General features: G+C 39.5%; 6 protein-coding genes, 2 long non-coding RNA genes and 2 pseudogenes across 91 annotated transcripts, besides 43 other annotated features; 4 read left to right on the plus strand and 6 right to left on the minus strand.

Annotated features, from left to right (window-relative positions):
* Positions 54,816–55,016: a silencer, noted in NCBI's record as "peak5979 fragment used in MPRA reporter construct". NCBI's record gives its function as "represses an SCP1 promoter by STARR-seq MPRAs in K562 erythroleukemia cells {active_cell/tissue: K562}" and the evidence as "EXISTENCE:reporter gene assay evidence [ECO:0000049][PMID:32103011]".
* On the minus strand, positions 58,918–137,813 carry FAXC (failed axon connections homolog, metaxin like GST domain containing). 9 transcript variants are annotated; one of them, NM_001346532.1, is made up of 7 exons: positions 137,488–137,747; positions 136,864–136,985; positions 130,655–130,790; positions 121,108–121,304; positions 111,201–111,424; positions 79,461–79,577; positions 58,918–69,210 (listed from the first exon to the last, which is right to left on the minus strand). In NM_001346532.1, exons 2-7 carry the CDS (start codon positions 136,968–136,970, stop codon positions 68,921–68,923), a joined length of 1,071 nt encoding a protein of 356 aa, NP_001333461.1. In that variant the 5' UTR covers positions 136,971–136,985; positions 137,488–137,747; the 3' UTR covers positions 58,918–68,920. The 9 variants fall into 9 exon arrangements, 7 of the variants coding, with proteins under 7 accessions (NP_001333461.1, NP_001333462.1, XP_006715645.1 ...); NM_001346531.2 differs by lacking the exon at positions 137,488–137,747 and adding an exon at positions 137,773–137,813 and having other exon boundaries at positions 58,925–69,210; NR_144464.1 differs by lacking the exon at positions 111,201–111,424.
* Positions 133,813–134,313: an enhancer, noted in NCBI's record as "H3K4me1 hESC enhancer chr6:99793932-99794432 (GRCh37/hg19 assembly coordinates)". NCBI's record gives its function as "activates a minimal SCP1, AML or CMV promoter by ChIP-STARR-seq in primed H9 embryonic stem cells {active_cell/tissue: H9 hESC(primed)}" and the evidence as "EXISTENCE:reporter gene assay evidence [ECO:0000049][PMID:30033119]".
* Positions 134,314–134,814: an enhancer, noted in NCBI's record as "H3K4me1 hESC enhancer chr6:99794433-99794933 (GRCh37/hg19 assembly coordinates)". NCBI's record gives its function as "activates a minimal SCP1, AML or CMV promoter by ChIP-STARR-seq in primed H9 embryonic stem cells {active_cell/tissue: H9 hESC(primed)}" and the evidence as "EXISTENCE:reporter gene assay evidence [ECO:0000049][PMID:30033119]".
* Positions 135,705–136,269: an enhancer, noted in NCBI's record as "H3K4me1 hESC enhancer chr6:99795824-99796388 (GRCh37/hg19 assembly coordinates)". NCBI's record gives its function as "activates a minimal SCP1, AML or CMV promoter by ChIP-STARR-seq in naive H9 embryonic stem cells {active_cell/tissue: H9 hESC(naive)}" and the evidence as "EXISTENCE:reporter gene assay evidence [ECO:0000049][PMID:30033119]".
* Positions 137,461–137,520: a silencer, noted in NCBI's record as "silent region_17414". NCBI's record gives its function as "represses an Ori minimal core promoter by ATAC-STARR-seq in GM12878 lymphoblastoid cells {active_cell/tissue: GM12878}" and the evidence as "EXISTENCE:reporter gene assay evidence [ECO:0000049][PMID:35858748]".
* Positions 137,591–137,640: a silencer, noted in NCBI's record as "silent region_17415". NCBI's record gives its function as "represses an Ori minimal core promoter by ATAC-STARR-seq in GM12878 lymphoblastoid cells {active_cell/tissue: GM12878}" and the evidence as "EXISTENCE:reporter gene assay evidence [ECO:0000049][PMID:35858748]".
* Positions 137,701–137,780: a silencer, noted in NCBI's record as "silent region_17416". NCBI's record gives its function as "represses an Ori minimal core promoter by ATAC-STARR-seq in GM12878 lymphoblastoid cells {active_cell/tissue: GM12878}" and the evidence as "EXISTENCE:reporter gene assay evidence [ECO:0000049][PMID:35858748]".
* Positions 147,916–148,116: a silencer, noted in NCBI's record as "peak5980 fragment used in MPRA reporter construct". NCBI's record gives its function as "represses an SCP1 promoter by STARR-seq MPRAs in K562 erythroleukemia cells {active_cell/tissue: K562}" and the evidence as "EXISTENCE:reporter gene assay evidence [ECO:0000049][PMID:32103011]".
* On the minus strand, positions 157,158–181,952 carry COQ3 (coenzyme Q3, methyltransferase). 6 transcript variants are annotated; one of them, XM_006715500.4, is made up of 8 exons: positions 181,831–181,952; positions 171,455–171,581; positions 170,765–170,887; positions 167,946–168,098; positions 165,143–165,242; positions 163,697–163,939; positions 159,185–159,344; positions 157,158–157,577 (listed from the first exon to the last, which is right to left on the minus strand). In XM_006715500.4, the coding sequence occupies exons 1-8, from the start codon at positions 181,934–181,936 to the stop codon at positions 157,357–157,359; spliced, it is 1,233 nt and encodes a 410-aa protein (XP_006715563.1). In that variant the 5' UTR covers positions 181,937–181,952; the 3' UTR covers positions 157,158–157,356. The 6 variants fall into 6 exon arrangements, with proteins under 6 accessions (XP_006715563.1, NP_059117.3, XP_011534200.1 ...); NM_017421.4 differs by lacking the exon at positions 170,765–170,887; XM_011535898.3 differs by lacking the exon at positions 163,697–163,939.
* Positions 181,208–181,847: an enhancer, noted in NCBI's record as "H3K27ac hESC enhancer chr6:99841327-99841966 (GRCh37/hg19 assembly coordinates)". NCBI's record gives its function as "activates a minimal SCP1, AML or CMV promoter by ChIP-STARR-seq in primed H9 embryonic stem cells {active_cell/tissue: H9 hESC(primed)}" and the evidence as "EXISTENCE:reporter gene assay evidence [ECO:0000049][PMID:30033119]".
* A 3,854-nt stretch (positions 181,953–185,806) lies between the features above and the next one.
* PNISR (PNN interacting serine and arginine rich protein) lies at positions 185,807–213,065 on the minus strand. 16 transcript variants are annotated; one of them, NM_001322412.2, is made up of 13 exons: positions 212,972–213,065; positions 204,106–204,185; positions 202,329–202,443; positions 200,308–200,496; positions 198,498–198,721; positions 196,930–197,101; positions 195,838–196,028; positions 193,788–193,925; positions 192,360–192,459; positions 191,586–191,639; positions 190,297–190,467; positions 188,301–189,387; positions 185,807–188,068 (listed from the first exon to the last, which is right to left on the minus strand). In NM_001322412.2, exons 3-13 carry the CDS (start codon positions 202,414–202,416, stop codon positions 188,038–188,040), a joined length of 2,445 nt encoding a protein of 814 aa, NP_001309341.1. In that variant the 5' UTR covers positions 202,417–202,443; positions 204,106–204,185; positions 212,972–213,065; the 3' UTR covers positions 185,807–188,037. The 16 variants fall into 16 exon arrangements, 15 of the variants coding, with proteins under 15 accessions (NP_001309341.1, NP_001309339.1, NP_001309335.1 ...); NM_001322410.2 differs by having other exon boundaries at positions 202,329–202,447; NM_001322406.2 differs by adding an exon at positions 203,393–203,504 and having other exon boundaries at positions 185,807–189,387; positions 202,329–202,447.
* Positions 189,752–190,951: an enhancer, noted in NCBI's record as "CDK7 strongly-dependent group 2 enhancer chr6:99849871-99851070 (GRCh37/hg19 assembly coordinates)". NCBI's record gives its function as "activates an origin of replication core promoter dependent on BRD2, BRD4, P300/CBP, MED14 and CDK7 cofactors, with strong dependence on CDK7, by STARR-seq in HCT116 cells {active_cell/tissue: HCT116}" and the evidence as "EXISTENCE:reporter gene assay evidence [ECO:0000049][PMID:35650434]".
* Positions 212,366–212,886: an enhancer, noted in NCBI's record as "NANOG-H3K27ac-H3K4me1 hESC enhancer chr6:99872485-99873005 (GRCh37/hg19 assembly coordinates)". NCBI's record gives its function as "activates a minimal SCP1, AML or CMV promoter by ChIP-STARR-seq in naive and primed H9 embryonic stem cells {active_cell/tissue: H9 hESC(naive and primed)}" and the evidence as "EXISTENCE:reporter gene assay evidence [ECO:0000049][PMID:30033119]".
* Positions 212,366–214,067: a biological region, named in NCBI's record as "MED14-independent group 3 enhancer GRCh37_chr6:99872987-99874186".
* Positions 212,543–212,723: a silencer, noted in NCBI's record as "fragment chr6:99872662-99872842 (GRCh37/hg19 assembly coordinates)". NCBI's record gives its function as "represses an EF-1alpha promoter that drives an FKBP-Casp9 reporter gene in an ReSE screen in HepG2 liver carcinoma cells {active_cell/tissue: HepG2}" and the evidence as "EXISTENCE:reporter gene assay evidence [ECO:0000049][PMID:32094911]".
* PNISR-AS1 (PNISR antisense RNA 1) lies at positions 212,628–219,072 on the plus strand. The gene is made up of 3 exons (NR_125843.1): positions 212,628–212,871; positions 212,981–213,144; positions 218,470–219,072. It is a non-coding gene; the product is annotated as a PNISR antisense RNA 1 (long non-coding RNA).
* Positions 212,707–213,176: an enhancer, noted in NCBI's record as "active region_24854". NCBI's record gives its function as "activates an Ori minimal core promoter by ATAC-STARR-seq in GM12878 lymphoblastoid cells {active_cell/tissue: GM12878}" and the evidence as "EXISTENCE:reporter gene assay evidence [ECO:0000049][PMID:35858748]".
* Positions 212,868–214,067: an enhancer, noted in NCBI's record as "MED14-independent group 3 enhancer chr6:99872987-99874186 (GRCh37/hg19 assembly coordinates)". NCBI's record gives its function as "activates an origin of replication core promoter dependent on BRD2, BRD4, P300/CBP and CDK7 cofactors, and independent of MED14, by STARR-seq in HCT116 cells {active_cell/tissue: HCT116}" and the evidence as "EXISTENCE:reporter gene assay evidence [ECO:0000049][PMID:35650434]".
* Positions 212,887–213,406: an enhancer, noted in NCBI's record as "NANOG-H3K27ac-H3K4me1 hESC enhancer chr6:99873006-99873525 (GRCh37/hg19 assembly coordinates)". NCBI's record gives its function as "activates a minimal SCP1, AML or CMV promoter by ChIP-STARR-seq in naive and primed H9 embryonic stem cells {active_cell/tissue: H9 hESC(naive and primed)}" and the evidence as "EXISTENCE:reporter gene assay evidence [ECO:0000049][PMID:30033119]".
* Positions 213,407–213,927: an enhancer, noted in NCBI's record as "NANOG-H3K27ac-H3K4me1 hESC enhancer chr6:99873526-99874046 (GRCh37/hg19 assembly coordinates)". NCBI's record gives its function as "activates a minimal SCP1, AML or CMV promoter by ChIP-STARR-seq in naive H9 embryonic stem cells {active_cell/tissue: H9 hESC(naive)}" and the evidence as "EXISTENCE:reporter gene assay evidence [ECO:0000049][PMID:30033119]".
* Positions 213,527–213,746: an enhancer, noted in NCBI's record as "active region_24855". NCBI's record gives its function as "activates an Ori minimal core promoter by ATAC-STARR-seq in GM12878 lymphoblastoid cells {active_cell/tissue: GM12878}" and the evidence as "EXISTENCE:reporter gene assay evidence [ECO:0000049][PMID:35858748]".
* Positions 213,630–213,924: an enhancer, noted in NCBI's record as "tiled region #16; HepG2 Activating DNase unmatched - State 1:Tss, and K562 Activating DNase unmatched - State 1:Tss". NCBI's record gives its function as "activates a minimal TATA promoter and a strong SV40 promoter by Sharpr-MPRA in HepG2 and K562 cells {active_cell/tissue: HepG2 | K562}" and the evidence as "EXISTENCE:reporter gene assay evidence [ECO:0000049][PMID:27701403]".
* Positions 213,817–213,866: an enhancer, noted in NCBI's record as "active region_24856". NCBI's record gives its function as "activates an Ori minimal core promoter by ATAC-STARR-seq in GM12878 lymphoblastoid cells {active_cell/tissue: GM12878}" and the evidence as "EXISTENCE:reporter gene assay evidence [ECO:0000049][PMID:35858748]".
* A 1,009-nt stretch (positions 219,073–220,081) lies between the features above and the next one.
* Positions 220,082–305,603, minus strand: USP45 (ubiquitin specific peptidase 45). 27 transcript variants are annotated; one of them, XM_005267170.5, is made up of 18 exons: positions 303,433–305,603; positions 297,878–297,987; positions 296,367–296,539; positions 295,185–295,288; positions 291,522–291,622; positions 276,438–276,577; positions 275,957–276,052; positions 270,510–270,640; positions 263,900–263,987; positions 256,294–256,375; positions 254,429–254,520; positions 252,837–252,893; positions 252,361–252,504; positions 233,554–234,220; positions 231,322–231,419; positions 227,526–227,612; positions 225,003–225,156; positions 220,082–223,603 (listed from the first exon to the last, which is right to left on the minus strand). In XM_005267170.5, the coding sequence occupies exons 2-18, from the start codon at positions 297,975–297,977 to the stop codon at positions 223,473–223,475; spliced, it is 2,445 nt and encodes an 814-aa protein (XP_005267227.1). In that variant the 5' UTR covers positions 297,978–297,987; positions 303,433–305,603; the 3' UTR covers positions 220,082–223,472. The 27 variants fall into 27 exon arrangements, 22 of the variants coding, with proteins under 22 accessions (XP_005267227.1, NP_001332952.1, NP_001332951.1 ...); NM_001346023.3 differs by lacking the exon at positions 303,433–305,603 and adding an exon at positions 303,149–303,180 and having other exon boundaries at positions 296,367–296,536; NM_001346022.3 differs by lacking the exon at positions 303,433–305,603 and adding an exon at positions 303,149–303,180.
* Positions 244,477–245,196: an enhancer, noted in NCBI's record as "NANOG hESC enhancer chr6:99904596-99905315 (GRCh37/hg19 assembly coordinates)". NCBI's record gives its function as "activates a minimal SCP1, AML or CMV promoter by ChIP-STARR-seq in naive H9 embryonic stem cells {active_cell/tissue: H9 hESC(naive)}" and the evidence as "EXISTENCE:reporter gene assay evidence [ECO:0000049][PMID:30033119]".
* Positions 272,942–273,081: a silencer, noted in NCBI's record as "silent region_17417". NCBI's record gives its function as "represses an Ori minimal core promoter by ATAC-STARR-seq in GM12878 lymphoblastoid cells {active_cell/tissue: GM12878}" and the evidence as "EXISTENCE:reporter gene assay evidence [ECO:0000049][PMID:35858748]".
* Positions 302,188–303,095: an enhancer, noted in NCBI's record as "H3K27ac hESC enhancer chr6:99962307-99963214 (GRCh37/hg19 assembly coordinates)". NCBI's record gives its function as "activates a minimal SCP1, AML or CMV promoter by ChIP-STARR-seq in naive H9 embryonic stem cells {active_cell/tissue: H9 hESC(naive)}" and the evidence as "EXISTENCE:reporter gene assay evidence [ECO:0000049][PMID:30033119]".
* Positions 302,918–303,017: a silencer, noted in NCBI's record as "silent region_17418". NCBI's record gives its function as "represses an Ori minimal core promoter by ATAC-STARR-seq in GM12878 lymphoblastoid cells {active_cell/tissue: GM12878}" and the evidence as "EXISTENCE:reporter gene assay evidence [ECO:0000049][PMID:35858748]".
* Positions 303,068–303,437: a silencer, noted in NCBI's record as "silent region_17419". NCBI's record gives its function as "represses an Ori minimal core promoter by ATAC-STARR-seq in GM12878 lymphoblastoid cells {active_cell/tissue: GM12878}" and the evidence as "EXISTENCE:reporter gene assay evidence [ECO:0000049][PMID:35858748]".
* Positions 303,068–304,001: a biological region, named in NCBI's record as "H3K27ac hESC enhancer GRCh37_chr6:99963215-99964120".
* Positions 303,096–304,001: an enhancer, noted in NCBI's record as "H3K27ac hESC enhancer chr6:99963215-99964120 (GRCh37/hg19 assembly coordinates)". NCBI's record gives its function as "activates a minimal SCP1, AML or CMV promoter by ChIP-STARR-seq in naive H9 embryonic stem cells {active_cell/tissue: H9 hESC(naive)}" and the evidence as "EXISTENCE:reporter gene assay evidence [ECO:0000049][PMID:30033119]".
* Positions 303,748–303,967: a silencer, noted in NCBI's record as "silent region_17420". NCBI's record gives its function as "represses an Ori minimal core promoter by ATAC-STARR-seq in GM12878 lymphoblastoid cells {active_cell/tissue: GM12878}" and the evidence as "EXISTENCE:reporter gene assay evidence [ECO:0000049][PMID:35858748]".
* Positions 305,604–308,524: 2,921 nt separating the features above from the next.
* LOC124901365 (uncharacterized) lies at positions 308,525–311,996 on the minus strand. Its single transcript, XR_007059691.1, has 2 exons — positions 309,543–311,996; positions 308,525–308,920 (listed from the first exon to the last, which is right to left on the minus strand). It is a non-coding gene; the product is annotated as an uncharacterized LOC124901365 (long non-coding RNA).
* Positions 308,806–375,532, plus strand: TSTD3 (thiosulfate sulfurtransferase like domain containing 3; annotated as a pseudogene). 21 transcript variants are annotated; one of them, NR_197378.1, is made up of 6 exons: positions 308,806–308,904; positions 313,821–313,866; positions 319,120–319,293; positions 319,389–319,547; positions 336,054–336,141; positions 337,983–341,558. The product of NR_197378.1 is annotated as a thiosulfate sulfurtransferase like domain containing 3, transcript variant 12 (transcript). The 21 variants fall into 21 exon arrangements; NR_197384.1 differs by lacking the exons at positions 336,054–336,141; positions 337,983–341,558 and adding exons at positions 309,472–309,557; positions 319,704–323,306; NR_197380.1 differs by lacking the exons at positions 319,120–319,293; positions 336,054–336,141; positions 337,983–341,558 and adding exons at positions 309,472–309,557; positions 372,637–375,532.
* Positions 308,978–309,167: an enhancer, noted in NCBI's record as "active region_24857". NCBI's record gives its function as "activates an Ori minimal core promoter by ATAC-STARR-seq in GM12878 lymphoblastoid cells {active_cell/tissue: GM12878}" and the evidence as "EXISTENCE:reporter gene assay evidence [ECO:0000049][PMID:35858748]".
* Positions 309,258–309,307: an enhancer, noted in NCBI's record as "active region_24858". NCBI's record gives its function as "activates an Ori minimal core promoter by ATAC-STARR-seq in GM12878 lymphoblastoid cells {active_cell/tissue: GM12878}" and the evidence as "EXISTENCE:reporter gene assay evidence [ECO:0000049][PMID:35858748]".
* Positions 309,348–309,417: an enhancer, noted in NCBI's record as "active region_24859". NCBI's record gives its function as "activates an Ori minimal core promoter by ATAC-STARR-seq in GM12878 lymphoblastoid cells {active_cell/tissue: GM12878}" and the evidence as "EXISTENCE:reporter gene assay evidence [ECO:0000049][PMID:35858748]".
* CCNC (cyclin C) lies at positions 330,144–356,571 on the minus strand. 9 transcript variants are annotated; one of them, XM_047419485.1, is made up of 13 exons: positions 356,475–356,571; positions 354,655–354,795; positions 350,599–350,705; positions 349,354–349,438; positions 349,124–349,193; positions 346,254–346,305; positions 339,597–339,652; positions 338,750–338,785; positions 337,975–338,066; positions 337,265–337,332; positions 334,152–334,231; positions 332,869–332,987; positions 330,144–331,366 (listed from the first exon to the last, which is right to left on the minus strand). In XM_047419485.1, the coding sequence occupies exons 2-13, from the start codon at positions 354,672–354,674 to the stop codon at positions 331,312–331,314; spliced, it is 840 nt and encodes a 279-aa protein (XP_047275441.1). In that variant the 5' UTR covers positions 354,675–354,795; positions 356,475–356,571; the 3' UTR covers positions 330,144–331,311. The 9 variants fall into 9 exon arrangements, with proteins under 9 accessions (XP_047275441.1, NP_001350466.1, NP_001013417.1 ...); NM_001363537.2 differs by lacking the exons at positions 354,655–354,795; positions 356,475–356,571 and adding exons at positions 331,936–332,030; positions 356,253–356,417; NM_001013399.2 differs by lacking the exon at positions 354,655–354,795.
* Positions 356,115–356,194: an enhancer, noted in NCBI's record as "active region_24860". NCBI's record gives its function as "activates an Ori minimal core promoter by ATAC-STARR-seq in GM12878 lymphoblastoid cells {active_cell/tissue: GM12878}" and the evidence as "EXISTENCE:reporter gene assay evidence [ECO:0000049][PMID:35858748]".
* Positions 356,315–356,604: an enhancer, noted in NCBI's record as "active region_24861". NCBI's record gives its function as "activates an Ori minimal core promoter by ATAC-STARR-seq in GM12878 lymphoblastoid cells {active_cell/tissue: GM12878}" and the evidence as "EXISTENCE:reporter gene assay evidence [ECO:0000049][PMID:35858748]".
* Positions 356,725–356,774: an enhancer, noted in NCBI's record as "active region_24862". NCBI's record gives its function as "activates an Ori minimal core promoter by ATAC-STARR-seq in GM12878 lymphoblastoid cells {active_cell/tissue: GM12878}" and the evidence as "EXISTENCE:reporter gene assay evidence [ECO:0000049][PMID:35858748]".
* Positions 363,398–363,595: a silencer, noted in NCBI's record as "fragment chr6:100023517-100023714 (GRCh37/hg19 assembly coordinates)". NCBI's record gives its function as "represses an EF-1alpha promoter that drives an FKBP-Casp9 reporter gene in an ReSE screen in HepG2 liver carcinoma cells {active_cell/tissue: HepG2}" and the evidence as "EXISTENCE:reporter gene assay evidence [ECO:0000049][PMID:32094911]".
* RPS3P5 (ribosomal protein S3 pseudogene 5) lies at positions 363,439–364,221 on the plus strand (annotated as a pseudogene).
* Positions 376,904–377,073: an enhancer, noted in NCBI's record as "active region_24863". NCBI's record gives its function as "activates an Ori minimal core promoter by ATAC-STARR-seq in GM12878 lymphoblastoid cells {active_cell/tissue: GM12878}" and the evidence as "EXISTENCE:reporter gene assay evidence [ECO:0000049][PMID:35858748]".
* Positions 380,642–381,096: a DNaseI hypersensitive site, noted in NCBI's record as "DHS6S1; present in multiple cell types; the nucleotide coordinates are approximate for this feature". NCBI's record gives the evidence for it as "EXISTENCE:in vivo cleavage assay evidence [ECO:0001075][PMID:22955617]".
* Positions 391,185–391,244: a silencer, noted in NCBI's record as "silent region_17421". NCBI's record gives its function as "represses an Ori minimal core promoter by ATAC-STARR-seq in GM12878 lymphoblastoid cells {active_cell/tissue: GM12878}" and the evidence as "EXISTENCE:reporter gene assay evidence [ECO:0000049][PMID:35858748]".
* Positions 391,310–392,149: an enhancer, noted in NCBI's record as "H3K4me1 hESC enhancer chr6:100051429-100052268 (GRCh37/hg19 assembly coordinates)". NCBI's record gives its function as "activates a minimal SCP1, AML or CMV promoter by ChIP-STARR-seq in naive H9 embryonic stem cells {active_cell/tissue: H9 hESC(naive)}" and the evidence as "EXISTENCE:reporter gene assay evidence [ECO:0000049][PMID:30033119]".
* PRDM13 (PR/SET domain 13) lies at positions 394,590–403,319 on the plus strand. The gene is made up of 4 exons (NM_021620.4): positions 394,590–394,935; positions 396,498–396,629; positions 396,944–397,064; positions 400,790–403,319. The coding sequence occupies exons 1-4, from the start codon at positions 394,792–394,794 to the stop codon at positions 402,514–402,516; spliced, it is 2,124 nt and encodes a 707-aa protein (NP_067633.2). The 5' UTR covers positions 394,590–394,791; the 3' UTR covers positions 402,517–403,319.
* Positions 401,345–401,564: a silencer, noted in NCBI's record as "silent region_17422". NCBI's record gives its function as "represses an Ori minimal core promoter by ATAC-STARR-seq in GM12878 lymphoblastoid cells {active_cell/tissue: GM12878}" and the evidence as "EXISTENCE:reporter gene assay evidence [ECO:0000049][PMID:35858748]".
* Positions 401,731–402,279: an enhancer, noted in NCBI's record as "H3K4me1 hESC enhancer chr6:100061850-100062398 (GRCh37/hg19 assembly coordinates)". NCBI's record gives its function as "activates a minimal SCP1, AML or CMV promoter by ChIP-STARR-seq in naive H9 embryonic stem cells {active_cell/tissue: H9 hESC(naive)}" and the evidence as "EXISTENCE:reporter gene assay evidence [ECO:0000049][PMID:30033119]".
* Positions 402,275–402,324: a silencer, noted in NCBI's record as "silent region_17423". NCBI's record gives its function as "represses an Ori minimal core promoter by ATAC-STARR-seq in GM12878 lymphoblastoid cells {active_cell/tissue: GM12878}" and the evidence as "EXISTENCE:reporter gene assay evidence [ECO:0000049][PMID:35858748]".
* Positions 437,210–437,830: an enhancer, noted in NCBI's record as "NANOG-H3K27ac-H3K4me1 hESC enhancer chr6:100097329-100097949 (GRCh37/hg19 assembly coordinates)". NCBI's record gives its function as "activates a minimal SCP1, AML or CMV promoter by ChIP-STARR-seq in naive H9 embryonic stem cells {active_cell/tissue: H9 hESC(naive)}" and the evidence as "EXISTENCE:reporter gene assay evidence [ECO:0000049][PMID:30033119]".

The raw sequence follows: 576,716 nt of genomic DNA on the forward strand, positions 1-576,716 counted from the left end.
TAAGGACTCTGCCAAAAGGCTCCTGGAACTGATAAATGACTTCAGTAAAGCTTCAGGATACAAAATCAATGTACAAAAATTAGTAGCATTTCTACACACCAGTAACATTCAAGATGAGAACCAAATTAAGAATGCAATCCCATTTACAGTAGCGGAAAAAAATAAAATAAAATACCTAAAAATACATCTAAGCAAGGAGGTGGACTATCTCCAGAAGGGGAACTACAAAACACCAGTAAAATAAGCCACAGATGACACAAACAAATGGAAACACATTCTTAGCTGGGCACGGTGGCTCACACCTGTAATCCCAGCACTTTGGGAGGCTGAGGTATGTAGATCACTTGAGCCCAGGAGTTTGAGACCAGCCTGGGCAACATGGCAAAACCCCATCTCTACTAAAAATGCAAAAAATTAGCCAGGGCATGGTGGCATGCACCTGTAGTCCCAGCTACTCAGCAGGCTCAGATGAGAGGATCACTTGAGCTGGGGATGTCGAGGCTGCAGTGAGCTAAGATCACACCACTGCATTCCAGCCTGGGTGACAGAGTGAAACCCTGTCTCAAAATAAGAAAAAAAATTCCATGCTCACAGATTGGAAGAATCAATATCATTAAAATAGTCATACTGCCCAAAGCAACCTCCAGATTCAATGCTATTCCTATCAAGCTACCAATGTCTCTTTTCACAGAACTAGAAAAAAACTATTCTAAAATTCATATGGAACCAAAAAAGAGCCTGAATAGCCAAAGCAATCCTAAAGAAAAAGAACAAAGCTGAAGGTATTACATTACCTGACTTCAAACTATACTATAAAGCTACAGTAACTACAACAGCATGATACTGTTACAAAAACAGACACATAGACCAATTGAACAGAATAGAGAACTCAGAAATAAAGCCACACACCTACGGCCATCTGATCTTTGATAAAAGTCAACAAAAATAAGCAATGAGAAAGGAGTCCCTATTCAATAAATTGTACTGGGATACCTGGTTAGCCATGTGCAGAAGAATGAAACTGGACCCCTACCTTTTACCATATACAAAAATAACTCAAGATAGATTAAATATTTAAATGTAAGACCTCAAACTATAAGAATTCTAGAAGAAAACCTAGGAAACACCATTCTGGTCATCAGTCTTGGGAAATAATTTATTACTAAGTCCTCAAAAGCAATTGTAACAAAGACAAAAATTGACAAGTGGGACCTAATTATACTAAAGAGCTTCTTACACAGCAAAAGAAACTATCAACAGAGTAAATAGACAACCAGCAGAATGGGAGAAAATATTCAGAAACTGCCCAACCAACAAAGGTCAAATATCCAGAATCTTTAAGGAACTTAAACAATTGAACAAGCAAAAAAAAAAAAAAAAAAAAAAAACTAGTAAAAAACAGGCAAAAGATATGGACAGACAATTCTCAAAAGAAGACATACGAGCAGCCAACAAACCTATGAAAAAAATACCCCACATCACTAATCATCAATTCAATTCAAATGCAATTCAAAACCACAATGAGATACCCTCTCACACTAGTCAGAATGTCTATTATTAAAAAGTCAAAAAATAACAGACGCTGGCAAGGCTGCAGGGAAAAGGGAACACTTATACACTGATGGTGGGAATGTAAATTAGTTCAGCCACTGTAGAAAGCAGTCTGGAAATTTCTCAAAGAACTTCAAACAGAACTACCATTCAACCTAGCAGTCTCATTACTGAGTATACATCCAAAAGAAACGTTTTGCCAAAAAAAAAAAAAAAAAAAAAACCACATGTACGCACATGTTCCTTGCAGCACTATTCATAATAGCAAAAACATGGAATCAATCTAGGTGCCCATCAATGGTGGATTGGATAAAGAAAATGTAGTACATGTACACTGTGGAATACTACATAGCCATAAAAAAAATGAAATCATGTCCTTTGCAGCAACATGGATGCAGCTAAAGGCCATTATCCTAAGTGAATCAACAAAGGAACAGAACCAGATACCGCCATTCTCATTTATGAGTGAAAGCTAAACAATGTGTACTCATCGACACAAAGAAGGGGACAATAGAAACTGGGGACTACTAGAGGGAAGAGGGAGGAAGGGGGCAAGGGATGAAAAACTACCTATTGGGTACTATGCTCTGTACCTGGTGGATGGGATCATTCGTACCCCAGACCTCAGCATCACACAATATACCCAGGTAACAAACCTGCACATGTACCCCCTGAGTCTAAAATAAAAGTTTAAATTATATTTCAAAAGCTATGTAAACAAATTAATTAATAAAGTAAAAGAAAACATAGTTGCCAACATTATAAACGAAGGTATGACAGAAGAGAGTTCTTGTTTACCTATAATAAAAGATTTTAAAAATGTGTTTTCTCTCCTTACCAAAGCTGATTTGGCTTACAAATTTTTATTTTCCCTTCATTGTTCCCAACCACCCAAAAAAAAAAAAAAAAGCATGAAAGCTCATTACCTATGCAACATTCCTGTTTCTGTGTTATCCATTATATACTTAAATTAAAAGCTTTTTTAATACTGAAAATTATGAAGTCTTTCACGTTACTTTTCTGAGTTGTTTGGGTTGCTCCCAGGGGATTCTGTCTCTTTTTTTAACTAAGTATTTATCTCTGCTTCCTTCCAGGAGGCAGGAATGTGCAATTCCGTGTCCATCAACCAACTGCTTATGAGATTTTCATTTTCTTTATTTCAGAGTCTCGCTCCGTTGCCCAGGCTGGAGTGCAGTGGTGCGATCTCAGCTCACTGCAACCTCTGCCTCCTGGGTTCAATCAAGTCTCCTGCCTCAGCATCCCGAGTAGCTGGGATCACAGGCACGCTCCACCATGCCCGAATAATTTTTGTATTTTTAGTAGAGTCATGTATTTTAGTTTAGTAGTATTTTTAGTAAAAACATAGGGTTTCACCATGTTGGCCAGGCTGGTCTTGAACTCCTGACCTCAAGTGATCTGCTTGCTTCAGCCTCCCAAAGTGTTGGGATTACAGGCATGAGCCACCTTGCCTGGCCAGATTTTTCACTTTCTTAAGCTCCCACGTCTGACTAAGGTGCCTGCCTCAGGAACTTAGTATACCTGGGAGCATTCGCTTCCTCAGAAACTTCTCAGGCTCCAAGGTCTGGGGTCAGAACCGGCTGCAGTCAAGGCACAGGGGTGGAAGGAGAGTATTTCTCACCACTTCCTTTCAGGTCTCCAAATCCCAGGACCTAGACCAGCCCAGGAGTAAAGGATTCTCTACCTATGCGTGTTCTTGAAAGGTAACTGTGGAACATACATATTTCTATATCTACTGTGGCCCAGGTACTTTGCATGTATCATCTCCCATAAGCCTCCTAATTGTCTTAGGGTGTCATGGTTGTTCCCAGTAACAAGGAAGGCAACCAAGGCTGAGCATGTTTACACCACTTGCGCATGGTCCAAGGTGACTGCAACTCCCAGCTCCACTCCCTGAAGCCATTATTTTGGGCAGCCACTTAATGCACGTTAGTGCCTTGCCCTCATTTTTGGTGAGGTCTATTCCTAGCACACTCATCAGTTCCCTTGACACAAAGAAATAGATGTCACCTCTTCTATCACCCTGGACCCTGAGACATCAACACAGTCAAGCAGCAAGAAAACTCTTCAAGCAGCTGAAAGTCTGAATTGGGGCCTCACAATCTCCTCAACACTCCCACAACCCAAAGAATTCCCTGGGCTCCTCCGTCCCACCCATCCCCAGGGGAGTCCAGCCAAGCCCCAGTGCCCCTAGGGGAGTTTTCAGGCTGAGATCAGGTCTTGGGCACTATCTGAGGGATTTTAGGGCTTCCCCTCCGTGGTTCAGAGTAATCTGAATTTTATAGGCTGCAACTTGAGTTGGTTTGGTTTCCTACATCCATGGGCAGCTGACAGCTGTCAGGGAGGCAGGTATCCCTCTTGCCTCTGGCCAGTCCTGAGGCTCATTCACAGAGACAGGGACAGAGTCCAGACTGACAGACTATTTTGGCTCTTTCTGTGAGGACCCAGCAAACTGGGTTTGGCTGCTAACAGCCTCTAAAGTCAACAGAACATGCAGACTTCTCAAATACCATTGAATCAACTGACCACGAACTGAATATAGGTCTGGTTTAAGGCTTGGCTGTCCCCTCCTGTGGATTGCTTTGTTTCAGCCAAAAATGCTTTTCTTTCACGCCACTAAAATGTTTTGAGCTCCTCCCATGTGCTAAAGACTGAGATGTGTTCTGCCTAAACCTGCACTGATAAAGCATAAAGTGGGAGGGAACTTTGTCATTCATTCATTAGTTTATCATTCATTTATTCATTTATTCACTTATTCAATAAACAGATAATGAATACATGCTCTCTGGAAAGTACTGTGTTAAGCAATGTGGAAAATAAAAGGAGAATTCACCAGATATCCTGCCTTCAAAAAGGTCATATATTAATAGAAGAGATATGTCAGAGATAGAACTTTCTCTAAGACAAGGTAAAACACAATAGATGCAATGGAAAAGGTACAGGTGGAATCTCAGGAGTAGAAAGACATTACTTGCATTTAGAGTATAAGGGACGTTGTCTGGAGTTTGGTTTTCCCCAGAAGCACATCCTGATATGAGGATTTGAGTGCAAGTCGTTTATTTGTGAGAGAGAGAATCTCAAGACACGCAAAAGGAGTAGAAGTCAAGAGCAAAGGAAGAAAAACCTATAAAGGAATCTTTAATGAGCAGGTTACCACTGTGAGCAACTGGGGCTCTGCCACACTGGGGAAACTCAGAGAGTGAACATCCCTCAGGGTCACTGCAATAAGAGAAGAGGAAGATGGAGTGTTTATCCTAAAACTCCCCTTCCTTAAGATCGAGGGTTGCTCCTGGAGCAATAAGCTCCCTTGCCCAGCAGCCCAAAACGCCACCTGTGGCCGAGAACACCCTCCAAAGGGGACAGGAAGTTTCACTGTTTACAGGCACTACCTTCGACTCCTGTAAGTGGGCTAAGGGACTATGGGTGGGGCACTGCCAGCATATGCTCAAAAATCTTCACGGAGAGTCAGCACTTGAGAAGAGTCTTAACGAAAGAATAGGATGTGGTCTAGTGGAGGCAGGAGAATTTCAAGTGAAGGAATAACCCAAACAAAGACACAGAGGCAAGTACAAAGGGACTAGTGAGTAATTCAGCAAAGCTGGACCTCAGAATCCACGTGGTGGGGCTGGGAGAAATACAGTAGGTCAAGCATGAGAGAATACATTATATATCAACATGCTATAAGATCTATATATATATGTGGATATTTTGAAATAATTTTTAAATATAGTTGATATTTTAAAAATTAAATCCCTACATCAGGAAACTTATTATATCTCAATAGCAAACCACTTAACCTAGAGACAGGCTCAAATCAAATCCACTTTGCCTTTGTGGCTAAAATAGTATCTGCAAGTGGCCTCCAATATTGATTATGAAATGTTCCTGCCGATGAAATAAATTTCATCTTTATAGCCCCAAAAGATGCTTCAAACATGTCAGCAGTGTGACTCTGTGTTGATCAATAACGACTTCCAGAGCAATGTAAATTAACTCACTTCTTCTCTTACATTTTAGGAAATGTCTTCATCAGGTGTGTCACTTCTTTACTGAGGTCTTGCCCCTTGGCTGTTGCAGAACTAGAATGTCTCCCTATAGCCCAAGTACTCACAGGGACAATCAGATGTCTGCAGGGAGCAAGGCGCTAGAAGGCCATTGGACTCAAACTCCCACATGTATTTCACTACTGTCCAGGGTCCTCATTCAGCCCTGCCTGGGAACAACGCAGGGACTTTCTGTCCCAGGACTAATGCTCCACCACACATCCATGGTCACAGAAATAGAGTGAAGGCTCTACTCTACAGTGGGTGAGTTGGAGAAGGACTTAGAATTCTGATCTTAGGAATTTAGGTTTTAGGCCCATAGCAAAACCAGGGATGTTTCGCTCCTCATCAGAGTCAGGGAGCCATATACTCTCTGACACTTCAAGGAAAATCAAGCCTTTTTTTCTTACTAACTTTAATCGAAAAAGAAGTATCTATGTTCCTCAGTTCATGAAATTAACGTGTTCCAAAAAATTGATGCAAAGATGAATTTCCCAATGTTGGATCTTATTTTTAATTCAGTACAGAAACTTTATCTTTAAAATCATTTTTCCTATGTAAAATAAGAACTCATTTGTAGTGTGAATTTTAACTTTCCTTATATTCCACCAGCATGTATCTGTTGCATGAATCTTTTTGTTCTTTAGGTTTTTGTGGAGTGGAGCACATTCATTTAAAAATGTTATTTAACATTCAGGTCAGCTCAGCAACCCTTTATTGAAGGCCTGTTAGGAAGAGGCAAGCACTGAGCTAAAGGTCAGGGACACAGAAGTGAGTGTGGCACAGTCCCTGCAGGCTTCAAGGAGGTGGCATCATTATATATATACACACATATATGTTTTTTATATATACATATATGTGTGTGTGTGTGTGTATATGTGTGTATGCATATATATAATATATATATTTTATATATATATATAATATATATATATGCTGAATGTTGTAGTAGGGACTATGTAGTGACTATAGAAAAGTGGGAATTTTTTTTTCTTTTTTTGAGACAGGGTCTCACTCTGTCGCCCAGGCTGGAGTGCAGTGGTGCGATCTTGGCTCACTGCAATCTCCACTTCCCAGGTTCAAGCGATTCTCCCCTCTCAGCCTCCCAAGTAACTGGGACTACAGACACGCGCCACCATGCCCAGCTAATTTTCGTATTCTTTGGTAGAGACAGGGTTTCACCCTGGTCTCAAACTCCTGACCTCAAGTGATCCACCCACCTCAGCCTCCCAAAGTGATGGGATTATAGGCGTGAGCCACCACACCTGGCTGAAAAGTGGAAATGTTTTCAGGCAGTACTGAAAGGGATACCAGGTAGTAATTTTATGGACTAATAAAAAAATTGACCTCAATAGATCTTTTTAGATGATTTGCAAAGGGTATAAAGAATAGGTCCATACTTGCTTAACTGACATTGACAGTGTGTGAGATGAACAATCTTTATATTTTTATTGTCTCTCTAAATAAATGTTTGTAATTTCATTTCTTTGCAAGAATTTCTAGTGCATCTCAGAATCCTCTCTACAAGTCAAACTTCAATTGCTCTTCAGACCACCTAATTCTTTTCTAATCTTTTTCTAATTTAATCTTTTCTGTGAGCTTCCAAAGAGAAGCCACTGCTAAAGTAAGTAGAAAAACCCAACGGGAATATTTTGCTAAAATTCCTATGAACAGTATGAGACCCAGCCTGGCTTCCAGCCTCAGCACAGCAAGTCCCTTCTCTGTGACCACCAGTACTCCATTTGCAAGCCCATCCCGCTCCCAGTTATAATCCTGAGCCAGGGCAAAAGTTTAAGAATGTCCCTTTGTGTGTCTACTCTGTCCTGAGTGCATTATACAACTTACCGCACAGAGCTAGCTGGTGTTACACATACTTACAGGTAAAACACCTGAGGGTTTTACTAAATAGCACACAGTGGTAAATCCAGGATCAAACCAGGTCTCTCTGATTCCAAAACCCATACCCTTTCCACTGCACCACAGGGCCAATGGCACTCCACTCCTGCGCTAAGCATCCACCTTCTCTGAGCACTCACCTGGTGGCTGTGCCCTGCTACCCACTGACTGGCCTCATAGGGAGTTCATAGCCAGCCCAGGACTCCCCCTGCTGGAATCCGCCTCTCTGCTGGGACCGCCCCTACTCCCAGCTGCTTTGTCTTGGGGATCTCCCTCGCTGACCAGCTGGCCTCTGCCAGGCTACTTCCTTGCTCCCTGGAATCTCTGCTGCTCTGGCCAGAGCAGTCCTCCCTCAGCCCCTGAAGGCTGACCAACCAGGAGCAGTATGGGCCTCTTCTCAGTTCCCCTCAATCTGCCCCATCTGCCTGTGAGCCCCTGATCCAGGGCAATGTGGATCCTGAGAAATGACAGGAAGCATCAAAACACCAGAGATGTGAAATGTCAGGTAATCAAGATAGAACCAAATCCAAGAGGCTGAGCAGAAGGTGACTTTCAGAAGAAATGAACAGGCTTTTGCCCAGAACTTCTAGCTTTCTAGTTGTAGACCCTAGAAAAGTATTCAACTTTCTCCAAACTTTGCTTAGAAATTCATTTGCCATGAACAACCAGGGCCAAATCAGCAGTAACAAAAACGGAAGAACTAAAGCAATTTTCTTGAATAGCAGTCAGCAACCTTTCCAAAGTGAGGCACCACACCCAGCTGTTCCCCCCTGATGTTCAGACATGCCTGGGCTGCAGCGAGGAGGTGTCCACTCTTCTCAGGGGGTGGGGTAGTGTGCTGACTCTCAATGAAAACCACATGCTGTAGGTTCCTACCCCAATTTAGAAGACCGTTTCTGTTCAAAGCTGGACCATTCAATCTCAGAAAGCATTCCAGCCTCTGATTGTCTTAAGCCATAACTACAGTAATAAAGTGGTCTGTTGAGCGGATGCAATTTTCTAAATATTTCAGAACATCCAGGCAAAATATTTTCTCTTTAATACCCAGGCAAGAGAGACCAAAGCAGGATGTTGCTTTTCCAGCATGATTGGGAATCACACATATTTTTAATGCATCAAGGAAAACAAAGCCCATGACTCACCCAAAAAGTGATTTTCAAAAAGTGATTTTCTCAAAGTTGAAGGAAATAATGGGAAGGATTATATGGTCCCCAATATAGTCTTAAGCATCCTTTAAGTCAAAAGTTTCTTCAGTTCAAATATGTTTATATACTTTTTCTGATTACCAGAATAATATATGTTAATGGTAGAAAATTACAAAAGTATAGGAAAGCATAAATATAAAAATTTAAATTAATCAAAATCCAGCAACTCATCAACAACCGCTGTTATTTCAGTGAATAGATATTCCAGTCTTTTCTGTGCGTATGTATTTGTCTCTCCTGCTTTTATTTTTGTTTTTTACAAAAATGGGAGCATATTATATACACTATTTGTATCCTGTTTATTTTACTTAATGATATATCTTAAATGGTTTCCCATGACATTAATTTTTCTTCTAAAACATAATTTTGATGGTCATGTAGTATTTACTGTCAGATATTTTAAATTGTTTCTAAATTTCTCTATCAGAAATAACATCAGTAGTAAAAGTTCTTGTGCATAAATCTCTGTGTATCTTATTATTTTCTTATTTCTTATTTATTTAAAATTAATTCCTTGAAGTAGACAAAGACAGAGAATATGCATGTTTTTAAGATTTTGATTCATATTAACAAGTGCCCATAAAAAATTGTACACACTTGTAAAGTGTGCCCTATTCCCCAAACCTTTGCCAATGGGGGGCATTTCCAGGTTTATTGAATAGATAAAATTGAGAGCTCATTGTTTTAATTGGCATTTATTTGTTTGCTAGTGAGATTAAACATGTTAGCATATGTTTATTGGACATTTGCTTAAATATTTAAAACCTCTATCCATTTTTATACTATGGTATTTCTCTTTTTCCTATTAATTTGTAAGAGTTCCTTATGCATTAAAAATATTCCTTTTTGGTCTACCATATTGGCTGCCAATATTTCCCCCAGGCTATCATTGCTTTTTAACATTATTTGGGGTATTTTTGGCATGAGTTACAATTCATATGCCAGCTCCAAGTAAGAGTTAAGAAACTTTCTGCATATAGACCCTAATTCCCACTGGTGGGCTCCAGTATTACTGGAAGCTATTTGAACAACACACCCTGCACACCCTGGAATGCATAGCAGTATGCAGTGGCCCTGGATTCCAAATATGTTGTCCACAGAGACTGCAAAATAAATAAATAAAGCTGCTGAGTCTAACACTTGAGCTCCTACTGGACCAAGCTGACTTCTGACCAGGGCTATAGGACAGAGTGCAGCAAGATAGTAACTATTTTAGGTTTTGAGGGCCTACATCTCTATTGTCATTTACTCAACTCTACCATTGTAGCGTGAAAGCAGCCAAAGATAATACATAAACAAACAAGTGGAGTGGCTTCATCCAAATAAAGTTTTATTCACAAAAACACTGCAATTTGAATTTCATGCAATTTTCATGTGTCACAAAATATTATTCTTTTTGATTTTTTTCAGCTTTAAAAAAATCTAAACACCATGCTTAGCTCATGGGCAGTATAAAGCCAGGCAGTGGGCCAGATTTGGCCCAAGAGCATTAGTTGGCCAATTCCTAATGCAGGATGAATGTCTGGTTTGTATCGATCTGCTAGAGAAGCCTGAGGAAAAGGACGTGTTCTGATTTGTAAGCAGAAGAGATGTGTACCCCTTCCAGGCAGGATCTTTAGAAGCCAGGACATGGCTCCATCATATTATCTTTTGCCCCCCTCTTACAACATCCCTGCTAGTCAGCCTGGACCCAAAGTGAAGATGCATAGAACAAGGCCACAGCTAACCTACAGTGAATATGAAACCTGGTTGAGAAATAAACATGTATTGATACAAGCCACCAAGATTTAGGGATCATGTTGTTACTGCACATATGTTAGCTTCTGTTGACTGACACACACCTGAACAGCTTGTTTTGCATTTGTACTTGCTTGAGTCCTATAAGCATTTTAGTTTAAAAGTCTTTTTGAGGGATGGAGTCTCACTTTGTCACCCAGGCTGCAGTGCAGTGGCACGATCTCGGCTCACTGCAACCTCCGCCTCCTGGGTTCAAGCAATCCTCCCACCTCAGCCTCCCAAGTAGCTGGGACCACAGGGGTATGCCACCACACCTGGTTAATTTTTTGTATTTTTGGTAGAGATGGGGTTTTCCATGTTTCCTAGGCTGCTCTCAAACTCCTGAGCTCAAGCAATCCACCCTCCTCGGCCTCCCAAAGTGCTGGGATTACAGGCATTAGCCATTATGCCATCCTTTTTTAAGCCATCTGAGCTTTCATTTCTCCATCTATAAATGTGCAACATTATGTACCCTCACAAGGTTGTCATGAGGATTAAAATGAGTTATTATATGTGAGAAATGCTTTATAAATTGTAAAGCACTATAGAAAAGTTTTTATTACTTTTATTATCAAATCACCATAAAATAAGACAGACTTTATCAGATTCTACTATAGAAGTAAAAAGTATTATGAGGCGGGAGGTACTCGAGATGACTGGGATCACAGAAGTCTTCAAGAGGAAGTGGCATTTGAATTAGATATTCAAAGACTGGCAGGATTCTAGTAGAAACACGCGCACAGGTAGGTAGCAACAGCCCATATTCTAACACACACTTGAATGTCCTTTGTCCCTGCCCTTGTTTGAAGTCCTAACACTGGTATCTGTTCATTAAATTTTGAGAAAGAACGAAGAAGTTCCATTACAGGTAAACAGTGCGTAATAGAAGAGGATTCTGAAGTGTTCATTCTGAAATTTGATGTAATATTTAAAATTATTTCATTTCAACTCAGAGTAAAGGCAGCCCAGAGGAGTTAGCTACATAATTGCTCTTTTAACAGTCCTTGCTACCCTTAGGACATTTAATTATTACATAATTACTCATACTTATGGCCTAGTGTGGAAATTATATGTGGATTATCAATCTTGATGATGAATATAAAAGAAAAGCAGTCATTACTCTCTGTCCCCAGAAGGTCTCCCCTGTCTCCCCAAGAGAGGACAAACAGCTCTCTCTGGGCAGTGGGGAAAGATAAGACCAGAAGCACCACAGCTGTGAGCTTGGAGACCTCACAAAGGATGAAGGTACAAAAGGTTTACACATTTCCAGAAATATTTCACCTTTGGTTTATCTTACTCAGACTCACAAATCACAAATGCTCACTGGGATATCCAACTGTTCAGTTAGAAAAGGTCTTGCCCAACACAAATTTCATGAGCGTCAAAAACATTCCAGCAGACTTCTTTGTTCCTTTCAATCCCACCTCAGAGCTCACTCTCACATTGAAAAAATAAACCCATGGATTTAACGGTGATCCACCCATGACTAGACTCGAAATCAGAGTACTTGACCCTTACATCTTCAGTCAGACTTTTAGCTTCTCCTGAATCACAGCTCTGCGATTGACAGGAAGGACAATCAATGGCAATGAGTGGGAAAATCACACAAATAACACAACATATGACTCTGTTCCTGCAAGAGCGCAAACTCTCTGCAACTCTAACATTTTATTACGTGTTTTAGGAAATAATTTGAGGAATTTGTGTAAGACCTTTCATAAGTGAGGGAGCTGTCTGCTTATATTCAGTATTAAATCTCAGATCTTACCTATTTCAAGAGACACCAGGAGTATCCCAAGTGCCCAGGAGGAGCACCCCTTAGCTCTTTTGTGACTTTTTTTTTTAAAGAGTCAAAAAGTGTAAAATAAAGCTCTCAGCCTTTTATCCTTCAGAGTCTCTTGACTGAGGGACCATTATATTCATACAAAGCCTCTTCCCTCCTGGAGCTTATAATCTAGTTAGGGAGCAGGCAGAGAAATGAGTCATGAAGAAGCAGCACAAGACTTGAGTGGCAGTACACAGCAACTTCAAGGCCATATGGGCTTAAACAACCAAAGAGCAGTTCTTCAATAATTCAGAGTAAGAGAGAAATCTCTAGGGTCTGGAATGGCCATGGGGATGCCTGGTAAAAGGTGGAATCTGTTCCAAGACTGGATGGATTTTTTTTTTCTTTGTGAAGAAGTGGGCAGAGGCCAGGCCCGGTAATCCCAGCACTTTGGAAGGCTGAGGCAAGAGGATCACTTGAGGTCAGTTCAAGACGAGCAGGGCCAACATGGCAAAATCCCATCTCTACTAAAAATACAAAAACTAGCCCAGCTCGGTGGTGCATGTCTGTAATCCCAGCTACTCGGGAGGCTGAGGCAGGAGAATCGCTTGAACCTGGGAGGCAGAGGTGGCAGTGAGCTGAGATCATGCCACTGTACTCCAGCCTGGGCAACAGAGGGGGGCTCTATCTCTAAAATTAAAAAATATATATATGTGTGTGTGTGTGTGTGTGTGTGTGTGTGTGTGTATGTGTATATATATATATGAAATGGGCAGACAACATTCTCAACATCCCCAGTATGCCCAGTGTCAGAGGAGGGATGTGTCTCATGAGCTCAGGGACAGTGAGATCTGTTGTATCTGAGTCAGACCTGAAGACGAGTTGTGCAAGATAACTAAAAAGGCAAGTAGGGGACAAATTGTGAACGGCCTGGAAAGCCTACCTAGGTGTGAACAGCTAGCATGATCCTCTGCTTGGGTTTGTAACAGATTAATGGCAAAGGGCCCAGCGTCAGCTTCTCAGCCTTTTGAAATAGGGATAATATTCCCTAGGGTAAGAAAGAGAAAGCAAAAAATAAAAAGAATAAAATTGGTATAGTAACAGTACCTACCTTATAGCAGTATTGATCCAAGAATAAAATGACTGTATATATGATATATATATATATGCACATACATATGCTCTATAAATATAAGCTCTGTGTGTGTGTGTGTGTGTGTGTGTGTGTATATTTATACATGTATACATATCTTAAAACAGGACCTGGCAAATAAGTTCTAGGTACAAGTTAATTATTATTTTGTAATTGGGGGTTCTATTCCATCATCTTTGGACATGGCTAAATAGGCATATTTAATTCTTTCTTTGGGTTTTATTGACCAAAATAAGAATAATTCTCTTGGTCTGGGACAGCTAGAGACCTGCTTCCTGGCTCTACAGTACTCCAAATAGAAACCAGGCATTTGGCAGAATAAAAGGCCCCGAATCTGTACTCCTGCGAGCACCTCCCTGAGCACCAAGCCTGTTTCTTCCACAGCCTTCCCCTGACACCTGGGAAGGGAGAGTCTTTCCCATTAGAACCCCAGAAACAGTGATTAAGATGGACATCTTCTGAAACAAATCGGAAACTTTTTTTAAAGGAGGAAAAAGGCTGAACTTCCACAGTATAAATATTACTAGATGGCCTCGGGCTCAGATGCCATTCACAAACTCCTCAAGCTGTGTGCTCGCAATTTATGACATTTAACAGAGCCCCTGGAGAGACCTTCAGTCTTGCCTGCACTCCAGAGCTAAATATTAGCCTCCTTGTGTTAATGAGGCCGAGTCAGGGAGGAGGAAGAAGGGAGATCATTGGAGTGATTTTGCTTGTTAACCCCCAGCCCTCTTCGCTCTTCCCTTCGCTTCTCACTCCCCGCCTTTAGAGAAAGCTGGAAGCTTTCATGACAAGGATTCAGTGTGTCCCCTTCACCAGCACCAGTGCTAGATCACCCCCCACCCTCTGCGCCATGGGCTGCACAGCCCCCAGACCCCAGGGCATGGCTGGAAAGAGAGGACAGAAGATACACAGGGAGGAGGCCCTGCACAGTGAAGGCCAGTAGGGTCCTGGCCTCACCCAGGCCTGCCTCTACTTACCTCTCATACCAGCCTGTAAACAGATGTGGCTCTGGTGAATCTCTAGGCCCCCAGCAAGGGAGGATCTGTACTTATACAAGATAGTCCAGCCAAAGCCCACTTCTGGACAGGAGGCCATTCATGTGAACCAGCCCCACCCACACCTGCTTCCCCTCATTAGGCCTGACCATCTCCTGGACAGGGCAGTTATGCTCTCTAGGCCTAAGGCTGCCAGATTTAGCAAAAATGAATTCTATTTTTGTAATTTTTTTTAAGAGATGGAGTTTCACTCTGTTGCTCAGGCTAGAGTGCAGTGGCACGATCATAGATCACTGTATCTTCAAATTCCTGGACTTTAGGCAATCCTCCCACCTCAGCCTCCTCAGTAACTAGGACTATAGGTACATGTGACCACTCTCAGCTAATTTTTTTATTTTTTTGTAGAGACGGGAGTCTCACTATGTTGCCCAGGTTGGTCTTGAACTCCTGGCCTCAAACAATCCTCCCACCTCAGCGTCCCAAAGCACTGGGATTATAGGAGTGAGCCACTATGCCCAGTTTATGAATTAGTTTTAATGTAAGTATGTCCCACACAATATTTGAGACATACTTATACTTTAAAATTACTCTTTGTTCATTTGAAATTCAAATTTGATTTGGCATTATGCATTTTATCTGGTGATATGGTTTGGCTCTGTGTCCCCACTCAAATCTCATATCAGATTGTAATCCCCATGTGTTAGGGGAGGGACCTGGTGGGAGGTGATTGAATCATGGGGTGATTTTCCCCACACTGCACTCATGACATCTGATGGTTTAAAAGTGCGTGGCAGTTGCCCCGTCGCTCTTTCTCTCTCTCCTACTCCACCATGGCAAGACATGCTTGCTTCCCTTTCATCTTCTGCCATGATTGTAAGTTTCCTGAGGCCTCCCAGCCATGCTTCTGTACAGCATGGAATTGTGAGCCCATTAAACCTCTTTCCTTCATAAATTCTTCAGTCTCAGGTAGTTCTTTATAGCAGTGTGAGAACAGACTAATACATCTGGAAACCCTGGCTCAGCCTCAGTTTCCTCATCACTAAATGGAGTATTAAACTAGATCAGTGATTTCCAAACTTTTTTTAAGGTCAAAGTTCCTCTCTTAAGAGAAATCTTACCCAGAAGCACAATATATGAAACAAATAAGAACAGAGCCACCCAGATTGAGGCAGAAGTGGCAGCCTAAGCCCTCCTCCCACCTTTTGCTGAACCCAGGTCTGTCCTGGGTTCTGTTTCAACACCAAGGGAGTACATCAACCCCGCAATTTTATCTGTCTCCTCCACCTAGGCTTTCAGAGGCCTTCAAAAATGAAGACCCTGCAAAACTTTACTCATTCATGTCTGTTTCCTTGGCCACTAGAAATCCTTCACATGCACTGTCATGAGAGGTAAGGAGGTTATCTCCAAATACTCCAGGTCATAATCCCATTCCCCAAACCCCTGAGACGTAGGCTAGGCTCCTCCTCTGTAGGCACATGCCACAGTGATAAAGTGCCTCAGAGACTGCCCAGAGAGGCTGTGTGTGGCAGTGGAGAAAGCATGGTCTCCACTGCCACTGTTTAGCTGGGTAACTGATATGGTTTGGAAGTGTCCCCACCCAAATCTCATCTTGAATTATAGCTCCCATAATTTCCACATGTTGTGGGAGGGACCTGTAGGAAGAGAATTGAATCATGGGGACCGTTTTCCCTATACTGTTCTCATGGTAGTGAATAAGTCTCACGAGAACTGATGATTTTATAAGGGGTTTCCCTTTTCACTTGGCTCTCATTCTCTCTTGCCTGCCACCATGTAAGACGTGCCTTTCACCTTTTGCCATGATTTTGAGGCCTCCCAGCCATGTGGAACTGTGAGTTCATTAAACCTCTTTTTCACTGTAGATTACCCAGTCTCAGGTATGTCTTTATCAGCAGTGTGAAAATGGCCTAATGAAGTAACCTTGGAACGTGAACGTAGTCTCTGAATATCAGTTTCTTGATGCTAAGGATATTGTTATAATAATTAATATTATACTTATATTTAAAATACAAATACCTTTTGATACATAAGTTTCACTTGCAGAAATATGTCCTTCAACTATTAGTGTACAAAATACAAAATGTATTACCTGTTTAAAATATCCAAAAACTAAAAATAAGCCATCAAAAGGGGATTGGTTAAATAAGTATGGTACATTCATCAATTAAATCCTATTGCACTTTTAAAAAATAAAATGGATCTATATATGCTAATAAAGGTAAATATCCAGTATATATTATCAAATATAAAAGTAATAAGCCCAATAGTAGATAAAATTTTATAAAATAAATATTGGCTATGCATGGGGGAAAAACCTAGAAAATACTACATTGGAAGTGATTTGGTTGTTTTCCTCTTTTACGTTATAAATTTATATATTGCTTTAATTTTTATACCAACATACATTAGTTTTAGAATCAGATCAGTAAAGTTTTTTAAAGAAATTTAGAGACTTCTAAATTTTTTCTTTATTTTATTGTTGAAGAAACTGGAACCCAGAGAATCACACAAGGAATGATTTCTGCCTTTTACATCGTTCACTTTTTTGGCTATCCTCTAACTCTTTGGGAAGCTAGCTTCCCTTCCCTATCTGGAAGAGAGAGATCTATTCTCATTTAATCAGTCTAGGGTGTGGCCTGAGCACTGGGATTTTTAAAATCTACCTAGGTGCTTCTGAAGTGCAGCACCCAAGTTTGCAAACCACTGTTTCATATAGTATGTACTTAATAAGTAGGACTGATTGTAATTATAAATTTGATGAGGCTCCAAATGACTGTGATCATGCCTAACATATAACCCCCTATAATACCATTCTATCATAAATCGCATACACCATGCTGTAATAAAGAGCAGAGAGAACTATAAAATTTAGCAGCTAGGTCTTACCTAAACATTTTCTTTAAAAAGCAGAAGAAAATGTACCAATCAGATACGGGCATATAATTCTGGCTGGCCAATTAGAATATACATCCTGCAGGACACAGGGCTTGGTTCAGGGATGAATATGTGACATAAACACAGTCAATTCAAATCTTTTTCAGGAACTCCTATAGATACAGAAAGAGAAGATTTCATACCTTTTACTTTCAATCACTATTCATGAGTAATATCTAAGTTTGAAACTACCTAGGCATATCTTTTGCCACAAAATAGAAAAACTAAACCTGAAAATGAATCCAAAGAAATAAAGAAAATCTGGGAGAGCAACAATGTTCTATTGATATCCATAAAGCCACTGGATCCAGTTGGGCCTATGGCTTGCTCCATCCTCTTGAAATTCCTGTTTTTGCTAACTAGTGTGAGGGAGTTTTGCAGAAAACGGCAACTACAGATGATTGCCAACATTGCAGAGCTCAAAGGTGCAGAGCAAGGGCTAACTCCCCATCCTACCACTCCCCCTCCAACCCACCCATTCCAATAGCTGTCCCACCACACAGATGCCCCATCACAAGGTCTGCGGTGGTGCTGGTGTTCAGATGCTACCTCTTCGGTACAAATGTACACTTGTATAAATCCTCTGGAAGAAAACTTCACAAAATATATTATGAGCCTTCAAAATATCTGCACTTCTGTGTGACAAGGGGAAAATGTGTTGATGAATGGTCTTTTTGATCATTACATTTCTCATTGTCAATGAATGCATTGCCTTTCTGATTTTAGTGTTTATACTCTTTGGCTCACAATTGCCACTTAGGAAATAGATCCTATGGAATTTTTTTAAATTGTGAGCAAAGATTTAAGAAGAAAGAGGTTTATATAAAATAGAAAAAAGTGAGATATCCTGAGGTATGATGATAGTGAAGCAAGTTATGACATATCCAAAGAATGGAATATTAAGCAGTAGTTTTAAAAACCTGTTGCACATTTATGGTTTTTAATGAAAAGAAAAAATAATTAAGTGAAAAGGTAGGGTTTGTTTCACCTGTTCCATTTTACCATATCTAATGTATCTTAGAAGCATTTCATTAAAACCATCTCTAATTTGGGAAGCAAACTGATGCAGTATAGCCAAGAGTTAGATTTGTGGAAGAGACCTACAGTGGCAGATCATTATTATTATTTGGTTGAAATAATATCAGTACCTACAATATACTTCACTGAGCACATTTCCAGTCATATCAAATATTCTTCACATCCCAGCTACCAGAGTTCCTATGAATTGCTTACACAAAATCTTTGTACAAGTAGCCCCAGAATGATGCCCTTGAGGCAAACAACTGAGCAAGATGACAAGAAGGTATGAAGAATTACGTGAAGCTCCCCTACAGGCAATTTTGGTTCTTCCAGACCAGTTACCGAAGTCAGGCACACTAGAGCCCCCAAATAACTAACTAAGGATATTTTCTCTTTAAAGTGAATATTCAGTGTGTCCCCTGGGACTCACTCATGACCAAAAAGGAATATTTTTATCATGCCACCTGCCTTCTGCTTCCGTAACTGAAAAACAACTCTTCACCTTATTATGTTTTTTGCCAAGAACTATATTTTATCAGGCAATCTTGCATTTATTGCTTTTCTTGATAGATAGATTCAAAGGTTTTATTAATAGGGTAAAAGTTTAAGAATTATTGTCGATTTGGTTTACTATAGAAAATATCAAAAATCTATACTTAGAAGCAGTGTGGCGCTATGGGGAGTACCAGAGACCAGGGTTCAAATCGTGACTGGGCCTGGAGCGAAACTCCATCTCAAAAAAAAAGAAAGAAAAAGAAAACATCTTGTGATATTGATAAAAATCAGGCTCTGATACAGTGAGACTGGGATGGAGCACTAGAGTTCCAACAAGCTCTCAGGTGATACCAATACTGCTGGTACACAGACCAAGCTATCAGTAGCAAAGCTATATATATCACTGGTTCTCAAACTTGACTAGACCTTTGAATTATCTGAGGAACTTTAAGAAATACTGATGATTGAGTTCCACCCCCAGAGAGTCTCATTAAATTGCTCTGGGGTGTGGCCTGAGTATTGGGATTTCTTTGAATATCCCTAGGTGATTCTGAGGTGTAGCACCCAAGTTTAAAAACCACTGTTCCACATAGTATGTGCTTAATAAGTAGAACCTATTATAAATTTGACAAGCGTTCAGATGACTGTAATTACACTTAACATATAACATACTATAATACTACTCTATAATAAATAATATATATCATGCTGTAATAAAGAACAGAGAAAACTGTATAACTTAACAGGTAGATCTTAGCTAAACAATTGTTTTTAAAGCAAAACAGTCAGAGTCTATATAGAATTTAGAGTTTTCTAAACTGTATATGTAACTACTTTAAATGAATGCATATGCAACACTTTAAAGAGAAGTGCTTTGTTTTAAGAGTGTCTCTTCAAATGCATTCCAATGCATGGCACACATAAGAAGGTTTCTGTCCTATCTTGTTAACTACAATGTTTGGGGTTCTTTTAACTGTGCATTCTCATTTCCGACAGAGAGTGGGAGCACAAGACACATGATACAATAGGGAAAATGTCGAGACAGCGCTTTCAAACATAGTCATCCAAATGTGAAGGGGCATGCCGTTCAGAAGAAACAGAGTAAGATGATACAGCAAGAAGAGAGGAGAGCAGGTGACGCGATGTGACGCTGACATGCCAGATCAAAGACTCTGACGGGACAGAAACATTTCATTTGGGAATCAAGGGAATTGTTATAAAGTTAAGAGACAGAAGGAGGACTGTGGAAATAATAAGACTGGCTTTCAGCCACCACATCTAAGGACTTTGCCCAGAGGAACTAACTATTCAAGTGCTCATTCAGAACACTCTGACTGAAAGCTTAAATGGAAAGGATCCGGGATTCCAGCGGGATCTGCTTGTCTTTAAATGTCTCCACCCTAATTCAGGGACCTCTGGCCATCTACAGAAGTCACCCATATTCCAACAATCTTCCTCAAAGACTAACAATCTCTAGCTCTTGAGAAATTATAGTATTCTACCAGTTCACTGACTTTAGCACTTAATTGTGCATTTAGCACTTGCAATTGGACTGACTTATTATACATGCCATTATTTTTAAAATAAGAACTACTTTGCCATGTTTTTAGACTATTATGTCTTTCTACACTCCCTTAAACCAATAATTTTATGTCTTCTTAATTTTTTAACTTTTTTCTACCACTTTACTGTTTTGCATAACAAACCCACTGCTTCAAAGAAAATAATTTTAAGCAATTTATTCGGAAAACTGAAAAATAATACCTATTGAGTAGTCTGAAGAGAGAGCACTCTCTAGTTTTCTCAGTTTCTGAGGTTGTCTGAGTTGGGCAAGACATTTATTCTTTTTGACCTTGTTTTTCCATTCATAAGAAACTTTAAAATATGAGAGATTTTGACAAAGTGATACAACATTTCTCAGATGGACACAACATTCAAACTTATTAAGACAAAGGTAGGAGTGGAATTAATATGAACTAATTGTACAACTTAAAGAAATTTGAATGTACCTGAGACAACAGAATCATGTTTACATTCACCAGGTCATGAATCTTAATAAATGAAGTTCAAGAAATATCATGAAGTTAATAATAATGAGTTTAAAATGTTACACTAAATATTTCCGTAATGGTGACCAGAGTCATAAAAGAAAAAATGAAAAAGTTGAAGATTCTGTCACATGCAGGCAAATGAGAAATCTCAGTAAAGTAAAACAAGGCAAAGAAGTTGGAAGGGCCTGACGCTGGAAGAGAATGTTCCATTCTTGGACCCACTCAGTGGCGCTGGAGGATAGACATGGTTGTATGCGCTGCAGCTGTCAGGTGCAACATGATCTCTAAAGAGTGTAGTCACAGAAGATAATGCCTGGCACACAGGGGGGACTCAGTAACTTCTGGATGGATGGGTAAATGAATGTGTCTCCCTATTCAGAATCCAAAAAGAGATATGAGATATTAAGTTACCTATAAAGGGGAATGAAGGATGCAGGAGAAACTCAGCAGCCCCAACAGGCAGGTAGTATCAGGGAGATCCATCAGCAGGTGGAGGAAGGTATTCAAGGAGAGAGAACAGAGAGAACTACCAAAATAAATGGAAGATTGTTGAAACAATAATTAATACATAGGCAAATAACACAAAAACTAAGAAGAAAATAACAACAACAAATGGATATTTTTCTGCAAGGAGAAAACAACAATGAATGGGTCTTTAGTCCTAGACAAAATCTCAATTCTCAGACCTAAGGCATAGAGCAAGATATCTCATGACCAGCACACAGCTTCAGGAATCAGAACTAGCACCAAAGGCTGCTTGCTGCTGGGACCTGGAACTCCTGTAAATCTCCCCCTGCCTGGAGGCAGGATTAATCCTCAAGCCCAGGACAGAACTGAGAACTGCAGGTTTGTCCAGCAAGATACAGCCTTCGGGAGAGGAAAAAACAAAGGCTGAAAACCAGACAACCTGGGAAGCAAACAGGATCCTAATGACTACAGAGAAGAGAAATGGGAAGTGAAATGGGATTCCAAGAAAAGTAGAAACAGCAAATCCCATGGACTATTACAAGTCATCTAAAAACACAGCCACTCTGCAATAGCTCTGTGGTTGAGAAGCTTGAATCCTCATGTGGTCTTACTTCCATGAGTAACCCAGCATACTAGTAAGCCAGTAACACAGTTCGAGCCCCAGTTACACTAGTAACCTAGCATACTAGTAACCCAGTGGCACCAGCCATAAACACTCCCTGACTTCCCTTCCATGCAAAGAGACCCGTCCCAGGCTTCTGTCACAAAAGTGAATTCCTGTGATTTAGAATAAACTACTGACAGGAATGCTAAGACTGAAAAAAGATTACATGAAAAATATCCAAGGGTTTCCTTTTCCAAAATCAAAACATAGACCATTTCACACCAAGAGTGAGGATTTCTGCCATCCATTGGGAGGAATGGAAAATAGCCCGTTGAGCCCACAGGAATATTGCTTGCTGGAATAAAGGAGCCAGAGTGTGCAGAGAGTACTTCCCTTTTCAGCTCAGGTCCAGATCTCTTATTCCCTCATCAAGTCAGGCTCAGTGGCTGAGCCTCTCTCCAGCTAAACAAAGAGGAGAGCTGAAGTCATTGACTCTGTGCCCTAGAATGTGAGCAGTTTGCTCACATGGAAAGAAGTCCCTTCTCCTGCTCCTTCAGCTGCCCATTCTAAGGACCCTTCCTCACATCAGTATTCTGAAGGGGCCCTCTGATGCTCGGTGGCATTGAGGCTGAGCAGTTGTTTTTGGTTTTAGTCCATTCTGTATTTTTAGCCCCCAGCATTGCCTCCAGCCACTTGCACTTGTTTAAGAGGATCATTTGCTACTGATGTTTGCTCGGAGCATCAGCAAGATGTGATGGTGCTGCCTTTGCTTAGCGAATAAACCCAGTTTCAAAGAAGGAAGACAAGCTGCCTTGCAAACCAGAGTCACTATGGAGGATTCCATAAGGAAGGCTCGAGCTTTCCAGAGCCAGGCTTTGTGGTGCCTCATCCCACAGCTTTGTGAAGCTGCTTACAGCAGCATCCTCACCCCTGAGGCAGAATATAGGTCTAACAAAGTAAAAGAAATGCTTCCCCGAAAGTCTGGCTCCAGTACTAAAAAAAAAGAGGGAAGGAAACCGTCTTAGCTCTGAATGTTAATGAATCTTTAAAGAATAGGAGAGCACCCCCTACACTAATGGAAGATTCCTGTATCCTCCCCACCACAGCACCACTGATACTGGCAATGATGCCAAGAAGAGCTCAGCCCAGGGACCCACTTTGCCGCCCTGCCCTCAGTGCTACTCAAACAGCCAAAGACAAATTTGGCCAGCCCACTCATGTCTCCTCCCCATGAAAAACTGCTCATGTGTGTCGGAGCCTGGATGACTAAGTTGGGGCAGCTTTACTCCATTTGCTGCCTCCTTCTGAGTCTGTTCAGTCCTTTTCTTAGCTCGAACTATTAACGTCATCCTCTTTTTCTGCCTCTCCTTCTTCCACCCCTCTCTCCCTTCCTGGATTCTCAAAGGGGAAAGGTAGGATGGGGGACAGGACAATAAACTAAAGAGATGGATGAGGTTGAGGATGGAGACCTATCCAATTAATTTCAGGACACTGTTAATGCTAGCTGTATTGACAGCTTCTCCCATTGTCATCCTGGAAGAAAGTTAAAGACCTCTCTTCTTTGAGCCTAGGTTCCCTCCACTGGGAAATCAGAATGATAACACCTATATTGCAGGGCTGCTGAGGGAATTAAATGGTATGATGAGTGCACAATGCCCTGCACGCAGTAGACATAAAATAAACAGGAGCAGTTACAATTGCTCTCTCCTCAGACAAGTCATGCAAATCAGCACCCTGTATATTATTGTTGCTTTCTCTATAACTAGCTACCACACATATCACACACAGCTCAACTTCATTACGCAAAACAGATGCAGCAATACCCGCATCTGGCTGCCTTCAGCTGTGGCCCCCAGAGAACAGGTAAACTCTCTCTTAACAAGGCTGTGTGAGCCTCAGAGGATAAACTAAGCTTCACTATCAAAGAGAACTGACCCTTAACCTCAAATTGAAATGAAACAAGTTTTTTGGAGAGTTCAAAACATCCAGTAGCTCTCCTTTCGATTTCATAATACATTCTAGTAGTTGCAATTACAGGTTGGCTTCAGAGAGCAATGTTGTAATTCTAAGGCCAGACCATATCAATATTTCTGATCCACCTAAAACCAAGTAAGTGCCCAAGAAAATCCTGGACCCTGTAAGATTTACAGACCAATTTTCTAAACCAAAGTGGTTTGCATAGGCTTTGGATAAGAATCTGAAATCAAGTTTTCTTATCTAAACTAGACCACTTTAAAAGAAGAAAAAGAAGAAGATACAATATTAGATTTCCAGGGAGTGGTTTGCAGCAATACAAGACCAAGGAAAACAATTATCTGGAAAATGAGTGTTACAAATCAACAGTTCCTACACAGAAAAGACACGACACCACATTTCATAGAGCTTGGGAGTATACACTTGAAATAACTACTATGAAACAAAAAAAAAAATCACCAATTGAACTCAAATTGTATCATTTATTTGGACCCTGACTGCTATCTTTCAGATTATGATGAAAGGGATGTGATAAGAGGAGATACTGCCTATCTGAACCGTAACTGGGGCTGGCTGGGGTCATAAATCTGCTGGGGTGTTAACCTCCCATTACAGTCTGTACACACCTCTCACCATGGAAGTAATGGTGGTCATGGGGCCTATCTGTCTCAGATGGAATGGAGACATGGAACTCCATTTAGCTACAGTAGAGGTCAGTGGTTTCTTGGGCATAATCTCCCCTTCCACGATTGAGTATCACAGGCCCCTAGGATGAATAGGATTTTACTGGGAGGACTAGAAGCATATTCTTAGAAGTGGAAGTAACCCACACAACTTAGAATGTTTGCCATATTAAACTGGAAAAATGAAAGTTGTGCTTGTAAGAAAAATGGAAATAAACAATAGCCGTAAATGGGAAATCGATTTTAAATAGATTTTTCAAGTATTTCTCATCTTCGTTGACTATTGAAGGCATTCAAACATCATTTTGGTCTTCAAATTAATTTCAAACTATTGTAACATTTGTTCATAATCTCAAAGTGGTTTCAAAAATTAGTAGATTCCCTTATTTCCCTCAGAAATGAATCTCTGACACCATTTTGAGGCAGATCCTAGAGAAATAGAATCCCAATGCACTAGGAGAAGCAGTGTGGTAAGTGGGGAATATTTAAGAGGACACCTGAATTCAACTTGCTGAAATTGTACAAAATGAATAGATAAAAATATGGGACACTTGTCTCTCATTCACTCCCACATTCCTGCCTTCTGGAAGGGTATTGCCTCATACTCTACCATATCCCTACAGGAGAGATGTTCCTAAAGTAAGAGCTGTCCAGAGAAACCTGATTCCATTAGCAGTGCCCTGGAACACCATCTCCAAGCTTCACCTACTTTTCTCCACCCAAAAACCTTGTCTGGTTTTTCTCCTTTCTACTAGATCCTTCTCAGATAGGGAGCACCTACAATACCTGGGAGTGTGTTAGAAATGCAGACTCTCAGAACCCACCCTGAACTACCAGATAAGAATCTGCATTTTGGCCAGGCGCGGTGGCTCACGCCTATAATCCCAGCTCTTTGAGAGGCTGAGGCAGGCAGATCATGAGGTCAGGAGTTCGAGACCAGCCTGGCCTATATGGTGAAACCCCATCTCGACTAAAAATACAAAAATTAGCTGGCCGTGATAGTGGGCGCCTGTAGTCCCAGCTTCTTAGGAGGCTGAGGCAGAAGAATCGCTTGAACCTGGGAAGCAGAGGTTGCAGTGAGTCAAGATCGCACCACTGCACTCCAGCCTGTGCGATGGAGCCAAGACTCCAGCCCAAAGAAAAAAAAAAAAAAAGAATCTACATTTTATCAGGATCCCTATGGTATTTTCTTGCACATAGAAGTTTGAGAAGCTGCCACATCATTACATTCTTCTTCTTCCTGAGCCCCTTTCCACCTGGCCCCCTGAGCCCTCCCTTTTCTTTTATTAACATCCTAAAGTTTTTCTTAGTGAGTTTGTCATGATTTCAGTCACAAGTCTTTCCCCCATTGCTATTCTGTCCCATCTCCCACAGTATATGAAGCTGTGTGTAGGAAGATGTTACTTTTATTTTCTCTTGTGCTTTTCATTATCTGTGCATACCCAGGTTTGCCCTGTCTTCTTCATTACACTTGAAGTTCAGCTCAAACCACATGAATTCTTTGTCTACACTGTGCCAGGCACTGTGGCAGGTGCAATGGTTACAAAGGCAGCTAAGATGTAGGACAAGGACATGTCCTCCAGGAAATGCAGTCTAGACTCTCTCTTGCCATTCATCCCAACAGCAGGCTCTCCTGTGAGCACTCCAAGGGCACCAACAACTGAGAGAAGACCTTCACCAACCAAAACTAGGCAAGACCAAGATGTGACAACAAACAAATTAGAGCTATTTAGGTAAAAACTCATTTTTTTATTTGGAAAAGTGCCTCACTGTACTTTCTATACTTGGATTAGATGCCCAATGCTCAAAGCAGAAAGACCACCATGCACCCTCTTCAGTCCACTACGCTTTCTGGTTTCCTCCTAAGAAAACTTTGGCCAATGCATGCAAGACCCATTCAGCACTTTTACCAAAGGAACAGTAAGGAAGCGGTTGCATTCCCTAGAACCCTTGGGGTGAGATCTATCTCTTAGCCTGCTTTCACCAATATGACCAATCAATGTGTGAACATACAGTGCATGGTAGAGTAGAGCTGGCCACAAATTCTGTCACTCTCCCAATAAAACTGCAGTTTATTAACTCTCTCCGTGAATCTAGGCTGTTGCTGTGACTCCCTAATGAATAAAAGTGACAGTGTGCCAGTTCCAGGCCTACATCTTAAGAATGTCTGGCAACTTCCCCTTTGCTCTTTTGAGAGCACTGAGCTGCCATTTGGGTAATCTGACACCCTTGGTGGAGAGACCCCATGGAGAAGAAAGGCCAGCAGCTACATGGAGAAGGAGAGAGGTGCAGCCCTCCTAGCATCCCAGTCCAGCCTTCAGACAACTCCAGTTCCACTCCCCATCTGGTTGCAGCCACATGAGAGATTCCAAGCAACTAAGCAGAACCACACTGCTGAGCCCAGTCAACCTATAAAACCAATGAGAATTGATAGAATGGTTCTTCTTTTAATCCCCTAAGCTTTGGGTGCTTCATTACACATCAATAAATAATGTATTGAAGTAATAAACTTCTGGTAAGTCAGAAATGGCCTTGGGATCTCCAGAAGATCAGCCTACCTATCAGAAATCTATCTTATGTGAAAGAAAACAACCAACACTTCCAGATGGTCAGCCTTCAGTCTATTGCTGTGCCTGCTGCAGTCCCAGTGCATGTGGAATAAACACTCTAAAACTTACTAAAAGAGGATGACTGATAAAGGACAGGGAAGTCAGGGTCCAGCTACACTTGCTTCAGAGTGAACATGACTACTGCTTTCAGATGTGACCAGCCAACTGTCAGCCAGCTGAGGTAATCTGCCCTGTGAACTATGTCACCTTCATCAACGTTGAACCTCAACTGTGTCACTCCACTCAAGAGAAGGAAAGACTCTGCAAGAACCTGTGTAGGCTACTTGTAGACATGCCAATGTCTGATGAGGGATCAGGAGTTTTCAGTGAAGAGTGTTGGACCTCCCAGAATCAAAAAGCCCTAGCAATTTGTTTCTGATCATTAAGTGTGTCCACCCATCAGATCATATTCCTCCACTCACCTCTCAACGCTAAAGGAAAAGCAACACACCCACGACCTGATCAACTATACAATCATTGCTCATTAGGTCTCAAAGGGCAGTTAGGTGAGTGCAGCGTGGACCAACCTGAGGCTGATGAACTAGAGATGCTGGATAATGAAGTCAGCAACGTGCAGCCAATCAGCATCCCACCATTCAGAGTTCAACATAAAGCCCTGCAAAAGAGAAAGGTCAACAAGAGGCTCATGGTGTCCCAGCAGCTTTCTCATGTGACAGCATGTGGAGATAATTTACCTGAATCATTGGCTGCAAAATAGTCAGCACCCAATCTGTGGTTGGCAATGCCCTGGAAAAAATACATATGAAAACTTACATCGAGATATAATCGGCCAAAATTAGGGGAGTAATTAAAGTACTTAGGGTATATTTATGTGAAACTTAATGTTGCCATTAAAAATTATGCTAAGGAAGAATATTGATGAATGGTAAATGCTCATAATATAACACTTTCTAGCTAAGTAATCTTGGACACATAACTTCAGCTGTCTGTGCCTCTGTTTCCTCATCTATAAGTGAAGATAACACCACCATATTTAATTAACTTTAACATGCATATTTTCTCACATCTTAACATCTCTAGGGAAGAAACAAATTATAATTTATAGTGACTTAAAATTAGGGGGTAGTGTTTTCTTCTTTATTTCTTATTGTACATAAGATGCTCTAAGGTGATGCATCTTAGAACCCACAGCATCTTACACTTGATGAAAAGGTAGGATCTACTGTATTAGGTTGTTGTGATGATTAACAGAGTTGAAATAGATGGACAAACCTGAAACTGTGTGTCACAAGAGGCAAGCACTCAAAAAAATTAGCTGTTATCACTGTTATCAAATGAAAGCTCCCTTGCACACATGTACTCACCTTAACAGGAACAGTCAGCTGCCTGCTTGAGAGGGCTGAGCAATGCTGATAGGCAATCCCACCTAAAACAAATGTACACCTCTCTTTATTTTGGTGCCTGGATTTCGCATCACCCATCCCTTTCCATCCACAAAAGCACGGCTTCCCAACTCTGGTTGCACAGAGGAATCACCTGAGGAGTTTTTGAAGTGCCAGTGGCTGGGACACCTCCCTCACCCAAACACACAGACACACACACACAAATTCTGATTTAATTGGCCTGGGACAAGGCCCTGGCACTGGGATATTTAAAAGCTCCCTAGGTGATTCTGATGTATACCCAAATTGGAAAGTCACTGCAGTAAATTACAAGGTCTTCGAGACGAAAGGTTTTCCCAGGAAGAAAACCAATATAATGGCACAGTAGGGTCCTGGAGTCAGACAGATCTGGATTCAAATCCCTGCTCCTCCCCTCGACTAGCTAAGTGACAAATTGCTTAACTTCTCACAGTCTCAATTTCTTCATCATCAAATTGAGAATAAAACCAACCTCATAGGGTTGTTTTGGGGATTCATAAAATGTCAACAAATGAGCTAAGAATATACATTTAATAAGTAAGTTATTAGTACCATTTTGCAGCCTTTTTGGCACCTACCTGGTGACTTGCCAGTGGAGGTACTTAATAAATATTTGTTGATTTGAATTGGGACACTAGAGGAAGACTCTTTCTCGAGAGAGAAGGACATACAGAAGAGGTCATCAAAGGATCGCAGGTAAAGGCCAATCCCAATTCAGTCTAGACCACACTTGGTAGGAACACATCCTTCATCAACAGGGCAGCATTCAGCTCCAGGGACCTCTACCCTCAAGACATCCTCTCCATGTTCAGGCTCCTGGGTAGGTAAACTGACAATTGACCAGCATTTGATAATCCAGTCAGAGGCGCAATCTGAGGGGTTTTTACAAACAAGGGATGTTGAAACAAAAAAATATATAAATACTCGACTAAATGCAGGGATCGATGTTCCTTGGGAATAAACCCATACCTTAAAAGCTGAGTGGACAGAAAGGCACCATTCCCATAGGCCTTTCTATCCTGCATGCCTGGGCCAGACCACCAGCCAGGACTTGCCATGCTCCTGCAGTAAGCTGTACTAACAAGGATTCTCAGGGAAATGAAACCAGGTCCCATTCCTCACATCAGCATCAAATTTTTATTTCTTGACTAAACAGAAGCTCTGTGGCAGAGAAGCAAAATGACTTTTAAAAAGAAGCAAAATTAGAATGGAAATCATTTGCTGCCCTCTTGTGGGTGCCTTGGTATCCCGTCTTGCTGCTTGCCAAGGGAAGTCTGGGTTATCTCCTTAGCCTTGGAAGAAATGGTGAAGGAGAAGCAACAAAAGGTAAAACTTGTCATAGTGCTTATAATTTTCTTGTGGTACAAATCTGAATTTGGGCTCCTGGCTTAACGCTGCACCATCCAGGGGTGGTGGGAGGTAGGAGAGAGCTAGTAAGATGACGTATTCCAAGACCAATCCTTAGGGTTACATCTCCTCTAGAGAAGAGGAGGTCAGGGGCTCAGGCCAATTATGAAATCTTGGACCAGATCAACTGTGAAACCAAACCAGACTTCACGGAGCAGGAGGTGAGGCTGATTCACAGCGAAGGTGGCCTGAGCTGGGAGCAGGTGCTGTGCCCCAAATTGCAGCTCAAGTTCTGTCCACAGTGGACTGAGCTAGACTTTAGCCCATCAGGAGCTAAGCAAATTGCTTTTGTCTTTAGGAATGTTGAAAGATACTCTCCCTAGCTTGGAATAGATCCAAAATGTGTGTTGAAGTCACAGTCCCTCTAGAGATCACCCTGTGCTAATGAAAGATTTAAGATTTCCCTGTTAGCTGCCACATCATTTGCAACTTAACTAGTGACAGAAAAATGAACCTAAATGGATTTTTTAAATTATTACATTCTTAATATATACATGAAATTTCAGCAATCTTACAGAAATGTAACCACATATTCTAATAATCTAAGAAAAGAGGGGAGCCTTAATAAAATATTATTTAATTTACTATTATCTTTGTATTGATATATCATAATACAAAGTCTACTAATACTATTGCTGGAGTAGTGGTTTTAAAGTAGCATTCATTCTGATCCCATGAGCATTCACAATAGAAAAGCCTGTTTTATGAGCATCCTCTATCCTAAGATAGTAGTTTTCATTCTAAGGCTGGTCCATGCAGAAATCAAGCAATGAATTTATTTTTTCCTTACTTGATTGACCTAGCATTGCACAGATACAGCTTCATATTAATGATTCCTCAAATGAAGATTCGTTAAACATATACCTGACTGCATCACTCATCTACTTGGAAGCTCCCATGGCCTCCATATTCCAGAATGGCACTGTCTGATATTGTAGCCACTAGCCATGTTTGTCTAAATTTATATTTTAATGCACTAAAATTAAAGTTTCCTCATTGCACCAGTCACTAGGCCCTTTATTGTTCAGTAGCTACATGTGGCTACTGTATTAGTGCAACTGTTGAACATTTCCAAGATTACATAAATTGCTCTTAAATATAGGATACTGATGAAAATCCTCAGCAAAACAAACAAAGCCCTTTACAGCCTGGTCCCAAATGCCTTACTCTCGTCTCTGGCCTCTTTCTCCAAATATCCCCACTACATGGCTCCCAATCCCATTGCTGCCACTGATCTCCCCGGGATGTCTCCCCTCTACTTCCTACCCCACTACCTGAGATCTGCTTACTCATCCTGTAAGACCCAGGTTCCTTAAATACCACCTCCTCCCTGCAGCTTTCCATAACTCACTTTCTCTCACCACAAAACTATAAGGTTAATTGGTCTCTTGTAATTTCACAGCTGTTTTTTTAATAAAATATGTATTACTTGTTAATTGTTCTTAACAATATATTTTACTAATATATTTTGTTATAAAATATTTTATCTTTTATTAATATTATTCAGAAATTTGGGGAACTATTACTTTTAAAAATAAATGTAAGCTTTGATTTCACCCATGTTTGAAATAGAGCTCTCAGAAAACACCTCCTGTATCTTCAGGGTCATAGTGAACTGGGAGAAAGAAAATCGAACTGGGGAGTAGGAAGCCTGGGGTCAAATCCTGGCTCTGACCTAACTAGCTGTGTAATCTGAGGCAAGTCACTAACCCTCTCAGGTTTCTCATTTATCACGTGGGGATTTAGGTCTGGCAATTTCTGAGTTCTTCTAGGACCTATGTCTAAGCAAGGAGCCAATGCAAGAATGATGGGCAACACAGGTGAAATTGGAGAATCAGAACACCCCTCTCTTTGTAATGAAGCTTCAGGAAACTAAACCTAAATGTCTACTTATTCTCCCCCAACTCATACCAAACTAGAAAACTCCAAGAGCTGTTGCCTCAGTCAAGCCACCAGAGCCACTAGATTCTTACAGCCAAATCAAGATTTACCACTCAGTAGCAATCTACCTAGGGCTGGGCTCTCAGATTTGCTGTCTTTATGATTAACTTGCAAATACTAGAATTATTGGGGGCATTTAAAGGTACTAAAAAACTTGAATGCTACGAAAGTCAAATATCCTTAGCCTTCCGCATCTATTGATCTGGATGTCTCCTGACATGTTGAGGGCTCAGCTCAAATGTCATCTTTTCAGAAGGGCTTTCCCTGATGTGCACCAGCCCCAGTCAGTCTTCTTCACACTACCTTGTTTAGTATTCTTTGTAACACTTATCATTATCTGAAATTATCTTTCCTGTTTGTTTCCTTGTTTATCGTGCCATAGACACACTACAAAAAGCTCCAGCAGGGCAGAACTATGCCTATCTTATTCACCAAGTTTTCCCTAGCACCTAGAACGATGACTGGTACATAGTAAACACATAAAAAATATTTGATGAAGGAACGAACAAATGAGGTCAGCAACATAGTGGCAGGACCACTCCTACAGTATAATCAAGTTTTGCAGTGTAATTAAACCTCTCGCTATTCCCTTGGTTGCTCCTCAGCACTGGGTAGCTATTGAAGAAAATCTCCTTACTGCCCTGATCTTGCTCTTGTCTGTACTAATAAAACTATATTCTCATATATTCCAGTAAACACCCTTTCTTCCTTTGGCATTCTCTTTATACTATGCCATGTCTTTATTAGGAATCATTAAGGGTGAGTAGCTTATAACATGTACCCTTCACTGGGAAGTCTAGAATGCAGGAGCTGGGTCCCAGGGGTTCTGTGTATGCATAACAAAACCTTGAACTTCTGACTACATGAGCCACAGCAAAGTGGGACTTCCAAAAGTGGAGAGCTCCAGGGACCTCCAAGGCAGCTCCAGGGACCCCAATGACACCCAAGTTGGATCAATCAGATTCTTTCACCAAGAATTTTGAAAGGTAGAATGGAAAGACCTAGGAGCTGGCAGTCACCAATCTCTAGAAAATGTCACAAACACTTAGCACCAAATTGCCCATTTCAAGGTTTGATTATCCCATTCTTCCTTTAGCTTTGTGAAATAAGACAGAGTTCTCCCAGTTGACTACTATGGCTTATAATCAAATGAATCTTAATTGACCCTAGACGGGGTGTACTCCATTCCACTCTGCAGCACATGACTCTGTCACTGAATATTTTATCTGGAAGATATCAGGAACAGCATGGATACTTAATTGTAGCAAACATAAATTTACACATTGATCAAAGGTGGTTGTTCACCAGTAGGACGATGTCAATACGCTGTAAAGTACAGGAACTCAAGTGAAATCAGCAGCCTAGAAAGAGCCCAGGTTGCTGGAGGAAATGGCACAAAACCAAAATGACCAAATTTTATAGGAATACCTATTAAAACCCAAATTAATGTTATAATCATCTACATAATCAAATAAGAAGAGCTGGAAAGAGGTCAGGCGCAGTGGCTCAAGCCTGTAATCGCAGCACTTTGGAGCCCGAGGCAGGTCAATCATGTGAGGTCAGGAGTTTGAGACCAGCCTGGCCAACATGGTGAAACCCCGTCTCTACTAAAAATACAAAAATTGGCCAGGTGTAGTGGCGGGCACCTGTAATCCCAGCTACCTCGGGAAGCTAAGGCAGGAGAATCACTTGAACTCAGGAGGCGGAGGTTGCAGTGAGCCGAGATCATGCCATTGCACTCCAGCCTGGGCAACAAGAGCAAAACGCTGTCCCCAAAAAAAAAAAAGAAGAAGAAGAAGAACTGGAAAAATCTGCCTTCTTGGAAGTTCGAATGGATGAGACCTGAAGATTTTAGCTGGGCTTAATCTCAGGATAAGCCAACACTATATGAGCACAACACGATGAGCATTATTAAAATGATAGAACTCCCAGATCATGATAGGTAATGATTCTACAGTCTGTGTAGATTAAATATTATTTGAAGTATTGTGCCTGATTTGTTGTCATCCTACAAAGATGACACTGGCTAGGGATCATCCAGCGAGGCCTCTAAAGTGATGAGAAATGTGTAAACCATGTGACATGAGGTACCATTAACAGAACTTGGAGGTGTTTGGCCTAGAGAAGGAAAGGCTTCGGAGTCTAATTACTTCTTCACATATTTAAAGAACAAGCACATAAAAGAATGTGTTCACTGTAACTCTGGAGGACAGAAGCAGGATCCTGGAAGAAAATTACAGGGAAGCAGAATTGTTTTTAATAATTTCAACTTTTATTTTAGATTCATGGGGGAATGTGCAGGTTTGTTACCTGGGTATATTGCATGATGCTGAGGTTTGGGTTACAATTAATCCCATCACCCAGGTACTAAGCATAGTACCCAATAGTTTTTCAGGCCTTGCTCCCTCCCTTTTTCCTTCACTCTAGTAGTCCCCAGTGTCTATTGTTCCCATCTTCATGTCCATGAGTATCCACTGCTTAGCTCCCACTTATAAGTGATAACACACAGTATTTGGTTTTCTGCTCCTGTATTAATTCTCTTAGGATCATGGCCTCCAGCTGCATCCATGTTGTCACAAAAGATATGATTTTGTTCCTTTTTATGGCTGTGTAGTATTCCATTGTGTGTATGTACCACATTTTCTTTATCCACTCCACCATTGACGGGCACCTAGTTTGATTCCATGTCTTTGCTATTGTGAATAGTGCTGCAATGAACATACACATGCATGTGTCTTTTTGGTAGAACAATTTATTTCTTTTGAATATATACACAGTAATGAATGGGATTGCTGGGTGAAATGGTAGTTCTATCTTAAGTTCATTGAGAAATTGCTGAACTGCTTTCCATAGTAACTGAACTAATTACATTCCCATCAGTGGTGTATAAGCATGCCCTTTTCTCCATAGGGAGGCAGAACATAACCTAAAGAATAGCTTGCTTTCACAGTTCTCCAATAATGTAATAATGCACCTAACCAAGAAGTGGGTTGCCCTCCCTGGAGGTATCCTCCAACAGTCTAACTATTTAAGGAAAGTGTTTCTGTGTTAGATAACATACAGTCTCTTTCAGTACTAAGACATACTGCTTTTTTGCTCATGGTCCAGGTGACTTGAACAAATAACTTAATTTCTTTTGGGCTTTTCAGCCTCACCTATAAGAGAAGGCTAATTAGATAATTCGAGGTCTCTCGCATTGCAGAAATCTGTAACTTACAACAGAGAGGGAACAGAACATCTGGGGTGGAGAAAGGGTAGACTCAGAGAGCAAGAAAGAAGAGGGAGTGGGGAAAGGAATCTGCAATTTGACAAAAAAAAAAGGAGAGGCTGATCAAAGACCAGGGTAAATAGCAGTTTTCAAGAGGGAAGAAAAAGCATAAACAGAGTCATGTAGCAAGAGAGAAAAAAAAGGAATCATAAAGAAGAAACAGAAAGGTCAAAAGGGAATGGTGTTCTGCCTTTCCCCAGCCCTTGCTGGATCTATTTAATAGCTCCATCCCTGCCTTCTTTATTGTTCAGCTATTTTGATAAATTTCAACTGGCATTAATGTAAAGCATATGGATAATACCATAGTTTTAACTCCCAATTCAATTTTGTTACTAAAGGTGTCTTTTTTTCCAAACAAGAATTTCTCTGAGACTCATTGCATTTTCCCTTTACATTCATCACATATTAAAGGTTTCCAGAAGCCCCTAAATTTCCCATTTATGCTGATGTTCCCATTTGGTATGCTGAAGGTACTTCATTGCCATTCGTTATGAATGAGCTGCAACAGTATTGCAGCAGTGCTCAGCAAACAGCTCCTGACTTTCAGGTGTCGTTACATGCAAGTTAAACTAAATGGATGAATTTTTAGCAGGAATAATGTAGTTCATGTTGACATTATTCACAGCTTTCCCAAGAAGACAGGTATTAATCAGAAAACACTCACGTAGGTCTCAGTATATAAATATTTGGGTGTCTGGCTAAACAGTGCCCTAACCTTTAAAAGGCATATAGACCTTATGCTTTAAATAGGATCATCAGTATAAAGGGCAATTTAGGACAAATAAAAGGAAGAACTTCCTTGCACAGGAGTATGGGTGTATATGGAACCTATTATTTCAAAAGTTTGTACAGCATAAAAATAAAAATAAGCCCAAGAAGGATTTAGGTGGGTCAGTAATTACAAAGTTCTGTGAATTCTTCCTTCAAAATCACTCATCTATTTGCCTTTTCCATTCTATTTTCACCATCCTCACCTTGAACACTGTATATTTATTGAATCCTCCAAGAAAATATTTTTAAATGCAAGAAAAGTATATTTTCTGAAAATGTATAATCTCAAAAGTGGATGCAATATAAAACAAGAGATGAATAGAAAATGACATAGGCACATGCTAGTTGCTAAGGGAAGAGATAAACAATAATTGCTTCAAACCTTAAGAAGAAGGGACTATTTCTCAGGGCAGGAAGACTTCCTGAAGAAGGATAAACTTGATATGCCACACTGCATGGGATGAGCACAGATAAGCAGACAAGATGGAAACCCCGCAAGCCAAGACACGAAGGCAACCAAGAGTATGACCCAATTTGACTAAATCAGTTGTCTGGATGGAGAATGGAGTTCAAGTGAGGAAACTTCACATAGAAGAGCAGGAGAATGAGATCTTTAGGAACAGGATATTAGAAGTCTTTGATAAGCAGGCTAAAGAATTGAGACTATTCTGTAATGGTGAGGAGCCATCAAAAATGTCTGAGCAGGAGGTTCTGCCAAGGAGCAATAAGGACCCAAGTTGAGAGCAACAATGTGGAAAGAAACGAAGAAATTTATAGGACAGTCTGCTCTTCCCTTCTAATGCACACTTCTGCTGGATTAATCCTCCTTTATCAACTTACTAATCTTCCACTCAAAAGACCTCATTGCATACCATACACAGTCCAAACTCCTCTTCTTAGTATCCACTATACATTGCCATCTTGCACAGATCTATTTATAAAGTCAGTTGCCACTTACGACATGACCCTTCCACTGCATTCAACCAATCAGTTGACTATATCCAGCATACATATAGTTTATTATTAACAAGGTCACCCACTGTGCCCTGCGCTGTGCTACATGTGAAAATGAAAGAATGATAAAATAGAGACTATTCTTGAAGACCCAAATCTAATGGAATCCCTCTTCTACTGCTTTTTGCCTGAACACTATTCATTCATCTAGAAGCAGATCCACATCTTCCCCAGGGCCACTGATGATCACACTTACCTACACTGCCCTCACTTACTCTGAAATCATCTGTACCTATAATCTTTTCCATTTATTTTATAATTTTATATTTATAATAATGTATAATTGTATTTTATTAATCATTTCTGATTTTAACATATCAAAAAATTATCACTTTTTAAAAACAGATTCAACACCTAAGATTGGTTTTTGTTCACATTCCCTGCAATTTGCACATGCTGTCATCAGGATGCAATAGTGTGCCAGGGGTACAACAGCAACCAGACTTTAAAAGCATAAATTTCTATTTTTATAAGTTTTAGATTAGCCCTAATGTTATAAACAAGTATAATTAAAACGCAATTTTCTTTTTGAGATGCAGTCCCACTCTGTCACCCAGGCTGTAGTGCAGTGGCATGCTCTCGGCTCACTGCAACCTCCACCTCCCAGGTTCAAGTGATCCTCCCACTTCAGCCTCCCATGTAGCTGGGATTACAAGTGTGTGCCATCACGCCCGGCTAATTTTTGTATTTTTAGTAGAGACAAGGTTTCACCATGTTGGCCAGGCTGGTCTCAAACTCCTGACCTCAAGTGATCCGCCCACCTTGGCCTCTCAAAGTGCTGGGATAACAGGCGCGAGCAACTGCACCTGGCAAAACACAAATTATTATAACTTCCCTGAATCATAATTTGGGAATAAGCTTCTATGAACAATTTACCCTTCAGTTTTGGCTTTAGAAGTGAAACTTTAATAACAATTTTTCTCAACAAATTCCACTTACTTTTCATAAAGCCAAGGCTCCTACTAGTCAAGCCAGGCTCCTTGACAGTCCCTTGCTCATTTGCTAGGTATCTTTTCACATACACATATTTTAGTATTCTCATATTAAAGAATAATCTTTAGTCCCTTCAAGTCCCTAACAAAGAACAGAACATGAGGTGAGCAATAAATATCTTTTGATTATATGATTGATTTTTATGTATGTGTATTAGTTTCATTTCAGGTTATTAAAAGAACATATGGAAATATTCCTACATACTAAGGGGATATCACCAGAGTACCTCAGAATCTCACTTCAGAGACAAAATACAGGGCTAGCTTAACCAGTTATTTGGGCCAATGAAGAATTTTTATTCTCTTATTTTGCAGTGACAAAGAAAGAGATAGGAGCTTATGAGAAAGAACTGAACAGGTGGGAATACTTGGAGCAGAGCCCTTGTGATGAGCGCCTCCCACATCAAGCCTGAGGAGAACAGACACCAGAGTCCTGCTCATCAGTGGCTCTTAACAGACTCATGAATATCAAGCCCACCTAGAAAATTACTTGGTTCTCTTTCACATGTATATGCTACACTTTACAAGATATTAAACTGGAACTATGCCCTCACCTTCAACTGACAGCCCAAGACAATAGGCACCAACTAATCTCGCTTTCCTCAGTGGAGTCTTAGACCACATAAGCACGTCTAGCAGAGGTGGGTGAGGAATGGGGGAGTCACCTCAAGCTCAGTGAATGAGGCCTGGTATAGAGTTCACCATTTGAGTGGAGAGGTCTACATTTTAACATAAAGAAAGGCAGAGAATGGTACCATCTTAGAGACTTTGCCTAAGAGGGCTTTTAGAAGAGTGGTAGAATTCTAACCAAAGGGTAACAGTGGAGTCATAAAGGGTCAGCCAGAGGAGTTGCATTTGCCTGTGTCATTGCAGCTGCCAGGTCATAGATCCCCAGTACTAGAAAGTCTCTAAAGGGCCGGTGAATGCACCCACAAGAAAGCCATCTTTAAGCATGTGCAAATATCTACAACCATTTTGATGGCAGCAGAGTTAAACATGCCCTCTCTTCCTCTGCTCTAACTCTAGAAGGGTCAGAAGTTGAGGCTAACTAATGCATGGATGGGATGGGATGGAGGTAGGAGGTAGAAGACTTGACAGAGGAAAGAAAATAAATGTACCATGCCCTTCTTCTGATGGAAATCCAAGCAAAGCAAGGAAGTAACTTCAGTGTTGAATGCAATTCAGAGTTTTGATTATTACACTTGACTGGAGGTATTAACAATGGAACTGCAACTGTTTTAAGGGACTAAAGAGATCCCCTGCTTTTCACTGTGTAAGAGCGAGCACATAAACAATGAGGCTTGCCTGAAATTTCATCTAATATAAGGAGAAAAAATGATCCCCATTGAGTGACTTTACAGGGGCAGTTATTTAAAAATATAAGTTGCGTTGTAAGTGTTCCTGACGTGTCTCTTTTAAGCATATAACAGCACAGGAACGAGGGCTAAAAACAATAGCATATTACTATGAGTTCAAATTCTTAATAGCGGCGAAGAGTTGCAGCAGAAGAAGGAAAAACTAAAAGAAGACAGCTTATCTCCTACCTACTGAAACGGGAAAGGCTCCCCTGTCATCCCGCAGGGCGTGCGAGAGTGGACGAGGGAACCTTTCCTGTTTCAACCGGGGCCTCGCCCCGGCATCCTGGAAGGTGAGTGTGAATGAATGTGAATCTGTTGGGTCCACCTCCCTTCCAAAACCCTGCCACTTCTCTCTCTTTCCTGTGGTTAACAGGCTCTGTTTCCCTTCAAAACTCTGCCCTAACTGGTCCGGGCGCGGTGGCTCACGCCTGTAATCCCAGCACTTTGGGGGGCCAAGGCGGGCGGATCACGAGGTCAGGAGATCGAGACCATCCTGGCTAACACGGTGAAACCCCGTCTCTACTAAAAATACAAAAAATTAGGCGGGCGTGGTGGCGGGCGCCTGTAGTCCCAGCTACTCGGGAGGCTGAGGCAGGAGAATGGCATGAACCCGGGAGGCGGAGCTTGCAGTGAGCCGAGATCGCGCCACTGCACTCCAGCCTGGGCGACAGAGCGAGACTCCATCTCAAAAAAATAAATAAAATAAAATAAAATAAAAATTCTGCCCTAACTGGCAAGTCAAAACCCCCAGACTTTGTCTCTTTTCTTTCACATGGTTTTAAATGGCTCTTATCTCTTTCTTTACAATGTTTTGCTACAGGGTACAGCAATGTTACTAAGTAAAGTGAGCACTTGGCTCAGCTGCCAAAGGTGCAAATCAGACCAACTGTTCCTAGAAGTGCCATGTATGCCACTACCGTGACAGCTGCAGGAACGCATGGCTTAGGACACCTCTCCTTATCCTTTCCCACAGGTGCCTAGCCGTGCCCACAGCAGGCAAAGGCCGAGCCCAACAGCTATGAGCGGGGCGGGAGAAAGCGGAGATGGTAGCCATGACCCTACAGGGTGCTTCTAGCCTGCCAAGCCGATGGAACCTTTTCTCTCCTGGCCATGGAATTCAACCCGGTTTGGGGAAAAGATATAGAGATTAGGGGCACCCACTTGCACTAAGCAAGGTTTTCTTCCCCCAGAATCTTCCCCTCTTTCCCTTTAAACTGTTTTTCTCTTTTTTCCTTTTCTAAGTGAAAGGGCCCCCCACCCCGCAACACCCAACTGTGTTTCTGATAGGGAACTTAACAGAGGAATGACGCCTGCTGGCTGAGAACTTTGACGGGACACATTTGAGACACTCCAAACAGATACAAACAGCCTCTAAAATGCCTTTTCAATACCTAACTCTATTCCAAGCTTCAGGCAGAGGCCCTAGAAAGAAAAACCAGGTCTTAGTGGGTCCAAAGCCAGGCAACAGGCACAATGTAAACGGGCATGACCAATTCCTGCCAACTGAACCCTCCACCCCAAAGAAGGAGGCCATGCTTCATGGCATAAACAGGCCCAGAAAACTCAAAGTTTGCCAACAGCAGGAAGAAATGGAGGCACAGGTGAGGGTGGTTAATTCCTATTCTCCAGAGTTTCACTGCTTCATGGGTACATAGTGCAGTGGAAAAAGAGGAACTTTTCTGTAGACCTGAGGACAGATGGTCTGAGACCCCATATGTGCAGGCTTTCTATAACTTGCAAGGCAATCCAGACCTTTGCCGACAGTGTAGGATTGATCCAGCCCTCCTGTTTGCTATCTCAGGTAGGCTGCAAGGGGCAAGCCCCGGGAAGTAAAGATAGGAGTCCCAGAAGCACCCCCAGCAGAGGAGCCAGCTCTCTCCAGCCCTGCCCCTCCAGGTTCACCCCTACCAGTCTATAGTGTTCCAGCCTCTCACTTACCCCCTCCTAAAAATCCTTGCCCTAAACAAGCCCAGTCTCTCTCTTGCCCCCACCTCAACAGATGCCCAGTGAATTTGGGCCCAGTAGGGTTCAAATTCCCTTCTCCCTATAGAACTTAGGGCAAATTAAGGGAGATCTTGGCAAGTTTTCAGATGACCCTGATAGATATATAGAGGCTTTCCATGATTTCACTCAAATATTTGAACTCTCCTGGAGAGATGTAATGTTACTTTTGAATCAGACCCTAACAGACAATGAGAAGCAGGCTGCTCTGCAAGTAGCAGAGAGATTTGGGGATGAGCTTTGTTTCACATATAGTGTCAGGGAAGGGGGCAAACATTATCCAGCTGGAAGAGAAGCAGTACCAATGAATGACCCTAAATGGGATCCCAATGATGAGGTGGAAGTCTCAGGTGTGCATAATGGAAGGCTTATGGGACCAAGCCTCTCAATTATACTAAGTTGTCCATGATCGACCAGGGATTTGATAAAAATTCCACTGCCTTCCTGGAAAGGCTAAGGGAGGACTTGGTAAGTCTCTATCTCCTGATTCAGTCGAGGGACAGCTAATCCTAAAGGGCAAATATATTACTCAGGCAGCTCCTGACATCAGGAGGAAGTTGCAGAAACGAGCCCTGGGACCAGAAAGTACGTCAGAGGACCTCCTGAAAGTGGCCACCTCTGTCTTTTGTAATAGAGACAGGCAGGCCCGGGAAACAGAGAGAAGATACAGGTATTCCCAGGGTGCACCTGTTAACCGCTGAAGATATGGCAAGAACTGTTATCTCTCTTCTACAACTTTATCTGCTCCCATGCAAGGTTTAATTTCTTTCACCAGAGTGAAACAGCTCAGGGTACAATGTTGTTATTAGTATACTTTACTTCTTGTCTCTGTAATCTTTGGCACTAAATCCTTTCTGTGTATAATACACATGTTTAACCCATGCATACTTAACCTTATAAAACTTGTTTTTTTCTCTCACACCTAGAAACCATTAAACTCCAAACAGGCAACCAGAGCCTCAGATGATGGCTTACCTTTGCTAGGAATACTTAGATAGACCTTTGGGAGGAGTCTGACTGCTGTTTTCCTCCAAAACAATGACCCCTGTCAGCAAGATGCAGCTAAGACCTGTCATCGTCCATACTCTAAAGGCAGTTAGATGTACTTCTTCAGAAGGGGAAAATGATACGGAAGTGCTGGGAAAGGAAGAACGGTCCCTTTAAATGATACGGAAGTGGGGAAGGGAAGTGCTGGGGAGAGGAAAGGTGTGGTCCCTGGCTAGGGCTCCACCCTCAGGGAAATAGGTGAGGTCAGGCACTCCTGCCTTCATGCCCAAATGTTGCATTTCCCAAGACCGCCCTGGCCTGCCATGTCCCCATCCTGTGCCTCTAAAAACCCGAGACCCTAGCAGGGCAGAGACAGAAGCAGCTGGACGTCGAAAGGAGCACATCAGCGGAGGAACACACAGGTGGCTGGACGTGGAAAGGAAAGCACCAGCACCGGCATGCCAACAGGCCACTGACCGGCAGAACCACATGGAGTTTGGCTGGGGCAGTTGGAGGAAAGCCTGGCTGCCAGGTGGCCCGACTCCACTGGAAAACCGTCTCCCTTCTGCCTCCCCCATCTGCTGAGAGCTACTTCCACTCATAAAACCTTGCATTCATTCTCCAAGCCCACATGTGATCCGATTCTTCCGGTACACCAAAGCAAGAAACTCCAGGATACAGAAAACCCTCTATCCTTTAGACAGGGTAGAGGGTCTAATTGAGCTGACTAACACAAGCCGCCTATAGAAAAAGAAAGGCAAACTGAAAGAGCACCCGGTAACACATGCCCACTGGGGCTTCAGGAGCTGTAAACGTTCACCCCTAGACATTGCTGTGGGGTGGGAGTCCCACAGCCTGCCCATCTGTATCCTCCCCTAGAGGTCTGAGCAGCAGGGCACTGAAGAAGCGAGCCACACCCCCATCACATGCCCTGCGAGGGGGACAAAGGAATCTTTCTCATTTCACTACCTCTCTATTTTTGTGTACAAAGATCAGACTAAATGCATACATGCTAGCACTTAAGCAAAGAATGCACCGTGCACTAGCCTCACTCTGCTTCATACAGGATGCAAAAACTGACCGCTAAAAGAAATAAACTTCCAAAATCCCAAAAGAAAGCCATTCACAAAATGTTCATGTATGTAGTCTCGTTAATAAGTTAAATACCCAGTAATACATGGAAACAACATAACACAAAGAAATAGAAAAATGTACCTAACACTAGAGGCTTCAACAAAAGAATTTCTTGGGCAGCAAAAGAATGCAGGGGTGGATAAAAACAGAGTGTCAACCATGGGCAAGATTTGGGATTCAAATCCATGGTATGTGTCTGTCAAGGAAACAGGAGCTATTTGAATTATGGTGCTATAATTCCGTCAAGGGATGCTGAGGACTGCATAAACCACTTGAGCCTTCAGAAATTACTACCCCATAGTTCAGTCACTTGTGATTTGTTCTATGAGTAATTTATTGGCCACCTTTGCACAGTATGTTGTGTCAAACCTGAAACAGATATTTCTTTGGAATCTGATTTGTCTTTTACCTGAGAATCTGTCCATTTCTGTAACAAATCTTTATTGAGCATTTATTACATGTACCAAGCTGTGAGGGGAAGTGGATTGTGCAGTTACCTTTGGACCTCCAGCTACTTCAGGCTTTAGGCCCATAAAGCTATTGACACCAGAAAACAGACATTCTATAGCCAGCTAGAGAGTCCTGCCTGCAGAGTAAATACCCATCAACAAAAAAATTAAACAAATGTTCAATGAGGACACAACCACAAACGTTTTGGAGTGGGGGTTCTCAGAGTGCTCTATCCTTAAACGTCTATCTAAGCAGTTTTCTAGGACTCCACCCATAGGGAAAAGCTGCTGCACAGTGACTTTGGGAAGCTGCTGTTAAGGAAAAAAAGGGTGACTTAGCTGATACTAAGACATATACTGCGTACACCCAGTCAGCCCACACCACCTGCCTCCAAGCAGCTAACATGATGCTACTGAGCAAAACCCTGTCCCTCCCTTTCACTGATGCATTCCATGTTCTCTCTGACCTTTTCAAGACACCTCTTTGCCTCCTTTATCCCTTCCATGTTAATGTTATTTACCTGTATAAGATGCTGATGGTGGATAGAGAGTCCTTGACAGTGTGAGTCGTCTCAGGAGGATGAAGATAAACAGAATCTTAAACTTAGAATTCAGGTCATGTGGTCTGTGGACAACTATTTCTTAGACTTCCAGCTTTCTGAAAGTCTTTTTAACCAATAAAAGACATGTTTCTTCCTTTCTATGCTAACAAGAGGGCACATCTGAAGGTGTTATGATTTAGAAAAATAAGTTAACCTTCAGGCCGGGTACAGTGGCTCACGCCTATAATCCCAGCACTTTGGGAGGCCGAGGCAGGTGGATCACAAGGTCAAGAGATCGAGACCATCCTGGCCAAAATGGTGACACCCCGTCTCTACTAAAAGTACAAAAATTAGCTGGGTGTGGTGGCGCAAGCCCGTAATCCCAGCTACTCGGGAGGCTGAGGCAGGAGAATCGCCTGAACAAGGGAGTCGGAGATTGCAGTGAGCTGAGATCGTGCCACTGCACTCCAGCCTGGTGACAGAGCGAGATTCTGTCTTGAAAATAAATAAATAAATAAATAAAATAAGTTAACCTTCAGTACTACAAGGGCAAGGAGAACAACAGAGAGAGGCACAGAGCCTGGAAGTTCACTTCCAAGAGACCTCCCTGTGCTTCTGGAAGGCCTGCGGTGGAAAGACTCTCTTTACTATAGAGTCCAAATTATCTTATTATGAGCATCTATTTTGGGAAGTTTTCTTGGAGACAGTCCTGCTCTGTTACTAGGCTGGAGTGCAGCGGTGTGATCACAGCTCACTGCAGCCTCCATCTCCCAGGCTCAAGTGGTCCTCCCACCTCAGTCTCCTGAGTAGCTGGGACTATAAGCGTGAGCCACCACACCTGGCTAAATTTTTGTAGACACGAGGTCTGCCTCTGTTGCCCAGGCTGGTATCAAACTCTTGGACTCAAGCGATTCTCCTGCCTCAGGCTCCCAAAGTGCTGGGATTATAGGCATGAGCCACCAGGCCCAGCCAGCATCTACCTTTTTTCAGAGTTTTGTGTGCTCATGCCTTACCTTCCATTGAAGGCAGGATCAATGCCTGGTTTATCTTTATATCCACCACTGTATTAGTCAGGGTTCTCTAGAGAAACAGAATAAGAGAGAGATTTATTCTGAAGAACTGGCTCATACAATTTTGGGGGCTAAGTCCCTCGCTGTCTGCAGGCTAGAGACACAGGAGAACCAGGGGAGCTAATGATGTAAATCCTACCCCAAGGTTGGGAGAAGATGAGATGATATGTCCCAGCTCAAGCAGTGAGGCGGGACAAAACAGAATGAATTCCTCCTTTCTCCACTTTTCATTCTATGCAGTGCTCAAAAGATCCGATGATGCCCAACCACATTAGGGAGGGCAATCTACTTTACTGAGTTTACCAATTCAAAAGTCAGTCTCATGTAGAAATATCCTCACAGGTGCACCAGAAACAATGTTTAATCCCAGCACCCTATGGCCCACTCAAGTTCACACACAAAATTAACCATCATAACTATAATTAGCAATAATATATAGCTTCAAATAGCTAGAAGGAAAAAAATAATAAATGTTTGAGATAATGAATATGCTAATTACCCTAAGCTGATCACTATGTGTACATATCACAATATCACTATCTATTGCATAAATATGTGCAATTATTATGTGTTCATCAAAACTGTTTTGAAATTTCAAAACATTAAAAAAATTTAAACAATAAATAAATAAAAATAAAATTAACCATTATAAAATTAAAATGATGGTTAATAAAATTAACTGTCATTAATCCACTATATCAAAGAAATGAAAGAGAACCTTCTCGTGATCCTCTCTCCTTGGTGAAACTATAGCGAAATAAAGGTGCTCAGCAGAGAACACAGAAAAAATTAACCACAATCAACTATTTGTTATGTATGTAAAGGAAACAGACAAAGATGTCTGTCGCAGTCTGTTCAGGCTGCTGTTACAAAATACCACAGACTGGATAATTTATAATATAGTAGAAATTGCTGATACCTTGGGCTTGGACTTCCCAGCCTCCAGAACTGTAAGAAACAGCGTCTGGTGAAGGCTCACTCTCTATGTCAAAATGGCATCCTCACATGGTAAATGGGCACAAAAGGCGTTCTGGATCTCACTAGACCCTCTTTCATAAGGACACGAGTCCCATTCATGAGCACCCTGCCCCCCTAAAGGCCCCACCTCAATACTATCACATTGGAGATTAGTTTTCAACATATGAATTTTGGAGGGACACATACAGTCAAACCACAGCAATGTAAAATTTTTTTTTAAACAGCATCCATCCCTTGGTGGTGGATTGCCATATGAAACAACGTGACCAAAAACAATACATAGTTTGGTAGCTCCGGAATTTGGTGTGTGAGTATGGAAAGGGCAGTAGTGGGAAATGTGAACAGTAAGGGAGGCAGGTTCCAGGGCATGAAGATTCTTGTATGCCTGAACTTTATCTTGAAATCTACAGAAGCAGCATGAAGGTTTTTGCTTTTTGAATAGCTTGGCAGCAAGGTACAGAATGAGAGAGAACCCAGATAAGAAACAGCTCCTGGCCGAGTGCATTGGCTCACGCCTGTAATCCCAGCACTTTGGGAGGCCAAGGTAGGTGGATCACTTGAGGTCAGGAGTTGAAGACCAGCCTGGTTAACATGGTGAAACCCATCTCTACCAAAAATACAAAAAATTAGCAGAGCGTGGTGGCACATGCCTGTAATCCCAGCTATTTGGGAGGCTGAGGCATGAGAATTGCTTGAATCCAGGAGGCAGAGGTTGCAATGAGCTCATGCTACTGCACTTCAGCCTGGGTGGCAGATTAAGACTCTGTCTCAAAAAAAAAAAAAAAAAGAAGGAGAAGAAGAAGAAACAGCAGCTCCAGAAATTCACATTGAGCTGAAGAGGAGAGGAATTAAAACCGTCTTCAAAAAAGAACAAGATCATGTCCTTTTCAGCAACATGGATGGAAGATAGCCAAAGTGAACTAACACAGAAACAGACAACAAAATGCCACATGTTCTCACTTATAAGTGGATGCGAAGCATTGAGTACATATGGACACAAAGAAGGGAACAACAGACACCAGGGCCTACTTGGGGGTGGAGGTTTAGAGGGTGAGGATCGAAAAACAACCTATCAGGTACCATACTTATTATCTGGGTGATGACACAATCTGTACACAAAACCCCTGCGACATGCAATTTACCTATACAACAAACCTGCACATGTACCCCGATTCTAAATAAAATTTAAAAAAAGACTATTTTCAAAAAGTAGAATCTACAGGATTAGGTAACTCAAAATTTTCAAAGGGAAGGTAAGAGCCTTTTAGATGACTCCAAGGGTTTTGCTTAGACATTGGGTGGATTAGAAACATCAGGAAACAACAGACTAGGGGAAAGTGATTATAAGTTCACTTCTGAATATGTTGAGACATCAGAGGCAGTGTCCATAGATGTGTTTATATATGGGTCTGGAGATGGGGAACAAGATCTGGGGTTAGAGATGTAGAAGTGTGTATCACCTGCTTGTAGATGGTGGAAAGCAATATGTAAGGTGAGCTTCTCAAGGCAGTGGCAGTTGAAGCCCTAAGAATCATGCCATTTAAGGGTGTTTTCTCCTTTATTTTTTCCGTAATATCCCCAGGACCCGTCTAAGAAGTCAGGATGAATGAATTGTGTGGAACCAATGGTTATAACCACCAGAATTAAGGTGAACTGGCTGGGGGCGGTAGCTCACACATGTAATTGCAGCACTTTGGGAGGCCAAGGCAGGCAGATCACCTGGGGTAGTTTGAAACCAGCCTGTCCAACATGGTGAAACCCCGTCTCTAATAAAAATACAAAAATTAGCTGGGCATGGTGGCACATGGCTGTAATTCTAGCTACTTGGGAGGCTGAGGCAGGAGAATCACTTGAACCAGGGAGGTGGAGGTTGCAGTGAGCCAAGATAGGGCCACTGAACTCTGGCCTGGGTGACAGAGTGAGACTCCATCTCAAAAAAATAATAATAATAAAAATTAAAGTGAACTGACCACATATATTTCACAAATCAGACAGGCCCTCTAACAGAGAATCAAGGAGTGTCTGAACATAGATCAAGGGCATGATGATGTGTCCGGAGTTGGTTCCTTCCAGTGCGTTCTTGGACTCGCTGACTTCAAGAATGAAGCTGCAAACCCTCGTGGTGAGTGTTACAGTTCTTAAAGATGGTGTGTCCGACTGGGTATATACCCAAAGGATTATAAATCATGCTGCTATAAAGACACATGCACACGTATGTTTATTGCGGCACTATTCACAATAGCAAAGACTTGGAACCAAGCCAGATGTCCAACAACGATAGACTGGATTAAGAAAATGTGGCACATATACACCATGGAATACTATGCAGCCATAAAAAATGATGAGTTCATGTCCTTTGTAGGGACATGGATGAAGCCGGAAACCATAATTCTCAGCAAACTATCACAAGGACAAAAAACCAAACACTGCATGTTCTCACTCATAGGTGGGAATTGAACAATGAGAACACATGGACACAGGAAGGGGAACATCACACTCCGGGGACTGTTGTGGAGTGGGGGGAGGGGGGAGGGATAGCATTAGGAGATATACCTAATGCTAAATGACGAGTTAATGGGTGCAGCACACCAACATGGCACATGTATACATATGTAAGAAACCTGCACATTGTGCACATCCACCCTAAAACTTAAAGTATAATAATAATAAAATTAAATTAAATTAAATTAAATTAAATTAAAAAAGATGGTGTGTCCGGAGTTTGTTCCTTCAGATGTTCAGATGTGTCCGGAGTTTCTTCCTTCTGGTGGGTTCGTGGTCTTGCTGACTTCAGGAGTGAAGCTGCAGACCTTCGCAGTGAGTGTTACAGTTCTTAAAGTTTGTGCAGACCCAAAGAGTGAGCAGCAGCAAGATTTACGGCGAAGAGCGAAAGAACAAAGCTTCCACAGCGTGGAAGGGGACCCAAGCAGGTTGCCGCTGCTGGCTCAGGTGGCCAGCTTTTATTCCCTTATTTGGCCCCACCCACATCCTGCTGATTTATCCATTTTACAGAGCACTGATTCGTCCATTTTACAGAGTGCTGATTGGTCCATTTTTACAGAGTGCTGATTGGTACATTTACAAACTTTTAGCTAGACACAGAGCACTGACTGGTGTGTTTACAATCCTTTAGCTAGACAGAAAATTTCCCCAAGTCCCCACCTGACCCAGAAGCCCAGTCGGCTTCACCTCTCCATCTCCCCTCTAAACAGGACACCCCAACTGCTGTTGGGAATTACCCGATGACCACTCTAGCTACTTCCTGCTGGACAGGGGCAAAGAAGGGGCCCTGCAGTGATAGTGTCCTCCAGAGGGGAACTCTTTAGGCCGTGAAAGGGCCAGCAGGTCAGTCCAGGGGTCCTCTATAGAAGTTGTTAGTCGAGCTCATTTGGGATTCCATTCGTAAGACCATCTGTAGCTTGATGGCCTCAATCCTAGAGGAAACACATTTGACAAGGAGGTTAAAAATATAGGGCCCGAAGGTAAGTAATAGCAAGATGGCTGCCACAGGACCTAGAAAGGGAAGAAGCCATGTTGCCCAACTCCGGAGGTTGGTATAAGAGTTTGAAAGGCGTTGTCTGATTTCAGAAGCCTTTTCCTGTAAATGCCAGGCAGCATCTCGTACTATCCCTGACTGGTTAATGTAGAAACAACACTCCTCCTCTAAGAAGGTGCAGAGTCCTCCTTTCTCAGCAGTGAGGAGGTCTAGACCTTGGTGGTTTTGGAGAGTCACTGCTGCCAAAGAGTCTATTTGGGATTATAGTTACTATCCTTACTGGATAGATTTCGTTATTTCTTGCAAACTGTCTGAGAAATCCTTTCAGAGTGTGTGGTAGTAGGATAATGCATGTTACACTATTAACTTTTAGCAAACTTTACTTTAGTTGAAAACCTTGTAAGTTTGGGATTTCAATTTTTCTTTGCTATTAATAAAACCTCGTTCAGTCCATATTAACTTAGAAATGGTATAGATGGCTCCTTCCTGATTCTGTAAGTACTTTAAGATTTGGCTGAGTGCAAACAACTCGCAGGCATGTTTGAGCAGACCAATTATTAGGCAATTTTCCTAACTGCTTCTACAAGAGTTCCTTATCACTTACTGAATACCCGTTGTGTCTTTTTTTTTTTTTCCTTAATTGCCTGGGAGGAACCATCTAATGTCCTGTCCTGAAGGGATTTCCTCCTAGATCTGGTTGGACCTTTGTATGGTAATTAATTAAGATTTAGATCCCTGTTAGGAAACCTGCTAGGTTAAGGATTTTTGACAGAAAGGCTATGGGTTGTCAGTGGCCTCAGTGCTTTCAGGCTATGCCCTTGTTTGCACTGACAACAAGGTGGTATTGGAGTGTTATAGGGTCACGGAGAAGACCTTCAATTATCAATTATAGGTTTTAAATTTACCCTGGCTTTTAAAGGAATAGGGTACACTGTTTTTTCTTTACTACTTCCATCTCTCTTTCTTTCTCTCTGACTTCTTTGTCTCTCTCTTTCTGACTCCTTCTTTGTCTGTTCCTCTCTCTCCTTGACTTTCTGTCTCTCTGTCTCTCTCTCTCTGACTCCCTCTTTGTCTGCCTCTTCCTCTCTCTCTCTGACGTTCTGTCTCTTTCTTTCTGCTGGTCTTTCCCTGCCTCTGCTAGCCACTTATGCTGGTGTTCTCCCCTCTCCTTCCCCTTTTTGATGGGTTCCACAGTGTAAGACAGTCACCTCCTTGGGTTTTTGCACTGCATGCAATAACTCCATAATTTCCTTGTGGTATTTAATGGGGGTTCACCCAGAGGTTAGGAACTCCCTTTCTTTCCATATTGCAGCATGGGCATGTAGGATTAGATAAGCATACTTGCTATCTGTGTACACATTTATTCTTTTTCCCTTTCCCAGTTCTAAGGCTCGGGTAAGTGCCACTAGTTCTGCTAACTGGGCACTGGTCCCTGGGGGAGGAGGCTTACTTCCAAGTATGGTTACATCAACTATGGCATAACCTGCCCTTCATATCCCATTTTCCACAAATGAACTTCCATCGGTATATAGGTTAAGGTCAGGATTAGCTAAGGGGACTTCTAAGAGATGATCTCAGGCGGCATAAGTCTGGACTACAACCTGTTGGCAGCCATGCTCGACTGGCTCCCCATCCTCTGGGAGAAAAACAGCAAGGCTGATGGCTGCACATGTATGCACTTGAAGCACCGGTCCCTCAAGTAGTAGCATCTCGTATCTAAGCAGGTGGTTGCCTGATATCCATAAACTTCCTTTGGCACCTAGTATGCCATTTACATCATGAGTAGTCCAGACAGTGAGGTCCTTTCCTTGTATTATTTTGATAGCCTCTGACACTAAGATGGCCACCACCGCAACTACCCATAAACAGTGAGGCCAGCCTTTTGCTACTACATCAATTTCCTTATTTAGGTATGCTACTGGTTGTGGGGTTGTCCCACGAGTCTGGGTAAGGACTCCAAGAGCTATCCCTGCTTTCTGGAAGGCTTAAAGCTGGAGCTTTTACTAGGGTCTGCTTTAAGGTTTTGAAGGCTGTTTCTGCCCCTGGTTCCCATTCTACTAGATGAGTATTTGCCCTCTTGGTCTCCTTGATTAGAGTATAGAGGGGCCTGGCTATCTCGCTGTATCTGGGGATCCATAGTTGGCAAAAGCCAGTGATTCCAAGGAACCCCTGAAACTGTTTTAATGTCTTAGGGTGAGGATAAGCCAGTATAGGCTGTATTTATTCCTTGCTGAGGGCCCTGGTTCCTCTGGCTAAGATTAGGCCTAGATATCTGACCCGCTGTAGGCAAAGCTGGGCCTTCAACCTAGATGTCTTGTACCCTTGATTAGCTAGAAAGTTCAAGAGATCTAGAGTAGCCTGCTGGCATGAGGCTTCTGAACTGGTAGCCAAAAGTAAATCATCCACATACTGAAGGACCAGAGTGCCTGGACTTGAGAAGTGGCCTAGATCTTGGGCCAGTGCCTGACCAAACAGAGGAGGGCTATCCCTAAACCCATGAGGCAAGACGGTCCACGTAAGTTGGGATGTGTGGTCTGTGGGATCCTCAAAGGCAAAGAGAAACTGGGAGTCAGAGTGCAGGGGAATACAGAAGAAGGCATCCTTGAGGTCCAGAACACTGAACCATTCTGCTTCCTCTGGTATTTGAGAAAGCAGGGTATAGGGGTTGGGTACAACTGGATATAGAGGAATTACTGCCTCATTGATGAGTCCAAGATCTTGCACTAGTTTCCACTGACCATTCTGTTTTTATACTCCTGGAATTGGGGTGTTGCAGGGACTGCTGCATTTCCTTACTAAGCCTTGAGCTTTTAAATGTTTAACAATATCCTGTAATCCTTTATGAGCTTCAGGCCTTAAGGGATATTGCCTTTGATAAGGAAATGTGGTGGGATCTTTTAGCCTGATTTGGACTGTGTGGGCATTTTTTGCCCCTCCAAATTGTCCTTCCAATGCCCAGGCTTCAGGGTTGATTCCCTCCCAAGTAGGAGACAATAAATGGGTAACTTGTTCCCCATATTCATGTAGATAATAGCTCCAGCCTTGGCTAATATATCCCTCCTTAATAAGGGTGGGACTTTCAGGCATAACAAGAAAGGCATGTGAAAAGAGCAAAGTCTCCCAGTTACAACTGAGAAGGTGGGAGAAATACCTGGTTACAGGCTGTCCCAGGATTACTCAGATGGTAATGGACCTTGATGACAGTTGTCCAGGACAGGAGATTAACACTGAGAAGGCCGTGCCGGTATCCAGGAGGAAGTCAATTTCCTGGCCCTCAATGGTTAAACATACCCGGGGCTCAGTGAGGGTGATGACATGGACATGAGCTGGCACTTGCCCTGGGCACCCTCAGTCCTGTTGTTGGATCATCTGGTTGGGGGCTTCTGGCCCAGAGAACCATTGCACTCTGGGGCAGTGTGCTTTCCAGTGATTGCCTCAGCATAGTGGACATGGACGAGGGGGAGGCTTGTTTCTCGTTGGACAATCTTTTTTAAAGTGTCCTTGTAAACCACACTGATAACAAGCCCTACTGGGTGATTGGCCTGCTCCATTTTCTGTCCTCTCTGAACCCCCAAGGTTTGTTTGTCTGAGGGCCATGACTAAGGCTGTGGCCTTTCTCTGATCTCGCTTTTCCTTTTGGGCCTGTTCCTCTTGGTCCCTATTATAGAACACCAAGGTTGCTAGGTTTAATAATGCCTCCAGATTTTGTTCAGGGCCCAGGGCTCGCTTTTGGAGCTATATCCTGATATCTGCAGCTGATTGGGTAATAAACTTATCTTTTAGAATCAATTGACCCTCGAGTGAGTCAGGTGTCTGGGGAGTATATTTTCTTAAGGCCTCCCATAGCTGCTCAAGGAAGGCAGGATTTTCTTCCTTTCCCTGAGTTATGGTAGACATTATTGAACAATTCATGGGCTTTTTCCTAATTCTCCTTATTCCTTCTAGGACATAGGTCAACAGATGTTTACGACTCCAGTCCCCACGATCTGAGTCGAGGTCCCAGTGGGGATCCATACTGGGGACAGCTTGCTGACTGGTAGGGAATTTGTCCCTTTCTTCAGCTGTCATTCTATCATTTACTTGACTGAGATACCAGGTATCTCCAAAGTCTCAGGCTACAGCTAAAGTCTCATTCTTTTCATTAAAGGCCAGTGTTTGATCTAACAATAGCAAGACATCTCTCCAAGTGAGATCAAAGGTTTGCCCTAGACCCTGTATGACATCTATGTACCTATCAGGATCATCTGAAAACTTCCCCAAATCTGCCTTGATCTGCTCTAAATCAGAGAGGGAGAAGGGGACATGTACCCAGGTTGGGCCAAACTCCCCTCCCCCCACAGCTTGAAGGGGACATAACCAATAGCCCAGGGGGGATTGTGGTCCTTTGGAGATTTCTTTGCTTATTTCCTTCCGGGTGGAGGAGATTAGAGGAGGCTTATCATTAATAGGAAGGGGAGCTATAGGGAGGCTAGGATATGGGGATAAGCTGTGAAGTCCTCCTGTAGGATGTAAATTGCAAGCTTTGCATAGTTTTGTATTCTCCTTCAATGAAAAGAAAGCTTGGACATAAGGTATTTCACTCCATTGGCCTTCCCTCTTACAGAAAAGGTCAAGCTGCAGGATAGTATTGTAATTTATATTTCCCTCAGGTGGCCATTTTTCCCCATCAGAGAGATAATATTGGGGCCAAGCTGTAGTGCAGAAAAAAATGAGCCAGGTCTTTTTCAGGGTTTGTGGGTCAAATTGGTCCCAATGGCTTAGGATGCATTTCAAGAATGAGCCTGTTGATGCTTGAGTGTTTCCCATCTGAAAGACAAAACCGCCAGTGGTTTTGGTTTGTTTGTTTCTCCCCCTGCCCAAGAACCCGCAACGGTCCCTGGGCCCTGCTGATGGGAATAATCGCCCTCACTGACGTAGCAGCAGAAACACCTCTTGCCCAAGAACCCACAACAGTCCCTGGACCCTGCTGATCAGAATAGTTGTGCTTACTGATGCAGCAGAGTCCTAAGCATTCTCCTGTTAGTATTGACACCTTACCCATGTCCTATAAAGATGTTATGCCCCAAAAATGAAGTGAAGGGCCATACCCTGAGGGAGGGAAGGGATCTCCAGAGTTAGAAGAGTGATGCCTTTTGTCCTCACTTATACGAATAGGAAGGATACAATTTCTGAGGCTCCCCAAATCCTAGCTTCAGGAATAGCTTTTGTTAGGCCTGCTTTTCTGAGGAGGGATCCTAAAATTCCAGATAGTCCCCCCTACAATGGGGCTTTGGGCAAAAATTATGTCTTTCTGGTTGGTGAGCCCGGGTGCCTAAAGAAGGTAACAGAGTCCTGAAGTTTATACTAGAAATCATTCTTACAGGAGAAACTAGAAAAGCACCAGAGACAGGGAGTGGTTTTTAGAAGCAGGACTAGCCTCGGAGAAGAAAGGCGGGAGGAAGTTTGTCTGACAGGCATTAGGACCCAGGAGGCAAGCATCAGGATAGATAGGATAGATGGGTGAGTCTCGCTTGGGCGACATGACTTTGAGAGTTCTGCTCATGGCTGCAGGGTCAACCAACTTGTTGTCGGGACCCCAGAGCTGAATGGCTTTTGTCTCTGCCAACCCTTGGCTCAGCCCAGAAGTACAGGAAAAGCGGAAGCTGGTTCCAGGCAAACCAACACTCCCAATTCCAAAGAGTCGGGGGTTGTTAGAGAGCCCTTTCCCAGAAAGCCTGACAACCATGTCTTAAGTCTGGTGGCCGTGCTAGTCGCTTTTAACTGGCCAGCTTTTAACAGGTGCCTGGTATTTAGCCCCCAAATTCTAAGGAAAAATAGAACAAAATAGCAAGTGAAAGGGGTCTGATGGTACTCACTGCTTGGCGATAGGCAATAGTCCCATCTGGGTCACCAAAATGTGTCTAGAGTTGGTCCCTTCCAGTGGGTTCTTGGTCTTGCTGACTTCAAGAATGAAGCCGCAGACCCTCGCGGTGAGTGTTACAATTCTTAAAGATGGTGTGTCCAGAGTTTGTTCCTTCAGATGTTCAGATGTGTCCAGAGTTTCTTCCTTCTGGTGGGTTTGTGGTCTTGCTGAGTTCAGGAGTGAAGCCGCAGACCTTCACAGTGAGTGTTACAGCTCTTAAAAGTGGCACGTCCAGAGCTGTTCATTCCTTCCGGTGCGTTCATGGTCTCGCTGACTTCAGGAGTGAATCCGCAGACCTTCGTAGTGAATGTTACAGTTCTTAAAGGTGGCGCGTCCAGAGTTGTTCATTCCTCTTGGTGGGTTCATGGTCTCGCTGATTTCAGGAGTGAAGCCACAGACCTTCACAGTGAGTGTCACAGCTCTTAAAGGCGGTGTGGACACAAAGAGTGAGAAGCAGCAAGATTTATTGTGAAGAGCGAAAGAACAAAGCTTCCACAGTGTGGAAGGGGACCCTAGCGGGTTGCCACTGCTGGCTCAGGTGGCCAGCATTTTTTCCCTTATTTGGCCCTGCCCACGTCCTGCTGATTGGTCCATTTTACAGAGCGCTGATTGGTCCGTTTTACAGAGTGCTGATTAGTCCGTTTTTACAGAGTACTGATTGGTGCATTTACAAACCTTTAGCTAGACACAGAGCACTGATTGGTGCGTTTTTACAGAGTGCTGATTGGTGCATTTACAAACATTTAGCTAGACTCAGAGTGCTGATTGGTGCATTTACAATCCTTTAGCTAGACAGAAAGTTCCCCAAGTCCCCACCTGACCCAGAAGCCCAGCCGGCTTCACCTCTCAATGATACAGATCTGCATGGGTTCTGTAAGAAGGCAAACCCTGCATTACGAAGTGAGGATGATTTAACAAAAGTTGATGAAGTAAAATCACTCCTGGTTCAACACAAGCACCTCCCAATCTTCACAGCCTTCTACCTTCTGTGTGGTCTGATAGCAGAAGAGATAGAGTGGTGTAGACCTAGTATTGTGCAGAATGTAAAAGCTACATTCCTAAACCTAGACTCTTTGCTTTCAAACCCCAGCCCTGTTGTTCACTTGGCATGAGATCTCCAGTGAGTTATGTAACCTCACTTTGCCTCAGTTTCTAATCTGTTGAGATGATGATGATGATGGTGATGGTGACGGTGAGGATGGTGGTGGTGGTCGTGGTGGTGGTGGTGATGGTGACAATGGTGATGGTGGTGATGACGATGGAGCCACATGATGGTGATAATGGTGACAATGACAATGGTAACAATGATAGCACTTATTTTGTTGTTGTGAGAATTCAATGAGTTGATATATGTAGCTTGCAAGGAACACAGTGTTTAGCACTTGGTAAGTGATATGTAAATGTTAGCTATTATTAGTTGATTTGGTCAATAAACTCTTCATTGATATGAGAATCAGCAAAGCAGGAGGTAGAATTAGTGTTTATAGAGAAGTAGTACTCAACTTCAGGGGAGGATGGAAGGAGGTTTGAGCTAGAAGGTATCTTAAAGATCAACCTACAGGCCCCCTCATTTTTTATAAGAAAATGATAGTGACATGCTCCAGGAGTTACAATATCTTAAAGACAATTAAACATAATACAAATATAAGGTGCTAGTAATTTTTATTCTGTCTCTAGCTCTCCAGCTTATTTGCTTTAACTATCCCTTCATAGGCTGTGGCTTCACTTTACCCCAGCACAAGTTCTAGGCCTGTGATTTGTTACTGGATCCTCAAATTCAGTGTGACTAAAACGAAACTCCATTTTCCCTGCAAACCCATTCCCCTTCCTCCACATTTCCCATGTCTGACAGCAGCATCACTACATCCCCAGTCTCCTGGGGTAGGAGCCTAAGCATTACCTTCATTTTCATCATCTCTCTCTCCACTGCTGCTCCTCACATCCCAGGAGCCTCAGTGTTTCCTTGTGCATGTGGCTGCTCTCTCCCTCTCCCTATCTCCACCATCCCCTCTCCCTTGCATGCCTTTAGCTTCACTCTGAGCCCCAGGAATCAGCAGGTCTCATTGTTCCGCCATGGCCTCTTCTCTGACTATATCCAGGATGTCCTCAGATGAATCTTATTTAAATACTCTCCCATTGTGTTAGTCCCCTGCTCAAACACCCTCCTCACTCCAAAGGGATGACTTCCGTAGAATCTGGCCCTGCATACTTCCTCCTCACTTACCCCCCTTCCCAAGCTGTGCCACCAGTGAATCAGGACTATTTGACTTTTGACTGACAGTCACACAGGATTTCCACCATCTTCCTTTGAAATCCCAAGCTAAAGTTGGGAGGAGGCCTGTGACAGTGGAGAAGGAGGTAGCCAGGTCCCCATACAATCAATGCCTGGAAACAGGTAGAGTGGGGAAGGGGCCTGGGCCTGCCCCCTCCCACACTCAGCCCCTCCCTCAACCCTCTGCCCTTCCGGAGCTGCCTTTCATGTTTGTTTTCATCCAGATTTACCTGTATATAATGTTGAGCACAGGTTACCCAGTGTGTTTGCCCAGGCCCAACATACCCTGCGGTAGGTGAACGTAACCCTCCAATCCGAACAGTCCCTCCACTGGAGACGACCCCCTAAGTCTTCATAACAAGAACGCTGGCACTAAAATAGACCTCTTAGGCATACGGGGCAGCAACACGCTAATTCCGTAAGGAAGGAAGCTGGTTCTTTTTCCTCTTTTTTTTTTCCTCCAAAATCCACTTTTATCCAAAGGATAAGCTGCTCTGACCTTGACAGTTTTTAAAAGAAAAGTCTGTTGCTAATGGGAACCAGCCCAGCTGTGAAAGATCTAATGAGTGCCTGCCAGTGGCGTCATCTAGAAACAAATCAAGCAGCTTCTGAGAGAGCAGGGAGACCAGCTGTTCCGCCTCTCCTCTAAAAGGAAAGAAGAACAGAAATATGAAACATTGAGTCAAGAAACAGTACAAATGGCAGCAAAACATGTATTTTAACGACTCTGAGATCACAGCACATTGGAAAGGTAAATGACCCTCTTCCCTCTGATGAGTCCTGAAAGCTAGGACAGCAAAGCTTCCCTAACAGGACAGACGGGAAGTCCAGGACCCCACACAAGTTCTAGAAGGGTGTGGAACCAACTGACGTTGAAGTAGATGTAGATCTATTTCAAAGTATTTCTGACTAGGGTCTATGTTAATAAACAGGGCTGATAGGATTTATAGGTCAAGAGAAATGGAGTCTAAAAAGATGAAAACCAAACTACAGGTCGAGCATCCCAAATCCAAAAATCCAAAATCTGAAACGCTCCAAAATCCAAAACTTTTTGAGCACTAACATGACACTCAAAGGAAACGGACATTGGATCATTTCAGATTTCCAGTTTTGATTTTGGGATACTCAACTGGTATAATGCAAATATTTCAAAATCTGAGAAAAACCCAGATCCAAAACACTTCTGGTCCCAAGCACTTCAGATAAGAGATACTCAATCAGTATTATCACTGAAATGGGAAATTAGGGGGTTCTCTCATTTCCTACTTAATAGATATTCCCATGTTGGGAAGGGAGGGTTAGAATTTTGAATGTTACCTGATTGTAATTTGCTCTAAATGGTAAAAAGCTAATATTTGAGTAACAGTATTATTATTTGACCAAAGATTTGGTCAAATTTTAAGATAGAATTTGAAACATCCTGCATGTCTCTATAGATCTTGACATGCCTATAGGCCCAGCTATCCTTTAAGGTTCATTACCATACACATGTGTGAATCACTTCATAGTAAGATTTGAATTTCCAAAATCTTGCTGTGAATCTCTGACCCTAAAGACTTGAGCATATCATGGCCATATTACCATATGCCAGTTTATCATCCCAAACGTCTTTCTTCATCTGTAATTTGGGAACAATAATTACTTTATTGAAGAGGTATGAAAACTAATTGAGACTATATGTGTGTGTGTGTGTGTGTGTGTGTGTGTGTGTGTGTGTGTGTGTTTGAGATGGAGTTTTGCTCTTGTTGCCCAGGCTGGAGTCAATGGCACAAAGTCAGCTCACTGCAGCCTCCACCTCCTGGGTTCAAGCGATTCTCCTGCCTCAGCCTCCCAAGTAGCTGGGATTACAGGCATGCACCACCATGCCCGGCTAATTTTGTATTTTTAGTAGAGACAGGGTTTCTCCATGTTGGTCAGGCTGGTCTCAAACTCCCAACCTCAGGTGATCTGCCCACCTTGGCCTCCCAAAGTCCTGGGATTACAGGCATGAGCCACTGCACCCTGCCTAATTGAGACAATATTTATACAAGGGGAAATTGGTCTATTATAAGGCCTAGCCATAGTAAAGGTCTCAACATGTGCTCCCAGCTCTCCCTCTCCTCCTTGTCTTCTCTCTACCAGTGGTTCTCACACTTCGTAACACTCTGAGGCACACTGGGCATGAAATAAAAGCAGGAGAGGATGGGACAGCATATTCCAGAGATCTGTTTTTCTTCTTAAAAGCCACTCACTTGAAATTCTATCAAAGTTATATGCCTAAAAAATTCATTACCTCTGTTTTAATTATACAAGAGCCTTACAACTAAAATACTCTCCCAGTCATCTAAGAGACCACCACTTAACAGTATATTAGATGCAAACATTTCAGATTTTCCCCATGAGCCTGAAGTTTAAACATTCAAATTTGCAAAAGAGAAGTAAATTGGAAGAAAGACATTCACAGAAAACTATTTCATATCCATTAGTTATCATTTACACATCAAATACATATAGCATTAAGACCAAATATACAGAATTTCCACATTTATATACAGTAGTCAACATAGTGCACAATTCAAATCTATCTTACAATCAAGTGTACAAGTTTAAATATGGCTTTATAAACTACTAATAACTCTGCTAAAGTAACTCATAGATCCAGAAATAAACACTGAAATGCCATCTTCACATTGGGGTCATCATTCAGCAAGATGCTAATCATTGTGATTGCAAAACAGAGGGTGCAGGTAAGTGTTTCCAGGTGGTGTCCGCCCATTAGCCCCGAAATGTGGGTTCAAATTATGCCAACATTGGCCCTTCCTATCTCAGATACCTAAAAATAAGTCTGCACATCTTCCACACATTTGAAGACACAAGATTATAAACAAATAGAAAAAAAGACATGTAATCAGTGAGATGATGAATTATCAGGCATTATCAAAACATGTTTTTCAGATTGATGCTGAAATTCACAGACAATACATCCTGCATTTGCATTATCTGGGTATCACCTCACCCCTACTTTCTTTTCTTGTTTTGCTTACCTCAGTGTGTTGTTAAATCTTTCTGGAATTTTCAAGGCATTCTAGATCAAGTGGTCCCAAAAGCAGAATTAAAAACATCAGTCTTAAAGGTGACATCAAATTGTTCATCCTTCTCTTTCCCAACCAAAAATGCCTATTTTAAGTAAAAATAATTAAATACCTTGACCTAAAATCATGCGTCCATGCCTGTTTTATATCTGCTTTGCCACAAATGGTATATACACATTCTCTAATCAATTACAGGCATCTGGGTGCTACGCCTAAAGACTCCTTGTCCCATTCTCTAAACTCCATTGAGGACCAGAAAATATACTTTTAAAATGTCTATGTTTGCTATGGTTTTTAATGTTTACATCAGTAAAACAGTATATACATATATAGCAGTGTATACATATATACATATATATCATAAATAAATACATGGAGGGGCATGCTCAGAAAGTTTTACTAATAGGGTGAATAAACATAAACGTTTGGAGACCACTGCCTAAATAGGGATGGACGATCTGGGCTGTCTGCAAACATTTAAAAGACTTCTCTAAAACAAAATGTACATTACTTTGTACAATTTTATATTTATAAAATGAAAAATATATGCCACAAACACTCTTGAGAGACTAGAAGGAAATTCCAAAATTAAAGGAGTAAATGTATCAGGGCCAGACCCTCTAAGCTGCTATCTAAGGTCCCAGGCCTGGCTTCAGAAGGGGAATGGGGGACATGAGCATAGAAATTAAGATAAAGATAAATGTTACTTCACTTCCTGCACTGGCCACTTGTATATCCATAGACAATCCTTCCCTACATAGATTGCACTTGTTTTTGATTTATAAACCTGTACTTTTTATTATTTTAGCAAGATGGCACCACCTAGAAAACTTTCAATTGCCTGATACATCTCTACCACAGCCATACCACATGGTTGCTTGAAATTTTGACATTTGTTACTGTTTTCTTCTCTCCTCCTACTCAGTTAAATTCTAATACCACCAAATGAGGGACTCAGACCCTCAGTTTTCCAAACTTCACCATGGAAAAACCATCGCTGTCATCAACATTTGAGTTGTCAGACATTTGGCATGATGTAGATCACTGGGAAAAAAACATGTGTTTACAATAAGCTTGTTCTGATCCCACAAGACTTATTACTTGCAATAAAATCATTTTGACAGGAGTAACATTAAAATCATTTTACAGGAGTAAACATGTCACCCCTACTGAAGCAGAAGCCTTTAGCCTTATTTCTGTAAAAAACAAATCCCAGGCATAATTTGTTAAAGATAAAAATACAATCATTTGGACATGGTTTATATTTTAATAAGCCAAATATAATCTCTTGTAGAAGAGAAGCAAATACGAAAGAACATTTCTGATTCTGAACAATGGAAGAGGAAAGTCATTGATTATTTTTTAAAGAGGAGGAAGACAGTAAATATTCAGAGCATTCCTCTTTTTTAGCCCTCAATGAACAATTATATTATATTCCCTTTGCTATCTGTTTAGCCACCATTAACTAACATGGCAATTCAGAAGTTGGATCTTATTTTTTTAGAAGCCATGGGGTAACTAAAAACAAAAAAGGTATTAAATAAGGAAAAAAGCTTAAGCATTACTAATAAGTGAAAGTTACTCTATTCCAGAGCCACAAATAAAAACAAATAAATAAAAATAAATGCATGCCAATGGGGGGTGGGAGGTGAATTAGTCACATTTAGTAGCACAACTTTTTATAAAGTTAACTGATTATGATACACATATATTGCTTTATGGTTAGTGGATTGTTTCAAAAATGCATGATGGCCATTAAATTCTTTGCTAAAATTATTGTGTACAGAACACCAAAGTACCGTATCCATCTTTTACTCCAGATTACTTGTTTTCCTACTGAAATGGTCAGTTTGGTGCTGCTAGACCATATCTGTAGGTTATTCGTTTTATTATTGCAATGGTCCCCTTTATTTGTCTACCAATTTTACAATTTAAGGCAATCATCCTTATGAAATTTGAGCATCCTAGTTTGTCATGGTCCAGCCAATAGCAGGAGTTTTAGAGGGTCTAGGTCTGGGGACAAGTTCCTTGCTTCGGCGAAAGCAGAATGGTTGAGGAGGTCACCCTGTCAGCTCCAAAACAGCTGAACCCCTTTTTTTTAAATCTATGCTTCAGTGCCCTCTGTAATCATCTCTAACTGGCAAGGCTAACGTTGCTGGTTCCAGCAGTCTCATCTCAAAGATTAAGGAAACTTAAATATCCTTAAGATATTCTTGAAAGTCAGGGACCAAAAATCTGAGTTTCTGGGTAAGGAATTCAGATGAGGAAAACATGCCACAGATGTTCGCATCCACGCCTGACAGTAGCAAGAGTCTTACAGGTAAGAGGCCCGTCCCTCCTCACCCAACAAGGGAATCCTTTTGAACTTCCCAAGTTATATCCAGACCACTGGAAGCAACTGAATAAAGGTCAAGCACTTCACAATCACATGCAATTGATCCCTGGACCTGTTAAAGATGGGTTCCCAGAGCCCAGCATTTAGCCTGGGAAGTATTCGTCATTGAGTGTACTTTTATCAGTTCTAGTTTGACTTAAATAGCACTGCATATAAAGGAGAACAAAGGATCCTGGGTCATAGTCAGGAACAATAAAATAACATACTCTGTTTAAAAAAAAAAAAAACCCTAAAAGAAAGAAAGAAGAATAACCTGAGTTGTTCCCTATCAACAAAAGCCACCAACCTTTTATTGAAAATACACTCAACAATTGTTCTATGAATGAATGAATAAATGAATACAGGAAAACCTGATTGTGCAGACCTTTCTTCTTTAAGGAAGAAAAATCCAGCCTCTTCTCTCCCACCTTCAGCCCAGGCTGGTTGCCCTATCCATGCAGAAGCGGTGGGTTTCAGGGCTGAAAGGAAGCGCACTTGGCCCTGAACTCATTTTGATAAATCAATTTTGGGGGTGGTTAAAAGATAAATGACAAGGACAACAACAAAATCCTATGACTTTCAAAATTCCAAACCTCTAAAACAAAATTTTCTCAAATAACCTAAGAGCACTTCTTTCTTCTTTTCTGTCACTCAAGACATACTGAACATGGATAATAGAGATTACTTTTGCTTGCATAGCCTGTACTAATTTTTCTTCTCTCTGGCTGTGTTAAAAACAAGAACAAACACAATGATAACATTTAAAGACTCTTGGGAACAAGACTCTTTAACTGGGGTCCATTAACCCCCTGAGGAAACCATGGATAATTTCAGGAGGTCTCTAAATTTCCTGAATTTATATGTAACATTTTATGTATTTGCATATATGTGTTTTTCTGGGAATAGGGTATAGAACTTTCGTTGGATTATCAGTGGAGTTCCTGACAAACAAAAAGTGAAAATTCACTATTTAATGGTATGTGACTCACTCTCTGAGCATCTTTCCCATGCAACCTTCAGGGAAGGAAGTGATGAGTGCTTCATTTTCAAAGGAAGAGATTATAATCAGCTGGGAAGCCTTCATGTGAAGCTGACGAAGTCAGACCTTGAGAGATGGGCATGACTTGGGCCAGTGGAGCAGAGAATAGAACATTTCAGGAGAAGGACTGGCATGAGCAGAGGCACAGAGGTGGGCCACATGAGGCTTTTTTAGGCAATGGCAAATGGATCAACCTGGCTGCACTGGATGGCTCCCATGGAGGAGCTATGGAGACAAGGTGAACAAAGGTGAAAACACCAGACCCTAAGGAGTAGCCCCTCACCCTGAGGCAATGCCACACCCCATCAGGGCCAAAGAGCTTTTTAGAAAGATTAATCCATTTGTAGTGGATGGAATGGAACAGGGAAATGGCCAAGTACGTAAAAGAGGCTAGAGAAGTCTAGGCAAAAGAGGATGCCCTGAAATCAGAGTTCTATGCTGTTCTATTTGCCACTCTACAACCAGTGTAGATCCCAGGGCCAGGCACAGGGTAGGTGCTCTGTAAATATTCAGCAAGTGAGGGAATGGACATGGGTTCTTTAAAAGATACATAAGGAAGTATGAGGAGTCTTGGTGATTTGGGAATCCATCTTGCTATTCTTCAGAGTCTAGCAATACCCTGCACTGATGAGAGGTCTCTTGTATTGGTCTTGACCAGGCTGACAGGACATGGACAAAAGCGAAGTAGGATTCCAACCAGGGAATGGCTGGAGATGTGCTGGTTGTCTGAACACAGGGTGACTTCTCAGGTAACATGCATTTTATAAGACAACAAAGCCACAGTGGTATAATGGAAAGAACCATCAAGGGCAAGGTGGTATAATAGAAAGAAACCATCAAGGGCAACGTGGTGTAATGGAAAGAACCATATTGACCTCAGTTTTTGGTCCTGCCCTTCAAATAAGTATGTATGTGACACTGAGCCAATAAGGTGCTTTCTACAGCTAATTTTTAGCACAGCTATACATTTCTATGACTCTACATTATCTCTCAAACAAATCTAAGCAAGACCCACAAGGCCAAAATCCTTAGTATGTCTGTTCCTTGAACCTTAGCTATTTCACAAAAATATACCCTAACACCACAGTATACATGGGCAGGGCTCACTTGAGGAGTAGACTGCAGTCTGATTCAAGTCCAAGTTGTTCCAGGTCCGTGATTAGTCTCCTGGGTAGCCCACAGCCTTGGTAGTGTCACTTTCTACAATTCATTATGTAACAACAACAAATTGGTAAATGCTGACAATATAGTTCATCATTGCATAAATATAGATTGTCCTTATATCTGTTCTGATGGAGAGTAAAGCTCAATGATTCTGCTCATTAATCTTGTTGAGTGGGGGTACAGATGGGCAAAGAGAGGTGGATGCAAGAGCTTGATTTACTTTTACAATGACAGGAAAAAAAGAACGAATAGCCTATGGGTCTGTTGTCCAACCAAAAGCATCTGTTAACATTAAAGATCACATACTTCAAGTTACCTTCCAGCAAAAAGGAAACACAGAACTTGAACAAGAAGCCAGATGACCAAAATGTCCCTTAACTTCTTATAGTTTTTTCCTATAATTAGCACCTGTTCATGAAATTGGAGAACATTTCAAATCTGGGTAGCTTAAGAATGAAGCACATAAAATTAAATCCTTCCGGATAAAGACTCACACTATGGTGACTTTGTCTTGGTTATTTTGTTTGCATAACCCGCCTTGGGAAAGTAAAGCAGGGGCATATTCTAGGGCTCTAAATCAAATTAACACCTACAAAATGTTGATGCCCAGTTATATGCTGTCAGGCAATTGCCCAAGACTCCAGATAGCAATGTCCATTCATGCCCCTGTAAGAGGTACCTGGATGGAATGACTTATTTTACAACTTCATTTTCAAAGTTGGTTCTCCACATACTTGTATTCCAAGTAATATAAAATTAAAAACATATATTAATCTACATTCTCATAACTTAATCATCCTTTGAGAGAAAATACATCACACTTGGTACTGTACAGTAAGATAGATTGTTCATAGAAAAAAATTCAAATACATTTCTTTTCTACTAAAATGTGGTGGGAAAAGGACAACCCATGCTTTGTGGAGACAGGTCTGCAGTCCACCTGTTCATTATATTCATATTTTCAGTCCAGGAGTCTCCCTAGTCACACAGAAATGCCACCAGTTGGCCTTAAAACACACTTGCTAGAGAGAGGGGAGGCAAACAGTCCTCCCAAATGATGCTGCAGCCTCAAACAGGCTTATCCATTCATATCTTCTCCACCACATTCTTATTAGGCATCAAACAGTCCCTTTAAATAAGAATGGTTTTAATAAGATATTAACAACTAAGTTTCCCATGGAATAAGAATTTCTAACTTAGGGTATCTCAGCACGTATTCCCAGTTACATATGCCCTACACAATTGCTTAAGTGGTAAGCAGTCTGAAAAACTCTCCTCCCTTTACCTCTTTGTGAATCTACAGCAGTCTTTTAAGATTGTTTTGCAAATGCTATATTCAAAAAGAGGTTTTTTTTTTTTCAAGTAAAGTGCATGGATTTCTCAGAAGTTGCTGTATTTTAAGAAGTGCCTCTTTAACCCCATAATGAGCAATCCTTATGTTGGTCAGAAGCAAAGCAGTTTTGTTTGCAATTGTAAATCTTGGCTCTCCTAGCCCAAATCTCACAGCCATCACCCAGGATCTCTGCCCCATATTTCCCTGGAAAATGTCCTAAGTCAAAACAACAACAACAACAACAACTTCATCTTTAGAAATAGGGTGCCTTCACAAATATGGGTAAGCCAACAGTTCATCGAATACTATAGGGAAAGAGAGAGAGAACGGGGATGAGACAGCAAAAACATTAAGACTTGTTCTCAGCATTGCTCTCCTCTCACTGGGCAGTGGCTGAAAACACCAGAAAAGTTGCATTAATAAAACTGCATATAGTCTAACACTGCACAGAGTGCTTTGATACAAGTATCCTCTTGCTACTTCATCTTTTCAATACATCTTTGCAAGGTTTGTTTTCAAAAAGACATTACAAGTTGGCAGGCTTCTGCTTATAAAAATCAATGAAATACTTTCCCTTCAACTCTATGAAACCTGCCATATACCTGAGATTTATTCTTCTCAAATAAATCAAACATAGGCAACGTAACACTCTGGAGTCAACACAGAACATGCCAGGGTGAGTTCAGGCAATGAAAGAACCACTTTTCTGCAAATACATGGTAGAATTGAAGACTGTTTGTAGCTGTCGATAATTTGTAAAAACATTTCCAATGTTCTTTGAACAAAAGATTTTGATTCAGCCAAGATTACAGAAAGGAATCATGACAAAGTCCTAAGTGTACCTTTGTGTGTATTTCATCTGCTCAGCTTTTGCAGGTGACTGTGGTGGTGGTTGCCTGGATATGGAATTCCTTTGCCCTCAAATCTTCACATGCATGAAGTGCAATAAAGAATAAAATGCTGTGTTTATGTCGCACCACTTCTAAGAGGTTTAAAGCGCCGTACGAATGTTACCACATGAATCCCCACAACACCCCTGTGAGGTAGGTAGGTGGAGAGTATTGTCATCCCCACTTTACAGGTGGGAGAAATGAGGCACCCAATAGTTAATAAGAGATTTGCTCAAAATCACACAGCTAGTCACTGGCAGGGCTTAGAATAAAATGTATACTGATTAGCACCTAGCACAGTGCTTTGCACATAGTAGGTGTTCGTTTAATATCTGTGGATTTTATTTGACTTATGTCTCAACATACAATATACACACATAAAGTACAAGCAGCCACCGTAAAACATTTTTCTGATGATATCTCTCATTACTTCAAATCCTGGTGGAGGAAGGAGGTTCAAGAATCCATCTCACAATTAAGACCTCAGGGTTGAAGAGGATCATCATAAAAACTATCAGCTGACAACCAGCTCTTACACCTGCTCTACCACACAATATTATTAATAGTTTTCTAATGAAAACAAAAATGGATTTCAGGAACCATGCTGACATTATTTTTTGCCTGTTTGTTTTCAATGGAGTCATCTGAATGGTTCTGTGTTTTGTTTGTACAAAAAAGAAATAAGGCTGCTATAGTCCAGTTAGCATGTGAAAACTCTGCCAAGCACGAAGATCTCCTCCCAGCTCGGATGGATTGCTACCTGGGAAAATGGACCGACCCAGGGAGTGGCAGGTCCCAAGGAAGAGGGTCAGTGAGGCTGGACGTCACTTGCACTGTTCGTGGTCTGTATAGTCATCCATGTCCACATCCGAATCAAAGAGTGAGTGTCCAGTAAAATCTGTGTCTGGGGTTCTGGAAAAACTGTTTTCTGCTCCCTCATCTTCAAAGGTCTCTGTCCTTGAGTAAAAGCTAAAATCCAGCAGCGGGGTGTGGGTTTTGCTGCCTTCGCTGCTCTCCTCAGACTCATAGATGGTATTGTCATCATCGTGGTGCCACTCTGGCCAAAATTTCCTCCTTATCCTCTCACAGTACATGGCAAGGTTGATCAGCTCACCTGCAGTGTGGTAAGGAAAGCAAGGATTAGTTCTCAAAGGCAGCAGTCTACCACTTCTATGGTCTGTGTTGCCCCAAAACTCCAATGTTGAAATCCTGACTCCCAATGTGATGGTCTAAGGAGGTGGGGCCTTTAAGAGGTGGTTCGTTCATGAGGCCCAAGCCCTCATTCGTGGTACTAGTACCTCATAACAGAGGCCTGAGAGAGCTGCCTTCCCCCTTTTACCATGTGAGGACACAGCAAGACAGCACTGTGTCCAGGAAGCAGGAAGTGGTCCCTCCCCCAGGCAGGCCCTCGCCAGATCCTGAATGGGCCAGAGTCGTGATCCTGCATTTCCCACCATGATCCTGCATTTCCCAGACTTTTCCAGACTCCACAACTGTGAGAAATACATTCCTCTTGTTTACCAGCAAACAAGTTTATGGCATTTTGCAACAGCGGCCCAAACTATGACATCCAGCCACTAGGCTTTCTGGGAAACTGGAATAACGGGGAAGGTAAACATTAACAGTATTTTTCCATAGAGATACTGTGAAAATATTTAGGTTTTTATGCACATAATAAAAACGGTGAGTGAGAAAAGTTACATTCAGTGAGTGTGCTGAATGAAATGAAGAAGTGAGTCCGATGATGATGAGAAGTGGCAAGGTAGTTTATCCAAAATGGCAGATAAACTACCATCATTTGGCTTTAGGAAGCATTTTATTATTTTATGTTTACATATCAAGAGAGCTAATGCTGTGATTGGTTCATATATAAATTAATTTATATTCCATAAAAATACGTCAAACTGTTGGTTGCATTAAGTCAGCCAGAAGTAATCATTTACTCCACAAATTTTCGCAGTGTTGCTGTGGGCTGAGTACCATGCCAAGCAGCTGAAAAAAGTTATGTTAGGACATAAACCTTTCCCCCCAAAAAATCCATAAAATGGATAACTCAGAATTGTCTTTATGGATAAGTGTGCCTGCAAACACACTTAGTATAAGATATTTTTAAATTTTTACATGAAATTGAACAGCGGTACTCAGGATCCGGGTCCCACTCGGTCACTAGATTACTTCTTTTTTATGTGAATCAAAAGAACTCTTGTGTTAAGTCACTATTACTGTCTAGGCATTTGTCTGAAACATGCCACTCTACCTGGCCTTCATTTCCTAATTCCAAATGAAAAAGAAAGAGGGTGAGTTTCTCCCTGTGATCCAGCAGATGGCAACATTGCTTATAAATATATGATTTGCTACTATCTCTTATAGGACATTATTACTCTAAGAATGTCTTTGGATTTGAGTTATATAAACATTCACTTATTGTGTAAACAATCCATGTTTTAGTGCAGAAAATTAGAAAAAACAGATAAGCAAAAAATAAAAGCATTACCAATAATCGCATTCCCCATAACATTTTCATTTATGTTCTTCCAGAAAGGTACATATTTACATATACATTTACATATATTTACATGTGCTATATAGGATTTACTATATATTCTTTTTCCTATCCTATGTTTTTCCACTTAACAACGTATAATAAAAATCTTTGAATGTCACACTCTGATCACAGTGATAAGTGCACACTATGTTATATGGCTGTACCATAGCTTCAGTTTGTCTTTATGAATCCCCTATCACAGGTCGTTTAGGTTGTTTCCATATTAATGGTTCTGTTGATTATAGTCTGTCACTACTCTATCTTATTTTTCTGTTAAGGAAAATAACATATTCTCATTTTGGAAAATTAGAATTAGTCTGTATAGACAAACTGTACAAATACATAAAGAAGAAAACAAAAAGTACCCATGATTTCATCGATCCAAGATAATCACAATTAACATTTTGGTGTAACTTCTTTCAGTATTTTTTCTATTTACCTATTGCCATTATTATTACATATTATCTCCTGTAACATTATTGTAAACATTTTCTCATGTTAAAATTTTTCAAAACTTGATTGCTGTTTTACTTACATCCCCTGCAAAACATAACAAAGCAAATCCCCCTGCTTCATGGATCCCATGGACATGTACTGGCTCCAGGTCACCATTTCCAGTCTTCTCAAATTATAACAGCTCAACCCCCACTATGTAAAAATCTATTCTCTTCTAGAAGATATCTGTGCACATGCTCAGGAGCCAGAAACTGAGAAGTCAACACCATTGCTCCTTTTGAGGAGATGCAGCATGGAAAACCTTCACTTACTTTCTCCCTTATGGGGACAGTCATGAAACGCCTCACCAGGTATTGCTGCCAATCCCAGGGGACCAAGAATTGAATAAAGATGTGAGGGCAGCAGCAAGAGAAAAAAAAAATATCTAATTGGGGAGGTAAAGAGACATCAAAGATGAAATACAGTCACTTCACAGTAGGACCTGGGGACAGCCCTGTTTGACTCAATCAAATCCATTCCTTACTAGCTTTTCCTACAGAAAATCAGAATCTATTCACAAGATCCACAGGATCTATGAATATCACTTCATTGATGGCCTTTCTTTCTACAGGCTTGTTTCTTCACCTTTCTCCAGAAGAGGTGTCTGCTCTGTGATCATGTGACATTAATACCACTTCAGTATGCAATAATAAAAAGTAATAATCATAATAGCAGACAGTTACATAGTCCTGACTGTGTGCCAGGCATGTAAAGTGCTTCACTCACCTGTTGAATTCATATTAACCTCGTTAGTCCTCATGCCCTTCACCTCCACTCAACTCTCTACTGATGAGCTGACAGCATGGCCTGGGAATTAATAGTATTGCACTACCTGTCATGGAATATTTTTCTGTAATTATTCTTGAGGTCTCAAGACTTATGAGGAGACAGGTGCCACCCCTTAATGGCAATGAGCTATCATAAAAGAAGTGATCATTCCAACATGTAGTTGAGAAAGGGTTTGCTTTGATGAGCAAGAGCTGGGAGCCCACACACTCCTCAATTCCTGCCCATGATAAAGAGTGAAACAGAGAGTGGACATCTATAGTTGGGTTTTATCTTTTTCTGGCTTTGCCTATCCCTTTCTGTGGCTAGATTCACCATCAGCTGAGCCACTTAACATGCTACTGGACAAAAGAACAGAAAAAGTTGGCAGCAGAAACAGGTTGTGTGGAGTGTCTGTGTGTGTGTGTGTGTGTGTGTGTGTGTGTGTGTGTGTGATAAGCCTGTGTTAATATAAATGCCTATACAGGCCGGGCACACTGGCTCATGCCTGTAATCTCAGCACTCTGGAAGGCTGAAGTGGGCGGATCACCTGAGGCCAGGAGTTCGATACCAGCCTGGCCAACATGGCGAAACCCCATCTCTACTAAAAAATGCAAAAAGTAGCCGGTTGTGGTAGCAGGCGCCTGTGGTCCCAGCTACTTGGGAGGCTGACGCAGGAGAATCACTTGAACCAGGGAGGCAGAGGCTGCAGTGAGCCGAGATCCTGCCACTGCACTCCAGCCTGGGAGATAAGAGTGAGCCTCTATCTCAAAAAAAAAAAAAGCCTATACAGAAGACATAAGTTTGCAAAATAATAGAAAAACTGCATTTCTTCAAAGTGTACTCAACAATCGGATAACAGTTTCATCTACTTGACTGGTAAAAAAAAAAAAGTCTGATAACATCCAATGCTGATGAGGATGTGGAGGGTCAGGCATTGTACTACATGGCTGGCAGAGGCATACATTGCTATAACCTGTTTTGGAAAGTAATCTGATGTTATCTATCAAAAATTTAAATGTGCATATCTCTTGGCCCAGGATTTCACTTTTAGTACTCTATTCAACTATAATAAAAGCAGTGGTATGTAAAGATATATGTACATGGATATCAAATGAAGCTTTTTTAAGCAAAAAAAGAGAAGTAAATGATGAAAACAGCCTGAATCTCCATCAATAGGTATTGATGAAATAAATTAAGGTGCATCTATGCTATAGAATATTGTGAAGCTGTTAAAATGATATGATATTCTGTTAAGTGAAAAAAACAAGTTATAGATAATGTGTATAGTATAATTCCATTTAGTTTAAAAACAGTGAAAACAAACAAACTGAAACACCTAGATATGCTATGCAAATCTGTACATGAAAAAGGCACAAAAGGATTTACATTAAATCCTTAATATTGATTATTCTGTGGAAATAATATTGGACATGGATGAGGAGAAGGCCATAAACTTTTTAAACTATACCTTTGTAATTCAACTTACTGTAACCATCATGTATTACTTTTCAAATTTAAAAATCCAATAAAATCAATTGGTAAGAAACAAAGTGATATTCTCAGACAACTTGAGAGGATATTTATCAGAAAGCCGAATGCCCCCCTACCCAGAAGATAATCCCAGATAGAATAAAGAACCTTTCTGTTAAAGTTTCTCAAATGGAAATGCCCTCCCTGCTCTTCAAATAAAGTGATGTATTTTATATTCCTGTATTCCTCTAATTTCTCTAATAATCAAAACATTCTGTACAACTTGATGCTGAAAACATTGTCAACCAAACCCAGAATCCAGAAGTAAGGTTCTCCCAGCTGCCAATCATACAAGGCAGGAATGTGGGTGAGAGAGAAGCATGCCAATGTCTCGCAGCAGCACCTGCCAGCCCTTGGTCACGAACCAGCAATAACTTGGAAAACATAGGCCAACATCCAAACACACTCATTTGCTCTACAGGTATTTACTCAGCACCTCCCTGTTCCAGATCCATGCTAGGCGCTGACTACACCCTTGGTTGCTCCTTTTAGCATCTGTCATGCAGGCATGGAGGACACTGAGCATATATCCTCTTCAGAAAAGTTCCTAAAATACTTGAATACTGTAATGAAAACACCCCCTTTGCCTTGTCTCCTCGAAGCTAAAAAATATTAATTCACAGATCTCCAAATACAAAAACAGGCCAAGGTAATTCGTTCCAGCCCTTTCCTGAAACCCAAATCTCCTCACGACAACCTCTTCCTGAACACTTCCCTCCAGATGGAGAATAGTAAGAGTGCAGGAGTGAGGAGATATTTACATGCTGGTCAAGGAGATGCAGCATTTTTTCCACTTTTTAATCTATCAAGTATTAAGTAAAAAGGACATTCAATAAAATAAATAATTGCTGGTGAAAGTTGCTGAATGAGGTTTTTCCTAGAGCACAGAAGGTTGAGCTCCTCCTAATTCAGAAAATAGCATTAAGGTCTGTGGTTTTGATAGGACTCTGGAGGACATGCAGACACGCTGCAGAGCTCTTGACCCATCATGGCTTCAATTTCACTTTTCTCAGCTTTCTTAAGCTCTCCACATCTGTTTTAAGGAGTGCCCCAATCCACATGCAATTCTCTGATAAGATCCCTGATGAAAATATCAAATCTAACTCCACATTAGGAATGTTGCTAATAATAAAACTGAGATTTTTTTCAGTATAAAATGGCAAAAATTTCAAAATAAATTATATTCAACCCTAATCAAGGAGCAAAAATTGGAAGTACTTTCAGACTTTGCTCATGAGAATATAAATTGTATAATCTTTCTAGAAAGCAATTTAGCCATGTAGACCAAGAGCTTATGCCCTTTGAGACAGTAATTACCGAGCAAGAAATGTAGCCTAAGGAAATAATCAGAGATGAGCAAGAGTATATATTTATAACAATATTCACTATAGAATATTAGTAAAAGTTATTTAAAACAACCCACAAGTCCAGAAATAGATTAATCACATAAATTACCATATAGCCATAGGATAGGATATTATGCAACTATTAAAAATACCATTTTGAAGAATATTTCATGACAAGGGAAATGGCCAAAATACAGTTAATTTTAAAACTTTAGGTTATAATTGTATCAACATTATGATCCCAGCTTAAAAAATATATATATACATACTTACATTTGATAAAAGATTACATACATACCACAATATCAGCAATTGTTCTCTGTGAAAAATGGTGTCACAAGTTATTTTTTATTCTTTTAAAACTTTTCTATCTTTTCTAAATTTTCTTCAGGAAGCAAATTATTATTCATATTTATATGTCTATCTAGATAGACATATGCATACATATGTATATTCAAAGCCTGTCCTCCTGCTCATCTAACTGAAGGAAAACTTCATACTATTCTACATGGTTCCAGAAGTAGCTTGTGTGGCTTTATAAATAATATGTTGGACCAAAAAACTAATATTCATCCAAACACACTCACAATGAGGCAAGGCCAGTGGTGCTTCTGCCGTTCCAAAGCTAAAGCAGAAAACTGCCTGAATCCGAGCCACTTACATGCCTGGGTTTCACCCAGTTCTAAAATCTCCAGGCTACTTGTTTCTACTTAACCCTTCTCATGTTACTTCTTGAGAAAGTCTCTACCACAGAGACAGCAAAGGCAGGGAAAGAGGTTGAGAGCAAATTACAGCAGTAGTAGTTTGGCTGCATGTTATCAGCTCCCCTCCAAAGATTTAGAAGGGGTATGGAACTAATGCCTAAAATGGGATTTAGAGATCCCTGTGGACTTTAATAATTCATGCTACACCAGCACCCAGGGAAAGCTGGAAGCTACTTTAAGAATCAAAGTACATACAACAATGTGCCAAAAGCCCCGTGCAGATGATGGTGTCAGATTCCCCAGATGTGCATGAGGCCCAAAATCAATCCTCCAAAAGGCTGATCATTTCTTTTAAAAGAACACTAAATGCCTCAAGTCCTTTCAGGAAGTAATAGAGAAAAGGGCCAAATCACAACAAAAAATGCATCATTTCTGAAAGAAAAAATTCTGTAGAGTCTGTGAGTTCTACTGATAATGGGGTCCCTAAATACTTCAGACTAAGTAACAGATGACCACAACAGTGTGTGTGTGCACATTTGTATGTGTATGTACACACATATGTGTGTATGTAGGGATGTGTTTGGGTAGAAGTGTAGGTATATCTGTACAAGTGAGTGTGTGGGGGGTTGTATAGAGCATGTGAGTAGATGTGAGTGTGTATATACATGTGGGTGTGTAAGGGTGGTATGGTAGGAGAACGGAGGGAATAAAGTAGGAAATAATAGGAACAGAGAATGGATATAAAACACAGCCCTAAATGAACTAAAAGGAATCAACATCTTTTAGACGACTATGGAAAATGTGATTAAATTAAAGGGAAACTAATATTTTAAATGCCACGAACCTCACCAATGTGATAACATATTTAGTTTAGAGAAGTTCCAATGTATTGCAAAACAAGGAACATCCTCATAATGACCATTTAGGAAATTAAATGACAGTCCATACTATCCCTAGTCCCACCCAGCTGAACTTCCAGAAAACCTTCGATCAATGCCTGACCCATTCCAATGAAGTCTGATAATGTATCTGGAGCTCTGTCCCCACCAATAAGAGGATCTGGAGAGTGAGAGCTGCTGGCGTCAGCCTGGTCTAACCTCCTGGGCATGCACATGAATCGACACACACACATACACACACACACACACACACACACACAGAGCTGCAGGCTCCACCACTTCCCCACCCATCTACATGACCACCACACATGACTGCTTGCCTGCCTCAGTTTCTTGTATGATTCTGCCTTGCTTGGTTCCATCCATCCATCCATTCACCCATCCATCTGTCCATCCATTTATCCATCCATCCATTGACCCATCCAGCTATCCATCCGACATTTATTAAGAGCATTCTATGTGCTATTCTACTGGTCTCTCATCTACATACCCAGCCTGCTCAGTTGGGCATAAACATTTTGATTAATTCTTGTCAACCCTCCTCCCCAAACCTAAATATTGAACTTTGATCCCCACATCCCTGGCCCCCAGGCACTTGCTTAGGTACTGCCTCAAACAGTTCCCATGCAACTATGCAGGGGAAGCCTCTCCCAGAGGCCCTGGCTGCCACATACAGATGCTCCTCGACTTACGTGGGGATACATCTCCATAAACCCATTGAAAGCTAAAAATATCATAAGTCAGCTGGGCACAGTGGTTCATACCTGTTATCTCAGCTACTTGGGAGACTGAGGTAGGAGGATCACTTGAGGCCAGGATGTCAAGACCAGCCTGGGCAACACAGGAAGACCTCATTTATTTTTAAAAAAAAATTTTTTAATTAGCTGGACATGATGTCTCACTCATGAAGTCCCAGCTACTCAGTAGGTTGAGACAGGAGGATTACTTGAACCCAGGAGTTTGAGATTACAGTAAGCCATAATCATGTCACTTCACTCTAGCCTAGGCAACAGAGCAAGACCCCATTAAAATATATATGTATATGTAAATGTACATATGTATATGTGTGTGTGTGTGTGTGTGTGTGTGTGTGTATATATATATATAGTCCAAAATGCACTTAACACCTCTAACCTGCCAAACATCATACATTAGTTTAGCTTACCTTAAACGTGCTCAGAACACTTACATTAACCTACAGTAAGGCAAAATCATCTGGCAACACAGCACACTATACAGTATCAGTTATTTACCCTCATGATTATATGGCTGATTGGGAACTATGGCTCAGTGCCACCACTCGGCACCAGAAGAGAGTACTGCACCACACATATGGACAGCCCAGGAAGAGATCAAAATTCAAAGTATAGTTTCTACTGAACAAGTATTGTTTTTCACAACCTCAAAGTTGAACAATCATAAGTCAAACAATGATAAGTCAGGAACCATCTGTATATCCCACCACCCTACCCCACCACACACACACACACACACACACACACACACACACATACACACACCCCAAGATCTGGTCCCTGGCACATCAATCCAAGGTGAGCTATCTTTCCGTATGCCATTTCCACCATGAATTTTACTTCTGGCTACAACCCCACACCCACCCCACACATATATGTTCATCCCCTAGCACTGGTTCTACGTATCCTTGCTCCTTAGCTTCCCCTCTCATATCTCTTGTAATTCTGATAGGCCTCACATCCAAGGTACACATTACACAAAAAAAGTACTAAGATTGTGTTTCTTTGGTCAAAATTAACATAAATAATACTTTGGGCGGCCGGGCGTGGTGGCTCATGCCTGTAATCCTAGCTCTTTGGGAGGCCGAGGTGGGCAGATCACTTGAGGTTAGGCATTCAAGACCAGCCTGACCGACATGGCAAAACCCCGTCTCTACTAAAAATACCAAAATTAGCCGGGCATGGTGTTGCACTCCTGTAATCCCAGCTACTCAGGAGGCTGAGGCAGGAGAATCTCTTGAACCCGGGAGGCGGAGGTTGTAGTGAGCCAAGATTGCACCACTGCACTCCAGCCTGGGTGACAGAGCAAGACCCTGTCTCAAAAATAAAAAATAATAATAATAATAATACTTCGGAAAGCACTAGACTCACAAAGTATTTGTTGACATTTTCATTTTCCCAGTCTTGAATTTTTTAGCTCTACTAGTTTTGCTTTTTTTTTTTAATTTAAGACGGAGTCTTGCTCTGTCGCCCAGGCTGGAGTGCAGTGGCACAATCTTGGCTCACTGCAACCTCCGCCTCCTGTGTTCAAGAGATTCTCCTGCCTCAGCCTCCTGAGTAGCCAGGATTACAGGTGCATGCCACCATGCCCAGGTAATTTTTCTATTTTTAGTAGAGATGGGGTTTTGCCATATTGGCCAGGCTGGTCTCGAACTCCTGACTTTGTGATCCACCCGCCTTGGCCTCCCAAAGTGCTGGGATTACAGACGTGAGCCACTGCATCCGGCTGCTCTGCTACTCTTAGTGAATGATCTATAGCCACTCTGTTAGAACAGGAGGAAAGAGTGGCTTGAATGCAAATGGCACAGAATCCTATGTACTTACAGTTACATGTGCAACATCGAAAAACAGTTTAGACTCAGAGCATCTGAAACAGCCAGTGAGTTCATCAGCGTCAGCCCACCGTAGTTGATGTAGCTGGATATACCAGAAAGTGGGGAGCCCCCATTGCCCAAAGGAAATTAAGGAAGACCAGCAAAGCAAGGGCACTAGGTGGAATTCAAGCCCTATTTCAGCAACAAATCTTAAGTCCCACTATGTAAGCAGATGGAAGAAAAGCGCTAGCATAAAAACATCGCAGGACCTATGTCAGCACTGCTAAGAACATAGTCTGGGCAAGACAGCAGGTGAGAAGCCCAGTCTCTCTTCCACCCCAAAGTATCCTGAGTACAGAGAACCAACCCTAGCCCTGTACACCATGCCTGGTGTCTCCATAAAGCACACCCAAGACGAAAGCATTGGTCTAGAATTCTCCACTGTGCTACCCCACTGCCCACCCAGCCCCAGTAAGCCCCAAAACCTGAAGAAGAGTGTAGGGCTTGCCTTTGATCAGCCGTTCGGGTCTTGTCCCTGGTAAGGTCCACATTGCCTGTGCCAAGTGTCCAAAGACAGTGGCGTCAAGAGTGGAAAGCTTGGGCCCCATGATGTACTTCTTATCACCTGCAGTAAATAAAGCAGAGAAGTCAATGGGCTGGCCCACACTGCCCCACATCATCACAATGGCATTTAGCACATTCTATTACATATTCCTTTACTGATACCAAAAAGCTTTGCAGAATCGAAATACATGCACACCCTTTTGCTTAAAAAAAAATAGAACAAAAGTAAAATGAATTAAGCAATCATGTGATACATCAACCCATAGAACAGCAACACAGGGAACATACCAAAATAAGCAGATGAGGAAGGGCATTCATGGAAAAAAGGGAGAACTGATCACCACCAGACCTCTGGGAACCTTCTTGTCTCAAACTCAAGTAAAGCCTGTGATGCTTAAGAACACCTGGAAGTTTGCTTAAATCATCTCAAAAGTAACCCAAAGCAAGCAAAGCCAACATCAGCACTTACATTATTAATTTAAATATATTTCCCCAGGAAAAACAAGAAGCCTAAGCTCCTTAAGAGGTTTGGAGGTGAGGTTTCCCATGACGCTACATGGTCCTGGCAAAGTTCTCACCTCTGAGGATCAGCTTCCATGGAAAACAATAAGTAAAGAGTAGCTATGAGGTCACAGGCTCAGCCCTGGCATCACGATCCCATGAAAGGATGTTTCACACTACTGCTCCCATCTCTCCATTTCACACTACTGACTTCATCCAGGCCTTGTCACCGGACTATCACACTCAACCTATTAAAACTGACCCAAGTCATCTCCCAGGCTACTGTTAGACACTACTGCATATGGAGGGAGCACTAGGGGAGATGGAGCTGCCTAGCTCACATCCTGGCATCACCGTTATTCACTGTGGGAATCTGATCATCACGTAACCTCTACAGCCTCAGTTTTCCCATCTGGAAATGGGGATGAAACTAAGAGTTTCTATTTCTTTGGGCTATTGTGAGGACAAAATGACATAATGTACATTAGCACTCATGACAGCCCCTACCTTTCTCCAGTCCTTTCCACATCCCACCTGACACTATCAACTTCCTAAGACTTTTTTTTGAGACAGTCTCACTCTATTGCCCAGGCTGGAGTGCAGTGGCATTATCTCGGCTCACTGCAAGCTCCACCTCCCAGGTTCAAGTGAGTCTCCTGCCTCAGTCTCCCAAGTAGCTGGGATCACAGGCAGCCACCACCACGCCTGGCTAATTTTTGTATTTTTAGTAGAGACAGGGTTTCGCCATGTTGGCCATGCTGATCTTGAACTCCTGACCTCAAGTGATCTGCCCACCTTGGCCTCCCAAAGTGCTGGGAATACAGGCATGAGCCACTGCGCCCGGCCCTAAGACACTCTTTTAATCATGTCACTCCCTTTCAAACACCTTCCATGGCTTTTGAAATGAGTTATAAAATGAAGTCCAAACTCAACTTAGAACTTAAAGTGCATTATACATTGCCTCCAACCCATGTTCCAGCTGTATCCTTCATTCCTCCCTTATCCTAGCAAACCTGGGGACCACCCCCATTCCCCAGCACAATTTATGCCTCCAACTGCTACACCTTTGCTCATGCTGTGCACCCTCTCTCTGCCCCCACAACTTATATGTGCTCACCACTTCTCTCGAATCAATTCTATCCATCCGTCAAGGTCCAGCTCCAGCCTGCTTTCAAAGCTTTCTGGTGGCAACAGGAGCTTTCAGTTCATACAGTCCTGTGTTTACATCTCCCTTTTGCACATACAACCTTATAGGACTTTAAGGCATTTAATGCCTATTAACCTTCTGAACTATAAAATGAGAAGAATAACTGAGGTGACTTGAGCAGAGCACACAGCAGATATATCCTGCCTCTTGTCTCTCAGGCTTCTTGAGTGACATTTTTCCCATAATGCTCTATACACAGTGTGTGTGTGTGTGTGTGTGTGTGTGTGTGTGTGTGTGTGTGTGTGTCTGTGTGTGTGTGTGTGTGTGTGCATTTTATCTTTCCAGCTAAATTGTTAGCTCTTTGAAAGTAAGGGTCAATTCTTGCTTTTATTTAGCAAACCCTTATACCACATTTACTACATGCCTGGCCTGGTTCTACATGCTGTACTCTAGGAATATCTACCCCTTTCACCGTTCTTGAGTGACAAGCTGAGGAAACTGAGTATCTGATGACAATGCACAGGAAAGACAGGAGGGGGAAATGGCTGGAGGTGGGAACACAAGGTAACAACTGTTACAGCACAAATGAAGCAGAAAGTGATTTTTAAAAATCATTTCCCCTATATATGCCATAGAGACCAAGAAATACCCTACAGTAGGGCAATATGCTGAACCTAACCAAATTGCCTTTTCTGGCAAGGACAATCAAGTCATTCACATTAGAGTTCTTAGCTATTTCCTATTGTCAACCAACTTCTCCATCATTTGAGTCTTACACCATTATCCAAATACTGGGGGGAATCCAGAGAAAGTACCAACCGGACAGAAATAATAAGGAAAAATCAGATACCATAAGAAGCAACTCCTAAGGTGTTACTCCTGAGGGTGCATCCCGCTGGCGCCATGCCTCCACCGCACCCCTGCTGGCATTAAGTGAACGCAGGCAGGCAGAGGGAAACTGCACAGGAGCTCTCCTGCCATCCTGCTAGGGCAGGAGGGGGTGTTGGCCAGGTGGCCAAACAGTCCTCCCTGTGGGATTGTACCAGGCTCAACCCATTCAAAGTCCAAACACAGGTCTACCCACACACTGGAAGCCATGAGAGGGCTTCAGGACCACTATGAGAAGGGCTATTCACAGCCTCAGAGAGAAGAAAACAGGATTTTTGTTGTGTGTGTGTGTTTTTTTAAGAGCAACAATGGCTTCATGGTCAAAAAAAGAGGGGGAGGGGGAGAAAGAAAATGTTGCTGTCCTTGAATTACTCAAAAGGACTCTAAGGGAAATGCCAGAGTCAAGTCCATAAATTTTGAAGTCTTGTAGAATCCAAAGACTGAAGGCAAAATGTGAAACATAAATATGAATAAAAATTTGGAAAACCTAGAAATAGAACACACAGGACTTTGACAAAAAGAAAAAATGATTAAAAAAATCATTTGAACCCACACATCAAATAGCGCATATAATGTCTGGCCAAAATTCGCCATCTGGCTTCGAAATGTTAAAACTGGAAGGACACTGAGTTAGTGACTAAGGAACAAGGTTGAGAATGCTACCAGGTCTCCTGACTTCTGGCCGATGCTCTCGGTCTCCACAATGTGCCACATGGACCTTAATCTCAGAGATAAAGACCATATGGAAGAGCAGGAGGGCTGAGCTGTGAAAGTTTACAAAAGGATGCTTTTGTCAGGAAGGAACACAGAACGCAAAAGGGAAAAGAGAACAGAAATCAGGTGTTTTCAAAGGTGCCTGCAAAAATATAGGTGGAATTTAGTATCTGTGGAAAATGCTGAGTGGCAGATCTAAAATTATATATGTGTACACACATACAGGACAGTTATGAATGTAAAGAATATAAAAATTCCCATCATTCAAAAGTCCTCATAATACCTGATGGCAGAAAGCCTTTTTAAATTTTTATTTTAAAATAATTTTAGATTTACAGAAATGTTGCAAAAATAGCACAGTGTGTCTGTGTGGGTGTTTCTGGATGAGATTAGCATGTGAATTAGTGGACTGAGTAAAGCAGATTGTCCTCCCTAAGGTGGGTGGGCCTCATCCAATCAGTTGAAGGCCTGAATAGAACAAAAAGGCTGACCCCTCACCTGAGTAACGACGACAGATTTCCTTCTGCCTAACTGCCTTCAAACTGGGACACTGGTCCCTCCTAGGTCTCCAGCTTGCCAGCTCATCCTGCAGATCTTGGGACTTGTCAGCTTCCATAATTGTGTGAGCCAACTCCATATAATAAATCCTAATGGTTCGGTTTCTCTGAAGAATCCTGACTAATACACCTTCGCAGGGCATCATATCAGGGAGCATATAATGTCCTATATCTTATGACTGTGATATTAACCGTAACCATGTGGTAAAGGTGGTATCTGCTAGATTTTTCACTATAAAGTTAAGATTTATTCCTTTGTAACTAATAATCTTGACAGAGACACTTTGAGACTTTATAAATATCCTGTTTCTCCTCAAACTTTGGCCTGCTAATTTTAGTGTCCATTGGTGGATGTTATCTGAAGCAAATATTACTGTAGTGTTTGCTTCATTGTGAGTTTCAATTTCTCTCATTCTTTGTATTGATTAGAATTCTACTGTCCTTTCTTTCCCATTTCCTAATGTATTCAATTATTTATTTATGTAAGTATGCACTAATGGATATTTATTTTATTCTATAGGTTATAATCCAATACTCTCATTATTTTGTTGCTCAAATTGTTCCAGCTTTGGCCTTTGGGAGCTTGGCAAAAAAAACATTTTTAAAAGGAAATCAAATAAGAGTTGACTCTGCTTAGAGACAAAGAGGCCAAGTTAAAGGCTTCGGACTGCAGCACTCTTGGGGTTTGCAAAGTGGCCCTGGATCTCACGACCAGGGGGTTTTGGCAAAAGCAGAACACTCAGGACACTTGTGAAGGGCACTGAGGGAGGAGACTTGGGTGGTGAGGCACTGTGAGCTTCATTTTTGGCAGGTGAACCATCCGGTGACTTCCATAGGATGGACAGAAGCAGCTGAGGGATATGTGGGCACCTGTAACTCCCCTGCCAGCCTCCGAGCTCAGAATGTGAACTGTGAACCATCAGTGAGGGAAAATGAAGGTTGAAAACATCAAAGCCCCGGGTGTGAAGGGACCTAGGGTACATCAGACCTTCTAAAGTATGCTCCACCTGAGGCCAGCTTCTAAGCACCCAGAACACCTCCCCAAGGGTGCAGAGCCCTCCTGACGATGAGGGTGAGTCCACATCCTGATAGTAGCAAAGTGACTTCAGGTTCCCGCAGTGACCCGACAGACCTCATGGCTTGGTCTTCAAGTGGCAATCAGAGAGCACAGACCAGGGATAAAATACAAGGACAGTGACCATGCAGCCAGAGGGAGGAGCCAAGTGGATCTGGAGAAGGAGAGCCCATAGGGGGAGTAGCAGGGGCTGGTTCTACTGTGGGGCTGGAAAATGACAGTTGGCCCTGGATATCTGTAAAATTTCATATGACCTCTCCTGGGTGGTTTAGGCAGCTCCTCTCTGTGAGGAAGGCCATATTGTAGATGAAGGAACCACTGGGGCACCCAAGGATGACCAAAAACTGAGTGGAAGTACTAAACCATGAATAACAAGAATGTTAAGGGGTCCTGATGGATATCAGCTCTCTTACCCAGACTTGAGTTCACTGTGATTGGACTTTGTCATGGATCATTGGTTATAAGCCTTTAGTGAACTTGATTAACCCAAGGCTGCTTATCCTGACTGCCAAGCTTGACCAGCCCTTCCCACATTGTCTTCCACTTCTGTCATGGGCAGCCACAGAGGGTTGACCAGGAGATAAGGGACACAGCAAAGACAAGAGTATGTGGAGGAGGACTGAGCATGTAGACTAGGTCCCTCACCCCCACTGAGTACTAACTGAGCGGATGGCTGGATGAGCAGAGCAGGGAGAACAATAGAGGACAAAGACACACAGTTGTCCAGGGAGAATGGAAGCAATATTGAGTCTGAGAAGAATGGCCAGAATCCAGGCCTGAAGACTTAGGCCAAATTGAGGGAACAAGCAAGCTGCAAAGCTGAAGCGAGCTGAACTTGATGAGCAAGGGAACCAAGAGAATAGGAGGGGACAAGCAGAGAGCCACATGCCCCTGAAAGTTCCAGTGGGGGAGGGGGTGCCATACGCAGCATAACTGAGGAAGTGCTCACAATCCTAGGCTGTTTGCTCACTGCCTGGCTCTGAGCCGCCCCCTTGGGGAGGATGTATGAGAGCTGACAGTGTGTGATGCTCTCCAGACCTGGGCAGGACAAACCGAGCTCTACCTCCTATGAATGGTCTACTTCAGTCAAACATGCAGGTGCTCATCCTATCCTCCCTGCCCCAAATAACTCCGGCTATCTAAGCCTGACCTTTCCATTAGGACTCAGACCAAGTCCTACCTCCTCCACTGCATGAAGGCTTCCCACACGGTCCCAGTCTACTGGAACCTCTCATTGTCCACGCCTCTGTTAAATCCCAGAGGGGCGAATTGCTTAGAGCGAGGCTACTGAGAGAGTAGTCTAGCAGCACCAGCAGCACCTGAGTGTTAGTTAGACATTCTTAGATCCCATCACTGAATCAGAATACTTGGGAATGGGACTAGAGAACCTGTGTTTAACAAGCTTTCGGGTCAGGGTTTCTCAAACTTTAGAGGTATTAAAATCACCAGGATAGTCTGCAGTTCTTGGACCAGACTGTGAATAGCACTGTTCCAGGTGATTCTTGTGCACACTGAAGCTTAAGAAGTACTGGGCTAGAGTATATCATTGGTCTTAAACTTGAGCATGTAGTATAATCACCTGGAAGGCTTTTTTTTTTTTTTCTTTTTTAGTGGAGATGAGACCTCGTTATGTTCCCCAGGATGGTTTTGAACTCCTGGGCTCAAGTGATCCTGCCGCCTTGTCCTCCAAAGTGCTGGGATTCCAGGCATACAGCACCACACCTGGCCTTGAAAGCTTTTTAAAAACACTAACTCAAGTCCCTGATCCCAGGAGTTTCTGATTCAGTAGGTACAGAGTGAGATCCAAGAATCTGCATTTCTAACAAGAGCCCAAGTAATGCTGATACTGCTGCTCCAGGGAGCACACTTTGAGAACCACTGGTCTAGCTCACACATTAGGTAAATCACACAGCCATCTTGCAGTCTTACCTACGTGTAGGTCCTATCTCCTCAAATAATTTTTAAGCACCTTGAGGGCAAGTAAACTTCTATTTTACTTTTCTGTCCATCTGGTACCTATCACATAGGAACCATCAATTAAGGTTATGATAGCCTTAATTATGTTTGATCTCTGTCCTTTCTCAAAATGGAGAGCTATAATAGTGATTAAAAAGTATAATAATGTGAAAGCATTTTGCAAGCTAGGAGGTGCTATTCTAACATAAGGAATTCTTTTATACTCATTTCCAACAATCAAAACAAGTAATGTGGACAGAACCAGTTCAACCTCTCTCCAAGTGTAGGAATCCCTTCTCACACTTTCCTACCAGATACTCCCCATCCCCAACCCCAACCCTGCTGAAACTTCTCTCCCATAATTTACTGGGTAGGGCAGACTATTCTGTGCTTAGATGGTTCCTTATACTGAAACAAAATGGTCTCCTTAGAACTTCCACCATGCATCTCAGTTCTTTCCTCTGGAATTCACAAAAAAAAATTATGGCCATATTTATTCTACCACAGCACCCATTCCTAGTCTCCACTAACATACTTCTAAGGAAAAACTGATCACCTGTTTTCATATATATCATTATGAGATGGTGGACAGAAAGTTTATTTCAGACCACTGGAAACACTACAGAAATGAACTTCTGAATCTCATCTCCTTCCTCCCTAATTCTTTTCCCACTTCCCACTGGTCACTGTCAGCTCCACTTCCACAATTTAGCTAAATTTCCAAACTCTATAAGTGACAAAAGAGACAAGACTGGCTGTGCTATAAAATATAAGTTCAAGGGAGAAACTAAAGAGAATAATCAAAAGATTTTCCAAGACTCATTTCCCTATGAGTCTAAGACATAAAGTACAATTGTGTGTTTTACATAGGGCTCCCTATACCTGAGCACTCATGTGATTTATAAGCAGGCAATTATAGTAAAATCAATGTGGACATTATTCATACTTCTAATTGTCCCTCTCTCACCTTTCATTAACTAGAAATTGAAGAAAAATTAAGAAACAAAGATTTTGAGTGCTTTTCCCAATGAAACAGGAGGTCACGGTAATCTCACTATCCAAGCATCAAAGAGCACACACTTAAATGCACACACTTAAAACTTTTTTTCTGCAAGTGAATCTCCCAGAGGGCAAAGCTACAGGAAAAATAAAATCTACTCCCTATTCTCTTACACTCCTGATCAGACCCCACTTTGTCAGAAATAATATGTAAGACAAGCCACTTCCTTCACAAAGCCCTTGTTTTCATACTACAAGCATACTCTAAAATCACTATATAGATTGTGATTAGCTCACGATCGCCAATTAGCTCACATTCTGGGAAAAAATAAAGGTGGGTGGAGAAAATACCAGAAGAAGCTCCTTAATTTAATCCCTCTTCAGATTTCATTCTAGAAAGCAACTAGATACTCCTTTAATTTTTAATAAGATTTTCTGAAAGAACACACAAAAATTTATCTCTTTCCGGCTCATATGAACTATCTCGACACCTTCCTCACTGGCCACCAATACCACCATCACTCTGTCTCTTTGCTGATGTCCCAGCTCTTATAATTCCTTATGGATGAAAGCAGGAAGGACATAAATCCCCGACTCTAAGCAAAGGGTTGTGTATCCTCCTCTGTACTTTGGTCCTCTATTAATGTGTCTGAACACCTTCTGAACTCTGGACACTCAGAGAATCCATGGGCATACTTTATAATTTTAGGAAACTTGGATGAAAGATTTGCACCAGTGTGGAAAGACTTTACACATCTAAATTAGGAAAGTATTCCTCAGGATGAGGCAAATGCCTACTCAGGCTCACTTACAATTTAGCATCACTAAACAGCTCCCGGAAGTCTTAAAGATCTACAGCTAACATCTCCAACAAAGATATCAGTTTTACCAACTCACTGATGATCAGCCTTCCTGGTTCTCTCCCTTCTTGAAGCTGCTACAATATTGTTGCTTCTGAGTGACTGCACAGTCAGCTGAAATGGTGAGATTTGAGGGCTATAAAAATTATATGAGTCTCTCTCCCCAGTATCACTTTCCCAAATACATCTTCTGAGGATAAAGAAAATATATCACTCAATTCAAACTGCATTCCAGGACAGGCTTTCCCATCAATTTCATTTCTGTCTCATCTGCCCTGTGCTGGGCAATCAAAGGAACCAGCTGTTCTATCTCTTTATTCAATAAAGACTATCTGGTAGCCACCAAATTCTGGTTAACGAAACACCACATCAGAAAGAACACAATGTCATGTTGAAATTTAAGTTCAAATCCTTTTATAAGGAACTCGCCCATCTTTTGAGAAAGCTGAATAGCAGCAGATCCTAGTGGGAGGTTTTGTGTTTGGCCCTCGGGGCCAGAAAAGCTCAACTCTGCAGGCAGACTCCACATTCCTGAAGGACTTTTCTTCATTTTATGGATTTTAGGCTTCACCTTAGCTGGAATCCAGGATACTCAACCACTTTCAAACATGTACATAATCACCAAAAACTGGTAAAAATCTTTAACCACCAGCACTGTTTAGGTCCTGCCCAGAGTGGTGAGCCTTGCTCAGATCAACTCTCTAGGCACGGATCCCTTAGGAGGAAACCAAATTGTGTTCGACCTTATATTTAAACATGGAAATCCTAAACCTTCTCAAACCATACACTCATCAGTATGCTGGACATCATGTCAAAACTCTTTGTGATGCTTCTCTTCAAGTGCAGGAGTGAATCTCTATCTTCTACTCTGTGGGAGACCACGTTACTCCTCTACCGAATGTGCTTGTCTCTGTGCCCTGACAATTCAATGGTTAAGAATGGCCACAGGCATTGCATGCTTGTATCAAAACATCTCATGTACCTCATAAATATATATGCCTACTATGTACCCACAAAAATTAAAAATCAAAAAATTTTAAGAAGAAAACAAAGTGAATAAAAACCAGGATGGCCACAGAACTTTCTCCAGTGCATACTTCTTTCTCAAAGATCACTGAAGCCAGAAACAGAAACCTCTTGTGTGCCAAGCTCTGTAATCTTGGAATAGATCCTGGTTTCTTCACAGCCAAGATGAGAATCCTCCTGCTAAAATCAGAATGGCTAATAATAATAGTCCCTGGAGAGACTGAAAGATAAGATTCTACTTCTACAAGATGTAAAACCTTTTATCTAAATAAATAACTTGAGGCAACTGAGATCGGGTACTTGCCACCCACCATAGCAGGATAAGCTATGACAACCTCTTCTGACAACCTGGCTTTACTCTGCACAGCCCAGCAGCAGCTGAAAGAAGTACCTACTGGGATTAATAGGATTGGGGCTATGTAGGTATATTAGTTATTGCTGTCTGCATAATAAGTTACCCCCAAATTTTGCAGCTTAGCAACAGACATGTATTATCTTGCAGTTTCTGTGGGTCAAGAAACCAGATAGCCTTAGCTGAGTGCCTCTGCTGGGTGCCTCTGCTCAAGGTGTCTCACAGGCTGCAATGAAGATGCCAGCCCTTTGCAGTTATCTCAAGGGTTGACTTGGGGAGGATCTCCTTCCAAACTCACTCACACGGTTGTTAGTACATCTCAGGTCCTCACTGGCTCATGGCCAAAGATATTCATTTCTTGCCACATGGACCTCTCCATAGATCAGTTCACCTCAGAGCTGGCTTCTGTCAGAGCAAACAAGTGAGAGGGCAAGAGGAAGAAAGAAAGATGCCTAAGATAGAAGCCACATTCATTTTGTTATTGAATGTTGGGTCATCCCAATGCTTCTGCCACATTCTTCTTGTTAAAAGCAAATCACGGCCACGCGCAGTGGCTCACACCTGTAATCCCAGCACTTTGGGAGGCCGAGATGGGCAGATCACTTGAGGTCAGGGGCTCAAGACCAGCCTGGCCAACATGGTGAAACCCTGTCTTTACCAAAAATACAAAAATTAGCTGGGCGTGGTGGCGCATGCCTGTGGTCCCAGCTACTCAGGAGGCTGAGGCAGGAGAATCACTTGAACCCAGGAGGCAGAAGTTGCAGTGAGCCAAGATCACACCACTGCACTACAGCCTGGTTTACAGAGCAATACTCTGTCTCAAAAAAATAAAAAAATAAAAATAAAAGCATATCACTAGGTCCAGCCTACACTCACAGGGAGAGGAATACACAAGAGGCCATACAGCAGGAGGTAGGGGTCACTGTGATCCATTTTGGGGGCTGCCTACCACAAGAAGAAAACATCCTTATTTACCAGAGCTACATTCAAAAGTGATTAGAAGTTAAATGTCATGATATCTGTAATTTACTTTAAAATACTTCTGTACAAAAAAAAAAATAGGTAAAGCAAATATAACAACATAACTATTAAATCTAGGTGGTGATTGTAAAGTTGTTCATTGTACTGCTCTTTGACTTTTCTGTTGGAAAAATGTGATCATAAAAAATCAAAATCGTCTGATCTTGTTCACTTACAGTGGGGTCAGTGGGAAAAAAAGTATATTAACTATGCTAAATTTTAAATTATAACATTTGGGAGACATCCTCCAATGTTTAAATAGGCAATGCTAAATAACCTCTCCGACAAGTGAACTAAGTCCTTTGGGACCTATTTGGTACCTATATGCCCTGATGGTCTCATCAAAATGTTTTTCTTGTGATTTTGTCTAGATTGTATACTCAGTAAGGACAGAAGTCACACCAGATGATGAACTCTACTTGAACACTAGGACTACATCCTAGTACCCAGCCCAGTGCCCAGTATACTGTAGGTGTTCAGTAAATATACTTAACTTTTAGTAAATGGCAACTATTTATAATACCTTGCCCTTAAATATTTTAGACCAAAATTATCTCTTTCAATACTTGATGACATGGAACTCCAGGGTCTAGAACTCTGGGGTTCAACCAAGGACGTGTATAGGTGCTTGAGCTAAAAGTTCATGAAGAAGTATTCTGGCCTGTCCCATACTACTCTAATGCACTGCCCTAGGAGGGCAAGATGACCTTCTAACCAGGCAGCATGACAAGTTAGGCCCTTATGTTCTCTTAAGAGAATGCCCAAGGTTAGAACACCTAGTGTCTAATGCAACAAGACTTCTCTTTTACCAACAACATGGGAGAGCTATACCTCTGGAGGTCACCAAAATATTAAATGTAAAACAGTTTCATTCAAGACTTGTCATGGCTTGCCCTCTCTCCCATAAAAAATAACTTGTATTAGAAGGTGAGTCTAAGAGGTGCCTGTGCCATGGTTGTAAGGCAAGTTATCAAAACCTCTAGGCTCTTTAAGCTCTACCTCTATAATAATTTTGATCAGAAAAAAATATATAGGAGATATGTTAAAGTAGATCTTCAAAGAAATGCTTTTGGAGCTTCAACATTCAATCCTGAGCTTTTATTAAGAAAGGTTTTTACAAAAGTTTATATTCAAAAAACACGGTCGGCCGGGTGTGGTGGCTCATGCCTGTAATCCCAACACTTTGGGAGCTGAGGCGGGTGGATCACCACCTGAAGTCAGGAGTTTGAGACCAGCCTGGCCAACATGGTGAAACCCCATCTCTACTAAAACTACAAAAAAATTAGCCGGGCGTGGGAGAGCACACCTGTAATCCCAGCTAGTCAGGAGGCTGAGGCAGGAGAATCGCTTGAATCCAGGAGGCAGAGGTTGCAGTGAGACGAGATTGCACCATTGCACTCCAGCCTGGGCAAAAAGAGCAAAATTCTGCCTCAAAAAATAAAAAATAAATAAAATAATTTAAAAAAAAAACACTGTCCACAAGGAAACCCACTCTCCCTTATATAACATCCATGGAAGAATCTTCTCCTAGAATTCAGGACCAAGAAAAAAATTGTCCCCATTGAAGAACTTGAGTGTTTCCTTTTCTTAGAAAATAAACACAAACCCCACGTTTCCCTTTTTACCTTGGTTGCCAAAAGCTCAAAGTTAAATTGCACCTAATCTCAGGAATTAGCTCATTCCAAAAGCATGATACTTTTTCTAACAGGCTTCTGAAACTTTTCTATTAATGTTTTGTAATATATTATATTGCCCTGTCTTATATGTATTATAACATTGTGGATTGCCTCAACTGACCTTGGGAAGTTAGTATCCATTCAGCAAATAGTTATTGAGTGCCTACTGTTTACTAGGCCTTCTGTTAGAGACCAGGATTAGAGGGAAGCCAGTCAATTCCTTCAGGATGACAATGTCCACAGGCAAGGTTACCAGAAAGTAGGGGAGGGGAGGAGGTCAGGAAGAACCCAGACAAGTATAACACAGCACTCCCTTGATGGAAGTACAAGCTCAGTGCAACAGCAGAGAAGAGAAGCACCTCCAACATAGCCCAGGGAGGCTGGGGGAGGTTAGGAAGAACCTTAAGAAAGTTTCTAAGTAAGTGGAAATAAGTTTTGAGAAACTGTGAAGTGAAGCAAAGCAGGGGAAATAGCCTGTGTAAAGGCACGAAGTTGCAGAACAGCACAGTGGACTTCAGGGAATAAGCGTAATTTGGTGTGGCAGGAATCAAGGCACATACGGGGAAAAAGAAGATGAGGTTGGAGATGTGAGAATTCAGCTTGTGGAGAAAAGGAGTTTGAATTTTAGCCTAAGAGGAACTGAGAGCCTACAGTTCTAGTCTGCATTTCAAGGTAACCACTCTTAGTGTTAAAAACCAAAACTGGAGGTTGGGACATCAGCTAAGAAACTGTGGTTAAAATCCAGGCAATAGACATGAGGTGTTTCTACCATGGTTGCGGGGCAGAAAGGAAGTACCTAGAGATTCAGGTACCTAGTGAGCACCCCGGTGATGAATTAGAGCCATCTGTTCGGTAAGCAAGCACTTACTGAGCATCTGGCTCTACAGCCAGACTCCCAGGGCCAGGCCTGACCCCCACCCCTTATTAGTCATGATCTCAGGTAAGCTAATTCACTACAATGTACCTCAGTTTCCTCATTTACAAACCAGGCATAATAATACTAATGATAATAATACTACCTACCCTCATATGCCTTTAGTGAAAATTAATGAGAACAATTTCTACCGCATTTAACTCTCACCAAACCCATGAGAATAATATAGATATTGCTATATCACCATAGGAAAAAATATATATAGTAGGTATTTTATATATTATACATATATGCATAATACATATTATAACATATATATATTATATATAGTTTTGAGGGTAGGTATATTATACATAAGGGTATATATTATATATTGCATTACTATGTGCCTAAGCACACTGTAAATGCTCCATAAATGTCAGTTCTTATCAATATTAATCAATATTATTTTGACTATTTACAAGACATGGCTCTGGGTGAGTGGGATACAGTGACAAATGGAACAGACAAGGTCACTGCTCTCACGGAGTTTACATCACATGAAGAGACAATAAGCAAATCAATCAATCAATTAAAAAAAGCAGCCAATGATCAGCGCTACGCAGAGAATTAAAGCAAGGTGATGTGATAGAGGGTGGCTGGCAGCTACATTAGAGTGGGTGGTCAGGGAAGGCCTCTCTGTGGAAGCGCTATTTAGACAGAGACATGAATGTCAAGCAGGATCGAGCAGGCAAAGATCTGGAGGAAGAGAATTCCAGGCAGGGGAAGAGTTAAGGCACAGGCCTGAAAATCAGAATAAGCTTGGAGTGTCTGTGAGGCAGAGAGAACCGTGTGGTTAAGATACAGCAGGCAAGGGCCGGGGTCTATGAAATGAGACTGGAGAGGTCAGGCAGTACAGGGCTTTGAAAGCCCAGTGGAAATGACGCAGAAGGAGCCCTCGAGAATGACTTCTGGCATCCAGATGGAGCAACTGGATGGACGGTGCTGCCATTCATGGAGAGAGGTCAGAGGGAATGCTGGGTTGTTGGGAGGATGAAGAGTTCTGTTGTAGGATGTGCTGAATTTCTGCAGGCTCTGGGACATCTAAGTGAAGATCTAGAAAACAGCTGGGATAAAGGAGAGTGATTACATGTGGGAGTGTGCGGAGATAAATATGTGGGAGTATGCAATGTGAGATGAACAGGGTGGGGGCTGGAATCCTGTTAACAACTGATACATTTAAGAAAAAGCAGGGATGAAGGATCAGAGAAATCCAATATGTAAGATAAAGGCTAAAAAGTGTTCAGCAATGACTTCTGGCTTCTCCTAGACTAGGTTGAAATTTAAGCTCTACCATTTACAAGCTTGGTGTCCCTGGGCAAGTTACTTGTTTGTGCCTAAATTTCCTCATGGATAGGATCGTTGTGAGCATGAAATAAGTTAATACCTGAAAAGCTCTCAGAATAGTGCTGGCACGGAGTAAGTGCCTGCATGTGTTAGTAGTTGCTACATCCAACAACCGGGGATCACCTGAAACTACAAGAGACTAATGTCTCATCAAGAGGGAGCTGGGAATCTCTGGAGCTGAAAAGGTGGGATAAACCTTCCAGAGGAGAAAGCCTGTCCTTTGTAGTTTAATACACCCAAGAAATCTCATTTCCATTAGCATTACAGAAGAGAAGAAGGGCTCCTCGGTTCCTCTCTCTCCAGTAGAAGCTTCCTACTTCCAAAAAGCCAAAACATAATAGGAATGCTTTTGAATGGTAGGGTATTATTTACCCTTTCAAGAGCCAACTAGTAGCAGGTCTGGGAGTCAGGATGCAGTGGCTCTTAGAGTAAATGGGAGATAAGGGAAGAGCATCTGCTACATTTTAAATACACTTTTGTGTGAAGGGAAAGCAGGAGACAGGACAGAACTGGGTGGTGTCTTTAAAGATACGAGACTTAAAGAGATAAGAGTTAAAGACAGGAAAGATAATTTGTACTCAAAGGCCCGAATGGAGAGAACAATGAGCCGATGGGGCTGACTCCCAGACGGATGAGGTGAGTGAAAGGCTGGGGCACCGATGGGGGATACTACGGAGAGAGTGGCTTCCATGACTGAGCTCAGTCTTGACTGAGTGGAAGGGAAGTCAATATGGGAAGGGGCTAATCCACTGTGGCAGCAGTGGGGAGGTCTGGAGGCAGGCAAAGATCAAGGGTGGGGTGTTGCGGGCTAAGCAGGAGTGCACTTGCAGGCTGTGAGGGCAAGGTCAGGGGTCAGAGGGCCCCAGGAACCAGTTAAGTCTGGAGCTGGCCTATAGGAGAGGGCGGTTTAATGGAAAGAGTGAGGTAACTGCAGGGCTGAGGCTCACTGCTGTGAGGTGCTGGACAAAAGGTTCACACAAGCGCTGCGATGCCTACAGTGGGATGGGGATTGCCACAAAGAGGATGAGCCTAAGTCAGTGTCCCTCCACATAAACCTTTAAGATTCCATGTGACTCTCAGGAAATATTTCCCTCAAACATCAGAGACAACGCTGTGAAATATAAATAGATCAAATGACATTTAAAAAAAAAACCTCAACATTCACTGGAAAAATGGATAAAGGATTGGGACAAATCAAAGACAATACATGATTAGAAAAATCCAGGCCAGTCGCAGTGGCTTACACCTGTAATCCTAGCACTTTGGGAGGATGAGGCAGGTGGATCACCTGAGATCAGGAGTTCGGGACCAGCCTGGCCAACATGGTGAAACCTCGTCTCTACTAAAAATACAAAAATTACCCAGGCATGGTGGCAGGTGCCTGTAATCCCATCTACTTGGGAGGCTGAGGCAGGAGAATTGCTTGAACCTGGGAGGCGGAGATTGCAGTGAGCCAAGGTTGTGCCATTGCACTCCAGCCTGGGCAACAGAGAAAAATCCAAAAAGGAAAAATATTTATTCTTACAAGTGATTAAAGAATCAGAAGAATCAGAAAATCAGTTTACAATGAATAAAGTGGTAAACTATTTTTGAGTAGTAAGATCTGATACTGGTAAGACCACGTGGCATTGAAGCCTCAGTCTTTTACTGGTCACTTTGTCAATTTGTGCATCTTTTGGAGAGCACCATGGCGATGCCTAGGAACAGACCTAACAATGTGCATAATCCTTCACCCAGTAATTTCACTCCTATGAACTTATCTCAGGGAAATTATTCCTCAGAAGTAATGCATCCAGACATGAAAGAGTCATCTATAATTCAAAAAAAAAAAAAAAACTGGACTAACTTTAAAGGAATCAATACAGGTACTTTCCAACACAATTAAACATTATGCAGCTATTAAAAGAGATAAACTTTTAAAATACGTCAATACAGAGAAAAATGTTTAGTGTTTGCTTTTAAAAAATAAACAGGATACAAAGAGATGTGTATCCATAAAAATATGTATGTGGAAAGTATACGGAAATAGGAAATAGTTACTGAGTTAGGTGACAGAATAATGAAAGATAACTACTTTTTTTCCAATTTTTTAAAATTTTCGTTTATTATATAAGTTGAATCATTTAAATAAATAGAAATAATTTGTTAGGTTGACCAAGCACCAAACAATTGACAATGTATTACAATATGCCAGGTCATCACTTATCTGTAATTCCTCCTGAATTGTATCCAGGCAAATCAGCCCAGCAGAACACACACTGGGAGAGCTTCCATAGCTGGCAACTTACGGGTGGGGATGAAAGGGAAGTGCTGAGCCTTCCCATTCTATATTCACCTCTAACACATAAACACACATAAGGGATGTGTACTCATAAAGATTTTTTAAAGACTATTGTCTACATGATGCTATCTTGTAAGGGTTTTTTTTTTCTTTTATTGTAATCATTCAGTAATTGGAACCCTGAAATTTAAGCACAAAGTCAAAGTCGCTTTTCTCAGAGGAAGAAAAAGCTAAAATATACCCAGGATAAAGACCCAGAAATAGAGACCAGATAGAGCCTGTCAGAATTGTAGCAATCCGTTTGTATCGCTAAGTAAGCCACAAGGATTTCTAAGAACTCGGTATTTATTAGCATTTAATTTTATTCTGCTAAAACTAATTTTTTCATTTTCATGAATAATCAACATAGTTTTACCAATTCAGATAGCAACAAGGAAAATGGAAAACAAATAAATCACAATTCAAGACCTCCACTACCTGGTCCCCATAAGAATTGCCAGCATGGATGGGGCCTGGTCCCACAATCCCCAGCTATTGAAAGATACCAGGCCCTCGGTCCTCTGGAAGTCTGGAATGGAGAGGCTGAGTGAAAAGAAGAGTTAATGCTTTCTGAGTGTATGATCTAATGGTCCTCTCCCTTAGAGAGCAGTGAGCAACTTAAGAGTTATTGAATAATAAGTAAAGACCCGTCAGAGTAAATCACTTCCACTTCAATGGATGAGCACAGGACTCCGGTATGAACTTGTAAGAGGGTGAGGTACTCACCAGAATGCAATCAATACAGGTAAAGTTAAAATTTATGGTTTTCAGGTCAAATTATTATTCTTCTGGCATGTGACATTAACAAACCACCAACGTAAACACACAGAAGTTCTACTGGAACAGAAGAAAAGCACTGTCATTTGCTGAGTGGCCTTAGACCCATTCCCTAGCCCTTCTGAACCCCATCTGGCCCGCTCACCCATACAATAACTCACTCTCGGAGCTGTTTTAAGACCAGAGTTACCTTCAAGGTGCTACTAAAAATAGCATCTAAAATTTACTCACACCAAAAAAGTCTACTGTCTAGGCAACTGGTTTTTGACATGGAAAGAAGGGCTGGGTTGTGTACCATGCAGACAGACCGAGCAAAGGTAACCTTTCTGGCAAAACTGAAGTAGGCCTGATTTGTTCTAGATTTTATCACCTCCTCTATAAAAGACTACAATGTTCTCCCATTTGGTGCCTGCCCAAACCAAGGCACAGTGCCCTCACGCGGCCCTTCCCTCCTGCATCCCTGCCCTATATTGGGTTACAGACACATTTGAATTACCTGGTGAGTTTTAAACTACCTTCCCCCAGACCCCTTTCCCAGAGGCTGAATTATCTGTTCTGGTGTGGTGCCCGCATAGCTGTGTTTTAAAAGCACCACCCTCCCGCTCCCCACCTCCCTGGGTGATTCTAAATGAGCAGTCAGGGCTGAAAGCCACTGCTCAAGACAAGCCCCTGTAGTTTAGAGAATGCTTAGAACCTGCAATAGGAAACACTGCTTTGAGGTTCCAGCTCATTACTTTCAATGTCTATGGTTTTTTTCTTTTATCTGTGTATTTTATCTTTCTAGCTAGATTGACAGGCATAATTACTTCCATGTCTTCACTTTTCTTCTCTGATCTCTGTTCCCAGTTACTCAGCATATGCTAAATGTGCTAACATGTGTGCGTAGATGTTCATCCTTTTCCACTGCCTGGTTCTGAAGGCTTTTCCCATTCACTTTCATAGAAGGTATGAGTGTGTGGCTGCTGTGTTGTAAGCAAGCAGCTTCTGGCCAAGACTTGAAGGCCTAATGTGGAGATGAGGTGGGCATCTCTATGAGGTGCTGTTGCATGATCTAATTAAACAGAGTAGGAAGAGCAGGTATTAAAACAGCCTATCCCAAAGCTTTCTTAAAAACAAAAACAATTTTGCTACTGTCCAAGTAAAAAGAGAAAAAAATTTTAAAAGAAGTGGAAGATTCATTGTTCAAAGCATAGATTTAGTAACAATGGATGTAGAGTAGTGCTGTAAACACGAATGCTTTAAAGCACTGAGACTTCAGCAGGGGTGAGTAGCAGCCTAAACATAAATCACAACCCAACAGAGCAAACAGAATTCGAGACAACCAATCTCTACTTTGGCCTCTGCCTTGTTTCATGACTTATAAAATGACTCTACTCTTCTCCCCAGAGAGTGAACATAAAATCATGAAGTCAATCACGGTGGCTCACACCTTTAATCCCAACACTTTGGGAGGCCGAGGTGGGTGGATCACGAGGTCAGGAGTTCGAGACCAGCCTGGCCAAGATGGTAAAACCCCATCTCTACTAAAAATACAAAAATTAGCCAGGCACGGTGGTGGGCACCTGTAATCCCAGCTACTCGGGAGGCTGAGGCAGGAGAATTGCTTGAACTTGGGAGGTGGAGGTTGCAGTAAGCCAAGATTGTGCCACTGCACTCTAGCCTGGGCAATAGAGCAAGACTCCGTCTCAAAAATAAATAAATAAATACATACATACATACATAAATAAAATCATGAAACCATTAGAACTAGAAAGACCTCCCATTTCTAAACATCTCACCATCTGTAAAAAAGACCCCTCCTCAGCTATCATGACAGTGGTCATCCAACCTCATCTGGAGAATAGCAGCTCAGGCCACACCACAAGTCCTCCCAATTGTGGACAGCTCTGTCTTAAAATTCTGCCTTACCCTGAGTTGAAAGCTATTATTTCTCCAAATATACATCTCACCTTCCTCTCTGTCTCTTCTCCCCTCCCTCTTATGCCTGTCATCTACAGTGACAACTAAGTCATTAGCCACTTTTAAGTATTTGAAAAAAGTTAGTATATTACCTGATAGCTTTACTTCTCCATACTATCCATGCCCAGTATCCTCAAATTCCTCACATGAAATTTTTTCCCCACTAACTACTCCTGACCAGCCTCCTCTGGAAACACACTAGTTTGGCCATTTTTCTTTTAAAAGCACAATCCCAAAACTGCTCCTTACACTCTTGTTCAATAAATATCTGCTGGATGCCTCATGTGTTCCAGGCACTCAGTTGGGCTCTCAAGACAAAGGAGGAATCTGCCAGGCCTGGCACAGAGTCCAGCTGAGGAAACACTCAAACCAAACCATTAGAAGAGGGTGCAAGGTGAGCTCTGAAAAAGAAAGCACCAGCTGCCTGGGAGCACGGAACAGGTTTGCTGGGAACACTCTGGGAGACAGGTCCAGCCTCGGTCCACTGAACTCCAACCTGGTGACACCAATGCACACTGTTCAGCTCTTCAGAGCATTCTCTGCAGTAGTGATCATTTCTTTAGGTAGTCCTCATTAGAGGACTAATGAAAGGGTATCACTCATTCATAGAGAGACATGCAGATTATTCACAAATGATCTACAAGTGGGTGTCTGAAGATACACCAACTTATACATGTTGTGTACCCGTTAAACCCTCAGACTCCCAGCTGAAGAAAGGGAAAGTTGACAACATAAGGGAGAAGAGGGTAGGGAAAGTGAGAGCAAGCGCCTACAGCAGCTTAAGTTTCCAGCTACTATCTCAAACAAAAATCAGAGACTCCAGACCAAAAAGCCATACTATTAATAACTGTAAGGTTGCAATATTTTAGTATTGAATTCTCCTTCTAGTTAAATCTTTCTAATATTTTCCTAGGAAAAAAATCCTGAAGGTTGAATTACTTAATAAGTAAATGTTAGAAATATGATATTTTATCTTTTGAAACTACTAAAACTACATACTAATTTTTACTCCTACCACAAGAATATGTCAATGCCTCTCCCATACCTCTGCTGATACTCCTTCATATTATTTAAAAAACAAAACAAAAACAAAATATGCCAATTTGATTGACAGAGAAGTGCCTCATTTTTTAGCTTGCATTTCTCTGATATTAAAGAGGTTGAGGCCAGGTGCAGTGGCTTACGTCTACAATCCCAGCACGTTGTGGGGCCAAGGCAGGCGGACCACTTGAGCACAGGAATTCAAGACCAGCCTGGGCAACATGGCAAAACCTCATCGCTACAAAAAATACAAAAATTAGCTGGGTGTGGTGGCACACGCCTGTGGTCCCAGCTCCTCGGGACGATGAGGCAGAAGGATCGCTTGAGCCCAGGAGATCAAGGCTTCAGTGACCTATGATTGTGCCACTGCACTACAGCCTGGGCAACAGAGTGAGACCTTGTCTCAACAAAAATAAGTAAACAAATAAAGAGGTTGAACATTTTTAATATATTTATTCATCATTTGTATTGTTTTTGTAAATTACCTCTTTATATGTCTTCTGACCAATTTTCCCCCTTAAGTATTCACTTTTCTTATTTATTTATAAAAGCTCTTCAAATGTTAATATTCTTTTGTCACATGTTGCAAACATTTTTCCAGCTTACCCTTTCAACTTTAAATATGGCAATTTTTTTATATACAGGAGGTTGGTTTTCTTTTTTCTCATGTCATCAAGCAATTCAACTTTTCTTTTATAGTTTCACCCTATGGCACCATGTTTAGAAAAACTTTCCTAAGCTCAACATTCTATAAGTTTCCCATATTTTATTCTGGCACCTTTATGGTTTTATGTTTATGGTTTTATGTTTCACATTTAAATGCTTGATTCATTTGGAATTTATTCTGACATGAAGTCAGAATTGAACTTATGTTGTTCCAAATGGTTAGCCACCTGTCCTGGCACCATTTATTGAATGAATTTGTCTTTCCTCCACTGATCACGGCTGCCTTTATCATATACTGCATCTCTACTCATGTGTCTGTCTCATAGGGACCTCAAACTCAGCATACCCACACCTGAAATTCATGATCTTCCCCTCTTCTCCAGTGTCCTCCAACTCTGTGAATGGCTACCTCATCAATAATGTTTATTTGTCCTTTGTTTTTTGGTTCTTTTCAGAAATGAGGTTTTGCTATGTTGCTCAGGCTGGGGTGCAGTGGCTATTCACAGTTGTAATCACAGTTCTCTGCAGCCTTCAACTCCTGGCCTCAAGCGATTCCCATTGCCTCAGCCTCCTGAGTACCCAGAACTATAGACACGTGCCCCCACACCCAGCCATCCACTAAGTTTTAATGTCCAGAACCTGATTATGCCTGACCCCGCCCCTCTCCATCACCACAACCCTCCCCCTCTACACATACACATCAAATCACTAAACTTTCTCAGTTCTGTCTCTAAAACATAGTTCTCATTCATAACTTTCTGCCCAACTCTATCACCATGCCTATAATCCAAGCACCATCTTATCTTTCCTGGACCCTGTCTCTACAAAAAATACAAAATACAAAACCCCGTCTCTACAAAAAATACAAAAATTAGCTGGGCGTGGTAGCACACGCCTGTGGTCCCAGCTACTCAGGACAATGAGGCAGAAGGATCACTTGAGCCCAGGAGATCAAGGCTTCAGTGAGCTATGATTGTGTCACTGCACTACAGCCTGGGCAACAGCTTCTTCCCTGGGCCACCAAACCTACTCTTGGCCCCTCCAGCACATGAAACGGATATAGGATCACACCATGTCCCAACTTTCAACCTCTGCTGGTTTCCACTGCTCTTGGGAAAAAGTCCAGATTTATTTATGTTACACATAAGACTGTGAGCTCAGCCCCTGCCACCACTGCCTCATGCCACTCCTGCTCTCACACAATTTCCAGACACACTAGCCACCTTTTCATTCCTTGAAAGCACCCAGCTGCTGTTCATCTCAGGCCGTTTACATATGATGTTCCTTCTCTAGTCCACGCTATTCTACTCACTGTCCCACCCTTGTTGCCCACACCTACATACATGCCTGCCTTACTTGGGCTTATCTTTCAGAATGCTGCTTAAATATGACCTCCTTGGCCAGGCGCAGTGCCTCACACCTGTAATCCCGGCACCCTGGGAAGCCGAGGCAGGTGGATCACCTGAGGTCAGGAGTTCAAGACCAGCCTGGCCAACATGGTGAAAGACCATCTCTAATAAAAATACAAAAATTAGCCAGGTGTGGTGCCGCACACCTGTAATTTCAGCTACTTGAGGGCTGAGGTAAGAGAATCACTTGAACTTGGGAGGCGGAGACTACAGTGAGCTGAGAGCACACTACTGCACTCCAGCCTGGGCAACTGAGCAACACTCCATCTTAAAAAAAAAAAAAAAAAAAAAAAAAAAAAACCAGTAAATGTCACCTCCTTGAAGAAGGCTTCCAGAACCACCTCTTCATCACTACCACCACCATGTTCATTTCCCCTGCAAAAAAATTCCTCACTGCACTTTGCACTTTACAGTGGCACCCCTCACAAGTGCTGAGATTTTATAAATGTTTACCTGCAATATCTCCCTCAGGTGGCAGCTCTGGTAGCTCAGGGCTGTGCCCAATGTGTTCACCACCAACCCTTAAGCCCCTCACAAAAAGCCTGGCACACTGTTCAAGGCATATGTGTTTAACCACACAGTCCTAAGTCAATGGAATTACCCTTCTGCCTGAATTCTAATTATTACAAGTATACTCTCCTCCTAAGGTGTCTAACAACAGAAAAGTGGCTGAAAATAACATCGCAGTTTCCACTTGCACAGCCCATTACTATTTCTGATCCTACTTACTCTTAAATACATTTACAAATTTAAATTTTTTGCTCAGAAAGCACTCCTAAGATCCACAGATCCTGGAGTCCATGCTTGGCTATCTGCTAACAGCATTCTGACATTCATTCATTCTTTTATTCACTCATCCAGCAGATATTTATTGACCACCACTGGTCCACAGCTGAGCCTCACAACTGAAACTGTATTTTTCTTCTTCTCCCTCTATATGACTGTATCTCCCAAACCAACTCTATTTACCAATTATTCATCTACTTTTCCCATGAGATAGCTGCTGTATCACCACCCAGGATCTATACAAATCCAATTAAAAGCAAACAAACATTAGGTTTTAGTAATCTGTGCTGCCTCATCATGATCAGTATCATCAAATCCAGCCACCTAGCACCCTGTACCCCACCCTGAGCTTTAAGGGGTCAGTAGAGAGATCAAGAGAAGAAACTCAGGCCCAGCTTTAACCCACTCGCCCCCCCCCACCCACAAGGGGTTGCCCCCTTAACATTCCTGAATAGCTCTGAGCTCTGGGAAGAAAGCTGCTTTCCAGAAGCATCAAAATGCAATCTTGTGTTGGTGCTCGGAGAAGCTTGAGAGCCACAGGATAAGGTGTATAAAACCACAGAAAGGGTTTGACAACAACCCAAGGCACACTCCCCAGAGGGTAGCTCTTCTACATGTGTTAACCTACTCATCCCCCTCCCCCTGCCTATTTCCTACAAGAGTCCAGCCTTGTCTTTGGATTCTGAGCTCACTGAAGCCAGTTCTCTCTTTCTCAGCATGCCAGAGCTATAAGAGGGCCGCAATGTGGCACCTGCCTTTCCAAGGTTTTTGACCTACACTGCAAGGCATAATTGCACCCATATTTTCTTTACCTTTCCCTCAACACATGCCTGTCTCTGAGTTTCCCTGACTCTGCTATAGTCATCTGCTCCCTGAAGAGCATCAACACTGCTTCATGGTATAGGCTTCCCAATCTGGAGGGATGGAACCCCAAAGGCATTTCTGGGTAAGAGCAACCTACAGATTTTCTATGACTAATCACAAAAGCTTAACCCTGCTGTTCTCTGAGAATATTTTCACCTTCCATGAACTAAGTGATCACCCAAATAGCTATATACTTGGAAAACAAAGTTGCTTGATTGTTTTATTCTACAGCAAAATTCAATCATTCTGAAAAGCAAAACCACACTGTCATTATACATGCTTAGGAAGGTGACATGAAGCAGCAAATGATTCATTTTTACTGCCTTTGAAGGGACGCACTACTTTGCAACTCCCTACTCTTTATTACATAGTCAAGGTCACACTGATGTTTACTAAAATAACTAAAAAGTCTGGTTCTTAAAAATGTGTTGATCCAATGTCAACAAAGACTGAAAAATAATGACTCCGCAAGCCATTTTCTGACTCAATAAAATGCTGTAGCCTGGAAAAAAAGAAAAGTATATTACATTTTTTATTAATCAAGTGAAGTTTGCTGGAAATCAGATTTTTTTTTTCACTTCCACTTACAAATTCCATTTACCACTTCGCTCTTTCAGAAGCAGCCCCCAAAAAGAGATCATTTCTCCTTAAGCATTTCATCCTAGAGGCTGGGCAGCAAGCCTCCCGATGAAGGGCACAGCTTCAACTCACAAGGCTCAGGATCTCTAAATCAGTGATAATGCTCCACATTTAAATCTGTACTCTGCTTCCAGGGGCAACCTAATCAAACGTACTTAAAAATTACTTTGAAGACCACATTTTAACTTGCCAGTGGAAGTCGTGGCAATTTTAGAAAATGTTCTAAAGAAATCATCCTGACATAACTTAACTTCTGTATTTAAAGCACAATTCTTAAGAAACCAAGGTAGTAGTCAGGTCAGAAAACAGCAGGGGCCTTAGGTCTGACAGCCTGGATTTGAGTCTGGGCTTCACTTGTTAGTGGTTGTGTGATTGTTGGCAAGTCATTCAACCTTTCTGTGCCTCGTTTTTCTTATCTGTCAAATGGGTGGTGTTCCTTTCACTTTGTACTAGAGTCTATCTTCCATTCATATTTTGTATCTCATGGCCACAGCTGGGGATCTCTGTGTTAACATGGGACACAACTATACAATTCTTATTTTCATTGTCTTATTTTGCATCCACTTCAAGGTCATACCTGTAATCTATGTAGGCCTGATAACAGAAATACTAAAAAGGCAAAAGACAAAGCAGGGTTTTGTCTGATAAATCTTCTATCAGTTTTCCTGGCACCAAGGGTGATACACAGCACACAGAATCACATGGTATAGAATATTTAAAAATAGGGCTGGGCGCGGTGGCTCACGCCTGTAATCCCAGCACTTTGGGAGGCCGAGGCGGGTGGATCACGAGGTCAGGAAATCGAGACCATCCTGGCTAACACGGTGAAAGCCCGTCTCTACTAAAAATACAAAAAAATTAGCTGGGCATGGTGGTGGGCGCCTTTAGTCCCAGCTACTCGGGAGGCTGAGGCAGGAGAATGGCGTGAACCCGGGAGGCGGAGCTTGCAGTGAGCCAAGACGGCGCCACTGCACTCCAGCCTGGGCGACAGAGCAAGACTCCGTCTCAAACACACACACACACACACACACACACACACACACACACACACACACAAAATAGAAGAAATGGAAAATATATATGTACAAATATGTATATATAGATGATTCAAAATTATGCATAAAAATATTGGAAACATATGCACCAAAATGGTAACAGTTGTTAGCAATGGGTTAGAAGATTACAGCAACAAGAAGTGAGAGAGGGATGGGAAAATATATTTTTTAAAAATTGCAGTGACTTATTTTCCTTCCTTATGCTTTTCTGAGCCTTCCCAAATTTCTACAATAAATTCTAAAATCAGAAAAATGATTTTTGTTATAAAGACATTTTTCCCAGAAAACAATGTTTCCAATGAAGTTGTGTTACATACAAAATCAGTGACAGTGATTATGAGAATAACTATTTATTTAGCACTTCCTATGGGTCAGGCCCTGCAGTAAGTACTTTACAGAAAGCATTTCATTTAGTCCCCACCCACTGTGATGTAGGTATTGTTCTGAACCTCATTTTGCAAATGAACAACTCAAGTTATTTGTGTGAAATCAAAGAGCTGGTAAGCGGTGATGCCCCAGATGTGAACCCGGGATCTGACTCCAGGATTCCCACACCCATATGCCAGCCACTAGGCTTCCTGCCTCTAGCCACGCTGGTTCCCAAAAACCTCACCTCTCTGTTTTTGATTTTCATGTCTTCTTTGCTCTTTATTGACTCTCATTCTTTTTTGGGAGTGTTCAGAAATAAACAGTGTATGTATTTCTGGCATGTGGAGGCATCAGGCAACCATTACACATAGTTATCTGCTATGAACACACACACCTTCCCCAAGGGGGACATAAGAACATGAGGATTAAAAAGCAAACCCGGCCGGGCGCGGTGGCTCACGCCTGTAATCCCAGCACTTTGGGAGGCCGAGGCAGGCGGATCACGAGGTCGAGAGATCGAGACCATCCTGGCTAACACGGTGAAACCCCGTCTCTACTAAAAATACAAAAAAAATTAGCCAGACATGGTGGCGGGCGCCTGTAGTCCCAGCTACTTACGAGGGTGAGACAGGAGAATGGCGTGATCCCGCGAAGCGGAGCTTGCAGTGAGCCGAGATTGCACCACTGCACTCTAGCCTGGGCGACAGAGCGAGACTCCGTCTCAAAAAAAAAAAAAAAAAAAAAAAAGCAAACCCTCCAACTGTCAGCTCTCACAGCACCACAAACCTCTCCTTCCAGATGCTGGTCACGCCTGCCCTCCACATTTGCCTGCTGTTTGATTACTTCTACATGCCGACCACTTTTCAGAGCACTTTGCATGCATTACTTTTCTTCTCACCATTACTGTTCCTACTTTACACAAGGAAATTCAGGCCCAGAGAAGTCAAGAGGCTTGCCCAAGGCCTTAGAGCTGGGGTTTGAGTTCTGGAGTTATCATTCTCAAGTCAATGAAGAACGAAGGTACACCTCTCCATTTTCTAAAAAAATGTTTCTCCTATTAGGATTGCTTCATTTTATTTCTGTAGGTCCTGAATATTTCGTATAAATCATACTCCTAATATTTTTAAATTATATTTTCCAACTGGTTATTTGAGATACTCAAGAAAACTTGTTTACATGTTAGCTTTGTATCCTTCGTAAACTTACTGAATTCTCTCATTAACTGTAATAATTTTAGTTGATTCTCCATTATATCAGCTACATAATCTCCTAATTTCTATAAATACTAATTTTGTCTCCTCCTTTCCAATACAAAGATATATTTCTTTCATGTTGTACAACTACATTGTCAGAACCCTCCCAAAACTACATTAAATAATAGCAAGAGCAGGCATCTTTGTTTGGTATTTTATTTAACTGGGGATGCTCCTAGTGACTCAACACTAAGTATGACACCAGTTGTTGGCTTAATATAATACCCTTCCATCGGGTTCAGGAACTAGTCTTTGAGTCCTATTTTACTAAGAGTGTTTATCAGGAATGAATACTAAACTTCATCATCAAATGTCTTCCCAGTACTGAGATAATTATGACTGTCCTCCTAGCAATTCATGATAAATATTATTAATGTATTTTATATCATAAAATCATATTTTCTATTCTAACTCTACCTGATTTGACTGCAGAGTATTTTTCAGATATGAAAATAAAAATTAGCTCATTTTGTTTAACTGTTTTATGTAGTTTGAATTTCATTTATTTTAGTTTGAATTAAGTTACAATTTTTAAAACTATATCCATAGCTATTCACTATGCCTGTCTCCTGTCTCTCTTTACCACCTCCCACCAGGCCTAATTCATCCCCCACAACATCAACAGAGCCGCTTTTCTAGATCACACATGCGGCTCCTTCTCTCTTATTCTCAGCAATCTGCAACATCACCATGTTTCTGTATTATAAAGTATACATCTTTTAGCATGATAATTACTGTCCTTTATAAGATGGCCCCAAACTATCTTTTAATCTTCATTTCAACCATGATTCCCAAATGCCACTCACTTGGGATTCTTTTTCTCATGATTTTCCCAAAAAGTCCTTATTTTCTTCACTGGGACAACTCTTTTCTTTCTTGGGCCAACACACTGCCGCCTCATCTACGGCCCTCCCCAGTCCCCCCTGCTATTTCATCCCAGAGCACCAAGTACACGTCTCTGTCGTGGGACTTGCCCCAGCCTGACTTGTGCAGATCCTCATTTGGAGCAGAGGTCCGCAAACTTCTGTGAAGAGTCAGATGGTGAATATTTCAGGCTCTCCAGGCCTCATGGGCACATTTCTGTTGCATTTTTTCCCTACACTTTAATAAAGTAAAAACCATTATTAGCTCACAGGCTATATGAAAACAGGCCACCAGGGATCAGCAGTACTTTGCCTCTCCTGGTTTACAGCCTCATCACCCCCTGGACTATAAGCTAGTTGAGAGAGGGGAAAATCTCTAACCCATCTTCATATTCCTCAGCTCCTGGCACTTGGGAAATGTTCAAATCACTGAAGTTGATTGACCAGGAACATTGATAACTAATGTATCCTGATGAGTCAGATATACAACCATGGACAATTATTTCCCCAAATCTTGAGCTATTTCAACAAAAAGTAATTTTGGATTTTGAGTCTCTTAGGCATCTGGGCATCAAAAATGAGCCACATCCGTGGGGATGGCAGGGAGGTAGTTTGAATTTCACTTATTCAATAAATGAAATGAGGCTTTTTGCCTCATTTAGTAAGACAAATTATGATATTCAGCCAAAGAGCCTCTCCCTCCCCAAATATAGAAAAAGTGCTTCTCTTATCACAGAGTTCACAACTACACTGCTCCCTGGGCCTCACAGAATATAACGCCAGCTAACTCCAACTTTTCAACTAGCCTGCTCAGCTTCTCATCCCAGAAAATCCAGACTTTTAATGCTGTTTTGAATACTTATCATGTATCCAGCCTAGCTATCAGTGATTCCTTTTTCTTCTATCTCCTGAAAACTGGGGAGAAAGCATTGTCTAAATCGCTAAACGCGAGAGAAACAATTGTCAGTTACCATTATTATTGCTATCACCCTGCTCTCTGATTTTCCCAACCAGAAATGTCCCGAAAGGTGAAGGTCGCCCCTCTCTGGTTAAAAAAGCAACACTGTTAAAGATGTGTGGTGCTTATAGCATAATTTCTGTCATAATTCCAGGGGCTCAATTCCTTGCTTACTGAGGCTCACAACAGCATGAGCCGGTGAGGAAGGGGAAGAAGCCAGGAACAGACATAGCCATTGTTAAGGAGAAATGGCCCAGTTGTGAGCCTGGTTTCTGAGGCCAAGAGTCCAGCATTAAGTTTCCAAAGGAATGAGGCAAACTTGAGGTTAATTCCATTCACATCTACATCAAGCAGGTCTACCTGGTCCCAGTGGAGCAAAACAACAGAAGGCCTAGACAATGTCAATTCTGCAGGCCAGACAGAGCTTTTGAAGGAGTCCAGCCAGTATCAAGCCCCCACCCCCAGAACATAACTCCCGTAATGAAGCTAGCCAAGAGCTGGATGTGGTACTGGGATCTGCCCTCTGCAAGCTGGGGTTCAAGGAAGGACCTCAGGTCTAGCAACTGTCTGAAATGTAGAGCAGAAAGATGCAGTCAGAGTGGGTCACTCTGCAAGGGACAGGTTATATCCAGAACGGCCTCTACCCAGCATGGCTTCCAGTTCCTAAGGCACGAGGTGGTCTTCAACAAAACAAATTCTAAACTCTACTTCCTAGCAGAGGTGAGGTACTTAATGTGCTCTAGAATGAGGATGAGGGTGAATCTGGAAATTACTGCAGATGAGGGAGAGCCAGTGAAAACCCACCTTCTGCAGAAAAAACTAGTAGCCCTCAAAAGGACCTGGTCAGATGACCTAGTCACATGGAGGACTTGGCTCCCTGTACATTAGCTATCCCCCAGGAGAAGCCATTATTTCACACATAGAAGGTCCTGAATTCAATATCTGTTTATGAATTGTCATCGCTATGAATCAAGCTCTGCCCAGTAAAGAACCACATCAGCCCAGGCCCCCTCAACCGGTCAGGGGAGCAAGAGTACATCATTCTATTCCCAGCCATCCTCACCAGCCCGCGGGTACACACTGCTCTCTGTGCTTCTCTTTTAGTGGTTTCCCAAACAAAATTATATCATTGTGTGTGACAAATACAAAATCACACTACTAAATGTGCTAGTAATAAGAGGACTAAGAATATGACCAGGAATAAGAGGGGTGAGAAAATGACAAATGTTCCACATATACAGGGAATGGATCAGAATCAGTGCTGTCAGCAGGCCTCTCAAACTCTTGACGTCAATGGGCACACAGTTGAACCTCTGAGCAGCGTGTTCCTAAAGCAGCCTGTGACCCTGACCTGTTTATAAACCAAAGTGCTTCCTTGCTCAAAATCCCTGTTTTCTTACAGCACATTCAGAAGTGCCAGCATCACTTGCAGCCAGGTGGTGAGGCTGAAGCATGTTCCATACTCTCTTCACACGGGCTCACCATGCTAAAAACAGTCAAGTACCAGTGATTAAGTAGAAAGACACATGCTTTTGAAAATTAGAGGATTTGGTTAAATGTGGGGACTGCAATCTACACATGGAAGCAAAGAAATCAACCAAAATTAAAACATAAATTAGTGAACCAACAGTGTTTTACTAATCATGCAAAAGGAAAGAATAGCAAATATAGAAATAGAAGGTGTGGTACATTACCCAAAAGCCCTGCTAAAGACCGCATGTCCTTCTCCATCAGCATGTAAATCTCTTCCTCGGAGAAGCGGCCAATGCCGTGGCCGTGCATCTCGCGTTTCACAATTCCTTTCGTTATGTGGCACACAACCCACCTCAGCAGGTTGCTGAAGGGACCACCACCACTAAGAGAGAGCATCTTCCGGGTCTCATTGAGATTGTCCACCCACTGGCAATAAGCTAATGTCCTGGAATTGTGTGGAAACAAGTTACTACTGTGCATCAGGTACATATCAGCTCCACAGGGTCACTTTAGAATGAGTCGTTCAGAATTTACTACACTCTGGAGGAACTGAATAACTGCAGCTTTAATAAAGAGCAATCTGCATGGCAGCTATCACAACAGGCTCTAGTCAATGCCTAGACTTAAGGGATTGTGGAAGAAATGGGAAAAAATCCAGATAAAGATGCCATCAAACCTTTCCTGGTACCCACCCTCAGACCTCTCCCCTCCCCTCCCAGTGCCACGTTTCTGCCTTCTCTCACACAACCCCACAGAAAACAAGTAGAAACCCACTGGAAAAGTCTTTGAGTCAGAAGAGTGAGCACCCATGGGGGCACAGGGCAGGAGGCAGTAGTGACTGGGGTGTTGGCATCATTCTCTTTCCTGAGCAAAATGATGGTTCCACAGGTTTATGCTTGGTGTTCATTAATTAAGCTGCACATTTGTTTTGTATACTCTGTATATGCATTTTACATTTCATGACATAAAAGAGTTAAAAAAAAAAAGAAAAATTTCTGAAAGAAACCTTTTTCCCTTTTTAAAAAAAGATACAGGGTCTTGCTATGTTGCCCAAGCTGGACTCTATAACTCCTGGGCTCAAGTGATTCCCCCACGTCAGCCTCCAGAGTAGCTGTGACTACAGGCATGCACCACCACACCTAGCCTTTTTGCTTTTTTGATAGCGCATTAGGGAGTAAGTGCACCTGTCCATCTTTATTATAAATTAAAATATTATGTAAATGATTTGCTCTCCAAGAAAATCAACTCTTTACCTCAGTTTGTTCTCAAGAACTCTAAAGGGAACACAACTGCCAATGGAACTTGGCTGAATCCTTTTTCCCGTCTAGGTGATCCTAGTGGTAAACTTGCTCATTCGGGTGCTCCTGAAAACAGTATAATCCGTATGGCGAGGCCAGCAGCTATTCACTGTTCCAACATTTTGCTGGCCACCGTACCCAGGTCTTTGCTGATTTTATTCCCCAAATGGCAAGAATTTTTTTTATGGCTAATAGTGCTGGTAGATAGAAATTCAAAGGGTTTTCTACCAAAGGCTGAAGAGAATGCAGCTGTGTGCGAGTACAGGCATAAGACATTTTCATTTTTCCTCCCTAATGAGTAATAAAAGATGTATTGGCAATCACCTCTACTCTTAGTGCTGGCTGATATAGCAGTAATGGCCACTTCAAAAAATTCAGAAGCCAGGTGTGGTGGTACATGCCTGTAGTCCCAGCTACTCGAGAGGGCAAGGCAGGAGGATCGCTTGGGCCCAAGAGTTTGAGGCCAACCTGGGCAACACATAGTGGGACCACTGTATCAATCAATAAATAAAAACTCAGAAATAAAAAGAAATTCATGGAATTGGAAAGTGTCAGAGCCAGAATGCTGCAATTTTTAAGGTTTGTTTTTTTTTTTAAATCAAAGGGGTGAAAAATATTTTGAGAGAGAACTCAAGGAATGACAGTAAATCACAGCTACAATGAAATGCTGTTTTCCACCTCAAGGGGGAAAAAAAGGCATTTTGATCATTGTATATAGTTCTGTTCTTTAAGGGTTCTCTGTTCTAAAAACAAATAAAAATAAGAAATAGATTTCTCTAAAATTGCTGGATTCCTGATTTTCACCAAAAAGTCTTACAGCCAATTTCAACATACTCCCTGTGCTGTAGCTATAGCTGTTCTTGGCTACCTTTTTAAACGAATGCCCATAAATCTGATTAGAAAGCTTTGTGTGACTCTTTTGGTAAGTCTCTCAAAATAAAGTACTGAAGAATCAAGAAATAGTTTTTCCCCAAAAGAGGAAGAAGTACATCACAATAGTGACTAATTAATGTGTATAGTCGGAGCATTCCATTGATCTTCCAATACAGAATAGCTCACATTTTTTCTAGTAAATTCTATATAGACATGGAAACGAAATGCTTTCCTACTTGCTCCTTTTTTCACACCTGCAGTAATTAAGATGACAATTTTCACGTTCCCTTAGAATAATTCAGCACTTTGACTCTAATTGTATTAGGTCTAAATTCACAAAAAAAAGTTACACAACCTTTTACCATTCTGGAATTCAATGGTTTTAGGATAAAACTAAATTATTCTAAATTGAACATGAGCAAGTAATAATAGCATCCGAAAAGCATCTAAAGTGTAAAAATGCAGAATGTGTGGCTCTAAGCTGACGGGTTAGAAGGGGAAAAAAATCCTTTGTAGACAAATTACAGATTTGATCATAAGCATAACTGATCGAGCTCACCGGGCAGAGCAGAGGGTGAAGGTGTACGCATGAAGAGCATCAGCTGCCTGACGAACTGCAAGAACTTCTGTAAGGGGCACGTGGGTACAGGCTGCATTTGAGGAAGCCTGTAAGAGGCGAGGCTGGAGGCGCCGGCAAGGGCACAATCAGGACAGGCCTGAGGACAGGGAGCTGAACTTTATTCCAAAAGCAAAGGTTAACGGCTGGAAGGCTTTAAACAGACAAGAAACATAATCAGATTTGTGGCAATGTAAAGGAAGAACTGGAAGGTGGAGAAAATGCTAGCAGGAAGGCCAGTTACCAGACTACAGCAAAACCAGGCAAGAGATGATGCACTGGGTGAGGCAAAGGCAGAAGGAATCCATAGGAGAAACATTGCAATAGAAGAAAAAGAGTCTACTGGACTACAATGGATGTAAAGATTTATGGGTAAGGAGAAACTAGGTATTTTCTCCTAAAATGATAGTTTGAGTGGATGGTAATACCAGTAACCAATACTAGATTGTACAAGGTAGAATATATTTGGATGATGAAAGATTGGTTAACCTGTAGCATTTGAAGGTCCCATGGAACCCCTAAGTGAAGATGTCTAGAAGGCTGAGAACTCAGGAGACAGGTTTAGACTCCAGATAGAGAACTGGTGAGCAGGGGCATGTTGGTGGTGGTTTCAAAGCTGTGAGAGGAGATGAGGTCACCTTAGGAAGTCTCTAGAGTGTTGAGGAAACCATAGTTCAAGGGCAAGTTAGAAGATGTGAAGGCCAGGCTGAAAGAGGCAGCTTGGAGAGAAGTAGGGGCATCTTTCTCTGCGCTTCAGAAAGAGAGAGTGTTGTAAGGGGTGAGGGGCTACAGAGAAATTTAGAGTTCCTGCCTGATGACTTCAGCTTCCTCCGTAGCATGGGAAATGGGGGCACGCACACAAGGTGAAAACACAGCAGTGTAGAGAGTTTTAGCAGTAGCAGGCATGAAGGGAGAGGCAGCTGTTCTGGGCCACACAACTTGGCAGGGAGGAGTCTCTGCCAGTGCAATGGTGTGGGATTCTCTACCTGCAGCAGGCTGAATGCAGGACACAGAAGACGAAACACTGGCTTGATTCAGAATTTCATAGCTAGAAGTAACCTCAGAAACTGTTTGGTCTCTCTCTCTTCTCCTTCTATCTTGCCCTTGATTTTTCTTCCTCTCTTTCACTCTCTGTGCTCAATATTATCGACCAGTGTCAGGGAAGAGAAGTAAATGAGGGTCAGGCAGGTCTTTAAGGGTTGAGGCCAGTGAAATGTGTATAAACTTTAAATACCAAAGAAAATAGATGCTTCATAGATTCCTAAATCAACTACCACACATAGAAGATATCACATTGTATATGTTTCCATGTTATTGCAAACAAGAATCCACCTCCTTTCACAATCAAGATTCTTGAAAACCCTGTTGACATGGTTGGAGCCTCTACCCCAACTACTCCACCAAAATCACTCTTGTTCAAGTCAACAGTGCAACATCTAAATAAACCATCTTTCTATATTCTTGAACTCTCTAAAGTATCTGACACTATTGGCCTCTTTCTTGGAACTTCCCCTTAGCTTACACCTCTACTGCTTTTCCTTCCACCCCTTACATATTCCCAAGATCTCTATCTTCATTCCTCCTATCTTCCTACTCCACACTCGTGGAGCCATCTAACTCACACCTATGACTTCACACTCATGTCTCCCATATCCAGCCCTCTCTCCTGATATCCATGGATACTATGTGGATGACCCTCAGGAACTGCAAACCAACATTTCCAAAACTGCACTCATCATCTTTGTTCCATTCAAACCTGATTCTCCTCACCCAAGCCAGAATCCCAGGAGTTTTTCTTCACTGACCCCTCTCCCTCACTCCTGACAGCCAGTCACCCTGTGAATTTGCCCTTTCTCCAACTCTATAAACACTGCAGTTCAGCCCTTCATTATTTCTTAACTACAAGGAACATGGCCTCCTACCAGGTCCCCTGACATCCCCTCAAGGCCCTTCAGAAATGATTTGCTCCAATGTATACAAAGAGCTTCCTAAACACAAACCTAATCATAAGAGTAATGCTTCTTAGAGTCATTCATTAATACCCCACAGCTCCTTTGCATGGCATGCCAGCCCCTCTCCCCACAGTCTAACCCCTCTATGACCTGGCCCTTCTTGGGCCCCATCTCCCAGCACTGACTCCCATGCACCCCATGCACAAGCCATACAGAATTACATGCACCTCCCTGCTATAGACTGAACGTTCATGTCCCTCTAAAATTCATGTGTTGAAACCTAACCCCCAGTGTGTTGGTATGTGGAGGTGGGGCCTTTGGGATTATGATTAGGTCATAAGGGCAGAGCCCTCATAAATGGGATGAGTGCCCTTATAAAAGAGACCCCAGAGAGCTGCCTTGGCCCTTCCACCATATGAGGTTACAGTGAGAAAGATGACCATCTATGAGTCAGGAAGCTGGCCCTCGCCAGACACCAAATCCACTGATGCTTTGATCATGGACTCGCCAGACTCTGGAGCTGTGAGAAATAAACTTCTGCTCTTTATGAGCCACCCAGTCAAAAGTATTCTGTTATGACAGCCCAAACGGCCTAATATACTCCCCAAATGCCTCCTTCTTGCCTCTAAACTTGTGCAGATGTTGCTCCCTCTGCCTAGACATCCTAACCTTTCCCGACCACCAGCCCCTTCATCTGCCACTCCCAACTGTCCTTGGATTCCGTTTTGACAATACCTCCTCTGCAAAGCCTTCCCCCCTTCTCTCTAGTGATAGCTGGCTGCCTTTTCTTGGTTCTTCAAACCCTCCCCCAGCATTAACCATTACAAAGCCTTGATGTCTGCCTCCAGCCTTTGAGCCACTTGATAACAGGTATACATACCATCCTGGCCACTAACACTCATTCATTAAGTTTGCAGAAATAATGAATTATTGATTAAATGAAAAAAGGCTTTGCTTTTGAGCCAGCTACTGCTAAGTAGTGTTTCTAAGAGATGACACATACTTAAATAGAAAAATGGGAAAAGAGAACAAAGAGATGTGCCTACGGAAAATGAAGAAGGGGCTGCCACTTTTCTCTTGGAATCCATGGCTCTTCACTCTCCACTGGGAGGAGACCCACTGCAAAAGGAATCATGAATCATTAACTGAAGAGGACAGAGAGGGTCAATTTGGAAAGCTGACAAGGCTAAGCAATTAACTTATCATTTTGAGGATCTATTTCAAGAAGTTGAAATACTAATTTTCCTTATCACAACGAATGTATCTAATCTCTTCTGCAAAAATGGGGTCAAAGAGATTTTTTAAAAGACTATCTTAGAACAGAGGAACAAAACCTGCTCAAAAATGTTTACAGGTGAACAAGAAAATGGTCAAAGAGAAGCTGACCCCTGGTATTTTAATGAAGATATCATGCATTATAACTTAATACCTGGCCCGTGATAGAAATGAATATTTATAAGTGGGAACCCATAACAAACTACAATTTGATGACTGAGTATCAACACCTGGACTTCCAACTCATGAGAATGCCTTTCTCTGCATAGGGCTACATCCTTGCTGTCTTTTGCTTATACTCTGAATATCTACTCAAGAATACAGGAGCATATGGTATGTTTCTGTAGTTTCACCAAGTTTCACAAGCATTACATCAACTCCCCCAAACAGGGGCCCTCGCTACATCTAAAACTGGGGTGGGGAGAAAAGAAAGAAAAGGAGAACATATGAACAAAGTTATAAACAGAAAGAGTAGTCTCTTGGCTTTTAGAAAAGATCTTGGTTAAGTCAATTTATGAAACTATCCCATCTTCCCCCATCTCCTGAACTACACTCAAAATTGTAAAATTATGGCCAACCTAGAAGCAAGTTTGAATTCACTGTTCTAATGCCTGTGTGTATGTGTGCACGCGTGCACACATACACACAGGCATTAGAACAATTTTTGTTATTTTTTTTTAGAGACATGGTCTCACTCTGTCGCCCAGGATGTAGTGCAGTAGCGCGATCACGGCTCAATGCAGCCTCGAACTCCTGGGCTCAAAAGATCCTCCCGCCTCAGTCGCCACCACACCTGACTGTTTTGTAGAGAGAGGGTTTTGCCATGTTGCCCAGGGTGGTCTCGAACTCCTGGGCTCAAGCAATCCTCCTACCTCAGCTTCACAAAGTGCTGAGATTACAAGCACGAGCCACCACGACTGGCCCTAATGCCTATATTTTTATGGGTGAAAATATTATAATAACTAGATAGTCTGAAAATGATACCCATATGGGGTTGAAAGACTCTGAAGACGCTCACTGACATCCACAAGGGGGCAGTATGTCACACTGAAGAAGCTGCAGTGTGTGTCACCCAAAATCAGTTTCATTCCAGTCATTTGACCCCGTGTCAAGTTGACTTCCCTTTACACCAGCTTCTCTGTACTTATGTATTCAGTACAACAAAGGGGATTTTTAAAAACTGTGTTCTTGATCTTCAGTAACAGTTTTTATAATGCAAGGGGGACATCAGTGTATAGATTTCAAGTGGAAGAAAAGCCACTTTAGAGCTGAGTGTGTTTATTTGAATAGACCTAAAACAGTTTCAGAATTATGTGATGTAATATAACAATGCTAGCTTTCCATTGCCTTTGCTTTTCATAAAATCATGCCTGGGGTGTTTTTAAGGTTTCAGGCCAACATAAACATATGAAAACTCCACATAATTGAATCAATTGAGTCAAACAAGGTAGGCTTATTAAATTTCCTCTTCTGGCTATGTGAGTATAGACACAACCTAGGAGCTCACTGACTGTTAGAATTTAACAAGATATCACGGAAAGCTCATACCTATAATATTTTCCTACAAATTTTGGTCAGATCCCTATATGCTGGGCCTCAGCTTCCACAGGTAGACATTTTGTGTGTGGCCTTGGAACCAGAAGAGCAGAGGATGGGAGGTGCCTGAGGGAAGAGTATCTGAAGATTCTCTGCCTGGGGCATGGGGAAAGGAGGGTCTTTTCTCCATTGGGATTTAGAGCTCTCCTAAAAGTCTCTTCAGGTTTTCCCCAAAGCAAGAAGTTGGCTAAAGGCTTGAGAACCTTAAGAAACAGATTTGTTTTTCCTTCTGCTACTAGGGACTAAATAGAACTGTGGGAATTAGCAGTGTTGCTTTGAAAGTTTATTAGATATGTGCATCTCAATCAAGACCTTGCCTCCCACCCTCACTATTTTTTCCTCAAATTAACCATTGAGAAGACATAAGCAAGAAATAATAGCTAACCCCTCCAACATTTTTCAAATTAAAAAGTGAATTAGAGAAATAAAATTGTCCTTAGAAGAGTCTACATATGACCCAAGCAGATCCCCAAGCCTTTGGAAATTTGTAGTCCACAAAATTAAGATCTTTTCCCACGGGGTACCACTTCCCAACTCTCACCTCCATCCCTTACCCCACCCACACTCCACCCCGCATGGAGTATCAGCTCGGGGCTGGTGAAGGAAGAGATGGAAAGGGCAGGGCAGGGATGAATTTTTAGCAAGGAGTAAAGTTATGTAAAATGATATGTACGCACACACAGAACAAAAAATAGTGATGTGTGGTAGTTGGAAATGTTGCTGGGTCAAAAACTTTCTAAGGGGAATATATATTTTCTAAACCATTATGGAAATCAAAGAGTTGTAGCCAAAGTGACAACTAAAATGTATGGCTTTCAGCTTTTCAGACAGCTAACAAAGCAACAGCTCTGGCAATCAATGGGCCCATCAATCAAATGAGGTAGTGCCTTGGAGGGCCTCTGTCGAGGGAAGGAACATGGGTCACGTGGCCTTGTGCAGGTCCTTCCTTTCCCTTCACAGCAGCAGAACTGACTGGAGCCTAGTAAGCAAGTGTGATGGGCTCTTCGCAAGGCCTTTCTCAGAAGCTAAGTTTTTCCTGGAAGCTATGCATGTCAGATGCAGTCATGCATTCTGGTTCCCTGTGACTGTGACTGCTGCACACCTTGGGAGGGGAGCCCCAACAGTTCCCTACCACTATTGTAAGGAAAATACCTGGTTCATTCCATGAACACTGAGTCTGATTACTTCCACACTAATCTGTACCCCTGTCTCCAGCCTCTCCCCAGCCCCCTCCTTGCTGCCTACTCTATCACCTCTTTAGGGAGTGGTGGGTAGAAGTGGAGCTTAGGTCAGCCCTGGAATAAACTGGGCAAGAATCAAAAGTAAAAAGAGAAAAAGAAGAGGGTCACTTAAAATCCAAGAGATAGGAACAGCAAGTTCTCCATTTAGAAAGAGAGTAGAATAAATGAAATAGGGGAGGAGGAGAAGAAAGAACCTTCTCCAGTCAAGCCCATATTGAGGATATCACTCAGCGGGAGAGGTTTAATAAAAGCTACTGGGCCAGCATCTGCCTGCAGATAACAATTAATGCCAAAAACAATGGGCTTAACAACTCTTAATTCAATCTTTGGAAAAAGATAAAGTTTGCAGAAATCAAGAGAAACTTTCTCTATCTACTGGGGTGTAGAGAAAGGTGCAGAAACTCCAGAAAATGGATGAAAGAAAAATTTCAAAAACCATAGACTAATGAGTTTGTAAAGCAAGAACCATATCTTCTTAACTCACATGGTACCACCGCCAGCTCAAGGCTACAAAAAACAGAACAGGGAAAACTCATCAACTCGTGTGATGGTTCAAACTTGGGGAATACAAACTAGGAGTTTGCAATCAAGCCAAAGAAAATCCAGAAAGGAGTAGTATGCTTTACTTCTGGAACATACAGAAGCTCTTGTTATCTATGGACAATTGACCCTAGGAATTCTATCTTGACTTAGTCTTCCATTCCCTCCTCTGAGTCTCTGACATAATATTATTTTAATTCAACAGTTTATACAGTATTGGTAAAAAGCCCTGAGTCCAATCAATTCAACTATCTTCCTCAACTCAGTGAGTTCTAGTCTAGATCAAGGCCCATCAAATTATAGTCCACAGGCTAAGAAGTTTTTACATTGTTAAATGGTTGAAAAAAATCAAAAGAAGGATATGGTACATTAAATGAAATTCAAGTTTCAGTACCCATAATAAAGTTTTAGCAGAACACGGTCATGCTCATTTGTTGGCATACTCTCTTATCACTGCTTCTGTGATAAAACAGCAGAGTTGACTAGTTGCAAAAGAGACGTACAGCCAGCAAAGCCTAAAATATTTACTGGCTGGTCCTGTACAGAAATGGTTTGCTGACCCCTGGTCTAGGTAACCAGAAACTTCACAGTCATAATAACTTTGATGACTGAGCCACTCACTTCATCCGAAACTGTTAAGGTAGAAAACTGCTGAAACGGTGGAAAGAGGATCTGAAAAGTGAAACAGAACCTGGGGCTTACTTCGAAAGGACGGGGACACCCCAGAGGGGACTCACCAGTAGAAGTGCTCCTCCACCATCTTGGTCACCGCTCTGGAGATGGCTCTTTCATGAGGGCCAAGGTTTTTGTTTAAATTCACTCCAAGCTTCTCTTCCAGAAAGTCAATTATGAATTCTGTGCCAGAAACTTTTTCATGATTATATTCAATCCAAGGCATTTTCCCTTGAGCAGAGAGTTTTCCACCAAAATAGTTCTAAGCAGAGTACATTTTTAAAAAGAGAAAAGCAATATTGTATTTAAATTCCACTGCATGATTAATAGAAACAAACATTCCAACCTTATGTTTGATAGTGACAGTACTACTCAAGTGAATGAACTCAGGGCATAAACTCCTTAAGACAATACATGGTTACTTCAGGAAAAAAACTTGTTTAACCTCACATAAAGATATCACTTTATTCTCCCACAGATTCTATCGTGGACTTTGGCTTATGATGGAAAAGGAAAAAAAAGACCCCAGGGGCAAGGGATGATGGGGGTAAGGGGTAGCAGATTGAAAGGGCTGAAATGACCCTAGTAATAGTCAGTCTAGTTTTAATGTACAAACAATTCAAAAACTCAAAAAGTCAATATAAACCACAAGGAGGCCTGTATTGACTGGACAACTAACCAAAGACCTCACTTGAAAACCAGTATCTCACACCTGAATAATAATACCACTACACTATGAATGAACGGTCCCCAAAAATTATAATGCTTAGGTGTAGCAAAGTATGTACAACATATTCAACTACTGTGCCTCTTAAAAATGCAGGTTCCTGTGCCCCAGCCTGGACTACTGGATCAGAATCCTGGGGATAGTGCCCAGAATCTGTGTTTTTGACAAGTTGTCATTGGTAGAGAGAATAACGGGGATTTGGACTGATCTCTGCCTCCTGGTGTCTTGATATTTATCTCATTGCTTATTCTAAAGAATAAAAGTAGGCCTAACCTCAAAAAGGGTAATAACTATTGGGGATGTTATAGGGGCTGCTGTTAGTCATATTGCCTTTGTGCAATTAAGAAAATAGAACCTCCTCTGGGTGGAAATGGTCCATTCCAAGGTTTGCGGCTTGGCAAATAGAACTGGGTCAAGATTTCACCCCCACCCTTTGGCCAGGCACTGTTGTGCAGTGAGCAACTTGCACAACCACATATGGATCTCTAGACATTATCCCTGATGTTACCCCAGGAGAAATGTCACCTACTTCTAGAAGCTGCTAATACATCTAACATTCTTGTAATCTGTATACTAAAGATGTAAACTTACCACATACCATAGCCCCTATTTCAGATTTCTCTTGATGCCATCCATATCCTCTTAATACATCCCTTTCTGGACTCTTGTCATTCTCAGATGCAATCTATCCTCCACACTGCCACCAGAGGGAACTGTTTACAATGCAAATGAGACCCAAGAACGCTGCTGCTCAAAATTATCCAATGGCTTTAATAGCTCTAGTCTACAAACTACCCCTTTTCACACAGCAATCTAGACCCACATCCACCATCTAGCCACTGCCCACCTGCCCGGTCTCATTGGCTATCTAAGTCCCTCTGGTCTCCTAATTCCAGCTACCCCTACCCAGCCAGGTCAAGGTGTTTGCCCACCTCCCTGACTTTATGCACTCTTCACCTTTTACAAGAATCCTTTTCTCCACCCTCTGTAAAGTCCTATATCCATGCTTTTTAAAACAAATCAGTTCAAATCTCACCTTGTTACATAATTATTTCCCCAGGATACAACCATTATTTGCCCTTCCTCTGTGCTTCCACTGTATGGTGTGTAGTCCCCTACCCTTACAGAGTAACTATTTACACATCTGGCCTTACCTCTAGACCACCCTTTCCCCTGATAACTTGTTACATGTTTATCTTGACTACTTTTTAAAATAGTAGTAATAAAAATTGTAGAAAGTAAAAAATTTCCTCTTCAAAGTTCCCCTTCTTGTTAAAGAATAAATCATAAGTGTTAGAAATAATAGTTTCTTTTTATTAAAGACTAACTTTCTTCAAGCCTCCTTGCTTTGTGCTAGTAACTCTTTGTTAAGCCCTATCCTACGTAACTGTTGGACATGCTCACAGGCACGTTCCAGCTCACAGCCTATGCCCCTTCCTTATTTGGAAATGCTATTGCTTCCTTAAACCTTTCGTAAGCAACTTCTTTGTTCTTCCTTTCACTTACCTATTTAGGAAAGTTTTAGGCTATCAGCAAATCGGGCATCAGTTTAAGACTGTGAGGCCCTGCTCCAGCCAATGGATGCAGGACACAGCAGTAAGGACAACCCAAATGCGTAAGGGATAAATATGTCTGCTTTTTCTTTGTTCAGGTGTGCTCTCGCCATTGTTCCATCTGTGATTGAGCACCTTTTCTGCAGAAAGTAAAGATGGCCTTCCTGAGAGATCTTTTGTCTCCATGCTGACTTTTCTTCGCAGCACCAATTATCTATTTCTAACAATTTTGGTATTTCTAACAAAATTAATAATCAATTCTTATGTAAATGGAAGTTCTAGTATGTTTTCATGATCAACAATTATATTTTGATTGCTAGGTAAAAAGCAAGAGACAACATTTTAGAGACACTCTGATTACATCTAAGTAAACATAGATGAATGAAAAAACATTTTAAAAAAAAAGAGACTTACAAACATGTCACAAGTAATTGGGAAGACTATAGGTGAGATGCCGGTGATCTTTTTTTCCCATACATTTCAATTTCTCTAAATGTGGTCGTATAATTTTTAAAATAAAAAAAAATTTTACAGACACGGGTGTCTCACTATGTTGCCCAGGCTGGTCTCAAACTCCTGGGCTCAAGCAATCTGCCTGCCTCAGCCTCCCAAAGTGCTGGGATTACAGACATGAGCCACCATGCCTGGCCCAAAAAAAGTATGTTAAAAATGTTGATTTTTTTTCTTTTTTTCTCCCTTTAATTTTTCCTAAATATTTTTATTTCTACAAAATTGAGACAGGGTCTCGCTGTGTTGCCCAGGAAACTCCTTGTGATCCTCCTTCCTCAGCCTCCCCAGGTGCTGGGATTACAGGCATGAGCCACCACACCCAGCCAAAAATAATACTTTTTCTTAACTTCTTTAAATCTATTGAAGAACTCCTGGACTATTTTTATTTAAGCAATTAGACTCTGACTAATCCACTGAGGGTAGTTTCTGAAAGTAATTTTGAGAAGATAAAGAGGTAAATCCTCCATATTTTTTCCAAGCTGATGTTTCCTTCTGCAAGTCTGCCCCAGGTGAGACTGATGCAGCCACACATATACTACATTATTAGCATGGCAGTGAAGGCCATAGGCTTTGGATTTCAAAATCTCATTCCATCATTTATTCACGGAGTGACCCTGGACCTCCCTGGGTCTCCCTTAACCCTCCCTGGACCTCAGTGTCCTCATCTGTAGAGTGGGGATAATAACAGTTGCTAGGATGAAATGAGAAGATGTGCAGTGCCTTCATCAGAAGTATTTTGAAGAACTTGAGACTCTAAGAGAGATACCAGAGTCTTGGGACTCTGATTTGATATACTGGCCAGAATACCCATAGGTTTCAGGTAAATATCTATCTATTACATTCACTCTGCCCAGGAGCTATCTGGAGTCATCTTCCACTGGCTAAATTTGAAATAATTTGAGCAGTCTGTGTGGATTATGACACACTGAAAAAATCCACGCACCCACTATCTATTTAGTTTTGAAGAAGAATGTCCTTATTTTTTGGAGCTGCATGTTGAAGTATTGCAGGATGATGTGTCAGGATTTCTGCAACTTACTTTAAAATGGTTTACCAAAAACACTGTTCACAAATGTAGATGTAAAGAGTGGGGAAAGCAAAGGAGGAGACATTAACCATTCACGATCTAGGTAAAGGGCATGGGGGTGTGCACTGTACTATTCTTTTGTCTGCAGCTTAGGAAAAAAAAAAAGAGGCAGGAGGGGAGACAAGGTCAGCAAATAAATACAACATCAAAAGTTAGGGCTGACAGCTGAGGCAGACAGCTCCAAAGGAAACATTTTCTTTTTTCTTTCTCTCACTTAAAAAGAATTCTTTTGTGAAATGTATGCTTCTTATACAACTACTTATATCAAATGATGTAGGTGTCTTTACATGTCTAAAGAAATGTAAGGAAGAAAAGCCAAAAATATCAGTTATGATAATAATCTCCAGCTCGTAGGATATCAGGTAATTTTCACTTTCCACATACACTGTTTTGTACTGTTTGGAATTTTTCTAAGGACCATATATCATCTACACATAATCAGAAAATGCAGTAAAGCTATTTTTGTGTTTTTTAAAAAATTAACCACATCCCCAGGACCTCCCTGTACATTGTTTGCAATTTCCTATAAGTCTATCATTATTACAAAATAAAAAGATTTTAAAATTGAACTACCAATATTCATATCTTGATAGAGAAAAATAATAATAACTGTGTTCAATACATTGAGCTTTTTTTAAAAATAAGCCTTTTGATTTCCTAACTAATGGTCATCAAATATTCATTCCCATTCCATTTAGGTTAAAAAATTCAAGAGCTTCTAATATAAAGTCATGATCTGAGGAGCACTGGCATTTTAATCTTTTTAAAATGGCACAGGCAAAAGAAGGGGCAAAGGGTACAGCTCCCTGGGTCCATGACAAAATATTTCTCTACTGATCAATCCAAGAAATGAACTCCCCAGCACTCCCCAGACACCCACTGCATCAGTACAAATCCCCACTAAGGGAATGGGAATCAAGGTACCCCTAACCGTTGCAACACAGCATCCCTTTCTAAACCACAGCACCATTTTTTTTTACCTAAAATCTGTCACACCCCTGGAGCATTGCCCACTCCATTTATTTTCCATACAGACTTCACAGAAGAAAAACAGCCCTATACAATTCTTTTTTTAAAAATATACTTAATAACAAATAATAATTTTGGAAGGGGTAAGCAAGCCCCTTCTTGAAGACCTCTGTAATAGCTGCAGGCTTCACAGCAAGGCATGAGTCCTGCTGCTCCAGTTACACTAACTACAGGCAGCTGCTCTAAAATGTGAACAAAGGCAGATATGCTGCAGGTAAAGACAGGTCTACAGCAGTCAGGGCTTGACGGCTTGAAGGGCAGAAAGGAAAGTGCAGAAAAGCCTGGCAGCTGCTGCAGCCACCACAAACGACAGGATTATTTTATCAAAGGTGGGGGAGCACAAAAGTTCTTGAAAGTAATCAGAGACAGCACTGCACAAAATTCAGGTTTTGGGCTCCCACTGCCCCAAAGCTGTCATGGCTAAGTGAGGCAATCTGTTCAAGAGTGATGATGGAATAGAGACAGGTAGCTGTTGGGTAGCAATCTCTTCCTTCAATTTGAGTCTCCAAGTGACACACATCTTCAAGTGCTGACTGCCAAAACCAAGCTGAACAACGATCTTTCAAATATGAGCCAATGCATTTAGATGCTGCAGACCTTGTTTCTTCCATTGCTGTCTTAGCAAGTCCTAAGTAATCTTCTCCCTGCTGCTCTCTCTGGACTCCCCCCATGCATTCCAGTTACCAGTTATAAAGATTCCCTTTCTAATCACTTCCTGTTCCCAAACATCCCATGTCCTCCCTGATGCCCCAATCCGAAGTCTGGACTCGGTGCCACTTCACCATGTCCCCAGAGGCCCTGCATTATAGCACTTACCAAACTAAAGCATGTCAACCATGGTGTCCCAGCATTGCCTTAGAAGGATCACTGCCACCCCCTTCCCCTCTTCTCTACAGAAGCTATCTCAAAAAGCACAGGCTATGGGGAGTCAGGAGCTGGAGGAGTAATATCATTATTGGGGCAGGCAAAAGCTTGGCTGAGTGGGGAGCCCACCCCCTCCAACCTCCCAGTTGGTCTGTTACAACCTGAGGAAAATACCTCCTCCCAGTGTTGGTGCTTTATAAGAGTCTAAAGGTGAACCCCGGAGCTGCAGGAGCCATTTGGGGGAATGGCAGCAAAGCAAAAGGACCAGAGTAGTTTGGGGATGCCTGAGGCTCACCTCCTTTCTTTTTTTAAACTCCCTCAGAGGTACAGGACCTGTGGCCTGGGCTTTAGCCCTCGTCCAGTACAAATTCCCAGGCAGAGAAGTTGGCATCCCTGGTAAAAGGAGTTCTCAAACCAAAATAACTAGATAAGTACCACTACTATGAGAAGGGCAGTGCACTGAATTATACGACATGAAGCAGAATTATTGGGACAGACCAAAAAATTTAAGTAACATAATAAATATCCTCCAATGGATAAAGGAAGAGATTACTAATACAAACTGAAAGAAAACATTAAGAAGAAAAATACAAAAGTTGGAATAAGGAACACAATAGATGGGGTAAATAGCATAATGGATACAAAAACAAACAAACAACAACAACAAACACACATAGAGCAATGCAAAGGAAGCTCAGAGAGAGGAATGCTTCCAGAAAGAAGCAGAAAAGAATTCAAGTAGAGAGTAGAGAGACATAGAAAATAGAAGCAGAGTTTCCAAAATCTGGATAATAGGGAACAAGGAAGAAGAGGGAAAAGAAAAACAAACATAAAAGAAAAGGAAATATTTTAACAAAATTGATAATTAATTCTCCAGAATTCAAAAGAGATGAAAGACCTCAGATAATAAGAGTTTATAAAGGACCAAACAGGATATATAAAGACCCACACCAACACATGCCATATTGAAACTTGAGAATATTAAGATTAAATACAAATTCTAAGATAATTTAGAGAGAAAGAGAAAGAAGAATGAGATTAACATCAATTTTCTTTTTTTTTGAGACAGGGTCTCACTCTGTCTCCCAGACTAGAGTGCAGTGGCGTGATCTCGGCTCACCACAACCTCCACCTCCCCACTTCAAGCGATTCTCCTGCCTCAGCCTCCCGAGTAGCTGGGATTACAGGCACACGCCACTACCGCCCAGCTAATTTTTGTATTTTTAATAGAGATGGGGTTTCACCATGTTGGCCAGGCTGGTCTTGAACTCCTGACCTCAGACGATCCACCAGCCTCAGCCTCCCAAAGTGCTGGGATTACAGGCATGAGCCACCAGCCTGGCCTAATATTTTTAAAATATAGAAGGAAAAGAACTTTGAACATAAATTTATCAAATGTGAGAGTATAATAACTATATTCTCAGGCATGCAAAGCCACTGAAGGTTTGCCACATAAAGACTCACTCTAAAGATATTCATCAGGGAAGTTCTCAAATAAAAAGATAAATCCTTTATAATAAGATATATGGGAAATAAGGCTAGTCAAATAACATACTAAAGTTTGTTGCCTAAAAAGGATAAAAAAGAAAGGATAAGAATTGCTAAAATTCCTTTTTTTTTTTTTTTTTTTTTTTATGGAGTCTGGTTCTGTCACCCAGGCTGGAGTGCAATGGCACAATCTTGGCTCACTGCAACCTCTGCCTCCCGGGTCCAAGTACTTCTCCTGCCTCAGCCTCCCAAGTAGCTGGGATTACAGGTACACACCACCACACCTGGCTAATTTTCGTATTTTTAATAGAGATGGGGTTTCGCCATGTTGGTCAGGCTGGTCTTGAACTCCTGGCCTCAAGGGATCCATCCTCCTCGGCCTCTCAAAGTGCTAGGATTACAAGCGTGAGCCACCGTGCCCGGCCAAAAAATTCCAGAATTAAAATCTTAGACAACAGCAACACAATTGGGATCAGGGCTGGGAAGAAAGGAAGAGACCCAAGGTACACGTAAACTGCTAATGTGTTTGTATTATAACAGAATAAATACAGACTTTAATTCATTTAACAAATTAATAAGCATAAACACAAATTTGGGTCTTAAGAGTAACTACAATAACAACAAAAATATAATTTGTTTTAAATGAGAAAAAATATCTATTAGAAAGCAGGAAATGAGAAGAAATTTAAAATGAAGTATAGTAAGGAGAAAAATATTAAATAAGATATTAGAAATAAGTTCTAATAAAACAATCATTTCAATAAGTATAAATGGATTAAAGTTGCCAATTAAAAGACTCTCCAATTAGATATAAGAGAGAAATAAATACAAAAAGAGAGAGGGCGAGAAAAAGAGAGAGAGAATGAAGAAAGATATCCTAAGCAAATATGAACCAAAAGAAGGCTGGAGAATCTATCTCAATATCTGATAACACAGAATTCAAGTTTTTTAAAAAATAGGAAGAGACATCAATGGAGGATACATACTAGAAAAATAAACAAGAGTAAAAGATGTGAACTTTTATATGTACCTAACAATGTAACCTAAAATATATAAATACTCTAACATAAAGCAAGAACAGACAGAATGACAGGAAAGAGACAAATCAACAGATACACTTGAATATTTTAACATGCTCCTTTCAGACAAAAAAATAAGCAGAAATACAGAAGGTCTAAATAATACACTAAACGTGTTTAAGCAAGTAGATCTATAGAGAGCTCTCTATATCCAAACAGAGAATATGTAATTATTTTCAACATTTTAAAAAAGTAACTACAAACCAGGCTAAAGCTTCAGTGAATTCCAAGGAATCAATATCACAGAGACTATCTTCTCTGACCATCAAATTAAAAATGATAACAAAAATCAAAGCTTAAAATAGTTCCATATGGCTAGAACTTGGTTAAAAATAAAAACATAAGTGAACTTTTAAAAAAAATACATAGAATTGAATGACTATGAAAACACAGCGTGTTGACTTTGTGAGACACAGCTCAAGCATTACTCAGAGAGAAATATATACCTTTAAGTACACTCCTCTTCCTTATTTACTGCTAAAATGAACAAGTGTTTCCCTGAAAGTCACACAAACAGAACATGGAGTGCTGTGGAAAAGCTCTCACCACATACACAAATATCTACCTCGTGGCCTACTGGGCCTTCTGCCCCCAAGATTCATGAGGGACAAAATACGATGCTGTCAATAAACTAAAACCTAAAGTAAAAAACCACATCAGGCAGTGGCACACCCATCTTTGTCAAGGCTCAGTAGGCCTGTCCAAACTATTAACCAAAGCATACTTTTTTTTTTTTTTTTGAGATGGAGTCTTGCTCTGTCACCCAGACTGGAGTACAGTGGTGCAATCTCGGCTCACTGTAACCTCTGCTTCCCCGGTTCAAGTGATTCTCCTGCCTCAGCCTCCCAGGTAGCTGGGATTACAGGCGTCTGCCACTAGCCCAGCCAATTTGTGTATTTTTAGTAGAGACAGGGTTTCACCATGTTGGCCAGGCTGGCCTCAGACTCCTGACCTCAAGTGATCCGCCTGCCTTGGCCTCCCAAAGTGCTGGGATTAAAGGCGTGAACCACCGTGCCCAGCCCAAAGAATACTCTGTTAAAGAAAAATATCATGGCGCTGAATCTCTCAAAAGTTTAGACCTTTTTGATCCATCATTATCAACAGACCCTGGAATCAAGTATTTTATTTCCCTCTTACTAAGGATTAGGCACTGCTAGTTTCAGCTCCCATCCCCTCTGGCATCCACTGTGTGAGACGAAATATTCCCCCCTTTAGTTAAATACTCATCCCCTGATACTGATGTCATAAAAAGAAAACATATTTGCACACAAGTACCTGATACGGTAAGTCAGCCATCCTTAAATAAGTTTCCATCTTTAAACAGAAAGGAGATAAACTTGGAACACCATTGTTAGGTCTTGCAAACTGATGCAAAATAATAGCATCTTTAGAGTCAATCTCTTGCTGTTTCCTGTCAAAACCAAAACAGAAATAAAGTACAATCCACATGTTATCCACATTCGGTTCCCTTATTTCTTGAGAGGACCCTGCAGGGTTGTAGCTCCTCAATGAACAAGCAGATCTGTTTGTCACAGGGGCTTACATCACCCAGCACCCAGTTTGTCGAAGGGGCTTACCTCACCCAGCACTCATGGAAGCTTAGTCAAAACTCAAGAGAACCTTACAAACTCCCATGATATTACCATGACCCCACTGGCTCAGCAAAGTAACTACATAACAACCTCCTTCTGTTACCTATGGCCTCCGGGCAGCAAGAACATTTTCTAGTACTGGTCCACCTATTCTCCAGCCGGCTGTATTTACCTGCTAGGACAAGCTGGATGGATAAAAATGATATTCTGTGCTTGCTGTGTGTCACACATTGTTCTGAGGGTCTCATGGGTCTTATCTCCTTTAATCTTCATAATAACCTTATGAAGTAGGTACTACTGTTATCCACGTTTTATAGATGAGGAAATTAAGGCACAGAGGATTAACTTGCCCAAAGTCACATTGCTAGTTATGGCAGAATGGGCACTCAACCAAGAAGTCAGAGCCCATGGTTTTGGCCATTAGACTATACCATGAAACAGTCTATTCATCCATAAGACCCAGGAATAACAGTGCAGATTTGCTCTGCTATGACCCAAGTCTGTAGGGAATCTGAGACTGAAATTCTGGTCCCTCTTCCCAACTGCCCATGCCCTCACCTAACCCTTCTTTCACCTGTAATGCCATGGAACCTGCCTTCTGGATGCTCTCTCTCTAGCTCTGTCTTCCTTATTTTCTGCCTTCCCAGTATCCCCACTTTTACCACACAGCATGTATTTCAGTACCCCTGCTTTTCCCCTTTCTCCTGTCTCAGCCACACATCCATCTTTTCCTTTGGCTACTCTTTTGGGTGAGAAGGACTTCCCTGCATACAGCTTTTCAATAACCACTACATAATGGAATGAATGCTGGATTCCAAGTCTGGACAACTGGTGTCAAATCCAAGCCCTGCTTCCTACTGGCCACGTTAGCCTAGATCTCTCCACCATCTTCACCTGAAGAGTGAGGACAGTACCAATTCTGTATGGTTTATCATGAGGATTACATAAGGTAATACTGTAACTATTTAGTAAACTATCAAGCATTAAGTAATAGTGGAATTTATCCCCATCCAAAGAGATATGGTCTCATCCCTGCAAGCTCATCATTCCACACAGCCCCACTCATACCCCACTCCTCGGGACCCTTTTGCAATTTCCATCTTCATTTGACCCAGCTGATTTCTAGTCAGATAAACTTCACTCTTCCTTCCCCTTGGCCCTGCCTGAGCCTCTGGTTCCCTCGCATTGTTCCCAGTACAACACCACACCCCCTTCTTTCTACCTAAGCAAGAACAAGCTCTTTGTATCTTCATCACATGGATGCCCACTTCCTGCAGATCCCCATTTAGTAAAACAAACTCTCTTGAAAAGTTTACCACCCAAGGGCCCACTCAACTTCACAGTACAGAATGACTCATTTTGAAAATATGTCAAGTAAAAAAAAAAAATTGCTGCTTTCTGGCAATATTAACTATAAAAGAAATGTTTTCATTTAAATGGAATGTTCGAGAAGTCAGGTATTAAAATCAAGAACTCATTTAGACAATGTTCCAAGACAGCACAAACTATAGATCTGACAATTAACTGATTTTGTCCAGTCAAATAATTCCCATCACAAAGTGGTATTTTCATGTAAATTAACAGACACAAATTTCAGAACCGACAGGAGAGGAGACAAACAAAAAATCCCTGCTCCATCAGCCAGAACGATCTAATTCTAATTGTTAATTTGGGCCATGTCATGGTAAGAATGGAGGCTAATTATCTACCAAGCATATGCTAATGACTTTATATATATTATATATGTTAACTTATTTAATTCTGACAATGACACTTTAGAATGGGTACTGTTACAGTTTAAATTTGGGATATCATATTATACTATTTTATAGTAGATAAGAAAATTGAAGCTCAAAGACGTTAAATAACTTGCCTAAGGAACATCAATTTAAGATTGACTCTGAAATAACTCGTTTCCATGCTCTTAAGCACTTCAAGGTCACCAAAATGGGCAATTCCTCGGTTAATCGTATTAAAACTGCCAGTTTGACTTAGACCACTGAAGCCTGAAACTTTCTGATAAAAGTCACAGCTAATGATGGCCAAGTTTTATTGAATTTTCACCTTGACAAACTCTGTTCTAAGCATGTCACGTGTTATCTCATTTAATCAATGCTATGAGAAAAGCTACTACTACTATTACCATTTTACAGATGAGAAAACTGAGTCATCAAGAGCTTACTGTCATATCCAAGGTTATGTGGTTGGTTACAGACAGAGTCTGAATTTGAACGCAGACAGTCTGGCACCAGAGCCCTCCCTCCAACATGTCAGAAACTCCTCTCTAATTTAGGATCAGAGGTTTGGGTAGGTTGTTCCCTGTACAGCTATATTTTATAAAGTGATCTTACCATAAGGTTTATATAAGAGGACAGCCATAGAGCATTAACTAGCTAGTTTACTACTATTCCCGGGGCTAACGATACCACAGATGAACATGCCTCTGTATACAGCTGATGATTTGTTAGTTTGCAGAGATCAGATGTTGATTCGCCAACTAAATGCTCTAGAAGAGGCTGAGCCCGTGTGTCAAAAGTGCAAATAAGCACTGGTAATGAAGTTAGTACTTAGTCATTCAATTTACAAACAAAAATTTCCAAAGCCTGATTGAATTTAAGATAGCTGCCAAGCTATCTCCACTCAGGGAAAACAAAGTAGTGTGTTGGAACAATATTTATTTTAAAATATGGTGCTAAAAAACATGGATAAAACCCCAAAAACCTACTTCAGTTATATTCATTAATTAAACTTCCTAAGTAATTCTCACCTGTCAACTTTACTCTTCCACTCTAGAGACACAGTCATAGATTAAGGTTATGTCTATGCAGCAGAAAATCCAAGTAGGCTGGGGAAGAGTTTGCAATAGCCAGAAACTCAGGGTAGTCATTTTAAGGTGTATTTTCTATCTTACATATTTCAGATTTTGTTTTGTTTTCTGCCTAAATTATAAAGACTATTGAAACCTAGATTTCACCTTAAGTGGAGGTAGTTATCATGTAACCTCTAAAGCCTTGGTCTTTGACCTTCCTGCCTGGTTTTTTTCCCTTTGCCCCTCCACTCCTCTTCCCCTAGACGCTGCAAGAAAGGCACCTGATACAGGTCTGTCTTCCCTGAGCAATGCTTCAGTTCTCCACATTTCTCTTCCTTCCTCTTCCTCCAACAAAACGGATTTCAAAGTAGGTACTTTTTTTGAGACGGAGTCTCGCTCTGTCGCCAGGCTGGAGTGCAGTGGCACCATCTCGGCTCACTGCAACCTCCGCCTCCTGGGTTCAAGCGATTCTCCTGCCTCAGCTCCCCGAGTAGCTATAGGACTACAGGCGCGTGCCACCACGCCAGGCTAATTTTTGTGGGGTTTTTTTGTTTGTTTTTTAGTAGACGGGGTTTCACAATGTTGGCCAGATGGTCTCGATCTCTTGACCTCGTGATCCGCCCGCGTCAGCCTCCCAAAGTGCTGGGATTACAGGCGTAAGCTGCCGCGCGCCGGGCCAAAGTAGGTACTTTCTAAGAGGCAGTGGTTAAAAACTGCAGGCTCTGATTTGAATCTAGATCCTACTACTCTTACTGTGTGATCTTGGGCAAGCTGCTTAACCTCCCTGAGCTGCAATTTCCTTATCTATGAAATGAACAAACAACAGTTGTGAGGAATAAATGCAGTCACACATGCAAAGCCCATCCTACTAAGTATTCAGAAATAGCCCTTTTTTATTGTTTGCATTACTTCAGAGCTTTCTAATTCAACTCAAACATTTGTCCAGAAACAAAACTGGCCAAGTATGGTGGCTCACACCTATAAACCCAACACTTTGGGAGGCCAAGGAGGGAGGATTTCTTGAGGCCAGGAGTTTGAGACAAGCCTGGGCAACATAGTGAGACCCCATCTCCACAAAAAAGTTAAAAAAAAAATTAGCCAAGTGCAATGGTTCATGCCTGTAATCCCAGCAACTCAGCAGACTGAGGCCAGAGGATCGCTTGATCCCAGGAGTTCAAGAGCAGCCTGGCCAACACGGTGAAACCCTATCTCTACTAAAAATACAAAAATTATCCAGACGCGGTGGTGCACGCCTGTAATCCCAGCTACTCAGGAGGCTGAGCCAGGAGAATCATTTGAACCAGGGAGGTGGAGGTTGCAATGAGCTGAGATCGAGCCACTGCACTCCAACATGGGCGACAAAGCGAGACTCAGTCTCAAAAGAAAAAAAAAAAAAAAGGAAGAAAAAGTGTGAATCAACCTAGGATTAAACTCCTTAGTCCAAATAAGCATCCAGTGCTGAGGTATATAGTCCCCTAAATGAGTTAGTAGCTATCTGTGGGCAGAGAGCTCTCCAGTCTCCAGTGACAACACCTGCCAGGGCAGGGCCTACTCCGGAGTGGCAGCTGAGCTCCACACTGTTTCTGCAAGGTCATTTAAGCTTTGTTTTAAACTTGGTCCTGTGAAGCCTTCACTCCCTCCACTGCTGAGAAGCCTCATGGTTTGGGATCTCCTCAAAGGCTTTAGACTAGAATACAACTGAGAAACAACTGGGTTACCATTTAAATTACTGCCCAAATGTTTTAGTTCTTTAGGTAGCTTGAAATCTAACTTGAAATACAGTTCTAAAACTAGCACAATTAACAAATAATCTAGAGAGATAATTCTCTTTAAATTTTTTTGTTTGGTTCAGCTAGATTCAAGGCAATGTGTTGAGAGAATTAAATGTGCAACAAGCTTAAAATAAACTTCCTCAAATATGGCTAAATAATATGAAAACCAATACATTTCTCCAAACCTAAATGATTTCCCACCCTTTCAGAGATGGGAACTATTCAAAATATGTACGTTAGGCCAAATGCCTACATTAGGCCATCACAATAATCTCCTGGGATCCCTGCAGGCTAGTACAGGTCACCTATCACTGTCTTTGTTTATAACCTATTGTGTAGGATTCCTCCACTGGAATAAGGCAGTGTGGACACATTTCTCTCACTTTAGAAAATACTGGCAAAGAGACATTCTGAGCTATTGAAAACTGGGCTTCTGGTAATCTTCCAGTGACGGAAGGCTCAAATGCATGGAAATTTTAACCATTAATTGATGTATCAATTAGCCAAACGACTGTCTCAGTGCCCTGTGGTATTACTCTACCCAAACAAAAATCTCGTCCCGGCTGGATGTACCAACAGCAGGGGCCTCCATTTTCTGGTATTTCCAACTCAATCTTGTAAACATTCTGCGGCAGCGGATGCAACTGTTTACGGCACTGGGCGACTCCGTGTTGTGCCCAACACACCCATGTGCTAGCCTGTCCTACTGCTCACACAACAATGACATCTAAGCCTGAAGATGGTGCTTGGCGTTCAATACCAGATAAGCAGAGAACCAGGTTAAGGCTGCATCAAAGCTGCCCACCACTACACTTGGTCATGCATCTTTAACAGGGACCCGCAGGTTTCTGGAGCTTTTGCAATTTTTCAGTCTTTTGATGTTGACATTTAGGGAAGAACTAACCTTTAGGTAAAAGATAAGGTTAGCAGTTAATATTCCAGCATTATTACTTATAAACAAGGCATTTCATAAAAGTGTAACCTATTTCTGCAGGGCCCAATTCTATTGTTGCAAACACACTGCACTTAGATCCTCCTAAGGCCATTTCTTAATAGATAACGACAAGTGACCCAGAGCATTTTGGGAGACAAATGTTTTTCCCTCCCAGCACCGGTTTAATTCTCCTTTCAACTCTAAACTGCCCCTCACGGCCAGGTGACCACAAATGCCTTTAGGGAAAGGTAATTGCAGGGCGCTTGGGCATCTGGGCAGCTTGACCGAGGGGCTGGCACGGGCCCCTCTCGCGCCAGCCCTGCCCTAGCCAGGTGCCCCTCTCTGCGCCCCTGTGCGGGGCCCTCTCTCCGGCTCACCTAATGACCAGGAGTTCGTGGAGCAGATACGCAGCTGCGGCCAGCAAAGCTCCCCCGGTCAAGTAAAGGGTTTTCTTCCACCAGGGATCGGAGCCCAGCCCTGCCATGATCCCACCGTAATCCTGCAAAGGGAAAGCGATGATGTCCCCATAAAAGGAGAAGGGCTCCTCGGACCCGGCCCACCAGCCGAAGAAGGAGATGCTCTGGTTCCAGCTCAGATCCACCACGCACGGCCTGGACGAAGCAAAGCCAACCCCCCAGTGCATGCTGCGCGGCTGGCTCCGGGCGCCCCTCCCAGGGCCCGCGCCGCCCGCATGGGAAGGGGCCGGCGCGGCCCGGCGCGGGCTCAGAGGCGCGCGGAGGGCGCGGGCGGCGCGGGCGGCGGCGACTGAGGAGGCGGCGGCGACTGAGGAGGCGGCGGCAGAGGAGGAGGAGGAGGAAGGGCACTGGCCGCGGACGGCGGGCCTGGCCGGCGGGGCCCCAGAGCCCTGGGCGGCAGCAGCGGCCGCCGGCTCCCCCCGCAGCTGCCTCTCCGCCCCGCTCTTTGTGTCGGCGCCTGGAGAAGGCCGCGTGATGTCATTGCTCCCCGGGGCAGGGAAACAGAGGCGGGATAAAGTCACCTACCCCGCGCCCTGCCCCCTCCCCGCATCTCCGCGGTCCGGCCGCCTCCGCCGGGGCCGGATCTGCAGGGCTGAGGCGCGCCGGGCAGGCTCCGCGCCTCCGGGCGGCACGCCCAAAAACCGCTCGCCGCGCGCGGGCAAGGGCGGCGGAGGTGCCTGGAAATGCGGCCCCACCGCGAGGAAGCTGCAGTCGGGGCCCGGATCCCGGTCCTCCCCTACCCCGGCCGGCCCTCCGCCTGCGCTCCAGCCCCTCCCGCGGGCCCCAGAGTAGGGAACGCGCAGGACTCACCTGGGGCGGCGCGGAGCTGCGGGCAGGAGACGCCACCAGGCGGGGGCTGGGAGCGTGGGCCAGGATTAAAGTCGGGAATCAGATTGTTCTGGCCATCAGGAAAGCGCTGCGTATTTGCATAATGTATAAAAACACTCTTATTACATTACACAATTACCTCGGGCTTGACCAGGTGTTCGCAGAGACGAGATGTCTGGTTTGGCAAATAACAAAATACTCTACCTAGAGAGATTTCTCTGACAAACCCAGTTCAAGTCTTTCCTCTTTGAAGTCACTATCAGGGAACTCGCTGATACAGGGTTTCGGTTGGGGGACGGGGGTCCCTCTTTTGTTTTAGAAAATCTGTCTAACAACTGTGTGTGTGTTCAGTGTATTTTTTTCCTTTAACTTCATTTATTAAAGTTCATAAGTACAAAGAATAGAAGCTTGTAATATATGCACAGATTTTAACAAGAGCATGGATAGTTTTAAATTGTTTGGAAGAACTGAAAAAGGATTCGGGCCGTGGAGGTTCATCACTCTCAAGGTGGAAGGATGGGTAAAAGAAACCTCCAGGCTCTTGCCTATGGAGCAGAGATTGAGGCGCAAAAGGACTCCCCCTTTTTTTCCTCTCCTGACACACCCGCCCCTTAGAACAGGCAAGGAGTGTGGTCGTCTTGTTAATAAATAATAAATATGGACGTGTCGCCTCAACGAGACGGGGGGAGGGGCTAGTCAGCTGATGCCTAGGCACCAGCATGTGAGACTCCCCAAACACTCCTGGGAAAATGTGACCTCCCAGGAAGAAGTAATGTGTGTGGTTCTAAGTGAGGCTCCCATAAGTAGGTTGCAAGGAGTGAAACCCAACGGCCTCCTGGGGTGACTGAGGTGGTCACCAGCCGGTCTTTCAAGGAGAGAGGCCAGAAGGCTGCCTGGCCTTGTCGGCAAGAAGCAGAGTAGTTAAGTCTGGGACCAAAGCTGCAGTGCTCTGGAAGAGGGAACAAGGAGGGCTGGCACCAGGGATTCTCCATGCTCCTTCTGTGCCCTTCCCACAGAGCACTCAGTCTTTGCTCTCAGTGAACACTGAGCCAATATTTAAAGAATATAAGTTTGATATTTGGGATCACATTATTTGCATATCTAGGTCTAGACATGGGGATGGGCATAAATTACCTTAAGTGGAAGAATATGGAAGGCAAAAGGGAGAGTCAATCCTGACAAACCTTATGCCCAAAACAAGTTAGAACCCAGAGGAAGTGTAGTATTTTTATCCCAGAAAGCCACTGACTACAATTCACTCTCACTCATAGTGACCTGCCCCACCCACTCATGCAGGCCAGGGGCCCACTGCTGCTTCCTGGTAGTGTCAGACAACTGTTGAGCATCATCTGGTCTCTGGTTCAAATATGGTTTACATTTTTAGAGACACTGCAGTGAACATCTTTAAGAAGCAGATGTGGGCTGGGCACAGGTGGCTCACACATGTAATCCCAACACTTTGGGAGGCCAAGGTGGGTGGATCACCTAAGGTCACGAGTTCGAGATCAGCCTGGCCAACATGGCGAAACCCCGTCTCTACTGAAAATACAAAAAATTAGCCGGGAGTGGTGACGAGCACCTGTAATTCCAGCTACTCGGAAGGCTAAGGCAGGAGAATTGCTTGAACCCAGGAGGCGGAGGTCTCAGTGAGGAGAGATTGTGCCATTGCACCCCAGCCTGGGTAACAAGAGCGAGACACCGTCTCAATAAAAATAAAAATAAAAATAAAATAAAATTCCACAAGAGAAACTAAAATGTCATCTTAATCTGATGCATCTTAAATTTTAACTTTTAGATCCATGGCATAGAAGAGAAAAGATGATTATTGTTAGGGCTGTATAAGATGAAAAGAGGAAGAGTAGACTGAGGAGACAACAAATCTGAGTTGGACAAATATTTGGTATCAGAATGTCAGAACAGGCCGGGCATGGTGGGGTGGCTCATGCCTGTAATCCCAGCACTTTGGGAGGTGGGCAGATCACTTGAGGTCAAGAGTTTGAGACCAGCCTGGCCAACATGGTGAAACTGTGTCTCTACTAAAAAAAAAATACAAAAATTAGCTAGGCATGGTGTCGAGCACCTGTAACCCCAGCTACCTGGGAGTCTGAGGCAGGAGAATCACTTGAACCTGGGAAGCAGAGGTCGCAGTGAGCTGAGATCGCGCCACTGCACTCTAGCCTGGGTGACAGAGTGAGACTCCATCTGAAATAAAAAAGAAGAACCTCAGAACAAACCTTTGGGGAGCAAGGAAAGCAGCTCTAGCTGTAAAGGCACCGACTGATGCAATCCTCAGCCAAATCTTCATCCAAAGACAGACTGAGTTTCAGAGGGAAAAGCTGCTCCACAAAGGGGTGCAAGCCAGCTGTAGAAAGATGGGAGACTCAGGCTCAGGGGCAAGGGACTCAGCCCCAGAGGAGTGGTGGTGGTGGGATAAACTCAGTAGAAAGGAACCAAACACAGCTTGGTTAACAAGAGTTGCTAAGGAGGCTGATTCTGCAAAGAATGGCTCCTCAGAATCCCTAGTGTAGAGCCAAGTCACAGGCTGAAGCCACAGCAGCTATGCAGGGCCTCCCTACTGAGGCTGAAGGTGCAGGAGCTGAGCATGTCTGCACCCCAGCTCTCCTCCTGAGGCTCCTATAGTTAGTGAGAAAATTTGAAGACTCTGGGCACTAGGCTAGGCATCTCTACTTCACCCCTTCTACCACCACCACCACTAATTTTGACAGCTTTGGTGCCGTACGCATGGACATTAGCTCCAAACTAGAGGCAATTTCTTTTTCTTTTTCAAGGACTTTTTGTTAACTAACTTTAATTGAGTTGTTATAAGACAAGAAAAAAGAAGGAACTAATATTGATTGAACACCTGTTTGTGTTGTATAGTGATTTTTTTTCCAGTAACAAGCTATGTTAGATAAGTATTGTCATTTCAATTTTACAACTGAAAGAAACTAAGGCCCAGAGGGGACAATTAACAAGTTCAATTCCCAGAGTGAGGTGATGATGGATCCAAGCATGTCTTACACCAGTGGCCCTGTGGGCGCTCCACCACCTCCATCAGCGGTGTCCAATCTTTTGGCTTCCCTGGGCCACATTAGAAGAACTGTCTTGGGCCACACCTAAACTACGCTAAGGACGGCTGATGAGCTTTAAAAAAAATCGCAAAAAATTCATAATGTTTTAAGAAGGTTTACAAATTTGTGTTGGGCCACATTCAAAGTCGTCCTGGGCCGCCAGGTTGGACAAGGTTTTGACCTACAAGGGTCTCACACCAAGAACAGTGAGTGCTGGAGCGCTGTCCATGGTATTCTTGCTTTACACTATTAGTCTGGGGCTCAGTTTTCAACTGTCTCAACTGAATGACTACAAAGCATCCAATGCCTGCAGGTTATACTGTCACCTGAAAAAGGTAGCTTCAGATAATTTATTATGCAGATATCGGCGTGCCCTGTGTCATGTGGGTCTACAGCCTCGCCAAGACAATTGGGTAAGGACAACTAAATCAGTGTTTCCCAAACCTTAAAGTACATATGTGTCACCTGGGGCTCTGTCATGACGATCAAACAAGAGACAATTAGATCAGAGGTAATTGAGAAGGTGGGTGGTGAGAAAAGTTTAGGATGTTTTGAGTGTGGGCCTCTCAAACATTACCGTGTATATGAGGATATTGTTAAAATGCAAAATTTGACTCAGTAGTTCTGGGGTGGGGCCTGAGAGTCTGCATTTCTAACAAGCTTCCAGGTGATACCAGACCACAGTTTGTGTAACAATTGTTTATACCACTGGCTTATGAGGAAGATCAAGAACTCTGCCCACCAGGTGTACCCCATGTTAGATGGTTTCTAATCAACCCAATCAAGTCACCACCTTTTATTAGTTTGAACATCATACATTGCAGATAAGTTTGGGGCAGTAGTAGAATGAGAAATAGGAAGAAAATAAATCAAGACTCTAGAAGAACAATTAGAACAGAAAGTAATGTGTATTTCTTCTGAGAGACTGACCTGATGCCCAAGTGCTGGGAGCTGAGGGAGGAAGTCATGGGGAAGGAGAGATGTAAGGGAAGGGGACAGGAGATAAGAGAGAAGACAGAGAATAGGCAATTTATGATGTCTCTGTTTCACTACCTGGGTGATTAATAATATCATGGAACATTTTTCAGGCACCAATACAAACAGCATAAACAAATGAACAAAATAATTTACAAATTTAATTTATCCTAATCATCTTTTATCAGAATGATATTACACTTGATGTTTTAAAATCAAGTTTAAGAGATTTAAAGCCTTGCTCCTACAGTAATAAGTGGATGTGATGTGGCACTATTGCTGGTTTTTACATAGTAACATTTACTATGCTATTGCATTAAAATATCTCTATGTTATTCAAATGTAGGTAATTTAATTGATAATATTTCTCTGAATTTTGTTGTAAACTTCTGCTTTCTTGGCTTGATTTATGGAGAAGACATCTCACACCAAGCTACCCACCTGGCATAGCAGAATTCTTTTTTCTTTTTTTTTTTTGAAACAGAGTCTAGCTCTTTTGCCCAGGCTGGAGTGCAGTGGGGCGATCTCGGCTCACTGCAGCCTCTGCCTCCCGAGTTCAAGCGATCCTCCTGCCTCAGCCTCTCAAGTAACTGGGATTACAGGCGCCTGCCACCATACCCAGCTAATTTTTGTATTTTTAGTAGAGACGGTGTTTCACTGTGTTGGCCAGGCTGGTCTCGAACTCCTGACCTCGTGATCTGCCTGCCTCAACCTCCCAAAGTGCTGGGATTACAAGCATGAGCCACTGCACCCAGCCCATAGGAGAATTCTGAATCCTAACTAACATTATAGCTGGAAGCCAGTCTCTCACCTCTCACCATAAGGTGCTTTGCCTATATACTTTCTGATCCACTGGACTTGAGCATTTTATAAACCATTATGCAACTCTCAGAAAGCATGTCCTGTAAGATTAACTTGATGCTGAGAAAAGATATGCAAATAATAACCAGGCTCAGATGAGTGAGAGGCAATTGAGAAGGTGAATCGTGAGAAGTGTAGAACATTTTGAGTTTGAACAGTGTATTAGTTTGCTAGGGCAAAGAACAGAACCCTAAGAACATCATATTTAGAGAATGGGCAAAGAAAGAGGGAAACTGAGAAGGAGCAACAAGTGGGAGGGTGTCAGAGCCACAGAAGGGAATAGGGAGTTTCGAGAAATTTAGGGTTAGGATCAATAGTGTCACATGCTCCCAAAAAGTCAAGTAAAATAAAGTTAGCCAGTAGGGCAGACATTACTGACCTTCGTGGGTGAGTGAGTGCATTTAAGTGTTGCGGAGGCAGAAACTAGCTTGAAAAAATGTTACTGTCAATAGTGTTCAAAGTGTCTGTTTCCTTGTCCTACCCTTACCGTACATGATATTGTTAAATGTTTTGATCCTCCCTAATTTGAAAAAGCAGTGTCTCCTTGTAGTTTTAAATTTGTGCTTCTCTTATTATGTGTAAGGTTGAATGCATTTTTTGGAAAGATGTATTTCTATTTTTTGTGAACTGCTCATTTGTTTTGTCTTAAGCGTCAAGTCTCACTATGTTGCCCAGGCTAGACTCAAACTCCTCAAGTGATCCCTCCATCTCAGTCTCCTGAATAGCTGAAATTATATGTGCACACCTGGTCCTGAACTATTCATTTTTCACTTGGCATTATTTATATATGTATTTATTTATATGAGCTCTTAATAGAGAAAAATAACTCTTGGTCTATAAATCAAAGTGATGCAAATATTTTCCCCAGCTTGTTATCTTTCCATTTTTTCTTTTTATTTTACATATTTATTATTTTTGAGACAAGACGCTCTGTCACCCAGGCTGGAATGCAGTGGCATGATTACGGCTCACTGCAGCCTCAACCTCCTGGGCTTAGGTAACTTCACATAATTCCCTGAATTATCAAACGATCCTCCCACCTCAACCACCCCAAGTGGCTGGGACTATAGGCAGGCATCACCACGGCCACCTAATTTTTTTTTTTTTTTTTTGTATTTTTTGTGGAGGTAGGATCTCACCATGTTGCCCAGGCTGGTCTTGAACTCCTGGACTCAAGCGTTTCACCTGCCTCAGCCTCCCAGCGTGCTGGGATTACAGGCATGAGCCACTGCCCCAGTCTCTTTCCATTTTTTCTTCTATGGCTTCTTGATTTTCTATTATAGTTTTAGAGTGGTCTCATCCTCTGAATGGGATGCTCAAATCTATTATTTCAATGTTCCGGGGTGACCTCAAATGCTGGGGTGTATTAAAGAAAAAATTATTCTGATACTTGTTAAAGGCAGTAAAGAAAACCTTTTTCAAGGGACTACTTCAATGGGGCTTTGCAATAGGGGAGAAAGATTGAGCTTAACTCCAAATACAACAAGGAAAAGTGAGGATTTACAGCAAAGTGGCAGGGAGAGGGGAGAAGATGTCAGAGGATGGAGAATTACTATGAGAAGACATCAAGGCTAGAAGGCTAAACTGGCCAACAAGATTCCTGATGAAGACAGCCCTGGGTGATCAGATGCCACATGGGAAATGAGAAATTTGATCAGATACTGAAGGTGATCAAACATCAAGGATGGGAGAATCTGGCTAAACTGACTTAGCAGAATTCTCTCTAAAATTGGGCAATGCAAACATTGACACAGAAGTCCAAATGTTGAGGCTTAGTTGAGAAGAAGGCTTAGTGGAGCCTGACTAAAATTCGGTCAAGGAGAGAGTCTTTGTCAGTTGTGACCAGGAAGGTAGAAGCCTCTAGAGATAAGAGTCTGTTGCTGACAAGATAGGACACAGACCATCCACAAGGACAGAGGAGTTATTCATGAATATGGGAAGACTTAGGGAGAGTAGAAGAAAAAAGATGCTGTGATTGAGGGGTGTGACCAGAAGTGGGAGTTTGGAACAGAGGAGGAGTAGAGGATGGGAGAGCTAGACCTGAAACTTGGAGAAGCATGAGCTTTTACCCAAAAGTAATGGCAGTGAGTGAAGAGGACATAAAGCCCATCTCCAAAGTCTGAGGTTCATAGAAAATGTGGGACTTCCTCCGGGTGAAATCATGTCCTCATAGGACAGCAGGTTTCAGTTGAGGTAGGAAGTAAAGGGCACTACAAAGAGGACTTGAGAAGGTAGGGTAATTAGTATATCATGAAATGGGCCTTATAGGGGTTGTAGCAGAAAAGTATAGAAGATCAATGGGAGTTAGGCAAGAAACATTCAAGAAACACTCTTAAGGAGAGATTCTGGGAAAGAATCACTATGGGGTGTCTACATGTTGGGCAACGACTAGGGATAGCAGAGATCCTTATCAGGCTATAGGAATGGCACAACCATCTGGACTTGGTGGCTCCCTGGAACACCAATGACCTGCACTTGAACTGATTGTTCTCAGGAAAAGGTGTCATCTAAGGAGCACAGAGACAAACACCAAGCCTGTTTTAAAGTCAAGAAAGGAATGGAGATCTTGTGAGATATCAGTGAGTTCTACATCCATTGGTTCTGTTCCTCAATGAGAAACAAGGATTCAGATCTAGCTGAAGTGGGAACATCTCATGCCCATATTTACCTTGAAACTCTCTACTCCCATTCTTAGCTCTGCCACCACATCATCTTGAGAACATATTTTTTTTCTTTGGGTCCAACTGGTGCCTTTTATCTCCTAGACAACGGTTCTTTATACGTGCCGCATCACTTTTTTCCTCAGATACAAGAGGTTTATTGAACTCACAATCCATTTTTTTTACTTAATTTTCATGCAAACGGTCAGTGTCAGCTTTTTTGATACAGAAAAAGTTTGTATGTCATTTGCATCTCATCAGTAATTGTCAAGTAAGAATCTCCCTTCTAATAGAGTCACATTGTAAGTTAATTAACATCATAAGTTAATCAAAACAATTATGTGTTGACTATACTAACACTTTTATCTCATCTCGTTTCCATCTTTATTTCTACATTGACATTTTCTTAGATGTTCAGACCTCTTTCTGTAGCCTATAATAATGTAAATATGTTAAATGGAATTGTGGGGACCTCCGCAGTCCAGGTTTAAAAAATATTCCCAGTAAGCATGACTTGAGCTTGTGCCTGGTTACTGAACAGTCTCTAAAACTTGATGCTTCTCAATGTTATATCTATTCCAGGCCAGTAGTAACACAGAAGCCCTCTTGAGTGTCCCTAGAATACATCAAAGGGCTATTTCAAATAGTGTCCAAAATTTTGACTTTTGTGCTTGACTAAGATACTTTCAATGTGTTATATTTTAACTTGATGCTTTTCTTCAATTTAACACTAATATAATAGTAAAACATCTAAGTATAATACAGAGAGTAAGGATATAATTTTATGCAGGGTATTTAAAGCATTTTTATAAAGTTGCAATTAGTAGCTTATAGTTGTTTTAATCATAGAAGGGGAATTAATCTTTAAGAGAACTGAGTCAAGAGCCCAGACTCAGGCTTGCTGATGTTCTGTCTGATTTCAATATTTTTGAAGATGCTGCCTTGCATACAGACAATTCAAATATGTGATTAAAATAATCCAGCTGTGCATGGCTATGCTACTGCTATGACTATATGATGGCATGGACACTAGATACAAGTATAAAAGTGGTGAAGTGCACAGGCTCAGGAATCAGACTGCCTGGCTTCAGATCCTGGCTCTGTCTTCCTAGCTGTGTAATGCTGAACATGTCAATGTCACTCAACATTTCTGAGAAATGAAGCTAACAATAGTTTCTACCTCATGCTGTTGTGAGGATTAAGTGAGATTGCACATGCATAGCATTTAGCACAAGATTTGGCACTTCATAAATCCAAAGGATTACAGTAAATAGCCAAGAGTAACCATAAATTTTTTTTTTTCAGACAGAGTTTCACTCTTGTTGCCCAGGCTGGAGTGCAATGGCACAATCTCCACTGACTGCAACCTCCACCTCCTGGGTTCAACCGATTCTCCATCTTCAGCCTCCCGAGTAGCTGGGCTTCAGACACGCCACCACCACGCCTGGCTAATTTTTGTACTTTTAGTAGAGACGGGGTTTCACCATGTTGGCTAGGCTGCTCTCAAACTCCTGACCTCAGGTGATCCGCCCACCTCAACCTCCCAAAGTGCTGGGATTATAGGCGTGAGTGACCGCGTCCGGCCAATCATGAATTCTTTTTAAAATGAATATGCGACACAGAGACAATAATCAATGTAGGAATTCTTTTCTTGGCCAACTCAAAATCATAATTTCACTAACATTTTCTGCTAACTTTTGATTTTGAAAATTTTCAAATTAATAGGAAAGTTGAAGGAATAGTAGCCTGTGTGCCCTCATCTAGACTCATCAACTGTTAGTCTTTTGCTACATTTACTTCCTCTGTGTTTCTACATAAGCGGGGACACACACTCTCAGAAACTTAAAGTTCTGAAAAGTATCTCATCTGTCTCTCTTTATCTGACTATTCCCATTTGCCCCTTATCAGGTACTAACAACATGGCCTGTTTTCATTTTTTTTAACCCTTTGAACATAAGTTGCAAGTATTTTACTTTTCAGCATGCAATTCCTTAGAACAAGGACATTTTCTTTCATAAACATAATATTATCACACACAAGGAAATATATAATTCCATAATGCTATCTCATATCCAGTACATATTCAAACCATTTTCAAAATTTTCCAATTGTCTCGAACATATTTTCTAGTTGTTTGGTTCTTGCCGTTGTTTTTTCTGTCTAGAATCCAGTCTTGCATTGCATTGGTCACTTTTAACCTACATCCCAGTTTAGGCCTGTTAACCTGTAGAATGCCTCACATTTTGGATTTGTCTGGCTTTCCCCTTATAGTTTATTTTAACGTGTTTCCCTTTGCCCTATATTTCTGGAAACTTAAGCCTAGAAGCATAATTAGATTTAAATTTTTTTTTTTAGCAAGGACACACCATAGATATATCATGCACTTCATATTGCATCATATCAGGAGGACATAGTGTAAGGCAATCCCACTATGAGTGATGCTAAATTTAATCTTTCCATTGTAAAAAAACACTCATTTGGAATTAGTAAGTAATCTGTTGGGTGATACTTTGACATCCAATAAACATCCTGTTCCCCTCAATTTTTATATCAATGGTTTTAACTTTGTGGAAGTTATCAGTATCAAAATTGAGTCACTTAAGTCATATTCTTTCAAAATGCAGCTGAGAAGCCACAAAGAAGGAGCCCTCACACACCTATATCTGTAACAGAAATTATTGCAAGAAATTCCTCAAACCCGCACTATTCCAGATAAGCCACTTGCAAAGGACACTCACCTAACAATGGCTGTCTCCAGTAATAAGCCAGTGCCAACTCCTGCAACAAGCCTCTGTAACCAATGGATTTGTTTCAAAGCAGCTTACATGGATGTCTCCTTTTTTTCACTTAAAAACTTCCCCTTGCCCCAGCCTCTTTGTATGTGCCTATGGTGAATCGCATTCTGAATGGCAATTTCTTGCTATTCCCAAGTAAATTCTTTGTTTTGGAGAGTCAGCCTCTCTGTTGCTTATTTTAGATTGACAGCTCTCACTGATGACCGTTGCCTGAATCAATTATTACGTTGTAGGCAATGCGAGTGCTTTTAATTTTCCATTTGAGTGACTGAATAGGTCAGTTAAAAAAGAGTAGAGACAGTGCTTAAAGGGAAGAAGAATATCTAAAAGTTGACAGAAATCACCATGGGCTTGGAGATTGTGTTCCTACACCACGTGTAAAAATGATCTCATTTTATATGTTATATATATGTTTCTTGGCTGGATTTCATAAGACAAGTATTTATTCATTTCAACTCTTATTTAATAGTGGCTGTATGTGCCAGAAATTACACTAGAAATATATAGATAAGACATGCAGTTCCTACTCACAAAGAGCTTCCTAATAAAGAATTAAGGGTACTAAGATGTTATAAACACTTGATAGAATAAATATAGGATAACAGAGTGGGGCTGGTAGAGGAGGAAAAGGGTGGCTCTAAGATGTGAATAATCAGTTCTACCTGAGTCAGAAAGCTGGGTCAGGAATGGGTTCATGGAGGCAATATTTGGGCTGAGTCTGGAAGCAGGTTAGCTACTCACTCAATGGACGAGAGAGAAGGGTGCTGAGTGAATAAAGATATGGACGTCTGCCATTGCCTCTGAATTGACTTCATCCTTATGTCATCATGGTCCCCTAGACCTAAAGTGGTCATTCTTATAATGATTCCTAAATCATTGCTTTCCTTTGTGTGGGATCCTCCAATCAACAGATGTGAGCTTTGTTTGGGTTATTTATCCCTGCTCTCTAAGTGGTAATTTGGCTCTAGGTCTGGATGTTATGGTAAAGTAAGCTACAATGAATTAAGATTTTGGCTGTGAGTGACAGAAAACCCAAACATCAGTAGCTCAAACAAGTTGATTCTCTCTGCCTCTCTGTGTGTGTCTCTCTCTCTTCTCTCAAGTATGGAAGTAAACTGCCTAGGGATAACATAGTACTTCACATCTCAGGCTTCTCAATCTTGTTTCTCCAGCTGAAAGTCTGAGATGACTGCTCCAGTTTAAGCCATCATGTCCTCTTTTCAGCCAGCAGGAAGGAGGAAGGGCACAGAAAAGGGCATATTTTTAAGGACACTTCTTGAAAGTTACGCGTATTATTTCTATTTACATTTCATTGGCCATAACTAAAAGGCATGGCCACATCTAGCTGCAAAGAAGGTTGAGAAATGTAGCTAAAATACAGAGTTATTTTGCTACAGAAGGGAAGAGGTTTAGAGAACATCCATGAGACTTGGCTATGTCTGTTCACAGGTGGCTAAGAGGGTCACTGAGGAGCAGTTAGTGGGGAACAAAAAGGAGGCTCTCCAGGCATTGGGGATGGCATGGGTTAATCTTTAGAAAGATGAAAACAGGCCATATTCTTAGGAAAAGATAAGGGGAAATTGAGAATAAAGACAGGCAGATTAAATACTTTTCAAAACCTCAAGAAAATTGTTTTTATTTATTTGGCCTTCTCTGAAGGTGGTAGACCCAAAGTGAAGAAAGGATAAGTTTTGAACCTATTATTCACAAAATTGGCTGAGCATGGTGGCTCATGCCTATAATCCCAGCACTTTGGAAGGCTGAGGCGGGTGGTTCACCTGAGGTTCAGGAGTTCAAGACCAGCCTGGCCAACATGGTGAAACCCCGTCTCTACTAAAAATATAAAAATTAGCTGGACATGGTGGCACATGCCTGTAATCCGAGATACTCGGGAGGCTGAGGCAGGAGAATCACTTGAACATGGGAGGCAGAGGTTGCAGTGAGCCGAGATCACGCCATTGCACTCCAGCATGGGCAACAGAGCAAGACTTCGTCTCCAAAAAGAAAAAAAAAAAGCCTACAGTAGTAACCTGTCAGATATCCAGATTACTGACTTTATTGGAACTTTGTTGGAATATATTACCAATACTTCATTCATTCATTTTTTTATTCAATAAACACATATCATGTGCCAGGCACCAAACTGGATCAGGGGATGCAATAGTGAACACAGCAGAACAGTGGTCCCAGCCCACACAGTACTTATGTGAGACAAATTCGAATCAAATATTCACATGGATAAATCTAAGCCTGCAATTGCAGTAAGTGCTACAAGAAAGGAAATAAAGTATAATATTAAAATGGTATTGCCCTAGTCAGGGAGATCAGAGAAATGTCCCCAGGAGAGGTGATGCTTGGGCTGAGGTCAGACTGAGAAGTAGAGTGAACTAAGTGAAGGGGTGGGTGGCTAGTGGTGAGAGAGTTTAAATGTTCCTGACAGTGGAGGGAGAACTGAGCAACAGTTCCCATAACAATGTAACAACATGAAGCCTGGGACAAAGTGCAAAACACTACCAATAGTTTGCCACTTTTCATGTAAGCAAGGGGGGAAATAATATACATTTCTGTTCATTTCTGCAAAACCCACAAAACCAGAAGAATAATGAGATTGGTCACTTACAATGAGTAAGCAAGAATGGATGGAAAGAATGGGGCAGATGGAAACAGAGTAGAAGGCATATAGGAGAGTGACATGTCTCTGAGTATAACTTTTGTATAGTTCTGACTTTCAGTACTATGTTAGTGGCATGTATTTCCAAAGGAAATAACTTAAATTAGCCAAGATGTGGGCAAAGACAGACCCAAAATGAAATATCAGGCCAGATGCAGTGGCTCATGCCTGTAATATTAACGCTTTGTGAGGCAAAGGCAGAAGAATCACTTGAGGGCAGAAGACCAGCTTGGCCAACATAGTGAGACCCTGTCTCTGCAAATGATTTTTAAGAATTAGCTGTGTAGGGCCAGGTGCAGTGGCTCATGCCTGTAATCCCAGCACTTTGGAAGGCCGAGGCAGGCAGACCACGAGGTCAGGAGATCGAGACCATCCTGGCTAACACGGTGAAACCCCATCTCTACTAAAAATACAAAAAAATTATCTGGGCGTGGTGGCGGGTGCCTGTAGTCCCAGCTACTCGGGAGGCTGAGGCAGGAGAATGGCATGAACCCGGGAGGCGGAGCTTGCAGTGAGCCAAGATCATGCCACTGCACTCCAGACTGGGTGACAGAGCGAGACTCCAACTCAAAAAAAAAAATTAGCCGGGTAGACTGGGCACAGTGGCTCATGCTTGTAAATCCCAGCACTTTGGGAGGCTGAGGCAGGCAGATCACTTGAGGTCAGGAGTTCGAGACCAGCCTGGCCAACATGGTGAAACCCTGTCTCTACTAAAAATACAAAAGTTAGCTGGGCGTGGTGGTGTACGCCAGTAATCCCAGCTACTCAGGAGGCTAAGGCATGAGAATCGCTTGAATTCTGGAGGTGGAAGTTGCAGTGAGCCGAGATTGCACCACTGCACTCCAGCCTGGGCGACAACATGAGACTCCGTCTCAAAAAAAATTAGCCAGGTATGGTGGCATGCACCTGTAGCACTAGCTACTCAAGAAGCTGAGGTAGAAGGATCATTTGAGCCCAGGAGTTCAAGGCTGCACTGAGCTATGCTTGGGATACTGCACGCCGGCCTGGAGTGAGACCTGTCTCAAAAAATATAGATAGATACACACACACACACACACATACACACACACACACAGAGTACCATAAGAACCCAACTGTGTTACAAATGAATAACATGCTGAGATAGATGAGAAGGAAAAGAACTAACTCGCAGTGGTATGAGTTAGCAATTGTGAAACTAAGCATTCTGGAATTGAGTAAATAACTGAATATACTGTGAATAATGAGAGCTAGGTTTCTCATTGTCAGAGAAAGGGTTACAAATAAAGAAAGGAGGAACGTTGGAATAAACGCTGTGATGTTGGATTGGAATCAGAGGTATCAGTATGAATTCATTATTATATACACACAAACAACACACCCGCAGATACAGAAATAGAGATATGTATATTTGTATGCATTCACATATTTCCTAGCTATCTGCTGAACCTGGAATCAATGACACCTCAGTAGTTACAAGAGTCGTTGGTGCTCAGATCTTGGTTTCTAAATACCATTCTCCAATTAAAGGTATTAGAGTCCCTCGATTTCCAGGGCTGGTTCAGGAAAAACACAAGTTGAACCCGGAGCATCTTATGGTGCCAGAAAAAATGTGGTGTTCAAAAAATTAGGCTAGGCATGGTGGCTCACGCCTGTAACCCTAGCCCTTTGGGAGGCCAAGGCAGGCAGATCACTTGAGGTCAGGAATTCAAGATCAGACTCGCCAACATGGCGATACCCTGTCTCTACTAAAAAAATACGAAAATTAGCCGGGCGTGGTGGCAGGCGCCTGTAATCCCAGCTAGTCAGGAGGCTGAGGCAGGAGAATTGCTTGAACCTGGGAGGCGGAGCTTGCAGCAAGCCGAGATCACTCCACTGCACTCCAGCTTGGGTGACAGAGCAGGACTCTGTCTCAAAAAAAAAAAAAAAAAAAAATTATGGGGACATGAAAGGACACAGGAGTGGTTCCAATGGCCAAATCTGGGACAAGTTGAAAAAGAAAATAATAATGAATAATCATATCATGAAATGGTAATGAATAATAATAACATATCAATGATAATAAATATCCATGAGTCTATATGGATGTAAATAAATAAGTAAATGGAGGAAAAGGGACAGCTCTTCCTTTCAGAAGAATTCCATTAATAAGTGTAGAAAGAGACAAACACCATAGGCATAATAGTTTCAAGCAATAAGCATCAATGGATGATACAACTAATGGGCAAAATATGATGAAAAACAGAATATTTATATATTTCTAGGGGTATCTTGCTGCAAGATACTCATCCATTTCAAAGGGAAAAATACTAACTTTACCGTGAAGGAACCTGGTAGACAACACCTTAGTCAAGTGATGAAAGTTAACATCACCAGTAACAAGGCAAATTGACATTATGTAACTCCTGATAGGATGCATTGAGGTGGAGAAGAGTACAGTATCATGTCTGTGGTATTCTTTCCAAAAATGCATTATCAGAATTTAATCACAAAGAAAATTCAGAAAAACTCAAGTTAAGGTACATTCTAAATAACTCTCCAGTGCTCTTCAAGTGTCAAAGTCATGAATGTTAAAGAAGGATGGAGGAACCATCCCAAATTAAAAGAAACTAAGAAGACATGACAATTTAATGCAATGTGGGATCTTGTTTCAAAAGGAAAAAAAAAAGAACCAACTAGTGGCACAATTAATACAATTTAAATAAGGTTTTTAGATTAGATAACTGTATTGTATCAAATTTAATTTCCTGGTTTTTATAATTATAATGTGGTTAAAATTGTGAACATTTGGGGAAGCTGAATAAAGGATATATGGGAACTCTTTGTATTACTTTTGTATCCTTTATTCTAAGTCTGAAATTATTTTTAAATTATTTTAAAATGTAAAGTTTAAAATAATGCAAAAAGCTGGGCACAGTGGCTCATGCCTGTAATCCCAGCACTTTGGGAGGCCAAGACAAGCGGATCTCTTGAGGTCAGGAGTTTGAGACCAGCCTGGCCAACATGGTGAAACCCCATCTCTACTAAAAATACAAAAAAATTAGCCATGCATTTAGCCTGTAGTCCCAGCTACTCGGGAGGCTGAGGCAGGAGAATTGCTTGAACTTGAGAGGTAGAGGTTGCAGTTAGTCAAGATCACTCCACTGGTCTCCAGCCTGGAAGACAGAGTGAGACTGCATCTCAAAAAAATAAAATAAAATAATGCAAAAGACTTGTAATGAACTGTTCTGTCATTCAAATACAGCAAACTTGTCAAAAAGCAAACAAACAGCCCTGAGAAGTAGGTAGGGCTACATGTGGGCACTTGGTAGCCATGTTAAAGGATTTAGGCCTTGTATCTTATGAGCAATGAGAAACAACTGAAGAAGAGGTCAGGGCATGGGGTCAGTATATCTGTGAGGTTTCCAACAGGAAAGAGATGGCATGCTTAAAATAGATAATTTGAGGAAGATTTGTTTACATAGAGATTGGGTAAATTATGCTCCTGACTATGTAAATGATACTCCTGACTTCTAAATCCTGACATTATTATCAAAAATAGGAAGTTTTCTAAGCTTACAGTTGTAGTAACAGTGACATTTTCATTTGAGAACACTCAGGCATAATTTAAGGAATGGATGCTGACAATTCTAGTGCCTCCTGAAAGATGTAAAATAAAAGAAAGATTTTTGTTGTCATGTTTTACTATGAGGAAATATGTAGAACATGCACATGTTTTATTGATTTTATTCATTACTGTTGCTAGTTTCTGGAATCTTGCCAGAAGTCTCCTCTAGGTTCTACAGGTGTTTTGTGCGTGTACTGGGTGCTGGCTTCTATGGTTCCTTATGGATGTTTTCGAAAAAGCTACACCACTTGACTTCTCTCTTGTGACTCTTCCTACCATCATTTATTACTACTTCCATGTGCTGAAAGTTTTGCTCTCCTAGTGCTCATAGCTCTGGGAGTCAACCTTAAATGGTCTAGGAGTTTTTATAATTAGTAGCCCCACTGAGCAATCTGATTGCCTTCATGAGGACTATGTGAGTCATCTACTTTTATAAGTAGGGTATGCATATTCATTCAGGTCATCTCTCAGCTTCCCATCACTGTTCCTCCAACCCTAAACCAAAATCCCAAGCAAATTCACCTTCCTGCTCTCTCCAGCCTTGTTCCTTTTCTTCCTAAGACAGATCTACGGTCTCTTTTGCTGGACTATCAGCCCTAAAGTTTCCGCCATTATTTATTGCAGGGACTCTTATGCCCCCAGTGTTCCTAAGGGAAGTTTTGCATATTAAAGTTTCTACTATAACTGTAATTGATACTTTCCTGGTTTTCAAAAATAGGTGGTTCTCAAAATTAGGACTTTTCAGCTGGGTAATCCTCACTTTACAAATACACATTTAAGAAATTGTAATGTCTTTTAAAAGTCTATTTCTTCTGGAATATGATTGAAGTTGGCCTGCAAGATCAAATTAGATTATACATAGAGGCAAGATATATTTTTATCTATTAATTCCAAAGGAATTAATAGAGGTTACAGTGAGCCGAGATCGTGCCATTGCACTCCAGCCTGTGTGACAGAGTGAGTTTCTGTCTCAAACAACAACAACAACAATTTAGTTATGGAAACTTCCTTTTTCAGCTAACATTTTTATAATGAAAAGGACTAACATGAAATATATTTTTATGCCTCTTGAAGTACGTGAGTCTCTGGCTTTTTCTGAAAATCTGGATGCTGCATAAGGACACACACAGAATGTGTTGGCCAAATGTGACAACACAGATGGATGCTGTGTGGCCCATGTAGAGGTCAGCTTTTATTTCTGCCTTTTCCACTTTTCAGTTCATAGGTTTTCTATATTCCTTTGTCAATGTCTGTTGGTTTAGGTTCCTTGGGCAAACACTTCCCAACTATCTTAGCTTTTTTTCTTTTTTTCAGTGGCATTTTAGGGGAAGAAAGTGAAATTTCAAGAATTAGAAGAAAAATTTTTAACTTCAGTTGCCAGTGACTAATTAGGGGACTAAAAATTAGGAGTTTCCACTGGACTTCATCTAAAAGTTTGATTCTTAGTCTGTTTTCTAGTGGTTTTCTTAGTAAATTAAGCCTCCTCACTCTATCTATTAGAAGAAGTATTGGTATTAATCTAAGAAATATGTAATGGAATTGCTTCAAAAGCAGTCCCCAAAACAAAACTCATTTATTGTAGAAAGAGATGCCTAACTTTCACAGTTATTAAATATATACATTGTTAAGTACTAGAAATTCAAGATGATTCAGTAATAATTGCTTCAAGATGATTCAATAATAACTGCATATCACTTATATTTGGGAAGATAAAACATGGTTTTTTTTCCTTTAAATTTTACTTTGTTGGAAAGCAAATGAGTTGTTAAATATATGCTGGATTTGGATTCAAATATTAAATTCAAGAATTTCAGGTTATTTTGACATACTTCTGTATACAGTTCTTTAAATGTTTTATGGTGCTTTTTTTTTAAGTAGAAAGGATTTTTTAAACACTCAGTTAAAAAATTTAGTTATAGCACATGGACACAGGGAGGGGAACATCACACACTGGGGCCTTTCAGGGGGCTAGGGGCTAGGGGAGGGATAGCATTATGAGAAATACCTAATGTAGGTGACAGGTTGATGGGTGCAGCAAACCACCATGGCATGTGTATACTTAGGTAACAAAACTGCATGTTCTGCACATGTACCCCAGAACTTAAAGTATAAAAAAAAAATGAGTTATGGGTCAGGCATGGTGGCTCATGCCTGTAATCCCAGCACTTTGGGTGACTGAGGTGGGTGGATCACCTGAGGTCAGGAGTTTAAGACCAGCCTGGCCAACATGGCGAAACCCTGTCTCTACTAAAAATACAAAAATTAGCTGGGCGTGGTGGCTGGTGCCTGTAATCCCAGCTACTTGTGAGGCTAAGGCAGGAGAATCGATTGAACTTGGGAGGCAGAGGTTTCAGTGAGCCTAGCTATGAGATAGCGCCACTGCGCTCCAGCTCGGGGACAACAGAGCAAGACTGTATCTCAAAAGAAATAAAAATAAAAATAAAAATAAAAAATAGCAAAGCATGGTGGTGCATGCCTGTAGTCCCAGCTACTCAGAAGGCTGAGGTGTGAAGATTGCTTCAGCCCTGGAGGTTGAGGCTGCAGTAAGCCATGATCACGCCACCACAATCCAGCCTGGGCAACAGAGTGAGACCCTATCTTGAAACAAAAACAAATTACAGCATATACATATGTATATGTATACATGCAGAATATATATATATATGTATTTTTTTGTACGATGAAATGAATATGCATACCCTAGTTATACAACAAAGGTTGAGGAACTTACACTCCTAGATCACGCAATATCTTGACAAAACTTTTTATTCACAGAATCCCTTGAAAGTAGCTATTAGACGAAATAACAAAAACTTTTGTCCAAGGTTTTAGCCCTTTTTATTGACCTTCTTTTCTTCATGATTCTCTCTCAAAGGATAAATTGTACATTTTTGTATTTGAAAACATCAGATATCCAAGCCATATTACTATAGTTCTCAGAAACAATTCATTTCTTCAGCTTTTCATGCACAGCTGGATTGGTGCAGGCATTAGCTTGGAGCTCTTCTGTTTCTCCCTTTAAAACAAACTCAGCAGAGGCTGGGTGTTCCTGGACCCTGGATTTCACAGCATAAGCTGCATAGTTAAGGCTGGTATTTTCACTCCAATGCCAGTAACCTGAGAAGGGGTTATAGAGCATTCCTACCACTGTTTGAACTGACAGACCATCTGAAAAAAAAAAAAATCAGAAAGAGTAGATTTAATAAATATTTTCCTTCCAATTTCCAAGAGTTTCATGCAACTTTCTATATTAAAAATGCTGAGAGCACACTAAATGGATAGGAAAAGAAGAAAAAAAAAGGATTCCTAACTTAATGGGCAAGCGTATTTTGTAACTATGCACTAATCACAATTTACTGCAGAACTTCAGTAAGTCGCAATTAGGACACATACTCCAACGCAGTCTGCCTGGATTCAAATCCCAGCTTGGGTACCTATTACATGGTGACCATGGGCAAGCCACTTAACTTTATAAATCTCAGTTTTCTTACAGGTACAGAACTTGTATCATAGAACTGTTAGAATTAGATGAGCTATATGTGTAAACTAGCACAATGCTTGGAGTTTGGTAAGTACTCAATAAATGTTAGCTGTTATTAAAAAATATGTGCCAACAGGAGATTGTCCCCATAACACATCTTTAAAACATTTTTTTCCTACTTTCTTTTCTTTCTTTCTTTTCTTTTCTTTACTTTTTTTTTTTTTTTTTTTTGTGAGACAGAGTTTCACTCTGTTGCCCAGGCTGGAGTGCAGTGGCACAATCTTGACTCACTGCAACCTCCATCTCCTGATTTCAAGTGATTCTCCTGCCTCAGACTCTCGAGGAGCTGGGATTACAGGCATGCACCACCACACCCGGCTAATTTTTGTATTTTTAGTAGAGACAGGGTTTCACCACATTGGCCAGGCTGGTCTCGAACTCCTGACCTCAAATAATCTGCCTGCCTCGGCCTCCCAAAATGCTGGGATTAGAGGCATGAGCCACTGCGTGCAGCCTTACTTTATTTTCAACAAAGTTACTCATAGAAATCTTTAGAATTTACTACATGGCTATGTACTAATAATATTCCAAGTAAAATCAAGTTTACTGATAGACTTATATGAAAAAAAAAGCATTAGAAATATAGGAGTCTAAGTACTCAACAGGAATACCGAATGCCAAATAAATGAACTGACAAGCACTATTACTTGACCAGAATTCATCACATAAATCGAGAGCTCACTCTGTGTAAAGCAGAGCTAGGCATTGTAGAGAGTACAAAAAGGAGACATAGTCTTGCCTTCAAGTAGCTTACAGGCCATAAAAGGATGAAAAAAACCACCAAAATAACCATAAAGTCATGCTGTAAGTAATATAAAATACATAAAAAGTGATACTGAAGTTCAAAATATATGTAACTGTGGTGGAATCAGGAAAAATAATATGTAAGATAAGCTGATACAAGCAGGGCTCAAGAAGGCAGACTGAGAATGTGTAAATAACAGACATTTGTATCTCTTTCCTAAACAAGTGAGGACTAAATAGCCAAAAAGTATTCATTGATCATCTGTTATCTGCTTGGCCCTGGGTTAGGGGGCAACAGGTAAAAGAGAAGTGGTATCTACTACTTAATCCTAGCTTCCATGAGTTTATGACCTAGTTGAGAAGATAAAACCAACATTCAAAAACATAGTGGCCTATTTTATTAAGTGCTAGGCTAAGTGCGTAATAATTACTGGCATATTAAAAGTTCAGCTAGGCCTGGAAAATTGGAAAAAATTCTCTTAATACTTACTTGATTCCAGAATGCTCTCTAGTGTTTCAGGTGAAACAAACTTCTCCCATGTATGAGTACCTTTTGGTACAATACTTGCAATTTGCTCTGAAAAAACAATTCCCAAGGCATAGGAAAGTTGTGTTTTGTTGATTGTAGTAATGAATAAAGAACCACCGGGCTAAAAGAAATGAAATTATATAGAAGTAAAATGTAAAAGACTAAGTGTATCACTTAAGTAAAAGCTGTTTCCCCCTCCCTCCTCCTTTCTTCCAAATAATCTGAGTGCCATTAAAATATATATGTACGCATAAAATATAATTCACCAAAATAGCATTTTTTTTCTCTTGGGAAATTCACTATAAAAGGCATTTTAGATGTACTCAGTGAGTATATACAACAGTGCTTACAACTCTTAAGATCATATATAATTATGATTTATATTTATATATTCTTTTGTACATATCAAACACTTTACAATAAAAATGAGATCAGGCTGCTCTTCCTTGTTACATGTCCACATTCACATTCTAACATATGTCAAAATGGTTTTCATTGTAAGTGCTGAGCCTGTCTTAACTCGTTTGTTACAGCACAGAGCTATACATCTTGTGCAGGGAAGTACTACCAATAAGTGTTTTCTCACTAAAACATTAATGATTAGGTTTGAACATTTTTTGTTTTTATTTCATTTTTATAAAAAATATAAAGAGTGGCCGGCCGTGGTGACTTACAAACTGTATTCCCAGCACTTTGAGAGGCTAAGGCGGGCAGATCACTTGAGATCAGGAGTTTGAGACCAGACTGGCCAACATGGCGAAACCCCCGTCTCTACTAAAAATATAAAAATCAGCTGGGCATCGTGGTGAGTGCCTGTATTCCCAGCTACTCAGGAGGCTGAGGCAGGAGAATCACTTGAACACAGGAGGTGGAGGTTGCAGTGATATATATTTATATAAAGAGAACAACATGAGCACCAGGATGAATGCAAAGGATTTATAGGACTATTCAGTGTGCCAGTTTATCTTTGAGACACAGTCTTGCTCTGTCGCCCAGGGTAGAGCACAGTGGCATGATCTCAGCTTACTGCAACCTCCACCTCCCGGGTTCAAGCGATTCTCCTGCCTCAGCCTCCCAAGTAGCTGGGATTACAGGTGCCTGCCACCACGCCCGGCTAATGTTTGTATTTTTAGTAGAGACGGGGTTTCACCATCTTGGTCAGGCTGGTCTCGAACTCCTGACCTTGTGATCCACCTGCCTTGGCCTCCCAAAGTGCTGGGATTACAGGCATGAGCCACTGCACCCGGCCTCAGTCTGTCATTTTATAGTAAATATATTTATGGCGTTACCTATATTGTCTCACAAATGGCAAGGATATTAATGTCCCCTCTCTCTTTTAAACATTCTCATTAGCCTGATGAGGGAAAAATGCCAAAGATTCCCTCCAAAATAATCATATTACTATAGACATATAGAAAGAAAGCGAGAAAGAAAGGGGAGTTAGGAGAAAGAGATAATATATCTTAGATACCACTCTATGCCAAAAATAAAAAAGACAAGAGAGGGCCCTGAAATATTGGAGTATGCCTTTAAATTAAAAACAAAAATATCATACACTATATTATCACACATTTTAACTTTCCTCTGTAAAGCTCTAGTATTCTAAAATATCTTTTTTTCCCTTTAATGGCATGATCATAGCTCATTGCAACTTCAAACTCTAAAATATCTTAAGAATCACTTCTAGGCCAGGCATGGTGGCTCATGCCTATAATTCTAGTGCTGAGGCAGGAGGATTGCTCGAGACCAGGAGTTCAAGACAAGCCTGGTCAACATAGCGAGAACCGCATCTCTACAAAAAATTTATTTAAAAAAACTATCAGGCATGGTGCTGAGCACCTGTAGACATAGCTACTTGGGAAGCTGAGGTGGGAGGATCACTTGAGCCCAGCAGTTTGAGGTTTTAGTGAGCTATGATGGTGCCACTGCACTCCAGCCTGGGTGACAGAGGAAGATCCTGTCTCTGAAAAAAAAAAAAAAAGTCACTTATGAATATCTAATCTGTGTTCTACATACTCGTACTTTAAGGAAATGGTGGTAAGCAATAGTCATTTTTAAAACATAGGCTTTCCATTAAAGCAAAAATTAGTTTTAAACCCTACAATGCCAGCATCCCTCATATGTGTCAAAGAACCTCCCTTCATACACACTGACATATAAAATAAGAATTAACAATCAATTAAGAAGTTTTATTTGGAAAATAAGAGATAAGCCTAGTAAAACTCTACTTAAGAGGAAACAAGGGCTAGGCACAGTAGCTCACGCCTGTAATCCTAGCACTTTGGGAGGCTGAAGCGGCAGGATCCCTTGAGCTCAGGATTTTGAGACCAGCCTGGGCAACATAGGGAGACCCTGTCTCTACAAAAAAGTAAAATATAAAATTAAAAATTAAAATTAGCTAGATATGGTGGCATGCACCTGTGGTCCCAGCTACTTGGGAGGCTGAGATGGGAGCATGGCTTGAGCCCAGGAAATGGCTGCAGTGAGCCGTGATCTTGCCAGTACACTCCAGCCTGGGTGACAGAGTAAGACCTTGTCAAGAAAAACAGAGGAAACACCAAAAAACTGTCACAGATTAAAGAAGACTAAGGAGAAATGACAACTAAATACATGTACAAGTCTGGTTTGGATCCTGTAACAGCAAACTGACATTAGCAAAAAAAAAAAAAAAAAAAAATTAATAAAATTTAACGAGCTCTGTAGTGCAGTTAATAAGTATAATGCTGATGTTAATTTCTTAGTTTTGAGAACTGTACCATGGTTTATATATAGGGCTAGAACTATAATGAGGCAAGTGAGTCTTCTAGGGCACAGAATTGAAATAGGCAACCCCTTTCAGGGTATGCAAGTGCAGGGTCAGCACCTGAGAGGGGCTGTCACCTGCAATTTTGTGCCCTAGGTGTCTCACTTGACTCATCCTAGTTCCTACCCTTATGATGTGAGATGTTAACCTAAGGGGAAGACAGGTGAAAGGCACACTGTACTTACTATCTTTGCAATTTTGCTATAAATTTAAAATTACTTAAAATTTCAATAAGAGCTATGCATTTCATTCTTTTAGCTTTTGACCTTAGGATGTCACCTCCTAAATATGTGAACGACAGAGTCAGTATAGTAATAATAATAATACTTTAGGGGTATTTATTAAAAGAAAACTTACAGCCACATTCAGAGAACAAAGTCTGTTGTAAATTATACTATATAAGCATAGTAAGTAATGGAGAGAACCAAACTTGGAGTCAAATGGTCTGGCCTTAAGCCCCACTTAAATGCCTAGAGACCTCTGACATCTGATAAATCCTGAGTCCTCGTAGGTGAAAGGATGTGATAACAATACCTGCCTTTCCTTCCTCATCTAGTTGTAGGTAAGATCAAGTGAGATCACATTTATGAAATATTCTTTTATAAGCTGAAAACTATTACGCATTTACCATGTACAGAATTACTTGTTATTTAATTAAACTTATGCTAATAATTATTTTTATTGATGTTTAAGTATTCATCCAAATCAATTTCTTTCTTTTTTTTTTTTTTTTGAGACAGTTTCGCTCTTGTTGCCCAGGCACAATCTCGGCTCACTGCAACCTCTGCCTCCCGGGTTCAAGCAATTCTCCTGCCTCACCCTCCCAAGTAGCTGGGATTACAGGCATGCGCCACCACGCCTGGCTAATTTGTATTTTTAGTAGAGACGGGGTTTCTCCATGTTGGTCAGGCTGGTCTCAAACTCCCAACCTCAGGTGATCCACCCGCCTCCGCCTCCCAAAGTGCTGGGATTACAGGTGTGAGCCACTGTGCCCAGCCTCAAATCAATGTCTTATAATTGTCATTCAATATCTGTTAAGTATTTAATCCCGACTGCACCAGTGGAAAAATACTGCTATAAGTGTATGGTTTTCCCGTGTTCAGCACCAATATTTTTCTTTTTTTTTTTTTTTGAGACAGGGTCTCACTCTGTTGCCCAGGCTGGAGTGCAGTGACACGATCTCGCCTCACTGCAACCTCCACCTCCAGGGTTCAAGCAATTCTTGTACCTCAGTCTCCTGAGTATCTGGAATTATAGGCATGCACCACCATGTCCAGCTAATTTTTTCTATTTTTAGTAGAGATGGGGTTTCACCATGTTACCCAGGCTAATCTCCAACTCCTAGCCTCAAGTGATCTGCCCACCTTGGCCTCCCAAAGTGCTGGGATTACAGGCATAAGCCACCATATCCAGCCAGCACCAGCATTTTTCAAGATCCCTGGACATCCAAGATATTAATAGGACACAGGAAGACCCTGGTATTGAGGGCAAGCTGAGGAGTAGAAGAAATCTACAGCAGAGATGCTGTCCCCTCATCCAGGCTTCCTGGTTTCTTCTCTACTATACCTTGCCTGCTGGACTGCTAATGCATTATGGACCATTTTATTGCTATAGATACAAATACACACACTCAGAAGAAGAAACCAAGATGTAAACTCCATAAGCCTTACTTTTAACACTTGACAGCAGCACTGTAAAAATGTTTCTAGATCAATCACATGTTCTACAACTTCAGAAGCTACAACAGCATCAAATGTTTCTGCAGTCTCTTCCACAATCTCTTCCAGGGAACACACTCTGTACTCTATTCTCTTATCCAGGACTGGATCAAATGATTTATGGCATTGTGCTGTTTTAATGTTCTCATCCACAGGGTCGATTCCAATAACTGAAGCCCCAAGCCGCCCTAGAGGCTAATGGCATTAAAAAAACTGTTACCCTCAGGAAGAAAATAGAGCACATGTTAGCAATAAAAAGCTTATCAAAAATGAAACAAGATTAACCATGAGGTGATAAATACTGGACATCATTTATGGGTACATGGAAACTCATATACCATTTTCTCTAGTTTGTACACATTTGAAATTTTCCATAATCAAACCCTTAAAGTTAAGAAGAACAATGAAAACAACAAAAAACTGATAAAAAACTACTTGAAGACAGTGAAAAAAACTTTGTCTATGTACTCTAGATACACTTACTTGCACATAGTACAGTATTAACATATTTAAAGTGCAATAAATGTAACAAGCCATTGAAAAAACAGCAATCATTTCTGAAATATTCAAATTTTCTAAAGAACAATCTTTTCTCAAAAGTTTTTTTCTCTGACTAGAAATGATTTTTCATAGCTAATTCTTCTCTCAGCTTTTTTATTTAGTCATTTCCCATGACATGCCCAAGTTTTTAAACACAGGTTGGCCAGGCACGGTGGCTCACGCCTGTAATCCCAGCACTTTGGGAGGCAGAGGTGGGTGAATCACCTGAGGTCAGGAGTTCAAGACCAACCTGGCCAACATGGTGAAACCCTGTCTCTACTAAAAATTAGCTGGGCATGGTGGCGGCAGCCCGTAATCCCAGCTAGTTGGGAGGCTGAGGCAGAAGAATTGCTTGAACCTGGGTGTTGGAGGTTGCAGTGAGCTGAGATCATGCCATTGCACTCTAGCCTGGGCAACAAGAGTGAAACTCTGTCTCAAAAAAAAAAGATTAAAATCAATATTATGGATGTGTGTGTGTGTGTGTGTGTGTGTGTGTATGTGTGACAGAGTCTCTCTCTGTTGCCCAGGCTGGAGTGCAGTGGCTCAATCTCAGCTCACTGCAACCTCTGCCTCCCGGGTTCAAGCGATTCTCCTGCCTCAGCCTCCCGAGTAGCTGGGATTACAGGTGCCCGCCACCACACCTGGCTAATTTTTGTATTTTTAGTAGAGACAGGGTTTCGCCATGTTGGTCAGGCTGGTCTCGATCTCCAGACCTCAGGTGATCCACCCACCCTGGCCTCCCAACATGCATTTCTTTTTTTAATGAATAATATTATTTGTTGAAAGAATAAATGAGGCACAAGTCTACTTCTTAATTTTTTTCTCCCAGTTAAAAATGGCAGGAAAGCTGTCACTTACTTCAGTTAACAGCCCACCACCACAGCCAACGTCAAGAATCTTCATCCCCAACAAAGGTTTTCCTGGCTGGTGATTAGGAATTGTTTTCAGAAGATTGTCCCTTTTTTAAAAAATTCAAAACATACCAAAACAAATAATTAATTTTATCAACGAAAAGTCACAAAGTGTGTAGTTTTCAAGGAAATATTAACCTCCATTTAAATAAATTATTCATTTTTTTTATAAATAGATCTTTCAACATTGACATTTAATTTATAAAACATTTTCAATAATCAAAAGCAGGATGCTTAAAGGTCTGAAATAATCTAGTAGTAATTATGACTTAATTATTGTTTTAGTAATAATATAAAGAAAAAATTTCAAAATAATCTAGATTAACCTAATTTCAATTGCTTGAGATATCATGACACACGTTTTGGCTTTGCTGTCAATACTTGCTAGACCCATTTCATGTCAGCAGCAAATAGGTTATTTTATAGAGCTTAGAAAAAGCAGATGGGAGACCTATATTTTCAGAATTTGTCTATATTCCCTTCAAAATAAAATTTCTTTTAATCTTCTAAATGAGTGGTGTTTTCATGTATGAGCATGTAAACAGGCATCTAAATCAAGTAAACTTACTTCTAAGATAATCACGGTTAATACTTTACCTATACAAACATATGTATACACACATATACACACAAGTATATATACACCTAACAGTATTGTAAACTAAACATATATATATATATATATATATATATATATATATATATATATATATATATATTTAGAGAGAGAGAGAGAGAGAGAGGACTATGTATAAATTTTAATTATACTTATATTAAAATAAATATTATTCATAATGAGGATATCTTAAGATATCTTCTATTGCCATTAAAGTTAATTGAATTCTAAGAATAACATGGATAGTGGTTAAGTAGATCATTTTGGAAAGTTATAACATACAGAAAAGACCCATTTCAAATGAAGTCGATCCATTGTTTAAACCACAGCTAAAATGACTCCTTTACATCATAATTTAGATCATATCACTTTCCTTCGATGGGTTCTAATTATGCTCAAAATAAAATCTAAACTTTAACCATAGCTTGCACTGCCCTGGGTTATTATGTGTGATCTCTAGTTAAAGGTGTCTCGTAGTTTGAACAGAGTAATTCCCAAACTTAGTATACATCAGAATCACGTAAAGTTTGCTTAAAATGGAGTGCTGACCCCTCCCCAGAGCAGTAGGTCCCTGATGAGACGTGATAATTTGCATTTCTAATGAGCTCCTAGGTGAACTAATGTCACTGTCCAGGGCCTACACTTTGAGACCCAGTGTTCTAGCTTACAAGAATGACATTTCTGTTTTTCTTTGCTTTGCTTTGTCAGTGGTATTAAAGGATGTCAGTATTTCTCTTTTTGGTATACTAATTCTGGATGAACCAGCAAAAACCAACCAGGAAGTTCCTTGAGGGCAAAGTCTGAGTCAGATATTCTGTGTCTGTTACAGTGCTTTGCCCAAAATTGTTTGATGAATACATAAATGGACAGAGGAACAAATGAACAATTTCTTTCTTTTTTTTTTTTTTACATTTTGCTTGTAGCTGCTCCCTTGCAGTTCCCTTTATTTTTTATTTTATTTTATTTTATTATTATTATACTTTAAGTTTTAGGGTACATGTGCACACCGTGCAGGTTTGTTACATGTGTATACATGTGCCATGTTGGTGTGCTGCACCCATTAACTCGTCATTTAGCATTAGGTATATCTCCTAATGCTATCCCTCGCCCCTCATACTAAATCTTAATGGTTGGAGCCTTTCAGAAATTACTTACCTAGAAATACGTTTTAAGAAACAGTTTTGCAACTCACTGATAAAAAATATTTTTAAAGGGATAAACAATTTGGATGCTTTTCTAATTCATCACGTTAAGTGAGAATTCTCACGTTAAGTGAGAATGGTGTCCAGTTTTCTTAAATGTAAGCCCTGATGTACTCTTGCCTTTCTTTAACTTCCACAGCAACCTATAAGTTCCCGAAGCACAAAGATTATGTTTCATTCATCTTAGAGTCTTTTACAGTCTAGCCCCTGAGCTCTGTATGAGGTAAGTTCTCAAAAAAATTTGTTGAATCAAACTTTACCAGAACTGCCTAAGTCAATGATGCCACTGTAGGTCTGTAGTTATAAAATGGCCTTGGGCCAGGCACGGTAGCTCATGCCTGTAATCCCAGCACTTGGAGAGGCTGAGACAGGCAGATCACCTAAGGTCAGGAGCTTGAGATCAGCCTGGCCAACATAGTGAAACCCTGTCTCTACTAAAAATACAAAAATTAGCTGGGCATGGTGGCAGATGCCTGTAATCCCAACTACTCAGGAGGCTGAGGCAGGAGAATCGCTTGAAACCAGGAGGTGGAGGTTGGAGTGAATCAAGACGGTGACATTGCACTCCCCTCTGGGTGACAAGAGCAAGACTCCATCTCAAAAAAAAAAATAATTAAATAAATAATAAAATAAATAAAATGGCCTTGATGCCATAAGACCCTAGTTTGCTTTTATAAGAACTTAATTATAATTAACTTGATAATATACAAATAGGCTTCAAATTAAGCTATGAAAGCAGCCTTGACCTTGCATGATATTATTAAAAATTAATGGTTTCAAACAGTGGTAATTGAAAAGAATCTCCCTAATTTCCAAAGCAAACTTAATGTGCAGCATTTTTTAACTAGGTATAAACTAAGAAAAAAATGAATGTGAAATATGAATTCTTAAAAAGTTCCATTTAAAAAGACTTAGAGTTTCTGGAGTGTTACCTAATAAATGGCACCCTCAGGTCATTCATGGAATGAAGAGGTGCATATACTCCTTGTTCATCCCACCATTTGTGAGCCAGGGCCAAGAAGGTTTTTACCTCACCGCTGTCGACAGTGGTTTGGGAAGTACTGTACAGTCTCGCCCAAGGGTACCTAAAAGGTGAAAATGAAGAACCAAGCAAATACTGCTGTTTTGAAGAAATGTTTAACATGGGATATTATGTAGAAAGATAGTCTTATTTACAATTTATTATATTCTAAATCTGTATACTGCTCAATATTGATGCTTTAAAACCAAGTTTTCTTATAATCACACTGCATATAAATACATCTATTCACAGACGAAACAAAATTACTTTTCAAGTAAGTTTCAATTCAAAACAGAACTTTATAAAACTTAGCCTTCTGGGTCATATCTAATAATAATAACAATAACAATACTAATAGCTGGCAGGGTGCAGTGGCTCACATCTGTAATCCCAGCACTTTGGGAGGCCGAAAGGGGCAGATCAAGAGGTCACCAGCCTGACCAACTTAGTGAAACCCTGTCTCTACTAAAAATATAAAAATTAGCTGGGCATGGTAGTGGGTACCTCTAATCCCAGCTACTCAGGAGGCTGAGGCAGGAGAATCGCTTGAATCCGGGAGGTGGAGGTTGCAGTGAGTAGAGATTGAGCCACTGCACTCCAGCCTCGGCGACAGAGTGAGACTCTGTCTCAAAATAAATAAATAAATAATAATAATAGCTACCATTTATTGAGCACTTATTAAATTCCAGGTATTGTTTAAGAGCTCCACATATATTACCTCACTTAATCCTTCCAACAACTCTGCAAGGTGGGTATTATTATTATCCCTATTTTACAGATAAGAAAAGGGAGGCTCAGAGAGATTAAGTAAATTGTAGAGCTGGGATTTGAGCACAGGTGCCTCCATCTTCTCTGCTCCATTTCTACTGCCATAATTCTAACGCAAGCACCCATCATCTCTTGCCTGAACTAGTGTCCTAGCCTTCTAACTGGTAGCTGATTCCTACCTCATCCCTTTCCAATCTGTTCTCCATGATGCATCTAGAGTGATTGTTCCAAAATACAAATTTGATTGTTATTTTCCTGAATAAAATGCTTCCATATCTTCCCAGTGCCATTAGAAAAAAGACCAAAATCCTTAGCATAGTTTACAAAGTTCTGAATTATTTAGTTCCCAGTTTTCTCCCTTTCCAAACTCACTTCCTTCTATTCTCCTCATCCTTCCCACTCCAACCACATGGGTCCTTTTTCAGTTCTTTGGACTGGCCATGCATGCTCTTTCCTCAGGCACTTCAAATAGGTTGTCCCCTCTGCCTGGAACATTCTTCCCACATCCTTCCTTTCCTTTCCCAAACACCTAATTGATTCCTTCTCATCCTTCAGATCTTAGTTTCAATGGAATGTTATCTAAGAATCTTCCCTGATCTGCTGCATGTGGTGGCTGACGTCTGTAATCGCAGCATTTTGGAAGGCTGAGGCAGGTGGATCACCTGAGGTCAGGAGTTCCAGATCAGCCTGGCCAACATGGTGAAACCCAGTCTCTACTAAAAATACAAAAATTAGCCAGGTGTGGTGGCAGGTGCCTATAATCTCAGCTACTTGGGAGGCTGAGGCACGAGAATTGCTTGAAGCAGGGAGGTGGAGGCTACAGTGAGCTGAGATCATGCCACTGCACTCCAGCCTGGGTGAAAGAGCAAGACTCTGTCTCAAAAAAAAAAAAAAAAAGAATCTTCCTTGATCCTCAAAACTGGGTCATGTTCCCCTCATCCCCTGTCCCCCTATTTTAGCTCCTATACCACTTTGTACTTCTTCATGGGGCTATGTGATTATCTGATCGATCATGTCTGTCTTCCACTAGACCACAAGCACTATGAAGGCAAGGCATGGACTGTCTTCCTTACCATTTTATTCTTAGTGACTAGTACAGTTCCTGGAACATGGTGCTCAGGAAGCACTTGGCAAATGAATAATCTGAAGGAAAAAGCCCAGGAAAGTATATAATTTGCCTAAAATTTTATTTAATTAAATGGGATCAAACAGGAGTAAAGAGGGATTAGATAGACACTACACTGACTTCCATGTAGAAGCATATAGTATAGAAAAATCCTTCAAAGGGCTGCTCAGGTAAAACATAGTAAGGATGTTAACTTAGAAAAGGTAATGCCATTCACATTTTTATTAAGTTTGTTTTTAGCCACATAAAGAGAGCATATTCTATATTCATTACTTTTTATTCTTTTAAGATTCAAGTGTCATTCCTCTTTAATATTAATATTATCTTAGGAATATTAGCCCCCTTGTCCATGCTTAATGCAAAGCCTCAGTAATCAAGGACTAATTTACAATAGGTAACAGTAGGTGGTTGCTCATTTGACTAAGAATGATTTCATATAAACCCAAACTCAAAGGGGCTCATTTACAAGGAGGAACAAGCACTTAGAAAACAGAGTTCAAGGCTGGGCGCGGTGGCTCATGCCTGTAATCCCAGCACTTTGGGAGGCTGAGGTGGGTGGATCACCTGAGATCAGGAGTTCAAGACCAGCCTAGCCAACATGGTGAAACCCCTTCTCTACTAAAAATACAAAATTAGCCGGGTGTGGTGGTGCATGCCTGTAATCCCAGCTACTCAGGAGACTGAGGCAGGAGAAGTGCTTGAACCTGGAAGGCGGAAGTTGCAGTGAGCCGAGATCGTGCCTTTGCACTCCAGCCTGGGCAACAAGAGTGAAACTCTTGTCACAAAAAAAAAAAGAAAAAAAGAAAAAAAAATTAGCTGGCTGTGGTGGCGGGCACCTGTAATCCCAATGACTCGGGAGGCTCAGGCAGGAGAATCGCTTGAACCCGGGAGGTGGAGGTTGCAGTGAGCCAAGATCGCACCATTGTACTCCAGCCTGGGCAACAGAAGTGAAACTCCACCTCAAAACAACAACAACAAAAAACAGAGTTCAAGTATTAATGCTGTGCAATATTTTCACAAGGTTAAAAGTTGGCTTATAAAATACAAATACAGAAAGATATTACCTTCAATCAATTTTGCTACCTTAGCCACCTTATCATATTTATGCAGCACCCAAATCACTTATGATTTCTAAAAATTTTAAAATATTGTATTAGGTATTATAAGTAATATTTATGATTTTAAGCACTGCATTGTTTGTGTCTTGTCATAAGGACATTATGAGGAAATAAAAATTCTTCTCTAAGTAATAGCCTTATATTGAAAACAAAAGCTATCTCTGAATCTGAATGAAGGTTGTTTATTGTCTATATACTGTATTATTCTATTACCGTTTCTGTGGGTTTGAAACTCCCCAAATTTAAAAATTGTTAGAAAATAAATTAGTTGAGACTACTTAAATAAACACAAGCTACTTTAATCAAGACACATGGACTATTACATACTGACTGGGTTTATTAAAGATAATACTAAAAACCTATTACATATAATTACGTGAATATTTGCCACAGTAATAATAAACCCACCTGAAACTCTTTATTCTGTTCAAACAGGAAAAGATCGTCCTGTAGGATTTGAACCATATGGTTCTGTATTCATTGAAAACCCCTGGTTTAATCTGTAGAGTCCCACTGAGCTGGTTCTTCACATAAACTGAAAAAAAAAATTAAATATCTAGAGAAAAGCTTTGCACAGTAAGAATCCCTGATATGCATGTAATTGAAGATTCTATTTTATTTTATTATTTATTTTATAGTCTTGCTCTGCCACCCAGGTTGGAGTGTAATGGCACAATCATGGCTCACTGTAGCCTCCACCTCCTGGGCTCAAGCAATCCTCCCGCCTCAGCTTCCCAAGTAGCGGGGACTACAAGCGCAGGCCACCAGGCCCAGCTCATTTTTGTTGTTATTGTTGTTGAGATGGGGTCTCTCTATGTTGCTCAGGCTGGGTCTGAAACTCCTGGGCTCAAGGGATACTCCTGTCTCAACCTTCCAAAGTGCTGGGATTTACTGGGCCTGGACAAAATTTTATTTTATATGGTAATACTGTTACATTACAATTGATAAACAAAGGGTTTTTGTTTGTTTTTTACTTAATTTAAGATTTTACCTAAAAAATAAAATAAAATAAAGGTCTTACATTCTGGTATCTAACTCTAACCCAGACATTTCTAAAATTGTAATTAGCCAAAACAAGTAATGCATCTGTTTATAAAGTTTTTCATGCCATTAGTTTTTACATCTACATTATGTACATAAAATGACAGGAATGATATTCAAATATAAAGTGTTATGTTTTAAACTAGGATAATATTAATTCTGAAATTATTTGTCAAAACTATTTCAAATTCTGTCAATTCCATATTAGCTACATGAAATGAATTTTTGCATATGCTCAATACCCTTTACAGAGGAAAAAAAATGTATGTGTATATATAAAACCTAAAATAAACATTCACCCAGTCTATATGCTCAACTTACACAGGGGCCTGCTTTATGAGCCAGCAGCTGTGTTGCAGAACACTCAGTTGTTCAATAAACATTCAGACAAAGTAGACTTTAGAGCAAAGAAAGTACCAGAAACAAAGAGGGGCATTACATCACAATAAAAGGGATAATCCACCAAGAAGAAAAAGCAATACTAAATGTGTATGCACCAGCAAGGCGCAGTGGCTCACGCTTGTAATCCCAGCACTTTCGGAGGCTGAAGCAAGCAGATCACCTGAGGTCATGAGTTCAAGACCAGCCTGGTGAACATGGTGAAACACTGTCTCCACTAAAAATACAAAAATTAGCCAGGCATGGTGGCATGTGCCTGTAATCCCAGCTACCCAGGAGGCTGAGGCAGGAGAATCACTGGAACCCGGGAGGCAGAGGCTGCAGTGAGCTGAGATCAAGCCACTGTACTCCAGCCTGGGCGACAGAGCAAGACTGTGCCTCAAAAAACATGTGTACATACCAACAACAGAATTTCAAAACACATAAAGACTCACAGAAATGAAATGAGAAATAAACAAATCCACAATTGTAAGTTGGAGACTTCAACACTCTTCTCTCAGTAATTGATAGAACCACTGGATAGAAAACCAGCAGGGATAAAGAAGAACAGAACAAGACCATTATTCAATAAAATCTACTTAAAATGTGTGAAACACTTCCCCCAAACAACAAAATATACATTCTTTCAAGCATGCATGGAACATTCATAAAGATAGACCATATCCTGGGACACAAAACAAATCTTCATAACTTTAAGTGAAATCACACAAACTATAGTTTTGAATGTAATAAGATCAAATAAATAATAGAAAAATAACGGTAAAAAGCAAAACACTTGGAAATTAAACAACACACTTCTAAACAATCCATAAGTCAAAGACAAGTCTCAGGGATATTTTAAAAATTGAAGTAAATGAAAATAAATGTACTACATATAAAAATCAGCAGATATAGCTAAAGGAGCACTGAGAGGTCAATTTATATCACTAAAATAATCATATTGAAAAGGAAGAAAGGGCCAGGAATGGTGGCTCACACCTGTAATCCCAGCACTTTGGGCACTTTGGGAGGCCGAGGCAGGCAGATCACATGAGGTCAGGAGTTCAAGACCAGCCTGGCCAACATGGTAAAACCCTGTCTCTACTAAAAATACAAAAATTAGCTGGGGATGGTGGTACACACCTGTAGTCCCAGCTACCCGGGAGGCTGAGGCAGAAGAATCGCTTGAACCTGGGAGATGGAGGTTGCAGTGAGCCAAGATTGCGCCACTGCACTCCCACCTGGGTAATGGAGGAAGACTCTGTCTCAAAAAAAAAAAAAAAAAGAAAAGAAAAAAGAAAAGAAAAGAAAAAAGAAAAGGAAGAAAGGCCTCGAATCAACAATCTAAGTTTCGACCTCAAGAACTAGAAAAAGGTGAGCAAAATAAACACAAAGCAAGCAAGCAAGCAGAAATCAGAAAATGATAAAAAATAGAAATCAGCCGGGTGAGGGGGCTCACATCTGTAAACCCAGAGCTTCGGGAGGCCAAGGCAAGTGGATCACTTGAGGTCAGGAGTTCGAGACCAGGCTGGTCAACATGATAGAAGCCTATCTCTGCTAAAAATACAAAAATTAGCCAGGCATGGTGGCACATGCCTGTAATTCCAGTAACTCTGGAGGCTGAGGCACAAGAATTGCTTGAACCTGGGAGGCAGAGGTTGCAGTGAGCCGAGATGGCTCCTCTGCACTCCAGCCTGGGTGACAGAGTGAGACTCTGTCTCAAAAAATGAATAAACAAATAAATAAATAAAAATGAAAATCAATGACATTGTAAACAAAACAAAGCCGGAGAAAATACATCAAACCTGAAGTTAATTCACCGCAAAAATCAATAAAATTGATAAGCCTCTAGCAAGGCTGACAAAGAAAAGATGTAAATCACCAATATCAAGAAATAAAGAAAGGATATCACTATAGCTCTGATAGACATTAAAAGGTTGATAAGGGAATACTACACATAACTCTACACTCAGAAATTCTACAATTTAGACAAAATGGACTAATTCCATAAAAACCACAAACTACCAAAATTCATATAGAGAGCCTGAATAACTGATAACTACTAAAGAAATTGGATTCATAGTTAGAAGCCTGAAAAACAAATCTCCAGTCTCGGATGGCTTCGCTGGTGAATTCTACCAAACACTTAAAGAGATAACAACCAATTCTACTTAATCTCTTAAAAAAATAGAAGGGTAAGGAATACTTCCCAGGCCATTTTATGAAGCCAACATTACTCTGATACAAAAATCAAAGAGTACAGCAAAGACTACAGACCAATTCCTCTCAGGAACAGACACAAAAATTCTTAGCAAATATTACCACAATATAATTCAGCAACATACAAATAGAAGAATACAGCACAACCAAGTGAGATTTATTCCAGGTATGCAACACTAGTTCAATGTTAAAAAGCAGTTAATATAATCGACCATATTAACAATAAAAAAGAGAAATACACCAGGCAGGGTGGCTCACACCTGTAGTTCCAGCACTTTGGGAGGCTGAAGAGTCAAGATTGTTTGAGCCCAGGAGTTTGAGACAAGTCTGGGCAACATGGTGAGACCCTATCTCTACAGAAAAACTTAAAAAATTAGCCAGGTATAGTGGTGTGCACCCATGGTCCTTGCTACTAAGGGGATTGAGATGGGAAGACTGTTTGAGCCTGAGAGGTAGAGGCTGCAGTGAGCCATGATTGCACCGCTGCACTCCAGCCTAGGGTACAGAGCAACACTGTCTCAAAAAACAAACAAATGAAAACCAAAAACCAAAACAAAACAAATACCAAACATAATCATGTTGATTGATACAGACAAAGCATTTAACAAAATCCATATCCATTATGATTAAAAACTTTTGGCAAACTAAGAATGAAAGGGAAATTATCTTACAAAACAGCTATAAAAACCTATAGCTCACATAGTACTTTATGATGAAAGACTAAGCCCTTTCCCCCTAAAATCAGAAACAAGGTAAACACATCCATTCTCACTACTGTTATTCAACATTGTACTGAAAGTCTTATTCAGTGCAATGAGGCAAGAAAAGGAAATAAAAGATATATAGAATGTTAAGAAAGAAATTAAACTGTCCCTATTGTCTATGTAGAAAATACCAAGAAATCTTTAAAAAGCTCCTGGAAATAATAAGTGAATTCAGAAAGGTCAAAGATTACAGGCCGCACAGTGGCTCACACCTGTAATCCCAGCACTTTGGGAGGCCGAGGCGGGTGGATCACCCGAGGTTGGGAGTTCGAGACCAGCCTGACCAACATGGAGAAACCCTGTCTCTACTAAAAATACAAAATTAGCCGGGCATAGTGGCACATGCCTGTAATCCCAGCTACTCGGGAGGCTGAGGCAGGAGAATTGCTTGAACCCAGGAGGCGGAGGTTGCGGTGAGCAGAGGTCGCACCATTGCACTCCAGCCTGGGCAACAAAAGCGAAACTCCATCTCCAAAAAAATAAAATAAAATAAAATAAAAAAAGAAAGCTCAAAGATTACAAAGGCAACACAAAAAAGTCAGTCTTGTTTCTATATATTAACAATGAACAAGTGGAAGGCAAAATTCAAAATGTAAAATACTTTATCATTTTAAATCATTTCAAAAAAATTCATTGTTGCATAAATCAAACAAAAACATGTACAGAATCTATATGCTTAAAATTACACAACACTGATGAAAGAAATCAAAGAATAAACGTGAGACATATTGGAAAATTCAACATAGTAAAAAGATCAGTTCTCCCCAAATTGTCCTACACATTTAATACAATTCCTATCAAAATCTCAATAGCCTTTTTTTTTTGATAGACACAGACATGCTGATTTTAAAATTTATATGGAAAGGCAAAATAGGCCTGGCGCGGTGGCTTATGCCTGTAATCCCAGCACTTTGGGAGATTGAGGCAGGTGGATCACTTGAAGTCAGGAGGTTGAGACTAGTCTGGCCAACATGGTGAAACTCCGTCTCTACTAAAAATAAAAAAATTAGCCAGGTGTGGTGGTGGGAACCTGTAATACGAGCTACTCAGGAGGCTGAGGCAGGAGAATTGTTTGAACCCAGGAGGCAGAGGTTGCAGTGAGCCAAGATCGCACCATTACACTCCAGTATGGGTGACAAGAGCGAAACTCCATCTCAAAAACTAAATAAGTAAATAAATAAAACACTAATGTATACACGCACACACACACACACACACACACACACACACACACACACACACCCACATCCTCACTCTCTCCCACAATGAGTGCATGTACAGTTGGCAAAAACCAAATAAGGTCTGTAGTGGAGTCAATTATCATACTAAAGTTGATTTCCTGGCTTCAACAATGTACTATGGATGGTATCACCAAGGAACTGGGTGAATAGTACATGGAAATTCTCTCTGTGTGTTTGGGGTTTTTGTTTTGTTTTGTTTTTGGGGGGAATAGGGTCTCTCACTCTGTCGCCCAAATTGGACTGCAGAGGCATGATCTCAGCTCACTGCAATCTCTGCCTCCCAGTTTCAAGTGATTATCCAGCTCAGCCTCCCAAGTAACTGGGACTACAGGTGCACACGCCACCATGCCCGGCTAACTTTTTGTATTTTTAGTAGAGACAGGCTTTCGCCATGTTGACCCGCCTGATCTCAAACTCCTGACCTCAAGTGATCTGCCCGCCTCAGCCTCCCAAAGTGTTGGGAATACAGACGTGAGCCACCGCACCCAGCCTCTCTGTGCTATTTTTGCCACTTCTTGTGTCTTAAATTATTTCAAAATAAAAAATTTAAAAAATCAAAAAGTACAAAAGGGTACAGTACAAAGTATCTCTCCCAGCCCTGACTGTAGCTATCTAGTTTCTCTCCCTATAAACAACCAATCCTACTAGATTTGTATGTAAGATTCCAGAGGCATTTTATACATATGCAATCATTTTAAAGTATCAGTTTCTCTCATTTTATATAAAATGTAGCACAATACACTCATTCTGAATGTTTCTCTTCACCTACCAACATATCTTGGAAATTATTTCATATTTTTTAAAAGGCTGTGTGATAATTCATTGTATGGCTATATTATTTATTTAAGCAGTTCCCTAATAATGAGCATTTGGGTAATTATCAAAACTATGAGATTAGGGCCGGGTGTGGTGGCTCATGCCTATAATCCCAGCGGTTTGGGAGGCTGAGGTGGGCGGATCACTTGAGGTCAGGAGTTTGAGACCAGGCTGGCCAACATGGCATTAGCCCGTCTCTACTAAAAATACAAAAATTAGCCAGGCGTGGTGGGGTGCGCCTGTAGTCCCAGTTACTTGGGAGGCTGGGGCACAAGAATCACTTGAACCCGGGAGGTGGAGATTGCAGTGGGCAAGATCACGCCACCGCACTCCAGCCTGGGCGAAAGAGTGAGACTCCGTCTCAAAACGACAACAACTAGAGATTAAATTACATAGGTTATTTCATTTCATATGTGTTTCAGAGTCCCTGTAGGTAAAATCTCAAGAATGATGTCAAAGGGTACGTGCATTTGTAAATCTGTAATTGCCACTAAATAGATGTTGAACCAATTTACTATCCTATCGGTAATCTATGAGAGTGTCTCTTGTTGGTTTTCCCACACTGTCACCCATACAATGTTAAACTTTTTTTTTTTTTTTTTGAGACGGAGTCTTGCTCTGTCGCCCAGGCTGGAGTGCAGTGGCGAGATCTCAGCTCACTACAAGTTCTGCCTCCCGGGTTCACGCCATTCTCCTGCCTCAGCCTCCCGAGTAGCTGGGACTACAGGTGCCCGCCACCACGCCTGGCTAATTTTTTGGATTTTTAGTAGAGACGGGTTTCACCGTGTTAGCCAGGATGGTCTTGATCTCCTGACCTCATGATCCACCCGCCTCGGCCTCCCAAAGTGCTGGGACTACAGGCGTGAGCCACGCGCCCAGTCTTTGTTAAACATTTTTATGTTTGCTAATCAAATACATGAAAATGGTATCTTAGTGTAGTTTTAATTGTTTGTTTTTGTTTTTGAGACAGGGTCTCACTGTGTCACCCGGGCTGGACTGCAGTGGAACAATCTCCACTCACTACAACCTCCACCAAGGTCACCCAAGCGATCCTCCCACCTCAGCCCCTCGAGTAGCTGGCACTATAAACATGGGCCCCGTGCCCAGTTAATGTAGTTTCAATTTATCATGAATGAGGTTAAGCATCCTTTCTTATGTTTAGTGGTCATTTATATTTCACATCTTGTCTTTTTGTAGTCTCTGCATACTTTTCTCCTGAGCTTATGTTTATTTGGTTTTATTTTTTAATCAGCCCTTCACAGTCCATCCCAAACCCATTACAATGTTCTTTTTTAATAAAGTTCATGTGTCTAGGCTTTTGCTCATTTTATTTATTTATTTATTTATTTATTTATTTATTTATTTATGAGACAGGGTCTCGTTGTGTTGCCCAGGCTGGAGTGCAGTGGTGGGTTCACGGCTCACTGTAGCCTCTACCTCCTGGGCTCAAGTAATCCTCCTACCTTAGCCTATCCAGTAGCGAGGTCCACAGAAGCACACCACCATGCCTGGCTAAATTTTGTATTTTTTTTTTTGTAGAGACAGGGTTTTGCTATGTTGCCCAGGCTGGTTTCAAACTCCTGAGCTCAAGCGATCCACCTGCCTCGACCTCCCAAAGTGCCGGGATTAAAGGTGCTCGGCCAGGCTTTTGTTCATTTTATTTCCCTTTCCACCAACTCTATCTGGACTACCTTTTAAGACCCAGTTCAAATATCACCTCCTGTATGACTTTAGGTAGATACATGAGATATTATTAAAGAATAAAGTTTAACTATGTAAACCATGATACATCGATAACGACATATAAGGTATTACTATTATGAAACTAAGCCTTAGAAATTTTAACAATATCTGCTTTTACGGACAGACAACCCTTGATCTCTCTCTTACCTCCTCTATTTCTGGAAAATGAATCCCTAAGTCATCAGTATTGCTACAATTCTCAAGAGGTTTAAAAATCATCTTAGGCCAGACGCAGTGGCTCAATGCCTGTAATCCCATCACTTTGGGAGACCAAGGTGGGCGGCCTGCTTGAGCCCAGGAGTTCAAGACCAGCCTGGACAATGTGGTGAAACCCCTTCTCTACTAAAAATATAAAAATTAGCCATGCATTGTGGTGCCTGCCTGTAGTCCCAGCTACTTGGGAGGCTGAGGTGGGAGGACCAATTGAGCCAGGGAGGCCAAGGCTGCCGTGAACTGTGGTCATGCCACTGCACTCTAACCTGGGATACAGAGCAAGACCTTTTCTCAAAAAAAAAAATTAATTAATCTAAAAAGTAAAAATAAAAACCACTCTACCACCTTACCACAACGGAAAGAGAGTAATTGAGTTTGTATTTAAACAGAATGCTACCAATTCCTTCTCTACCTTGAATCTGTGATCATCCTGGTATTTGAAATTTTAAAGGAATGGGAAAAGGTTTTTTTCATTTTATTTATTGAAAAGTCATTTATTCAGCACCTACCAGGCACCATGCTGATGGTGAATAAAACAGGTGACAGACTTTTACCCTACCAATACTTTATTTCCAGCAATGATAATTTACTGTCTGGATTGCTCTAAGGTCTTCCTGGGCCTAGACTTGCCTGACTCCATCCCACATTCTATGTAGACAGCTGCCAAGTGTTATTTCTTAAACATAAATCTGTTCATGTTGCTTCTTCAGTGATTTCCACTGTCCGCGGGATAGTCTACCTCAGGAGGTGTAAATGGCCTTTCATGAATGTGTCATGGCCAAAAAGGCCTCTTCCTCATCCCTTGCCACCCCCTGCCTTTACCTTCTGCCCTCCACCTACACACTTTACTTTTCAAGGAACCTTGCAGTTTCTCACAAACTTTCTCACAGATTCTCGAGCTGGTCCTTTCCCCTCTCCAACTGCTTTTTTTTTTTTTTGAGACAGAGTCTCACTCTGTTGCTCAGGCTGGAGTGCAATGGTGTGATCTTGGCTTACTGCAACCTCTGCCTCCCAGGTTCAAGCGATTCTCCTGCCTCAGCCTCCCGAGTAGCTGGGATTACAGGCGCCTGCCGCCACGCCCAGCTAATTTTGTATTTTTAGTAGATAGGGTTTCACCATGTTGGCCAGGCTGGTCTCGAACACTTGACCTCAAGTGAGCTGCCTGTCTCGACCAACTGCTTCTAAAACTGGCCACCTCCTTCAAGATTTCTCTAAATATCCCATTCAAGAAGTTTCCTTGATCCCAAATATGGATTAAATGCTCCTTCTATGTTCACCCCTCAAAAATTGGAACTAGGTTTATTATATCTTTTCTAAATTTTTGATTATAAAAGACACATGTTTACTAAAAAAAGTTCAGAAAAAGAAAAGTATATAAAGGATAAAATGATAGAAAATCACCTACTCTACCACAGGCAATCACTGCAAAATTTCTCTATATATCTCCACCTGTAACTCCAAGTTCACTATACATACTGATTTGTAACTTTTTTTTTTTTTTGGCTCCTTCCAGGAAACAATGAAACTTTACTTTCTTAACACTATATCTTACTACTTTTCCATGTGGGTACAAATAGATTTAAATCATTTTTATTGGCTGTACTATTTTTCACTGTATGATAGTACCAACTAATAACCTTTATTAATGGGCGGTTAGATTCCCCATTTTTTTGTTCATTATATCCTGATCTTAGGTTTATCCTAACATTTTTAAAGAGATCCTTGCGGTGTCATTCATTTTTAAATTCCCAGTGCTCATACCAGTGTCTGGCATACAGTATTTGTTAAGAGTTCCATGTGAAAGATGAGCTTAAGTTTCTACTTAATACTGAGAGTTCGAAAATCAGACTGCTGTCTACAAGCACTGAGCAGTGCATTATTTTCTTGATCTCATTTGCAAATGCAGTCTGTTGGATTAACCTATTAATCAAAAAGTAATACAGCTGCCTTAAATTCTTTCTGAAAAAAACAGCAAGCTTTGTGCAAACAAAACACAGATACAAAGCTATGCATAACTACGAGGCGTGAGTTATTCCTGCCCCGGCAAAGGAAAGATGCATGACCTTCAGACTGCAGCACACGCAGAGCGGGTCGCCGGCTCCTGGGGCAAGGAGCTCAGCCACAAGAGACCCGCGGCCTGCGCTTTTCCAGACAGGACCACTGGTCCTGAGCTCTTTTCCCCGGCGTCCGCCAACGGGACTATGCGAGGTTTACAATGGAGAGAGATGGGGCCAGGACCAAGCCTTAGGTTTCGCGCTGACCCCTCGCGAGGTCCAGAGACAACCCACCGCCCCACCCCCGGCGCATGCGCAGAGACGCCAGCGCTCGCAATTGACTGCATGCGAAGGACCTCCGCACACACACTCACCCGCCGAGGAAATTAAGGGACGCGCAGCTTTTGTATTACAGCCTCCAGGCCCCAGCACTCTTAAAAACCAACCCCCGGAGGAGCCCAGCTTACGGCCACTCCACATCGCGACAAACGATCCCACCTCTTTTCCGGTCCCTCCCGAAAAAAGATCCCCAACATAAAGGTTCCGAGATCACTTTCGCCGTCTGCAGCCGACTTTTTTTTTTTTTTTTTTTTTTAGCAGAGTCTGTTCTGTTGCCCAGGCTGGAGTACAGTCCCCATCTCGGATTCTGGGATCACTGCAATCTCCGCCGCCCGGGTTCAAGCGATTCTCCATGTTGGCTGGTCTCGAACTCCTGACCTCAGGTTATCCGCCCGCCTTGGCCTCCCAAAGGGCTGGGATTACAGGCGTGAGCCACCGCGCCCGGCCTGCAGCCGACTTTCATGATTGTATTGTTGAGTGTTATGTATGTATGGCTATACTTTCACGCTCATTTAGCAAATTGCACATGGAATTAAACTGCAAGATGTTTTTACTATCATAAACAACTTTGAAGATACTTTATTGCTATAGGACACCTCAAACCTCATGTTCGAAGTTGACCTCAATCAGGCCATTACTTCGTGCTGTGTCTTCTTTTATTGCCATGTAGCTCTATTTCACACTTAACAGATGTCTCTTCAAGGACTTTTATATTCCTGTAAGACATTGACCCTACTGCTAAGAATGCAAGAGTATGGGAGCACTTCTTCCTCAAGGGAAGAATTGTTTCCCCTTTCAAGGCACTCAAATATCAGATGGCCAGAAGGCCAAATGTAAAACTTATTTTCTGCAAATGACTATTATCTTGTACAGGGTATATACATCATGTAGTAGGAGGCTTCTGTGGCTCAGTCTAGGCAAACTTCATTTAGAGCTAGGAACAGTGATCAGTAACATTTTACGTCTAAATGCACAAAGTCTTTCTTTGGGTAAGAACAATGACGAATCTCCAACATTGAAGACAAAAAATTATTCTGTATTTTCAACAGGTAGGGTCAAATTGGTAAAGGGTTCTTTCAGTTAGCGAAATTTACCGCTCAGGAATCTTTTTTTTTCTTTTTTTTTTGAGACAGCCTCACTCGGTTGCTCAGGCTGGAGTGCAGTGGTAGGATCTCAGCTCATTGCAACCTCCGTCCCCCAGGCTCGGGTGATTCTTCGTGCCTCAGCCTCGTAAGTAGCTGGGATTACAGGTGTATGCTGCCATTCCCGGCTTAATTTTTGTATTTTCAGTCAGGGTTTCACCATGTTGGCCAGGCTGGTCTCAAGCTCCTGACCTCAGGTGATCTGCCTGCCTCAGCCTCCCAAAGTGCTGGGATTACAGGTGGGAGCCACCTCACCCAGACAGCAATAGTCTTTCATTCATGGTTCTTAGCTAAAATATTGACCTCCTCCTAAGGGTGGTCGCACTTTTCAGTTGCTATGTCCTCTTCAGAGCTCCTCTACCCTTAGATACATGATCCTCTCTCCACATGAAGGCAGAAAGCTCTGCACAAAAGAAAATGTAGCACGTCTTGTATTTATTGGAGTGACACATCCAAGGAAAAAGCAAAGTGCAAGCACAATTAAATAAAGTTCTAGGAGCTTTATATGTACTTTCTTTGAAGGTACCACACTTCACTGGGCTTCAGAGCCTTTCCACTACATTTTAACAAGAAGGGGAATCAATGATTTGCTTTATGCTGACAAGTATGTCTTTTGAACACCCAGAACAGGTCTGGCCCAAATAAGCAAAACTAGCTCATAGTATTTCTCGCTACAAACATCAACAAAGGGCTTTCCCAATGACCCTTAAGCCTAAGTGGTATTGGAAAGTTGTAATGGCTGTAATGCAGTATATGGCCATTGTTGGAGATATTTCCCCAGACTATTATTGTTATGGTCTCACCCGTAAGTCTGCGTATTTATTTTGCTCTAAAACTCTTAATGTCTGTTTTGTAATTCAACTTTATAAACATTTTTTTTTTCATCCAAGGGTAAAGTGCTCCCTTGTAGCTTTGAAATGATATACAGCTGGGCGTGGAGGCTGACACCTGTAATCCCAGCACCTTGGGAGGCTGAGGTGGGCGGATCACCTGAGGTCAGGAGTTCAAGACCAGCCTGGCCAACATGGTGAAACCCCATCTCTACTACAAAAAGTACAAAAACTAGCTGAGAGTGGTGATGGAATCCTGTAATCCCAGCTACTTGGGAGGTTGAGGCAGGAGAATCGCTTGAACAAGAGAGGTGGAGGTTGCAGTAAGCTGAGATCACGCCATTGCACTCTAGCCTGGGCAACAGAGCAAGACTGTGTCTCAAAAAAAAAAAAAAAAAAGAGATATACCACTACATCCACTCAGTTTAACTGGTAAGTTTTCACATTTACTTAAAAATTTTACATAAATTGGTAACTCAGAATAATTCTATCATAACTTCTACCAAAATCAGAATGTGGCAGATTTAACCAAGGTATCTTTAAAGGAACTCTATAGGTATCTGATAAACCTTTATGATATAAATATAACCCATGTGTGCTTTTTGAAGAGCTAAAGCCCATTTTCTCTTTTAAATTTTACACAACAAAATTCCACTTAAAACTGAAAAACTTAACAGCTAGATGTGTTTAGAACTAATCTAATTTGGCCAGGTGCGGTGGCATACACTTGCAATCCCAGCATGTTGGGAGGCCGAGGCAGGCGGATCACGAGGTCAAGACCATCCTGGCCAACATGAAACCCTGTCTCTATTAAAAATACGAAAATTAGCTGGGCATGTTGGCGCACACCTGTAGTCCCAGCTACTTGGGTGGCTGAGGCAGGAGAGTTGTCTGAACCTGGGAGGCGGAGGTTGCAGAGCCAAGATCATACCACTGCACTCCAGCCTGGTGACAGAGCGAGACTCCATCTCAAAAAAAAAAAAAAAAAAAATTCATCTAATTCCTCCCTTACACAGCTGAAGAAGTTAAGGCCCATGGTGATTTAGTGATTTGCCTAAAACACATCAAGAAACAGAGCCAGCTCAATCCAATGACTCTACTACTACTTCCATTTATGCAATCGGCTGGGAGCGGTGGCTCACGCCTGTAATCCCAGTACTTTGGGGGGCCAAGGCGGGTGGATCGCCTGAGGTCAGGAGTTCGAGACCAGCTGGCCAACATGGTGAAACCGTTTCTACTAAAAACACAAAAATTAGCCAGATGTGGTGGTGGGTGCTGTAATCCCAGCTACTCAGGAGGCTGAGGCAAGAGAATCACTTGAACCCAGGAGGCAGAGTTTGCAGTGAGCTGAGACTGCGCCACTACACTCCAGGCTGGGCAACAGAGAAAGACTCCATCTCAAAAAGCAAGAAACAGCAACTATGCAGTTGCTTAACTTGGGGACATGTGAGAAATGTGTCATTAGGTGATTTCATTGTGATGTGAACATCACAGAGTATACTTACATAAACCTAGATGGTATAGACTACTACACACCCAGGCTACATGGTATAGCCTTTTGCTCCTAGGCTACAAATACTATATTGAAAACTGTAGGCAACTGTAATATCATGGTTTTGTGTATTTAAACACAGAAAAGGTACAGTAAAAATACATTATAATCTTATGGGACCACTGTTGTACATGTGGCCCGTCATTGACTGAAACGTCGTTATGTGGTGTATGTCTGTACTCAGTACATTTTAGAAACTTCAGTAAATCAAAATACATTTAAATTTATGTAGGAGAAGAAAAACTCAGTTTAGATGTAAAGATTTCTGTAAGGCAACACTACAGAGACTGGAAACCTAATACAACTCCTATGTAAAAATTCCCAAATACAGTAAAAAATTCTTTACTATTACCTTTCATGTGTTTAAGGAAACAAAAAACTCAGGACACTTAAAAATAGACTGCGAAATTTACCTACTTGGTATTACACCACTAGAAACAGATGCTAAAAAGGTAATTTTATAGTGGCAGAAAACATATACACTAACGAGATTCCACACCAATTTTTATTTATATTTTGGGGCCTGAAACAAATCTTATAATCACCTCTTTCAAATTACATTTTATTCCCTTAATGGTGTGGTTTACCCCCACTCCACAAAAACAATTATGACTAATACACTAGAAATATTTTTTAATAGAACCTCTTAAACAAGACATTTTCATTAACCAATCCAGACCAAGGATTGTCTCAAAAATTTGATCTGTTAATTTTCTGGTGGTATTATTTTAGAAAAGATTTCATAACCAAATTATACATCTAATTAACTTATGTGTAAGTTTTTGCATTCACATCCTAAATCATGGAAACCCTACCTTATAAAACCTTACCACTCAAGGTAAATAAATACTATATCACATGTCAAGAAAATAAAGAATTCTCTAAATCTGCCACTAAAAGTCTGAAAAACCCAAATATCAAATTATAACACTGGTTTATGTACTAATAATCACAAATATCATGACGGCTTTTAAAAAAACTACAGACTTAACTGATAAGCTTGCAAATTACGGCAGAGTAAATAAAACTGTCAAATACTACTTTTGGCTCTAGTTCATAACTTGCCCAAAAATGTGCATATCATAGCCAACAGAATTTTTCTGTAGAATTTTATTTTGAAAATATTTCACTTCAAGATTGATCTAAAAAACATTTTAAGATATGAAAATGTTATACAACTTATCTATTACAAATTAATCAGATAATTCTGCAATTAGGTACACTGTGTTAGCTCGCCTACATAAAAAATATTGCACATTTTATTTTGTCTCCAGATGTGATCGATGTCTAAACTATATAGAATTTCAAACTATTTTAAAGTTATTCTGTGAAATGTCATCTTTATAAATATCAGAACTAAATGCACTGTAAACAGCCATTTTGGTAAACATGCATTTATTCACAGTTGATTTATTTCCTTTAGATAAATGTGTAACTGCTCAAAATTATATAATAATCTATGTAGAGGTACAAGAGCACACTATACAAATCTATTTCTATCTTCATGTTGAGGAAACACTGATCTTGGCAAAAATCTGGCATGATTTTTAAAATGAACTATTGCTGGTAAGAAGGCATACTTTAAAACTTTTCTGTGGCCTGCACCTGTTTTCTTTTTAAATTAAAATGTAAAAGCATTTGTTTTCAGAGATTCATTTATCACTGAGTAAGTGATTACATAAAAAAATGGACCCTAAAGCAACTGAGTTAAAATGCTTTGAGAGCCCCATTCTACTTGTAAGTTATCAATGCCTTAAACTGTTAGACCACTCACTAATCATAATTTTAAGAAACGGACAAAATCAGACAATTTTAATGTCAGGAAATTGACACAAACCTGCATAATACAGCATTCCTCCATTGATTTGAGGTCATATTATACTTTAAAAATATAAATAAATATATTGAATCATGAGTCTTATTTCTATAACCCCAAAAAGTGTTTCAAAATGCTTCTAAAACAGAAGTGGGTGACTGTAGAATATAGTTCCAGACTTGACTATTACTGTCAAACACAATCGTTCCTTACAAATAACTCTACTGGTGCACTGGCTTGATTGATTCCAGCAATTTCATTTTACAGGAGTGAACCACACGTTATACACACAGAGAATATATTACTTGAAAATCCCCAAAATAGGAAGAAAAGTTTAGAAAGTTGTCAAATACTTCCAAATGAAAAGTAAAGGTCTATTTCTAGCCCTCTTTCATACCCTTAAAGTTGGAATCTGGCAAAAGTCCATGGGTACAATTTACAAACTTTGACAAACTATTAAGTAAAAACCATTTTCTTTGGGGGAGGTGAGAGAAGGTACCTTTAAAACCTGTTATACAAAATTCCAGCTGCCTTTTTATAAAAGTACGTTCCTTAGATTAAAACCATAAAATTAAGGTGCAAGAGTTTAACAAAAATGAACTAAAGAGCTTTATTGACATCACAGTACATTCAAGAATAATTTTAAGAACATTACAGCTGAAAGAGAATGGCATGTTTATAGTCTTATTATGCACTATATTTTTTGAAAAAAACGTAATACAAAGAAATCCTATTAAGTAACTTGGAGCAGCATTGGAAAAAGTACACCTATTTACAGATTAAAAAAAAAAAAGATTCTGGTTTCACCTACACAGCCACAATGTGCCTCTATAATGAGACAAGCCCTTAAAACTCATGGAATTTTTTTAAAGAACATCATGGCATTCTTGCCACATCATTCCTCAGCGTTTACGACGGGGAGGGGTTGTTGATCTGAAAAAAAAGGGAAAAGACAAAATTTAAAAATAAAAATGTATTTTAAATTAAAAATCTGCAATTTTAAATAAATAATATTATATAGGATTTCTAACATTTAAGACTATGATTATTTATCAAGTACCAAACTGAGTTTATTAAAGAGAGAGAGAAAGGACACTTTCAACTTTGAATAAATTCAGTCAATTTTTTTTAAAAATCAGACAAAATACTTTAAAAAGTATACTACCTTGATCGGGACTTAGACTTGTGTTTGCGGCTTGCCTTCTTACCAGACCTTTGAGATTTCTCCACGGATCGCGATCGACTATGTTTAGGCTTCTTAGCCTTCTTTTCTTTGCTACTTCCTGGAGACTCAGAACTGCTCCTTCCACTAGAATCAGAGCCTGAATGTTTTTTACTATCTTTGGTAGTACTTTTCTTACTATCCTGTCTAGAATCATGTCTTATGATTTTAACAGATATAGAACCACTCCTAGAAAATGTTCTTTCACTTTCTCGTTTCCTTTTTAATCTATCATCCTGACTACTGAACTTAAAATCTTTTTCTTCCCTTTTTTGTTTCTCTTTTCTTTTATCCTGTTCACGTTCCCTTTCTTTGTCTTTCTTTTTCCTATCTTTATCTATACTTCGACTCCTCTCCTTTTTCCTCTCTTGTTCTTTAGCCTCACCTTTATGCTTATGACTGTTCCCACTAAGATTTCCACGTTGATCATCAATTTTACGCCTATCTCGACTCCTACTGCGACTGGCACGATTGGTTCGTCTATCCCTTGAGCGACTTCTACTTCTACGTCTCTCTCGGGAAGGACTCCGATTTCGTCGTCTTTCTCTTTCAATGCTATTTCTATTAGATCTCCTTCTATCTCTAATCTTTACCCTAGCCCTATTGCTCTCTATTTTAATTCTGCGAGAATAGCTTCTACTCCTGCTACGTCTAGCTTTGATTGTTGGAGATCTACTCCTACTGTGTCTCTTTTTCCTTTTAGGAGAAGAAGACCGAGAAGAAGTACGACTACTACCTGAGCTAGAACTGTATGAAGAGCTAGAGACAGTACTACTAGTACTACTAGTTCTGCTATTGCTACTGGAACTACCACTACTAGAACTTCCCGACCTACTCCTTCCTTGTTTTTCTTTTTCTTTATGCTCTTTTTTTGGTTCTAAAACTGATGTGGTTTCATTTGGAGTTCTCTTCTTTTCATTAACCACATCACCGTCTGCTTCTCTTGCTTCTAGTAGTGATAAACTATTTTGCTCTTTATGGATAAATTCATTCATCTCTTTTGTAACCCTTTCTGTTTGCTGCTTTTCTTCTGAAACAGAAAAAGACAAAAACACTAAGAAAATGTTCATGTAAAATTCTCATACTACCAAATGTCAAGCTACCAGACTGTAACAATAGAACACCATTTTCAATAGAATTACGATGCAAGCCATGTAAGTAATTCAAAATTTTTTAGTAACCACATTAAAAAAGTAAAAAGAAACAGGTAAAATAACCCAATATACCAAAAATATTATCATTTCAACACATAATAAATTTAAAAAAATTCTGTTCTCTTTTTCAAGTAAAGTTTTTGAAATCTAGCATGTAATTTATACCCACAGCACATGCCTAGCCACATTTCAAGTTCTCTATAGCTTGTAGTTAGTTACGTTACCCTCCTGGACAGTGTAGCAAAATACAGTATCAAGATGTAGAGGTGGGTGTGAGGCAAGTAGGAAAAGACTTCCCTTTTGTCCAACTAAAGCAAAATTTTAAAGGTAAGTAAGTGGTTTATAGAGAAGTCTTAGCTGCTAACTCTTAATTACCTTAGATTTTTCAAAGAAGAAATTCTAAGTAAATTTTCTCTTTTGTTATTCCTAGTATTAGGTAAAGTATCTTAAGTAAAAAACTTCTAGGTTCTCTATTATCCTTATATATCCTAGCTACAAATTACTTTTCAATAGTCTTACAAATATATTTTTCCCATTTCAAAAGTCATCTTTTTCATTTCAAGACTTTTAGCAAGAAATAAAAATACCCTAAATAGCTTGGCTTATAGCCACTGCAATAAATGGCTCCTAAAACAACCAAACAAAAATTGTGACTTTAGTTTCAGTTATATCACATATTATTTATAATATAGCCTTTATTTTATCCTTTGATATTTTTAGGTTAGTTAAAAAATAAAAAGAAATACAAAACTGGACCAAAATTAAGTCTAAAAGGTATACTACACCTTCCATCTGTTTATCATGTAATAGCTGCTGTTCTTTTTCTTTTCTCCAAAAAGCTTCCTGTTTTTGCCGGATTCGATGCCGTAATTCTTCATCATCAGTGTCAGATGACTCAGATCCTCTGTCACTCCTCTCATCTTCACTGTCTCCTGATCCATAACCACCCAGTCCACCTGTGTGCATAAAGCTCAGTCTATCATATGAAAAAAATTATACTATGCACTAAAAACTTTTCAAGGTCTGAGAAGAAAGTTCATTTCTTTTTTCATTGCCTTTTCCCAGAAGAATACGCTTATTCGGGGTGGGGAGAAGTATACATTCAAACGCTTAAGGAGTTCACAGAACCTTCAGGCAAAGGTTACTTAATATCTTATTCTTTCTGGACTATTTCATATTTTTCTCACTGTAAAGGAATGATAATGGGTTTGCTGTACTGTCCATACTAACCAACAAAACTACTTAACAGGGCAGTAACAAAGCCACGCTAAAGCTTAATGATGACCCTGAAAGTATTTCTAAAATTAACTTTTATTGTTCAAAGTTTAGAAATCCCTAGAGCTAAGCAATTTTTCCCTAAAAAAATTAGAATACTATAATCTCCCTGGTACAGAAATATTATGGTGCTGAAAATACTCCCCACCCTGAAATGATCTAAATAACCATAACAAAACCACATGGGCATTTGGTTCTACCCACTTCTCTGGGTCCTCACAAAAATTAATTTGAAATGAAGATGTGGAAAAGGCAAATTCAAGCTTTTACAGCCTTGATAATATACCATGCAAATAGTAAATTATGAACACATCACTACTATTTTACTATGATAAGATAAACCCTTTCCTCTATATTAAAACTTGACTTGCCGCAACACAATCTATGTAAGTTATTAAAAGCATTAGTGGATAGGTTCTTCCCTAAGGCATGTATGCAATAATTCTGAAAGTGAGCTTAGATACTATCATGGCTAAATTATGAATTATTAAGTACAAACTATAGGTGTTCATATATAATTATATATATATAAAATGCATATATTGGAGCAATAAGGAAATCTTCCAATATAACCTGCCCCAATAAACTATGAATTAACCATCACATTTATAAATTTCTCACTGTGAATGCGTTAGTCAAAAAAATAGGCAAACCTTTTTAGACAGGATGACATAACCCTAAGACCTAGGTTTTTATAAACTGAGTAGGACTAATACAGTTTCAAAATAGAACACGCAGAGAGACAATGTATGTGTGATTTTTCCCTTTAGGCCCTCTCACAAATATGGAAAACACTTACCGAGTCCAGTGAGGGAAGCCAGTGCACTGGACTGTGCCAGCTGTTTTGCAGGAGCTTTGTATCACATCAACAACAGGAACAACATGTTAACACAAATAGCCACGATTTCATAGTCATGAGTCTATGGTATTGTTAAATCTACTACTATTGCTGCTTTTTGGGGAGAGAAGAAACATTAAAAACATAACATTCATTTTAAACCAGTATCATGTCTGGCTTTGAAATTATAACTCTGATGTGAGCTGAAATTGGTTTATAATGAGAAAAAATGTTGACAGGTATATCTGTATGTCTACTTCTGAGATTATGACATGTAACTTAATTTTTGTTTTCAATACATTTTTAAGGTGTTACTAAAAATCTAGGGGTAGGAAATCACTTGCTTCTGTAAGAGATAAGTGGTAAACTAAAAATTGTAGGTAGATAATTCAAAATTCATTAGTCAAAATAAACTGTATCAGAAGTCACACAACAATGCCATGTTATCTATTAAAAAAAATCAGGTGAAATAAACTGAACACCTGGAATTTTCCACAATACATTTTAGAGGAAAACAGCATGATTGCTAATTTGTACTCATGTAGGTCAGATAAAACAAAAATATTTGTATAGCTTTAATATGGTGTCTACGAATCTAATCTTTAAGAGTTAAAACATGCAAGAGAATATTCAAATATCTGGTAGAAATCCAACAAGGACAACAAAAAAAGGCCAAAATAGTCATCAGAACCAAAATACCCCAGGAAAAGCAAAACCAGAAACACCAAAATATACCTTTCGTTGCTTTGCGGTGTGCATCTTTGGCTACGTAATAAATTTCTTCATCTGTGACATCCAGCAGAATTTCTGTTAGAAGCATTTTTGTCAGCAACATCTAAAAAAGAGCATTTTATACAGTATTTCTAATTATTATAGCTACTAATAGTGTGACATCTTCAAAAATATTAAAATGCAAAGCCATTTTTTTTTTCAGACAGTCTCACTCTGTTGCCCAGGCTGGATCATACTGGCGTGATATTGGCTCACTGCAACCCCTACCTCCTGGGTTCAAGTGATTCTCTTGCCTCAGTCTCCCAAGTGGCTGGAACTACAGGCGTGCACCACCACACCCAGCTAATTTTTGTATTTTCAGTAGAGATGGGGTTTCACCATGTTGGCCAGGCTTGTCTTAAACTCCTGATCTCAAGTGATCTGCCTGCCTTGGCCTCCCAAAGCACTGGGATTACAGGCGTGAGCCACCGTGCCCAGCCACAAAACCATTTTATAAAATATTTTTAGACATCAGAGCAGCCATTTCAAGGAATAAAGTATCTTGAACATTTTTCTGTAACATCAAAACTTCAACAAAATTCCAGGCTGGGTGCAGTGGCTCACACCTGTAATCCCAGCACTTTGGGAGGCCGAGGTGGGCGGATCACCTGAGGTCAGGTGTTCGACACCAGCCTGAACAACATGGCGAAACCTTGTCTCTACTGAAAAAATACAAAAATTAGCCAGGCATGGTGGTGGGCACCTGCAATCCCAACTACTCGGGAGGCAGAGGCAGGAGAACTGCTTGAACTCAGGAGGCAGAGGTTGCAGTGAGCCAAGATCCTGCCATTGCACTCCAGCCTGGGCAACAGAGCGAGACTCCATCTCCATAAATAAATAAATAAATATTCCGAAATCATACGGATCAAAGAAAAAAATATTATAAATGTATCTGTATAGTAGACACACTGAATTCAAAACACTTTTTTCTTTCTTTTTTTTCCGAGACAGGGTCTCACTCTGTCACCCAGGATGGAACGCAGTGGCACCACCTCGGCTCACTGCAACCTCTGCTTCCCAGGCTCAAACAATCCTCCCACCACAACTTCCTGAGTTGCTGGGACTGCAGGTGCACCTCACTATGCCCGGCTAATTTTTTGTAGAGACAAGGTCTCACTGCAGTGCCCAGGTTGGTCTTGAACTCCTGGACTCAAGCAATCCTCCTGCCTTGGTCCCCTGAAGTACTAGGATTACCCCAGCCTGAAATCAAAACATTTAAAAAAGTCCCTATTAATAAAGGTTTCTATAATTGTTTTAAGTTAAAAGGAGTATCTCTTCAATTAATAATACTGGTCAGCAGTTCTAGTTTCTGTTTTTTCCTCTAATATTGTCTCCAAAAAAAATTGCAAACGAAATAAATCCATGTACATAGTAAGAACTTTAACATTCTACCATTTGATACTCTTTCTCCTCTTCAGTCATCTCAGGGTCACTGTGCTCTTCTTGAGGAACTGGGGATGGACTTCTGGTGACTTTCCCACTACTTGCAGCCTCAACATTTTCAGTGTCTTCTTCTTCCTCATCACTATCCTATAAAAAACAATAGTATGGTAGTCCAAATTCATGTGTATAATGTAAAATCCTTATCTTACATACAGAAAATCTTAAACCCCAAATTAAAAAGTCTATGAAACAGAAATATGAGTGAAACTGCTATCTAAATTACATTTACTACAGATTTCATTTGATAATTTAAAAAGTATAACCTGGGAAAAATGTAAGATTACAAGAAGGCTTAGGAAAATAAATTGTTTTTTCAATTTTACTTTTCCCTTAGTCAATTTTAACCTTATTTTATAAATACCCAGAAAAACATAATGCCCAGAGACTGATTTAATTACTATCTATTACATATAATGGGCCTGAAATGAGACACTTATAGAACTTTGGATAAATGGACCATAGACATATTATTCAGTATAACTTTTACAGCTATATATTTAAGCTATTTACCTAAAGTTGCACGACTTAAAATGAAAAATCTCTAATCAGATTTTTCAGGGCCAAGATCTCAGCTGGCCCTGAAACTCAGTAAAACATGCTTCTTTTTAGCTCATAATAAAAAGATAAAAATGAGGTCTACTTCAGATTAAACAAATGCCAGCAGTTTGTCTCCTGTCTTTGTATGGTTTTAGGTTTCAGGATCCAGATTGCATGTGACCCTTTCCTTTGTCAGAGAAGTGTCCCCTAGTCACTTTTAATAATCCCACTAAGTAAAAGACAAGATGACCACCTAAATACTACTGTGGAAAGACTACCTGAACCAGGGGAAAAATATATGTAACACAATCCCACAGGCATTTGGGAGAAAAGAGGAAGGAAAATTTCCAAACAATTTTTGATGCTTAAAAAAAATTTGGAACACCACTATTTCATGTAAAGATTTTTTTTTAAAAAAAGACTGGACAGAGTGGCTAATGTCTGTAATCCCAGCACTTTGGGGGGCCGAGGTGGGAGAATCATTTGAAGCCAGGAGTTCAAGACCAGCCTGGGCAACACGGTGAAACCCCGTCTCTACGAAAAATACAAAAATTAGGTGGGAGTCGTGGTGTGCGCCTGTAGCCCTAGCTACTTGGAAGGCTGAGGTGAGAGGATTGCTTGAGTCCAGGAGTTCAAGGCTACGCTGAGCTATGATTGTGCAACTGCACTCCAGCCTGGGCAACAGAGTGAGACCCTGATCCCCCAACTGCCTAAAAAGACAAAAAAAAAAAAAAAGAGTAACCTTTAGCAGTGTCTTTCTGTTGCTTCTTATTTTTGTTATTTAACATCTAGAATAAAAACACAGATTTTGCATAGATCTTTTGGGAAAAATAAAAGTAATTTATGGAATTGAAGCAAAACTAATACCTGCCAAAATCTAGTTATTTTGCTCTTCTTGAGACTTATTTCTAAAGCAGAAAATGGCCGTGCAAGACAGACAAATTTCCTGAGTTGCATACTGGCCAGTGCTGTGGCTATCATACCTGCTGAATAAAAAAGTTCCTAAACCACTCAAGCCATCTAACTGAGGAAGATTTGAAGACTTAAAATGTTGTTATACTTCCAGTGCTCACGTCAAAAACAATCAAAATTATTACATCCTCAGGTATATGTTTAAATGTTCAAAAGAGGGAGATTTTATTTCTCTATTACTATTTTAATGTAGCTTTGTTTTATAATCTATCACCAGGGAGTCATCTGTACCACAATGAATGAATACAGATTGTTTATCAAGATCTAGCCAGCTCTCTGGAATGAAGTGTTTATAAACTTGTTGTCCCATTTTCTCCTTACTGTATCTTCAGTAACACATATATAAAATCAGAATCCTCAATATACTTAATGAACGTAATCTTAGGAACATCACTCTAATACTTTCCTATAGGCTAAAATATCTATTTCAGTAAAGTTTTCACACAACCAAGATTTTCACATGGAGTTTCATGTTGGGGATTCTACTTACAAATTTACTTCTCTGAGGTAAACGAGGGCCATCCCCTCCTTCAGCATCTTCTGTGGCCTTTTTTTCTTTTTTGGACAATTGTGAACGTTGTTGTTCCATTCTTTCTTTCTCCAATTTCTTCTGCTTTTCACGTTCCATTTTTTCAAGACCTTCGCGAATCCAAGCGGGAAGAGTCCTGCGTTTTACTGCGTCTGTTTCACGTGGGAAAAATATACGCAAGTCAGTTAAGTAAAATATTTCTACAAACTTGTGAGTAAATTTAAAAAATATCCCATTAAATATCATGCCTTTCTTCAATGCCATCACTTTTAGTAACAGCAGGGACCACTGCTCTAGTGCTTACAATCTGCCAGGACACAATGAAAGCATGTTAAACCATCATCTAATTTAATCCTTACAAAAGCCCTCAGAGATCACTACTATTACTCCACTTTTTTCCACAGGTGAGGAAACTGAGACTCGAAAAAATTAAGTGATTTGCTAGTAAGTTAAAAAAGGAGTAAAGTTAGAATCTTCCTAAAATGTAAAAAGTAAAGATTTATTAACAAATGCTCCTGTCCATTAAATACTGAACAATTTAGAACTTTCCAGATATAAAGTGGCATAAATATGTATTTGTCACTTGAAATAGGCTGGCTCTATAATGTTATTTAAAAAATTGAAATTTTCTGCCAAAATACTTAAGGGAAGTGAAATAACCAGAGGAAAATTAATCTGACAGCAGTGCATCAGATGAACTAAGAGTGGACAGAGATTGAACAATTAGATTTAAAAGGAGAAGGGCTCATATATCTGTATAATGTACTGAAATGCCTACACTGAAGAAAATACCAACATGCTATGGCTAGCATAAATTTTCACTTCATCACAAAATCTGGAATTTAATGTAAAGGTTTAAATAAAATTATTTAAACCTTTTAATTTCAGACCAGTATCATTTTTGTAATTTTAAGCTTTATGACCATAAAAAATAAAGTGTCAATTCCTAACACATCAGAGATACTCAAACAATTTTAAGAAAACAAGACATCCTTTTTATATGATAAAAAAGTCATGCCAATTGTGGTCCACTAAACTAAGTTAAATAGCTACCAATTTGTGGAGGCTCCTGCTTCACAGGAAGTGCAATAGGTGAACGCTGACGATCCCTGAATGATGATGGCCTTTCTCTTCGATTCTGGGGAGGTGCTGGAGGTCCTGGAGGTCCTGGTTGCCAATAAGGAGGATGAAATCCACCTTGCGGTGGACCAAAAGCAGCCCCATGCTGAAAGAGTATTGCAGTTTATTTTTTCTTCAAATTAATACAATATACTCTCTGGGACACACGTGTGTTATGAACTGGGACAGTAGAAATCCATGTGTGCAGCACATCCAAGAATTCCATGGCTCTAATATCCACCGATACTTCTATGGTCCCAAGAACCTAGGCTTACTTGTCTTAAGATTTTCCGGCTATGTAAATGCAAAGAGGCTTCTAAAAGCCAGCTGATAAGCTACTTTCAAGAAGTATATGAAATTTTTCATTCTGAATCCATTTACAAGCTAATCCTACCAACACTAAGACATCAAATAGATACTAATTTCTCTTTAACTAGACATTTTTGTCAATTTCAACATCCTACTTACAGTGAACAAAAAGTGAACTAAACAACTTAAGCTGTTTCTATAATCTTGCAGATATATTCATTTATAAGCAAAGATAGAAGTTAATGAATCATTAAATATTTTCTGCAATTTTGCTATTTTCAGAGGCTTTTCTAGGCCAGCTGCCAATACAGCTCTTTGTCTTGTTTACATGGGATCTACCATGCAAAAGTAGGGTAAGCAGATGCTCCCTGCCATTATATTTCTTCAAACAACATAAAAACTGTTGTATCTGTATACCAAGTATACAAGTATCTGAATATTTATTAATGAGAGGATTACCATCTCAAGGTGAATACTAGATGTCCATTATCAAATCTACCCTAGAATTCATGAAATAATTCTTTCAAAATTTTAAATTATGATAGCAGTTTATAAGTTAATAATTGCAATCAGTTATTTCAAAATGACACCTAGCACTATAATTTAAGGGTAGACCCTGGCAGAGGGAATGAAGTAAATAAAGCCCAACATACAACACTATTCCCCACAGAGTTCTATGTCCCTAGGAATGAATTGGATGCTACAGAGGAAATTATATACAATTCCATTAACATGTCATGTCAGAATGGAAAAAAAATGACACTAGAAAAACAGTCATAATTCTACATAGCACAAGGAATTACACTTAGGAAAATGATCTATATTTTTTATTCATGTCTTAACCATGAGCTATATTCAATTACTGTGCATTCTCTAGTCTTTAACATTTAAATATACCATTTTGAAATATAAATTAGAAAATAAAACATCATATAGCTATTGCACTTATACATTTTTAATTTTTTCAAAAGTTTTCCGTAATGATCTTTTATACCATTTTCCTAATGAAATAAAAAAATCAGAAAACAAATTCTAATTATTTTAATACTCAAAAATTGATAACTGAGACAGAATGTGCTTATTTATACAAGTCTGAAAAGTGAAACACGTATCTTAGGTATTCTTGATGAGACACTTCCAAAGAATGGATTACGTGCACATCTACAATATTAAAGCAACAAAATATCTTTCACCTGATAGTCAAACTGGTTCACTGGCCCCACTGCAAAATTATCGGGTGGTCCACCAAAGTTGTGATTGTTCTGGTTAAATATATGCCTGTTGTCAGGGGCAAATTCCCCACTGTCCTGACTGTTGCTGTCTTCAGAAGGAGGAACAATGTCCATTGGGCCTGGTGTTGGTGGCATCCATGGCTGATCTGGAGGGGGGTGTGGGGGTTGCTGATGCATTCCCCATTCTATTTAAGATTTAGGCATAAAAACATTCAACAGGCGGTTATAACAAAATCAACACAGAATTTTAAGATCTCAAGAAAGATTTTTCAGTAAACATACAGATTTAAAAAACAACTTATGACTTCTTGGTCAAATTCCTTTTGTTTATCTTAAAAATAAGCAATGAACTAAACTGTCATATATAATTCAAAATGAGCTAACTCCACTCTAATTCATATCCTAACCAAATGCCCAAAGTTATTTTTAACAAATGTAACAAAATCCAAAGCACTATTTTTGTTGAATTTTTATATTTGTTTAGTAACAACACCACAAAAATAATACCTTGAGGTTTTATATAATTTCTTTCTTACACGAACACATTTATCCTCACAACATCCCTGTGAGGTAGGGAGAAATTAGGTATTATTTTTGCCAATTTCGGGAGGGAAAATCGAGGCACACAGAGGTAAATCACTTGCCCAGGGTCACAAAGTAGAGTAAAACTAAGGGGTAGGGATGCCCGCGGGAGTCATTTAAGAACTTAAACTTAGGAACTAAAACATTTTCAAATGTGGGGAAATTTCACTTTCAAGAAAGCTAGAAATGAACCACCTCACAGTATCAAAGACTAGAATATTTATGTTTTTAAAAGTAATCTGAATTCTCGTTTTTTTTGTTTGTTTGTTTTAAATGAGGGACTCATTCTGTCACCCAGGCTGGAGTGCAGTGGCGTGATCACAGCTCATTGCAGTCTCAATCCCCTAGGCTCAAGCAATCCTCCCACCTCAGCCTCCCAAGTAGCTGGGACTACAGGCATGCGCCTCTATGCCTGACTAAGTTTTAAGGTTTTTTTTTTTTTTTTTTTTGTAGAGACAGGGCCTTGCTATGTTGCCCAGGCTGGTCTCGACTGAGGTCTCCATTCTTATAAGGAGAAACAAAAAGTATTAATAGGGAAAGGAGGTTATGACTTCACCATCAGCATACCCAAATGAGAGGCTGATTCCTCCATAGTTTCAAGTGACTATTAAAAAGGAATAACACAAGCCATGGAAGACTGAATTAGCATCAAGAAATCTACATCATACTGTGAAATAAAACAAACAAAAAAGTAAAACACACAAAAACTTATGAAAGATCTTCACTATCTGAAAAAAAAAAAGGGAAGAAAAAGGTAGGCGGATGGTAGGGGCAGAGTATATTTGACAGACTAATTTGTCACACAGTGACACAATTTTTCTTTAATTAGAGGCTAGACATGTTTTACTCTGCCAGTGCTGCTTCTGAAAAGGCCAGAGGTTGCAATAGAGAGACAAAGAATGCTCTCTTCCCTAGATGCCAAGTGAGGTTTCCAGAGTGTTCCCAGCCCCTGTCAGCCTAGGAATGAAGAACCAAGAAAAGAATCAAACTGAGTGCCACAAAGCTAGCAGAATGAGTACAGAATAATTTTAACCACAAAATGTCAAAGTCAAATCAAATTGAAAACTGCCTATTCTTTAAGAAGCATTAATTTCCAGAAGTCATACAACTAAGCAAATTAAAAAATTTAATAATAATCTTCATTCTGTTTTTTAAAAGTCTTAAAATTGTGAAAACATAAACAACAAACCTGGTTGCCACATTCTGTTGAAGTTTGAATCCCCTTGGAAATTCCCATGATTGTTTGGACCAGATTCCATTGTAGACATATCTTGTCCATTTGGCATCATTCCTGGTGGTTGTTCTACCATGCTTTGCTGTCCTGAAGCTTCTCTTTGGGCAATCCAAGCTTGGGCCAATGCAGCCCAATCAATCTGGCCTAACGTAAATTAACACTGACTTCAGCATTCAGAATGTAGGAGTTAAAAGAATAGTGCCTCTATGTAAAATAAGCAGCTCAACTATTCCTTAGATCTTAAATATTTCAGACAGAGAGGGTATGAGGGAAATTAGAAAAATTTTTTTTGAATGAGATCTTAAATATTAAAGCATACTGTGTCTGAAAGGGTACTTAGCAAATAACCCATATTCAGGCTAAAAAATAATATAAACTACTTACACTTTCAGGAAAGAACTCCACAAAAAACACTCTTAACCCATTTCTAATATTAATTCATATAAAATTTATCCCCTGCATCTTAGTTTACTGAATTTTTAAATGTCATCACCTTTACAAAAAAAAAATCACCACAAAAATAATCAAACGCTATCATTTCTTCCTTCAACATGTCCTATTTATCTTTCCAGGCCTGCATTCGAGCCTATAGGCCTTTGATGAGAGCAGCTACCTAACTCTGTTTTTCCTTATGGTTGCCCTTCTTTAAATAAGGCTCCCTTCTCTAGCCAAAACATGACTAGTGTAGTCTGGCTACAACTTCTTAGCCAGTCTTTACTCAAAATTCATTTCCCCACTATCTTGAAGACTCTCTTCCCAAGATACATTTTTTTAATTTCTAAATTTTTACGTATCTATCCATCCATCCATCCATCCATCCATCCATCCATCCATCCATCCATTCATCCATGATCCATCCATCCATCCATGTAGAGTCTGGGTTATGAGCCTGGCTAATTTTTGCATTTTTGGTAGCGATGGGGTTTCATCATGTTGCCCCGGCTGGCCTCAAACTCCTGAGCTCAAGCGATTTGCCCACCTCAGCTTCCCAAAGTGCTAGAACTACAGGCATGAACCACCGCACCTGGCCTCTCTTCCCAAGCATCTACATTTAACATTTCAAGATCTTTTTAATAATTTTTATTTTGCAAGTCCACCCAAAAATGCATTAAGATCTAATATTAATAAAGTAAACAAAGTAGAATAAGATATGTTTTTCTGCATCTTACTTTAATGAAGATTAAATAGGTATTCTCAGTTTGAAACACTGGCATAACCCCTATGGGGTTACACATGGCAATGTGCACCTGAAATTACCGTGACTTAACAAACCTAGCTCTTTTAATAAGAAAATAATTGGACAAGTGAATAACAATATGTACACAAGATTATGCTAATTGTTTCAAAAAGTGAAAAACTTTAAATAACAAAACACCCAAAAGTGGCTTTGTTAAATTATGGTACAATCCTACAATAGAATGATACATGGCTATTAAAAAAAGAAATAGCATCAGATCAATCCAGTGAGGGCAGAGCAACGTAAGTGGTCTTACGGATGAAACAAAATTGGCCACTAGTTAACAATTGTTAAAGCTAAATAATAAACAAGGGCTCCCTATACTCTTCTACCTTTGTATGTGTGCCTGAAATAGTCCACAGCAAAAAGAAATTTTAAAATGATATAGCACACCATCCAGTTCAATATAATATACAACTTTAAGAGTCAGAATTCACAGAAGTGTTCTCCATAAGCAACATATTTTAGGCTTTTCTCTTTCTTTAGAAAAACAAGGACTAAATCAGTTTAAAAAATGTAAAATCTTCAAAAAGCTTTCTACATTTTGAGAGTCTTCCAAAGGGAAGTCCATTTCCTGCTATATATGCTATGGCAAGGCTATTTATGAGAAGATTAAATTCTGACCATAAAATGATCCAGTACACCAATCTCAATTCCATATCCCTTAATCCCATCATGTGTCTTCTACCCATTTCCACATATCCAACCCCGCCCTTTCAAATTCAATTTGTTTCCTTACTTGGATCCTGTTGGTGCTGGAATGACTGCATCCATTGTTGCTGGTTCAAGGGCCACTGCTGCCAAGGCTGTCCTCCTTGATCCCACATCCCTTCTTTTAAAATATACTTGATTTTCTATCTTCAATAAATTAAACATAGTTTAAAAATTATAGTGAGTTATTTAATCTTAAAACCTCACATCAGAAATTATTATATGATGATACATTTATTTCATCAGAGGTCTAAAATTCTTGTCAATAGCTTGCCAGAGGCAACTAGAATTTTTAGGGTACCAAACGAGGTAGAAAATTTTATGTTAATGCTGGTCTCAGAATTTGGTGGCAAGCATAACACAATGAATTTAGCTCAAAAAAGACTTTAAAAAAAACTCTATTTTTTGTACAATATAAATTTCTGGATATGTAATTATTTTGAAGATTGTAGGAAAAAAGTGATTTCATTTCTCCCCAATCAAGATTCCTTTAAGATAGTAACCAAATAGCTTCAGCAGATGAAGAAAAATTTTTCCTTATAAATAATTACAGCTAAAAAAATGAAGAATGTAGAACAGAATTAGAAAACTATCATATTGCCAAAAGTAATAAAATATTAATTCAGGAAACCTTACAAGAAAAGTTGATGAGAAATCAGAAATTCAAAGGTTGCCAAAATATCACCCCTACAGATTATTAGGTGTCTACTATGCTCCCAGAATCACTAAGAATTCTCATCAAAAATGTTTAACTGAGTCCAACTGAGCTTTTGGATTTTACTTCCAATATAAAGCAATTTTAAAGGATAAAGAAATGAGATAAACGGTATTAAATCCAGAAAGTAAGACAGCCTCCAAGACCTGGTTTCTTAACATATAAATAGCATGGAAAAGATGGGAGGGAAGGTACTTTATGTTAATAACTATTAATTTAGGAGATGGTATGGGGGGGAATCATCACACTAGCCCAACTTTTCTGTAAGCTAGTCTGAAAACATTCCTAATAAAAGGTTTAAAAGTCTTACAAGTCTAATATCTTTGTACTTTATTCCAACACTGATACACAACCCTGTTCAAGAACCAGTGACTCACATAACCAGGGCATGGTTTCTTCTTTATTTTTGTATCCCAAGGCTTAGTTCATAGCAGGCATTTAATAAATGTTTACTAAATGAATCCTTCTAGATTGATCCTTTCCTGTATGCTAAAAACAAGATAAAAGCAAGCCTTTGTATTGCAGGATCACAAAAAGTAGGCAAGTTGGATAACAAAAAAAATAGAGATATTAACTCTAATAGGACAATTGGCGATTACAATTCAGGCTTTTAAAGGTTTCCAACTCCAGTCTTCGCAGCATTCCCAGAATGCCATACAGGTATAGTTCTATCTGCGGCAGATACTAATCCCTCAAATGAAGAACACTGTGAGTTATGGGAGGTGTATTTCTTTGTCACCTTGATTTACTTATGAGTCAAATGTACCTGTCTTCAAGTTACACTAATGTAATCAATTACAATGACATTATTAGAATATGGCAAAATAGGCACTACATAGCACAAATGAGGCCAACAACTGGTTTGGGTATCAGTTCCAAGTTAAATATATTTTTTTCTAACCTCTGTTCAGTGTTTCCTTCTTCCTCCCCTTTTTGTCCTGTCCAGTTTCCCAAGTACGCCTTTAGACTCCTTTAAGGCTAAATAGGTTATCAGAGCCCTTGAAAAGTAACTTCGCTTACAACTTTAATTAAGAGTTAACAAATAAATAGGAAACACCAAGAAGACACACCAACTGCTATTTAAACTGACCTCAGAGGTTCACCTTCTGTTTAAAACTTAGGTTGATTCAGACTACAGCTTCGAAGCATAGCAGCAAGATTATGTATGCCCTAGGGGGAAAAAAAGTAGATGTCTGCTTATAGATTATCATGATTCACATAAAAATAAATTCTAGAGATGCAACATAAGTGTGATCATCTCCAAGTTAGTCACTTTTCCTTGCATTAACTTTATAATGGGGAATTATTTTATCATAATAAAATCAAGGAAAAGAGATACACCAGAAATGAAGAGGCAAAGCTTTTTAACATCTTTTTTTCTTTCCAAATCTTTTATTTACTTGAACAATTCCTTCATAATAAAAAACAATGTCAAACAATTTAGAGATTGAGAAAAAAGGAACAACAAACATTTGAAATGAAGATCTCATCCACCTATTATTAACTTAGATGATACAAGGTAATAAAATGTATTAATTTAAATTTTCCTATAGAATTCTATGTTTAGAAATTAACATTAGCAAGGAGAGAACAGTTTGTTCCTGAAATGGTTTAGTTTCCTTTTTATTCAATCAACAGCTTTTTACAGTTGAAAGAAAGACAAATTTATTCATCCTTTTATCTTCAATAAGGTACAAGAAAGCATCTTGCACATAGCAGACACTAAATAAATAATCAGTGTCTAGCTATTACTTTCTGTTTAAAGGCTAATGATGAGGAAGCTGTTAACTTCTACTTATGAGAACCAAAAAGCTTGCTGTGCTTTCCAACGCTTTAACAGCTTATCAGAGTTCAATGCATAATTTTTCTGTCTTAAGTTGTAAACTCATATAATACAGACATTATCAACAGCTCTATAAAGTGCCTACTGAAACTGAAAATGTGCACTTACTAAAACCATTTAAATGATGAAAATGATGTATAATGACTACCTACCATCATTCCCAATCCATAAATTTACTTTTCCAGAAATTACTCTAAATAAAGGTTATTTTTCTTACTCATGTTTAATGGTTGTCATGGACAACTTTTTTAGTTCCCCTTTTAAGTTTTCTGGTCACCACTTGTCACCTAGACTTCAGAGCACAGGCTCTGGTTCAGGATGCCTACCTACATCCGTTCGTTAGTGGTGTGAACATAAGTAAATTATGCTCTAACCCTTGGTTTTCCAATCTGTAAAACAGAAGACCTAAATGTCTATACCCCAAAGGATTATTGTGAGGATTAAATAAGAAACACATAAAAACTAAGCATCAGAAGTTTCAATTCGTGGTGATTAATATCAATACTAGAGCTTTCCCACCATCACTTTTGGTAGCACTCTTCAAGTTAACAACTATTAGGGGGTTTTAAAAAAAAGGTGATCGGCCGAGCGCGGTAGCTCACGTGTGTAATCCCAGCACTTTGGGAGGCCAAGGCAGGTGGATTACCTGAGGTCAGGCATTCAGGACCAGCCTGACCAACATGGTGAAACCCCCGTCTCTACTAAAAAATACAAAAATTAGCCGGGCGTGGCGGCGGGCTCCTGTAATCCCAGCTACTTGGGAGGCTGAGACAGGAGAATTGCTTGAATCTGGGAGGCGGAGGTTGCAGTGAGCCGAGATTGTGCCATTGCACTCTAGCCTGGGCGACAAGAGCGAAACACCATCTCAAAAAAAAAAAAAAAAAAAAAGTGATCAAGCCAACCCACTTCTGCTCAACTCCATTTTCTTTTCCAGAAGCAATCTAAAACTTACAGAGGTTTCACTTTATCTTTGAAAGAATTCTTTAGTCTAAATTTGTCTTCCTGTTTCATGGGTTGAAACTTTTATTGTTATTATTATTATTATATTTTTTTTGAGAGGCAGTCTCGCTCTGTCGCCCAGGCTGGAGTGCAGTGGTGCAGTCTGGGCTCACTGCAACCTCTGCCTCCTGGGTTCAAGCGATTCTCCTGCCTCAGCCTCCTGAGTAGCTGGGATTACAGCTGCTCGCCACCAAGCCTGGCTAATTTTTGTATTTCAGTAGAGACGGGGTTTCACTATGCAGGTCAAGCTGGTCTCGAATTTCTGACCCAAATGATCTACCCACCTCAGCCTCCCAAAGTGCTGGGATTATAGGTGTGAACCACCGCACCCAGCTGAAGCTTTTATTAAAAAAAAAAAAAAAAGTTTTCCTATGAACAGAGGTTTTAATTTGCATATTTTCAAGGGTTTGATTTGTATCACCTATGATCATTTTTCTGTATGTTTAGAACAGCCACTTCTACTTTTGCTATATTTTTAGAAGCTTTTCTTCCCCAAAGTTTTGATGGAAGCTACTATTCAAGTAATATAATGTTTGGGACACTTAGGCTGAGAAAAATAGAAAAAAGATGTGAAATTGGGAAAAACAGAGCAGAATAAAAATACAGTAAAGAAGGTGATGGTAAGTTAAGGAAGTTAGAGGCTATTTATTAAAGCGCTTTAATTAAGTCTGGAGTTGAGAAACTTGATTTAGTTACAGAGGATGACTACTGGATGAGGGCACAGGTGGAACACCAAATGGTTAGTCTTTTTAAAAGACAATTTACTGGCTGGGCACGGTGGCTCACGCCTGTAATCCTAGCACTTTGGGAGGCTGAGGCAGGTGGATTACCTGAGGTCAGGAGTTCAGGACCAGCCTGGCTAACACGGTGAAACCCGTCTCTATTAAAAATACAAAAAAATTAGCCGGACATGGTGGCACTGGCCTGTAGTCCCAGCTACTCCGGAGGCTGAGGCAGGAGAACTGCTTGAACCCGGGAGGTGGAAGTCGCAGTGAGCTGAGATAGCACCACTGCCCTCCACCAGCCTGGGTGCCAGAGCGAGACTCCGTCTCAAAAAAAAAAAAAAAAAAAAAAAAAAAAAAAAAAAAAAGGGCAATTTACCATTATGGCATCTTAACAAAACGTACATGCACATCCCTCTGACCCAGCAATTCCACCGCAGGGTCCTAAACCATGAATGTGAATATTCATACCATAATTCAAAAATTGGCAGCATATTTTGTAACAGTAAACATCTGGTTTCAGTGACATTAAATTAAAGGCAAGTTAAATAAGTTAGAGTGAACCATACAGTTGATTCCTATTCAGCCATTAAAATGAATAAGGTAGACTGCTACATACTGGCATGTATTACCGTACAAACTGCATTAAGCGAAAAAAAGGGACTACAATCTGTCCCTTTTCTACAAAATTTTAATATAAGTCCAAATTTCATTTTCATGACCAGAGTTACCTGTTTTGGATAAGATTATCAAAATTTACTCTAAATCCTATAAGAAAATGAGATAGAGGACATTTGCCCAATGTCTCACAGTTGAAGAAGTTTGTGTAATTTGTACTGCCTGTACTAGTCATTATGGACTGTGTTCATTAGCTTCATTTGATTCTTTGTATCTTTAAAAATCTGTATTTTTTCTAAAAATACACATTGACAGAATAAAATAATTAAAAGAATACAGAAAAATATAAAATAAAGATTAAAAATACCTGATTCCTATTTCCAATTCCTAGAGCTTGGCAGTTTTGAGAAGATTTTGTAATTTAGTAATTTTCTATACATAACTGCATTCTTTTTTTTTTTTGAGATGGAGTCTCGCTTTGTTGCCCAGGCTGGAGTGCAGTGGTGCGATGTTGGCTCACTGCAAGCTCTGCCTCCCAGGCTCACACCATTCTCCTGCCTCAGCCTCCCGAGTAGCTGGGACTACAGGCGCCTGCTACCACGCCCGGCTAATTTTTTGTAGTTTAGTGGAGACAGGGTTTCACCCTGTTAGCCAGGATGGTCTCAATCTCCTGACCTCGTGATCCTCCCGCCTCAGTCCCCAAAGTGCTGGGATTACAGACGTGAGCTATCGCTCCCGGCCCATAACTGCATTCTTAAAAAGAAAAGGCCTCAAGTGGCATCATTTTTCATGCATTGGGCAAATGTTCTCTGTCTCATTTTCTTATATGATTTAGAGTAAATTTTGATAATCTTATCCAAAACAGGTAACTCTGGTCATGAAAACAAAATTTGCACTTACATTAAAATTTTGTAGAAAAGAGACAGATTGTAGTAAAGACTTGTTTTAAAACTAGGAAATACTTAAACTTTTATATATGTTTCAGCACATAGCACAATGCTTGATAAGGAGTTTCATTAACTATTGTTTAATTAAACAGTAAGATTACTAGTGATTTTATGGCAAGGATTTAGGAACACTACTCTTTCTTCCTTCATCTTCACCATAGTATCTTCACTACTAACAAATCCAACAAATGCAAAATCTAGAAAACAGAAGGAATACACAGGCACAACACACAGTAATCAATGGATACATATTTTAAATTTCACTATGGTTTAACAAAATAACATAACGTTGTACCATTAAAAATGACATTTACAAGTTGGTTTAAAAATGATTTGGAAAATGTTGATAATTTAAGGATGGGCATTTGCTACCCTCTTCTTTACCACTGTTTGAAAGCTTTCATTTAATAAGTTAAAGATGACATACAATAATACTTTTTATAGAGGGTCTGCATTAAATTTTCATGTTTTTGTCTTGGCTCAAACAAAAATCTTCTTTAGGGGAGAGAAAACATTTTATAATAATTTAAATTCTCCATAATGTTTTGTCCATGTTAAGTGGTTAAATATTTATAATTCACTGAAATGTTAGCAAGTAAATACATTAATGTTCAACCATGAAAATGACATTCCAATATTGCTACTGTGATTTTATAATATCAAAAATTGATTCCAATTTATTCACTCTTCCTTTAGACTTAATTTTAAAGCTTGTTAGGCTTGGGTTTTCAAGTTTGGAGAAATTTGATTAATGACGGGCAAGGCTGCAAGACTTTCCTAACAGTATTTCCCTTCATGTGGTAAAGTGAACTGCTATTTCCTTGGAAAACAAATGGGGTCTGGGAAGAACAGAAAGATGAATAACCAAGGTTTGTATCAGATCATCAAAGCCACCACACACTGCCGCAAAAAAATCAAGTGATAGCTATCACCAGTGTTATGGAATGAATTGTGTCCCCATCCAACAGATACACTGAAGTCCTAACTCCTGATACTTGTGAGTATCAAGTGATACTTGTGAGTATGTCCTTATTTGTAAATAGGGTCTTTGCAGATGTATTCAAATTACAGTGAGTTCATATTTGATTAGGAGGGACCTTATTAAAAAGGAGACATAAGACACTTACAGGGAGAATGTAACATGACCACAGTGGTACAGATTGGGAGTAGATGGCTCTATAAGCCAAGGAACATCAAGGATTGACAAGAACTACCAAAAGCTAGGAAGAGACAAGAATCCCCTACAAAGCCATTAGAGAGCATGCCCTACCAAAACCTCAATTTTACACTGTTAGCCTTCAGAACTGTGGAAGAATAAATTTCTGTTGTTTGAAATCAGCCAGTTTGTGGTAATTTGCTACAATATCCCTAGAAAACTAATACAACCAGAAATGGCCATCATCTATTTTATCCTTTTCTTAAATGTATCTATATTAGAACTTCATCGCTTTGAGGTCCTAAAACAACTTGTTTAAATGACAATCATTTATTTATTATTGAGAAATTCTCACTCTGTCGCCCAGGCTGGAATGCAGCAGTGTGATCTCGGCTTACGGCAACCTCCACCTCCCAGGTTCAAGCAATTCTCATGCCTCAGCCTCCCGAGTAGCTGGGACTACAGGTGCATGCCACCGCGCGAGGATAATGTTTGTATTTTTTAGTAGGGATGGAGTTTCACCATGTTGCCCAGGCTATCCTCAAACTTCTGGCCTCAATGATCCATCCTCCTCAGCCTCCCAAAGTGCTGGGACTACAGGCATGAGCCACCCCGTGTGGCCAAAATGACAATCATTAATATTTACAAAAGTCACTCAGAGACTGTGACAGAGATGGATGAGAATTAAAATGTGGTATTTTAAAGTCCTTGAGCATCAACTACAAAATCAAAGAGCTACAGAAACACATCTATCATTTGATGCATAGGATGAAATATTTCTCAAATCAACCACAAAGCTGAGAAGCCAGAAAATACAACAATCCTCTTCACCCCTGACATTTCAGTCTTACATGAGTTGACTGACCTCAAAGTCAAAAAAGAATTTATTTGTTTAATTCAGATTAGGTGGAAATGGCACTGGTAAAAATTAATCTTGTAATCATTCGAAATACGGAAAACAGAAATTTTGCTACTTTATGTGACATGCATTTTAGTATATACTGAAATACTTGCAGCTTGTAGCTCAAAAGACTATTTTAAAAGTGGAGGACAAGCATGGCGGCTCATGCCTGTAAACCCAGCACTTTGGCAGGCCAAGGTGGGTTCATCACTTGAGGCCAGGAATTCGAGACCAGCCTGGCCAACATGGCGAAACCTCCACTCTACTGAAAATACAGAAATTAGCTGGGCATGGTGGCATATACCTGTAGTCCCAGCTACTTAGCAGGCTGAGGCAGGAGAATCACTTGAACCCGGGAGGCAGGGGTTGCAATGAGCCAAGATTGTGCCACCACTGCACTCCGGTCTGGGAAACAGAGTGACACTCTGTCTCAAAAAAAAAAAAAAAAAAAAAAACTGGAGAATTGGAGAGTCGGTTATAAATACCCCCCCAATAATAATTTAAAAATAAATGTAGCGAGAGCGCCCAAAATGACACCCTAGTAGCAACAAGCACACCTAGGCACGAGAACTTGGTTTTAATACCATTCTTCAATAAAAGGAATCAGAGATCTTTAAAGAAATAGCTGACTCTAGGACTGCGACAGGAAATATAAAAGATGAGTCTGGGGCATGTATACTGCCAGGAAGCAATAAAGTGCTAAAAAAAAAAAAATTGATAGGAACATGTCAAAGGAGAACAGTAGACAACTCGAAGAGCTGCCAATGGCCAAAGCTGGTACAATTTGAGCAACAAAATAAAGAAGTACTGGATTATAATATAAGTTATGTAATAAACATCCACAAGCCCATAAGGATATGATAAAATAAACTAACAAATAAATGTGAGGGAAGACACAAATCTCCCACAGAGAATTCCAAATAAATTATGTAAATATTCCACCCTAACTGAGGAAGAGCACAACTGTCCATTCAGTAAGCGTGGGCTCTGCAAAGTGACTTCCTTCCAAAGAGAACAGTATAAAAAGGGGTGGGGGAAGTAACTTTACAGTGGATAAATCTAACAAACGCTACTCCAGAAGGATGATCAAGGTCAGTAATAATGTGATAAGTCACCTTGATAGTATGTATCCTTGATAGCATGTGTTGAAAAGGGCATCTTACCTCTGTGATCTTCCCCTGATATAGTCCGTAAGGCCATTTTAATCATGAGAAAATCGTCTGGCAAATTCCAATAGCAGGGCACCCTACAATATACCTGACCATACTCCTCAAAAAATGTCAAGGTCACTGTATTAGTTTGGTATGCTTGCCATAACAAAGTACCAAAGACTGGGTGGCTTAAGCAACAGAAATTTATTTCCTCACTGTTCTGGAGGCGTATAGTGTAAGCTCTATGGGGTTGATTTCATTCTAAGGCCTCTCTCCTTGGCTTGTGGATGGTTGTCTTCTCCCTATGTCTTCACATGATCATCCCTCTGTATCCTACTCTCTTCTTATAAGGACAGCAGTTATTAATATATTGGGCTAAGGTCCACCCTAGTGACCTCATCTTCTTTAAAGACCCTCTCTCCAAATACAGTCACGTTCTGGGGTACTGAGGTTAGGACTTCAAGATACGAATTTTAGAGGGGCACAAGTCAGCCCTTAACAGTCATCAAAAACTAGTTAAGCCTGAGAAACTGTCACAGCCAAGAATATACAGCCTAAGAATATACAACAACTAAATGTAATGTGATATCCTAGCTGGCATCCTGGAACAGAAAAAGGACTTTAGGTAAAATGTGAGGAAGTAGGAATAAACTATGGACCTTAGTTAATAATTTATCATTATTGGTTCATTAGTTGCAACAAATGTACCATACTAACATCTATTAATAAGAAGATAAACTGTGTGTGTAGTGGGGACGTCGTATGTGCTCAACGTAAACAAAAACTGTTCTAAAACATAAAGTCTATTAGTAAGTTAAAAAAAAAAACTCTCAAGAACATCTTTAAAGAACTGTTTTCTCTATAAGCCCTTTGCCACTTTACAAAAAAATTCCACAAGTAAAATCTTTAGTAGTCTGGTTGCTGTTGTTTTCGCCCTGCTGCACTCAAATGAGGAATTCTAAGTTTATTTTGTTTTACTTGGGGGCAGGGGGAAGTAAAAAGATGTAAAAGATTAATGTTGAATTAAAATCTTAAGCTAGAATGTTAATTTAACAACCCACAAACAAATTTGTCTAATGCTCAATTTGTTCAGATGACGATACTATCCACCACAGGGTAAAAAACTGAAATATTGGATACTACCTTTAGCGAAGCTTAACACATAATATCCATCATTGGGTAAGAACACACGAAAAACACAAACTAAGGAACTGCGCCTGCGTAGTCAGAGCCTCAAAGGGTATAAGCTCCAGGTCGCGAGCCCCCGCCTCCTCCGCCCCCATGAACCCCCTTCCCACAAGGGGGTTCCCACTGCGCACGCGCAGTGTTTAACGGCCGGTCAGGAACCCAACAATTAGTCCCTTCTCGTCCGAGAGGAAACTCTGTGAGAAGATGGGACCGTGAGCACTCTCTTTAACAAGGACATTTCCTTTTCAGCGAAAGCAGCGCTCTGATTTACCAAGTCTGGCGGACCGCAGCGCTTTAAAGGAATGAGGTTCCAGCGGTCGCGCCAAGCAGCGTACGCAGCCTATTTTAAGTTATGCTACCTTCGCCACAGAAACCAAGAACGTTGTAATGGTCCGGCAAGTGCCCACGTATAATTGTTCTCCATCACTTACCCACTCTAGTTCGGGAACACCCTTGTCGCCGCCGTTCCGGTAACACCTCTCCAACGCTTTCGATGCTTCTACTTCTTCGGGAACAAGACAAGATGGCGCCCGATTTGTCTCACCCGGAAGTAAAGAATAATAACATCCGTTTGTCATCTGAAGCCATACCATCTCTCATCCAGGTTTGTGAACACGTGATTGTGCGGATTGACATGTTTCGGCGCCATTTTTTTTGTGGGCAAAACCATCTCTACTCTGGTCAACACCGGGCAACTGAACCATTCCTGCACGTTACTTTTTAACGTAGCTGGCGCCATTCCCGACCCATCTTTATAGTGGCCAGAAAGCCAAGAACGTAAGTGTTCTACACATAGGGCGCCTTCAAATTTTTTACTTTAGCAACGTGATCTTCCTTTAAGGGGAAGTATGTTCCCTCCTAGAAACACTCCCGCCTTGGAGAAGGGGTTGAGTTCGCAACTCCACTTACAGACTACGGAGGAACCCCAGGGTCAAACCAAACCAAACCAATTCTGGCCAGTTGCTTAGCGCAGTTCAAGTTACTTAGTGCGCTGGAAGCGGCATTTCAGGCAATCCAACTTCTGGCTCGAACCTTCTCGGAGTATTCCAAGGATGGAATACTCTCACTTGAGCGCTGCCGAGGGTGCCGCTTGAGGAAAACGTGAGTTTGTGAAGGTGAGCAGTCTGGGTCGGTAGCGAAAGCGGAGACCTTAGCTGACCCCGCAGCTGTCTTTCTCTTTGTTAACCTCAACACATCGCGCCCCCTTCCGGGAACACTTGCTCTTCTCTCCTTGGCTTAACTAGTCCCGGTTTTTCATTCTTTATCCGTGACTTTTAGGGAACCGTGGGGGGGAAGTCTGGTTTCCGTCCTGCTGCTTTCCTTCAACTACAAGATGGCTTCTCAAAAGGACGCATGCAATGCCATTCCTCAAAGACAGTATGTTGATTTCACAGTGTTTTTATATGAACAACGTTCAAGTGTCAAAAGTATCAATTTCCAGGCTAGGAGCTACAAGTTAAAAGGAAAACAAAAATGTTCCAAAGATACAGTGTTTATTAGCTACATCTTGGGAAGTGCCTTTCCAGAGAGTAACATGAAAACTTCTGCGTGACAAAGTGCACGAAGTATCTGAATTATTTCATTGGGCAATTGTCGTGCAAAAGAAATAGCAAATTACCGTAGAAACAAAATAGTAAGAGCACAGCTAGATGGATAAAGATACAGATGTGAAAATATAGATGCCCTTTGCATGAAAATTCAGTTTTCCTCAGCACTAGAGACCCAGATACTCCTGAATTAGCATTATAATAAAGTCGTCACTAGCTAACCATCTGCCTTTCCTCCAATCCACGGACGTGGTCCTCAAAATAACATTTTATCTTGTGAGAAACCTTCATTAATTACACCTAACAACACCATGACGCAGGTTCATGAGGATACTACTGAAGGCAAAAGGAAATCCCTATTTCTCTGACCCTTTCCCTAATTTCCACTTAGCACAAATAAGACTACTGGACAGTCTGATTTTAAAAAATCACTGTATGGGCCGGGCTTGGTGGCTCCCGCCTGTAATCCCAGCACTTTGGGAGGCCGAGGCGGGCAGATCACTTGAGGTCAGGAGTTCAAGACCAGCCTGGCCAACATGGTGAAACCCCGTCTCTACTAAAAATACAAAAATTACCTGGGCGTGGTGGCAGGCGCCTGTAATCCTAGCTACTAGGGGGGCTGAGGCAGGAGAATTGCTTGAACTCAGGGTCAGAGGTCGCAGTGAGCCGAGATCCCTCCACTGCACTCCAGCCTGGGCAACAGAGTGAGTCTCTGTCTCAAAAGAATAAAATAAATAAAAACCACTGTATGGAGCAAAAACTAGAAGGACATATACCACATGTTATCAGTAATCTCTAATTTTGCTCTGTGATTTTGTGCATTTTCCAAGTTTTTTGCATCAGGTCTGATTTTCAAGTTTAATTCTCTGAGAAACATTCTCATCAGAGGAATGTTCTATCTTCTTAGAGAAACCTGATTGGCCTAGTGAAACTGTCATGTTCCTACTCTCTATAATCATATTGTAATTCTTTGCTTGTTTCCCTAGTAAAGGTGAGGCAATTTTCGGGTAAGGGATTTCCCCCTCACCTCTGCCCTCCAAGTGGCCAGCATCTGCTTTGCACACAGAAATTTTTACATCTGCTATATGTTTGCATTAATATGTTCAACAATGATCCTAATGTAGGCCAGTCATTTTGGAAATGCATTGTGAAGTGGAGAGGATTATTAAATACCTCACATTTTGTTCCTTGTGCCAGTTTAATGAGACACCCTCAGCAATTGCTATTTACCAGACCAGAAAATGAATTTTACAGTTCCAATTCCAGTTCCCTTTCTCTAACCACTCTGTTCTAAGAGTTCCCCGTAACATTATGATCTTATGGACACATCAGGTAAGTGTATGTATTTCAACACAGAATTTTCTAAGAATGTGTGTTGTGGTGTTAAATTTCTATGTAAGCAGCTGTCACGTGCATGATCTGCTGCAGTTTGATCATCCTGCGCCTGGATCATCAAATGCTTAGCAGCCATCATTTTACCAGTCTTATCTGACAATCTGCTGTTAATGACTAACAACCAGGGGACTTTATAGGTTAAAATTTTTATTAACTTCCTCTGTTTTCAGTGTTTAAAGTAGAAAATTTGGCCAATGTGGCTCACGCCTGTAATGCCAATACTTTGGGAGGCCAAGGAGGGTGGATCACCTGAGGCCAGGAGTCTGAGACTAGCCTGGCCACCATGGGGAAACTGCCTACAAAAAAATACAAAAATTAGCTGGGTGTGGTGGCCCAGCTACTCAGGAGGCTGATGCATGAGAATCACTTGAACCCGGGAGGTGGAAGTTGTAGTGAGCCGAGATCGTGCCACTGCATTCCAGCCTGTGCTACACAGCGAGACTCTGTCTCAATGAATGAATGAATGAATGAATGAATGAATGGAGTGAAGTAGAAAATTCTAGGGGAGGACATGTCACCTTCCATTATTACAGAAACAAATTATCCTTAAAGCAAAATGGAAATAAGCTAAGTAAGATGATATGTGGAAAATATATCGAAATAGGAACTATTGCTGTTTCTTGAGATTTGAACCTTTATAGTGTTATTAGGTGCCATATCACATCCATCTTAAAACCTAATAAAAATTTAAAGCTGTGGTATATATATACAATTGAATATTATTCAGCCTTAAAAGGGAATGAAATTCTGATACATGCTACAATATGGATAAACCTTGAAAACATGCAAGATGAAATAAACCAGACACAAAAGGACATATATTGTACAATTTCACTTATATGAAGCGCCTAGAATGGGCAAATTCACACAGATGGAGAGTAGAATAGAGGTTCCCAGGAGTTGGGAGAAGGCGGGAATGAGAAGTTACTGTTTAATGGGTACAGAGTTTCCGTTTGGGATGATGAAAGAATTCTGGAAATGTGAATGCACTTAATGACCCTAATTATACACCTAAAAATGGTTAAAGTGGTAAATTTTATGTTGTATATATTTTACCACATAATACAATGGAGGATGAAAAATATTTAAAGCTAGTATGCTACAGGCACATCATTACAAATTACAACTTTTTTTTTTTTTTTTTTTGAGATGGAGTCTCACTCTGTTGCCAGGCTGGAGTGCAGTGGCGTGATCTTGGCTCACTGCAACCTCTGCCTCCTGGGTTCAAGCGATTCTCCTGCCTCAGCCTCCCAAGTAGCTGGGACTATAGGCGCATGCCACCACGCCCCGCTAATTTTTGTATTTTTAGTAGAGAAAGAGTTTCACCATGTTGGCCAGGATGGTCTCGATCTCTTGACCTCATGATCTGCCCACTTCAGCCTCTCAAAGTGCTGGGATTACAGGTGTGAGCCACCGCACCCAGCCTACTCTTTGATTCTTAATATAGTTACTTAAGCATTTCCTAGATAGTAGTGAATCTGGCATAATGAAATACGAGGGTATAAAATAATACTTTAGTTATTTAACAATAGATCCCATTGGGCTTTATGCAGGTATTGTCCATTTAGGCCAGGTTGGAGAAAGTAAGGTAAACTTATGTTCAATGACTGCCTGTTCTTACCTAAAATCTTTTGTGATTCAAACTTGTGGGGAAAAGCAAGAGAGATCAGATTGTCACTGTGTCTGTGTAGAAAGTAGAAGACATGGGAGACTCCATTTTGTTCTGTACTAAGAAAAATTATTCTGCCTTGAGATTCTGTTAATCCATAACCTTACCCCCAACCCCGTGCTCTCTGAAACATGTGCTGTGTCAACTCAGAGTTAAATGGATTAAGGGCGGTGCAAGATGTGCTTTGTTAAACAGATGCTTGAAGGCAGCACGCTCCTTAAGAGTCATCACCACTCCCTAATCTCAAGTACCCAGGGACACAAAAACTGCGGAAGGCCGCAGGGACCTCTGCCTAGGAAAGCCAGGTATTGTCCAAGGTTTCTCCCCATGTGATAGTCTGAAATATGGCCTCGTGGGAGGGGAAAGACCTGACCGTCCCCCAGCCCGACACCCGTAAAGGGTCTGTGCTGAGGAGGATTAGTATAAGAGGAAGGCATGCCTCTTGCAGTTGAGACAAGAGGAAGGCATCTGTCTCCTGCCCGTCCCTGGGCAATGGAATGTCTCAGTATAAAACCCGATTGTACGTTCTATCTACTGAGATAGGGAAAAACCGCCTTAGGGCTGGAGGTGGGACATGTGGGCAGCAATACTGCTTTGTAAAGCATTGAGATGTTTACGTGTATGCATATCTAAAAGCACAGCACTTAATCCTTTACCTTGTCTATGATGCAAAGACCTTTGTTCACGTGTTTGTCTGCTGACCCTCTCCCCACAATTGTCTTGTGACCCTGACACATCCCCCTCTCGGAGAAACACCCACGAATGATGAATAAATACTAAGGGAACTCAGAGGCTGGCGGGATCCTCCATATGCTGAATGCTGGTTCCCCGGGTCCCCTTATTTCTTTGTCTCTGTGTCTTTTTCTTTCCTAAGTCTCTCGTCCCACCTTACGAGAAACACCCACAGGTGTGGAGGGGCAACCCACCCCTTCAAATCTATCTACAGATGAGAAGCCTACTAAAATTTTAAGAATTGTATTAAAAACACACACAAACCTTGGCTACAACAACTTGTGGCTATTCCAAATTAAGAGAAATTACAGTCCCTAGTCATCTAAGAAATGGTCTCAAAAAAGCTGTGCAACTCCCAAAGTTGGCATATATATCCCTCAGTAGCTGTTCAGATGTAGCCATGAAGATTAAAAAAAAAAAAAAAAAACAACAACAAAACTTTCCCAGAGGTTGGACTCTAGAGTCACGGAGAACAATATACAAGGGAATTCTTCCTAGGAGATAGAAAAGAACCCTAATCATGAATATACCCCATACCTAGACTTAGGGATCCTAACTGTATCTCCCATTCTTCTTCCCCATTCAGAATGTTTGTTGCAGATACAGTTCCACCACTGTACATTAAGTATGTGGAAAACAGAAGATATCCTTTTGGTTCCTGGGTCTCCAGAACAGTAGGAGCAAACATCCAAATCTGATATAGCACTTCCAGAGAGCCTGGTCTTGGAGGATAAAACTTTACCTTGATGGGACTTTTGGCCCCGGTCCCTTAAGAGTTGGGATTTGGGGTTGTACTGCAGCACAACTCAGCCTATCCTAATACATATGGGAATGCAAACATCTCAGATATTTCTTCTTGGGTGCAATTTAAAATACGTATGAAATGGCTTCAGAAGTGTCCATGAACCTTCAAAATTACATACAAGAATTAGGGAGATACATTTTTCTGGGAACATACAGATGTTAAGACTTCCCTTCTCCGTCTCTATATTGCCAGAAGAGAGGGCCCCAGAATTAAAACCCCATCCTTCCTACAACACTCAGCTTTCTCTTTCAGGAATATCAGTACTAATATCACCATGCCTTTTATCTCTAGGATATCTTCATCCCCTGTACCTTAATTTCTGCATGACTTCATAGGGAGTCCATATTGCTTGATTTTTCTCCATATCATTACCATTGACATAAATTTTCCTTACATTCTTAGAATGTGTATTTCCTCACCTTTTAGATTTCTGGCTCTTATGTTGACTGCTGTATCCCTAGTACCTACCACACAACAGGTATTCAACAAATACTTTTTTTTTTTTGAGACAGTCTCTGTCACCCAGGCTGGAGTGCAGTGGTACTATCTTGGCTCAGTGCAACCTCTGCCTCCCGGGTTCAAGCGATTCTCCTGCCTCAGCCTCCCAAGTAGCAGGGATTACAGGCCTGTGCCACCATGCCCAGCTAATTTTTGTATTTTTAGTAGAGATGGGTTTTTGTCATGTTGGCCAGGCTGGTCTCGAACTCCTGGTCTCAGGTGATTTGCCCACTTTGGCCACCCAAAGTGCTGGGATTACAGGCATGAGCCACTGTGCCTGGCCTAAAAAATACTTACTAAATGACTAAACAAATAAAAGATAGTCTCTAACTTTCATCATAATCTCAAAGAGCTTCATGATCTGGAAGAAGTTTAGACACAAATGGGTAGGCAAAGTATTTCTTAATTGCTGGTGCAAGACCTTACCCTTGTCTTAATAATTATCCTGTCTAAGTAATACACCTTTTAAGAAACCCCTGAAAGGAAGATGATCGTCCTTGGTAGATACTGAAATCTGAGGTAAAGTGGCCCATAAACTGTTTTGAAATAGAGAATTTCTAAAATATGTAGGGTATTTTGAATATAGCTGAGAAAGCTGCTATGAACTGAAGGTTTACGTCCCCTACAACATTCACAAATCCCAAATGTGATGGTATTTGGAGATAGGGCCTTTGAGAAGTGATTAGGTCATGAGGATGGAACCCTCATGAATGGGCTGCATGGAAAAGGACCCACAGAGATGCCTTGTACTTTTCCCATGTGAGGACACAGCAAGAAAGCACTGTCTTTATGAACAGAAGTGGGCCCTCACCAGACCCCAAGTCTGCTGGCACCTTGATCTTGAAGTTCCCAGCTCCCAGAACTGTGAGAAATAAATTTTTGTTAATACACCACATAGTTGATGGTATTTTATTATAGCAGCCTGAGTGGACTAAGACATAAGCAAATGCATTGTTGATAAAACATTCTGTCAATAACGTAAACTGTGAAAATTCCAGGACCAATCTTGTAACATGAGATAAATAAGAATATTTATTATGCATGTTTTATACAGTAACACCAAAATAACGCTCAATAAGTTACACAGCTGTTTTCTAGAAACATGGCAAAAGAAAAAAAACAGTAGGAATAATATGTATTACTCAAAATTGAAAATATGGTCATCTTTTAAACATTTGAATTCATGATTTCTACGTAAACAAAAACATCATAAATATCTAGAAATAATCTTTTTTAACAATGCACTAGATACTATCTAAAGGCTCAATTTTATTGCACATATTTGGTTTAGGCTTATTTGATCAATACATGCAGAAAAATAAATTACAAACGTGAATTTTTAAAAGGAATCAGGATGTCATTTTGTACTACAAAAATTAGATGAGGGTTGATACATTTCACAGCTTAATCTTCAGAAAATTTTCTTCAGCTATTGCATAAAATCACTGATTAAAATCATCACACATGGAAGCTAAGAACTATTAAATACAGTAAAATAGCTCTGTTGGTACATTTAAAATAAGAGAACAGGCATCAACTATTCTTTGAATTGATACCAACTGTCTTCTTTTTATTTATTTTTGAGACAGGGTCTCACTCCGTCACTCTGCAGGAATGCAGTGGTGTGATCATGGTTCACTGCACCTTGACCTCCTGGGCTCAAGCATCTTCCCCACTCAGCCTCCCAACAGCATGAGCCACCATGCCTGGCTAACAAATTGATACCAACTATCACTCTTCTCAGCTACCTAAAAAGGTGGTCTTCACAAGTTTTAAGAACATTAAATGACAATATTGGCACATAATCAATATTTTATCATTTTATATTTGGAAAAAAACGGGAAGCTGGGGTAAACCAGTTTCTAAATAAAGCTAATGAAACTTTAATTCATTCAAACACTATGGTAGTTATGTTGATGATAAGTAAACATTATTATTTATTTATACTGTTTCCTGAGGTGATCCAGAAACTACTGTTATTATAGTAGACTTGCTACTATATACATTTACTATCCCTGCAAATGTGCTTTGGAAATAATAACAAAAATTTTAAGGTAGACCCATGTGTAATTTAACATGCTTTCTCTGTTACAAAAGCTATCTTTAGGAAATTCTTAAGTATCAAAAATCCAATTTATTCCATTTTCAGAAGACAAGGAAAAAGCACTCATAAACTCTAGGCCATAAAAAAATAGGTTTCATAAGTAGCTCCTTTAACATGAAGAAAATGACAATAAAAATATCTTACTTGCATGTTACTTCTGGAATAATGTCAAAAATCTATGTAGATCTTTCCATTTTAAATGATGTTAAAATAGTGTCAGCACTGTGACTGACTCATAGCAAGTATGGGTATCTATCCAAATATTTGTCTTTGAAACAAGAAACAAGTGACCATCCGATGAAAAGTGCATGCCTCTTAACAGTATCTTTCTGTAAGAAAAATTAGGTGATCTATATTTACATTTGGGCAGTGGGGGGATGAAAACTGCTCTTACCAAGATGGCTGACTTGAATAAAGACAGTCAATATTTTTCAAAAAATTCACTGCTCTGGTACTGAGATCTCCATGATAACAGATTACAGTTAAACAGAAAATGCTGTGAAATACCTTTTACAGAACACAGCCTGACTTTGCAGATTAACTTAAAGATATATTTCTTGATTATTTCACTGTTAAAAATCAAGAAAAACACTACTAACATTTCAACATCTTAAAAATAGAATTTATGCAATGACATTTTTAAGCTCTGCATTTTGTATACTATTACCGTCTTTAATTACAGTTATGTTCATCCATATATCAAAAGGCAGCACTGGTAACCTTGATAACATTATATATGCTTATGTGTTTAAGACAGTCTTGATTAAATATTTCCATACCTTATCTGCAGCCACTATTCTTATCCTTTCTTCCCAGGAGGAGAATGAAGTGGGACTAGGCATTTACCTGGCACTTGCCTGCACTATCATTCATTGGCACTAATGATTAGGATGCTTGAACCATGCAGTTTTGTTTCTATTTCAACAATATGACACTGAAGTAGCCATTATCTTTTGATATTTAAGCCTAAGTAATAGTATATTCTTCATGCCAAGTTTTGACAGCTCAATAATTTGTATTCTAGAGGGGAAAAATGATATTTTTGCTATTATTTAAAAAGAAAATCAAAAATGCCAGCTTAATGCCCCATTAAAAGCTAAATTCACCTGAACTTATTAATGATGCTTGCTGAAGACAAAGTGATTTCAAAACCCCAAAACTGTGTTTAGTATTTACAAGAAGTAGAAAAAGTATATATTTTTCTGTTAAGAATATAATTCTCTATCATTTACAAATATAATTTGGTAATTTATATTTCAAAGCTATCCTATGGTCCTATATGGATTATCAACTTCTAATTGCCAATTCTAAATGTTATAATCATCTATATTGGGCCTTGGCCAACCACCTGCAAGTTATCCTTAACTCCACCATGAAGAGGGTGCAAGAGATATGTTTATGAAATGCCTCAATATAATTCTAGTTTTTCAAAACCTCAAGGTAATAAGCTAACCAGCAGATTATTTGTAAACCCACACTACTGAAATTACAGTGACACCCTTTTATATGGTTGAATTGTATAAAATATGACCAGGGAACTACACCGTATTAGGTGTTACTTCATGAAATTATGTGTTATAGCAGTTTCCTAAATGGTAGTACACATATATACCACTAGATGGCCCTGAGATGATTTTAAGTTAAGTGGTACGTGGATAAACAATTTTTAATAGTTTTACTTTAATATTTATTATAAAAATATAAAAGCACATAAAACACGGAATATGATTGCTCAAAACAAGACTAAGGTTACAAAAGGCTAAAAATATATTTTTTAAAATAACCATGATATAGAATATGTGAGAGTTCAGGAAGGTGGCATTACATTTAGGAATCACTGTCTCAAGGAATGATTTGACTTAGCCAGCATCATTTCTGAATGCTTGTAATAATAAGCCACATCATAAAGGGGTTTCCTTTCCTACTGTAAATTCTGGGAAGTTTTTGTACCCCAGAATAAATACCTGGAAACAAAATTCACATTTATTTTAAGACTATGAATTTTAAAGCATTGAGTAAATTTACTTTAAAAGGGTTCACCAAAATGGTGAAAAAGTTCAGGACCATTTGAGGAACATGCTATTCCTACAGAAGAGGGAAGACTAGAAAGGCACATTATATATTATAGTTATCACTGTGGCATTCAAAAACAAATGACCTAAATAATCATTACCATTAATAGTTATAATACTCTTTCATAGAAAAGAAGGTAGGCTTGTGCACTAAGTGCTCTTGATTCTGGAACCACCTGTAAGTAAGTGTCACTAACATGGACCCACTGGCCTGCTGATTCATTATCAGCCGCTTTCAAACCTAGCAAAACAAAAAGAAGTACAATTTTAAAGTAAGTATGCTTTAGGTTCTTACTCTAAATTACAAACAATAACATATTCATTACAAACTCTATCTAATGCCAAATTTTACCTGAGAAGCCTGTTTTTTCTTGGGTTAAGCATTTTCCAAAAAGAACTTTTTTTTTTTTAAATTATATTTTTAAGTTCTGGAATATCTGTGTAGAATGTGGTTTGTTACATAGGTATACATGTGCCATGGTGGTTTGCTGCACCCATCAACCTGTCATCTACATTACGTATTTCTCCTAATGCTATCCCTCCCCTAGCCCCCCTCCCCCGACAGGCCCAGTGTGTGATGTTCCCCTCCCTGTGTCCATGTGTACTCATTAGAACAAATTCTTTCAAAGCATTAATATTATAGGTATAATTAATAATGCTGTCTGGCCCAGCGCAGTGGCTCATGCCTGTAATCTCAGCACTTGGGGAGGCTGAGGTGGGTGGATCACTTGAGGTCAGGAGTTTGAGACCAACCCAGCCAACATGGTGAAACCCCGTCTCTAATTTAAAAAACAACAGACATTAGCCGGGTGTGGTGGCAGGCGCCTGGAGTCCCAGGTACTTGGGAGGCTGAGGCAGGAGAATCGCTTGAACCCGGAAGGCAGAGGTTGCAGTGAGCCGAGATCCTGCCACTGCAATCCAGCCTGGGTGACAAAGTGAGACCTCATTTCAAAAACAAACAAAAAAAGCAAAGTTAGTTGGATGACCCATAAACAAAGCCAGCAAATTTTCAACTCCAACTCTTCTGACAATCTGATATGGCTTCAAAAACTTTTGGTATTGTTAAATAAAATGCTACTCCACTATAATACACAATGACTCAGTACCTTAAAATACCATGTCATCTCATATGACCTAGAAGGGTACAGTCTTCATAATATTTGAGATTTTCTAGGCACTCCTAGAGGGAATTCTTAAGGTGAATCCAGTTGAGGCTGGGCATGGTGGCTCACACCTGTAATCCCAGCACTTTGGGAGGCCGAGGCGGGCAAATCACTTGAGGTCAGGAGTTTGAGGCCAGCCTGGCCAACACGGCGAAACCCCGTCTCTACTAAAAATATAAAAAATTAGTCACGTGTGGTAGCACGTGCCTGTAATCTCAGCTATTCAGGAGGCTGAGGCATAAGAATCACTTGAACCCAGGAGACAGAGGTTGCAGTGAGCCAAGATCGTGCCACTGCACTCCAGCTTGGATGACTGAGACTCTGTCTCAATCAATCAATCAATCAATCAATTAAGTTAAAATAAAGCAAGCAAGCAAATCCACTAGAGGCATCTATGAAATAATAACTTAGCTCTCCCAGAAAAGGAAGCACATATTCGTTTGTTTTTAAGAATAAAATAAACTTAGGATGGCATACCAGGCACATTTTTCTTTTTAGTGTTATGTTCCGATAATTTCCTGGAGGGTGTTCTCACTTTCACATAAGCAGTGTAGTGGCCTTCTCTCATCGAGCCACTATGTTCCACTATGCCATAGAGACCGTAGAGAACTTTATCTCCCACACTTGCATTCTTTTAAACAAAGAAAAAAACCCAAATTAGTAATATTTGTTAAATACTGTTTTAAGGAAAAGTAAGTAAATGTATATCTGCTTAACATAAGAAAAATGCATAGTAAAACTGAGATACTTTCCATACTTACTAGGCTGGCAAAATGGAAAAACCTTAACAAGGTTCTCTGTTGGCTGATTTGTGGGGAAAAGAGCACTCACACATATTGCACATGGGAATGCAAAGGGTACAATCCCTATGCAGGGATGTTTCTTTTTTTCTCTCTCTCTTTTTCTTGAGATGGAGTCTCGCTCTGTTACCCAGGCTGGAGTGCAATGGTGTGATCTCGGCTCACTGCAACCTCCGCCACCCAGGTTCAAGAAATTCTCCTGCCTCACGTTCCCAAGTAGCTGGGATTACAGGGGTCTGTCACCACGCCCAGCTAATTTTTGTATTTTTAGTAGAAACAGGGTTTTACCTTGTTGGACAGGCTGGTCTCAAACTCTTGACCTCAGGTGATCCACCTGCCTTGGCCTCCCAAAGCGCTGGGATTACAGGCGTAAGCCACTGAGCCTGGCCTATGCAGGGATATTTCATGTTATCAGGCTAAGTTCTGTATGTATTACTCTTGGATTCATTAATCCTTTTTCTAGGATTTGATCCCACAAATACATGAGCAAAATGTCAAAAGACATGTACCACACTATTAATTGCAGGATTATCTGTAATATCAAAACACGAATTAAAATGTCTATAAATTGGGGACTGGTTGAATAAACTATGATGCATCCACACAATAGAGTATTATGCTGCTTGAAAAATGGAGTGTAGACTATCTCTAAATGGTGCTATGGAATAAGCTGTAGGATATAATGTTAAGAGTAAGGCAGAAAAAAGGATACACAGTGTCAGCTACCATTATTTAAGAGGGGAGATGAAAATATACATGCCTGTCTGCTTATATTTAAAAAAAATTATAAAAGAATAAGCCATAATTTTTAAAATGGTTACCTATAAGGGGAAGGAGCAAACAGGTAGAATGTCATGGAGAAAAGCCAGATATCTTTCAATTTACCTTATTTAGGTACATTTGACTTTGGACCTATATAAATATGTTATGTAATTATTAAACAAAATTAAATTTTAAAAGAAATTCCAAAAAGTGAAAATTAAAAATTGCACAAATGAACAATAGATCCAGTCCTTATCTGGATAATAATTGATTTTAAAAATCACATTTATGAGACAATTGAAAATATGAACACTAGGTGATATGACAGAATTATTAAATGATATTGTGGTTATGTTAAAAAGTGTAGAGGGAGCAATTCTTATCTGTTAGAGATACATAGTGAAATATTATGGGTGAAATGATTCCTGATGTTTGCTTCAAAATAATAAAGGAGAAGAAAGTGAATTAGTGTGTGGATAGGGCAGGACTGGCCATGGATGTAAGGTTTTAGGGCTGGGTGCTGGAAGTTCATGGTACTGTTCTATTTGCTTTTGTGTTTATTGGAAATTCTCCGTAATAGGTACTTTTTAAAAATATGTTTTCATAAGTTTAACACAAAGATTGTTAAATTTCATTATTATTTACCACATTATTAAATTCTAGGAATACTGAGTATTAACAATTGACAGATAGTGCTGGTATTCCACAGCAGATACACTGTAATTCAACCAAAAATTGCATTTAAGATGATTTTGTTTTGATTATCAATGTGCTGAAAGTATTAAGTTCAATAAGCATTCTATTACATACTACAAAATCTAGACTTCTAGCCAGTAATCATGAACAGGACAGTATGTTACCCCATAACTGCTTCCTTCAAGGAAGACCAAGTCATCTACTTCATCTACACAATTCTTACATGTAAAATAAGCAATGATAAGCCAGTCTGCTTTCTGTACCTAATTATTAAAGTAGCAGCAGTTTTGAAGTATCACACTCCGCTGACAAGTACACCACTCTCAGTAGTACACATGAAGTGGCACGAAAGACAATTCACTTCTACACTGATTTGCAAAAGATACAGAACTCCGCAAATGGTAAAACTACTACTGATTAAACAGTTCACAAGGAACAATCGAGGACACAAAACCTCCTTCTCTCAGCAACCATCAGCTTCCAGTAGCACTTACAAACAGCTTAGACCTTCATAACCATCATGCCTCATGCCTTACCTTTTCAATTTTCCTTTGTCTCCCAAAGGACAAAAATCATATTCAATGTATTAAGTGTTCCACATATTACTGACTTAATCACTGGCTATTAAAATTCCCTTTCAGAAGAGAAGTTATTTTTTTAGAAAAAGCATTGTCTAATAATATATAGGATACTTTCAAGCATATTAATTTATAAATCAATTAAATATCTTAATATACTGTACCTTACAAGTAGCAGAGCAGAATGGTGCTAAATCGAGCATAAGTGGAAAATCTACATGTCTGTTTACTTTACGAAGACTCAAGCCAGCCTTAAAAAGACCAAAACATTTTTGAAATGCAACAATTAGAAATAAAGCATTGTCTTTGTTAACTAAAACCAAAAGAGAAATTGTAGGACTTAGTTTTTTCATAGATAAAAAATGTGACTAATGTATAGTCTAAAATTAATATGAATAAATTAAAAATTAGGTTTCATAAATTGTTACTGCAAAGATTATTCATTTACATGGGGATTTTTACCACAAACAATAGGGGGAATAGTTACTTTCATTATGGCTTTTCAACACTTATGGAAAAATAAATTCAATATAAAAGCTAAGCTACTGACACATATGCTATCATGAAAATATATTCAACTAAAGAGTAAACAGATTGGTGTTCTAGGCCTAACTCAGTGACTGGTTGTCAACTTGATTCCATATATAAAAGGATGAGATTAGGTCCTTTTCAGTTCTAAAATTCAATTATATTCATTCATTAAAACAAACAACCTGAACACTCAAAACATTTTATCAGTAAAAGTAAATGCTATATATTACATCAATAAAATTGTACTTTTATGTTCTTAAATATGCTCTCTTTTTCTAATTTTCAAAGGCAAACCTTAAAAAGTATATGCTTTGCATTATGTAATGGTAATAAAAACTAGCTAATAAAATATCAAAGGTATTGAGGAGACCCATAAATAGAAATGGACTCTGTTGGAATGAAAAGATACCTAAATCTGAAATGAATGGGTAGACAAAAACGAAAAGGGGCAACCTGTCATGACGTCAATGACTGATCTTTCATTTGCATACTAATCACAAGTTTACTGTAGATCTGTTGCTTTTTTATGGCTTATCTTTCTTTAAAAACAAAAAACCCTTTTTTTTTGCCGAAGTGTATTCACCTACTGATTTGTTTTTTCAAGTGATCTTTAGAAGGCTTGAAAATAGCTGACATGAAATTATGACATCATATCCCAGGAATATTTAATCTACATTCAATTTCTTTGCCTTTTTCATCAGGTGACCTCTATAAGCACCCAATACCAGCACTGTCTGAGATCATTTCAGCTATTGTGTTCTCCTCAATCAGTACTTTGCTGTTGAGAAACTACCCCATCATACAAGAGACTGTGTGAAGGACTTTAATATAAGATGAATCTTTTTTTAGGTGGTAATTTTTGGAAAATATCTAGACTTATATTTGCATATACAGTCTCCTGCCTTTTTCCCTTTAATGAAATGATACACTGCATTTTCCATATTAAAATATAAATTTGATATCCTGCACATTGGACATTTAAGCTAGGCCTTACGTCTGGCATGATCTGAGTGGGGCACACACAAATTTTTGTGTATATCTATTTCCTTGTGGTAGATTCTTAGTCAAGAGTAATTAGCTTTGTTCAAAAATTGTTTTGTTTAAAACATTACTCGGCCGGGCACGGTGGCTCATGCCTGTAATCCAAGCACTTTGGGAGGCCGAGGTGGGTGGATCACCTGAGGTCAGGAGTTCAAGACCAGCCTGACTGACATGGTAAAACCCTGTCTCTACTAAAAATACAAAAATTAGCCAGGTGTGGTGGTGGGTGCCTGTAATCTCAGCTATTCAGGAGGCTGAGGCAGGAGAATCACTTGAACCCAGGAGGCGGAGGTTGCAGTGAGCCGAGATCGCGCCATTGCACTCCAGCCTGGGCGACAAAAGCGAAACTCCATCTCCAAAAAAAAAAAAAATTACTCAATGTTCTTCATATTCATTACTAAATTGCTTTCTAGCAGGTGTTACCAACTTACACTCCCAATGCTGGTAAATGAAAATGTCTCTATCTCAGTTCATCCTTATCAACACTACTACATCTTTGCTAATTTGGACAGGTTGAAAAAAGAATCTGCCATTTTATTTTGCCTTTCTTTTGCTGGGAAGGATGGACCTTTTTCATACTTGCCTGGACTTTGTACTTCTAGAAATGTCAGTTGATATTCTTTTCCCATTTTACTATTAGGGTCTGATATTTTTCTTATTGATCTTTAAGACTCTTTATATACTTACAATATTAAAATTTTGGCATATTTATGACAAAGATCTCTATTCAGTTTCAGATTTGCATTTAAGTGTTGTGGATGTTTCTGATATACAGCCCTAAAGCTACCATAGAGAAGGCGTTCAGGGATGTCAATGAACTAGAAACACAGGCATTGCTTAGGGACTCTGCTCCCTACAATGCCCAAACCCTGGGAATAAGAATGTGGCTTTGCTGACATTACATTTAGCTTGAGAGAAAAAGGGACCTAGATGGATGTCCATAAATATTTCCCTTTAAGGGCAAGAATTATTTCTGTAAGTTGTTTCTAAACAGGGATGCAAGTACCAAATATAAAATAACTGCGGTGCATCATGAAATTAGCTTCTGCAATCTGGCATTATCCTCTCTTATTCACACAGAATCACTGCAGATGTACCCTTTCCATTAGGCGCTCTGATATGACAAGACATAATACATCTGCTTCTGTTCTCTGTGTCATTTCAGTTCCATTGAGCTTCTACAACCTTGGCTATGGAAGAATTCAGAACTTAATCTAATCTGTGGATAGGGATGGCAGGATGGAGAAAAATCTCCTCTCGCACATCTGGATCCCACCTAAAATGTTGCAAATATGTAAACTATCAATAGTTTTCCTTGAGATTTCCTTCTTAAGGTTTTATATTTAGAAAGTCTTTCACACAGAGGTCAAGTTAAATATTCATTTAAGGGCCAGGTGCAGTGGCTCACGCCTAAAATCCCAGCACTTTGGGAGGCCGAGGTGGGCGGATCACCTGAGGTCAGGAGTTTAAGACCAGCCTGGCCGACATGGTGAAACCCCATCTCTACTAAAAATACAAAAATTAGCTAGGTGTGGTGGCACACACCTGTAATCTCAGCTACTTGGGAGGCTGAAGCAGGAGAATCGCTTGAACCCAGGAGTTGGAGGTTGCAGGGAGCCGAGATTGTGCCACTGTACTCCAGCCTGGCAACAGAGGGAGATTCTCTCCTCTACCCTCCCAAAAAAATTATTTAAGTTTTCTCCTTGTTTTCTTGATAATTTGTTTTATACAATTAAGATTTTTATTTGAAAATTGTATGGGCTGGGTGTGGTGGCTCATGCCTGTAATCCCAGCACTTTGGGAGGCCCAGGCAGGTGGATCACTTGAGGTCAGGAGTTCGAAACCAGCCTGGCCAACATGGTGAAATCCTATTTCTACTAAAAATACAAATATTAGCCAGTGTGGTGGTGGGCACTTGTAATCCCAGCTATTTGGGAGGCTGAGGCAGGAGAATTGCTTAAACCCGGGAAGTGGAGGTTGCAGTGAGCTGAGATTGTGCCACTGCACTCCAGCCTGGGTGACAGAGCAAGACTCTTATTTCCATCTGGTCTCGAACTCCTGACCTCAGGTGATCTGCCCACCTCAGCCTCCCAAAGGCCGAGGGAGCCACCGTGCCCAGCCACAAAACTTATTTTCTATTACCACACAAACACACACAGAGATACCATTTAGGTTCCTGCTGCCTAAATTTTCAAATATTGTGAATTAAACAATTTTAATCAGGAAAGTCTTATAAACTATTATGGCTAGATGAGCAGTAAATCTCACATGACACATTTTAAAATGCAATAAGTTACTGGTTATTGTCTAATTCTTGACAATATTCTATAGGACTTAATGCTCTGTAAAACACATGATGAAAATTATGGTGCTACTGAAGAAACTTACCTGATGAAATCTTTTCAGGTGGAGAATTAGGACAGCTGGAACAGCAGAAATGAGCAATTGCTTCCTGGCATTAGTATAAACTCCTTCTACTTTCTTTTCTACATAAAATACAATAAATTTATTTATAAAATTCCATTTTATACATTATCTACCATATAATAAAAATTTATACAGAAGTATCATACCACATTTTTAAAAATGTTAAAGAAATTGGACTTCTGATGAAAGGACAGTCTTTACTCCTTCCTAAAACTCTGCTAAAATGAAAGTAAAGGAATTTTTTTTAAGGCACACAGTTAATAAGAACAAAGAATAGGAGAGGTAACACGAAACAAAATTTTGGAAGGTAGAAAGCAGATGGACTAGAATTAATTTCTGTCAATGCCCTCCAGCCAAAAATCACCAGAAGCACGTGTAGTTGAAGAATTTGGGTTTAAAAAGATTTCTAGATTTCTAATTTTTTTTTTTTCTTTTGAGATTGCTGTTACCCAGGCTGAAGTGCAGTGAGGTGGTCATGGCTCACTGTAGCCTTGACCTCCCAGGCACAAGCAATCCTCCCACCTCAGCCTCCCAAGTAGCTGGGACTACAGGTGCATGCCACCCCACCTGGCTAATTTTTAAAACGTTTTTTGTAGACATGGGATCTCACTATGTTCCTCAGACTGGTCTTGAACTCCTGGCTACAAGCGATCCTCATGCCTTGGCCTCCCAAAGTGTTGGGATTACAGGTGTAAGCCACTGTGCCCAGCCCCAATTTCTAAATTCCTAAGATTTATGTTAGTATTTGAACATTGCCAATTGCATATAGGTATTTCTTCCTTCTCCCATTTCTTTATTACTAGTGTATTAAGTATGTCTTTATTCTGATGCTTTGACATCTAGGGTCTGGTTAACATTGGAGGGACAACCCCTCCCAGGGCTAATTCCTAGAGATAGTAAACAACTTACATATGCATGCCTGTCACATGCAAACCAATCCAGAGCCCAGAGCGCATACCCCAACAACCTCCTTCACTGGGCTCTTACACTCTGGGACACTATCCACTTGCTGTAATCACTCTAGGACCAGGCACCTGATAACTAGAGACAGCTCCTATATCCCAGAGCCCACTAATATTATTCAAACTAGCCAATCCTAAGCCTGCTTAGCCTGCCTTACCCATTTCTTCCTTTAGAAATCACACTAAAGGCTCCTGCCCATGTTTTCCCCTCACTCCCCTACCTCCTGACTGACGCTGGTGCTTCCCTGTGTGGTCCTGTGCAGCATGGTGGGCCCCCACTTCTTGGGAACTATGAATAACACACTATTTCTTCAGTGGCAATTATCTCCTGATCTTTTAGCCTCACCGTACCTGAATAATAAAGCCTACATTTTAAAACAAGTAGTCACTAAGAATCAGAGTATTCTTTCCATTTACTCAAGGATAAAGATGAACTGAAAATTTCTTATTTTCCCCCTTTCTCCACTTCTCTCTGACCAACTAATCATGGTAATTATAGCGCTAGCTTTATGACATGCTACTATTTAAAATCTTCAAAATTTATCTTACGTTGAGTTTACAACAGATTGATAGGATCTGTGAAACACATTAGCTTTATCATTTATCTTACCAGTGATACAATTAGAAGTTTTAGGGAGGCCAGGCATGGTGGCTCACACCTGTAATCTCAGCACTTTGGGAGGCCAAGGCGGGTGGATCATGAGGTCAGGCATTCAAGACCAGCCTGGCCAAGATGGTGAAACCCCATCTCTACTAAAAATACAAAAATTAGCTGGGCATGGTGGTGGGCGCCTGTAATCTCAGCTACTCAGGAGGCTGAGGCAGAATAATCGCTTGAACTCAGGAGGTGGAGGTTGCAGTGAGCCGAGATCGCGCCACTGTACTCCAGCCTGGGCAACAGAGTGAGACTCCATCTCCAAAAAAAAAAAAAAAAGTTGTAGGGATATTTCTTCTGGATAGATTTCAGATAGGTAGTTCCCTCAAATAAGATTATATGGGTTTGCATTTTCAAGGCAGAGTTGTATACTTCCTGCTCTTTATTTAAATAAAAAAACTTGAAAATCTGTTCTGCCCAGTATTGTAAGCGCTCAGGTACAAATATGAATGAAACAATCTCTGCCTAAGTAACACAAGTATAGGGACAAGATTCTCAGTAAAATTCTCAGTGAAATTTGTAACTCACTAGACACTATCAGGAGATCAATAATTATGTAATTAAAAAAATAATTACCTGCAAAACTGGTTTCTTCTTGGTACTTCTGTTTGTTTTTAGTACAATTCTCACATAGAAGCTTATTATTCCCCATTAGTAATTCCATAGATGTAAACTGGTAGAGACAGGACTGAATTGAACATTCTTTAGAAGTAGTTATATAGCTCTGAGAAAGGGTCTGAAAAGCATTTTGGGGACTATAAGACCTCAAATGCTTCCCCTCTAAAAAACATAAATTATTTGAAATATTTAGTGGCTGATTTTCTCTGTCAAAATCTTGATCTCCAGTTACAGTGCTGCTCAAACGAAGTTCAGAAATAGCTTCTGCCATTTCCTTATCACCACTGTCAGTCTCCTTGGTGTACAGCAGTTTACCTGCTGACAGAGGGTAAAGGGGTCCATCTGGCTGCACACCGGATCCACTACTGGATCTGAACAGCCCAGTCTGCTTTGAAGCACTTTCAGATTCTGAAGGCTCACTGTCAGCATCAACATTGCTTTCAGAATGGCTGGCTTCTTTTTCACTGTCATCAGTAGGGCTTTCATTCAGACGTGACTCAGAATTCATGAGGCTGGCAAACATTAAAGAATCCCCATTCATTTCAAGGTTTTCATTTTTCTGGTATGTGACAGTTTCTCCAGATGACAATTTTCTAATACATTTTCGGTCATGAATTAGTTGACTCTGTAAGTTGACAGTGTTTTCAAAGAAAAGAGTCTTGTAACCTCATTGAAAATAAATGCCAATAATTCTTAAACATATCATAGTTATTAAATACCATTTCTCTCAGATCCATTTCCTAAGCCTACTGAAACTAAGATCACTAGAAGATATACTAAAAAATAGTTCTATTTTAAAAGTAAATCTTCACACAAGAAACTAACAACAGTGTAACAGAGGCTATTTGTGGGGAAGGAAATAGGACTTTTGTAGAACAGGGCTATGAGGGAGACTTTTTTCTTTAAAAGAAAAATCTCTTTTAGAGACAGCATCTTGCTCTGTTGCCCAGGCTAGAGTGCAGTGGCACAATCACAGCTCACCGCAGCCTCAAACTCTCGGACTCAAGTGATCCTCCCACCTCAGCCTCCCATGTAGTTACTACTACAAGTATGTACCACCATACCTGGCTAATTTTTTAATTTTTTGTAGAGATAAAGTCTCGCCATGTTGCTTAGGCTGGTCTTGAACTCCTGACCTCAAGCAATCCTCCCACCTTGGCTTCCCAAAGGAGACTTTTCAGTTACTGTATAAGCCTTTCCATACTTGTTCATTTTTAAACACTGAAAATGTATCTGTTTTTTAAACAAATTAAAAAGTAACAAAAGTAAACTATAAACTATTATGACACAGTGTTGCTTGGTTGCCATAGATCTGGAAGAAAATTACGGGAAAAAAATAACCTAAGTTTGGGAAGGGGGGAATCAACTAATTAAAAATTTTAAGCTACCTGAAATGTTTCACTAAAGTTTCCACACAGCTGATGGCTTGAAGTACATTTTTCTTTTCCTATACCTTGGCTGAAGGGTCAAGACAAAAAATAAAGAAAAGACTATCATGAGTAATTGATACTCAGTTTTAGTTATTCAGGGGAAGAAGAGTAAGTTATAAAAAGTGTCTTGCCTCAATTTTTTTTATCTGCAAAATCAGGAAAAATAACATTAGCCAACAAGTTCCACTCCGCTGAATTTATATAGTACTTTTTTTTGGAAACAAACTTTCCTATTATACATATAATACTAACAGTTGGTAAACAAAGCGGCCGGCCAGGAAGCTCGAACTGGGTGGAGCCCACCACAGCTCAAGGAGGCCTGCCTGCCTCTGTAGACTCCACCTCTGGGGTCAGGGCACAGCCCAACAAAAGGCAGCAGAAACCCCTGCAGACTTGAATGTCCCTGTCTGACAGCTTTGAAGAGAGTAGTGGTTCTCGCAGCACAGAGTTTGAGATCTGAGAACGGACAGACTGCCTCCTCAAGTGGGTCCCTGACCTCCGAGTAGCCTAACTGGGAGGCACCCCCCAGTAGGGGCACACTGACACCTCACACGGCCGGGTACCCATCTGAGACAAAGCTTCCAGAGGAACGATCAGGTAGCAACATTTGCTATTCAGCAATATTCGCTGTTCTGCAGCCTCCGCTGCTGATATCCAGGCAAACAGGGCCTGGAGTGGACCTCCAGCAAACTCCAACAGACCTGCAGCTGAGGGTCCTGACTGTTAGAAGGAAAACTAACAAACAGGACATCCACACCAAAACCCCATCTGTCAGTCACCATCATCAAAGACCAAAGGTAGATAAAACCACAAAGATGGGGAAAAAACAGAGCAGAAAAGCTGAAAATTCTAAAAATCAGAGCGCCTCTCCCCTTCCAAAGGAACACAGCTCCTCGCCAGCAACGGAACAAAGCTGGACGGAGAATGACTTTGACGAGTTGAGAGAAGAAGGCTTCAGATGATCAAACTTCTCCTAGCTAAATGAGGAAGTTCGAACCCAATGCAAATAAGTTAAAAACCTTGAAAAAAGATTAGACAAAGGGCTGACTAGAATAATCAGTGTAGAGAAGTCCTTAAATGACCTGATTGAGCTGAAAACCATGACAGGAGAACTACGTGACAAATGCACAAGCTTCAGTAGCCGATTTGATCAACTGCAAGAAAGGATATCAGTGATTGAAGATCAAATGAATGAAATGAAGCAAGAAGAGAAGTTTAGAGAAAAAAGAATAAAAAGAAACAAAGCCTCCAAGAAATATGGGAATATGTGAAAAGACCAAATCTATGTCTGATTGCTGTACCTGAAAGTGACAGGGAGAATGGAAAACACTCTGCAGGATATTATCCAGGAGAACTTCCCCAACATAGCAAGGCAGGCCAACATGCAAATTCAGCAAATACAGAAAACGCCACAAAGATACTCCTTGAGAAGAGCAACTCCAAAACACATAATTGTCAGATTCACCAAAGTTGAAATGAAGGAAAAAATGTTAAGGGCAGCCAGAGAGAAAGGTCAGGTTACCCGCAAAGGGAAACCCATCAGACTAACAGCAGATCTCTTGGCAGAAACTCTACAAGCCAGAAGAGATTGGGGGCCAATAGTCAACATTCTTAAAAGAATTTTCACCCCAGAATTTCATATCCAGCCAAACTAAGCTTCATAAGTGAACGAGAAATAAAATCCTTTACAGACAAGCAAATGCTGAGAGATTGTGTCACCACCAGACCTGCCCTACAAGAGCTCCTGAAGGAAGCACTAAACATGGAAAGGAACAACTGGTACTAGCCACAGCAAAAACATGCCAAACTGTAAAGACCATCAATGCTAGGAAGAAACGGCATCAACTAACGAGCAAAATAACCAGCTAACATCATGACAGGATCAGATTCACACATAACAATATTAACCTTAAATGTACATGGGCTAAATGCTCCAATTAAAAGATACAGACTGAAAAACTGCATAAAGAGTCAAGACCCATCAGTGTGCTGTATTCAGGAGACCCATCTCACGTGCAGAGACACACATAGACTCAAAATAAAAGGATGGAGGAAGATCTACCAAGCAAATGGAAAACAAAAAAAGGCAGGGGTTGCAATCTTAGTCTCTGATAAAACAGGCTTTAAAACAACAAAGATCAAAAGAGAAAGAAGGTCATTACATAATGGTAAAGGGATCAATTCAACAAGAAGAGCTAACTATCCTAAATATATATGCACCCAATACAGGAGCACCCAATACAGGAGCACCCACATTCATAAAGCAAGTCCCCAGAGACCTACAAAGAAACTTAGACTCCCACACAATAATAATGGGAGACTTTAACACCCCACTGTCAACATTAGACAGATCAATGAGACAGAAAGTTAACAAGGATAGCCAGGAATTGAACTCAGCTCTGCATCAAGTGGACCTAGTAGACATGAACAGAACTCTCCACCCCAAATCAACAGAATATACATTCTTCTCAGCACATCACACTTATTCCAAAATTGACCACACAGTTGGAAGTCAAGCACTCCTCAGCAAATGTAAAAGAACAGAAATTATAACAAATTGTCTCTCAGACCACAGTGCAATCAAACTAGAACTCAGGATTAAGAAACTCACTCAAAACCGCTCAACTACATGGAAACTGAAAAACCTGCTCCTGAATGACTACTGGTTACATAACGAAATGAAGGCAGAAATAAAGATGCTCTTTGAAACCAATGAGAACAAAGACACAACATACCAGAATCTATGGGACACATTTAAAGCAGTGTGTAGAGGGAAATTTATAGTACTAAATGCCCACAAGAGAAAGCAGGAAAGATCTAAAATTGACACCCTAACATCACAATTAAAAGAACTAGAGAAGCAAGAGCAAACAAATTCAAAAGCTAGCAGAAGGCAAGAAATAACTAAGATCAGAGCAGAACTGAAAGAGATAGAGACACAAAAAAAAACCCTTCAAAAAATCAATGAATCCAGGAGCTGGTTTTTTGAAAAGATCAACAAAATCGATAAACCACTAGCAAGACAAATAAAGAAGAAAAGAGAGAAGAATCAAATAGGCACAATAAAAAGTGATAAAGGGGATATCACCACTGATCCCACAGAAATACAAACTACCATCAGAGAATACTATAAACACCTCTACGCAAATAAACTAGAAAACCTAGAAGAAATGGATAAATTCCTCCACACATACACCCTCCCAAGACTAAACCAGGAAGAACTTGAATCCCTGAATAGATCAATAACAGGCTCTGAAATAGAGGCAATAATTAATAGCCTACCAATCAAAAAAAGTTGAGGACCAGACGGATTCACAGCCGAATTCTACCAGAGGTACAAGGAGGAGCTGGTACCATTCCTTCTGAAACTATTCTAATCAATAGAAAAAGAGGGAATCTTTCCTAACTCATTTTATGAGGCCAGCATCATCTTGATACCAAAACCTGGCAGAGACACAACAAAAAAAGAGAATTTTAGACCAATATCCCTGATGAACATCGATGCAAAAATCCTCAATAAAATACTGGCAAACCAAATCCAGCAGCACATCAAAAAGCTTATCCACCATGATCAAGTGGGCTTCATCCCTGGGATGCAAGGCTGGTTCAACATATGCAAATCAATAAACGTAATCCATCATATAAACAGAACCAAAGACAAAAACCACATGATTATCTCAAAAGATGCAGAAAAGGCCTTTGACAAAATTCAACAGCCCTTAATGCTAAAAACTCTCAATAAATTAGGTACTGATGGGACATATCTCAAAATAATAAGAGCTATCTATGACAAACCCACAGCCAATATCATACTGAATGGGCAAAAACTGGAAGCATTCCCTTTGAAAACTGGCACAAGACAGGGATGCCCTCTCTCACCACTCCTATTTAACAAGTGTTGGAAGTTCTGGCCAGGGCAATCAGGCAGGAGAAATAAATAAAGGGTATTCAATTAGGAAAAGAGGAAGGCAAATTGTCCCTGTTTGCAGATGACATGACTGTATATTTAGAAAACCCCATCATCTCAACCCAAAATCTCCTTAAGCTGATAAGCAACTTCAGCAAAGTCTCAGGATACAAAATCAACGTGCAAAAATCACAAGCATTCTTATACACCAATAATAGACAGAGAGCCAAATCATGAGTGAACTCCCATTCACAATTGCTTCAAAGAGAATAAAATACCTAGGAATCCAACTTACAAGGGATGTGAAGGACCTCTTCAAGGAGAACTACAAACCACTGCTCAACAAAATAAAAGAGAACAGAAACAAATGGAAGAACCTTCCATACTCATGGATAGGCAGAATCAATATTGTGAAAATGGCCATACTGCCCAAGGTAATTTATAGATTCAATGCCATCCCCATCAAGCTACCAATGACTTTCTTCACAGAATTGGAAAAAACTACTTTAAAGTTCATATGGGACCAAAAAGAGCCTGCATTTCCAAGACAATCCTAAGCCAAAAGAACAAAGCTGGAGGCATCAGGCTACCTGACTTCAAACTATACTACAAGGCTATAGTAACCAAAACAGCATAGTACTGGTACCAAAACAGAGATATAGACCAATGGAACAGAACAGAACCCGCAGAAATAATACCACACATCTACAACCATCTGATCTTTGACAAACCTGAGAAAAACAAGCAATGGGGAAAGGATTCCCTATTTAATAAATGGTGCTGGGAAAACTGGCTAGCCATATGTAGAAAGCTGAAAATGGATCCCTTCCTTACACCTTATACAAAAATTAATTCAAGATGGATCAAAGACTTACATGTTAGAGCTAAAACCATAAAAACCCTAGAAGAAAACCTAGGCAATACCATTCAGGACATAGGCATGGGCAAGGACTTCATGTCTAAAACACCAAAAGCAAAGGCAACAAAAGCCAAAATTGACAAATGGGATCTAATTAAACTAAGGAGCTTCTGCACATGAAAAGAAACTACCATCAGAGTGAACAGGCAACCTACAGAATGGGAGAAAATTTTGCAACCTACTCATGTGACAAAGGGCAAATATCCAGAATCTACAAAGAACTCAAACAAATTTACAAGAAAAAAACAACCCCATCAAAAAGTGGGCAAAGGATATGAACAGACACTTCTCAAAAGAAGACATTTATGCAGCTAACAGACACATGAAAAAAATGCTCATCATCACTGGCCATCAGAGAAAAGCAAATCAAAACCACAGTGAGATACCATCTCACACCAGTTAGAATGGTGATCATTAAAAAGTCAGGAAACAACAGGTGCTGGAGAGGATGTGGAGAAATAGGAACACTTTTACACTGTTGGTGGGACTGTAAACTAGTTCAACTATTGTGGAAGACAGCGTGGCTATTCCTCAAGGATCTAGAACTAGAAATGCCATTTAACCCAGCCATCCCATTACTGGGTATATACCCAAAAGATTATAAATCATGCTGCCTTAAAGACACATGCACACGTATGTTTATTGTGGCACTATTCACAATAGCAAAGACTTGGAACCAACCCAAATGTCCATCAATGATAGACTGGATTAAGAAAATGTGGCACATATACACCATGGAATACTATGCAGCCATAAAAAAGGATGAGTTCATGTCCTTTGTAGGGACATGGATGAAGCTGGAAACCATCATTATCAGCAAACTATCACAAGAACAAAAAACCAAACACTGCATGTTCTCACTCATAGGTGGGAATTGAACAATGAGAACACTTGGACACAGGAAGGGGAAGATCACACACAGGAGCCTGTTGTGGGGTGGCGGGAGCAGGGAGGGAAAGCATTAGGAGATATACCTAATGTAAATGGCGAGTCAATGGGTGCAGCACACCAACATGGCACATGTATACATATGTAACAAACCTGCACGTTGTGCACATGTACCCTAGAACTTAAAAAAGAAAAAAAAAAAAACATAAAAGGCATCCAAATTGGAAAAGAAGTCAAATTGTTCCTCTTCACAGACGACATAATCTTACATATAGGATAACCTAAAGACTTCAACAAAAAACTCTTAGAACTGATAAACAAATTCAGTAAAGTTGTTGAATGCAAAATCAACATATGAAAATCAGTAGCGTTTCTATACACTAACAACAAAGTAGCTGGAAAAAAAAATCAACAAAGCAATCCTGTTTACAATGGCTACAAAAGAAAAAAAAATTCCACCTAGGAATAATTTAACTGAGGAGGTGAAAGACCTCCACAAGGAAAACTATAAAATACTGATGAAAGAAACTGAAGGAGACACAAACGAAAAAGCATCCCATGCTCATGGATCAGGAAAATATTAAAATGACTATGCTACCCAAAGCAATCTATAGACTCCATGAATTCCTATCAAAATTCCAATGACGTTTTTCACATAAAAAGAAAAAACAATCCTAAAATATGTATGGAACCTGGCTGGGTACAGTGGCTCATGCCTGTAATCCCAGCACTTTGGGAGGCTGAGGTAGATAGATCAACTAAGGCCAAGAATTTGAGACCAGTCTGGCCAGCACGGTGAAACCCCATCTCTACTAAAAATACAAAAAATTAGCCAGGCATGGTAGCAGGCACCTGTAATCCCAGCTACTTGGGAGGCTGAGGCAGAAGAATCGCCTGAACCTGGGAGGCGGAGACTGCAGTGAGCTGACATTGCACCTCTGACAGTGGCACTCTGGCCTTGGCAACAAGAGTGAAACTCCATCTAAAAAAAGAAAAAAATTTGTATAGAACCAAAAAAGAGCCAGAATCACTAAAGCAATCCTGGGCAAAAGGGAGAAAGCTGGAAGCCTCACACTACCTGACTTCAAAATGTACAAGACTACAGTAACCAAAACAGTATGGTCATGGTATAAAAACAGACACATAGACCAGTGCAACAGAATAAAGAAATCCACATACTTACAGCCAACTGATTTCTGACAAAGGGGCCAAGAACAAACACTGGGGGAAGGACGCCCTCTTCAACAAATGGTACTGGGAAAACTGGTTATCCATATGCAGAAGAATACAACTAGAATGTTATCTCTCACCATATACAAAAATCAACTCAAGATAGATAAAAGACTTAAATGTAAAATCTAGAATATAAAACCACAAGAAGAAAACATAGGAGAAACACTCAGGACATTAGTCTAGGTAATGATTTTATGGAGACCTCAAAAGCACAGGCAACAAAAACAAATGGGACTACACTGTAAAAAGCTTCTGCACAGAAAAGGAAACAATCAACAGAATGAAGAGACCTCCTGTTGAATGGGAGAAAATATCTGCAAACTCTTCATCCTATAAGGAACTAATGTTAGACATTTCCCAAAAGAAGACATCCAAATGGCCAAGAGGTATATGAAAAAAATGCTCAACATCCCTAATCATCCAGGAAATGCAGATTAAAACCACAATGAAATATCATTTTACCCCAGTTGAATGGTTATTATCAAAAAAGACAAATAATAAGATGCCTTCAAGAATGTGGAGAAAAGGAGTCTGAAACACGGTTGGTGGGAATGTAATTAGTACAGCCATCATAGAAAACAGTATGGAGATGGCTGGGTGCAGTGGCTTATGCCTGTAAGCTCAGCACTTTGGGAGGCCAAGGCAGGTGGATCACGAGGTCAAGAGTTCAAGACCATCCTGGCCAACATGGTGAAAACCCTGTCTCTACCAAAAATACAAAAAAATAAGCCCGGTGTGATGGCAGGTGCCTGTAATGCCAGCTACTCGGGAGGCTGAGGCAGGAGAATCACTTGAACCTGGGAGGTGGAGGTTGCAGTGAGCCAAGATCACACCACTGCACTCCAGCCCGGGTGACAGAGCGACACTCCATCTCAAAAAAAAAAAAACAAAAAACAAAAAAACAAAACACAACAGTATGGAGATTTCTCAAAAAACTAAAATAGGGCTGGGTGCGATGGCTCACACCTGTAATCCCAGCACTTTGGGAGACTGAGGTGGGTAGATCACTTGAGGTCAGGAGTTTGAGACCACCAGCCTGGGGAACATGGTGAAACCCTGTCTCTAATAAAAATACAAAAATTAGCTGGGCGTGGTGGCACATGCCTGTAGTCCCAGCTACTTGGGAGATGGAGGCTGAGGCATGAGAATCACTTGAACCCAGGAGGAAGAGGTTGCAGTGAGCTGAGACTGTGCCACAGCACTTCAGCCTGGGCGATGGAGCGAGACTCTGTCTCAAACAACAACAACAACAACAACAACAACAACAAACTAAAATATAACTACCATAAGATCCAGCAATCCCACTACTAGACATTTATCCAAAGAAAAGAAAACCAGTGTATCAAAAGGATACTTGCACCCCCATGTTTACTGCAGTGCTATTCACAATAGCCAAGAAATGGAATCAATCTAAGTGTCCATCAGTAGATGAATGGATAAAGAAAATGTAGTATATATCCATAATGGAATACTCTTCAGCCCTAAAAAGAATGAAATCCTGTCATTTGCATCAACATGGGTTGAACTGGAGGTCATTATGTTAAGTAAGGCAAGCTAGGCACAGAAAGGCAAATATCCCATGTTCTCACTCTTATGTGAGAGCTAAAAAAAAAAAAAAAAAAAAAAAAAAAAAGTTGGGGCAGGCGCAGTGGCTCACACCTGTAATCCCAGCACTTTGGGAGACTGAGGCGGGTGGATCATGAGGTCAGGAGATGGAGACCATCCTGGCTAACAAGGTGAAACCCTGTCTCTACTGAAAATACAAAAATTAACCGGGCTTGATGGCGGGCACCTGTAGTCCCAGCTACTTGGGAGGCTGAGGCAGGAGAATGGCATGAACCTGGGAGGCAGAGCTTGCAGTGAGCCAAGATCGCGCCACTGTACTCCAGCCTGGGCAACAGAGCGAGACTCTGTCTCGGAAAAAAAAAAAAAAAAAAAAAAAGATCTCATGAAAGTAGAGAGTAGAATGATAGATATCAGAGGCTTAGAAAAGAGTGAGTGGGGTTGTAGTGGAGAAGCTAAAAAGAGAGGTATGTTAGTGAGTACAAAGACAGAGTTAGAAGGAATAGTTCTAATGTTCCATAGAACAGTATGGTAACTACAGTTAACAACATAGATTACATATTTCAAGGTAGCTACGAGAAAATCTGAAATGTTCTCAATGCAAAGAAATGATAAATGCTTAAGGTAACTGATATCCCAAATACCCTGACTACTGTGGGAAGTCAGGGACCCCAAATGGAGGGACCGGCTGAAGCCATGGCAGAAGAACGTGGATTGTGAAGATTTCATGGACATTTATTAGTTCCCCAAATTAATACTTTTATAATTTCTTATGCCTGTCTTTACTGCAATCTCTAAACATAAATCATAAAGATTGCATGGACACTTATCACTTCCCCAATCAATACCCTTGTGATTTCCTATGCCTGTCTTTACTTTAATCTCTTAATCCTGTCAGCTGAGGAGGATGTATGTTGCCTCAGGACCATGTGATAATTGCGTTAACTGCACAAATTGTACAGCATGTGTGTTTGAGCAATATGAAATCTGGGCACCTTGAAAAAAGAACAGAATAACAGCAATTGTTCAGGGAATAGGAGAGATAACCTTAAACTCTGACCTCTGGTGAGCTGGCGGAACAGAGCCATATTTCTCTTCTTTCAAAAGCAAATGGGAGAAATATCGCTGAATTCTTTTTCTCAGCAAGGAACATACCTGAGAAAGAGAATGCGTGCCTGGGGGTAGGCCTATGAATGGCCCCCCTGGGCGTAGCCGTCTCTTATGGTCGAGACTGCAGGGATGAAATAGACCCCAGTCTCCCATAGTGCTCCCAGGCTCATTAGGAAGGGAAAATACCCACCTAATAATTTTGGTCAGACCGGGTGCTCTCAAAACCCTGTCTCCTGATAAGATGTTATCAATGACAATGGTGCCCAAAACTTCATTAGCAATTTTAATTTCACCTCTGTCCTGTGGTCCTGTGATCTTGCCCTGCCTCCACTTGCCTTGTGATATTCTATTACCTTGTAAAGTACTTGATGTCTGTGACCCACACCTATTTGCACACTCCCTCCCCTTTTGAAAATCCCTAATAAAAACTTGCTGGTTTTTGCGGCTTGTGGGGCATCACGTAACCTACCGACATGTGATGTCTCCCCTGGACGCCCAGCTTTAGAATTTCTCTCTTTTGTACTCTGTCCCTTTATTTCTCAAGCTGGCCGATGCTTAAGGAAAATAGAAAAGAACCTATGTGAATATTGGGGCAGGTTCCCCGATACCTGACTTGATCATGATACATTCTATGCATGTATCAAAATATCACATATACCTCATAAATATGTACAAATATTATGTACCAACAGAAAATTAATGGTCAATGGAAAATATAGACCCATACAGGTTTTTAGTAACTTGTCCAAGATCATATAACTAATAAAAATAGCTGTGTCCAGAATCCAATTAATCTAATTCTGATTGAATAGTTTCCAAATTCAGGTGATTATCAGACTCACCTAAGAGGGCTTGTTGTTTTAAAAGATACATATCCGAGGCATTACCACTAAGAAATTCCCATTAATCATGTCTGAGGTTGGGTATGAGAATTCGTTTTAATAAACAGGTGATTCTCATCATCAGCTGGTCTTAGGAACTTTTGAATGAGACTATTCTATCTATCCCTTTTATCCTCCTACTCCTAGTGAAATATAAAAGTACCCCTTCCCATCCTTATTTTTTGAGACTATAGAAAAGCCCACAGAGCAGTGCGTAGCCCACAGTAAGCAGCGTAAGTATCAGCTATTATTACTATTAGTATTATTTTGAGATGGAGTCTCGCTCTGTTGCCCAGGCTGGAGTGCAGTAGCGCAATCTCGGCTCACTGCAACCTCCACCTCCTGGTTTCCAGAGATTCTCCTGCCTCAACCTCCCAAGGAGCTGGATTACAGGCGTGTGCCACCATGACCGGCTAATTTTTTGCATTTTTAGTAGAGATAAGGTTTCACTGTGTTAGCCAGGATGGTCTCCATCTCCGGACCTTGGGATCTGCCTGCCTCGGCCTCCCAAAGTGCTGGGATTACAGGCGTGAGCCACCGCACCCAGCCAGTATCAGCTATTACGATTGGCAGCAATCATGAGAATGAGCTCAGTGGTCTCCCTAAACACCATCCATGTACAAGCACTGAACTAGGCACCTGAGACATAGTGGCAAGAAGGACAGACTCAGTTCCTGTTTGCAGATCCTGCAATCCATCCCAATAAAAGTATGGTGAGACATAAGTTCAAGTCAGCAGGGGGCAGTATACGTGGTTAAGAACATGGTCCTTGTTTAACCTGTCTGAATCCCCATTTCTGCCAGACTACTTGTATGATCTTAGGCATGTTATTTAATCCACCTCTTGGCTCAATATAATTGGTGTAAATAACTGAAAACAGTGATCATAACATAATTAAGAACTCAAATGTTAGGTACAACTTATGTTATGATAGGAGAAATACAGTGCTATAGAAAGCCAGAGGAAAAGAACTAATCCAGAATTGAGTGGATCAGAGAAATATGCAGAAATTGAGCAGAGGCTACAGGAGGAGAATGGGACTGTTCGTGGCAGAAGAGACAGTTCAAAGGCCCACAGGTAAGACAAAGAACAAGAAATTAGGGAAGTCTAGCTAGAAAATAGAGTACAAGTGTGGGGAGGTGAGAAGGACACACAAAAATTAACCAGATGCATATAAGTCACAGACTTGTTTTTGTTTTGAACAGCAATGAGATTTATTTTTTCAACTTTTATTTTAGGTTCAGGGTACATGTGCAGGTTTGTTATAAAGGTAAACTTGTGTCACAGGGGTTTGTTATACAGATTATTTCTTCACCCAGGTACTAAGCCTAGTATCCAATATTATTTTTTCTGATCCTCTCCCTCCTCCCACCCTGTGCACCCTCCAGTAGGCCCCAGTGTCTTTGTTCCCTTGTGTACAAGTGTACTCAATGTTTAGCTCCCACTTATAAGTGAGAACTTGTGGTATTTGGTTTTCTGTTCCTGTGTGAGTTTGCTAACGACAATGGCCTCCAGCTCCATCCACGTTCCTGTAAAAGGCACAATCTTATTCTTTTTTATGGCTGCATAGTATTCCATGGTGTATATGTACAACATTTTCTTATCCAAACTGTCACTGATCAGCATTTAGGTTGATTCCATGTCTTTGCTATTGTGAATAGTGCTGCAATGAACATTCACCTACATGTGTTTTTATGGTAGAATGATTTATATTCCTTCAGGTATATACCCAGTAATGGAAATGCTGGGTCAAATGGTAGTTCTGTTTTTAGCTCTTTGAGGAATAGCCACACTGCTTTCTGCAACGGTTGAACTAATTTATACTTCTACCAACAGAGTATAAGCATTCCTTTTCTCTGCAGCCTCGCCAGCATTTATTTTTTGACTTTTTAATAATAGCATTCTGACTGGTGTGACATGGTATCTCATTGTGCTTTTGATTTGCATTTCCCTAATGATTAGTGATGCTGAGTTTTTCATATGCCTGTTGGCTGCATGTATCAGACTTGATTCTGAGGGCTACAAGGAATATGATGACCTATTTTTGTATTTTAGAAATATTGCCCTGTCTGCAATGTGGAGCACCAAATGGTGGTGGGGAATAGGGAGAGGAGTGGGGTCTAGGGAAACAAAAAATTAATCAGATGGCTACATGATAATTCCCTATCTTTTCCCTCAGACCTTTTGGGTAGTGCTTTTTTTGCCTCACATAATTTTCCAATAAAAAATTTCTATTCACTGTTTCCTTTCACTATTTTTTAAACTTTCTAAAATACTCAGGCCAGATCTGTTGCCTTTCCACCAGTGCTAACTTTCATTTGTATTCACATTACCATATCTTGGTTTTATTTCTCCTTTTTTCCTTACCTGATGCTTATCATCCTTCATATTAAACTTTGTTCAGTTTTAATGAGATAACTGTAGTATAATTTAGCAAAGAGAAGTGAAAAACTCAATTTACTATCAAATCAGTACTTGTACCTCTATTATTAAAAGATGCAAGGAGCTTCTCTTTTTGTTACAGACACTAAGTAGAGGGGAAAAGCCCACTTTTAAAGTTTAAAAATATAAGAAATGAAAATGATCAAAGGGGAGATATATGACCTTCTCTGGGTGTTTCCAAAATTCCCAAGAGTAAATTGAGCCAACACCACATGATAAACAAAAATATCCTTGCAACTGTTTTACTTGGACTTTAAAACTACTAAGTACCTGTTCAATTTTATCCTTAAAAAAATTTACATAGGTTAAGTTGCCATTTTCTCAAATATCTCTGTATAATACCTTGAGCAATTTAGCACCTAGGAAAAATGGTAAAATCAGGTAAGATCCCTTCGAATACAGCGTTTTCCTCAAATCTATTTTGAAGTATATTGATAGATACCGTAACTACACAGTATTCTTTTGGTGACTGGTCTGATTGGTAAAATAATAGAAAGATTGAAATTTTCTTAATTTCTTCCATGTAAATAAGAGGACTATGATTTTCTGAATATAACCCCAATGATGAGAGGCACAACACAGGTTTCAGCAATTCCATAATAACACCTTTTATAATAACTAAAAAGAAAACAGAGGAAATAAGATGGAACACAAAAATTATTCAATTAAAACCAAAAGTGCATGAAAAGTAGAAACAGAAATAAACAACAGATGGGATGTATAGAAAAAACAGCAAGATTCTGGTCTTATAATTGAATTTAAGAGCCGAGTCTCAAAGAGCTTAATTGGCAAAACGCTGCGCAGCTAACAGGTGGTGGGAACCAAAGTTCATGTAAATTGTACCAGAGCACAATGCACTTCTGATTCTGGCAGAAGTATTAAGGTTTTATGAAATAAAAAAAAAATCTTTCATAAAACTAATATACTTATGTGTTGAAGCAACTCAGAGAACTGAACTTTTGGATTTCTTTCTGAACTAATGAGCTGAGGCAGGATTTTATATAAGGATATCAATTTGAGATTTTCCAGTCTCTACAATTATTCAATCAGCATGATGGTTTTTTAAAAAGCTGTGGGGAGGGGAAAGAAGGGAAGAAAAATAGCCTATGGAATAGACTTCACATAATATCTTTTGGTAGCCATTTGTTGCAGCTCATTTTACCTTAGTTTTTGGTTCAAGAAGGATGTTTATATAGGCCTATGGCTATTTACTCTGTTTACGTATCTGCCTCCTGTTACTATTTTTTCTGTATTTAGGCCAGAAATTGCACACACTAGTTTTACAGTGCTTTATTTAACTGGATTATTTGCCTGTTATCAGTAAGCAAAAGAAAATGCACTTTTTCAAGGTACTCAGAGATAACATCTTCCAACTTGAGGGCAAGATTTTCTCAGCTAATTTCACTATTTTTATGTAATTATTTTTATCATTCTTCATATTAAGTTTTTGTGTGGTTTTAATGAGATAACTCATATAATTTGGCAAACAGAAAAGGTAAAAAACTCAAAAACTTATGATCAAATCAGTACTTGTGCCTCTAGTATAATTTTAAAAGATGCAAGGTGCTTCTATTACTGTAAGAGATTAAAAAATACTATAAAGTTTGTCACAAATATCTTTATACTCTTATTAACAGCTTCACTAATCAGCAAAACAAGACTTTATTGATCTTTATAAAACTAGTACTGAAAGTAGTTAACTACTGAATCATTCTGGTTCCATGATTAAACTGGTTCTGTAGTTGAACTATTGGAAATAACTTCTAAACGTAAACTTCCTAATGACTGAAATACATTTATGTCATTTAAATTTTCGCTTCTTGAATATAGTACCTTAAAGATGTTATTAGAACTGTACTTTTCTAATTTTAGAACCGTATGCAAACTTGCACTTTTTCCCATCAAAACCAAAAAAAAGGTAACTCTATTACATGAAAAAAACGTTCAATAAAGAATAGGTCCAATAAAAAAGTAACAAAAAATATTATATGAAAAAAATTTTCAATAAAGAGTAGGTCCAATTTGTTCAGCACAAGCACAAGTTATATCCATGTGGTGTCCAGATCTTTGAGGTACAGTTTCTATATATCATATATGCATATTCTCAGTTCCTAACCAATACTGTGTGGAAAGTATTTCTCTCATACATTTGGATAGCGGATGTATTAAAACTACTTTGGCCAGTACCACAGAATCTCCTAACTCTTTAAACTAAATAAAAATAAAGAAAAAAAATCACTACACATTTATATTTTAATAACCAGTGCTTTTTAGGGGAATAGCAACACAATTAATGCTTTAACCTTTTCAAACTCTGTAAGATGCTTTGTTTTATACCATTAGAATAAAGCATATGCTCAAATTGAATTTAACTGTCCTATATATCTTATGAAGCAAAATTAGCTTTTATTTATAGAAAACATGTTGTCCTTTCTGAAGTCTTGTGACTTCTAACATAAGTCTTCTAACAGAGTAAGTTAAATTCAGGCCCAGCGCTGTGGCTCACACCTGCAATTCCAGCACTTTGGGAGACCAAGGCAGGTAGATCACTTGAGGTCATCAGGAGTTTGAGACCAGCCCAGCCAACATGACAAAACCCTATCTCTACAAAAAATAACAAAAATTAGCCGGGCATGGTGGTGTGCACATGTAGTCCCAGCTACTTGGGAGGCTGAGGCACAAGAATCACTTGAACCTGGGAGGCTGCAGTGAGCTGAGATCGTGCCACTGCACTCCAGCCTGGCTGGGCAACAGTGTGAGACTCTGTCTCAATAATTAATTAATTAATTAATTAATAGAGTAAGTTAAATTTAATATTAATTTGCCAAATTAATACAAATCATTTCATATAAAAAAGTTTTTTTTGCTGAAGTATAAGTTCAGATTGATTTCTTTCCATTTTCATGGGATAATACAACAGCCAGGTATGTCCCTAGTGAAATAATAGGTCTAGACAATGGTTACAATGATCACCATTTCATGGAATAATTTTCCATTTTCATGGGATAATTCAACAACCAGGTATGTCCCTAGTAAAATAATAGATCTAGACAATGGTTATCAGTGACTGGTAATATCATAGAGAGACATAAAACATTATGTGCATCTAGCTGATGGAAGTATACATGCCACCACCTAAAAGTTTTCTTGCTAAAAATTAAATAAGTAATTAAATCTGAACCTAACTAGGCCTCTAGATCTAAATGTCTCAGAGGAGAAATAAAGGTGACAGAGGAATCTGTTAACACCATGCTGCTGAAAAAAAGGACCTGATTTCTTCAGCAAATAAACTGCAAAGGAGGAAAAAGAGGGAGAGGGAATCTGTAGATGAAAAGAGATTTAAGAGACATGGCAATCATTGGGAGGCTGAGGCGGGTGGATCATGAGGTCAGGATTTCGAGACCAGCCTGACCAACATGGTGAAACCTGGTCTCTACTAAAAATACAAAAATTAGCCGGGTGTGGTGACATGCGCCTGTACTCCCAGCTACTCAGGAGGCTGAGGCAGGAGAATCGCTTGAACCCAGGAGGCAGAGGTTGCAGTGAGCCAAGATCGCGCCACCTGGGCAACAGAGCGAGACTCCATCTCAAAAAAAAAAAAAAAAAAAAAAAAAAAAGAGGCACTGCAATCCATAGACCTCTTTTAAATCCTAAAATCCAAACTTTAGAAAGCAAAATAAAAAACTAAGTACTTATGAGACAACTGCAGAAATTTAAATAATGACTGAATCCTTATTTATTTATAATGAATTAATATTTTTGATATGATAATGGTACTGTGGTTTTTGGTTTTTAAGAGTATCCCTCGGTTAGTGCTGGGCGCAGTGGCTCACTCCTGTAATCCCAGCGCTTTGGGAGGCCGAGGCGGGCAGATCACCTGAGGTCAGGAGTTCGAGACCAGCCTGACCAACATGGTGAAACCCCGTCTCTATTAAAAATACAAAATTAGCCAGGCGTGGTGGCACATGCCTGTAATCCCAGCTACTCAGGAGGCTGAGGCAGGAGAATCGCTTGAACCCAGGAGGCGGAGGCTGCAGTTAGCTGAGATTGCACCATTGCACTCCAGCCTAGGCAACAAGAGCAAAACTCCGTCTTAAAAAACAAACAAACAAACAAAAACTCTCTTGTAGAGATACACATTGAAGTATATGATATATTTGGGATTTATTTCAAAAATAATCTGGGATTATCCAAAAATAGTCTGGGATGGGAGGAAGGGGAGGATGTGGGATATATATAGTTAGTATACAAGTAGCCAAGTTGATAATTATGAAGCCAAAAAATGGGTACATGAGAGTTTATTACACTATGTTCTCTACTTTTAGATGTGCTTGAAACTTTTGTTAATAAACTGTTAAAAAACAGACGTCTAACAGATGCTTATGGTCTTACCTTATCTTTAGATGAAGAATGCTTCTTGGCAGCTCTAGGTTGATGAATATTTTCTATAGTAACATTGCCACTGTATCGATCATGATCTGTCTCCCGTAAACTTCTATATTTATTCATTCTTCCCCAAAGTAAAGGTTTTGAAACCTATGTAAATGCCACATACAGAAACCAAAACCTCTTTAGTAAATAAATTCTGGATGTCCTCATCTTAAAATTTTTGACTGACTTGAAATACAAAAAATTAACAAATTATCAAAATAAAAAGTGTTTAAGAGTTTAAATTCCTTGAGAATAAAAACCATCATACTTTATGCATACTTACACAAACCCCCAAATCAGACTCAATTATGAATACAAACTCAATTATATATAAAAAATAATGACTCTCAGATATCTGGTAATATACTCAACAAATGTTTAAATAAATGATTAAATGTTCTTCACCAAAGCTTCATCATTAGTTTTCTTCTCCTTACCCTTTCTTCTATTATAGGAAGTGAAATATCAATGAATGGATCTTTCACCGTGGAGATCTTAAAAGGAAAACACATTGAAAACTTCAGTTAGAATTCTAATATAAACATACAGTTTTGTAAAGTACAAAGAAATCAAACTTCCCGGGCAACCTAAAATTTTACGTTAAAAACTGTTCCTGAAAAAAATAGCAATTTAATTGGGTATTGCAGCACATTGTTAATCAAAACAAGATATTCTCAAACATCAGTGAATGGTGATCCAATTGAATTTTATATTACTGTCAATATGACTGGCCTGTAATATTTAAAATAACTTAAAAAAACTGTTTAATAAAACAGATTAACTAAAGAGACTAGACATTTTTGGTTAGCTTAGGGCTGTAACATAAGTAAACTATGAAATGTTAAGAAAAAGCCATGAAAAAAAGCAGAGAGCTTGGCTGTGTTTTATAGATTCTTTAAGATAATTTTGTTTTAAAAGATACTCTCTATCTTGTGAGAGAGAAAACAACTTCTGTGTTGAATAGTCTAGAAACTTAAATAATCATGGTCATGCATTCTGTGTTTCAATGTGACAGGCTAGAATGAGATATATTTTATAATCCTGCTTCTTTAAGGCTAGAGAACACAGAAAAATACTCATAATCTGGGACAGGAAAATGAATAAAGGCTCCTTTTACTATTAAAATCTAACAGAAATTTAAACCTATCATACTCTAAGTCATACACTTACAGAAATATTCCTTGCCAAGCAATTGAAAATCTACAAAAAATTCATACATGCTTTAAGTTGTTAAAGATGGCATTCAAAATAAAAATTATTAAGTTCAAAGTGAGTGAAGTCTACACAAAAATCTTTAATACGTCATATAAACTTTAAATCAAAGGTGATATAACCACCCTAAATTATGTTAATACATTAAGTTATTTCTATTGGAATTAGTTTTTTTTTTTTGAAACTGAGTCTCGCTCTGTCACCCAGGCTATAGTGCAGTAGTGCGATCTCGGCTCACTGCAACCCTGCCTGCTGGGTTCAAGTGATTCTCCTGCCTCAGCCTCCCGAGTCATTGGGACTATAGGCACCCACCACCATGCCTGGCTAATTGTTTTGTATTTTTTTAGTAGAGATGGGGTTTCACCATGTTGGCCAGGCTAGTCTTGAATTCCTGACCTCAAGTGATCCGCCGGCCTTGGCCTCCCAAAGTACTGGGATTATAGGCATGAGCCACTGCACCCAGCCTGGAATTACATTTTAGGGCACTGCAACGTAGCACAGTTACTCTCTTCACAGAAGTTTTTCTCTCACTTCAAACAGATAGCTAATGAATTTCAGTATATTAAGATAGGCTAAAACTGCCTCATAGGTGTGTCATGAGGAAAAATAACACAAAAATACATTTACTTTTAAAAATATATAAATTATCACATTTACTTTCTAGGAGTGTAGCGTATAAAAAGACTTTCAAGAATCATTATGTAATCATCTGTCAAATTTTAAAAATGACTGCCAATGATTATATGTGAAAGAAAATATAATAAAAATGATGTGATTGTAATCCATTCCATGCTGAATTGAATTCTAAAGTACCTACATTTGCACATTCTTCACACATGACCGTGCTAGTTAATTCACCAATAAAGATCCGATCTATGAAGTTCATTTTCACACCTTCTTTTCCATATGCTGTAAAAATCATACTTTTTAATGCAAAAAACATGTCAACCATCCATCTAGCAGTATAATAGGCTATCTTCTGGTTATTCAAAAGTAATCTGAATAAGATATTCTGTACTACATTTAATAATACATTTTACTATACATACAACATTCTAAAGTCTTTCTCCTTTACAATTTTGTAGCAGATTTACGACTATCAACTACTTTAGTCTCCAAGAAATAATGAACTATTCTTAAGAGGTAAAACAAAACAACCACTATTCGTACCACACCTCAACCACTCCCATTAAAACTTATAAAACCTCATGTCTAACCAATAAGTACCCAGAAGAATGGAAAAGGAGATTATGCTATCAGGACTACGGATGCCAGGATCACGGCTATGAAAATAACAGTCGTAAAAGGCAAGTGTAAGGAATTAACATAGGTAATTAAGAACTCAAGAACATGGTTATATTTTTAAAAGTTAAAATTATTCTGCTCAGGAAATATTTATAAATTAAAAAAATGCCAATGACTTAGTTTAAAATAACCTGAGGTTGGGAGAAAATGGATTAAACATAAACCATGAACGCAGTTTAAGTTGGGTGACAGATATAAAGGGCTGCATTATGCTATTCTCTCTACTTTAATAAAAATTTGAAACTTTCCATCATAAACCATGGGAGGAAAAAGTATATTAACAAACCTATTCACCCCTCTTTCAAACTTCTTTTTTGAGCCTCTATCTTCAAGTTTCATACAAACAATATTCAAAATCATTTAAAATATTAGAGCACTGAATGACAGAAAACATGTGAATATATCAGTAAACATTAATTAAAATTGTATTTAGAAATACTATAATAATAAAGATATTTCTTCTAGAAAAACTAAAAGGGATTGGAAATAGTACAAAACTGGAAAGAGGGGGAAGAAAAACGGGGCTGTTATTCTAAACATCCACGAGATGGCACTATCTCAACACAAAAGAACAAGGCATATTTGAGCAGCTACGTTTTTTAAAAATCTTGAACCCTTAATTACAATAAAGTGCACAGTAACAATGTGTGTATGTTTGCAAATTATAGACCTGTAGTACATACATTATAAAACCACAAAAACAAAAGTTAGAAAAAAATACAAATAATATTTTTAAATGTCTTCTAAAAATCACTTCATGCTAACATTAGTTAGTATCTCAATGCAGAATATACATTTAGGGCAAGGTATATAAACCCTATATAGTATTGATAATGATAAATAACCAACTTTGATTAGGTAATCATCATTTGGGGCTCATATTTTTATGGATGAATAGCAAACACTAGGAGTAGGCAAAGTGCACTTACACTTGACTTACCAGCACTCTCTTCAATAAACGGTTTATTTGCAGGAGTCTTTGGAGCACTTAAACATTTTGTCTAGTTACATCTAAAAAATATCCATAAATCCATTGATCCAAACACATGTCAAATGATACAATATGATACATATGAACTTCCAAGTGTGGTTGCTACTTTCAACAACCTTTCAAGTTTCCCTTAGAAGACCTCACATAAAGGTATCGGTGTCAATCTGTATACTTGGTATAGCTTTATTCTTATAAATTCACATGAATACATTCTAGCATTTTCTATGTTCCACTAAAGTATTTTTCAGACACTGCAGCAACTACGTCCTCCTTTTAAAGCCACTACTTTGGTGGATTAGTTCACATAATGTTCAGTTCTTTTTCCAACTAAAATAAAATTTTAATATTTTCTTAAAGAAAAAAGTTTTAACAAAGAGTCAACATACCTTTGACTTTTTTTCTAGTTTCATCATCAGCAGTTTTAGTAGTTGGGTTGTTAAATGCTTTTAGAATGCTAGCTTGTATTCGCTGTAAAACAAAGTTAATAGATTCTGGTCTAATAATAGTTAACTCAGGCCTCATCCTCCTAATAAAAGTACTTTCAAACAGCAAGGTACACTGTGGATTTCAGTTCCCTAGTTTGAAAATAAAATGACCAAATTTTTTAAAAAATGTAATTTCTTCCAGGTCTCAAATTCCATGAATAGATTGCTCTAATGTCAAATTTTCCCAAGTAAGAGTCAGAATTTTTACATTTAGGTTCTCTCTTGGATTTAATGTATTTTTATCAGTGTACAAAAAGCAAGCAGCCTAGTCCTGTTGCTTAGCATAAATTAATTTGCCCTCTTTCTTCCTTCTCCCTCTCTCTAAAATGACACTTCTTAATTAGGACCAAAAAAGAAAATAGACCATATGAAATTTATTGTCTATGAAGACCTTTCTATATTAAGAAGCTATCAAGCTGGTTACTATAATCTCTATGCTATGTGGACTACCTCATTTATATACACATATAACTAAAGTCCAAATTTATCAATTAATGTCCATAGCAAGAAGAATCCCCCAAATTTTAATTATGGTTTTACTTGAACTTAGTTGTCAATAATGATTATGTTTTCAGCAGCTCTCAGTAAATGACAAGGTTTATATTAACTATTTCTACATCTCTTGTGTATGTTTTAGGAAAGATCCAATCTCACAGAAAAGTTTCAGAATAAAACTACATACTCCAAGAATAAAACTTAGTAAGTGACCTTTTAACATTAACTATGCCCCTAATTAGTGGATGAATTTTGTCTTCCTAATTCAGATTATGACAGTAGGATGAGGGAAAAGTTTAATTATCTTTCCAAAAAATATATATATAATTAATATATATATAATATATATATATATATTTTTTTTTTTTTTGAGAGTCTTGTTTTGTTGCCCAGGCTGGAGTGCAGTGGTGTAATCACTGCCCACTGCAGCTTTGACTTCTCTGGGTTCAAGTGATCCTACTGCCTCAGCCTCCCAAGTACCTGGGACTATAGGCACACACCATGACACCTGGCTAATTTTTAAAAATTTTTTTGTAGAGATGGGGTTTTGCCATATTGCCCAGGCTGGCCTTGAGCTTCTGAGCTCAAGCAAGCCACCTGCCTCAGCCTCCCAAAGTGCTGGAATTACAGGCATGAGCTGCCACACCTGTTTTTTGTTGTTTGTTTGTTCGTTTTGTAGAGACAGGCTCTTCCTATGTTGCCCAGGCTGGTCTCAAACTCCCAAAGTGCTGGGATTACAGGTGGTGCCTGGTCCTTCCTATCTTTTAATTGGAAAAGATCACTATGATATATTAAGTGAAAAAAGACAAAGTACAAGTTATATATATGGTATATGCCACCTTTTGAATAAGGAAAAAAAGAGCATAAAGGAAGAAAGACAAGAACACGGGATATAAACAATGGCAAAGTCAAAACACAAGAGAGGCAAAGGGATCTCCCAGGAGCATGGTTAGGAGGAATTCCAGAGTGACACCTATACATCAGATATGAGAGGTAAAGAACCCAGATTGGAGCAATGAGACTTATGAATCAGAAATATTGTCAACACCAACATCCCCTTCTGCCATTATAACATGCTTTTAATCTAAGAACACAATATTATATGGAGAAGGAGGTGATCACATTCTTATTCTCGCTCCATGCCCTGCTGCCTGGATAAGCAGAAGACACTCATGACCCCCAGAATTGTTCTGCTGTGTATGATTTATGTTTCTTCTGTGTATGATATATGTTTTTTAACACATCCTCCTCCAACAATTGTGAAACCGAGTTTCACTTATTACTAACTGGCCTGTGATTAACACATTATATTTCCTATAACTGTTCACTGTCCTCAAGCATATTTTGAAAATTAATACAAGATTCAAAACACTTAAATATTTTACAAAGTAGGGGATAAAAGCAAACATAAAGCAATTCATACCGTGTGACACAAGTCCTGAAATACACTTATATACTATAAAGAAATCAAACAATAAAATGTCTCCCAGAAGCTATTAAATACTGAAATAATCTCCAATTCAGACTCAATAAATTTGAAAGTTGATATAATTCAGACATTGTCTAAGCTAAAGTTGGCTTTTACACCTTGAAAAAAGAATTTATTGAACTAAAGTAAGCAAATTGGAATTGTGTAAATTCCATGCAGGAGAAATATTTAATGAACTTAAATGAAAAATTCCAATAAATACCAATGTTCACTCGCAAATATTTCAGATAATCATAACATTTCAAACAACTCAAGAGAAATACTTCTAACTCAACTCAGTCTGTAAATTTATCCTACAATTTAAACATTTTACTAATTCAGACATGATTTTTGATATGATTTAATGAAACTTTGCTATATATCCTGAAATGTCATATCACTCAAAAGAAGCTAAGAAGTTACCAATTCAAGCAGCAGGAAAAAAGCTAAAAAGCTGTGATTACACTCTAAAAAGAGTAAAATGAAATTGTTTACATTATTAACTTTTAAATATTAGACTTTTGCTTTTTAATTTTGATCCTAACCGTGAATTTATATTCTCTACTCCAAACTGTTTAAAAGTCAATTAATAGGTAATTCATCAAGTTGAGGAAAATAAATGAGTTTACGTCCATATACAATTCCTCATTGTTAAGAGTTGTGCTTTGAACAATTTAGGTTAAAAGAAAGATACATACTTTGGTCAGGGAGCTGTTAATAACTGTAGCACTTAATCAATTAGCAGTATCAAGGTTCAACTATTTCAGATCTCCACCTTATACTTTAAAAACAAGAATGAAAATAATGTACAGTTTTAGCTGAGATATTCTGTCTTTAAAATAATTCTAACCAAAAATATATTACAGTAATAAATCTTGAAGATAATAAAAATATAGTATCATTAATTTAGTGACTGTGCAAATTAAAAGGAAAAAACAAAGAAGCATAAATGTATAAATTAAAAAGACTGCCTTATAAAAGAACTACTTCTAGGAAATTTGATTTTGTACATGAAAAATTTACAATTTCTGCACAAATGATCCTTTAAGTACTATATTCAGCAAGAGTATATTCCTCAATGTTGTAGTTCAGAAAAGACTTTAATGAAACCATATGAAAGGAGGTCAGTAGTTTTTCATCATTACTAAAAGATTCTGGTGGCAGACATAACACTGTAGCCTTCCTTCAATCAAGAAACACATGGCAGTGACACCCTACAACAACAGCATGATTAACAGCTGTGGAGTTCCCAGGCCAGACAATGCAGCTCCTGCCCTGATACTGTAGCTGACCGTCAGGACTGTCCTCGCTTATGAAATTGAATAGATCCACAGACTTGACATTTTAATTTTACTGCACCATTTAAAGCCTTCAAATAGTGCAAGAAAGATAAGAGCTTTCAAAACCAATGTGTCCTGCTGGGCTGCCTAAGATACTGTGCATCCCAATGCACCATTACGACTAAACAATAATTTAATTATAACAAAGACTGCTATCAAATTATAGAGGTAAAACAGAAAAAAGTGACAGGGATATATTTTACTTTTTTTATAATATCAACAGAAAAAAAACCCCAAGACATAATTTTAATCCATTCACATGACTTTTAACTTCACTTACTAATTTTTTTTTTTTTTGAGAACGTGTCTCACTCCCTCACCCAGTCTAGAGTGCAGTGCCGCGATCACAGCTCACTGCAACCTCCACCTCGAGTTCAAGCAACTCTCCTGCCTCAGTCTCCTGAGTAGCCAGGATTACAGACACGCATCACCATGCTTGGCTAATTTTTGTATTTTTAGTAGACACGGGGTTTCACCATGTTGGCCAAGCTGGTCTCGAACTCCTGACCTCAGGCGATCTGCCCACCTCAGCCTCCCAAACTGCTGGGATTACAGGAATGAGCCACCATGCCCAGCCCACTTACATAATTTTTAATTCCATTTAATGATACATGACCACCACATAGTAAACGTATTCCTGCAAATCATGGGGAAAAAAATAATTCTAGCAATTGATAAATCTGAATTAATCTTAAAGTAACTCATATCATCTGTAGGCCCATTTATTGTTCACAATACAAAAAGCAACCTGTTCCCACCGTGCCAACATGCATCTACCCCTCAACAAGAAGAGCAATATACCATAATTATTGAATCCAATTTAATACTTTTACAAATAGTAAAATAATTGTGGTTACATTTTAAATAGCAGACTTAAAATCATTATTTCTACTGACTACAGATGTCCAAGCATTTAAACTTCAATCAGCAGTATTTTATAGAATTAGAAAGATCATTAGTTTGGGAGTCAGAAAGACTTGAGTTTGAAGCTCAACTCTAAGTATCAGTTCCTAGCTCTAAGAAAATGTGATCAAATACTAGCTAGGGGACTACGCTAATATCCTCAATGGTTAACTAATTATAAATCTCTTTTTTTTTTTCTTTTTTAGACACAATGTAGGTAAAACAACACAGTATTATCCTGTCGGTTTATTAGTTTATTCAAATACAACATATTCAAAATAATTGCAAATCACAAAGAAACTAGCTAGTATAACATATAAGAATAATTATTTTGATTTCTTCCCAATTCAAATTCTCAAAAAAAAGTTGCGTTTAAGGTTAAGCACATACAACTCATTCAAAAAACATTCACAGGGAGCCCGGAGTGGCAGCTCATGCCTGTGATCCCAGCACTTTGGGAGGCCGAGGCAGGCAGATTACTTGAGGTCCGGAGTTCGAAACAAGCCTGGCCAAAGTGGTAAAACCCTGTCTCTACTAAAAATACAAAAAAAAAAAATTAGCCAGGCTTGGTGATATGTGTCTGTAATCCCAGCTATTCAGGAGGCTGAGGCAGGAGAATCACTTGAACCCAGGAGGTTGGAGGTTGCAGTGAGCCGAGATCACAACACTGCACTGCAGCCTAAGCAACAGAGCAAGACACTGTCTAAATAAATAAGCAAGCCTAGTCAACATGGTGAAACCCCATTTCTACTAAAAGTACAAAAATTAGCTGGGAATGGTGGCACACCCTGTAATCCCAGCTACTCGGGAGGCTGAGGCAGGAGAATCACTTGAACCTGGGAGGCAGAGGCTGCAGTGAGCTGAGATCATGCCACTGCACTCCAGCCTGGATGACAGAGTGAGACCCTGTCTCAAAAAAAAAACAAAAAAAACAAAACACACACACACACACACACACACAAATTCACAGAACATCTACTATGTGCAAGGCACACAGGACAGAGACAATACATAGTACCATTCCTCAAAGAGATCACAATCTAAGAAAGCTGACAGATAGGGACATAAATCTAAATAGAAAGTGGTAGGGTTTATGATCAAATATGTAAAAGTAGAGAGGTGGCAGAAAAGGAATGACACCTCTAAAAGCTGAATTCAATTAGCTTAATAAGAAAGTCAATAAACAGACAATTAAAAATAGGATTGTGATACATGATGTTTTATAGCAGGAGAGAGTAATTAACTCAATCCTTACTTTTAAAGGAAACTTTAAAGAAAATATTAGAACTCTAATTTTCTCTTCACTGGAAACTGGTCACTAGGAGTAAAGAGACACTGCCACACTACAATTAAAACAGGATTTTTGTTGTTTTTTGAGGTAGGCTCTGCTCTGTTGCCCAGGCTGGAGTGCAGTGGTGCGATCACAGCTCACTGCAACCTCCGCCTCTCGGGTTCAAGCAATTCTCATGCCTCAGCCACCCAAGAAGCTGGGATTACAGGTGTGCACCACCACGCCTGGCTAATTTTTGTGTTTTTAGTAGACACATGGTTTCACTATATTGGCCAGGCTGGTCTGAAATTCCTGAGCTCAAGTGATCCGCCCACCTTGGCCTCCCAGAGTGCTGGGATTACAGGCATGAGCCACCATATCTGGCAGAATTTTTTTTAAAAAAGGAAGGTCCATCTTGCCTAGCACTACTTATCACAAGCACATATGCACTTCACTGAACACTTGGCTGCTTTTATTACATATTACCATATAGATTAAGAAGTATATTTGCCTTGAATGGAAAACAGGTTTTCACCTATTACTCCAATTATGACTGACAAGGGCTGCCCACAATGGTGTGCTCAGAAAATAATTCTGAGGCTGAACCCAAACTCACCTGGACTGTTAGGAACGATCAGCAATGTCTTCTATGAGTAAGAGGGAGGAAAATGGAGAATGTGTGCTGTGTATCTGATATCCTTAATATCTTGCATTTTCTCTGATAAACTGATCCTATGTGCACAGGAAACCCCTCCCAGAAGAAGTTGAATTTAACTAATTTAACGTTAAAGTCAATAAAGAGCCTATCAGTTAGGGGATAGGCCTACAATCAACACTGGGGAATCTATCCAGTCCACAGGCTATTCCTTTTCTGAGAAATGCTCTCTCATCTAAGAGGCTGGGACTCCTCTCTCCTAGCCACAAACAACTGATCCATGAGTGGAATTTAATCCAACATGGAATAATGAAGTTTCTGTCTACTGGGAATTTAAAAATTGAGAATCATGAATAGCCAGTATAGTTTTTACATACATGGAACTATGACATACAAATACTGCTTGGTCTGCATGGAGAAAAATGAAGAAAATTTACAGAGCCAGAGAAACTAGGATAATAAGAAGAATGCTTTCTGGATTCCTGACAGCTTTCCTGTTCCTATATCCCCCTATCGCCCAGGAATAATATCTCCCTGCATCTTAAGATTCCTTTTTTTTTTTTTTTTTTTTACAGCGTTTCACTCCGTCACCCAGGCTGGAGTGCAGTGGCACGATCTCGGCTCACTGCAACCTCCACCCTTGGGGTTCAAGTATTCTCCTGCCTCAGCCTCCCAAGTAGCTAGGATTACAGGCACACGCTACCACACCTGGCTAATTTTTGTATTTTTAGTAGAGACAGGGTTTCAGCATGTTTCCCAGGCTGATCTTGAACTCCTGACCTCAGGTGATCCACCTGCCTCAGCCTTCCAAAGTGTTGGGATTACAGGCATGAGCCACCATGCCTGGCCCCAATTCCTTTTTACTTAAGCTAGTTTAAATTATTTTATTTACAGCCAAAGGACATTAACTAAAAAGGACAATAGGGCTGTAAAAGGATAAAGGTAAATATCTTACAGAAGAAAGAAAAAATATCTAGAATATTTACTCTAAAAAATTAAATTATTTCTCAACTGTACTTTTAAATTGTAATAGAAATTACTTACTTAGTTGTTTTTTTGTTTGTTTGTTTTTTGAGACAGAGTCTCACTCTGTCACCCAGGCTGGAGTAGTGCAGTAGCGGGATCTCCGCTCACTGCAACCTCTGCTTCCTGGGTTCAAGCAATTCTCATGTCTCAGCCTGCCAAGTAGCTGGAATTACAGGTATGCACCACCATGCGCGGCTAATTTTTATTAGAGACGAGGTTTCACTATGTTGGCTAGGCTGGTCTGAAACTCCTGACCTCAGATGATCCACCCCGCCTTGGCCCCCCAATAATCCCTTAGTTTTGTATCCTCTTCTTGAAGAGAATACATGATATACATAAAGAAACCTGACCTTTGTTTCTTCTGTCCTCACTGCATCCAGAAGATAATGAAGAAGCTCCTGACTGTCCTGTTGCTGGAAATCTTTAAATCGAGGTGCCCTGTGATTTAAAAACAAAAGAGGAAAGAAAAAAAGAATAATCATTCCATGGTTCATCAACACTCTTCTCTAAATGCACTTGAAATAGCATATTATTAGCTGGGTGCGGCAGCCTACGCCTGTAATCCCAGCATTTGGGAGGCCAAGGGGCAGATCACTTGAGCTCAGGAGTTCGAGACCAGCCTGGGCAACAAGGCAAAACCCCGTTCTCTACCAAAACACACACCCACACACACAAAATGGCATAAAGACACAGTTTACTACTTTTCCAACTAAATAGATGAAATGTGATTACTGGTCCAATTAGGGTGTGATCTTAAGTGTGCACTGAGAATATGGCTATCATTTATTAAGCAACTACTATATGTTAAGCACAATACTAGTAGTTTTTCACATGTTCAGGCATAATCCTCCAACAACTTTGTTGGGATGTACTGTTTTCTCCAACTTACACATGAGGACTCAGCAGTATTGTTTAAATCATTTGCAAGGTCATACAGCTAGCAAATAAACCAGTATTCAAACCCAAGCCACTGTGATTTATTATCTTCCTACCTTAACCAAAAGGAAAGCAAGAGAGTGTTTCTATTTCATATAAAGGACTATAAGTTGATCTCCCTGTGAATATGTTTTTTAAGGACTTGATAATTAAATTTCCTCTGTATTAACTTAATAGAAAGATCAGGTACTATTCATGGAGACACTGACATAGGAAATATTTGGTTGATTTCAGTAACTTTAAAAAGTAACCTACAGTAAACTCTATGCTAAAATGAACATTTTGCCTTAAGTGCAGACAAGTATTAAATCTAGAAAGTGTTCAGACCTAAGATGAAGAAATAATTCTGTCAAAATACAAAATAATTAGAATATATTATAGTAGAAGACACATTTACAACTATTTATGATATTTACAACATATCTCATGTGATATACAAAACAGCACTGTTCAGGAATTTATAATTAATATAAGTTCTACTTTATGCTTGAGAAAATCGAAGAACAAGCTAAGTGCCACTAACATAACTACAGGTCTTTTGACAGAGTGCAGTACTTAATTATTTTTAATTATTATCTCATTTTTATTTTTGTGAGATGGAGTTTCACTCTGTCACCTAGGCTGGAGTGCAGTGGCACAATCTCAGCTCACTGCAACCTCCGCCTCCTGGGTTCAAGCAATTCTCCTGCCTCAGCCTCCTGAGTGGCTGGGACTACAGTTGCTGGCCACACCTGCCATCGTGCCCGGCTAATTTTTGTATTTTTAGTAGAGGTGGGGTTTCTCCATGTTGGTCAGGCTGGTCTCGAACTCCTGACCTCAAATGATCCACCCACCTCAGCCTCTCAAAGTGCTGGAATTACAGGCATGAGCCATCACGCCCGGCCAAGTGCAGTACTTTCAGCATTATTCTTCATTATCTCAGGATAAATATTAATCCTAATAATACAAAGAAAGTGAGTCCCTGACTGCTAAAACATTAACCGGTCATCAATCCAGCCTGTAAGAGGAAACACCACTCCAGACATTCTTGCTAACTAGCAGCACATAGCAACATGCTGACAATACTTTATTACCTTGATGGGCTTCCCTACCTGCACTTGGTGGACAGAACCCACCTCCTAGATTAGAGATGAGGACAGAAACCAAGATGGACACATATTCTAATCCTATTTGGACCTCCACAGCTGGCATCAGGAGAGGCAGAAACTGCAGAACCCTATACTTATGCTGTATACTCCAAGGAAGGCCAGTGAAGTAGCAGATGACTAGAGGAGGGAACAGGAGAATCCCTCAGAGATCTTCACTAGCCAAGTGGTAGGTAGGAGGAGGGGGCAGTTTATGGCTTTCAAAGCAGACACACAAGGAGGAAATCATTCCTGAACAAAGAGAAACTGCCTCCACCATGTCTCTGCCTATAGCTCCTTCTCAACCAATGCAAAAACTATTTACTGCCTTCTAAACCACTGAAGAAAATTTAATAAACTTAGATTTGTTTTTTTTTTTTTTTTTTTTTTTTAACCTAGGAATGGGCAAAAAAAAATCATAGGATGATTTCTAGACTCTATGATGGAGCCTATCTGAGCTACCCATATCAAGAGAGACTTTCAAACCTATTAAAGGATTAAAAGATAAAAATCACCAAACATATGAAAATATTCAGCCTATTCAAAATAAGGGGAACCCTAAGGATTCCCAGGAAATGTACTTTAGTAAAAGTATTGCCATGAGAAAGAGGAGAGGACTTTTAAAAACCTCAAGGCATGAGAGAAAAATATATGTACAAGCATAAATTAGGAGACTGTCAAGAAAAAGAAATTTAATCCACTTCTATGTTCATCACAGTGCTATTCACAATAGCAAAGACATGGAATCAACCTAGGTGCCCATATATGGTGGATTGGATAAAGAAAATGTGGTCCATATACACCATGGAATACTACACAGCCATAAAAAAGAACAAAATCATATCCTTTGCAGCAAGCAACATGGAAGCAGCTGAAAGCCATCACCCTAAGTGAACTAATGCAGAAGCAGAAAACCAAATAAAACAAACAAAAACCACAAAGTTGAAGACCTTGCTCCCAAATAAGGCTCATCACAAGTGGTCAAAGTGTGTGATAATCACCACTATAACAGAAACTTCAAGAGACTGGTTCATGTACACACAATATGAATAAACCACAAATTATGCCAAGTGAAGGAAGTCAGATAAAAAAAGAGTACACCCTGTATGATTCCATTTCTATAGAATTCCCCAAAATGCAAACTAATCTATTGCAACAACAAAAAAAAAAACAGGTAAGGGGTATACCACCCAGGGATGGAGTTTAGGGGAGAGGTTCTAGAGAAAGGGATTATAAAGGGGCCCAACAAAACTTTGGGGGGTGATGGATACATTCATTACATTGAATGAATGTATGTATATATACATATATACACACACACACACACACACACATACACAAAGTGTATAGATATGTCAAAACTTATCCAATAGTATATTTTATTTTTTAGAGAGACAGGGGTGACAGGAGTGCAATGACATTAACAGCTCACTGAACACTCAAAACTCCTAGGCTCAAGTGATCCTCCTACCTCAGCCTCTAGAGTAGCTGGGACTACAGGTGTGCACCATCACACCTCTGGCTAATTTTTTTTTCATAGAGTCTCCCTATGTTGTCCTGGCTAGTCTCAAACTCCTGGCCTCAGGCAGTTCTCCCACCTTGGCTCCCAAACTGCTGGGATTACAGGCATGAGCCACTGTGTCTGGCCCCAGTAGTACACTTTAAATATGTACAATTTATTTTATGTCACATATACCTTACTAAAGCTAGCCAGAATATCCACCAATACAATTTACTATTCCAACAGACAAAAAAAAAAAAAAAAAAGATTATTTGGATACAGAAAAAGCATTTTTAAAAAATCCATTTCTTAATAAGAACTCTCAGAAAAAAGAAAAACTAAGAATAATTGGGAATTTCCTCAACCTGATAAAAGGCATGTATGAAAACTCTATAGTTATTATCACACTTACGTGTGAAAGACTGCATGCTCTCCCTTTAATATCAGGAATAAGGCAAGATGCCTATTTCACCATTCTAACATTGTATTGGTGGTCCTTTTTCATTTTTTTTCCAAGAAGAGTCCTATTGCAATATGTATTGGTTGTCCCTGACAGTGATATAAAATGAGAAAAAGATATAAAATGATACAGATTGGAAAGAAAGAAAACAATCTTCATTTGCCAATGACATTGTCTACATAGGAAATACCAACGAATCAACATAAAGCTAAGAGAACTAGTAAAGCAAGTTGGGTAGGGTAGCAAGAAACAAGGTCAACATACAAAAATCAACTGTATTTCTGTATATTAACAATGAACAATTGGAAATTGAATTCTTTAAAAAGAGTACCATTTACAATAAATAGCATAAAAACATGAAATTCTTAAGATAAATCTAACAAAATATGTGCGGGATTTGTATGCTGAAAACTATACACCCTTGATGAGAAAAATCAAAGACCTAGAAAACTGGTAAGATATCATACATGAAAAGATTCAACATTGTTAAGATGTTGATTCTCCCCAAATTGATCTACACATTCAAAACAATCCCAACTGACAATCTGATTCTATAATTTACATAAAAAAGCAAAGGACCGGCCAGGCGCAGTGGCTCACGCCTGTAACCCTGGCACTTTGGGAGGCCAAGGTGGGCAGATCACCTGAGGTTGGGAGTTCAAGACCAGCCTGACCAACATGGAGAAACCCCATCTCTAGTAAAAATACAAAATTAGCCGGGTGTGGTAGCGGGCGCCTGTAATCCCAGGCTGAGGCAGGAGAATTGCTTGAACCCAGGAGGTGGAGGCTGTGGTAAGCCAAAATCATACCATTGCACTCCAGCCTGGGCAACAAGAGCGAAACTCCGTCTCAAAAAAAAAAAAGAGGACCTAGAATAGTTTGAAAAGGATGACCAAAATTTGAGAACTTATGCTACTCAATTGCAAGACTTACTATGAAGCTACAGTAATCAAGACAGTGTAGGCTTTGGGGTAAAGACAAGACATGTAGATCAATGAAACAGAATATAGTTCAGAAATAAACCCAAACACATGTGGCTTAAATCTTTACTTGATTTTAAAAAAATATATTTGTCTAATGTATACTTCTTTTAAAAGTAAACGCCATAAAACAAACAAAAAAAAGGCAATTTAAAACTTTTCAGCCAAGCATGGATGACGCTCATGCCTGTAATCCCAGCTACTTGGGAGGTTGAGCAGGGAGGCATGCTTGAGCCCAGGAATTCGACTATGATTGGGCCACTGCACTTGAGCCTGGGCACAGAGCGAGACCCTGTCTCCTAAAAAATACAAAAAATACATAAAAATCTTCAAATAATGTTTGATCTAGTTATTCTAAGAATTTATCCTACAGATGTACTTCCGCAAGTACAGTGTATTCATACAAAACTGAGTAAGTTATACACACATGTGCTAACATGGAAAGATGTATAAAATATATCAAGCAAGTTGCAAAAAATTTGCATATGTCTGTGTATGTATGATCACTTTTGGAAAGAATCAGATAATAGTTACTTCTGAGGAGTAAAGATAGAGAGGAGTTTGAATTTTTATCTATGAGTGCCCATTATTTTAATAGTAATTTTTAAAATGTTAATAAACCTTTATAACCAGGAAGAAAACTATACAAAACAAGTTATTTCTGGCAAAGTCAGAAACAAATTTCTAAAGCATACAATGACCTAGTAACTTTTTTTGTTTTAATTTCAACTTTTATTTTAGATTCAAGGGGTACATGTGCAGGTTTGTTATCTGGGTATATTGTGTGATGCAAAGGTCCGGAGTACGAATGATCCCGTCACTCAGGTACTAAGCATAGTACCGAATAGTTAGTTTTTCAACCCTTCCTCCCTCAATCTCTCCCACCTCTAGTAATCCCCACTCTCTACTGTTGCCATCTTTATGTCCATGAGTACCCAATGTTTAGCTTCCACTTATGAGAACATGTGGTATCTGGTTTTCTGTTCCTGCATTAATTCACTTAGAATAATGGCCTCCAGCTGCATCCATGTTGTCGCAAAGAATATGATTTCATTCTTTATTATGGCTGTGCTAAAAACTTTTTAACTCTGTGAGACACTCATGCCTCTGAGAATTTTGCAGGTTTTTTTGGTCCTCAGGCTTTGAAGAAACATCATTTGCCAACCAAATGAAACATACACTAAGCCCTCTATTTTGGACTATATTTAAAATATCATGGCATTCATTACTAGTTTTAATTAAAATGAGATTTTAAAGTCTATAGATATACAAAAACACAAGCTCATATTCAAATAATTTTCCTTCTACATATTTTAGTAATTGTGGACTGGACTAGCTTGTGAGTTCCATGAGGACAGGGTGCATTTGTGACGCAATATATGTTGTGTACCCCTGAATTGTAGCAAGTACCTCATAAAAAGCAAGCTCTCAATTTTTTATATAAATGAATACATGAATGCATTAAAGTCAAGTCAGATCCTTTATGTGTTTATTTCCAGGCACATAAGGATTTGGTTTTTAAACATACTGTAATACCTTGAGAAATTCACTTAAACTCTATTTGCCTCACAGCTCATCTTTTAAAATAAGAAAGCTAGATTAGATGTTATCTTACGGTACTTTCTAGATTTTACAACTCTATGGTTTTCTCACTTTATGGTATTACAACATAGGCATCCAAGTCAGGACAGATCTCCATTTGATTCTCAGCTTTTCACTCAGACTAGGTGAGCCATTTAATTTCTGTGTCTCCATTTCCTTATATATGAGGATAAGCTGCTTCTTCTGAGGACTGAGATATAATTTTCATAAAGCATAGAGCTGTAACAAATTTTAGTTCTCTTCATAGTCAGGGCAATAAGAGCAAAGTTACAGTAAAAACGACTATTCATGTTAAATGATGAATACATTAGTATTTTGTAACTCATAATTATTTATATTAAATGTAGATGCACCCACTTCTGACAAAGCTGATTAAAAAGAACTTTAGGAGAAAGTGGTCCTTTTTCAGTCTCCTTCATGCTGTGAAGAAACAGGAACAAGGCTGAGGTCAGTGGTCCAGGCCTTGAAAGTTCCACCACCAATGGGTCCTTTAAAAACATGATCAACTCTATGTCAGAAATGTACAATTTAAAAATAACATATTAAAAATCTGTGAGTTACACTCTGCTTAAATAACACCAACTAAATTGCCTCAATTGTATTAAGAAACTTTATTATTTCATAAATAAAATATATAAAAATGGAAAACAGAATACCTGCCTTGAAAAACACAGGTATTTTCATATCCTCTGCCCTTTGCTTAATAAAACTATTAGATCAAATGATATCACCAATCTTTAGTTGCTTGTCACTGTCCTTTAATGCACTCTCCTATAAATAAAATCACTAATCTACTTAATGTTTGTACCACTCCACGAATAATCATACATTATTTGCTAGTAAATAATGTATGATTATTTGTGTATAATGTAGGATTATACACCTTTCTTTTCCCCAAATATTTTACTAGTAAAGTAATAATGTGGAATCATGTAACAAAATCAGCATAACATCTCCCTCTTTTAAAGGGGAGAGACATAAAGCTTGACAAAAGCAGCTAACATTGGGTGAAGGATTAACCCATTTAATTCTAGAATTTTTTTCCCCTCGAAATCTGGTTTCTAAAGTACTATCCCCACCAATAACACTTTCTCCTAAAGGACAAGGAATAGAAAGCAGATCCCAAATATAAACTTGGGACATTAAAGAATGTTATCTTCCGGCCGGGCGCGGTGGCTCACGCCTGTAATCCCAGCACTTTGGGAGGCCGAGGCGGGTGGATCATGAGGTCAGGAGATCGAGACCATCCTGGCTAACAAGGTGAAACCCTGTCTCTACTAAAAATACAAAAAATTAGCCAGGCGCGGTGGCGGGCGCCTGTAGTCCCAGCTACTCGGGAGGCTGAGGCAGGAGAATGGCGTGAACCCGGGAAGTGGAGCTTGCAGTGAGCCGAGATTGCGCCACTGCAGTCCGCAGTCCGGCCTGGGCGACAGAGCGAGACTCCGTCTCAAAAAAAAAAAAAAAAAAAGAATGTTATCTTCCAAGATAACTATTGAATATATTGTCCTATTCCTATATTCATGAAATAACTGTTACATATGTATTTTATAACAACTATCCTTAAAAATCCACTATAATCACAGAAAGGACAGGCTATAATTTTCCATAGTTTTTTTTTTTTTTTTTTTTTAAAGAGACAGGGTTGCCCAGGCTGGTCTTGAACTCCTAAGGCTCAAGCAATCCTCCCGCCTCAGCCTCCCAAGTAGCTGGGATCGCAGGCATGAGCCACCACACCCAGTCAAAATTACAGAGGACTCAAGACAGACTTTTGTGTTTTTTCTTTTTTTTTTTTTAGACGAAGTCTCACTCTGTCACCCAGGCTGGAGTGCAGTGGTGCGGTCAGCTCACTGTAACTTCAAACTCTTGGACCCAAGTGATCCTCCTGCTTCCACCTCCTGAGCAGCTGGGACTACAGATGAATGCCAGCATATCCAGTTGATTTTTAAAATTTTTGTAGAGACGGGGGTAGAGGGGGGGTCTCACTTTGTTGCCCAGGCTGGTCTTAAACTCCTGGCTTCAAGTGATCCTCCCACTCCGGCCTCCCAAAGTGCTAGGGGATTACAGGAATGAGCCATGGTGCTCGGCCTTCCATAGCTTTTGAATGTCAAAAGTGCTTTTCTGGGCTGGATGCCATGACTCACATCTGTAACCTCCACACTTTGGGAGGCCAAGGTGGAAGGATCACTTGAGCCCAGAGTGGAAGGCCCGCTTGGGCAACATAGGGAGACTCCGTCTCTGCAAAAAAAATTTAAAAATTAGCCAAGTGTAGTGGCACGTGCCTGCAGTCCGAGCTACTCAGGAGGCTGAAGTGGGAGGATCCCTTAAGCCCAGGCTGCAATGAGCCATGATGGCACCACTGCACCCCAGTGTGAGTGACAGAATGAGACTGTCTCCAAAAAAAAAAAAAAAAGTGTTTTCTCTTCTGCTGTAAACTTAAAACTGCTCTAAAAAATAAAGTCTATTTTTTTTTAAAGTGTTTTCTGCCATGTTAACTGAAAGTTACCTCAAGGGTCAAAAGTAAAATCTAAGGTAATTTTAAACTTCAAGTACCAAGTTGCACTTCCCTTTTCTCAATGAAAATATTTTTTAGACAGAATAAAAAACCTTCAGAATGAGATGAGGAAATAACCTTAGTTTTAAAAAGTACATTTAGACCTGGCGCAGTGGCTCACGCCTGTAATCCTAGCATTTTGGGAGGCCGAGGCAGGTGGATCACTTGAGGTCAGGAGTTTGAGACCAGCCTGGCTAACATGGCAAAACCCTGTCTCCACTAAAAATACAAAAAAAAAAAAAAAAAAAATTAGCTGGGTGTGGTGGCACGCATCTACAGTCCCAGCTATTCAGGAAGCTGAGGCAAGAGAACTGCTTGAACCTACGAGGCAGAGGTTGCAGTGAGCCGAGATCGTGCCACTGCATTCCAGACTGGGTGACAGAGCAAGACTCCATCTCAAAAAATAAATAAAATAAAAATAAAAAATACACTTAAACTTTGAAAACAAAAGTTTGCTGAAAACGCAAGAAGGATGAATTTCACACATAATGTTGACAGAAAGAAGCCAAATGCAAAATAATGTATATAGTAAGATTCCATTTATATGCAGTATTAAAACAGGCAAAACTAATCTATCCTGTTAGAAACCAGGTTAGTGGTTACTCATGTGGGTTAGGGAAGTAGTGAATGTGGGGGGGAGTTGAAGGGGCCTTCCAGATGCTGGTAATGTTACTTGAGCAAGGTGTTAGTTACACAAGTGTGTTAGCTGTGAAAATTCATCAAGTTATACACTCATAATATACATTTTAAAGAATATTTTCATTAAATAAAAAGTTTTCCACACACACTGTTGATATGCGCATAAATATTAAATTGAATCCAGCAGCATATAAGCATATCATAACTGGGGTTTGTAACAAGAATACAGGATAGGTTTAACACTTGAAAAAGGAATCAGTGTAATTCACCACATTAACAGAATAAAGAAGAAAAACCATATGATCATCTCAATAGATGTGGGAAAAGCATTTGACAAAATTCAACATCCATTCCGATAAAACTTTCAGAAAACTAGCAATAGAAAGGAATGTCCTCAAGCTTACAAAGAACACCTCTGAAAATCGTACCTTCGTATGTAATAATGGGAGAAGGCTGAATGTTTGTTCCCCTAATTTTGGGATTAAGGCAAGGCTGACTGCTCCCATCATCTCTATTCAACATGTTACTGGAGCTCTGAGCCAGCACAATAAGGTAAAAAAATAAAAATAAAAAAATAAACGGTATATAGACAAAAGACAAAGATAAACTGGTGATTCAAAGGGCAGTAACCAACTCAAAGAACAGTGCCACAGCTCAGGTCAACTTTATGCCCTAAAAACCTAAGATATAAGATTCAAAATTACCCTGTTAGAATGATACAAACCTAAAGTTATTAACTACAGTATCTAATTGCCATATAGTAATCCTGAAACACAGCTCTGCATGTCAAATATTTAAACTCAACATCCAATCGCATTTAACAGGAAATCACATTTAACAGGTCTTTTTAAATGACTAGGCAATAACTTCCCTTTAGTAGTTTTAAGGATCTCACTACACTTTATTTAGAATAGGGCATTGGAATCTATCATTAAATTTTTAAGGGGCTGAACAAATGTTTACAGGCTGCTTTTCGACTATATATACATATATATATGGTAAACATTTACATGTAAATATATATATAAAAAGGAGGTTATTATATATATATAACAGTATGTTATATATATAATAATACTGTCTTTCAAAGATATATATATAAAACAATACTGTCTTTCAAAAGTGCCTACTGGGAAAAACAATCTAAGATTACTAAGCATGTTTAGAGGGCTAAGCATTTTTAGAACTCTTTAATTGTTTTCAAAAGTCAGATCATGAGCTATACATATACTCTGACTTACACACTTACACACACACACAAACACACACACACAGGCTGATCAATTTCTCACTAAAATTATCCTTACTAGTATCAACACCTCCCAGCCAAAGTCCATCAGAAACACACCTATCGTTGAACTAGGTGGGTTTATTACTTGTGGCAGTGAGGGAGATCACGCAGCATGGGGAACCACAGGGTGTCCTAGTAAGAGAGTGCTGTAAAGAACCTACCCAGGATTTAGGCTCTGGTTGAATAACCTGAAGGTGGGTTTCAGGAAGCAGAGGTTTACTCTAGAGTGAATGCCCTCAGAAAGCGAGGCTAATTCTATCATGGGACATCTCAATAAATCTTACATATTGTGGCAGTTGGTGGGGGAGACTAAAATGAGGATAAATCTCTAACTAGTAAAGTAGCATTCCTTCATTTCTCATTTTGGCTGAAGGAGGGTGTTTCAGATTTTCTAAATGGCAAAGTGATCTTGTTTTAGACAAAATCATGAAGTGGACTTGCTTTGTCTTATTTCATCGTAGTCTCAGAGAAACCTACTATCAGATTGTTATTCTGTGGGATTATCTGAATAACATGGCCTAACTGTTGGTGCCAGGCCAGCTTCTGAATATCAGGGGCTGCTCTTTTTTTCATCTTTCTCACTAGCTTAAAAATCTATCATCAGGCTAGGCTTCAAAAAACCTTTAGATGTGGCCGGGCGTGGTGGCTCACGCCTGTAATCCCAGCACTTTGGGAGGCCGAGGCGGGTGGATCACGAGGTCAGGAGATCAAGACCATCCTGGCTAACATGGTGAAACCCCGTCTCTACTAAAAATACAAAAAAAAAAAAAAAAAAAAAAAGTTAGCCGGGCGCCTATAGTCCCAGCTACTCAGGAGGCTGAGGTAGGAGAATGGCATAAACCCGGGAGGCGGAGCTTGCAGTGAGCTGAGATCGCGCCACTGCACTCCAGCCTGCACTCCAGCGACAGAGCGAGACCCCGTCTCAAAAAAAAAACCTTTAGATGCTCACTATTAAAATTTCATCTTTCTTTAAAGAACAAAAATGCTAAATTTAAACAAATGTCACCAGAAACTACAAAATAGGGGTTATAGGCATTTTGCTCAATAGAAGTCACACCTCTTTTGTTTCTTCCAGTATGTTTATTTTAAAGCTGCCTTGATATCTTTTTATTATTTGATCCATGGCATATTGGAACCATAACATACCTTAAAGTTATGATTTTAGAAATTTTAAATCTGATTATTTTCACAGAATGCTTTTAAATTATTTTTAAGCCCCCTGGCTACTATCTTAGTTGACTGATCTGCGAATTAGGAAAAGAGATTTTGGTAACATCAGTGGCTCATCTGAAAGCAGCTATTATTCAAACAGTTATTACTCACCAGCTGAGAGTCTGAGGAAGGAAAAATCTTGAGTTTTGTACTACTTTCTTTGATCTCATTCATCAGATCAGTAAGAGTATAAGTCTGTGCCAAGTTCTAAAAGAAAACAAAATTAAAGTCTTCAGATTCAGTTAAAATATGCCTCTGATTTTATGGAATACACTCTCAAATTTCATCTAGCATAGCAAAAGTGTCTATTTCAAAAAATATTAAGATTTAGTTGAGTACATTTTACATTTAGTAAAGGTCACTATTACCGATAGAGCCATGGTAAAATACACAGAAGACCTTTCAGAAGCCCTGTGTGAAAATAAGGTACATGTATACATATGGTGATGGCCCAAGATAGCGTAAACAAAAGGAAAACAGAGAAATTTCTAGAGGAACATTTAGCAGTCATTTGACAGTCTACAGGTGAGCCAATGACTACATAAATTAAGAGAATCTTTTACATATTACAAAGCTTTCTGATGACTCTTACCTGCATGACTGCATTAAAAAAGCAAGTATTTCCTAAATTTGTAATTCCTCTTACAGATAAATTTCTGCATTTTCCTCCCTTCTGTATTTCATCTGTTTCACATTTTTCTTCACAAAGTTTCATGATTCTAGAAAATGCACCTACAAGTTAGAGAAAAAATAACTGACACAAGATGTAAAGATAAATATGTCACTTAACATAATTTATATACATTATTTAAAATTAAATTTAAATAAGATTATCTCCCTGAATCAGTGTTCCTGAAGGGGAAGAATATAAACACAACTATCTTTGGTTTTATATTTTATTGCTAGAGGAATTAATTTAAACTTTAGTATACAGATCTGCACCTCACACTATATTACAGAATAAATTGCAGATGAATTAAAAAACTAAATGTAAAAGAACAGTCGAGAACAAGTAGAAAAGGTCTAACTTCTAAATACCATTACCCATGAAAAGAAATAAGGACGTCTAGGGGAAAAGGCTGATTCTTAACCCAGGGTAGCAAAGATGCAAAATGAACCCATAACATTTTGCCATGCCAGAGAGTAAGGAAGTGCTCAAAATGTGTGATTGGGAATAAGTCAAAATACACAGGGATTTTGACCAGCTCGTTCAATTCAGATAATTTGATCATAAAAATAAGTAAGGGTAGTATAATAGATTATTATTCACAGAATGAATCTGAATTGGTAACAGATTTTTTAAATGAGAAAAAGTAGGGAAGAGACTTCCTTATAAGAGAATGCCAGCTAATAGAAGAAATGACAGAATTAGGAAAATCACCATCCTATAGTGGCAATTTTTGTATTATTCTTGCAACATTTCTGTGAATTTGAAAATGTTCATATTAAAAGTTTTTTAAAAATAAACAGAACCACACTGTAATACAAAAAGTAAAATACCTAAGTATATGACACATAAGTGCATGTTTTGTGCTTACAGATTTGTATAATTAATGCAGATTTGAAAATTATATTAGGCTGGCCACGGTGCCTCAGGCCTGTAATCCTAGCACTTTGGGAGGCTGAAGCAGGTGGATCACTTGAGGTCAGGAGTTCAAGACCAGCCTGGCCAAGATGGTGAAAGCCCGTCTCTACTAAAAATACAAAAATTAGCTGGGCGTGGTGGTGCGTGCAAGCCTGTAGTCCCAACTACTCAGGAGGTTGAGGCATGAGAATCACTTGAACCTGAGAGGCAGAGGTTGCAGTGAGCTGAGATCATGCCACTGCACTCCAGTCTGGGTGACAGAGTGAGACTCTGTCTCAAAAGAAAAAAAGAAAATTATATTATCAGTTCATGTTTACTAATATGAAAACAAAGAACAATTCCTAACATTTACTGACATGGTTGACTACATGTATTTAGCAGATTACTCTCTGAATCAAAATTATGATAATTTGAAGTTTGATAAGAAATTCCCAAGTTCTGAAATGCTTTAGTTTTAACTAGATGTTCTTTTAAATTCCTTTCAGCCCTCAGATTTTTTCTTTTTTAAAAAACAGTGTCTCACTTTGTAGCCCAGGCTGAAGTGCAGTGGTGCAATCTCAGCTCACTGCAACCTCCGCCTCCCAGGTTCAAGTGATTCTCGTGTCTCAGCCTCCTAAGAAGCTGAGATTACAGGCACCTACTACCACACCCAGCTAATTTTTGTATTTTTTTTCTTTTTTTTTTTTAGTAGAGAAGAGGTTTCACCATGTTGGCCAGGCTGGTCTCAAACTCCTGACCTCAAGTGATCCACCCACCTCGGGCTCCCAAAGTGCTGGAATTACAGGTGTGAGCCACCGTAGCCAGCCAGCCCTTAGATTTTATAGTTCTTTACAATTACATGTTTTTTTCACCTAATACTGACATGCTGCCTTGCATTACTAATTAACTTATAAATATTTGGCTGATTGATGGAAATAGGGGAACATCTCTTACTCTTGCTCTTCCTGCCAAAGGGGTACAGCACTGGGGGGACTGTTCATAATAAAAATTCGAAACACATAAAAATCTGCAAGATTAAACAGCAGAACTAGTGGGTTAGCTTCTTACGTCTCTGACAAGTTCTTAAGAGGAAATAAATTATGACACCTGCCCCACTTCTGTAAACAACATTAAAGGAGATGAACCCGAGTGGGAGTGGCCCTGTTCTAAGGAGCAGGAAGTGCTGGGATTACAGGTGTGAGCCACCGCGCCCAGCAGAAGATGTTTCTTTCATTAAGCAAACCTATTTCATGGAAAAAAGTTTTCTTTAAGTTCTAACAACTTTTATCCTGTGCTACAATAGTTTTTATAAACGCTATTAACTGGTTTCCCCCTATTCCTGTTTTTTTTATTCTTTAAATGTTATTGGTTGTTATTGGAATGTGTTCAGATATTAAGGAGCTATTTTTAACTCCCAACTCCAGAATCCTGAGGTAAAGCAGAAAAGAACTAGCAAGATAGGTCTCTTTTCCTGTCCTCCAAATATTATAATAAATAATAAACCCCACACTAGAGCTTGGGGGCAAAGGCCAGCACAATCAATGAAGTGGGTCACTGAAGTACAAACACCAGGCATGGAAAAAAGAAAAGGGGGAAGAGGCCAGGTAGTTTTCAAATGAATATAAAAGCAAATGAAAAAAGCCAGTCAGTACTTAAGAAGCACTACACAAACAAGAGGAACCCTGATATGGATGCTGGCTGGGTTTACAGACAGAACAGTCTGCTTCTTGTTTATATCTGAGACTGTAAATAGAACCTAGAATAGGATGGGTTCAGACTCTCATTATTGCTGTTGCCAAAAGGTGGTTTCATAGTGATTTTTGAGAGATTTAAGATGAGAGAGAAATTAAATCCAAGCATTACTCAATTTTTTCAGGCTGTTAACTCTGATTTTACATTTATAAAACTCAGTCTCCAACAGGTTAAGTGATATGCCCAAGGTCACAATGATAATCTTCTGATTATAAATTCATTGTCATTTTACCACCTAAATTCTCTTCAGTGATTTATGTACAATGAGAAGAATTATAAAAGACAGTAGGTCAAGATTCTTACAGATTTGGGTATATGCAACCCTAAACAAATATGACTCCTCAAAAATATCTTTTTTTTTTTGGCTTCTTCCAAAACATGAAGCAGACTTAACATTCTTAATAAATGTTGCCACAATATTTTTTAGCTTATTAACATGAAAACAGAATGGCTGGAAGAAATAACCTATAGATAATAACTATATATGTTTTATATACTTATGAAATATATATACACGACGCCTATTGGGCCTGTTTTAAAAAACATTAAAAAATACATATATACACAGACACATTATTCACTTGGGAAAATACTCCTAGAAATAAATTATATTTTAATCTTGCAAAGACACATAACATTTTAAAAACCATAATATGCAAATGTATCTGTGTGCCACATTTATCCAACAGTTTTCAAAACATCTGGGATGGCATCCCAAAGTAAACAATGTTCATAAGACCATCTGGACAAAACTGCAGGCAAAATAAAGCATAAACATATGGAAAAACAGATTTTCCCCCTCCCTTCAGCAGTAAGGGACGACAAATGTCAAACCAAGATATATCCACGCTTCACTGTGTGATGCTTTTCAGCACCACCTGGCTCTCCATGCATAGCCACCAAATATGGACAGCACTGCCAGAAAGAACATACCCACAGGGCAGTGGCAATAAAAAGAGTTTATTTCATGGTTAAATAGCCACTTCACACAAGTGGCCAAGGGTCTGTTTGTTGACTTTTACATGTAAGTCTGTGAGAAAATATTAAAAATTAACTACGCTATCAAACAGATAATTTAACTAGAAAATAGAATTTTTTTTTTTTTTTGAGATAGAGTCTTGCTCTGTCTCCCAGGCTGGAGTGCAGTGGTGTGATCTCAGCTCCACTGCAACCTCCGCCTCCCAGGTACAAGTGATTCTCGTGCCTCAGTCTCCTAAGTAGTTGGGATTACAGGCATGCGCCACCATGCCTAACTTTTTGTATTTTTAGTAGAGATGGGGTTTCATCAAGTTGGCCAGGCTGGTCTCAAACTCCTGACCTCAAGTGATCTGCACGCCTTGGCCTCCCAAAGCACTGGGATTATAGGAGTGAGGCCCCGCACTTGGCCAGAATAACATTTCTAAGAGCTATTTAAGTGTTTTACTTAAAATAAAAGTGTAAGTCTTAAATTTTACTAAGGAGTACATTTACAAAATGTAACAATTTAAATTGATTTATCAATGCCCTTTGTGTATCAGGCACTATATGAACCACTATAACTGTTTACACCTAATTTCTTATTTATGACTGGAGTATAAAGAATTGATACATAGTAAACTAGTAAACAGCAGAGACCTTAGGCCTTAATTTTTTTTTTTTCTTTGAGACGGAGTCTCATTCTGTTGCCCAGGCTGGAGTGCAGTGGCACGATCTTGGCACTGCAACCTCCGCTCCCTGGGTTCAAGCAATTCTTCTGTCTCAGCCTCCCGAGTAACTGGGATTACAGGCACATGCCACCACACCTGGCTAATTTTATATTTTTAGTAGAGATGGGGTTTCACCACGTTGGCCAGGCTGGTCTTGAACTCCTGACTTCAGGTGATCCACCCTCCTTGGCCTCCCAAAGTGCTGGGATTACAAACATGAGCCACCACACTCGGCCAAGCCTTAAATTTATGATAACTGTAATATCTCAGGAAAACGTTTAGACACTAAATATACTTGTTGTGCATGTGTTTACTAAGAAGCTGTCAACTGAGAGTTTACAATTCTAGTTTAAAACAGGGATGTCTGAATCAGTCTCAATTACTTGACATTCATGCAGGTATGTATGTATGTATGTATGTATTTTGAGACGGAGTTTTGCTCTTGTCGCCCAGGCTGGAGTGCAATGGCACAATCTCGGCTCACTGCAACCTCCACCTCCTGGGTTCAAATGATTCTCCTGTCTCAGCCTCCTGAGGAGCTGGGATTACAGGCGTCCACCACTATGTCCAGCTAATTTTTGGTGTTTTTAGTAGAGATGGGGTTTCACCATGTTGTCCAGGCTGGTCTCGAACTCCTGACCTCAGGTGATCCACCTGCCTGGACCTCCCAAAGTGCTGGGATTACAGGCACGAGCCACTGCGCCTGGCCTGTATGTTTTAATAAAAAGCAGCTTATAGCTTCTACTGAAGAACTATTTTGATCATTTTGTTTTCAGAGATAACAAAGCATTTTTCAATCTGGCAGTGCAAACATTTTAGATGATATTAAAAATTCTCTTCTTCCTTTATAAACACAGAACCAAATACAATAAGGAATGAACTTCAAGATGTTTTTAAGTATGATATAAGTAAGAGGACAAAGTTGCTACAACAATAAAGACAAACTATACAAAATTTTTATTATCATTTCTTTTGTTCTCCTAAAGTTTTACCCACACCTACAAAAAAAGTGGTCTGCATAGTCAAAAAGGTAATCACAAAGTTTCCAGGCTAGGTTATTTTATTAAAAGGGATTTATCTCACCTTGGGAAATAAATCAAAACTAATAAAAAATAAAAGCAATTTAATTTACTCTACTTATCACTTCTATATTACTAACACTGTCATCCTTTACATAAAAAGATAATATAGACCTGGAATGCAAAGAACATTGAGAGCACACTTTCGGCACTTTAAAGTTTTTAAAGCTCTTGTACATCTCTGTAGTTTACCTTTAAGCCTATAATCTGAGTCCTCAAAAAGTAGCTGATTGAGGACTGATAGGTTTTGCATGTACCTCAAGTCTTCAAAGACAAAACTGGCTGAAATACCAGCAAAGCAAAAACAAAACAACATAAACAACAAAACAACTTGTCTAAGAACTTTAAAAAAAAAACTTAAGATATTACCTCAAATTTTTCCAGCATAAAAATTACTTCAACACTTAGAGATCCTATAACTATCTTTTTAAAAACTGAGTTCAAGGCTGGGTGTGATGGCTCATGCCTGTAATCCCAGCACTTTGGGAGCCAAGGTGGCAGGATCACTTAAAGTCAGGAGTTCGAGACCAGCCTGGCCAACATGGTGAAACCTCGTCTCTACTAAAAATACAAAAATTAGCTGGGCATGGTGGCGCTTGCCTGTAGTCCAAGCTACTCAGGAGGCTGAGGCAGGAGAATCGTTTGAACCCGGGAGGCAGAGGTTGCAGTGAGCTGAGATCATGCCACTGCACTCCAGACTAGGTGACAGAGTGAGACTGTTTCAAAAAACAAACAAAAAAACTGAGTTCAAGGATATTAAATCATAAACATAAAAAAACTCAAAAGTACCAGCAAATTTTAGGTGAATATCTTTAGAATCTTGGAGAGCAAAGACTTTCAAAGCATGACCCCAAAGGCTAAAAACAGAAAAGACTAATGACCTGGCAACAATGACATTAAAAGCTTCATTATGGCAAAACTGAACTATAAACAAAGTTAAATATGGAATTATGGGCACTATTGTCAACTATACCCTTTGTACAAGCTTTCTTGAGGGCAGTTTTACAACAGTAATCAAAATTTATACTTTGGCCAAGAAATTCCAAAAAAATTTCACCTACAAAATAAAAGAGCAAGTATACAAAGATACAGCTTTGTTTATCACAGGAGAAAATTGAAAACAACCAATAGTGGGTTTGTTGTGAAGTAATACTAAATTGGTGTCTTTCTTTTCCCAAAGGTGTATTTGTGAATTGCCTTGGTTAAACCAAAAGTGGGGAACACTGGTTCTTCCCTTTCTTCCCATAGGCAAGGGAGAAGTGAACTTATTTTGCATTTAGAGTCGGATAGTTTGAGAGTGTATCTCCCTTAAATTGTCACCTCTGATAACTGTCCCCATTTTAGAACTGAAGCATTTCAAAGATGAAACTGAGGTATACTGCTGGTTAGTGTTGAGGGAAGATTCAAACCCGGGCAGTCTAGCTTCAGAATTCACACACTTAAACATTATCTACTGTCTGTTATAATAAAGATGATGCAATTTATAAGTGTGATAGTAGTTTAAGACACTAACAAAATGCCAGTGGTGATATGAATAGCAAAGCCATTACTCTTAAGTAAAAGCTGTATGTAATCCATTGCTGCACATGTTTTGTGTTTGGATTTATAGCTTTTTTAGTCATAGTTTGTAGCAGTCCTTCTCAAATGATTCCTTAAAAAATTAACACCCTAACATCCTAGGTACCCACTGCATGCAATTAACATCTCCCTATGTATCTGGAAGGATACTAGTTATGTGACATCTTTGGGAAAACTGAGAAAATAGTCACTCTAATAATTTTACTGTGTTTTGTAGTATCGATGAGGAACCCCAAATTAAAAACCCTATATGTAAAAATAGGTTGTTTTTAAAATGTCATTATCTTTTTGAACCTAGCCCCTTGTATACACTGAAACAACGATTTTTAGTGCTTATTTTTGAAAATGCAAATTTCTTAGAAACATGACTGTCACTTTAGAGAACTGTATTACCTCTTAAAAAAACAGACAAAAATAAATAGAGATAGGGTCATGTTATGTTGTCTATGCTCGTCCTGAAGAACTGGTCTCAAGCAATCTTCCCACCTTAGCCTCCCAAAGTGCTGGGATTACAGGCATGAGCCATACATGTGCCCAGCATGTATCACCTTTTTTTTTAAAGTATTAAATAGTAATCAAATTGTTACTGAAACAGGTCATAATATTATACTCAGATGGAGTTTCAGATCCCAAACATACCACCACTTACTTTCTTATTTAAAAAAAAAAAGATACAGCAAACTCATACTTCATAAAACCCACATAATTCATGTCTATTGTAAACCAGGAGCATGAGCTTAATAAATTCAGCAGGATATAGTATTTTGTCTTCTCTTTAACCTTGTTAAAAATGGCATCCCATCAATATTAAAATTATGAGCCAAATGCATTGGTTTAGAAAAGAACATGGGATTGTCAGTCATCTATTTCACAAAAAATAAACCAATATTCAACTACATGATTTTACCAGGAATTCCTAGATTCTCTAAATATTTGTAGAACACTTCATGACATTTAAAAGACTATTAAAGTGAGAAATCTCTGAGACTTTCAGAGGACAATGGCCCACTTTAAAAAAAAAAATTTTTTTTCAAGCAGGTTTTAGGTTCACAGCAAAACTGAGCATACGTTAATGGGGATTTTCCATATCCCCCCTACCCCAACACATGCATAGCCTCCATTATCAACATCCCCCACCAGAATGCTTCATTTATTGTAACTGATGAACCTGCACTGACACATCATTATCACCTAAAGTTCCTAGTTTACATCAGGGTTCACTCTTGGCAGTGTACATTCTATGGATTTGGACAGATGCAGAATGACATGGATCCAGCATTATAGTATCATACAGAGTAGTTTTATTGCCCTAAAAAATTCTCTGTGCTTTGCCTATTCACCCCTTCTTCCCCTCAACCCCTTTCAACCACTGATTTTTTTTTTACTGTCTCCAGTTTTCTGGTCTACTTTTTAACAATACCTATTTCTGGGTGGGACTCACAAAAATGCTTATTTGCCCATTTTCAGTCTTGCATTATATATGACCTTTTTATTCCATGTATGGGGAAGGGGGAGGTAGAGGGAGTTTTGTTTCTATAAGCAAATCCTAACATCAGATGTGAAATCTACACAGCTGTAAGCATTCTTCTGGGAACCTGAGCTGGGGTTCATCTCAACTGCTTAATGCAATTACCTAAACCAGTCATGTAGTATTAATGTAATCTGCCCATTTCTACAGCTGAAAAGAAGTTTAATATTTAAAGAGTGAGTAAAAAGAGACAACTTGGTGCCCCACAATTCCCCTAGCTTGGAACCAAATAATAATTAGCTTGCCAGTTTACTCTCAAAATCGACTAACTTCCAGTTAACCATTATGCCTTAGAAATCTTTACTTAGTCATATGATAAATTGATATTAACATAATAAATGGGCAGTTATACATATATAGGCATTCCTATCTGTCTCCATACAAGTCAAACTGAGATCTACAAAATCACTGATCAGCCACTTCTCTGCTTAAAACTTAACAGTGGTTCCTCACTGCCCTCAGAACAAATTCTATCTGTACAAGGCCCTTAAATATCTGTTCTTACTTACCTCAAGTCTCACCTCTCACCATCTTCTACACCACAAAACTCAACTTTTCAGCTGTCTAGACTTGCCTGAACCTATCGAGCTCTCGTCAATGAGCTATTTTCTTTGCCTGGAACACACAATCTGTTCCCTTTTTGCCCAGATAATTTCTAGATATTCTTCTGCTTCCAACTAAGTCGGATTATTCTTCTAAATAGAATTGGCCTGACTCCTCCAGTCGAATGTTAGGTACTATTCCAAATTGTTCTCACGGTCCCTCGTACTTGCTCCATCACAGCACTATTTAAACAGGCAAGTATAACTAAGTGCAATTTGTCTATATCCCTCAATAGACCAAAAGATCAGTAATGACAGGAACTAGAAGTAGATCTGTCTCATTCACTACTGCATCTCCAACATCTAATGCAGCATCTGGTACAAAGCAGAAACTCAGAGATATTAAAAGACTGAATAAATAATTTTGATATTAATATTTAGGATTTTGGAGGGTGAAAGTGCAAAGCTTATCTATCTACTTCCTCAACAAAAACTGGTCACATTCTATTTGGTTTATTCAGCAAGTATTTACTGTCTACCCACATAAAAATCAAAAAGAATATAATCCAGAGTCCAGTCTTAAGGAACCTACAGTCTTGAGAGAAAATAAGACATGTACAAACATAAATATGAAACATCAAAAAAGTGTGTTATTAGATTCTAAAGTGTGCTGCACAGACACTGAGTGCCAAAAAAGAGATAAGGATTGGGAAAGCATCCTAGAAGTAGGATTTGAGCTGAGCCTTAATGGATAAGTAAGGCTGAAGACAGAAAATATAAAGACAAATGTGCTACAGTTCAGCACTTCTCAAAGTGGGTCAGAAGACAACTTCCTTCTTTCAAGGGTACTTAAGGTCAAAAGTATTTTCATAATAAGCCTAAGATTTTATTTGCTTTTTTTACTTTCATTCACTCTCAATTATACAATGCCGTTCTCCAGAGGCCATATGGCATGTGATATCACAAAGGATTAAATGCAGAAGCAGATATGAGAATCCAGCTGTTTTCTACTAAGCCAGACACTTAAGAGTCTTATAAAAATGCAAGACAGTGCCACTCATTATATTTTTGTTTTGAAAGTTATCTTTTCTACAAATGTTATTTGTGTTAACATGGCATAGTATTTATTTCATTTTTATTTTTAGAGCCAAGTCTCGTTGTGTTGCCCAGGATGGTCTCAAACTCCTGGACTCAAGTGATCTGCCTGCCTCAGCCTCCCAAAGTGCTCTGATTACAGGAGTGAGCCACCCATATACTATATGATTTTAGGATAGTGATGCCTAAAAGTAAAGGAATAAAGAAACAAAAGAATTAATGACATGCTTTAAAGAGAAAGAAAATTTCTGGTCATGCATAACTTCAAAATGTGTTTAACATACAGGCACAGGCTTTCTTCTCAATAACTATTTTTACTTAGTACAAAAATATAAAAATAACCTTTTAAAATCATACTTATCCTCTCACCCAAACACAATAATACAGTTTCATATTCCTTTTATCATAAATAGGTGTTTTCACAATGTTTCACGATTACCATTTAGTGCAAAATCATATCCGGCATTCTTACAAACCTCAATAAAAACTTTCATATTTGATTTTCCAAATATTTTATAAAAATATACGGAAGCCGCATACAAGGCACAATATGGCAAACTATTATATCCAAAAACTTATTCTAGAATGCCAAGGAATATTATTTTAAATCAAACTTGCCTGAGAGATCCTGTAGCTTGACCCACAGGGATAATGACATCTTGCCCTAGAACTGCCAAAAGCCTTAAACTAACAACTATGTATCTCTCAAACTTTGAAAGCTCCACTCCCTCTCAAACTACCTCAAAAGCCCGTGCCCCACCACTCCAGGTGCTATTCACGGTTCCATAAACACAATTAAGGCTTATATTAGTGCTTCCCACCACCTGAAATGATTTCTTCTCTCATCTTCACCTGCCCAAAGTTCATCCTTTAAGGGTCAGCTTGAAAGCCGGCTCATCCATGATTCCTTTTTAGTTCCTACAACTGAACATTATATCCCTCTTTGGATATTTGAAGGACTTTGGTTGTTACCTAAAACAGAAATCTTACTCTACTTGCATATCATTACTGTTTAATCTTACACCTTCTTTCAGATCTTTAGCCTCTTAAAGATTTAGTGACTGTCTTATCAATCTCTATTCCCTGAAGCACCTTGGAAATATAAAGTACTAAGGAAAAATGAGGCTTGCATAAACAGATTACTGCCTGGGGTCACACACCTAGTGACAGAGTCAAATCTGAACACCAGACCCCCTGACTCAAAGCCATCTACTGTCTTTTTTTCTTTTTTTTGAGACAGTCTCACTCTGTCGCCCAGGCTGGCATGCAGTGGTGTGATCTCGGCTTACTGCAGCCTCCGCCTCCCGGGTTCAAACAATTCTCATGCCTCAGCCTCCTGAGTAGCTGGCGTTACAGGAATGTGCCACTATGCTCAGCTAATTTTTGTATTTTTAGTAGAGTTGGGGTTTCACCATGTTGGCCAGGCTGGTCTCGATTCCTGGCCTCAAGTGATCTGCCCGACTTGGGCTCCCAAAGTGCTGGGTTTAAGGCCTGAGCCACCGTGCCCAACCTCAAAGCCATGTACTTTCCATCATACCGTCCATGCTCCCTTCCTAGCATCTTTCTTATAATACTTATTCAAGAAATCAGTAAAATTGAATGAAAATCAGACTGGCTTTGTACTTAACCTTAGGGAATCTCTAAGGTAAAAAAAAAATCCAGAGAAAATAATTTCTAAACTTGTACTTTCATCACCCATGCCATCATATCCCTGCCTATCTTCTTATTATGGCCAATGAAACTTAATGCTCATTTTTCAGCAGACAGAATTATGACCAACTTCAGTTCCAGTAGTGTTACAAGTCTTTCACCACCATATTTTCCTGGTTCTTTATTTGAGCAGAATTGGAGCTACGACTAGTATGCCTGCTGCAGAACAGAATTCAATAAATGTTTGTTGAATAAGTAAATGATAAGTGATCAAATGAATCACTTCTACTGCTGTCCAGGAGCCTGAGTTTACCTTCTCTGGTTCCTCCTCCAGTTCCTTCACCATTACTGTCTCATTAGGGTGATGGCTAACAAAAACAGCTGTACACTGGGCTATAGAAAACACAGTTGGCAACTATATTTTTATATAGCTTTTCAGTTTCTGATGCCACCTACTAAGCAATTCAATTCTGCTTCAAAGGCAACTCAAAATTATCACGTCCATTCACCTAGCTGTTCAGTAAAAATCCTGAGGTTTGTATTAATACTTAATTCCTCCCACTCTCCCTCCCTCACTACATGTAATCCACTCACTCCCCATGAGTATCTATCAGCCTCTCACCTGCCCCCCCACAATCACCTCCTTAACCCTCTTCATGATCTCCCCACCCCCATGCTTAACTCCCTACAATCTGTGTGCCACATAGCAATCACTTATCTTTATTTTTTTAAAAAAATATGAAATTACCGTGATACCCCCCTGCTTAAAATACTTTAGTAATTTCTATTACACTTCCAAAAAAATAAAAATTCCTTACCATGGAGTTCATTACAGTATCTGTCATGACCAGCTCATCTACCTCGTAACTTCATCTCTTTGCACTCTCTCCTAACAAACCACGTTTCTGCAATATTAGCCTTTCTTGATCACTGTGACTACTATATTATTAGCCAGCACGGCAATCTGTTCCTTTCTTTTGTAGCACTTACCAGAAGTCATTATATATTTGCATTTTTTGCTTGTTGCTCCCACTATAATCTAACGCCTAGAGGGCAAGATAAAACTATTTTTGTTTTACTCTAATACTACAGACCAAATAAAATTTAATACCTGGCATGTGGGAAGCACTTACTATTTTTGGAGGAAGAAACTATTATCCTATACACTCTTAACATACGTTATGTATTATTTATTTGTTAGGTAACAAAGTATACAATAACAAAATACATAATACATTACTGTTATATAATAAAGGATCTGGCTGGCTTTTCTCCCCAGGTTCCTGGGAAGTACCCTCTAAATCCTCGGAATTTCCAGAGCGACAAGAGTGTCTGTTATTCATGATGGGTCCCTCAGGCCACATTTGACAGTTTATATCAACAAACTGACTCACTGTGGGCCCCTAGACAGTTTATGCTGAAGAGATGAATCAGGATGGGGCCTGGCCCTGCCAGAAAGACCAACCATGTGATTAGAATGTTGGGGGCCTAGAGACTGAGTTAAATCAATATGGCCAATGATTCAATCAATCATGCCTACACAATGAAATCCCAATAAAACTCTCCACACCAAAACTCCAGTGAGCTTCCTTGGTTACCAATACTCTTGTGTATATTAGTGCACACGAATGCATGGGCTGGGGAGAGTGAGGAGAATGCATCCTCATTCCCTCTGGAGTGGACACAGAAGCTTCACATTTGGGACCCTCCCCAGACTTTGCCCTATGCATCTCTTCCTTTGGCTGTTTTGTATCCTTTTTTGCTATATTAAAACTATAATTGTTAGTACAGCACTTTCCTGAGTTCTCTGACTCATTCTAGCAAATTATCACTGAACCTGAAGAAATGGTAGGAACCCCCAAATTTGTGGACAGTTGGTCAGAAATTCAGTGGTCTAGGAACCCTCAAGCCTGCAGCTAGTTTCTGATGTGAGGGCAGTCCTGTGGGCAACTGTGCCCTTAGCCTGTGAAGTCTGGCCTAACTCCCAGTAGTTAGTGTCAGAACTACACTGCAATTATGTAACAAATAACAGACACCATTTCATACATATGTGTCAAGTACTGATATGGTTTGGATCTGTGTCCACACCCAAATCTCATGTCGAGTTGTAATCGCCAATGTTGGAGGAGGGGCCTGATGGGAAGTGACTGGATCATGGGAGTGGGCTTCTCACGAATGGTTTAGCTCCATCACTTTGGTGCTGTTCTCATGATAGTCAGTGTGTTCTCACAAGATCTAGTTGTTCAAAAGTGTGTACTACCTCCTCGTCTATCTTTTCCTCCTGTTCCACCATGTAAGACGTGCCTGCTTCCCCTTCACCTTCCACCATGATTGAAAGTTTCCTGAGGCCTCCCCAGAAGCTGAGCTGATGACAGCAGCAGGCTTCCTGCACAACATGTGGAACTGTGAGCCAATTAAACCTCTTTTCTTTATAAATTACCCAATCTCGGGTATTTATAGAAATACAAGAAAAGACTAATACAGGTACTATGCAAGTATTTTTACATGCACTATTGCTAAATCTTTAGAAAATATTATCTCTAGGCCTCACAGTAACTCCATAAGACAGAATTATCATCCTAATTTTATAAATAAGTAAACTAAGCAATAAAAGTGACCATGGCCAGTAAGTGGGGAAGCCTAAATTCAAACTTATCAGGACTGACTTCAAAGCCCATGGTCTAGACACGACATACTTCAGTTTCTCAAATTGGTTATATAAACGTATAACAAGGTGGCCACCTAAGAATGCATGATACTCATAATTTTTTTTTTTTTTTCTTGAGACGGGGTCTTGCTCTGTTGCCTAGACTGGAGTGCAGTGGCATGTTCTTGGCTCACTGCAACCTCCGCCTCCCCTCCCAGGTTCAAGCGATTCTCCTGTCTCAGCCTCCCGAGTAGCTGGGATTACAGGCATGTGCTACCGTACCCGGCTAATTTTTGTATTCTTAGTAGAGACGGGGTTTCACCATGTTGGCCAGGCTGCTCTCAAACCCTTGACCTCATGATCCACCCACCTTGGCCTCCCAAAATGCTGGGATTACAGGCATGAGCCACTGCACCCAGCCGATACTCATAATATCTTTATTCAAATTATTGGCTGGGCTGTCACAGTAAAATCTAAAGTATTCTTTATGAATTTATGAACTCTATATGAAATACTGTATTTTAACACAGATTCCTTTAGTCATCGCTTAACTTACTTGTTTGTGTTTTAGAAGCATGTTTCTGGAGAAAATCAACTATCTGAGCCAAAACCTTCTTATTACAATGCGTTGATAATTTTTCATCACATTCATAACACCTGAAAAAGTATAAAATTTAAGAAAATATTATGAAAATATTCTCAATAATTTTGCACATCAGATAACAAAGTTGGTATTTAGTTACTTTTGTCTTTAAATTACATGGGAGGGAATACAAAGGGGAAGCCACCAGGTAAGTCTAGAGAAATAAGCAGAGGACAATTCATACAGAGACTTACAGTTGAAATGAAAGTTTTGGCAGTTTATCTTAGGTATAATGAAATGCCACGAGAGGGTTTTTAAGCAGGGCCATGATATGGTCCAACTTACACTTTATTTATTTTTTATTTTTGAGACAGAGTCTCGCTCTGTTTCCCAGGCTGGAGTGCAGCTGTGCAATCTCAGCTCACTGCAGCCTCTGCCTCCAGGGTTCAAGTGACTCTCCTGCCTCAGCCACCCAGTAGCTGGGATTACAGGCATGCACCACTACGCCCAGCTAATTTTTGTATTTTTATTAGAGATGGGGTTTCACCATGTTGGTCAGACTGGTCTCGAATGCCTGACCTCAAGTGATCCACCCGCCTCGGCCTCCCAAAGTATTGGGATTACCGGTGTGAGCTACCACACCCAGCCCCAACTTACACTTTAAAAACATCACTCTCACTAATGTGATAAACTAGATTGGAGGGATTGGAGGGCATTAGGAAGAGAAACAGATTAGTATAGTAGCAGAGGATCTGGAGAGAAATGGGCATTCTTTATATACATATTTGCAGGTAGAAACAGTAACAAATTAGATATAAAAGAGGAGGGAAAGGGAAGTGTCAAAATAACTGCCATGGGTAGGGAGAAGTGAGTGAGACAATGTCAGCGATTCTCAATGTTGTTGAGAATCACTGATATTCTCAATGAGGAGTGATTTTGCCACCTAGGGGACATTTGACAGTTTTGGTTCTGACAACTGGTGAGAGGTGAGAGGACCACTACTTGTATTTAAGTGGGTAGAGGCCAGGGATGCTGGTAAACATCCAACAACGTACAGAACAGCACAGCAAGGAATTAATCACAGAACATTAACAGTCCAAATGCCAATAGTATTGAGATTGAGAAATCCTGGCCTAGACGAAACAAGACTTGCTGTGAGTTGATAATGTTTAAAGCTGGAAAAACAACAACAACAACAACTGAAGCTGGTTGATGGGTATAGGTAAATTCATTATACCACTCTGTCTACTTTTGTTAACAGGCTAAAAAATAAAATAAGATAAAAAGGGGGAAGGAAATAACTGCCAGGCTTCTAGCTTGATTACATATAGAGATAGGTAAGACTCAAAGAAATAGCTGTTCTATTTTGCTTGGCGCTTATTTGGAGGCAGAGGGTTAGGAAAGACATTTTCAAAAGCACATTCCAATTCAGAAAACTACCCTCAATTAAGTTTACTCATTAATACATCGTATTAATTTGTTTCTTCTGTATATTATAATTACCTGTTTCCTTTATCCTCATGAGATCCAGTGATCATTTAAGAACATGTGTTGGAAAGTGTTCAAAGTGTTTTATAAATGTAATGCATTATGGCCGGGTGTAGTGGCTCACAACTGTAATCCCAGCAGTTTGGGAGGCCAAGGCGGGAGGATCACTTGAGGTTGGGAGTTCGAGACTGGCCTGGCCAATATGGTGAAATACCAACTCTACTAAAAATACAAAAATTAGCAGGGCGTGGTGGCGGGCACCTGTAATTCCAGCTACTCCCAGCCCAGGAGGCAGAGGTTGCAGTGAGCCGAGATCACGCCACTGCACTCCAGCCTGGGTGACAGAGTGAGATTCCATCTCAAAAAAAAAAAAAAAAAAAACATAATGCATTACACCAATGCTACATTACATGTTCACAATCTTCTTACCCACCTTTTTCTAATTCAGTAATTCTTAAACTGTGGTCTACAGACCAGCAGCACTGGCAACACTTGGGAGCTTGTTAAATGCAAATTCTCTGGCTCCTCCACCCCAGAACTACTAAATTAGAATTTCTAAGACTGGGATCCTGCAATCTGTCATAACAAGATCTCCCTGAGATTCTGATGCACCTAGAGTTTGAGACCACTAAAGTGAAATCCTTATTGAACTGCCACACTATGGCACCATTGCTGTCTCCATTGGTTCCAATGCATCATTTATATATTAAGTTCCCTCTGTTCTTTCGTCATTCTCCCCAGTACTACTACTTGGGACTCACAACAACAAATAAAAACACAAATGCAGCTGGTGCCCAACCCTTCTGGCTGTATTAAAGATGATGACCTCTTCTGTGAGCCAAAATACCCTTATATTAATTTTAGACAAAATATTTTTATGTTAAAGAAAATCTGAGACTCCTGAAAATTCATTCAAGGAACCCTTAGGAGTCCATAGATTCAAGTTGGAAAATTATTGTAAAACACAGAGGAAGCATTTCAACATAGTGTCCATTTATACTACCAAAACAGTGTGATATGCTAATAAGAAACTAGAAAATAAAAAAACTTGTTTTTGGTTTTTTTGAAACGGAGTGTCACTCTATCACCCAGGCTGGAGTGCAGTGGCAACCTCCATCTCCCAGGTTCAAGCGATTCTCCTGCCTCAACCTCCTGAGCAGCTGGGACTACAGGCGTGCGCCACCATGCCCAGCTAATTTTTGTATCTTTCGTAGAGACGGGGTTTCACCATATTGGCCAGGCTGGTCTCAAACTGCTGACCTCAAGTGATCCGCCCACCTCAGCCTCCCTAAGTGCTGGAATTACAGGTGTGAGCCATCACGCCCCACAAAAAACTTGTTTTAGTACCTGGATTTTTACTTCATAACCACAAAAAGGTAAATATTACATAGTTTCCTTACAGGTAACATAGGAAACTGGACTAGATTCTCAACCAGGATTAAACAGCAGAATGACCTGAAAAGTTTTTACAAGCTACTTATGCCCAGCTCTTCCCTCTCCCTTCAGAAAATGACCTGACTGCTTGAAGTATCTTCCTTCTCTACAACACTAGAATTCTGTATTAGCAAGTTCACTACCAAAAAAATCAACTAAAAAGAATTTTTCTTTACATTATACAAGGAAAATGATAGAGAAAAGTAGAAAGGCTGGGCGCAGTGGCTCACGCCTGTAATCCTAGCACTTGGGGAGGCCAAGGAGGGCATATTGCCTGAGCTCAGGAGTTCAAAGACCAGCCTGGGCAACATGGTGAAACCCTGTCTCTACTAAAATACATAAAATTAGGCAGGCATGGCGGCATGCGCCTGTGGTCCCAGCTACTCAGGAGGCTGAGGCAGGAGAATTGCTTCAACCCACGAGGCAGAGATTGCAGGGAGCTGAGATCACGCCACTGCACTCCAGCCTTGGCGACAGAGTGAGACTCTGTCTCAACAACAACAAAAAGTAGAGAGATAGTTAAAATTTTTCCAATTTAAATTTTATATTCACAGGTAATATTAATTTTCTTGAAGTATCCCATAGATTGTGTTCAGGTTAAAAAACCATAAGCTGATAGAACATCTTTAAATATTTTACCTTAAAAGCTTAAAGAAAAAAAAAAATTGGGGGGCTGTGGTTAGTGGACACAAGAACTAACAAAATTTAACTTACCATATAATCCATGTGCTCAGATTAATTATAATACAATGGGGCTCTGTTCTGGAACTCTTAAAGTGCTTCAATGAATGTTGGCTTTCTGAGTTTTTACCACATCCCTGAAGATGAACAGAATTTTATTTTGTATGACTTACAAATGTTTGTTTCAAATTAATCAAAACTTAAATTATACTCACACTTATACTGAAAAGTTTTGTTTTTAATTTCAGGCCAGAGGAGAAAGTTTCAAAAAAGTAATATGGATTCTCATTAAATTTAATTTCTTGCCAACAGGCTAACATGCTCAATATACAGTATTTACCTAAAACAATCATGGGCAAAGTTAATTTCCCTATCATTTAAAAATGTGCACACTGTGGAACACCCAGCATCCTGGCAGGCCAGTGGTGCCCTTCTGCAAACACACATTTCCCAATCCCGTACACAACTTCACCCCAGCCTACTGAGAACTACTGAGACACAGACCAATCATAGCGATTTCCCTCACTAGGTAAGTAAAGAAATGAGATGCAATTCTGGTTAATGCAACATGAGGGGAAGTCAAATCCGCTGAATCTTTCCAGAAGGCTTTTTTTTTGTTTGTTTTTTAAGAGGAACACAACCATGAGGTTGAGGATGGCACAGCAGAAAACAGAATAAACCTCAGTTTTTAATGTTCTTTCCATTAAATTAACTAATCCTGAAGTGGCCTTACTTCTGGACATTTTGTGTGAAATAATAAAGATTTCTCTTATTTTTTTAAAAAAGTATATACTTTTAATTTCATTAAAAAAATTCCTTTATTACAGATATCAATAACTTTTAAACTTTAAGATTTTAAATTACTTTGCAAAAGCAGCAGAATAATCTGTTTTGAGAGAGAAAAAAATTAATCTGAAAGGTAGATCCATTTCCTAAGTAAATACAAAAGGTAAAGACTGGTCCAGATATGGGAACTACTGCAAATAGGTTGAATTACCTCTGCAAGTATTTATAAACCACACCTGATTACTTTCTGAACATAGCATACCTTTTACTTTACCTTAACAATCATTTTTAAGTTCATTCCTGGAAAATTTCTATCTAAATTGGAATAAATTTATCTTAACTCCTATGCATGACCAACAGTCCAACTCACAATAAGCATTTAAGGAAAACATTTCAGACAAACTCACATATAAATAATACTTTTCTTACCTGGAAGCCACACTTGAGGCACAACCAAATATCAGAAGTAAGTACTAGCTGCCCATCATAGAATCTTCTTTCTTTTAAACATTCTGAGCAAACTGACCACAGATTCTCAGCTATTGCTCTCTTTACATGATTCACGCTGATAGCATGACTTACATGTTGGCAAGTTAAACCTACTGAATAAGATAAAACAAAATCTCAACATTTTCTTTGCTACACCAAAGTGCTACCATTACTGAGCAAACCTCAAAAGTATTAAATGCTGTTAACTAAAAAGCACAGAGATTGAACACACAAAATAACTCAAAAGATATATGCTATATAATTCCATTTATATAATGTTCATGAAATAACATAATTATAGAATGAGAAGAGATTCATGGTTGTAGGGAGCAATGGACGCAAGGCAGAGGGTGTTGCTATAAATGGACAGCACATAGAGTGGTGATGACACAGTCAAGTATCTTGATTGGTGGTGGTTATACAAAGCTATACATGTACTAAAATGGGATGATGTTTCGATAGCCAGTTTGCTGCACTGAAGGATGTCTGAATTATCTCTTTAAATATCATTAGGACCTTATCTGATGTCCCTAATTTATTAGAGTTTAAATTTTTGAACTAATTTTAGATTCACAGGAAGGTATAAAGAAATATACAAGGAGGTCTCATTCACCCTTCACTGAGCCTCCCCTGATGTTAATGTTTTGCACTGCTATAGTAAAATATCAAAACCAGGAAGCTGACGTTGGTACAATCCTTAGAACTTATTCGGATTTCAGAAGACATAGGCACTCATATGTGAGTGTGTTTGTGTATAGCTGTATGCAACTATGCATACCTAAAATGGAAAAAATATATTAAAAATATCCCTTTAAATGGAGAGAACTAGCAAGAAAGTGAGGAAAATCCTCAGAGGCCCAAATCAAAAGCATGAGGCTAAAGAGAAAACCAAGCCCTGAGGCCAGCAGCTCCCAAAAGCCATCTGCCAAGCTCTGGTGGCTTGGTGACATGGTTTTAATAGGCCATGAGAAAGAGACCAAAAAAAAAAAAAAAGCCAATCTAAGTTACTTCATGTTATAAACTAAACAAAATCCTAATAAAAATGCCAACAGGATTTTTTGGAACTAGAAAAGGTGATTCTAATATTTATGCAGAAAACAGTAAAAATAAAGAGTAACAGATTTCTTAATTAAAAACATATACAGTCTTCCCTCAGATACTTGAGGCAGGGAGGTGGGGTGGGGTAGTTGGTTCTAGGACCTCCCCACATATACCCAAATCTGTGCATACTCAAGTCCCGCAGTGGGCCCCGTGGAATCTGCATTTAGAAGTCAGCCTGCCAAGTATGCAGTTTTCACGCATCCCAAGAATAGTGTATTTTCCATCTAGGTTTGGTGGAAAAAAATTTGTGTACAAGTTGATCCTCAGCGTTCAAACCCATGTTGTTGAAGGGTCAACTGCATTGTTATTTCTTCTCAACACTATTTGGGATGCCATATATCACAATTTACCAGCAATATCATCTGAAGAGTCTTCATCATGAGGTACAGTAGGCCTTTTACTTCTTTTGGCTTTCTCAGGTAAAGCTTTAGTTGGATCTTTCACCCGCATCTGTTATTTACTGAAGGGATTGAGGGAAAAAAATTCATACATTTTAGTCTTCAAAATTAAAATTTTATATTTTATTTAATGTGTATTAAAACTGAAATGACTTCAATTTCAACTGGTCCGGGAAATCAACAGAGGAAGAAGAGGGGAACATCACTTGAAATGAAATAAATCTTTGTTAAATCAGTATACACATGGTATATTCCATTGGCTTTTGCCAACTATACCATTATGGACTAAATGTTTGTGTCCCCACTCCAAATTGATATGTTGAACTCTAATCCCCAAAGTGATGATACTTGGAGGTGAAGCCTTTGAGAGGTAATTAGGTCATGTAGGTGGAGCCCTCATGAATGAGACTGGCCTCTTATAATAAGAGGCTAGAAAGCTACCTTTGTATCCACATGAGGATATACGAGAAGATGGCCATCTATAAACCAGGAAGAAGGCCCTCACCAGATACTAGATTTGCCAGCATCTTGACCCTGTACTTCCCAGCTCCCAGTATTGTGAGAAATAAGTCTGTGTTGTTTAAACCACCCAGTCTATAATAATTTGCTATACCAGGCTGAACCAAGACACAACCCCTAAATATATGATGTCCAGGTGAATGACCAAAACTAAAGTTTTCATCAACGGAGTAAGTATTGCTTCTGGATAATGAGTTCTCTTTACCCTTTCCTCCCTTCTGCTAGCAAGGAAATAGTAGGAGCTGGATGAGCCATACTGGATCAAAAATGGATAGCTGTAAGCCAAGCATAGTAAAGCCACTCTATACCTGTGTTGTACAACTAGCACTGGAATATTAAGAGAAAATTAAATTTCTATCTTTTTAAGCTACTACATTTTTGGGGGTTTTTCACTCTAGCTTTTTATCATGAAAAATTTTAAACATCTACAAAAGTTAAAAGAACAGTATAATGAACACTCATATACTAATTAGATTCCACATTTATATTATTATTACTATTATTATTATTATTATTATTTTGAGATGGATCTCGGCTCACTGCAACCTCCACGTCCTGGGTTCAAGCAATTCTCCTGCCTCAGCCTCCCAAGTAGCTGGGATTACAGGCGTGTGCCACCAGGCTTGGCTAATTTTTTTTGCATTTTTAGTAGAGATAGGGTTTCACTGTGTTAGTCAGAATGGTCTCGATCTCCTGACCTCGTGATCCGCCCACCTCAGTCTCCCAAAGTGCTGGGATTACAGGCGTGAGCCACCGTGCCCGGCTATTATTATTTTTTGAGACAAAGTCTCACTCTGATGGCCCAGGCTGGAGTGCAGTGGCCTGATTTCAGCTCACTGCAGCCTCAACCTCCCCAGGCTCAGGTGATACGCCCACCTCAGCCTCCCAAGTAGCTAGGACTACAGGTGCACACCACAATGCCCAGATAATTTTTTTGTATTTCTTAGTAGAGATGGGATTTCCCCATGTTGCCCAGGCTGGTCTCGAACTCCTGGGCTCAAGCAATCCACATGCCTTGGCTTCCCAAACTGCTGGGATTACAGGTATGAGCCATGGTGCCCCACCAATTCCACACCTATTAACAATTAGCTATGTTTGTTTTTATCTAAATATCAATATGTGTGTATAGAGAGACACATATATGTATGTGAGTGTGTGTATATATATATATATATATATATATATATATATATATATATACACATAGTTGAACTATTTGAAAGTTGTAGAGATCTTGACAGTTCATCCCTAAATACTTCAGCATGTATCTCTTAAAAATAAGCACATTCTCCTATATAACAATGTAATCATATCTAAGAAAATTAATAATTTTCTAATATCATCTCATATTCCATCATATTCTAATTTCCTTAGTTGACCCTAAATTGTCTTCTATAGCTGGTTTTTTGAAAAAGATTCAATCAAGGTTTGCACTTGATATTGGTTATGTCTCTTTAGTATCTTTTAATCTATTAACAGAACAGTTCTTCCAACCTGTTACTTGCCTAAGACTTTAGCTTTTTAAAGAGATCAGGCCAGTGCATGAGTCACCTTGAGGGTCTTGTTAAAATGAAAGTTCTGATGCAACAAGTCTGGCACAAGACCTGAGATTCTACCTACCTAAAAAGCTTCTAACTGAAGCCACTGCTGGGGGCCCATAGAATACTCTTTCGACAGCAAAGTTATATAATGTCTCACACTGAATTTGTCTCTTTCTTCATAGTGTTATTTACCTCTATCCCTTATATTTATTAAAAATTCAGTTAATTATCAAAGATTTTAGATACAAGCTAAGCATTTTTTAAAACTACTATATTTTGGAGTCTCTGTTAGAGTAGCTTGGCCTACCTTTTACTCTCCTGCCTGGTGGCTAAGCAACATCGCAATTTTCATGGTTGCTGACTTACTTCTCAATGATCAAGGTAATGAATCTTTCAATTCAGTACTAAATTCCAAATCTTGATTTATTCATTCCATAATTCACAATAAGGGAGCTTTCAAGTTTACCATTAAGTCCAACGGTCATCACTACTGAACTAAGTTGCAATAAATTAAGGGCTTCCGGGTTAGGAACATGTAAAAAGCCTCTGAGTTCCTTGAGCACTTCATCTCTACCTTCTCCCTCCAAACTTCCTCATCTACTCTCCCCTACAGTTCCACCTTATAAAATCACTAATTTAAGTATCCCCTTCTCTGACAGCAACTTCCCAGTTCTTCCAACTTGCCTGATCAGCCACTCATATTTTCCTATAGTGTCCAGGCTGACAAGAGGCTGCATCTCAACAAGTCCTTCCATGACCCTTACAGCAGGGCAGGGAGAAGTGGAAATGGCAAATGGAGAGCTGCTTCCTAAAGCAAGTCACATGGCACATTTAACTTCAAGCAGACATGGAGAGGGGTTGCCCATGTACAAAGAGTGCAGCATTACATGTACCCAAAAATAGGTGAACCGGAATACTTGTGCAGAGCCTTAAGGACTACATCACCTCTCTCGCAGAACCCAATCCTAGATGAACCCAATTAACCATTTTCTCCATGTCGGGAGAAAGTCTCTTAAGAAAGCAGACTAGGTCCATTATTATTCACTTCACCTTCTGGTCAACTTACATACTATCCACAGAGCCATTTCAAATCTTCTTCACTTTCCTCAAACCTCTAACCCCTCCAACTCCCAACTAACTTACCAAAAACTGATCTAGTCTTTTATAAGGGAAAAGAGACATAAGCAGACGGCAAATTTGATCTTTCTAACCCCAAATTTGCAAACCTACCTCCATCAATTTAAATTTGATGTCCTGAAAAGAGATAGGTATAACTAATAAAGTACAGGGAAAATGGCCTATGAGAAACTGATTATATTTTCTCGCTGTGGTACAGATAAGCTCTTGATAAAGATGAGCATTAACACAGATAATGCTAGCAAAATAATAAACAAAACCAGGCATTTGACCTACATACTGTAAGCAACCTGTGCCTTTTTTCAAAAACACTGACTCAAAATTAACTTGGTAATGTAGAGGCAATTTCTGATGATTTTTCTGCCATATGTAATGTCTAAACAGACAGAATCATTTGGTACAGTAACCCAGAATTCGGCAATTATTTATCTGTAGTTTTCCAATTTCCATTTGAGGCAAAAGGGCAAAATTAAAAGTCCAATTATTAGAGCTTCCAATACTTTTTATCATCAAAATTGTGTCTGGGCACTGGAGACTGGGAAGGATGGGAGTGGGGTGAGGAATGAGAAATTGCTTAATGGACACAATGTACATTATTCAGGTGATGGTTACACTAAAAGCCCAGTACCACTAGGAAATATATCCTCGTAAAAAAACGGCACTTATATCCCTTACCTTTATACAAATTTACAAAACTGTGGCTGAGGATCTCCGTGATCTCCCCCACATTTAGAGCTTTGATAGGATGCACGGGACTCAACATATAGTTGAATTCATGGCTGACATTTATTACACAATGCAGTATGGATATAAAGGCTCATCATAATAGAAAAAGACACAAGCGGAGTCTGGAGGAATCACGTGTAGGCTCCTTATGCGGTCTCCCTCCCAAGAGGGGTCAAACAAAACACATCCTTCCTCCATCAGTGAAAATGCAGCAGTTTCCGCGCAGGGAAGCCCATTAAAGACTTGGTGTCCCGGATTTTTACAGAAGCTGGTAATTTCGGCATAAAACATACTGTTCAGCACAAACCCAAAAATCTAAGTTCCCAGATGCCAAACAAGCACCAACATTGCAAGCAGTCCTTTCTAAGGATAGCAGTCTTAAGGCCTGCTATGTTAACTCTTTTTAGCACAAATATGTTCTGGCCATTTTTCTCATGCGGTTTTCCAAACAATAAACTTTACAGTTTTCAAGTCACCATCACTTAACACTTGTCTTTTCTCTAAAGTAGGATGTGCAACTAAGTTGTTTAGAAAGCTTTGTTTTTAAACAGGCTATGCAAAAAGCCCATATCCTTAAGAAAAAAAAATCCTTTTTTCCTACTCTTGGGCAATTATTTATGGGGGTTGGAAAGAGAAGAAAAGGTCACTATCTCCTTTTATATACCAAGCTCAAAAAGATGAGCAGCACTTATGGTTTTGCTGTGTATCACGCTCAGTTCTAAGCACTTCACAAATATTAACCCACGCAACCCTCACAACCACCTTAGGAGATAAGTTGCTATTATTTTCCGCATTTTACACTTGAAACTGAGAAAGAGAAGTGAAGTGACTTGCAGAGGTCCCAAAGCCAGTAAGCGGTGGATGGAGATGCGGACCCAAGCAGTCCGGCCCCGGAGCTCCTAATACACGACGCTTCCAGAAAAGTCATTAGACAGGCTTCCTCCGGTCACCAACACACACACACCCCGAGGATGTGAAGAGAAATGCGCCGCGATGAGGCGGACGGAAAGGTGTGGGGCCGCCGCGCGCCCAGGTCACCAGGGGACTCGGGCCCCTCCCAGGCCAGCCCCGACGCCCAGGGCTTCTCCCGCAGCCGCATGGACCCGGAGCCGGCAGAGCGGCGCTCACACGGCCCTCGGTGACCGCCCGGCGCCCCCAGGGATCAGGAAGCCGAGTGGGGTGGGGAGCCTCTCTTCCAGCCTCGCCCACCCACAAGGGGGTCAAGGTCGCCGAAGCGAAGACCGAGAAACTGCGGCGACCATACCGCCGCTGCGACCAAAGCGCCGCGTTCTCAACTCACCCCGCCGGGCCGGGCCGCAGCGTCTACAACCTGGGGAGACTGCGCCTGCGCGCTCGTCCCGCTCCCGGCAGAGGTGGGGCCTCGTTCGCCCGCCCCCAGCCAGGACCGGGAGGGTTCCAGGCGGCGCGCCCGGGGCCCGGGAGCGCGGGGAGGGGTGAAAGGGCGGGGCCGGCTTGCGTGGCGCCTGCGTTCTGCGTGTCCGCAGAGCCCGGAGAGTCCCTGATAATCTAAGACTCATAGCCACCGACTAGCAATTTGTTAGGATCCTGGGCCAGCGTGCGCACCTCGGATGTTGCAGGAGTCCGGCTTAAGTCCCACTTGTTGCTGGGCACCTTCTGAAACAGCCTCCGATTTCCCTCCGTTACCCTCCTCTGAACTCTTTTTTTTTTTTTTTTTTTTTTGAGACGGAGTCTCGCTCTGTCGCCCAGGCTGCAGTGCAATGGCAAGATCTCGGCTCACTGCAACCTCCGCCTACCGGGTTCACGCCATTCTACTGCCTTAGCCTCCCGAGTAGCTGGGACTACAGGCGCCCGCCATCACGCCCGGCTAATTTTTTGTATTTTGTTTAGTAGAGACGGGGTTTCACCGTGTTAGCCAGGATGGTCTCGATCTCCTGACCTTGTGATCCGCCCGCCCCGGCCTCCCAAAGTGCTGGGATCACAGGCTTGAGCCACCGCGCCCGGCTCCGCCCCCACACCCCCGCCGCCCCCTGAACTCTTAAAGTCACATCTAACATTCGTCATATATTATTGTGGTTTTTCCCCCATTGCTGTTGTCTTACCTATCCTTCTCTCTTCCTAGCTAGATAGTACATTTCTTGAAATACACCTATACCTCCTCAAAGCCCGGTTATCTGTTGAAGTGGCCAGCACATTGCATGTTTAGTAAAAGTAGTTGGTTTGAAAATATTTTGTTTCAATCATGGATATTGCAAATGCCAACACTGGTTATGGATAGGTTCTAAAAGTCTCCTGATCTTTCACAACTCTTCAGCCAAGGGACAAATGTGGCTTTAAGGATAAGAGCATTGGCGTAGAAATCAGAAGATACGAGAGTTAAAATTGCAAACACTAAATTTTTCTTTAAAAACTCTTCTAACAGTATTTACATGTGGAGAACTTGGCAAAGAAGGTTGATATTTGCTTATATCGTACTTAACAAGGACCATTCATTTAACAAACATAATTGAGCACAGATATGCCAGTTGCTGTTACAGGTATAGAGGTACACTATCATTTTGGGGTTAGGATAATTTTTTTCCCTAGGGAAAAAGAAAATATTCCTCAAATAAGAAGAGGTCATGTGGTGTAATTTTGAAGGCAAAATTGTCTACTTCATAAATCAAAAGCTTTCATGTATTTTAACTTTGGATTTGACCTAGAACTTGGAAGAACAAGAACAAGCAAACTTGAGCAAATCTAAATAATTTGCATCTTAATTGTGTCACTGTAAAAGAGATTTTAAAAAATATATGTGGAAACCCAGTTTATGATTGATTTTTTAAAAGGGATTGAATTAGATTATGGAAATTTAGGTTCTTTTCTTCATAAGAAAAAAATTAGAAATTATCAAATACCATACAATACTTAAATTTTCTTGGAAACGACAAAATTCAAAGCTATCTTGATTTCCACTAGATAGACCCTTAGCATAACCAAAATCTCCAGAGATTTCATTCTTTGTTTCAAAACTTGGCATAAATTAAGGAAAATTCTCTAACACTATTTTATTTTATTTCTGATGTTCCTCATTTACCTTTTCACTTAATTGAATGTAAAATTTACTACTTGATGGATTATTCAAAGAAAGGAAATTATTTTTAAATATTACTCAGTAAGTATGTTTTAGTGCTATTACAATGACATTATAACAAAACATCAAATAAAAATATAGATTACCTTAAGATTACCTAACCATGTATTTTCCAAATAATGCTAAATATCTTAAATTTACCATCATGTTCTGTTTGGAAATATGGGGAATCTTTGTTAAGCTGTAGGCTATATATATTCCTCTTATATTTCTATCAAGTGTATTTTTTTCCTTTTTTTGTTTTTTTTTGAGACGGATTCTCTCTCTGTTGTCCAGGCTGGAGTGCAGTGGCATGGTCTCAGTTCACTGCAACCTCTGCCTCCTGGGTTCAAGCAATTCTCCTGCCTCAGCCTCCCTAGTAGCTGGGATTATAGGCACTTGCCACCACACATAGCTAATTTTTTTTTTTTTTTTGTATTTTAGTAGACAAGGTTTCACCATGTTGGCCAGGCTGGTCTTGAACTCCTGACCTCAAGCAATCCATCTGCCTTGGCCTCCCGAAGTTCTGGGATTAAAGGTGTGAGCCACCGAGCCCAGCTCCTTTTTATCAAACACCAAATTGAACCAGATATCAAGTATATATTTTTAAGATACACTCTTTATTTTAAAAGTAATACCTGCTGGTTTCTCATCTTCCCCTCCTTCCCACACTCCCATTTCCTCTTCTCTGCTTGCTGTTTTCTGATATATAGTTTTAGGCACTGTCTTTGTGCGTACACCAGGCATTTGTACCATGTTTTTATATGACTACCTTTATGCTAAAAGATAACACAGCTTAGATTACAGTCTACATTCTCTTCTATGACTTGAATTTTTCACTTCACAGTATATGTCAGACATATTTTCATATTAACCTATTTTTTTTTTTTTTTTTTTGAGACAGAGTCTTGCTCTGTCACCCAGGCTGGAGTACAGTGGCATGATCTCGGCTCACTGCAACCTCTGCCTCCCGGGTTCAAGCGATTCTCCTGCCTCAGCCTCCCGAGTAGCTGGGGCAACGGGCATGCGCTGCCACACTTGGCTAATTTTTGTATTTTTAGTAGAGACGGGGTTTCACCATGTTCACCAGGCTGGTCTTGAACTCCTGACCTCAGGTGATCTGCCTGCCTCGGCCTCCCAAAGTGCTGGGATTACAGGCGTGAGCCACCGTGCTGGGCCATATTAGCCTCACTTTTTTGAGCAGTTGCTTAAGTCTCTTGTGAATGAATGTTTTTATTTTTTCATCAGTTTCTTGTTAGTGTACACTTGTCTTTGCTTACTAACACAAGTATTCTCAGTAAATTGTTCACTGTGGAAATGCTGAGTCAACAGATGTTCATTTAAAGTTTTGATAAAAATTCTTTAAAAAAAAGAGAATCACATGAAAGGCCATACATTTCCTAATTTTTCATTTTATTAGTCTGTTATATGGGGACTTAAAGTTGATTTTAAAAGAAATGGGTGTGAAATGACTTTATTGGTCAAAAATAAAATAAAATAAAAAGAAAAGGGAAAAATCCCAAGTCTCTTAAAAATTGTCTTCCTTCTGCCGGGCGTGGTGGCTCACTTCTGTAATCCCAGCACTTTGGGAGGCTGAGGCGGGTGGATCACTTGAGGTCAGGAGTTCAAGACCAGCCTGGCCAACATGGTGAAAACTCGTCTCTACTAAAAATACAAAAATTAGCCAGGCTTGGTGGCTACTGGGGAGGCTGAGGCAGGAGAATCGCTTGAACCCGGGAGCCAGAGGTTGCAGTGAGCCGAGATCTTGTCACTGTACTCCAGCCTGGGCAACAGAGTGAGAATCTGCCTCAAAAAGAAAAAAAAAGAAGAAAAGAAAAGAAAAAAAAAAAAGAAAAAAAGTCTTCTTTCCAATAGCCTTTCACTAACACATGAGTAACAACAAAAAATTAAATTAGTTGTTTGAGAATTAATGATTCATATCAACTCAGCACTAGTAAATCTTTCTCAGAAAAGTGAAAACTATTTCTCCCTCTTTTATCAATTTTAAGTCTTGCTTAAATTATTCCTTAACAATGATGGAATAACTTGGACACAATGATCAAGATAACTAGGAACAATGATCAAGAACCTCTTTTGACAAGATCTTTTTGCTGCAAGGACTCTTAAATAAACTAAGTTTAGCAGTGTGCTATATATGGAAAGGCATATTTATCTCCTCAGAAAAAAAAGTCCTACATAAAAATATTTTTTAAATAATAATTAGTTATGAGCCCTAAAAGAATAATTGTTTAGTAATACTTCTCCTGCAAAAGCAGAAATCAGATTAAATATTATTCAGTGAGGCCAAGTATATTGTTTCCCTATCTTGTGTTCATACTACCTGTGATTTATGATGTATATTTAGAATGAGGATGCCACAGAGACTACATGAATCTACAGTATATAGTGATATCTTAGTTAAAAGTGAATCCACAAAATAAATTACACGGAGACTATGGTTAAGCTCCAAATTATTTGGAAAATAATTATAAATGATGTCATTGGTCTAGAAATCTGAAATGGTTTATAGCTTATTAAATTATTGATAACTGAAGAATTTAAAAGTAAATGCTTAATGAAATGATTCCTTGGACATACACTTTAATAATGCCATTTAAACATGAATATTTTAATTTTTTTTTTGAGATAGGGTCTCACTCAGTCACTCAGGCTGATCACAGTGCACTATAGCCTCATACTCCTGAGTTCGGGTGACTCTCCTGCCTTAGCCTGCTGGTAACTGGGACTACAGGTTGGAACCACAGCACCTGGTCAAATATTTTAATTTTTAACTGTAAATCTATTTGCAGTTAAATATAGCTTTTATTATGTTTGGGAACCAACCTGAGAATAAATAAAAAATAAGATAATGAGAAACTTTATGTGGTAGTTTTAATAATGACCTCCTGCCCCAAAGATGTTCATGTTCTACAAACCTGAAACTTGTGAATGTGTTACCTTAACTGGCAAAAGGGACTTCGAAGATGTGATTAAATTAAGTATCTTGAGATGAGAAGATTATCATGGATTATCTCTGTGGTCTGAATGTAAAGGTCCTTATAAAAGAGAGGCAGCAGAATCAGAGGAAGAGAAGGAGCTGTGATAACAGAAGCAGGAGTCAGAATCAGGGATTTGAAGCTCAAAGCTGTTGGCTTTGAAGATGGAGAAGGAGGCCATGAGAGCCAAGGAATGCAGGCAACCACTACAAGACAGAAAAGACAAGTCAAGAAATTCTACTCTGGAGCTCAGAAGAAACACAGCCTTGCTGACACCTTGATTTTAGCCAAGTGAGACTTCTAATCTACAGAATTGTATATAGTAAACTTGTGTTGTTTTAAGCCAGTAAATTTGGGGTAATTTGTTACGGTAGCAATAGGAAACTGACACATATTATACAATAGTTGGACATAACCCTGACAAAGCTATAGTCAAATATCATCAATTCGTGGAGGAAAGATGGTAATATGACGTTATTTTAATGCCTACATCAGTTGAGCCAGCTATCAGAGTTAAGAACAATTCCTAGAAAAGTTATCCATGTAGTCAGTCTGTTTTAAACAAATCCAGTGTATGAAAATCATGTTATAAGGTAAATTGGAAACGTTTATTTCCTTTAACTCTTTAAATGTGTCACACTTTTTGCTTTCTATTTTTAAACTTTGTGTCTCCTACAAAATAATAATCAAAAACAAAAAAAGTAAGCATAACCCGTAGTTTCTTTCCAAATGCCTTTAAAGTTTCAAAGCAGTAATTACACCTTGCGGCACTACCCGGTTCGGCCGGTGCCTGGCTGGAGGGCGCCGGAGAGCCTGGAGCAGGGCGCCAGGAGGCCGGAGCAGGAGGAGAAGGAGTAGGAGGAAGTGGTCACTAGCGCGGCGGCCGCCGGCCCGCAATGGTGCTACCCTGGTTGCTGCTCGAGACTGCGCGCAGGGCGGTCCTCGGGTCCGCGGAGGCTGCGCTCTGCGGTGAGCTTGGTGGTCCCTGGGGAAAGGGAGAGCGCCTAACCTTAGACTTCAGGCAAGGGTTAACATTGGTGGGGGTGCTCGCTTCTTTAGACTTCCAGTTAAAAGTCAGACCCATCACTCTTGGCACCTGGGGATGTAACACCCACCTGGGGAAGATTTCGGGCTACCCGAACCTGTGGGCGCTCTGGGGACGCAGGGACAGAGGTAAACATTGCTCCAGCGAGGTCGTATGGGAGGGCGTTTATATTGGTAGTGGTGCTTGACTGAGCAATACATGAAAGCCAATTTCGCGACTCAGAGGAGCGAGCAAGATGGCCACTCCCTGCCGGCGAGAGTCGTAATGCCGAGCCCAGCCTTGCGAGTTACATTTGTGACCCGCTACAGAGCAGCGCTCGGCGCTTCATGAAACAGCCACCTAGAACTATAACGTGTTAGAACTATAAAAATACCACCCCTCATTTTACCGATGAGCCAGCAGAAGCCAGAGAAATGAAGGTGGTTACCGGAGGCGTTGGGTCTAGAACTCAAAGCAGTCCCTTCTTTTCGCTTTGCATGCTGCCTCTCCAGCACCAACTTTTATCTGTGGATGCAGCTACAGGGACCCAGCATTAACACAGCTTACCCCCAGCCCCACCTACCTATTTTAACTGTTGGTAAGTCCTCTGTAGTTTAAGATGTGCTTTTCTATGCAAATTTTTTTTCTTTTCTCCTTTTTTTTCTTTCTTTCTTTCTTAAGAAACAGAGTCTGGCTCTGTCGCCCAGGCTGGAATGCAGTGCTGCAATCACAGCTCACTGCAGCTTGAAACTCCTTGGCTCAAGCGATCCTCCCCTCAGTCTGCACGTAGCTAGGACTACAGGCGGAGGCCATCAGGCCCAGCTGATTTTGTTTGTTTTGTTTTTGTAGAGATGGGGTTTTAGCTATGTTTCTCAGGCTGGTCTCGAACTCCTGGCCTCAAGTGATCCTCCTGCCTCGGCCTCCCACAGTGTTGGAATTACAGGTGTGAGCTACTGCTCCTGGCCACAGAGTGTTTCCTTTCACCTTTATTCAAGAATCATTTGGTGGGGCGCGGTGGCTCTTGCCTGTAATCCTAGCACCGGGAGGCTGAGCTTTTTGAGGTCAGAAGTTCAAGACCAGCCTGGCCAACATGGCAAAACTCTGTCTGTAGAAAAAATTAGCTGCTCTTGGTGGCACACACCTGTAGTCCCAGCTACTTGGAGGGCTGAGGCAGGAGGATCACTTGAGCCCAGGAGGTCGAGACTGCAGTGAGCCAAGATCACATCACTGCACTCCAGCCCGGGTGACAAAGTGAGACCCTGTCTTTTAAAAAAAGAATCATTTATTGAGCTCTGGGACTGGCGTGGTGGCTCACGCCTATAATCTCAGCATTTTGGGAGGCCAAGGCAGGAGGACTGCTTGAGCCCAGGGGTTCGAGATCAGCCTGGGCAACATAGTGATACCCCCATCTCTACTAAAAAAGAAAAAAAAAAAACCCAGCATGGTAGCACACACATGTAGTCCCGGCTACCGGTGAGGCTGAGGTGGGAGGACTTGCTTAAGTCTGGGAGGTCTAGGATACAGTGAGTCATTATTGCACCACTGCACTCCAGCCTGGGCCACAGAGCAAGACTTTGTCTCAAACATGAAAAATCAATCATTTATTAAGCTCCTAAACTGCCGGGCTTCCTGCTGGGGATACAGCCTCTGCAGCTCAGTTCACCCATTTCTAGGGAAGGCAGACACAAGTAATCACCACACACAGCCCAGTCAAGTGACACTGCAATGGAAAAGAACAACTGACTCTGAGTTCTAGAAAATATTAGAAAAAGGTATCTTTTCATTTAAATTATGCTGTAATACAAAAATCAGCCAAGCGCTTGTAGTCCCAGCTACTAAGGAGGCTTAGGTGGAAGGATTACTTGAGCCTGGGAGATCATGCCACTGCACTTCAGTCTGGTCGCCAGAGCGAGACCCTGTCTCAAAATAAATAAATATACATATAAAATTACGCTAGTGGTTGGGCACAGTGGCTGACGCCTGTAATCCCAGCACTTTGGGAGGCCAAGGTGGGTGGATCACCTTATGTCAGGAGTTTGAGACCAGCCTGGCCAACATGGTGAAACCCTGCCTCTACTAAAAATATAAAAATTAGCCAGGCATGGTAGCACATGCCTGTAATCCCAGTTACTCGGGAGGCTGAGGCAGGAGAATTGCTTGAACCTGGGAGGCGGAGGTTGCAGTGAGCCAAGATTGCACTATTGTACCCCAGCCTGGGTGACAGAACAAGACTCCATCTCAAAAAAAAAAAAAAAATTATGCTAGTATTAAATGATTCTATCCTCATATGAAAACAAAACACAACATATTGCTCCTTTATATATCCTCCTCTTCCCACTCTTCTCCCCAGATATGGCTTGATACACATCCTTCTAAACACTTGTCTATGAATATACATAAATAAAAGTACATAAAAATACTGTATATACAAATGTGATCTGTGCATACTTTTCTGCAATTTTTTCTCAGGTATTCAGAAGCCTTCCATGGCGGCACATGTAACTCTCTTAACTGCTGCATATATTCCACCATTTCACCAGTCACCTATTGATGAACATTTTGATTTCCAATTTTTTTGCTATTATAAAGTTGTTCAGTAATTATCATTGTACATACCACTTTGTGTATTTGTACAAATATTTTACTAAAATAGATATCTAGATGCAAAATTGTTAGATTAAAGGAGAGGTGGCAAGGGACATTTAACTGGGTCTTAAAGGAGAGTAAGAGTGTTCCATGGAGAGATGAGGGAGAAAGGTATTCCTTTCAGAATGGGCAGTATGTATAAATCACGAAGGAAAGGCAGAAATAGATATTGATTGATTGCACTGTATATACATTACCTTACTTAAAGCTCATAGGTTTAAATGATAATAATATTCCTATTTTACAAATAAGAAACTAAGTCCTACAAATTTTAAGTAATTTCTGTAGGGTTACAGGGATAAGTGGGTAAGCCAGAATGTGACTCTAGGTTTATCTGACTCTAAAATCCCTTCTCTTTTCATTATAAAACTGTATTTAGAGCACACATATACTTTTTTTTTTTTTTTTTTTTGAGATGGAGTCTCGCTCTGTTGCCCAGGCTGGAGTGCAGTGGCGCAATCTCCGTTCACTGCAACCTCTGCCTCATGGGTTCAAGTGATTCTCCTGTCTCAGCCTCCTGAGTAGCTGGGATTACAGGCACGTGCCACCACGCCCAGCTAATTTTTGTATTTTCAGTAGAGGCGGGAGTTTCACCATGTTGGTCAGGCTGGTCTCGAACTCCTGACCTCATGATCCGCCTGCCTCGGCCTCCCAAAGTTCTGGGATTACAGGCGTGAGCCACTGTGCCCCGCCAGGAGCACACATATACTTTTGATGTAGCTGGAGGATAGAGCAATTGGGGCCTAAGAGGAGAAATGAAAGGAGGAGTGGGTTTGGTAAACTGTGCTGGTAAGGGGTTGTTGAAAGGCATTAAGGAACATACTAAGGAGCTTGGATTCTATCCTGTGATGTAATGCTGCAGTGACATCCAGGTGATGTTAAGTCTACTAATGTGGAAACCACAAAACTGGAGGTTATTCAAAGGTTAGGCTGAAAAGGTAAAAATCAGGTGCAGTCTGTATTACTCTTGAAAATCCCTCTAGAGAACCACACATCATCTCTCAGTAAATCCCAAATAGCCAGTTTTTCTTCAATATAGGAACAGATTAGTGTTTCTTTGAGCACAAGATGAAGTGGTTGATTTGCAAGTGGAGCACATGCTGTACATAAAAACACACACTATTGGCTTTAAATAATTAGTATGCAATAGAGGCTCATATCATGAGAGGCTTGGGGGAGCTGAGCCTCATCAAACAAATAGGCTTACTTCAGGCTTTTGCTCACTGAGTGTTCACTGGTTCGAGTGTTCACTGGTTCCAGTGTTCACTGGTTATTTCCCCCATCCTCCACCTCCCAATAGGAGTATAATTGAATTATAGAAAGTTAAATATCAGTTAGATGACTACAAGAAAAACATAACTATTTGATCCAGTTAAAGAAGTTACTTGCTGTCACTGTCTTTCACAGTGGCTAAGAGCCAGAATCTTGAGTTTAACATAAATTATAAAATTACCATAGTTTTCTAGTTCCTAACAATGAGAAGCAGTAATGAGCATTAATTCAGCCTGCTGGCTCTTTATATTCTGGGAATTCAGAAAACAGCTAGCTGGATGAGAAACAGTTTGATTCCAGGTTAAGATCTAATGTTGTAGACACAGTGAATCAACTTTTCAAATCTGAAGGGGGTGAGGAAACCTATATTTTTATTTTTAAGTTTTGTTTATTGTGGTAAAATATGTATAAAATGTGATTTTAACTATTTTGAATGTACAATTCAGTAGCATTAATTATATTCACAGTGTTGTGCAACCATCAACACTTTTTATTTCAGTGCAAAAATTTTCATCACCCCAAACAAAAACTCCCCATTCCTCCTCCCCCCACCTCCTGACAACCTCTAACCTACTTTCTATGAATTTGCCTGTTCTATATATTTCATATAAATGGAATCATATAATATTTGTCCTTTGCATCTGGCTTATTTCACTCAGCATGTTTTCAAGGTGTATCCATATTGTAGCACGTGTCAGTACTTCATTTTTATGACTAATATTCCATTGTATGTATACATCACATTTTATTTATCCATAATCTGCTGATGAACACTTGGGTTGTTTCCACCTTTTGGTTATTGTGAATAAATATAAGCATTAGTGTACAAGTATTTGTTTGAGCCCCTGTTTTCATTTGAGCATATACATGGGAGTGGAATAGCTGGAAACCTGTTCGTTTAAACCTTTATAGCTATTTGTCCATTTTTATGTTACTTTCCTAGCCATGAAAATGACAGATGAAAATAGAAAAGTGTGGCTGGTCTGAAGGTAAGTGAGTTACCTCAATTGATTGTCCAGTCAGTTACAGATCGAACTTGTTCTACTCTTTCCCTCCTTCTCACTACTGCACTTGACTAGTCTTAAAAAAAAAAAGAAATAAAACAAAAGAGTGTCTGTTTTTCATAAGAAGATACGCTTTTTTTGCAACTTACTTTTGTCTTTTCTTAACTACTTAATACATGGAACTGCTGTTTATTTCTTTTGGCCTATGAGCCCTGCAAAAAATTACCAAGGCATTAAGAGCATTGTAAACCCAGAAAGTTTGGGAACCTTAGGTTTATACATAATGTTCAACAACTAGTTTTTTAAATTCAATACTATTTTGGACAACTTACATTAAATAATGCATATCCCATTGTATAAATGTACCACTTATAACAGTTGCCTTATTGATGAACTTCCAGCTTATTGTAGTTTTCTAATGTTACAAAGAATGCTACCCACAAACATAATTGCATATATATACATCTGTATTAACTCATACTAAGGTTTCTGTAGGATAGATTCCTAAAACTAAAATTGTGAGGTAAAAAGGATATACATACTTAAAATGTTATTACAGCTAAATTTCCCTTCAAAAGTTTGTGACATTATACACTACCAGCAATGTATGAAAGTACCCATTTCCTCTTTCCCTCACCAATATTTGATATTATAAATTCTTTTAATTTTTACAAACCTGACAAAATAACAAAATTTTGTTTATATCTTGTATTTCCTTAATTAGTAGTGAGATCGGGCACCTTTTCACACTTTATTGGCTATTTATATTTCTCCTGTCAATCCACGTTCATATATTTTGACCATTTTTCTATGGGGATTTTTTTCTTTTTCCTAGTTATTTGTATGAACTCTATTTTATTAACACTAATCTTTTGTTTTTTTTCTATGTTACAAGAATTTTCTTCCTACCTGTTACTTGTATTCAAAATGTTCATTGTTCTTTTTCCATATATAACTTTAGCATTTTTATGAGATCAAACCTTTATGATTTCTGGTTTTTGTCATGTTTAGAATGGCCTTCCTATCCTAAGACTTAAATTATCTACTCATGTTTTCTATGAGTACTTTTAAGATATTAGATTTTAGGGCCAGGCACTGTGGCTCACGCCTGTAATTCCAGCACTTTGGGAGGCCCAGGTGGGCGGATCACAAGGTCAGGAGATCAAGACCATCCTGGCTAACACGATGAAACCCCGTCTCTACTAAAAGTACATAAAATTAGCCGGGTGTGGTGGCGGGCGCCTGTAGTCCCAGCTACTCGGGAGGCTGATGCAGGAGAATGGCGTGAACCCGGGAGGCACAGCTTGCAGTGAGCTGAGATTGCACCATTGCGCTCCAGCCTGAGCGACAGAGCGAGACTCCATCTCAAAAAAAAAAAAATTAGATTTTAGGTTTATATTTGGAATTTAAGCATAAGGAGTGGGGTAACAGCCTGCTTAGTTTAGTGTTTTCCCGTACTTAGTTGGCCTATTTATTAAATATAATGTCATTTTCTTATTAATTTGCAATGTCACTGTTAGCAGATACTAAATTCTCATATAAAGTATATTGTAAGTCTCTTTTCTGGACTTAGACTTTTAAACCTTTTCTTATGCCAGCTCTACACTACTTAAATCAATTTTACTATATTTAATACTTTAAACAAAATTTGAAGCATACCTGTATAATTTACCTTTTTTACTTTTTTTTTTTTTTCTTTTGAGACAAAGTCTCACTCTGTCACTTAGGCTGGTGGAGTGCAGTGGTGCCATCACAGCCTTACTGCAGCCTCCACCTCGTGGGCTCAAACGATCATCCTGCCTCAGCTTCCCTAGTAGCTGGGACTACAGGCAGGTGCCATCATATCTGGCTAATTTTTTAAGAAACTTTTAGTAGAGATGGAGTCTCACTGTGTTGCCCAGGCTGTCTCCAACTCCTGGACTCAGGTGATCCTCCCACCTCAGCCTCCCAAAGTATTGTGATTACAGGCGTGAGCCACTGCACCTGGCCTTATTTACCTTTCTTATAGTGGTCATTTTGTTGTGAAATATGAACATTATTAATTTTTTTGTTATTTTAAAAATCTTTTGGATATTCTTTTTTAAAAAATGATTTTAGACCTGTAGAAAAGTTGCAAAAGTAAAAGTTTCCTTTATGCTTACCAACTTCACATAGTATGAACATCTTACATAGTGCAATTACTGAAATCAGGAAATTAATATTGATATAATACTATTAACTAATCCACAGCCTTTAATCTTTCTTGACATTGACACTTTTAAAAAGGGTACTAGTTACTTTGTAGATTTTTTGTCTGAGGTTTTCTTCTAATTAGATTCAGGACATGAATTTTTTTTGCAAGAATACTAAGGAAGTGATATTGTGCACTCTTCTCAGGGCCTCATATCAGGAGGCATATGTTATCAACATGTCTTATTACTAGTGAAGTTATCTTTGAATAACTGGTTAAAGTAGTATCTTTCAGGTTTCTCCCTTTGTAATTAGTATCTCATGGAAAGATATTACCTCATTTCTCATCACACTTTCACTCACTAGATCTATATCCATCAATGGTTTTTATCTGCAACAATTATTACTGGAGTGTTTGCTTAATGGTTTTCTGTTCCCATCATTCCTTCTATATTTATTAGTTGGAAGTTCCCATATAAGGAAGATAATCCCTTCTCCCCATTTATTTATTCAATTATATCCTTTTACCAGTATGGACCCATGGATTTATTTTATTTTATGGGTTCCAATACCATATTATGTTACAATATTATATTACGATACCATATTATGTAACAAAATGTTGGCACTCTGTATCTGCAGGTTCGACACCAGAGGATTCAAGTCAACTAGAGAGAAAATATTCAGGAAAAAACCAAAATAACAATACAACAACAACAAAAACCCAAAAATACAGTATAACAATTACTTACATAGCATTTACATTGTACTAAGGATTATATGTAAATGAGATGATTTAAAGTACACGGGAGATGTGCCTAAGTTATATGCAAATGCTATGCCATTATATATAAGGGACTTGAGCATCCACAGACTTTGGTATCCAAGGGAGTACTGGAACCAATCCCCTTCAGATACCAAAAGGCGACTGTATTTAAGAGATAGAAACGGTGTCAGGCCGGGCGCAGTGGCTCACGCCTGTAATCCCAGCACTTTGGGAGGCTAAGGCAGGCGGATCACGAGGTCAAGAGATCGAGACCATCCTGACCAACATGGTGAAACCCCGTCTCTACTAAAAATACAAAAATTAGCTGGGCATGGTGGCATGCACCTCTAGTCCCAGCTACTCAGGAGGCTGAGGCAGGAGAATTGCTTGAACCCAAGAGGCGGAGGTTGCAGTGAGCCAAGATTGCGCCATTGCATTCCAGCCTGGCGACAGAGCCAGACTCCATCTCAAAAAAAACAAAAAAACAAAAAACAGTGCCATTAAGTACTTACAAGTGTAGTATAAAATGTAAGGTCCCCACATCTAATCTATGGCTTAATATCTTTGCTTGCAAGGGGAAATGAAATTAAAATTTTCTTAATATTGTAACTTGGATTAAGATTTACAGATTATTTCCATAATTCACTTACCAGATGCTGAATATGTATTTACAAGCTCCCACCAATTAAGGGGCTTGGAAAGAGTAAAATATGGAACTGACACAAGGCCCATATCAAACATTCAGGGCAGCACAGGCTGCATCCTGATGCTCAGTGTCAGGATACATGCATACATGGAAAAACTCCTTTCTCTTCTTTTGAGATGGAGTTTTGCTCTGTTGCCAGGCTGGAGTGCAATGGCACGATCTCAGCTCACTGCAACCTCTGCCCCCTAGGTTCAAGCAATTCTCCTGCCTCAGCCTCCCGAGTAGCTGGGATTACAGGCACCTGCCACCACACCTAATTTTTGTATTTTTAGTGGAGATGGGGTTTCACCACGTTGGTCAGGCTGGTCTTGAACTCCTGACCTCAGGCGATCCACCCGCCTCGGCCTCCCAAAATGCTGGGATTACAGGCGTGAGCCACCACACCTGGCCTTTTTTTTTTTTTTTTTTTTTTTTTGAGACAGGTTCTCACTGTATCCTCCAGGCTGGAGTGCAGTGATGTGATCTTGGTTCACTGCAACCCCACCTCCCGGGCTGAAGAGATCCTCCTACCTCAGCCTCCCAAAGTGCTGGGATTACAGGCATAAGCCACCATGCCTGGCTGAAAAATTCTTTTCTGTACTCTCACAACACTTTTGACATCAGATGTATGGGTTTTCCACAACCAAGTAATTCTCCAGTTCTCTGTGGACACTAACTGGATGTTCTAAAATTTTATTTTGAACTAACTACCCAGAGTTAGCACAGACCCCAGAGCCTAAGGGTTCAGTCCCACAGGACTGCCCCTACCTCAGATGCCAGTCACAAGTCCAGGCCTCCCACTCTTCTGACCAACTAGCTGTAAATCGGGGGTTCTCTTAACCCCTTCCTTGGGTTTGATACTTTGCTAGAACTGCTCAAAGAAGTCAGAGAAACAAATTTATTGATTTATTTGAAAGAATATAATAAAAAATACAGATAAACAGCCAGAAGAAGACGTACCTAGTGGGAAGTCTAGAAGGGTCCCATGCACAGTAGCTTCTGTCCCTATGGGGTTGGGGTGTGTTATCCTCCCAGCACTTGAATGTGTTCACCAACCAGAAGCTCTCTGAACCCCATCAGAGATATTTATGGAAACTTCATCATGTAGTCATCAGTTATTAACTGAGTCTCCAGCTGCTCTTACCTCCTGGAGGATGAGAATGGGGCTGAGTTCCAAGCTTCTAATCATAGTTGGGTCTTTCTGGTGACCAGCCCCCATCCTGAAGCTATCCATGAACCCACCAAGAGTCACTTCATTAGAACAAAAGAATCTATCACCCAGGAAATTCCAAGGGATTTGGGAGCTCTGTGTCAGGAAGTGGAGTAAAAAATGAAATTCATTAAAACAAAAGATGCTCCTAGCACCCCCCCCACCCCCATCACTCAGGAAATTATAAGGGTTTTAGGAGCTTTTGTATCAGGAACCAGGAGCAGAGACCAAATGTGTATTTATTATGTCACTGTGCAAAATACATACCTAGAATACATAGTTTATTAAAGCAAAAAAATTAACTATAGTTAACTGACTGGAACCAGGGGGAAATTCTTTTAACCTATTCTTTCCAGCTGTTAATAGTGATATCACTTTGAAGTTGCCTAAATTGTTTATTTTTTCCAGGTTTGACGTCAATAAAGGGAAACTGCCACAATTTTTATACTGCTATTTCTAAAGATGTCACTTATAAGGAACTTAAAAACCTGTTGAATTCTAAAAATATTATGTTAATTGATGTTAGAGAGATATGGGAAATTCTGGAGTATCAAAAAATCCCTGAGTCTATCAATGTACCATGTAAGTGACATGTGTCTTAAATTAATTTATTAAAAAACATATAAATAATTTACTATATCTAAAATCTAACTGAAATTCTTAACATTTTCTTTCAGTGGATGAAGTAGGTGAAGCTCTACAGATGAATCCAAGAGACTTCAAAGAGAAGTACAATGAAGTAAAACCATCCAAATCTGACAGCTAGTGTTTTCTTATTTAGCCGGAGTGAGAAGCAAGAAGGCCCTGGACACAGCAATATCTCTGGGCTTTCACAGGTGTGTAGATGAATGAAAAAATGGATTGATAAATGTATAATCCAATGTTTCATATATATTACATTTTTATATGTCTATTTAAGAATTTCTTGTAATTACTGTCAGTAAAGGCAGGATAGCAAAACTAAGAGCCTCTTTTCATCTTACTCAATTTAGAGATAATAGCGGCCAGGCGTGGTGGCTCACGCCTGTAATCCCAGCACTTTGGGAGGCCGAGGCAGGTGGATCACGAGGTCAGGAGATCAAGACCACCCTGGCCAACATGGTGAAACCCTGTCACTACTAAAAATACAAAAATTAGCTGGGCATGGTGGCACACTCCTGTAGTCCCAGCTACTTGGAAGGCTAAGGCAGGAGAATCGCTTGAACCTGGGAAGCGGAGGTTGCAGTGAGCCGAGATCGCACCACTGCACTCCGATCTGGCAACAGAGTGAGACTCCATCTCAAAAAAAAAATGTTTATAGCACTATTTGATGTATGTTTTCAGTGCTTAACACTATGCCAGAGGATGGAAAGAATGGGTAACCTGTGAATTTTCAGAGAAGAAACAAGGAAATTGAATTTTTGGAATACAAGTTGGCTCTTTCCTTGTGTACATGCAGCCTAGGATAGTGGAATGAGCAAAATATTAAAAATCTAGTCCTGGCACCACTGGTTATGGTAAGGGGATTTTTGTATAAGTCAATTAGTTGTTGAATCATTTTCTCATCTGTAAATTGAAAATGGCACTCTCCCCTGAGATAATGCATGTTACTTGCCATGGAAATATAAGGGTCAGGATTCTATGAATTAATTTTTAAGTAGCTTAGTATCATTCAATAGTATTCTAAAATACCAGGTTACTTATACTACCTACTCATGTATGACATTTGTGTTAGTATACCTTCTATTCATCAAAGGGGCTATGAGCTAGACCTGCAGATTAACACGCAGATGTGGCCTTAAAAAAAAATCAGTTAATCTGGGATCCAGAGAAGTAGGTGAAATTTGAACAATGAAAATACATTAACAGCTTCTAAAGATTTATAGCAGTATTATGACCAGCATGGTAGTGATGAAATTTGCAATTTAAAAAATTAAAATTGGGCCAGTTGTGGTGGCTCATGCCTATAATCCCAGCACTTTGGGAGGCCGAGGAGGGTGGATCATGAGGTCAGGAGATCAAGACCATCCTGGCCAACATGGTGAAACCACCCCCCGTCTCTACTAAAATACAAAAAATCAGCCAGGCATGGTGGCGGGTGCCTGTAGTCCCAGCTACTCGGGAGGCTGAAGCAGGAGAATCATTTGAATCCGGGAGGCGGAGGTTGCAGTGAGCCAAGATTGCATTACTGCACTCCAGCCTGGTGACAGTGTGAGACTCCGTCTCACACACACACACACACACACACAAAATAAATAAATAAAATAAAAATTATTAGTATGGGGATAATCAGAACAGTGGTTGCTGTTCTAGAGGGAAGAAGATTAACTGGAAAAGGCAAGGAGGGTGGCTCAGGCCTATAATCCCAGAACTTTGGGATGCCTAGGCAGGCAGATCGCTTGAGCTCAGGAGTTCAAGACCAACCCGGGCAACATGGTGAAACCCAGTCTCTACAAAAAAAATACAAAAAATTAGCCAGGCATGGTGGCACGTGCCTGTGGTCCCAGCCACTTGGGGGGCTAAAGCAGGAGGATCCCTTAAACACTGGAAGATCACACCACTGCACTCCAGCCTGGGTGACAGAGTGAGACCCTGTCTCAGAACAACAACAACAACAAAATTGAAAAACAAAAAAACAAACAAAAAAGGCAAGGAGAGAACTTTCTAGGGTGATGGAAATGTTCTGTATCTTGACTGAGGTATTGGTACATAGGTATATACATTTGTCAAAACACATTAAACACTTAAATGTACATTTTTGGTAAGTGATTATACCTCAGTTTAAAAATAATGAAAACAGAAATGCCTAAATGTAAATGACTCCCACTAGCATGGGTATATTCCTTTGGAATGTTAAGTCCTACACTTAATTAGTGTGCTAATGCACTGGTGGCAAAATAAACCTGTTTTCTCTTGTCTGTGCCTCTTTAGACCCATGTAGTGTATTTTTAGACTCACTCATGCAGTCATTCTTGTAGTACCTATAAGGACAATGTCAGAAATATATATATTTCTGTCAGTGTGTGTGTGTGTATATATACACATATATGTGTGTGTATATATACACATATATACATATGTATACATATACATATACATATATACACACACACATATATGAAGGCAAGGAGAGAACTTTCTAGGGTGATGGAAATGTTCTGTATCTTGACTGAGGTCAAGATATATATATATACACACACACACACATACACATATATAAGAGCCATAATCTCAGGGAGAAGGAAAGTTGTAGACAATGAACCAACATTGAAGTACTGGGCCCATCAAGGAACAGGATTGTGGGTAAATACATCAGGCTTTTAGTCGGAATCCTGAAAAGGCTATGCCCTAGAAGTAGAGTTGAACCAGAAATTCACAACCCCCACAAGAACTCAAAACAAGCTTTGAATCAATTAAATCCCTGAATGAATTAAGGTGATCTTCCTAATATCTTAAGGGCCTACCAGAAGTAAATCCTCTCTAGAGAAAGATACCATTATCTAGCTAGAACAGAGGTTGGCAATAATCAATCTTTTAGTCTTGTGGCCAATTAGGTTTCTGTTGCAACTGCTCAACTCTGCTGTTGCAGCACAAAAGCAGCCACAGACAATATATAATGTGACTATTCCAGTAACTCTACTTATGGCCACTTAGGTTTGAATTTTATGTTTCATGTGTTGCCAAATATTATTCTTCATTTGATTATTTTTCAATCATTTAAACATACAGCAAACATTCTTAAAGCCAGACAAAAACAGGTAGCAGGTCAGATTTGGTCCATGGGGCATAATTTGTAGATCCCTGAGCTACAGCCACAAATTTTCCTTACAATTTTTCACATACAATTTCACCTTACAATTTTCACATACAATTTCAGGTATTCTATCAAAAATTAATAGGCACGGCAGTCAATAGGACCTTATGATTGAGAAATAATGGAAAAACAAGACAAGAGAAACAAATCCACAGAAGATCTACAGATTGGAGTTTTCAGACACAGACTTTAAAATAACTGTGATTAATATATTCAGTAACTTAGATAACAAAATTACAGTAACTGAAATTAAACACCCAATAGAAGGTAGATAGGTTTAATGGCCAATTAGACACACCTGATGACAGGATTAGTGAAAATGGAAAAATCAGAGGTACATGTATTAACATGGATGACTCTTACAATGTTGAGGGAAAAAAGCAAATTACAGAAACATATACTGTATAGTTTTTGTTTGTTTGTTTGTTTTTTAAGACAAGCTTTTTCACTGTTACCCAGGCTGAAATGCAGTGGCAAGATCACAGCTCATTGCAACCTATACCTCCTGGGCTGAAGCAATCCTCCCACCTCAGCCTCCAGAATAGCTGGGACTACAGGCACGCACCACCACACCTGGATAGTTTTTTCACTTTCTGTAGAGACAGGGTCTCGCTATGTTGCCCAGGTTAGTCTCGAACTCCTAGCCTCAACTGATCCTACTGCTTCTGCCTCCCAAAGCACTGGAATTACAGGCATGAGACACCATGCCTGGCCAGTATAGTTTTTAAACATACAAAATATATTATTATTTAGGCATATGGACATATATAGTGTAAGTATAAATAAATTATAAAAATATCTACTTCTGAATGGTTTCTAATGGGGGAAGGGAGACGAACACAATAGGCTTTAACAGTATTGTTGACAATTTTATTTAATATGTTTGGTAGGTAAGCACTTATTTTTACCTTTTGTATGCATGGGACAGGGACTGTTGTCCCCACTTGGCTACACTTGAACAAGACTATATACCTTTGGATTCCTGGTACCCTTTTTTTTTTTTTTTTAAGAAAAAAACTTGATAATGTATTCTATTTACCCAAATAAACAAAGGGTTAATAAATTAGAATAATGTATCTTCTATATTAGATCGAACTTAGAAAGACAATTTTAGTTGTCATTCTGATACAAAGATTTAACAAATTTTATGTGTGTATATACATATATATATATATATATATATATATATATATATATATATATATATATATATGGTTTTTTTTTTTTTTTTTTTTTTTGAGACGGAGTCTCACTCTGCTGCCCAGGCTGAAGTGCAGTGGCATGATCTTGGCTCACTGCAAGCTCCACCTCCTGGGTTGACACCAGTCTCCTGCCTCAGCCTCCCGAGTAGCTGGGATTACAGGCACCCGCCACCATGCCTAGATAATTTTTTTTGTATTTTTAGTAGAGACAGGGTTTCACCGTGTTAGCCAGGATAGTCACGATCTCCTGACCTTGTGATCTACCCACCTCAGCCTCCCAAAGTGCTGGGATTACAGGCGTGAGCCACCACACCCAGCCTTTTTTTTTTTTTTTTTTTTTTTTGAGATAGGGTCTCGCTCTTTCTCCCAGGGTGGAGTGCAGTGGTGCTATCTCCGCTCACTGCAACCTCTGCTTCTGGACAAATTATACTTTTTAAACTGCACTGACTTATACAACAGTCTTTTTTTTTTTTTTTTTAAGACAGGGTCTCACTCTGTCTCCTGGCTGGAGTGCAGTGGCATGATCACAGCTCACTGCAGCTTGACTTCCTGGGAAGCTCACCTGAGTAGCTAGGACAACAGGCACATACCACCACAGCCAGCTAATTTTTCTATTTTTTGTAGAAGTGGGGTTTCACCATGTTTCCCAGGCTGGTCTCAAACTCCTGGGTTCAAGTAATCACCCTGCCTTGGCCTCCCAAAGTGTTGGGACTACAGGCGTGAGCCACAGCACCTGGCCTTATGCCAACAAAACTCTTATGAGTAAAACCATTATTAAGGTCTGTAGTATCAGAGACCTCAAAATGTGAATATACAGCATATGATTTACTACATCATTTAATAAATGTCTGTTTATTTCAGTAATGGGAGAATATCACTTTTACTTTGATAATATAAGGGTAGATCAAAAGTTTCAGATATGTATGAGAAAAGCCAGATTATATTTTTAAATGCTATATGTACTCTACATCTCTTTCATAATGGAATAGGAGAAAGATGTCCTGAAAAAACTGGCAACAGTGGATAGCCTCAGAGTTCTAAATTAATCAAAATATCTCAGGTTTCTTTCATTCACATAATCTTTCTTCTGTGCTTATGATCTCAGTGGGGTTTCTTGGATTCTGAGATAATGTGCCCCTTTGCTATCTAGAATGTGTATGCCATAGAAATACTGGATAGAGGTAGGATCAGCAGCTAATCTATGAGAAATTTTGTATGATTAGACACAAAAAATTGAATGCTTATCCTACCGTCCAGTAAAAAATATTTTTCGGTGTCCCCAAAAATAGCAATTTATTAATGGAAAAATATAATTTTATCACTACCACTTTTTAATGCTACAAGTTTCTCCAGGAGCAAAGGATAAGAAGAAAAAGAGAAATTTTAATAAGTTATTATTATTATTATTTTTGAGACAGTCTCGCTCTCTTGCCCAGGCTGGAGTGCAGTGGCTCCATCTCAGCTCACTGCAACCTCCGCCTCCCGGGTTCAAACAGTTCTCCTGCCTCAGCCTCCCAAGTAGCTGGGAATACAGGTGCACACTGCCACAACTGGTTAATTTTTTTTTTTTTTTTGAGGTGAAGTTTCATTCTTGTTGCCCAGGCTGGAGTGCAATGGCGCGATCTCAGCTCACCACAACCTCCGCCTCCCGGGTTCAAGCAGTTCTCCTGACTCAGCCTCCTGAGTAGCTGGGATTACAGGCACCTGCCACCACGCCTGGCTAATTTTGTATTTTTAGTAGAGATGGGGTTTCTCCATGTTGGCCAGGCTGGTCTCAAACTCCTGACCTCAGGTGATCTGCCCACCTCGGCCTCCCAAAGTGCTGGGATTACAGGTGTGAGCCACCGCGCCTGGCCACACCTGGCTAATTTTTTGTATTTTAGTAGAGATAGGGTTTCACTGTGTTGCCCAGGCTGTTCTCGAACTCCTGAGCTCAGGCAGTCCGCCCGCCTCGGCCTCCCAAAGTGCTGGGATTATAGGCGTGAGCCACCACACCCGGCCAATAAGGTATTATAATGGCAGAATGTGGTTGAAGTGAATCCAAATAAGGATAATAATAGTTCCTACTTCACAGTAAAGTTTTGAAGATTAAATCAGATAACATGTCAAATATTTAATACTTTGCTGCTATTCTTACTGTGTGAATATGTACAATATGATACCTGTTTGTAGGCAGCTGATATTTTGTGTTACTGTTTGCATTAATTTAACATTAATGGGTAAAGATGGCAGGTGAAAACTCCTAAACATCTGGGGGCCGAAATGGCAGTGGACTCCTTACTGAAAACAAGGAGATAAAGTGAAACTCTGCATACTGAACAATGAGCTAGCTTCTTGCCTTATTTCGTCTCTGAGAACTGACAGCTCAGCTCCTACTACCTGAGATAGATTTCTCTCCAGAAAAACTGACCCATCCTGAAGAAAAACCTTTAAAAAACAATGCTGGGGGTGTGAGGCTGAGGAAAATGTTTTGCTGTTCCCTTACCTATAATGAAGCTCACCACTGAAAAGTCCTACCCATGTACACAGAGATGTTCCAGATAGCTTTCTCTGTGTCTCTCAAATATGAAGGATCCTGAGATAATTACGGCCAAGCTTCTAACTTGAAAGACTATGACCAAACCAAACAGCAAAAAGGAACTTAAAGGAAATACAGGTTTAATAGCCCTTATCTGAAACAGCTGGGACCAGAAGTGTCTCAAATTTTGAAATATCTGCCTATATATAATGAGATAGCTTGGGGATGGGACCCAAGTCTAAACAAAATTCATTTATATTTCATGTACACTTAATACAAATAGCCTGGAGTTAATTTTATACAGTATTTTGAAATAATTGTGTGCATGAAACAAAGTTTTGACCCATCTCATAAAATCAGATAGGGAATTTTCTACTTGTGGCATCATGTTGGCACTCAAGTTTCGGATTTTGGAGCATTTTGGATTTTAGATTTTCAGATTATGGATGCTCAACCTGTAGTGTTAATGCAGGGAACAAAGAAAATTTTAAAACAACCAAAAAACCTAAGTTAATATCCTTAGAATTTTGAGAAGCCATTGCACTCTCCAGAACAAGGTACTACTTAAAAGACTTGGATTACCAGCTAAGTACAGTGGCTTATGCCTGTAATCCCAGGGCTTTGGGAGGTCGAGGTAGGAGGATCACTTGAGGCCAGGAGTTTGAGACCAGCCTGGAAAACACAGTGAGACCTCTATTTCCACAAAAAATTTAAAAATTAGCTGTGCACCCATAGTCCTAGCTATTCAGGACACTGAAGTGGAGGATTGCTTGAACTCAGGAGTTCAAGGTTACAGTGTGCTGTGATCGTGCCACTGCACTACAACCTGGGTGAGAGAGGGAGACCTTATCTATCGTGAAAGAAAAAGACTTGGATTCCCCATATCTCTTAAATGCAAGAGAAAACAAAGGGAAGTCCCAATATGATCAATTCTGTTATGACAACTGTGTTATTTGGACAGTAGTCAGTCCTGACTGAGGGCCGTAGAACTCGAAGAAGTCTCCCTGTGATTTGGAGAATAAAAAATGACAAACGATTCTGATGATCAATTAATAGAAGATACAAATGAAGTTGAACAAATTACAACCAAGGCAATTACTACTTCCAGAGATACAAAAATATTATAAAAGAAAGAAAATGTAATCATGGTATGCTATAGAAGACAATATTATCTATGTACATTTATATATTCGATATGAATTTAAAAAAATTATACAATTAAGTGATGATAGGAGTAGAAGTCCCAGTGTAAGATCAGGTTGGGGAAGGAGAATAGGGGGAGAAGTATGAAAAGCAAAATCCTCATCTTCCATAGCAGAGAGTTAGATAATATTTATAATTAAAAAGAAAAAATGAGGGGATTGTAAGCAGAGGAGGCAATATGCTAATATATTTGGAGATTAGATGCCCAGGTTTTAAAAAATGCTTTATTTATTTTTTAATAAACAGATACAGAGTCTCGCTTTGTTGCCCAGGCTGGTCTCGAATGCCTGGCCTCAATCCTCTTGCCTCAGCCTCCCAAAGTGCTGGGATTATAGGCGTGAGCCACCACGTCTGATCAAATGCCCAGATACTAAGAATTAGAATCTAATCCAAGCTCTGTCACTTAGTTAATCTGTGACTGGGTAAATTACTTAATATTTCTGCTCCAGAGTTTCATCATTTTTAAAATGATCATTCTAAGAATTTACTTCATAAATGCAGAGAGCTTAGAACATAATTGGCACATTTTTAATAAGTGTTCAAATAAATGTTATAATTAAAACCTTGTCACTTGGAAATGAAGTAAACAGCAGAGAAGTGACTAAAAGTTGAAAGTGGCTGCCTCTGGAGAATGGGAATGAGAGGTAGGGAGAACAGGACAGGGGTCTAACATTTTCTCTATAATGTCTTACAGCAACACTGTCCAATAGAATTTTTTTTTTTTTTTTTTGAGACAGAGTCTCATTCCATTATCCAGGCTGCCCAGGCTAGAGTGCAGTGGCATGATCTCAGCTCACCACAGCCTCTGCCTCCCAGGTTCAAGCAATTCTCCTGCCTCAGCCTCCTGAGTAGCTGGGATTACAGGCACCTGCCACCAAGCCTGGCTAATTTTTTTTATTTTTTAGTAGAGATGGGGGTTCACCATGTTGGCCAGGCTGATCTTGAACTCCTGACCTGAGGTGATCCACCTGCCTCGGCCTCCCAAAGTGCTGGGATTGCAGGCGTGAGCCACTGCACCTGGCCCAATATAATTTTAATGCAAACCATTACATGATTTTAAATCTTACACTTAAAAAATTTAAAAAGAAAGTGAAATTAATTTTAATGTTTTATTTAATCCTATGTATCCAAAATATTTAAAATATGTAATCATTATAAACAAATTAGAGATTTTATATTATTTTGTTTTGTACTATTTGAAACCCAACATATATTTTTACATTTACAGCACATCTCAATTCACACTAGCCACGTTTTAAGTGTTCAATAACCACATGTGGCTAGTAGCTATCATACTGGACAACTATGGTAATATTGGATTTTTAAAAACAATACATATCATCAATGGCTGCTATTAAATCATAGAGAAACCCAGCCACTTTATGTCTCCTGATTAAAGACCACTACTTAATTTGTACAGTGGTCTACTAAAAAAAAAAAAAAGACAGAAAAAAAGGAAGCAAGCAAACAAGCAAGCCTGAATCTGATCAAGCCTGTAGATTCAATTACCAATTTACAGAAAATATAGAGGAGAAAATAACACATTAAATGGCATGTCAAGGATGCAATCAGCAAAATCCAGATGGTGAGAGACTCTTAGTAGACAAGCAAACCAAAAACAGGAATTTTAAAAATGTGACTGGGAAGGAATTCATGAATTTAAAAAGACATGGCTGGGTGCAGTGGCGCACGCCCGTAATCTCAGCACTTTGGGAGCCTGAAGTGGACAGATCACTTAGGTCAGGAGTTCCTGACCAGCCTGGCTAACATGGCGAAGCCCTGTCTCTAATAAAAATACAAAAAATTAGCCAGGCGTGGTGGCATGCACCTGTAGACACAGCTACTCTGGAGGCTGAGGCTGGAGAATCACTCGAACCCAGGAGGCAGAGGTTGCAGTGAACAAGATTGCGCCACTGCACTCCTGCCTGGGCGACAGAGTGAGACTCCATCTAAAAAAAAAAAAAGAAAATAAAATAATAACAAGACAAAAGACTTGTCAATAAATTGTAATATGTGATCCTTATTTAGATCCTGACTAGAACTCTAACAATTTTTATACTTGTGAAATAACTGAAAATCTGATATTATTTTTACTAATTCTTTTTGAGGCACAATAATACTTTTAGTTTTTTTAAAGAGCTATTATTTCTTAGGAATATATGCTGAAATATTTATGGATAAAATTATATGATATCTAGGATTTGCTTCAAAATAAGATGGGGGATGGCAACTTACGGAAAGTGGGTGGGAGTTTAGATGAAATGAAATTGGCCATAAATTGATAACTACTGAAGCTAGATGATAGGTACATGGAGGTTCCTTACTTTACTCCTGTATATGTTGTTTTAAATCTTCCACAATAAGAGACTGAAAACAAAACTATGAGGCATGGTATTAATTTTAAAAATAAACACTTAAAGACTATAGGTCTTACCTAAGCCCAACATTAATTCCTTCAGACCTGAGGAGAGCTTTTTTTCTTATTAAGCCCAGGAAACCTATATATGTCATCAGTCTGACTTTACACAGTCTCGCTTTCCAGCTCATTTGATACGCTCCATCAGAAATAAATTTTCTATTTAAAATCTGTTTGTAATGATTTGAAATTACCCCCTTGACAACCTATAAAAGGCTTTAACACTTAACTAAAGGAAGAAGAATTCTCAAAAAACAACATCAGGCAAATTCAAAAAGATAAATTCAAGACACTAGTCGATACAGCTGGAGAAGTTACTTTTATTCTTGCAGTTTTATACTAGGAAGTCAACATTTAATAAGCCATCATCCACAATTGATTAAAAATGTTTAATCCTTAAATTGTGCATCAATATCCTATGACTCCAAATTTTATTTATCACTCTCCTTCAAGTCTGAAGAAAATGATTAATTTGCTAAGTTCCACAGACAGTACAGTCCCACTGACATAACATTTAGTATGATGTCCTACTCTCATATTAGAATTAAGGACAGCCAGTATCAAACTGGCCTGAAACCTGATTGTGTTCCTGGTTCAGAATACCTGTAGTAAATCTGTAAATCCACACCAAGACACAACATTAAACTAGGGTGTGTATATCTTATAAAAACCTTTTCACAGTAAAAATCAACATTAAAATTTTACCAAATTCCAACATTATGGTTTTTGAATCCAATTAAGCTTTCAAAATGCCTGATTAGCTGTGAATTAATTATAAATAACTTCATGTAGTTTGCCCAGCATTTCAAAATGGTTATGGACTATCATGTTTAAAATGTCAAAGTATGCTATACATATTGCACTTTTCTGCTAGGCTGGGCTAGTATCTTCCATGGCAAGATCCTCAAACTACTGAATAAAATACACTTTTAAATCAATATAGGTACTTGATTAATTTCCCTGAAATTATCAACATCATTACCAAAATCTTCCAGGATTTTGTAAGATTTGATTCCTTAAATACAGTTTTAAAGTTAAACTTATGGAGGGAAAAAAACCCTCATAGATTGACTGTAAATTTTACGTCCTTTTTTGGTCCCTCAATGACCAAAGAGAATTTTAAACAAATTATGCTTCATGTTTCCTGGCTTAATAAAAAGCTACAATTTTTATTATCCAAATTAAGAAATATTATACTAATCAAAAGCTATTAATTTTGAAATGTCTATGTATGTCTGTCTGTAGGTCCCCTTAGAACCTTTCCAAACATTTATAATCAAGAGATTTTAATCAATTATGTACTAGAATCATATTAAAGAAAAACTTATTTTGCAAAAATAAAATCACTTTCCAATATGCTTGACAGAAACAAGCTATTCATTTTCATTTGTGTTCCACTGAAGACATTACTGAAATCTGTCCAATGGTTTATTTCCAAGTGGTCCACTATGGAATTCTTCGGAATGTTTTAAGATTGGCTGTAGCTAGAGTTCTGACTTCCATTTGGACCCTGCTCTCCTTCACTGTTCAAATGGGGAAGAAAGAGATTTTATACCAATTAAAAGATCCATTTTTACACCCTGATAAGCCTACTGACTTTTAAATTCATTATTCTGTGGCACAACTATACAAAACAAAGACATTCCTCATTATAAGACACGTGAAAAATTAAAATCCAGAAGACTAACAAACATTGGTTTTATGTTTTTATTCTTATATAACTTTGTGCCCTCACATATAACAAGCATTCTGGAAGTTAGTGTCCATATATACTCAAAAACTTTAAATTAGGGTATGGGATTTCATTGTTATTACAGGTATCACTCAACATAGAGATTACAGCTTCTTCTAAACAAATTTCCTATAAAATTAAATCTTACATATAAAATCCTATTCCTACTATTTATGAAAAACAAGAAGTGTTCTTCAAAAAAAAAAAAAAACCAAAACTGTTGTCCAAAGGCATAATAAAATCATATATAAATACAGCAAACCTTTATAAGTCAGCAAGAAATATGGTAATTTCCTGGAAAATGCTGAATACTTAAAATAAAAATGCTGAATACTTAAAAATAACTAAAACTGAAAATACCAGTAACTTTGGCAATAGGATTATTGCCTTATCTTGTCCACCATCATCTTGCAGCTTCAGGCCCTGCCACTAGTGGAGAATCACTCAGGGAATTTCTGCAAAAAATGCATCCAAAGGTAGCTGTTTGAATGACTGCCTTAAACAGCTCCTTGAATAAAGTATTAACTTTTTCCAAATTGTAACATTAACTTATGAGTAGCAATCCATAAATCTATCTTGTTATATAACAATCATTTTTCTAAAGAAACAATTAAGATGGATGGCATTTCTTTATTTCCCTTCTGACTTTTTCTCCCTGCCCCAAATGAACTGATACACAGTGAGGGCTGAGAACCACTGAACTAAATGAACACATCTTACTTAAAACACACACATACACCCCAATAACAACAAAAAAAACCCTCTTAGCACAGGTGATTCATTTTTAGCAAAAATATATTCTTATGTGCCATGGACCTTAGGGTCACTTAAAAACCAAAATTCTTTATCTTTACAATATCAGATCATTCATTGAAATTTTTGAAAATTGCTACTGAAATTTATAAAACAGGACAATAGCCAGCAGTGAAAAAAAAAAAAAAAAAAGATGGCACAGAATCAAACTGACATGAAACTACTATAGTTCTGAATTCTGCCCTGAATTTCAGATGAACTTACCTAATTCTGTCAGCTTTAAATTTATGGTATATGACCATATGTTGAGAGATACCTGTAATATACCTCCACTGCATTAGGAAAAGTTACTAATCAGATTAGTGATTTTTTTAAATGAGACATTCTCAATCAAATCACAAATTTAAAAAATAAAATTAACATGGATCATGAAGTTTTGGAAGAAATGTTTTAAAAACTACAAAACAACATAATCTAAGAAAAATATAGTAAGTATGATATATGATTAAATGACATCAATAATTAAAGTCTACAAAGTACCTGTTTGGAGGTGGTTTTGGTTTTGGCATCTTACTAAGAATGGTTGCCATCTCTTTTCTCTCATCGAAATTCTTCCACTGCTCATATAGTTTTAAAATAACCCTGATTATTTCCAAAATCTAGAAGAAAATATTTGAAAAGTTCTCAGTGGCAAAAACAAGCAACATTTTTTATATAAAGAGCATACATCACTACACAACCCTCAGAAAACAGTAAATAGTCTCTGTCCTTAAATCCTGATAAATTTGAAAGCAGTATTTTTCACCACAGTGCTGTTTAGGATTTTCCTTCTAGCATCTCATTTTTCAGCATGTGTGCATTGTCCATTCTTATCTATCTCTGCAGCTGATTTCCTTCCATCTGATGGTATCTTTTAAACTGAAACATACTAAGAATAAAGGTTCTAATCATGAGGGAATATACCACTATAGAGCACACTCCTCTAGTATAAATTATTTTAAACAACTTAATCGGGGGTAGTGCACAAAAGATGTTTTGATTCTCTGTTACTACACATACATTAAGGTGCTCAAAAACTGGCAGCTACAAATTTGAAACAACTAGTTAACAAATTAGCTATTTTTTTCCCACCTGAGTAGAACCTAACCTTAGGATTAATTTTAATGCATTTAACACTTGAGCAGAAAAGCTAGAAACACAGCAAAAGCCATTCTGCCAGGAGATAGGCTATGTTACAGAAGTTCACAGTAGTATTCAGTGGTTACCAGGGAGCTTTTAAAATAATCCTGGGAATGAGAGGCTACTTTGCAACCAATTAAACCAAAAGTTTACCATTCTGTTTAATCCTAAACTGAAAAGAGATACATAACTTAAATAATCAGCATTAACTCTTCCTACCAAACTTTTTTTTTTTTTAAACGGAGTCTCGCTCTGTTGCCCAGGCTCGCGTGCAGTGGCACGATCTTGGCTCACTGCAACCTCTGCCTCCCAGGTTCAAGCAATTCTGTCTCAGCCTCCCGAGTAGCTGGGAGTACAGGTGCATGCCACCACACCCAGCTAATTTTTGTATTTTCAGTAGAGACGGGGTTTCACCATATTGGTCAGGCTGGTCTTGAACTCCTGACCTCAGGTGATCCGCCCACCTAGGCCTCCCAAAGTGCTGGGATTACAGACACAAACCACCATGCCCAGCCCATGTTTCTTAATATTTTGTAACCAATAATCTTCTTAGCCTGGTGGACATCACAAGATTTTAGGCTCATGATAAGTAAATATGACATTAATTTTTAAACATCCAAGTTTACATACAACTAAGGGAATACCTTTTCCATATCCACAGAAAGCTCAGCAAACCATTGCCTGGCATCTTTCTGCTGTACAACACAGGCTACATGTAGGCAAGCTGAAATGAAAATGAGAGACAACTGTCCATGTTTAACTGCAAACACAGAATATATGATCTAACAAAGATTTTTCACTATTTCCTGTGTATTTTCCAACACTCTTTAAAAAACATTAAACAGCTACATATGAGAGTTACCACTGACCATCTCATCAATGTAATCCGAGACAGAAAAAATTACTAGATTACATCAAGTTCTTGACATCTGGTCCTCACTGCGTGCTAGTCATGGTGCAGTTGCCTTGAGAGTCAGGCACGTTAAAGAGGAAAAACATCCAATGAGGAGAGCAGAAAAGGGAAGTTATCCCTGAGTAGTGTACAAAGTAGCCGTTAAACTGCACCCAGAAGTCAGTGTGACAAAACAAAACAAACAAAAATGTTAATTAATATACTAGGTTTTAACAATGTTGACTGTGTTTCCACATTTCAGTTAAAAGCAGTGTTGCCTGGCCTTTTTTCTTCCTTTTCATTATTAGCACATGATCAAGTTATGTGAAAGCTGGGCACATCCTTACAGAATTCAGTGTTGTAATCAAATAAAGGTTAGAAAATAAATGTAATATACTGTATACAATATTAGTTATATATGTTATATACAATATAAACTAACAAAAGAGAGGAATCTACATCATAATTTTGCCTAAAACAATTTCTACTGAGCAGCCTGTATACCCTTAACCCACTCCAGCTTAAGTTATACTCCGTGGTCTGGTTATCCATGTCTTTGCTAAGGATGACATTCTAGGCAAATAGCAACTCAAATGTGAACTGACACACTGGTTGCCCTAAGTCAAGCAAAGCTATGAGTAGGGCTTAGGTCAAGAAGAGGTTAAAAAAAACCAAATGACTGACATGATAAAAACAGGAAATTAAAATACAGTGGACAATGCTATTAACATGGGCATGCATAGAGTACACTGAAGATTGAGGAAGCATCCTAAACCCAGACTGAGGTGATGCTGAAAGGGTGGGGGAGGGTCACTGAAGAGCTGATATCTAAGCCAAGTCTTACAAAAAAAAAAAATGAGAGTGGGAGAAGAGAATAGTATGTATATCAATTGGGAGACGAATTTGGCTAGCTCCGGGTTTCTCAATCTTGGCACTACTGACATCTTAGGTTGAACAATTCTTTGACACTGTCTTGAATACTACAAGATGCTTGGCAGCATCCCTGGCTTCTACCCACTAGATGCTAGTAGCACCCTACCCTAGTTATGACAACTAAAACCAAACATTGCCAAATGTCCCCTCGGGGCAAAATTATCCCCAGGTGAAACCACTAGCCTAGCTCAACAGTTTGGAAGATAGACAGGCTCTCTGAGGATGGGAGTGCTGGAGGCTAATAAGCCAGTTAGGAGACTGCTGTGGTAACATGGATAGAAATGAGAAGATGACTATGAGATTACAGAAGGAACAATCGAGAGGAAGGCACAAAATGTACTGGTAAACAACTACATGTGGGTATTGAGGGAGATGAAAGGGCCTAACTGCTGGGTTTCCAACTAAGGTATATAACTAGTGCTATTCACCAAACTGGCAAAGACATTAAAAGGAGGAACATATTTTGGGGCAAAGTGATAAGCTCAATCCTCATCATGAGTCTGAGGTGCTGGTGGGATGCCAAGCGGAGCTATGTAAAAGGAAGATGGATATAAAGAACTGCCAAGTGGCAAGATCTTGGCTAAATAAAGAGATTTAAATGTTTCGGCATGTAAGTGATAGTAGAAGCCATGAATCTCAGTTAAAGTACCCAAGAAGAAGACAGCAGGGATGGCAAAGATGTGACACATGTTCTGTTATCCCTTCCTTCCTACCTATGCAGATCCCAGTATTCCTACCCACTGGGTAGGACACCACTCAAAATCCTTTCAAATCCAGTCCTTTCAGGGAACTGCCAGTAATACAGAAGTGTAAGTATAACCTATTTGTCAGCCCTGATGTAAGAAGGCCAAGAAACATCAACATTTAAGGAATAATTGAACAACTGAACAAAGACAAACCAATGGAAAATAAGAGGGGAAAATCAAGAGGATGGAGTTATAAAAATCAATAGAAGGGGCTGGGGTGCAGTGGCTCACGCCTGTAATCCCAGCACTCTGAGAGGCCAAGGAGGGTGGATCACCTGAGGTCAGGAGTTCAAGACCAGCCTGGCCAACATGGCGAAACCCTGTCTCTACTAAAAATACAAAAATTAGCCAGGTATGGTGGTGGACACCTATAATCCTCCTGTAGGCAGGAGAATCGCTTGAACCCAGGAGGCAGAGGTTGCAGTGAGCCAAGATCACACCACTGCACTCCAGCCTGGGAGACAGAGTGAGACTCCATCTCAAAAAAAAAAAAAAAAAAAAATCAATAGAAGGAAAAGGAACAAAAATTAACAAGTGCCCAATATATAACAGGCATTATTTGGTGCTCTACAACCTATCTCATTTAATTCTTCAAACGGCTCAGTGGAATTATTAGTATTCTCTCCATTTTACAATTAAGGAAACAAACACGGAAAGGTCAGATAATTTTCCCACAATTGTAAAGGAGGTAAAGTTTAAGCCTAGGACTATCTGACTCCACCCATTACAGCACTGCTTTCCACAGACTGTAGAATGAATGTACTTAACGTCTTCCTCCAGCCAAGCATTATGGACCACAGATGCTCCTTTACTCAACCTCTGAGTATTTGTTTGGGCTCAGGATATGAAAGCCCCAATTATTTTACATGCTACAACTAATATTAGCTGGCTTAATTCTGAACTTTTCCCTCTAAACAAACAAATATGTTCTATTCAGACACCGATTAAAACTATTTTGAATGGTTTCAAAAAAAAAAAAAAAAAACTTACCAAAAAGGGGGTGGGGGAATAATAATCCTGATTTATGACAGTTGCAGTTCATATTATTGAAAGCTCACATGCAAGGATTAGTCTATTACTTCATGGAACATAAAAACATAAAGTACAATAGGGTGAAATTTAGTTTAGGATGACCTAAATAAGTTTATAACAATTTAACTCATAAAGGCACACCATGCTTACATACCTAAAGCTATCATGAAAGGAGGATACAGTAGGCAAAGATCCGTTCTGTAGGTATCATTCACTATCCTCCTATAGAAATGTAAATCATATTATTACTGAAAGCAGAACTACCTCATCTGATTGTATATTTCCTCCAGAGAGGGCCAGATTTCCCATCTTTGCACACATTTATTTCCTTTTATACTACTGAAGCACAGCTATAAAAGTGAAAACATCAAGGCAAAAGGATGGATACATGAATGTGACAACAAATAAGCACATATCAATGAATAAAATTACAGCTAAATATATTTTAAATTTCAAAATCTCATAACAAATTATAAACACATTTTTCTAATTTTTTAAAAATCAGAAAAATCAAATTAAAAAACCAGAAATTATACAGTAAATTTATATGTATGTTGCAGACTACCAAAAAGTATTCTGATTACTTTAAAGATAACTTCAGTCTTAATTTTTATGTTAACAGTCTGTGTTTTGTATAAAATTAAATTTTAATAGGTATATTTATGGAACAGATAATTTAGGATTGTTTTCATTTTGGCATTTACACCACTATAGTTATTAAAATTCAACAAGTGGTATTTTGCTCAACATAAAATATCTTGGGGCAATAGTTTAATGACTTTAAAAATACTTAACTTCATATTTAATTGTCAACCTTCCTATCTAATAACATGTTACACTATTAATAACTTCTGTTCTAATTACCATGCAAGGGGAAGCAACATGTCTTCTTGGCCCATGTCCTGCACATACTGGAGCAAAGGTCTATAAGGATGATACACTATCAAGCAACAATCCTAGAAACAGTTTAAAAAATGTGTATGTATAAAAAACAGATTTATTACAACACAAAAATGTTATCATTACCCAACTGATTTGTAATTGTGTATTTCAAAGTGAATTTCACTAACTCATGCTTGCTTCCCTTTTATTCTCTTAAGCTAGCAGTATGACAGCCCTAAACTCTACCGTAATAGTGAAGGCAGTGCTCTCTCTGGAATATACCTTGATAAATCGGTTGGCAGTCAGTCAGCATCCATTCATTCCCTTAGAGACTCAAAGTGTCACATCTGCAACACACTGAAACCTCTTATTAGCCTATAAATTCATAATTCCCAACTGGAGGAGCAGAATTCTGCCAAAGACATAATCTATCTTTAAATAACACTGCACGCACACACAAATTGTGCACATAATTTATGGTGGTTTAATGTCCTGACTTGTCTGTTTGTAATCCTTTCATTATAGTTACTTACTATAGAACAGAAAAATTTTCCCATCCTAAGTAGGATATACAAATTATTTTACAGGCTTCAGAGAGACTCTAGGTGCTAATATAAATAGGCTACCATGATTTCACCATCACATATTAGGTGGATGGTTTTAAAATGTACCTCTCTAAAATCATTTCTTTAAATAATTTCCAACTTCATTTAATTTAAAAATGTTTTAATCTATTAATCACAGAAGATTTACTTACCATTAGTTCTAACAGATAGAATTCACATTCTAATATCTGTTTAAAACAAAGATTATCAATGAAATGTCAATATGAAACCAAATTAGATAAGTCCACTTAATCTAACATAAATTACAGACATTATAGTAATTTATCAAAAATTTTTACTAAAAAGTTTTAAAAATCCAGACAATAAACATAGTTTATATTAAAATAAATATCTGCAATAAAAAATTACTATTAGAAATGCAATTATGATTATAAGGATTTTAATCCTTGTAAGGAAAAGCCAGCTTCTCACAATCATTCTTATTACTCACTTTTATTTAAAATATCCTGTAAAACCATCAGATTTTCCAGTATACTTTCTACTCAGCAAATGCAAAAATACAATTATTTCTACTTAATTTAAAAAATGTAACTTAAAGAGAATAAACAAATCCCTTGCAAGGTGGAAAAAGGACATACCTATTAAAATGTCAATAGAAATTCACCTTATATTTCATATTGTTCCATTAGTTTTTAATCCCAGCTAAATAGTAGTATCACCTGGGACCTTTTACACAGTACCAATGTTGGGAGCCCCAAGGCTGAAAATTCTGATTTTGTTGTTCTGGAAAGGATCCAACATCAGTATTATTTACAAGTTCCCAAGGTGATTTAATGAGCAGCCAGGGTTGATAATCGCCACTATGAAGTATTTTTTTTAAATGGTAAAAGCTATTTAGCTTTAATTTAGAATAATGTCTGTATTTATGTAATATTTGAAACTGCCATTTCTAGGAAACTATTAAATTTAGTCTAATATAAAATAGAGCTAGTTTATATATAGCTTTGATAATTGTTCCATTTTATATCATATACTTACATGATTCATCCTATAAGGAAATTCCTTTGGAAAGGCATATGAAAATCTAGTTTTTACTGCAGAAAATAAAAAAAAAATTTAAACTGAGAAAATGGGAAATAAATTAACTCAAAATTCCTTTAACAGAGCAGAATATTAGAGGGTAGAGCAAAATTATTTTCAGTAGGAATTCTTGGCAACACTTACGGACGCAGATTTTTATTTACTTTCAGGGAAGGGGAAAGACTGGGGGGCAGGACACTCTACACAGCTTCAATTTTATATTTACTACCTTAAGAAAGGATTCTGATGTTTAAAAAAGAAAAAGATCAGGAAAAAAAAATCACTGGCTTTTATCATTTCTAAAATCTTTTCAGCTACAGAATGGTATTCTTCTGTTTTCCAGTGACTGAGCTTAGAAGGAACACAGGGGTTACATATGTGTTTACAATATATACAATTGGTAAAAAATATACATATAAAATATTGGGAGGATAGTACACCAAAAAAATGTTAACAGTGGTTATTTGTGAGATTTAAGAACTTTTTACTAATCTGCACTTTCTAAACTTTTTACAATGACCAGGTATTTATCAAAATATATATTTTAATAAAAGCATTAATATATATGCAAAGGTCTCGAGTTACTCATAAAGTAGTAGTAGTAACACATAAAGTTAGTACTCTATTATCTATTACTTTATTGGTTAGTCACTAAATAAAGTACAAATGAAAAAAAAATGTTAACCATCAATCCCCCATCTCCTTAAAATGGTGTGAGCATATACACATAAGTACTATTTGAGAAACTGTATTCAAGCCATTATGACACATTTAATTCAACCAAGTAACTACTGACAGGTCCTAAAAAATGTTTAGTGTCAGCTTCCATTTGTACAAAGCCCAAGTGATTTCACTGAAATTAAAAGAAATTCCATTTCTGGCCAGGCACAGTGGCTCATGCCTGTAATCCCAGCACTTTGGGAGGCCAAGGTGGGTGGATCACCTGAGGTCAGGAGTTCGAGACCTCCTGGACAACATGGTGAAACCCCATCTCTACTAAAAATACAAAAATTAGGCGAGTGTAGTGGCATGCACCTGTAGTCCCGGCTACTCGGGAGGCCGAGGCAGGAGAATCCCTTGAACCCGGGAGGCAGAGGGTGCAGTGAGCTGAGAACACACCACTGCACTCCAGTCTGGGTGACAGTGAGACTCCATCTCAAAAAAAAAAAAAGAAAGAAATTCCATTTCTTCTATGCACTATGTTTTCAAAAAGATTTGTTTTGCAAATTCAGTGCCCTACAGCTAATTTAGATGTGTAATATCTGCCAGGATTTGAAACCTAGAATAATTTAAACTTGACATTAGTAAATTTATAATCTTTCCTTTCTTCTCTCCTTTATTTAAATTTAAGACGTACCTATTAAGGTTTCTGAGTTTTACAAATCCTTGTGATGTAAAGTATACCAGCACAACAGGTTCTTATATAATGGTAGACAATCAACAAAGTAAAATTATCTCTGTATATAAAACAAATCTACATCCCCATCCCCTGGACCTTGACACCTAACACCTCTATTGAGAATATATTTACCTGATACTGTCACATGTCTGTTACTCCATGCTAAAACTGCTCTGCATTTTTTTCTGTCTTTTAATCCTTTTCCTCCAACTTGGAGAAAAATACATCCCTCCTCTCTATTGTTTGTCTTACCACTTATACACTTATTATCATCTATTCAATTGATAACTCCTGCTATTTTTTTCATCTTTAACCTTCCTCCTTCAGTAAATCTTCCATCACATACTAATATGCTCAAATTTCCCTTGAAAAAAGCAAAACAAACTCTACCTAATTATATTCCTCTGCCTTTTATTTTTGTAGACTCAAACACTGAGATCATGCACAGTTCTCTTATACCCACCGTTATTGACTTCCCAGCCTCCAGAACTGTGAGAAATAAATGTCTGTTGTGAAAGCCACCCAGTCTATGGTACTTTCTTATATTAGCCCAAGTGGACTAAGACATGCCTTCACCCAGCTTCCCCTACTATTAACATCTTACATTAGTATGGCGCATTTGTTACAATTACTGACCCAATATTGAAATGTTATTATTAACTAAACTGTACTTTTTTCAGATCTCCTTAGTTTGTACCAATGTCCTTTTTCTATCCTAGGGTCTTATCTAGGATACCACATTATATTTATTTGTCATGTTTCCTTAGACTGTTTGGCTGTGACAGTTTTCTAGCCTTTCCTTGTTTTTGATGACTTTGACAGTTTTTAGGAGTACCAGTCAAGTATTTTGTCAAATGCCCCTCTACTGGAATTTGTCTGATGTTTTTCTCATTAGACTAGAGAAAATGGGTTTTTGACAGGAAGACCACCGAGATAAAGTACCATCTTCATCATATCACATCAATGATACATGATATTAATGTGATTTATCACTGTTGCTACTGACCTTGATCGCCTGGCTAAGGCAGTATTTCTCAGGTTTCCCCACTGTAAAGTTACCTTTTTCCTCCCTTTCCATATGTACACACTAGCAGGAAGTTAACATGTATAGCCAGCACCTTAGGAGTGGGGAGTTATGCTCCCTCTACTTGAGGGCAGAATAGTTACATATATTATTTGGAATTCTTCAGCATGGAAGACATGTCTCTTCTCCCTCATTTATTTATATCAGTATGGACTCATGGATATTTAGTTTATACTTTGAGTTATTATCCAATGCTATTTTTAAAATTTTGATGCTCAAATTCTTTCAGCTTTGGTCAGTGGGAGCTCTCTTAGTTAGCTCCTATATCCTTTTGACATATCCTCATCAATAGACGTTTTTGTTTTTCTTGTTTGTTTTGAATACTTCTTTATTACTGGCATTAAGAGATGGTCCAGGTCCATCTTGTGTATTTCTTGCCCCAGTCCTAGAATCAACCATTTCTCCAAGGAGCCCTGGTACCTTTTATTGGAGAATGATATTAGAAACCAAGATATGGGTACTAGGTGAGCTCATTGCTACTGGGATGTCATTGCTTATAGACCCTTTCAGCTGAGAAAGCCAAGAAATACACACACTAACCCATGTATATACACTTATCTATAAATATTTCTATATGTAACTAACCATCTATATTGTATTAAGGTACACGAGTTCATGCTGTTTCCAGCCCTTTGCTTATCTGTAAATTCCCGCTCCAACAATGAGAAACCCGGCTCTCAAACATTTGCTATTGATTTACGTAATTGTTTAATTCCCATATACATGTATAGCATTATCAGAATTGTTAACTTGTACACCCATGGGTAATAACTTTATCAACTAGAGTACAGTGCTTATGTGTAGTTCCTTTTGCCTTTACTCTTACACTCTTAATCATTTCCAAAGCTACTTATGTCAACACCTTTCCCCCAATTCCCTTCACTGAAGTTGTTTCATATATTTTTAATATAGTTAGACTATTCCTTTCTCAGCACCTACTTGCTTCTTAATTCCTTGCAATCTGGCTTCTACCTCCACCCCCACATTGTTAATGACACTATGTTCTCTCTCAAAGATGTTTTTTTCTTTGGTTCACATCTTTTTCTATGCAGCATAAGACATTGTGGAACTCTTTTTTTTTTTAATTTTTAGGGACAGAGTCTTACTCCATTGCCCAGGCTGGAGTGCAGTGGCATAATCACAGTTTACTGCAGCCTTGAACTCCTGGGCTTAGGCAACCCTCCCACTTCAGCCTAGTTGAGTAGCTAGGACTACAGGTGTGTGCCACCATGCCCAGTTAGTTTTTCTTTAATTTTTTGCAGAGCTGGAATCTTGCTATGTTGTCCAGGCTGGTCTTGAACTCCTGTTCTAAAGCAATCCTCCTGCTCCAGCCTCCCAAAGTGTTCGGATTATAAGCAGGAACCACCATACCTGGCCTGTGCAACTCTTAAATGTTATCAAATTCCAAATTTCTACTGCTGGCCTCACATTTTTAAGAGGATGTTCTACTAACATATTTATACTTAGAATGTCAAAGATTAAATTTAATTCTTTTCAGAACTCACTTATTCTCTTTTTCAGTACCAGCTTCAGCTCCCCAACCCCCAGGCAAAAAAACCTCAAAACACATTTCTGACTCTTCTTAAATCCCTTCTTTTTATAAGAACTGCTGACTCTATCGCTCAAATCTGGCTTGTTTGTTCTTCTTGCTGGCTGCCAATATTCGTTTAAGCCTTCATTAGTGTTCACTGGGATGACTTCAGCAACTTAAAAATTATTTTTTCCACTTTAAACTTGTTAGGTTTTATTTCTCATAGCACCCTGTGGTAAGTGACAGCACTCAATACAGTTTGCAGTTTTACTGTATTTCAGAAGGTTTTTGTTTTTAAATTGTGTTAAGATATACAAAATTTTTGCAAAACTGAAACTCTGTATCCATTAATCACTCCCTATACCACCCTTCCTCCAGCCCTACCATTCTACTTTCTATCTTTATTAATTTGACTAAGTATTCCATGTAAGTGTAATCACACAATATTTGTCTTTGTTACTGGCTTATTTCACTTACCATAATGTCCTCAAGGTTCATCCATGTTGTGGGATGTAAATAACTTCAAAATTTGTCTAATTCTACCTGCCCTCTCCTCCAATTCATCTTACATAATTCTGTCAGATTTACCTTCCTAATGCACAATGCTAGCATTACCCTCATGTGTGAAAATAAATAAAACTGGCCAGGCACAGTGGCTCACGCCTGTAATCTCAGCACTTTGGGAGGCTGAGGTGGGTCAGATTTACCTTCCTAATGCACAATGCTGGCATTACCCTCATGTGTAAAAATAAATAAAACTGGCCAGGTGCAGTGGCTCACGCCTGTAATCTCAGCACTTTGGGAGGCCTGAGGTGAGGAGTTTAAAACCAGCCTGGCCAAAATGTTGAAACCCCATCTCTACTAAAAATACAAAAATTAGCCCGGCGTGGTGGCACACACCTGTAATCCCAGCTACCAGGGAGGATGAGGCAGGAGAATCGCTTGAACCTGGGAGGCAGAGGTTGCAGTGAGCCAAGATCGTGCCACTGCACTCCAGCCTGGGCGGCTGAGCGAGACTCCATCTCAAATAACTAACTTTCATTACTGTCAATAGAACAAAGTGCAGATTCCTTCATTTAGCATCGAAGGCCCTCTATTAGCTGAAATTAGGTAAGGAGTTTTCCCCACTATTTCCTTACTCACCATTCAGTTAATCTAACTCATGAGCTTTCCCTATTTGACTAAACTATTCAGTGTTCTTAGACTGTCTATCTCTTGCATTTCCCCAGTTCAACTTCCTTCACCAAGTTCTACTTAATCCTTTCTGGATTCATGAAACAATCTTTTCCCACCCAAAACATTCACAGCATTCTCTGTAACTCTCTTATACTATTTATTTCCTTCTGTATTAATATTTTTATGTTTCTGTCTTCTTTTTTTGTCCTTAAATTCCTTGTATTTTACCTTGGTACCAATGCCACTGCATTGGCACAGTGTTTTCCAGTGATAATGATGTTGTTGTCATTGAAGATGATGATGATGATGATAGCCCCTAAAGTTTACCAAGTATTGTGGACCAATATATGTCCCCCTCCAAAATTCGTATGTTGAAGCCCTAACTCCTAGTACCTCAGAATGTGACTGTATTTGGAGAGAGGGTCTTTAAAGGGATAAGATTAAATGAGGACAGGCCAGACATGGTGGCTCACACCTATAATCCCAGCACGTTGGGAGGCCGAGGCTAGCGGATCACGAGATCAGGAGTTTGAGACTAGTCTGGCCAACATGGTGAAACCCCGTCTCTACTAAAAAATACAAAAATGAGCTGGGCATGGTGGCACATGCCTGTAGTCCCAGGTACTCAGGAGGCTGAGGCAGGAGAATCACTTGAACCCAGGAGGCGGAAGTTGAAGTGAGCACTCCAGCCTGGGCGACAGAGCGAGACTCTGTCTCAAAAAAAAAAAAAAAAAAAAGAAAGAAAAAAAAAAGATTAAATGAGGACATAAGAGTGGGGCCTAATTCTGTAAGACTATTGTCCTCACATGAAGAAGACAGCAAACCAGGAGTGTGTGTGCTCACAGAAAGGTCCATGTAAGAATAGCCAGACACCTTGATCTTGGATTTCCATGCTCTAAAACTGTGAGAAAATACGCTTCTGTTGTTTAAGCCACCTGTTCTGTGGCATTTTGTTATGGCAGCCTCAGCAAAGTAACATACTAAGCAAGGCACTGTTCTAAAAGCTTATATTAACTCATTTGGTCCTCATAACAACCCAACAACACAGGAACGGGTTTGCACATAGATATTAATATCTACCCATAAGAATGACATAATAGTCATTAGAAAACAATAAAATACAATAAAATTCGGAAACAGAATTTTTTCTTTACTCTTACAAGATTAAAAGCCACTGAGTTGATGTTTTTGGATTGATAATTACTATCCATTTTAACATTAAAAGTAATATCTTTATATCTTTTTAAAAAAAAACCTTTTAGCTTGATTTTTTTGCCAGATACACTAGATATAAAGTTATCCTCAGGAAATTTAATAAAGCCAACCAATCTCATATGTCTCATAAACTAAAAAAAAAAAAATCTATGTACTCTGGAGCTTTCTTTAGAATTACATCCTTAAAGCAGATATACTTTTTGCACTTACATACAGAAGTAGCAGCAGCAATCAATCTTGTATTTGAAACTACTCCAAATTCCTAAAGAAAGAAAAGCAGGTACATGTTAACCCAATGAATCTAAGGGTATCTGAACTCTATTCAAAACAGGATTTCCTTGCTCCTGTTTACAATCTGTTCACCTTCTAACTACTTGAGGTGTGAAGTACTTACACTCCTAAATGTACAGGCTGATTACCCCTTATCTGACATGCTTAGGATCAGAGATTTTTCTGATTTAGGAATATTTTGCATTACACTGGTTGAGCATCCCTAATCTAAAAATCTGAAATGCAAAATGTTCCAATGAGCATTCCTTTGAATGTCATGTTGGCCCTCAAAACGTTTCAAATTTTGGAGCATTTAGGATTTTCAGATTACGGATATTCTGCCTGTATTACCTCTCCCCCAAATTGCTACAACTTAAGACATATTTTAAAATAATTTTATAATTTAATAACAATAAAAGGTACCAAATTAGAAACCAAGCCTTAAGGTTACAGTGTCAGTTTTTCCATTTAAATTAGTTTCCAAGAAGATTGTTTACATTCTATACTTAATTGCAAGAATATTAAGTATGTTTCCTATTCAATTCAACCTGTATTAACAGATACTTCATGCCATTCTATGGTAAAACAGTTGAATTTGTGAATAAGATAAACCTTAATTAATCACCAAAAGAACTAAAAAAAAAAAAAAACCATATAAATAGTTACTATCCTTTTTAGAACAGGGAGACAGGAATTACGTAAGACTTCCAAAGTCAGTTCCCATTTCCTCTTTCAACTGAACAACCACCATTGTGAAAATACTAAAATTTATTATGATCCACCTTATATATACTGTTTCATTTATTGCCTCGTAAGATTTCTAAAGCCTTCACTTCATTTTAAAATAAAAAAATCAAGAGTTGGTTTCTTATCCAACAAAAGGAGCTAAACTAAAAATCTATTTAAATACCTTCAGCCTACATCCTTATCCTGTGTAGGGGAAATGTATGTGTACTAATATATTTGTTTTACATTTAAACCTCCAACTATAATAACTGAAAAGAAAAAGTAAAAGCCTGAGACATGTTCTTAAATGAGCTTTCCATACAATTTCCATAAAACTAGAGAAAATACAGAAAGATTTGGTCACAGAGATAAAAAAAAAATAATAATAATGCTACGACCAAATCTGAAAGACTACATTCTCTTTCTCAGGAATAATTCTTTTTTTTTTTTTTTTTGAGATGCAATCTTGCTCTGTCACCCAGGCTGGAGTACAGTGGCATAGTCTTGGCTCACTGCAACCTCCACCTCATGGGTTCAAGCAATTCTCATGCTTCGGCCTCCCTAGTAGCTGGGATTACAGGCATCTGCCACCACATCCGGCTAATTTTTGTATTTTTAGTAGAGACGGGGTTTTGCCATGTTGGTTAGGCTGGTCTCAAACTCCTGACCTCAGGTGATCCACCCGCCTGAGCCTCCCAAAGTGCTGGGATTACAGGTGTGAGCCACTACACCCGGCCTAGGAATAATTCTTTATCCAAAACTCAAAGGGAAAACTTTCATTCAGTAAATCACATCACAGAGTTCTACTCAGTAAATCACATAACAATATTTAACAAGTAAGATAGATTAAAATCCTCAAATTAATCTACAAGATTAAATGTTTATAAAGATTTTTTGTCTTGGTCCTCCATACTGCCTGTGCTTAAGAGACTTTAAATTATTACATGGTAATATTTAAATAAAATCAAATATTACATAGAATTATTAGAATTAGAAAACTCAATCCATAATAAGGACCTTAACTGATTCTGCCTTCTTAAACTACCACTCACAATTAGAAAACATAAACTTCTAGAAAGCTTGTCTTAATATTATTTCTAACAGAGTCAATTGTCATTATTTAGGTAACAGTTGGGAAAGATGTCATGGATAACCTTAAATCATGGCTAAAACAAAACTAAATCAAAGTGGGTGCCAAAAGGAATGTAAACTTACTAGGTAAAAATCACATTCAATATTCAAGAATACAACTCTAAGAATAGAACTCTAAGACATTATCCAAAAATAGAAACATAATGCAAAGATTTCACACCACCAAAGACTACATTATTTATGAAAAACAGCCAATATCTGCTATTATTTTCTGGACTTTAGCTGAGCTCTTTCAAAAATACTACAAAGGTAAAACAGTTGAACAGAAATTCAGTCTCTGCCGCAAGTTCCTATCTATCTTCTCTCCCTTACCTAATTTCTCTACGCTCACAACCTCAACTTTTACTTGTTAGACTCTATATAGCTATAGCTTCCCCTAATCCTTGCCTTCCTTCTGGCTTGGTAGGCAGCCAATCATCAGGATGATGGGAGGGAAGACAGGAGAAGATAAGCATATGGGTGAGAAGCATAAGGGACATTCTCAGGTTATGGTAGGCAAGCTGTGGTACTTACTGAATACTACTCAGTGCCAAACAATAGATGTCTCAAAGGCAGCAGAGGAAAGTAGTTAAGAACACAGGATTGGTAACGAGACTCCCATGGTTCAAACACGGGCTCTCACACTTACTAGCTATATCATCTTAAGCAAGTTCTTCATCTCTGTCTCAGTTTCCTCATTTATAAAATGGGAATACTACTACTATGTATTCCAGTTTGTTACAAAGATTAAGTCAGTTGGTACACAGTAAGTGCTGTATGTGTCTGTTAAGTGAATATATAAGGATATGTATATATTTCTTTGATTTTGTACAATTTTAGTATTTTGCATAAATTACCATTTATTAATTTTACATAGGCCATGTGAAAACTGGGGCAGATTAACCAACATACATTGACTACACTTTGATGAAGAACAGAAAATTGTTTTATACCTCTACTTTGGATGCCAAAAACACACATGTAGGAGCCATTAATACAGGATCTATACTTTTCAGAGAATACCTAAAATATGATAAAACAAAGTTAAATATCATTCATACAGAAAACACACTGGGAAAAAAATCAAGATAACTCTATGGTAGACACATGATTCATTTACACTGTGCTAAGGTTCATCAACATTAGATAAGAGTTCAAATAAATAAAATAAAAACAATCCTACCTGGCATAGAATCTCTTGAAATATACCGTAGCAGTGGCAATAACTTGTTGTCTTAATTTAAGATGTTCACCTAATGCTTGGATAACTAAAAGGCAAATAATGAAATTTTAAATGTATCTTCTGGTATCATTATAATATTAACATTGAACAGTAACTTCCATGTGGTTAAATCATAATTATGTTCATTTTTAACAAAGGAAAAAACCTACACATGCTCTATGTGAGTCACAGTGGTCTAATTCTAGGATTTGCAAATGTGTTAAGAAATATATAGGTATGCATAAACAACAACAAAACAACAACAAAACAGAAATTGCCCCACAGGAAAAAATTATTCATCCATTAAGGAAGTTGAATAAATATTTCCCCTCTATCTTCTAAATATTTTTAATGCTTTTCATAGTATCTTTATAATAAATATAAAAAGAAAATATTAGACACCTATGAAACTTGTTAATACTACCACTTTTTTTGTTGTTTTGAGACAGAGTCTCGTTCTGTCGCCCAGGCTGGAATGCAGTAGCACGATCTTGGCTCACTGTAATCTCCACCTCCCAGGTTCAAGTGATTCTTGTGCCTCACCACGCCCAGCTAATTTTTGTATTTTTAGTAGAGAGGGAATTTCACCATGTTGGCCAGGCTCATCTCAAATTCCTGGCCTCAAGTGATCTGCCCACCTCTGCCTCCCAAAGTGCTAAGATTACAGGTGTGAGCCACCACACTTAGCTTTATACAGCTCACCAAAATAAATAAATAATACATAAAAATCCATAACGAATCCTCAAAAAAAAGATAAGTTTACAAAATAGTGAACCGAAAGTTAAAAAAATTATGTGACAAACCTACTACATGTCAGAGTAAAGATCTATCCCTACATCTTCTTCCCTTCAAAGCAAAGTTCTAAGAGAAACGACCACTATAGGATGTCAATCCAAAGAATCATTTATCCTCAAAGTACTTTGCTTTAGCCAACCTTGAACTGGGTCTAATAATTATTATAAAGTCTTAGGGAGATTAGGTAACACTTTCAAATTGTCTTGAGTGCCTGTGATATGTAAAATTCACACAAAAAAACTTTATTTGGATCACTAAAAAGAAAGATAAATGAATATGTTGTAAAAAGAATACCTGTATAAGCAAAAATGTTAGGTATGCACTAAAACAGTTCACAAATTACCACACAAAAACATTTTTATTCAGAGGTAACCAACTATACAATTTGAACCAATTTTTAAAAAAGTTTACCATTTGTAAAAAATATTTGTAACTTCCAATATTCTTCCTCTGAGAGAAACTTTAAATCCTTTTGGCGCTCCTTCAACAGATCTTGTTTATCCAAAATCCATTGCAAACTAGAAAAGACATGTTACAGAAAATCAACAAGCAAGGTCAGAGGAAACACTCTAAGATTGAACACATTGTTCATATTCTGAGAAGTACAAAGTGCAAAAAGTAACCTTAAAGACAATTATTTCTCACATTTCTTGAAACGTGACTAATAAGAATTATCTCACTAATAAATGTAAATACGTCCTGAAAAAATTCTGCTCTAATCTTTTCCTTCTTCCTCCTTAGTCTGTTACTAGCTTGTATTTCATTGATTCTGGCTCTGATATCAAGATATGTCTTACAATCTGTGATGCCTTCGTGTTTTAATTGGCAGCATGTTTATTCTTTCTTAGTGATATAAGATAATGGTGGAATTATTTGGCACCAATTGATGGTGGCTTAGATTTGAGGAAGTATATAGTTTTCCAGCTGTTCATGGGTAACTATGGCATTTAATTTCCTTACTTCACAAATCTAATTATATTAAAAACTGCCTCAGAATGTGTTACACTGATAGCCTCCTCCTCTTGCCTAGTCAAGTGTGCTATTTTTAACCAGATATGAAATTGACATGACTCAAAGAAAAAACTATCTTGAACCTGTGTTTGTCATTCAATATGTATTTGAAGTCTTATGTCAATGAACTTGTTATTCAGCATTCTTTTATACAGCTTTATGGATGGATCATTATTTAGCCAATCTCTACTGATGGAAATACAGGTCGTCATTTTTCACCCATATTTTCTGATACCCTTAAGGGCTTTTTTCCTTCAATTTATGATCCATCTGGAATTTATTTTGGTACAAAGTAGGGATCCAGCTAAAATTTTGTCAAATGCTTATCCAAATGCATGGAGGTATTTCCTAATTTATAATTCTATCATTATACTTGGATCTTCTTTATAATTTCCTATTTTTTTCTTGTTCACATGCTGTGCTATTTTAGACACAGAAAATTAAGTAATTAATAGCTGGTATAAAAAAAAACTCTCTTCCTACTATTTTCCTGAATGATATTCTTCTTAATGAATATCTTTGTAATTCTCCTTGCATATTTGATTAATAATATATTTGAAATAACTTCCCAGAAGTAGGATTAATGGGTTAGTGTTGCTGGTAACTTATTGATACACATTGTCAGTTTACCCTCCAAAAACATTATACCAATTTCCATTTGTATTAACAGTTCATGAGTGAATCTTATAATATTTAATCCTGGCCGGGCGCGGTGGCTCATGCCTGTAATTTTAGCACTCTGGGAGGCCGAGGTGGGTGGATCACCTGAGGTCAGGAGTTTGAGACCAGCCTGACCAATATGGTGAAACTCCATCTCTACTAAAATTACAAAAATTAGCTGGACGTGGTGGCGTGCGCCTGTAGTCCCAGCTACCTGGGAGGCGGAGACAGGAGAACTGCTTGAACCCGGGAGGTGGAAGTTGCACTGAGTTGAGATCATACCACTGCACTCCAGCCTGGGGTACAGAGTGAGACTCTGTCAAAAAAAAAAAAAAAAAAAAAATTCCTATGGGTTACTGCCACTTTTAAATACTTTGTAACTTAAAGGCAAAGTAGTATGTCACTGTTTCTTTTCCCTGTAGTTTACTTTTGAGGTTAAACATCTTTCCATGTCTTTATTGGTCAAATACAGTTCTTCTTTTGTACAATGTTAATTCTAATATGACCATTTTTCTAATGGGATTACCGATTTTTTTAATGATTAAGAGATTCTTCTGATCTAAAATTTGTATAGTATAAATAATAAATCATTTGTTTGTCAAATAAGTGCAAAATTTCTCCCAAGTTTAAATATCTCTCAGTATTTATTTGTAATACAGAAATCTGAATCACTTACTTAAATCTACCTTTTACTTTCATGTTTGTCAGGCATAGCAAGGCCTTTCCTGATTCAAAACGATAAAAAACAATTCACCCATATTTTCTAATACCCTTAAGAGCTTTTTTCCTTCAATTTATGATCCATCTGGAATTTATTTTGGTACAGAGTATAAAGCAGGGATCCAGCTAAATATGTTGTCAAATGCTTATCCAAATGTGCTAAGGTATTTCCTGATTTATAATTCTATCATTATACTTGGATCTTCTTTATAATTTCCTATTTTTTTCTTCTTCATATGCTGTGCTACTTTAAAACATAGAAAATTAAGTAATTAATAGGTGATATGAAAAATACTCCCTTCTATTCTTCTGAAAATTTCTGACTATTCTATCACAATTATTCTAAGACCTAAACTTTAGAAGCATTATGTCGAGTCCTAAAAAAGAATATCCATTCAAATTTTGTGATTACATTACATTTAAAGATCAATATGGGGAGAAATGACATCTTACCAAGAATTCAAACTCTATTAAAATCTGTATGTGCCACTATGGACTTTTAAAGTTTTCTTCCTACAGGTTCTGTATATTTCTTTATATTTTTCCCTCTGTATATTTTCTGTTGCTAATGTAAATTATACTTCTCTATCCATTTTTAAAAAGCTTTTATTTTTGCATTTTATAACTGGTCACCTTCCTAAACCTTTATTATTTCTAATAACTTCTCAATTAACTGAGTTTTCTCATTAATTTTATTTCCACGTATTGATAATTTTGTCCCTGTTTTGTCATTCTTTCTATATCTCCTTTGTATCAACTGTATTGACTAGCATATTGGTAAAATCTTAAATAGGCACCCTAATTATCTCAATGTTTCACCACTGCTGATGCTTTATGTTTTTCATGTTAAGGAAGCATCCTATTTCTGTTTTAGTAAGAGCTTTAGTCAAGGATAAATGTTGAATTGTATTAGTTTTTTAATACCTTTACTGCTTGATTTCTTAATATTGACTATATTTCTATAATAAAATCCAATGTCATGTTTTATACTTTCAATGTAATGTTAGACTGCATTTGGTAATAATTCATTTACAATGTTTGCATTAATATTCAAAAGTGAGACTGTTTTTAGTGTTCCCTTTGCTAGATTTTTCTGTGTTATCATGGCTTCATAAAGAGAATTAGAAAGCTTTTCTTCTTTCTGTATGAAATGGAACAATTTCAAAAGGAGATTCTCTTGAAAGATGGAAAGTATTTACCCATGAAATAACACATAGCTCTTGGGTAATACTCTTAACTTGCTTTGGCTTTCAAATTTAAAACCCTGGAGATAACCCAAAAGTACCCCTGGGTTTACTTTTCTCATTCCTAATTTTGTATTTTTGTATCATTCCTTTTTCCCCTGATTTAACTAGCAGTAGTTTGGTCTACTGTTTTTATTTACTCTAAGAATTAGCTTTTATAATTTTTTTCCTTTTAATATATTAGCATCGTTATCTATTTTAAGTCTTTCTGTTTCTTTAGGTTTATTTCATGTTTCCTTCTTAATATTATTAAATAGAATATTTCTATTATCTCTCAATTATTCAGGATATTGATTTTCTAATACATTCAAGCTTTGGTTACATTCCATATATGGTACTATTATGATGTTATTTTCTAGATAGTAAGTAACTGTATTTTCAGTTTCCTGTGGATACCAATAAAGTATCCACAGTTAGTTTTGTAGTTTTTATTTTTGTTACTTGTTCATTAATGCATTCAATTAACCAGCAAATACTTAGTGCCCTTCTAGTTCATTTTGGTCACAGACTGTGTTTTGTTCTACCTCAACTACACTGTGGTTTGCTAATTAATTTCATCCCCACAGAGTCATTTTATGTTTTTAAAAAGATAAATTTCACAAACATTTTATGAGTTTTCCTCACAGAACTCTGTATGGAGAATAAACTAAAAAACTTTATAAATACTGCATTTCATCAAATTTAAGATTACATCTAGGATTCATCATTATTTCATATGCTATGAAAGCAACTGCCATGCTGATTTCAAAGATGTTAAAGTGTGAAAACGTGCATCTTAGAAGCATGAAATATAGCATATTTAATATCAATTGCCCTCTTTCACCAAATTCACCTAAGACAATGGCCTTTCATAATCTTTTCGTTTGTTTTTCCAGAATTGTCTTGTCTTCCACACTCGTTACCTTTTCCAGATAAGAAACTCCATGACTGCTCAAGGGATTTGAGCAAGGCAAAGTGGTCCCTTCTTTTAGGACTATTTGAATTGGGAGAAAAGAATAGTTTCAAAGAAGTACACTTAACTTTATAATAATTTTATATTTGAAAAGTGAAAACATATTTTTAGAATGCTATGAATAAATGAAAGCATAATGAGAACACTATTGAAAATAAGGCAGGATCTTTTTTTTTTAAGTTGAAAAACTGAAAAATCAACAGTCAGCTACTTGTCAATTCTCTCAGCTTCTTTCAGAGTTTATCAGAATATCTCTTCTCCACTACCTAAACTTTTTTTTTCAGGAGCTCTAACTCCAATACCTAAACTTTCGATACTTTAATTTTGCCCAAGCAATATTTCAGTGTGTGAAAACAATGCAACATATATACACACACATATATATATACATACACACACACACATATATATACACACACACACATATGATCAGTGGTAAAGCTTCTTTAACATGTCATCTCCACAGAATCACTTTATAGCAAGAGGAAAACCTGCTTTTCCTTAAATAGGTTACTGAGTTCATTGTTTCTTTTTTTCTCTTTGCAAAGGGCTAAAAAATGAACATCAGGAACAGATCCTATTCACAGAATCGAAATTTAAATTACTTACTAATGCTTTCTTAGCATAAAAAATTATACCAAGATACCTTGTCAAATTCTGTTCATCTTTCAACTATACAGTGGAAAGCCTACTCAAATGTTCAATTTACCCCATAACGCACCTTCCTGCCTGCTTAAACAAATGTATTTAGGGATAAATGTTTTTAATATTATTCTAGCTCTCACATGGTCACTGACAGAAACAAGAACTTATTCATGAAAAAGGTTAAAGAAACAGGTAAACAAAGTCACTGGAAAAATAGGCCTTTAAAACAAAATATAAAGCACAGGCTAATGAAATGGATAAATTTAGAGGGCACCTGCCCTATACCTTATCAATATAAAACTCCATCTAGACATAAAGTACGCGCAAGAAGCGGTTAGTAGGCAGAAACAAGCCAGACTCTCTCCTCTCCTCATAATATTAAATCCACTCAAGATATACAGTGAATGACAAAAGACCACGACGCCGATCACCCGAAGAAACCCCAGGTAAAAGCACGCCACAACTGTCCTGAACAGGTAGCCTCACAGTCTTGAGCTGAGTCACACTTCCCGTACCTGTGCCCACTCTATCCGACCCCCCGCGGCCTAGCTAAACCAAGAATCCGAAATTAAACTCCGAAACGTTCCTTCCCGGGAGACGAAACTCTCTCCCACCCCTCCCCCTCACAGATCCTTCCCTCCCCGAAACTGGGGCTGGGGGCGGGGAGGGGAGTCGCCTCAGAAAAGCGCATCTTGATTCTGACCGCTGCGGTCTCCCGTGAGGACCCCGGCACTCGGAACTGAGCTGGGATCCAGGCCCAGGGGAGTCACAGGCCCCGTCCTCACAGCTCCCCCAAAAACCGGCCCCAGGTGAGAAGACGGAAGATCGCTTACTAGTGGGAGCTCTGCCAAAAGTTCCCTGCCATGGAACACAGCTTGCCCTGATAAAAAAGCACCAGCCGGCGGAGCGGCCCGCGGAGCGACCATAGACCCAGCCCGTCCGGTAACCGCGCTCCTCGATCAAATCAGCTCGGCTCGACTCCGCTCCGCGGCGGCGACGGCGAAAGGAAGAGGATGGCCCCCTAGTCTCCTTCACGCCGGCCGACAACACTCAACTGTGCAAACCCGTTCCTATCGACAAAAGTTCCGGCCCGCGGTAGCGGAGGGAGCCGGAGGGGAGGTGCTGACCCTTGGAGGTGCTGAGATTGAAGAGAACTAGTGTTCACGAGAGCTCGCGGCGGTTGGAAGGCTCTCGCGAGAGCGTCTTGAGAATTCTGGCCGGGGGCCCAAGCCGCTCGGTCTCCTGTCTTCAGCACGGGAGTTGCTGAGTGGGTCTAACCTAGGCGAAGTGGCTCAGATACGGGGTTCTGTTATTACCTCTTCCAGGACTTCAAAAACAGAACAATGTGGCATTGTAATAAAGTACAAGGTTTTGTGACTTATTTTTCCTGTGATTGGAAAGAGAAATAAATGAAGATGACTTTGTTCTCAGGGATCAAGTGTTCCTTTTTTTTTTTTACTTTATTTATTTATTTATTTTGAGACGGAGTCTTGCTCTGTCTCCAGGCTGGAGTGCAGTGGCACGATCCCGGCTCACTGCAAGCTCCGCCTCCAGGAGTTCAAGCGATTCTCCTGCCTCAGCCTCCCGAGTAGCTGGGACTGCAGGCGCGCACCACCATGCCCAGCTAATTTTTGTATTTTTAGTAGAGATAGGGTTTCACCATGTTGGCCAGGATAGTCTCAAACTCCTGACCTCGTGATCCGCCCTCCTCAACCTCCCAAAGTGCTGGGATTACAGGCGTAAGCCACCGCACCCTGCCTGTTTTTTACTTTTGAGACGGAGTCTGGGTCTGTCACCCAGGATGGAATGCAGTGGCACAATCTCGGCTCACAGCAACCTCTGCCTTTCCAGTTCAAATGATTCTGCTGCCTCAGCCTCCCAGGTAGCTGGGATTACAGGGATTACAGGCGCGTGCCACCACGTCCATCTAATCTTTGTATTTTTAGTGGAGAGGGGATTTCGCTAGGCTGGTCTGGAACTCCTAACCTCAGGTGATCCGTCAGCCTCAGCCTCCCAAAATGCTGGGATTAACAGGCGTGGGCTACCAGGCCCGGCCTGGATCAGGCGGTTTTTTTTTTTTTTTTTTTTTGAGACGGAGTCTTGCTCTGTCGCCCAGGTTGGAGTGCAGTGGCGCTATCTAGGCTCATTGCAACCTCTGCCTCCCAGGTTCAAGCGATTCTCCTGCCTCAGCCTCCCAAGTAGCTGGGACTACAGGCTCACACCACCACGCCCAGCTAATTTTTGTATTTTTAGTAGAGACAGGGTTTCACCATGTTGGCCAGGATGGTCTCCATTTCCTGACCTCGTGATCCGCCCACCTCGGCCTCCCAAAGTGCTGGGATTACAGGCGTGAGCAACCGCGCCCGGCCGCGATCTTTTTTTTTTTTTTTTTTGAGACGGAGTCTCGCTCTGTCGCCCAGGCTGGAGTGCAGTGGCGAGATCTCGGCCGCGATCTTAATGGAGTTATTTTGGAGTGATAAAGTGCAAACTTACAGAGCAGCGGAATCAACAGTTTTGCAGAACATCTAAAAATATTCATGCATATATGTATGCACATGTATGTACATGTATGCACCTAATAGAAACATACTGCAAAAAAAGCCATAATTTAATTTTACAAGACGAAATATTTTGTATTTTCCATTTCATTTTCATTGTAGCAATGCATTTATTGTAAAACTTATAATTATTTTTCTAAATAATTGGACACTCCAGAAACTTGTTTATAGACAGTCAGCATCTGAGGCAACTTAAGACAGTATTTTTCACATTGTAGGTGGAGACCAATTAGGGTGTGGTAAAATTAAGTATAATCATTTTCCTAAATAGAACAGAAAATACTAGGTAAATCAGAAATAGCAAGGATATTATATTTAAATTTGGTTCAGTTATATATGTGTGTATATACATACACAAACACACATATACACACACAGTCAAGATGTGAAATGCATTTGTTTGTATGTGAGAATTAGTCTGCATCAGGTGTGGTGGCTCACGCCTGTAATCCCAGCACTTTGGGATGCCGAAATGGGCGGATCACTTGAGGTCAGGAGTTTGAGACCAGCCTAGCCAACATGGTGAAACCCTGTCTCTACTAAAAATACAAAAATTAGCGGAGTGTGGTGGCGTGCACCCGTAGTCCCAGCTACTCGGGAGGCTGCAGCACAAGAATCGCTTGAACCCAGGAGGCAGAGGTTGCGGTGGGCAGAGATTGTGCCACTGCACTCCAGCCTGGACAACAGAGTGAGACTCCAAATCCAAAAAGAAAAAGAAAAAAGAATGAATTAGTCTGGATAAGCTACACTAGGTGAAATTGTGGTAACACCTCCCCACCCCCACCCCTAATCAGCATAGCTTAACATCAAAGTATTTTACATGTCATACGTCACTCCCATAAAGTCCCATAAAGTCGGCTTGCTCTCCTTGGTGGTTGTCTTCCAGATTTTCAAGAATGTAATATTTATATATCCTTCAATTACTCCATCTTGATGGTCTTTACTTCTAGGTTTAAAATCTTTCTAGAGAGAGCACAGAGGACTCATACTAACTCTTACCCAGGGTTAAGAGCCTTGAAACAGAAACAACCCAATCACTTTCTCTCATGGGCCATTGACCAGAATAGACACATGCCTCCAATTTTTAACTGTGAAGAAAGCTGAGGCCAGGCACGGTGGCTCACGCCTGTACTCCCAGCACTTTGGGAGGCCAAGACAGGCAGATCACGAGGTCAGGAGATCAGACCATCATGGCCAGCATGGTGAAACCCCGTCTCCACTAAAATACAAAAATTAGCCGGGCATGGTGGCGCATGCGTGTGATCCTAGCTACTTGGGAGGCTCAGGCAGGAGAATCGCTTGAACCTGGGAGGCGGAGGTTGCAGTGAGCCAAGATCGCGCCACTGCACTCCAGCCTGGGTGTCGGAGTGAGACTCTGTCTCAAAAAAAAAAAAAAAAGAAAGAAAGCTGAGAAATGTAAACGAGTGTGTAGTATACTTCATGAACACTACTGTCTGTTACACTACAGATCACAATAGAAAATATTGGCAGGGCGCGGTGGCTCAGGCCTGTAATCCCAGCACTTTGGGAGGCTGAGGTGGGCGGATCACGAGGTCAAGAGCTCGAGACCATCCTGGCTAACACGGTGAAACCCCGTCTCCACTAAAAACACAAAAAATTAGCCGGGCGTGGTGGCAGGCGCCTGTAGTCCCAGCTACTCGGGAGGCTGAGGCAGGAGAATGGCATGAACCCAGGAGGCGGAGCTTGCAGTGAGCTGAGATCGAGCCACTGCACTCCAGCCTGGGCGACAGAGTGAGACTCCATCTCAAAAAAAAAAAAAATAAATAAAAATATATATATATTTATCTTTATATTTATATTTAAAAGGCACTACCTTAAGAAACTCCAGGCCATGGGCTAGTTCACAGATTCAGGATTTCTTCAACTCTCTCAGGGTTTGTTTTGTTTTTGTGAAACTGGCATCATCCAGAAGATAAGGATACTGCAACGAATTAGTATTACTAATGTTTTATTCTAAGCGATCCTATTATACTTTGTTGCTATTACTGGACTAGCACTTTTTTTTTTTTTTTTTTTTTTTGAGGCAGAGTCTTGCTCTGTCACCCAGGTTGGAGTGCAATGGCTTCAGGCGATTCTCCTGCCTTAGCCTCCCAAGTAGCTGGGATTACAGGTGCCTGCCACCATGCCCAGATAATTTTTTTTTTTTTTTTTTTTTTTTGGATTTTTAGTAGAGATGGGGTTTCACCATGTTGGTCAGGCTGGTCACAAACTCCTGACCTCAGTTAATCCACCCACCTCAGCCTCCCAAAGTGCTGGGATTATAGGCATGAGCCACCGTGCCCCGCAATTTTGTTTTATACCTAATTCTGCACTCTTCTTCCTACAAAACAGTGAGATCCTTCATCTTTGTATAAATCTCTTATAGAATTTGGGGGATGTGCTTTGATATAACATTACGGATACAAAATTATGTTGAAAAGTGAGTACTACATTTAGAATGCAAAAAGAGCCACAACAACTTACTAGAGCTGTGGAAATTCAGGTCCTTTCCTTCTGTGAACTCTTTTAGGCAATTTACCACAAGTGCTACATAGAACCTCTTCCTGTTTGTGACCTGGTTTCTGCTTCCACCAAATGCCCAGCAGCTCCCAGTGCTCATGGGGGCTGTGCAAGTGACAGGCCTGGAGCTTAGGCTTCCTTAGTTTCAGAGTAAATTGCTTTTGAGGTCATTCTATAAATGTAGGTTGAATTAAATTGACTTGAACCAAAAGCTAACTTCATTTAAGGATATCTCTAGTGGAATAGATAAATTTACAAAAGCTGTTAAAATACATAGATATCCCAGCTTACCTGGATGCAAAAAGATCATGAGCTATCTAGCAGATTTGCCTTTTTTCGCTGATGATTTTTTAAACTTTTCTTTATAATTTTAGGAGTATTGTTTTTCAGACCTCACTACCCACTAATTTAAACTTGATGAAATAAATTAATGTTGTCCCTTCCAATTTTCAACTTACCTTGTGCTTTTCAAATGGGATGAGTTCAATAAATTCTTTTTAAAAAATTTTTTATTTTTCATTTTTGTGGATACATAGTAGGTGTGTATATTTATGGGGGTACATGAGCTATTTTGATACAGGCATGCAATGAGTAATAATCACATCAGGGTAAATGGGTATCCATCATCTCAAGCATTTATCCTTTGTGTTACAAACAATCCAATTATACTCTTTTAGTATTTTAAAATGTTAATAAATTCTTGATGCTAGTGTTCAATCTCCTGTGACAAGAAAGCATTTATCCTTTTTCTTCTTACAGTGCTTTCTCCAGCAGCATGAATACTATTTCTGGTAAACTAGGAGCTAGAAGGTTAGTGGCTTTATCAAGCTCACTTAGTTAAATAGCGGCAAGAATACCTGGAATCCGATTCTTCTGATTCACAGTGCAATAACTTTTTTATCCAACTAGACAGCTTCAACAGAACTACTATGATGAAACCGCTATAAGCACATTATTCCAAGTTTGTAGTACAAGTTTTTCTTCTCAAACACAATTATTGGAGATAATCCTCTCATTTTTAATTAAATTATTATCATAATTACTTTGCTTTGTTATTAATAGTCCTTATTGTGAAAAACATCCTCTTCTTTATGTAGTCATCCCCTGTACCTCCCTTTATTTTTGTTCTGGTATACCTGTATTTGTTGAAGATGAATACACGTCTAAATTATGGAAAAGTGTCTTTGTTTTGTGCTATAAGAGAATAGCACAGACTGGGTAATTTATAATTGTCAACCAAGATAACAGAGAGAGGCTCTCTAAAAGAAAATGATCTTTATTTAGGAATAGGGCATTGCAATAGGAGTATGTGCACCCTTAGTAAACTACATGGGTATTTAGGGAGGTGAAGGAACACAAAGGGTTTTAAAGAAAAAATGAAAAGGATTACATAATTGTTTTGAGATAAGTTAGCCATGGCTACAAAGATCAATTACAAAGGTGACACCAGTCCAAGATTAGATAGGCAGTTGCTGGGCAGATATCCTCACAGAAATACTGTTTTTCGTGCAAGGTTGCTGTGGTGTTTGTGCAATGTTATGGTTTTTGCAGCATCTTTTGTGATAGTTTTTGTTACCAGGCATTTATTTGTGAGAACCCTTCCTTCATGGCCCTTTGAGGCTCTATTTTTTATTTTTGTTTTTTAACACAAGTGACTCCATTTTGATCTTGACAACTTTCACATAATGAACAGAAATGTATTAGCTCATGGGTTCTTGAGGCTGGGAAGTCCAAGATTGAGGGGCTGGCATCTGGTGAAGGCCTTCTTGCTACATCATCCCATGGCAGAAGGACAAAGAGAAGGTGAGAGAGAGAGAGAAAGAGAGAGAGAGAGCAAGACGGGGCCAAACTCATCATTTTATAAGGAACCCATTCCCAGGATAACAGCATTAATCCATTCATGAAGGCAGAGGCCTCATAGCCTAATCACTTCTCATTAGGCTCCACCTCTCAACATCATGACATTGGAGATCAAGTTTTCAACATGTAAACTCTGAGGGCATATTCAAACTGTAGTATAAAGTGTATTAGTTAAGAACTCAGTCTCTAGACTGATGAGGTTCAAATAATAGCTCTGCTGCTTACCAGTTGTCTAACCCTGGTCATCTACTTAGTCACTCTGAGTCTCAGTTTCTTCATCTGTAAAACAGGGATAATTATTGGTAAGTCATAGGGTTGTGGTGAAGTTTAAATGAACTTAAATGAAATTAGAGCAGTGCCTGATACATAGTAAAAGCTCAATAACTGTTAGCTTTTTTTAAATTTAGAACAAATCTGGACTCTATAACATGGACTATAAAGAACTCTGTTTTCAGAGATGAGGAAGATCTCTTTGTATCTAGCTTCATACAAGGAGGAACATGCTCTGTCTTTTAAGACAAGCCTTTGACACTGTAATGCAGTTGTATTCTGCAGGGAACAATAATCAAATATGTTGGGTTACAATATGCCAGCTTACTCATGCCATTAGATATTTGTTCTGCCCTGTACACTCCTAGATTTGGTGTCCCCAGACATTTGGAGTGATTCCAGAATTCACCTTTCATTTTTGGTTAGTCTAGAATGGCCTTTGAGAGAACAAAATGTATCAATAAGAAATCTTAGAGCCAGATCTCTTCAATCCTATTGTCTGGAGATTCCCAGGATCAAGAAATGGCCTGCATACAAGATTTGCCAGAACAAGAAGTGTCCAAATAATTGGTGAACACCAATCAAGGTGATCCAGCTGGGGAAGCCTGTCTGGATTGTGATGTAACTAAAAGTTTACACCAAGTTATTATATTAGTTTGCTTTAAAAGATGGTGAAAGGAAAATTTATGGAATCCATAAATAGAGGTCAGAAAGATCAAATTTTGGCAGGGTGTCTGTGTTCATTTCCCATTGTTGCTATAACAAATTACCTTATTTTACAGTTCTGGAGGTCAGAAGTCCTAAATGTCATCCTTTCCTTTCACTGGTGTGCCACAGCAAGATGGTGGTGCAGTTTTTCAAGAAGAGGAAGTTTGTCATTGATGGTATCTTCAAAGCTGAACTGAATGAAGTTCTCATTCAGGAGCTGGCTGAAGATAGCTACTCTGGAGTTGAGGTCTGAGTTACACCAGCTAGGACAGAAATCTTTACCTTAGCCACCAGAACACAGAATGTTCTTGGTGAGAAGGGCTGGCATATTTGGGAATTGACTGCTGTAGTTCAGAAGAGGTTTGGCTTTTCAGAGGGTAAAGTAGAGCTTTATGCTGAAAAGGTGTCTACAAGAGATATGTGCCATTGTCCAGGCAGAGTCTCTGTGTTACAAACCCCTAGGAGGGCTTGCTGTGCAGAAGGCCTGCTATGGTGTGCTGCGGTTCATCATGGAGTGTGGGACTAAAGGCTTCAAGGTCATTGTGTCCAGGAAACTCTGAGGACAGAGGGCTAAATCCATGAAGTTTGTGAATGGCCTGATGATCCACAGCTGGGACCCTGTTAATACTATGTTGACACCGCTGTGCACCATGTGCTGCTCCAACAGGCTGTGCTGGGCATCAAGGTGAAGGTCATGCTTCCCTGGGAACCAGCTGGTAAGATTAGCCCTAGGAAGTCCCTGCCCGACCAGGGGCAGGGGACCCATCTTTGGGTTCGTGGAACCCAAAGATGAGATACTCTCCACCACTCCCATCTCAGAAGAGAAGGGTAGGAAGCCAGAGCCACCTGCCATGTCCCAGCCAGTCCCCACAGCATAACAGGGTCTACTTAGCAGCTGTGTCTGGAGTCTGGATGTTGTTCTGTAAAGAACTTTAATAAAATCTTGTACAAAGAAAAAAGTCCTAAAGTCGTAGATGCATCTCACTATGCTAAAATTAAGGTGTCAGCAGGGCTGTATTCCTCTCTAAAGAATCTAGAGGATAATCTGTATTCCTGCCTTTTCCAGTTTCTAGAGGTTCCCACATTTCTTGGCTCATGGCTCCCTTAATCTTCAAAACCAGCCATGGCCAGTTGAGTCTTTCTCATGTTGTGTCACTCTAAATTGTACCTTCTTCTTCCACATTTAAAGTACCCTTGTGATTACTACCCTGGGCCTACCTGGATAATCTGGGATAATTTTCTTATTTTAAATTCAGCTCACTAGCAACCTAAATTCCATCCGCAACCTTAATTCCTCCCTGCCATGTAACATAACATATTCACAGGTTCTGGGGATTCAGTTGAGGACATCTTTGGAGACTATTATTTTGACTGCTACAGTGTCTTCAGATTGTTAATCAGCTCTGGCCCACAGACTTAAGTATCTAGGCTCTTCAGCAAGTATGTTCTTAGGGTACAAGTTGATGTATCAGATTGTTATAACTTGATAGCACTAACTTCAACCAACTTCTATTGATCTAATTTTGTACTTATGAAGCAATCTTTCAATAATAATTTGGTTTCCCACATTAATTTGCCTATGGAAATATAATGCTATGAGCAGTAAAAAAGTATTTAATCAATTGGCAATTATCTTTATAAATCAATTAATTTGTATTGTTTTTTCTTTTTTTTTAACTGTAATCTCATGACAGATTATATATTAGGTTTTTTGCAGGTTTTTTTTTTTCACAGATGGGGGTCTCACTATGTTGCCCAGGCTGGTCTCAAACTCCTGGGTTCAAGTGATCCTCCTGTCTCAGCCTCCAAAAGTGTTGGGATTTACGGGTATGAGCCACTGCACCTGGTTGGGTTTTTAATGTATGAGTTTCTATGAGCTTGATCAATGTATTTACACCCAAGAGATAGACTAGACTTAGTAATCTGGCAGCTCATGTTTCTGAGTCTGCAAAAATAAAGACCAGATCTGCAAACTCTGGGGAAGTCTATCTGTCTAGTGGTCTTCTGAAATGATTGATTTTGAGGTACTTTTCAAACTAAAGCTCAGAATGGATCTCACTTTCTGGCTATAAACTGGATACTCCCCTAACTTCTTTCATTATGTTATTTATCCCTGCAGCATTGGCCAATTCTCTTCTTTGTTTTTATTCATTTTTTTCACATCTACATACTATAATTGAACTTTTTTGGTTGCAAAGTTACTTCCATAAATTTACAGTTCATTAAAAGAAGAAATGTGGATTGGCGCTAGAATTGTAACTAGAAAACTGTCTGGAATTGAGACATACTTCTTTTTGTGTGTTTCTTGTTTTCCTGTTCCAACTGGCCTATACTATTTCCCCATTCTGAGTATTTTCTGTCTGCTTCATAGTCTCTGCATTGTAACTTTAGTTTGTATGCTCTTAGTTTTTCTCTTTAACATGAACTTTCAGCTTTAATTCCATTCTACTTCATTCTCTCCTTATTTCCTTTGTTTATATAGATAGAGGTTTCACACCAAAAAAAAAAAGTGTCTAGGGCCCCACAAAACTAGGGACAGCCCTGATGAGAACAACCATAATTGGCTTAGGATGGTTGGTGGTCCTTAATCTTGACTGTGCTTTAGACTTACTTGAGGGTGCTTCTAAAACAATCATCCTTTTCAGACTTGACTTCCAGACCAAATTTCTTCTATAGAATAAATACACATACAAACATATTTATATGCCTGTGTACTTATTTATATCTAAGCAAGAAGAAATAAGTGGAAGAATATACATCAAGACATTGAAATGATAATGGGAACAACCACATGATAATGAGCAACAACTATATTAATCAGGGTTCTCCAGAGAAGCAGAACCAATAGGAGATTATATATATAATTGGCATACTTGATTATAGAAGCCGAGAAATCCCACAGCCTGCCATCTTCAAGCTGGAGATCCAGAAAAGCCAGTGGTGTAGTTCCAGTCCAAGCCTGAGGGCTTGACAACCAGGAGCACTGATGTCCAAGGGCAGAAGATAAGATGGATGTCCAGATTCCAGAAGAGAGAGTGAATTGACCCTTCCTCTGTCTTTTTGTTCTGTTTAATCATGCAACAGTTTGGATGATGCCCACCACATTGGTGAGGGCTATCTTCTTTACTCAGTCAACTGATTCAAATCTCTTCCTACTATGTCCTTTTTCTCTTCCAGGAGAAAAAACTTCATAGCCACACCTAGAAATAATGTTCTACCAGTTACCTGGGCATACTTAGCCTAATCAAGTTGACTTCTAAAATTAACCATCCATAACAACCAAACAGTACAGTATTTTAACCCAAATAATAAAATAAATATACCTGGATCTATGCTGACATACATATGTAAGTATATGATTAAGTAAATAAATAAATGGGTAAAAGATAAATCTTCCTTACTAAAGAATTCCAAATAATACATGTAGACAGTTTCCCCTCCAGAGATGGAACTTAAAGCTTCACCCCTTGAGTATGGGCTGAATTTAGTGTCTTGCTTCCAAACAATAGATTATGTAAAGGGAAAAAATAGTAACTTTACAGCAGAGACACCTGGCACACACTACCTGAACAAAGCGATCAAGGTTAGCATCAACACTGATAAGTCATGTTGGTAGTATGTATTCCTGACATGATGTGATAAGGAGAGAACTCTACCTTTACCTCTGTGGTCTTCCTCTTAAAAGTCTGTAACCCTACAACTAGTCATGAGAAAAAAAAAAACATCATCAGACAAACCCAAATTTAGGGACATTATACAAAACATCTGACCAGCACTATTCAAAAATATCCAGGTCATCAAAAACAAATAAAGACTGAGAAACTGTCACAGACTAGAGGGGAATAAGGAGATTTAATGGCTAAATGTAATGTGGTATCCTGCGTGGGATCCTGGAACAGAAAAAAGACATAGTAGGAAAAATTGGTGAAATTTGAATAAACTGTGAAAATTGATTAATAGTCATGAAGCAATAACAGTCTCTCAATTTTAACAAATGTGCTATAGTTATGTTAAGATGTTAATATTAGGGGAAACTGGGTAAGAGACATATAGGCACTCTCTGTGCTATCTTTATAACTTTTCTGTAAATTTAAATTAAATTATTCCAAGATAAGAGGTTTGATGTAGTTTGGATATTTGTCCCTGCCCAAATCTCATGTTGAAATCTAATCTTCACTATTGGAGGTGGGGCCTGGTGGGAGGTGTTTGGGTCGGGGGAGGATCTCTCTTGGCTTGGTGCTGTCCTCATGATAGTGAATGAGTTCTGATGAGATCTGTTTGCTGTAAAGTGTGGCCCTCCAGCCTCCACCTCTTGCTCCTGCTCCCGCTATGTGATGTGCAAGCTTCTGCTCCACCTTCTGCCATGAGTAAAATCTCCCCGAGGCCTCCCCAGAAGCCAAGAGATGCCTGTTCTGTACAGCCTGTGGAACTGTGAGCCAGTTAAACCTGTTTTTTAAAATAAATTGCTCAGTCTCAGGTATTTCTTTATAGCAACACAAGAATGGCCTAATACAAAGCTTACTTTAAAAATATACTCCAGGCCAGGTGCAGTGGCTCATGCCTGTAATCCCAGCACTTCGGGAGGCTGAGGTGGGGAGATCACTTGAGGTCAGGAGTTTGAGACCAGCCTGGCCAACATGGTGAAACTAAAAATACTAAAAATACTCTCTACTAAAAATACAAAATTAGGTAGGTGTGGTGGCATGCGCCTGTAATCCCAGCTACTTTGGGAGGCTGAGGCACTAGAATCACTTGAACCTGGGAGGCAGAGATTGCAGTGAACTGGGATCATGCCACTGCACTCCAGCCTGGGTGACAGAGTGAGACTCTGTCTCAAAAAAAAATTTTATATATATACATATGTGTGTGTATGTATATATGTGTGTACATATGTATATATACATATATGTGTATATATGTGTGTACATATGTATATATACATATATGTATATATATGTGTGTCTGTGTGTACATGTGTGTGTGTGTATATATATTTGTGTGTGTGTGTGTGTGTGTATATATACTCCAAAGATTCTGAGGTGTGGGTTGGTACAGCATCTCACTTACCTGAGTCTGAGGGCTGCATTGATTCTCATTTACCTTGTATGTGGTTGGTTTAGGCATGAGCAAGTGACAATTCTAGCCAATGCCATGGAGGGGAAGTCTGCTGAGAACTTCTGAGCGAGGTCATAAACTAAAGTATTTGGAGGAAAAAAAAAATCAATCTGTTTTCTGCTACTGACTGTTGTATCTATAGTGAGCAGTTCTGGGGATGATTTTGCCCCCGCTCCCCATGGGACTTTTGGCAGTGACTGAAGAGTGAAGACACTTTTGCTTGTTGTAACTGTGGGGAGAGTGCTATGGGCATCTACTGGGTAGAAAACAGGGATGCTGCTAAACATTCCACAATGCACAGGACAGCCCCCCATAACAATGAACGATTCAGCCCCAAATACCAACTTCCAAAGTTGAGAAACTGCTGTATGTGATCACTGTTGTGTGGCAGATGTGCTATGACTGTAAAGACAAGGCTGAGGATGACAAAACCAAAGGGCATGAAAAAAATTAGTTCAGGGTGACAATGTTGAGGAACCATTGAATTAAACAACCTCTCAAGTGCCTATATCTGGATTTTTTTTTTTAGTTGATTTGGCAGGTGGGTTGTTACACACTCCTTAGTGGATTCCAACTTCCATGGTCACTGTCCTGCTCGGACTTTTTTTAGGTGAAAATAAATCTCTTTATTGTTTAAAAACTCTGTTGGCGTTCTAATTGACATAGAAAAAGAAGAAGGAGTACAACAAATTTTGTGGGGCTACAAGCACAGAGCATCCCAGGGAGGGGAAAAACGGTCCATCTGATAGAAATTCTAGCTGAAATCCCACTTGCTTTGAGAAGTCACCAAAATAACTTTCCGTGTTGTCAAGACAGACGCTCAGCTTAACACTTCCGTCACAGTAGGCTATGCTTATTTTATTTGTTCCACTTATCAGGATTTAGAACAAAACTTATCTGAAAGTGACTTGAAATCAGGGAACATTGTTATAGTTTTTATATATTCTTTGAAGAAACAGCTCCCAAACTTTTCTGTTCAAAGACGTTCAGTTTATTATTATTATTATTATTTTTGAGACGGAGTTTCGCTCTTATTGCCCAGGCTAGAGTGCAATGGCATGATCTCGGCTCACCGCAACCTCTGCCTCCCCAGTTCAAACGATTCTCCTGCCTCAATTCCCAAGTAGCTGGGATTATAGGCACGCACCACCACGCCTGGCTAATTTTGTGTTTTTAGTAGAGACAGGGTTTCTCCATGTTGGTCAGGCTGGTCTTGAACTCCTGACCTCAGGCGATCTGCCTGCCTCGACGTTCCAAAGTGCTGGGACTGCAGGTGTGAGCCACCGTGCCTGGCCAGATGTTTAGTTTTTTATTAAAAATTTTAAAATATACATTTGTTCTTTGTACTAACCAAGAAGCACTGATCTTCAAAGACATTTAAAGTGCTGAAAAGGAGAAAATGACATAATCTCTTTAAATTTGCAATTTAGGCTGGATGCAGTGGCTCATGCCTGTAATCCCCACACTTTGAGAGGTCAAGGAAGGAGAATCGCTTGAGCCCAGCAGTTCAAGACTAGCCTGGGCAACATAGCAAGACCCCATCTCTAGAAAAAAATTAAGGCTGGGCAACATGGTGAAACCCCATCTCTACCAAAACATACAAAAATTAGCCAGGTGTGGAGGTGCATGCCAGTCCCAGCTACTGGGGAGGCAGAGGTGAGAGAATAGCTTGAATCCTGAAGACAGAGGTTGTAGTGAGCCGAGATTGCACCATTGCACTCCAGCCTGGGCAATAGAGAGAGAGAGACACCCTGTCTTAAATGAATGAATGAATGAATGAATACATAAAATAAAAATAAAAATAAAAATAAGTTAGCCAGGCTCAGTGGCACACATCTCTAGTCTTAGCTACTCAGGTCTGAGGCAGGAGGGTGCCTTGAGTCCAGGAGTTTGACGTTGCAGCGAGCTATGATTGCACCACTACACTTCAGCCTGGGTGACAGAGCGAGATCCTGTCTCAGAAAAAAAAAAAAAAGTTGCAACTTAGAAACATTTTTGGGCCGGGCACGGTGGCTCATGCCTGTAATCCTAGCACTTTGAGAGGCCGAGATGGGTGGATCACGAGGTCAAGAGATCGAGACCATCCTGGCTAACACGGTGAAAACCCATCTCTACTTAAAAAAATACAAAAAATTAGCCGGGCGTGGTGGCGGGCGCCTGTAGTCCCAGCTACTCGGGAGACTGAGGCAGGAGAATTGCTTGAACCCGGGAGATGGAGGTTGTAGTCAGCCAAGGTCGCGCCACTGCACTCCAGCCTGGCAACAGAGCGAGACTCCATCTCAAAACAAAACAAAACAAAACAAAACAAAACAAAACAAAAAAATCGCAATTGAAATTGGAAAATAATTTTTACGTGAATTATTAAAACAGTGTGTAAATGGGAATAGATAAAAATGGAGAAAAAGCTGTTATACTTTGTTTTTTTCCTCCCTTTTTGTAATGTGATAGGAGGGGGAAATCAAGGCATATTGAGCATAAGTTTAAAAGTTTAAATGGTCTTACAGGAATTATTTCTTTAAGAAGAGACAATTAGTGACAGTACTGGAGGGAAGAATATCAGGCTCCTATGGCCAGGGCCTTGGATGTGCTAATTTAAAAGTTTTCCTTAACATGAAAGCCGTGATTTAGTCAAGTTATGATAAAAACAATACTTGAATTTGGTAAGCTAGTGATACCACTTTTTATCTAGGATTTTATTTTATGTAATGCTACCTTTACTCACAAATTGTAAAGCCAGTAGAAACACATTTAATCTCACCAGTCTTTTAATGCACATTATTAAAAACAGAAATCCTTATTCAGCTCCTAGGTAATAAATTCTTGATCTACCTATGTAAAAATCTAACTTAGCAGTAAACATCTAACTCGGCTACCTGAAATGTTACCATACTTAATAACAGTTACATGCACACATTTTATTTGGTCCTATTAACAAGCCTATTAAGGAGGTATTATTATGATGCTCTTTTTATGGATGAGAAAACTTAGGCTGAGAGAGATTAAATAACATGCCCAAGTCCACATAGGCATGAGCACACTTTGGAGACATTGTGGGTTCATTCCCACATCACCACAATAAAGCAAATATTGCAATAAAGCAAGCCACACATTTTGTTTTGGTTTCTCAGTGCACATAAAAGTTATGCTTACAGTATATTGTAGTCTATTAAGTATGGAATAGCATTATGTCTAAAAAACAATGTATGTACCTTAAACAAAAAATACTTTTGGACTGGCGCGGTGGTTCATGCCTGTAATCCCAGCACTTTGGGAGTCTGAGGCAGGCAGATCACGAGGTCAAGAGATGGAGACCATCCTGGCCAACATATTGAAACCCCATCTCTACTAAAAATACAAAAATTAGCCGGGCATGGTGGCGGGTGTCTGCAGTCCCAGCTACTTGGGAGGCTGAGGCAAGAGAATTGCTTGAACTTGGGAGGCAGAGGTTGCAGTGAGCCAAGATTGCACCACTGCACTCCAGCCTGGCAACAGAGTGAGACTCTGTCTCAAAACAAACAAACAAACAAACAAAAACCCAAAAACAAAAACAAAACAAACAAACAAAAAAACTTCAATTTTCAGACAGAGTCTCACTCTATCACCCAGGCTGGAATGCAGTGGCATGATCTCAGCTCACTTGCAACCTCCATTTCCCAGGTTCAAGCAATTCTCATGCTTCAGCCTCCCAAGTAGCTAGGATTTCAGGTGTGTGTCACCACACCCAGCTAATTTTTGTATTTTTAGTAGAAATGGGATTTCACCATGTTGGCCAGTCTGGTCTTGAACTCCTGACCTCAGGTGATCCACTCACCTTCGCCTCCCAAAGTGCTGGGCTTACAGGAGTAAGTCACCATGCCCGGCCAAAAAACACCTTACTGGTAAAAATTCTAATGATCACCTGAGCCTTCAGTGGGTCATAATCTTTTTGCTGGTGGAGAGTCCTGCCTCGATGTTAATGGCTGCTGACTGATCAGGGTAGTGGTTGCTGAAGGTTGGGGTGGCTGTGGTAATTTTAAAAAACTAAGACAACTTATGATTTGCTTTATTCATGGTAAACTTACTGAAGTGTTCTGATTTGAAAGGTATGAGTTTATTATCATACATTTGTGGGTACAGCAAGTTTGTTAATTATGTGGTTAAATATTTTATATTCTTACTGATCTTTTTGTCTGCTTTTTTCTGTCAGTTACTATGAGAGGTGTGTTAAAATCTCTCTCTGAAAGAAAGAAAGAAAGAAGAAAAGAAAGAAAGAAAGGAAAGAAAGAGAGAAAGAAAGAGACAACCGTGAAGCTTGCTGCATCAGTGGACTCTTCCTTTCACAAAACATTTTTCTGTAGTATGCTATGCTGTTTGACAGCATTTTACTCACAGTAGAACTGCTTTCAAAATTGGAGTCAGTCCTCTCAGGCCTTGCCAATACTTTCTCAACTAAGTTTATGTAGTATTGTAATTCCTTTGTTGTCATTTAAACAATGTTCATAGCATCTTCACCAGGAATAGATTCCATCTCAAGAAACCACTTTCTTTGAGCATTTATAAGAGGTACCTCCTTATCTGTTCAAGTCTGATCATGAGTTGCAGCAATTCAGTCACATTTTTAAGCTGCACTTCTAGTTCTCTTGCTAGTTCCACCACACCTGCACTTGCTTCCTCTACTGAAGTCTTGCACCCCTCAAAGTGATATATGATGGTTGGAATCAACTTTTTCCAAACTCCTGTGAATAACATGTTGCTATTTTAGCCTCTTCCCATGAGTTACAAATTTTTTTTAACACTTTAACTTTTTTTTTTTTTTGAGACAGAGTCTTGCTCTATTGCTCAGGCTAGAGTGCAGTGGCACAATCCCAGCTCACTGCAACCTCCACCTCCTGGGCTCAAATGATCCTACCACCTCAGCCTCTGAGTAGCTGGGACTACAGGTGCATGCCACCATGACCAGCAAATGTTTGTATTTTTTGTAGAGATGGGGTTTCACCATTTTGCCCAGGCTGGTCTCGAACTTCTGTGCTCAAGCAATCCATCCACCTTGGCCTCCCAAAGTGCTGGGATTACAGGTGTGAGCTACCATACCCAGCCCACAAATGTTCTTAATAGTTATGACAAATGATGAATCCTTTCCAGAAGATTTTCCTTTAAAGTTTGAAGCCAGGCATTGATTTCTCTCTAGCTATGAACGTCCTAGATGGCATCTTTTTCCAATAGAAGGCTGTTTCACCTACATAGAAAATCCATTGTTAAGTATAGCTACCTTCATCAGCAATCTTAGCTAGATCTTCTGGTTAGCTTGCTGCAGCTTCTGCATCAGCACTTGCTGCTTCACCTCACACTTTTATGTTTTGGAGACCACATCTTTCCTTAAATCTCATGAGCCAACCTCTGCTAGCTTCAAACTTTTCTTCTGCAGCTTTCTCACCTCTCTCACCCTTCACAGAATTAAAGAGAGTTAGCGCTTTGCTCTGGAATAAGCTTTGGTTTAAGGGAATATTGTGGCTAGTATGATTTTCTATTCAGACCACTCAAACTTTCTCTGCATCAGTAATAAAGCTGTTCTGCTTTCCTATCACTTGTATGGTCACAGGAACAACACTTTTAGTTTTCCTCAAGAACTTTTCCTTTGCATTCACAACTTGGCTAATGGTTTGGTGTAGGAGGCCAAGCTTTGTGCCTGTCTTGTCTTTCCACATGCCTTCCTCACTAAGCTTACCATTTCTAGCTTTTCATATAAAGTGAGAGACTTGCAACTTTTCTTTTCACTTGAACACTTTTACTTTTCACCCTACACTTAGAGGCCATTGTAGGGTGTAGCTGACCTAATTTCAACACTGCTGTGTCTCAGGGAATAGGGAGGCCTGAAGAGAGGGGAAGTGATGGGGACTGCCAGTCGGTAGAGCAGTCAGAACACACACATTTATCAATTATGTTTGCTGACTTATATAAATATAGTTCATGGAACCCCAAAAGAATTACAACAATAACACCACAGATTACTGATCGCAGATCACCATAACAGATAAATGGCACCAATAGATGTACTCAATGCAGAGTCACCACACACTTTCCATTGTAAACAGCACAATATCTGTGAAACACAATAAAATGAAGTGTGGCTGTAGAATGCTGCAGCCAGGAAGTAATTCCAGACTGTGTGCCTAGAGTGTGTATGACTTCTATATTATACTGATAGTGCCAAGAAGGAACAAAGCAGGTATGTGTCAACATTGAACATATTAAGGACCAGCAAATAGCACACTTCCACAGGCCTTCCTACTGTGCTGAGCTGCTAATAGGTTGTCAATAGATATTTATTGGTTAAGTTTTAAAATTTTTTTTCCTGTTGCGGAATGGTGGGCAGGACGCTGAGCTAAGTATCAGACCCAGATGCTAACAAGGGCTCCTCTATTCACCAACCATGTGGCTTTGGATAAGTAACTTATCTGACGCTCATTAAAAAAATTAGAATAATAATAACTGCTAGGCCTACTTCCTAATATTGGGACTATGTATGGAATTCTTCAGAAAATGTGATTTAAAAAAAACAACAACAAATGAAAAGCTTTACAGACCCAAAATCTAAGTTCAAAGAGGCCCACTAGACAGGGTACCACACTTCTGAAAAAAAGCAGCTCAACCTCTTAATTACAGACAGTAAACCAAATTCCACATCCCAGTAAAAGTCTGGCTAATAACTCAGGAATCTTTCATTTGGTCTTACTTCCCTGAACTTATTTTCCTGACTTTTTCATCTGACTCCATCACCCCTCCACCCAAATTAATCAGTTTCCTTTACAAAGTCATTTTCAGGAGCTGAAGTGAAAAAAGTATGCCTCCCAGAGGTTAGAATCTCAGGGGCATTCTGTTCAAAGAACACAGGAAGAAATACTTTGTCCTTTTTCTCTTAACTCAGGCCTCACAGGTCTTTTTGAAAGCCAGAAGCTAAAGTGGCTTAAGAGAAAGCTAGAAGTATTGGGGTAGTGGTGTTCCCACTTCAGGGTGAAGTTGTCAGGATGTACCTGTTTTATGATTCTAGTTCCTTTGATTGGCAGTCCTTGAACTAAATTAAAAACAGAGAAAAGTTCATATGATTTAAACTCATGATGCTTCTTTGTGAAAAGGGAAAATGAGACATGTTGTTAGCCCCAGCATCTCTTTTGAGATGGGGGTTTTACTATGTTGCCCAGGCTGGCCTCAAACTCCTGGATTCAAACTATCCTCCCCCGTAGGTGGAATTACAGGTGCATGCTACCGTGCTTGGCTATGGGCTTGTTTTTAATTGTTGGACGGTCTGGGTGCCCCTTTCACTTTATTCTTTTTTTCCGCTCTCACTTTTTTTTCCTCTCACTTATTAAGTCTTTGTCCTCTTTAAGTCCTCTTCTAAAAGACTGGAATTGCAGGTTACATTTATAACTAAATCTTCCTATCTAGGTAAAGAGAAAATATACTAAATTCCATAGAAAGCAGGTAATTTGTCCACAGGACACAGAGCTGATCACTGTGGAAGATCCCTCCAATCACATCTTCGATTCTCTCTCCCTCTTTCTTTACCTTGCCTTTGCTCTCTCCATGTGACGTGCCTGCTCCCCCTTCACCTTCCACCATGATTGTAAGATTCCTGAGGACTCCCTAGAAGCTGAGCAGATGCCAGCACCATGATTCCTGTAAAGACTGAAGAACCGTGGGTCAACTCTACCTCTTTCCTTTATAAATTACCCGGCCTCAGGTATTTCTTTATAGCAACGCAAGAACAATACCTTATTGTTTTCCCATTCATCCAAACAACTGGAAATTAAGCTTCCTGAGGCTGGAGGCCTTGGGTGTTTAGGACATAGTGAGCGCTCAACAGACACATGTTAAATGAAAGAGCCAATACTTTATTGCGCGCTGCTGTGTGCCCGGTATCGCTCTAGGAGCTGAGAGTAGAGAAGTAACGACTACACTGCGCTTCCTTTGGAGAGAGACACTGGAGAACTAAAACCGACCCAAGCGCTAAGCGATCTGCCTAATAGAGGGAACGCCAGCTGAGACCAGCGCAAGGCGGGCGCTGGGTGGCGTGCGCGACTGCAAAGTCTGGCATGCCCAGGTTCTGCTCCTTGGGCTCCTGCTGCGTGAGCCGATCTGCAGATCCAGCAAAAGACCCGAGAGCGGCTTGAACGCCAGATGATTCCTCCCTGAGGATGCGCCCCAGGCGTTCTGCCCTGGCTCCCAGCCGCCTCCCGGTGCTCCGGGGTTCGGCCTCACACACCTGTCGACCGCGTCGGCCCAGCTGCGGCCCAAGCCTGTGGGACTCCGGGGAGCGAGGCGCCCCCTGCTCCAGGCTGGGAACCAGAAATGCAGCAGGGCCTCAAAAAGAAACAAAATTCTTTCCCTCGGGGTTGCTGCTGCCGCACAACCTTACCCAGCCCGCTCTGCGGATGGGTCGTAGATTCCGGCTGGAAGCCGGAGGAAGTGCATAGAGGGCAGCTTCAAAAGCCAAGGCTGCGCTGCTTTGCGCGGGGCTTCTTCCCTCGCGTGCCCGCGCCGGGTGCCGGAGCAGCCTCCGCAAGCTGCTTTCATCTCGGTCTGCCGGGGCAGGGTCGAACCGCAGCTGTGGGGCTTCCTCTCCAAGCTTCGATTTGAGCTGGATGGAGACAGAAGAGACCGTGGTGCCCAGAGGCCAGTCTCACGGGGGATGGGGGCGGGTGGGATGGGATCAGAAAAAGCTTGAAATTCCTCCTGTACCTTAAACCTAAACAGCTGCGAGAGCCCCAGAGCAGGAAGCGCGGCTGCGGCTGAGAAGCTGGAGGAGGACCGGGGCGGGGAGGAGTAGCCCCAGCAGCAACAGCAGCCAGCCCGGGGGCGTCCTCTCCCAGCGGTGACCAGGGCCAGCCTTTGCCAGCCTGCCCGTCCTCGGACTCCTGGGGAACGTACACACAGCCTTTTGCTTAAGCAAGGCGCTCTGAAGCCGAATTACGTCTGCCTGGCATCCCGAAACACTGACGGCCCTGCTATGGCTGTGGGCAAATTCAGGGGTGGGGGTGTGAGGGGGGGACTAGCAGAGAAAGAGTTAATCTCCCAAGAGGAATATACATCAGTACTCTCCTGTCACTTGCTTTTTATTTAATGTTAATGTTAGACTTCACCAGATATTTCAACTGACAATTTCAACATTTTCACCTACAGAATTTCCTGGAAGGAAAAAAAAGCTTCTTAGTAAACATGTTTCTCTGTCTATGCTTCATAATATTGTCCACTATGGACACAGGAAACCAATCAACCGTTAACAATCACAGACATCATTTTGTGGTGCTTTTTCTTAGGGTATGAATACTTACATTGACTGCAGGTTTAGTTGAACTATAATTGTAACTCTTTGACTAAATGGAACTGATTTTAAATATTCAAACCTTTTTAAACAAAAGTAATAGGGCACGATGGCACTCGCAGCTGTTGGGAGGCTGAGGCAGGAGAATCGCTTGAGCGGAGGAGTTTGAGTTCCGCCTGGGCAACACAGGGAGATCCTGTCTTAACAAAAAAAAAGGTAAACAGTTAAGCATGAGAAAAATAATCTTTCCAGTCTTCCTAGTCTTCCAGAAGGCAGTGACTGACGTCCCTCAAACCATCGACTTTGGTACATTTTCTCCAGAGGATCAAAACCTAGGCCTGACTCTGGCATGGAGCCTGGAACAATGCAAGTAAATTAGACATCCTTTTCCTATGTATGACTGTGCCTTTCTTTGTCATGGTCACCAGGCTCTCCAGACTTTTTGAAAACTACGTAACAGTTACCTTGCAGTGCTCCTGAAAACACGGGGGAAGTTCATATTTGAGAGGCCTGGGAGGGGCTAGGATGATCCTAGTCAAGCACGAGCAGAGCTGCCGCACAGTGAGTGCTCATTGTGTGTTCATGGAAAGCATGAATGATGGTCATACCAAGAGAGGGGCTACCAAACTCTTACAGACGAATGTGAGCGCCAGGATCTCTTTTATTATTATTGATGTCATTATCATCAGTAAAAAAGCATTTAATGAAATTATTTTAAAAGGCTTCTTGCCTAGGGAGTCCAATACCAGCTTGGTACAGTCACAGAGGGCATCTGCCTTCCTTCCCCTCGTCGCCTTCCTCCCACTGTGCGAGCTTCGGAACCCTAAGGCCGGTTCACTGCGCATTGTCCCCGACAAGTTAGCAGCGCTCCCCGAGGGGTGTGAGGCACCAGGTAGGGTGCAGGGCGCGAGCGCGGGGCGGTGGTGCCCGGCGGGGGTGGGGTGCCCACGGACGCAGCCGCCTAGCTCTGCCGGCCGTCCTGAGGCAGCTGCTGGCGCCCGCCGGGAGGCGCGTGGCCACTTGCACTTCAGCGCGCGGTTCTCTCTCCGCAGGCTGCTTTCTAGGATTTGAAAGGGCCATAGCGACAGAAGTCGATCTCTAAGAAGGCATAAACTCGGCCTGAGACGTGGGGGGGAGACACTGCAGAGAAGAGGCCAAGTTCCAGCGCAGAAGGGGGGTTCCGCGGGGCCCTGGGATTGAGGAGACAGGAGCGAGCCTTCCCTTTCCGTCCTCTCAGGAAAACAGCCTGACCTGCTGGCACGTCCACCCCCAACAGAAGAGGGACCCCGGCGCGGCGTCCTTACCATCCCCATCCCCCGACCCCTGAGGAAGCCAGGGCTCTCTTCTTTCCCTGGGCGCCTGTCACAGGGGCAGAGGCTGGGCCTCGAGCTTTTCTGCACGTGAGCTCGGTGGTCCAGCAGAGTCTTCTGGCTCCCGGGAAAGCAGCGTGGCGCCGCCCCAGCCCCCAGTCCCCAGACTAGGGATTGGGACGTCAGTCATTGGCTGCAGGTTACTGGTCTGGGCTGGGCCCGCAGAGATCCCAAGCGCTCCTCTGTCGGTGCTTCCTCAGCGTCTGCGTTTCCGCAGATGCCCGAGGTCAGACAGTTTCGCAAGGGGGCTGAAGAGCCAAATGGGGAAACTGATGGAGCCTCACAAGTTTATTCCTTTCCCACGTCTGTGTTTGTCTAAGGGTGCTTTCTGTGCGGCTTTCTGAACTTGAGCATCACTTTGATGGAATGAAGTACAATCTTATGCCCTGAGCAATAACTTCTTATCGGCGATGACCCATTTAATCACTGGAAAATCTAATTGCATTGCTCCAGAGAGAGAAGTCTTTTTGAGATTCCAGCGTTCACTGTAACATTTCTTGTATCAAGAATGTAGAATCGATTGTTCACATTTATTTTCAGAAAAGGAGATAGAGTTGTAATGTTCTTACAAGTTTCTAACCAGTTTTTAAAAGACCAAACAATACTGAAAGGTAAATTAATTGCAAGCATAGGAGGCAAAACATTAGTTAGAAAAATTAGTCAAAACACCCTCTCATTTCAATTCCCAATGTGCAAGAGAAAGAAGCAAATCAAAATACCCACATCTCACATTTAGGTTACAGAAACTATTGCCTAATTATTCAAACAAACACCTAACATTTCTTTATTCTTTGATGTGGATATTGGTTTCTGTCCTCAGGTTTGTTTCCTCACAATTGATTGCTGCTTTTCTAAGAATCTCATTCTCACAAAACATGCAAACACAGAAATAATGGAGACTGTTTTCTTTTAGACACCCTTTTTAAGATGAAAGAAAACGGTTCCCATGTACTTCCAAAACACTTGCTCTCACTTGTTTTTTTTTTTTTTTTGCCATAATTGTTTCACATGCCTGTTCCTAAACCAGTCAAAAATGAAGGTAAAGGAACTACCATGACTGACTTAAGTTAATCAAGTTTCACCTCTTGGAGTCTGGAGGGACTTTGCATTCCCTAAAGCACTTGACCACTTTTACACAAACTCAGGGTTCTGCTAGCAAAAAACATATGGGGATGATGGTTTTTGGGTTGATATCTTAATATCTTCCATACCTGTGATCAGTCACAATCCCCAGTTTGTTGGCTATCTCTTGTCTAAATAGTTTACCTTCTCACATTTCTAGACCACTGATCATTTGAATCAAGGCAGTCTCCCCCACATTTATCTCTGTTGTATTTAATTATATTCATTCAGAGGAGGGGTAGCTATCTATTATCTGTCATTGAATAACTAATTGGTTATTAAAACTTAGTGACATAAAACAACACTTTATTTTTTCACCATTCTGCAATTTGGGTTGGGCTTACCTGGATGGATCTTTCTCTAGTCTCACCTAGGCTCACTAAGTGGCTATACTCATTTGGTGGAGAGCTGAGGGCTGGACCTTTTGCTCTGTGTGGTCTTTTGAGAAGACTAGATCAGGCTTCTTCATATGGCAATCGATAGCATATTAAAAGGGGATGACACAAATGTGCAAGTGCTGAAACTTCTGCTTGTGTCACATTTACTGATGTCCCACTGACCAGAGCAAGTCATATGGCAAAGCTTAAGATCATTATGAAAGGAGATTATGCAAGAGCATGAATACCAGGAGGTTCAATTCACTGGGGATGATTATGTAACAGTTTGCTACAGGAAATTAACCCCAGAAGAGAGAAAAAACAATCACTGGAAAAATTATGTGGAAATCAAAAGAGCCATTATTTTTGGCAATATTACACAACTTCTCTAAGCTGTGACTGAGTGAAATGTAAAAATCAGAGAATGAGAGTATGAATTCTACGGAATAAAACTTTTGCTATGCATGATTTGTTATATATTTAAAAAATTAAAAATAAGTATTTAAAAACTGAATTCATGTATGCTATGAGGGCAACAGAATAAGGTAAAGGATAAAGATGAAGCATCTTTCTAGATATTTTTCATATTCAGAAACAACCAAGTCCTGTCCTGACTTCTCTGTCAATTGGTTTTATTTTATCCAGCATCATTGGGTTATAAAAAACAAAGTTAAATTGTTGTTAAAACAAGAACCAGAAAATTGCCTTCAACTTGTCAACTTCATTAATTACTCGGCAACATATTCTAATGATGAAAGAGTAAGTAGCTTCTGATTGCTGCTCTGTGTCAAGCTCCTCTTTCTGAGGCAAGTAGGCACTGAAATGTCTGTCATGTTATCACAGAAGAGAAAAACTTTTGCTGAATTATATTTTTTCTTATAAAGTATTTAATCCAGATGCTGTCCTGCAGAATCCACACCTCCCTATATTTTCAGTTATACTAATCAGTGAATCATTCCATTTTTATCTGTTGCTCAAGTATAGAATCTTATTTCTAATAGCTTCTCACTTCCTCCTTTCTTTAACTTTTTTCTTCCATCACTTTATCATCTATTTCTCTCTACTGAATTCTTTCTTATTATTTCTTTCTATCAAGTCATCTCAACCCTCACATGAGTCATGATGAAGCAGGTTAAATTTTCTTAAGTCCTCTGCATCACCATCAGTGATAAAATTAAGAACCATATAATGATAGCCTTTGGTTTGACCTTGGAAACACGGATGGGTATCTCTTTCATTTTCAGTGATGTGAACCTACTTCTCCCTGCACTTGAAATATTTTTGCATTTGTTACTTTTCCCTTAGAAGCCTAAAATATATCACACAGCTGGCAGCTGGTTTAAGATTAGGAATGAATAAATTGATCAATTCTGAAGAAGATAGATGCTATATGAATAGTTTAATATCCTTCATTAAACATCTACTAAAATATAATTAAATGTTGGGGTTGACAATATCCGGAATTTAGACCACAGACCATGCTATTGGTTTGATTGTGTTCCCCAAAGTTCATGGGTTGGAAAGTTAATCCCCAATACAATAGTTCCCGGAGAAGGGGCCTAATAAGAGGTGATTAGGTCACAATGGCTCTGCTCTCATTAATGGACTAACGTTGTTATCATTATCCTGAGAGTGGCTTAGTTATTGGGGGAAAGGGCTTGCTGTAAAAGTGAGTTCTGCCCCCTCTGTCTCTCTTGCTCTCTCGAGAGCACTTTCTTGTCCTTCTACCTTCTTCTTTTTTTTTTTTTGACGGTTTTGCTCTTGTTGCCCAGGCTGGAGTGCAATGGCATGATCTTGGCTCACCGCAACCTCCACCTCCCAGATTCAAGCAATTCTCCCACCTCAGCCTCCTGAGTAGCTGGGATTACAGGCATGCACCACCACACCTGGCTAACTTTTTTTGTATTTGTAGTAGAGATGGGGTTTCTCCGTGTTGGTCAGGCTGGTCTCGAACTCCTGACCTCAGGTGATCCACCCACCTTGGCCTCTCAAATCGCTGGGATTACAGGCGTGCGCCACCGCGCCCGGCCATTGTCCTTCCACCTTCTTAACAACTAGAAGGCTCTTGCCAGATGCCAGTGCCATGCTCTTGGACTTGCCAGCCTCCAGAACTGTAAGAAATAAATTTATTTTCTTTGTAAATTACTCAGTCTGTGGTATTCTGTTACAGCAACACAAAATGAATCAAGACAGACTACAAATTCATAAATGCACAGCAATGATGTCCTGGATTCAAAGGATGTCTTTATTTTTAAACATTAAGTAGCAATTTTCAGAAGAATGGTTCCTATGTTAATGACTTAAACGTTTGTTTTTATTCTCCAAATATTTTTGGTAAAATAAAATCAATAGTATCTCATTTTAAAAGGTATATTTATATATAAGCCTCTCAAATATAAAAATGAATACAAATTACAAGGAAATCTAAAAAGTTAATTCATTGATAATACACACAAAGCCAAAGCCCAAAAGGAAACAAACCAACATCTTCCATATGTTAGTAGTACCACTTCGGGATTGCTATAAGCCTTGAGTAAAAGAACTTTCTCCCTCCCCCTGCCAAGTAGTGGTTTAGACACCAGAGTTTATTTTCACCTGGAAGAAGTCCAGCCATAGGTAATCCAGGGTTGGTGTGGTTGTTCCATTAAGTCATCTGGGATCCTGCTTCCTTCTATCTTTCTGTTTGGCCATCCTTAGTACATGTCTTCTATACACAGGATTATATCATGGACCAAGATGGCTTCTGTAGCCCCAACCATCATGTCTGCATTTCAAGCATGAGGAAAGTCAAAAGGGGGCTGAGTTGTCTCCTTAGTCTTAAAAGACACTTCTTTTTACATCGTATTGACCAGGACTTACATAGCCACAAAGAGACTGGGACACACAGTCTTTGTTCCAGACAGCAATGCAACTTGCAGTAATGTAATACAATCACGGTTCTATTAGAAGATGGAAAAAATGAATACTTGGGAAGGTAATAGAAGACTTTGTTATGGCGACTAAGGCAGTGTAGTGAAATTGTATCATGCTTATGAAGACCTTTCAACTATGACTGGGAATATCCTACCTCATGGCTCCATCCTTTCCGTATTTATAAATCAGATGCTCATTTTCTCAGCTTTCTTATTGCATATAGGATATAGCAATATGGCTTAGGTTCTAAGTCAGAAACTACCACCCAAGACTTTGATTTGGAAATAAGTAATGTGAAAAAGCAAACACCTGTGTGGAATCCCTTTTTGTGAGGTCAACAGCAGAGTATCAAACTTCTTGAGGCAGTAGGGGCAGAGAGCCATTCTCAGAGACAGCGGTGTAATTTGTCGGGTCTGTGTCCTGTGCCTTGGCTGTGGTGCCTCCAGTCGAGCCATCTTATGGTTTAATTTGGTTTCCTTGGGGAAGTAGCCTTGAAGCCAGTATTTCTTACATTTACATAGAATCAGAACCACCTCTTATCCCTTTCTGCTTCAACCCTTCACAGAGAGTTTTTGGTGTTTGTACTTGTATCAGTTTGCTAGAGTTGCCTTAACAAAGTACAACAAAACAGGTTGGCTTAAATAACAAAAATTTATTGTCTCACAGTTCTGGAGGCCAGAAGTTCAAAATCAAGGTTTTGATAAGATTGATTTCTTCTGACGGCTGTGAAGGAAGGATCTATTCCAGGCCTCTCTCTTTGCTTATAGGTGGCTGTCTTCATGTTCACATGACATTCTCCCTACATGCATGTCTGAGTCCAAATGCCTCTCCTTATGAGGACACCAGTTATATTAGATTAGGAGTCAACCTAATAAATTCATTTTAATTTGGTTATCTTGTTAAGACCCTATCTCCAAATAAGCTCACATTCCGAGTGAGGTACTGGTGGATAGGACTTCAACATGTGAATTTTGGGAGGACACGGTTCCACATTACCTCAGAACCCTCACTGATCCAGACATGTCTTAGGATATTGTTAGGAGCACAGTATCCCCAAACTGAGGGATATTACTGAAGACTCTTCTCCTCCATGCTGTCTTCCAAACATGACTTTGAGGCTTAAAGGTCAAGGATGAATGTGGAATAACTTTGCCGATTTTTTTTTTTAACAAGGAAGGTATTTGTACAAATAAAATGAATTCAGGCCATTATAATTGACTTAAGTTCAGATCACATTTGGTGGTTCCTATCCCAACTGAGAAGAGTAGAGAGAGTTTTATTCAATGCCACAGAAGTACCTTTTTTTTTTTCCATTGTGAAGCCTGTGGATTTCTTAGGTCTAACAAGGTACCACTGTAGCTTTGAAGATTCCAGGCAGCTATTTAGATTGTACACCCTGCAACTCAGCACATTCTCTCTAGCCCATAGCTGGTATAGCTTCTTAAAAGATCACAGAAACAAAGAACCTGTTTTTGCTTTTTTTTCCCCCTCAGATTTGAAAGCATGTGCACATACCCACTGCCTGTCTCACATCTCTTCTCCCCTACTGGACTTTTTAAAAAAATCTTATTTTTGAATAACATTTTATTTTGAAAAGTTCCAACACATACAAAAATAGACAGAATATTGTAACGAATGCCCATGTACTCATTACTCACTCAAATTGGATAATTATCAACTTACGGCCAATTTTGTTTCATCTATACCCAGTGGTTCTCAACGGAGGGTGATTTTCTCCCTCAGGGAAATTTGTCAATGTCTGGCACCACAATAGGGGAGGGATATTACTGGCATCCAGTGGGTGGAGACAAGGATGCTGCTGAATATTATACAATGACAGGACAGCCCCTACAACAAAGTCCAAAATGTCATTAGTGCTTAGGTCAAAAAATCCTGATCTATAAAAATCCTGATCTATACCTCTACTCATTTCCCTCTCACCTTAGAATTACATAAAGCAAATCCCAGACATCATATTTCTTCTGTGAATATTTCAGCATGTATCTGAAAAATAAGGATTTAAAAAAACATAACCATACTAAAATTATTTCATTTAAAATTAACATTAATTCCTAATATCATTAAATACCTAGTCAGTGTTGTAGAGATATCAAGGAGGAATGTTCAATGACCTAGTCTCAAAAATCACACACCGTCACTGCTGCCATATTCTGTTTGTTACAAGCAAGTGATTAAATTTTGCCCACACTCAAGGTTCCGCTTTTTGAGATGTGAATTGTTAAAGAATCTGTGGACATATTTTTAAACCATCACACTCTTTAAATCTCTTTAAATGTATTGGTTCCCCCTCCCTCTCCCTTTCACCTTGCAACTTATTTGTTAAAAATAAAAATGATTTGTCCAGTAAAGGGTCCCACAGTCTGTTTTTGTTTTGTTTCGTTTTTGCTGATTGGGTCCCACCGATTTGTTTATCATGTTCATCTGTCCTTTCTATTTTTTATTATGAGAACAATCAGATTCAGGTTTGATTTTGTTTATTTGCTTGCTTGCTTGTTTTGGCAAGATTATTTCACAGGCGGTGTTGCCTGCTTCCATTCAGAGGCACATAATATGTAGTTGTCTTGCATTTTGTGCTGCTAGCCATCACTGATGATCATTGCCTGGATTCATTATTTCACTAAGGGTTCCAAAACAATAATGCTTGAATTCTCAAACTCTTTATTCATTTATGAGATAGAATACATCTATAAAGAGAGGCTTCCCTTCATCAATTATTTGTTGCCCTGAGCTATGCATGACTGTATCTTACGTGACTTCTCAAGTAGCCTCTGGTGCCAGAAGTCCTGCTCCATTTAATTTATCATATACAATCCCTAGCCTAACAGTACAAATACATTATCATAGGGATCAGTAAATGGTGAGCATAGTATCATTATAAGAGTATTAATAAGTAACATTTCTGAGTATATCCTATGTCTTGAGTGCTCTGCTGAGCACTTGTGAAGTAGGTGTTTTTATTACTCATATTTTACAGATGAGGAAACTGGAGAATAGAAAGGTTACCCTTGCTCAAGTTCATGTGTCTAAGTGTCAGAAGAAGGATTTGAATCTAGGCACTCTGACTGCAGAGCCCACTCTCTCAACTACTATGATGTCCCGTGGTAACTTAATCATTTGCATAGAGAAGAACAGATATGTGACATCAATTAAGCCCCTTAATGCAGTGAGGTCAAGTGTAAATGGCCTGGACTTTAAGCCCAGAATTATGTGAGAGGAATTCTGTCTCCATTGTTTACTGTGTGACCCCAATAAGCTTCTTAACCTCTTTGAAATTTTCTCACTGGTAAAATATAGATAATAAATTCTACTTGATAGTGTTGTTATGATCATTCAACCTAATAGCCTGTTATGTGTTGGGCATTTAAAAAGTTATAAAAAATGTGTGTGCTCAATAATTAAAAGACAACCAAATTGAAACATGGGCAAAGGACCTAGATAGACATTTCCCTAAAAAGGATATATGAATGGCAAAAAGCACGCAAAAGTATGTCTGAGCATTATTCATTTAGCCATTAGGGAAATGCAAATCAAAACTACAGTGAGACACTACTTCATCCCTACTAGGATGGCTATAATTAAAAAAACAGATAATAAGTGTTGGCAAGGATGTGAAGAAGCTGAAGCCCTTATACACTCCTGGTGGGAATGTAGAATGGTGTAGCTGCTTTGGAAGACGGTTTGACAATCCCCCCAAAATTAAACTTAGTTATTATATGGCCAAGCAATTCTACTCCTAGGTATATATCCAAAAGAAATAAAAACAGCTGGGTGCAGTGGCTCACATCTCTAATCCTAGCACTTTGGGAGGCCGAGGTGGTTGGATCACATGAGATCAGGAGTTCAAGACCGGCCTGGCCAACATGGTGAAATGGTGTCTCTACTGAAAAGACAAAAATTAGTTGGGCATGGTGATGCACACCTGTAATCCCAGGTACTTGGGAGGCTGAGGCAGGAGAATCTCTTGAACCCAGGAGGTGGAGGTTGCAGTGAGCTGAGATTGTGCCATTGCACTCCTGCCTGGGCAACAGAGCAAGACTCCATCTCAAAAAAAATATAATAATAAAATAAAACAAAAACATACACATATATATGTGTGTGTATATATATACATACACACGCACACACACACACACAAACATGTATACCAATGTTCAAAACAGCATTACTCATAATAGCAAAGGCCTATTAACTAATGAATGGAAAAATAAAATTTGATATATCTCTACAATGGAATATTATTTATCCACAAAAAGGAATGAACTCTGATACATGGATGAACTCTGAAAACATGCTAAGTAAAAAATCACAACCACATGTTGTATGATTCCATTTAGATAAAATGTCCAGAGTAAGCAAATCTTTAGAGACTGAAAAACACTGGTGGTTGCCTGGAACTGGAGAGGCTGGGGATGAATGGGGAGTGGTAGCTGCTGGGTACGAGCTTTCTTTGAGTGAGGGAGATGAAAATGTTCCAAAATTAGCTTGTGGTAATGGTTGTACATCCCTGTGAACTGTGAATATACTAAAAAAATTGTACACTTTAAATGGGTGAATTTTATGGCTTGTGAATCTCAATAAAACTATTTAAAAATATCTTTGGGTGTATATACATAAAATTTACCTTATGTAACCTTACCAAAATTTTAGATTGTGATTATTTATGTGTTGGAAAGGTTATCTGAATGTTTATCCTACTGTAAAATGAAGGATATATAAAATTCTACTATACTTTCAGGAAATTGAAATGTATCATCACTTGCTCACGCATATAAATAACATGAGTGTGGATAACATGAGTGATAGCATTGCATCAGACACATAATTAGTGGTGACAGTAGAAGAACACACAGATCCTACTAGTGAACTTTCTAATTGGTATTCGAAGATGCTGGTTATGAACCTAAATTTGGCTCTTAGTTGTGACATAAGCAGGAAATTTGTATTGTTTTGTTTCTTTTGCTATCGTGGTGACCACTGGATCAACTTCAACTGCTCACAGGTTCTCCCAGGGGCTACCAAGGTATCTGCCAGGCCAGCTTCCTCTGATAATGACTTACTTTCCAAAAAGTTTAAAACTAGATTTGCGGTTAAAGGAAAATCCTGTGCCTCCTGAACACAGATTCACATGTTCTTTCTTTATGAGGTGGGCTAGCCTGGGGGAGAAAGAAGGTTTTAGGAATTGAGGGAGAAAGAAAATATTCCACTCATGGCTTGAAGTGGTTGTGGGGTGGGGGGAGATTGTCACTTTGTCACATGGTCATCTCCTTTATCCAGAATCTCCTTTGTAGTTGAAGAACACAGCTTCCCACCATGGCTAAGCCTGTGGTTAGCAGGTGTTTCTAGAGTGAGTTTGGGAGCCTAATTTTGAATAGGAATTTATTATAAAAATTGCTGGTTGTCATCTCTTCTTCATATTTCCACGTTACCATCCTTTTATTTCTTCCCTCTTTTCCCCTTGCCCTCATACAGATTTAAAAAATGTAATATCAAGAATAACTTATTATTAACTTTTTTTTTTTGTAGACACAGGGTCTCATTATGTTACCCAGGCTGGTCTCAAACTCTCAAGCAATCCCCCAGCCTCAGCCTCCTAAAATGTTGGGATTATAGGTGAGAGCCACCACATCCAGCAAGAATAACTTTTAATTGGAAATATATTCTTATGGTACCAAATCCAAAATGATACCAAAAGGAATATAGTGAGAAGTCTCTCTCCTATCCTGAGCTCAGACAACCAGAGTCTCTCACTTTTCCTGGGAACCAACGTTTGCAGATGAATTAAAAAAAAAAAAAAGAAACAGAAAAGAAAATCAAGATAATTTCAGAAGTATCTGCTTTCCCCCTCATTCTTTTGTTCAGTGTTCATCTGTCCTTTCTGGCTTCTCTGCTCCTCAAGGGCTAAAAGAGGCTGTCAATTCTCTCTGCTTAGACAACTGTCCTAGCCTCAGTTCCATGTTGATTTTCAGGTTTTAAAAGGCCTCGTGGGCTGGGCACCATGGTTCATGCCTGTAATCCCAGCACTTTGGAAAGCTGACTTGACCCCAGAAGTTCGATACCAGCCTGGATGGAATCTCCAAAAAATAAATAATAATAAAAAATAGCTAAGTGTGGTGGCTCACGCCTGTAGCCTCAGCTACTCTGGAGGCTGAGATGGGAGGATCACTTCAGCCCAGGTGGTCGAGGCTGCAGTGAACCATGATGGAGGCTCCAGTGAGCCATGATTACTCCACTGCCCTCCAGCTTGGGTGACAGAGCAGGGGGTTGGGGGAAGCTTTGTCACTTCAGCTCAGAAACCCAGCAGCCACTTCTAGGTGGAGATTTACCACACTATAGATCTACACACAGTCTTAATTGTATAAATACATATTATGATTGTGTTTAACATAGCATGTGTATACTTTATACACACATTCATAGGCCAGAAAATACTTTCATTGATTTATTTGGGTGTGAAGTCTTCAACATACAAAAAAAAAAAGATATTTTTGTTTCTTTTGTGACTTTTCCCCTCTCTAATTCGAGTACCAAATTGTTCTTATTATTGCTCCAAGAGAGGATATGTTATTTAGTGTGGGTGTGGGAGGGTAGAGATAAAAAGAAATGTATCCAGGCTCTTCAAGGAAAAGAAAAAAAAGAAGAAGAAAAGGGGGAAATACCCTCTGGGAATCTCAAGAACACCTTTATTTCGCCTTTTAACTCTCCGCCTTTCTGATTAAAGAGTTCAGACCTGCTCCCCGGCCCGCGTTCAATTATTCCCCAGCATCTTTTCTCAGAAGCTGTCACCACCACTTGCGGAACCGCAGCCTCATCGTGAGCCATTAGCCCAGTTGTTTCCCGTTTCGCTTTTCTTTCCTCAGTTTCTCCATGCAATCTTTATAAATCTCCCCTGGAGGAGAAGTGTCCGAGCGGGTGGAAGTCTGAACACAATGCAACCTGAGAATTTCTGTCACTCTCTGCATATGCTCCTAAGTGCTTTAATCCCAATTAGGGGCGGCTGACACACGGTCCTATTCATTCCCATCAGCTCTTGAATACATTTGCCTAGAAATGAACTTCACAAATAGAGGAGCTCCTAAATGTGCCCAACAGCAAGGAAAATCGAATTGAGTGCGGGCTCATTCGGCAGCGGCCGGCAGAGAAGCGCTGAATGTGGAGGTGCCCCGAGACATTGCAATTCAGCAACACGCTCGCTGACTTTTCTTTGCACCATGTCAACCGAAAGAACCAAGAAATAAGTTGGAGAACTCCGGTTAAAAGGCAACTTGAGAGGGATTCTGAATACTTTTATTGAGCCGTTTCCAACGGAGGACTTAAAAAACAACAAAAAAGGCACCACAAAACCCACCAGCGGCGTCCGGGCTGCGTCCTGGCTGCCACTTTGGAGCCTCCCGGCCGCCGCGCATCCACCGGCCATGCAATTAAGGGGAAAATGGCCTCATCGCCGGCGTGTCATCTGGTGGCGTTCCCAGAGCCCATCGCCGCCGCCCTATTCAGACCCGGCCTTAATGTCCCACCCGCGCCTCGGGGGCCGCGCAGCTGGTCCAAGCTGACCCGCCCGCCCGGCCAGCGCGGACACCCTCGGGGGGTGCAGCCCAGGCCACCTCAGGCCAAAATTCGGCTACTGAAAGCGGGGCTTGCAGGACTCTCTCTGCTTTCCCTAACCTCCTTCGCCTCGGGTCTCTGACCCCGCGCGGCTCTCTGCATCCCCGGGTTCAGGACTCCTCCGGCCCCAGTTTTGGGATTCCGCGTTGACCTAGGAGGGAGGGGTGTTTGGTGAGTCACCAGCACCAGGGTCTCCAAGGCTGAGCCCGCCTCCCCAACCCCCGGGACAACTCCCTCGGTCCCCGTGGGGACCTGAAACTCAAGGCCTTTGAGCGACGGTGACGAGCAGCCCCGGAGAAGTGTGGTCTGAAAGAAGCCGCTCATCTCAGCCTCAAAGTCTTAAGGGGCTCCTTTCCTCTAGGCGGAGCCGAGTCAGGTCACACGTGCTCGGCGCCGGCCGCATTCCCAGCTCTTCGCTCATTCGCGACTATGCGCCAGGCGGGGCCGCCCCCTAACGCTGCCGGGTTCGAAAGCCGCCCGCGGGTGGGACTTAGCTCTCCGTAGCCTGCCTCTCGGAGGGCCGGCGGCTGCTGGTGAGCATTCCAGCCTCGTTAGGGCAACCTGTTACCGGAGAGGGAGCCTTGCCCGAACGGTTCTACTGTGGGCAGGGAGCAGGACCGCCCCTAAACCGCCTTTCCCCGCACCTCGGTGTAGGAGAGATTTCGCTTTAACGGAGACTCTGGACGCCCATTTCAAGTCGATAAAAAAAAAAAAAAAGCCGAGTGGAATGTTTTGATTGAGTCTCAACATTGTCTTTGAATAAGGCTGAGACCATGTAATTAATGTGTCTTTTTAATAAGGGACAATACGGCCGTTCAAGCTATTTAATTTCATTTAATTTTCCATCCCATTTGCTGCACAGCCCGCTTTTACTTTTAACACCCAGCCTTTCACGGCCCATCTTGCTCCACTGGGCACATTAGATTGGTTTCACCCTTGCTTTTTAGGGGAAGAAAAATAAAAGAAAATGTGTTCCTTTTCTCCTTTGTGGACAATTTATTTCACTTGGGGAACTTCAACTCTGAGCCACAGGACAGAATAAAACTCGGCGAGCTGGTGTGAATGCCTCTGGCGCAGTCTCTTTCTTCTCGCGGGGCTGGGAACCAGCCACAATTGGCTATATTAATAAATAACTTTCCTCACAGTCGGCCTTTACATGGTCCTATTGATAAAATTGTTCGCGTGTCGTTCACGCTTTTTCACTCATTAAGGAGGGCCAGGGAGGCGCCCCGAACCCAGGCCCAGCGCTCGCCCCTTCCCGCTTGCAGTGCTGGTAATTTAAACTGGGTGTCATCCCAGAGTCGCCAGGCCAGAGGTTAGAGGGACATGTTCATGGCTTAAATTTATTGCCCTGACTCTTCGGAGCGGCTTCCTCTCCTCCTCCCCACCCCCCGGCTTTTGCCATTCATGGGCCGCTGGATCAAAGCCTCCCTCTGCTCTGTTGAGGGCAGTCTTCGCAGCCCTCAGAAGCGCAATTGGAGGCTTCTGAGGAAAAATCAGTGGCAGCTCCCTCAGAAAGTGACCTGGGCATAGTGTGGCTGCACGGTCCCAGAGGCCACAGTGTGTGGCCCTCCAGACCTTTCAAGCGGCTCTTCTCTGCCTCGGCAGCCATGTATACACAGGCCCTGGAGTTGGCCCGAGGCCAGCCTTCCGTGTGTCCTCTCATGGTCTGACTTGAGATGCTTAGACTTGAAACCTTTGGCCTGGCCTGGATTTTCCCATTAGGCAAACAACCAGTTTTGGAGCTTCTAGAATGCACGCACTCTACAGATTGTTGTTACAAACCGAAGTGAACCACGGAGAGGAAGCAAAGGGTCTGTTTGTATCCATCATTCCCATTTTACAGACTGGGAGGCTGAGCCTCCGAAGCAATCCACTAAAGGTTCCCCGAGTCTTGAGTGGGAGAGCACAGGGTGAATGATCCTGAGTGTCCTGGTCCTGCCCAGTGTGGTGAACATAGGTTTCGAGTGAGGGGCACCACACGGAGCTTCTTTGAAGACCCTCCTCAGATAAACTGCTGAGTTGCAGGTGTCGCCACCTTGCGTCCTGCCACCCTTGCTAACCACAATCGCTCCAGCACTTTCAGCCGACAAAGCCTCGAGGAGAAGCTAGCGTGGGCGCTGCTGAGGGCCCTCTGCCCTTTTGTGCAGTGGTTGGGCCTCTGGCGCTAGGCTTGGAAATACACCACCACTCAGGCCTCTCTTGGAAGAACTGCATCGGGCTCCGGTGCTGGCTGCATAGGATTTGGGGAGCTGTGCTCAGAACTAGCAGCACGCGGCAGGTGCCGGCAGAAATCACAAATATCTGATGAACTTGATTACTTGGCTACTATTTATGAAAATAAATGTTCTCACGCCAATTGGAGGCTTCCCTAAAAGAAAACGGGTAGCTCTCCGGTTTAACTCTGAAGTACAACGTCTTGTTAGTTCACAAAGTAGGTGTAAGAAAGAGTTGTCCCAAACGCCCACCTCGCCCCTCTTCTCTACAACCTTTAACAGATTGCGGTGATTTTCGTTTTTGTTTACTGTTTTTTTTTTAATAGAAAAGTCCAGGTTGCTGGTTTTAGGGAAGTTAGTCCAAGGACATCTTCTAGGGGACGTGATCAATAACCCACTGGTAGAACTTCTTCCTCTTCAACCCTGGGCTGCGGACCGGGGCGCAGGATCCCCATTCGAAACTGTTGGTTCTGGGGCTGTTTCCCATTCTCCAGAGAAAGTGCAGGCCCGGGGTGTGCCCGAGAAAAGTGATGAGCAGTTGACCTCCCCTTCTCAACTTGGTCTGGAGGCTTCATCATATTTTCGGACGAAATGGGACAGAAGTGAGAATTAAAGCGGTTCTGAATAGACGACTGGCCTGAACCCAATCCCCTGAAATGGTAATATGGTTGTTATTTAAAAAGTGTAGGTATTTTCTGGTGTTTTCCCATCAAGTACCTGCCTAATTTCTGTATGGCACACGCCAGAAATCAATAGTAGTTAACAAGTCCTCCAAACAGTCTCCATCTCTTTGTTTAATCTCCTTTACAATAAAGCCAAGGGGAGAGAATTAAAAATCTTTGAAGTAGATCAAGGCTCAAAGGAATCAGCCAAGTAGACTTAAAGTAGTCACTTATTTCCCAAAACTGGTTTGTCGGGGAACAATAAAAGGAAGTAAAATTTATGGAGAAATTATACAGTGGATTTGTCACTTAAAATATCGTAACTGTCTGGAGGACAATACCCCATGCTGAGGATTAATGGTCCCGCCGGACCTTTGATTCACCAGTGCCTTTTCTTCGCCCTTGACAAATTGGATTTTTAGGAATGGGAAGGTCGCCTGGACCATTGTGTGCTAGCCATTCAGCGGCCTCGATTATGCAGGGGGCTGAGGGAACCACTCCATGTGACCCTCTCGGGTGGGACTCTGCAGCTGCTTCGCAGCGCAACTCTCTCACCAAACTCCGCGCCCTTGCGCTAGCGGTGCCAAAAGGCTCCCGCCCCGATTGAAAAGGCGCAGTGCATGCCCGCCCGCGTCACTCCGCGGGCGGAGGACGCACGTCGGGGCGCGGCTCTCTGGCTAGCGCGCAGCTCCAGCTCTGTCACTCGCGCCCTTCCAAGGACCTGGAGCACCCGAGCGCCTGCCTGGTGGCGGCGGCAACAATGCACGGAGCCGCCAGAGCGCCAGCCACCAGCGTGAGTGCCGACTGCTGCATCCCGGCCGGCTTGCGCCTCGGACCGGTGCCTGGTACCTTCAAGCTGGGCAAGTACCTGTCAGACCGCAGGGAGCCCGGGCCTAAGAAAAAGGTATTGACCATTCAGACCTCTGCCCACTGCCATTCGCCTCTCAGTGCCCTGACCCGGGAAAGGGGTACGAGAGAAAGTGGAGGAAGGGAGTGATTGAGTCGTTACCTGCTAATTCTGCCGGGTGGAAGGGGACTCCTATTATTCTGAGCAAGTAGCCTCTTTAACTGTGAGAGCTGGACGGGGTCGGGCTGAGAGGAGAGGATGTGGCCGAGAGGCGACAGCCCTGGGTGGGGTGCACTGAGCGCTGTAGGTGCCGGGACCATTCGCAGCTTGTGTTTTCCCCTGCGCTCTCGGGTCTCCTCAGTCAGAAGCCAGAAGCCCACCCCCGCACGCTGTCCGCAGCTCTCTCTGCAAAAGCACCCTCTTTCTGGGGGCTCAGGGCATCGAGACCCTTTCTTCCCTTCTGCCCTTCAATATGTTAATTTGAGGCCTAATTTCGCCTTAAAGTAATTTTTTTTCCTGAAAAAAAAAATCTTTGGGAGGCTCTCAGTTCCTAGAACCTCCTCAGATATTTTTTTTTCCCTTGCCGATGTCGGCTTGTGGGTATGCGGCATATGGAGAGAGGATGAGCAAGGTACTGGCTCTGACGCGGGCTCCAAGGGCGAGGCGCGCCCATTCGCGCGGGGCACAGGGTCAGAGCGTCTGCAGCGGGGCTCTGAGAGTCCAGAGGCCCAACCGGGAGGCGCCAGGGCCAAACCACTAGCTTTGACTCCCACACTCCACACACCGTCGCGACCCCTGACCAGAGAGACTTATAGCACTCGCCCGCTTTGGGGGCGTCCCAGGAGCCAAAGGTCGGCAAACAGCGACCGGGAAATGAAGGCAGAAGTCTGGGGTAGAAGAAAGGACTTTGGCTTCCTTGGCTTTAGCTTGCCTTGCTTGGAGCTTTCTAGTAAAAAGCTCCGGTGTCCAGCCAGCGGGACTTGCACCTCGCTCCTCCTGCAATCACGCCCCCCACTACAGTCTAAAGCGGGGTTTGGTGCCCACCGCGCATTCCTCTTTAAACGCGTTTTAATTGCTTTTAAATGGCCTGCCAGCTGCGGGCAAGCTTTTCCCCGCTTGGGCTTTGTTCCGAGACTTTAGCTGCAGGGCTCACAGGCAACTAGGTGCGATGCACACAGAATACAGGAGGCATGAGATAATTTTTTTGTTTGTTTGTCGGGGGTACGCTCTGGGCCCTGGGACTGACCTAGAAATGTCTCTACCGTGGTGTTACGGCTGCTCTCAGAACTGCAAATGGGAGAGCTGGGGTAGGGGACAACTTGGTACAAGATGTGCCTAAGCACTCAGGGAGGATGCTCTCAACACCCCTCTCCCCTCCCCGTGTCGTCAAGGTGGGGCGCAGGGAAGTGGGAGTACTGTTAGCATAGGTAGACTTTCCTCTTTCTCCCTCCCCGAAGCAAGGTCCTAAGGAATTCTCCTCCTCCCAGTAGCCCATAGTGGTCTGGCCAAACCAAAAACAACCACTTTCCTGTGTTGGGTTGGGGTGGAGGATAAACTTTCTGTTTGGGTTGTGGGCCTGGCCAAGGTGCGGGGGAGAACGACCACTGCTTGTGTTGCAGGTGCGCATGGTGAGAGGGGAGCTGGTGGACGAGTCGGGGGGCTCCCCTCTGGAGTGGATAGGGTTAATCCGGGCAGCCAGAAACTCCCAGGAACAGACTCTGGAAGCTATTGCAGACTTACCCGGAGGACAGGTACTGCGGGCTTCTCTCCACACCCCCCCACTCCCCACCGCCAATTCAGTCTACCTAACCGTCCCTGCGGTGGCCAAAAATATTAAGAGCAAAGTACTTTAGCTAGACGTCTCATTTAAACGTCTCGACAACCCTTTAAGGTAGTTACTATTGTTTTTCCGTTTGAAGGATGACGGAAGTGAGGTTCAGAGAGCTCCAGTAGCTTCTCCAGGGTCACACAGCATCAGAATCCGGATTTGAACCTTTCTTCTCAGTTGCTTTTTGACCGATTACCCAGGAAATGACATTGAACTGTTCTATTCCTTGCGTCCCAGATCTTCTACCGAGCATTGCGAGACGTCCAGCCAGGGGAGGAGCTGACAGTGTGGTATTCTAACTCCTTGGCTCAGTGGTTCGACATCCCCACCACAGCGACTCCGACTCACGACGAGAAAGGTACCCATTCCAAAAGCGTGGATGGGCAAAAGTCCAGCCCTCCTCCTCCTGTCTTGAAGCGAGTCCCTAGACATAGCTCGATCTATGTAAAATGGAATTCACATTCCCTGTATTTCAAGGCAAAGAGGAGAGAGGTCGCCACTACCTCCTTAAAATCAACCATAAACGATAACAGTGATAGTAGCAATCTGGCTCACAATGGCAGGGGAAAAAGTAGGCTCTATGAACTTAATGGGGCCATCCTTTTTCTGTTGCATATTCAAACAGACCATTATTTACTCAATTAAAATAAAAAAAATTAGGCGCGGTAGCTCACACCTGTAATCCCAGCACTTTGGGAGGCCGAGGTAGGAGGATCACTTGAGGCTAGGAGTTCGAGACCAGCCTGGGCAACATAGTGAGACCTCTGTCTCTACAACAAAAAAATAATTAGCCAGGTGCGGCGGTACATGCCTGTAGTCTTAGCTACTCAGGATGCTGAGGCAAGAGGATCACTTGAGCCCAGGAGGTCAAGGTTCCAGTGAGCCGTAATGTTACCACTGCATGCCAGCCTGGGTGACAAGTGAGACCCTGTCTCAAAATAAATAAATAAAAATAAAAAATAAAAAAGGAGCCTTAAGTTGTTGTTACAGTAATTACATCATGAGTTCCACAGAGTATAACTCAAACCTGGAATGCTTTTACAAAGTCCATGGACATTTCTTCTCCACTGGCTTTCCAGGAGAGCAGTGCATTTCTACAGCATTTTAGAAGTATTACGGTACTTACAGCTGGTCAGTTGGCAGGTACTGAGACCCTTCCATTTAAGTGGCATTTATTCATTTCCCCTTGCCTACTTAAGTTGAATCTGGGATGTATCCCAGTTTCTTCTCAGATTTATTTGATCCCTTCAAAGCCAAGAGCGGATTTATGCAAATTAAGGTGCAGTAACTAAACAGAAAAACATTTTTAAACCTACCCTTGAACACTGAAGAACACTTCCTGTGGAAAGAAGTCTAGGAGGTGCTAGAATAGTTGAGGTTTTGGAGACTTCCTTTTCACACACAAAGCTTCCATGGCTTTTTTTCTTTGACAATTGTCTGTAATTTCTCCTAAAGACACATTTAACATCAAAATAATGAATGCTGTGAAATATTCTAACATGCTGTCTTCCTGAATTGCCTGCTCAATCTCATCCCTTTAGAAATAGGTTTAGAGAAATCAATACAAGTATGTGAATTAGGAAACACTTCATGAATAACACAGAATGAAGTTTATTCAAAACAATGAATCACTTTAAAGTATCATCGTCCTCTGTAAGTTAATTCTGTTTATTTTGTAGGTATAGTATTCAAATTATCCTAAAATAGTTTGTTCCTTGCATCACATTATATTACATTCTCTTGTCAACTTCTTCCAGTAAAAAGAGAAGTATAATAAAAGCCACATAGTGGAGAACTCTCAAATCTGCCACTATAGAATTTGGCGGGCCACTAACCTTTAGAAGCCAGCCATTTCTACAGAGAACACCCTTTCTTAGGTAGTCCCAAATAGTACAAAAGCAACTGGAATAGCGGTCCTTGTGTTTTCCTTTCAGCCAATTGAGCTTATAAACATCATATGGTAACAGATGTCAAAATAAACATTTTTTTTTTCTGGAGGTGAGAAGGCATGGGTGATTTTGAACCCTGACTTCCCCAGCTTGGAGAAGTTTGAACTCTTGACCACCTTAGAGTTACATGAAGAGGAGGCAGTCACTTGTTAAATGTATTTGATACTCTTGGCATGATTTGGATCTCAGAGTCTGGAGAATATGTCAGTTAGGATAACTGAAAAAAAGTATATATTAAACGTATGCTGCTTAAAGCTTGGAAAGAGGAAGAAATAAATAGGGATGGCTGCTATCCTCCTAATACTAGCTAACTTCAGTGGGTTTCAATTTCATAGTAAGATGGAGGAAAATACTGCCCCCTCATTTTAAGAAAAAAGCTTATGTGGCTTTGCATTGAGCTGAGTCATTCTGCGGCAGACTCTGAAAACTCCCTCTTTCAAAAGGGGTGATGAGAGAGAGAAAGGCTCTGAAGTTAGAAGGAAGTTATTTAAGACAACATACCCACCAAGAGAACCCAGGAGGTCTATTCTCTCTTTTTTTCACGATTCATTTTACATGAATGTTCAGTACAAGGTAACAGAATATTGAAATGGTTTTATCTAAGACTTCTATAAACGATTAGGGTAGGGTGTCATAGGCAAATACTCTTCTCCCATTTTTCTTTCTGCTCTCCTTGGACTCAGTTGGAATGCAGTGCTTATCACTTGAGTTTTCACAGGTCTTATGGGGTAGGGGTGGGAGCTACTTGTGTTATGCAAACCCAGAAGTTAATATACATAAAGGGAAGAAGATCTGGAATTCTTCCCTATTGTTATTTCTGTAGTAATATTTCAGAAGTTTGAGCTGCTCATATATGCAGAGGGAGAATTTAACTTTCCTGTTAAATTTTATGAGACTGATGTATATTTTGGATATTTCCTTGCGGTTCAACTAACTTCTTTCTCAGACATCTTTCCCTTCAGTATTATCAATCAACCACATTTTAAAAGAAACCCAACTGCAAGATCATTTCTCTCTACAGCAGTAATATGACCCTTTTAAGTGGAAATTAACTTCTAGTATGTGATCAGAATGTCTCATATATGTGTCTCTTGATTGTGTTCACAAACTCGGGCAAAATGAATAAACTAATGCTAATAATACTAAACACATAAAAAGATTTCACACCAAACACGTATATAGTGCCCGGTAGAGAATTCTGCACTTATTAAAAGCTGAGTATCTATATTTATTTATCGATCTATATCATTTATATATATTCATATAATAAAAAACTAATATATTTTCTCCAAAGACTTTACTAAGCTTGGATTTGTGCAGCTATCTAGGAGTTAATTAATTACCAAGTGGCAGACAAGACAAGACAATGCAACATCATCCTTCTTAGATTATCATCACCCTTTTTAGAGTATCAGGGCATAAGAATTTTTTCTTTTCTCCCAGCAAATTAAATGGTGTTAAAGAGGAAATAAAGATACAAATAATTTTGAAGAATGGCAAATCATAGTCCCTATGTGGTCCTTCAGTTGGTCACGCTCCAGGAAAACCTCAGGCAAAGTGTTTAAGGCTGGAAGGGGGTGGAATGGGTGGGTAGGGGACACAAAAGACATTGTCCTGTGAAAAGGAATGATTACATATGGCCTATACATACAGGATATTGTCTCGCCTGGTAATGAGGCGCTCACGACCATTAGATTGGTCTTTGTTCAGCTTATCCAAACTCCTTGACATACGCCACCTATTCTGCAAACGCCAACAGATGGGCCCAGGCACTGCACAGCCTCAACACTTGATTTAAAGCAACAGCTGCTCTTTGCTCTTACACGGCCAGCCTGCCTGAGTGCTGCCCTTCCAACGAAGATTTTGCTCGGATGGCCTGGAGGAAGTCTTCGTTGGAAAGGCCCCGTCACCTTTTTTGGCCTCCGAGTAGTCCCAGAGGATGGAGACACTGATAAGGATTGGCCATTTGGGGCTTTTCGGGGTCCTCGATACAGTAGGGCTACCGAACTTATATTTCACCCTCTCCCCACACCGCTAGTCGAAACTTGGGCTTTGCCTTGGGTGCACTGGCGCTTTCTTTATGTCTCGCTTGTTCGCCTCTCACCGGGTCGCTTTTCCATTCTTTCTTGCCCAGGGGAGGAGCGCTACATCTGCTGGTACTGCTGGAGGACGTTTAGATACCCCAACAGCCTTAAGGCACACCTGCGTTTCCACTGCGTGTTCAGCGGCGGTGGAGGCGGCGCCTTCCTGCACCACGAACACGCGGCTCGCCAAGGCGCCGTCCCAGCGGCTGATGGCCTCGGTCTCTCCCCAAAACCCCCGGCGCCCGATTTCGCCGCGCCTTCCCAGGCAGGAACTTTGCGACCCCACCCCCTGGGCCCGCCACCAGTTCAGGCCTGCGGTGCGCGGGAGGGCATCAAGCGCGAGGCCTCTTCCGCGCCCTCGGCCACCTCGCCGACCCCAGGCAAGTGGGGGCAGCCCAAGAAGGGCAAGGAGCAGCTGGACCGTGCCCTGGACATGAGCGGAGCCGCCCGAGGACAAGGGCACTTCCTCGGCATCGTGGGCGGCTCCTCGGCGGGGGTCGGCAGCCTGGCTTTCTACCCCGGCGTGCGCTCAGCTTTCAAGCCCGCCGGCCTAGCGAGGGCGGCGGCGGCCGCTCACGGCGACCCCTACCGGGAGGAGAGCAGCAGCAAGCAAGGAGCCGGCCTCGCTTTGGGCAGGCTGCTGGGCGGGGGCCGGGCGTGCGGGCGCCCCGGGAGCGGGGAGAACTCGGCGGCGGGCGGCGCGGGTCACCACCATCACCACCACGCGCACCACCACCACCATCCCAAGTGCCTGCTCGCTGGGGACCCGCCGCCGCCGCCGCCGCCTGGCCTGCCCTGCTCTGGGGCCCTGCGCGGCTTCCCTCTGCTCTCCGTCCCCCCGGAAGAGGCGTCCGCCTTCAAGCACGTGGAGCGCGCCCCGCCCGCAGCCGCCGCGCTGCCAGGAGCGCGTTATGCGCAGCTGCCCCCTGCGCCGGGGTTGCCCCTCGAGCGCTGCGCGCTGCCGCCCCTCGACCCGGGCGGTCTCAAAGCCTATCCGGGTGGTGAGTGCAGCCACCTGCCCGCCGTCATGCCGGCCTTTACAGTCTACAACGGGGAGCTGCTCTACGGCTCACCGGCCACCACCGCTTATTACCCGCTCAAATTGCACTTCGGCGGGCTGCTGAAGTATCCGGAGTCCATCTCCTACTTCAGCGGGCCTGCAGCGGCCGCCCTAAGCCCCGCCGAGCTGGGGTCGCTGGCCAGCATCGACCGAGAGATCGCCATGCACAATCAGCAGCTGTCCGAGATGGCTGCCGGGAAGGGTCGCGGACGCCTGGACTCGGGGACGTTGCCACCGGCCGTCGCGGCGGCGGGAGGCACCGGGGGCGGCGGCAGCGGAGGCAGCGGCGCAGGTAAGCCCAAGACCGGCCACCTGTGCCTCTACTGTGGCAAGCTGTACTCGCGCAAGTATGGGCTCAAGATCCACATGCGGACGCACACGGGCTACAAGCCACTCAAGTGCAAAGTCTGTCTGCGGCCCTTCGGCGACCCCAGCAATCTCAACAAGCACATCCGGCTGCACGCCGAGGGCAATACGCCCTACCGCTGCGAGTTCTGCGGCAAGGTACTTGTGCGCCGCCGGGACCTGGAGCGACATGTCAAGTCCCGCCACCCTGGCCAGAGTCTGCTCGCCAAAGCGGGCGACGGCCCGGGTGCCGAGCCCGGCTATCCCCCGGAGCCTGGGGATCCCAAGAGCGACGACAGTGACGTGGACGTCTGCTTCACAGACGACCAGAGCGACCCCGAGGTTGGGGGCGGCGGGGAGCGCGACTTGTAACGAGTCTTCCCGGGAAGGGGCGGGGTGAGGACAGAGAGGAGTCGAGGGTTTATTCTCGCAGTAGAGGAACTCCTGGTGGTGGGAAGAGGGACCCAATGGACAAAACCGTTTTTGTTTTTGAGAGGGCGCCAGATTTGAAACAGTGAGAGGTCCCACATCTGGTGCTGAAACTCAGAGCAACAGTTCAGAGGTGGCGTAAATCTGGCCACCTGGAGAGCTCGAGTGCCACCAGTACCTCCGCACCCCGGGCCTCTGGACTTCTTGGATGAGCTCACCCTGAACCGCCCAGGCGGTCTGCTCTTGGTGTTCAGAATCACATCAATGCGAACGTCACAGCGCCTTCGAGGGCGCAGATTTTAACTGCCACGTATTTTTAAGTTGTACTTTTCTGTGGAGGAAATTGTGCCTTTTGAAACGACGTTTTGTGTGTGTATTTCACGTTAGCATTTCATTGCATAGGCAAAACACTAGTCACAATTGGGTAGATGTGACATCCATATACTTGTTTACATTTTATCTGTTCTCATGTCAAAGACTACTCCTTGCCCCATTGAATATATAGTGGTAGCAGGTGTACAAATTGGTCAAGTTGCAATTATTTATGAGAAAATAATGATAAATGTAAAATATCTAAAGCATGAATCTAAGAGCACGCAATATATAATTTTAAAGAAAATATTCTATTTGGTAGAATACAAATGTGGTGTGTGTTGTTTTATAATGACTGCTGTACAGTGGGTATAGTATTTTGGTTTTGGTTCCAGATTGTGCAATCTTTAAGAAAAATAAAGATACAAACGAGAGTTTTGTTCACTTAGTGATTTCAGCAGATATTTTAAAGAAGTAGTTTAATTTGAAAACAATTTGCGAGGAGACTGCATAATAAAATAAATCATTGGAGACTTGAATACTTTGAGTATTCATAAAATAATGTTAAGCAGTGTTGTATTATAACAGGGAAATATACCATTTTCAATATGTGCATTTCACAGGCTCCCAAACATCAGGCAAAACAATTGTTTCCTAAAACTATTGTTAATCATGCTAAATGTTTTCATGTTTACTGAAAGAAGTTCATGACCTTCAAGAAGAAAAAACCCACATATTGTCAAAAAAAAAGTATGGAACTGTAGAATCACTATTTCTTGTTGTGCTCCATTTTGACAGAACTTTCCTTGGGAAGCAAGAAAGGAAACTTGCTCAGTGTCTTTTATGATTCATATATTTTATTATTAATTCAACAAATACTAAAGGAGGGTCTGTTTTGTTGGAAGTGCTGATCTATTTGCTTTACTCATAAGTTTCTTTTTCCCATGTACTTCTTCCAATGGTCTTCTGCTGTCAGTATTGGTCCTATCTTACAGAAAAGAAAGCATACTCTTTAAGGACACTGGGGTGCCCATAATTAGAACAGCAAAATTAGAAGCAATGACTATATTTACTGGTTTTAAAAAAATGCTAGCTAATGGGCAGATATCATAAAGAATATAATTTTGTTGACTAAAATTGGAAAGCACCCATCTTCCTCCCCATATACACTCTGGGGAGGATTTCACTGTAGAAAGTGGAGGATCAGTCAACCTCTTAGCTAAGGGCAGGTACCCGAAGGGCCCATGTCTGCAGCACTTTTCAGAGATCAGTTTGAAGATTCTGGCGAGTCACCCAAGGGTCTGGATGTGACTCTGATAATTTAACTCAGTTAAAAATGCCCATTATTTTCTGAATCCTGAATGATTTGCAAGTCTTCACCTTTCTTCCTGTTGGCAACACTGCTTTAGTCAGCCGGTGGCTGGCAGGAACATTTTCTGGCACATCACAGCAGGGGGGCATGGATAGGGGAGGGCATGTGATTTCTATTGGTGGTGATCTGCAAGATTTCTTCTATGAGAAAATGTATGCTAGGAATTATAGGTTTTTAGTGTCAGCTGACCAGAAAATGTTTCACTTTGTAAAAGAAAGCTAACAGAGAGAGAGAGAAAAAAAAACTATCAACATGTAAATATGGTGACAAAGATACTACCATTTATTGAGGACCTATACTGTGCCAGGTTCTTATGCAACTTGCAGCTCTTTCCTTTCCATGGAGGAGGACCATCAGCTTGCCCCACCAGGTTCACAGTTCATCACACAGAACTAGAAGTGAATTAAAGCATCTGCCTGCTAAATCACCTCCAAGAGCCCAGAGCTTCTTGCTGCCTGCTTAGTATTGTGGTCCTGCCCTTAGAAGCAATTATTGCTTCAAACCAAATCGTCCACTATAGAAGAATATTGGAAAAGCTTTTCTGAAATCAGAGCATATGAGTTCTTAAGGAAAGTGACAAAGGCTGCCCAGATTTGAAACATGGGAAACATTTTATCAGCTATAACAGTATTGCCCCCTTCTCCCATTTTCTGGCTCAGTACCAACTCCTGTAACTTCTGAAAATAGCTCATAAAAATAAATTAAAAATAAGCCGGTGGCAGTGGCTCATGTCTGTAGTTTCAGCAACTCAGGAGGCTGAGGCAGAAGGCTAGCTTAAGCCCAGGAATTCAAGGCTGCAGTGTGCTATGATCATGTCTGTGAATAACTACTGCACTCCAGCCTGGGCAACATAGTGAGACCCCATCTCAAAAAATAAACCTAAAATTAGTTTGGTTAAAGGATATACATTTAGAATTTAATAAAACAAAGGACCCAGTATTCTGTTTCCCCTTTGTGAATTGATATCTTCTAGACGTTGTTAAAATAGATTCCAATACAAAAAAATTGAACAAAGTGTCTCTTAATCAAAAGTCATGTGTAATTCTCCATAGGTTGCCTCAATAACCCATGTATTTGTTCATGTATGTGCATAATATCATACATAATGCCATTATTCATTTTAATGACAAAGTCATATCAGTGATATACAATCAGGAACAATAACATTGTTTATTTTAAGTGCCTCAGTTGAATTAGTGTTTCTCAGATTATTTCTTTCTGTTTCCTATCCCCTTCTCTCTTCTCCCTGCCACCCACCATTCAACTCTTCTTATCTTGGTGACCACAACTAACTTTGAGGGTTATGCTAATGCCACTGGAAGTTTCTGGGATTCTAACTGAATATTTTGTACCAAAAATTTTTTTTAAAAGATAGGAGGTGTATTCATTTTCTTTAGAAGTGAAAGACTCTAGATTGCTTGAACCTAGTTAGTTTGGGCATTAAACTGTTTTGTTAACCTAAATACCTCAGACAGACCTGGGTTCTAGTCCTGCCTCTGTCACTTAGTAGCTTTGCATCTTGGGCCAGTTTCTCTATTGCCTCAATTTCCTCACTTGTAAAAATAGGGCGAAATAAGCAATAGGATAGTTGTGAACATCAAATGAGTTAACGCAGGCCAGCAGCTCAGATCACACCTGACGCATAGTGAGCTATCAAACGATATATATATTTTTAAAAAACCCTAAATTCTAGCAACTCTTTGTGTTTTCATTTCGAAGATATCAACCTAAGGAGATAAGGGTTGATAGCCTTGTATAACACTAGCATCTTTTTGCAGAACACTCTCCTCTTGGTTCACTTCTAGCCCCCAACTCACATCAGCTTCAGTAAATAAAGGCTTTCCATGCTTTTGCTAAGGAAAGACTTCTTCAGACCTCTTCCTTCTCAGGCCATCTTTCCATTTTAAGCTGAGACAAAGGTTCGAATAGTTCATAGAGGTCAATTGCGTGGTAAAAATAATTCTCGTTTGTTTTCACTAATTTTTGAAAAGCTTGGCTGGGCATTGAGGGATGAGCTTAAGCAGAAGAACGCAGCGGAGGTGAGCGCGCGTGCATGTCTTCCTGAGCCGAGCATAAGCCGCAATTCCGCAGGACTCTACTCAGGGAAAAGTATATTTGACGTCTAGACTCTGAGGGAAGGACGGGAGTGGCTAGAACTACCGTTTGGCGGAGTTACGGGAGTAGTGATAACACTGCTGGTGGGGTTCCAGAGCCGAGAGGGCGGTGATTGGTTGAGCCGCGTTACTCCGAGCGCTCCCATTGGTGCATTCCTTGGAGCCAGGGTTGCTATTGGTGGCGAGCTGGCCGCGGCGAAAGAACCCCGGCCGCTTGGGCTAGTGCGGCGGCGGCCAGGCGGAGCCGGAGGTGAGAGTGCGAGCAGCGTCCTGTGGCGTGGCGACCCCTGGGCTCACAGCCTCGCGCTCCCTGGGCTCACAGCCTCGGGCTCCCTGGACTCACAGCCTCGCCCTCCCTGGGCTCACAGCCTCGCGCTCCCTGGGCTCACAGCCTCGCGCTCCCTGGGAATAGGGGTTTCTGGGGTCTTGTTGGGGCAGAGGTGCGGGAGTCTCGCCGCGTTTAGGTGGACAGTCCAGGAGTCCTGCTGGAGAGGAGGACCTGGGAAGACCCGCGATGCCGGCAGGAGGACGGGAGAGTTTCAGGCGTAACTGGTCTTTGTGGAAACCGCCCGACCCCGCTGTGGAGGGGAGCTGCGGCACCCGCGCCGTGCGCTCTCGCCATCTGCCGCCTTCCCAACGGGAAGAGGGCAGAGGCGCCGGCGCCATCGCGAGGTCAAGCGTGACCCTTGGCCACCCAGGTGTGAGTTGTGAAGAGGAGGACTCATCAGACGGCTGGGCCAACGTGTTTAGTTCCAGAAGGAGCGTGGCGCTCGCTCTGGGCTCGGCGACCTCCCTACAAAAGATGAAAGGAGGGCTTCTGTCATATGCGACTGTAGTTTAATTCAAATTAAGCCGTTGTACCACAGACAACTTGTTAATGCCTTTAGCTTGCAAACCCTCCAAGAGTCCTTCAAAAAGGGACCGAAAGTGGGTGGACTACACATATGCATGTAACCCCTCTGAAGGCACTAGCTTTATTTCAAGTACATTTTAATTATTTAAAGTTTAACGTTTCATGTAAATGGCCAATAAAGACGAAATCATGAGTTCATTAAAGAATATAAAAGTCAGATTTTTTGGTAATTTGAGTTAAACAGATTAAGAGAAATGTTTTCAAGTAGAGTGAGGAAACTACTAAAAATGAAATAAATATCCAAACATCATGAGCGTTCTCTACTTTTTTTCTATCCATATATACTTTTGCATAATTTGATATTGCAGGAAATGGCTGCAAATACAAATTTTCTATTCTTAATGCTGGTAGTGCAGCAGTTTTCCTGAAAGTTACTTTAAGTAGAGAATGACTTTCATGGCAAGTTGTATTTGAGTGGGAGACACTTAAATCTAGTGATTTGAGTAGAAAGCCTTAGGTGGAAATGTCTTATGTGACAGGAGATATAGTGGAGATAGATGCAATAGCAGATGGCTTTACATAACAGCGAAGGTCAAAGATTGTTTTTAATCTTGTTTAAATCCCTGGAAAAAAAAGGCAGAGAGATAAGATTCTGTACTTGACACTGAGCAGTGGATTCCTGAATTGTCACCTTAAGGGAAATGGAGACGTGACCAGGTCGGATTCAAGCTCTCTTGAGGGCATTGGACTGTAGCAGCACACATCTGTGAGCAGCAAAATGCTTTCAGGTATGCTAAAAGTCAATCCAATGAGAAACAAGTCAATGTAGGATGTCGCATTTTATAAGCTTATTTGTGATTTTTCAGAAAGCAAGAGAAAGAAATGCCTTAGCAACCAAGAGGATGTAGAGAAAAGAAAATACATCAGAGGGTTTATGGGATAGGCTTTCGGAATTATTTAAAGCTAACATGCTGAAATGTGATCTCAGGGTACTGGCATTGCCATCTATAGGTGCTTGTATATATACTATGCCCTACATTGGTTTCTAAATCAATTTGTTTATTATTGTATTGAATTAGTAGTTTGAGACTTCATGATATTTATATGGGCCAATATTCTCATAAAGTGGAAAAAAAATAGCTTCGCCTCAAGATTTCCTTGACATCACTCATTTAATTAAATCTTTATTATCTCATTTAATCTTTATAACAATCTATTTAATAGATAAGGGAAATGGGGCTTGTTTCAATACCAAGCTAGAAGTATTCCTAAGATTCATTCCTAAGCCTACTGACTCCACTACACAGCCTTATTCTCAACATACTATTAATGTATGCCCTCTTGTTCTATTCATTTATTTATTTATTTAGGGCTTTATTGTTGTTGTTGTTTGTTTTTGAGATGGGTTCTCAATATGTTGCCTAGGCTGGTATGGAACTCCTGGGTTTGAGCCATCCTCTGGCCTCAGCCTTCTGAGTAGCTGAGATTACAAGCACATGCTGCCACACCCTGCCATATGACCTCTTTAAAACAGTGTCACCTGATGAAAGAGGTTTCCAGAAATTCGATCTGAATCCTTTGTAACTAGATCCAATGAATGTTTTACAGGGTGATGATGAGGTGAGCTGAAAGATAAGTGGGTCCCCAGGCTTTTTAGCTGGAACCAGAGTTAAGTTAGAGACCATCTTTGGCTTGTTATGTATTTGAAGACATTTGAATTCTGGTAAGTCCCTGCAAGGCTGTGTCCTATCTAGTCTAGGCTTACTTGGTTTTATTAAACAAGAAGATGTGTATAAGGATAGATTTAAAATGGCCCACCTGTGATCCTGAGGACCCTAGGAAGGAAGGTGTAATAGTTGGATTCTGTTGAGAATTTCAGGACTATGGTGCACAGCCAGAGAATCACTGAATTCCCAAGTCAGTACCTAAAAAAGTTCCCAGTTTCCTAGCATCCCATGGTATTGGAGATCATTTGTGGTGTGGTTCATTCAACGTTCAAACTCTTTTCACATGTAGCAGGCTATATTCCTGGAAATCTGGGCCAGGCAGGGGGCAGAGGTGGGGCTGGGGTGGTCTGAAGCTGCTCTATTGATGACAGAGCTGAGGGTGATCAGAAAGAGGGAAATACAAGGGCAAACTCAAAACAGAATGCTAGGCACATTGTCATCAGGAAAAAGTCGGGCTGAGGGAGAATCCCTGCAGACACAAGGTTGCAGAATGGAGCCAAACTTAAATAAGATGATTGAGATGCTCAGGTGAGGTGGTTCATGCCCATAATTCCAGCACTTTGGGAGGCCAAGGCAGAAAGATCACTCTGAGGCCAGGAGATCAAGACCAACCTTGGCAACATAACGAGACTCCTGTATCTACCAAAAAAAAAAAAAAAAAAAAAAAAAAGGTAGGTTTTGCATTCTAAATAAGAAATATACTCAATTTTCAAAGAACAAAACTGTCTAAATAGGTATCTATCTAGGAGTCTTAATCCAATCTCATTTCTGTGCACTTCTGTCAGCTCATAGGTAATCAACCACGGGTAGAGGTACCACGAAGCTCACTGGCGTGAAATCCTTATATAAGACCTTGATATGGTCTGGCTGTGTTCCAGCCAAATCTCAACTTGAATTGTGTCTGCCAGAATTCCCAAGTGTTGTAGGAGGGACCCAGGGGGAGGTAATTGAATCATGGGGGCCGGTCTTTCCCATGCTATTCTCATGATACTGAATAAGTTTCAAGAGAGCTGATGGTTTATCAGGGGTTTCCGCTTTTGCTTCTTCCTCATTTTTTCTCTTGCTGCTGCCATGTAAGAAGTGCCTTTTGCCTCCCACCATGATTCTGAGGCTTCCTCAGCCATGTGGAACTGTAAGTCCAATTAAACCTCTTTTTCTTCCCAGTCTCAGGTATCAGCAGCATGAAAATGGACAAATACAGACCAGTACCTAATTCTGTGTTTTATTTCTTAAAGTAGATCCCCCAAATTCTATGAATTTCAAAACCAAAAAATCTTGATCTATACTTGTAATCACTTATTTTAGTTTCTTGTATACATCTAGTTTTCTTTTTGTAAATACAAATATCCAAGAATGAATGTATTTTTATTTTCTTCCCTGTCTTAAATATTTAATATTCACTCTTCTGTATCCTGCTTTTTATTCAAATTAATATACTGTGGAGAAATTTTCCATGATAATTCAAAGAGAGCCTCCTCACTTTTTTTTTCTTTTATTGCTACATAGTACTCTATTGTGTAGATGTAGAAAGACAGATTTAACCAATTCTCCTGTTGATGACCTTTGGGTTGTTTTCAATCTTTTATTACCTTAAAGACACTTCAATGAATAACTTGTGTTAAGTGATTTTGTAGGTGGGCTGCAGGTGTGTTTCATAAGGTGCTACTGCTTTGATTGCAGTGAGGAAAGAGCTATTGAGGATGCTGAGCTGGCCAGGACAGTGTCAGAATCAGACCAGCGTCTGGGAGAGGGATGATTGGCTGACTGTTCAACTGGTCCTTCTCTCCATAGTTGGAAAACTCAGAGTTACCTTTAGCTCTTGATCATACTCTGTACATAGGGAGACAACAATGGGGCCTCCACCCCATTCTTTTGTTCTCTTGGGAATTTGGCAAAGGATCCTTGGGAGGCCTTAGCTATAGAACTGTACCTCTCCAGGCCTAGCAATATAGAAATCCTAATGTTGGGCTCACATGGGAAAAGAGTATGTTTGCATGCACATGCATTTGAACTTTTAGTTTTTTCCTGTGAACACTATCACCAAATTTTGATTTCCCAATGATGCATATTATTTAAAAATACCTTATGTAAAACCGTCTTTGGGATTATGATTCAGACTTGTAACTGGATGACTAGAGCCTGAGCCTATGGTAAGTAGCAGGTACTGAGCACAACCCACACCAGCTGTAGAATAGTGACAAGCACTCCAGTAGGGAAAAAAACAAATGCAAATGAGATGTACTTGGCCATGGAACAAAGATGAAAATGACATTCACTTGTAAATGAGTTTTCTGTGTTTGATGTAAACAGAATGACATGTATTTTGCAGGAAGACCTCTATGACCTTCGGACAGTTGTTGAGTTCATTACATGTAGCTGCACATGTTTCTGACATTTCATTATTATTAATGTATCTCATGATCTAACCGTCTCTAGGTTTTTAATTTATTTAGAAGCATTTCCACAATTTTCTGTCCTAGGAGATGATCTTAGAGTTAAGGTGAGATGCTCATCATTGAAAGGTTAAATGCCCTGGAACACAGCTTGAATCTGACACTTTGCTCTTGGATAAGGAAACAGCTGATCTGATAGAATTCAAGAGCAAGAGGAAGACAATCAACTTCTCAGCTTTGCCATTTATAGCTAACCATGGTCCCCAGCCTAAGCATTTGCTCAAACATTAGATTTAGATTATTGATATGTGGCTTTGCTTTCTGAGCCTTGTACATCTTTCGACCCCATTTAAAATCTTCTCTTTTCTCTATAGCCTTCCCTGACTGTCCCAGCCCAAAACTTTAATACATACATTAGACATAGTAGATACTCAACAAATAGTTGAGAATTAGTTGATTAAACATTCTTTATTTCTTACTCTGAACATTGATGAAGCACTGAGAGCCCACTACATGCCAGGCACAGCACTGGCTGGGGACATATGGATGATTAAGATGGTCTCAAGCCAGGTGCAGTGGCTCACGTCTGTAATCCCAGCACTTTGGGAGGCCAAGATGGGCTGATCCATTGAGCTCAGGAGTGTGAGACCAGCCTGGGCAACATGGCAAGAACCCATCTTTATCAAAAATAGAAAAAGTCGGGCATGGTTGTGTGTGCCTGTGGTGCCAGCTACTCAGGAGGCTGAGGTGGGAGGATTGCTTCAGCCCAGGAGGCAGAGGTCTCACTCTAGCCTGGGTGGCAGAGTGAGACCCTGTCTAAAAACAAAACAAAACACAAAACAAAACAGAAAGATTGTCTCAAGCTCATGGTCTAGTGGAGAAGGCAAACATAAGAACAGAAATTGATAACACAATGTGGTGGGTATAGTGATGGAGATGAACACAGAGGAAGGGTACCTTCTTAGAGAGAGAAGGGTGAGGGCAGGGAAGGAGTTATATAGGAAAAGGCCTCCTGGAGGATGCAACACCTGAGCTGAGTCTTAAACAAGATGGGTAAGAGTCATCTAGGTCATGGTTAAAAGGAGAAGGAAGGACATTTCCAAGAGACAGAATAGCATGAGCATAGTGAGTGGGGAAGCAGCACGAATGTATATGAGGAATTCCAGGCATTACAGTGTTGCTATGGGGCAGAATGGCAAACAGGCAGTATTGCTGAGAGATGAAGATCCACCTGTGAGGAAGTGTGATGCAGTGGTTAAGAGAGTATGTGGGCTTTGGAGTTCAGTAGAGCTGAGTTTGCATCCTGCCTCTGCATCTTTCTACCTGTGAGAACTTGGTGAAACTACTTAACCTCTATATGCTTCAGTTTACTCATCTGTAAAATGGGAACAACAATGGCATTGTATTTAAAACATTCTTATGAGGGGTAATTGAAGTAATGTTTGCAAACTGCTTAACTCAGGTAAACATTAAAAGCATGTTGGCCAATTGTTATTGAGAGACTGGAGAGTTGTGGGGGAGGGTGCAAGGGGATGAGGGGACATAAAGGGAGGGACTCTGGAAGGTTTAAGCTGGCACTAATGGCAGTTTTGCATTGCAAGAGGACTATTTTGGAGACAGGGAGACTAGTTAGAAGGCAGTTACATTCAGCATTTCAGGTGACAGATGATGAGGGATAGTGGTAATAGGGATGGAGAGGAGAGGATAGAGTTAAATATTTAGGAGGTAACGTTGATGGGATTTTGTCACTGTGTGGAGGAATGTGAGAGAGTAAGGAATCTAGCATATTAATGATAAGACAGTTATAACGTTCTCAGTAGTGTTGCACTGTGTTGATCACTGTTGGCAAATGCACTGTAGGTCAAGATGATCTTAGAAGTGTTTGGTTTTGTTGGGAAATAAAACCTTAAGAAATTAAAAGACCAATATATTTGAATATATAGACAACAAAAGCCTATATTATCTCTCCATACAAACAAAACAAAACTAAACTGAAATAATGATAACACAGCCTAAGAAAAATAATAGCTTTGTCAAGAATAGAAGATAATAGCAATATGTAAATAGTTCATTAAAATTTATGAGAAAGCATCATGATTCCAATAGATAAATAGCAAATGATAAGAATTAACCATTTTAATTATACTTTCAAATTCTGGCTCTCTAAGGTCAGCCAGCTAGGTTTCATGTTCAAATATCATTGTCAAGTACTTCCTGTGATTTTGTTTGAAAAAAAAAAATCCTGAGGCTGGGTGTGGTGGCTTACACCTGTAATCCTAGTACTTTGGGAGGCCGAAGCCGGTGGATCACTTGAGGTCAGGCGTCCAAGACCAGCCTGACCAACATGGTAAAACCGTGTCTCTACTAAAAATACAAAAACTAGCCAGGTATGGTGGCTTGTGTCTGTAGTCCCAGCTACTTGGGAGGCTGAGGCAGGAGAATCACTTGAACCTGGAGGCAGAAGTTGCAGTGAGCCGGGATCACACCATTGCATTCCAGCCTGGGTAACAGAGCGAGACTACCTCTCCAAAAAAAAAAAAAAAATCCTGAATAAGCTTAAAAAAAATTAACCAAGTTGCCAATAAACAAAGATGTAAACATCCTTATATATAAAAATTTGATAAAAATTTAAGAAAATGCTAGTAATGGTCTGAAATTGATACAAGCACATTTTGCTGATGTCATTAAAACCATTTGTCCAGCAACATATAAAGTTTTGCCAGGGACATATATATACATATATTTTTTGTTTGCTGTGAAATTATAGTACTATGCTCATGGAAGAAAATGTCCTTGAGGCACACTACCCTATTAAAGGATAGTATATCATAATGACTAAGATATACTTTAAAATATTTCAGCAAAGAAAAAACACTGTTCAAGGAAATAAGAGAGGACACAAACAAATGGAAGAACATTCCATGCTCATGGATAGGAACAATCAATATCGTGAAAATGGCCATACTGCCCAAAGTAATTTATAGATTCAATGCTATCCCCATCAAGCTATCATTGACTGTCTTCACAGAATTAGAAAAAAACTACTCTAAATTTCATATGGAACCAAAAAAGTGTCCTTTTAGCCAAGACAATCCTAAGCAAAAAGAACAAAGCTGGAGGCATCATGCTACCTGACTTCAAACTATACTACAAGGCTACAGTAACCAAAACAACATGGTACTGGTACCAAAACAGATATATAGACCAATGGAACAGAACAAAGACCTCAGAAATAATGCCGCTCATCTACAACCATTTGATATTTGACAAACCTGTCAAAAAAAAAGCGATGGAGAAAGGATTTCCTATTTAATAAATGGCTGAAACTGGATCCCTTCCTTACACCTTATACAAAAATTAATGCAAAATGGATTAAAGACTTAAATGTAAGACCTAAAACCATAAAAACCCTAGAAGAAAACCTAGGCAATACCATTTGGGACACAGGCATGTGCAGAGACTTCATAAGTAAAACACAAAAAGCGATGGCAAGAAAAGCCAAAATTGACAAATGGGTTGTAATTAAACTAAAGAGCTGCACAGCAAAAGAAACTATCATCAGAGTGAACAGGCAACCTACAGAATGGGAGAAAATTTTTTCAATCTATCCATCTGACAAAGGGCTAATATCCAGAATCTACAAAGAACTTAAACAAATTTACAAGAAAAAAAAGAAACAACCCCATCAAAAATTGGGCAAAGGATATGAACAGACACTTCTAAAAAAAAAAAGACATTTATGTGGTCAATAAACATATGAAAAAAAGCTCATCATCACTGGTTATTAGAGAAGTGCAAATCAAAACCACAATGACATACCATCTCATGCCAGGTAGAATGGCAATCATTAAAAAGTCAGGAAACAACAGATGCTGAAGAGGATGTGGAGAAATAGGAATGTTTTACACTGTTGGTGGGAGTCTAAATTAGTTCAACCATTGTGGAAGACAGTGTGGCGATTCCTCAAGGACCTAGAACCAGAAATACCATTTGAGCCAGCAATCCCATTACTGGGTATATACCCAAAAGATTATAAATCATTCTACTATAAAGACACATGCACATGTATGTTTATTGCAGCATTGTTCACAATAGCAAAGACTTGAAACCAACCCAAATCCCCTTCAGTGATAGACTGGATAAAGAAAATGTGGCACATAGACACCATGGAATACTATGCAGCCATAAAAAGGATGAGTTCATGCCCTTTGCAGGGACATGGATGAAGCTGGAAACCATAATTCTCAGCAAACTAACACAGGAACAGAAAACCAAACAACGCATATTCTCACTCCTAAGTGGGAGTTAAAAAATGAGAACACATGGACACAAGGAGGGGAATATTACACACTGGGGCCTGTCAGGGGGTGGGGGGCTAGGGGAGGGATAGCATTAGGAGAAATACCTAATGTAGATGACAGGTTGATGGGTGAAGCCAACCACCATGGCATGTGTATACCTATGTAACAAACCTGCATGTTCTGCAAATGTATCCCAGAACTTAAAGTATAATAATAAAAAAATGCAAAAAAAATTGTTAATAATTACTGAACACAGGTGACAAAACTAGACTTGCTAAAGTAAAAACAAAAAGAGCAATGTAGTGCGCATGAGAATATGCATGGTCTAGTACAACTACTTTCATTTTTGCATATTATTTTCCAGTCTTAATCTATACAAATACATATTCTTAACTGCAATCATAATAGACAATCATTTTTAGTCAGCTGTTCTTATTTAATATTTTCAGTTTTCCATTGTTTTGTCTACAAATTATTTTAAACAATACTTTATAATGTGCCATATTGATACTCCCTAAAACACACTACCTTAATTTTGAATACTTGAGTTGCTTCCTCCATTTTTTTGTGGTATGACTTAATGCTGCAGAGAAAAACAGTGTGAATATAGTTTTATGCTTTTGTTAAATTGTTTCACTAAAATCCTCAGAACTATAAGAATGGAACACAAATATGTACATATTTATGTTTTTATTATGGATTATATATTTATACATTTTTATTGTATCATATTTTTAAAATATATTTATATACTTTTATTATATAACCATAATATGTAATAAAATTATATAACTATAAATATGTACATTTTTGTGCTCCATTCTTATAGTTCTGAGGATTTATTTTAGTGAAACAATTTAACATAAGCATAAAGCTATATATACAAGGTTTTTCTTTGCAACATTAAATCATACAGCAAAAAAGCAGGGGAGCAACTCAAGTATTCAAAATTAAGGTAATGTTCTTTAGGGAGTATCAATATTATGGCACATTATAAAGTATTGTTAAAAATAATTATTAAGACAAAACAATGGAAAATTGAAAATATTAAATGAGAACAACTGACCAAAATGATTGTCTATTATGTTTGCAGTTACTTAAGCATATGTATTTGTATAGATTAAGACTGGAAAATAATATGCAAAACACGAAAGTAGTTGTACTAGACTATGCATATTCTCATGTGCACTACATTGCTCTTTTTGTTTTTACTTTAGTAAGTCTAGTTTTGTCACCTGTATTTAGTAATTATTAACATTTTTCTATTTTTCTTTGCTGAAGTATTTTCAAGTACATCTTAGTCATCATGATATATTACCCTTCAATAGTATAGTGTGCCTCAAGGACATTTTCTTCCATGACCATAGCACTATAATTTCACAGCAAACAAAATGAATAGTTTTTAATATGATCTACTACTCAGGCCACAATCAAATTTGTCCAATTTACATTTTCTTTCCAAAAATGGAATGATTTGATAAATCTGCCTTGTCCAGTGGGATTGTTTACTGCTGCGTAGAGTACTGCTGACTGGATCCCAGCCCCTGGTGCTATGGTGGTGAGTGTCCCCAGGCTGGTGGCTTGGGAGTGGTCAGCCATCCACCCTCTGGGCCTCTCAGCATGGAGCCCTAAGAGGAGGACAGCTGACTCCGAGATGGTCAGTTCCGTCTGAGAGTAGAGCTGCCTCTTTTCTTCTGCCCTCTGCTCCTGGGAGCTGGGGGCACAGGCTGAGACCCTTGGAGCCAGCTGGCAGTGAGGAGTGGGAAACCAGCCAGCAGGTCTGTGCTTGGGCTGAGTAACTTTGGAAAGTTGTCTTTGTCAAGTCAGTTGTGGAAGGTCCCAAGATTTCACACAACCCTCCCTACTCTGCCTGGTGCTCCTAAACACCTGGCTTTTTTTTTTTTTTTTTTTTTTTTTTTTTTTTGCCGATTTACCTTCTTTATGGTTTATACAAAGAACTGTCTCTTCTTTTGATTAGTTGGATCTTCCGTGTTAAATAAGGCTTTAAAAAGAATCTTCAATTGCAGGATGTGACTAATAAAGTTATCAAGTCTGTGTTGTAAAAACAAACAAGCAAAACCAAAGCAAAACAAAAGCTAACCTAAAAATATTTTAACATGAAAGTTTTCCAAAACTCACAAAAGCGGAAAAAATGGCACGATGAGCCTCCCAATGTTTTACCAGTCTTGTTTCATTTACTTTTGCTTAAGTATAAATTCCTAGAATTGTATCATTTCACCTGTTAATAGATTACACCTGACAAAAAATTGACAGTTATTCCCTGATATCATCTAATACCTAGTCCATGTTGAAATTTCTCAAGTTATCTAAAAAATGTCTTTTATAGTCGAATTTGTTTGAATTTCAGTCTGAATGAGGGACACTCATTTGCATTGATTCATGTTTCTAAAGTTTTTTTTTACATTTATAATGGCTCTCCTCCTTCGACCTCTCTTTTATTTGTTGAAGAAACCAGGTCATTTGTCCTTTAGAATTTCCATAATCTGAATCTGCCTCTCCACTTTGTTTATCATATTCCTCTACCCCTCATATTTTCTGTAAACTGGAGGTTACAACTAGATGATTGATTAGATTAAGATTTAGTTTCCCTTTTTTTGGAGGGACAAGAATACTTCATAGGTGGTGCTGCATACTTTATATAGTATCACTTTAGGAGGCATGTAATGTGTGTATGCTCCACTTTTAGAGATGATTAAGATTGATGTTGGATTCAGGTGTAATCATCATTGTTTCAACTAATGGTTTTGGCAGCCATTGATGAAACTTGCTTAGATCCATTCTTTCATTAGGGGTGCAAAATAGTGGTTTTCGAATTCTAATATTTCTCTGCATTCGTTATTTCTTTGTGTCATCTTTTAAACCTCAGGCCTCTGTGGCTAGTTGCATTACCCAGTTCACTCACACTTCCCCTAGAAATGGGCCATGGTTAAGTTGTTGGCACAGTTGGAAGCTGGCTTCTGTAATTTTCCCTTCTTCAGCTGTAAACTTTTGAGGTAATGACAATTTAGACAGTGTCAGATTTATGCCTTGGCATAGTTTTGACATCTGTGTAATATGATTTGAGAAAAGCTGAAAGGTTGGTCTATAAAAATATTTTCCTCTTCTCCAGCAATGGTGTTTGACACCCCAATACTGGTATTCTCCCTTAAGGGCCTTCAGCTGACTTGTGAATTGTAACCAGGGTAAGGTATGATGTTATCTGGAAGAAGGGATGGGAGGAGCAAAGACCAGCACATTAATGAACATATTAAAAGCAATTTAAAAAATGTGATTGTTAGCTGATTACTACCAGTTCACTCCACATGGTAAGGTCTGGAACACAACTGAATGTGTAGCTGAGAATGGAACATGGGTGTATTAGCTTGGATGAGGGAAGAGGGTTGCAATTGATACAGGTAATGTGCATACTTGGGGCTTGGTTCAGGTTTTTATGTAGTGATTTCCAAGAATGAGGACTGTTGAATGGGTAGAAAACAGAAAGAAAATGTTAAAAGATGTGGGAAAACAAATTACCTCCTTAATACTTTCATTGAGGACTCCTACTTAAGCTCTCAAAGTAGCACAGATAGGAAAAACAGGAATCAGTTTCCTATTCTTTTCTTTACTACTGTGTTGGTCGGGGAGCACAAAACAGTGCTACACTCTAAGTCCTAGTGGAGTTTTCATTAGAGATCAGCAGTCATAAAGAGCAAAATATTCAAAGGAGGAATTTAAGGAAGATGGAGGGCTTATAAGAGTATGAGGGAAATAGGAGGAATCACTTTTTAAAGGCAAAAGATGACAGATTGATCCCTTTTGACAAAGAAGAAAGTTCAGTTTGCTGTTTTACAGAAATAAACCATTTTCTCTTTTCACCTACTCAACAACCAGTTCTAATAAGGAAGTTTCAGTATTTTTATCTTTATGATAATTTCAGAAACAGTAGTCCATTTATTCCTAATAATGTTACTGAAAAATACCAGTAATTATATAATGACTGCAGAAATCACATTTTTAAGTAAATGAAGAGGGAAATGATTTTTTTCTTATTATATGTCCCCAATTTATATGTAATTACCAGGTATAAAAGAACCTTCCTGGTATGCTTAATAACTGCCTTTTGTCCTTGCATGAAAAGTCGAGGTTTTTTATTCAAGGTTTTGTTCTGCTCAGCTTTTTTCTGGCTGGTTGGGGAGATAGAGGCAGCTGTTTTATGACATGTCTCACAGGCCTTCCTCAGACCAGGAAGCGTATTGCTTTGGAAACCAGCTGGCCATGTTCTTCGCCTGTCAGACCCAATGCAAGCAAACAGAATTCAGGCAAACCAGTGGAAATCCGCCAGTACAGGGAGAAGAGGCTCTTGATCAAAAAACGTGATCACTTTAAGCCAACAATTTCTAATTACCTGCAACTCCTCCACTGGTAGATAATAACATATACTATATAGACATGTATGGTTTTTTCCCCCATTAACTTTGGCTTCATTGGTTATTTCCTCCTTTATGAAATATCCTTTGAAAACAAGGCAGAAAATTGAAGACAGAAAAAAAAAACCCCAAAAACGCAGAGCTTTCTTTTCCTATTTAGTGATGGGATCAGGTGGTTGTATGTCTGCTGTCTATACATTGCAAGAGAAATAATAAATAGAATAATACTTTTCCTCTTAACTAAAAAAAATTTTACTTTTTTCTCTTTTTATAAATTTATTATACACTCCAGTCTGGGCTACAGAGTGAGACCCTGTCTCAAAAAAAAAAAAAAAAAAACCTCAAATAAAAGAAGGAAAAAAATAAAATATATTATAGATCTATAGTTAGATTAGCTAACATTTTATTTTTGTATTTAGTATGTTCAAATCATATATTACAGCATCTTTATTAAATTCTAATATTTTAAAATATTTCACATGAAATAATGTTGATATATAGATAATAGACTATAATATCTTTGCAGATGTATGTAAGAATTACTTATAAAAATCATTACAAATTATAAAGTCTTATTTATTCATTTGCAGGTTATTTTTATTTATCAAATTAATGCCAGGTACTGTGCAGTTATTAGAGCTACAAAGACATGGATGGTCAAGAGATCACTTCGGCTACTGGGCGGGGAATGTATTGTGGAGTGAGACAAGAGTGGAGTCAGAAAGGCTATTGGAGAGGCTGTTAAGGAGTACCGTTTGTGAGAGGACCCAGGCAGGTAAACAAGGATTTTAGAAATACAAATTCAATGGGAGTGCAAAAGAAAAAGTGAATAACCAGTTTTCAACTTGATGATGCTGATTTATTATCAGAGTAAGATGAGAGAGGCTTTCATTTGTTCTCTGTGTGAGATGGCAAGATGGATGAATCCCAGAAATTCAGCATGCTTGTGCAGACAGTGCTTGGGAGCATGCCTACCTGATTCAGTGTGAAATGAATAGGTGACCAAGAAAGAGAATCTTAGCACTACTTGGTCTGTTGTGACCTTGGATACGTCGTGATATCACAGAGTCACCCTGGAGCTGGGGCAGGATTGGGTTTATAGGTGGGAAGATGAGGGGGGCTGATGAGGGTGCGGCAGGAGGGAGGCATGGACTGTTATTTCCCATGCTGTTACCTCTGCTTAGAATTTTTTTTTTCTCAGTGTGAAAGAAAGGTCTAGCTCAAATGTCATTTTTGGTGAAGGCTTCCCGGATTTTCCCTGCAGTAGTAATTATTCCCAATGTATTTTCTACATATGCATATTATAGTATTTATACCACATCTTAAATATTCATTTATGAAACTGTCATCTTTACTGAAATGTGAAAGTCTTCTAGGACTGAAACTATGTATTGTTTTTAATATCTACAGTGCCACTTACAGCAATAGGAATATAGTAAGTAATTAATATGTATCTGTTAAGTGAAATTAATGAATCAGTATGTGGTTGTTCTCACAAAGTTTTTTTCTAGTGGATGGTGACCTTTTTGTTTTGTTATTTCTGTAACAAATAATAATAATGGCAATTGATGTGCTAGATACTGTTCTATGCCCTTTGTACATTATTAACTACTTTGATCCTCATTATTAATCCTGTGAGTTAGGTAATACTATTATTCCCAATTTTACTGATGAGAAAAATTAGTAAGCTATAAATTTATATTTGTTTCCAATCTTCATTGTATTTATTCAGCCAACAATTTTGAGTGTCTGCTTTGTGCCAGGTACCATTTTAGGTGTTAGTGGTTGCAGAGGTGAACGAAGTCCCTTCCCTCCTGGAGCTTACATTCTAGTGGCAGAAGACAAACAGGAACAAATACGTATATAAGCAAAATACTTCAACTAAGTGTTATGAGGTGACGATTAAGCGATGTGACAGAAGGGACTGGGGAACTTCTATGAATCAGATGGTAGGAGGGGCCTTTCTGAGGATGTGACACTTAACATGAAGTCTGATTGACCAAAGGAGCCAGACATTGGATATCAAGGGGAGGTTCTCTGCGGCAAAGGGCAAAGCTAATGCAGCAATGCTTATGGCAGCAATGCTTATGGCAGCAATGAGTCTGGTGCTCCTAAGAGAGAATGACCAGTGTGAAGAGAAGAAAAGTAGTATGGGCTGAGGCACCTGAGGTAAGCAGAGGTGAGGAAAGTTACGGCTTGCTCTATAAGTCAAGGCAAGGGTAATGATTTTTGTTTTGAGTGTGGTGGGAAGCCATTAGAAGGCTTAAAGGAGGGTGGTGGTGTTTTAAGAAGATCACGTTGGCTGCTGGGTGGAGAAAGTGTTGTGGAATGAGGCAAGAGTAGAATCAGAAAGGCTGCAGTATTTGAAGGGAATGATGATGGTTGCAGTAGAGGTTGTAACCAGTGGTTGGATACTGGTGTATGTTTTGGAGACAGGGTCTTAAGCACCTGTAGATGGATTTCATGTAGAAGGAGAAGGAAAGAGATGAATCAGTGTTGATTTCTAGATTTTAGGCTTGCAAACTGGGTGGCTGGTGGTGGTGTTACTAAGATGAAAAAGGCTTGGGGATGAGCAGCTGGGGAAATGGGCAAACGGGCGCTCTGTGTGATTCGTGGTTTTTTCCTGAAGGGCTCAGCAACAGTTCAGAATTAAGAGAATGTAGGTGAATGGAATATTCTGCAGTTCAGTTTGCAAAGGGAGTTGAGGAGTTGACAACTTCGCAGTTGCACAGGAAAAGAGTTTACCAAAGTGGTGGAGAAGAAGAAAGAGTTCTGGTCCTGAAAGCCATGACGCATTTAAAGATTGCATTTACGTAAGGTGGGAAGAAGCTTGAAAGATGCGAGGGACTAAGACATGGGAATTTGAGATTTCAGATGTGAAACTTTTCTGGGTATTAATAAGGTCCAAGCTGTGATCATGGATATGGATTGCTGAAATGGAGCAGAGGTAAAATCTTTAGAGTTTAAAATGTTAAGAACATGTGGTATTGTAGAAAAAAGTTGTTTTTATTTTTTAAATGGAGATTGAAGTCCCAAAGAATAATGGAAGAAGCCAACGTAGAGGGAAGAAAGTAAGCAAGTGCCAAGATCATGAGAGGCAAGATTTGGAGGCTGGTAGATGACAATCATGAGAAGATTTAGAGGGTGGTACAGAGGCATGGCATGCTTTTCAAAGACTTGTTCCAAGTGGAGTTGCTTTGATACAGAGGGGTGTAGGATAATGTTGTTCCTAGATTCCTTGGTAGAGGAAAGGGATCGTTCTTCAATAGGAAGGGCCCCCAGGGTGCTGGGTCCTAGTAGGGTGGGAAGTCTAGGTTTCAGTTAATTCTACAAGTTCAGGGAACACTGTATTGAAGGTTTAGAGTATAGAGAAACTTGTTGATGAAAGAATATAGACCCAAATGGAAGAATAAAAGAGAGTAAGCTGTAGGAGCATAGCAGAAGACTGAGCCATGAAAGAGAGGTGGAAGGTGTTGGGGGAGGACTGCAGGGAGAGGTCAGAGCAATATGTGGGGAGGATGGACTGCCAGAGAGAACTGCATCAGGACAGTAATAAGAGCTCTACAATTCTGCATAAAATTAGAAAACTTTGGGTTAAAATTGTTTGTAACAACTTCGTAGGATTAAAATCCTAGTTTCATACTACAGAGTACTTATTAAGGTACCTCTCCAGTGTATTAGAGACAACATAGCCAACATATCTAACTTAACATTACCAGTAATGGGACAAACTGAGTTGTGTTCCCTGATGTGATGCACTTGTAAGGACCCATCAGCAACCATGGAGCACTGTGGTCAAAAATATTTAACCTGAATCTAATCATAAGCAACAGGCTAATTCAAACTGAGGGGCATTCTTTAAAAACAATTTGCCTAGATTCTTCCCAAATGTTAATGTTACCAAAGGACCAAAAAGCTGAAAAATAGTTTTAGATTAGAGGACATTAAGGAGAAAACAATTAAATCTAATATGTGATCCTTGATTGGATCCAGAATTGGAAACAAACAGAAAACAATAAAAAAATCCCCCAATTCCGACTATAAAGGATGTTATTAGGATGTATTAGTCTGTTTTCACACTGCTAATAAAGACAGACCCAAGACTGGGTAATTTATAAAAGAAAGAGGTTTTATGGACTCACAGTTTCACATGGCTGGAGAGGCCTCACAATTATGGCGGAAGGCAAAAGAGAAGCAAAGGCACATCTTACATGACAGCAGGCATGAGAGAGCTTGTGCAGAGGGAACTCCCATTTATAAAACCATCAGATCTCATGAGACTTATTCATTACTGTGAGAACAGTATGGGGTGGGGGAAACCACCCCCATGATTCAATTATCTCCATCTTGCCCTGCCCTTGACATGTGGGGATTATTACAATTCAAGGTGAGATTTGGGTGGGGACACAGCCACACCATATCATTCCACCCCAGCCCCTCCCAAATCTCATGTCCTCACATTTCAAAACCAATCATGCCTTCCCCCAAAGTCTTAATTCATCAGCATTAACTCAAAAGTCCATGGCCCAAAGTCTCATCTGAGACAAGGCAAGTTTCTTTCACTTATGAGCCTGTAAAATCAAAAGCAAGTTAGCTACTTCTTAGATACAATGGGGGCACAGGCATTGGGTAAATACACCCTTTCCAAATGGGAGAAATTGGCCAAAATCAAGGGGCTACAGGCCACATGCAAGTCCAAAATCCAATGGGGCAGTCAAATCTTTTTTTCTTTTTTTTCTTTTTTTTTGAGACAGAGTTTTGCTCTTGTTGCCCAGGCTGGAGTGCAATGGCGCAATCTCAGCTCACTGCAACCTCCATCTCTCAGGTTCAAGCGATTCTCCTGCCTCAGCCTCCCGAGTAGCTGGGATTACGGGCATGTGCCACCATGGAGCAGTCAAATCTTAAAGCTCCAAAATGATCTCCTTTGTTTCGATGTCTCACGTACAGGATGCAAGAGTTGGGCTCCCACAGCCTTGGGCAGCTCCACCCCTGTGGCTTTTCAGGGTACAGCCCTGCTCCTGGCTGTTTTCATGGGCTGGTGTTGAGTGTCTGTGGCTTTTCCAGGTGGATGGTGCAAGCAGTAGATCTACCATTCTGGGGTCTGGAAGATGGTGGAGGATGGTGGCCCTTTTCTCACAGCTCCACTAGGCAGTGCCCTAGTGGCCACTCTCTGTGGGGGGGCTCCAGCTCCACATTTTCCTTCCACACTGCCATAGTAGAGGTTCTTCATGAGGGCCACACCCCTGCAGCAAACTTCTGCCTAGACATCCAGGCACTTCCATACATCCTCTGAAATCTAGGCTGAGATTAAAAAACCTCAATTCTTGACTTCTGTGCACCTGCAGGACCAATACCACATGTAAGCTGCCAAGACTTAGGGTTTGTACCCTCTAAAGCATTGGGCCAAGCTGTACGTTGGCCCCTTTTAGCCATGGCTGGAGCTGAAGCATCTGGGACACAGGGCAACATATCCTGAGGCTGCATAGAGCAGGGGGACCCTGGGCCTGGCCCATGAAACCATTTTTACCCCCTAGGCCTCCAGGCCTGTGATGAGAGGGGCTGCCATGAAGGTCTGTGACATGCTCTGGAGACATTTTCCCCATTTTCTTAGCAATTAATATTTGGCTCCTTGTTGCTTATGAAAGTTTCTGCAGCTGGCTTGAATTTCTCCTTAGAAAATGGGTTTTTCTTTTCTGTCACATCATCAGGCTGCAAATTTTCTAACTTTTATGCTCTGCTTCCCTTTTAAACATAAGTTCCAATTTCAAACCACATTTTTGTGAATACATAAAACTGAATGCTTTCAACGGCACCCAAGTCATATTTGAATGCTTTGCTGCTTAGGAATTTCTTCTGCTAGATGCCCTAAATCATCTCTCTCAAGTTCAAAGTTCCACACATCTCTAGGTCAGGGGCAAAATGCTGCCAGTCTTTTTGCTAAAACGTAGCAAGATTCACCTTTATTCCAGTTCCCAGCAAGTTCCTCATCTTCATCTGAGACCACCTCACCCTGGACTTCATTGTCCAGATTGTGACAGGAAGTCCAGTAATTGGACTTAATATCACTATTAGCATGTTGGTCAAAGCCATTTAACAAGTCTCTAGGAAGTTCCAAACTTTCCCACATCTTCCTGTCCTCTTTTGAGCCCTCCAGACTGTTCCAACCTCTGCCTATTACCCAGTTCCAAAGTCGCTTCCACATTATTGGATATCATTACAGTAGCACCCCACTCCTGGTACCAATTTACTGTATTAGTCTGTTCTCATGTTGCTAATAAAGACATACCTGAGACTGGGTAATTTATAAAGGAAAGAGATTTAATGGACTCATAGTTCCACATGGTGAGGAAGGCCTTACAATCATGGCAGAAGGCAAAGGAGAAGCAAAGGCACATCTTACATGGTGGCAGGCAAGAGAGAGCTTGTGCAGGGGAACTCCCATTTATAAAACCATCAGATATCATGAGACTTATTCATTACCATGAGAACAGTATGGGAGAATTGCCCCCATGATTCAATTATCTCCAACTGTCCCTGCCCTTGACATGTGGGGATTATTACAATTCAAGGTGAGATTTGGGTGGGGACACAGCCAAACTGTATCACAGGACAATTAGGGAAATCTGAATATGGCTTATATATAAGATATATATAATATATAGACAATAATAGTGTTGGATCAATGTTCAACTACCCCAGTATGATAATTGTATTAAGGTTATAAAGAAGAATGCTTTTTTCTTACTAGATGCATGCTAAATTATTGAGAAATGAAGTATTATAATGTATTCAACTGACTCTCCAGTAATTCAGCAATATCTATATATCTGTAATATCAATATCAGTATCTATACAATATATTAATGTCTATTTCTCTTTATATTTAGAGAGCAAGAAAGCAAATCTTCAAATTTACCAACATAAGTTTCAAGATGTGATCAAAGTAGAAAAAAATTTCAATAATTACATTAAGCAAACACATTATTAAATAATTTAATCAATTTAGTAATTATTAAATTATTATTAAATAAAATTATTTTAAGAGCTACATTAAAACCAATCACAGAGCAGTATTAATTTTTGAGGATTATTATTGTCTATTTCCAGCCGAATAATGAATCATCAGGACTAATGATATTAATACCATAACATGCCTTATTTTACATCATGGAAGTCATCCAAATGGGCTGTGTGACAGATAGAGAAGTAAATATACTTTATTATTTATGCAAATAAGTACTATTTGCTCATGCCAAAATACTGCCTTTATTAAAGAGGATAAAATAACTTCTTTAGATGGACTTTTTAAAAATTTCTTCCATATATCTATATCCTTCATGATGTCTTGGGTAGGAGTCTACAGGCAATATAGTGGAATTAAGGCCATAGGATGCACTACCTTGGCTCCTCACTTCCTTCTAGCCTTGAAAAGTGGAACAGTCACTAATTTACAAAATGTATGCTCTGTTCTTACTCTTAACAAGAGGGAGGGAGAGAGTCCCACAGGCAGCTCATGTAAGTTCTAGCTAAAAGGAGAATGCAGGTGGGAGCAGTATAAACAGGTGCCTCAAAAGTTGTCTCTTTCTGGGCAGTGTTGTTGTTATAGGTGCCCATCCATCTTGTACCAAGAGTACTACCCTGAGTACTAGATTACCAATTGTAGCTCAGGGGGCTGCATGCAGTTTTTTTCCCTTTAATTTTAAGACGCTCTCCCCACTTAGTGGAAAAGATGCATTTTTGAGATGCATTTTGTCTTTGAGATAGAATCTGCCCCCACGACCCAAACACCTCCCACCAGGACCCACTCCAGCATTTTGGATTACAAGTCATCATGAGATTGGGGTAGGGACAAATATCCAAACTGTATCAGATCCCATGTGTCCCTAATTTCTTTTCTGTGTTAGAAAGCAGTTTACTAATTTAGCTGTGCTGTGAAAAATCCCTGAGAGGTTGTAGCAGTTTTACTGCTCCACGCCATCTGCATATCTCATCAGATCACACTACATAATCTCTTTGGGAAAAAGGATGATGGGGCAAGACCAAAAGGGCCAGGCTAAAAGATAAAGCCACCAAATAACTTTACAGGGATGTCAGTTCAGCACACACATAGGAGCATCAGGCAATGGAAGTGACATTCCAAACAACATGTCTTTTTCCTCTCCACACATTAAAAATGCTTCTATTAATTGAAAGCAGATAAAAGGTGAAATAATACAATGCACAGTAACTCATGTTAAAGCTTGCAGGTAAAAGACTGAATTCTTGTGTGAAATAAATGGCTTTCCACTTAATAAACTGGAGTTGTTCCAAGGACATCTTTTCATTTACAGAGCAGGTGCAGATGAAGTTTTGAGAAAATTGTACAGTATTTTTAAAAATAAAACATTTAATTAACAAGCTTGAAAACAGTGGAGCACTTGAAGTGAAAAACAATTGTTTTATATCAAACAGTGCAAATCCAATTTGTGAATGCAACTGTATTGAAAAGCTTGAAAATATTAATGAATTGCTATGGGCTTTAAAAAAGAAGTTTTAATTTTCTTTCAAGGTTTTCCCTTGAGACAAGTTCTAAGTCAGAAAAGATGTTCAAATGAATGCAAAAAAAGTATATTCTATTTGAAGGTCCAAATGCTTATCTAAAAGAAACAAAGATGAAAAGGGTAGAATATTTATAAGCACTAAAAAATAAACCAAATTCAATCACATCTCTATATGTGGATCTTTTTGTTAAGGTGGTTTGGAATTGCAGTTTCTATCATGACTGTTTACTAACTTGTTCTTAGGATTTAAACACAACAAATTTTGAAAAATAATGTAATATTAAAGATACATGCTGTTTCACAAGGGATTAAGCCATAAGGGATTTATGAAAGGATATATTAAAAAAAAGAATCTTGAGAAAGATACTGTTTCAAGATAAGACAACTTTGGTCAAAGGCTTAAATTTCTTTACATTAAATTTTCTCTAGAGTAATCCTTCCTGATTCCAGCGTTTTATAGCAAAAGATCTGGTAACAGCACATGCTGTCAGTCATACCAAATATTGCTCCAGGCCACAGTATTTGCTGGGCTCTCAGGTAATAGCTTCTTTAGTGACTTTGGTCAGGAACCCTGAGCCACATGACAGGTTTAGGTGTCCTGTAAGGCAAGCTGATAAATCCTCGTGATGACAGCCAGGTCTTTTGGCAGAGTGTTGAGAACTGACAGGCCACCAGTGCTCCTTTCCTTTGTGTCTTCTGTTTGGAAAAATGCAACAAATAAAAATCACTAAAGAGCTTCTGGTAAAGTCAGCCTGCACTGTGGGGACTTAATGAGATTAAAGAAAAACTTGATTTATTTCTCTTTCTTGACAAGGGCTTGTTTCCCAGAAGTAATCCTGAAGCCACTAGAAGAAAATTAAATGTACCCAGGATGATGTTCTCCAAGGTACTCACAGAAAAAGTCAGAACAGTGCTCACCATCTACAGAATCCTGGTTATTCTTTAGTCTACAACCTTTCTAATAGCTATTTTCCCCATATCTTCATATTATCAAATAGGTTAAAAACAGATAATTGTTGAATAAGAGTGATGCTCTAATTTTCCTTTTATAAAAATGAAAGAATCTTGATGCCATATGCTTAATTTTTCATGTCTTAAATTTTTATACCTGGACTCTTAGTGTATTAATTTTTGTTTAGAAAGAGAAAACAAATAACCAAAGCGGGAAAAACAAGGCAATGAATAGAAAATAGAAACACTAACCAGCTTACTACAAAGCACATTGGCCTTCCGTGTTATTAAATTACATTAGTTAATGCTCACACTTAAAAAGTGCTCAGTTTTCTTAAATGTGTGCTGCTATTACTGCTTTAAATAAATTCCTCATTAAGCTGCTCAGTTTCTCTTCCCTTGTGTTTCAGGTGGGTTTAATTTTTTTTTTTCTAGACTAGTCAAGTGCAGTAGTGAGAAAGGGGGAAAGAGTAGAACAAGGAGTTTGATCTGTAACTGACTGTGAACAATTAGTTGAGATAACACTGTCTTCGAACCAGCTGCATTTTTTTGTTTCTCTATCATTTTGCCTTCTGATACCTTGCTTCTTTTCATTCAGACCATTTGCTTAATTATTTAACCTTCTTAATTCTTACCCTCTTCCACTCTTCTCAATCAGCCTTTCATCTTTTTAGGTGTCCTATCATATCTTAATCTTTCTTACTGAACTTTTATTGGTGAAACTGTTATATATTAACTGAAGCCACAGAGATTAAAGATAATTTCTACTTCCTTAAAAACCACAATATTTATTTTTTATTTTGTTATATCATCAGAGGTAATGCAATACAAATATTACCAGTTTATGGTTTCATGTAGTATTTTTAAGTTCTTGCTAGAATGTTATTTGCCATGTAGAAGAACCAGAGGCTTTTAGAAATTGTAGCAACTCTTAACCAGAAATTAGAGGAGAGACTTTATAAACTAGTCTCCTGATAGACCCCACATCAGCAGGACTTTTACTAATGTTAGAGAATATAATGGAGGTTTGCCTGTGACATCTGGCAGAACTTTCATTCCTAGGGTTGATTTGGCTAAATCATTCCAGGCTAAGGGCGCCATTGAAAAGGACAATATTTAAAGATAGAGGAAAGAAGCATTTTGATCAAACACATGTATAGGGGAATGTTGGAAAAGAATTTTGACAGGAATAATAGAAAATCATAGTAAATATATGTAACGTTGACAAAATTACTTAACCTCCTTATGCTCCAATTTCCTTACCTACAAAATTGGAAAGGTAATAGTAATATTTGTCTCGTAAGATTATTGTGATAATTAAATGAGTTGTTATATATTAGTGAAATATTTAGGTAAGTGGAACTTATTGTTAAATGTTAAAATAATGACAAGTTCCACCATCATACCTTTCTTTGTGGCTGAGTTACAATACATATGTATATCTTCTCCAAAGAAGACATGCAAATGGCCAACAGATGTATAAAAAATTAGTAATCATCAGAGAAATGCAAATTAAAATCACAGTGTAAGATATTACTTTACACTGTTTAGAATGACTTATCAAAAAGACAAAAGATAGGCCAGGCATGGTGGCTCATGCCTGTAATCCCAGCACTTTGGGAGGCTGAGGCAGGCAGATTACTTGAGGTCAGGAGTTTGAGACCAGCCTGGCCAACATTGTGAAACCCTGTCTCTACTAAAAATACAAAAATTAGTCAGGTGTGGTGGTACATGCCTGTGACCCAGTTGCTTGGGAGGCTGAGACAGGAGAATCACTGGAACCTGGGAGGTGGAGGTTGCGGTGAATCAAGATCATGCCACTGCACTCTAGCCTGGGTAACAGAATGAGACTCTCTCTCAAAAAAAAAAAAAAAAAAAAGACAAAAGATAAATATTGGAGAAGATGTGGAGAAAGGAAACCCCTACACACTGTTGGTGGGACTGCAAATTAGTATAGCCATTATGGAAAACAGTACAGAGGTTCCTAAAAAAATTAAAAATAGAATTATCATTTGATCTAGAAATCCCACTACTGAGTATATAGTCAAAGGAAATGAAATCAGTATGTTGAAGAGATATCTTCAGTTCCATGCTTATTGCAGAACTATTTACAATAGCCAAGATTTGGAAGCAACCTAAGCTTCCAACAATGGATAAATGGGTAAAGAAAATGTGGTATAAATACTTAACGAAATATGATTCAGCCTTAACAAGAAGAAAATCCTGTCATTTGTGACAACATGGATGAGCCTGGAGGATATTACATTAAGTGAAATAAGCCAGGTGCAGAAACACAAATACTAGGGGCTCTCACTTATATGTGGAATTTAAAAAGTTGAATTCATAGAATGATGGTTACCAGGGGCTGTGTGGAGGAGGGATTGCAGAAATGTTGGTCAAAGGATACACAATTTCAGTTAGGAGGAATCAAGAGATCTATTGTACAGTATGTGATTATAGTATATAACAGTGTATTGTATTCTTGAGAATTGCTAAGGGTAGATTTTTAAATGTTCTCACCATAAAAATTGATATGTGAGGTAATGTATATGTTAATTAGCTCAATTTAGCCATTCTATAGTGTATGCATATTTCAAAAGAACATGTTGTGCATGATAAATTTATACAAAAAGAGTTATAATACATAAATAACAGTGATACCCTCAGACACCTATGAAATAGGTGAAAATATATACTCATGCTTTAAATGACTCTAGGTCATTGTGGTTTCTTGATTTTATTCGACTCTCTTCAGTTGTAGATGTCATTTTTTGTTGCTGTTAGTCGGTATTCTCTTCCTGCTTCTGATATACTGCTGTATGTTGCATTCATTCACTCTATAGACCAACACCATCTAATAGCCAAATATGTAATTTATAATTTCCAGTAGTCACATTAAACAAAGTAAAGAGAAATAGGTGAAATTATCTTTAATAATATATTTTATATAACACAATGTATCCAAAATGCTATCATTTCAACAGGTAATCAATATACAAATATTAATGATGTATTTTATATTATTTTTTAAATTCCAAGTCTTTGAAATCTGGTGTGTATTTAACTTTTGCAACACAACTCAATTGGAATGCTAAATTTTTGATAGATATGTGCTATTTATTTAGATTTCATAAAATTTACAGTTGAAAAAGTGGATTCATGTACCCAAATTGTTTTGAGACTATTTAAAAGTTTCTCAACAAGTGAATTGAATAGCAGTGTATTAGTCCATTTTTATACTGCTATGAAAAAATACCCAACACTGGGTAATTTATAAAGAACATGAGGTTTAATGGACTCCCAGTTCCACAAAGCTGGGGAGGCCTCACAATCACAATCATGGTGGAAGGTGAAGGTGGAGCAAAGGCACGTTTTATGTGGTGGCAGGAAAGAGAACGTGTGCAGGGAAACTACCCATTATAAAACCATCAGATCTTGTAAGATTTATTCATTATCACCAGAATAGCATGGGAAAAAACCGCCCCCATGATTCAATTACCTCCCATAAAGTCCCTCCCATGACACATGGGGATTATGGGAGCTACAATTCATGATGAGATTTGGGTGGGAACAGCCAAACAATAGCAAGCAGTTTTTAAATTAAAATTAAATTAAAATAAAACAAAATAAAAATTCAGATCCTTAGTCTCACTGGCCACATTTCAAGTGCTCAGTAGCCACATGTGGTATGGCTGTCACACTGGTAAATACTTCTTACTGAATACCTATGATGTATAAAAAGGCCTTAGGTAGAGATAAGTTAAAGACATACTGCCCCTCCCCTCTTCAAGAATGGAGGAGTTGAGAGAGGTACAAAATATAGCAATGGTGTGAGAGTAGTTATTTGTCTCTTCCTATAGACTAATGTGACTTTATGTCTAAAAGACCTCTTTTTGTGATTCATTTTGAGTTAGTGTCTATAACTGAGATCACTGAGGTTGCTGACAGTCTGACTTCTCCATAGGTGAGGCATTATTTTGTATTTGTCACATATTAGGGTTGTGCATGATTGTTGTAATGCTTTTCATGATCAAATAAAGCACTTTGCATTTAAACTGTGGCTTTGATCAAATAGCTCCATATTTCCCCATGTGGAATCAGATTTTCTAATGTTAAAATGTACACCTTTCTCAATTATTCGAGCTCCCTGTCCATATTATTGTTAACCTCAGATTTCTGTCTCATTTCATCCCTTCAAGTAACTAGCTTTTTCTCATTATTTTCTGCTTATTGAGCCCAATGTTGCACAGAAAAGTTGATTTGTTAATTAGTTTAATCGCCCCTTCTCATAATGGCAGGGTAAGATTGGCGGAGGAAGCTTGTTATCAGTCTGTGCTACTGGTAAGCAGTAATTACAGATAATGATGCTTTTGTCTTGCGGCATTCTGAAGATTGTCTTGAACTCCCCCTCGTTGAATTAGCAAATGGACTGTCATGTTGAATTCTCCTCTGGTTTCTTCCCCCAACTCGTCCTCTACCCGCCACCAATGAAACAAAATTACAGCTTGTTAGGTGGAAGCTCATTTGAAGTCTCAATTTTCTTGAGTATTCAGCTCTCATGGGGAAGTGCCAGGTGCTCAGTCATGGCCACAGCACTTGCCTTTGGCTTAAGATTCCTACTCAACTGGCATCCTACAAATCTTTGATTTTTCTTTTGCTTGAAGAGGCAGTGGTTGTCTTGACAGCAGAGTTAAAGCTCTGTCCTTGTACTTTGATGCGCATTGTGGTACAATCTAATAATCAAAGTCATTTGTCAAGAAATAGGGTGTTCACACTTTTCTCTGAAGAGATTGGAATAAACAACAGATTTTATGTGGATGTAAGCCAGAAAGGGCAGTCACTACCACTTTAAAAATGTGCCTGAAAAGTATAGCCCAGAGTAGGTTTTAACTAAGACTGTATCTTTATATCAGGAGTTCTCAACCTGGGACAATTTTTATTCCCAGGAGATGTTTGGCAATGTCTGGTGACATTTGTGGTTTTCATGACTGATGAGGGGAGGGATAGCTGGCATCTAGTAAGTAGAGGTCAGGGATGCTGCTTAACATCCTACAATGCACAGGACAGTCCTCCACAATAAAGAATTATCTGACTCACAGATGGCAATAGTGCTGAGGCTGAGAAACTCTACCTCATATGATTATGAAGGGAGCCCTGTGGTATATTTGATTCCCACTCCCAGCAGTCAATTATTTATATGATTTGGGGGAATAATTGATTGAGTAGGAAAATTGGAATAAATTGCTAAGGGGATGAATTTTCCATGTCCTGCTGTGGGGACTCCTATGGATAATAGATAAGGAATAAAAATAGAGATTAAAAACCCTTGTCCTCATAATTACAGCAGAAACTTATTTTTTACTGTTGCATGAGTGTAATAGAAGCAATATGCTAAACTCTGACATGTTTCTGAATTACTGACAAATTCTCTAACAGAACCACATTCTTTTACCAGCAGGGAGAAATTACATGGTCCATGAATGTTATAATCACATGTATTTTAGCCAAAGCCTGCTTGCTTCTTTCATATCTTGAGGTTAGACTCCATTTTTAGAAAATCCTGATGTTGTAGTCTTGACACCAAACCCAGTCTTCTCAGAGCAACTTGGTGCGGCTCAGACATTAATTTATCTAATCAAAGTAGAGTTTGTTTGAATAGACACAATTTCTAGTAGTCTTAGACTGAGATGGATCTAGAGTTTAAGCTAGGATCACCTTGAAGCTGACAGTCCATTCTTTCTAGTATGTTTTGGATAGCATGCCCTAAATACCAATTTATTCTTGACACAGCCTGGCATGTGAAAATGGGGTGACATATTTTAACATATTTATATCTCCATAGGTCAAGAAGAGAACAATGATAACTCTATAAAGAAGACATTTCTAACATTTAGAAGTCTCTCTCAAAAATGGTGAATTTTCTTTCTCTCACTGGGAATTTTTTGGTAGAGGCCGTATGACCACATACAGATATTATTGCATTGAGTTGAAAATTGGTTTTGACGATTTCTGAGGTCCTTTGTAATTCTGAGTTTCTCTGATTTAATGATTCTGCAAATTTACCCTTAAGAACCTACAATTTTGCAGCCTCTCCATCCCCAATTCCCCATTCTTCCATGTGCATTTCTGAATACTCATTATCGTCTCTGTAATCCCCCAAAAGAAACCACTACTGGCATCTTTTCTGTACCTTGCACATGCCATGCTTTTTCAGTCTCCCACTCCTGGAATGTCTTCTGCTTTTCCTTCAAGGTTTAGCTCCAACACTACCTTTCATGAAGTCCTTTCCTATTGCTCTACCCTAAAATGTTTGCCTCCTTTTCTTATTTCTCTCACATTTGTCATCTGGGTTATATTCATAGGGGGTTATAATCACAGGGAATGTGTCCATGTTTTCATAAATGCACCAGCAGAAGACAAATGGATTTCTATTGCAATTTATCTGTTTCTATGTTTACTTCTTATTCAGGAGTCCTTTATCTCTTCATAATTAGTGACATTAAGACCATTTAGCACTTGGTTATATGTTGCCTTTCTTATTTTCTTGCCTCTTCAACTAGACTAAGTTTTTGGAGTCATACATTTGTGTTGGTTCTTCTGTGTGTCTTTTACAGTGCTGAGGTTGTAGTAAGAAGGTAATAAAACACTGCTAAATTAAATGAAAGACAGTGGAACCAAGTAGCTCCACATGGTAAGCATGATATGCCAGTGATTCCACAGAATAGGGTTTTCTGCTAGAATAGTATATGCCAGGCTGCTTTTCAGATGGTCTGTTCCTTTGTATGAATAATTCTGGGGAAAGTCATGTTTTAGTTTTCTTTTTCATTGTCTTCTAAGAGCAGAATAGGAGCAATAGAGAGAGAAGAATAGAAATGGCTTAGAAAGAAAAGAACAGGGCTGCCATTTTTTTCTGAATTATAGCAACTTCCCCTTACTATTTCTTTCGAAAAAATATATAACAATTTCAAAATGTCAGCCTCTACCTCATTTTTCTTGCCTCTGTCTTTTGATATTTTCAGAGCTAGAACAAATGATGCCTCAGTTTTATGCTGAATCTTAAGCACTGGAGCCTGTTCTTTGAGAGACAAGGGATGTGTGTCAACATTGGTCCCAGAATCTTCTGCAGCTTAGAACTAGGTTACTTTCCTGGATTTTGGATTCGGTGACTGTTTTGCTATCTTCATTCTTTCTTTCAGAGTCAACTTCAGCTGATCTCACAAGGAACTTGGTGTCCCAGGCATAACCCTTGAATGCCAATATTGCCTACTAGGTGAACCTCTCTCCTACCCAGTTTTGATCATGTTTTCTGATAAGTATCATAGTTTCCCATGTAGAATGGGAATCATAGTTTCCCTTGCCCAGGCTGGAGTGCAATGGCGTGATCTCTGCTCACCGCAACCTCCACCTCTCGGATTCAAGCAATTCTCCTGGCTCAGCCTCTCGAGTAGCTGGGATTACAGGCATGTGCCACCACACCTGGCTAATTTTGTATTTTTAGTAGAGATGGGGTTTCTCCATGTTGATCAGGCTGGTCTAGAACTCCCAACCGCAGGTGATCAGCCTGCCCTGGCCTTCCAAAGTGCTGGGATTACAGGTGTGAGCCACTGCGCCTGGCCATTATTAAGTTTTATAGGCAGAGAAGAAAGTTAGTCCTGTGTAAATACAATAGCAATTAAGAATAAATAACAATTAAGCTTCTTTTTTTATTTATTTATTTTTTCTACTTTAATTTTTTTTTTTTTAATTGATCATTCTTGGGTGTTTCTCGCAGAGGGGGATTTGGCAGGGTCATAGGACAATAGTGGAGGGAAGGTCAGCAGATAAACAAGTGAACAAAGGTCTCTGGTTTTCCTAGGCAGAGGACCCTGCGGCCTTCCGCAGTGTTTGTGTCCCTGGGTACTTGAGATTAGGGAGTGGTGATGACTCTTAACGAGCATGCTGCCTTCAAGCATCTGTTTAACAAAGCACATCTTGCACTGCCCTTAATCCATTTAACCCTGAGTGGACACAGCACATGTTTCAGAGAGCACAGGGTTGGGGGTAAGGTCATAGATCAACAGGATCCCAAGGCAGAAGAATTTTTCTTAGTACAGAACAAAATGAAAAGTCTCCCATGTCTACTTCTTTCTACACAGACACAGCAACCATCCGATTTCTCAATCTTTTCCCCACCTTTCCCCCTTTTCTATTCCACTAAACGGCCATTGTCATCATGGCCCGGTCTCAATGAGCTGTTGGGTACACCTCCCAGACGGGGTGGTGGCCGGGCAGAGGGGCTCCTCACTTCCCAGAAGGGGCGGCCGGGCAGAGGCGCCCCCCACCTCCCGGACGGGGCGGCTGGCCGGGCGGAGGCTCCCCCAACCTCCCTCCCGGACGGGGCGGCTGGCCGGGCGGGGGCTGACCCCCCACCTCCCTCCCGGACGGGGCGGCTGGCCGGGCGGGGGCTGACCCCCACCTCCCTCCCGGACGGGGCGGCTGCCGGGCGGAGACGCTCCTCACTTCCCAGACGGGGTGGCTGCCGGGCGGAGGGGCTCCTCACTTCTCAGACGGGGCGGCCGCCGGGCAGAGGGGCTCCTCACTTCTCAGATGGGGTGGCCGGGCAGAGACGCTCCTCACATCCCAGACGGGGCAGCGGGGCAGAGGCTCTCCCCACATCTCAGACGATGGGCGGCCGGGCAGAGACACTCCTCACTTCCTAGATGGGATGGCGGCCGGGAAGAGGCACTCCTCACTTCCCAGACTGGGCGGCCGGGCAGAGGGGCTCCTCACATCCCAGACGATGGGCGGCCAGGCAGAGAGGCTCCTCACTTCCCAGACGGGGTGGCGGCCGGGCAGAGGCTGCAATCTCAGCACTTTGGGAGGCCAAGGCAGGCGGCTGGGAGGTGGAGGTTGTAGCGAGCCGAGATCACGCCACTGCACTCCAGTCTGGGCACCATTGAGCACTGAGTGGACGAGACTCCGTCTGCAATCCTGGCACCTCGGGAGGCCGAGGCTGGCGGATCACTCACGGTTAGGTGCTGGAGACCAGCCCGGCCAACACAGTGAAACCCTGTCTCCACCAAAAAAAATACGAAAACCAGTCAGGCGTGGCGGCACGTGCCTGCAATCACAGGCACTCGGCAGGCTGAGGCAGGAGAATCAGGCAGGGAGGTTGCAGTGAGCCGAGATGGCAGCAGTACAGTCCAGCTTCGGCTGGGCATCAGAGGGAGACCGTGGAAAGAGAGGGAGAGGGAGACCGTGGGGAGAGGGGGAGGGGGAGGGGGAGGGGGAGCCAATTAAGCTTCTTACGTGAAAGTAACTTCTGTGTACTTCTGTGTTAAACAATATACATATTCATAGACTAGTAATCTATACTTAGGTATAGAAAATAAGAGTCAACCTTACAGCAAAAATGCAAGAAAAAAAACCTCTCAAAGTCAACTTAATGCCTCGAAGAAGACCAGACGCTCTCTTTGGTTTTGATCCCTTTGTTGCTCTGATATAGAAATGAAGTACCAAACACTAAATATTTCTCTTTCAGCAGGTCCTAAAACTAAGAGTTTCTCTGTGTAGGTAATTTTAGCACCCTAAATATTGACCTCTTAATCTTTCAATTTACATTCATCTAGCACTTTCTGTTGGTGGTGTCTACTCTATGCCAGCCCCTCCTCCTTCTTCTAGAACCCTCATAGGTTTACTATTGACCTAGAATTTTTTTCTTTCCTCTTGAGAAAGGGCCATGTTTTTTTCTTTGTGAATCTTTATATGTGAAAATTAAAACACATAACTAATATTTACTGACAGATTAGAACAGTAGTTTTCCATGGATAATGATTTCTATGGACAAGCATGTGTTAGAAAAGAATATTAGGAAAGTTAAATTCAGTTAAGTCAAATGTTTATATCCTGTTTTTTCCAAACATTATATTTGCTGAGTGGGACACAGAAGTTAACAGAAACAAATGAAAGTAATTCCTTCTATCTACTGAAGAAATTTATATAACTGGAAAAATTATATAGAATTTTTCTAACTTCTATCTTCCAAATATCTCTTTTCTCTGTCTGCCCAGACATTACTTTAGTCAAGGTCTCATAATTTCTATCCTGGACTGACCATTATTAAGTCTAGAGATATAATGTATAGCATGAGGATTATAATTCATAATCTTGTGTTGTATACTAAAATTTACTGAAAGAGTAGATGTCAGGTACTCTTACTATACACACACAAAAAGGATAACTGTGGAAGGCGATATAGTTTCAATGTGTGTCCCTGCCCAAATCTCATGTTGAAATGTAATCCTCACTGTTGAAGGTGGGGCCTGGTGGGAGTTGATTGGATCATAGGGGCAGATTTCTTGTGAATTGTTTAGTACTGTCCCCTTGGTACTGTCCTCATGATAGTGAGTGAGTTCTTGTGATATCTGGTCATTTAAAAATGTGTGGCACCTTCCCCCTCTCTCTTTCTTGCTTTTCCTTCTGCCATGTGAGACACCTGCTCCCCCTTCACCTTCCACCATCATTGGAAGCTTCCTGAGGCATCCCCAGAAGCTGATGCCTGTGTTATGCTTCCTGTAGAGCCTGCAGAACCATGAGCCAATTAAATATTTTCTTTATAATTACCTAGTCTCAGGTACGCCTTTATAGCAATATAAGAGCGAACTAATACAGAAGGTGATGGATACGTTAATTTGACTTTAGTGCTTATTTCACTATGTATATGAGTATCAAAACATTATGTTATACGCTTTGTATATAGAAAATAAAAAATAAATTAAAAAATTAATCTATCAATTGCTTATTTTATTTTCATTCTGGTTTCACTGAAATCTATCCTTAAACTACCATCAGAGAGATCTTTCTAAAATGCAAATCTCATCATCTATTTGCAGAATTCCCCAGTGGCTCTTCAGTGCCTAAAGTGTAAATCTGAGTCTTCTCAGCCTGGTAGACCAAGCTTTTTGTGAATTTTTTCAACTTTATTTCTAGCCACTATCCCCAGTGCTCTTCCTGCCCCCGACATATGTAACTTCTTACTGCCGTGCATAACTACCCATACCTCTCTGCATTTGCACATTTTGTCCCTCTGACTAGGTGCCCTTCATCAAGCCCATGTCTAACTGTTGGGTTCTAATTTATCTCCCAGGTCTTGGCCCAAGGTAGGTCTTCTGGAGATTCCTCCATCCTCCCATCCTTCAGAAAGAGCTGGGTGATGCCACACTTCACCTATCACTCCATGTGATAACATTGTGTCTATGGGAGTAATGATACTATCTACCTCATAATATAGTTGTACACTATTTGTAAACCTGTCAGTGAATATCAGCACTTATTGTTAAAAATAAGGGCTACCATTTTTGGGGGAGATGAATGATACAAGTATACCAAAATCCTATTTAGAAACCTTTTCCAGATTTACGGCATGGAAGTAGCATGCAATTTGGTTTTTAGTCAGATATCTATTGCCAACAGAGTAAAACACACACTATGTACCAATGGAATTTAATGCTATACTGAAAAAAATATATTTATTTATATCTATTTTCATATTTCCTGTAACAGTAATAGAAATACTTCCCTTTGTGTTTTTTTCTTTTTCTCCTTTAAAAAATCTCACTATATAACTCTGTCTCAACTTTCTTGAGCCTGATGTGAGATTAATCTGTTTCATGGCCTATACCAGTGGAAGAAGCATCAGGAATAAAAAAACAGAGAAAAGAGAAAAGGAAGCAGGAGATTTTATAGGTAATTACTATTTCTGTGATACTGTGTGGTTAGGTGGTACGTTAGGTGGTACGTAGTGCACGTTTGTTACATATGTATACGTATGCCATGTTGGTGTGCTGCACCCAGTAACTCGTCATTTATATTAGGTATATCTCCTAATACTATCCCTCCCCCACCCCCCACCCTACTACAAGCCCCAGTGTGTGACATTCCCCTTCCCATGTCCAGGTGTTCTCTTTGTTCAATTCCCACCTATGAGTGAGAACATGCAGTGTTTATTTTTTTGTCCTTGTGATAGTTTGCTCAGAATGATGGTTTCCAGCTTCATCCATGTTCTTACAAGGACATGAACTCATCCTTTTTCATGGCTGCATAGTATTCCATGGTGTATATGTGCCACATTTTCTTAATTCAGTCTATCATTGATGGACATTTGGGTTGGTTCCAGTCTTTGCTATTGTGAATAGTGCCACAATGAACATATGTGTGCATGTGTCTTTATAGTGGCATGATTTATAATCCTTTGGGTATATATCCAGTAATGGGATGGCTGGATCAAATGGTATTTCTAGTTCTAGATCCTTGCAGAATTGCCACACTGTCTTCCACAATGGTTGAACTAGTTTACAGTCCCACCAACAGTGTAAAAGTGTTCCTATTTCTCCACATCCTCTCCAGCACCTGTTGTTTCCTGACTTTTTAATGATCGCCATTCTAACTGGTGTGAGACGGTATCTCATTGTGGTTTTGATTTGCATTTCTCTGATGGCCAGTGATGACGAGCATTTTTTCATGTGTCTCTTGGCTGCATAAATGTCTTCTTTTGAGAAGTGTCTGTTCATATCTTTTGCCCACTTTTTGATGGGGTTGTTTGTTTTTTACTTGTAAATTTGTTTGAGTTCATTGTAGATTCTGGATATTAGTGCTTTGTCAGATGAATAGATTGCCCAAATTTTCTCCCATTCTGTAGGTTGCCTGTTCACTCTGATGGTAGTTTCTTCTGCTGTGCAGAAGCTCTTTAGTTTAATTAGATCCCATTTGTCAATTTTGGTTTTTGTTGCCATTGCTTTTGGTGTTTTAGACATGAAGTCCTTGATATGGCTATGTCCTGAATGATATTGCCTAGGTTTTCTTCTAGGGTTTTTATGGTTTTAGGTCTAACATTTAAGTCTTTGATCCATCTTGAATTAATTTTTGTATAAGGTGTAAGGAAGGGATCCAGTTTCAGCTTTCTACATGTGGCTAGCCAGTTTTCCCAGCACCATTTATTAAATAGGGAATCCTTTCCCCATTTCTTGTTTTTGTCAGGTTTGTCAAAGATCAGATGGTTGTAGATGTGTGGTATTATTTCTGAGAGCTCTGTTCTGTTCCATTGGTCTATATCTGTTTTGGTACCAGTACCATGCTGTTTTGCTTACTGTAGCCTTGTAGCATAGTTTGAAGTCAGGCAGTGTGATGCCTCCAGCTTTGTTCTTTTGGCTTAGGATTGACTTGGCAATGTGGGCTCTTTTTTGGTTCCCTATTAACTTTCAGGTAGTTTTTTCCAATTCTGTGAAGAAAGTCATTGGTAGCTTGATAGGGATGGCATTGAATCTATAAATTACCTTGGGCAGTATGGCCATTTTCACAATATTGATTCTTCCTAACTTAAATGACCTAATGGAGCTGAAAACCATGGCACAAGAACTACGTGACGAATGCACAAGCTTCAGTAGCCGACTCGATCAACTGGAAGAAAGGGTATCAGTGATTGAAGATCAAATGAATGAAATGAAGCGAGAAGAGAAGTTTAGAGAAAAAAGAGTAAAAAGAAACAAACAAAGCCTCCAAGAAATATGGATCTATGTGAAAAGACAAAATCTATGTCTCATTGGTGTACCTGAAAGTGACGGGGAGAATGGAACCAAGTTGGAAAACACTCTGCAGGGTATTATCCAGGAGAACTTTCCCAACCTAGCAAGGCAGGCCAACATTCAAATTCAGGAAATACAGAGAACATCACAGAGATACTCCTTGAGAAGAGCAACTCCAAGATACATAATTGTCAGATTCACCAAAGTTGAAATGAAGGAAAAAATGTTAAGGGCAGCCAGAGAGAAAGGTCAGGTTACCCACAAAGGGAAGCCCATCAGACTGACAGTGGATCTCTCGGCAGAAACTCTACAAGCCAGAAGAGAGTGGGGGCCATTATTCAACATTCTTAAAGAAAAGAATTTTCAACCCAGAATTTCATATCCAGCCAAACTAAGCTTCATAAGTGAAGGAGAAATAAAATCCTTTACAGACAAGCAAGCATTGAGAGATTTTGTCACCACCAGGCCTGCCCTACAAGAGCTCCTGAAGGAAGCACTAAACATGGAAAGGAACAACTGGTACCAGCCACTGCAAAAACATGCCAAATTGTAAAGTCCGTCGATGCTAGGAAGAAACTGCATCAACTAACGAGCAAAATAACCAGCTAACATCATAATGACAGGATCAAATTCACACATAACAATATTAACTTTAAATGTAAATGTGCTAAATGCTCCAATTAAAAGACACAGTCTGGCAAATTGGATAAAGAGTCCAAGACCCATCACTGTACTGTATTCAGGAGACCCATCTCACATGCAGAGACACACATAGGCTCAAAATAAAGGGATGGAGGAAGATCTACCAAGCAAATTGAAAACAAAAAAAAGGCAGGGGTTGCAATCCTAGTCTCTGATAAAACAGACTTTAAACCAACAAAGATCAAAAGAGACAAAGAAGGCCATTACATAATGGTAAAGGGATCAATTCAACAAGAAGAGCTAACTATCCTAAACATATATGCACCCAATATAGGAGCACCCAGATTCATAAAGCAAGTCCTTAGAGACCTACAAAGAGACTTAGACTCCCACACAATAATAACGAGAGACTTTAATACCCCACTGTCAACATTAGACTGATCAACGAGACAGAAAATTAATAAGGATATCCAGGAATTGAACTCAGCTCTGCACCAAGCAGACCTAATAGACATCTACAGAACTCTCCACCCCAAATCAGCAGAATATATATTCTTCTCAGCACCACATCACACTTATTCCAAAACTGACCACATAGCTGGAAGTAAAGCACTCCTCAGCAAATGTAAGAGAACAAAAATTATAACAAACTGTCTCTCAGACCACAGTGTGATCAAACTAGAATTCAGGATTACGAAACTCACTCAAAACTGCTCAACTACATGGAAACTAAACAACCTGCTCCTGAATGACTACAGGGTACATAATGAAATGAAGGCAGGAATAAAGATGGTCTTTGAAATCAATGAGAACAGAGACACAACATCCCAGAATCTCTGGGACACATTTAAAGCAATGTGTAGAGGGAAATTTATAGCACTAAATGCCCACAAGAGAAAGTAGGAAAGATCTAAAATTGACACCCTAACATCACAAAAAAACTGGAGAAGCAAGAGCAAACACATTCAAAAGCTAGCAGAAGGCAAGAAATAACTAAGATCAGAGCAGAACTGAAGGAGATAGAGACACAAAAAACCCTTCAAAAAATCAATGAATCCAGGAGCTGGTTTTTGAAAGGATCAACAAAATTAATAGACCACTAGCAAGACTAATAAAGAATAAAAGAGAGAAGAACCAAATAGATGCAATAAAAAATAATAAAGGGGATACCACCACCGATCCCACAGAAATACAAACTACCATCAGAGAATACTATAACCACCTCTATGCAAATAAACTAGAAAATCTAGAAGAAATGGATAAATTCCTGGACACATACACCCTCCCAAGAGTATACCAGGAAGAAGTTGAATCCCTGAATAGACCAATAACAGCCTCTGAAATTGCGGCAATAATTCATAGTCTACCAACCAAAAAAAAGTCCAGGACCAGACAGATTCACAGCCGAATTCTACCAGAGGTACAAGGAGGAGCTGGTACCATTCCTTCTGAAACTATTCCAATTGATAGAAAAAGAGGGAATCCTCCCTAACTCATTTTATGAGGCCAGCATCATCCTGATACCAAAGCCTGGCAGAGACACAACAAAAAAAGAGAATTTTAGACCAATATCCCTGATGAACATCGATGCAAAAATCCTCAATAAAATACTGGCAAACCAAATCCAGCAGCACATCAAAAAGCTTATCCACCATGATCAAGTGGGCTTCATCCCTGGGATGCAAGGCTGGTTCAACATACGCAAATCAATAAACGTAATCCAGTGTATAAACAGAACCAAAGACAAAAACCTCATGATTATCTCAATAGACGCAGAAAAGGCCTTTGACAAAATTCAACAACCCTTCATGCTAAAAACTCTCAATAAATTAGTTATTGATGGGATGTATCTCAAAATAATAAGAGCTATTTATGACAAACCCACAGCCAAAATCATACTGAATGGGCAAAAACTGGAAGCATTACCTTTGAAAACTGGCACAAGACAGGGATGCCCTCTGTCACCACTCCTATTCAACATAGTGTTGGAAGTTCTGGCCAGGGCAATCAGGTAGAAGAAAGAAATAAAGGGTATTCGATTAGGAAAAGAGGAAGTCAAATTGTCCCTGTTTGCAGATGACATGATTGTGTATTTAGAAAACCCCATCGTCTCAGCCCAAAATCTCCTTAAGCTGATAAGCAACTTCACCAAAGTCTCAGGATACAAAATCAACGTGCAAAAATCACAAGCATTCTTATACACCAATAACAGACAAACAGAGAGCCAAATCATGAGTGAACTCCCATTCACAATTGCTTCAAAGAGAATAAAATACCTAGGAATCCAACTTACAAGGAATGTGGAAGACCTCTTCAAGGAGAACTACAAATCACTGCTCAATGAAATAAAAGAGGACACAAACAAATGGAAGAACATTCCATGCTCATGGTTAGGAAGAACCGACTTTTTATTTTAATGAAAAGAATACCAAATGTCAGTGTCTGCTTGTATATGTACACTGTCAAATATACTTTCCCGGAGAACTAGGATTGTGTCTTACTGATTTCTGGATATGGGGTTCCCAGTACCCTGCTGGGTACAATATGTTTATTGTATCAATGACTGTAAATGGTAAATTTTTTTCTAATTTTTTTGTAGGATTTCTAATGCTAATTTTTATTTTTTACAGATATGGAGTGGAAGATGTTCTGTCTTCATTGTGTGTTAAGTGTTGTGTTGAAAATTGTCACAGCCTGTTCTTTAAAAGATTTTATTTATTTCACTACTTTCAATATGTACGGTGAAACCAATCCAGCCATTTCTCTGAAATGTTATGAATTTCTCTCTAAATGTCACTTTTTAGGTTTAACTGGAAATCTTTTTTTAAGCCATGTTATTTTGGCTCTTGGCCCATAGATATTTCTATGTTTTGTAGCATTAAATCATAAAAATTTTCTTCAATTGAATGACATAAATGGAACATACTTAAAAAATATTTAAAGGCTTTAAAAGGAATCATTTGCACTTGAGTGTTATTGCAGGATGACCTTCACAAAGGATTGCCTATGCTACATTCACAACATATACATACATAGAAAGTTAGGCTGGGAAAAAACAAACAAACAAACAACAAAAAACCCAAAAAACAAAAATAATCAAAAACTAAAAGTAGAAGGTTTTCCTTTTTGAACTTAAACATATTCTGTGAACAGACTGAAATTGTGCTGAAATGTATTTGTATATATCAGTCTATATCAGGGAACACTAGCGATCAGGATGAGTTTCTTGGAGACATTTGGTTTTGTGCAGAGTTTCTCAGTGGATAGAAGCAGTGATTTTTAGTTTATTTTTCTAGGTCCTAGAAAAACTAAAATTTTATGGAAAAACTCCCTGAATTTCTTTTAAAACCTCTCTGAAAGGGTACTACAGTTATATCATTCTCTCTTAGGTGCTTGTAGGTAACTTGTTTTATGGGAAAAGTTGTATTTGGGAGCAAGTTCTTGTTTTAAGCAGGCTGTTTTCTTAACCTCAGATTAAAAAACAACTTTAAAAGTAAACATTATACTACTTATACTATTGATAGTAATGCTATATTTTGTTTGAAAAGCTGAAAAGTTATACACTTATAAAGTAACTAAAAAACTTTATTATAGAAAATGTTAAAAATACAAGAAGTGGACAAAAGAGTAAAACAAGGCCCTATGCATCCATCTTAGTTTCAACAATGATAAACTCGTGGCCAATTTTATTTTATCTATTTAAACCATTTTGAGAAAAAATATCACTTTTCTGCTATTCATTCTTTCTTTCTTCAATTGTTTAATGGTCTCATTTAACAGTAGTTTTAAAAAAATGTTCTTATTGAGATTATATAGAATATTTAGGAAAATTTTCTTCCCTCCTTGTTTTCATTTATTTTGAGGGACAGGACGGTTGTATACCTCGTCAAGACATAGTTCAGCTGGACAGGTGTGGCTGAAACCGTTCCTGTAGGTCCTTTTGGCTGCTCTTTGCTTTGGTGATATACAGTGACTGGTACCTAGCTGTTTTGCTGAAGAGTAAGATTTGAGTCTGTAGGTGGTACTGAGCTAAGACACAGCTTTAAAAAAGTCCTGGCTGTCCTTTGTCCAGCTGCCTGTCTTTGCACCGAGAGTGAAGACTGGTGGTACCCACGTGGCAAGTTTGACCCTCAAAAACAAATGCCCTGACCTTCAAGGAGGACACATGGAAGCATTTTGCGTCAATCCCTTTTCTTACTTTTTGATCAAAATAATAAATGGGTAGAGGGCTTTGCTTTTAAGGAGACACTTCCTTCCTAAGCACTGTTTCTTTGTGTTTTTGCTGTCTCCCTTGTGTGTGTACAATGGAGAGAATAGCTCAGGAGACACTTTGGCCAAGCCTATTATGCTGCTATTCCATCTGTCTGTGGCAAACCAGAAAAAATCTGTGTTAGATCTTGCCTTATGGCAAATTCTGATCCACAGTTGCTGTTTTCCCACACTTACTTAAACTTCTTTGCACATCTACTGGCACAAAGGCTTGAGGGCCTCCTTCTGAGTGTGAGATACTTTTATACATCCAGGCCCTCTGGCCTTGCCTCTGGCAGATGCAAATAAACAAAAGCCTGTTTGAAGCTGACTTCCAACGTTAGAAACTGGTTCATGGCCAGAACAAGAGAAGGCATATTAGGATGGTATGTGTGTTATCACTCATCTGGAGATTGGCAACATTTTCTAATTTGGGGGGGGGTAATATATCTATTTTTATGTAATCTTTTGAAATGAATTAGTAATCAAGAAAGAGCCTCATTGGGGAAAGTGGCTGATTTTATTTAAAGACCTGTTTAAAAATGTAATGTGGTTTGAAAATAGATGAATAACTTCAATAAGTTTGGAGGAGGTACTTAAAAATGAATATTGGGCTGCATATTATGATGGTACTTATAGAATAAGGAAAAATATAGGTTAATGTCTTTTTTTTTCTTTTTTCTTTTTTTGTGAGATGGAGTCTCACTCTGTCTCCCAGGCCAGAGTGCAGTGGCATGATCTTGGCTCACTGCAACCTCTGCCTCCTGGGTTTAAGCAATTCTTGTGCCTCAGCTTCCTGAGTAGCTGAGATTACAGGCGCCCACCACCATGCCCAGCTAATTTTTGTATTTAGTAGAAATGGGATCTCACCATGTTGGTCAGGCTGGTCTCAAACTCCTGACCTCAAGTGATTCACCCCCCTCATCCTCCCAAAGTGTTGGCATTACAGGCATAAGCCTCCGTGCCCAGCCTGTGTTTTTATTATAAATGAGAAACCATATCATGTAAGAATGTCTCCCTTTCCTATGGATAATATAATAGTTGTTAAAATATATCTCTTTTCACAAAAATTCCGTTTTGAAGATACTATCCCTCTATTGGGGGAATGAGAAAACTGAACATTTAGTTATAAAAATAACATTAACTAAATTTTACCAATTGAACAGGAGAAATAGATGTGACTGACAATCTCTAGACTTTGAAGGGAAATCGAATAATTAGGTAAATCCACTTTTTCTATATCTACAACCTAAATTTTTTCAGCTCATGTATCTTCTCCCAAAGTCAGAACCATTTTCATTAGAAAATGGAATTTCAGGCTAGGTGCGGTGGCTCATGCCTGTAATCCCAGCACTTTGGGAGGCAGAGGTGGGCGGATCACTTGGGGTCAGGAGTTCAAGACCAGTCTGGCAAACATGGCGAAACCCCATCTCTACTGAAAATACAAAAATTAGCCTGGCATGGTAGCAGGTGCCTGTAATCCCAGCTACTTGTGAGGCTGAGGCAGGAGAATCGCCTGGGAGGTGGAGGTTGCAGTGAGACGAGATCACGCCACTGCACTCCTGCGCGACAGAGTGAGACTCCATCTCAAAAAAAGAAAATGGAATTACAAATCCCAGAAGATTGGATTTGCCATCTAAAAGAAGACAAAGCAAAGAGTAATCAACTTTCCCAACCTAGTCTTTCTTCACTGCACTTGGCCTATAGATGACCACCTTTGGGTTTAGCTTCATCCCTAGACCATTTAGCTGTGGTAGGTGTGGTTGCATCACTTGACCTACATTGTGAGGCAACTTCTGTGCAATCAGTTCCAGTGGCTGCTTTTCTTATGAGGGACCTTATGTGTGGCAAAACTTGGGAAATCAGAGTTGACTATAATATGTCTCTTCACCCTTTTGCCTCTGGGTCCTGTCTGCTGACATTCCAGCCTACACTGCAATTTGCTATAATTTTTCCTGCGCTGCTGGTTTTTCTTGTTTCAATTTTTTTCCCAAAGTAATTTATATGCCATAATTTTCATAGTTTTTCTGATGGTGCTTTTGATCCATAATTTCAATTTAATTCAGTTTGGGATAAAACTAGATGGCCTATTTAAAATTCTGGTGCAGTTTTGCTCTCCTTTGACATTTCAATCTAGTCGAAAGATGAGTAACCAGATAATAGGTATTTGTTAAGATTTCCTTGGGAATTTTTGACATCAGTGTGTCTTGCTCTAATTAATTTCCCATTCTTCTTGTCCCAGGATGAAGGTCGCTTGATTACAGCTGGTTTGTCTTGACATATGCTACTTCTATTGGGGTTTTCTGGGAAGCTGGAAGCAGACCATGCCCAGGGTTATTATGTGTTGTAAGGGGATGGATAGCTGTGAAGCTAGCCTATGGTTTCAGGGTCTAGAGTATCTACCTCTTCTAACACGAGCTGCTATCTACCTACCAACTGGTTCAGGAATATTTAGTCACCCTTCAGGGCATGTAGCCTAGGCTTTCCAAAGTATGTGCCATGAAAAAGGGTTTATAGTCAAATATGCTGGTAAAATGTTGCATAATATATTATCCTTTTAGAGATTTATAATGCATATTAACATAACAAAGGTTCTCAGAAGTCCTGCAGCAAAGAAGCCTGCTTGTCTACAGATAATTCAGTATTTCCAAAATTTATTTTACCCTGGAACCCTACAATCAGCCTTATTTATTAACATTTTCTGGAATTTGTATTAAAAATGCTCTTTTTTTGGAATTCTGATTTAGCCTGTTTATTTTAATCACATTTAAAAATGGCTTAATTTAAAATGCATTTTACAAAGCAAATATTCTCTCTACTCTTATGATGAATCTCATACTGGGTACTAATTAGTCAGCAAAAAGAGTTCATTGTCATAGAGATTCAAGGGAAATGTAAACTGTATGCTATTTTTGATTTAGGTTGTCTTATGAAGATTTTTATGCTCGATGCTTTGAGCCCTTGAGCCCTTTTGAAACTTTATTCTGCCTCTTTTATGCAGAAGTAAGAATAAGTAAGAATGTGACTATGGCAGTGATTAAAGGTGGTAGTAAATGAGCCAAAAATGAAATACTCTCTACCTCCCTTGATAAGCCAGGCCTTTCAAATGGAAAGTCATACAGTTAGTAACAAAAATTGCCATTACCAGAAAAATGTGGCTCAACATTCGGATCCCCTAGGGCTTTATTGTGGTCCATACGGTCCAGGGTCTTTCTTGGCAAGAGTATGTGTCCTTTCTGACAAGTTAGTTATGTAATCTAAGTGACCATTTTGTCCCATACTGACCTCTTGTTTATCTCTATTATTTATGAATTTTTGTGAACTGGTTTTATTTTCAGTCTGTTTAGTTTCTTAATGTACTGGATTGAATTGATGCCATCAATTGGATGAAAGGGTTGGGCCCATTGTCCTCAATCCCTCCTTCTTCACTCCCTTCCTTCCCAGCTGCCTACATGAGGCCTTGAGAGTCTTTTTGGCCTTGCTCTGTTTCACCACAGTCTCACTCTCACTCACGCCTTGCTGCTTCTCCAGGTGAGTATATAGTCCATGGATGTGTCCTGCCTCACCATCTCTGTCCCTTCTCAAGGAAAGGCTATTGGCCCATTATATTTATGGAACAACTACTCTTTGTCCAGCATTGTGTTAGGAGCTGAGGAAATTAAGAAGATGACACAATTCCTGCACATTCAGAGCTAGAAATCTAGAATGACACAGGCAAATAAATGGATCCTGTTAATATAATGTGATGTATGATGACAGAGGTAGCACAGTGTTCTATGGCAGGTATGGAGACCAACATAGGGCAGTCAAGGAAGGCTTCCTGGAAGAAACGACCTGAAGTGAGACTTGAAGGACAAATAGAAAATAGCCAAATGAAGAAGATCATGGTATTGAGGGCAGGTTTTCCAGGCAGAGGGCAGATTACAGACATAAGCATGGAAGTGTAAGGCTATAGGTAATTTGGTATTGCTGAAGTATGAACTTTGAGGCCAAAGAAGTCAGGAAATGCATCCCAGTATCTTGTTCACACATAGACTCAATTGAGGCTAGATGACTTCCTGCAGAATGGCATCCTTTATCTTTGCTGGGACCCAAGGGAAGCAAGGAGGAAAATCACACTGTCATTAAAAATATCACATGATATAGGAAGCTGAGGGGGCATGAGTGAGGTTTTCCATTCCCTTGGGATTTTTCCTGGTTTTTCTCTACCCTCTGTGTTTAAATAAGGTTTATTTTTGATGATGACTGGTCTTACTAGACTAAGCTAAGGAATATAACTGTAATAGGTCTGTTGCACAGCAAGTCAATATGCTGAGACTCCAGGTTGGAGCAGAAAAAGAGGTTTAAATATAGGACAGCCAAAAGAGGAAATGGGAGGAATCTTCAAATCCATCTATTTGAAAGGCTTGGGGTTAAGATTTTTAAGGATTTTGGAGTGAGTCAAAGTGTGGAGATCATTGGTTGGTCAGAGTGCAGTGTGAAGTTATGGGACTGGGAGGTGAAGAAACTGTATTCTCAGGCTGATTCAGTTCCTCTGTGGGGGGTCTTTAAAATGATCAGCATCAGCTGTTCTGCTAGAATTCAGGATCTGCTTTAGCAATTCTTAAACAAAAGCCTTATGATTCTAACATCAGAAATCCTATCCATAGAAGCTTTGGGATGCAAATGGTCAGTATCTAGTGCTATGGTGACTTTCCCTTACAAGGAAGTGGGCCAAAGTGCAGCCTGATAAATGCTTAATTATAACTCTATTTCTATCCAGAATTCTTGTTAGCCCTGTGAGGACAGCTTTAGGAACACCTGGAAAACACTGTCTCATATTAAAATGTTGGACATAGATATCTTGATGATAGCACTGAGGTTGAAGTTAATATGTCATTTTTATGATGTAACTATTCAACATTTTTTTTTTTTTTTTTGTGAGCAGGCATTGTCTTAGGGCCTGGGCATATGTTGATTAGCAAAACAGAGGAGATTCTTTCCTTCTTGTCTTCTTGCAGCTTCTTGCCCAGTAGAGAAGAAAGACATTGGAAAGGTAATTATCATTGTTTTATGTACAGTAGAGGATTCTAACTAGTTTGTGAGTAAGAGAATGCTTAACAATGTTATTTTCAAATATAAGTGGACTGAGCACTTACAAAAGAAGATATCTGGAAAGAGTGCTACCCTTACCACTGGAATAAAAGCTAATAGTCATTAGTGTTGGGATTTCCTAGTAAAATTGGGCATATAAAGGAAGACTATCACTGAGCCAAATCAGTCTTAGAAATGACTATTATAGGGGTCAAAACAATTTGCTAATAGGAAATTGAAACATAAACTTTGTAAAAAGACCAACTCTTAACCAAAAGCCCAGGAATATTTTAACCAAGGGCTCCATCTGTCAGTAGGGGAGCTGCAGTGTGGCATCTCAGAGGTTAGGTAATTTTGCTAGAACCTCACTGACTGTGGCTTGTGACAAATGACTGACCCCTAAGGCCACCAACCCTGGCTGCCTGGTGCTTTGCTTGGCCCCTGCCGAGTGGCTCCTATTCTCTCACCTCCGACCGGGCCATTCCTCTAGCCTAAGGCGGGTATTTTCATTATGATCCATAATCAAGTCGAATGGACTTTGTAATTGAATGAACATCACACACTGGAGACTTTTGATGGGCTCAGCTCATCAGGATTTGAGGGAGGCTGTGTGAGGGAGAAGAGGTGGGGGGAGCTGGGCGCACTTGCTCTCGCCTGTGCTTTGCTTCAGTCATTTGCTGAAACAAATCAGAGGCAAGAATCTGTTTTCAGAGCCCAAAATTATCAATTTACTATGGCATGAATTATAAACAAAAATTTGTGTCTTTAGTAATAACGATGAATGAAAACAAAAGTATTCCTGGCTGGAAGAATAAACTTGCTGTGTATATATGCAATTTATGGAGGTAAACTGTGCTTATCTCAGGTTTCTTCTCCATGTTCTGTCGTGGGCACCAACACCTAACTTGAATGAAGGCGTACTCTGCCTGGGAGTACGTGGTCTGAGCAGGAAAAGGGTGAGCCTGCATGTCCTCGTCCTCTTCCAGGCTAATTATTGCTCACATTTTCTGTTGATTGAATAGTTACCCTATTCACCAATGAATGATAGGACACTTTCCAGTGAGGCTGTTACATACGAAGTTGTGAACAATGAATGAGTTTTAATGCAGTGCATTGCTGAGGAGAGACAGAGAGAGAGAATGAGAGAAAGGATGTGTGTGTATTGTGTGAGGTGAAAGAATTTGTAATTGTTGGGTCAATGTAATTTTCTTCTCTGGTGGACAGAGCCTGTAGCATAAATCATCCTAATGGAGGAAGAAACTTTAAAAATAATATCTGATCTAGGATGTGGGTTATAACTTGCATCTCAAATGTCTCTATCTAGATTACTGGGAATGAACAACATTGTACTTTTTTTTTTCATTCAGGGCCCTCAATACATGTTTTTTAAATTACTAGAGTGCCAGCAGAAAATTAATTTCCTGCCTACTATCTACTTTGAGTACTAAGACATATGTTGAATAGTTAGGAAACACTTGTAGGGGAGGTGGCATGAGTAGATAGGAGATAGAAGCAGGCCTGATGGGAGAAGTAGGTTGAAGTGCTTCCATAAAGAGGCAGAGAGTTGCTTTGGGAAGTAGTGCTTGCCAGAAAGTGGATGCACTGGGAGGAAAGTTCAGACAAGTGTGAACTCGAGGACAGTTGGTGGAAAGCCTCCACGTTAGACAGACCCTTCAGGAAATAAGGAGCCACTGCAGGATTTCGGTCAAGGAGTAACACAGCAGAGAGCATAGAGTTTGAGGCACTCCAGGGCTGAACAGTATTGACAAGATAGAGACGCCAGACAGGGAGTAGCCTGTCTTCTTAGCCCTGACCCAGAGCTGAGGTGGTGGGGACTGACCTACAGGATGGCTACGGAAGTGAGACATCAGATGAAGGACTAGAAAAACATGAAGAATTAGATGTGGGGAGGTTGGAAAAAAATGTGAATAAGAAATCATTTCAAATTATAAATCATGGAGGTACAATTATGGTGGTCCACAAATTTCAAGAACAACAAAGCCTTGCAAGTAGGGTGTTAAGAAATGCAAAGGGGGTTCTTCTAAAATTAAATGAGTGCTTCAGATTATTACAAGAGTAGGAGATGCATGACCTGTGACGTGTGTTTTTTTTTTTGTTGTTGTTGTTTTTCTTTTTGATATAGGGCCTTGCTATGTTTCCCAGGCTGGCCTGAAACTCCTGGCTGAAGTGATTCTCCTGCTTCAGCCTCCCGGGAAGCTAGGACTATAGGTACTTGCCACCATACCCAGCTGTTGACATGTGTTTTTAAGACTGAGTCTTTCTTTGCTTTGGATCTGTATGGGTGCAAGATATGCTCTCCTTTTCCTTGAAAATTTATCCTGTGTATCCATACACATAAAGTTGGAAAAACTGTTTTCTCAAGAGATATAGAATGCAAGAAACAAACTTCTGAGATTGTTCACATCAGTGCTAAAAAAGTTCAATATTTAACTAAATAGTATATTTAGTATCCAGACATGTGGTTTTCCTTTGGGAATCCCTGGTTGTGCCACCCTGCCAGTAGAACTACTGAAGAGAATGCTTGCTGTTAGAAAACAAACTGTACAGAGGACAGAAAAGGATGTAAGGATCCACAAAAACCTATGTAGGATCATTCATCAAAATCTAGGATCACTCTTGTTCTCTTATCACAAAGATTTGAGCATTTTCTTGTGGTTTATATGATTTGCTGTTACATTATTAATTTCTTTTTGGGTAAGTAGGAAGTGATTTCATCATGCATAAATTCCATTCATTTTGTACTACTCTATAAAGCATATCATATTTTAATCGTCAGTTGTCCGGGGTTGCAGACAGAATGTATGTCATGGTTACACAAATAGACACAACATACACTGTATGCATCTCAGTCTGGGCGTTCCAGAACGGACAGAAGAGCAGGTGGTGATTTTCTTACACAAAATTTAACAGCCAATTCTTGTATCTTTTCTTGCCAAAATGTCTACAATCACAGAACTCTACTGATTGTCATTGCAATGTAAATTCATATATTGTAATATTTGTTTTGAAAATTTATATACTGGCTCACCATATGAACATGTTCTCATTGCCCACTCAGGCCTTTGAGCAATTTTCAGTCTTTTGTTAGCAGATAAAGGCCTTCAGAGCCTCCTATTTTGTGCCCCAAGTTTACCAGCTGCTATCCACTACTGGGCCTCATTAGAGGCCTGCTGCTCTGCTGAGAACCACACCACATGCTACACCCTCTCTTGTCTGCATATTAGCCTGTTGCTGCTCCTTAAATTACCTGGTACAAAGGCTTGCTCTATTTCTCCACAGAGAGCTACCACTCCTATCCAGTCTGAAGAGGCTTTATATCATGATCTCTCAAACTAATTAAGGTTCGTGGGCAGGCCACAGGTTGCTGTAGAGGGACCTTCCTGAAGGCTGATATCTTTCAGAATTCTTTTTTTTTTTTGGCAAAAGATTATTGCTGCTGTACCTTATGTTCAAAAGTCTGTTTTTAAAATTTAAAAAACTTCCTTGTTTTAATCTAGATGATGTATTTAATTTTACATTGCAAAAGTTATTTCCTGAGGAAAGTATAACATACTTTTAATTAAAAACTTTCAAAATAAAAGGTTTAAAGTATTTTCAGGGAATGGAGTTAGTAAATATACTAGAAATGTATTTCCATGAAGGTTTATTGGAAATCATAGATTGTAACCAGTATTTATGTTAATTGGGAAGTATCTTTACTTTTAAATAAAAACATCACAGCTTTCTAATTTTTAAGAGGATTTGTTTGCAATTTCATGGTTTAAAAAATGAGTAAAGGGACCGGGTGCAGTGGCTCATACCTGTAATCCAGCATTTTGGGAGGCCGAGGCAGGCAGATCACGAGGTCAGGAGATCGAGACCATCCTGGCCAACACGGTGAAACCCCTGTCTCTACTAAAAATACAAAAATTAGCTGGGTGTGGTGGTGTGTACCTGTAGTCCCAGCTACTTGGGATGCTGAGGCAGGAGAATCGCTTGAACCTGGGAGTGAGGTTGCAGTGAGCTGAGATCGCACCACTACACTCTGGCCTGGCGACAGTGTGAGGCTCTGTGTCAAAAAAAAAAAAAAAAAAAAAAAGAGTTAAATAGTGTTGGTTTCCTTATAACAAATAAAAAAGATTGTCAAGAAATTTCAGGATTTCTGGGAAGAGCATTTTGATATTTTGGTTACCATTCAGAGAAAAGTGAAATTGCAAGTGTTCTATATTTTTAATAAAATGGATTGATAAAGACCTATTGGGACAAAATACACATTACTAAATGATTCTTCATTAAAGAAACATAGTTTACCTAGGCTAGGTGTGGTGGCTCAGACCTGTAATCCCAGCACTTTGGGAAGCTGAGGCAGGTGGACCACTTGAGCTCAGAAGTTCAAGACCAGCCTGGGCAACATGGTGAAACCTCATCTCTACTAAAAATAGAAAAAATTATCCAGGCATGGTGGCCCATGCCTTTGTTTCCAGCTACTTGGGAGGTTGATGTGAGAGGATTGCTTGAGCCCAGGAGGTGGAGGTTGTAGTGAGCCAAGATTACGCCATTGCACTCCAGCCTGGGTAATGGAGTGAGATCCCACCTCAAAAAAAAAAAAAAAAAAGAAAAGAAAAAGAAATATAGTTTACCAAAAGAAATACTTCACATGGCAAACTCCTCTCACACATTAATATGTAATTCAGTTAATAGACATTTTACTCACACATCGATTTTGTGAAGCAGGACAGTTTGAGTTAGGTAGGAAGGTCTGGCTTATCAACCTGCTGTACCTACTGACATGTCTCCCAAAGTACTTCCTAACTGCACATTTTGTTGATCGTGTAGCACTGCTTCTTCTTTCTTTACTCTCCTCTCGTTTCTTCTCTCTGTCCTTTATCTTTCCATATTTTATGAGAATCATATTTACTTGCTGAAATATAGCTTTGATATTTCCTCATCTGCTGATTTTTTAGGGAATTTGATTATTGATGTATTTTACTGACCTTTTCTTCTGGGTATCCCCTCATGCCAGTGTCTCTTCTATGGTACTGCCTTCCTTGTCAGCCAGGCTGATCTTCCTGGACACTTTCTTAGCCACTAAAAGGGAATGAGAATTATCTTGGCTCCTCAACTGGAAGTATTCCAGGTAGCTTTTTGAATGAAATATATGTACTTAAGTTGTGAATATATGCAGCAAGTATATCTGTCTATGAAAACTTAATATTGAGGACACCACCACCAAGTATTATGTCATATATGAGATGAATTTCTGGTTACTGAGTCTATAACTGACTTACGGAATAAAGAAACCCTGAATCTAACTTATTTACATTTGTAAATAAACAAAAGATGGTAAGTGTGTCTGTCTAGCGCTATCCTTTCAGAGAGATGTTTTAAATGCTTTTGGGTAAGTAGGGAAGTAAAGACTATTTAGATTAATTAAATAATACCATGCAAGCATTTTTTATGGGTGCAAATAAACACTTCTTTTTTTATTATACTTTAAGTTCTAGGGTACAAGTGCACAACGTGCAGGTTTGTTACATATGTATACATGTGCCATGTTGGTGTGCTGCACCCATTAACTCGTCATTTACATTAGGTATTTCTCCTAATGCTATCCCTCCCTCCTCCCCCACCCCACGACTGGCCCTGGTATGTGATGTTCCCCTTCCTGTGTCCAAGTGTTCTCATTGTTCAATTCCCACCTATGAGTAAGAACATGTGGTGTTTGGTTTTTTGTCCTTGAGATAGTTTGCTGAGAATGAGGTTTCCAGCTTCATCCATGTCCCTACAAAGGACATGAACTCATCCTTTTTATGGCTGCATAGTATTCCATGGTGTATATGTGCCACATTTTCTTAATCCAGTCTATCATTGATGGACATTTGGGTTGGTTCCAAGTCTTTGCTATTTTGAATAGTGCCACAATAAACATACGTGTGCATGTGTCTTTACAGCAGCATGATTTATAATCTTTTGGGTATATACTCAGTAATGGGATGGCTGGGTCAAATGGTATTTCTGTTCTAGATCCTTGAGGAATAGCCACGCTGTCTTCCACAATGGTTGAACTAGTTTACAGTCCCACCAACAGTATAAAAGTGTTCCTATTCCTCCACATCCTCTCCAGCACCTGTTGTTTCCTGACTTTTTAACGATCGCCATTCTAACTGCTGTGAGATGGTATCTCATTGTGGTTTTGATTTGCATTTCTCTGATGGCCAGTGATGATGAGCATTTTTTCATGTGTCTGTTGGCTGCATAAATGTCTTCTTTTGAGAAGTGTCTGTTCATATCCTTTGCCCACTTTTTGATGGGGTTGTTGTTTTCTTGTAAATTTGTTTGAGTTCTTTGTAGATTCTGGATATTAGCCCTTTGTCGGATGAGTAGCCTGCAAAATTTTTCTCCCATTCTGTAGGTTGCCTGTTCACTCTGATGGTAGTTTCTTTTGCTGTGCAGAAGCTCTTTAGTTTAATTACATGCCATTTGTCAATTTTGGCTTTTGTTGCCATTGCTTTTTGTGTTTTAGACATGAAGTCCTTGCCCATGCCTATGTCCTGAATGGTATTGCCTAGGTTTTCTTCTAGGGTTTTTATGGTTTTAGGTCTAACGTTTAAGTCTTTAATCCATCTTGAATTATTTTTTGTTTAAGGTCTAAGGGAGGGATCCAGTTTCAGCTTTCTACATATGGCTAGCCAGTTTTCCCAGCACCATTTATTAAATAGGGAATCCTTTCCCCATTGCTTGTTTTTGTCGGGTTTGTCAAAATCAGATGGTTGTAGGTGTGTGGTATTATTTCTGAGGGCTCTGTTCTGTTCTATTTGTCTATATCTCTGTTTTAGTACTTGTACTATGCTGTTTTGGTTACTGTAGCCTTGTAGTATAGTTTGAAGTCAGGTAGCGTGATGCCTCCAGCTTTGTTCTTTTGGCTTAGGATTGTCTTGGCAATGCAGGCTCTTTTTTTGGTTTCATGTGAACTTTAAAGTAGTTTTTTCCAATTCTGTGAAGAAAGTCATTGGTAGCTTGATGGGGATGGCATTGAATCTATAAGTTACCTTGGGCAGTATGGCCATTTTCACGATATTAATTCTTCCTATTCTTGAGCATGGAATGTTCTTGCATTTGTTTGTGTCCTCTTTTACTTCATTGAGCAGTGGTTTGTAGTTCTCCTGGAAGAGGTCCTTCACATCCCTTGTAAGTTGGATTCCTAGATATTTTATTCTCTTTGAAGCATTTGTGAATGGGAGTTCACTCATGATTTGGCTCTCTGTTTGTTATTGGTGTATAAGAATGTTTGTGATTTTTGCACATTGATTTTGTATCCTGAGACTTTGCTGAAGTTGCTTATCAGCTTAAGGAGATTTTGGGTTGAGACGATGGGGTTTTCTAAATATACAATTATGTCAACTGCAAACAGGGACAATTTGACTTCCTCTTTTCCTAATTAAATACCCTTTATTTCTTTCTCCTGCCTGATTACCCTGGCCAGAACTTCCAACACTATGCTGAATAGGAGTGGTGAGAGAGGGCATCCCTGTCTTGTGCTAGTTTTCAAAGGGAATGCTTCCAGTTTTTGCCCATTCAGTATGATATTGGCTGTGGGTTTGTCATAAATAGCTCTTATTATTTTGAGATATGTCCCATCAATACCTAATTTATTGAGAGTTTTTAGCATGAAGGGCTATTGAATTTTGTCAAAGGCGTTTTCTGCATCTATTGAGATAATCGTGTGGTTTTTGTCTTTGGTTCTGTTTATACACTGGATTACGTTTTTTGATTTGTGTATGTTGAACCAGCCTTGCATCCCAGGGATGTAGCTCACTTGATCATGGTGAATAAGCTTTTTGATGTGCTGCTGGATTTGGTTTGCCAGTATTTTATTGAGGATTTTTGCATTAATGTTCATCAGGGATATTGGTCTAAAATTCTCTTTTTCTGTTGTGTCTCTGCCAGGCTTTGGTATCAGGATGATGCTGGCCTCATAAAATGAGTTAGGGAGGATTCCCTGTTTTTCTATCGATTCGAACAGTTTCAGAAGGAATGGTACCAGCTCCTCCTTGTACCTCTGGTAGAATTCAGCTGTGAATCCATCTGGTCCCGGACTTTTTTTGGTTGGTAGACTATTATTTATTGCCTCTATTTCAGAGGCTGTTATTGGTCTATTCAGAGATTCAACTTTTTCCTGGTTTAGTCTTGGGAGGGTATATGTGTTGAGGAATTTATCCATTTCTTCTAGGTTTTCTAGTTTATTTGCTTAGAGATGTTTATAATATTCTCTGATGGTAGTTTGCATTTCTGTGGGATTGGTGGCGATACCCCCTTTATCATTTTTTATTGCATCTATTTGATTCTTCTCTCTTTTTTTCTTTATTAGTCTTGCTAGTGGTCTATTAATTTTGTTGATCTTTTCAAAAAACCAGCTCCTGGTTTCATTGATTTTTTCAAGGGTTTTTTGTGTCTCTATCTCCTTCAGTTCTGCTCTGATCTTAGTTATTTCTTGCCTTCTGCTAGCTTTTGCATTTGTTTGCTCTTGCTTCTCTAGTTCTTTTAATTGTGATGTTAGGGTGTCAATTTTAGATCTTTCCTGCTTTCTCTTGTGGGCATTTAGTGTTATAAATTTCCCTCTACACACTGCTTTAAATGTGTCCCAGAGATTCTAGTATGTTGTGTCTTTGTTCTCGTTGGTTTCAAAGAGCATCTTTATTTCTGCCTTCATTTTGTTATGTACCCAGTAGTCATTCAGGAGCAGGTTGTTCAGTTTCCATGTAGTTGAGCGGTTTTGAGTGAGTTTCTTAATCCTGAGTTCTAGTTTGATTGCACTGTGGTCTGAGAGACAGTTTGTTATAATTTCTGTTCTTTTTCATTTGCTGAGGTGTGCTTTACTTCCAACTATGTGGTCAATTTTGGAATAAGTGTGATGTGGTGCTGAGACGAATGTATATTCTGTTAATTTGTGGTGGAGAATTCTGTAGATGTCTATTAAGTCTGTTTGATGCAGAGCTGAGTTCAGTTCCTGGATATCCTTGTTAATTTTCTGTCTTGTTGTTCTGTCTAATGTTGACAGCGGGGTGTTAAAGTCTCCCGTTATTATTGTGTGGTAGTCTAAGTCTCTTTGTAGGTCTCTAAGGACTTGCTTTATGAATCTGGGCGCTCCTGTATTAGGTGCATATATGTTTAGGATAGTTAGCTCTTCTTGTCGAATTGATCCCTTTACCATTATGTAATGGCCTTCTTTGTCTCTTTTGATCTTTGTTGGTTTAAAGTCTGTTTTATCAGAGACTAGGATTGCAACCCCTGCCTTTTTTTTTGTTTTCCATTTGCTTGGTAGATCTTCCTCCATCCCTTTATTTTGAGCCTATGTGTGTCTCTGCATGTGAGATGGGTCTCCTGAATACAGCACAGTGATGGGTCTTGGACTCTTTTTCCAATTTGCCAGTAGTGTCTTTTAATTGGAGCATTTAGCTCATTTACATTTCAGGTTGATATTGTTATGTGTGAATTTGATCCTGTCATTATGATGTTAGCTGGTTATTTTGCTTGTTAGTTGTTATTTTGCTCACAGTTTCTTCCTAGCATCGATGGTCTTTACAATTTGGCATGTTTTTGCAGTGGCTGGTACCAGTTGTTCCTTTCCATGTTTAGTGCTTCCTTCAGGAGCTCTTGTAGGGCAGGCCTGGTGGTGACAAAATCTTTCAGCATTTGCTTATCTGTGAAGGATTTTATTTCTCCTTCACTTATGAAGCTTAGTTTGGCTGGATATGAAACGCTGGGTTGAAAATTCTTTTCTTTAAGAATGTTGACTATTGGCCCCCGCTCTCTTCTGGCTTGTAGAGTTTCTGCCGAGAGATCCACTGTTAGTCTGATGGGCTTCCCTTTGTGGGTAACCTGACCTTTTTCTCTGGCTGCCCTTAACATTTTTTCCTTCATTTCAACTTTGGTGAATCTGACAATTATGTGTCTTGGAGTTGCTCTTCTCAAGGAGTATCTCTGTGGTGTTCTCTGTATTTTCTGAATTTGAATGTTGGCCTGCCTTGCTAGGTTGGGGAAGTTCTCCTGGTTAATATCCTGCAGAATGTTTTCCAACTTGGTTTCATTCTCCTCGTCACTTTCAGGTACAGCAATCAGATGTAGATTTGGTCTTTTCACATAGTCCCATATTTCTTGGAGGCTTTGTTCATTTCTTTTTACTCTTTTTTCTCTAAACTTCTCTTCTTGCTTCATTTCATTCATTTGATCTTCAATCACTGATACTATTTCTTCCAGTTGATCGAATCGGCTACTGAAGCTTGTGCATTCGTCACATAGTTCTCGTGCCGTGGTTTTCAGCTCCATCAGGTCATTTAAGGACTTCTCTACCCTGGTTATTCTAGGTATCCATTCGTCTAATCTGTTTTCAAGGTTTTTAGCTTCTTTGCAATGGGTTTAAACTTCCTCCTTTAGCTTGGAGAAGTTTGATCATCTGAAGCCTTCTTCTCTCAACTTGTCAAAGTCCTTCTCCATCCAGCTTTGTTCCGTTGCTGGTGAGGAGCTGTGTTCCTTTGGAGGGGGAGAGGTGCTCTGATTTTTAGAATTTTCAGCTTTTCTGCTCTGTTTTGCCCCATCTTTGTGGTTTTATCTACCTTTGGTCTTTGATGATGGTGATCGACAGATGGGTTTTGGTGTGGAAGTCCTTTCTGTTTTTTAGTTTTCCTTCTAACAGTCAGGACCCTCAGCTGCAGGTCTGTTGGAGTTTGCTGGAGGTCCACTCCGGACCCTGTTTTCCTGGGTATCAGCAGCTGAGGCTGCAGAACAGAGAATATTGCTGAACAGCAAATGTTGCTGCCTGATCGTTCCTCTGGAAGCTTTGTCTCAGAGGGGTACCCGGCCATGTGAGGTGTTAGTCTGCCCCTACTGGGGGGTGCCTCCCAGTTAGCCTATTTGGGGGTCAGGGACCCACTTCAGGAGGCAGTCTGGCCATTCTCAGATCTCAAGCTCAGTGCTGGGAAAACCACTGCTCTCTTCAAAGCTGTCAGACAGGGACATTTAAGTCTGCAGTGGTTTCTGCTGCCTCTTGTTCGGCTATGCCCTGCCCCCAGAGGTGGAGTCTACAGAGGCAGGCAGGCCTCCTTGAGCTGCTGTGGGCTCTACCCAGTTTGAGCTTCCTGGACGCTTTGTTTACTTACTCAAGCCTCGGCAATGGTGGGCGCCCCTCCCCCAGCCTTGTTGCTGCCTTGTAGTTCCATCTCAGACTGCTGTGCTAGCAATGAGTGAGGCTCCGTGGGCATGGGACCCTCCAAGCCATGCGCAGGATATAATCTCCTGTTGTGCCGTTTGCTAAGACTGTTGGAAAAGCACAGTATTGTGGTGGGAGTGACCCAATTTTCCAGGTGCCATCTGTCACAGCTTCCCTTGGCTAGGAAAGGGAATTCCCTGAGCCCTTGTGCTTCCTGGGTGAGGTGATGCCTTGCCCTGCTTTGGCTTATGCTCGGTGGGCTGCACCCACTGTCCTGCACCCACTGTCCAACAAGCCCCAGTGAGATGAACCCAGTACCTCAGTTGGAAATGCAGAAATCACCCATCTTCTGTGTTGCTCACATTGGGAGCTGTAGACTGGAGCTGTTCCTATTTGGCCATCTTGTGCAAATAGACACTTCTAAAAGTAACTGTTGGACAGGCACAGGGATCATGGCAGCTTCAACTGTGATTTCAGTGTACACAGCACTTTAACAAATGTTGTTGATCTGAAATGAACTCTAAAGGGCCTATTTCTAGGACCTGTTGTGTTTTGTTGCATGGCTGGGTAGCTGAGGAGAAGAGATGGGGCATCTTCCTCTTGGAAGATGGCCATAATAGATTAATTAAACAAATAATTATTAAGTACTTACTATGTGCCATGCATTGTTGTAGTCTGTGCTTGAAGTACAATAGCAAAAAGACAGATGTGGTCTCTGTTCTCATGATGCTCATGGACTGGTATGGGATAGAGACAAATAAACAGAAAATTGCTCTCTGTGTTAATCAGAGTTATAATGGCAGAAAGCAAAGTGTGCTGAGAGGACAGACTGGTCCTGCAGGTAGTAGAAATCATCCATGTGTAGTCTAGACTAGGGAAACAAGCCTGGGGACTCTGGCCTTCACTCTCTTACTGGGGTTTTTGGACCTGGAAACATAAACCTTCATCTGCAGTACTCCTGGAAATGGCCATTGCTGCAGTTATCTCAGGCTGCCACTTAGGGACTTCTGTATTCTTTTCAGTTTACCAAGCCCTAAGGTGATTTTGTCTCTTTGGTATATGTGTGTACACATATCACATAAGCTTTGCTGCACCATTTAAAAGTAAGTTGTAGAGCTCATTATACTTCGATATCCATCTTCTAAGAATAAGATTTCTACACAAATCATAACTTCATCATTTCTAAAATAATTATCAATAACTGAATGAAGTTATCTATTGTCCAGTCTATTATTAAAATTTCCCCAGTTATTCTAAGAATGTTTTTATGGCTATTTTTTTTTCTGGAGTGAATATTCCATTAAAGTTTCTGCACTAAAATTAGTTTTTATACCTTTCTAGTCCCCTCCCCTGCTAGAGGTAACTATTATTAATGTTATTATTTTTACCTCTCTGGTCTATATTTTTATACTTTTGCTACATATATATCTAAAATAGTATATATAGTTTTACACTTAAATTTTTGTTTAAGTGGTATTTTATCTTATGCATCATCCAACTAACTCAACATTATGTTTCCAAGATCTACCCATGTTAATACATGTAGATCTAATTCATGCATTTTCAACTGCCATATATGTGTGAAAATGCCAAGCTTTATTTATCCACTTCTCTACTGAAAGGCATTTAGGTTGATTCCATTTTTATATTAGCTAAAGTATTTTGACTTTTATTTTAGCATTGCCAGGAGACATAACAGAGGGTCTGTTATTAAATTAGAAAGATGTTTTTACAGATTAGTTAACTTTTGTTTTTGCTCACATTCTTCTGAGACTTATTCTGCCATGAACTTGGCTCCATTTTTATGACATGTTTCCTTGGCAGCCTCAATGTCAGATGGCAGGACAGTCTTTTTGCCTCCCAGGAACCTCCTCAACCACCTTTCTGCTAATATTGCAGACCAGAGTTCTCAAATCAGAACTATCTAGGGAGATTTAAAAATAAACTGTTTAAGATTCTGATCTGGAGTGTGGCCTGGTCAGCCACAGTTTAGAACCACGGTCAGCCATTATCTGGATCCTAGAGAATAACTGTATGGGCTGGCGTGGGAGTCACATAGGGTCTCCTGCAAGGAATTGGACATCTGGACTGTGTCTTAGCATTAAAAATACTATGCTGATGGTGTTGACTTAGAAGCCAAAGAAGGCTGCAAAAGACAAATGGCTGCATTTCTCCCAACCTCAGAGCTTTTTGTTATATTTCATGATTACTGAAAATCTTTCATTGAAATGTGGAGATGAAAGAATTAAATGTAAAGTTTCTTGTTGACACAATTTAATACATTTTAATCTTATTTCTCACATTGTTTTGGTACTACAGAAATGTTTGTCTCTTCTTAGATATGCTATGCTTCCTGTTATTAAATAATTAAAAAGATGTCTTGGTCAATGATTCTCTGTCTTCTGTCTTGACTCTCAGGACTTTTTCTGGAAGGAAAACAATCTATTGAGCTGTACCACATGGCAGGTACTTTACCTACAATATATAATTTAATCCTCAAACAAATAACCTTCTGAGGGGATTATCTTCATTTTACATGTAAGAACATGGAGATTCAGGAAAGTTATTTGCCGATAGCTACAAATATAGCAAGTAGAAGGTAAAATATTAGAAACCAAGCTCTCCTGACTCCGAAATGTAGGTTCTTTCTATGCTTCTGCTGTATCTAAGAGGAAGGATTGAGAAGAGTTTCCCACAGTTTCCTTTGCTCAGCTGACAGGTGCCCATATCAAAGCCCAGATTTCTGATTTCTAAGACTTGTGGTCCACAGCCTGGATAGCACAAGGGCAGAAGTTCTCTGTAGCAGAGCATGGCGGGGACAAGGATACCTTCTGCAACCACACTCCAGGCTAATCACCTCCCAGTCCTCTCATGCACACCCCCTTCTCTGCTCCCAGTGTCAATGCCACTGGAGCTGTTCTCTCCAACATGAGAATATTCAGGTCTTTTCCTTCTTCCCACAGCTTTGTCTGTAAGACTTCATGCTCTAGCTTCTTTCCAGTGACCTTGAATATTGACTTTTCCAAGGTCTTACTTGGTAAGATTGTTTTGGACTAATTGTTTGTGGGGAACTCAGGAAAACAGAATAATTGGGAGTTGTGGTTGCTGGAATCTTGGTGGTCTTATGAAGAGAGAAGGTGTAACATATATAACCCATTATGTCAGTCTGATGAATTAAGGAGCAAGGATACTTTTGTATTCATAAGTTATAATAAGGAGAAATCTAGAAATTACCAACTTCTGCAAATCCTAATACAAATATACAAATTTGGGCAGAACTGTTTTGGAAAAAAAATCTTCCTACATTTTTTCTGATGTGAGAAGGTAAAGCACAATGCAGGTGGATCTGACAGGCTTCAGTGGTCTGGTTTAGAGCCCACAATAGTGCCAGCTTAGCCAATATATTTGATTAGATGAGACCTTGGATTAAGTAAGCTCTCATAAAGGATAGGGGTGGGGGAGTCCTTGATAATATAACCTCATTTTAGGTAGCAAAACAATGCCCCATGAAACAACCACAATTTTGTATCTCATTGGCAGAATGATGAGAGAGGGAGGAGGGCTGTGATTTGTTTAGGTGCCTAGAAAATTTGGAACAGGACACAAACCAAACCACCTGTGAACAGAATGCTCTGCTTGTTCCTGCTGAACCCTTGAACAAGTTGTTGGCAGGGAATTCAGGTAGAGAGTACATGTATGAGGGCCATTTGCGGGATGGTTGGGCACTGGAGGGTAAGCTCTGTTGCTGCTCCTGGCAGGAAGTTTCCTATGTCACTCCCTGTTAATGCAGATGGTACACAGAGGGCTTCATGTTGACCATTTGCAACCTTATATGCAGGCAAAGATATGTTTTCTCTGCCCACATCATTCTCTGCATGGGATAAGGTGCCTCAAGCAAAGTCAGAAAGACATTGGTTGTTCAAGCTATGGCTATGAGAAGTTCATTGGATTTGGATGAGAAACTGCACCCCCCAATTTGTGAGACTTTAAAAAAATAACTCATCTCTATACAAAATTATTGTTTTCTTCTAGGCAGAATATCTTTTAGACCTGATTTGACTTTTTGGACACCTAGAATCTGTTGGGAGCAAAGGTAAAGGAAGTGCCCCCACCAAACTTGACTCAATTCTTGGCTTTTTTTTAGGTTTGTGGAGAAAGGTTGGCTAGTCAGACAAATTTCCGGAATGTTAGGTCATGATGTAGGATTGCTAAGTACGGCAGCTGTTATGGCTGAATTGTGTCCACCCGCCAAATTAATATGTTGAAGCTTTAGAGCTTCAACCTCTGTACCTCAGAATGTTACTGTATTTGAAGATAAGTCCTTGAAAGAGGTGATTAAATTAAATAAGGTCAATAGGGTGGGCTCCAATCCAATTTGACTGGTGCCCTTATAAGAAGAGGAAAATTGGACATGAGGAGAGAAACAGGGATGGTCACACACAGAGAAAAGACCGTGTGAGGACAAGCAAGGTGATGGCCATCTGCAAGCCAAGGAGACAGGCGTCAGTTATTTTGATATGACTCCGCTAATCTCTTTTAGCTTCTATGCTATCTGATAGGACAAGATATTCTAGGCTCACCTTGCTTATTTCTTGTCCTACACCTGGATACTTGGTGTTACTGGGTTCGTCATTGTTTTTATGGCCCTGGACATCAGGAAGAAAAGCTTGTATAATGAGCCCAGGCATTTGAGAGCCATGCAGTTCACATTCTGAAGTTTTGAAAAGCCCTGTTCCTGGGGGTAGAGCCAGGGTGGACACTGTATGTTATTTTTTTTCTCTCTTTTGTTTGTTATTCCAGAGAAAATCTTGTTGAAAAAGAGTGACTCTAGTTAACTGGATGATCATCAATATAACCAATTTGACCCTTACATTTAATTTCTTTCAGAAAATTATTTAGTGATTTTACATGCTGCCTAATATAGTAAAACGTATGTGTGATCTTTAGGAATAATTCCATCATTACAGTTTAAATGATTCGGTCTAATTTTTTCCAGCATATTGCCATAGACATTTGGGATATAGCGGCTAAGATAATGTTTCCCATTCCAGTTCACTCTGCAATGGGGAAACAAATACCAACAACCATCACAGTGCCAAGTGGTACATGTTCATGTACATGTATGCAAAGTGCTATCAAATCACTGAAGAATGAACACTCAACACTGCCTAGGGCTGGATCAGAGGAGGTTTACCAAGAAAGTAACAGACACAATTTTTCTTAAATAATAATTAAGAGTTTTGCAGAAGAAAAACCAGGGAAAGAATATAATCTATAAGCAGGTGTGGCAGATGTGGTTGTTGCCTACTCAATAGCCATTTCTTTTCCTCTTTTTCCTCTTCCCATGATAAAGTCTGGAAATACCCAATAATTTGCCACATTTTCTTGCAGCCAGGACTGTCCATGTTAGGCAATTCTGGCCAATGAAATATAAGGTCAAGACTGCTGGGTTGAGGTGAGGGGTGCTTCTTGAAAAGAGAAATAGAAAAATGTCCAAGAAGAGCCTTCTTTCCTTCCCTCTTTCTTTGGATTCTGCTATGTGAGTTTATGATGTGAAGCTGAGGCAACCACCTTGTGACCATGAGACAAAGAGCCTGAGGATGGGAATGCCAATCTCCTGAGGATGGCAGAAAGTCAGGAAGAAGTAAGCCACTTACTATAGCCTTTTGTGAAAAATGAAATCTGCTTATCATTAATCCACTGCTGGTGAGAGATTCAGTTACTAACAATCAAAGGCAGCTTAGCTGATTCAGTGTGGAAACTGTATTTTTGGTCATTAAATTTGACAAATAAGTTGTATGATTATGGGGACATACAGATAGAGACCAAATGTGGGTTAAAATATATTGGAGTTATTTAATCTCAGGATTTTATTCTTGAAGAATGTTTTTCTTCTCTACTAAGTGAAGTAATTTCATGTCAAAATTATAGATGTCTCGATCCTCCACTGCAGAAAATTTCATTTCCTGAAGCTGAAAACTTCCAGCATGTCAAGATATTTCTGGGACAAACAGCTTTTGGAGTTTCTCAAGTAGAAAGGGATGGGAATGTTGTCATCCTATATTGTGTCACTTTGAAGGGTGAAAAACTCTAAGGTTTAGAGTAGACTTGGCTCATTCAATGAATATCCCCAGCACTTTGCAACTGTTTCCCAGAAAAAGACTCTTTTCCTTTGCTTTAGCCATGGTGTTGTTGAAGCACTAGCAGGTAGTTTGTGCAGACTTAAATACTAGACCTTAGCTTTGTCTAGTCACTAAAGATGTAATTAGGTTGCAGGGGAAAGTTAAAAATTAAAAAAACAAAACAAAGCAAAACAAAACAAACACACCTCTAATGGGAAGTTATACAATACATAAAAGCAATACATATTGTTTCTTTAAGTATATTGAGCATTTAATGTCTCCAAGATGCTTTTCTAAGTTCTTTATTAAGTCATGTAGTTATCATAACAGTATGAATCATTATTAGCCCCACTTTACAGATGAGAATACTGAGGCATAGAGAGGTAGAGTAGTATGTCCTATTCACACAATTTAATTAGTGGAAGAGCTGAAATTCAAATGCAGTCTATCTCAAGAGGCCATGTTCTTACCTCTACATTCTTGCACTTCTTACTAAGGACTTAGGTTTAAAAGAAGAAGGTAGAGAAGCTCAGCATTTAAATGCTGGTTTTCCGAAGGGATGTCAGGGAGACCTGCTTTTCTTGAACCCCCCAGGCCTTTTTAGTTTGTTATGGCATTATTTTATTATTAACTGTCTTAACAGTTATGCCCTCTTTCTTGAGCTGTACAGTGACACAGCTGTGTAGGAAGAGCAATTAGAGTTTAACAAAGACATGCTAATTGTTTATAGATGCATCAAGAAGAAAAGATTTTAGAAGTTATTGTTATGGTTATCGAAGGCAGGATGAGAGTGGTGGCATATATTTGTAATATTTTTATCTGGTATCCCTAAGCTAAAGGTACCGTCAATTGCAATAGACTGCAAAATCTCTATACAATCTTGTTTTGCTACAATTCTCAGAAATTACTTTGCTGTATACACAGGGATGATCAGCTTTTCACACCTCAGAGAGAACAAAGAAAATTTGGCTGTCCTTAAGGAAGATGGAAAAATAGTATATAGGTTTTCTTGAAAGAGAGAATTGTGCATGTATGTAGAGCAGTTTTTGTCTGTTAGCTAATGATTGGGATGATATAGATTATGTGGAGATCCAGTGATGGAACAGAATTTCAAAATGAAGTCAGTGGTTGCTTACTTACTTATGCAAAACTATGTTCTCTTCTACCTATATTTGTCAGAGCTATTCTGTGTATTGTACGATATATTGAAAGAATGGAGAAAAACTGGTAGTATTTAATTCCTAACATGGGTCGTTATTCTGAGATTGTTTTTAAGGAAGACGAATGGTCCTTTGGACCACTTCTAGCATTCACAGTATCTTTGTGTGTGTTAAAAAATGGGCACCCTCGGCTGGGCGCGGTGGCTCACGCCTGTAATCCCAGCACTTTGGAAGGCCGAGGCGGGTGGATGACCTGAGGTCAGGAGTTTGATACCAGTCTGGCCAACGGGAAACCCTATCTCTACTAAAAACACAAAAAAATTAGCCGGGCATGGTGGGAGGTGCCTGTAATCCCAGCTACTCCGGAGGCTGAGGCAGTTGAATCGCTTGAGCCCAGGAGGCAGAGGTTGCAGTGAGCCGAGATCGTGGCATTGCACTCCAGCCTGGGCAAGAAGAGTGAAACTCCATCTCAAACAAAACAAAACAAAACAAAACAAAACAAAAAAACACCCCAAAAAACAAACAAAAACAAGGCAGTGGGGGCACCCTCTGAGTTCAAAATTGTACAAAGGTCCTCGGTTAGGAGGACTATTAGAAAAAAGGTGCCACTTTTTATTAGTAATGACACAAGGCTTGCAACAGAGTAAGGGCTGCATTTCAAAGCACATCCATGTCCCGTGGGCTGCATGCCTTTATTCCAGATGCAACTGACAACAGCCATACATGATGGCCTGGTAGTCCTACAAGTCAGTTCAATAAAATTATGAAAGGGCATGATTTTATTTACACTGGCAGAGTTATATAATTTTTACACTAAGATTAAGTTAGAGATACTACATATGTCTTCCAGAAAGAGGACATTTTTGGATACAGGTACAAGTTTATAAAGTTTTATATTTAAAAGCACATTAATAACAGTGTGTAATTTCTCAGATTTGTTGTTAAGACTTGTCCCTTACAAATAAGATCTATGGCTTAAAAAAAAGTACAAATAATCATCAAGTAGCTCTTGTATACAAGGCATTGTCTACTTGTGGAAGATTTGGGGGGATGGGAATGAATACATTTTGTATCATGGTTTTCCTTAATTGTTCCCATAGTTTAAGATGCCTTGGATCTAAATGAATTTTGTAAAATTCTTTAATTTTTTTGTCTTCTTAACAACCCTTAAATTAAGACTGGCTTAAGCTTAGAATTACTTGGGATATCATGAATTATTGTTAGTGAAAAGAGGGTATTGAAACTAGAATCTGCATTATAGCAAAAGTTTTCTGCTAAGAATTTTCTTGTTCCACGCAACCTTACTTGGGCAAAGTTTTTCAACACTTAGGAATATATATATGTATATATAATAATATACATGTTTATATATGCATTTATGTATGTTATTGCAAGTCCTTTATCAGAATGTTTTCTGTAATCATTTACTCCCCGTCTGTGGCTTATTTTGCATTGCATTTAACATTTGAAATAAATAGCCTGTTAAAAATGGAAGCTGAAGATCATTTGCATGATGTTGCAATTCATTTTAAAATGTTTTATTTTGGAAGTGTAGAACTACACTCAATTTAACGAATATAAGATGATGAGCCTATATATATCCATTCTTGATAGTCTTTTTGAAGAAGTCTGGTTTACTAAGATATAATTTATGTACAGTAAAATTCACCCTTTGGTGAGTTTTGACAAACATGTATAGTTGTATAATGTGTTCAAGATACGGACTATTTCCATCATCCTCCAAAGTTAATTTGTGGTCTTTTGTAGTCAATCCTTTCCCGCTTCCCCCGGGTGCTGGCAAGTGATTTCTGTCGCTGTAATTTTGCCTTTTCCACAATGTCATATAAATGGAATCAAACAGTATGCATTTTTTGATTCTGGCTCCTTTCACTTAACATGATACTTTTGAGAATCATTTATATATCAGTAGTTCCTTCCTTTTAACTGTTAAGAAGTATTCTATTTCATGGATGTAACACAATTTATCCACTAGGTAGTTGGTAGATATTTGGACGCTTTCCAGGTTTTGGCAATCATGGATAAAGCTCCTATAGAGATTTGTGTAATGGTGTTTGTGTGGATGTATGCTTTCATTGATCTTAGGTACATAGCTAGGGTATGTATTACCACTGGGTTACATGGTAAGTGTATGTTCAACTTTATACGAAATGGGCAAACTGTTTTCTAAGCTGGCCGTGCCATTTTGTTACTTTTATCAGCAATGCATGAAGGTTCTATTTCTTCCACATCCTTTCCAGTACTTGATATTGTTAGTTATATTTAAAATTAAATTTTAGGTACTGCAATAGGTGTAAAGTGCTATCTGAGTGTGGTTTAATTTTTATTTCCCTAATGACTAATGATATTGCGCATTTCCCCCACGTACATAGTGCCTTCGCTGTCTCTACTTTGTCGAAGTGTCTGTTTTTGCCACCTCCCCAATTTTATTGGACTGTTTGTTGTTTTATAATTGAATTCTAAGCATTCTTCATATGTTCTGGGAACAAGTTCTTTGTCAGTTATGTGTTTTGCAAATATTTTATTCCACTTCGTGACTCACTTTTGCCTTGCCTTTCAAAGAGCAGAAGTTTTGAACTTTGATTAAATCCAATTTATGAATTTAAAAAAATGGATTGTGCTTTTGGTGTGATATGTAAGAAAATTTTGCCTAACCTAAGTCATAAAATATTTTTTGTATGCTTTCCTCTGGAAGTCCTATGGTTTTAGGTTTTACATTTTGGTCTATTATCCATTTTGAGTTTACTGTTTTATATAGCATAAGGTAAGAGTCAAAGTTTGTTTTTTTTTTTTGCATATAAAAATCTGGTTAATTTTTTCAGTGCTCTATGTTGAAAAATTGTCCTTTCCCCATTAAATTTTTTTGGCATCTTTGTTGAAAATACAGTTGACCATATATTTGTGGACCTATTTCTGGACTCTGTTTTTTCCATTTTGCCAGTGTCACACTGTATTGATTACTGTGGCTTGATAGTGAGCCTTGAAATCAGGTTACGTGAATCTTGTAATTTAGTTCTTACTTTTCAAAATCACTTTGGAAATTCTAGAGTCTCTGCTTTTCCATATAAGTTTTAGAATCGCTTGTCAGAATCTACAGAAAAGTCTGCTGAGATTTTGCTTGGGATAACATTGAATCTATGTATCAAATCTGGGAGAACTGACATCTTAACACTATTGCCCCTTTTGATCTGTGAACACAAGTATCTCTCCTTTGATTTATGTCTTCTTTAATTTCTCTCATTAACACTTTACAGTTTTTGGTGGAGAGCTCTTGTGTATATTTTGTTGAATTTACCCTTAAATATTCCATGATTTTTAAAGTGATAGTAAATGGTATTTGAAAATACAGTTTTAATATCTCATTACTGGTACACAGAAATGGAAATGAGTTTTGAATATTGGCTTTATATCCTGCAAACTTGCTAAACTCATGTCTTAGTTCTAGTAATGTTTTGTAGACTCTTTGGGATTTTTTATGTAGACAATTATGACATCTGTGAAAATGATAGTTCTGCTTCTTCCTTTCCAAACTGTATGCATATTATTTTTTTTCTTGCCTTATTTTGCATTGTCTAGGACCTCCAGTATGTTGTTGAGTAGGAACAGTGAGAAAAAAATTTGTGGCCAGGCATGGTGGCTCATACCTGTAATCCCAACACTTTGAGAGGCTGAGGCAGGCGGATCATGAGGTCAGCAGTTCGAGACCAGCCTGACCAACATGGTGAAACTCCGTCTCTACTGAAAATACAAAAATTAGCTGGGCATGGTGGTGCACGCCTGTAATTCTAGCTACTCAGGAGGCCGAGGAAGGAGAATGGCTTGAACCTGGGAGGTGGAGGTTGCGGTGAACCATGATCACGCCACTGTACTCCAGCCTGGGTGACAGAGCGAGACTCTGTCAAAAAAAAAAAAAAAAAAAAAAAAAAATGTCTACCCTGCTCCTGATCCTAGTAGGAATTTATTTAGTCTTTTGCCATTAGTTAGTATATTAGCTGTAAATTTTAGTAAATTCTCTTTATCAGGTTGAGGAAGTTTCCTTCTACTTTTAGTTTACTTTTATATGCTGACATAATGTTGAATTTCCTCAAATCTTTTTCTTTATTGATTTTTAGCTTTTAGTCTGAGATATGGTGAGTTTCATTGATTGACTTTCTAAAGTTGAGCCAACTTTACAGAACCAAGATAAGCCCCACTTTTTCATGATATATTATCCTTTGCATGTGCGGCTGAATTCAATTTGCTAATGTGAAAAAAATTTGGCAATGCTATTCATTGTGGGATTTACTCTATCTGATATTAAAATAGCCACCTACCTTTCTTTTAATGTATTTGCTTAGTATATTCCTTTACATCCCTTTATTTGAAACCTATTTATGTCTTTATATTTACTGTAGATTTCTTAAAGATAACATGTCTTGTTTTTAAATTCAATCTGATAATCTCTGTCTTTTTTGGGGTGTTCAGATTCCATCATTTAATTAAGTCATTATTAAGTTGGATTTAAATATACCACCTTGTTAGTTGTTTTCTAATTTCACCATCTTTTCTTTGTTCATTTTTTTCCTGCCTTCTTTTTTAATTTCATTTAATCTCCAATATTGGCTTATTGTTTTTTTCCTAACAGTGGTTTTCCTATGGTTTATAATAGGTATTTTACCTTATAACAATCTACTTTCAAATAGTATAGTATATAATATATAGTGTACTTTCCACAGTATACTTCATTTCCTCTCCTCCTATGTGCTGTTGATATCATATATTTTACTTCTATAAATGTTATAAGGCCCACAATACATTGTTTCTATTTTTTCCTTAGTCAATCAGCTTTTATTTATTTATTTTTAAATAGAGACAGGGTCTCACTATGTTAACCAGGCTGCTCAAACTCTTGGGCTCAAGTGATCCACCTGCCTCCCAAAGTGCTGGGATTAAAAGCATGAGCCACTACTCTCAGCTAGATAATTAATTACCTTTTAGATGAATAATAATAATAAAAAAAAACAGAAGAGCTGGAGCAAGATGGCTGGATACAAGCCTCCATTGATTGTCCTCCCTGTAGAAGCACCAAATAGAACAACTATTCACACAAAAAAATGCACCATCATAAGAACCAAAAATCAGCGAGTGATCATAGTACCTGGTTTTAACTTTATGTCACTGAAAAAGGCACTGAAGAAGGTAGGAAATATAGTCTTGAATTTCCAATGCTATCCCTTCCCCATTCGCTGGCAGTAGCTGTGTGGTGTGGAGACAGAATCTGCGTGCTTGGGAAAGGAAGAGTACTGTGATTGTGAGACTTTGCATTGAAACTCAGTGCTGCCCTTATATAGTGGAAAGCAACATTAGATAGAAATTAGCCAGCACCCATGGAAGGAGCATTTAGATCAGGCCAGGAGGGGAATTGCCCATTCCAGTGGTCCGAAGCTGAGTTCTGGCAAGCCTCACCCCTGACAGCCAAAGTGCTTTGGGTTCTAAATAAACTTGAAAGGCAGTCCAGGCCACAGGGACTACAATTCTTAGGCAAGTCTTGGTGCTGTGCTGGGCTGGGAGACAGTGGGGGCATGCAACCCAGTGAGACACAAGCCAGGGCCACCACAGCAGTGCTTGTGCCAGCCCAACAACAGGCAGCACAGCTCTGGAAGAAACTTTTTCCCACTGCCAGGGAGAAGAGAGGGGAGAGTAAAAAGGACTCTGTCTCAGCCGCAGTAGGATTGGGCATCAGCCAGACTCCTGATGCCCTCATTCCAGGTGTTAGATCCTGGACATTTCTAGACAGGAAATGGTCTAGAAGGTCTAGAAGGAAACTCGTTGCCTTGAAGTAAAGGACCCAATCCTGGCAAGATTCATTACCAACTGACTAAAGAGCCCTTGGGCCCTGAATAATTAGTAGTGGTAAACAGGCAGTACTTGCTGAGGGCCTTGGGTGAGACTCAGAGGCATGTTGGCTTCATATGTGACCCAGCACATTCCCAGCTGTTGTAGCTATGGGGAGAGACTCCTTTTGTTTGGGAAAGGCAGCTTAGGTATCAGCTCTGCCACAGTATGGTAGAGCATCAAGTGAGCTCTTGGGGTCCCCGATTCCAGGCCTTGGTAATTGGATGGCATTTCTGGACCTGCCCTGGGCCAGAGGGGAGCCCAATGCCCTGAAGGGAGAGTCCTAGGCCTGGCACCATTCACCATAAGCTGACTGAAGAGCCCTTGGGCCTTGAGTGAACATCGGTGGTAGCCAGGCAGTACTCAGCATAGTTCTGGGGTAGTCGTGGTCAAGGGAAGACACTCCCTTGCTGGTGCAAAGGGAAGATAAGTGTGGGAAGGACTTTATCTTGTGGCTTGGGTGCCAGCTCAGCCACAGTAGAACAGAGCACCAAGTAGATTCCTAAGGTTTCTGACTCTAGGCACTGGCTCCTGAATGGCATCTCTGGACTCAGCTGGGTCCAGAGGGAACTCACTGCCCTGAATGGAAGGACATGAACCTGGTTGGCTTTGCTACCTGCTGATTATAGAGCCCTACAACCTTGAGCAAACAAAGATGGTAGCCAGGCAGTGGTTGCCATGGGCCTTGGGTAAGCCCCACTGCTGTGTTGTCTTCAGGTCTGACCCAGTGCAGTCTTGGTGGTGGTGGCCACAGATATGCTTGTGTTACCTCTTCCCCAGCACCAGGCAGCTTAGCACAGAGAGAGAGACTTTATATCTTTGGGAGGAAGTAAGGGAAGAGAACAAGTCTCCACCTGGTAATCCAGATAATTCTTCCAGATCTTATCTAAGACCACCAAGGCAGTACCTCTATGAGTTTGCAAGAGCTGCAGTGTTACTGGGCTTGGGGTGCCTCCTAATGCAGATATGGTTGCAACGACCAAAAATTAATATCACAAAACCCAAGTCCCTTTGAATATCTGGAAAATATTCTCAAGAAAGATAGGTACAAATAAGCCCAGACTGCAGAGACTACAATAAATGCCCACCTCTTTACACTGATGAACATCCACAAGCATCAAGACCATCCAGAAAAATATGACCTCACCAAATGAACTAAATAAGGCACCAGGGACCAATCCTGGAGAGACAGAGATATATGACCTTTCAGAAAGAGAATTCAAAATAGCTGTTTTGAGGAAATACAGAAATTTAAGATAACACAGAGAAGGAATTCAGAAGTCTATCAGATAAATTTAATTAAGACATTGAAATAATTAAACAATCAAGCAGAAATTCTGGAGCTGAAAAATGCAATTGGCATACAGAAGAATGCATCAGAGTCTCTTAACAGTAGACTTGATCAAGCAGAATAAAGACTTAGTGAGCTTGAAGACAGGCTATTTGAAAATAGTCAGAGGACACAAAAGAAAAAAGAATTAAAAGAGAATGAAGCATGCCTACAAGATCTACAAAACAGTCTGAAAATAGTGAATCTAATAGTTGCTGGCCTTAAAGAGGAGGTAGAGAAAGAGATAGGGGTAGAAAGTTTATTTAAAGAGATAATAAGAAAGAACTTCCCAAACCTAGAGAAAGATATCAATATTTAACTGCGAGGAGATTTTAAACAGCAAGTGGATTTAAGCCAAAGAATACTACCTAAAGACATTTAATAATCAAACTCTCAAAGTTCAAGGATGAAGAAAGGATCCTACAAGCAGCAAGAGAAAAGCTGAAACTGGATCCCTTCCTTACACCTTATACAAAAATTAATTCAAGATGGATTAAAGACTTAAATGTTAGACCTAAAACCATAAAAACCCTAGAAGAAAACCTAGGCAATACCATTCAGGACATAGGCATGGGCAAGGACTTCATGTCTAAAACACCAAAAGCAATGGCAACAAAAGCCAAGATTGACAAATGGGATCTAATTAAACTAAAGAGCTTCTGCACAGCAAAAGAAACTACCATCAGAGTGAACAGACAACCTACAAAATGGGAGAAAATTTTGCAATCTACTCATCTGACAAAGGGCTAATATCCAGCTTCTACAAAGAACTCAAACAAATTTACAAGAAAAAACCAAACAACCCCATCAAAAAGTGGGTGAAGGATATGAACAGATACGTCTCAAAAGAAGACAGTTATGCAGCCAAAAGACACCTGAAAAAATGTTCATCATCACTGGTCATCAGAGAAATGCAAATCAAAACCACAATGAGATACCATCTTATACCAGTTAGAATGGCGATCATTAAAAAGTCAGGAAACAACAGGTGCTGGAGAGAATGTGGAGAAATAGGAACACTTTTACACTGTTGGTGGGACTGTAAACTAGTTCAACCGTTGTGGAAGTCAGTGTGGCGATTCCTCAGGGATCTAGAACTAGAAATACCATTTGACCCAGCCATCCCATTACCGGGTATATACCCAAAGGATTATAAATCATGCCGCTATAAAGACACATGCACACGTATGTTTATTGCGGTACTATTCACAATAGCAAAGACTTGGAACCAACCCAAATGTCCAACAATGATAGACTGGCACATATACACCATGGAATACTACGCAACCATAAAAAAGGATGAGTTTGTGTCCTTTGTAGGGACATGGATGAAGCTGGAAACCATCATTCTCAGCAAACTATCGCAAAGACAAAAAACCAAACACCGCATGTTCTCACTCATAGGTGGGAGTTGAACAATGAGAACAGATGGACACAGGAGGGGGAACATCACACACTGGGGACTGTTGTGGGGTGGGGGGAGGCGGGAGGGATAGCATTAGGAGATATACCTAATGCTAAATGACGAGTTAATGGGTGCAGCACACCAACATGGCACATGTATACATATGTAACAAACCTGCATGTTGTGCACATGTACCCTAAAACTTAAAGTATAATTTAAAAAAAAGAAAAAAAAAGAAAAAAAAGAGAAAAGAAAGGAATATAATAAAATAAACCTCCAATATATCTGGCAGCAGATTTTTTCAGTGGAAACTTTACAGGCCAGGAGTGACATGACATATTTAAAGTGCTGAAGGAAAAATCTTTTATTCTAGAATAGGGTATCCCGTGAAAATATCCTTTAAACATGAAGAAGAAATAAAGACTTCCCCAGACAAACAAAAGCTGAGAGATTTCATCAACATCAGACCTGTCCTACAAGAAATGCTAAAGGGAGTTCTAAGAAAAGTAATATTAATAAGCAATAAGCAATCACCTGAAGGTTTAAAACTCACTGGTAATAGTAAGTACCCAGAAAAACACAGCATGTTATAACACTGTAATTGTGGTGTGTAAACTACTCATATCTTGAGTAGAAAGACTATAAGATAAACAGATAAAAAACTATAATTTTTCAAGACATGTATCATACAGTAGGATATAAATGGAAACCAAAGAAAGTTTAAAAGTGAGGGGACAAGGTTAAAGTGTAGAGTTTTTATTAGTTTCTTTTTGCTTGTTTGTTAGGTTCTTTGTTATGCAATCAGTGTTAAGTTCTCATCAGTTTAAAGTAATGGGTTACAAGATATTATTTGCAAGCCTCATGGTAACCTCAAATAAAAAAATACAACAGATATACAAAAAATAAACAGCAAGAAATTAAAACATACCACCAGAGACAATCATGTTCACTAAAAGTAAAACAGGAAGGAGATAAAGAAGAAAGTGAAAACCACAAAACAACCAGAAAACAAATAACAAAATGGCAGGAGTAAGTCCTTACTTATCAATAATAACATTGAATGTAAATGGACTAAACTCTCCAATCAAAAGACATAGAGTGGCTGAATGGATAAAAAACAAAACCCTCAAAGGATATGAACAGACACTTCTCAAAAGAAGACATTTATGCAGCCAACAGACACATGAAAAAATGCTCATCATCACTGGCCATCAGAGAAATGCAAGTCAAAACCACAATGAGATACCATCTCACGCCAGTTAGAATGGCAATCATTAAAAAGTCAGGAAACAACAGATGCTGGAGAGGATGTGGAGAAATAGGAATGCTTTTACATTGTTGGTGGGCGTGTAAATTAGTTCAACCATTGTGGAAGACAGTGTGGCAATCCTAGAACTAGAAATACCATTTGACCCAGCGATCCCATTACAGGGTATATACCCAAAGAATTATAAATCATGCCACTATAAAGACACATGCACACGCATGTTTATTGTGGCACTATTCACAATAGCAATGACTTGGAACCAACCCAAATGTCCATCAATGATAGACTGGATTAAGAAAATGTGGCACATATACATCACGGAATACTATGCGGCCTTAAAAAAGGATGAGTTCATGTCCTTTGCAGGGACATGGATGAAGCTGGAAACCATCATTCTGAGCAAACTATCACAAGAACAGAAAACCAAACACCGCGTGTTCTCACTCATAGGTGGGAATTGAACAATGAGAACACTTGGACATAGGGTGGGGAACATCACACACCAGGACCTGTCGTGGGGTTGGGGGAGCAGGGAGGGATAGCATTAGGAGAAATACCTAATGTAAATGATGAGTTAATGGGTGCAGCACACCAACACGGCACATGTATACGTATGTAACAAACCTGCATGTTGTGCATATGTACCCTAGAACTTAAAGTATAATAAAAAAAATTAAAAAAATACCCCAACTATCTGTTGCCTACAAGAAACACACTTCACCTATACAGACACACATAAACTAAAAATAAAGGAATTGAAAAAGATATTCCATGCCAAAAAAAAAAAAAAAAAAAAAAAAAAGCAGAAGTAGCTGTACTTATATCAGGCAAAAGTAGATTTTAAGACAAAAACTATAAGGAGACAAAGAATGTCATTACATAATGAGAAAGGGGTTAGTTCAGCAAAAGAACATAACAACTTTAAATATATGTGCATCCAACACTGGAGCACCCAGATATATGAAGCAAATATTTTTAGTGCTAAAGAGAGAGATAATCCCCAGTGCAATGATATCTGGAGACTTCAACACACCACTTTCAGCAATGTCAGATCTTCCAGACAGAAAATAAAGAAATATCTGACTTAGGCTGGGCGTGGTGGCTCATACCTGTAATCCCAGCACTTTGGGAGGCCAAAGTGAGTGGATCACCTGAGGTCAGGGGTTCGGGACCAGCCTGGCCAACATAGTGAAACCCCGTCTCTACTAAAAATACAAAAATTAGCTGGGCGTGGTGGCAGGTGCCTGTAATCTTAGCAACTTGAGAGGCTGAGGCAGTAGAATTGCTGGAACCTGGGAGGCGGAGGTTGCAGTGAGTTGAGATCACACCATTGCACTCCAGCCCAGGTGACAACAGTGAGACTCCATCTCACAAAAAAAAAAAAAAAAAAAAGAAGAAACATCTGACTTAATCTGCACTATAGACCAAATAGATCTAATAGATATTTACAGAGCATTTCATACAATTGCTGCAGAATACACATTCTCCTCAACACATGGATTGTTCTCAACGATAAATCATATCTTAGACCGCAAAACAAGTCTTAAAACGTTTGAAAAAACTGAAATTATATCAAGTATCTTCTCTGACCACAATGAAATAAGACTAGATGTCAGTAACAAGAGACATTTTGGAAACTATACATACACATGGAAATTACACAATATGCTCCTGAATGAACAGTATGTCAATGAAGAAATTAAGAAGGAAAAGTCAAAATTTCTTGAAACAAATGATAATGGAAACACAACATACCAAAACTGCTGGGATACAGTGAAAGCAATACTAAGAGGAAAGTTTATAGCTATAAGCACCTACATCAAAAACTAGAAAAACCTCAAATAAACCACCCACTGATGCATTTTAAGGAACTAGAATAGCAAGCTCAAACCAAACCTAAGAATAGTAGAAGAAATGTAATAAAGATCAGAGCAGAAATAAATGAAATTGAAATAAAGAAAATAATACAAAAGATCAAAGAAATAAAATATTTCTTTGAAAAGATAAGCAAATTTGACAAACCTTTAGCCAGGCTAACTGAGAAAAAGAGAGAAGATCCAGATAAATAAAATCAGAGCTATAAAAGGAAACATTACAACTGGTAATGCAGAAATGCAAAGGATTATTACTGGCTACTGTGAGCAACTATATGCCAGTAAGTTGGAAAAATCTAGAAGAAATGGACAAATTTCTAGACACATACAACCTACTAAGATTTGACCATGAAGAAATAAAAAACCTGAACAGACCAATAACAAGTTATGAGATGAAAGCCATAATAAAATGTCTCCAAGCAAAGAAAAGCCTGAGACTCAATGGCTTCACTGCTGAATTTTGCCTAACATTTAAAGAACTAACACTAATGCTACTCAAAGAATTCCAAAAAATAGAGGAGGAAGGAATACTCCCAAACTCATTTTGCAAGGCTGGTATTACTTTAATATCAAAAGCAGACAAAGAAGCATCAAGAAAGAAAACTACAGGGCAATATCTCTGATGAATATTGATGCAAAAATCCTCAGCAAAATACTAGTAAACCAAATTCAACATATGTTAAAGAGATCATTGAACATGACCAAGTGGAATTTATCTCTGGGACACAAGGATTGTTCAGCATATGCAAATCAATCAATGTAACACGTCATATTAACAGAATGAAGGACAACCACCATATGATCATTTCAATTGATGCTGAAAACGTGTTAGATAAAATTCAACATTATCTTCATAATAAAACCCTGGAAAAATTGGGTATAGAAGGAACATACTTTAACATAATAAAAACCATATATGACAGACCCACAGGTTGCATGTCCCCACCCTGCCCAGTCTACTAGCTCTGGGCCCAGTTCAGTTGTAGGACTCATGTAAATGTTGCAGTTCTCGTGGTCTAGACTGCCTTTCAAATTTATTTAGAGCCCCTGAGCACTTTAGCCCAAGGTGGTGGGGTTTGTGGGAACTCAAGTTTGGGCCACTAGAATCTGCAATCCCTCGCTGGCTAGGGCTGGTTTAAATGCTCCCTCCATGGATGGACATCAGCTGAGTTTGGTCTGGTTTTCCTTTCTGCTATAACAGGACAGCACTGAATTCAATCTTTCACAATTGCTGTGCTCTCCCTCCCCCAGCACACAGAAATAATCTCTGTACAATGCCACTGCTGCCAGGGGGTGAGGGAGGGGTGGCATCCACGATTCAAGACTGCCTTTTCTACTACTGCAGTGCCTCTTTCAGCAATATGAAGGTAAAACCAACACTGTGAGTGCTCACCTGATTTTTGGTTCTTATAAAGGTTTTTTTTTTTTTTTTTTTTTTTTTGGTGTGTGTGTAGATGTTTGTTAAATTAGTGTCCTTGTAAGGGTGTGATCAGTAGAGTCTTCTATTCTGCCATCCTGCTCTGCCTTCCTGTCTTCAATTTTGAAAGTTATTTTAGCTGTGTCTAGAACTGGGGATTGACTTTTTTCATTTCAGCACTTTAAAGAGGTTTCTCCAGTGTTGATAGCTTGCATACTTTTTACGTTTGCTGCGATTCTTGTTTTCATTCCTCTATTTACAATATTTCTGTTCTATTTCTCTCTGCCTGTGAGATTCTCTTTTTATCTTCAGATTTCAGTAATTTGACTATAATGGGTCTAGGGGTGTGTGTGTGTGTGTGTGTGTGTGTGTGTGTGTGTGTGTGTGGTGTTATTTGTCTTGCTTGGAGTTCTCAGGCTTATTGTATTAATAATCTGTTTTCCTTCATTATTTTTGGAATATTCTTGGCCATTGTCTTTTTTAAAAATTCTATTTTGATTATGATAAAACATATAACATTACATTTCTCATCTTTACTATTCTAAAATGTACAGTTCAGTAGTGTTAAGTATATTCACGTTATTGTGCAGTGTATCTCTAGAACACTTTCATCTTGCAACACTGAGACTCTATGCCTACTAAACACTAACCCTCTCTCTACCTTCCCCTCAGTCCTTGGTAACCATGCTTTTACTTTCTGTTTCTATGATTTTTACTACTTTAAATACTTCATATAAATGAAATCATACATATTTGTCCTTTTGTGACTGGCTTATTTTGCTTAGCCATAGTGTCCTCAAGTTCATTTATATTGTAGCATGTAACAGGATTTCCTTCTTTTTTAAGGCTGAATAATATTCCATTGTATGTATGTGTCACATTTTACTTGCCCACATATCTGTTGATGGGCACTTGTGTTATTTCCAAACTTTAGTTACTATGAAGAATGCTGTTATGAACATAGGTGTATAAATATCTCTTTGATATCCTACTTTCAATTCTTTTGGGTATATACATAGAAGTAGAATTGCTGAATCATAGATAATTCTATTTCTAATTTTTTGAGAAGCCACCATACTGTTTTCCATAGTGGCTGCACCATTTTACATTCCCACCAACAATGCACAGAAGTTCCAATTTCTCCACATCCTTGCAAACACCCTTTATTTATTTCTTTTTATAGTAGGCACGCTAATGGGTGCGAAAAGTTTAATTTGAATTTCCCCGGTGATAAGCAATGTATAGCATCTTTTCATGTGCTTATTGGTCATTTTTGTACCTTCTTTGGAGGAATGTCTATTCAAATTCTTTGTCCATTTTAAGTTGGGCTGTTTTATCGTTGAGTTTTAGGAGTTCTCTAGATATTCAAATTATTAGTCGCTTATCAGATATATGATTTGCAAATATTTTCTTTTTCTCTTTTGAGACGGAGTTTCGCTCTTGTTTCCCTGGCTGGAGTGCAATGGCATGATCTTGGCTCACCGCAACCTCTGCCTCCCAAGTTCAAGTGATTCTACTGCCTCAGCCTCCCAAGTAGCTGGGATTACAGGCATGTGCCACCATGCCTGGCTAATTTTTTATTTTTAGCAGAGATGGGGTTTCTCCATGTTGGTCAGTCTGGTCTCAAACTCCTGACCTCAGGTGATCCGTGTGCTTCAGCCTCCCAAAATGCTGGGATTACAGGTGTGAGCCACCATTCCCGGCCCGATTTGCAAATCTTTTCTCCCACTCTGTGGGCTGCCTTTTTACTCTGTTGATAGTCTGATGCATAAAGTTTTAAAATTGTCATGAAGTCTACTTTGCTTATTTTTTCTTTTGTTGCTTGTGCCATTGGTGTTGTATCTAAGAAATCTTTGCCAAATCCAAAGATGTGAAGATTTTGCTCTGTTTTCTGCTGAGAATTTCATCGTTTTGGTCTTACATTTTAAACTATGATCCATTTGAGTTAAATTTTGTATATGGTGGTAGGTAAGGGTTGAATTTTATTCTTTTGCATGTGGATGTCCAGTTTCCCCAGCACTATTTGTTGAAAAGACTGTCCTTTTCCCATTGAATGGTCTTGGTATTTTTGTCAAACATCCTTTGACCATATATGTGAGGGTTTACTTCTCTCTACTCTATTCCCTTGGCCTATATGTCTGTTGTTATACCAGTACCAGATGGTTTTGATTACTTAGCACTGCAAATTTAAAAAATCAGGAACTATGATGCCTCCGGGTTTGTTTTGCATTTTCAAGATTGTTTTGGCTACTTGGAGTCACCTGCGATTCCATACAAATTTTAGAATGGGCTTTTCTATTTCTGCAAAAATTGTCATTGGAATTTTAATTTGGATTGCATTGAATTTTAGAACACTTTGGGTAGTATTGACATCTTACCAACATTGTCTTCCAGTCCATGAAAATGGGATATGTTTCCTTTTATTTATGTCTTCATTAGCTTCTTTCCACTTTATTTTGTAGTTTTTATTTTAACTTCACCTCCTTGGGTAAGCTAATTCCTAAGTATTTTATCCTCTTTGATGTTAATGGAGATGGGATTGCCAATTGCAATCTTTTTTTTTATTTTTATTTTTTGAGACAGAGTCTTGCTTTGTCACACAGGCTAGAGTGCAGTGGCATAATCTCGGCTGACTGCAACCTCTGCCTCTGGGGTTCAAGCGATTCTCATGCCTCAGCCTCCCGAGTACCTGGGACTACAGGCACATACCACTATACTTGGCTAATTTTTGTATTTTTAGTAGACATGGGGTTTTGCCATGTTGGGCAGGCTGATCTTGAACTCCTGACCTCAAGCGATCTGCCCACCTTGGCCTCCCAAAATACTGGGGTTACAGATGTGAGCCACTGCACCTGACCCACTGACTGCAATCTTAAATAAAATGTTCTATTCACATTGTTCATTGTTAGTATATAGAAATGCAACTGATTTTTACGTTGACTTTGTATCCTGCTACTTTGCTGATTTGTTTATTGGTTCTAACAGTTTGTGTGTGTGTGTGTGTGTGTGTGTGTGTGTGTGTGAAATATTTAAGGTTTTCCATGTATAAAATTATATTATCTGTGAACAGACATAAATTTTACTTCTTTCTTTCCAGTCTGAAAGGCTTCCAAATATTTCTCTTTCTTGCCTAATTGCTCTGACTAGAACTTCCAGTACTATGTTGAATAGATATGATGAAAGTGGGCATCCTTGCCTTGTTCCTGATTTTAGAGGAAGAGCATTCAGCCTTTCACCATCGAGTATGAGGTTCACTGTGAATTTTTCGTATATGGCTTTTATTATGTTTAAGTAGTTTCTTTCTATTCGTTGTTGTTGAGACGGTGTCTCACTCTGTCACATGGGCTGAGGTAGAGTGGCACAATCATAGCTATCCACAGCCTCAAACTTCCAGGCTCAAGTGGTCTTCCCACCTCAGCCTCCTGAGGAGGTGCTACAGTTGTGTGCCACTGTCTGGCTAATTTAAAACGTTCTTTAGTAGAGACAAGGTCTCATTGTGTTGCCTAGGCATTACCTTCTATTCTTAGTTTGTTGAATGTTGTTTTTATAAAAGGATGTTGAATTTCGTCAAATGCTTTTTCTGCATCAACTGAGATAATTGTGTTTGTTTTTCCTTCATTTTGTTGTTGTTGTGTATTATACTGATCCATTTTTTTTTAGTGTTGAACCATCGCATTCCAGGAATAAATCCCACCTGGTTATCATGTCTAGTCCTTTTAATATGCTGCTGAATTCAGCTTGCTAGTAGTTTTTGAGGATTTTTTTGCATCCATATTTGTAAATATATTAGCCTGTAGTTTTATTTTCTTGTATTATCATTGTTGGGCTTTGTTTAGCTTATCAGGGTAATGCCAACCTCAAAGAATGAGTTAGAAAGTGTTCCCTCAACTTCAATTTTTTTGAAACGTTTGAGAAGGACTAGTATTAGTTCTTTTTCAAATGTTTGGTAGAATTCACCAGTCAGGTCTTCAGGTCCTGGGATTTCCTTTATTGGAATATTTTGATTACTGATTCAATGACCTCTCTAATTACAAGTCTATTCAGATTTTCTGTTTATTTGTAATTTAGTCTTGGTATGTTTTGTGTTTTTAAGAATTTGTTCATTTCATTTAAGTTATTGAATTTGTTGGCATACACTTATTTATAGTATTATCTTGTAATACTTTCTATTTTTGTAGATTTGGTAATAATGTCTCTTCTTTCATTTATGATTTTAGTAATGTGACTCTTCTTTCTTTCTCTGGTCCATCTAGCTTAAGGTTTGTCATTTTTGTTGATCTTTTCAAAGAACCAACTTTTGGTTTTATTGATTTTTCTCTATTTTTTTCTATTCTCTATTTAATTTATCTTTTCTGTAATCTTTGTTATTTCCTTCTCTCTGCTAGCTTTGGATTTAGTTTGTTCTTCTTTTTCTGGTTCTTTAAGTTGTGAAGTTAGGTTGTTGATTTGAGGTCTTTTTAGACATGTAATCATTTAGAACTATAAATGTCTCCCTTATCACTGCTTTCTCTGAATCTTGTAAGTTTTGGCATGTTGTATCTTTGTTTTCATTAATATATAAGTGTTTTCTAATTTGCGTTTTGATTTCTTCCTTCATCTATTTGTTGTTTAAGACTGTATTGTTTAATTTCCTCACACTTGTAAAATTTCCGGTTTTACTTGTGTTACTGATTTCTAATTTCATCCCATTGTGATTAGAGGAGTTTTTTTATATTATCTATCTTTTTGAATCTATTAAGAGTCAATTTGTGGCCTAACCTGGAAAATGTCCCATGTGCACTTGAGAAGAAAATTTATGCTATTGTTGTTTGGAAGAATGTTTTGTATATGTCTGTTAGATGTAGTTGGTTTATTGTGTTATGTCCTCTGTTTACTTGCTTATATTCCATCTGGTTGTTCTATCCATTATTATGAGTAGAATATTAAAGTCTCCAATTATTATCATAGAACTATTTCTCTCTTCAATTCTATCAGTTTTTGTTTCAGATATTTGGATGGTTTGTCAGTAGATGCATAATTATTACATCTTCTTGCTGTATCAAAACTTTTATTAATATATAATATCCTTCTTTGCCTCTTGTAATCTTTTTTGATTTAAAGTCTATTTTGTGAAGTGGGTAGGGGTGCATTCCAAGATGGCCAAATAGGAACAGCTCTGGTCTGCAGCTCCCAGTGTGATGGATGCAGAAGACGGGTGATTTCTGCATTTCCAACTGAGGTGCCTGGTTCGTCTCATTGGGACTGGTTGGACAGTGGCTGCAGCCCACAGAGGGTGAGCTGAAGCAGGGCGGGGTGTTGCCTCACCCAGAAAGCACAAAGGGTCAGTGGATTTCCCTTTCCTAGCCAAGGGAAGCCGTGACAGACTACCTGGAAAAACGGGACACTCCCGCCCAAATCCTGTGCTTTTCCCAAGGTCTTAGCAACGGCAGACCAGGAGATACCCACCCCGTGCCTGGCTCGGTGGGTCCCATGCCCACAGAGCCTTGCTCACTGCTGGTGCAGCAGTCTGAGATTGATCTGCAAGATGGCAGCCTGGCTGGCGGTGGGGTGTCCACCATTGCAGAGGCTTGAGTAGGTAAACAAAGTGGCCGGGAAGCTCAAACATGGAACCCACCACAGCTCAACAAGGCCTACTGCCTCTAGACTCCACCTCTGTGGGCAGGGCATAGCTGAACAAAAGGCAGCAGACAACTTCTACAGACTTAGATGTCCCTGTCTGACAGCTCTGAAAAGAGCAGTGGTTCTCCCACCATGGTGTTTGAGCTCTGAGAATGGACAGACTGCCTCCTCAAGTGGGTCCCTGACCCTCTTGTATCCTAACTGGGAGACTTCTCCCAGTAAGGGCCGACAGAAACCTGATATAGGTGGCTGCCCCTCTGAGACGAAGCTTCCAGAGGAAGGATCAGGCAGCAATATTTGCTGTTCTGCAATATGTGCTGTTCTGCAGCCTCTGCTGGTGATACCCAGGCAAACAGGGTCTGGAGTGGACCTCCAGCAAACTCCAACAGACCTGCAGCTGAGGGACCTGATTATTAGAAGGAAAACTAACAAACAGAAAGGAATAGAATCAACATAAACAAAAAGGTTGTCTACACCAAAACCCCATCTGTAGGTCACCAACATCAAAGACCAAAGGTAGATAAAACCAAAAAGATGGGGAGGAACCAGAGCAGAAAATCTGAAAATTCTAAAAATCAGAGCACCTCTTCTCCTCCAAAGGATCACAGCTCCTCGCCAGCAATGGAACAAAGCTGTATGGAGAATGACTTTGAAAAGTTGACAGAAGTAGGCTTCAGAAGGTTGATAATAACAAACTTCTCCGAGCTAAAGGAGGATGTTTGAACCCATTGCAAGGAAGCTAAAAACCTTGAGAAAAGATTAGATGAATGGCTAACGAGAATAAACAGTGTAGAGAAGACCTTAAATGACCTGATGGAGCTGAAAACCATGACACGAGAACTTTGTGACACATGCAAAAGCTTCAATAGCCAATTCGATCAAGTGGAAGAAAGGGTATCAGTGATTGAAGACCAAATAAATGAAATAAAGTGAGAAGACAAGGTTAGAGAAAAGAGAGTAAAAAGAAATGAACAAAACCTCCAAGAAATATGGGACTATGTGAAAAGACCAAATATACATTTGATTGGTGTACCTGAAAGTGATGGGGAGAATGGAACCAAGCTGGAAAACACGCAGCAGGATATTATCTGGGAGAACTTCCCCAATCTAGCAAGGCAGGCCAACATTCAAATTCAGGAAATACAGAGAACACCACAAAAATACTCCTCAAGAAGAGCAACCCCAAGACACATAATTTTCAGATTCACCAAGGTTGAAATGAAGGAAAAAGTGTTAAGGGAAGCCAGAGAGAAAGGTCGGGTTACCCACAAAGGGAAGCCCATCAGACTAACAGCAGATCTCTCAGCAGAAACTCTACAGGCCAGAAGAGAGTGGGGGCCAATATTCAACATTCTTAAAGAAAAGAATTTTCAACCCAGAATTTCATATCCAGCCAAACTAAGCTTCATAAGGGAAGGAGAAATAAAATCCTTTACAGACAAGCAAATGCTGACAGATTTTGACACCACCAGGCCTGCCTTACAAGAGCTCCTGAAGGAAGCACTAAACATGGAAAGGAACAACCAGTACCAGCCACAGCAAAAAGAGGCCAAATTGTAAAGACCATTGATACTATGAAGAAACTGCATCAATTTACGGGCAATAACCAGTGAACATCACAATGACAGGATCAAATTCCCACATAATGATATTAACCTAAAATGCAAATGGGCTAAATGGCCCAATTAAAAGACACAGACTGGTAAATTGGATAAAAAGTCAAGACCCATCAGTGTGCTATATTCAGGAGACTCATCTCACGTGCAAAGACACACATAGGCTCAAAATAAAGGGATGGAGGAAGATCTACCAAGAAAATGGCAAGCAAAAAAAAAAAAAAAAAAAAAAGCAGGGGTTGTAATCCTAGTCTTCCTAGTCTCTGATAAAACAGACTTTAAACCAACAAAGAGCAAAAGAGACAGAGAAGGCCATTACATAATGGTAAAGGGATGAATTCAACAAGAAGAGTTAACTATCCTAAATATATATGCACCCAATACAGGAGCACCCAGATTCATAAAGCAAATCCTTAGAGACCTACAAAGAGACTTAGCCTCCCACACAGTAATAATGGGAGACTTTAACATCCCAATGTCAATATTAGACAGATCAACGAGACAGGACCTCAACTCAGCTCTGCAACAAGCAGACCTAATAGACATCTACAGAACTCTCCACCCCAAATCAACAGAATATACATTCTTCTCAGCACCACATCGCACTTATTCTAAAATTGACCACATAATTGGAAATAAAGCACTCCTCAGCAAATGTAAAAGAATAGAAATCACAACAAACTGTCTCTCAGACCACAGTGCAATGAAATTAGAACTCAGGATTAAGAAGCTCACTCAAAACTGCACAACTACATGGAAAATGAACAACGTGCTCATGAATAGCTACTGGGTAAATAATGAAATGAAGGCTGAAATAAAGATATTTTTTGAAACCAATGAGAACAAAGACACAACGTATCAGAATCTCTGGGACACATTTAAAGCAGTGTGTAGAGGGAAATTTAGAGCACTTAATGCCCACAAGAGAAAGCAGGAAAGATCTAAAATCGACACCCTAACATCACAATTAAAAGAACTGGAGAAGCAAGAGCCAATAAATTCAAAAGCCAACAGAAGGCAAGAAATAACTAAGATCAAAGCAGAACTGAAGGAGATAGAGACAAAAAAACCCTTCAAAAAATCAGTGAATCCAGGAGCTGGTTTTTTGAAAAGATCAACAAAACTGATAGGCTGCTAGCAAGACTAATAAAGAAGAAAAGAGAGAAGAATCAAATAGATGTAATAAAAAATGATAAAAGGGATATTACCACCTATCCCACAGGAATACAAACTATCATCAGAGAATACTATGAACACCTCTATGCAAATAAACTAGAAAATCTAGAAGAAATGGATAAATTCCTGGACACATACACCCTCCCAAGACTAAACCAATCAATAGGAAAAGAGGGAATCCTCCCTAACTCATTTTATGAGGCCAGCATCATCCTGATACCAAAGCCTGGCAGAGACACAACAAGAAAAGATAATTTTAGACCAATATCTCTGATGAACACTGATGTGAAAATCCTCAATAAAATACTGGCAAACCGAATCCAGCAGCACATCAAAAAGCTTATCCACCATGATCAAGTGGGCTTCATCCCTGGGATGCAAGGCTGGTTCAACATACACAAATCAATAAACGTAATCCATCACATAAACAGAACCAATCACAAAAACCACATGATTATCTCAATAGATGCAGAAAAGGCCTTCAACAAAATTCAACAGCCCTACATGCTAAAGACTCTCAATAAACTAGGTATTGATGGAATGTATCTCAAAATAATAAGAGCTATTTATGACAAACACACAGCCAATATTATAGTGAATGGGGAAAAACTGGAAGCATTCCCTTTGAAAACTGGCACAAGACAAGGATGCCCTCTCTCACCACTCCTATTCAACATAGTGTTGGAAGTTCTGGCCAGGGCCATCAGGCAAGAGAAAGAAATAAAGTGTATTCGATTAGGAAAAGTGGAAGTCAAATTGTCCCTGTTTGCAGATGTCATGATTGTAGATTTAGAAAATCCCATCATCTCAGCCCCAAATCTCCTTAAGCTGATAAGCAATTTCAGCAAAGTCTCAGGATACAAAATCAATGTGCAAAAACCACAAGCATTCCTATACACCGTTAACAGACAGACAGCCAAATCATGAGTGAACTCCCATTCGCAATTGCTTCAAAGAGAATAAAATATCTAGGAATCCAACTTACAAGGGATGTGAAGGACCTCTTCGAGGAGAACTACAAACCACTGCTCAACGAAATAAAAGAGGACACAAACATGGAAGAACATTCCATGCTCATGAATAGAAAGAATCAATATCGTGAAAATGGCCATACTGCCCAAAGTAATTTATAGATTCAATGCCATCCCTATCAAGCTACCAATGACTTTCTTCACATAATTGGAAAAAACTACTTTAAAGTTCATATGGAACCAAAAAGTGCCTGAACTGCCAAGACAATCCTAAGCAAAAAGAACAAAGCTGGAGGCATCACACTACCTGACTTCAAACTGTATTACAAGGCTACAGTAGCCAAAACAGCATGGTACTGGTACCAAAACAGAGAGATAGACCAATGGAACAGAACAGAGGCCTCAGAAATAACACCACACATTTACAACCATCTGGTCTTTGACAAACCTGACAAAAACAAGCAATGGGGAAAGGACTCCCTATTTAATAAATGACGTTGGGAAAACCGGCTACTCATTTGTAGAAAGCTGAAACTGGATCCCTTCTTTACACCTTATACAAAAATTAATTCAAGATGGATTAAAGACTTAAACGTTAGACCTAAAACCATAAAAACCCTAGAAGAAAACCTAGGCAATACCATTCAGGACATAGGCATGGACTAGGACTTCATGACTAAAACACAAAAAGCAATGGCAACAAAAGCCAAAATTGAAAAATGGGATCTAATTAAACTAAAGAGCTTCTGCAAGGCAAAAGAAACTACCATCAGAGTGAACAGGCAACCCACAGAATGGAAGAAAAGTTTTGCAATCTACTCATCTGACAAAGGGGTGATATCCAAAATCTACAAAGAACTCAAACAAATTTACAAGAAAAAAAAACCAAACAACCCCATCAAAAAGTGGGTGAAGGATATGAACAGACACTTCTCAAAAGAAGACACCTATGCCACCAACAGACACATGAAAAAATGCTCATCATCACTGGTCATCAGAGAAATGCAAATCAAAACCACAATGAGATACCATCTCACGCCAGTTAGAATGGCGATCATTAAAAAGTCAGGAAACAACAGATGCTGGAGAGGATGTGGAGAAATAGGAATGCTTTTACACTGTTGGTGAGAGTGTAAATTAGTTCAACCATTGTGGAAGACTGTGTGGTGATTCCTCAAGGATCCAGAACTAGAATTACCATTTGACCCAGCAATCCCATTACTGGGTATATACCCAAAGGATTATAAATCATGCTACTATAAAGACACATGCACATGTATGTTTATTGTGGCACTATTCACAATAGCAAAGACTTGGAACCAACCCAAATGTCTGTCAATGATAGACTGGATTAAGAAAATGTGGCATATATACACCATGGAATAATATGCAGCCATAAAAAAGGATGAGTTCATGTCCTTTGCAGGGACATGATGAAGCTGGAAACCGTCATTCTCAGGAAACTATCACAAGGACAGAAAACCAAAAAACTGCATGTTCTCACTCATAGGTGGGAATTGAACAAGGAGATCACTTGGACACAGGGTGGGGAACATCACACACCAGGGCGTGTTGTGGGGTGGGTTTTGGGGGAAGGGATAGCATTAGGAGAAATACCTAATATAAATGATGAGTTGATGGGTGCAGCAAACAAACATGTCACAGGTATACATATATATCAAACCTGCACGTAGTGCACATGTACCCTAGGACTTAAAGTATAATAATAATAATAAAAAAGCCTATTTGTGTATCAGTATAGCCACCACTGCTCTCTTTTAATTACTATTTGCATAGAATATCTATTTTCATTCTTTCACTTTCAATCTATTTGTCTTTGGAGCTAAACTGAGTCTTGTAGATAGCATATAGTTGAGTCATGTGTTTTTATCCATTCTGCCAATCTCTGCCTTTTGATTAGAGAGTTTAAGCTATTTAACTCTCTAAACCTAAAGTGACAACTGAAAAGGGGAGGCTTTTTTGCTATTCATTATCTAGCTTCTAAAAATTCCTGTTTCTGCATTACAGTTTTCTTTTGTGTTTAGTTGACTTTTTTTGGTAGTGAAATGTTTAAATTCCTTTCTCATTTTTTTGTGTGTATTCTATAGCTATTTTATTTGTGATTATCATGGAGATTACATTTATACCCTAAAGTTATAACACTAATTGGAATTTATATTAACTTAACTTCCATAACATACAAAAACTGCTCTTTTATAGCACTACCCCCACCCCTTTTAGTTGTTGATGTTACAGAATTATATCTTTATACATTGTGTGCCCCAAAACATAAACTAATAATTAATTTAAATGCATTATTTTATTAAATTATGTGCCCCAAAACATAAACTAATAATTAATTTAAATGCATTATTTTATTAAATTACGTAGAAAACAAAATATTTTACAGACCATTGCTACAATAATATTAGCTTTTATAATTGCCCAAGTATTTATCTTTATTCAATCTTTATTTTTTTATATAGCTTTGGTTACTTTTAGTTACTGTATAGTAACCTTTTTCAGGGAATGTCTAGGGTAATAAACTCCTTCAGCTTTTCCTTATATGGGAATGTATTAATCTCTCCCTCACTTTTGAAGGATAGTTTTGCCAGGTGTAGGATTCCTTGTTGACAGTAAATTTCTTTTAGTATTTTGAATATATTGGCTCACTGTCTTCTGGCTTCCAAAGTTTCTAATGAGAAATTTTCTGCTTATTTTATTGAGGATCCCTGGTATGTGATGAGTTACTTCTCTTTTGTTCTTTTCAGCATTTATTTTCTCTTTCTCTTTGCCTTTAAAAAGCTTGATTACAATGTGTATTGGTATTTGTTTTTTTTTTTGGTTCATTTTACTTGGAGTTTATTGATCTTCTGGGATGTTCATATTCATGACTTTCATCAAACTTGGGACATTTTCAGCTATTATTCCTTCAAATAATCTTGCTGCCCCATTTTTTTCTCCTTCTGAAACTCCCACAGTCTGTATGTTTTTCTGCTTGCTGGCATCTCACAGGTCCCTTAAGCTCCATTCAGTTTTCACCCATAGTTTTTTCTTTCTGTTTCTCAGACTTGATAACTTCCTTTGTCCAACCTTCAAGTTCATGGATTCTTTCTTCTGCTCATTCAAATCTGCCTTTGAATCTCTATGGTAAATTTTTAATTTTAGTTATTGTACTTTTCAATTCCAGATATTTTTGGTTTCTTTTTAGCTTTTCTATTTCTTCGTGGTTATTTCCATTTTGTTCATTTATTATTTTCTTGACTTTCTCCGTATCTTCCTTTAGTTCTCTGAGTATCTTTAAGATAGTTGTTTAGTTATTTTAAAGTCTTTGTCTAGGAGATCTTTCATTAGGTCTTTAAAAGATACTTTATATTGACTTGTTATTTTCCTTTAAATGGGCCATACTTTTCTGCTTCTATGTATGTATTATGATTTTTTTGTTGAAAGCTAGACTTTTGAATCAATAAGTTGACTTTCTCTGCCTTGTATCTCTGGTTGGCCCTAGGTTGAAGATAATTTCCTGACAATCAGCTCTCGTACACCTGCATCACTAAGGAGGGATGTCTCCAGTTTTCTATTCTGCCACCAAGCTTTCTTATCAGCACCCGGTAGAGGTCTATGAAAAAATCTTATTAATAAATGCAACCTCTCTCCCTCCCACCCTGGTCTGGACCTCCTAGCTATGCCACACTGTCATGCTAATCCATACTTACTTGGCCTTTATGAATTAAGATTTTAGCTAAATTCTTTTTTTTTTTTTTTTTTTGAGATAATGGCTCTTTCACCCAGGCTGGAGTGCGTTGGCATGATCTTGGTTCACAGCAACCTCTGCCTCCTACTCTCAAGCCATCCTCTCACCTCAGCCTCCTGAGTAGCTGGGACTACAGGACACACCACCACACTCAGCTAATTTTTTGTATTTTTTGCAGAGATGGGGTTTTGCCATGTTGCCCAGGCTGGTCTTGAAGTCCTGAGCTTAAGCAATCCACCTGCTTGGGTCTCCCAAAGTGTTAGGATTACAGGAGTGAGCCACCTTGCCAGGCCTTTGCTGAATTCTTACCGATTTATGTGGCAGTTCTCTCCTATGCTCTGCCAAAGGTAAAATCGTTCATGTGTTCTGTTTCTCTTTGTTGGGGTTTGTTCTTCTTTGGAATTCAGTTTGCTTTAATTGCAACCTCTGATCTCTTGTTGGGATAAACAAAAGTTATGTTTTTGTAGATTATCAATTTTTTCCACACTGTTAGTGTAGAAGTGACCTTATCTTGTGTTTCTGTAGTCTAAGCAATAGTGAAACTCTCCAGCATTTACTTCTTTTTTTTTTTCTGAGGTAGAGTCTCGCTCTGTCACCCAGGCTGGAGTGCAGTGGCATGATCTCAGCTCACTGCAACCTCTGCCTCCCAGGTTCAAGTGATTCTCCTGTCTCAACCTCCCAAGTACCTGAGATTACAGGTGCCCGCCACCATGCCCGCCTATTTTTTTTCTATTTTTAGTAGAGATGGGGTTTCACCATGTTGGCCAGGCTAGTCTCGAACTCCTGACCTCAGTTGATCAACCTGCTTCGGCCTCCCAAAGTGCTGGGATTACAGGCGTGAGCCACCATGCCCGGCCTCCAGCATTTACTTCTAATGCTTCACTCATTCAGGAAATATGATTGAATTTATATTGCTAAGGCAGCAACTGGGGTTAAATGGTGAATAAGAAGTGAATATGATTTGGAGAAAAAATTGACAGGAATTAATGTTAATTTAGGTGAAAGGATGAAGACAGACGAGAGACCAAGAAAGGTGAGAGATGAGAAAGTGGGACGGGGGGCGGGGTGGCTCCCAGGGAGGTCAGTGAACAGTAAGAAAGCTGTAGGCCAACTGATTGGTCTGCATGTGGCAGAAGAGTTGTAAAGAGGAGAGCTGTAACAAAATGAGCTGGGAATGACTGGCTGTAGGCCAAGGGAGTAGTATTTGTATTAAGATTTTTTGAAGTGCACAGTTTCTGTTAATGACAATGTCTGGTGTACAGCCATTAGAGTGGGTGGCTGTAGTATTGAGGAAAAAAAGATCACTAGGATGAGGAAGATAAGAAAGTTAGAGGCCAGAATATTTATGGTTTACCCAAGTGGGTGTTGAAATCACCACTGATGATATCAGAAAGAGGATAAGGGAAGAAGACTGTAAGCCATGAGTTAACATTTTTTTCTGAACAAAAGAGTTGAATGGAAGGTTGATAGGGGCAGAGCTGAATGCTTTGGGTGTCAAAGAACAAGAAGTTTGCAAGGGCAGGGAAGGAATGGCCTAGCAGTGACATTTAGGAACAATAATACTTCTTTTTTTTTCTGTTAGTGAGGTATGTAGAGCTTTGGAGAAAATAACTGCACTCTTGGGAGGGCTACAGGAGAGGCAGTGTTCTCAGAAGCAGTTGTCAGCTTTCAGTTAGGGCAAAGAGGTAAAAGGAGACATTTTGAAAATGATTTGGCATTCAGGGCAACCTGTTTTTGTTGTTGTTGTTATAGATGAGCATATTGTTCTTATGAAAAGTGGGCATTCATAACATTTTAAGTGTTACAGGCATGTTCCTTCCATGGATTAAAATAGTAACCAGAACTCTCTATTTGTATCTCTGATGTCTTGGTAGTCTGGCTTAGGGGAGTCAGGTGGGAGACAGAGAGCCAGTCCTGGACACAGTTCCCTGTTTCTCCTGAAGCAACGACATTTTGTGCAGGTGCCATTGTGAGCGTTTCTGTACTAAGCCTTGGGCTCATGGCCACCTGATGGCAAGACAAGCCTCCAACAGCATGGCGGTGACATGGGCTCCAGGTTTTATTGCGGCTGCAACAACCAGGTTGCTAATTAGGCCCAATTGTTAGAGTAGTTTTTGTGCTTCGGACACCTGTCCACTAGGAACTGGACTGAGACCACCAACTCATTTCCCACAGGTCACGGAACAGCTGTCAGATGGTATAATTTGGTCGAGTTCATTTGGAGCTGTTTGCAGAAGCTCTCTGAAGCATTATGCTCTACATAATGTGCATGATTAATGCTTGTTTATTTGGATAATCCTGTGTTGTAACTAAAGTGGTGGCCTATCTTATGCCAGTTATAATATACCATTCCATTCATGAGACGGAGTTCCATTGAGGGTATGAAGTAGAGCAATAATGTTCAATCTATTTACTGGGGAAGCAACTCATTGCAGCCATTCTGCAAGCTGCTTGCTCCATTCGAGTGATGATTCTGTGCTTAACTGTTCTGAGGAAGGGATCTGGGCTCATTTCCATTCTGAAGGGTAGGTGGGGGAAATGAATTTGAAAACAGTCGTCATTTTGACAGCAGGGATGTTTTACTCCAACTGCCTCTTCTAGGAGGAAGAATGCGGCATGTTATCTGTCCCTAGAGAAAAGCCTTGCTGACTTGTCAATCTTCAATCTTATTGCTAGCCAAGTGCATTTTGTTTGCAGTGTTGGAAACCTTGCCTTGTATGTCCCAGATGCTGTCCTACCACCTCTCCTTTTCTGTCACAAACACACAAAGGCTATTTTTTGCAAACAAGAAAGAGCTCTGAACTAGAAATTCTGATTCAAGTTTTGCCTCTGTCTCTAATTGAGTATGACCTTGGACAGATCACCTAGGTTCTTTATTGTGTGTTTTGCAAAATGGTGGAGCTGCTTAGGTCCTCTCTTGGGTCCCTTCAGCTGCATTACCCCATGGTTCTGTGACTATATTTAGTTAGTATTAAATATACATGGCAGCAACTTCCTGAAAGTTGTTGCTTATTTATTGTCATGTCCCCAGGTGCTTGCTGATTTAGAGGGAGACAAGTGTATTTGTGATATTTGTAGATATTTTGTTTATCCTAAACACGTTAGGCAAAAGTATGTTTTTTGTCTATTTTGTTTTCAATGTTTGTGCCTCTTCTTTCTTATGAGTAATCTTTCTCTTTTACTTTTCTGCCTTCTCTTCTCAGTAAAGTTGCTGATATCAGTTACTTAGAGCTTAGTGAGAATTCAAGTTAGTGCGTTTCTTCTCCTGGTGTTATATATTTACATGTATAAATGTTACACATATTACCTCTGTAATTTATTGAATGCTGACCATATGCCTAATCACTGTGCTAGTCACTTCCATTTGTTACCTGATTTAATTGGCATAGCAATCTTGAGAAGGAGGCACTATTATCTTCATTTTATACCTTTATTTATTTATCTACTTTTTCTTTTTTGAGACAAAATCTTACTCTTTCACCCAGGATGGAGTGCAGTGGTGTGATCTGAGTTCACTACAACCTTCACTTCCCTGGCTCAAGCAACCCTCCCTCTTTGGCCTCCCAAGTAGCTGGGACTACAGGCACATGCTACTGTGCCTGGCTAATTATTATTATTATTTTTATTATTTATTTTTCATAGAGACCAGGTTTTGTCATGTTGCCCAGGCTGGTCTCAAACTCCTGCGCTCAAGCAGGACCTCCCATCTCGACCTCCCAAAGTGCTGGGATTATAGGCATGAGCCACCATGCCTGGCCATTTTATACATTTAGAAGAATTTAAAGCTTAGGTAGTGTAATTAGAACCCAACTCTGCCTGATTCCACATTTCCTATTCTTGATCTCCACAGTAATGCTGATGGTTTTCATTGTTAAGGGGCTTTCAGACTGTGGCCTGCAGTTTTGGTGGGGTCTGTGGAACTCTGGACATCAGCTTTATTAACCACTGTCTTCCAAATACTTTTGACTTATGAATCTCTTTCACAGTCACTTATAAACTGGCAAATCTCCTTAAAATTAAAAAAATTTTTTGTTGTTGTTTTTGCATGGATATTCCACAGAAATGGTTTTAAGCAGAATGTTTTTATTTAGAAGAGTATATTTTTAAAATTTGGATTACAAAATTCATCTAAGATTCAACTCAAATGGCTTCATATTATAAAGACAAATTTTGACGTTTTAAAATATGTATGTACATGTGGATAACTTTATGTGACAAAAGATTATTTACTGGCAAACTAATAAATATAAAAAGTCTAACTTAATTTTATTATTATTTTTTATTATTTTAACTTTTATTTTAGATTCAGGGGTACATGTGCAGGTTTGTTATATAGGTACATTGTGTGTCATGGGGCTAACTTAATTTTAAAGCATCAAATACATAAAACTACTTTTATGACTTTTTTTTTGTATTTTGTATTTAAAATAATTTAATTTACTTCACCTAATAAGAAAGAATACTTTTGGTTGCTTTCTATAAGCTTTCAAATCTAAAGAGCACCTTTATAGTGTGGTCAGCCTTTATTTATAGTTCGGTCAGCCTTTATTTCTTACAAGTTCAAAAACAAATTAGTAAGTACAATATTTTATCCTTTTGATTTTTTTTAAGTTTTAGAGACACCTTAATGTGCTATTTGAGAATTATAAGCAGATGGTTGCAACTTATTGATTAGGTAAAAAAATCTTCATAGAATTCACTGAAATATTTTTATTACTATGCTCCTCATATTAATTTGCTGTATATAATGGTAGTGTCCCTTATAATTTTTTTAATTTTTAATTTTTGTGGGTATATAGTAGGTGTATATGTTTATGAGGTATATTAGATGTTTTGATACAGGCATGCAACGTATAATAATCATATGGAGAATGGGGTATCCATCCCTTCAAGCATTTATCCTTTGTGTTACAAAGAGTCCTATTATACTCTTTTAGTTATTTTAAAATCTAAAATTAAATTATCACTGACTATATTCACCCTGTTGTACTATCAAAGAGTAGGTCTCATTCATTCGTTGTTTTTTTTTTTTTTTTTTTTTTTTTTAGTTTTGCTCTTGTCACCCAGGCTGGAGTGCAATGGCACCATATCGGCTCACCACAACCTCTGCCTCCTGGGTTCAAGTGATTCTCCTGCCTCAGCCTCCTGAGTAGCTGGGATTATAGGTGCATGCCACTACACCCAGCTAATTTTTGTATTTTTAGTAGAGACGGGCTTTCACCATGTTGGCCAGGCTGGTCTTGAACTGTTGATCTCAGGTGATCTGCCCGCCTTGGCCTCCCAAAGTGCTGGAATTACAGGCATAAGCCACCGTGCCAAGCCAGTCTTACTCATTCTTTCTTTTTTCTTTTTTACCCATTAACTATCACTTGCTCCCACCTACCCCCTCACTGCATTTCCAGTCCCTGGTAATCACCCTTCTACTGTCTCCTTAAGTTCAATTGTTTTGATTCTTAGAGCCCACAAATAAGTGAGAAAATGTGATGTTTGTCTTTTTGTGCCTGGCTTATTTCACTTAACATAATGATCTCCAGTTCCATCCATGTTGTTGCAAAGGACAGGAGTACTATTGTGTATTGTGAGTACTATTGCAAAGGACAGGAGTACTCCATTGTGTATATGTACCACATTTTCTTTGTTCATTCGTCTGTTGATGGAAACGGATTGTTTCCAAATTTTGGCTGTTGTGAACAGTGTGGCAACAAACATAGGAGTGCAGATATCTCTTCAATATACTGATTTTTTTTCTTTTTGTTATATAGCCTGCAGTGGGATTGCTGGATCATATGATAGCTCAATTTTTAGTTTTTTAAGGAACCTCCAAACTGTTCTCCATAGTGGTTGTACTAAATTGCATTCCCACCAACAGTGTGCAAGAATTCTCCTTTCTCCACATCCTGGCTAGCACTTGGTGTTGCCTATCTTTTGGATATAAGCCATTTTAACTGGGATGAGTTGATATCTCATTGTAATTTTGACTTACATTTCTCTAATGATCAATGATATTGAGCACTTTTTCATATGCCTGTTTTCCATTTGTATGTCTTCTTTTGAGAAATGACTATTCAAATCTTTTCCCCAGTTTTGATTGGATTATTAGATTTTTTTCTTATAGAATTGTTTGAGCTCCTTATATATTCTTGTTATTAATCACTTGTCAGATGGGTAGTTTGCAAATATTTTCTCCCATTCCATGGGTTGTCTCTTCACCTTGTTGATTGTTTCCTTTGCTGTGCAGAAGGAAACCACTTTTTAACTTGATGTGATCCCATTTGTGCATTTTTGCTTTGGTTGCCTGTGCTTACAGGGTATTGCTCAAGAAAGTTTTGCTCAGGTCAATGTCCTAGAGATTTTCTCCAGTGTTTTCTTGTAGTAGTTTCATCGTTTAAGGTCTTTGATGTAAGTCTTTCTTCCATTTTGGTTTGATTTTTGTATATGGTAAGAGATAGGAATCTAGTTTCATTCTTTTGCATGTGGATATCCAATTTTACCAGCACCATTTATTCAGGACATTGTCTTTTCCCCAGTGTGTGTTCTTGGCACCCTTGTCAAAAATGAGTTTGCTGTAGATGTGTGGATTTGTTTCTGGGCTCTCCATTCTGTGCCATTGGTTTATGTGTTTGTTTTTGTGCCAGTACCATACTGTTTTGGTTACTATAGCTCTGTAGTATAATTGAAGTCAGGTAATGTGATTCCTTCAGTTTTGTTCTTTTTGCTTAGGATAGCTCTGGGACTTGTGTGGTTCCATGTACATTTTAGGATTGTTTTTTCTATTTCTGTGAAGAATATCATCGGTATTTTGATAGTGATTGCACTGCATTTGTAGATTACTTTGGGTAGTATGGACTTTTGATTTTTCAGTCCATGAACATGAAATATATTTTCATTTTTTTGTGTCCTCTTCAATTTCTTTCATCAATGTTTCATAGTTTTCTTCTTTTTTCATAGTTTTCATTATAGATATTTTTCACTTCTTTGGTTAATTCCTAGGTATTTAATTTTATTTGTGGCTATTGTAAATGAGATTTCTTAAAAATTTCTTTTTCAGATTGTTCACTGTTGGCATATAGAAATGCTACCAATTTTTGTATGTTGATTTTGTATCCTGCAACTTTACTGAATTTGTTAATCAGTTCTAATTGTTTTTTTGGTAGAGTCTTTAGGTTTTTCCAAATATAAGATCATTTCATCTGCAAACAAGGATAATTTGATTTCTTCTTTTCCAATTTGGATGCTTTTTATTTTTTTCTCTTGTCTGATCTTTGCATTGGATGTAGAATAACAGTGATAAAAGTGGGCATCTTTTTCTTGTTCCTGATCTTAGAGAAAATGCTTTCAATTTTTCCCCATTCAGTATAATAGTAGCTGCAGGTCTGTTGAATATGGTGCTTATGTGGAGGTATGTTCCTATACCCAGTTTTTGAGGGGTTTTATCATGTAGTGATGGTAAAATTTTCCATCTGATTTTTCAGCATCGAATGAAATAATCATATGATTTTTATTCATTCTTTTGATATGACATATTACATTGACTGATTTGAATGTGTTGAACCATCTTTGCATCCCAGGGATAAATCCCGCTTGGTCATGATGAATGATCTTTTAAATGCATTGCTGAATTCTGTTTGCTAGTATATTGTTGAGGATTTTTCATCAATATTCATCAGAGATATTGGCCTGTAGTTTTCTTTCTTTGATTTGTTCTTGTCTGGTTTTGGTATTGGGGTAATTCTGGCCTCATACAATTAGTTTGGAAGTATTCCCCCTTCTTCTATTTTTTGGAATAGTTTGAGTAGGACTGCCATTAGTTCTTCTTTAAATGTTTGGTAGAAATCAACAGTGAAACCATCAGGTCCTGGGCTTTTCTTTGCTGGGAGAGTTTTTATTAGTCCTTCAATCTTGTTACTTGTTATTGGTCTGTTCAGGTTTTGGATTTCTTCATGGTTCACTTTAGTAGGTTGTATGTATCTAGGAATTTGTCCATGTCTCCTAGATTTTATAATTTATTGGCAAATACTGCTCACAGTAGCCAATAATGATCCTTTGCGTTTCTGTGTTATCAGTCATAATGTCTCTTTTTTCATCTCAGATTTTATTTATTTGGATCTTCTCTTGTTTTTTCTCAGTCTGGCTAAAGGTTTGTCAATTTTGTTTAACTTTTCAAAAAAACAACTTTTTGTTTCATTGATCTTTTGTATTTTTTTTTTAAATTTCAACTTCATTTATTTCTGATCTGATCTTTATTTCTTTTCTTCTACTAATTTTGGGTTTGTTTTTCACTTGCTTTTCTAATTTTTTAATATGCATCATTAGATGATTTATTTGAAATTTTCCTTCTTTTTTGATATAGGTACTTTTAGCTATAAACTTTCCTCTTAATACTGCTTTTTGTTGTATCCCATGGGTTTTGGTATGTTGTGTTTCCAATATCATTTGCCTCAAGAAAATTTAAAATTTCCTTCTTAATTTCTTCATTGGCTTACTTGTCATTCAGAAGCATATTTTTTAATTCCCATGTATTTGTATAGTTTCCAAAGTTTCTCTTGTTATTAATTCTAGTTTTATTCCATTATGGTCAGAGAAGATACTTGATGTTATTTCAGTTTTTTGAGTCTTTTAAGATGTGTTTTGTGACCTAACATATGGTCTATCCTTGAGAATGATCCATGTGCTGAGGGAAAGAATGTGTACTCTGTGGATGAAATGTTCTATAAATATCTATCAGATTCATTTGGTCTATAGTGCAGATTAAGTCTGATGTTTCTTTCATGATTTTCTTTCTGCAAGATCTGTCCAATGCTGAAAGTGGAGTGTTGAAGTCTCCAGCTATTATTTTACTGGGGTCAGTCTCTCTCTCTTTAGCTCTAATAATATTTACTTTATACATTTGGGTGCTCCAGTGTTGGTTGCATGTATGTTTAAAGTTGTTATATCCTGTTGATGGGTTGATACCTTTATTATTATATAGTGACTTTCTTTGTCTCTTCTTATAGTTTTTATGTCAAAATCTATTTTGTCAGATATACATACAGCTACTTCTGCTCTTTTTTTGGTTTCTATTGGCATGGAATATCTCTTTTAATCTTCTTATCTATAGTCTATATGTGTCTTTATAGGTGAAGTGTGTTTTGTGTATGCAACAGATAAATTGATCATGTTTTTTAAATCCATTCAGCCACTCTATGTCTTTGATTGGAGAGTTAGTACGTTTACATTCAGTGTTACTATTGGTAAGTAAGAACTTACTCCTGCCATTTTGTTAGTTATTTTCTGGTTGTTTTGTGGTCTTTCTTTCATTCCTGTCTTCCTCTTAATGAACGCGATTTTCTCTGGTGATATGATTTTGTGCATCCATTGTATGTTTTTTGGTTTGAGGTTACCATGAGGCTTGTAAATACTATGTTATAACCCATTATTTTAAGCTGATAACAGCTTAACACTGTTTGCACAAGCAAGCAAATAAACAAACAAGCAAAATGAAAACCAGTAAAAACTCTACACCTTAGCTTCATCCCCTGCTTTTTAACTTTTTTTGTTTCCACTTTTTTTTGATCCTAAAGATCACTTTGTTTTATTTCACTATACTAATTTCTTAAAAAAAAACTTTTATTTTAGATTCAGGGATACATGTGCATGTTTATTATATAAACTTGTGTCATGGGGGTTTAATGTACAGATGATTTTCTCACCTAGGTACTAAGCCTAGTACCCAATAGTTATTTTTTTCTGATCCTCTCCCTCCTCCCACCCTCCACCCACAAGTAGGCCCTAGTGTCTTTGTTCCTTTGTGTCTAAGTGTACTCAGTATTCAGCTCCCACTTATAAGTGAGAACATGCAGTATTTGGTTTTCTGTTCCTGTGTTAGTTTGCTAAGGACAATGGCCTCCAGCCCCATCCAGGTTCCTGCAAAAAACATGACCTCATTCTTTTTTATAGCTACATAGTATTCTGTAGTGTATATGTACAACATTTTCTTTATCCAATCTGTCATGATGAGCATTTAGGTTGGTTCCAAGTCTTTGCTATTGTGAATAGTGCTGCAGTGAACACTCATGTGTGTATGTTTTTATGGTAGAATGATTTATATTCCTTCAGGTATATACCCAGTAATTGATTGCTCAGTCGAATGATAGTTCTGTTTTTAGCTCTTTGAGGAATTGCCTCACAGCTTTCCACAATGGTTGAACTAATTTACACTCCCACCAACAAGTGTTTCCTTTTCTCTACCACCTTGCCAGCACCTGTTATTTTTCAACTTTTTAATAGTAGCCATTCTGAGTGGTGTGAGAAGGTATCACATTGTAGTTTTAATTTGCATTTCTCTAATGATCAGTGATATTGAGCCCTTTTGCACATGCTCGTTAGCCACATGTATGTCTTCTTTTGAAAAGTATCTGTTCATGTTCTTTGCCCACTTTTTAAAGAGGTTGTTTGTTTTTTTCTTGTAAACTTGTTGAAGTTCCTTAAAGATGATGGACATTAGATTTTTGTCAGATGCATAGTTTGCAAATCTTTTCCCATTCTGTAAGTTGTCTGTTTACTCTGTTGATAGTTTCTTTTGCTGTGCAGAAACTGTTTAGTTTAATTAGATTCCGTTTGTCAATTTTTGTTTTTGTTGCAATTGCATTTGGTGTCTTTATCGTGAAGTGTTTGCCAATTCTTATGTCCAGAATGGTATTTCCTAGGTTGTCTTCCAGGGCTTTTATCATTTGGGTTTTACATTTAAGTGTTTAATCTATCTTGAGTTGATTTTTGTATATAGTGTAAGGAAGGGTTCTGGTTTCAATTTTCTGCATATGGCTAGCCAATTATCCCAGCACCATTTATTAAACAGTGAGTCCTTTTCACATTGCTTGTTTTTGTCAGCTTTGTCGAAGATCAGATGCTTGTAGGTGTGTGGTGTTATTTCTGGGATCTCCATTCTTTTTGTACTATCTAGGTCTTGAAAAGTTGTTGTAGTTGTTATTTTTGGTTAATTGTTTAGCCTTTCAACCTAGGATAAGAGTAGTTTACACACTATAGGTACAGTGTTATAATGTTCTGTGTTTTTCTGTGTACTTAGTATTACCAGTGAGTTTTGTACCTTCAGGTGACTACTTATTGCTCATTAACATCATTTTCTTTCTGATTAAAGTACTTTCTTTAGCATTTCTTGCAGGACTGGTCTGGTGTTGATGAAATCTCTCAGCTTTTGTTTGTCTGGAAAAGTTTTTATTTCTCCTTCATGTTTGAAGAATATTTTTGCTAAGTATGTTGTTCTAGGGTGTTATGGTTTGGCCCTGTGTCCCCACCCACATCTCATCTCAAATTGTAATCCCCATGTGTTGAGGGAGGGACCTGGTAGAAGGTGATTTGTTCATGGGGGTGGTTTCTCCCATGCTGTTCTCATGATAGTGAATGAGTTCTCATGAGATCTGATGGTTTTATAAGTGTTTGGAAGTTCTTCCTTTACTCTTCTTTCCCCTGCTGCCTTGTGAATAAAATGCTTGCTTCCCCTTTGCCTCCTGCCATGACTATAAGTTTCCTGAGGTTTCCCCCACCATGTGGAACTGTGAGTCAATTAAACCTCTTTCCTTTAAAAATCAGATATTTCTCAGATATTTCTTTATAGCAGCATGCGAACAGACTAATACAATTAATTGGTACCAAGAGTTTGGGGTACTACTATAAAGATACCTGAAAATGTGGAAGTGACTTTGGAAATGAGTAACAGGTAGAGGTTGGAACAGTTTGCATGGCTCAGAAGAAGACAGAAAGATGTGGGAAAGTTTCGAACTTCCTAGAGACTTGTTGAATGGTTTTGACCAAAATGCTGATAGTGATATGGACAATGAAGTCCAGGATGAGGTGGTCTCAGATGGAGATGAGGAACATATGTTTAAAAGGGATGCAGAGCATAAGATTTGGAAAATTTGCAGCCTGACAATGCAATAGAAAAGGAAAACACATTTTCTGGGTAGAAGTTCAAGCTGGCTGCAGAAATTTGCATGAGTAATGAGGAGATGAATGTTAATCCCCAAGACATAGGGAAAATGTTTCCAGGGCATGTCAGAGATCTTGGCAGCAGCCCCTCCCATCAGAGGCCCAGAGGCCTAGGAGGAAAAAATGGTTTTGTGGGCTGAGCCCAGGACCCTGCTCCTGTGTGTATCCTTGGGATTTGGTTCCCTGTGTCCCAGCCACTCCAGCTCCAGCCATGGCTAAAAGGGGCCAAGGTACAGCTTGGGCCATTGCTTTAGAGGATGCAAGCCCAAAGCCTTGGTGGCTTCCACATGGTGTTGGGCCTGCAGGTGCACAGAAGTCAAGTATTGAGGTCTGGGAATCTCCACTTAGATTTCAGAGGATGTATGGAAATGCCTGGATGTCTAGGCAGAAGTCTGTTGCAGGGGCAGAGCCCTCATGGAGAACCTCTTCTAGGGCAGTGCAGAAGGGAAGTCTGGGGTTGAAGCCCCCACACAGAGTCTCCACTGGGGCACTGCCTAGTGAAGCTGTGAGGCCACCACCCTCCAGATGCTAAAATGGTAGACCCACCAACAATTTGCACTGTACATCTGGAAAAACTGCAAGCACTCAACATCAGCCCATGAAGGAGCTGCCCAAGGCTGTGGGAGCCCACCCCTTGCATCAGCATGCCCTGGATATGAGACATGGATTCAAAGAATATCATTTTGGAGCTTTAAGATTTAATGACTGCCCCCTGGATTTTGGACTTGCATGGGGGCCTGTGCCCCTTTGCAAGAAATTGTTTTGGACAATTTCTCCCATTTGGAATGGGAGCACTTATCCAATGCCTGTACCTCCATTGTGTCTTGGAGATAACTAACTTGCTTTTGATTTTACAGACTCCTAGGTGGAAGGGAATTGCCTTGTCTCAGATGAGACTTTGGACTTGGACTTCTGGGTTAATGCTGGAATGAGTTTACATTTTGGGGGACTGTTAGGAAGGCATGACTGTGTTTTGAGATATGAGGACACAAAATTTGTGAGGGACCAGGGATGGAATTATATGGTTTGGCTCTGTGTTCCCACCCAAATCTCATCTCAAAGTGTAATCCGCAGGTATTGAGGGAGGGAACTGGTGGAAGGTAACTGAATCATGGGAGTGGTAGCCTCCATGTTTTTCTTATGATAGTGAATAAGTTCCCATGTGATATGATAGCTTGATAAGTGTTTGGAAGTTCCTACTTTGCTTTTCTCTCTCCTGCTGCCTTGTGAAGAAAGTGCTTGCTTCCCCTTCACCTCCTGCCATGATTGTAAGTTTCCTGACGCCTCCCCTGCCATGTGCAACTGTGAGGCAATTAAACTTCTTTCTTTTATAAATTACCCAGTCTTGGGTATTTCTTAACAGCAGCATGAAAATGGACTAATACATAGGATTAAGGTTTTGTTCCTTCAATATTTTAAATGTTTCATTCCACTCTCTCCTGGCCTGTTAGGTTTCTGAAAAGCTTGCTGCTATATGTATTGGAGGTCCATTATATGTTATTTGTCTCTTTTCTCTTGCTGCTTTTAGGATCCTTTATCCTTGATCTTTTGGAGTTTGGTTATTAAATGCCTTAATGTAGTTTTCTTTGGATTAAATCTGCTTGGTGTTCTATAACTTTCTTGTATTTAGATATTGATATCTTTCTCTAGGTTGGGGAAATTCTCTCTTACTATCCCTTTAAATAAACTTTCTACCCCTATCTCTTTCTCTACCTCCTCTTTAATGCTAGTAACTCTTAGATTTGCCATTTTCAGACTATTTTCTGAGTCCTGTAGACATGATTCATTGTTTTTTATTCTTTTTTATTTTATCTCCTCTGGCTGTGTATTTTCAACCTATCTTCAAGTTCACTAATTCTTTCTTCTGCTTGATCAGTTCTGCTATTAAAAGACTCTGATGCATTATTCAATATGCCAATTGCGTTTTTCAGCTCAGAATTTCTGGCTAATTCTTTTTGATTATTTTAATCTTTTAGTTAAATTTATCTGATAGACTTCTGAATTCCTTCTCTGTGTCCTCTTAAATTTCTGTGTTTCCTCAAAACAGCTATTTTGAGTTCTCTTTCTGAAAGGCTACATATCTCTGTCTCTCCAGGATTGGTCCCTGGTAACTTATTTAGTTCATCTAGTGAGGTCATACTTTTCTGGATTGTTTTAATACTTGTAGATGTTATTCAGTGTCTGGGCATTGAGGAGTTAGATATTTATTGTAGTCTTCATAGTCTGGGCTTCTTTGTACTCATCCTTCTTGGGAAAGCTTTCCAGATATTCAGAATAACTTGGCTGTTGTGTAAGCTGTATCTGCATTAGGGAGCACCCAGAACCCAGTAACACTGTGGTTCTTGCAGACTCGTAGAGGTACTGCCTTGATGGTCTTGGGCAAGATCTGACAAAATTCTCTGGATTACCAGGCAGAAACTTTTTATTTTCCGTTACTATCTCTCATACAAACAGAATCTGTCTCTGTTCTGAGCCACTTGAACCTGGGGGTGTAGTGACACAAGCATATCTGTGGCCACCACCTATGACTGCACTGGGTCTGACCTGAAGCCACTGCAGCACTGGGTCTTGCCCAAGGCCTGCTGTAACTACTCCTTTGCTACTGCCTATGTTCACTCAAGCTGTGGGGCTCTAAAATCATCAGGTAGTAAAGCCAGCCAGGCCTGTGTCCTTTCCTCCAGGGTAGTGAGTTCCCCAAGACCCCAGGCAAGTCTAGAAGTGTCATCCTGGAGCCAGGGACTACAGTCAAAAACCTTAGAAGCCTACCTAGTGTTCTATTGTACTACAATTGAGCTGGTACTCAAACCAGAAGATGTAATCCTTCCCACCCTTTCCTCCCCTTTCCAAAGGCAGAGGAGCCTCACTGTATGGGCACCACCACCAAAGGCCACAGGGAGTACCAGCAGACTGCTGCCAATGTTCCCTTAAGGACCGAGGGCTGTTAGGTCAGCTTGTGGTGAATACTCCCTGGCCTGGTACTCACATTTTGGGGCAGGGGGCTCCCCTCTGGCCCATGGCAGGTCCAGAAATGCTGTTCAAGAGCGAAATCCTAGAATCTGGGATGCCAAGAGACTGCTTGGTGCTCTAACTCCCATGGCTGGGCTGATACCTAAGATCCAAGACAAAGTCCCCCTTACTTTTCCCTCTGCTTTTCTGAAGCAAAAGGAGTTTTGGCCCGTGGACACTCAGCTCATAATATGCTGTGTCTCACCTGAAGCCAGCAAGTCTCAGAGGCTCACCTCAGCCCCTCAATGTAGTACCTGGGTATTGCTGCTGTTTATTTAGGGTCTGAGGGCTCTTTGGTTAGCAGGTGATAAATGTTGCCAGCACTGGGTCCTTCCCTTCAAGGAGCAGATTCCCTTCTAGCCCAAGGTGTGTCTAGAAATGTCTGGGAGGTAGGGCCTGGAAATGAGGCCTCGTGACTCTGCCCCATGCCCTATTCTCCTGTGGCTGAGCTGGTATCCAAGATGTGGCCCATTCTTGCCTCTCCTTTCCTCAGGTGTGAAGGAAGAGGTATCTTTTGGAGTTAGGAGATTTGCAGCCTAGGGTTAGCGGAGGGGTGGTGCCAGCACTCCCTTAGCTGCCCCAGCTGGTGTCTCAGTAGGTCATGTGCCCCACCAGTCCACTGTCTCTGGGCCTGGTTAAGCCCTAGGATTCACCTAGGTGTTGTAGTCCTTGTGGCCTAGATTGCCTTTCAAATTTATTTAGAGCCCCAGGGCACTTTAGCCTGTGGTGGCAAGGCTTGCAGGTGGTGATGCTTGTGGGAATTCAAGTTCCAACCACTGGGATCAATGAATGCACCCTGGGTAGAGCTGGTTTAAATAGTCTCTCCTTGGGGGGGCATCAGTTGAGTTTGGTCTGGTGTTCCTTTCTGCTATAACAGGACAACACTGAGTTCAGTGTCTCACAACTGCCAGCTCTCCCTCCCCCAGCAAACAGAACTGCTCTCCACCCCACGCCACTGCTCAGGGAGGGATGGCATTGGTGATTCAAGCCTGTTTTTTTCTATCTCTTCAGTGTCTCTTTCACAAAGTTAAAACTAGGTACTGTGAGTGCTCACCTGATTTTTGTTTCTTATGAAAGTGTTTTGTTGTGTAGATAGCTGTTAGATTGGTGTCCTTGCAGTGGGGGACACAATTGGTGGAGTCTTCCATTCCACCATCTTGTTCCTAATTCTTTTTTTTAATGACTAGTATTTAGTTATAAATTAAATAATACCTGAATAAGAATGAAAACACCCAAAGTTGCATAATAGTCAAATCCTCAAGGTAGCTATTGGTTTTAGCTAAATGATAAATGATGAGGTAACTAGGACTTCAGCAACAGTATTCGCTATTGATCTTGCTCATTTGACATAAACCCCCACGCTCTCACACCATTCAGTTTCACTGGGAAAATGATGTAGATATTTCATGCATTGTTATTCTTGAAAAATAGAAACAGAATTGATGCTACTATTGCCTTTAAGCTTTTAGGGATTTGAAAACTGTTGACTGGGAAGCACAGTTGTAGTTGGTACATATTTTACTTATGTGTAAGGTAGACTTGCTGTACAGGCTGCTGTAAGATGAAAATCTGGGTACAGGCGTGGAGATTTTTCCCATTTTCCAATTCCCTTTTTACCTTCCTCGTTTTCAATCAGCTTACATCTTCCACAGCAGTAAGGAGGAGACTGGTGAAGCAGGGCCAGTTGTAGTCAGTCTTTTCCTTTCTGCAGTCTAGAAGGCCCAGGCGGCATCCCTGCTGCCCAGGTGTCTGCTGGCCTGGCTTCATCAAGCAGCCCTTTTTTCTGCACATGCTCTCCTAATGGCCTCTTTCTGCTTTCCTGAGTGACAATCAAACTGATTCTGAAGAATATGCTTATAGTCATAAATGTGAACAATAGCGAGCAAAGATCCCTCCTTTCTGAGTACAACAGGTTTCTGAGGACAATATTTTATTTTTTTTTAAATGGACACATTATAATTGTACATATTTATGGAGTACAGTTTGATGTTTTGATACATGTATATGTAGTATAACGATAAAATCAGGGTAGTTAGCATATTCATCATCTCATGCATTTATCAACTCTTTATGCTGAAAACATTCAGAAGCTTATCCTCTAGCTATTTTGTCATATACAATACCTTACTGTTAACCGTAGTTCCTCTACTGTGCAATAGAACCCAGAACTAATTCCTCCTATTTAATGTAACTTTGCACCTATTGATCCACCTCTCGCCATCCTCTTTTCCCCCCACATCTTCACAGTCTCTGATAATCACTATTCTACTCTCTACTTCTATGATTTCAACATTGTTTTATTATGTTCCACATAATAATGAGATCATGCAGTATTTGTCTTTCTGTATCTGGCTTATTTCACTTAATATGGTGTCTTCCAGTTTCATTCATGTAGTCAAAATGACGGGATTTCATTATTTTTTATGGCTGAATAGTATACCATTATATATATAATATTATGTGGAATTATATATATATATAATGGTATACAATTCATTGAATGAATATACTATATCCATTATATATATGCATTATATATAATGGTATACTATTAAGCCATAAAAAGAATGAATGGATAAAGAAAATGGGATATAAATATATATCTATTCATTCATTGTAGGAAACTTAGATTGATTCCATATCTTGGCTATTGTAAATAGTGCCGCAATAAACATGGACTGCAGATATCTCTTCAACATACTGATTTCATTTCCTTTGAATATGTATTTAGCAGTGGGATTGCTGGATTATATGGTTCTATGGCCAATTAAGTTTCAACAAACGTGCCAAGAATACATGTTTTATTATTCTTTATTATTCTATTTTTAATTTTTTGAGGAACCTCCATAATGTTTTCCATAATGGCTGTAGTCATTTATAATCCCACCAACAGTGCATAAGAGTTCCCTTTTCTCCACATCCTTCCCAACACTTGTTTTCTTTTGTCTTTTTATAGTAACTGTTCTAACTGGAGTGAGAAAATATCTCATTGTGATTTTGATTTACATTTTCCTGGTGATTAGTATTGTTGAACATTTTTTTTTCATACACCCATCATGGCATTTGTGTATCTTTTTTTTTTTTTTTTTGAGACAACGTCTCTGTTGCCCAGGCTGGAGTGCAGTGGCATGAACATGAATGACTGAAGCCTTGACCTCCTGGGCTCAAGTGATCCTCCCACCTCAGTTTATCAAGTAGTCATAGGCACATACCACCACACCTGGCTAATTTTTTAAGTTTTTTGTAGAGGCAAGGTTTTACTTTGTTGCCCAGGCTGGTGTCAAATTCCTGAGTGCAAGCAATCTTCCTGCCTTGACCTCCCAAAGTGCTGGGATTACATGTGCGAGCCATTGTGCCCAGCCTTGTGCATCTTTTTTATTTCAGAACATCTGTTAAGGTCTTTTGCCCATTTTTAAAGTCAGACCATTATTATTATTATTGCTATTGAGTTATTTTCTTTTTATTTATTTATTTAGAGACAAAATTTCACTCTGTTGCCCAGGCTGGAGTGCAGTGGTGCAATCATAGCTCACTGTAGCCTTGAACTCCTGGGCTCAAGTGATCCTCCTGTTTCGGTCTCCTGAGTCACTGGGGCTACAGGCACATGCCATAGTGCCTGGATAATTCATTTAGTTTTATTTTTTGTACAAATGGGGTCTCCCTTTGTTGCCTCCCAAACTGCTGGAATTATAGGCATGAGCCATTGTGCCCAGCCATATTGAAGTTTTAAAAATATATTTCGGATATTAACCTCTTGTTGGGAGTACAGTTTGCAAATATTTTCTCCCATTCTGTAAGTTGTCTCTTCAGTCTGTTAATTGGTTGCTTTGCTGTGTAGAAGCTTTTTAGTTTGATATAATCCCATTTGTCTATTTTTTGCTTTTGTTGCTGTGCTTTTGAGGCCTTATTTAAGAAATCTTTGCCAAGCCCAATCTCATGAAGCATTTCTCCTGTGTTTCCTTCTAAGAGTTTTGCAGTTTGGGTTTTTACATTTAAGTCTTTAATCCATTTTGAGTTGATTTTTGTCTGTGGTGAGAGGTAGAAGTCTAGTCTCATTCTTCTGCATGTAGGTATGGAATTTTCCCAGCACTCTTATTGAAGAGACTGTCTTTTCTTCAACATGCATTCTTGGCACGTTTGTTGAAACTCAATTGGCCATAGAAGCATGAAGTTGTTTCTGGGCTTTGTATTCTGTTTCCCTTGTCTATGTGTCTGTTTTTATGCCAGTAGCACATTGTTTTGGTTACTATAGTTTTATAGTATAATTTGGAGGCAGGTAGTATGATGCCTCTAGCTTTGTTATTTTTACTCAGGATTGCATTGGCTATTTGGGGTCTTTGTGGTTCCACATGAATTTTACTTTATTATTTTATTTCATTATTATTACCTTTTGAGATAGAATCTCACTCTGTCTCCCAGGCTGGAGTGCAGTGGCACGATCTTGGTTCACTGCAACCTCCGCCTCCCGGGTTCAAGCAATTCTCCTGCCTCAGCCTCCTGAGTAGCTGGGGATTACAGGCATGCACCACCATGCATAGCTATTTTTTTTTTTTGTATTTTTAGTAGAGACGGGGTTTCACCATATTGACCAGGCTGGTCTCAAACTCCTGACCTTGTGATCCACCTGCCTTGGCCTCCCAAAGTGCTGGGATTACAGGCGTGAGCCACCGTGCCTGTCTATGAATTTTAGAATTGTTTTTTCTCTTTCTGTGAAGAATGTCATTGGTATTTTAATAGAGATTGCATTAAATCTATAGATTGTCTTGTGTAGTATGGTCATTTAAACCATATTAAGTCTTCTGATCCATGAACACAGGATATCTTTTCATTTTTGTGTCTTCTTCAATATCTTTTATCAATGTTTTATTGTCTTCAGTGTAGAGATCTTTCACCTCCTTGGTTAAGTTTAGTCCTAGATATTTTAGTTTTGTTGGGTCTATTATAAATGAAGTTGTTTCCTTTTTTTTAAATTTTATTATTATTATACTTTTAGTTTTAGGGTACATGTGCACAACGTGCAGGTTTGTTACATATGTATACATATGCCATGTTGGTGTGCTGCACTCATTAACTCGTCATTTAGCATTAGGTATATCTCCTAATGCTACCCCTCCCCCATCCCCCCACCCCACAACAGTCCCCGGTGTGTGATGTTCCCCTTCCTGTGTCCATCTGTTCTCATTGTTCAATTCCCACCAATGAGTGAGAACATGCGGTGTTTGGTTTTTTGTCCTTGTGATAGTTTGCTGAGAATGATGGTTTCCAGTTTCATCCATGTGCCTACAAAGGACATGAACTCATCCTTTTTTATGGCTGCATAGTATTCCATGGTGTATATATGCCACATTTTCTTAATCCAGTCTATCGTTGTTGGACATTTGGCTTGGTTCCAAGTCTTTGCTATTGTGAATAGTGCCGCAATAAACATACGTGTGCATGTGTCTTTATAGCGGCATGATTTATAATCCTTTGGGTATATACCCAGTAATAGGATGGCTGGGTCAAAAGGTATTTCTAGTTCTAGATCCCTGAGGAATCGCCACACTGTCTTCTACAATGGTTGAACTAATTTACAGTCCCAAATTGTTTCCTTGATTCTTTTTTTTAGATAGCTCACTATTAGCATATGAAAATGGTATTGATTTTTGTATGTTGATATTATATCCTGCAATTTTATTAAATTTGTTTATTAGTTCTGTTTTTTGGTGGTGTCTTCAGAGTTTTCTGTATAAGATTGTGTCGTGTGCAAACAGTATCAATTTGAGTTCCTCCTTTGCAATTTGGATGCCTTTTATTTATTTCTTTTGCCTAATTTCTCTGTCTAGGACTTCCAGTGTTGCATTGAATAGAAGGGGTGAAAGTGAACTTTCTCGCTTTGTTCCTGATCTTAGAGGAAAAGCTTTCAGCTTTTCCCTATTCAATATCATGTTAGCTGTGGGTTTGTCATATATGGCCTTTCTTGTGTTGAGGTACATACCTTCTGTATCTAATTTGTTGAGAGTTTTTATTATGAAGGAATGAATATTGAATTTATATATATATATATTTTTTTATTTATTTATTAAAATAGAGATGGGGTCTCACTATGTTGCCTAGGCTGATCTTAAACTCCTGGGCTCAAGCAATCTTCCTGCCTTGGCCTTCTAAAGTGCTGGGATTACAGGTGTGAGCCACCATGCCTGGCCAGGAATGTTGAATTTTGTCAAATGCTTTTCCTGCATCTATCAAAATGATCATGTGGGTTTTGTCTTTCGGTTAATGTTGTGAATCACGTTTATTGATTTACATACATTGAACCATTCTTGCATCCCTGGGATGAATCCCACTTAATCGTAGTGAAGGATTTTTTAATGTGCTATAGAATTTGATTTGCTAGTATCTTGTTGAGAACTTTTCCATCTATGTTTATCAGGGGTATTTGTCTGTAGTTTTCTTTTTTTGTTGTGGCTTTGTCTTGTTTTGAATTAGGGCAAGGCTAGCTTCATAAAATGAGTTTGGAACTATTCCTTCCTCTTCAATTTTCTGAAATAGTTTAAGGAGAATTGGTATTATTTATTGATTAAATACTTAGTAGAATTCAGCACTGAAGCCATCAGATTCTGGATTTTTCTTTGATGGAAGACTTTTTGTTACTAATTAAATTTTCTCACTCATTATTGGTGTGCTTAGATTTTCTATTTCTTAATAATTTAAACTTGGTAGGTTGCACGTGTCCAGAAATTTATCCATTTCTTCCATGTTATCAAATTTGTTGGTATATAGTTGATCATCATAGTCTCACAATCTTTTGTACGCCTGTGGTGTCAGTAGTAACATCTTCTCTGGTTTTATTTATTTGAGCCCTCTTTTTATCTTAGCCTAGCTAAGGTTTATTGATTTTGTTTATCTTTTCAAAAAACACAACTCTTCATTTCATTGATCTTTTGAATTGGATTTTTAGGTCTCTATTTCATTTATTTCTGCTCTAAGCATTATTATTTTCTTCCTTCTACCAACTTTGGGTTTACTTTGTTCTTGTTTATCTAGTTCCTTGAGGTGCATTGTTAGGTTGTTTATTAGAAATCTTTTTCTCTTTTTTGATGCAGGCCTTTATGCTATAAACTTTCCTCTTAGAATTGATTTTGCTATGTTCCATAGGTTTTGGTATGGTGTGTTTCCATTCTTGTTTGTCTTAAGGAATTTTATAATTTCTCTTTGAATTTCTTCATTGACCTATTTGTTATTTAGAAACTTTTTTTTTTTTTTTGAGACATTGTCTCCCTCTGTCACCCAGGCTGGAGTGCAGTGGCATGATCTCGGCTTACTGCAACCTCCGCCTCCCAGGGTCAGGCAATTCAGGCGATTCTCCTGCCTCAGCCTTCCAAGTAGCTGGGATTACAGGTACCTGCCACCAGGCCAAGCTAACTTTTGTATTTTTAGTAGAGACGGGGTTTCAGCCTGTTGGCCAGGCTGGTCTCGAACTCCTGACCTTAGGTGATCCGCCTGCCTCGCCCTCCCAAAGTGCTGGGGTTATAGGCATGAGCCACTGCGCCCAGCCAGGAACATGTTTTTAATGTCCATATATTTGTAAGGTTTCCTGAGTTTTTCTTGTTGTTGATTTCTAGTTTTATACCATTGTGTTCAGAAAAGATATTTGATATACTCTCTACCTTCTTAAATTTTTTAAGAGCTGTTTTGTGACTTAACTAATGATCTATCCTGGAGAATGTTCCATGTGCAATTGAGAAGAATGTATGTTTTGCAACTGTTGGATGGAACATTTTGTAAATGTCTGTTAGGTCCATTTTGTCTATGGTACAATTTAAGTCCAATGTTTCTTAGTTGACTTTCTGTTTAGATAGTCTACCCATTGTTGAAAGTGGGGTGTTGAAGTCCCCTACTATTATTGTATTGGAGTCTATCTCTCCCTTTAGATCTAATAATATTTACTTTATGTGTTTGCATGCTCTGATGTTGAGTGCATATATATTTATGATTGTTATATTCCCTTGTTGAATTGATCCCTTTATCATTATATAATGACCTTCTTTGTCTCTTTTTACAGTTTTTGACTTAAAATCTATTGTATCTGATACAAGTATAATTACTTCTCACTTTTGGTTTCTGTTTGCATGGAATATCTTATCCTGTCTCTTCAATTTTAGTCTTCAGTGGTGAGGTGATTGTCTTTAAAGGTGCGGTGAGCCTCTAGCAGGCAGTAAAATGCAAATGCATTTTGTCTTTTTGAGGACATCTTTCCTAGAACTTCTGTGCTCTTTCATTCTGTTCCTCAGGCCTCTGTGTAGGTATCTCTTGGTTTTGCTTTCACTGCTATCCTGGGATTGCTTTTATTCTCTCTTAAGTTTTCTCTCTATTTCCTGGATAGTATGTCTTCCTGTTTCTTGGTTCAGTCCCTGATTTTGGAGGAGCACATTTTTCAGTAGCTTCCTGAGAAAGTGCATGGGAGGTATATTTTTGGAAACTTGCACGTCTGAAAGTGATCCCCCCTCCCCATACTTACTGATAATTTGTCTGGGTGAATCTAGCTTGGGAATATTTTCCTCTTAGAAACTCAAAGTACTTCTTTATTATTCTTTAGTTTCCAGTATTACTGTTGATAAATCTAATGCCTATCTTATCTTTATTTTTTTGTCTTCATGCATATATATCTTTCTGTTTCTAGTGTTGTGAAATTTCCGACTGATATGGTTTTATTTTATTTTAAATCATTGTGCTGTGCACTTAGCAGGTCCTATCAGTCCAGAAACTCTTGTCTTTCAGTTTTGAAAATTTTTCCTAAATTATTTCTTTGATTATTTTCTTCCCCTCCATTTAACATATTTTATCTTTCTGAAACTTCTATTATTTGGAATATTGGATCTCCTGGACTTTAATCAGTTCTTTAATATTTTATTCTTTGACTTTTTATTCTACTTTGTGGGAGATTGTTTTATTTTTGAATTGTAGACCTTCTATGGAAGTTCATTTCTGCTATCATGATATTTAATTTCAAAAATGCTTTACTTGTTTTCTGAATCTTGCTACAGCATCATATTCTTGTTGTGTGAGTACAATATTATATTCTCTTATTTTTTCTGAGAAGATTAAAGGTTTATTTTATTTTTACATTTTTTTATTTATTACTTAGACTTTACGTTCTGGGGTACATGTGCAGAATGTGCAGGTTTGTTACATAGGTATACATGTGCCATGGTGGTTTGCTGCACCCATCAACCCGTCATCTACATTAGGTATTTCTCCTAATGCTATCCCTCCCCTTGCCCCCCACCCCCCAACAGCCCCTGGTGTGTGATGTTCCCCTCCCTGTGCCCATATGTTCTCATTGTTCAGCCCCCACTTTTGAATGAGAACATGTGGTGTTTGGTTTTCTGTTCCTGTGTTAGTCTGCTGAGAACGATGGTTTCCAGTTTCATCCATGTCCCTGCAAAGGACATGAACTCATTCTTTTGCATTGCTGCATAGTATTCCATGATGTATATGTGCCACATTTCCTTTATCCAGTCTATCATTGATGGGCATTTGGGTTGGTTCCAAGTCTTTGCTATTGTGAATAGTGCCACAATAAACATTTGTGTACATGTGTCTTTATAGTAGAATGACTTATGATCCTTTGGGTCTATAGCCAGTAATGGGATGGCTGGGTCAAATGGTATTTCTAGTTCTAGATCCTTGAGCAATCACCACACTGTCTTCCACAATGGTTGAACTAATTTACACTCCCACTAACAGTGTAAAAGTGTTCTTATTTCTCCACATCCTCTCCAGCATCTGTTGTTTCCTGACTTTTTATGATTGCCATTCTAACAGGTGTGAGATGGTATCTCATTGTGGTTTTGATTTGCATTTCTCTAATGACCAGTGATGATGAGCTTTTTTTTCATAAGTTTGTTGGCCACATAAATGTCTTCTTCTGAGAAGTGTCTGTTTATATCTTTTGCCCACTTTTTGATGGGTTTGTTTGTTTTTTTTTTGTAAGTTTGTTTACGTTCCTTGCAGATTCTGGATATTAGCCCTTTGTCAGATGGATAGATTGCAAAAATTTTCTTCATTATATTTATTAAAAGATATTTCTTTAACGTTGTCACTGTTTTCTTCTAAGTTCCTTTGGTTTCTGGTGTTCCTCAATATCGGATGATCCTCAGTAGTCCTCTCATATGTAAAATGTGGGTGCCACATAACTGATTAGAAGATCTGGGTCTAGAGGATAAAGGGCTTGTGAATTTGTGGGCTTAACTTCTAGGTGATTTAGTTCAGCTGTTTTTCAAGGGGAATCTTTATGAGCATCTTTAGGACTTTTCTATTGGATTGGTCTCTGGAGAATAAGCTTTCAGTCCCCTGTCTAAAGGATACAAACCTAGTTGTCAGAATTCTGGGGGCTGAGTAGAAGAAGGGGCTGGAGACCTCAACTTTCAGTATATAGACTTTTTTTAGAGGTACTTCTAACCCTAACTCTGCATGGTGTGCCTCAGAGTAGAGTTTCTCTTATTATCTTATCTTACCTTCAACTAGGGTGGGAAAGGGGCAGCCCCCAGCTCCATGGAATGAGAGGGGGTTCCAAACTCTAACTTCTTCCTAAACTGAATTGAAATAACTATCCTAGTTTTAGCTGTTTAAAAAATTCCACTTTCATAGGTACCTGCCCCTGTAATTTCTGAGTATGACTGGAGTTCTATGAGGCAAATCAGTGTACAGCTTTGTTTCCCCCACTGCTGACACAGGTTTCAGCATTCTCCAGTCTGCTGGTTCACTTAGCATTTACCCATGTACTTTCCAGCTTCCAATATTTTGTTGCTATTTTATCATCTTCTGTTGTCTTTGCTTCATGGGTTTATACTTAAAAATATTCCTTTACTCTCATTTTAATGGGGTTTCAGACAGAATAGAGGTAAATGTATACATTCAAACCTCCATCTTTAATCAAATGCCTGTGGTTTTTTTTTTTAGTATCTTGCAAAATTTCTGAATTATGATGCTTACTTTTATGTGTTTAAACATTTTTATATTTAAAGCTGGTTTTATTTTGAAATGAACAAAACAAGTTATCTTGAATGTCCTTCCAGAAATATTCCTTATGTCTACAAGCACATTGGTAGTGTTTTTACATGTAAAATTCCTCTTCAAAAGTGCAAGATCGATGTCCTTTTTCTGGCTAGGGAAAGAAAAGCAACAGCATGATGAAGAAGACTGATGAAAAAGGAATTAATGAAGAAAGCTGTTGAAGAAGGAATTTCTTATAAATGTATTGGACACTTCTCTGTCTCCCATCTTACCCCAGCTCCTGCTGTGGTGACCAGGTCTGGGCAGGCTTCAGCCAGCCTCACTCAGTACATCCTGTCGGTGCCTCACCTCAGGCCTGCACTAGGAACACCACTTGCTTTTTGTCTGGGGTTTCTGTGACACCTGCAGGTGGAACATTTTATGAAATCCTGTAGTACAGGCAAATGCAACCCTTTTGGGAGCAACCTTGCTGAATGGTGACAGGACCCAATGAACAACTATCCCATTCTCTCTTGTCCCAGTCAGGTTCTGAGATATCTTCTCAGTCATTCCCTCAGGATTGAGGAAACCATAGTGGTGGCCAACTATGAACCCCTCCCGGGAGAGTCTTTCCCTCCTATATTAACTACCTTTTCCTTCATTCTGCAAACTGGAATCACTTCTCAAATAAACTGCTTGCACTTAAGCCTTTTCTTTAGGTTTTGTTTTCAGAGGGAACCCAGGCTAAGATGATAAGTTAAAAAGTCTTTATGATATGACTTTATGATGCACTTTAAATAGAAACCAGTGCAATCCTAGTGTGAGAAAGAAGCAAGGCATGAAGAGCTTGGGGTTCTTTCTTTGATCATGGAGCTCCATGCTAGTTCATTTGCAAGCACGCTGGCCACTAGTTATCCCAGAGCAGCTTCAAACAAGGTTTTGAATAGATAATGTATGTACATGGTACAAAGTGTAAAAGTACAAAAGTAAATTTAGTGAAAGCAAGATTTCCTTCCCTTCCTCTCTCTCCCAGCCCCTCAGTTTCCTTTGGGAAACTGCCTCCAGTTTTGTGTGTATCTTTTCAGAGAGATATTCTATGCAAATGAAAATACGTATATTCACTGGGCAAGTATTTATTTATAGAATGAATATATATGTACCTATGTATATATGTTATTTTTTATAGACATGGTTGCATACTCGATTCCGCATCTTGCTTTTTTTATTTAAAAATATCACCTGAGTAATTTTCATTAATAACAACTGATGGGCAAACTTCTCTCATGCTAACAGTGATGACAGTCTAAAATAATTACAGCCTTCAGGGAACCTGTACTTTTCTGATACCTTTATCTTACTGGGGGACCCGGAGATCTGGAGGGAGTCTACAGGGGAATACTTTTTGGAAATTAGGTGTCAGGTAAGGATTAGATCCCAGTTTCCTTTAGGTAGCTAGGTGTACTTCCTGGGAACCTCAGACCACAGAGTCTCATTCATTCTCTCCTCTAGGATTCACCTTACAGGGGACTGAACCCTGAACCCTGGAAGCCCTTCTCTTCTGGAACCCACCCACTCAGAGAGAGTTAGGTAGGGTCAATCTTTCTGTCTCCTTTCTTTCACCATCTTCTATCTGTGTTGTTATTCCTTCAATGTAAGCATATTTGTAAATCAAAAGTTGACACTTGAGACCTGTCTATAAATAAATGCTTTACAAATTTAATGCATTGAATTAGTAAAGTGAATCCAACTGGCTTAGACTTCCAATTTTCTAGAACTTATAGAAACTTTAGAGATCATTTGAACCCCCAAATAAGACAGTTCCCCAATACGTATTCTGTTTGGTTAGTGGCAAAATCCAAGACTTGCATTTAGGTTCCACTAGACTGCAAGAAAGGAAAAGGTATTATTTTTATTATTTTGACACAGGGTCTTGCTCTGTTGTTCAACCTGGAGTGCAGTGGTCATCATAGCTCACTGCAGCCTTGAGCATCTGGGCTCAAGCAATCCTCCCGCCTCAGCCTCCTGAGTAGCTGGGACTACAGGGGCGTGGTACCACACCCTGCTAATTCTTTCATTTTTTGTAGAGACAGAGTCTTGCTATGTTGTCCAGGCTGGTCTCAAACTTCTGGCCTCAAGTGATCCTCCTACCTCAGCCTCCCAAAGTGCTGAAATTATAGGTGTGAACCATTGCATCAAGGCAGAAAAAAGTATTCTTAAGGCAGGTGATTTTTTAAAAGAAATATGACAAAATAAATGTATAAACCTGTTAAAATTTATTGGTATAAATAATGTACCATAAATCTTTGAATAAAGATGGTTTCTGTGCTACTACTACTGTCTTAACTCCATTTGAAAGTTTACTATGCCCTTTCACCTTATCTTTAGAAATTACCTTCTATAATAGAGTGGGACAAAAAAAAGACATATAGGATTTTATTCTTACTATTATAAAAATAACTTTGTATAGTGCTTTACAGCTTATAAACTGAATGTGAATAATATAATTTAATCCTTATAACAACCTTGTATGGCATGACAGCTTGTAGTTTTCAAAGGTTGAGGGTATATATCTCACCCCCATGCTCTTCTTATAATTCATATGTTGACATTTCTCCATGAAAAGGTGGGATAGACCTTTGTGACTGCCTACCAATAGAATGTGTGAAAGTGACACAACTTGATTTTCAAGTCTGCATCATAATGCGACTTCCTCCTGGCTTGCTCTCTCAGGCCACACTCCTTTAGGGGCACCACATAAGAAGTCTAGTGACCCTGAAGCTGCCATGCTGGAAAGACCAGAAGGAAAGAGCATACAGAGATGCAGAGAGATGCCTGAAGAGCCATAGTGGTTCCAGCTGCCAGATCTTCCAGTCCTTTCAGCCCAGATGTGTAAGTGAAGAAGCCTTTGAGAGGACCCAGGCACAGTATCCACTCACTGCAACCTTCCAAGGGACCCTGAGTTAGAACTGCCCAGTTGGGCTGCTCCCAAGTTTTTGAGAATTTAAAAATTATTGTTGTTTTAGACCCCTAAGATTTGGAATGATTGTTACATAGCCATAGTGATAGTAACATAGTATTATTATTATTTCCACTTAACTGTTAAGAACCTGAAGATTCAGAGGGTGACTGATCTTCATCAAGTGGCAGGGTTGAGTTGTGCACGCATGTCTTTGGCTCTAAGTCCCGTATTACTTCTGCTCCTCTCTGCTGTAGGTTAAAGTATAGTCACATACACAATTTAGATTTCTCTTTTTGATTTTTAAGGATCCAGTTAAATATGCTTGGAGTGATGACTTCTTTCCTTCTAGATTCCTAGGATTCTGGTTCACCCCACCCCTCTACCTGCACCACAGCTATTGAAGCCACTGTTGCTCTGCTCTGTGAGCACTCATCTCTCAGGGTTTGCTTCTTACAATATTATCTTTGGCTCGCCCATGTCTCTGGCTTTAATCAAGCTTCAGAAGCCATGTAGTGGCACTATTTTAAGGCTGTCATGGGGGAAGGATCTTCCTGAAGGGAAGAGGAACATTTTGTTGTATTATGTGAGCTGCTTATTTAAACCCATGATAGCCTGGCACCTGTGTCCTAGTGAAACAATTCAGTGAGCTTGTGAGTCGGCAGAGAGCCAGTCTAGCAGATGGTCATGGGAGGAGGGACCATGCACCATATGATCATCAAGTGTGCTTGCCCAGGGCAGGAGTCCCTGCCAGAAAGGTCCAAATGCCTGCCCTTAGAGCTGAAGTCTTATTGTTACAGGGAAGCCTAAAATGAAAAAAAATGCTGGGGAAAGATGAAACAACAATAATATTTTCATTTGAGCTGGAAACCCAGAGAGAAATTAGCCATGGTAAAGAAGATCTTTTGAGAGTTGAAGAGTGATAAGGCACTCACTGTGGAGTAGTTTTTCCCTGGGTTGAGAACAGTTCTCTATGAAACAAGAGTGTGGATGTTCACTGTGCATGCACAGAAGTTGTATCCCATAATAGCTTTACCAATTATGATGATTCTGGGAGCACCTGAGGCAAGAAGAGGCCAGTGTCTATGGCTCACCTGTTTGAAATCAGGAGCTGCAGCAGATGAGCAGGCAGTTAGCCTGGAAGGCTTGCTGAGACCCTGGTGGTAAACACTGTATTGCCAGATCCCCCTTTCCTTTCCTCTGGCAATCTGGAAGCTCCCTAATTCAGATCTGCCTAACCATATTCTTCCCAGAAATGCTGACCCCATGTAACATTTTTGGATGTCATATACCTATAATATTGTAGACACTACCAATGGATTTTTCCTTAAAAAAAGTGCTTAGCCTCATTTAATCAACAGTAGCCATTCATTTATTTGTTCATTTTCCCTGGCAATTATTTGTTTATCTTCTCTCATATTGTAAGATAATGTGTTTCCTGGTGGTGGAGATATACAGATGATTAAAATCCAATCTCAGAATTCAAAGGTTTTTTCCACTTAAGGAAGAAAAATAATGTCAAGGTATATATGAAGCAAGATGCAAAAGTGCTACATAAAAATTAGAAAAAATGTTATAGGGAGTAAGAGGAGAAAAAGAGAAACAGATCACTTACATTATATTAGTGGCTTCAGCCATACTTGTAGGAATAGACAGTGTTTAAAATAGACAGTAGCTGTTATTGCTATTAAATATTTCCCCTCATGCAGTACATGTGTATTGGATAACATTGAGAAAACAGAGACAATCACATAGAATAAAATAAAAATTTCCTTTAACTTCATTATCATCCATAGGCAACCATTCTGCCTGTTTCGATGTCAGGAGTTATCCACATAAGAAGCAGCTGGATCACAAATTGGTAATGGAGAGTGAACGTACCTGTGATGTTTGATTTGGGGCTAATATCTGAAGCCACAGTTTGTTTCTTTCCTCAGGATCCTAATACACAGGACATGTATTCCCCAATCAGATGATGTGTGAAACTCTATACTTTTGTTAGCTGTTACAAATAAAAATCTAGGGCTCTCGAAGGAAATTGAATGTGTAACACAGAGTTTATATTTCAAGTAAGTTTGCCTCAAATATGCCCTCCAAATTTAGTAAAGATCCATCTTGCTGTTTTGGTGTGCCACAATAATAGACAGAAACAGTTTTATTAAAATGAATCAGATAATGATAATGATGATGATTAATATTTATTAAAATATTTTATTAAAATTAAAAGTTTTATTAAAATAAGATAATGATAATGATTAAATAATATTAAATAAGTGCCTAATAAATATTAAATTATTTCCCAAAGACTATAAAATTCCCTTTCTTCTGATAACATACTTCTGTATCTCCTGCTTAGATTTACTGATTTTCCTGACTGCAGCAGAGTAAAGATACTCAATTCTGGCTGCATTTTTAAAATAAAGACTGAAGAAGTTTCATTCATCTGATTGAAAAATTCTTTTTCATTTCAAGTGGAAAAATAAATTAAACTTTAAGGAAATAAGGCTTATTTTTTCTTTATACACAACTTAAAAATTATTTCATTTGAAAGTTAACACATAGCTTTTCCTCTACTTCTTCTTTCTTTTTATGAAAAATTCAGTACTAAACCTTTTATGTGGAGCACAGCAAGGAAGGCATTATAGGTGTGGGGCAGGGGCAGCCTGGCATGGGAATTAGAGCCCGGGAAGGGTGGGAAGAGCATCCCCTCAAAGGAAGAGCCTGGCACGTGATGTCAGAGCCAGATCCAAGCCCTCAGCTTACCAAATAATTTCAAGAATTTAACTGAGATGGTGCAGCCTTGTACTATGTGTGGGACAATATTCCATCTCTGTTTTGTGAAGTTCTATGTATTTTTTGTCCTGAATGCGTGTAACCAATGAATGTTTTCAGTAGAGGACGCCATCCGTGTCATGCCATACCTATGTACTGAGAAAGTTGGCTGCAGTTGAGTTCTTGCCTGCAAATACTGTGTGCAATGGTAGAGCCATGGCACTACCTCATGGATGGCCTAGAACAGGTGTATTGTGTTCCTGGGTAGGAAAAAGCAAGCCACGGCTGTGAGTCTGGTGAAATAGGCACTGAGCAGAACATATTAGCCAAATCTGTGGATGTGAAGTATCTACTATTTGCTTACTGCGTGGTGTCAGTAATTCCAACACTATTGAGTATAAAGACCTTAATGGGTGATGCCTTGGCAATAAGGTTGTGATAATTCACCATGAGATGCCTTTTGTTCTTTCCCCAGTTGTAAGAATAGGCCAAATTGGGTTGTTGTATTATTGAGAAATGGAGAAGCAGTGGGGATAGTCACATCTTCTCTAAATAGGTCTTGAATAATGGGTTTCAATCTTTGAAGGCCCTGTTTTAATTTATACTGGGCCCTAGTAACTTTTAACCAGAGATAGTGGGGAGGTTCATGGGCCCCCTTTTTATCAAGCATTTCATAAGTGCCAAAAGACTTAATTAAATTTTAATTTATTACTCATTGGGTCAGAGTTTCCATGCCCATCATGGGATATTTTATAGCAATGGGGGCTATGACTATGTGGAATTTAGGTTAAGGTGAGGCATACCTGTTTGTCTTCTAGTTTATGTTCAGTGACTCCCCTAAGATTATAGAAGATAATCTTGTTTAAATTCATGGGATCCCCAGGTAAAACTGTAATTTGAGCTCCAGTGTTGATTAAGACCATGAAGTTTTGCCACTTGGTGCATCTCAGCAGATATTAAAGTTAATTCAGAACCTATATTATGAGGCGCAAAAGCCAGTCAGTCTCCTTTTATTTTCTTGTTGTATAAATTCTTTTAATACATTTTGTATTCCCAATTGGGACCAAATTAATTGTAGTGGTTCTAATTGTGGACCTTTGTTTCAGGTTTTTGTTTCTCCCACTTGTGTCTCCCTCCGTCCCTTTCTCTCTCTCTCTCTCTTTTATTACTGGATATATTTTGGTGGGAGAGGTGGATCCCCTCTCCCTGCTTATATTTACTGTATAAGTTTCTTCTTTCAGAGTATCAAATTAGTTTTCTCAGGATTAGGGGCTGCCCATGGATGTGGTTGCATTTTTGGATTAAGGCCCCTGGATTAAGTTGGGTTTGAATGAACTCTATGACTGTGCCATGGGTACCACGGGTGATTTTCCTGTAACCATGAGGATCAGGATCATTTTAACAATAAAGGCATAGGCAGTAGTAGCATAAAGACATTTTGTAGGGTCCTGGTGAGCCAGCCATTTTTGAAAGTGTGACCTCAGCATGCCTCATGATGACTGCTCTTTCTCCACACAGTGAAGATGCAGTGGACCCATATATTGCACAGGTAATTGGTCTTTTCCTGGAAGCCTCTATAGAGTAGGAGACAACAGTGGGTTGAGACACACAACCAAAGGTCATAGGGTAATAGTTGTTTTCCAGAGTCTAATGTCAGTCATGGCTTATGCTGGAATCAAGTCAGAGTATTTAAACTGAGATGTACATATAAGTGAAGCCAAGACGTATGACCCAGGGCCACTCTAATGAGGGCCCTAGTCCCATGCTCTGTCCCCAAATGCCAATTATAGAAATTTCTGACTTAGATTGGTTGAATCTAGAACAGACTCTGTAGGACTCAGCAAATGCAAGATGAAGCAGCACAGCCAGTTAGCAAGCTAAAGCAAGAGAAGAAAGACACCCTTATGGTAGTGGTCATTACTCAGACACACTGCTCACAGCACCAATTAATGTTACCCTCCAGAGGTGGGATGGACACCTGCCTTCCCTCTGCCTCTTTGGATGTCAAGAATGATGACATCACACATGCATCAAGAGAGCACGTAAAGATTTATTGCTCATATAATGAAGCTTTTTGGAAGATTAGGGCAGGCTCTTAGGCAGGTCCAAAAATGGCTTGAGAGTGCAGGGAAAGGAGACTGGTTTGTGGTTTATTGTGGTTAAAGGTTAGGGCTGAGGTGAAGGTTCCCACATGTGGGTTGGGGCTTGCGTTGTTTGAACATCCCACCAGTACCAAAAGAGGGAGTTTATCAGCTTACCCAAAAGTAGACTGGAAGGGGAAGAGAGTGTCCTGGAGCTTGAAAACTCTCTGTAGACAAACATCAAAAATTATAGATACAACCACAATTGGAAAGATAGATTTACAAGGAAACATTATATATGACCCTAAGACAATGATTTTGAAAAACTAGAGAAAATGAATTATTTCCTAGGAAAACACTAGTATTGATTCCCCACAAAATATAAAATCATGATGGACCAATCACTGTAGAAGAGATCAGAAAAGTAAAGATCTATCATTACAAAGGCACCAAGCCCAGATAGTTTTACTACTAAGGACTAGCCAACTTGTAAAGATCAGTTAACTCCTAGATGAAACTAATCTAGAATTATAAGATGACAAAAATTACATAAATGCAAAGTCATTGAAGAAAAGGTTACTACCAACCTAATCCAGCAGGATAGTAAAAGAAAAATCACTTCATAGAGTTTATTTCAGGAATCAAAGAATGGTTCAAGATTAGAAATCTAGCAATAGAAATATCCATACTAATGAATTAAAGGAGAGAAACCATCTAATTATTTCAAGTTACTTCAAATATGATAAAATTTAGTAGTTACTCCTTATAAAAACTCTAGGAGTGGATGAAAATAACTGAAACACAGTAGAGATGAATTACCCACAGTCAATAAAAACTACATTAATTGGTGAAATACTTGTGGGCACTTCTATTAGTAATTAAACACTAAATTACTTAGTAATTAGTGCTTGTTTAGAATTCACATTTCTGGTCCCTGGTCCCACCCTTGAGGTTCTTAATCAGAAGGTCTCCAACAGAACAGAGCTCAGTTTTCAAGTAACACTATTACATAGCATTGACTTAAAGATTCTTTATTCTTTAAATCTGCCACTCACAGTATTCTTTCAAGATTAGACACGAATTGGTAATTATTACAGATGACAGCCACTAATGCCAGATTCTTAAGTGGGAAAATGTGAGATGTTAGGTCTCTCTCTCTCTCTTTTTTTTTTTTTTTTTGAGGCAGGTCTTGCTTTGTCATCCAGGCTGGCATGCCGTGGCGTGATCACAGGGTTCACTGCAGCCTCGACCTCCCAGGTTGAAACAAATCCTCCCACCTCAGCCTCCTGAGTAGCACATGCCACCATGCCCAGCTAATTTTATTTTTTGAAGAGATAGGATCTTCCTATATTGCCCAGGCTGGTCTCGAGCTCCTGGGCTCAAGCGATCCTTCTGTCTTGGCCTCCCAAAGTGCTGAGATTACAGGCATGAGCCACTGTGCCTGGCCTGAGATGTTAGGTCTTTATGGGAGAAGCCAAGATGGAGGCGAGATTCGATAGGTCATGAACAAAGACAGAGCAGGTGGATGCTGCGTAGGGTGCAGGAGAATTATGGTCCAGGAGGCAAGTGGGAAGGGATGGCTTTGTGTGGACAAAAAGTAGAGAAATGCAAGAAATACATAGGACAATTTTTAGAAGTCCAATTCAAGAGTCAGAATGGTGGATAGATGACAAAAGGTGGTTGGTACAGCTCTTTTTGCTTCAGGAGTGAATGGTTTGACAAACTTCTTTAAAAATCGTTAAGTTTATCATAGTCGATGCAAATAGTAAATTCATTGCAGTCCAGGGGCTTCTGCTTGGCAATAAATTCCTCTAAAGTTATTTTTGAAGGGATGAGTCTTTGAGCTGTTGCCAAGGCTAGAAACAGTTTCCACTCTTGCTTTGATATCTTTAATGTGCTGACATTCGAATACAATATTTCAGATATGTGGAGAATGCAGGAAGGGATGGGCTGGGTATTGTGGTCACAGGAGTGACTGGATTGGAGCTGATGATACAAATGTGCCACTTCTTTGGGGATTCATGCTTTAGAGCAGTGTTTCTCATGATCCTGCTGTATTAGAACAACCTTAGATATTTCTTGAAAATTGAGCTCTGTTCTGTTGCAGACATTCTCATTAAGAATCTCAAGGGTGGGAGCAGGGACTGGAAATGTGAATTCTAAACAAGTTTCTCAGGTGTGTGTCCTAAGCACCCTCAAGCTTGAGATACTAGGAGAGATAAACAGCAGAGCAAATGTGCTCAGAGTGTTTTTTGTTTAAAATCTTGCTCCTTCACATTGTCTTTTTATTATGCTTTTATGTGATGTGTCTTTTATTCATAAAACACTTTTTATTTTATTATTATTTTTTAATACAGAGTGTCACCATGTTGCCCAGGCTGGTATCTGGCTCCTGAGCTCAAGCTCAGCCTCCCAAGGTGCTAGAATTATAGGCGTGAGCCACCGTGCCCAGCCACAATCTATTTTTGATGATAACAAGGAGTCCAGTTGTGTAATGTTCTTAGTCTGGTATCAAATTTGAAGACATGACTTGTAAACATTTGGCTACTCGACCCACACTGCCATCTAGTGAAATTTGTGTAAATTACAGCCAGCTGTAGCACAAGTACTTTAGCGTTGGGGAGTTTAGGGCTAGGCAATTCATGTATGATGCAAATGAATACACTTTCTGAATAGATGTCCTTTCACAGTGATTAGTCTCACTGTCAGGGGACCACGGCTATTACATTACAACGTTGCTTTGTAAGTATTTAGAATTTATTTGTTGGCTTTTTTCCCCCTTACATATTTTGTATCTGTCTGTTTGTCCATCCTAGTGGAGTTAGTTATAATTTGTTCAGAACATTATGAATAAGAACCCTAAGTACTTTCTAAAAATTTTACCTTTAATAAGTATGAGTTTTCATTGAAGTCAAAGACATTTTGTGAATAATTCTTTAAATACTTTTTGTTAATTTAAAGGGAAAAAAGGAAAAAAAACCCTCATATTAGGACATTTTTGAGAGAATACATACTAGATTTTAAAAAAATTGAAGCATATGAATTAATATTAGCATTTACATATTGTATAAGAAACATATACGTTTTAATAAAATTTACTATACTCTTACAATATTAGTATCAATCTGAAAATCTTCTAATATATGTTAGTAGTAAGTTGAATAAGATATTGAAATATTACAGATCCATAAGCTTAATATTATCTTGTGGTTCATGAGTAAAAACAATTATAGTTATTATTTAAGCTTTGTGAAAATATTCATGTGTATGGTTACATAGTCATATTTACGTATACATAATTATCTTATTACTGTCAAAGTATATGTAATGAAATCACAAATGTACTTCATTACTCTTACATAATTGCAGGTTCAGATATATAGTAACAAAAGTATTTAAGTTTTATAGATAATAAAGTATAATACAATCTTTTTCATAAGACATTTAGACCTAATAGAGATTGCTTTAATGATAGCTTATATTAAGATCTTCAGGTGTGGTGGCTCAAACCTGTAGTCCCAAAACTTTGGGAGGCCGAGGCCAGGGGATCACTTGAGCCAAGACCAGCCTGGGAAAAATAGTGAAACCTCATCTCTACAAAAGATACAGAAATTAGCCGGGTGTGGTGGTGCATGCCTTTAGTTCCAGCTACTAAGGAGGCTGAGGTGGGAGGATCGCTTGAGCCTGGGAGGCCAAGGTTGCAGGGAGTGGTGATGGTACCATTGCACTCCATTCAACCTTGGGCGACAGAATGAGACTTTGTCTCAGAAAAAAAAAATCTGGCTGTGATTAGGTTAACATCAAAAAAGTTCTGGACAAGAAAAAAGGGGTAAAGAGTCTTAACAGGGGTAATGGGATGAATGGTTCTCACTTCTTTATTTCCTTAAAATAGCTGAAATCCCAGGAATTGTATTGTTTTTTCTGATTTTAAAAGGATCACACACTGATGACTTTGTTTTGCTCCCTAGGTTTCCTGACACCTTGAAGATCACTTGGCACATTGTATGTGCTAAATAAATATTAGCTGATGAACCCGGGAGGCGGAGGTTGCAGTGAGCTGAGATCGCGCCACTGCACTCCAGCCAGGGCGACAGAGTGAGACTCCATCTCAAAAATAAATAAATAAATAAATGGATAAATAGTAAAAATATTTAGCTGAATGCATAAACGAATCATAAATGTTCAATATAGAGTGACTCCCTACTTTAATACTGTAGAGATAATCACTGTTAACAATTTGCTGTATATTTCTCTAAATTTTTAAATGCATACGTTAACCTGTATATTATCTTAGAAAAAAAGACTACATTCTATATACTTTTGCAACATTGTCTTTCGCTTAGCAATATCTATGCCAGTAGTAATATCTATATTTACCTCACTTATTGGACATATAGTATTTAATTATATGAAGATGAATAAGTCATCACATATCTAGTCAGCCTTCCTCTGGGATATTTGGTTTACTTCTGGTGTTTTTTATCTCCAAATATAAGCTATGGTGTAACAAACATCTGAGTAAATGTATTTCCATGTACAAAAATCTGTGTGTACAGTTGACCCTTGAACAATGTGGGAGTTAGGAATGCTGATCATCGTCCCCAACCCCGGGTCCCTATGCAGTAGAAAATTCATGTATACCTTTTGACTTCCCAAAAACTTAACTAATGGCCTACTGTTGACTGGAAGCTTTGCTGATAACAGAAACTGTCATTAACACATATTTTGCATGTTGTAGGTATCATCTACTGTACTCTCACAATAAACTAGTGAAAAGAAAATATTAAGAAAATCATAGAGATGAGAAAATATGTTTACTATTCATTAAGTGGAAGTGGATCAGCATAAAGGTCTTCATCCTTATTTTCTTCATGTTGAGTAGGCTGAGGAGGAAGAGAAGGAGGAGAAAGAACTGTTGGTCTTGCTGTCTTGTGGTGGCAGAGGTAGAAGAAAATTCCAGTATAGGTTGACTTGTGCAGTTCAAACCTGAGTTGTTCAAGGGTCAACCGTGTATATGTGTGTTTGTGTGTGTGTGTGTGTATAGATATATGAATATATATGCTATTGTTCAACTAGAGGACATATTCATGAAAGTGGAATTGCTGAGTCAAAGGGAATGTCCATTAAAATTGCTAAATATTGCTAAACTTCCCTCCGAAAGTATGTTAACAGTACAGGAATCCCTTTCCTCCAACACTTTTGTCAAAAGCAAATATAAATTTATCTTAATTGACATAGAAATGAATGGAATGATTATGATTATGATTATGATGAATGACATTTCTAATCTGAATATTCTGTGTTAAGAAAAAAATATCTGATGAGAAGGTGCTTAGCCTACTTTATAGGGATTTATGAAAATAATTTTTCCATGGTGGACTAGCTTTTAAATTTATACTGTGATTAAAGTTCCTTATTATCAAAGTTTTTGGTTGTTCAAGTTTAAACTAATGTAAGTTTGAAAACTCCAAATTATAAAATAATTTGTGGGGCTCACGTTGTTTCAAAGATTACAGTAATTTATTTTGCACATCACTTTTGAAAACCTAAACCTCTCAGTATAAACATAATAACTTTGTAAATAATGTTTAGTTGATCCTTAAGTAGACTATGTAATTTCATGGAGAAAAGTTTTGCATTTTATGAAAATAGAGTAATCATTAAGTAGAAAGGCATCAGTCTCACTTTGCAACCTTATTAAATATCAGTTACGACAGGAACACTTATACTTATTTCTGCTGCTAATTTTTCTAAACATTGGACAAATATATTAAATTGTAAGAAAAAAGGACAGATAAAGTAAGACTTTTTTGGTGTGCTTATTTTCTTGGCCTTGCAGTTTGGTGAGAAGGCGACTGGAATATTTGCATGTTGTATTGCATAATGAGACCAACACAAAATGATTGCAGCTCATGTAAAAGACAGGGTGGCATGTTTTCAGTTTTAATGGGGACACTCAGAAAAGTTCCAATTCTTCCTGACATTTCTTATAGCCAAATAAACGTGGTCTAGGTTGGAGTGTCTATTATGAAAATAAGAGGAGAGCAAGTCAATTATATTTCAATGACTGAATAGCCAGGGGTCCTCATTAAAATGATCAGAAAGATTGCAGTGTTGCTCTCCTCTGTGTAGCCACTGATTAAGTTGTATAAGAATGACATGGCCTTTTGGGGAGCAAGCCAGAGGATGTCTTAGTATCTGGAGCCAGAAATTGTTGACCCTTTTGAGAGAGAAATGTGTGCTACCTTAAAACAGAAAAATATTTTTTCTCTTATTGGATGATGAACTTTGGAATTAGGTATATGAAATTAGTTACGGCTATTGTATAGAAGCTTTAATTTGTGCTATGCTGTAAGAAAAATGCCCTTGAATAAGATAATGATGAAGATACATCTCTTTACATTTATCTCAGTCAGTTAGATCTATTTCACTAGAGTAACGTCTACAATGCAAGTGAATGAGTGTGTTTAAGAAATAGTTTACAAATTCACTACTATTCTTTTCCTTTTAAAATTTCTACTTATCTGTTTGTGTGTATGTGTGTTGGGGGAGGAGATAAAAGTCTTCTGAGGAAAATTATCATTGTTCTTCCTTTTGGACTCACATGCAAAGAGACAATACAGTTTAATATTGTTTTATATAGCAATACAGCTTAAGAAGATCAAACCCATTGCTTAAGAGAACAGCTTGACTTTCATATTTTTTTAACAGGTGAAAATAAAAGCGCCAGATTCTGCAAGGTCTCTGTAGTCAAGATTCCTATGCAACCAAACTCCTCAGTAGGCATCTCGTACATGTTAAGATCGGAAGGCCCGAGAGCCTTCAGTAAGTGGAACTTTTAATACTATATATATATATTTTTTAATGAGAAAAGGCTTACAAAATTTACAACTAGGCTCAAGCTCATTTTATAAAGCAACTGAGTTTTTAGTTTTCTCATAGCAATGAAATGAACTATGATTTTGTTTTCTGACATTGTCTATCTTTTTTCAACCCATCAGTTGTATAAATTGTATTTTAATTGATTACCTATGATTTGCCTAACATTTTAAGAGGAAGATGTCAACATTATAACCATAAACAGCACTAAGACCAAAATATATCAACCTCAGTTGATGTGTTTCAAATAAGTAAAACAAAATTCCATTTAATAGTCACATTAGTTAAAATAATTATTCCAAGATTTCTTTTTGTGCATGTGGTTATACAAACTCTTCTTTTCTCTCTTTCTTTTTTCTAGCTTGACTCTTTAACCCAGTAAAAATACTAAAACCCATTTATTAATCTAGTTGTGGAACAAAAAGGAGAACTGTAGCCAAATTTTATTCTCAATCAGGCTTCATAACATCATTTATAATTAAAATTACCTAATATAAATGTTCTATATTTAATATTATGTTATGAATATCATCATTCCTTATGATGGAGTTGGGGTGGGCAGTTACACATTTCAAGTGATTTAAATGTTTTTAGATTGATTTTCCTGATACTAGTCAATGAAAGTGCAAGTCAGGAATCTTTAATGTTGTAGTGTTATAATTTCACCTTTACTAAATAACCACACTGCAGAGTTGACTGCACTATCAAGCAGGTTTCAAAATAACAGTTTGAGAAAAACAGGGTTATCATGATGCCTTTTTTTTTTCCCCCGGTGGCTATTCTGACATGCAATTCACTGTGAAAGAAAGAATATAATGGGTTGCCGCCTGGATTAAAGGAACCCAATTATGTGCCTCTCAAATACACCACAGAGTTTAGCAGTGCCCAGATTTTATAATAGTATCATTCTGCCCTGTAGTTTTCATCTAATTTATGAAAAATAAATTAGATGAAAATTTGCAAAATGTGTATCCTTTCTGTATTCAAAGGGAATAAAATGTCTATATAAAGCATTAAAGTAGGTTTTCATTTTTATATCTACGTTAAACAGGATCTCGCATGGTATGCAACATCATGTGAGTAAAGGTAAGAGACATGATTTAGTGTTAGACCAGTGCCAGTGTTCACTAGGAAATGTGAGAACTGCCTGGAGAACATATGGGAGAGAGAGATTAGGGAAGTATGTAGCTCCATCACAAAACAACAGCATTTCAGGGGGATAAAATAATACGATGCAGTAACTGTGAATGCATGCATGTTTAGACATTGTAAATATTGTTATGTTGCATTGGTGATGGTTTGTAATCATTGCTGTCTTGTTTACTGCTCCTTTGAGTCATTTTTCCCTTTCAAGCCTACTGTTAGGGATTCTAGTACTCAAAAGTGTGCTGTGGACATCAAAAGGTTGAGAGGCATTGCTCCATGCTATAATTCATTTTCAAGAATAAAAACCAGTTTGAGGGAGAAGGGTTCTTTCATAATGATATAATCAAATAAGTTTTGGAAACAAATAAGTTAAATAGATTTCTGAATTGTGGGATTTCTTAAAGTTTTAAATTTTCTAATGAGCATTTTTATTCTGGGTAAGACATTTAGATTTTCTGAAACATATTTAGCCTTGGATTCCTTTTCTTTTTCTTTTTTCTTTTTTAAGGAACAAGTAGTTTTTGGTATGCAGTTTGGGAGGCTGAAGTGGGCGGGTCAGGAGTTCGAGGCCAGCTTGACCAACATGGTGAAACCCCATCTCTACTAAAAATACAAAAACTAGCTGGGCGTGGTGGTGTGCACCTATAAGCCCAGCTACTCAGGAGGCTGAGGCAGGAGAATCACTTGAACCCAGGAGGTGGAGGCTGCAGTGAGCTGAGATCACACCACTGCATTCCAGCCTGGGCGACAGAGCGAGACTCTGTCTAAAAAAAAAAAAAAAAAGTATCATTAAGTTTATTATCTCAAGTATTTTCAAGTATTTTTAACTGTGTTATTCAGTAGCGTGAAGTATATTTACATAGTTGGAAAGCAGATCTCCAGGACTTTTTCATGTTGCAGAACTGAAGCTCTATACCCATTAAAAATCACTCCTCATTCCCTTCTTCCCAGCTTCTGGTGCCTGGGAAGATTTTTAAACAATACATATCCCAGAGCTTCTCACCTCCAGAGATTCTGATTTAAGTTTTCTGAGGATAAATGTTTTTAAAGATCTTCAGGTAATTCTACTGTACAGCTGGATTTGAGAATGGTTGAATATCACGCTTTTTGTGTGTTTATTTGATTTAATCAAACACACTTATTAAGAGCTGGGGGCTGGGGCTAGAGCAATATATGAGCTACAATCCTTGCTGTCTGGGAACACAGTCCACAGAGGGGACAGACTAGAAGGCAATCAGTATACCTGGTGAGAACTGCCATGGTGGAGCAGTGAATTGGGACCCCAGGTAGCAATGAGGAGGGAGTGACTATCCAGAACAATTTCTCACTGAGCTAATGTTTTGAATAGCCTGGTACTGAATACTGGCAGAGCCTAGAGATGGAATTTAATATACCAGAGCCACTGTACAATTTTAATTCTGAGATGAAGGAAGACTATATTTACAAATAGACTGTATTTACAAATATACTTTGGACACATGTTTTTGACACTAAGTGTTAGACACTCATGGCATTTTCTACTCCTGATACTTTTGTAGGCTTTCTATATATGTGGTTGTTCACTTCTTTCTCAAATTTAAAAACACTTAAATTTTTTATTATTCTTAACGAATTATTCCAACATATACCAATAAGTTCAATTCCATGCTAAGAAATAAACTATGGATATGATTACTAAGTTGAATGAAAACTTACTTGTCTTTGATACAGTTTCTTGAGTTATATAGGTGTTGAAATTGGAAAAAAGGAAGTACTATTCTAACTTAATCTAAAATTTTAATTATCTGTTTTTCCTTTTAATACCTTACTTGGCTTTTAAAGGTAGTATCATATTTCTCTCCAAATGTTAAAGATTTAAAATTTAGGGATAATTTACAACATATGAAATTATGTCCCAAATGTTCTCACTGGGAAACTAATTTATACCATAAAAAGGGGCCATAACTATCTCAAAACAACTCAATTCCAACAATGAGCGTTCCATCTTGGCTATCCTTAGAATAATTGGCCTTTTTGTTGATTTGACTAACTGACAACTGAGCCACTAATAATTACCTATGGCATGCTTTACTTTTGATTTTATATTAGAACACTCTCCTAATGAATGAATGTATAGTACCTTTATACAATCGCATTTGACTGTATTTGAATGCTTTGCTCTTCATCTAGATAATTCTCTATGGAAATATGTTCACACATCAATAACTACAGAGGAGACCTTTTAATTTAATTAAAAGAAAAGCAGCACATCCATGAGACCTCTTTATGGTTAAACAATTGTGACTTAAAATAGTATATTAATTTTATCAATTTACCGGGTTATCATTTTAACTTTATGACAAGCCTTCAGGTTTACTTAGGGGACAGTCACAATCCATAATATTATACTCTTAATAACTTATGCTTTACAGTGTTCTCTAGTATACTGGGAATTCTAACCATTGGGAATCTTTTCTTCATTCGAGATAAGGCTTTTTTGTAGTAATGTTTTCTCAAAAATCATTAGATCCAAACTTAGCCTTGTGGTTGGTCTTAGCTCAATAGAAATGTCCTGCAAAGTAATCTATGGACATATAATATTGGCTAAATCAAAAACGAGGTAAGTTGATTTGAAGAAAAGAAGAAAATATTGGGCTATTACTATTTGTACTGATTTTATTTTATTGTTTTATTTCACCAAATATTATTGTATTTGGGTATTTAATAGCACCTTAATGTTAGTTTGTCACAAGTGATTTTTGTGTTAAGTATGCAATGTTTAAGAAAGGTTGATAACTGGAAAGATATTTTAAATTTTGGTAAATGTATTTTTTAATCAGTTGAGATCTAGCTCCTGACAGACTAACAGTAATGGTAGATATAAGAAGGCAACGATTTTGCAGAAATTCAGATGTTGTAGAGTAGGCACGTAACAAAAGGTAGTATTTGTGAGTAAAAATCACAGAAGGTTCTATATAAATGTCCACCACAATTGTTTTGCCTAGTCTTCCCTCATGAGAGGTCATTTAAAAATTTATTTATCAATCATAATGAAGTGTATACTATTGTTAAGTTTTAAGGTTGTTGAACAGATACTAAATGGTCATGTTTTTTAAAGTTATTATTTGCTAAGAGTATGCACACATTTACAGATTTGTTACAAACGTGATTATATCTATATCTGTATATGTATGTGTAGTAATGTGAGCTTAATATTTTTAGTATGTTATTAGCCTGTGCCTTATGACAACAAGTTTTAAATGTTTATCGTATCATCTTACTACAAAGTTGTCTTTGAAGATGTGTATAACTAGAAAAATTACGGCATTCTTTATACTTATCAAATTTTAGAACTTTAGAACATACAACAATGTTCTCTACATGTATTTTATTGTATTTTATGGTTCATAGGCTCTTGGGGTTGGAAAGAAATTTCCAGTCACCTAATCCAGTGGTTCTCAATTAGGAGTGATTTCCTTCCTCTGGGGGGACATTTGATAATGTCCAGAGACATTTTTGATTGTCGCATCTGAGGGCGTACTACAGGCATTGCGTAGGTAGAGGTCAAGGATGCTGAGAAATAACCTAAAATCTACAGGATAATTCTCATAGCAATTATCCAGCCCAAAATGTCAACTGTGGTGAGATTGAAAAACTCAGACCTAGACTAGCTACCTATCTCTTAAGTAGCTCATCTTTATTATAAAAAAAACTCCAGTATTTAGAAAATCACTATGTCACAGTTATACTAAATACTAGTGGATGTTTATCTGCTTCTTTTCTTAATATTATATATACATATATATATGAAAGTGCAAAAATTGTACCATGCATTTGTTTGAGATGGAAAGCAATAAAATGTCCAAGAAAATGATTCTGGATGAATATTGCTTTTCAAGGTAATCACATTAGAGGAATAAAAACCTATTCTAATTATGCAACTATCTCAAAACATTTCTTCACGTGTCTTTAAACAATTATATAAAGAACACAAAATTGATGAAATAAGTTTCAATAGAAAAATTGGCAATGATTCAATAACTTGTTTAATCAAATTTGGTTGTCAAAAATGCATGGCTTTCTCTAACTCAAATCCTCTTTCAAAAGACTGAGATTTGCCATTATCAAGGAAGAAAAAGTATTCCAAATTATTGTTCCAAAATATTTTCTGCAATTGCAAATCGTTGTAACCAATGTAGCATCTTCAGATAATTCTGTGTAATGCTAACAAAATTTGGATTGTGTAGGTTCCCAATATGGCTTTTAAAAATCTAATTTAATTTTGTACTTTTCATTTGTCCAAATATTCTTTATATAAATACATAAGGCTATTTGTATTTATGTTCATATCCTGTTATATACAAACAAATTTAGTGTTGTTTCATACCTGAAATTTAAAAGTTTTTTTAAAAAAATTACAAATTGTTTGTGAACTCAATATTTATGATCTTTGAAAAAAATGTAATTGTAATGATCTCAAATATTTCATAATTGATGACGGAATTTTTTTCATGGTCATAATCTTAGTTTTGAGCTATGTTCTAGTCCTTATATAATATACAAACAAATATACACAGAAAAAAGAATTTCTTATAGGATACTTGAGAAATAGAGATAAAAATAACAGATGTTAATTTTTAAATTAATTTGATTTATGTCCTTGTGCTTATTGGCAACTTGAACAATATGTTTCTTAAATCTAAAATTGTTTTAAAACTATATTATTTACTAAAATAATCAGATTATGATTGCATATACCGGTGTTCAAATATCCAAGAAATAAATACATCTGAGTCTTCTGTCTTATAAACCAAGATATAAATTCTTGAGTTGGAGATGAGTATTAGGAGCATGCCAATTGTTACACAGTGATCATTGAATTTGGTATCTGAATGTGAATACATTTTTTACTTTTTATTAGTATGTTCTGGCCTTGAATAACAGCTTGTGAGTTTTTTGCTGACTTTCTAGAGGAAAAAATTCTGTTATAGTGTTAATAGGAAATTGAATAATTTAAAAATAACATAAGATCAGTATCTGAATATACTGTATGCATGCACGTGTTAAATCTAAATGTGAATGTTATCATCTTATCATAGTCTTCTTGGTTTTACATCTAAAATTCAAAAAATAGTAAAATGATTTTAAGCTCCATTAGTGTATGGTAATTTATATCTAGGATTATCTAACTATATAGGTTTTAGACTTTAGCACATCTATATATTAAGAATTCTTAACAGGGAAATAAGTATGAAAGAGACATGAAATGAATATACTTTTGTTTACATAAAATAAGCGCAATAAACTCTTCATGAAGTTTAAGTACAAATGCATATTTTTGTTTCTAATATTTGTTAACAGGGATATATATAGAAATTCTTGGTATTAAACTGTAGTATAGCAATTTGAAATAAAAATATGAGATATCACAACAAAAATTTTTATGAAAATTGTCTTTGAGATAAAGATACTAATGAATTGGTAATGTAAAATGAAACTATCTGTAAGTGTACAGAAAGTCAAACTAAGCAGTTTTTTGATATATTTTCTTAAAATCTCAGGCAGTTTTAACCCTTCCATGGGAATATCGATATAAAAAATGGCAAATTAGAATGAATGTAGCAGTTTTGATTTTGGTGTGTGGAGTTGTTTTAGGAAAAAAATAGAAAGGTTGATGGAGAGAAAACTGACAAATTATTAAATAAAATGTTAAAATCTCCAGATTATTGTGAACATTCAAAGTCCAAGTGGAAACAGAATTAAATCTCTGGATGGTCAGTTAAATCATTGTCTTGTGGGCCAATAACATATGTGGGCTGAGTAGTTTTTTTTTTCCACTGGTTGTAGGTAAATAAGATGAAAGGCAAAAATTGTACCATAATTATTTTCAAGCAACTGAGATATTTGGAGTCAGAATCCAGAATGATCACATTTTTCACTTTACATCAACATGCTTTTCTTCTAGTATAGACACATATATTCTTTGAATGTCTACCATGACTTACTTTTATCGTGAAGCCTTGAATTTGGAAAATGAGAGACAATTGTGGAATTATAGAAACATTAACATTATATGGACTATGCTAACAGTAATCAAGCAAAGCAACTTTGGAAATAACTATTAAAGTGGTATATCAGAAATTGACTTAAAATATTTGTAAGAAAACGTAATATATCCACTTCAGCTTTCTTGATTATGTTCCATTGGTGCACTAATGATCACTTTCCAAAAGCAGTAGAGGAGCCTTCACTTGCTCCTTTTGTGATAGCCGATCATTTATTTCATTCATCTGTAAATCTACTTACGTCAATATCTACAGGTCAGAAGTTGGCTCTCACAGTGTATTAATGTATATTTGTATTTCTAACAACATCATTATATGTGATCATTGTGAAATAAGGAAATGTCATATTTATTCTCCAAATATGTACTATTAATATCAAGGGCTTACAAGAGACGACCATTTTGAGATTTATCCTCTTTCCAGAAAACACACACACACACACACACACACACACACACACACACACACACACACACGATAGAAAATTAAGGTCACTTTTGCATTTCCTAAAAATGAAATATCTAGATTTTCAAAACAACAAAAATCCAACTTTTTATATTTAAAACTACAGAAATCATAGGGCAATGTATTTTCAGAGTTTTAAAGAGCCTGATCCAGTCCCCTATCTGGTGTTTTATCCCCGCAACAACCCTACAAGTGAGAGGTTGTCTGGTCTTTGCTTGAACATTGCTCATGAAAAGGAATTCACAAATTCCTAATTGCAGATCATTTCATTTTGGGGCACTTATTTATAAATTTTTTGGACTGAATCAAATATTATTGAAATATTAAGCATGCACTCTTAAGACGTTAACATTTTTTAGGCAAAGGAAGTCCTGAGTGAGTGAATGTGATGTATTTTCACATATGAAAACACCAGGCAATCAGGGTACCAGTCATAATTTCCATTTCCAGGAGGCCCATGAAGGATTTCTATCTAGTCTGAGTTATTTTTCTGAACAGAGTTGTAGAAATAGCATAACATTTTTGTGTACTTCATGCTTCTGCTCTTATTTGTGAGAGTTATCTGACAATTTAATAAAAGTGTAAACATTAATTTATGGTGGATCACATTGTTGCCTTGTTTTCAATGATTTGTATCTTAAACACAACATATGACACATTTGCTCACAATTTTAAACAAAATTCAAATTCCTTGCACATAGCTTGATAATTTATGTGAGCATTACACAAATTTTCACATTTATACATTTTAATGTAAATGTAGAGAATTTTGAAATACTATCGTGAAACATTACTTTTTTTACCTTTATATCCTCACACCAAGAGATTATTTTATGCTAAATGTATATCTACTCCCTTAATCAAAATTCATTTTCTATAGTAAAGGGAATTCAGAAATTTGATCCCTGTGTTATTAGATACATCGGAATACCTTGACATATAATTTTATGGGCAAAACTGTATATACAAATCAAATAACATCTGTATGTTCTTTTTACTAGCAGCATTGATTACTGTGAAGAGAAGGAATACACACCTTGAGGAATATTTGCATGCACTAATGCATCTTTATCTACACACTGGCTCTTGCACTGCTATACAGCTGCAACTGCGTTGTGGCATAACAAAGGTGTTCAATGTTGAACATTTTGATTCATCTTTCTCCTTTTTTCCCCTTCACATTTGGTTGTATAAAGCCTTTTGTTTCATCGGTTGATCTAAACTTAACTTGTTACTTAGAGGACAAGAAATTTGGCTCTTTATTGAAGAACATCTATATGTGGGTATTATTAGTTTCCCTTAGAAAAATTGATCTCTGTTGGGTTAATGTGTTTAGTATACTGTAGCATATGGTGGTATCAAAGCAAAACTAAAATTAAAATATCAATACAAAAAATGGTGCAAGAGGCACAGAGATAGATGGTTGTATTAAACTTGGGATTCATTATCAAACTGCATCAAAGAATATGCGCATAGCAGTGTGATACCAGCATAGCAGTGTGATACCAGCATAGCACAGGGAAGGCAAACAGTAAAAATTTCAAACCTCAGATTTTTTTCACCGGGTATATCTAGAAAACGGCAATGAATTTTCATGAATCTCTTCTATTTGTCATTTAAACAAGACAGTTCTTGTAATTCTTGCCATTCTATTTAAGGTAAAGTAAGATTTAGAAAAGGATATAATATTTTTATTTTCCCAACTTTTTTATTTTGAAAAATATCAAATATAAAGAATAGTAGAATGAACACCTGTATTCACCTAAATTTAACAATTGTTAACATTTTGCCACATTTGAGCACTGTCATTGTCTTTTTCTCTGTTTCTTTCTCTCTCCCTTCTGTTTCTTTCTCTTCCCCGACCTGTATAAAATATATGTTTACATATAACTTTTTGCTGAACCATTTAAAAGTAATAGATATTGTGACATTTGGTCTTTTCAGAATAATAACATTCTCCTGAAGAACCTAAAAATTATACTTAAGAAATGAACAATAATTCCATAAAACAATCTATTTCCTATTTTAATTTCCCTAGTTGCCTCCAAAATACCTTTTATAGCTATTTTTATTTTTTCCTGATCCAAGGTACAATCAAGACTCATGCATTGCAAGGATAAATTTTTTTTTCCCTAAGTGATCTTCATTGGGAGAAGTAAAACAATTTTATGTTAAACTCTAAGTGAGGTGATATTTTGTTCTCAGATTTTGAACTAATTATACATTTGTATCTTGATTTTTATAATACTGTGTGACCTTTGACAATATACCAAAATTTTACTATTTTTCGTAACATCTTTGGACTGAGCACAAAATTACCCAGCAGAAGGGTGACGCATATGGAGCTGATCACAGAACAGTGGCTTAATAGAATTAGTCGTGTGACCTGCCAGAAGTTGACCTCATTTCAGAATTCCATTGGAGCACGATACATCCAATTCCACACAGAATATGGAAAACATGCTAACATTCATGGTAGGTCTTATTTTGACTTTGATTTAAATAATCGAGTATAATGATTCTATACCTTTCCAAATATTTCTGCTGGCATTAATACATGCAAAAAAGAGAAATTGTTAAATATAAGTCTGAAATTGCGTTAATTTTATAATTAACTTAGCTACAATGTTTGGGTACTGTTCTCCCAGGGATATTATGAAAAAACCTACAGTACCTTCTACGTTCCTAATCTCAGTTGCCTTTGCACCCCACTTCCACAAACATGCCCTCAGCATGATGGTCGTGAGGAGCATGTTAGTGTAAAAGTTTGAATTTCTTTGTGAGAAAGCCATTTTCATTTTTCAAGTCCGTTTCTGCCCCTCAACAACTATGTTGAATGCTGCTTCTTTCATGACCATGGGTATGGTGTAATTTTGCCTTCCTGTGAACTTGCATAGAAAGTGATCTTTATATCTGTTAGGGCCCCATCACATCCTCTCCCAATTATTTCCACAGACATCATCATGCTTTTATCATGTTCCCTGCTCTCATCTCCCACATTGCCTAGTAAGGAATGAAGTCACTGAGTACCTACTGTGAGCTGCTCTCTGCTGGGACTTGTATGCATCGTCTTATTTAATTCTGATAACAGTCTTATGTGATGTTATCATCCCCATTTTATAGGTAAAGAAACAGGAATGGAGAGGTGAAGTGGTTTGCTGAAGATTGTATGTAGAGCTGATTAGCGGTGCAAACAATTTGAACTCACATCTCTTTGACCTGACCAACTTTCATATTCTTTCCATCATAAAAATTTGCCTAGGCCAAGGCCTTACCTATAACTGGTGCTCAGAAAAACTGATGGAAGTAACTGACAGTTGAATTTTCCCTTGACTTTTTTTTTCTGATTGCCTTACTCTGACTCACAGCTAATAAAGCAACTATCTCCAAATCTGAAGAGAGGCAGCAAAGGAGACAGGCCTGGCAGGCACTGCTGTCTTGTGTTCCTCACTAGAAGAAGGCATGACTTGTTTTCAGGGCACTGAGAACAAGAAATGCAGCGCTCTTTTTGCCTGCTCTAGATGCCAGGCCTCTGGCAGCCAAGCAACTATTTGCTCAGTAAAGATGGTTTGTGGACCCAGGCTATTAATTCTCTGAACTAATCACTGAGCCAAATAGAGCCTTAATAACACCTTCTATTTGTATTTCCCTTATAGCTGGCAGCATACTTTCATACACATTATCTCTCTGGACCCTCACAACAGCCCTCAATGAGTCAAAAGAGTAGCTAATTAGGCTACTTTGTGTTTCTCAATTGATAATGCCTGAGCTCATCAAAAGTTTGTGACTGTCATTGTGAGATCATGATTGCTTTACACCCTGCATGTCTTATAGGAGAAAATTAATAACTTGAAATCACATAGGACAACAATAACACTGAAAACAACTATAAATCTAGTTTTTGATGTTTCCTTCCCCTAAATAACTAGAATACTGCTTTGGCCAAATCTTGGATTTTTTTCCCCTGCTTTTCACTTTCCAAAGATCTGTCTTTACCACTCATCTAAATTATTACTCAGGCTCTCAAATATTTTGACTGGTTTCCAACTGGACCTGAGCCTATATCCAACAATTGAATATAGTTATCCATCGCTTAGTGAAGGGGATACATTCTGGAAAGTTCATCATTAGATTATTTCATCATTGTGTGATAATCATAGAGTGTAACTAACACAAACGTAGATGGTATAGTCTACTATACACCTGGGCCATATGGTCTAGCCTATTGCTGCTAGGCTGCAAACCTGTACAGCATGCGGCCTACTGTACTGAACACTGTAAGCAGTTGTAGCCCAGTGGTATTTGTATATCTAAACATACCTGAATGTGGAAAAGGTATGGTAAAGATACAGTATTATAATCTTATGAGACCACCATCATATGTGTGGTCTGTCATTGACTGAAGCATTGTTATAGGCACAAGACTGGATCTTTGAAGAGTATCCTTGATGTCCATTTCATCACCTCCATTCTCTCCCTGGACCATACCATTTTGACTTTTGCACCATCACCCACTGAACTTTTTCAGTGTCTACCTGATTTCCAGGACCAATTGTGTCTGCTCTTGCTCTATCCTGTTTGAGTATTCCATAGCATTTGACATTTTTGATTACCCTTTGATTCTTAAAACTCTCTTTAGTTTCTGGAACACAACTTACCAGTGTTTCTTTTTGACCATTCTTATTTTTTCACAAGTTCCTTCGTTGGCTCCCTTTTTAATCCCTGCACCTGGGAATAGATGTTGGTATTTCCCAGGATTTTATTCTAGGATTTGGTCTCAATTTTATATCTTTTTTGGAGAACTCTTACTCATACTAATTACTTCAGTTAATACCTATGCTGATTACCTTCAACTATTTATGTATGTGTGTATACATATATGTTAGACTCTTGTTTGTCATTTAATTTATTTAATCATGAGGATGTTGGTTATGGATATAACTGCTAGGATACAGGAGTACATAAGAAAGACATGGTTTTTCCTTTCACAGATCATAGTGGGAGGAGACAGTTAAGGAGACAGAAATAATAAATGCTACAAACAAACATATAAGAAATATCTGCTAGTGACAAGTACTGTAAATAAAATATAGTGGAATGATATGATAGGGAGTGAGTGAGGCAAATTTACAAAGGTTAGAAAGAGCCTCTTTGAGGAGATGATAGTTAATCTGAGACTTGAATTGCAAAAAGGAGCTAGACAGGCAAAAATTGGGGGTAAGAATGTCTAAATTTTAGGAGATGGCTAGTGTAAAAATCTTGAGGCAGAAATGATTTGGTGTGTTTAAGGAACAGAATGTAAGGCCCCTATGGCTGGAGCATAGTGAGCTAGGAGGAAACAGTAAGGCTGAGGTTGCCAAAGTAGGCAGGGGCTAGATCAAGCTAAGAAGAAGAAGTATTGGAGAGTTTCATAGAAATTTGACATTACTGTCATATTTTATCATAGTTTACAAAAGTATCAGTTATAGTAAATTACAGAAAAAAACCCTGATTCTTTAACACAACTATTTTGAGAAGCACTGTTCTAGTAGATGCTTTTTTTTTTTTTGAAATCATTTGTTTATTTGTCTGTATGCTCCACTTGACTGAATTTTGCATTTTTCTTTTTTTTAAAATTATACTTTAAGTTCTAGGGTACATGTGCACAACGTGCAGGTTTGTTACATATGTATACATGTGCTATGTTGGTGTGCTGCACCCATTAACTCATCATTTACATTAGATATATCTCCTAATGCTATCCCTTCCCCCTCCCGCCACCCCAGGACAGGCCCCGGTGTGTGATGTTCCCCACCCTGTGTCCAAGTGTTCTCATTGTTCAATTCCCACCTATGAGTGAGAACATATGGTGTTTGGTTTTTTGTCCTTGCGATAGTTTGCTGAGAATGGTGGTTTCCAGCTTCATCCATGTCCCTACAAAGGACATGAACTCATCCTTTTTTATGGTTGCATAGTATTCCATGGTGTATATGTGCCACATTTTCTCAATCCAGTCTATCATTGTTGGACGTTTGGGTTGCTTCCAAGTCTTTGCTATTGTGAATAGTGCCGCAGTAAACATATGTGTGCATGTGTCTTTAAGGCAGCATGATTCATACTCCTTTGGGTATATACCCAGTAATGGGATGGCTGGGCCAAATGGTATTTCTAGTTCTAGATCCCTGAGGAATCGCCACACTGTCTTCCACAATGGTTGAACTAGTTTACAGTCCCACCAACAGTGTAAAAGCATTCCTATTTCTCCACATCCTCTCCAGCACCTGTTTTCCTGACTTTTTAATGATCACCATTCTAACTGGTGTGAGATGGTATCTCATTGTGGTTTTGATTTGCATTTCTCTGATGGCCAGTGATGATGAGCATTTTTTCATGTGTCTGTTGGCTGCATAAATGTTTTCTTTTGAGAAGTGTCTGTTCATATCCTTTGCCTACTTTTTGATGGGGTTGTTTGATTTTTTTGTGTAAATTTGTTTAAGTTCTTTGTAGATTCTGGATATTAGCCCTTTGTCAGATGGGTACATTGTAAAAATTTTCTCCCATTCTTAAGTTGCCTGTTCACTCTGATGGTAGCTTCTTTTGCTGTGCAGAAGCTCTTTAGTTTAATTAGATCAGTAGAAGCTTTTATTAAGACAAAAGGGCTTCTAAAATATGTAAGAGTATGGTGCTATATCAGCCTGATGTGCCCAGAGTACAAAACATTAGGTTTAGAGGGAGAAATATCCATCTTGAAAAGGACTGTGAATTCACACAATCCTTTTGGCACATGGAGTTGAATGGAATCAAATATATAGAAAACCCACAGTATTTCTGAGATATTTGTATTAGCAAAATCATGTTAGTAGTCTCTGGACTAAAAGAAGCCAATACTGTTAGAGATGTGTCCCCAGCATTCTACAAGCAGGATGCTCAGCTGCTCAAAAAGTACATATTCTCCAGTTCCCTACTCAGGATTTTCCAAGGAGGATATGGAAAAGAATGGACTGTCTGTCAGTGCCATAGAAAACAAAAGACTAAGGAGCCACTCAGAGGCAGAATTGAGTCTAATCGAGAAATATTCTCAACCTTCAAGATAAGTAAACCAGACATTCGCCAAGTGGTATGTCAGAATTTTTATTGTCTAGTGATTGCTATGTACTTTCTACTCTTCCTGTTTCAAAATGGTTGGGAGGATTCATGTGGTATGTAGGTCTTCTATTGTATATAAAGTGTGTGAAAAAGAAAACTCGTCTTTGTAATTCATAGCTCTCCAGAGCAAGAGAAACTGCAACTGATGATGTAAATCTTTATTTCTGAGCCTGATGTTGTAATTTTGATGAAATCTTGGAAGGTCTTGGATGTTGCGGAATGTATTTCATATGTGGGAAGAGCATAAAACACATGAAAAAGAGGTTGGACTTTAGTAGATAACTATTACAGTAATTCAAAAATGTCCACTCCATGTCCACCAGTGCCATAGGAGAAATGTCCTTCCCCATTTCTTGACTTTGGGCTCAGCATGACTGGCTTTGGCCAATGAGATGTTAGCTGATATGACACAAAAAAAGGGTTTGAAATGCCCTTGTATGTCTCTGCTGTTGTGCTCAGAAGAGCTTCCTTTGAGTAGGTAGCTGCTGCCCCTTCATTGTGGAGCTCTGAAAAGTACATGTGATACAGGCCACAGCCCAAGTGGTCTAGTGGAGGAAATGATGCTTCTCTCACTCACACTTGAAGTTCTTTGCCAGGCTTATTATAATATAAAAATTATGCTAATAAACCTCATAATATTTTCATAATAATAAAACTCCCAAGAAGCTTATAAAATACATAATTATAAAGAACAGTTTGAAATATGGATTCACATCTGCCAATAGTAAGATGGACCTTGACCTAAGTACAGAGTGCTCCTTAAGATATTAGCTAAATATAAGTTTCATAACTTTATTGAGGTGTAATTGGCATAAAATTAACTGCACATATTAACCGTATAAGTTGATAAATTTTGAGCTGTGTACAAACCTGTGAAACATCATTATAATCATGCTAATTAATATGTCCCTCACCCCAAAAAGTTTCCTCATGCTGCTTGTTATCCCTCCCCTTCACCTTTCCCTGCCCAAGCTCCATGCTGAGGCAACAACTCATCACTTTCTGTCAGTGTAGATATTTGTGCCTATATAGTTCCCTAGAACTTATATGAATGGAATCATACAGTACTCTTTTTCTGGCTTCTTTCACTCAGCATAATTATATTAAAATTCATCCACTTCATTGTATGTATCAAAAGGTCATTCTTTTTATTGCTGAGTAGTATTTTGTTTTATAGATATATAATAATTTGTTCATTTACTTATTGATAGACATTTGACTTGTTTCCAGTTTTGGTCTATTACAAATAAAACTGCTGTGAATATTCATGTGCAAGTCTTTGTATATACTCCTTTTCTCTTGGGTAAATAACCTAGAAGTAAAATTTCTGGATCATATGGAAGGTGGTGTTTAGCTTTTAAAGAAACTGTTTTCCAAAGTGGTTGTACCATTTTACATTCTTGACAGTAGTATATGAAAATTTCCATGTCTTTTCCAATATTTGACATGGTCTTTTTAATTTTAACTATTCTAATAGGTATATAGTGATATCTCATGTGGTTTTAATTTGAATTTCCTTCATGTCTAATTTGTTAAACATGAGCTTAGTTGCCATCTATATGTCTTTCTTTGGTGAAGTGTTAAAATCTTTTGGCCATTTAAAAATTCAGTTGTTTATATTCTTATTATTAAGTTTGGAGAGTTATTTGTTCTCAATATAAATCATTCATTAGATATGTATTTTCCAAATATATTCTCCCAGTCTGTAGCTCTTCTTTTCATTCTCTTGACATTTTTTGAAGTTTTTAATTTTGACGAAGTCCAGTTTGTCCATTTTTCTTTTATGGATCATGGTTTTGGTGTTTTATTTAAAAAATGCCCAGACTAAGGTCACATGATTTTTCCCATTTTTTATTTTTAGTAGAAATTTTACAGTTTAAGGTTTTTGTATTTAGGTCTATAATCTGTAAGAGACTTAAGCACCTATATGTTGTGAGGTATGAATAAATATGGATTAAATTTTATTTTTTGCATGCAGATATCCAATTGTTCTATTACCATTTGTTGAAAGGACTATCCTTTTACCACTGCATTTTTCTGGCATTTTTGTAAAAAATTAATTGTTCACATAGGCATAGGTCTATTTTATTTCATTGGTCTATTTGTCTATCTTTACACTATTTTGGCTATTGTTGTAGTAAGTCTTGAAATTGGTCATATTAGTTCTCCAATATTGTTCGTTTTCAAAGCTGTTTAGCTAAAACCTGTATTCTATATATTTTGCATGTAATTTGCATAAATTCTGTGTATTTTGCATTTCCATATATATTTTAGATTGAGCTTGTCAATTTCTGCAAAAAAAAAGTCCCTCAGATTTTGGTTAAGACTGTGTTAAATCTATAGATCAATTTGGGAAAAATTGACAGCTTAACAATATTGAGTATTTTTAAGAATTAACCCATGAATATGGCTTAATTCTTCATTTAGGCCTTCTTTAATGTCTCTGAGCAATATTTGTAGTTTTAAATGAACAGGTTTTGCACCACGTTTGTCAGTTTTATCCTTTAATATTTCATATTTTAATGGCTTTGTAAATGGAGGTATATTTTAGTTTAAATTTCTCAATTATTTATTTTGCTAGTACAGGCAAACCTTGGAGATATTGTAGGTTCAGTTCCATACCATCACAATAAAGCCAATATTGCAATAAAGCAAGTCACACAAATTATTTGGTTTGCAAGTGCATATAAAAGTTACATTTATACTATAGTCTATTAAGTGTGCAATAGCATTATGTTTAAAAACAGTGTACATAGTTTAATTTTAAAATACTTTATTGCTAAGAAATGCTGACACAGAGATATGAAGTGAACACATGCTCTTAAAAAATGTTGATAGACTTGCTCAGTGGAGGGTTGCCACAAACCTTCAATTTGTAAAAAAAATGCAATATCTGCGAAGTGCAATAAAGTGCAATGAAACAAGATAAACCTGTGTATATAAAGGCAGTTGATTTTCCTATCTTGAACTTGTGATCCTACAACCTTGCTAAATTCATGTATTAGTTCTAATCACTTTTTGGAGATGCCATTTTACATAGACAACACACTATCTACAAATACAGTTTCACTTTTTTTCTTTTTAATCTGGATGCCTTCCCTCCATTCCTCTCTCCTTTCCTTCCTTTTTTTTTTTTTTTTGGTCTTATTGTACTAGCCAAAACCTCCAGTACAATATTGAATATTGAATAGAAGTGGTGAGAGAAAATGTCTGTTGTTATTCCTGTATTAGGGACTAAACATTCAGTATTTTACCATTAAATATAATACGAGCTGTAAGTTTTTTGTGGATGCCCTTATCAGGCTGAGGAGTTGCACTTTTATTTCTAGTTTTCCAGTAATCAAGAATGGATGCTTTTTTTTTTTTTTTGAGACCGAGTCTCACTCTGTCTCCAGGCTGCAGTGGAGTGGCACGATCTCGGCTCACTGCAAGCTCCACCTCCTGGGTTCAAGCGATTCTCCTGCCTCAGCCTCCCGAGTACCTGGAACTACAGGCACCTGCCACCATGCCCGGCTAATTTTTGTATTTTTAATAGAGATGGGGTTTCACCATGTTGGCCAGGATGGTCTTGATCTCTTGACCTCATGATCCGCCTGCCTCGGCCTCACAAAGTGCTGGGATTACAAGCATGAGCCACCGCTCCCGGCCAAGAATGGATGCTTTATATGTAAATACATACTTACAGCCATGTTTAATTAGTCAATATGCTAAATTTATTGTTTAATTTTTGTATAACCAAGTGTATACATTGTATAATACAGTGCATAATTGTATAACCAAGTGTGCGTTCTTATGATAAACTCCATTATGATGTATTATTCTTATTATGTTGTTGGATTCAACTTGCTTAATTTGTTCAGAATTTTTGCGTCTAATTTTATGAGGGAGATTGGTCTGTAGTTTTCTTTTTTAGTAATGTCTTTGTGGTTTTGATAACAAGGTAATGTTGGTGTTACAGAATGAATTGGAAAGCATTCCTTCTTTAACAATATTCTGGAAGCGTTTGTTTATACTTTCTCCTTAAATGTTTCATGGAATTCACATTCAACTCATCTTTTTGGGAAGATTTTAAACTACAAATTCAATTTGTTAACAGATAGAGTTATTTAGATTATGTATTTCTTCTTTTAATCTTTTTATTTTCATCCACCTTTTTTACTGAAATCTTACTTGCATACTACAAAATTTACCTCTTTAAAGTGTACAAATTGGTGGATTTATACACACTAAGTTGTACAACAATCATCACTACTTCCAGAACACTTTTATTACCCCAAAAAGACACCCCACATCCATTATCAGTCAGATTCCATTCTTCCTTCCCCTCCAACTTTTGCAGACCACTAACCTATTTTCTGTCTTTATGGATTTACCTCTTCTGGAGAGTTCATATAAATGGAATGATATACTATGTGGCATGTTTTCTGCCTGTATTCTTTCATTTAGCATAATGTTTGCAAGGTTTATCCATATTTCAGCCTGTGTCTGTACATCATTCTGTTCTATGACTGAATAATATTTCATTGTATGGATATACTATATTTTGTTTATCCATTCGTCACTTGGTATATATTTGGGTTGTTTCTTCTTTATTTGGCCTACTGGTCTGTAAATCTCCATTCATTTCTCTTCATTTTTTTTCTGCTATTCTTTAGATTGGATAATTTCAATTATCCTAGCTTCAAGTTCACTGATTCTTTTGCCTGTTTAAATCAGCTCTTGAGCTTCTCTGGTGAATTTTTCATTATTGTTATTGTACATTTCAACTGTGGAATTTCTATTTGGTTGTTTTTCTTAAGAAATAATTTCAGCTGGGTGCAGTGGCTCACACCTATAATCCCAGCACTTTGGGAGGCCGAGATGGGTGGATCACGAGGTTAGGAGATCAAGACCATCCTGGCTAACACGGTGAAACCCCGTCTCTACTAAAAATACAAAAAATTAGCCGGGCGTGGTGGCGGGTGCCTGTAGTCCTAGCTACTCGGGAGGCTGAGGCAGGAGAACGGTGTGAACCTGGGAGGCAGAGCTTGCAGGCTTGCAGTGAGCCAAGATCGCACCACTGCACTCCAGCCTGGGCAACAAAGCAAGACTCCATCTCAAAAAAAAAAAAAAAAAAAAAAGAGAATTTCCACCTCTTTATTGATGTCCTGTCTTGATGATGAGACATTGTTTTTGGACTTTCCTTTAGTTCTCTAGACATGGTTTTATTTAATTCTCTGAACATCTTTCATATAGCTGATTTAAAGTCTTTGTCTAGTAAGTCCAACATCTGGACAGGAATAATTTCTACTCATTGCTTTCCCTCTAGCTCCCTGCTTATAGGCCATAAGTTCTTGTTTCTATGAATGTCTTGTACTTTTTGTTGAAAACTATACATTTTAAATAATGAAATGAGGCAATTTGGGAAATTAGATTCTCTTCTCTCACCAGGGCTTGCTGTTATCGCTGCTTGTTTAGTGGTTTTATGAACTAATTCTGAAACGAATTTTATTCTTTGTCAAGTATGTCCCCTGAAATCTCTGCTCAGGTTAATTAGCAACTAATGATCAAACTGTGATTTTTAAAAAATGCCTGGAATCTCTTGTCTTTACTGGGGGATTCTGTGTTCATGTTTGGGCATAGATTTATCACTCAGCCAGGGAATTTGCAGTTGTGTCTTCATGTTTACTTCTTGTTGTGCAGAGTCTCTCTCGAGTCTTTCCTGAACATGCACACAGCCCTGGGCATGTGCACAGCTTTACACATGTGCATGACCTTCTTGATCCTCTGGCATATGGCAAAGCTTTTCAAAGCCCCTTGTGTTAGTTTGCTAAGGCTGCTATAACAAAATGCTACAGACTGGGTGGCTTAAACAACAGAAATTTATTTTCTCACAGTTCTGGAGACTAGGATTCAAGATAAAAGTGTTAGCAGGTTTGGTTTCTCCTTAGGGCCCTCTTCTTGGCTTTCAGATGGCCACTTTCACTAAGTTCTCACATGGCCTTTTTCTCTGTATGTGCACATCCCTGATGTCTCTTCTCTTATAAGAAAACCAGTTACATTGTAACAGGGCCCCTACAATGACCACCCTATTTAAACCCAATTTAGTCTGTAAAGGTCGTATCTCCAAATACAGTCACATTCTAAGGCACTGGGGGTTAGGACTTCAACATAAGAATTTGGGGTAAAAACAATTCAGTCTCTAACACCCTTTATGGACGTATCACTCTCCAATTTTTCCCTTTAAGCTTTTTGGCTGGCATATTGTTTGCCCCAACTATAATCTACCATGTCAGGCAGCCATGATATCAAACAATTGCTGCTTTTTTTTTTTTTTTTTTTGACAAACACCTTGGAGAAAAGGCTGTTTTCAGTAGCTCTGAGTCAGGTCAAATAAAGACAAGCCTCATGAGTGAGGTCTCCAGGGTACCACCAGACAGGTAAAATAATAACACTTCTCTGAAAGAGGGCTTTAGAGAAGCTCCAAATCTATTCTTTTCCCTCAAGTGACTTTGTGATTGTGGCTGTTAATTTTCAAGACTACAGCAGAACAGGATAGAGGTGGAGGAAAATAGAGTAAGTTTAAATGCCGCAAAACTCACTGTTCTTGCTGGTATTCAGCTTTCTTTTGAATAAATGCTCTGAAGACTATGGTAAGTCTTTAGTTAATTTCTAGAGTTCTGAAATGTTAATTCTGAAATATAAATTTTTGCCAGTATTCTCATTACTTTTATGGAGGAGAAGATTTTTAGAAGTTCTTATTCCCTCATTCCCACTGACTTCCTATGTATATTTTCTGGAGTGAGATTTTATAGTTTGTGTCTTTCAAATAATATGTAATATGTCCGTTTCATCCATGTTGTCAAATTATTGGGATAAAGTTGTTTTATACTCTTCCCCTATTATCCTTTATATTAGAATTAGTAGTGATTTTAGCTCTCATTCCTGTCTTTGTTATTTTTGTTACTGTTCAACGTAGCTTGAGGTTTCTCAATTCTTAAAAATATTATATTCTCAAGCAGCCTTTAGCTTCACGAATTGTCTCTATTCTTTTCTGTTTTATGTGTCTTGGTTTCTGATGTAATTTGTATTTTTTCTTTTCTTTCACTTAATTAGGGTTTAATTTGCTTCTTGTAGTCTCTTAAGGTGGAAGTTGAGATCTTTCTTTTTTCTAGTGTAGGTAGTTATTGCTTTAACTTTCCTCTATGTGCTACTTTAGCAGCATCCAAAACTTAGATATGTTGTGTTTTCATTTATATTTAGTTTAAAATACTTTCTAATTTCCATTTTAATTTTTTTCTTTGACCCCTGGATTATTTAGAAGTATATTATTTAGTTGCCAAATGTTTGAGTATTTTAAAAGACATTTTCTTGCTATTGATTTGTAATTCCATTGTTCTTAAAGAGTATACTTTATCTGATTTGAATCATTTTATATTTTACAAGACTTACATTATGGCCATTATATTAGTCCATTTTGTGTTGCTATAGAGGAATGCATGAGGCTGGGTAATTTATTTAAAAAAGATGTTCACCTGGCTCACAGTTCTGTAGGTTGAACAAGAAGGATGGTGCCAGCATTTGTTTCTGGTGAGGACCTCAGGAAACTTTTACTCATGGTAGAAGGTGAAGAAGGAGTAGGCATGTCAGATGGTGAGAGTGGGAACATGAGGGAAGGGAAGAAGTGCCAAGCCATTTCTTAACAATCTATTGTGAATTAATAAAGTGAGGACTCACTCATTACCATGAAGGGTGCACCAAGCCACTCATGAGGGATCCGCCCTCATGACCCAAACACCTCCCACTAGGCCTCACCTCCAACATTAGGGATGATATTTCAACCTGAGATTTGGAAGGGACAAATATTCAAGCTATATCAGCTCTGACTATGGTTTATCTTAATAAAAGTTCTGAGTGCATTTGCAAAGAATGTGTATTCTGCTATTGTTATGTGGGTGTTTTATGAATGCCAATTAGGTGAAGTTTTTTGATAGTGTTGTTTAAAATCTTTTTACCCTTCTTGATTTTCCTGTCTACTTGTTCTGCCAATTATTGAGAGAAGTGTTTTGAAATCTCTGACAGATTGCAGGGTTGTCTATTTCTTCTTACAGTTTTATCAGTTTTGCTTTACGTATTTTGAAACTATTGTTAGATGCATGAATGTTTAGAATTTGTATATATTCTTGATCAATTGACTGCTTTATGCTTTTTGTTAGAATATTGTTTGCCTCACCTGTAATCTACTGTGGACCCTCTTTATCTTTGGTAACACTTGTTGTTCTGAAATTTATATTGTTACTATCAAAATAGCCACACTAGATTTATTTCCATTAGAATTATCATGATATATCATTTTCCTTGGTTTTACTTTTTTTAAAATTTTATGTTTGGAAGTACATGTGCAGGTTTGTTATATAGGTAGACTTGTGTCATGGGGGTTTGTTGTACTAATTATTTCATCACCTAAGTATTAAGCCTAGTACTGATTTGTTATTCTTCCTGATCCTCTTCCTCCTCCTACCATCCACCTTCTGGTAGGCCCCCGTGTTTGTGGTTCCCCTCTTTGTGTCCATGTGTTCTCATCATTTAGCTCCTACTTGTATGTGAGAACATGAAGTATTTGGTTTTCTGTTCCTGCATTAGTTTGCTAAGGATAATGGCCTCCTGCTCCATCCATGTTCCTGCAAAGACATGATCTTGTTCCTTTTTATGGCTGTGTAGTATTCTATCGTGTATATGTACCACATTTTCTTTATCCAGTCTACCATTGGTGGACATTTAGATTGATTTCATGTCTTTGCTATTGTGAATAGTGCTATAATGAACATACATGTGCATGTATCTTTATGATAGAACAATATATATTCCTTTGGGTATATACCCAGTAATGGGATTGCTAGGCTAAATGGCAGTTCTGTTTTTAGATCTTTAGGAATTACCACACTGTTTCCCACAATGGTTGAACTAATTTACACTTCTACCAACAGTGTATAAGCATTCCTTTTTCTCTGCAACCTCGTCAGCACTTGTTATTTTTTGACTTTTTAATAATAGACATTCTGAGTGGTGTGAGAAGGTATCCCATTCTGGTTTGGATTTGTATTTCTCTAATGATCAGTGATATTGAGCTCTTTTGCCTGTGCTTTCTAGCTGCACATATGTCTTCTTTTGAAAAATTCTGTTCGTGTCCTTTGCCCACTTTTTAATGGGATTTTTTTCTTTGTAGATTTATTTAAATTCCTTATAGATGCTGTATACTAGATCTTTGTCATATGCATAGTTTGCAAAAATTTTCTCCCACTCTTTAGGTTGTCTGTTTACTCTGTTGAGAGTTTCTTTTGCTGTGCAGAAGCTCTTTAGTTTACTTAGATCCCATTTGTCAACTTTTGTTTTTGTTGCCCATTGCTTTTGGCATGTTTGTTATGAAATCTTTACTTATTCCTGCATCCAGAATGGTATTGCCTAGGTTGACTTCCAGGGGTTTTATAGTTTCGGGTTTTACATTTAAGTCTTTGATCCATCTTGAGTTGATTTTTGTATATGGTGTAAAGAAGGGGTCCAATTTCAATCTTCTGCATATGGCTAGCCAGTTATCCCAGCAACATTTATTGAATAGAGACTCCTTTCCCCATTGCTTGTTTTTGTCAACTTTGTCAAAATCAGATGGTCATAGGTGCATGGCCTTATTTCTAGGTTCTGTATTCTGTTCCATTGGTCTATCTGTCTGTTTTTGTACCAGTACCATACTCTTTTGGTTACTGTAGACCTGTAGTATTCTTTGAAGTAATGTAGTATGATGCCTCCAGCCTTGTTTCTTTTGCTTAGGATTGCCATGGCCATTTGGACCTATTTTTGGTTCCATAAGAATTTTAAAGTAGTTTTTTCTAGTTCTGTTCTCATTTGTTTCAAAGAACTTCTTGATTTCTGCCTTAATTTCATTATTTATCCAGGAGTCATTCAGGAGCAGGTTGTCAAATTCCATGTAATTGGCGGTTTGGTAGGAATTGCATTGAGTTTTTAAACTGCTTTGAGCAGTGTGGCCACTTTTATAATACTGATTCTTCCTATCCATGAGCATGGTATGTTTTTCCATTTGTTTGTGTCATCTCTGATTTCTTTGAGCAGTGTTTTGTAATTCTCATTGTGGAGATCTTTTACCTCCCTGATTAATGTATTCCTAGGTACTTTATTCTTTTTGTGGCAATTGTGAGTGAGATTGCATTTGTGAATTGGCTCTCGGCTTGGCAATTGTTAGTGTATGGAAATTCTAGTGATTTTTGTATGTTGATTTTGTGTCCTGAAACTTTACTGGTTGTTTATCAGCTTACAGAGCTTTTGGACCAAGACTATGCAGTTTTCTAGATATAGGATCATGTCATCTGCAAACAAGGATCGTTTGACTTCCTCTCTTCCTATTTGGATGCTCTTTATTTCTTTCTCTTGCCTGGTTGCCCTGGCCAGAACTTCCAATACTATGTTGAATAGGTGCAGTGAGAGAGGGTATCCTTGCCTTGTGCTGATTTTCAAGGGAAATGCTTCCAGCTTCTGCCCATTCAGTATGATATTGGCTGTGACTTTGTCATATATGGCTCTTATTATTTTGAGGTATGTTCCTTCAATAGCTACTTTATTGAGAGTTTGTAACATGAAGGGATGTTGAATTTTATCAAAGGTTTTTTTCTGCATCTATTGAGATAATCGTTTGGTTTTTGTCTTTAGTTCTGTTTATGTGATGAATTACATTTATTGATTTGCATATGTTGAACCAACCTTGCTTCCTGGGGATGAAGCCAACTTGATCATGGCAAATAAGCTTTTTGATGTGCTGTTGGATTTGGTTTGCCAGCATTTTATTGAGGATTTTTACATCAATATTCATCAGGAATATTGGCCTGAAATTTTCTATTTTTGTTTTACCTCTGCCACATTTTGGCATCATGATGATGCTGACCTCATAAAGGGAGTTAGGAAAGAGTTCCTCCTTTTCAATTGTTTGGAATAGTTTCAGTAGAAATGATAACAGCCCCTCTTTGTACCTCTGATAGAATTCAGCTGTAAATCTGTCTGGTCCTGAGCTTGTTTTGGTTGGTAGGTTATTTATTACTGCCTCAATTTCAGAACTCATTATTGGCCTATTCAGAGATTCAAATTCTTCCTGGTTCAGTCTTGGGAGGGTGTATGTGTCCAGGAACATATCCACTTCTTCTAGATTTTCTATTTTGTGCATAGAGGTGTTTATAGTATTCTCTGATAGTTGTTTGTATTTCTGTGGGGTCAATGGTGATAACTCCCTTATAATTTTTGATTATGCCAATTTGATTCTTCTCTCTTTTTTATTAGTCTAGCTAGTGGTCTATTTATTTTATTAATTTTTTCAAAAAACCACCTCCTGGATTCGTTGATTTTTTGAAGGGTTTTTCATGTCTCTATCTCCTTCAGTTCCGCTCTGTTCTTGCTTATTTCTTGTCTTCTGCTAGCTTTGGGGTTTGTTTGCTCTTGGCTCTCTAGTTCTTTTAGTAGTGATATTAGGTTGTCAATTTGAGATCTTTCTAACTTTTAGATGTGGGCAGTCAGTGCTATAAATTTCCATTTTAACACTGCTTTAGCTGCAGCCCAGAGATTCTGGTACGTTGTCATTTTGTTGTCATTGGTTTCAAAGAACTTCTTGATTTCTGCCTTAATTTCATTATTTATGCAGGAGTCATTCAGGAGCAGGTTGTTAATTTCCATGTAGCTGTGTAGTGTTGAGTGTTTCTTAATCTTGAATTCTAATTTGATTGTGCTGTCTGAGAGACTGTTATGATTTCAGTTCTTTTGCATTTGCTGAGGAGTGTTTTACTTCCAATTATATGATCAATTTTAGAGTAAGTGCAATGTGGCAATGAGAAGAATATATATTCTGTTGTTTTTGGGTGGAGGGTTCTGCTGATATCTATCAGGTCCACTTGATCCAGAGCTGAGTTTAGGTCCTGAATATCTTTGACTTTATCACTGAGACATTTCTGTCTCGATGATCTGTCTAATACTGTCACTGGGATGTTAAAGTCTCCCACTTTTATTGTGTGAGAGTCTAAATCTCTTTGTAGGTCTCTAAGAACTTGCTTTATGAATCTGAGTGCTCCTGTATTGAGTGCAAGAAGTACAAGCTCTTCTTTTTGAATGGAACCCTTAACCATTATGTAACGCCCCCCCTGCCTCCGCCTTTTTTTTTTTTTTTTTTTAACCTTTGTTGGTTTAAAGTCTGTTTTTTTGGAAACTAGGATTGCAACTCCTGCTTTTTTTTCTATTTTCCATTTGCTTGGTAAATTTTCCTCCATCCCTTTGTTTTGAGCCTATATGTGTCTTTGCAATTGAGATGGGTCTTTTGAAGACAGCATACTGATGGGTCTTGGCTCATTATACAGCTTGCCATTCTGTGTCTTTTCATTGGGGCATTTAGCCCATTGACATTTAAGGTTAATATTGTTATGTGTGAATTTGATCTTGTTATCATGATGCTAGCTGGTTATTTTGCAGACTTGTTTATGTGGTTGCTTCATAGCATCATTGGTCTGTGTACTTCAGTGTGTTTTTGTAATGGCTGGTAATAGTTTTTCCTTTCTATATTTAGTGCTTCCTTCAGGAGCTCTTGCAAGGCAGGCCTGGTGGTAATGAATTCCCTCAGTATTTGCATATCTGAAAAGGATCTTATTTCTCCTCCAATTATAAAGCTTAGTTTGGCCAGATATGAAATTCTGGGTTTTGGGAGGCTGAGGAGGGCAGATCACTTGAGCCCAGGAGTTTGAGACCAGCCTGGGCAAGATGGAGAAACCCCATTTCTACAAAAAATTATGAAAAACTAGCCAATGCGGTGGTGCTGCACATTTGTAGTCCCAGCTACTTAGGAGGCTGATGTGGGAGAATAACTTGAGGCTGGGAGGTTGAGGCTGCAGTGAGCTGTGATTGTGCCACTGTATTCCAGCCTGGGTGACAGAATGAGATGCTGTCTGAAAAAAAAAAATAGAATTTCTGGGTTGGAATTTGGAACTTCTTTGCTTTAAGAATGTTGAATATTGGTCCCCAATCTCTTCTGGCTTGTGGGTTTCTACCGAGAGGTCTGCTGTTAGTGTGATGGACTTCCTTTTTTAGGTGACCTGACCTCTCCCTCTAGCTGCATTTAGCATTCTTTCTTTCATTTAGTCCTTGGAGAAGCTGATGATTATATGTCTTGGGGATGATCTTGTTGTGAAGTATCTTCCTGAGGTTCTCTGGATTGCCTGAATTTGAATGTTGGCCTCTCTAGCTAGGTTGGGGAAATTCTTATGGATAATATCCTGAAATATGTTTTCCAAGTTGCTCCCATTCTCCCATTTCTTTCAGGGGCACCAATGAGTCATAGATGTGGTCTCTTTACATAATCCCATATTTCTCGTACGTTTGTTTATTCCTTTTCGTTCTTTTTTCTCTACTCTTGTCTGTCTTATTTCTTAAAGCAGCTCTTCAAGCTCTGAGATTCTTTCCTCAGCTTTATCTATTTTGCTTTCAATTCTTGGGATTGCATTATGAAATTCTTGTATTGTGTTTTTCAGCTCTATCAGGTTAGTTACATTATTTCCTATATGGGTTATTTTGTCTGTCAGATATCGTATCATTTTGTTGTGATTCTTACCTTTCTTGAATTGGGTTTTAGTGTACTCCTGCATCTCAATGATCTTCATTCCTATCCATATACTGAATTCTATTTCTGTCATTTCAGCCATCTCAGCCCAGTTCAGAACCCTTGCTAGAGAGGCAGTGTGGCCATTTGGAAGAAAGAAGGCAGTCTGGCTTTTTGAGTTGTCAGAGTTCTTGCACTGGTCCTTTCTCATCTTTGTGGGCTGGTATTCCTTCATTCTTTGAAATTGCTTTCCTTTGGATGGGTTTTTATCCTTTTATCCTTTTTGATGACCTTGAAGGTTTGATTGTAGTATAAGGTAGGTTCAGTTTGTTGGCTTCATCTGTAAGATTTTGGAGGCCCAAGGCTTAGCTCCCAACTGCATGCTCTAACTCTGGGTGACTTGTATCTGTCCTTGACTTTGTTCTCTAGTTCCTTGAGCTTAGAAACCCACAGTGGTGGGGGGAGAAGGTGCTCTCAGACTACTGGTCACTACATTTTGATGGGTGGTGGCAGCCAAAGTGTTTTATAGAGTGGTGGCAGCAGCATCCATCCTTGTTCGCATGTGTTAGCAGCAGCGGCAGTGGCAGTGCAGCGGGGCACACACTTGTCGGCTGCAGTGGGGTGCTAGCGGGTGCTGGGGTGTCTGCCCCTGTGCAGGCATTCACAGCAGCAGTGGAAGCAGCATGGCCTGGGGTGGTTGGGGGCGCCTGTTGGTGACTGTGTGTGTGGTTACACTGGTGGTGGTGCTAGCACAGGGGTGGGGACCTGGCAGGGGCAGGTCTGTATGTGCCTTTCTCTCTAGCTGCATTTGGCATTCTTTCTTTCATTTAAAGAAATGTAGGGGAGGGTTTGCTGTTCTTCATGCCTAGTTTCACTGGTGGCAGTGCTGGCTCTGGGGTGGGGCGCTTGTGCAGGTGGGGCTGGCTGGCTCTGTGTCCACCAAGGCTATGGCTGCAATGGTGGTATAGCAGGCAAGGGGGAGTGGGGTGCAGTCCCACTGGAAGCAGAGGCAGGGTGGGGTGGACATGCACATGTGCACTGGTAGGGCAGGGAAGGCAAAATCCACCCATGCACACACAGCCCAGCAATGAAATGTGAGAGGTGGCTGTGGACTCAGGGAAGCTGTAGTGTGGGGAGAGAGTGGGTAGGCTGATGTGTGGCCACAGGGGCTGGAGCTGGAGCTCTATGCCAGCACAGGAGCTATGATGTGGACCCTCGGGGCACCAGATGCTGCACTGCAAGCAGGTGTGGCCAGGCTGGGCCCTTGGAAGAGCCCAGCAGACCAAGGGGTGCTCAGGTCAGACTGGCCCTATCTGATGGCCAAGACCGCCCTGCAGAGCTCAGGTTGGACAGTTTTTCTGGGGCTAAAGTCTCCTATGGGAGCAAGTTGAGCCTTGGGGAATGGGTGTCCCTGGTCATGCTCTGCTACAAAGCTCCTGCACCAAACCCTCTGGGCTCTACATTGGCTGGCATGCTGCCCCTACCACTTCTCTGAGCAGTTCTCCCTGCTGGCTCAAGTGTCTGTAATAGTTAAGGAGTCTCCTCATGCCGGGATTCCGGAGGCCTGTGGTGAGAGTGGGTTGCTCCTTGCCAGCTCAAGTCACCCATTCCCCTGGAGTCACTGGGGGCCAAGAATGAGTCCCATTGCACGGTAGCCCCATGCAGGGTTCCCACTTCAGTTCAGCTCCTGTGTCTTCCCTCTATCCACTCCCTGCCTTCCCTCTGAAGATCTGTTAGGAGTGCACCAGCCGTCCTGTTCCCTCGGTAGCAGCTGTTCTACCTCAGTAGCGGCTGCATCTAGTTGTCCATCTTGCCAAATCTCCCTGGTTTTATTTTAACCTATTTGCGTCTTTATATTTGAAGTTTGTTTCTTGCAGGCAGCATATAGTTCGGTCTTATTGTTTTAAAAATCTAATTTGAAATCTCTGCTTTTAATTGGGATGTAGACTTTTTACGTTTAATGTAATTAAATGTAATTATTGATATGGTTAGGTTTAAATCAATTTCTTTGTGTTTGTTTTCTATTTGTCCCATGTGTTCTCTGTTTCCATTTCCCCTTTTGACTGTCTTCTTTTGGATTAAAAGAATATTTTTATATTTAGTTCATTTAGTTCAGTTTTTCTGTGTTTTAATAGACAGTTTTAAGTTTTAAACAGAAAGTATATATGCCAAATGTTAGGTTGACAAATTAATTGACCATAATTGTCAAAATTGCTGGTTATTAATTTATTTTTAGTTTTGGTGTGTGAAAATGTAAACCTGCACAAGTGCCATGGTCAATTACAGCATATTTGATGTGACCTAATTAGTACTGTGAGGAACCAACACATGGAAAAGCAAATGGGGACACATGCCAGGGACAAAACTGAATGTGATGTGAATACTAATTTTGGCTTTACATTGCTTTATTCATTAAAAACCTTCTTCAGATAAAACAGAACCAGACAGTTGTTGAATGCTTATGTGGCAGGGTCTGTGTAAGGTCCTTTCATGGACATTTATTTAATCCTCATGAGTCTGTGAGGGAGGCATAGTAGCCCCATTTTACAGATAAGGAAACAGCCTCAGCAAAGTTAACCGAACTGCCCAAAGCAATATATCCTATAGGAAACAGCTGGGGTTTAAATTCAGCTTTCTGACTCCAAGGTAACCTCAGTATATATTTTTTGCAATGTTAGTCTTACAAGATAATTAATTCCATTCCTCCACCACCCCCCCTTTTTTTTTTTTTAAAAAAAAAAAAAAAGGAATTCTCACAGGAAAGAAAACAAAAGAAAGCATATTTTTAAAGAACTTAGGTATTAGGTAAGATATCATTCACCATTCCTAGATGGGGCATCATGAAAATAAATCACAGATTTAAAAAAAAAAAAGAAAAAAACGCTTATATTCATTAGAAAGTCTGATATGATTTGGCTGTTTTCTACCCAAATCTCATCTTGAATTGTAGTTCCCATAATCCCCATGTGTCTTGGGAAGGACCAGGTGGAGATAATTGAATCATGAGGGCGGTTTCCCGTATCCTGTTCTGATGGTTTTATAAGGGGCTTTTCTCCCCCTTCATTCTGCACTTCTCCTTGCTGTCGCCATGTGAAGGAAATGTTTGTTTCCCCCTCCAACATGATTATAAGTTTCCTGAGGCCTCCTCAGCCATGCTGAACCGTGAGTCAATTAAATCTCTTTCCTTTATAAATTACTCACTGTCAGGTATGTCTTTATTAGCAGTGTGAGAACGGACTAATATAAAGTCTAAAGTTTTTCTCTGAGAGACAAGTCCTAGTATGATACCAATACCACACTTAGCCAAATGATTTCTTGGCAGAGTTGCCTGTTTCGGGTGGGTTGCTGGGCCTTCTGGAGTTAACTTCTCTAGATCCCAGGGAGAAAAAAGCACCTAGAGTACATGGCAGGCTTTAGGTATCTGACAAATTTTGGAGGGCACACAGCGAGGTTAAAAGGTGTTTTTTTTTTTTCTTTTTACGGAGGGAGTTGGTTGTGACTAGAGCTTAGATACAACAACAACAACAACAACAACAACAACAAAAACCCCAAACCCCCAAACCCCTGACATCACAGTTTAAAAGATGAAAGAGCAATAGGAACCCCTCAGATACGGTACCTTAGACCTGAAGAGAATGTTACCTGACCACCCAGGACATTGCCATTGAGAAAAAACCTGTGTATCGAACATCCAAATCTATCTTCATTTCTTCCTGGCCACATTCTTCTCCTAAATTCCCCATGACATTAAAGAAGAAAAGGGCATAAACCTACAAGGGCAAAGAGACAGAAAGGATAACCACAAAACGCTGGATGTTGATAACAGAGACCTCCAGTGAAATGACCCAGATATTTAAATGAGGGCTGTCTCCACATGTTTAAATTTTGTTTTTCAGTGTTTCTCTCTTAAATAAGGACATGCAAGAATCAGAGTTGTTTGAAGAACGTATGACAGAGACCAGAACATGTAAAAAGAAAAAACAAATCCTGAGGAAAAAGAGATAGTGCAGGGAACAGAGTAAACTTAAATTACAATTAATATTTTCAGGTTAATATTTAATCTGATATTAAATGTAAAATGAAACTAATATTTTCATTTCATCACTGAAATAGGAACAAGAAAAAAGGAAGATTCAGGGAATAAGAAAGAGTTCCTCTTGGGAAAAATATTATATAGAAGTAAAAATTTCACAAGATGGATTGGATGATAAATTTGAGTATATTTTGGGGTAAGGAAAACAAAAAGACAGAAGGATGGAATATAGGAGAGAAAAGAACAGTAAAAAAAAAAAAAAGCTGGGAATATGTATAGAGAGATAGGCCCCAGAGGACCTCAAATTACAGTCCCTCAAACACCAATGTGTGTGGAAAGCCCTGAGTGTTCCAGCCCTACCCTTAATCCCAGAAAGTGCTGTGGAAGTGGCCGAGAGTTGATGTCCCTAGTTAAGAGTCATGTGGTTGGAACAGTTTGATGAAGACTGTGTGGCCTGAGGCCTGAAGGTTATACACGAGGGTTGAAGACTTTAGCAAAGATGCAGTGAACAAAGATGCTGTGGTCCAAATCTAATCAGGCCCCTCAGTGGAGGCCAGATAAAGCAGATAAAGCAGAAGCTGCACAGGGGCCTGTCTTAGTATGGTTAGGCTGCTATAAAAAAACACCACAACTGGGGTAGATTATAAACAACAGAAAGTTATTTCTCACATTTCTGGAGGGTGGAAAGTTCATGATCAAGGCAGATTAGGTGTCTGTTGAGAGTGTGCTGTCTGGTTTATAATTGATGCCTTCTTCCTGTGTCCTTACATGACTGAAGTGATGAGGGATCTCTTGGATTCTTTTATAAGGGCATTAATCTCATCATGAGGGCTCTACCACCATGACATAATCACCTCCGAAAGCTTCACCTTCTATCATCATCACCTTGTGGGTTATTATTTCAACCTAGGAATTTTGGGGGTACACAAACATTCAGGCCATAGCAGAACTACATGCCCCTCCTGCAAACCCTCATGTGGTCATTGCCATGGAAGCTGCTCCACAACCCAGATGCCAAGAGGGAAAAAAGAGCAGGAGCCAGGAGCTGAATGGGAGTGGGAAAAAACTTCAGAGTTCAAGTTTACACTGGAAAAGACTGGGTGACTTTGAATTAGCCAGCAGAAGTGTTTTTGCTATGAAGTGGTAATGGGCACTTGGGAAATGAGTTAATTTAATGATAGTGGTATGAAGAACGTGACTTTTTGTCTGCTCAACTTTTTTCTTAAGAGCATACTGATTACATAATCAATAAGCATAAAAAACATATGGGTATCATACATAGATAATTAATAGAAGGTAATCTTCCTTCTTTCCAATAACAAATAAACATTAAACATTTTCTTCTAATCAGTATTCTACCTAAATATTTACCAGTTCAGACAATTAATTTTAATATTCAAAATACATGAATACACATACATCATATACCACACATTGCTGATGGTATAGTTTTAATCAAGCAGTTATTATGTGCATATTACCATGTAGTTACTAAAAATGAAACAAATGGTCCTTGGTTTCAGGAAATTTGTGACCAAGAAGTTAGGCAGTAAATAATTCCTAAACAAGAGTTGCACACAATATGACTTCAGAGGATGGAGAGAGTTTCATGAGTTTGGATATTCAGAGAAACTGAATAAGGGACAGGGTGCTTGAGCCAGACATGGAAGACCAGAGATCTGACAAGGAATGACAAACTGGCTTCAGTAAGCATGGTTGCCTGGAAGTCTCTGTTGACACATTCTGGGGATGTGTCTGGTTTCAGTGGGGAGAGTGCTATGGAGAACCAGCGATGTCCTCTGTGGGCAAGAGAGGGAAGAGGGCCAGGGACAGGATATGCATTGGCATTGGTCCTTGAGATAGGCAGAGAGGTGAGGGGCAAGCATTCTATGTAGGTGATATTGGAGTGACAAGAATGCGCAGACCAAAATATGAATGGTGCCTTCTGGATCCACCAGAGGATTTCACGGAGTGGAGTAGCTGATGATAAGTGAGCAGGGGTGGGTCAGGGCCAGATGGAAAGAGCCCCTGAAAGCCAAGTTAAGAAGTTAATCTATTATCTGTAGAAAATGCAGAGTCATTGAAATATTTTTTAATGCAAAAATGACGTGATCAAAATGGGAGCAAGCAGGATGAATGGAGTTTCAAGATCAGAAAATAAGACCTTGAAGTAGTAAGAAGAACATTTAACTTGCACACCAAATAATTGACAAATTTGAATACATTTTGTATGTCTTTGAAATCTTTCTTATTGAAGTGTTCAAAGTTCTTTAACACCAATTCACTAGAAGTTCAACTTATCCCTCTTAATTATTGAAAACAAATTTCTGCTCTTACCTAACTGTGTGGCTTTAAAAAATTGCTTAATTTCTGTGGGGTTTAGGTTTCTTGACTGTAAAATGAGCTGAAAAAATATTATTTCCAAAGTCTCTCTCGGTGTTATATTTTATTTAGTAACATTGGTAACTAACTGGTGACTTGGCTTCCTTTCTAACCACTGCTTCAGAAATAGTTGTCTCATGAATAAATTTACTCATTGCAATGAAAAAGAGGTAAGTTTATTTAGTTATTAATACATGCGCTCATCTCAATGACCATTTGTGACATTTATTAATTGAATCCTTAGTGGGACCTAGATCTGAAATGGTAGTAAGCCTGTTTGGTGACAATGTTTTGCGTCTAATATATATTACTAATTTCATAATTTCCAAGCAAATTTGAGAAACATGATTTATTAAATCCACGATCAATATTCAAACGCGACTTCATTTCCTGGCACATGCAATGGAGACCAAATTGTTTCCCCTGCTTTCTGTATGCCATTTCCATACCTCTATTACTACAAAAGTGGAACCATTTATTTTGCAAAAGGTTTGCCAGAGAACTAATTATAACATCAAGTGGGGTGGTGTTCAGAACAGTCTGAGTGATAAATAATGAGAAAAAATAATCCAATAATTATTTAAAGTAGTGGGTGTTAGCATCTACTCTGATCTGATGATGGTGGTAGCGGGGAAAGGCTTCAAAGTAACAATACACATCCAGCCATTGATGATATTTTATTCTTCTATTCATAGTTTATTTCATTATAAAAGTCCAGTGGACTTAGTCTGTTTTTCAATTACCCTAGCCACTTACTTGCGGGTATTGTGCACGGCTGTTTCACGTGTGCAGCAGGCGCTCTGCACTATTATTCTGGTCAACAAAAGACGATTATTAAATTCTAAAAAAGCTTTAGATGGGACTGCCATGACAATAGGCATAGGTAATCAGAGGTATAATCACATTCTGCTGGAAATCGGTGCCCATAGAATGAACAGGAACATAGCGCAGTCTTTGAAGTCCATTTTCGTGTAAACATCAAATGGTGCTGTGAGGTTTTTCGCCACAGGTTTGAAGTGTAAATATGCATCATCAGCTCAGGGTCAAGAAATGGCTTGCGGTTCTCAGTTTTAGTGTGAATATATTTGCAAAATACATCATTTTCCAGTTTTAGGGCCAAATCTATTAAGGATATTGGAATATTATGCCTTTTCTGTTTATATAATAGAAACACATTATGATATTCCTTGTGACACAGATGGGTTTAATATGAATTGAATCATATGCTCAGTAAGAGAGCAACTCAGAAAAATAGCCAGATAATAGGCTGGAGCTAGAGGCAGGTGCTGGTCCAGTGTCCTACCATGAGGTGCTGCAAAAGGCTTGTGTCACTCTGTTTCTGAGGAAAAATATTTTAGAAGCAGCCGCGCTGTGGTATTGTCAATGGCTAGGATGACTCTTGTTTTCAGTGAGAGTTTGGGGCTATGAGGTAATTCAAAGGTGATTTTTTCATACTGAAAAGTAACAGTGGCAGAATTTAGACTGTGTCATTGTTGCTGGGAATACAATAGTCCTAAATAAGTATGCACTGAAGAATGCCATAAACCTCAACTGCCTCAAAATATTTCCTTTTACCAGCCTTCCACAGAGTCTTTTATCTTCACTGTCTGAGCCATTTCTTTAAGGCAGAGTTTCTCAGCCTCGCCACTACTGACAATCCGGGCTAGATAAGATAATTCTTCGTTGTGGGGGACTGTTCTGTGCATTGTAGGATGTTTAGCAGCATCCTTGGTTTCTACCCACTAGATGCCAGTTGCATTTCTCCATCCTCTAGTGGCCAACCAGAAATGTCTCCAAATGTTAAATGTCTCCTAAGAGCAAAATCCCCCTGGTTAGGATCCACTGCTTTACTAGACTTTCAGGCACTCTAAAGAGTTCCTGTTAAAATGCAAACTGTTACTGTGTAGGAAAACACACGGTTCCAGGAATACCTTACCATGTGCTCCCCACTTTTCTAGCATAAGAGCAAGGCCAAGAATGGGATATGAGTCAAACTGATGACTGGAATTAGGAAAGTCCAGGGCCTGGAGAAGTGTCCAGGATGAGAAAAGTATTGGTGGTAGAACACCGCATTGGTGAACTTTGTGCAGCTTAGGTATTCAGCCGGGCGCAGTGGCTAACACCTGTAATCCCAGCACTTTGGGAGGCTGAGGCCAGGAGTTCAAGACCAGCCTGGCCAACATGGCAAAACCCCCATCTCTACTAAAAATACAAAAATTAGCCAGGCGTGGTGGTATGCACCTGTAATCCCAGCTACTTGGGAGGCTGAAGCAGGAGAATCACTTGAACCTGGGAGGTGGAGGTTGCAGTGAGCTGAGATCGTGCTACTGCACTCCAGCCTGGGTGACAGAGCAAGGCTGTCTCAAAAAGAAAAGAAAAGAAAAGAAAAAAAATTCCATGAGGGTGCCAAAGCAAGAGAAGTAAGATGGTAAACGTGGGGAGAATAGCATGACAAGAAGGGAAGAGTCATTCAGGATGCCAAGGGGCACTTTTGTACTAGAAGCCCTGTACAAGAAAGCAAACCAGTGTTGGTCAGTTTGTAGAGTTAATTTTGCTGTAACTGAGCAGACATGTTTAAGATGATGTTTGTCAGAGGAAGGGAGAGCTGAGAGAGTGGAGCAGGCTGCAGTTTGCTCTGAGTGAGAGGTAGGAGGCATGGTTTAATTCTTGGTGCCAAAGAAAGAAGGTGTGTTGACATGGAGTCCTTTCCTCTAGAGGATGTAGAAGCCTGGGGTCCGAGTGAGGGCAGGCAGCCGACTTTCACACAAAAACATGTGTCTGCGTGTTGTGGGTGGCCTGAGCCCGTGGTGAGCACAGTGGGAACAGATTCGTCCTTTCTGGTGTGCTGACTAAAATCCTGGTATTTGAAAGTTTGCCACACATGCACACAAGAAAGAATGAGAACCACTGGGAAAGAGGCTCCAAAGCAAAAACTGAGTATTTCAAAACATCACCTTACTAGACGTGCATGGGAAATAGATTAACTCAGGATTTTAATGAGAACAACCAAGAAATAATGGATTTTCCCCTTCATTTCTCCTCCTTCTTACCTCAGTTATTTTCGTTTTTAAACCCTGTTTTAGAGATACGGGCTTGCTCTGTTGCCCTGGATTGCAGTGGCATGATCATAGCTCACTGCATCCTCGAACTCTTATCTTCAAGAGATCCTCTTGCCTTGGTCTCCCAACATTCTGGGATTACAGGTGTGAGTCACTGTGCTCAGCCTAGTTTTTTTTTTTTTGCTTTATTTTCAGTGTCTTCCCCATATCAATCTCACTATTTGGATTATTTCAGAAAAGGTAGAAACAAAAAATTAAAATTAAAAGTAGGTAGTACTGTTCTGGCCTATTCTCTTCCTG

This window comes from Homo sapiens, chromosome 6 (assembly GCF_000001405.40).
Source record: "Homo sapiens chromosome 6, GRCh38.p14 Primary Assembly".
NCBI classification, from domain to species: domain Eukaryota; kingdom Metazoa; phylum Chordata; class Mammalia; order Primates; family Hominidae; genus Homo; species Homo sapiens.

Bases quoted from the DNA above. Each gene is read 5' to 3' on its own strand.
- FAXC (NM_032511.4), bottom strand. From the start codon at position 137,129: ATGCACTGGGGGGTTGGCTTTGCTTCGTCCAGGCCGTGCGTGGTGGAT. The intron at 111,425-121,107 runs GTGAGTCCCCTC...ACACAATTCCAG, and splicing joins GTGGAGGAGCACTTCTACTG to GACATTAGCTTATTGCCAGT. The intron at 79,578-111,200 runs GTAATGTACCAC...TATTTACTGCAG, and splicing joins GTCTTTAGCAGGGCTTTTGG to GTGATAAGAAGTACATCATG.
- COQ3 (XM_006715500.4), bottom strand. From the start codon at position 181,936: ATGTGGAGTGGCCGTAAGCTGGGCTCCTCCGGGGGTTGGTTTTTAAGA. The intron at 170,888-171,454 runs GTGGGTTTATTA...TGTTGTTTTGAG, and splicing joins AACAGAATAAAGAGTTTCAG to GTGGAGTTTCACTTCTGTTG. The intron at 157,578-159,184 runs GTAAGTATTAAG...TTTTTTTTTCAG, and splicing joins AGAGAGCATTCTGGAATCAA to ATGGTCTGTCAGTTCAAACA.
- PNISR (XM_005266912.5), bottom strand. From the start codon at position 202,416: ATGTGGGATCAAGGAGGACAGCCTTGGCAGCAGTGGCCCTTGAACCAG. The intron at 189,388-190,296 runs GTGTAGTATACC...TTTCTGTTTCAG, and splicing joins ACATGATAAACAGATGGAAG to AAGAAAAGCAGCAAACAGAA. The intron at 188,069-188,300 runs GTAGTATACTTT...CTTTTTTTTCAG, and splicing joins AAGTCTAAGTCCCGATCAAG to ATCAACAACCCCTCCCCGTC.
- USP45 (XM_005267170.5), bottom strand. From the start codon at position 297,977: ATGCGGGTGAAAGATCCAACTAAAGCTTTACCTGAGAAAGCCAAAAGA. The intron at 295,289-296,366 runs GTAAGAAAAGTA...GTTCATCTTCAG, and splicing joins GCCTCAAGTGTGGCTTCCAG to GGATGTGGTAAAAACTCAGA. The intron at 223,604-225,002 runs GTATGCCATCCT...TTGTTTTGCTAG, and splicing joins TAAAAAGAAAAATGTGCCTG to GTTTGAAAGCGGCTGATAAT.
- CCNC (NM_005190.4), bottom strand. From the start codon at position 356,284: ATGGCAGGGAACTTTTGGCAGAGCTCCCACTA. The intron at 349,439-350,598 runs GTAAACTTTTTT...TTTGCCTTTTAG, and splicing joins ACAAATATTTTTTACAAATG to TTATCCAAGCATTAGGTGAA. The intron at 339,653-346,253 runs GTAAGTGCAAAA...TATTTTCTGCAG, and splicing joins TGCTGCTGCTACTTCTGTAT to TAAAAACTAGATTTTCATAT.
- PRDM13 (NM_021620.4), top strand. From the start codon at position 394,792: ATGCACGGAGCCGCCAGAGCGCCAGCCACCAGCGTGAGTGCCGACTGC. The intron at 394,936-396,497 runs GTATTGACCATT...CTTGTGTTGCAG, and splicing joins AGCCCGGGCCTAAGAAAAAG to GTGCGCATGGTGAGAGGGGA. The intron at 396,630-396,943 runs GTACTGCGGGCT...CTTGCGTCCCAG, and splicing joins CAGACTTACCCGGAGGACAG to ATCTTCTACCGAGCATTGCG.